This window comes from Brachycentrus maculatus, unplaced genomic scaffold (genome assembly GCF_059751285.1).
Source record: "Brachycentrus maculatus isolate JH-2025_06_01 unplaced genomic scaffold, ASM5975128v1 h1tg000677l, whole genome shotgun sequence".
Taxonomy (NCBI): domain Eukaryota; kingdom Metazoa; phylum Arthropoda; class Insecta; order Trichoptera; family Brachycentridae; genus Brachycentrus; species Brachycentrus maculatus.
Genome location: NW_028281409.1, coordinates 1716 through 578431, shown reverse-complemented (window position 1 = coordinate 578431; position 576716 = coordinate 1716). Strand labels below are relative to the sequence as shown.

At 32.6% G+C, this 576716-nt stretch overlaps 2 protein-coding genes across 3 annotated transcripts; one reads left to right on the top strand and one right to left on the bottom strand.

Annotated features, from left to right (window-relative positions):
- Positions 1-163854: 163854 nt before the first annotated feature.
- LOC148300661 (ecdysone receptor-like) lies at positions 163855-507733 on the top strand. Of its 2 annotated transcripts, XM_088274456.1 has the most exons (9): positions 163855-164866; positions 198112-198153; positions 265904-266257; positions 502380-502556; positions 503189-503484; positions 504133-504282; positions 504878-505033; positions 505153-505375; positions 505740-507733. In XM_088274456.1, exons 3-9 carry the CDS (start codon positions 265969-265971, stop codon positions 506027-506029), a joined length of 1581 nt encoding a protein of 526 aa, XP_088130582.1. In that variant the 5' UTR covers positions 163855-164866; positions 198112-198153; positions 265904-265968; the 3' UTR covers positions 506030-507733. The 2 variants fall into 2 exon arrangements, with proteins under 2 accessions (XP_088130582.1, XP_088130581.1); XM_088274455.1 differs by lacking the exons at positions 163855-164866; positions 198112-198153; positions 265904-266257 and adding an exon at positions 429731-430519.
- Positions 507734-513957: 6224 nt separating this feature from the next.
- Positions 513958-545045, bottom strand: Nep1 (M13 family metallopeptidase neprilysin 1; the record flags this gene model as incomplete). The annotated part of the gene is made up of 12 exons (XM_088274457.1): positions 513958-516179; positions 516253-516415; positions 517440-517636; positions 517773-517892; positions 518673-518835; positions 518947-519129; positions 520654-520870; positions 522487-522698; positions 523538-523717; positions 525106-525311; positions 525846-526091; positions 545001-545045. Coding segments are annotated over 12 exons (2042 nt in total), but the record flags the coding sequence as incomplete, so codon positions are not given.
- Between the last annotated feature and the right edge of the window lie 31671 nt (positions 545046-576716).

The window sequence follows — 576716 nt, the reverse complement described above, 5'->3', positions numbered from 1 at the left end:
GCCGAAAGATTGCGGACGCGTAGTCACATCACTATGCATGTGTGTATGCGTCCGCGCGCTCTGCGTGCAGTTTACGCACACGCCTCCCGCGCGACGCGTCGCTATACACTCGTGTCGGTGTTGGTGTGCCAATATTTCGGCGGGCTGTCCAATACACGCGAGTGTTGGCGTTTTGTGCGCATGCGTCGATGTGTTGGGACGTTCGGCGTAGCGATGTTTGTTTGCTGCAGAATTTTTTCCTAAGTACCTACTTGCACAGAATCAAATAAATACAAATGATAAAATCAACCAGCTCTTGAAGGTTTTTTTTAAAGAACGGAATCAGATTCTCACGGTGCTTTGAGTACCTGTGTATTGCTCTTTTGGGATAGCAAACTTCACGTCTCAAATTCGTGATTTTTGAAAAGATTCGTTTGAAAGTGAAGTTCAATAATTGGCGGGCATATTATACCTTAGGAGATGAGTGAATATGGAGAAGACGAAGAATGTTTCCGAAGACATAAGTGTGACTTTCTATCCTCTCCGCCTACCTAAAGCTGCCCAATGGTTAATAAATTACTGATATGACTATAACTGCTTGTTTATGAATAATGACTACTACTTTGTTTATGAATAATTTTATATATTGAAATCTTTGCAACGAAATCTTGAAAACGTTGATGCACAAATTTACTTAATACAAAGCATAACAAGCTAAATAAATAGTTTTGATTTTTCGAGAACATTTTTAAAAAACCTCACTTTATCATTACAAATTTGGATTGTTACATTGTTCTTACGAATAAGCATTACATAAGTACATACTTAGCGCCCTTGAGGTAGTATTTTACGAAAATGGCACTTTATAAATTATCAAAATTTATGACTATTATTATATCTTTTTACTATACTGTTACTTTTGAATATGGAAATTAGATGTGGGTAGGATCCGGTTATTCAGAAGATTCGCATCAGCGATCCCATGTCACTTATGTATCCGAACCTAGGACCTAGGACACTAGGACCGGACCAATTGAACGACGAATCTTTCACCTGACAAAAGGTCAATTTTTATATCAAATCTTATCGACGACAGCCAATAACTAAAAAGATCGTCAAAAGATTTTTCTAACGTTTTTGTAAGCGAATCGATAAACCAGTGAATCTGTGAATAAGTTACCCATGAAAATGTCAGCGTTCTTAAACGAAATTCACTCTAAATTGGATTTAGTCACTAAATCAATGTATGTATTATATCTTAACAATTGTGAATACGCGCATGTATGAAAATTTATACAAAATTACTCTTTAGTTATTTTGTTCAAAATTCAATTCGAACGGATCTTCTAACAAATCGAATGCATAACGAGAGAATGACTAAGAAAGTATATTTGACGAATGTTAGCGGGAGAATGAGCGAGGACGGCCGAAAAAGACTCGGCACGATCAGACCAATCAGAACCTAAAATCTGGTGGTGTCAAAAGTTTGCACAATCGAAGGACATGTAGGACTAGGTGTATGGATGTGAAGGAAGCTAGGAGTGTATGTCATGACAGAAGAGTGTGGCATTCTATCCTCTCTGCCTACCCCTACGAGGAAATGGCGTGATAGTAGTAGTAGCAGTTCTAACGAATCGTTCTGATACGTTTTTTTCAAAGATCTAGTGAAGGTCGTTCTGGGACGCTCAGCCTAATCACACCACCAATTGTAGCAGACTTAGTTCAAACAATTAAGGTAAAAATACCCGATAAAAGATTCGTTATCAGAAACCACGTCTCAAGGAAAAAGTATTCTATTTTCGGCGTGTTATTTTCATCGGGCAGTAATCTTCTCTCGTTACAGTTATGTCGAAACGATTAAGCTCCGTTTTCAGACGAAACGTCCTTGGCCTTGCCGATTTGTTTCATTAAAATACTCGACGATCGATCGAAAAGCTCGTATTGTACACACATGTAATCCGAATTTTTCGTACACACCACGCGCTCCTGTTCTTTCAACTTACGACGTGACCCCACCATTAATAATTTTTGTTCTTGTGTGCGTAAAACATGTAAAGTGTGTGCGTTATAGGGCGAACATTAAACTTGGGGTCATCAGTTTAGGGGTGTGGACCGACGAATCGGCCGAAAAGCAAAATAAAAGAATAATTGTGTAACTCAACACGTTCTATTATTAATCGAGTAAGTGGATACTGTGACAGAATGATTTTTTTTAACAACAGATTTTATCAACCTTTCTAGGTTCTTGTGAACCTAGAAAGGTTGATAAAATCTGTCAAAAAATAATCTCTAAGTCGCTTTTGTTATTTTCATTTTAAAAAATATCTAAATAATATAACATTCATCATCCAGAACTCATTAACAGAATAAATATATATATTTCTTTTGAAAATATACATTCTTGTTCGGGGTGTTTTGCTATGCTCTCTCTATATACCGGGTTTTTATTCCTTTGGGTAATAAATTACCTTCTTAATGTTTTCTTTCAACTCGAGTTAATTAAAAGTGAGCTCTTTATAGAAGTCTAAGCAGTTTTCCTTTACATTATAACGTGTCATTCTACCTTGCTGTCAAATTGTCGTTAAACTGTATTAAAACAAAGAAAATTCAGACAAATTTCAGGAAATAATTACGTTTTAATTACATTAATAAAATATACATAAACGTTTTTGAATTAAATTAACAATACCATATTTGTTTATATGGGAGGATTTTACATGATTCTATATGAATACCTCCTACGTGGAGAAACCCAGATTTGAGGAAACTAAGATTTGAATACGCACAAAATATTGTGAAACCTGTTTTGGTTTAGTGTAACGTTAGTTTATTATTACTCCTATTCTTTTTCATCTTGGTGTAGGCCTTGTGGCCTGTTTTTAAGAGGGATTAGCCTCCTGCGATGTCGATTCCCCAGCTGTCAATCCGTCTCTTTGATAGTCTGTCTGGGAGTCGTCTACCTTGGGATTTGCCATCCAATGTAATGTGGGGGAGTCTGGATGGTTTCATTCTCCTCAAATGCGGATACCATTGTCTTCTTCTTTGCCTCCCCCACCTTACGACATCTTCGATGTCTCATATTTCTCTTCTGGTGTTCCTTATTCTATCTCGATGATTCTTGCCAGATAAACTCCTCAGGCTCTTAGGCTTAGAGTATTCATTACTAACACTTTTAGCGCGTGTTTTGTTACTGAGGTGTCTGCTTCAATTCATAGTACCTTGTCTACTAAAGGTTTTTGTACAAATAGATGCTTTGAAAAAAAATTGTCTAAAAAATATCGTCAGGTTAGTCTTCCCTGCGTGTTTTTTTATTATTATTTCCTAAAAGTTAACTCGTCGATGCACGTCCGGGGGTTATATCGCAGGAATTTTGAAGTCTGAATTCTTATTAAGCCAGAGGCTCCGGTTCAGAAATCTGACTCCGGTATTTTTATAGTCTCCACGAGTTGGGAATAAATTTGTCGATGTCCAAACGTATTGCCGCTACTATGTACATAATTGGGAACTTTATATGCCGGATATAGTCGCGCAAGCGACGCATAATATTGCATCGTAGCGATTAACTTACGCGCAAAAACAAAACAATTATGTTAGGTATTCTAGGTACAAGCCCACTCTATCGCAATTGGCTTCCCATTTTCCTATATTTTACCATAATAGTATCCAATTTAAAAATATATTTTTTTTAAATTAAGGAACCGAGAAAACGTGATTTATAATTCGTGCATTTTAAGATGTATTGTTGGCGCTTCATTTTCTGTTCGCGGTCCTTTTTATGAATGTACGTGTTTATCTCTCTACTCGGCATTCAAACAGCGACCCAAATTCGTTTTAAACATTAATAGTAATGAATGTTAGTGTTATAATAATACCAATCAGTGCAACTTTCTCTTTACGATTTTTAACGCTTGCAAATATCGACCCAGAATGTAAATTATTGATGGATGCGTCGTGTGAATTTCTAATGTTGCTAACTCCGCATTCACACTCGCTTCTGATCGCCTGAGAAACTCGTTCCAAGAGGAAATACGGACCATTTTGAATGGAAGTTGACCGTCAGTAATTAAACATATTGATTTATTTATTTTAAAACATACTACATATAAACATAAGTCACGTATATATAATATTCCCGATGTGTAATTTCCATAACTCATTGTGGGATTAAGGTTAACATATATCTGAAACACAAAAAAAGTTTAAAAAAATATAACAAACAAACGCAACTAACACAGTGCAAAATGTAAAATATAAAACAATGTACGGGTATAGTAAATAGGCATATAAAAAACATAAGATAAGAAGCATCATTTCTTAATAATTTTTATTGCTACGAATTTAACCATAGTTTTAGTCTTTATTAAAACAAAAATGACTTTTACTATCCGAAAACATTTTTTTTACTTGGAAAAATTAATACCTGTTTTTTTTTTTAATAACGAAAAGGGAACTAAAAGTTTTTCTTTATCACTATATTTTTGAGCGTCGGCTGAATGTTTAATTTTAGGCGGTGACTTTATTAAAATGCCAGTGTTTAAAATTAAATTGTACTATACCCGGCTTTGCTCGTAGTTAGGATTGTTGTTTTGTTTTATAGAAACACTTAAACAATAAGTTTTTGAACTCCGGACAGTTCGTATTAAATTCTTTGTTTAATTTTTTGCCCAAAATATTTAAGGAACCTTTGTTGGCCCAAACGAGCCTGTATTTGGAGCCAATAAAGGCCCTTGGGTCAACAAAGGTTCAGGCCAAAAAAGGTTGACGCTTCATTCCAACAAAAGAAAAGCCTTTTTATTAATATTAATCAGTTCTTCTTGCATTTTGTTTTATTTCTAAAAAAATACGACGTTTTTCATTTTTCATTATAAAGATTAAAATTACTTTAATTTTTTTTTTCAAAATAAGGTTTGCATTTTCGACTTCCTATTATATTGTCGTGAGTGTTGGAGTTTTCCATTATTATTATTATTTTTACTGTATTTTTGATATTTCGTTTTATAATTTTCACTATCTAAAAATAAATATGTCAAGTTTCTCTAATTGTCCAGTTAAAAGAAACATATTCAAAACCAGAAACCAGAAACATATTCAAAACCAGTCTGATGATGTCGGTAACGACGAAACCCGGTCGCTGGTCAAATAAAAAAGTGGAAAAGCTAAAAATATTGGTTTTAATCTAATAATAAATTAAAAATGCAATTCCATCACGAAGTGTCAGTGGATAATATAAATCTATTATATTCAAAACCATTTCTTCTTTAGGTATTTGCTGAATTTAGGACCTAAAATCGTTCATATCACGGTTTTTTCATTTTAGGTGGAATATGCGGTTGTTTGCGAGTATATCCAATACAATCAATCGTCGCCTCTGCGCACAATGAAAAATAGTTTTTTTGCAGAATACATATTGAGAATATATTTTTATCATTCTTTATAACTCCTTGCCTTTCAAAAGCTCTTTTCATTTCAAAACCATGTATTTATTTCAAAGTAAAACTGATTTTTCCAATACAAAGATGGTATTTTAAACAATATATTCGATTAGTTCAGATTTTAACGGGGTTTAAAGAAAATTTAGTTGGGCCTCAGTTGTTTCTTTCTTCCATTCGAACAGCGTTATTTTGTTTTGGCTCGTGAGCCCAAACGCGGATGTGTCAAGTCCATTTTCGGTTTTTACGATTTCCAGCAGAGACGCTTTGAGATCACGTTTCTCTAGTTTCTCGATCGGTAAGTAACCACCGTCTCGATGGAAATACATGCATGTATCTTGAAATCTCTACCACCATGTTCAGTTTTTACACGCACGTGGCTTTCTTTTGTGATTAGTACATCACAATAGCCGGAAAGCGCGCCATTGTATTGTATTTGTTGATCACGAACCGTTCATATTTTAGTAATTGCTCAATAAACTCCTAAACAGTGTCGTATCTCCGCCTATTTGTGATTACGGCCATTATTATTTACAAACCGTCTTTAGTGGCCGTACTCGTTCCCGCCAAAAACGACTTTAAAATTAATTCTGTACACGCCGGGCCTATGTCTCTGTCCTACTAACGATGATTTTAGTTTTATGATATCTTTGGAGCATTCTATGATGCCTTACTGCCAGATTCTTAGAATTAATAACCCTTTGGCCGATTTGCCCGTACCTACCACATATAGGAGAAAAATGGGTTTTTGCGGATTTGCCCGTAACTGGTACGGACACTAAAAAATGGTCTTTGAGGATTTGCCCGTACCCGGTCCGGACACAAAAATGGTATTTGTGGATTTGCTTGTACCCGGGGCGGGCACATAAAAATGGGCCTTTTCGGATTTGCCCGTTCATAGTCAATGGGTTAATTATCATTGCCATAATTTTTACATTTTGACATCTCAATTTAGATAAAGAAAATTACGGAAGTCTGTTTTTTCGTAGAATATGGAAGTGTGGTATTTACAGGGCTTACGACCCGTGACAAGCTTGTTTAAGTGATCACATTAGCAGTATACACGTGTTACATTCACCTTTCTACCCATGATTGACAACCACACTACTCAAATTTCGGATGGATACCTTCGATTGACATCTTCTTGCACATGCTACTTTTTGGTTTACCATATAAGTGCGGATCAATGGAGACGGGTTGATCTGAATTAGAACTTAAAATATTTTATAATATTTAAGGCAGTTACTTTGTGATAAGTCACAGTACAGCTAGTGTAGCTATAAATACTATATATATATATATATATATATATATATATATATATATATATATATATATATATATATATATATATATATATATATATATATATATATATATATATATATATATATACCTCCTTCCCTAAACTCCCTTCTTCCTTTGCCCTCCTTATTGTCGTCTTTTGTTAATTTATGTTTCTTTTTAAATGTCAATTTGTAATTTATGTTTTTTTTTTAAATGTTCAAGTACTATCTGCCCACTGATTGCAAACGGCTATATATGGTATCAAACGTTTTGATCAATATCACTAGTCCGTCTTTGGTCGGTTGGAAGATATTGCTTTTTAGCAATAAGCCCGCCAATGTACTTTTTTTATTTTCTGTACATGAAGTTTAAATAAATAAATAAATATATATATATATATATATTTATATATATATATATATATATATATATATATATATATATATATATATATATATATATATATATATATATATATATATATGTATATATATATAAATATATATATATATGTGTGTCGCCTACTTTCAAAATCCGCCAGACCCAATTTTATAATATTTAAAAATAAATACTCTATCGGAATGCCAATTGTGGGTTTTATTGTTTAAAATATTGAATTACTTGAAAGCCCTGCTAAAAAATACTTAAAAACAGCGTTGTATTTTAAACTCTGCTATATTCATGAAACTTGCCTTCTGACCCATATCGGCCAATCAGAGAGCGGGGGATAAGTGACAAATTAAGATGACGTCATTATCGGCTTGTGTCTCGTGTTTTTTTAAATACCAAAAAAAAAAATTACAAGAAATTCTCTATTTCATAATATTTTATCTTATGATAGACAAATCTTTGAAACATAAATGTAACCCGGAGAATTTGCATTTTTTGTAAAATCGACTTACGAGATAATCCAGATTTGTGAACAAGTATTTGGACGCACTCAAATTGCTTCCATTGATTTATCAAATGCTCCATATTTTAAGATTAAACTTGGAACTATCTGTAGATATTGACAAGTTCGCCTTCAAACCCAGATTTTAAACGTGGGGGTACAATGTGTCGTAAATCTTGGCATCTATAGTTATCGTATAAAATATATTTTTTTAAATACCATTCATCATCATTTATGTTTTTTTGCAATTAGCATCAATCACCGTTTGGTTTTTCGGCATTTTTTCACGAAACCTAATTCTAAGGAAGGAATCATGAATCACATTCATTCTGAAAAATTCTAAAGCCTGTCAGTTCCAATTAGGCACTAAATCTCAAAGAGTTCACATGCTATCTTGTATGTGTACATGTGCGTATGTGAAAATTAAACAATGGCCTGGGCTTTAAAGTGATATCTTCTGAATTTTTCGTAAATTAAAATATAAATTTAGAAAAAAAAATCTGAAAACGTCGGATTTTTATAAAGTCTTTTTTATTTGAAGTTTTTTAAGTTGTTAGTTTTAAAGATTTTATCGATATTTTGACACACATGGAGAAGTTTACTTGTATGAGAATATGAACATCTGGGTGTTTACAGAGCTCATGACCTGTCATGGGCTGCTTTTACTTTATTTTTTGTTTGTATTTTTTGTTGTGGTTAAAAAGTATTACATAATCCTAGTAATAATTGAAATCAGAAACAATAATCAGGAATGATCATTGGTTGAATTTTTTACTTACTAGCTGTACTCGGCTACGCGTTATTGTGGCTCAGTCTGCTTAAATGGAAAAGAAAGAAAATAAATAGCACACAATTGTAAAATGTTAAATTTCCTAATTTGCTTATTGAGCAATGAAAATATTAAAAATCTTTGTAACAACAATGCAATCGAAAATATTAAAAATTAATTGACAAGAAGCACGCTGTTCGCCATGAGCAATGTTTAGTATTGCTTATGCTGCTGTCACTCTCAACGGATGGCGCTGGCATGACAGTCTAAAAATCTGTTTATAAAAATCATATCATATAAAAATACGCGCGTATTCGACTGCAACATTGTGTCAAAATTACAAAGCAATCCGTAAATAACTTTATTTATATAGATTAAACGCCCCACTCAATTACACAAAAGCATTTATCTCAAAAATGTAATTTTGCCGGCGAATCAACAATAGTTAATAATTTCACAACCCTATGTCCGTATGAGAACATATTGCAAAAATCATGCATCCGTGTGATATATCACTATTTCGCAACAACGTAATACACGGCATTCGTTACGAGTATGGATATGGCTCACTTTATTTCTGATGCACAATACGTCCCAGTATTGAATAGGTACCTTTATAATGCAGAGCCCACCCAGCCGATGCATTGTCTAGCTCAATTCAATGCACTTATGACAAAATTTTGGATTTATTTGACAATAGGGCGCCTAAAAGAACATCATTAGTATTTTGATACAGGGGTACTTGAAAATTCAAACTCACGTTTCGTCATTGTAAAATTCAATGTTGCTTACCACACAAAGTTTACTTTCGTTCGAAAATGCCATTAAAAGGCGAAAAAATTACCACAATTTTTTTTATGTGTTTTTATTAAACAATGAAATACAATTAAGTAGACTCAAAAATTCAGTGTTTGATTTTAATAGCGAATTTTAGTATAGATTTTGTTCTTCAGTATAGTACATATTTAAAACGGATTAACCAAAAACCGCTAGTTCAAGGTATTGAAATTGTATACTATTCTCTATGGGTTATATGTAATTGACTATATATCGAATTACCTAGAGTTCACCTTTGAGTTATTTGTCCCCTATTTGGTTCCCTTTGATGACCCCCCGCCACAGTCAGCTGTTATTCGGGCCCCCATAGATAAAAATAAGGGCTGGTTCTTATCGGCTATTGCTCTAGGCGTACATAGAAATAATATCATAATAGGTGATGCATGCTAACAGGGGTGAACTGAACCTATTTAAACTTATAAAAAAATATTTAAAAAACAATAAAATATTTACTACAATTTCATTGCTTAAAAGTAATTATACGATTTGTTTATATTTCATTTTAAAATAATTGATTTTCTTTGAAACTTGGTAATACGTAATATTTTTTAATTGTCGGTTGTTCAGTCAGAAAGACAGATTTTTTGCTGCAGTAAATTTAACTTTTGTTAAAATATTATTACAATATATTATATCAACTCCAAATTTAAATAAATACATGTACAAAACAGTGTATATCTTGTTACTTCTTTAAAACAACTTTAAAATATGGAAATAAACATTTTTTGAATATTTCAACTTTCTCTTATGAATACTACAATTTTATTACAATTAGTCCTACTCAATGAAATTTATGTCATTAGGAAACTGAACTAACTAAAGTTTATCACTCAAGTTAAAAACTTTTGTTTCAAAGTCGTTAAATTACATATTTAAAATATAACACAATATTACACTTTAAAGGGTGGATCATTAGCATGTCTCTTAAATCGAAATGAATAAATTTGACTTAAAGTTTATTTACTTAAATTAAACATTTGTGTATGTGAAGAAATGAAAATATTTACCGTATACTTACCGGTAACAATATTGTACTTACGACTTTAAAAAAATTATCTTACGTCCAAGTGACTCTGAAATCAATCTACGACTTTAGCAACACCACTTATCATGGCTCTAGTTAGGCTTCAAATTCATAAATTTTAAAGCCTATACCTACTTGTGTGTAGATTTACTCTTTATGTCAATATACATAAAGTTACTATAATTTCATTTTACAACCGAGCGCAGCAATAATATTTTGTTTTATATTTTATTTTATCTTGTGATGAAAAAAATTGGGCGACCATTTTTGTGATTCGCCCCTGTCCCCTCAAATATTATAATTCCCTTTCTCCCCTCTAAGTTCACGCAGCCGAATTATTTTACTATAATGTATTGTAGTTTTTTTTTTCAATTATTATTTAAATCTAATGAAGCTTTATCTATATTGAGATCTTTCAAATATTGGTAAAATTTGTAAGATAATAATATAAACGAGTTTTTTCAAATGTACAATAGAAGTGGAATATTTTTATTCAAACCAGCTGAAATTGACCTAGCGTTACTGTGTCTCGGCGTGATAAAATGGAAAAGAAATACAATTTTACACCACACATTCTTAATATGTTTCAATGATTAAAGAAAACACTTCGTTTTTTACCACTTGAGTTTTATTATACAATAGATTACATGTTTCAGAAGTTAAACTTCCATCATTCAGGTCTGTATAATAACTAAAATATAAAATTGTTCTATAAATAAGGAGAGGGGAAAGTAAGGGGAAGGGGTTAGTCAAGTAATATGTTTAATTTCGCAATACTAGCGAAGTAATAATAGTATAAAAAATCTATGAAAAGTCTATTCTATCGAAAATATTGATTTCACGTGTTAAACATATGACGCTGCATTGTAGCAAAAGACTGTTGAGATGTTACAGATATATAAAAATACGCGTATTCTAATGCAATGGTGTGTGAAATTTTTAAAGTGATCGATGAACAACTTCAGGAATCAAAAGATTTTGAACAAATGAACATTTTTTAATTTATTTGTACAAATAAGGAGATGAATGATAAGGAACGTGTGATATATAAAAAAGTATATAAGTATAACCTAATAATACTTTTGTATCTATGTTTTAGGTTTTTTTTGTCTGGATATTTTTGCCATTAGAACATCAATTTTTAACATGATCATTGAATACCGATTTATGAAAACACATAAGTATACGGTTAAATTATTGTTTAGTTAGTAATAATTGAATAAATAGATCTGATTGTATTTTCAGGCAAGTTGTGTACACCTGATATGTAAAAATATAAAACACACAGATAATGTGTTATTTTTTCTTACATTTTAATGAGCTGTTAGCGATGTTACATAAACTGCAGATAAGAAATTGTGGGTCAACAGACCACACATCGATAAGAATGAAAACAGACGTTACTTGTTCTTTTATCGTATATATTTATAAATTTATATAAATATATATATATATACATATATATATATATATATATATATATATATATATATATATATATATATATATATATATATATATATATATATATATATATATATATATATATATATATATATATATATATATATATATATACACCGCTGGACAAAAAAATTTACGAGTTTACTTGCTACCGCACGCCTTGACTTTACTGAATTCTTTTTCTAAGAAATCCTTTATCGATACCTCTTTCTTTTGTTCAATAAATTAAAGACACTTTGTGTCACCTTTCTACAATATTTACATTTTAAAATGTCTCAACAATTTTGTTTTACCCGCGTTTGAGGGAACATAACACAACAATCATGGAAAGTGCAAAGCAAATGTCGATTGCGATAAAATCCAAAATAATCACACTGTCGCAACAAAACATATCTAATTGTAAAATATCTCGTCGAGTTGGGTATTCAGAAGGTGCAGTGAGGTTTTTATTTAAAAAATTCCAAGAAACTGGATCCATAGAACGGAAAAAAGGAAGCGGATGGGGGCGCGCGACATCTGCCCGAGATGATCGCTTAATAAAAAAAATTGTTATGCGCGATCGATTTTTAACGGCACTTAAAATACACGCAGAGGTGCAGTCTACCAGCTAATCAACATTTTTAGTAAAAACAGTGTCCAGGCGGCTGTTGGAGCATGGTTTCCAAGCACGAAGTCCCGCAAAGAAACCATTACTGACGAACAAAATGCAGAAGGCTAGACTGGATTGGGCGAAGGAGCACCAGAATTGGACCTTGGAGGATTGGCAAAATGTTATTTTCTCCGATGAATCAAAATTCAACCTTTTTGGTCCAGACGGCAGAAAGATAGTTCGACGAAAACTTGGGGAAAGATACCATCCGTCGTGCGTCACTCGAACCGTTAAACATTCACCCTAAGTCATGATTTGGGGGTGCATGACAGCGTACGGTTTGGGACCTCTAAATTTTATACAGGGTACGATGAATGCCATCCAGTACAAAAAAGTGTTGAAAAACCATCTTATTCCAACAATCGAGGACATTACGCAGTATACCGCGGACCCGATTTTTCAGGACGATTTGGCGCCGTGCCATAGAGCCCGCACTGTGAGTACAAATATTTATTTTTTAATGCACTTTGTAGACCATTTGATAAATAATTTATTGTTTTTCTTACAGATCATTGAATACAAGGATAAAATTGGCTTAAAATCGTTGACGTGGCCCGGGAATAGTCCTGATTTGAACCCGATAGAAAATTTATGGGCGATTATGAAAAAAAAAGTTGGGAAAAAAAAATAAAAAAAACATTGAGGAATTAAAAAAAACTTGATTCAAGTTTAGAAAGAAGAAATAACATCAGAAATTTAAGATTCGCTTTACGCTTCGTTAAATAATAGAATTTTACGTGTTATAAAAAATAAAGGTGAATTCACTAAGTATTAAATATTTTTAAATGTTATAAATATGTTTAAATGTAAAATACCTTAATTTAAAATAAAGCGATAAGAACCTTCTTCTTAAATATGAATTAAAAAATTACATGTCTTTTATTACTCCATCACAAACACTCGACCATAAATGAACCGTTATGGGTCTCTAAGGTTCGGATAATCTGATACCTGGTATATAATGGCAATTTCTAAATACAATTCATGAGTAAGATCTTTCATTTTAACCTTGAAGTAACGAGTAGTCATCACATATGTTAAACAATACAAAAAAAACTAATTTAATATCAAGAATAATTCATTATGTGTCAATTTTAGTTTTTTTGAGGACTCGTAAATTTTTTTGTCCTGGGGTGTATATATATATATATATATATATATATATATATATATATATATATATGTATATATATATATATATATATATATATATATATATATATATATATATATATATATATATATATATATATATATATATATATATATATATATATATATATATATATATATATATATATATATATATATATATATTTATCTCATGACATAAAAATTACGATATTCTTCGTGTGTCTAATTCACAAAATTGAGATTGTTTTTTTTTTAAATTACATAACGTCCAAGTGACTCTGAAATCTAGCTACGGGTTATGCAACACCGCTTACCATGACCTGACTTAGGCTTCAACTTTTTGAGTTTCATGGCCTATGCCTACTCGTGAGTGGATTTACTCTTTATGTTTAAAATTATTATAATTTCATATAATTCATGAGTGAAAATTGTAGGCAAAAACACTCGCTATTTGGGATTGTCCACATAGGGGCTATTTATATTGACATCTCAACAAAGATGAAGGAGAATATGGAAGTCTGGGTATTTACGGGGCTTACGATTTGTTAAAGCTGGTTAAAGTGATCACTTTATACACGTATAATGTACATGTACATATACATGATTGATAATCAAGATACTTAAATTTTCGGAAGCTGTATTTATGCTTTAATTGATATTTTGCATACGCCTCTTTTTTGGCACCAACTGTGTGGTTACACATAATACTTTGTTAATTTGTATTTTGATGACAGGCTGAGTAGATTTGAATCAGATCGCAGCATACGGCCATGTCGTTGTATTTATTTGTATTTTCTATTTGATTGTAAGTCATAAACAATTTTCTTTTCATATAGTTTAAAAATAAGTATTTTAAAATGTGCCCTGTGTACGGGAACCCAGTGAGGGCTCATTTTGTAAATCGTTATTGGTAACTAATTATGTGTAGGATGAAAAATAAATCAATTTGATGGATGCTCAATTTCGTAGACGTAATATAAAAATTTAAAATTTTAAAACCTATCAGCTGAAGCTAAACTGGCAGTGCACAACGGAGTCCTGGTTCCAACTCTAATGTATGGAAGTGAAACATGGAGTTAGCAAACGAAGGATGAAAGTAGACTGAATGCAGTCGAAATGCCATCTCTCAGAAGAATGTGCAACAAAACGATGTATGATAGATGTGCGAATAGTGAAATAAGGAAGGAATGCAAAGCTGACATAAGCATTATCGATAAAGTTAAGAAAGGTGTGTTGAGATGGTTTGGACATGTAGAACGAATGAGTGAGGAAAGAACGGTAAAACAAATTTATGAGGCGAATGTTAGTGGGAAAAGAAGCAGAGGAAGACCGAGAAAAACATGGCACGATCAGGTATGCTAAACACTTGAAAGTGGTCAGGTTAGGAGTCGTAACAATCGGCGGGTATGTATGAGGAGATGCATGAACGTGGAAGAGGCGAAGAATGTTTGCAAGGACAGAGTGGTGTGGCGCTCTATTCTCTTTGCCTACCCCTGCGGGGAAGCGGCGTGATGGTTAGTTAGTTAGTTAGTTAATATAAAAATTTGTTTTCATGCTGACAAAATCGTTTGGTAATTTTATATATTCATAACTCGAAATTGATGTGTGTACATGTACATATATATATATATATTGTATAATACTTTGTACACACATATGTGATCTAAACTAGATCACAAAAGTGAAATAGAATCTCGAGGCGATATGAAAGTTGTCTGAAGAGAAAACAAAAACTTTCAATTGTTAAAAAAAAGGATACATAAAAACAATCTTGCTATCTCATATTCAATCATATTTTGGCTTTCGTGTATACTTTCAAATTAATTTATTTCACAGCTGGAGGGCGGTTAAAATCTGAAATTTTAATTGACTGTTGACACACGTAAATCAATACTTTATTCTATTCTATTCTACCCTTTCCAACGAGCAACTAACATATTTTTATGAAAAATAACTCCTATAATTGGAGATAATCCAGATTTTTGAACAAGTATTTGGACACACTCTAAATGCTGTAAATAAATTAACTGGTCAAATTATAAGCTAAAATAATACAAATGAAAATGATAATTTCTGGCGTTTCTCACATACTAATAGAAGAGTTTCTGCTAATTAAAAAGCTTCTTTACATATCACCAATATATGTCTCAAGTGAAGTTCAAGTGATTCAAGAACAATGTTTCAAAATTGATTCATATATATAGAACTTCCAAGAATTTGAGTATTGTGGTTGTCAATAATGGGTAGAATTGGTGAATGTTACACGTGTGTAAAGTGATCACTTAAACCAGTCTATGATATTTATATATATATATATATATATATATATATATATATATATATATATATATATATATATATATATATATATATATATATATATATATATATATATATATATTTATATTTATATATATATATATATATATATATATATATATATATATATATATATATATATATATATATATATATATATATATATATATATATATATATATATATATATATATATATATATATATATATATATATATATATATATATATATATATATATATATATATATATATATATATATATATATATATATATATATATATATATATATATATATATATATATATATATATATATATATATATATATATATATATATATATATATATATATATATATATATATATATATATATATATATATATATATATATATATATATATATATATATATATATATATATATATATATATATATATATATATATATATATATATATATATATATACAATGATCAGTCATCTATCATATACGTAATAATGATCTACTATACGCTTCAGCATTCATTATTTTATCACAAACTACAATTACGATGATAATTATGTTTTATTAATTGTATTATCTGACCTACTTTCGCCAAGAAGCGCGTAATTTTTGGCGCATTTTACTCATAAAATAATCAAGTGAACGATAACGGTCCAAAGTTGATATTAAGCTCTTGCTTGAGTGATTTTTTTTACGTTGGTGTAGATAAACTATATGTACGGTGATGCCTCGCATAACGAACGTTTCGCCTAACGAACGCTGCGCGCAACAAAAATTTTGTTCGAACATTACGGGATTCGTAGAACGGACTGTACCGTAGTACAGAGCTGACAACTGAAGAGCTCTGAGCACTTCTAGTCCAGCAACATGATGAGGCTCAAAGGGAAGCTTCATCTGACAATGAGGAGAGGCAATCAAATAAACTAATCTTAACTGGTAACATCAAATACATCCTTGTCAAATGGGGAGAGGTTCAGGAGTTTACCAACGCTCACTTTCCAAATTCATATGTTAACAATATTAATATTATTTTATCAAATCAGACGCCGGATTATTCACCCTACGGATGAGATGTCAATTTATGAACCAAGCTTAATAAATACTTCACCAAGTTCTCAACTCGTGGCGCTACAATTACCCATACTTCGTAACCTATCGGAAATCGTACTTACATTTGAAATGTTCTGAGACCATTGCATATATACATGTTTTAACAATTAATGCAATATGGGTGTTAAATAATGGGTTAAATGGTGAATATAACACAAGTCGCTCACTCCTTTCAAGAACGTCATAAATCAAAAATCGACAATTTTCAGATGTGGATGTTTTCGGAATTCCCAGAAAATGTAGTGTATCCCAGCAAAAGAGGCATATTTTTAACTTAATATTTACCCGCTACAGGACAGAAAATGTTTTTTGCATTTTGAAGAAATGTTATTGTTTAATTATTTTTTTAAATGTATTAAATATTTTACAAATGGAGAAAAAACCTTCAGGTTTTACCTAAAAAGATGTGTTGCACAGTAAAAAGTTCAATAAGTGACTTGATATTTATTTTTAATACATTGTATTATATTTTTAAACTTTAAAAACGTTCTCCTGAAAATTTTATTTTTTTTATTTATGACGTTCTTGAAAGGAGTGAGCAAAGTGTAAAAAGTACAAAATCGTTTAAGCCAGCCAAATGTTAGGTCGTAAGCCCTGGGATACTCAGACTACCATATTTTTTTAGTATAAAGTGGAACGATAGATGTTTCATATCAAGTTGACATACCATATGTTATGCTACATAACGAGTAAAATATTTCAATTTGTATCATTATAAGAAAACGCGTTTTACATAACGAACTTTTCGCATAACGAACTTGCTACTGGAACGAATAAGTATGTTATGCGAGGCACCACTGTAAGTTGGTCTCCGAATTGGATACAATCTCTCTTACGTAGTTATGTCTTATCTAAAACAAAAGAAACGGGTATTTGGGACTATTCACAATCGTACCCGTTAATTTTGTAATTATAATTCCGCTCCGCCTGCTAAAAAAATATTAAGTAAGATGATAACGGTTTCTGATTACGGCTGATACATACTGAGAAATACTATGTAAATATGTACTCTTGTTTACAGTACCTAACTAATAAAGTCTCGAATTATTCCAATGCTGTTGGAGAATGCTGAGAAGTTAAATGCGATGGGTGACAAAAAGTATTTTCATGTTATATAAACTATAAATAATCCAAAAAGCTTCAATTTTTAAAATCATTAATAATAAATAATAAAACCCTTGTCCGCACCCCAATGGTGCATAGGGCACTGTGTCATATTAACCCAGTGTTATCTTGATCGTTTACACATGAAGGAAAGGTGATCAGCCCTCCGCTTCAGGTACCAGTCCATGGTGATATTGAATAAATATTACAGTGAAAAAATCACTTATATTTATTTTACCCCCCTTGGGAATCGAACCCGGAACCTCCAGAACGGTAGCCGAGCGTGCTGACCATTACACTACGGAGGCGGACATAAAAACATTACTATATTTAAAATCATTACTATATTTATTTTAAACCTTTTCTTATAAAATGATTTCTTACAAAAATTTTGATTATGTCTGACTTATTCCAATTACTGGAGAATACTGAGAAATAAATGCTATGGGTGACAAAAGTATTTTTATTTTATTTTATAAACTATAAATAATCGTATGATCTTGAATTCTTGAATTTGTTCGGTCATATTTATTTTATGGTGTTTCTTATAAAATTATTTCATATACTAAAATATATTTTGTCTAACTTTATGTGTTGAACGCTCTTGAAGGGTAAAAAAGCCATAATAAACGAAGAAAACTTGGAGACTACTCTAGTTAGTTTGGTAATGACATAAAAATATGAATTTGCAAAATTTTCGAAAACTAACTAACTAACTAACCATCACGCCGCTTCCCCGCAGGGGTAGGCAGAGAGAATAGAGCGCCACACCACTCTGTCCTTGCAAACATTCTTCGCCTCTTCCACGTTCATGCATCTCCTCATACATACCCGCCGATTGTTACGACTCCTAACCTGACCACTTTCAAGTATTTGGCATACGTGATCGTGCCATGTTTTTCTCGGTCTTCCTCTGCTTCTTTTCCCACTAACATTCGCCTCATAAATTTGTTTTACCGTTCTTCGTTCGTTCGTTCTACGTGTCCAAACCATCTCAACACACCTTTCTTAATTTTATCGATAATGCTCATCTCAGCTTTGCATTCCTTCCTTATTTCACTATTCGCACATCATCATACATCGTTTTGTCGCACTCAAATTTTCATGTCAAATTTTCGAAGTGTTATTATATATGACCCAAATAACACTATTTGAGAAACACAAAGCAAAACACTGATTTATCTTTGAAAATCATGTTAGCGATACTTACATTTTTTTCCATTTTAGTTTTGTTTTTAAAATATTGTTTTCGGAGTTGAATTTCTATTTACTAACGTTTTACGAATCAAACTCACTTTCATGCGTCGTTAAATCCCACGTTAACGAGGTCATCCGAATCAAAATAAACGTAAATGTCGGGGATAACTGGCAGTACGTGTTTTAAAACTTTACTTTTATGTCCACAGTTGGGTTTTTAAAGAACTTGAGGTCACTCGTAAATGTGAATACCGCAGAAAACAAATAAATTTGGAATCCTCAGTATATGTCCTCAATTAAAAGAAGTTCTATAGCCATTATTTAATTCTTATTTATTTTTAAATAAAGATAAATATTTGTGTTTTTATTGTTTACACGAATATTTCATTTTCATACTATTTCTGCGAGCCTTAGCCTATTATTTGAAATAGGTATCAAATTTTACTAGAGTGGGTTCGAACCGAGAAACTCTGACTTTAGAGCTCGCGACACTAACCACGCGACACTAATAACCCGACACTTATTAAAACCAGTTTAATAAATATTTTATTAAAATCTAAGCACAATCAATTTGCAGATAGAAATATTGGTCTGTGTATTTACGAGGCGAGTTTAAATGAAAACGTATTATATAATTTTGTGATATAATATTTACCATTCTTCCCATGACTGAAAATCATATTACTCGAATTTCAACTGTATAATAATTTTTAAGTGAATTTCAATGATGTCATATACGAATATTGTTGAAAGAAACAGAAAAATATATTTAACCTAATCGATGTTATTTTCCAAATTATTTAATATATTTTTGTACAAGAATTTTAACATTCATAATTTTATTTTTACTTTTATGAATGACAAATGTTTCTTCATACATTCGTATGTTTGACATTTATCAATTGGTCTCCATTGCCGTGTATTTACTAGTTTATTGGCTAGTAAATATTAGCAGTGTTTAACTCATTCAATATTTCACGAGTCCGAGTAAGCAATTGCAGGTGCCCTATTCATTACTGTTATTCTCCTTTTTCCACCTAATATTCCTCCTCCATTTCTTTGACCATGCAGCTGTTATATCCTTCACTTGCGCATCTCCTAAATGTATTCCATATTCAAGAATCTGGAACGTATGACTTAACCTACCTTTACCCTACTATTACCCTCCCTTTACGCAATTAAAGATCAAGTTATCACCGCATCGATCCAAAGCGGTCACTAAAGAGACAGAAGAGAACATGTTGGCTACACTAACTGCGAATGAATTCTAAAAACAATACGTAAAAGAGCCGACTTTGACACTTTAATGTAAAAACGCTGTTCGTTCCTCTTTTATGTGCTGAAAAATTTTCACTGAGTATTATTTATTTGTTTTCAGCGAGTAAATTTTCTTCTTTTGTTCTGAAAATACTTCGTAATTTTTCCTAAATTATTTTAATTCTTTCTCACGTACCATAAATCAGTTATTAAAATAAAATTAAACAAATATTTGTAGAACATATTTACAAATATATTTGTATAACGTATTTATTTTCACTGGAATCTCGCAAATCCATTTCGGCTAAGCTACTTTGTTTTGCCTTGAACTACAAATAACTATAAATATTCAACCGTTTTAATAATTGTATAAATATAACATAAAGATGCTTTTTGAATTATTGTATTAAGTCAGTGTTATTTAAAGTTTATAAAATAAAACTACTTTTTTAACCACTTTTTTAGTGGTGATTTTCTCCAACTGGTTTCGACAAAAGCCTTGTTATTGTTTAACCCTGATGATGATATGAACCAATAAAAAAGTGGTGAAAAACAATGTAGTTTTATTTTATAATTTTTAAAAAATGTACCACTAAGTATCTTCGAAAAACATTTAAGAAACTATTATACTTATTTATCAACTACTTTATTTTTAATATTTCCTTATTTTTGTATAAAATATACGTAGTTACCAATACATCATAATTTCATTAATTGATTCGGCAGTCGCTTTATGGTAATAATACCCATCATTTTTTATTTAAGTTTTACTTGGTAAATACCTTTATTTATTAACTTTTGGTTGCTGAAAATTATGCGGAATAAATTGAAACACGAGTCACATTAAATTTTAAGAAATAGTGGCCTACCTCCGTGGTGTAGTGGTCCGGGCTTGGCTATCGTGCTGGATGTCCCGGATTCCATTCCCAGGGGGGTCAAAATAAATATAAATATGATTTTCACTTTCATATTTATTTAATATCACCCTAGACTGGTACAAGAAGCGCAGGGCTGATCACCTTGCCTTCATACAATTAACTATCAAGATAGCACTCTGCCGCTACGATGCAGTGCCCTATGCACCATTGTGTGCGGATAATGTTTTTTTTTTTAACTACTTTTTATGCTATCGAGACTTTTAAGGTAAATAAAAGGAGTGATCTTGGATTTTTTATAATCCTTGAAATTTCCTTGATTCATCCCTAAATTTGTGATTTTTCATTTCATGCGTGTATTTACGAGGCGATTCACTCCAACAATACGATTTTCTTATCTGACGTTAATGTTGATTTGACGCGAAATGGTTTATGTGTGTGTCGAGCAATAAATATGTTTTAGCCATTTTTTGGGTCGTTAATGTTACTGATTAATTTTAAAGCGCTTTGTGATGTTAGTTGGTCGTATGTCACCGGATATTTTAGTGCCAACTGGCGATCCATGTCATGTTGCAACTCTTCGGCCGTCTTAATGGTCCGCAGATCCATTAAAAGTGATGCAATATCCAAAATATCCATTTTATGGCGTCCAAAATATCTTTATATTTACTTTCGCATTTCTAACCATGTCGAAACACCGAAATTATGTTCAAAACACCTGCATATATATGGGAAATAAAACATATTATAACCAATCTCCTTATCATCCATTGTTTCATTTGTGTAATACCAATTTTATTAACACTTATTCGTTTCGGAAAATCATTCCATCATCAGGTCATTAAAATAAAATTATTACGATTTGAATAATTTTATTTTAATGACCTGATGATGGAATGATGTTCCGAAACCGGTAGTCACGAATAAGTGTTTATAAAAGTGGTATTACACAAAGTGAATAAAGGACGGTAAGTAGAGTGTTTTATTACCATACCACAAGGTTATCAATACTTTTAATGTACAAAATACATATTATAACCGTTAAATTCTTATTTTTCTTCTGATCCTTATTCGCAGACAACGGAATATAAAACACTGCATCTCATCGACGCAGTGTTATCTTGATCGTGAATTACGTGAAGTCAAGGTGATAAGTCCAGGGTGATATTAAACAAATAAAAAAATACAATGTTTAAAATTCAATATGTTTGTACTATCATCTAGGTTTATGTTTATTTTATTAACGGCTTCATCTCAATCTTCACACGCAATGGTGCATAGGGCTCTGCATCCCATCGACGCAAAGTGATTTTGGTCGTTAATAATCCACAAAGGCAAGGTGATTAGTTTTACACATCCGATACCATATTGACCCGCTGAAAATTGAACATGGGATCTTCGTAACTGTAGCCAAACTCACTAATCATTGCACCAAGGAGACGGGAATCATGAAATATTTTCATATTATTTTTTTTTGACATCTCTTCAAGGATGAAGAAGAATATGGAAGTCTGGGCATTTACGGGGCTGACGACCGTCATAGGCTGGTTTAAGTGATCACTTTACACACGTGTAACATTCACCAATTCTACCCATTATTGACAACCACAAATGCGTAAATGCCCCGTAAATGCCCAGACTTCCATATTCTTCTTCATCTTTGATGAGATGTCAAAAAATAATATGAAAATAACTCCTGTAATTGGAGATAATCCAGATTTTGTGAACAAGTATTTGGACACACTCAAAATGTTTTAATGAAATATCTTGGTAAAAAAGGTTATAAATACGATATAATATAACGTGTAACTAATGAAATATTTTGTGTATATCTATTTTAATTCAATCGATTTTCTGTCAAGAAAATAAATTTCACTGGAAATAAAAACAGTTCTAGGGTTGACTTCATTGTGTTTAAAAATAGCTTTTAACTAGTTTTCCGCAGAAATGGGTCATCTCCACTATTAATAAAATTACCCAGTTATCTGCGACTCTCCTTTTTAGATCGCAATGAATAAACGTAATTTGTCTCATACCATAATTTTCGTAAATAATAAATACATTTTTAGGGTCGTTTATAATATTGGATAATTCCGACACTCCAGAACTTTACGATTCGTATATTCCAACTTTTCATCGCATAATAAACATAACTTTCAGCCTAAACGAGTCTTTCAAACTTTGAATTGAATTTCATATTGTTTCCCTTAACCCATTCGACCCCCGTTTAGAAAACATTCAATGTCGACTTATGCCAATTGGATAAGTGGAAATACTTTAAACCGAAATAATTGTTTTTGACCTTTGTTTACAAATTAAGTTTCACAAGTTAATATGAAAATCATATTATTTATTGATTCGGCATTAACTTTGTGGAATGACATGTTGATTAATAAAAAAAACTTTAAACCGTAGTTATGAAAACAACATTAATTTACGAAACTATTTGTGTGTAATGCAATAAAACTCAATAAGGGCTTGAATTAAAAAAGTGATGAATTAAAAAATAATAATAACAAAATCAGAGATTTTAATAATAATTTTCATTCTAAAATCTACTGTGACACGTGTTTCGATGCATTCCGCGTCATTTAAAAACACCGTATGTGAAGCTAATTCTAAATTTTAGACCTGGGTCCTTAGGAGTTTGAAGAGGGGGTAGTAGCTGTTTCTTATAAAAAAAAATATTTGATTTTTATTTTTTATTTTTACAGTAGATTTTAAGAAATAGTAGTATTTACTGAGTAAAACATTAATTGAAAATGGATAGATTTTACCACAAAGTGACTGCTGCATCAATTAATGAAGTAATTTTTATGTTGTTTTTAACATTTTCATATTATTTTTGTTAATATGAAAAGAGTCCTGATTCCAGCCCTAATATATGGAAGTGAAGCATGGCGTTAACAAAAGAAGAACGAAAATAGACTGAATGCAGTAAAAATGCGATCTCTCAGATGAATGTGCGGAAAAACGACGTATGATAGATGTTCGAATGGTGATTAAAGGTACGAATGCAAGGTTGGAATGAGCACTATCGATAAAATTGAAAAAAGTGTTCTGAGATGCTTCGGGCATGTGAATGAGTGAAAAAATAACAGTAAAATAAATTTATAAGATGTACGTTATTGGCAATAGAAGCAGAGGAAGACCGAGGAAAACTTGGCATGATCGAGTGTTTTAAAGTCTTGAAAGTGGTCAGATCAAAAGTCGGAACAATCGGCGGCCATGTATGAAGAGATGCGTGAATGTCGAAGAGGCGAATATTGTTTTGCAAAGACAGAAACATAATCAGACAAGAAACAGGTTTTTCTTTCTTTTGAAAGTGTGATTTACATTTTCTTTGCTACTCTGGCAATGCGATAAATCTTCATTCCAATTAAAAATGTTTAGGAGAAAGTTTATCACGGTGTCTTATTCATCGAATAGATTATTTTAATGAGTGAGACTACCGGTTTCGTATTATTGGATATATCCGCGTGTCATGATTGAAAATAAATAGTGGATGTATTTTAATGTGTAGCGAATCGACTGCTGCGATTTGCAATTTGAGAAGTCAAATAAACCAATATGATGGATGCTTGAATATAAAAAAGGAAGGAATGCAAAGCTGAGACAAGCATTATCTATAAAATTAAGAAAGGTGTGTTCAGATCGTTTGGGCATATAGAACGAATGAGTGAGGAAAGAACGATTTAACAAATTTATGAGTCAAATGTAATCGGGAAAAGGAGCAGAGGAAGACCGAGAAAAACTTGACATGATCAGGTATGCCAAGTACTTGAAAGCGGTCAGGTTAGGAGTCGAAAAAATCGGCGGGTATGTATGAGGAGATGCATGAACGTGGAAGAGGCGAAGAATGTTTGCAAAGACAGAGTGGTGTGGCGTTCTATTCTCTCTGCCTACCCCTGCGGGGAAGCGGCGTGATGCTTAGTTAATATTTTTTAGCTAAATAAACCAATTTTTGGACACGGCAGTATTATTTTCCTTACAAATATTTGTTTAAAAAAATAAATATAATTCAGTACTCGTACTATTGACCTGAATTTAAAAATGAAATGTTTAAACAAACGTGCATTAAAATAGTGAATTAAAAATTAGTTCCCACTACGTCACTTCCCCGCAGGGATAGGCAGATATAGTAGAACGCCACACCAATCTGTCTTCGCAAATATTCTTCACCTCTTACGCATTTGTGCATCTTTCCACACATACCCGCCAATTATTCCAACTCCCGACCTGATCACTTTCAAATATTTGAAATACCAATCATGCCAAATTATCCTCGGTCTTCCTCTGCTTCTATTACCAAACACATTTGCATAATAAATTCGTTTTGCCGTTCTCTCTACACTCTTTCACATGCCTAAACCATCTCAAAACTCATTTCTTAATTTCATCGATGATTCTTATCTAATAATGAAAATAAAAATAAATTTGGATAACTTATAGATCGCTACTATCGTAAAATACTGCCTTGTACTTAAAATACTATCTCAGTCTTGTATTTTTTCCTTATACCACCATTAGAACATCGTTTTGCTGCACATTTGTCTGAGAGAATGGATTTCCAGCTACTGTATTTTACAAGCAATCTTATTTTCCCCTTAAGTGAAGGATTTTTGGGGTTAAACTACACTGTATAAACCAGGATAGATGTGAGATATTGCTTTATTACAATTTTTATGTCTTGTTCCTTCATTCCACCGGTCTCCTCTTTGATAAACTTCCTTATCTTACGTTTCGGTCGTATAAAACTGTCTTCAGAATATCACATTTATTAGGAAAAGGAAAAAAGGATTTTATTTTCTCGGAACCAGCACCTTTACTGTAAATTATAATAATAATAAATGTTATGTCCAAGTTTATTTTGTACGTAATAAAATATTATTTCATCCTTGGGTTTCAGTGTAAAAATAACAGTTTTATTTTCGTCGATATCATACACGTATTTTTTTTATTTATTACTTAATTATTTCTCAGAAAGATTTGTTTTTACATGTTTTTGACATTCACAAAGTGTCTCCTATCGTCGTGGGAGGATCGTGTCAAAACCATGTTTCCTCTTATTAAAACTTTTCAAACACTCAATTTTGACAGTAATATCTAAAACGGTAGAAATTTTTCCAAGATTTCATCAAAATCATACCAATAAATTGAAATCTCTTTTGTTTGATAAATGTGTGAAAAATATTACGGATTTAATAAGATTTTTTCCAATGATACAATATACATATGTATGTATTTGTTTGCGTATTTATAAAATACATCAGTTTAAAATGTTTGGTTAAAACATTTATTTTATATAATTATGTAATTTTAAACAATCCTGGATTTTGTTGATATATCTATAAAATAATGATAACGATCCATTAGTGAGGTGATAACCTGTATATTTATACAAAAATATAACCCACTTAAATATTTATGGTAAAATAACTTCATGACCATGTAAATCATGTGGTCAAAAATTAAGTTAATTTTGTGTGTAAAATAGGTCGGAAAAGAATATAATATGTGGTACATAAAATAATAATTTCATCCCTTGTTGTAATACTTAAAGTATAAATTTCAACTTTTGACAGCTGCAATGAAATTCACGAGAGAATTTAAGAGTATGTTCATTGAATATTTGAACGTTTTGTTCACTTTGAATGCATGCAACTTTTAAGAAAATAGTCTAGAAAAATGTTTAAATGTCATACTGAGTCATGAGCATTATTTATTAGTGGTTTTATTGAATAATTGGAACAAGATTATTAATTTTTGCGAGGAAATGATAATCACAAAACCACTCTGCCTCTTTGCAAGCTTTATAAAACGAACGATGAAACTGATTTGTTCAGTGTTTTCGTTTTTAAATATACCATAGAAAATGTTTTGAAATGGTGCTAAAAATATTTGAAAGAATCTTTTTTTCATGTTTACGCTCTTTCATGCGGTTGATATTGGAAAAATGTCTCTGACATAAAATGTCTCTCTGTTACATATTTGTACTTCTCAAAGGTGGTGCGTAAATAGATTTATCAATTATCTTTCAAAGAAACGTATACCGTATTATGTTATGATTGAAGGCTGTTAATCGCTTCAAAGGTTTCCACGTGTACTTTGAACGTATATACAACACGGAAGTACTCGTATATTACGCGTTCTCGCGTTGCCTAGCTTTAGCTGTTGCCGTGTATGCAAAGTTCTGGAATCAAACGCACCGCCATAGAATTTTAAAAGGGCTCTGAATAAAAATATTCGTAAAAAATTCTTAGGTTGTGCCAATAGATCTATCCCTTTTGAAGATGGGTGTTGAACTATCCCCTAAGTTCGGCTCCGTAGGTGTTTGAATTTTTGATATAGCTGTGTTTACGTTCGCCGATAGTATTGATCGTATTTTTCTGTCCCTCATTCATACTCCCGTCCATAAAGCTCTAGGGGTGACCATCCCCCAGCGAAATTTGGTGTGCCCTTAAATATATTACACCGGGGATATTTTCGCCCCTGCAACTTTATAGCGAAGACACCGGGTCTAGGATGTTAATTTGGCTCTGCGGAATGTGATAAGAGTTTTTTTTTCATCGATGTAATCTATCACCGTTTTTTTTTCGAAAGGCATAAAATTTTCTAAAATGCTTATAAGCCATTCTTTAGTTCTTTTTTACGAGTCACAAAATACAAAAGTACCCGGTACCTTATTACGGATTTTTTAAGTAAACTACTTTATCATCCTGCAAAAGAGTTGATTTTTATAAAATTATCCAAAACTTAAAAGAAGCAAACACAATGTTTTTTGGTTGTATATGTTAGGTTTTGTAGCGTGGTTGGTTAGGCGTTCGACTGTGAAACTGGTGTTGCAAGTTCGATTCCTGCCCATTGTGTAAAATAATACAATAAATATTAAAATTCAATAGTTCCAGGTGTTTTTGATGTTTGTTTTATATAACTAACATCCCTAACCTTACTATCCTGTCAGCAGATAAGACATTAAAAATAGATAAGACATGTTTCAACAATTTTGATTGATAATCAGTTTTTCCTTTATTTCGTGCGATTGAGAAAACCTTAAAAAGTTACGTCCTGTTTTCACATAAAAGAGTTTTGATCCGAAGGCTGTTAACCGTTTACAAAAAACGTAAAATTAAAACTCAGGACATTTTTTTAACCTCTCACATAACGACATTTCATATTGAAAATAAACTTTGACATTTGAAGGGCAGCTGCTGGCGCCATTCTACGCTTCATTTCTGATCTATATTATTTACTTACTCTGGTATTTACCTATTCGTAGATTGTAGGTACTTTACAGCTATTAGAATGTTTTGTTTCAAATACCTTAATCTCTATTTTTCTACATTAAAACCATACATTTCTTAAATTGACAACCAAATAAATTTTCCTTATAGTCCTCTGTTTGACTATATATTGACTAAGCAACATTTCTCACCAATCACTTCAGATCCCGCCGACTCCTTTGATCCTGTATAATCCTGATCTATTTTGACAAACATTAGTGCAGGTTAGATCTTAACCTTTAGTGTTGGTCCTCGGGTCGACCAAAAACGCATGTGATTAATATTTCGTAAAGTTGTGAATTTGTGGGAGTGTTGTGTAGTATTGTTTTAATATTAGTGTAGGGATTGTCCCGAGGAAGAGACGTGTACGCCTCGAAACCGGTAGATTAAAATTTCGGTTAGTGATTATAAACATTTGCCAATGCTTTGGATATATTTAAATATTGTTATCCATTTATTTAAAATATTGTTATCCACCTTGAAGTCTTACTTTCTGTCTGTACTTTCTCAGCATTTCTTCTCCATGTTATAATGCATAAATTTATACGTTGTGTTTCACTCTCTCTCGGTGATCGCTGATAGTGTGTGAAGGAGACGTGTATTTACCAGTGCTTACTATTTGTTATTTTATTATTTAATGTTTAAGACTTTTTGTTTCTCTATTAGTGTATTTTTATATTAGATACTGTATATATATATATATATATATATATATATATATATATATATATATATATATATATATATATATATATATATATATATATATATATATATATATATATATATATATATATATATATATATATATATATATATATATATATGTATTATGTTAAAGGCTTTAGCCATTCAACACATAAATAAATAAATACTAACATTTCTAACGTATTTGTAAAAAAGGGAAAACAATGTTTTTTTAATCAAATATGAATAGATAACTTGAAGGTGATATTGATTTTAATGATTTGTAAAAATAATCATCGTGTCAAATTCATTGTTAAAGCGTTTCTGTCATTATTTGTGTTACGTAATTAACCTTCTGTTATCGCCCTTAATTAATTTTGCGTCAACAATCGTTTAATTTCAGTCAGTTGTCCCAGTAATAATAGGCTTGTTTGAGAAACGGATCGCCGCTCTTCACCAACTATCTAAAACACAGGTTCCCAACCTTTTTTTGATCTTGCACCCTCCCTCTACCTGAATTACTCATAGATGGGGGAAAGGATATTGCGGGAATGTTCCCTTACAGAGAGGGTGGAAGAATTAAATTATATTTTCCTCTTCCTTTCTGTTTCCTAGGGGCTCTAATGCCCCCTAGAAGACATCTCCAGCACCAACCTCATTGAGAATCTCTGATCAAGTACATAAATTATGTTGCAGGCTTATTAAGACAGATTTATTCTTATTTTTATTATATTTAATGAAAACATTAATATAATATGTCAAAAATGGTGAATTTTGGTAAACGTAGAAATGTGAAAATAATAAATTTTGTAAAATTGACAATGTGTGTATAAAGGTTTGTTGAACGTATTAACTACAACAATAAAACGCGAATCTTAGATTTTTTTGTTACTTTTTAGCGAAACATGTGTTGACCATTTTAAATGTCCAAGTTTTTAGATAATATTAAAATATCGTTGACCTTTACACAAAAGAAAGAAAAAATGTGATATTTATTCAAATTACTATACAATTCTAAAACCAACTCGCTAAGAGGACCTGTTTTGATCCTAGCCAGACCATAAATTATACACTAGACAATCTCTTTGGTAACTCAATTTTTATCATGGTTTTAGAAGGCTGCGCATTTTATTTATTGGAACTAAAAGAATATATGCCTACTTTCAACCTTGATAAGTTGCTTAATCCTGTTGTAGTTACAAGCTCAAGGTGGCATTGGCCGAAATCGTACCGTGCACAATTTGCAATTCCATGGAAAATGATTAAAATATCGTTAACCTTTACAAAAAAGAAAGAAATAATTTTATTCAATTCTAATTAGTATACAATTCTTAAACCAACTCGCTAAGAGGTCCTGTTTTGATCCTAGACCATAAATTATATACCAGGTAACTGATTTTTTACTACAATAGTTTAGAGACTAGAAGAAATGTGTATTTGTTTACGCATTTTTATCGATTGTTGCGCGGTATGATCGATAATCCTGAAATTTTCCGAGCATTGGTCTGAATGTTTCTGTAGTTACCTAAGACAGCGTCGGCATAGATTGTTTCACATTCCTATATACAGGACCAACCTGCCGATGGTTATGCCTGTAGGAAGAACTACCGCTATATTGAACAATATCACATTGGATATTGATCGGTTCTATGTGTCTGAAGGAGTTTTCCGTAGCGGGATACTTCTACATCTTTAAGTTTTCTTGCTTACTTTTTGATGTATACGTTTTGAATATATTTTATGTTATGTATATATTATTATGTGTATATATTTTTTAATAAATTGATATTGAAAATTTTAATTAAAAATCGAAATTTTTTCATGGTTTTAGTGGCTGCGCACTACATATATTCATTATTAAAAATTAAACCCTTGTATTAGACCACTTATTCAGTTTTATTTCACACGACTAGTTTCGAAAACTACAGATGTTTTCATCGACAGGTGAGTACAAAAATTCTACTACAAGTGTTATATGTTGAGTAATAAACATACCAATCCACAAAGTTAATACATATTATTTTTTGACATATGACAACTTAAATTAATAGTTAAAATTAAATAGATATTATTTTTGACATCTCAACACAGATCAAAAAGAATATGAAAGTCTAGGCATTTAAGGGGCTTACGACCGTCATAGGCTGGTTTGAGTGATCACTTTACATACGTGTAACATTCACCAATTCTACCCATGATTGACAACCACACTTCTCAAATTCTCGGAAGTTCTATATATTATATATGATCCAATTTCAACACATTAAACATGAATCACTAGAATTTTTCACGAGAGATATCTATTGATGAGATGAATAATTGGAGATAATCTAGATTTGTGAACAAGTATTTGGACACACTCAAAATGTTGTTAAGTTCATGCTAAATCATTAAACTATATGCATTCACCTGTACCTCCTCCCTTAGTTTTTCCCTCTACCTCCTTCCCTAAACTCCCTTTTTCTTTTGCCCTCCTTATTATCATCAATTTTTAATTTTTGTTTTTATTAAATGTTCAAGTACTATCAACCTTCTGATTGCAAACAGCTATATATGGTATCAAACGTTTTGATCTATATCACTAGTTATATCTGTTTTTGGTTGGTTGGAAGATATTGCTTTTTAGCAATCATCCTGCCAATGTCCTTATTTCTTTTCTGTACATGAAGTTTAAATAAATTCAGTCTTGCCAAGTTTCTTAATCCTCTGGCGGATACAAGATTTAGGTGGCATTGGCCAAATCATATCGTGCACAATTTGCAATTGCATAGACAATCAACATGGCGACCGCTTTGCCGATTCCCTCGCTTTCTGGAGTCGCGCGCGCCGCCAGCGGGCTGTTTGTTTACTACAAACCGCGTGTAGTTTTATACCGGCGAGTGATTGATCAGCCGCGGAATGCCAAGGCCTTTCCTACGATGTGCCGGCCATTGTGGAATCTAGAATGGTCCATTAGATAACCTGTTACGGGGCTTCGCGTGCGGTAATCTGCACACAAGATGGCCATCGACTGAAAGTGTCATGGCTGTTGATATTTATAATTCACAAACGCACGCGTATGTGTGAGCGGCTTGGATCGCCTTCCGCCATTTTTTTCTAATACGCAGTATCTCTGAAATATAGGTGATAAAAAGGAGTTTGAGAATGATTTGGTATTTAAAAATGATGCGGTATGCATCGGTATACACGTATCAATATTGATTTTAAGAAATTGTGGTATTTACCAGGTAAAATTTAAATTAAAAATGAATAAAAGGGAGATCTAGCAAAATTGGCAAATAGTTTAAAATCATTTTAGGGATTGATGACGGCGAGTGTTTTTGCTTAGAATTTTCACTAATAAATTACTCGTACATGAAATTACAGTTACTTTTAACATAATTAGTAAATCCATTCACAAGTACGTATAGGCTATGAAAGTTATAAAGTCGAAGCCTAGTCCGACGACATAGTCGCTGTGAGGGGTAAAAATTGGCTGCAAGCAGCAACCAACCGGAGGAAATGGAAAGAAGGGGAAGGGCCTATATCCAGCAGTGGAGGACAGACGTCTCATAAAGAAGAAGAAGAATACATAAAATATTGACAGCCATCAGAGAAGAAGAAAAAAAAGACGGATAATAGCCAATATCGGTTGACTATTGAAAATGAAAATTAACGTACATAACGAATTGAATAATGCTATTTTGAACAGATGTAGGAAGCGATAGACTGATTATATTGTTTTCGTATTTTCTGTCTAACGAGATGACCAAAAAATAAACGGATGATATCAATGCTTAGACCTGAGGCACGTGTCGTTTTTTATGATCGTAAAAACACAATTCTTGTCTCGAAACACTCAAAAAACGTCGCTTTTAATCAAAGGTGGTTTTTAGTGGTATCGTGTTATATAAGATTAGCCTGTGGCATTGAGGATTACATTGTATCCTTTTTTACCAGACCGAGGGATCTATTCAGAACTGTATCTGTGTTGTCCGCCTCCGTAGTATTATGGTCAGCACGCTCGGCTACCGTTCTAGAGGTCCCGGGCTCGATTCCCAGAAGGGGGTCAAATAAATATAAGTGATTTTCTCGCTCTAATATTTATTCAATATAACCCTGGACTGGTACCTGAAGCGGAGGGCTGATCACCTTTCCTTCGTGTATTAATGATTAAGATAACACTTCTTTTATATGATGCAGTGCCCTATGCACGGGTTTAAAGATCTGTTAAAACTTGTTCTTCTTCTTTCATCTTTGTCAGCCATCTCTCCTCTTTTTTTAGATGGGAGTTGCATTTTTATATACTTTGCTTTTTATGTACAACGTTTATTTATCATTAAGTGGATTTATGTTTCTTCTAGCTGATTTTTTTTTATTATTTTAATCTGTGTTTGGAACAGGAGGGATAATCTAGTGTGAGCTAATCAGGAACTTCTCAGCATTTGCTCATTACTGGGAGGAAACTTGTCTCTGCTGAATAAAAGCTTTATCAAATAAACCGTAAATGACTTCCATGAACCCAAAAAATAAATTAATGATATATGTATGAATTGAGAACTCAAATTTTTGAGTAGTGTAGTTATCAATCATGTGAAGAATGGTGAATGTAACACGTGCGCTAAGTGATCACTTAACCACCCAATGATAGGTCATAAGCCCCTTAATACCAGACTTCCATATTTTTCTTCATCTATGCTGAAAAAAATTGTAATTTTTTTACGTTCGTTCTTCTTATAACTTTGTCTCTTTTACACCGTGAATAGTACATTTTTTATTTTATGGTGAATATTTGTATATAGAGAACTGTCTTTATTCTTTCTTAAATCAATGTGTTCAACTTAAATATCAATTTAACATTAACATCGATCCAAGGATTTTAGAATTGCACCATGTATCTAGTTCAAATGAATGAGCTTTTCATTTTTATTTTTATTTTACGACGTTAAGAAATTAAACCTTAGATTGTGTTTGTATCCGGGCTATATTTGCGCAGCCTTGGCCTTGGTACCGCGATGGATCCTTGTTGGCCTCCAAAGAGTTTTTTTTCTTCTATATCTTGCTGAAAAAACGCGAGACATGCTGTTAATATATATATGTACATACACACGTAATATTATCTCTGAAATACAGGTGATAAAATAAAAAGGAGATCTAGCAAAATAATTAATTATTATATTAATAAATAATAAATAAATTTGTCAAATAGTTTTTACATTTTATGGATTCATAACGGCGAGTGTTTTTGTCTAGAATTTTCACTCGTGAATTACATGAAATTAAAGTAACTTTTCCACCTTCGTAGTGTAATAGCATGCTCGGCTGCCGTTCTGGAGGTCCCGGGTTCGATTCCCTGGGGGGGGGGAGAAGTCGAATAAATATGGGTGATTTTTTCACTTAATAACAATATTTATTCAATATTACCCTGGACTGGTGCGTTAAGCGGAGGGCTAATTTTTATTTTTTATTTAAAAAAGAGTATTTGTGTTTTTTTTTTATTATTTACTTCAATTTCATACTATTTACGTGAGCCTAAGCGGCTCATTATTAAAAATAGGTATCAAATTGTGGTAGAGTGGGTTCGAACCGGGAAACTCTGACTCAAGAGTCCGCGACACTAACCACGGGACTACAACCCGATAATATAGGAAAATTTATACGTAATTCGCAGAACTCGTGATGGTTCAAATAATTAATATACAGTTTGTTGATTATAGTTGTCAGTTAATCCCCAATGACATATTGAGCTCGTGTATCGAGTAGTTCTGCGTCTACTAAGAAAAGAGGTCTAAATCAAAAAATAAAAGGCAAGAATGAAATGAAAAAAATTTCAATCATATTTTTCCTTTTAATCCCTATCCACACCTTTGACGCATTGGACACCTTAGAAATTACAACACGAAACTAACTTGACAGTCAATCATATTAATGCAAGATGATCAATACTCCGATTCAATGCTTAATTCAGTGTTTTATTATATATTTGACATAATGTAGTTGACGGAGGAGAAGGCGATTTGGGTGTAGGATATTACTGTTATATGGGAAAGGAAATAAAGAAGAAATAAAGGGTTTATTTTATTTAGATAGGGTAAAGAAGAATGGTCTACCCCTCATGTCTCTTCTTCAAACCCTGAGGATTCCGGCACCCCGGAAGACCGCTGACGACCATTCACCAACTATACTTAGCGGAACTTTGTGATGCCAGACTTACCTGGGAGAAAGCCAAGGAGATAACGCGTGACAGAGTGACTTGGAGACGTCTCGTGTTGGCCATTTGCTCCACCTAGGGAGCGAACATGGAAAAAAAGAAGAAAGAAGAATAGTAGCAATGACCAAGGGATTCGGTGTTGCATATCCACACATCTCCACAAATGCTTTAATGACCAAAATTGTACGAATGGCTTAAAGTGAATAACATTCTTACGAATTTAAATTTGATCTGTCATCTTCTTTTTTTGTGCTAACCTAAACCTTCAGGTTTTCCTGACATCGACTATCACTTGAAAGTAATTATTCTTTTTCTTAGCTCCAAACAGCACCTCGATGGTCCTGATCCCCGTCCAATCTTGTATGTTCCGGAGCCACGAGATCTGGCTTTGGATCAAATTTTACATACTCTTAACCATTTCTTATTTATAACAATAAATCTAATTAATAAATAATTAATTTATCTACTGAAGTTCTATTTATTCAAGAATAATTTTTCAAAATTGGTTCATATATTTAGAACTTCCAAGAATTTGAATAGTGTGGTTGTCGATAATGGGTAGAATTGGTGAATGTTACACGTGTGTAAAGTGATCACTTAAACCAACTTATGATGGTCGTCAGCCCCGTAAATGCCCAGACTTCCATATTCTTCCTCATCTTTGATGAGATGTCAAAAAATAATATACATTTCTTATTATTTATATTATTTCAAAAATGTCTTTCAACCCGGTTTTCCTTATAAATATGAATTAAATTCGGATTAAATTTGATAAATCGTTTGATATATTGGGGTTGACATGATTGGAATTTATATACAGAATCCATAACAGAATATAAAGTACCTACTTTAGGTAACTGCGTCCGGAATTTGGCAATTTCTATATTTTGACTTTACTAGCGGTGGACAGTGCGCCTTCGAGTAATACTTTATAAAGGGGTAGAATTATTTTAGTACCTGAAATCTGGAGCTCATTCTAAAACCCTAATCTTATAAATAATGATAAAATTTTCGTGTTATAAGGCAGAAATAAATCTACTGTATATATAAAATTACACATAAGTCTTTAAGTAGTAGCTGTGTAAATTTATCATATAAATTACAATACGTAATTTAAGGCGGGATAATCGATAGCCCGTAATTTAATTTTCTTTAAACCCAGGTAACTTTTAAAGCAATTAAATTTTTTGCTTAAAATACCATTTTTGTATTTAAAAAAAAAATACTTTTCGAAATAAATACATGGTTTTACAAAGAAAAGAGTTATTGAAAATATTTTTTCGATATAAATTTATTCTAAAAAAAAATCCAAAATATGTACGTTCTTAAAAAAATGTTCGCATATTACACGTATGGCTTGAATTGTGCAGCCTTAAAGGGCTCGTTATCGATTATTCTTGTAAATTGCTATTGAAAAGTCTTTTTTATTTTTCTCCCTTAGATATATTATTAATGAAATATTTTAAAATTGTAATATAATTAACCGATCATGTGATTGTAATAATGTCAGAAAGATTGAAAATAAAGCTACACACGAAATGGCGTACAAATTCAGATGAGTTTGTGGTGTACCATACACTTTTCCCTAAAGATTTGATCCTGGCTTTAGTAACTTTAAGTGGTTCCTTGTTCTTTGATCTACCTACTGATTCTGGCTTGAAACTTTTGGACCCCGAAATTCAACAGGGAACAAAAAGAAATTATACAACCTTCTTGGTTGGTTTGTAATATTATATTGTGATTTTTTTATTAATAATAGTTGGGACCTGCGTGCTATTATATTAATTATACATGTTTTCACTTATTTACTAATAAATCACTTTATAATTTACTAGTAAATCACTTCCTAATTCATTATATGGTGACGTTTTCGGATCCAATACAAATTGATTAGTTTTTCACGTTTTTCTACATCTTTTTTGTTTTCGTTTAGAGAAATGAAGTTCTGCAATGCGCACTGTGATCAAGAAATCTCTGTTTTTAATGTTTGTTGGTTGACGATTTTGGACCGAACTAGGTGGAGATCAGGGGATATAGTGATTGTTTCAATTTAGGATGTGTGGTTTCTACTAGGGATTATGCAGACTGTTTTTTTATTCACAGTTTTTTATTTATTTCAACTATTTTTTTTTATGCACAACCTTTTGAATGTTTTTACAAATCTGGGTTTCTCCATATCTTAGGAGTTGACATTGATATATGTAGGAGTTTGAGATGTATGGTTGTCGATCATGAGTTAATGTTGTACGTGTCAAGTGATAATATTACCATAAGCCCTGTAAATACCCAGACTTCCGTATTCTTCTTCATCTATGTTGAGATATCAAAAATGTCTTATTTTTAAGTTACGATTATTAACTCAGTTCACTACTTAAATATCCGCAGTTTTTTTCTTTAAAATGTTTTTATTTTCTCCAGACAGTAACATAAAACGCGATAATTGATATTGTTCCCAAACTTTTCTTCCGACTGTACGTCTGTAAGTTTTGTCTCAAATGCTAACTGGTAAATTCAACTCAGCCGAAATGCCGGTAGAACCCAAAAGTTAATAAAACAAAAGGCTAACACCGTAAATACTTTCGGAAAAGAGGGGTAATTTACTACTGACATTATAAAGAGACAAGTAAGTTTTTTTGATACACTAAGTGAATTCTGAAGAAAGAAAAACCTACACGTAAATCTTTTTATATATCGCTCACTCCTTTCAAGAACGTCATAAATCAAAATTCGTCAATTTTCAGTTGTGCATGTTATCGGAATGCCCAGAAAATGTACTATATACCAGCAAAAGCGGCATATTTTTAACTTAATATTTACCCGCTACAGGGCAGAAAGTGTTGTTTTTGCATTTTGAAGAAAAAGTATTGTTTAATTATTTTTTTTAAATAAACTAAATATTTTTCAAATGGAAAAAAAACCGTCAGGTTTTACCTGAAAAGATCTGTTATACAGTAAAAAGTTCAATAAGTTTCTTGATATTTATATTTAATAAATTGTATTATATTTTTAAACTTTAAAAACGTTCTCCTGAAAAATCAAGTTTTTTGATTTATGACGTTCTTGAAAGGAGTGAGCGATATGTTTCTTTCTTAACTTCTAAACGCTTCTAATAACTTTTCAGAAAGCCTTCATTTTTATTAATGTTTCTGTTAAAAAAGCCTCGTTTCTATTACGAAATTCAGATTTTCACATACTTTTCTCTCAAAATAAGCCTCGCTCCCGTTACAATGCAGAAATTTTTATCTTACTTTTTTTTACAATAATTGAATACATTGGAAGGCTAAATTGTAATTGCATTGGAAGGTTTTAAACCAACTGAAAGTGTTATGAATATTTGATCGTGGTATGTGCATTTGCTATCCGTTTGGTAAGCTGACAGGTGGTGTATTATTAAGGATGAGATCTCAAACATACAAATTCACCACGCGACAGGCTGCTCGAGAAGCCAGACGTGTTGTCTGTGCACATTTTTAATGGAATACTTCTGGAATTTTTTTAACTCATTACATTTCAACAACTCTTTTCTTTTCAAAATAATATATTTATTTCGAACAAAAACTTAATTTTTCAATACAATCACGGTGTTTTAAGCAACAAAATTAATTAAGTTAAATGTTACCTGTGTTTAAAGAAAATTAAGTTGTGGACTATGGAATATCCCGCCTTAAAAATAAATATAATAGATGATTACTTAATTACATTTTAGAGTCAGGATAACATATATTGACAATCTACAGAGAAGTATAAAAATTGAATTTTTGAACGAACAAATTTTTTTTTAAAAATTAAACACTTGAATAATCCACTTTATCGAGTTTTATTTTTATTTACGACTAGTTTCGAAAACGACAATTGTTTTCATCTTCTGGTACAAATCAAAAACTTAATTTAAAAAAAAACTAATTTTAAACTTAATTTTAAACTTGTTTTTAATTTGTACCAGAAGATGAAAAAAATTGTCGTTTTCGAAACTAGTCGTAATTAAAATTAAACTAGATGAAGTGGACTATTCAAGTATTTAATTTTAATAAAATAATCATGTCATTCGACAAAGTTAATGCCGAATCAATAAATAATGTAACAAAAAATTTGTTTAAAAACATTATTACTAATATTTTTAAATATTATCAAAACACGAAGTCGCATTTATTATTATTTTTATTTATTTGGATTTTACCCACACTTTTATTTATTTATTTGTGTTCATTTATCTCCTCAAAAAAACATATTATAAATAACATCAATAACGCAATACTACTTTATTTAATGCTTAAATATTTTTTTAATTTTGTTTTGCTCTAGGATCCTTTTCTCGGCCAACAATTCTGTATTGATATTGTGAGCAAATGATTTATATTAAAATACCACACTTCTAAATGATCTACCTACGTTTACAAGATATTTCTCAATTTTTGTCTTTGAAATTAGCGCATATGTCGGATGCTTTCACTGTAATTCATATAACTTTAACAGCAGCTGCTTAATATATAGCTATGATACAATTACAAGACATTCAAACTATTCGGGCTACTGTGTTGAATGTTTGTTGTATTATTTTATCATTCTTGTGACTAGAGTCACTAACGATTTATTATCGTGTCTGCGGATAGTTCCACATAAAATTATACCAAAGGAAGCTTTTCTTTAACCGTCCTTTTTGTGGAACACGGATATAAGTCATTTACCATCGGAATCACCATCGCTATGTTAAATCATTAGTGAAGGCGTATTATTACAAGTTACAAAATCCATACTGCGCGTTGTACCAGCATGAAGAAGGCTATGATTGATATTTTTGCCGGTTATTTAATATCCTGTCATGATTTATAATATTAACAAATAAGATTTGTTAGTGAAAATACTAATACGTTGGGTTCTTACTTCCCACGATTTTATACTAGCCACAGGGCACAGTATTGAATTATATTTATGACACTAAATACTAAATATAATAAATTAACTTTAAAAAAACTCATCAATTGATTCTGCAGTCACTATTTGGTAAAATCTATACGTTTTTAATTTATATTTTCCTTAGTAAAAACAACTTTTTCTTAAAATCTACTGTGATACGTTTTTCGATGCATTCCGCATCATTTTCAAACACCGTAAGTGAAGTTAAGTCAAAAATTTAGAGCTGTGTCCTTGGGATGTTGAATGTTGAAGAGGGGTTAGGAGCTGTTAAAGCTGAAAGCGGTCAGCTCAGGACTCGGTGTGAAAAGATGTATGCATATCGAAGATTATTTGCAAAGGTAGATTTGTGCGGCGCTCTTTTCTCTCTGCAAATCCTACGGGAAAGCAACGTGATGGTTAGTTAGTTAGTTTTTTAGTTGGGTTTTTCACAAAAAAAAATTAGTCACAGTATCTTATAGTCTCATTGGTAGACATTTGAGAGTTCAAGGGTGTGGCCACAGTAAAACTAATAAAGGTCTAAATAATACCTGCTTAGATGATTAGCGTATATAAGAAGAAATGTTCTAGCAATTCAACTAACGACAATCTTCATATTTTCAGGTCGTGATTGACTTTGCATTGGTAGTACGTTGCTCATTTTTCTAAAGAACTATAGCAGTTCATTTACCTTTTGCAATAATAGGTAATAGCGATGGATATTTCTTTTCCGCTATACAACCAAATATTGTCAATTCATTAATTATTCTTACAATTTTTATATGTATTGAAAGTTTGTAATATAAATGATGTCATTCATTTCGCATCATATTACAGTAACAAATAGATGTGTTTGTTAATGTAAAAATATAGCTTTATTACTTTACGTACTTTAAAGTACCGATTTTACGTTATTTTACGTTGTATGTAAGAGTTGTTGTTATTAACGCGCTGTCAACTTTGAGAAATGTTTTGTGTTACTGTTCAAGAGATGGTATTGCCATTGCAGTTAAAAATGTTTTTCAAAAAACATGTTTATTAGATGCTTAAATAAGTCTTAAATATGCATTTAAGAATAACTTTCACGTAACACAAGAAAGCACCACCCAGTAAAGCACAGAGACCACAATAAATACACTTTGTGGTAACGTAGAATAACAAGACCCAAAACACAGAAACACATCGATTAAAACCTTTCACATACCTCTTTTGGTCACACACAAACACACACAAATATTTATATTTATATATTTATATATATATATATATATATATATATATATATATATATATATATATATATATATATATATATATATATATATATATATATATATATATATATATATATATATATATATATATATATATATATATATATATATATATATATATACATACATTAATAGAGGCGGATATTGAAACAGTTATTTAAATACCAAATTATGTAGATTTAAAGTATTTATTATTTATTACTTAATAAATAATAAAAATATGCTGTTTCTCGGGCAATTAAAAAAAATTGTACCTTCTAATGTGTATTCAAATCCAATTTATTGCCTTCGAGTCGTATTATTATCGCTTTTGTTGCTGAATTTGGTTATCTTTAGAATGATCCAACGGAAATAATTATGTTATCTTTTATCAATTGATTTTTTGAGATGATGTACAGATAAAAAAACTAATATCCTCATATTTAACAAAATTGTTTCAGTTTTTTATTTCCATTTTTATTTTTACCATTTGTGTGGTCATTAAGATTTATGAAATTACGACGGTGGGCGAATTTATTTCTAAACTTCCATCTTTTGATTCTTGTAAAATATTCATACCCGATCTCTTCATGCAATTTCCTCTGAATACAAAACCGTTCCTTCTATTTCTTGACACTTTTCCAGCAATTTTCCTGTTTTTCCCTTCTTTTTATAATTCCTTTTCTTCTATTCCCTGCACCACAGTCTAGACTGCAGACTGTATGCGTCACCCTTTTACCGTATCGTCTCTAAACATTGCTGATCAAACTTGAAGATAGTTTTACCCCAAACATGAGGAGACTCAACACGTTTCACTTGAATTGAATTTGTCATTCGTAACGTAGATCTTTATCCTAATAAATACCTTCACACAATACTACCTCTCATACAATAATAATAAAAAAAACATTCTAAAGATTGTGGAACTTATGAATAGTACTTATTATAATATATCGTTGGTGTACTGGCAAAAAACGTTAACTAGAAATTATGCAATTATGACCAAATATTGCAGTATTATAATGTTTTTAACGTTCTATAAACTGGAAAATACAACAAGTAGTTTGAAATGTCATATTTATGTGGTTTTAAAAGTAGATTCAACTATAAGTTTAATAGGGGGTATTTTATTCAGGCTAAAAGCTTTGAGTAACAGGGATTATTCAAACAGGAATTATATAGTTAACGTTTTTTGCCAGTATACCCACGATATTTTATGAGCGTCTTTTACGTATTTTTTTTTTTTTTAAAAACTCACTAACTAACCATCACGCCGCTTTCCCGCAGGGGTAGGCAGAGAGAATAGAGCGCCACACCACTCTGTCCTTGCAAACATTCTTCGCCTCTTTTTTATTTTATTATATTTTAAATCGAATAAATTTATTTTATGCTTATGTATACAAATTTGAATAGTTTGTATTTGAATAATGTTACATGAAATTGAAAATAAATTTATTATTTACAATTCCAAAAAAACATATCCCATTTTTTTAATGTATTTAGAAAATGTATAAAATACGATTATCTCTTTAATAAAAACAGGATGTAAAAATAAATTAGCTTCAATAAACTATCGGAAAGAAAAACGGAAGCGCAACATTTGCTTTGTAAAGCTCTAAAATAATAATTGCCTAATATAAAACCTAAAAACGTCAAGAAAATAAAACTAAACTAACGATCTTAAGAAGGAAACGAATTAAATACATCAAAAATTATTGTGATATTGGGTAACTTAAAAATACCAAAATATTTTCAATAATTTTTTTTGTGCTTTCAGAACCCACACCGAAGTGTATTGTTTTTTTTTATTATTTTATTTATTGGTATAGATGACATTTGGTATTTGGTATCAAAGTTTTTGCAACAACAAAAAAAACGTGTGTTCAAATAAACTTGGCCTATTTTTAGACCCAATCGTACCTTTGACTATTCAAATGATTGGTATAAATATGAATTACAGTAATACCCCGCTTAGCGCAGGTAAACCGTACCGGAATAGCGCTGGAACCAGCGCTAAGCGGAGTCTATTTTCCATATATATAAATGAAAATGGTACAGCGTCTTGTTGTGGTCCCGTGGTTAGGTTAGTGTCGCAATCTCTTGAGTCAGAGTTTCTGGTTTCGAACCCACTCTACTACAAATTCCTATTTTTATTTATGAGCCGCTTAGCCTCACATAATTAGTACGAAATTGAAGTTTTTTCGTAAATAATAAAAACAATAATATTTCTCTTTAAAAAAATGACATATTTCCTTGCACGAATGTCTCCCATTTTGAACGCAGTGTTGAATTATCGCGATTTTATATACTAATGCGTTTAAAACGTGTGTGTGTGTAAACTTATTGGGAATGCATACACCTTACATACGACTGAAATGGTATAAACTGATTGTGAGTCGACACGCCGTACACGCGACAAAATAAATATTAGGAAATCCCCCAGTAAAAGATTGCGTTTTTCGGTTTCTTGGTGAATCACTGAACCACACTATTAAAATAGCGTTATAGCGAAACAGCGTAAATAGGGGTCGAGTTAAGCTACGTTTTACTGTACAGTTAAAAAATAGTACTGAACAATGCGACGTTCAGAAATAAATAGACAAAAACACCATTTACATCGTGTGTAGAAATAGTTCCTTAATTGGACGACACGGGTTATTGTTAGAGTGAAAATATTCGAACGTCCTCGCAGCGTTTTGACGGTAATTTGGCCAATTTCTATGCGAATATCTCAGCTCTCGGCGTGTTTCCTCATTACGTTATGTTTTCCCACATTAAATGTTGCCGACGTTTGATGTGGACTCGTGTCTGGTATTTTGACAAGTCTTCGCGTAGGAAGACGTATTGCTTTTTGCGCACAAATTGAATTGCTTACACGTCTGTATAATTTATCTAGGTTCTTGGATATCAGTTTAGACCTCACTACAACTTTCATTGCTATTGGATTCATATTTTTGTGGATTTATTATTAGAACTTCGTGTTCGTCCTTCAACTCTCACTGGGGCTGTTGTTGGCAGTTGATATTATGCATAGACACATTATCTTTAGCTTTGTATTGTGAGTTAATGTTTTTTCTTCTCTTATATAACATTATCTACGCTTGATGTTATTCAAATATTAATTTTAGTTACATATAATTCTTGGCATTTATATACGCGTATACTTTAACTCATTTTTTCTCTTTTTCATGTATTTGTCTACTAGGAAGTACCAGATTTAATTTAAATCTCTAGTTAAATACGCATGTCTCAAACAAAATTTTAATAAAATATTTTAATATGCTTATTTTATTGTTGTACATATAAGATTTAAGATAGATGAATTATTGCGTATACTTTTACAGAATATGTGCAACATATTTAGTTTTATTAGCATTATTTTTTAGTGTTAGACTTATAAATACTTAGAAAATAATAAATATAGTAATGCGGGTGCTAAGGGAAAATATCTTGATGAATAAAAAGCAGACTTGTGATACAAGTCAAGGTTTATACCTTTTCTTGAATGTTTTTCGCAGATACTTTGTGGCGCATTTTATAAAATTTATACAATAAAACAACTTTGTTTTAACCACTTTTTATTGGTGAACTTTTTCCAACCGGTTTTGACAAGAACCTTGTCATGCTCAGGGTTTATGTACTAATTCTAAAACATTGAAATACTCATAGTTAAAGGTTTATACCTCTTAAAATAACTGCTTAAAATAAGAGGGCATATGGTGTTTGTGTAAAGTTAAAAAACAAAAAATACCATAAGCTAAAAATAGTAAATACAATAAAAAATCATTGTAAAGCTATAAATTGATGAAAACAAGGAAGGTAAAGAGAGTAGGCATAGGTAAAGAATCAAGGGGAGAGAGATAGAGGAACTTTTTATTATTCCAGCATCAAGGAATCACATCAAAGACTGTTATATTGTTTTTAACACACACAAACAAAACCAGCATTGGAATATGATTCTGAAATCAATATCTTTTATAAATCCTTCTACATGTGACTAATGAATTAAATTTCAGATCAACATGTAATTTACGCACATCATTTTGACTCGAGTTTTTCAGGAAAATACGAATTTCTCCCGCAAATATTATTATATTTTTTGAATATTGAATGACATGTGACATTAATGGTTTAGTCGTGTATTGTCCACAACAAAGAAACAGCGTGAATTTAATTATGGCGAGTTTTATGAAAAAAAATTGAATGATAGGTGAAGCTCTGAGATAAAAAAATCTAAATTTGTTTTGTGTTGTGTTTTCCAAATTCCAGTTTTGTTTTTATATTTTTATATTTTTATAGTCTTATCAAGGCTTTTTCTACCGAAAGTTTGTTAACTTAATTTTAACCCGAGGCGTCGGAATTTATAACTCTCTTTTAACTTATCTCTACGTTATATCTCTCTTCTTTCTTATGTTACGAAATTTGCCTAATAAACGTAACGTATCCTTGAAATTTCACTCACAATTCGCGTCCAATTATCAATGATCAAATAGTCGCCTGAGAATTTTCATAATTGTTTTTGAATGTTTTTATTTGTTTTTGTTAATAGTATGCAATAAATAGTAGTAACCACGTACGCTGCGACACAACCTCTTAAGTCAACAAAAAAACACACTGACGCCGGAGTCGAAAATTCGACCCTTCGCAATTTGGAAGTAGGTTTACAAAGTCGATAATTCGACTGTCAGCACTATAAAGGTTAATGCCGTGTTAGTTGGTGATATTGCCAACAATGACCCGCCTTGATCGCCTCAATTTAATTTCATACTCATTTTCAGTTCATTGGGTCAAGGATTGCTGTACTCAGCGCACAATGTTGTCTGATTGTCTTTGCAATTATATTCGCTTCGTATCACGTACACTCTGCCTACGATCGTTAAATATTATAATCACACTATAATCTGTGTGGCATTAAGATCAATTTACGAACAACAAAAAAATGACAATGAATTCAATATCAGTGTATACATAACATATGTGAAAGGATTTTAGAATGTTTTGTTTTATTTCATACCCTTTTCACTTGTTATTATTGTATTTTATGTACAAATTTATCTACCACCAAATTCGTTGATTAGGTAGCAATAGGAAGCATAAATTATTTATTTTTATATAACACTCTCCTTATCATTCATCGTTCACTTTGTGTAATACCACTTAAAAGTATTACAATTACACAAAGTGAACGATGAATGATGAGGAGCTAAGGAGTCTCTAATTTCAAGTCCATCCCGAGTTGCAGTCAATTCATATTTAAATACATTTTGTTTATTGAAATTAGTGTTTTATGGTAATATAACACTCTTTATATCATTCATCGTTCAATTTGTGTAATACCACTTAAAACTATTACAATCCCATTAAGTGAACGATGAACGATAAGGAGAGTGTTATATTACCATACCATAACGTAAGCGATGTTTTTAATACATAAAATATGTCTTTATATGAATTGACTGTATCTAGGGATGGTCTTGAAATTAGAGGTAGGTGACTCTGATCTGGAAATCATTTTCAAGGTTCAAATTAAATAGCACGTCAGTTCGTTGATTTGGCTATCATGGTTAGTTAGTTCGTCAATGGAATTGATTAGATTAATTACTAGATTATTCTAATATTCGCGTCTCAGTGTAAAAGTAGTATTTTCAAGGAAAATAGTACTACTTTGTAGGAAAATCGCTCCAATATCGTTCAAATTATCTGTAAAAAATCATGTCAATAGTTTTTTTCGTCCGATAGTTTAGCTAGCAAGCAGATTTGCAGAAACGCTCTTCTTAGAATATTTTTACTCACTTGATGTACCCTTAGTGCAGATTGTTTCTTCATTCTTATCTGACGACACTTTTCGAAAGCTCTTAACCTATTTCTCCCTCTTTTGGTAATCCCATAGGTTTTGTTTTCGTCAAGTGCTGTGCTCTAGACTCAAGTTACAAGACATTGTATTAATATTTGTTTTCTTTACTTGAAAACATTGTTTTTCATTCCTGTTCAATACGTTCATGGCGTTCAATGTATCGCTAACAATCACAAGGTGCTGACAAAATATCAATTTAAAAACGCTAAAACTATATTTAAAAATATGAAATAATACGAAGTTTATTTTTGAAGATACTAGTACATACTATTTTCCTTGTGTGTAGTATTTACGCACAGCTCATGTTCATACTCTCTTTAAGACAAGCGAGTATAAACATGAGTCGTCGAGGGGGCTAAAGCTCCACATATGTTTACACTCGCAAATTACACATTCATTCATTTATGAAAATGACTTATTCCATTTTTTGTATTTTTTTGTTCATTACACACTGACATAAAAAAGTGTGTCGAGACTGTAATTACGTACTGAAACTTTTGAGCCATTTGACTCATTGTTATTACTTTAAACTCATACGCGTTTGACGCGTATTCTGCACTAGAGAATTTTTAAATACGCGCCTGGAGATTACGCCACACCCAACGTGCGTGTAAAGACTTTTTATATTTATTTACGCATTTTCGTTTATAAACTGTAAAAAAAAACTTTTCTTCGAATCATGTTTTTATTGCTACTCGTTTAATTAGTCATCCATCTGAATCCACTTTTTTCATGAACTTTTTATTTAGTTTGATGTACGAACATTTTAGCGGTACGGTGAAAGTCCCAATATATCATCTGGAGTTCCTCCAAATAATTATTTTCATCTGAAAAAACCGTCTTCAATTATATTTAGAGTTTCCGTAATACTTTCTTAATGGTTGCGGATTGAATGGGCATCACGCGACCTACAAAAAATGCTGCGGACTTTCGCATTCAATATATTTTGACTCTTTTTATGTTCGATAAATTAGCTCTCAACAATCGCGCTAAGCGATTTCGTCAATCGAAAAGATGTTTACGCTGTTCGACCGCCATTTTGACGTAGCGGAAGAGTTATATTCTCAATTAATTCGCGATATTCTCACGCGTTAGATTTTCGGTACATTAAATTCGTACTGCCGGCACGATGCTCATAATAGATTGGATAATTCTTGTGACGTTGATGAATTTTCTCTCGGGCTATGTCAATGGCTCAAAGAAAACATTCATCATTTACATGTTGACGCCAACTTATTCCAGCTATGTACGAGTATAAGAGATTAATACCTAAAAATATGATAATAAGTAAAATATGATATCGATATTTATATCGTGGTGTGTCCCTAGTTTCATACAATTTTTCTTTGATTTGAGCTTTGATCTTCCCCTTATCCCCTTTTCTTCCCCCCTGTCCCTCTTCCAAGTATTTTCGATTATTAACAATTGTAGAATTTTGTTACTGGAATAGTACAAGTACTTTGTGTAACTCATTTATGCGAATGATTTGATTAATGTAACTATTCTGTAAAATTCCTAAATAAAATAAGAAGATAATATATTTTCAAAGCATATTTCTGATTAGTGAATGCCGAAACAATAAATAAAATATGACTGATTTGTTAAAATCAAGTTTTGTTAGCAGAGGAGACCTACAGGCGCTGGTGACAAAAGTGTATAATGTGTGCAAGGAAAGTGATTTGCTGATGAACGTTGACAAATCTAAAGATATATTTTTTGTAAGATATGAATTTAGATGTGAATGTAAAATATCAGTAAATGGGAAAATTTACAACAGGTAGATTATTTCGTTAATTAAAGAAGTGTATTTAAAGTTCAAAAGGTTGATAAAGATATTGAAAGCAGAGTTGATCCTGGGAACAGAGTAAATGGTGCACTAAAAACAGTAATTAAAAATAATAATAAAAAACTAACAACGAAAGCTTAACTGACCGTACACAATTGAATCCTGGTATAAAACCCAATGTATGAATGTAAAGCATGGAGTCGGGAAAACAAGGATGAAAGTAGACTGAATGAAGTAAAAATGCGAATATGTGACAAAACGATGTATGATAGATGCTCAAATGGTGTGATATAAGAAATGAACGCAATGCTGAGATAAGCATAATCGACGTATTTAAGAAAGGTGTGTTGAGATGGTTTGGACATGTGTAACGAATGAATGGAACAATAAAACAAGGTTGGAAATAGAAGCAAAGATACATCCAGAAAAACTTGGTATGATCAAGTATGTCAAATAATTGAAAGCGGTTAGATGAGGCGTCGGAACAAACAGCGGGTATGTATGAGAAGATGTATCAATATAGAAGAAGCGAAGAATGTTTGCAAAAACGGAATGGTATGGCATTCTATTCTCTCTGCCTACAGTTTATATTATCAATTTCTACCAAGTTTCCTGTTAGCTTTATATGTTCTTTATATTGTTTGCTTACCTCGCAGGCGCCGTAAAGTCGTCCATTCTATTTTCTTTAACTTATCTTGTATGATAACAAATAGCCCCGTTCTTGTACCTAACTTGAGTTACATAAGCGAAAGAAAACAATATCAAAATAGACAAATATACATGATTTATGTTTCTATTTTGATTGACTGCGAGACAGAGCTATTAAATCTACGTTATATTGTATAAAATTATTATTTTGCTTTCTAACATAGTGTGATTTATTTATTAACATTTATAGTACCGTGGAACGGGGCTACTTGAACTTTGATGTGTTACTTGAGCCCAGTACAAAAAAAAATAAATCTGTATTTAGTCTACAATAATGAACGTATTGTGACAACAAGTGTCACCTGCCAGGAAAACAATGAATCATGTCAATACGTTCATTATTGTAGACCAAATACAGATCTAAATATTATTTTTGTATTAGGGTATTGTACGATACACGGTACACGGTGTTCTACGGTACACATAAAAACATATTCACTGTGTGTATGGTACTGTATCAGTTAGTATGTATATTAACACAATTCTGTATGAAAACTTGGCATACATATTTATGTTGTATGCCAAGTTTTCATGGGTTTTTCTCTATTTTTATTACCAATCGCATTCGCCTCATATTTTTTTACTATTTTTTTTTCATTCATTCGATACATACATGCCCTAACCATCCCAACACACTTTTCTTAATTATATCGACGATGCTTATCTCAGACTTGCATTCTTTCCTTATTGAATTTTTTTCCTTATTAAATTCCATTTGAACATCTATCATACATCATATCGGACTCCATGTTTTTCGTCCATACGCTAGGAAACCCACTGTGCGCTGATAAGATTCGAGATTTTTTAGAGATTCGATAGATAAATAAAGATTTCTGAAATAACGACTTGGAATAATTTAATTCGAATTGTTTAGATTACACATTCACCTGGGAGATCGCATTTAATCTGCATTCAGTCTACTTTCATCCTTCTTTTGCCAACTCCACGCTTTACGTCCATACTCTAAAGACCCCATTGTGCGCTGCCAGTTTAGCTTTCGCTGTCAGGCGAAAGATTCAGGATTTTTTTTATAGATTCAATAAATGAATAACGATTCGGAATACTTTTGAATCGTGTGTATATTAAGCTTTACAACATTTTGAGTGTGTCCAAATACTTGTTAAAAAATTTGGATTATCTCCAATTACACGAGTTAGTTTCATATTATTTTTTTACATCTCACCGGTAGATGTCTCTAGTGAAGTTCTAGTGATTCAAGAACAAGGTTTCTATATATATAGAACTTCCAAGAATTTGAGTAGTGTGGTTGTCAATAATGGGTAGAATTGGTGAATATTATACGTGTGCAATGTGATCACTTAAACCAGCCTATGACGGTCGTCAGTCCCGTAAATGCTTAGACTTCCATATTCTTCATCATCTTTGATGAGATATCAAAAAATAATATATTAACCTTTTCTAGCATTATCCCCATCTTTGGCTGTATTTGAACATCTTTCCCGAATACAATTTTCAATTCGTTGAAATTCCGTTTTTTTCTCGAGACGTCTAAATTGTCATCTCGCCCATTGCGATCCGTCCCTGGCGCAATATTGCATCGCTCGTGCAGATCCGGATGGGTTATGGCGCGCAGCGGGACGCGGAGGAATGGATATTGGCGCCATAAAGCGAAATGAGAGTGCAATTTTTCTATTCCCCTCGCTGACGACCCTCATTTGGATGGGAATCGCCTCGGAAGCCGGCTAATTCCTTCATCAGCGGGCGCCTCCGGGACTCCGGGGCCCCTCGTGAACAATGCGACTCAAGTGTAAATTAGATAAAGAAGGAATGGAAAACTTAACTGATGTTTAAATTGTAAGGAGCGTTGAAAAATATTACAATAAATAAAGTTATTTTTACAATTAGAGCAATGTCATAATCCTAATAATAGCATTAATAGTTTTTTTAGATGGAATTTGTATTTATGATTTAAATGGCTTATTATGCACATTTTGTCTGCCTCCGTAGTGTAATGGTCCGTTTTGGAGGTCCTTGGATACCGTTTTGGTGGTCCCAGGTTTGGTTCCCAGGGGGGTCAAATAAATAACAGTGATTTTTTTACTCTAATATTTATTCAATATCACCCTGGACTGGTACCTGAAGCGAAGGGCTGGTCACCTTTCCTGCAGGTGTTAACGATCAAGATAGCACTGCAATTATATGATGCAGTGCCCTATGCACGATCGGGTTTGGATAAGGGTTTTAATAATAAAATCATAATTATGCACAACGTTTATCGATTATTAAGAGGAATTTTAATTTCTTCTAGCTGAAATACACGTTTTATTTTAATAAGTATTGAGAACGAGAAGGATAATATAGTGTGGGCCAATCAGGAACTTCTCAGCATTTGCTCATTGCTGGGAGGAAACCACGTAAAACTCCTCAGGAGAAGCCATACTGTTGACTGTCGTCAACAGGCCTTCCGTTTCGGAAGGAATAATCGGCGGGTATGTATGAGGATATGCATGAATGAGTAAGAGGCGAAGATTGTTTGCAAAGACAGACTGGTGTGGCGTTCTATTCTCTCTGCCTACCCTTGCGGTAAGCGGCGTGATAGTTACTTTGTTAGTTTTTTTTATAATTAATAAAGGGTAAAAATACATATATTTTAAATTATTGTCACAACTTAGTGTTACGTGTGTAAAGTGATCACTTAAACCAGCCTATGACGGTCGTAAGCCCCGTAAATGCCCAGATTTCCATATTCTTCTTCATCTTTGATGAGATGTCAAAAAATAATAGTGTTACTACGTTTGAATTTTTTTAGGTAATTTTATAAGTGCATGTATTATTATTTTTTTATTTACAATTTATCCAGATACAGGTGTGCCCAGCTGAGTTGACCCAACAAACTAACTCCTACGGGGTATTGCCATTGCACAACTGATTGTAATCTATTTTTCATAATTAAAAATACTTATTTCGTAAATAGTGAATTATTGTCACAACAAATTTAACTCCATTGTCAGTGATTTGTGGGTGTCATTTTATAAGCACGTGTTTGTTTATTACTTTAAGTATAATATATATCTAGATACAGGTGTTTCCGGTAGAGTTGATCTGATAAACACTTACGCGACCATCGCGAATTTTACTCGAAGGAAACCGCAGCATACAAATCTCGAATAGGTGCCCTCATTGGCATTCGAGCGACCAAATAGGACACTTATTCGAGATCTGTATGTTTGATTACGGATTCGTACGAGTAAATAACTTGCGATAGTCACGTAATCGCGTTGTATTAAGACGACGCCTTACTTCTATAGCACACAATCCGTCCGAAGATTTACTCTCCGTGTCGTATATAAGTGTTATCTCTCTTCGAATCAACTCTGATGGAAACACCTGTCGTTTAGTATATTATATATTGCATTGCACCTACAATATTGACAAAAAATTGTAACAACGTGAAAAAAATTCTAAGATTATTTATGAATTATTTGTTTTTTTCAGTGGTGTCAGTCTGTAATGCTTGCCCGAGAAGCGCCCCGCGCCCTCCGGCCTTGCGGTGAAGTGACCGCGGGCCCCCCCTGCTCCGCCCCCGGCGAGTGAAGCGCCCAGAGCCCCTACCGCTGCTGTGGCCCTGCAAGACTGCCCCAATAAAACGCTAACTTTGATCCGACGCAAAGTGCAATCATGTAACATCTCGATGTTATTTTGAAACTTTGATATTTCATATACAGACTTTTGTTAGAATTTTAAATTAAAATATTGAATACTCTTTTTTACGGAATATAAAAGACAATGTTATTGAATCGTGTTTTAAATATTTCTTAATTTGATTAAGGATCGAATCGCCTGTGTTATCTATGATATTATGTATTTTTTACATATCTTTAATATAATTAGTTAATTGTTGATTTCTTTTTAGTAATACAGTTTTTTTAAACTTGAAATAAAACGTGTGAACGACAAATTAAATCGAGTGGAAAAAAAAGATACGCCATTATTATTGTTGGTTAATAGTGCAACTTGTTTATAAGTAAAGTGGAATATTATTGGTTAAATACGACAATGTTGTGTAGTCTTGTGCGGTGAATTGAAAACGAAAGTGATTTATAATACAACACCTGGATTTTCCGTGGATAAATCAAAGCCTTCATAAAAAGGTATGTAAAAATATAATAAATACGTATTTAAAAAAAAAAATGGTGAAATGCGATCCAAAACGATCGTACTTTGAATTACTTTATTTTGTATTTAAATTTTACTTGGTAAATTGCAATAGTTCTTAAAATCTATTACTACACGTGTTTCGATGCATTCCACAACATTTTCAATCACCATACAGTGTATAAAACTGATGCAGAATGAATTAAAATACGTGTGTGAATAGATTTAAAAAAATAGTTGTATTTACCGAGTAAGACCACCTCAGTAGCTAAAAGTTAAATTAAAAATAATCACATATTAAAATTTTCAAAGTTTTTTCAAAATACGTCAAACGTTTTACTCGGGTTTTGATGACGCGACTGCATAGATAATCTTTCGAAAATTTTTCATCTTCTTCAAACCTTTATCCGCACCCGATGGTGCATAGAGCACTGCTTTATATAAACGCAAATATCACGATATTTAACACATGAAGGAAAGGCGATCAGCCCTCCGCTTCAGGTACCAGGTCCAGGGTAATATTTAATAAATATTAGGGTTAAAAATCACTTATATTTATTAGATCCCCCGCTGGGTATCGAACCCGGGACCTCCAGTACGGTAGGCAAGCGTGCTGACCATTACACTCGAAGGCAGATGAGAATTTTGCGTTTTTTTATTTGGATTTATAACCCCATTGAGCTCGCCGATATACCTACAGACGATGGAAAACAGTAAACAAATTTTCTTAAACATGATGTCATCGTTTTCTGAATCGTTTGGATTAAGCATGTATTGTTTTGGCGTTTAATTGGAAGAACTCCATTTTAATTTATGTTTTATATGTTAAATCAAACAATGATTTTTTTAGTCTACAAAGTTGTATTTTATTGTATAAAAACACATAAAAATAAATTTTATGACAACTAGGCGAAACAATTGCTGTGTGTGTGTGTTTTTTTAAACAATAAAATACAACTCAGTAGACTCTAAAAAATCATCGTTTGATTTAACATTTAATATATATAAATTAAATCTACATATGTCACCAGCACTTATGTGCGAGTACATTGACACGTCCTACGTGTAATGTCGGCCGTGCAAAAAACGCAAAAAATGAGTTGTTTTGACTTTTTGCCACCTACATATTCAAACATCATTACTTAATAAAAATAAGTCTCCTCTTCTAAACACCTGCTCGGATGAATATGTGCAGGAATGGAGTATTGGCATCCGACTGTGAATCTGGCAATAGCAAAAACTATATTTGTCAAAAAAAAATTACTTACTTTCTATACCAATCCAATATTTTCTGCATGCAAAAAAGCCTTAAATACATAGTTAGAAGGTTATTGACTAAAAATACTGTTAATATTTAGCACAAATATATATTTTTAAATGCTATCTGTACACCACGCATCGTTGTGACTTCTGATTGCATAAAAAATTTAAATAAATACACACATTATTATTATGTTGAATTTCATTATATTTTTGAACTCATGAAATTGCAATCGAAAAAACTAAAAATGCTTAATGACAGCAGCTGTCAAGAAGCACGCTACATGCGATGAGTAATATTAAATATTGGTTGTATTGCAGTTATGTTCAATTGATGGCGCTGCCATTTTGGTAAAAAACTTCTATCACATATATATTTTATAAAATGTTTTTTCACACGTGTATTCGAACGCAATGATGGATCCGGATTTCAAATCTGTCAGTATACTTTAGGAGATTTAATATTTTGAACAAACCAATATTTAGATTTTTCTTTATAAAGATATCAATGTAAAAATCGACATTCGTAGATCTAGTAACCTGAATCGACTTGTTCTGACGGTAAAATCTGAATACGCGTCACGGAGAAATCGGTCATTTTTGAGTTTTTTGCAGACGCGACATTATTCGCGGAGCGTGTCTACATGTTCACACGTAAGCAAGCGCAGGAATGATCTATCTGCATTCTTTCGGCACGTGCATTCGATGTCAAGGAACTGCAAAATTATTCCGGTCAAGAGTAAACACCGACTTGGCCGCTTCTCCCGGATTGATGACGTTTTCTGATCACGTCTTGGTGGCGGTCCGCTGCAGTATGCGCGTCCTCTTCCTAGTAAACTGTCCCGACACCTGACGCGGGCATAGGTAACGCGTCGAAGAATGTGACAATCACTTTTCTGTCGTCATACATTCAAGACATAAAGTCAAAGTTTGCCTTTTTTTCTAGTATTTTCTATTTGCTTCTGTGAATACGTTTTCATCGGTCTAACTCATCATTTCTTGAATGATTTCTGCAAATTTTGTGGCACATTTTATAAACTTTTTAAAATTAAATAACTTTGTTATACCACTTTTTTATTATTACAATTTAACCTACCGGTTTCATCAAGAACCTTGTCATCATCAGGGGTTATTTTAATTCAGAAACATTAAAAACATTAAAATACTCTCACCAATAAACTTACACTCACTCCGTAAAAATCCTAAATGTTTAATTGTATTAATAAAAAAGTGGTTATAACAAAGTTATTTAATTTTATAAAGTCCAACTCATCATTTTGCCCTTCATCATTTTGCTCGTCTTGAGCCGTTTATAAGGAATTAGACCTTGTTTTTTCAAAAGAATCTTGTTCTTTACTATGAAAAATAATATGCATAACTATAGTTATGCATATTATTTCACATATACGGCACTAACATGTGAATAATTACGTCTTTAATATGAGCTGTGCAAAATTAAATAAGTTTGTAAACAGAATTCCTTCATTGTTTATTGTAATGAATTCATTCAACCGTTAATTTCTCAACGGAGATACTTACACTAATTAAGTACATAAAAAATCTACTATCGCCCGAAGAAAGAAATCCAGCCAAGGAGATCAAAGAGATGGTATTCAAAAAGAGATTAAAACGTGAGCTTGAAAAGCGACTATTGTATTCTTGGATTTTTATCAGTTCGAAAAAAAGCAACGCTGTTAAATTGGGCATGTCAAAGTATGAATAGAACAATGAGAAAATAAATCATAAAATGAAGCTAAAACAAATATTATATCATATTATTTCATTGCATTACGTCACATACTTTAATTTCTCGGTATCACCTAACTAGTAGCACTTCAAATAACGTCTCTTCATTTTTACGTTCATTTACACTTTTAAGTTGTCATCGTTAATTTGTTTCGAATTCACTTATCTTTGATTCATCAGTCAGTTTCTAATGGTATGACGTTTTTATAGAAAAGTATTAATACCTACATATAACATGATACTTTAGACTTTAGACGTATGTAATATTACGTTTACAAAAAGAGATTAACACTATCAACAGATGAATGATGTTTTTATTTACTAACAACACTTCTTTAATGTCTTCAAATGATTTCATGGTCCGTAAACAGTAAAATATCCATGATTTATAATAATGAGGCATGCAAAGATTCGCGAAACAAAAAAGTTTACGACACAGAGCTTGTAATTTCTCATTGAAACTACGAGTGGAATTATCAAATTTACAGACGAGAGAGTGGCACATAGGGAGGAAAAGCTGCACAGTGACGACTTAGAACTGGACACTGAAACATGTGTTATGGTAACCAGCGCAATGGGTAGACAATTTTGCTAATACTTCGAGAAAAAAATGTTTTAAAAACTTAACCATGGGTGTTTGCAGGTAGAAAGAAATGAATATATTTTAGGTATAATGAAAAAACGTTGTCAATTTATTGATAATCCAAATTTTATTTTATAAGATTTATGTTTTGTACTGACATGTCTTGGTGGAACTGCATTTCAAAGAATAAAATAAGAACTATGTAGTTTTTCCACGTGAATTATTCATGTGGAAAAAACTACATACTTCTTATTTTATCATATTTCTTTTATCTTTTATCTTACATCTTCTTTCGTTTATGAAGCATGTAACAGATGGACTCAAATCTGGGGTATTATATTTCGATACTTATTGACTTTGGTAAAAAACTGATGTAATATGCATGGAAATTACTCCCATTTTTGTTATTAGTTAAATTGTTTTGATGTTGATTTTTTATTCCCTTTGCTTATAACTATGACTTGTGATATCGTTGAGGAGAAATGTGTCATAAGTAGGTTTATTTCAAATTTCATTAATAGTTTTTCCTTGTATTTCATACGTGTAGCAACCGAAAATTTGCGTGTCCACACGATACTACGTAGAACTTGCATGCACTTTACTAAGAGAAGTAATTGGCTGAAGGGATAATAGTATCAACACAGTTATGCATGTACCTATGAACGTATTGTGTACGCAACACGCCAGTGTACGATGGTATTATGCAAATAAAATAAACGTGCTTAATTTAATACGCTATTGTTTTATAATTGAGTCAGAATGGTCTGCGTAATATTTTGTGTCAACACATCACCAACTTTGGTGTTTTCTGTATTCGCCAGTATAAAGAAAATAACTTCAATCCGGGCTATTTATGAAAACATTTAGGTACAGCATATTGAAAATGGGAATTATTAAAAGTTACAATTTATTGCAAAACGAAAACCCTTCGATAATTTTTTCATGTATTATTTGTATAAATAAATATATTTATGTACATCGTACGTACCAGTGTAAACTGTAGGTGTTGATAAATTGTAAACACATAAAAACGTTATTTTTCACGAATAAAAACATTAAAAAAAATACCGTGCAAACAGTAGCAATATTTTTTATGTACCCAATATATCTCTCTATAGTCTGGGGGTTTACAAGGTTTACAACCTATCATTGACTGGTTTAAGTGATCACTTTGTAAAATTTCACCATCCTACTCATGATCGACAATTACGTTTCTCAAATATCGTACCTATATGTGTTGCACTTCATAGGCGACCTCTGTGCTTGAAATCAATAAATGAGCAGAATGCTTTATGAATGTATGTGAGATTTTTTCTGAATTATTTCACGCACTGTCTTTCACACAAAATGCCTTAAAAAACAATTTTACTTTTTTGTATAAATAATAAATTTGGATGATTTATATAGCGCCATTTTCGTAATACCTCAAGGGCGCTTCCTTGTGTGTGTCTAATTCTTTGTTCACAAATTCTGGGTTGTACCCCGCTTATACGTTATAAGCCCTGTAAATATCTTCATTCTCATTCACTTATATTATCAATTAAATCTTCTAAATCAATAAAAAATTTAAATAAATAATTCATCATTATTTCAGGCTTCGGTATTCAATTATATTTAAGTATGTACTAAAATCTTAAATCAAACACTGATTTTTGTCTACTAAGTTGTATTTTATTGTTTAAAAAACACATAAATCTTGTGACGATTGTTTCGCCTAGGTATGGCATTTTCAATAGAATGTTATCAGAATAAAATACAACTTAGTAGACTCAAATATCAGCGTTTGATTTAACATTTAATACATACATTAAAATGGAGTTTTACAAATTAAACGTCAAATCTATAAAATAATAAATAATAAATAAAACCATTATATTATTTACTCTTTTTAGTGAATAATGGTAGAAAAGACACAGTAAAGTGTGCCTATTAATGTCTATTGATTTCTGCTAACAATGGTTTTAGTCATCCATAAAACCGACTGTCCTTTCAAATCGATACACAAACATTTCTCCCTAAGGAAATTGTGGACTCCCGCCTCCTCGATTCACCCTAGTTCTCTAGTTCTCAGTACTCGCTACAACCAGTTTTCTTCAGAACTTGTTCGCGTTCGATCGTCGGACTTTTTTGCTCACTTTTCCCGTGTTTATTGTTTTTCTGCATCGAGCAATGAGGTCAGCATTGTGAGCGAATTTGCTCCAGTTTTATTGCGACTGTTACATGGCATTCCGTTTTTCCTTCCCATTACTATGAACTATTTGTTTACCTCTGCTTCTGAGGTGTGACTAACGTGTAACTGTTACTTTTTCGGGTATTTGACTGGGATGGTATTTGTAACTTTTCTCGGTTTATATTTCTTTACAGCTTAAGTTTATTTCATGTCGAATTGTCAAATATATTACAAGGTAGAAATACGTAATGAAATTCTTGAGCTGATTGGGGCGATTAGCTTTAAATGATCCAATCGAATAATCTAAATAAGTAACGAGACGTTTTTAGAAATTGTTATCAAATTCGTTTTTCAAATCGATTTCTTGGTATTAATTCGCTTATAATAGCTTAAAAAGCGCACTATTCGATCTTTTCAATAAAAATGTTTAAATATTAATTTTTAATGACGAAAAATACTTTTTACGACATTTGTTATCATTCAATTCAATTTATTTTTATTTTTAGATAATATACACATTACAAACTTAAATTTAAATCTTATACATTAACATAGATACAGGAAATATAAAATAGATAATAAGCTAGAATACTATTGCTAAAGGTGTAGAAGAATCCAGCTTCGGAAAACTCCTTCTGACACATGGAACAGATCAATATCCAATGAGATATTGTTAACAAACTCACAGTTTCTATATTATTTCTTTATTCGGCGTTAGCTTTGTTGAGTGACATGTAAATTATTTAAAAAAATAAACACTTGTTTTGTACCACGTATTGAGTTTTATTCCATTACACATGACTAGTTTTACTTTTCACCTGTCGATGAAAACTACTGTAATTTTAAAATTAGTCGTGTGCATTGTGTGTAATGAAATAAAACTTAATAAGTGGTATTATACAAGTGTTACACAATTTTTAATCTGGGTATTTTTTCATCTAATATATTCAATAATGTATTATGAAATCAAAGCAAGGATTAAGAAGAGTCGGATTGTGGTCCTGTGGTCAGGATTCTGGGCTTTGAGTCAGAATTTATAACTTCTACCACACTCCTTGGTAACTTTATTCTTTTTTTGATGATGGGCCAAAAAAATTATACAAATGAAATATTTGCATATATAAAAAGAACACCAATATTTTTCTTTAAAAAATATGTGAATAGAAATTAAACTGTAAAGCTGGCGATCAAAAAGTTGAGAAAGTATAAAAAACATATGAATATCTCTATCATATATATCGACGTGCCCTACGTAAAGTGTTCTAACTACATTTTTGTCGATTTTAAGATATTTGGTGTACGTTATCAACTGACCGTTATCTACAAATATAAACAAACAAAAAAATACGCCTAGTTTTCAGGCGTATAAGACGCTATCTATATTGAAATGATCTCCTAAAACACTAACTACTTAATTTTGACAAAGCATAAAGTTTTTAAACGATTTTATACATTATTTTATCGTGTTTTTGAATGTATAATACTAGTTAAGAATTTCAGATAAAACCGTAGTTTTTTTTAAAAATACGTTGAAAAAATCTTCTAAGCTCTCTCCTGTAAAGTACCTAACAGATTTGCAGATAGAGTACTTTACGTAGGGGCCGTCGATATGTTGAATATCTCTTTAAACATCAAATTGGGATGCGATTATTTTCAGCATATAATAGCTCAGAGCGTGGGTATTTTACTAATGAGATGACGATTTTAAGTGGTTGAATCCGAGGTACAATATGTAAAGACCGTTTAATCACTTCTATGGACTTTTCATTTCAAATATAAAAATTTCCACGAGTTTTATGAATTCGGGCTGAAAACCTGTAATATCTTTGACCTTGGTGATATTTACGTATGTACTGGTTTTCAAACGGTCATCGGCACTGAAAAAAATTACAAACCTACATTGTATGCAACAAATCGATTACCTAGGAATACAATCATAGTTCACCGACACCAATAACATTGTATGTCGATTTTTTTTGTAAGACAATAACTGCGAATTATGTAATTATGTATGTGAAGCACCCCAGAGGTTAATGCGCTACAAAAATGCGCTTTGTGATTCATCGATTACTATTATTATCAATTCATTATGAAAATAAACATTTGAACAGTTTATCTTATTTCATTATTAGCTTTTTTATAACTTTTGAAGATCTATGAATAATGTTGTTGGAAATAGAAGGATGAAAGTAGTCTGAATGCAGTCGAAATGCGTTCTCTCAGACGAATGGGCGACAAAATGCCGTATGATGGATGTTAAAATGGTGATATAAGGAAAGAGTGCAAGTCTGAGATAAGCATTTTTAAAAAAATAAAGAAAAGGTGTTTTGAGATGGTTTGGGCATGTGAATCGAACTAGTGAAGAAAGGATAGATAATATAACTTATGAGGCGAATGTGGTTAGTAATAGAAGCAGAGGAAGACCGATGAAAACTTGGCATGACTTAGCGGTCAGATCAGGAGTCGGAATAATCGGCGGGTATGTATGAGGAGATGCAGAACAGGCGAATATTGTTTGCAAAGACAGATTGGTGTGGTGATCTATTCTCCCTGTGTACCCCTACGGGGAAGCGGAATGATGGTTAATTGTTTAGTTAGTTTACGTTATATTTATAGTTTATACTATAAGTATATATATATATATATATATATATATATATAAATATATATATATATATATATATATATATATATATATATATATATATATATATATATATATATATATATATATATATATATATATATATAATAATTAAAGAAAACACTTTGTTTTTCCTTTGTTTTCAAACTCCGTTCCTTGACTAACCCCTTCCCCTTACTTTCCCCTCTCCTTATTTATAGAAAAATTTTATATTTTATATTTTAGTTATTATACAGACCTGAATGATGGATGTTTAACTTCTGAAACATGTAGTCTTTAATAAAAACTCAAGTGGTAAAAAACAAAGTGTTTTCTTTAATTATTGTAATATGTCTTACCACAAAGTTAATGCCGAAACAATAAATAAAATATATATATATATATATATATAAATAAATATATATATATATATATATATATATATATATATATATATATATATATATATATATATATATATATATATATATATATATATATATATATATATATATATATATATATAGTATAAACTTTATACTACGCCCTTCCAATTCTCAAATTCGTTCAGCTTTATCGTAATATTTAACTAGAACCTTAGTTACTTTTAATAAGGCCAGCATAATGCCTACGTGACTCTTTGCCGAATGAATTTGACTGTGTTGTGTTTGTTGGACGGCTGACACGTTTCCATTAGTTCCAAAATTATGGACTTAGGCGAGGATTTGTTTTTGTGCGTGTCTGAAATATAAATTTGGGATTATCAGGTTCTACTTACGGCTCTATAGTACGCGTTATTCCAGCCTGAATTCGAGAGAGTTCGACGTTTTTTAGGAACCGTTTTTTTAGCGATACATTTCTCCTCCACGCTGCTGTTTAATTCATTGGATATTAATTACAAATAATTTTACGTTAAACGTAATTATAAAACTAATTAAATTTAAGTTTGCATAATTTATAAGACGCCATTTCAGTAAAATACTGCCTCAAGGGTTGCGCATGTCGCATGAGGAATGCATCGAGACGAGTGTCATAATAGATTTTAAGTGGTAGTATTTACCAAGTAAAATTTAAGTTAAAAATGCATAGATATTACCAGGAAGTGACTGCCGTATAATAATTGAAATATATTTTCTGTTCCTGTAATATTTCATATATGGTGATTATATTACACTATTTTTTTATGTGCGTTATGAAGGGGTAAGCAGAAAAATTCTTACGAATAGAGAAGAATAAGAACTTGACGAAATACTCAAATTATATGAACATAAACAAAAATTACACATTCCTAAATAAATTGTATATTTTTTAAATACCTACTTGTTTATTTTAATTTTATTTGGTATTAATATTATCGTTAAGAAAGGTGTGTTGAGATGGTTTGGGCATATGAATCGAATGAATGAAGAGAGAAAGACCAAAATAACTCGGCATGATCAAGTACTTCAAATACCGGTCTGTTTAGAAGTTAAAATAATCGGCGAGTGTTTATGAGGAGTTGCACGAATGTAGAAGAGGCGAAGACTCTTCGCTAAGACAGATTGGTGTGGCGTTCTATTCTCACCGCCCGTAATTGCCGACCACTGCCCAGCATTATGCATCGCTATTGGATTACAGTAAGTCCTTTTCAGGGTGACGTGTGTCGTGCGTCATGCAAGTGTAGGGAGGAAAGGGGATGCATGAACTGCATGCGGAAGTCAATAAGTGGGAAAGGGATGAAACAACAATGGCTTGGTTATTAGTTTTGTTTTTCCAATATAATTTTTACCCTAAGGAGTGAGGGCTTTATAACACCATAAATGTCCATTAACTAAATATTTGTGTATTATTCTAGTTTTAATTTTCTATATTTTTTTTTAAATCGGTATATCATGTCTTCATTTAAAACTTGTCCCCATCGATCAGTCTCTATCATATGAGCGGTAGTATCCTATTATTTAGTAAAAATAAATTGACAACATTTTGAGTGTGTCCAAATACTTGTTCGCCAATCTGGGTTTCTTCACTTAGGAATTACATTTTACATTTTTGACATTTTTTTTAAAAGAAAAACCCGCATAACTATAGTAGAAGCATGTCTGCAAGTAGGATAGTGAGCATTGGGAAGGTAAATATGAAAAATACATTTAAACAAAGCTGTAAAAGAATATGGAAGTCTGAGAATTTGTAGGGCTTACGACCTGCCATGGTTTGGTTAACTTGTGAGTAACTCTGATGTCACGAGTGTAAAGTGAACCGCCAGCTTGTCATCCATGAACATGTTTTATTTGAAATCACCCTGTTTAAAGTACCATTTATTCTATTATCTGCCCTATACCGTATGCTTGAAAATGATGAAGAATGCATCGAAACGCGTGTTACGATAAATTTTAAGAAATAGTGGCATTTACCAAGTAAAGCTTAAAAGAAAAATAAACAGTAGTTGTCTGATCTCTTGCTTAATTGATACTACAATTGTTAAAACACTTTAATTGTCCATTAGATTCAGAAATGGCTTAAACGATTCATTTGTAATACGCGATCATTAGACGGAATTTAATTCAGCAGAATGTATCAATCGACTACGGATGACCCACTTTCTCAGCGAGTCCATAATCCACTTTTCTCTGGCATCCAACAATGCTCCGAGAACATTGTGTGTTCTAGAACCATGTTGGATAACCGGATAAACATTCTTTTCTAGAAATCTTTTTCTACGTACACGCCGATACAGGGTGGCGCAAAATTAATCACCCAATCGGAAGTAGTTGTAATTCTTGCAAATGGCATCGTACGTCAATCATATTTGACATGTCGATCACTCCTTTCAAGAACGTCATAAATCAAAGAACTTGATTTTTTAGCAGAAATTTTTTAAAGTTTAAAAAATATAATACAATGTATGAAAAATAAATATTAAGCCACTTATTGAACTTTTTACAGTGCAGCAGATTTTTTTAGGTAAAACCTGAAGGTTTTTTTCTCTTTTTGAAAAATATTTAATTTTTTTAAAAAATAATTAAACGATACCTTTTCTTCAAAATGCAAAAACAACATTTTCTGCCCTGCAGCCGGTAAATATTAAGTTAAAAATATGCCTCTTTTGCTGGGATATAGTACATTTTCTGGGCATTCCGAAAACATGGACAACTGAAAATTGACGATTTTTTATTTATGACGTTCTTTAAAGGAGTGAGCGATGTGTGAGCTAGACAGCTGCAATAAATAAACGTATTGATAAAACGGGGACAAATTTGTATAATATATTATTTACTGATTCGGCTTTGTGGAATGACATGCTTATTTTTTTATTATAATTAAACACATGTATTATACCACTTTTGAGTTTCATTATTAATGAATTTTATTTCATTACACACGACCAGTTTCGAAAACTAGCAGATCACGACCAGTTCATATACAGATGAAAAGTAAAACTGAAAAGCATAAAATTACATTTTACTTTTCACCTGTGGACGAAAGCATTTGAAAGTTTTCGAAACTCGTGTGCAATGAAATAAAACACAGAGTGGTTTTATACAAGTGTTTAATTTAAAAAAAAATAAAAACTAGACGGCTAGATCTTTTCCACTTTACAAGAAAAAAAAGTTTCAAATAAAGATTTTCATCATTCAAAATTATTTTACTTATTCAATAAAAAAGTTATGAAAAACAAAATTGGATGACTAATTTTGCGCCACCCTGTATATGTGTTAGTATCAAGAAAAATATTTGTTTTTTTTTTAATAGCCTCCGAAGCTGTGTGCGAAAGATCTTCCGAGACAATACAATGTTAGAGAGATAAATGATTTTCTATCTGATAAACAATTTTAGTTTTTTCCTCCGGAAAATGTAATATTCATTAATTTCAATCTGCTTTTAAAATTCAATTTTGAGTTCGATCCAAAGGATAAGAATCCTATAGTAGTCGAAGCGTGTTTAAGTAATTTCGCTTTAGATTCCATTAAATAATTGAAATAATCTGTCTCTCAGTACTATTATCTATTTACTGTTTTTTGATCCTTATCGAATTGGATTTTCATCTCATAAAATAATTAACTTAACGTTTCTTCTATTAAGTTGATCCTTATTTTTTTAATCTTCTTCTTGTAACGTCTGAATTTTATTAGATTTAAGTTTTGAACTGACAGTTCTTGGTGAAACTATATTTTTTATAACAAAATAAACACTACATAATTTTATCCACATTTATTTAATAGACCAGTGACCGGGTTTCCTTGTCAATGACATTATAAGAATAGCGGGAGTTTAGACAAAATTGTATGTTATATGTTATATATACAACAAGGCAAGGGTTAAAACCATGATTTTATATAATTTTCACGACGAAATAAATTTAAATTGAATGAACTTAGGTAATGAATTATAATGATATTAGCAAATAGATCCACCAAAGAGATGGATCGACAGCTAAGAATCGACATTGCAGGAGGCTAATCCCTCTTTACCGCCCTACACATACGAACGTACGTGATACGTGCGGTTTTTCTTCACCATACGAACTTACGTGATAAGTGCGGTTTTTCTTCACCATTCCGCTCTAACCCGCATGACCTACGCGCACGAGAAAAGAAATCTGTTCCAAAAATATTCAATGCGTGCCGGATACACTGACAAATTTTTGTCAGGTTTCATACTTGACGATATTTTGTGACAACAAACGTTGTGATTTTTTTGCTTGTTTATAAAAAAAAATGCCTGAAAATACCCCAAAGGTAGGGTGGTTAAAAACAGGCCACAAGACATACACAAGCAGAAGAAGAAGAAGAGATCCATCATTTTGAATATGTTGTTTTTCAAGTGTGGATAACGTGTTAAAATGTTTTTGGTCACGGTTCCGAGCTGATTACCGACTGTCCTTAACAGTTCACTGGTTTTATGGCCAGACTACCGTAGCTGCTTCTACTGTCTCGGATTGAACTTATTGCATTGTACTGCCAGCCTCTGCCTTTACCGAGGTCGTAACGCCTCGAGCATGGCTTACGATAATTTGATAACAGATCCAATTTAATTTTATCCAATTTTCCTTGAATATCGAGGTGAATAAACCCATCCTGGCTGTTTTGCACATTTTGGGTTTTATCATTAAGGCAACACACAAAAGAATCATTTATTCTGCAGATGGATTTTACGAGAACTGTTCCAGCGCGTAATGTAGCGTAGAGCAAATTCACACGGAAATTTTGAAACAGGTTTATCTTTACCGATAAACCAATTTATGATCTGAGCATCACCCTTCGTTATGTAAATGACAGGTTCAACGAAATGTTGTTTACAAAAAGTATGTTTTTTTATTCTCTCTTCTTTTAATTGCCTCCGTATACTTTTTCTGTTAAAATTGTTGTATTTGTGTGGAGCAAATGAGTGTGGAAAAATAGTGAAACAAATTTATAAGACGAATGTAGTTGGATGAAGGAGAAGCGGAAGACATTGGAAACCTTGGCATTATCAAGTATTTCAAATGGTTGAAATTGGTCAGGTTAGGTTAGTTTAGGTTAGGTTATGCATGATCAAGTATGTATGTGTGTATTTATGTATGTATTTGGGTCGGGCTGTGTTCCCGTGGCTAGTGTCGCGGACTCTTGAGTTAGAGTTTCTCGGCTCGAACCCACTCTACTACAATTTGATACCTATTTTTAATAATGAGCCGCTTGGGCTCACAGAAATAGTATGAAATTGAAGTATTTTTGTTAATAATAAAAACACAAATATTTCTCTTTGAAAAAAAATGTATTTAAAATGTTTGAAAGTGGTCAGGTCAGAAGTTGGAAAAATCGGTGAGTATGGATGAGGAGATGCATGAATGTTGAAAAGGCGATTATTGTTTTGAAAAAACAGAGCGGTTTGAGGTTCTATTCTCTCTGTCTTCCCTGCCGTTTTATATGTGTGTGTGTCCGTGTCCGTGTGTGCGTGTATAGTATTACAAATACGCTAATATTATTAACTTTCTGCGGTGTCACCTCCAGAACACCTCCTACATCGGTAAATATTGGCCTATCGTCTCTAGCGAGTCAATGAACCCTCCGACTACCTTTTCTGCCGCACCTGTGGAGTCTATTAGCGCCCGGCGAGGCTGACCGGTGACATCACCCAACATCCTTGACGGGCCGCGGCGCGAAATCTCAAGAAAGAGCAACAAAGCCCACAAATACCAGTGCGTGGCGAAGCAGACCTCGGACCGCCAGTTGCATCCCACTCCTCCGCTACCGTGGACGAACGGCGCAGCTACAAATTTGTCACTGGCATATCGACATCGCGTGTTACACTATTCACGGATTCTGTCTTGGTATCGTCCTCGTGACAGCTCTTGTTTAGACTTTACTTTATAAGCGAATTTGATACGAAACGCACGCCTAGAATTATTCACGGATTCTGTCTGAGTATCGTCCTCGTGACAGGTCTTGTTTACACTTTATTTTGTGGGCGAATTTGGTGTGAAACGCACGCCTAGAATTTTTAAACACTTCTAGTCTTCTAGCTTAGACGTAGTGATTTGATCTTCATCCTATATAACCTTTTTTATGCATGTATGATATACGCATAGTATGCGACCACCAAACCCCATGTTTAAACTCTGTTGCATGCATGTTAAAAAAAATACGGTGGAAGCAATTATGAAAAACATATAAAGTAGTTAGAAGAAAATAACATATATGGAAAATATAGCAAAACATAGCAAAAAATTATCAGGGTGATCAATGTTGCCCTTAAAAATAAATTTTAGAGTGAAAAATCATTGATATTTATGTTGTCTCCACTAGGGAATCGAACCCGGGGCGGAGCACGCTACTGAGGCGGATATTCGCTGTGTCTAGTGATAAACAACGTTCGTAATCAAATTCAATTACTAATGCGAAATCGTGGTTAGAAAATTCATTTTCTCTTCACTTTCAGTTGCAAAGTTGAATTCTAATACCCGAGCGTAAAACTAATTAGATTCAGAAATTTCAACGAATCAAAGTTTTATTTTATACATTATTTTCTTCATTTTTTCCTTTGGGAAACAAATGTGTCTTTTGTATTATCAAATCAGAAACGATTGTGCTAGTACATCATCCTTCGAGTTTAATATTCCACTTAATACATGTGTGACGCCCCACATACATACACGTATAAGTAACTCGTTCTTGAAAGCAAAAGCTGTTAAAATAAGTAGTACCTGCTCTGTTGCCATAGTTTACTAGCTTGTTGATACCGTCTGTGTTTTTGACTCCGTGAAATATAATTCGTATGAATATTATGTGCCGATTTTGCTGTATTGTTATTTTTTATTATTGTATGAAAGTCTTCTTTAAAACGAGTAGGTGGACATGGTTAGGACACATCCTGATATTGTCGCTTGAGAACATGAACCCCTCGTGTTTCTCCTTCCAAACCCCGAGGGTTTCGGAGCCTCGGAAGACCACTGATGGCCATTCATCAACTGTACTTAGCTAAGCTTATGAATGCTGGATTCACCTAGGAGGTGTGACTTAGAGATGACTTGTAGTAGCCATATGTTTCACCTAGAGGGCGAATATAGATTTTAAAAAAAAGATAAAATGCTTCATTTAGAGATCGATAAATTGATTCTATAATTTTTTGACATCTCATCAAAGATGAAGAAGAATATGGAAGTCTAGGCATTAATCATTAATGTTAATTGCCCAGACTTCCATATTCTTCTTCATCTTTGATGAGATGTCAAAAAATAATATGAAAATGACTTCTGTAATTGAAGATAATCCATCTTCAATTACATTTGTGATTTTGTGAACAAGTATTTGGACACACTCAAAATATTGTAAATTGATTCTTTATGGCAAAATGACATTTGACCTGCTAGATTTCATCAGATGTATCATATACGCATATTTTGAGTTGCTGAACTTTGATACGATGAAGTGGTATGATAGTCCATGTTGGAAACAACCTTCTTCCTGGCTCCACCCCAACTTATTGTCTATGTAGACTGTTGGGGTCAGCTCTCCTCGTCCTCAGGCTAGCTTCTTCTTTCCTGGGCAACGTCACCTAGGCCATGCCTTCGTATCATGTTTACTCTATGCAACATCCATGAATTCTTTGGTCTTCCTCTAGATGCCAGATCCACAGCGATTGCCTGGTTCACAATATGATCAGGATCTCTGTGTCCTATGTTCCCATGTCATCTCAATAGCCCTTCCTCTACCTTACCATGTCAGAAGAAACCATTATAACAACAAAAAGATGTCGAGTGCATTGCTACCTCACCATAAAAAGTGTTCTCAGTGCCACTTGAATGATAATGATCACATAATTCATATCTCGAGACAAATTATTTGTTCGTTCACATGATGTACCAGTGTCCATTTAACTCTCTGGCTTTAAACAAACAAGCAAGAAACAGGTTTTCCCACTATGTCAACGACTCTGCGAATAAATAAACTAAATCGTTATGAACAAACTCACCGAACGGAGGACTGCCGAAGCGTTTTTTTCTCTCGTTAAGTTAATGGCACATATTTAGGTATACATCATCGCGGATTCGGCAAAGACACATTCAACTTTGCCAACCCGTACGTATACTCACATCTTGAATGTGGTGGTTCGCCTTGAACCTTCGACGTTTTATTCGTGTTGTTTTTCATCTTGTGTATGGACTCCAGCCAGGATAATTGGTGATTATTTTACTATTGAATAGATTCTTTGAACGAGCAAAATACATTCCGTGATTGGAATAATTGTTTTCGAAATTCTTAATTTATCTTCTTCTGAAATTCTCTTTTTTTTAACAACTTTATTCCGAACTTAAGGGTAAAGTCTAATAAGGGTACATGCAAAGACAAATAGCGGCAAGTTAAAATCAGTTGTTTTGAGATAAACGCGTTTTTTTTATTTTTTTATTTTATTTTATTTCTTATAACTTAAGCTTAAGCTTATATTAAATCTAATATAAACTATTATTTACACTTAATTTACATAATCTATATATATATATATATATATATATATATATATATATATATATATATATATATATATATATATATATATATATATATATATATATATATATATATATATATACATATTATATGGGCCTCACGTACAAATGAAAGTGTTTCTGCTTAATTAAAAGCTTGCCTCGTCCCATCATAGATGTCTCTTGTGAAGTCTATCGAGTTGGAGAACATCGAGATAATTCAATATATCTAAAAGTTCCAAGAATTTGAATAGTGTGGTTGACAATCACGGGTAGAATTGGTAAGTGTGTAAAGTGATCACTTAAACCAGCCTATGACGGTCGTAAGCCCTATATATGCCGGGGCTAACCATATTCTTCTTCATCTATGCTGAGATGTCAAAAAATAATATGGTATTCGATTCTTGCATGACTATTTTATTTCGGGCAATTGGCTTTGTAAACGCGTAGTAATTTATATTTTTACACTATCTTGGTTCATTGGATTGGTTCGTCAAATCCGCATTTCAATATGTCTTTGGTTTATGAGGACAGGTGGCGAGTTATTGAGTTATTACTCACCAAGGTCGCAAGTTTTGTGACATATCTGGCGCCTTTTTGTTTCAATATCTTGTTAAGGCGTGTAACATTGCGTACTTTCCTCTGCAGGAACGTTATACACATATTTAACATTGTTTACTTATTGTGCAATAGCCAAATACAGGTGTCGAACCAATTAATCGCATTCTTAGCAAATCACTTTGTGGCTGTCGAATTACTTGTATGTGCATGTACTCGTGATAGAAGTAAAACTTCTAAGAAAAAAAGAATAAGAGAGATTTAGTGTGAGAGACAGAGAGAGAAGGAGCATCACAAAAATATACAAATGATCCTCTTATCTTCAATTGATGTCCCATTGGTACATTGCGAAGCAGAATAATTTAAATGTTTATTTATTAAATTAAAGATATGTAATTAATACGTAGACTGACGTCATAAAACCAAATGTACTTTATTTAGAAGTTACATGTCTGGGTCCCCTTCAGAGTATTCACTTCCCCGACGCACACACTTATCCTAACGCTGTTTCCACTTTGGAAATAGTCCTAGCTTTTTTGTGATGTGCTTCAGCTCTTTCATCCCATTTGCGTTAATCTCGGGGGGAATCGTCTCAAATCATTTTCCTTTCAAGGGTCTTTTGAGTTTGGGGAAAAATAAGAAGTCAGAAGAAGCGAGATCAGATAAGTAAGGTGGGTGGAAGAACAGTTATTGAGTATTTGGCCAATAACTCACGAGTTCTGAAACCTGAATAGGTTGAAGCTGATGAAACAACAACGCTCTTCAAATATATGTATAAATATACATATGAAATATAACATAAAACAGTAAAAGGCAAAAAGTCAAGGAGGTATTAATGATCTCATCCACTGGGTGTACATCGGGGGCTGGGTCCATCCTGCTGTGGATCTAATAATGTCATTTGGTGAGTTTCAGATGCGTTGCTAACGAAGCACATTTTGTGCAAATTATCCGAATATGAAGATGATTTTATGTTGACAATTTCAACTAGGTATACGGTCTCGCGGAAAAGTAATAAAAAATGTGTTAAGAGAGAAAGTTTCTTCTCTTGCGGTCGAATCAAATAATAAGTAATGTTATGTTATTATTAATTCATGGTGATATTTTATTTTTTTATTGGCTAGAAAATTACCCTTAATGGGAGTTACACAAACCGATGGCTACCGTTATCTTTTGTTGACGTTTATTTTTTCCTTGCCGACTTTTTGAGGTCGGTATAAAATTTGCCAGGTCAAAATTGATTTGGGGAAACTATTGGGAAGTTGTAATGTCATCTTTAATGATTATTCGTCAAAATTTATCGTCCATTTTGACGTACTTTTCACGTAAAATAACCATTAGGATCATCTAATGACCCGTTCTCAGTATTTTCCCCATAATGGTCCGACGCTAGCTACGCCTCCGCTATCAATAACACTTAGAAAAAAATAGGATTCTGTTTGTTTCCTATCTTATTCGTGACATTATTTTCAATTACATTTGTAATTTTCCCGTATTAAGTTGAAGCTTAAATTCACTCAAGATCCTTGCTATGTATTTTCCGAGAAAATATTTAAAATAACGAAAATAAAGAAAATATTTCAAATAACGTCTTTTCATATTTCTTTTAATTTTTACGTTGTCTTACTCCTGGTCCAGTTTCGTAAAACGTGAATTCCATCGGATATTATTCATAATCATAGTTTTTTTTAATTAATTTACTAAGCATTATTTTTACAAAATATTGCCTCTAGATAATGTCAATTATAAAATCGTCTACAAATACAGTTTACTTTTATGTGAAAACCCATGTATCCAATCAGATACATTGTAATATGTCAGTAAATCTGTTTTTTTTTCTTATTTTTATAAATTATAAACTTAATGATAATAATTTATTCTTATAGTTAATTACTATATTTTTATCAATTGATTCGGCAGTCACTTTGTGATGATATCTATCCATTAAAATTTTAGTTTTACTTGGTAAATACGACTGTTATAATAAACAGTGGTATTTTCCAAGTAGAACTTGAATTAAAAATTCATTATTGTAGTCTCGGTATTTGTCATGCACTGTCGACAATAACTAATCAGGTTATCACATCGTACCAGGGTCGTCTAGCTTTCAGCTGATTAGCTTTCAGGGGCATCAGTAATTAACTGAAATTAATCAACTGCCTTCAACTTATTTTGAGATTATTATTTGGCTACAATGGTTTGCCTTTATCTTCACAGTTGTATGTGTATTCGATGATTTCTACAACAAGTTATTGACATATTCTTGTTGTTATTCTGATTTAAGGTTGATAGTCATAATTTCTTCATAAAGTCATCCAGTCTTTGACGGATCGTAAGCCCTGTAAATACCCAGACATCCATATTCTTATTAATCTGTATTGAGATGCCAAAAATGAAATAATTATCTCTTTCATAATATATATTTTCATAATGTACTCGTAGTAACGTTAAGCTTTGACATAATATGTTAGTTTTGTATTGGTCAAAGTTTGTATCCTGATATTACAAATTACGACGTTATTAAACGTTTAATTTACATGAGATGATGGAAACTCCATTACTCCTTGACCTACAGATGGCAAGGTCTTCTTCCACGGAGGTGTATGTATAACTTAAGGCAGTACCTCCCACATCCTGCCGTCAACTGCATTACTGCATACATGATGCATTGCTTCCACTGATGGGGACACCACTCATTGTAAAGGAACGATGAACAAATCAAACTTTTTGAAAATAAGCTGTATTTTGTTGATTGTTGCACCTTATCACAAAAGGAAAAATATGTACAATAGAAGGTCGACGAGGTGTGGGCAGAAGACAGATCTCCTGGCTCCGGAATATACGAGATTGGACGGGGATCAGAACTGTCGAGGCACTGTTTAGAGCTGCCCAAAACAAGGACAATTACTCTCAAGTGATAGTCGACGTCAGAGGGACCTGACATGACACGCACGGAAAAAGAAGTTGGAAGCAAAAACTACGACGTTTTCCTAATTATGTACTCTAAAATACAATAATTCTTTTTATTTAAATTTCATATTCTCCTTCATCTATGATGTGATGACAAATTGTAAATTTATATAGGTTTAGCCAGCGATTTTTTCACGCTGAACACTTACACGCATCACTTTGTGTGAGGTTAATGTTTAAAATAAATCTTGTTTAATCGAAACCCAAGGATTTTAGTTTGTCATAGTCTAAAACTCGGGATGATGAAACATTGAATAATACGTACATGTAAACATCACATGTATATTTTACCTTCAATTCGTGACTTCCTGGCTCCAAGATAAACAATAAATAATGAAAATACGATATTTCAGAACGATAACGGATACCGAAACAGTTGTGTAACAGGAAAAACAAGATGTCAGGTTGCCGAATGTGACAAAAAATACCCATATAAAATTTTTCCTCCATTTTGTAGCAATCAATTACCTCCAATCACGGATGGGAATCCGCGACACTAATGGCCTCATTTATAACTGGGATGTTCTCCCCGTACAAGACTCCATCTTAGCTCGTTATATTTTCTGTACAGTCATAAATCACAATAACGCCACTATGTCTGGAGTCCTTCATCAAAATCTACGCGTATATTTTTTAACCCCAACTGTACGTAGAGCAACGCGTGGAACTTTTGTTCCGCGACTCTTTATAGCCACCTTGGTATTTTCCCTTATCCAAACATTAGTTTTTCGGTCCCTAGGGGATACATGCTTCTGTCCATTGCTCTTAGTGTTACCCAGAATTAATATATGATTCTTTATATTCAAAGCATTTACTTTGTGGTCAAACATTTTAATTGATATTAGTAATGTTAGTAAATAACCACTCACCGACTACTTCTGTCTACCGGTTTCGAGACGTACCCGTCTCTTCGTCAGGACATACACTACAATTTAACAATCATGCGAACAACACTACACCACACCCACTTAGTTTCCCAAAAGTTTCCCAAAAGCATGGTGGGACTAACAACTCGCTCTGCATGTTTTGCATGTGTAGTGATAGTGTATGTGAATAGTACTAAGTGGGTGTGGTGTAGTGTTGTTCGCATGATTGTTAAATTGTAGTGTATGTCCTGACGAAGAGACGGGTACGTCTCGAAACCGGTAGACAGAAGTAGTCGGTGAGTGGTTATTTACTAACATTACTAATATCAATTAATATATGATTCGTTTATTTTTGTTGATAAATTACCAAAATACTTTAAGGTTAAAATAGTTGTAAACAAAAATTGTCATGAACATATTTCTAGAAATAAGGATAAAATAAGACTACTATTGTTGAAAAACAAAACAAAAATCGCAAAATTGTTTAATGTATAAGGTTTTGAGATGTATGATGAGATTCCTGAATGTATGAAGAATGCAAAGAGTCTGAAAGATTTTTAAATAAATGTTTTGTTTACTGTAAGGAGATGTATATATATAATATAGATGATGTAAATTAAGTGTAAATAATAGTTTATATTAGTTGTAATATGTGAGTTTTGGGAGTACACATGCATCGAATGCTTTATTCTTCAGATGAATGGGAATGTTTGGGGATTTAAGACATTTGATAATTTACCAAATGCAGCCCATCCTAAAGCTCAAGCAAATGCAGCATCCTAAAATCTTTATTATGTTCAAAATCAAGTTTTATTGAGTGTATCCGTAATTCAATAAAGGTCTAAAATTACGATTAAGGTGTACTAGAATTGAACTAGGACGCCCACGCCGCGAATACCTGAGCGACTTATACGAGGACATAGACGAGGCTGCTTGACGTATGAGGAGCTGAAGAGGGTTTCGGAAAATAGACCAGAATGGCGAAGGAGATGTCATCTGTTGCTGCAGACCAATCCACAGGATTGAGACCACAAACAGAGAGAGTGTTGCAAACAGATTTGGCTGTCAAGAAAACTTTGAATCGTTGTAATGAGCATATTTGGCTCTATGGCTAATAAGTTTGCCGACCACTGTCTAGCAGCTAGACCCACGTCAGGTTAGGATCTTTATCGATGATAATACACACACTCTGGAACCAGATATCAGATGACGTTAACCTCCGACCCTGAATAAAATTTTGAGTGTGTTGACCCGGTTGGGTCGAAAATCAATTTTGTCTCGTAAACTTCTTTGCGTAATGCCTTATTCTTAGAATGAAGTGTTTTTCTTAGTAAACCATTATAGACACTGTGATTTTATTCCTATTATTTTCCTATTATGTCACTTCTTAACTATAATGTAAATGACCGATTTAAAATAGAAATATACTAAAATACATTCAATATAAAAAAATAATAGTATAATTCTTATGTAAACGTAGACTCATATGTAACGTTCTTGAATATCTCAATTGCCTTATCCTTTTAGTGCTGAATAGTATGGTCAAATTTCTGAATTCTTTTTTGCAAAATGGTCCTTTTTATTTGGTGTGTACAAATTCATCAATATTTTACTCAAACATGGACTGATTTTAGTATTTTTTTATGTTGATGGAGAAGTAAACTACTCAAATAAAACATTTTCTAATAAACACAATGATAAATAGGTACTAAAAAAATTGATGAGAAGAAAAAAACAGAAAATTTTCATTAACAAAAATATGTCAAGGTCGTGTTAAATTGTCTCTTCCAAGGAGTTTTTACTATAGATGCGCTACTCTGATTGGTAATTATTCTAATTTCATCGTCACTATCACTATTTGGAGTATTTTCAATTTTTACGAGTATAAGATAATCATGGAATATTCACCCAACTGATATATACGTGTCTCAAATTGAGACGTAGTAGCCATCGTTTTTATATGAAATATGATGGAAGTCTTAGCATTCCAGGGCTTACAACCTGGCATTTGGGTGGTTTCTTCTTCTTGTCTAACATTTACCATTCTGCCCGCTGAACATTAATTTTGTATTAAATTTTGATGTTTTAAGATCCTAATATATACTGCTATTGGTTTTCTTTTTTATATTTGTATAATATTAATTTTGATAGATGTGGAATTTCAGCTGCCAGTGCAACCCTCAGAAAAGATTTTGTGAATTATATAGTTTTTTACAATTGAAATTTTGTCCGCCTCCGTAGTGTAATGGTCAGCACGCTCGGCTACCGTTCTGGAGGTCCCGGGTTCGATTCCCAAGGGGGGTAAAATAAATATAAGTGATTTTTTCACTGTCATATTTATTCAATATTACCCTGGACTGGTACCTGAAGCGGAGGGCTGATCACCTTTCCTTCATGTGTAAACGATCAAGATAACACTGCGTTTATATGACGCAGTGCCCTATGCACCATTGGGGTGCGGATAAGGGTTTTATTCCAATTGAACATAGGTGACATTCATTCAGAATTAGATCAGATATATTTTTAGGTGAGATTGCCTGAAATATCGTTTCAATATCAGATATTTACATTTGACTTGTTGATTTTAAACATACAAAAATATAAAAATATGAAGTTATTTATTATTTTAGACACTGGATAATGTTTCAATTATTATATAAAGATTTATTGTTGTTATTAATCATCACAATTCTTTTGTTTTGTTTAAACGTTTTTTGGTGTGGCTGTTTTTTGTACGATAGTATAAAAAGAGCGTTTTTTATGCGATTCTTATAATTACATAATAAAGATTGGCATATTGCACTGGCCGGCTCGAAGAAGAGACAGGAATACATAAAAGTATCATTAATAGAACGTGTCTGATTGGAAATTAAATTTTATTACTTGGACGAGCGAATGAATTCGTACATTTCAATAAGACATAATTGTGGGTGTAAACTTTGCTTTAGACTGTGGATCACAAGTCGCTCACTCCTTTCAAGAACGTCATAAATCAAAAAACTTGATTTTTCAGGAGAACGTTTTTAAAGTTTGAAAATATAATACAATGTATTAAAAATAAATATCAAGCCACTTATTGAACTTTTTACTGTGCAACAGATCTTTTTAGGTAAAACCTGAAGGTTTTTTCTCTATTTGAAAAATATTTAGTATATTTCAAAAAATAATTAAACAATACATTTTCTTCAAAATGCAAAAACAACGCTTTCTGCCCTGTAGCGGGTAAATATTAAGTTAAAAATATGCCGCTTTTGCTGGGATATAGTACATTTTCTGGGCATTCCGAAAACATGCACTACTGAAAATGGACGATTTTTGATTTATGACGTTCTTGAAGGAGTGAGCGAAGTGTCAATCACATTTCACAAACGATATTTTTTTTATTTGACATCTTAACATAGATGAAGAATAATATGGAAGTCTGGGTATTTACATGACTTATTACCTGGTAAAGGCTGGTTCAGTGATCACTTTACTCACTTGTTACATTCACATTACTGCCCATGATTGACAACCACACTGCTCAAATTATTGGAACTCCTAGATATATTAAAAATCTCATAACAAAGTACATCTCATAACAGAGTTCACAACAGATATCTACGTTTGATTGAGAAAGTTTTAATTTGACGTAAACTCTTTAAATTATAATTTATTTTTGAAGCACACTTTTTGTTTTTCCATTTTATAATTAAAACGTAACTTTGTTTTAAAATCACTATAAATATTTTATTATAACTTAGTTATAAAGTCTACCGGTTTCAAAGCTAATCGCTTCTTTATAAAGACTGATTAATACTAGTATTAATCAGTCTTGATAAAGAAGCGGTTAGCTTCGAAACCGGTAGACATTATAACTAAGTTTTAAAAAAATATTTAAAGTGATTTTAAAACAAAGTTACATTTTATTTATAGAAACTCTTTTATTTAAATGTATGTCAGATCCAAACGCTGAATTATTTTAACATACTGGGAAACCATAATTTTAAATTTTTTATGCAGTTTATAATTTGACGATTTATAGTTATTTTATTCACAACATTTCTTTGAAAGTGTTTAAATATTCCTAAATCTGGGTTTTCTCCACTTGATGATTTTTACATTTCTGATGAATAATGTATTATTTTTGTTTAAAAGCACTCAAGATATTTACGTAATCGTCCATCTAGGAACCAGTTAACAATCCTAATGCGTGTTTAATGGGTAACCATCAGTTGATACGTTTAATTCAAACAGTGTTGTGTCTCGGTTATAGTTTACCCGATATTGAACAATACCTGTTAAGTAACCAAGCGTAGTGCCGAAGCACGTAAACACTTTGCCAACATTTTGAAGGTGTGTTTTTCATATTTCGGGAAATTCGCAAACTTTCAGCGATTCTCGACACGTGTCGACTCGTCAATCCAGCCTCAGAGGGCCACTTAGAGCTGTGTTTAATGAGAAATCCCGCATTTTAGCGAGTGCAAATATATAAAGCTCTCACACAGAAATATCAGATATTTTAGTTTTAATAAAATATTCTTCGAATATTCAAACCAAAATTTCTATTCAATGCTAAGAATTGGCTTTCATTATAGTCTCCTTCTTCTTCTTCCTGTATCCATCCCAACTTATCGTCTTTTTGGACTGTTGGGGTCAGCCCTTCTCGTCCTCAGTTGTAGGTCCTTCTATCATGGACAACATCACCTAGACCTAGACCATGCATTCGAATCATGTCTTCTTTCTGCAGCACACGTGAATTTTTCGGTCTTCCAATAGATGACTTTCGAGAAAGTTCTATGGGGATCGCCTGATTTACAATATGTTCATGTTCTCTGCGTCATTCGTAAGCATTCGCATTTCAGCAGTTTCTAGTTGCCTAGAGTAGGAATTGTACATCGTCCAACATCTGACATTTATTAAAATAAATATAACAATATTTCCAATTTTGAACAGTGAGAATGGTTTCTTCGTATAATACAACTGTGTAAAATTGAATTAATATTTTAAGCAAACAAATTTTACACTGTTTATCCTCACTAGGTAAGTATCTGTTCTGAGGTAGGCACCATTTACTTGTTTTCAAATAAAGTAACTAACCCACCATCACACCGTTTCCCCAGAGAGGCAGGCAGAGGGAATATAACGCCTCAACAATCTGTCTTTGCAAACAAACTTCGCCTCTTCCACATTCATGCATCTCCTCATAAATTATGGCCACTTCAACCTTTAACCATCCTAACACACCTTTAAGAAATCCACTTTTAGGTACAGATTTTTTTTTCCAGGTGAACAAAACATTTCTTGCGGGAGCATGTTGTATACACGAAATTATACAACAACCGTCATATTTATCATGGAATGGTAGAAAACTAAATTATGGTTCACCATGCTGGTCCCAGGAATAAATATTAGAATTTTGATCGGACCGCTCGTGGATTAAGTTTGTTTGGAACATGTATATTCTATAGCGCTACAATAAATAATATTTAATTAGTATTTTCGGTCAATTATAACGTTGAAATTATTGAATTGGCTCGTGCACACAAAGGTGACCCACTGGTGACCTTTGCGCCGAGAAGGTACGGGCGGATGTAATGTCTCAAAAAGATAATATTCTTTACTGATAATATTTCATTATGTTTTCAATCCTGCGGAATCGTTTTTTGGTTTTATTTTCTTCGACGCGAAAAATATATAGGGGGGGCTGTCGGAGAGGTATCAATTTCCGTTTTTGAGTGAATTACTTTATTTTGGGGCCGGATAAGATTTCATATTAAATCTCGTTTTGTATAGAAGTTTTTTTCAAATTTTTATCCGTACAACGCATCTTTGTTAAAGAATTTTATATGAATCTATTCTTTTTGTCGACCAATCTTTATTTTTTTCTGGATGGATGTATGTACTTACGGATGTAAGTATGTGTATGGGTTTGTGTTCTCACAGTTTTCACATCTCAACAAAGATGAAGAATAATATGGAAATCTGGGTATTTACATGGCTTATGACTTGTCATAGTCTGGTTAAATAATCACTTTACACACTTGTAACATTCACTGTTTTACCCATGGTTGATAACCACATTTTATTCTCATATAAATATCATTAACCTCATGACACTGTACACGTGAATTCACTTGTATATTAGGTAGAGACCCTTTTATTTGAATGTAATCAAGATCCTAACCCCTGTAAAAACCCAGACTTCCATATTTTTCTTCATCTGTGTTGAGGTGCCAAAAATGTTAAGAATAACTCCTATGTGACTCCTAATAACTCCTAAAGTATTTGGACACACTTAAAAAATGTTATGTGTATGGTACACCATATGAACGTTAGTCGCTTGCGCACTTCACCATAAGGTTTGAAATTAAGATAAATAATAAATTATTATTATTATTGTGTAGGTGTTAATATCGTTTTGTTTAGCCGATTTATTTTATTTCCGTATTGATGTCAGATTTTTTAAATATTTTTCATTTCCTTATTTTTTATAGTCATTATTTACGATATATTCCAGTTTTTAAAATGTCTGCCTCGACTACCTATTTACGTTATCGATACTCCCGCATGGGATGGAGTCGCGTTTCTCGTCCACATTGCCGTAAAACACCCACTTACGCATATAATGCAAATGCATAATTAACTTCACAAGCTAATCTAATAAATTACTTTATTATTACTTTTACATGATCTCTAACTATCATAAATATTGCAAGCGTCTGCCACTGCAGTAAATATCGTAGTCGTACAGGAGAAAGTGACCAACTACCAAAACGTAAAATGTTCAAGAGGGCCATTTAAGTCACTTTTGCTTGGCAAGAAAAATAAACATCAATGCAGTTAGTCATTTTTACCAAGTCAGTATGTTATACTTCCAAGTTTAAAATCCTTTGGGATTTTTTCAGGGAAATATTAAGCTAGTAAGATATCAAATAGTCAATGATCACGTTTTTGTAAAACAATGCACTAGGTCACTTTCTCCTGTATGACTACGATATGTATATAACTAAAAACTTTTAGTCAAATTTGGGAGGGCATACTACTAGTACCTTACAACTCATCGATAGTATATCTTCTTCTTGTCATCGAAGTCAGGTCCTCCTGACCTCAACTATCACTCGAGAGTAATTGTCCTTGTCTTGGGCAGCTCTAAACAGCGCCTCGACGGTCCTGATCTCGTCCAATCTCGTATATTATGGAGCCAGGAGATCTATCTACTGCCCACACCTTGTCGACCTTCTATTTTGCCTTTTGTGATGAGGCGCAATAGCTCGTACTTCTCTCCTCTACGAACATGCCCTTGTTAGGACACCTTCCGGATTTTCATATCAGACAGCAACTTTGGAGCACATTCACGTTGCTGACCATTTCGGTCTATGGAATATATGGCATTCTACGATTTAACCACATATCGAATGCCTCTGAATGTTCATAGTGCATAGTGCGATTTCTGGTATATTCCGATTGTATATACAAGAGATAAACATTTAGGAGAGGGTCATTTATTTGGTCAATTGAAGGATTCCCGATTTCTGCCTTCCAACTTGCATCTAAACACTGGATAAAGGTATCCTTAAATGCGTGATATCCTAGTACTATATTTGTTAAACTATCTACATATTAAATATAAGTTTTTAATGAAATCTTTGCTGAAACTGCACTTTATCTAAGAATGATGATGATGACGTTTATGGTCTATTAGTGGATTTTTGTTTCTTCTAGCTAAAAACATGTTTATTTTAATCTGTGTTGGTACAGAAAGGACAAAGTAGTGTAGACCAGTCAGGAACTTCTCAGCATTTGGTCATTGCTGGAAGAAAACCACTTAAAACTCCTCAGGAGAATCCGGCCTGTTGACTATCGTCAACAGGCCCTCCGTTCTACTAGTAGAGGGCTCAGCATTTCGTGTCCTAGATTGGTTTATGGTAACAATGTCCAACACTATTTTTATCATGTATGATATACTTGTATGTATAAAATATACCATAATAATAAAGTTAAAACTGGGTCGAATAACAATTGCACATTGGTTTCTTTCTTTTAAACCTAATTTTTAAACTTTGTTGATCCTATGATTCATAACGAGATAGCAAGTAAATATTGTCAAGAAGATTTTCTTCTTAACTTTTGAACTGTGTTTCTATTTACGTAATGACTCCGTTTCTAGTTGTTTGTCCCAGTTGCTGTGTTATCATATAGGATACCTTACTTACTACCCACTGTGTTAGCGTGCCTTGTACGTTGTACGCTTGAGGCACAAAAAAAACTTTCCCATACCAGACGAGCGTCTCACCTTGCGCGCTGTTTACCAAGTTGAGTGCACTGCTGTCGGTGTCTAGCTGTAGGTGTACTGCGCATTATTATGTATAGTGTATTACATATTGTACATCTGCTGTGGATTCCTAGACGGTCACACTACGTTACGTTTTATTCTCGTTAATGTTGGCCGTATCAGATGATTGATAAACAGTATAATCAGCAAAATAGGACGCTCTAATTTTCGTCGAAAGCATATATTATGAACAACAACCCGGTATTTCATATGGTTTCTTATTCAAAATTACATAGTTATCATTTGACTGGTGGAGATTTTCTTTGCATTTTCTTTTTGTTTGTTTCTTTCGCTTGAAAATTCATTTATTAAGTTTTATCATATTTTAATTTTTTTATGTGAATTCTTCTTTGTAAATAAACTTAACCTTTCGAAATTATTTACCCATATACTTATATTTATATGCATGTTTAAATTCGCACACATTTACGAGTAAAACCGATGTGTAAATTTACGTAAATACTTTAAAACAAAAACCATTGTTATAAATTTTTCCCCTTATCTCAACACCGATTAATAATATCATCACTGGAGTATTATTTTTGATAATCTTTGGCACATACTAAAAGGGGCCACTCTTAAAAAGATTGAACCGCTGTGCAGTCGCAGGTCTTAGAGTGAGTGCACCTGTTGTTTTATAAATTACAATCTGGTCGTTAACATTTTTTTGTACAGTGTGATTACTTTCAAGAACGATAATATATCATTGTTATTTCTATTTCAATTGGAATGTACATCTTGAAGTAAATGAATCCCCAAAAAATCCTGAATTTTTCAATGTCATGTCTTTCCCAGATGCAGTTCTTGTTTTGTTCATAAATATGTTTTAAATAAACAAATAAAATACTTGTACCTATATGGTCACATAAGAGTTACAAACTGTTTTCACCTTTTTTAATTAAAAAAATTACTTAGTAAATACCACTATTTCTTTAAATCTACCGTGACACGTGTTTTTATACGTTCCGCATCATTTTCAAACACCGTATGTGAAGCTAATTCTAAATTTTAGAGTTGGGTCCTTGGGACGTTGAAGGTTGAGGAGGGGGTAGGAGCTGTTTCTTATTTTTATTAATTTATTTAATTTTTATTATTATTATTTTATTTCTTATCAGTGGGAACCTGCTAATGAGAATATCTGAAGTTTACTTTGATACTTAAAATTGGTTTTGTACAAGAATTTCATTTTAATATTTTAATCATAATGCTTATTCACAAAGTTAATGCAAAATCATTAAGTAATATTAGTTTGTTAATAAACCGAGGAAAATTAAGCACGATCAAGTATTCCAAATGCTTGAAAGTGGAGGCCGTATAATCGGTGGGTATGTATGAGGAGATGCATGAATGTGGAACAAGCGAATATTGTTCGCAAAGACAGATTAGTGTGGCGTTCTATTCTCTCTGCCTACGTCTGCGGGGAAGCAGCGTGATGATTAGTTAGTACGCTTTAGTATGTAAACATGTTAGTATAGGGAATATTTTTTATTCCTTTGAAAAATTTGGTTTGTGACTGCTATAATCATTTGCCTGAATAAAGTCGATATCTTTTTCACTCTCCTTTTCATTCATCATTCACTTTGTTATTTACCATACCACAAAGTTAACAATGCTTTTGGCATACAAAAGATATATTTTTCTGTGGTCTCAATCTTGTATTGGTTTGCAGCAACAAATGACATCTCCTTCGCCATTCCGATCTATTATGCGCCACCCTCGATATTTTGTGCGTTAATTTTCATTTTTATTGAAAAGTGAAAGTATTGGTTCTTATGCTGAAAGTTCATTACCTCCATTTGTTTAATTAATTGAATGGTATACTTAAATCCAGTCACGTCTCGCCCTAGACTCTTGATTGAAGTCTGCCATGATCTATGAAGTCCAAATGATCGTCGTACAGGCAAAAGTAGTCATTCTTTGGTCCCATTCACCGTAGCGTCTCGTTGGAGACGGATGGATTTGCGGCCATTAAACGCGGATCAATCATCATTGTCACGTATGACGTAGGATAATGGAGATACGCGGAAAACATCTCGCCTGTAACGAGGTCGGTAGACGGTAGACTGTGGGCATCGCGTCACGCGCTACATGCTGCCTCCGCGAACCAAATACCCACATACGATAAAACTATCGCAGTCAATGTGAAGTGGAGCCTTTCATGATAACGAGCCACGCCCACGCAGCACCTAGTATTAAATAAATTATCTGTTTTCACAATAACGATTTTTAAATAGATTTCATCTCGAATAAAGATATTATTTTTTGACATTTCAACATAGATGAAGAAGAATATTAAGAATATGGAAGTCTGGGCATTTACGGGGCTTACGACCGTTATAAGCTGGTTTTACTTTACGCACGTGTTACATTCACCAATTCTACACATGATTGACAACCGCACTACTCAAATTGTTGGAACTTGCATATAAATATAACTTCTAAACATAGTGCTTCAAACACTGGATACATCTATGGTGAAGTGTCAAAAATAATATTAAAAAATAACTCCTGTAATTAAAGATAGTCCAGATTTGTAAACAAGTATTGGATACTCTCAAAATGTTATAAAGAGATTAAAGATGGTTGCAATTTGAGAAAAAAAATACATACACAAGAATGTGTCAAGGTCGTGTGAAATTGGCTCGTCCTCGGAATTTTCACTATCGATACGCATCCTCTGATTTGTAAACATTCTAATTTCATCGTAGCTATCACTAGATGTTTGACAATCGCTTTCAACATCACTATCAGGGCGGTGACTGACCGGAGCATTTCGTCGTAACGTAACATCGTAACATCGCTCGCGGCGAGCATCAGCGAGCATCCGAGACTATAGATGGAGCGTCCGGCTCGCTGTACCTACTGACAATACGAATGCTCGCATCGTAACGTGTTACGTTACGACGAAATGGCTCCGGTCAGTCACTACCCTTAGACGAATCCGACATTGTAAGGGTGAAAACAATTGGTTTGTACAAAAAATCCTAAAATACTAAAAAAAAACTTTTTTTTTTTAAATTTTGTATGTTAAAAGCATTATTAATATGGTTTTTATGAATATTAATTATTTTTGTTAAAATTTAGTCTACCAGCTCAACAGCCTAAATACACTGGCGTCATCGTCGATATATAGACGAGCTGTGCTTTTGGCATAGTATACCATAGTCGATATATCGATTCTTAGTACTTTAACGTAAATCGTAGAATTTGCAGTCATAGCCATTTATTTTTACGCTTTTAGTTAAATTGGGTAGGCGAATAAATTATGTAAAATTAAAAAATCTTCGTATGAAATACTAATTTCCTTACCCTCCATTGTTTACTTTGTGTTATACCACATTTTTAAAATACTTATTTGTGACTACCGGTTTCGGAAAATGATTATCATCATTCATTAAAATCTTACATTAAAATTAATAAAATTTAAAAAAAATTACGATTTGACATTTGTTTAAATATAAAAATAAAATTGAAAGAGAGAAAGACGACAAATGGTAATATTTTCAAAATATTTCCATTGTAAAACCGGTAGTCACAAATAAGTGTTGTTAAAAATGTGGTATTACACAAAGTAAACAATGGATGGTAAGGAGAGTGTTTTATTACCATACCACAAAGTTATCGATGCTTTTAATATACAAAATTAAATACCAATTTGATTGCTTTAATTTTCGAATTTGAGTCATTTTTCTGGTTCGTTCTAACGAATAAAGTGGTGATAGAAATGTCGCTAATTTTAAGAACATTGGTTTTCACTTAGCAAACACAGAATTGAAATTAAATCATTTTAATAGTTTTGATTTGTATTATGTATTTATGTATTTCAAACGAAAATATCTCATCTCCAGCGTAACCCGGATTTGGGAAATAAAATTTGATGTTTCGAATGATGTAATGTTATATTATAGGCTGACGTACCTACAACACTTCATCATAAAACTTCTACTTTAATTTTACGAGATTAATGTGTCCACATAAATCTCAAATCTTTCATTATTTTGTTTTCAAAAGAGGTCACAGTGGTTACAAATTTGTGGATTTTATACGACGTAACCATCAATTTTGCTTTTGACATTTTATTTGATTTTATTGCCTGTTTTTTTTTTTACACATGTTATGTACTATAATATGTATGCGATATGGATATTTATATAAATATATAGACATATTATATCATAATTTCTCTTTAATTTTATACAATTTCAACATTCTATGTTCATTCCAGATATCGACTTTACTTTTTTTGACTCTCAGGCTTAAATAAAAGTATATTACTGTTCAAATAAATTTATCTTAAGAAAATTCAGGGAAGCATAATCATTTTGAGTCAAAAAAGGTCGTCAATTAGTCTTAATCAGAATATCGTTCGTTGGACATCTTCTTTACAAATGACTTTTATTACGAATTTAAAATTTATTAATGAGATGAATCCATTTTGTAAAGCGCAAAGGTATACATATATATTTATACCTTTGCGCTTTAAGTACTAAAGTGATATTTAGTAGTGATATTTGTAGGCCGTAAGATGCGTTTTTTTTAATTGGATCCACATCGCAAAAACGACTCTATAACACTTATAGAGTGCAAAATGGATAATCGACTAAAAATATGTTTTTTTTTGTTTTTCATTACTTAATTCACTAGTAAACATTTATACTGCCGTTCAACTATGAATATGTACTTTGCTTTGTGTCATTTATACTTTTCAGGTTAAATACCTTTATATATTTTTATCAGCATCCCTTTTAAAAACTGTCACCTCGCGCTCCTTATATCTTCTACCTTTACCTAAAAATATTATCGGTTTTTTTCAAATGTCAACGTTTATAAATTATTTATGTGTTAAGGTTTAATAAAATCCCTCGGGATTATATTACACTTCTGTATCTCTCTTCCTGTTATTTCCGCGAATATCCTACTTATTTATCACGCAATGATTTACTGAGAGTTGATTTTGAAATATCGTGTTTACGTCCGTTTGGTGTCGCAAGTTCGGCGGTCGCTCGGAATTAGTATCAAAGCTCTCGACTGGCATTTATTAATCGGGATACTTGTTTTATTAATCCGGCCGCCCCACTTTCTACGAGCGAATCTCGCCCGTGACACATCTTAATACGATCGGAATTTTATACGAGACATTTTTGAAAATATCATAATAACAGAGTCTTACATCGCTCACTTCTTTCAACAACGTCATATATATTTTTAAAAAATCGACAATTTTCAGTTGTGCATGCTTTTGGAATGCCCAGAAAATGTACTATATCCCAACAAAAGCGGCATATTTTTAACTTAATATTTACCCGATACAGGGAAGAAAGTGTTGTTCTTGAAATTTCAAGTAAAGGTATTGTTTAATTATTTTTAGAAATATACTAAATACCTTTAAAATGGAGAAAAAAAACCTTCAGGTTTTACCTAAAAAGATCTGTTGCACAGTAAAGTTCAACAAGTGGCCTGATATTTATTTTTAAAACATTTTATCATATTCTTAAACTTTAAAAACGATCTTCTAAAAAATTAAGTTTCTAAAAAATCATTTTTTATAAATGACGTTGTTGAAAGGAGTGAGCGATATGTCGCGTGGGATTGTTTCACTTTCTTTTGTTGCCTTTTGAGATATTTTACTGTCATATTTGTTCAGATGTACAATTTCACCAGCGATGTAGGAATAACGATGCTGAACGGATATGACCGTAAACGTTTTCATATTATTCAATGATTTCCCCTCTCTTAAGTTTTATCTCCATAGTGTAGTTATTGGCATTGGTCAAGCAAGATTGTCACAATTCAATACCTGTAAATTGTTTTCTGTTATCCAAATAAATAAAAATTTTAATAAATTGACATCTCAACACAGATGAAGAAGATTCAAATGAAATTAAATAAAATAAAACTTTTCAATAATTATTTAATAATTTTATTTGAATTTAACTTTATAAAATAAACAACTTTGTTTTCACCACTTTTTTATTGGTACACTTTATCCAACCGGTTTCGACAAGAACCTTGTCATCATCAGGGATTATGTACTAAATTCTAAATCATTGAAATACTCATAGTTAATTCTTACTTAAAAAATTCATAGTCAATCCTTCCCTTACTAAAAACTTCCACGCACTCCGTACACCATATGAAAATATTATTTAAAAACTCGTAGCGAATACTTCAACTCCAAATGACAACTTGTTTATTTTAAAAAAATTTGTTTTGTTTTATAAAGTTTCTAAATTTTCCACAAAGTATCTGCGAAAAACATTCAAGAAATGATTTGAATTAAATAACATTAAAAAATATATATGTATATATATATATATATATATATATATATATATATATATATATATATATATATATATATTGTATATATATATATATATATATATATTTATATATATATATATATATATATATATATATATATATATATATATATATATGTATATATATATATATATATATATATATACTTTAGAAACACTTTAAAAATATAAAATAAAGGAATACGTATATATTTCTTTACAAGCATTATAAATGAGTTTATGGCATAAGAAATATCCATGAAAATACTACGTTTCGTGTTGTTATGCCCGTTAATATAAAGTTAGATGAAAAAGACTTTTCTGTTTAGTGCTCAAGCCGCATGGATCAAAAGGATATTGTTTTATATAAATCTGTCCCGCCGTCCTCAAAACAGATACTTTGTTATTAGTTTTACTTTAAATCCTGAGCAGGGAAACATTTCATTAAAATTTCGTCCTAATTTACACAGCTCGGCACTTTAAGTTAAAGGTCGCCTGTAATTCGAAACGTGAAACTTTTTTTTTTTAAATCGTCTAAAAATATCAAGTGAAACGTCTTAAAGCCTTCATTCGACCCCAAAAGAGCAGAACGGGGGTAATTAATAGTTGAAAATTTAATTAGAATTATTCACCGACCACTTAGGCGAAGCTCTCGGCTGTTTTGACGTCGACGTGTCGAGATACTTTCGTCATTTTTAGGAGTTTAATTACGAAGAGATCATTCACAACATTAAAAAAACTAACCAGCACGCCGATTTTGAGAATAGGACCCCACATCAATCTGTCTTGCAAACAATCTTAGCCTCATTCATCTACTCAAATTCTTGGAAGTTATATATATCGCTCACTCCTTTCAAGAACGTCATAAATAAAAAAACTTGATTTTTCAGGAGAACGTTTTTAAAGTTTAAAAAGATATCACAATGTATTAAAAATAAACATCAAGCCACTTATTGAATTTTTTACTGTGCAACAGATCTTTTTAGGTAAAACCTGAAGGTTTTTTCTCCATTTGAAAAATATTTAGTATATTTAAAAAAATAATTAAACAATACCTTTTCTTCAAAATGCAAAAACAACATTTTCTGCCCTGTAGCGGGTAAATATTAAGTTTAAAATATGCCACTTTTGCTGGTATATAGTACTTTTTCTGGGCATTCCGAAAACATGCACAACTCAAAATGCACGATTTTTGATTTATGACGTTCTTGAAAGGAGTGAGCGATATATGAACCAATTTTGAAACGTTGTTCTTGGAACACTAGCACTTCACTAGAGACATCTATCTATTGGTGAGATGAAAATAATGTAAATCTTAGCCTCTTTCAAATTCCTGCATCTCCTCATACGTACCCGCCGATTATTACGACTCCTGACCTGACCACGCTCAAGTATTTGAAATACTTGATTATGCGTTTTCCTCGATTTCTCGGCTCATAAATTTGTCTTATTATTTTTTCTTAACTCGTTCGATTCACATGCTCAAACCATCTTACTACGCCTTTCTTAACTTTACCGATAATGCTTATCTCAGCCTTGGATTATTTCCTTATTTATATACATCATCACTATTCGGGTATGAAACCCTAATATTCCTTATACGAGTGATTTTCGAATGAAACATGTCGCTCACTCCTTTCAACAACGCCATATATCATTTTTTTGATTTTTCAGGAGATCGTTTTTAATGTTTAAAAATATGAAACAATGTATTACAAATAAATATCAAACCACTTATTGAAGTTTTTACTGTGCAACAGATCTTTTTAGGTAAAACCTGAATGTTTTTTCTCCTTTTGAAAAATATTTAGTGTATTTTAAAAAATAATTAAACAATACCTTTTCTTCAAAATGCAAAAACAACACTTTCTGCCCTGTAGCGGGTAAATATTAAGTTAAAAAATATGCCGCTTTTGCTGAGATATAGTACATTTTCTGGGCATTCCGAAAACATGCACAAATGAAAATTTACGATTTTTGATATATGACGTTGTTGAAAGGAGTGAGCGATGTGTCGTGCTCTAAAATATTATAATACTATTATGATCGTAATATCAACATGGTGACGTAATCATCACTTATGTCATGAGGTTTTTGCGATGGTTATTAGACACGGGGTAGACCGGTGTTTCGCGAAAACCATATAAGTAAAACACGTTTGATTTCGCATGTATTTCTATGCAAATTACTACCTTGTTTTGACTACCATCCTGCCGCATTGGCCGATGCTGTTCAAAGTGCCGGTGTTACGTACCAACTGGAAATCGTTACTTAACAGCCAACCTGACCCATTCCATCGCCTTGGCAGACGCAGTTGCCAAGAATGATGGATTCGCTATGTGATATTTTAGAAATTCCGCGACCCATATAACACGTTTAGTGTCGTCAACCAAACGTTGGTATGTCTGAGCGCAGTCTAGCACCGAAACATCGTTTATAAAATTTATAATAACAATCTGTCACAACTGGGTTGTCGCAAAGGAACTTTGTTTCATCATGAAAATCTGGGTGCTGTTGATTAGGCTACTTGGATTGCTGGACGAATGAGATCAAAATGAGAAATTCTTTAATATTTTCAAATAATGCTAATACTTTTACGAATAATACTAAAAAATATTGCGGTTCTTTGTAAAGTCATAGATTGGTATTTTTTAAAGTAAGAGTTTTTTCCGACTACAGCAAATAAAAGCTTTCTAAATCCAATCGCAGATGGCTGTTGTAAACTTAATCACGAAATGTTACGAGTGTCATATGTATGAATTCCAAAATTTGAGATGTTTAGTTGTCTATCATGGGTAGAATGGTGAATGTTAAACGTATGTAAAGTTATCACTTAACCAGCCTGTCGTCCCTGATACGAGAAGAGTTGAAGTTTAGAACTAACTGTGCTATGTACATAGACTCCATTTAGATATTGAAGTTGAATTAAACACATTACTGATGAAAAATTAAAGCAACCACTGGCGTAAGCTCTACATGTCTTGTGCTTCTAATTTATACCGTACCAAGATCATCTCTCGGGTAACTTTATGCACTTAAAATTGGACCGTGTTATGCAGAAACAATCCAATCCAACCCGAAACATCAAGGCAATATTTTTTGGAGACCTTTTTTTCTAACCAACAACCAATAAATCCATGAAAAAAATCTTAAAAACTTCCATGGGGGTTGACAGCTTTCAGATTTTTTATTATCAATTTATTTATTCTGAAAATATTCATCTCAGCTTGCCAATCCGTGGAGTTGGATGATTTCTGCACAACATGGTCCAGTCTTACCTTTCTACTGTTGCGTTAATTAATTGCAGGACATCCAAGCTTGCTATGTTTACTGTGTTAACATATCTGCTCTTGAAATACTTCTGATCGTAAATCTATAACATACACACACTCCACTCCGCGTCGGTGTCGCCCAGACGAGGAATGAGATGATATATGGGAATGCGTGTACCCTGTACTTTATCTATACGTACGTAGTAGGAACTTCTTTCATTGTCACTAGGCGACACGACACCGCAAATAGCCGCAGAGACGCAATTCCTATGAACAATGTTCCAAAATATTGTTAGACAAATGATCGCAGGAGGAAATGGTACGACAACCTCTATCTGTCTCCGCCCACGGACGGTCTGCTGGCGGCCGTCAGCTGTTCTGTGGCTCTTGGCGCGTTGCACTAGTTTTTTTTTACTTCATTTTAGAGATGCGCCGGGTACAAGTTTTACCGAGTAATCGAGTACGAGTTTTACTCGGCCAAACTGAGTACTCGGACGAATAACTCGATTCAATCAAACAAATGCGTTTGGCTACTTTACTAGACCTTTCAGAATGAGATTTTTTAATCCAGAGAAATGCGGATTGATCAGGAAGATCCTATTTTTAGAATCCATCGAAAGAAGCGAGAGTGCCAGCAGCAGTGAAGAAAACACATCTAATTCTAACCTTAACCAATTAAGACAATCATAAGATGCTCATGCATCATTTTGGAATGGCTTCGAAGAACTTGCTTCTACCCAGCCACCGGAGCGCGAGATCCTAAAAGCACCATCGCTCTAGAATTGGATCGATATGTAAACGAAGGATTGTTGTCGAAAGATTAGAGTCCTTTCGAGTGGTGGGCAAGACATTTAAACAATATACCCAGAGATAGCTTATTTAGCAAGAGTGTTTTTATGTGTATCTGCAAGGACTGTGTATAGCGAGTGTTGATTTTAAGAAGCAGGTAGCGTCTATGAAGAAAAAAAGAACATACTGTTACCAGAACGTGCGGAGAGTCTTGTATTCTTACATCACAACTTTCATTTTCTAAATTTTAATTATTAATTGTTTAAATTGAATTTTAATAAACGCTTCTTTTTGATCCTCCTGTTATCATTATATTCACCAAAATATTATATTAATTTAGTTAAAGCGAGTATACTCATCATTCAAACAGAGTTATTCGGCCGAGTACGAGTAATTAAAAAACCGCCGAGTACCGAGTATTAACCGAGTACTCGGCCCATCACTACTTGTTTTATTTGGCCAATTTCTCCTATTCGCTCTCGCGTTGCTAATGCCATGGAACCCGCACTATTCGATGGTCGGTTTGGCGAACCGATGAATCAATTTCCCCAATTTCGTCACGGACAGAGTTTCACTACAAATACGTAGAACTTTTAGTCTAATATTTTTCACGTAATCTGACCGCTGTGACGTAGAATCGTGATGATGAAACGATGTTTTTTTTTTTCGAGATACGATTCGATTTTTATGCTATCGATTTTTTTCGACATTCGGTCGGATAATAATTTATTTTATAATACTTTGAACACCTTCTAAAAAGTATTCTGTGGTCTTGCTGCACTCATTACGTCAATGTAAAATTGTATGGAAATAAATAAAAGACGAAAAAAAGTGCATTAAAATAAATTTATCACACATTTGTAATTGTATGTCACACGTTGTGTAACTTTGTTTTATTTCTAATCATATTTGAAACGTTATCTAATCAAACTGTCTATTTGAGTGTTTCGGTTTATTTCTGGATTATTTCTACTTTCTAAGACTAATATTTTTTTAGTTTTTGTTTTTAGATGGGAATTGCATTTATTATTTACCTTGCATATCATGTACACGGTTTATAGATCAATTGGTGGATTTTTGTTTTTTCTAGCTAAAAACATCTTTTATTTTTACCTGTGTTGGGGACAGGAAGGATAAACTAGTGTGGGCTAATCAGGAACTTCTCAGCATTTGCTTATTAACTACCTAAAACTCCTCAGCTTCCAAAGTTATATATATATATATATATATATATATATATATATATATATATATATATATATATATATATATATATATATATATATATATATATATATATATATATATATATATATATATATATATATATATATATATATATATATATATATATATATATATTATATATATATATATATATAAATATATATATATATATATATATATATATATATATATATATATATATATATATATATATATATATATATATATATATATATATATATATATATATATATATATATATATATATATATATATATATATATATATATATATATATATATATATATATAAAATAATGATGTCTATCTTGTGTTTTAGATCTTGCTTACGAATATGTGTATACATGGAAGAACGCACGAATCTTTGGACTGTGGAGGCTAAAAATTATTTTGTTGTCATACCATTTCACTTACAAAATTACCCAAATTTCTAAGCCACTCATACTTTAATTAAATCGTAAATTTCGTACATCGTGAATTATCTGTATTTCAAGTATCCGGCCATTTTCCCTCTGAAAAATATTTCGTCCTTATTGCTGAGGCCAACGGCGCAATTTACCACACACTGCGAAGACAATTACCCGTACAAAGCATGTGACACTAATGATAGCGATGCTCTAGGCCGGGAATTAATGCGATTGTCGGAAGCCTTCTGGCTCGTTGAGGTGGAGGATATCATATTGTGTACGCCGGCTTTTATTTTTCTTCCTGAATTTTAGACCACACCCAGATCACGTTTCACCATCTCGGTGTCTCTTATTTTGACATTATTAAGACTTTCACGACGTATCAATAGAGTCATTTTTATATGTTTGGATTTAATTTGGGTTATTGGATTGGTTCTGGTAATCTTCTTCTTCTTCTGCGTCATTATCTTCATTACTTGAGGGTCGTGACCATCTTTGCTCTGGACCTCAAAATTTGTTGTACAGTTATCCTCCACCTCTCCCTACAGATAGCCATCCGCATCGCTCCAACCATGGATGAACTTGTGGCAGCCTTGATTTGGTAATGTACTAGTCTTCATCTTTGTCTGCTGTCTTTAATTCCTCTCATTAACTTTTCAGTGCTGTTACCGTTTTTTCTATCGATGTGTTCGTATAACTGAAAGAATTGTCTCAAATAGTCTCAAATAGATAGTCTGTCATTTATATTTACCTCTTTTACGATGGAAATATTTGTTGTTCTCTGTCCAGAATTTGCAGCTTACGTCTCCAACACCATACCCCAAAGGTATCGATTCTTTGCCTTTCTCGTGCTTTTATAAACCATGATTCTCCTCCATACAAAGAGAAAATTAGTGTATTTTACAACATATAAAGAGGAAATTAGTATATTTTGTATATTACACAAAGTAAACGATGAATGATAAGGAGTGTTAGTAAATTAGTACCTTAACTTGTCAACATTTTGTTTGTTTTTGGTTGTGATATATTTTTGATTATGTATATACCTGTAAATACACATAATATGTTTATACGAGTAAACAACTGTTAACTGCTGCCGTTTCATGAATTTAAAATAACGAGCGTATGACCTACTTTCTCAAAGAAATATTCAGCTCGTAAAATAACAACTGAAGTTTATCTTATCATTAAACCGATATTAAGTAACATAAAAATGCTTCTACCTATGACATATGAAAATACAACTTACTACGAGTACCTACTAGCGTATGTGCTAGGCGTCTCATATACTGTATTATATCTTTATCATTTACATAGTTCTAGTGCAATTTTCAAGACTTTTTCATATTTATAAAGATAAAATAACAAATCGAAAAAAATATAAATATAAATATATATAAATTGTGTAAATATTAAATAAAATATAAAACAGATATTGGAGATATTGTCTTTATAATGAGACTCTAAGACAGTTTGACACAGTGAGTACTCGGCAGCATCTATGGTTGATTTGAGTAACCTTTTTTATTTAGCAGGGAACCTTATTTTTTCTTTTAAAAAATTATAATTTAGCTATATTGAGACTTGACCTTACCCTCAACTATTCATATCTCCCATAATTATTACCACACATGTTATAACTTAAGTACCTAGAATTTTATTGCTATATAAGGACCGTCAGTCCAATTAATCTTTGAACAATAGTTTGAAAATGTCAAAATAAGGTGAAACAACTGTCAATTATTTTTCATGTGGTTTTTAATCATAGTGTTTGTTTTTAATATTTTATGTATGGATTAATTATATTTTAACAGTTATTTTATTCGCCCAATTTAGCGTGTGTCCAAATCGCTGTTCATAAATCCGGGTTTCTTTAAGGAGTTATTTTTATAATTTGACATCTCAATAAAGATGAAGAAGTATATTGAGGTCTTGAGTATTTACAGGGCTTACGCCCCATCGTAGGTTCGTTAACCAGCCATGATATGTGGCCTGTAAAGTTACTGGACTTACCACATACTTTCATATTATGTCATGACTTTCATATTATTCTTCATCTTCATTGAGATATCTCATTTTTCTTGAATTTCCCGTCAGCCAAAATAGAATAATAATTTTATCGTCCGCTCGTTTGATATCGCTTCAACGCGGTGTTTAATTTCATGAGTATAATGCCGAAGCCTGTTGGTCCGGTAACAAAGAAACAATTTTAGCTTTTACTTTCGGCTGTGTAGGCTTTCTTTTATTGTGTTCCTCGCGTTTCTAATTTCCGCTCGTTCCTTTCTTCCTTCCTCAATAAAGGTTCGTGTTTGCTGCCTCGGAGCTTATTCTGGATTGATGGCCGCTCTGTTGTTTCATTCTGATGCGTGGGATACTTTTCGCAGGGCAATAAAATAGCTCCGGTCAAATTTAAAATGTGAAATTCCTTAGATTTTTAAAAGTAAACCTTTCCATGAAATCTAAACTGGCAGTGCACAATGGAGTCTTGGCTTCAACCCCGATATGTAGAGTGAAGCATAGAGTTGGCAAATAAGGGATGAAAGTATGCTTATTTACTTACTTTTCGCAGAGTAATAAAATAGCCCCGGTCAAACATGAAATGTGAAATTCTTTAATTTTTTAAAGTAAACCTTTCAAAGAAAGCTAAACTGGTAGTGCATAATGGAGTCTTGGCTCCAGCCCTAATGCATGTGAAGTATGGAGTTGGCAAAAGTAGGATGAAAGTGTGTTTTTTTAAGTATGAAATCACCATGATTTTTCAGGAGAACGCTTTTGAACTTTAAAAATATAATACAATGTATTAAAAATAAATATCAAGCAACTTATTAAACTTTTTACTGTGCAACAGATCTTTTTAGGTAAAATCTGAATGATTTTTCTCCATTTGAAAAATATTTATACATTAAAAAAAAAATTAAACAATACATTTTCTTCAAAATGCAAAAACAACACTTTCTGCCCCGTAGCGGGTAAATATTAAGTTAAAAATATGCCACTTTTGCTGGGAAAATTGACGATTTTTGATTTTGACGTTCTTGAGAGGAGTGACCGATATGAACATATATGAAGAAGAATATGGAAGTCTAAAACTTAACTTGGCTTCACATACGGTATTTGAAAATAATGAGAAATGCATCGAAGCAAGTGCGAAAATAGATTTTTAAGAAATTCCATAGTGGAATTAACTAAGTGAAATTGAAATTAAATAAAGGTATATATATAAAGGTATATATAGGTATGTATATCTGTGTGTTGTAATGCTGTAATTTGTATATCATAGTCATACAGGAGAAAGTGACCAAGTGCATTTTTTACGAAAACGTGATCATTGACTATTTGATATCTTACTAGCTTAATATTGCCCTGAAAAAAACCCCAAAAGATTTTAAACATGGAAGTATAATATATTGATTTGTTGAAAATGACTAACTGATTTGATAATTTATTTATTGTTTCGGCATTAACTTTGTGGTAAGACATGTTACAATAATTAAAGAAAAGACTTCGTTTTTTACCACTTGAGTTTTATTATATACCACATGTTTCAGAAGCTAAACTTCCATCATTCAGGTCTGTATAATAACTAAAATATAAAATATAAAATTGTTCTATAAATAAGGAGAGGGGAAAGTAAGGGGAAGGGGTTAGTCAAGGAACGGAGTTTTAAAACAAAGGAAAAATTGAAAGCAATGGCGAAGAATTTTGAAACAATAAAATATAATATATAATAAAACTATAAATATAAAATATAGTAGTATATAATAAAACTCAAGTGGTAAAAAACGAAGTGTTTTCTTTAATTATTGTAACTGATTTGATGTTTATTTTCTTGCCAAGCAAAAGTGACTTAAATGGGCCTCTTGAACATTTTATATTTTGTTAGTTGGTCACACTGAATGCAGTCGAAATGCGATCCCTCAGACGAATATGTGACAAAACGATGTTTGATAGATGTTCGAATGATGAAATAAGGAAAGAATGCAAGGCTGAGATAAGCATTATCGATAAAATTAAGAAAGGTGTGTTGAGATGGTTTGGACACGTGGAACGTATGAGTGAAGTAAGAACGGTTAAACAATGTAGTTGGAAAAAGAAGCAGTGGAAGCCGAGGAAAACTTGGCACAATCAGGTATGTCAAATACTTGAATGCGGCCGGTCAGGAGTCGTAATAATCGTCGGGTATGTATGAGGAGATGCATGAATGTAGAAGAGGCAAAGAATGTTTGCAAAGACAGAGTGTTGTGGCGTTCGATTCTCTCTGCCTACCCCTGCGGGGAAGCGGCGTGATTGTTAGTTAGTTAGTTTGGTTGATTCTTGGGTCGCCGGAATGGGACAGTAGGGTGGGTCACGCGATACTGAAGATAAACCGCGGAATTTTCCAAAGTACGTCCTCCATTTTCAGTAAAGGTAATGTCCCGTGTATGGTAATGATTCCCATCCCAACAGATAGTCGGTAATCAGGGCTCTGGGAACGGGAACGTATCACGCGCTGGGAAAACAAGATATTATGTATGTGCGTACTCTGCTGACATCCTCATTATCCCATTTATTCCCTTCTTGGCTTCAGCCATTCCTACCTATTTATTCTGGCGTTATTATATTTTGGAGACAGTACAATACAACGGTCAGTGGAATAGCGCGCAAGTAGAACGACCCTCGGCAAACAACATGGAAAAATTAATTACGTTTTTCTGTTTTAATTAAAAATATTACATGTTTCTTTTTTTAGAAGTGTAAATTTTTCTTTTGTCTATTTATTTTGCTGTATTAAATGTGAACTTCAACAAAATTATTTTATTTTTCTCTTTTGTCAGTCGCATCTGCAATGGCGCCCTTTGTGATTATTATTTTTTTTTTTTTGCTTAAGCAGGATTTAGTTTTTGACTTCTCTTCATAATAATAACCTCATATTTTTTACTTTATTTAACTAGTATTTTTGCTTCTACAATATCTCTTATTCATTTACTGAAATGCGTATTCAAATAATTAAAATGAAAGGTGTTTTATTCTGACAAGGATTCTCACAGCAATCCTCAAAACTGTCCTATTTTGACAAAGACATGTTCGCCACATAAGGTTACCGCATTAGGTTACCGTACTGGAAGCCCTGGGTTCGATTCCAAGAGGGGTAAAAAAAATATTAATGATTTTCCCTGTAATATTCATTTCAGTCTGCCTCCGTGGTGTAATGGTGAGCGTGTTTAGCTACCGTGCTGGAGGTCCAGGGTTCCATTATCAGGGAGGGAAAAGGGTGAAGATAGATGTTAGTGATTTTTATACTCTTACATTTATTCAATATCACCCTAGACTAGTCCTTGATGCGCAGGAGTGATAACCTTGCCTTCATGTAAGTAACGATCAAGATAATACTGCGTCAATACGATGCAGTGCCCTATGCACCATTAAGAAGTATATTATGCGAGTACCCCCTTAAAATAAGCGGTACTTATTTTCTCGGCAGTTTCAATGATAAAAATCGAATCGAGTTTATTTGAAATGCTCTTCACATTGATAAGTCGACATTTTGTGACCTTTTGACTGTTTGTGACTCTAATTTTTACAATATCGTATTTCATATCGCGTTCAACGTCGATGTATATTAGAAAATACATTCCTATGTTCTGATTTGATTGGCCGTGCATGCAGTGGCATTATCGTTCGTCGCCCCTCTGAATTGGGTCACTCGGGCCACCAGTACGCATGCGCGGGCCGACTGAATAATAATAATAACAAATAATTAATTTCAATAAAAATAGAGCACAGTCACGTCCGATGTGCAAGGTACACACTCACAAACCATTATAGACTGCGCGCGGGACGGACCACTGGCCACGATTTGGCACAGGATCAAATATGATGTCTACAACAGCACCGGTATTACTGTCAACTGGTATTTTGCTTTTGATTCCAAACAGTGACTCACGACAAGGACATTTCGTTGAAAAGTTTTAATGAACAACTTCGATTGAATTTTTTACTCAAAAAGGCACCGTACCCCTTATCTCTAGCTTCGAGACGCTTGTTACCTACATACATAGTTAAAAGTAGACCATTATTTTGCAAAAAAAAATGGTTTGGTCAATTTTCATCAATCATGGTTTTCAACTCCTGACTTGTTGGGTATATAATATAGATTTATTAATTTGGCGTTTAATTTGTAGAACTCCATTTTAATTTATGTGTTAATATTTAAATCAAATACAGATTTTTTGAGTCTACTAAGTTGTATTTTACTAACAAAAATACAAAAAATTAATTTGTTGTAACTTCAGACAGTTGGTAGAATTCCATATAGAATTGTTGGGTAATATATCCAAAATAAAACAAGGTTTGTTGGATTCAATTCTAAATTTATTTATCCATATGTTAATACATGACGCGTTTCGTCTTCTTAGGACATTATCAAACACAACTGATAATGCGTTTGATATTGTCCTAAGAAGACGAAACGCGTCACGCATTAACATTTACATAAGTAAATGTTCAATTTAATCCAACAAACCTTATTTTATTTTGGATATATTACCCAACAATTCAAAAAATTAATACTGTGACAATTGTTTCGCCTAGTTTTGGACATTCGTTTGAAAATGCCATAACTAGGCGAAACAATTGTCACAATATTATTTTTTTATGTGTTTTTGTTAATAAAACACAACTTAGTGGACTTTAAAAAATCTGTGAATGATTTAAAAAAATTAATACATATAATATATAATTTGTCCAGCCTCTCACCAGTTTCATAATATCAGGCGCCGTGGCGTAGTTTGATAGACGCTCGATTGCGAAATTGGCGTCACGGGCTCGATTCCCGCTAATTGTAAAGTAAATTCAAGATTTATTTATTTTCTATTGGTCTGGATTATGATGCTTTTTCCCCTTTCTATCCTACTTGCAGACAAGCCTCTAAAAGAAGCGGCTTTGCGATATATTCCTTTTTGAAAAATCAATAAAGACGAAACGCGGTCACTGGTCACATAAAATTAATGTGGAAATAAATTAATGGTTTTTGTTTTATAATATCAAATATAGTGTCATCAAGAAAATTCAATACAAAACTTAAATACAACATAAAATTGAAGTTAAAAATTTATATTTCTTGTTTTTTTTTTAATTTAGGCATTTTCAGTTCCTTTTACAATACTTTTAAAAGTGAATCAAAGTACCTAATATTGATTTTCGATTATTAATTATAACGTTTCAATACCGTAGAACTTTAACTTTGATGTGTTACTTGAGCCCAGTACAAAAAAAATAAATCTGTATTTAGTCTACAATAATAAACGTATTGTCATTGTTTCCCTGACAGGTGACACTTATTATCACGATACTTCGATCGATACCACCCACGATCTAAATATTTTTTTGTACTGGGCTCAAGTAACACATCAAAGTTCAAGTAGCCCCGTTCGTTCTACAGTATATTGTTGGTTCAGTTGTAAATAGTAAAATAGTTGTAAGTTCATCATAAATGCTATCCATTAAAATTTTTGATGTTAATCGAGAATTCCTTGAACTTCATCATATTGAATTATTGGCATTGTTTAGGTGTAATATACGAATATTTCTACTGTTTATCTGTTTTAATAGGTTGAGTAATATTGTGGCCCGACATAAACAAGTAGAACATGTGACCTTTTAACTTAAATTAATTATCCAGAAAGGTCTTTAGACCGGGAATGAATTTGTTTTGGTTACGCGGGAGAGAAACTATATTGAACGTGGTTCATTTGTATCTTCGGATTAATTTGGATTGACGGCTTCAAAGTTTACAATTGATTTACAATCATTTGTTTTCGGTCAACTAACGTTTGTTTTAAAGGACTAAAATAGTTAAAGCGCGTGGCTTAACTGAATCAGATAGATGTATTGATTTCTTCTTCTTTTTTTGTAGATACTAGGGATCTGTTTGTGCCTCCGCATATCGCTCTTGGGATGTTGACTCCCAGCTGTCTTTCCATCTTTTCGGAGGTCTTCCTGGGGGTCTGCGTCCTTCAGGGTTACCTTGAAGGGCGATACGTTGAAGTATGTGGTCTGACATTCTGTTTATATGTTCTCGTTACATTAATTTGGTAGAAATAATTTCATGACATGAACCATACCTTAGCTTGGAATGGGTCAGGTGCTTTAAGAGTCTCATACTCTGAAGGCAACCTACGCTTGCAAAGTGATAATATTCATAGTTTTTTTAAAATTAGTTTAATTTATTCGGTTCAGTTATTCGCACTATGTTCTCGTTACATTAATTTGGTAGATATAATTTCTTGACTTTCAAACCGGCCACCCTGACATTTTCTTCCGATGGAGGCCAACTGAAGGGAAACGGGACGCCCATTATTCGTCTGAGGATGGTATTATGTGCCACGGTGTCGGGTGTGGGCCGACTTGTGAGGGGGGAAGAGAGGGAAATGTGGTTCAGACTCTCGACTCCTAGAGAGAGAAAGTGAAACAGTATATTTTAACCCAATTTTATGCAAACGGCTTTAATTTACTGACATTAATAAAAAAATCTTACGGTACATATAATATTCCAAAATTCTGGTCTGGCCTTAAACTCAAAGTACCTCTTAAACAACTTTATTTAATTTTATCAATTGACATTTCGCTCACTCCTTTCAACAACGTCATATATAAAAAAATCGTCAATTTTTATTTGTGCGTATTTTCGGACTGCCCAGAAAATGTACTATTTTCCAGCAAAAGCGGCATATTATAACCTAATATTTACCCGGTGCAGGACAGAAAGTGTTGTTTTTGCATTTTGAAGAAATGGTATTGTTTAATTATATTTTTTAAATACTAAATATTTTTCAAATGGAGAAAAAACATTCAGGTTTTACCTAAAAAGATCTGTTACACAGTAAAAAGATCAATAAATGGCCTGATATTTTTTAATACATTTTATTATATTCTTAAACATTAATAAAGTTCTCCTGAAAAATCGAGTTATTTGATTTATGACGTTGTTGAAAGGAGTGAGCGAAATATCGTCTGTGTTATAAAGTTTATAAATTCCCAATTCAATAATTCTTTTAAAAATATATATACCATCTTAAATAATGAATTGCACTTGAAAAGAATTTTCGTATAAGAGACTGTCTGCAATGAAACTTGTCAAATTGAAAGGTATTAATAAATATTGTTGACATATCGTCGGACATCCGGAAGCTGCCTGTTTGCGCGCCGCGCACGTCGCAATCGCGCACGTGCTTCAGCGTCCGGTTGCACTTTCCACGTGCGTTTTATGGCAAATTCGCTAACAGTCTGCTTCCGCTGTTTGCAGTAACACCACTCATGCGCGAATATAAAATCACACTTCAATCATACTAATACTAGAAAGCGAAAAGGATTTAAACACTTTTTTGACAACTCATTTGTTATTTTAATTTGTACCTTTTTTATTATTCACCAGACACTGGTTTATCTACCCTATGGATGGTATATCAATATATATTGTAGGTATTTATTAATTTGGCGTTGAATTTGTAGAACTCCATTTTAATTTATGTACATATTAATTGTTTAATCAAACACAGATTTTATGAGTCTACTAAGTTGTATTTTTTGTTTGTTAAAAAACGCACAAAAAATAATATTGTGACAATCATTTCGCGTAGTTATGGCATTTTCAAACGAATTCGTTTGAAAATTCCATAACTAGGTGAAACAAAGCAAATATATCACATATTATTTATTGATTCGGCATTAACTTTGTGGAATGACATGATTATTTTATTAAAATTAAACACTTGAATATACCACTTTAAAGAGTTTTATTTATATTTACGACCAGTTTCGAAAAAGACAGATGTTTTCATTTAAAACAAAACAATTTAATTTGTACCAGAAGATGAAAACATCTGTCGTTTTCGAAACTAGTCGTAAATATAAATAAAACTCATTAAAGTGGTTTATTCATTTGTTTAATCATTCAGCTATGTCGTATTTGATTGCATGTCATAAACAATTTTCATAAGATTTTATAAATAAGTATTGTAACATGTGCCTTCGGCATAACAAATCCCAGTGGAAGCACAATTTCCTAAAGTTTAATTAATTATGTGTGTGTTGAAAAATAAAAACACAAATAAATATTTTTACAGCGTATCAAAACAAATTCCGTCACCCAGTTTTTGATATTATTTAACGATCCGAGTTATTCGTTTGTTAACTTTGTAAATTCTTTATTTTCATCTCCGTATTTCTTATTATTATTATTTTTTTGCTATCATCATCTAGCTCGTTACGTTTATCCTTTTTGAATAATAAAACTTCTCGTAACTTGTATGACTTTCGTATAACCTTAGCCCGACTTTCTTGCTCGCAAGTTCGCGAATGTTTTGCCGTCTTTTCGTCGTCTTTTTTGTTTTTGTTTAATGTCTTCCCTTCCATTCTCCATGTGTTTAAATTTCATCATAAAACAAACCCACGAGTTACAACGCTGTAAATAATCTCGTTGCTACATTATTGTATTGTTCACTGTATTCGCAGCAACCCATAAATGTTTTTCATCGGGCATTTGAGATGACCAAAATGATCTTATCGGTTAATGATCCTTTACGTCCATCCCTTGCCAAGATTCTATTATATTCAACTTATTTGTTTGCCTGAGACTTGTAAAACAGGTGTAAAGAACACTTGCCCAGAGAGACATGATCTGTAAATGTGTATTATGTCTTCATACACTTGAATATTTTACTGAATGAAATGATATTATTTATTACCAAAGCTCTAGAGCAGGCATGGGCAACCTTTTCCTAGGTCCGGGGCCAAATTATCATTCTTTCTATGAGTCAAGGTATCAGACTGAATTATTAAATAAAATGAAGTTATATTAAATTAAATAAAACACGTCGATACTTCTTATATACATTTTAATTTATATAATGAACGACATAACATAAATATTATATTTTTGACATGTAATCAAAAATCAAGAATAATATGGAAGTCTGGGCATTTACGAGGCTAACGACCGTCATAGGCTGGTTTAAGTGATCACTTTACACACGTGTAACATTAATCAATTCTACTCATTATCGACAACCAAGTTGTGTGTTGTAAATAAATATTTTATACTGATTACAAAATTTATTGTGAAAATTGACCTTGTACTTGAATTAGGAGACCATCAAAATTAGCGTTGGTATCGCTTAAAGATAATCGCATAGAATTTTCGAGGTTTTAAACTGTCATCCCCATTCGAATGTTTGATTCGGTGTGTTTCATCCTCGAAGAAAACTGTTACACGTATGACAAATGATTTTTCTTTCAAATGCGCGTATTTTTTTATATTCGTATATATTGTACTTCGCTGAGATGATTGAGGGCCGGATAAAATATCTCAACGGGCCTGCGGTTGCCCATATATGCTACAGAGAATAATGTCGTTTTTTGTATCTTGTTTTTGAATTCCAATTATTTTTTCTTCTGGTGATTTATATTTAAAATAATCCTTGAGTTATTAAGAGTTGTAAAGGTTAATTTCCGTCGTAATACATATATCTGATTCTCTTTCTTCTTTGTAAGTTTTAGAAATTTACAAAGCGTAAAGGTGAAATTAGTTATGTTGACATCGTAATGCCAAGAGGATTACGTCGACTGTTTTCATTACTGCTTGCCTTCAGCTTCAGTATAATTTCCCGGGGAAGCTTATAATGCAATATGCACGTTGTGGCGAGCTTTGTGTCTTCATAATACGTGCTGCATTTTAATCTTGTTAGCGATGTAATGTGTCTTGGAGGATTTGAGATCTCGATGGAAATTGTCAGAAACTTACCAAAGGTTTATCATGCTTAACAAATTAACCATATACATCTCTCTCTACCTTTCCTTTGCTACCTTCCCGTATGTTTTAGTGGTATAATCTGTAAAAGAATAATATAATATACGAGTACAATTTCAAAGTCACAACATAGATTAATATAAGTATAAAATACATCTATAAGTTTCAAACATTATTTATGACATCTCAACATAGATGGCGAAGAGTATGGAAGTCTGGGCATTTACAGGGCTTACGACCGTCATAGGCTTGGTTAAGTTGACACTTAACACACGTGTAACATTCACTAATTCTACCCACGATTGACAACCACACTACTCAATTTTCGGAACCCCTAGATATATTCATCAAACTCGTGACACAGTTCATGTGAGTTCACTAACACTATCTATGTTGGAATTTATCAATGTTGAAGAAGGGAAAGCTTTTATTCTAAGCAAGGACTCTTTTTTTTGTATGTAAGGTCCAAATCTCGATTAAATTCATGTACTTGAGTCCCATCTGAAAAAATGTATTTTTTTATGTAGCTCATAATTTGACTAGCTTAGGAGTTATTTTATACATTTTTGAGAATTCAACATAGCGGAGATAATCCAAACTTGTGAACTAGTATTTGGACTCACTCAAAATGTTTTAAACAATATAATAGTTAAACTTTTGACATTTATCCAGTAGGTAGATATTTTTGTACGATTTATAATTTGAGTGGTGGGTAATCTCGTCCCCATTAAATATTTACAAAACAAAGAGTAGAAACTTCGCTGTTCACAGCGGATGTAGCTTACGAGCAATAATAAAATGCAAGCAAAATTATTACCCCTTGCAATTTATCTCAATCCCCGGGGGTTGGTATTAGCCACGTTTGCACGGAAGATAATGAATAACAAACTAATGTTTCAGCATACGCCAAATTTTGAACGCTCTGAAAGGATTTTGGTGTATCCATACAACTATACAACATTGAAAATATTTATAATGCAAATTCCTTTGATTAATTTTATCCACCAAACATTAACACGGTAATAAATTTAAATTATGCGCTGCCATCTAAGTGAAAACTGGACGTTAAGCATTAATGAATAATGGAAAATAGTTGTTTTGTTCACGTTTTATGACTGTCTTTGCATTATTATATTTGTTATTTTACAAAGTTCTCTAGATACTTAGATAGATTATGTTTGATTATTTTCTTCTACTGATGGTCAGTTTTCTTAAGGGTTAAGGGTGTACTTGCAAACGTACAATGCAGTACATGACCGGCGACTGTGCGTGCACACGTTTTTTAGAAATCATGTCTTAATTTGATATTTTTTGGAATATGTATTGAAAAAATATTTTTATGTTTTTCCTTTCAATAACTCTTTTTTTTTAAAACCATATGTTTATATTTTGTATTTTAAAAGCATTGATAACATTGTAGTATGGTAATAAAACACTCTCCTTACCATCCATTGTTTACTTTGTGTAATACTAAATAACCAACTCAATTTAACTTCGAGTCCACTGTTGAAAATATTCCCATTGTGATTCATTTCTCGTCTTTTCGTCTTTCAAAAATTTTATTTTTATGCAAATGTCAAATCGTAATAATTTAATTTTAATGTAATAATTTTATTTTAATTTTAATGACCTGATGATCGAATGATTTTACAAAATCGGTAGTCACAAATAAGTGTTTTAAAAAAGTGGGATTACACAAAGCAAACAATGAATGGTAAAGAGAATGTTTTACCATTTATTTATTTCGAATAAAAACAAATTTTTAATACAGAAACGGTGTTTTAAGCAAAAAATTCAATTACGTTAAATGTTCAAAGAAAATCATATTACGGGCTTTCGATTATTCGTCCCAATATTTTTTTTAATACACTTTAGTTATTTATAATCATCATTTCAATCTCTTTTTGTGAATTTTGTATAACTTAAACCAAAAAATCTGTGATTCTTTTTTTGCTGTCTTATTTTCGATCCGAAATGATTCTTGTTGTTGTCATGTTTTGATAGTTAACTTATTTGAATAAATTTTGAATTAACGCTTTTCGCATTGAACCTTTTCTCGGATAAGCCGTTTGATCCGTCCTTGCACATCCTCATATTTTCTCATTTACGTCGCTACGTCGACCGTAATATAATTCTTATCTGACATTTGCTAATTTTATATTCTGTAAGCGGCCTGTCGAGGGTTCACCGCGGGAATATTATCTTCTTTTAATGTTTTCATCTTATTATCGCACGTTTTATTCAGCATTCTTACCCATTTGAGTCGTTGGAATATTTTTTCTAAGTTTATGATAGGATTTTTATTTACAACATTTTGAGTGTGTCCAAATACTTGTTCACAAAATCTGTATTATCTCCAAATTCTTCTTCATCTTTGATGAGATGTCAAAAAATAATATAAAAATAACTCCTGTAATTGGAGATAATCCAGATATTGTGAACAAGTATTTGGACACACTCAAAATGTTGTAAATAAATTATCTGGTCAAATTATAAGCTTAAATAATTAAAATGAAAATGGTATTTTCTGGCGTTTCTCATGTGTGTGATTATAATCCAGGATTCGGACCTCACATAATAATATAAATGTTTCTGCTTAATGAAAAGCTTCTTTACATCTCACCAATAGATGTCTCTAGTGAAGTTCTAGTGATTCAAGAACAAGGTTTCTAAATTGGTTCATATATATAGAACTTCCAAGAATTTACGTAGTGTGGTTGTCAATAATGGGTAGAATTGGTGAATGTTTCGCGTGTGTAAAGTGACCACTTAAACCAGCCTATGACGGTCGTCAGCCCCGTAAATGCCCAGACTTCCATATTCTTCTTCATCTTTGATGAGATATCAAATAATAATAGGATTTTTATTATTCAAATTTCAACTTGTCTTTTTACAACATTTAGAGTGCGTCCAAATTCTTCTCCGTCCTATTCCTCATTACTGAGGGTTGTGACCCTTGTGGATGCAACGACTCTTCTCTAGTAACTCCAACCACCGAGGTGCCTGCTGCTGCCTTAATTTTATCTGTCCATCGTCCAAATACTTGTTCACAAATCTGGATTATCTTCAATTAGGAGTTATTTTTGACATCTCAATATAGATGAAGAAAAATATGGAAGTCTGGGTATTTACAAGTCTGACGGATTGTGTTTGTGTGATCACTTTACACACGTGTAACATTCACCAATTCTACCCATGATCGACAACCACACTACTCAAATCCTTGACATTTCTAGATATATTGATCAAACCTGAAACATAGTTTGCGAGAGTTCATTAGAGACATCTACGGTGGGATGAGGATGAGGACGAGGTTGGCTTTTTTAATTTTTAATTTTCTTTACTTAGTCTTTGCCGTGTTTAAATATTGAAGCAGCGAATTTTAATTAGTATGTTTCAAAGTCTGTGCACACTATCGTCTTTTATCTCAAAATTACTGGAAACTCTTGGCTTTTAGTTTGATCCTGGCGTATTATCGGATGGCGTCTTTCGTGTCACCATTGAATGTCTTTTCAAACTTTGTGCTTTTACCGACTTTCTCGCCAGATTTGAAACTGATATTACGTAATTAATTATTCGCCAAAGTAGCTGAAACAAGAAAGGTTATGTCTTTATAACGTAGGGTTGAACATTTTTGCTGCACTAGGAAGTCGAGACATTTAAAGCGACGAAGCGTCCTCCCAACCAGAGTTTTACTTCAGTTCCCGTTACTGGCGATTTCCCCGCGGTATACTTTCAACCCCTTCCCCTGTTTTTAACACTTATGACACCCCTCGCGCCCACCCCCGCGCTCGCGTTAGTAAAATGAAGTTTGGCGCTTTTGTTCGTTTTCTCCACCTCGCGATTCTTCGCTTTTCCGGGTGTTGTTTATGCTTTCGCTCCTAATTGGACGTTGGCAACTAGAGATTACGGTGAAACCGGTATGATTTACTGGGAACTTTCTAGAGTGACGAGTTTAACTCTAACTTACTTTGTTTCTGGCTTTGTTGTCAAATTTGGGAAAGTTTTTAATTATGGGGAGTTTTAAATTAAATTCACCGTCGCATAAATCCTCTTCTTTCGAAGCGAACGAAACTTATTTATTCCTGCGGGCGAAAAAAATAAGGAAGTGATTTGCCATTCCGCGTTTGTCTAACGTCTCATACGGATGTGATTAGAATATCAAATACATCGAGACAATACATCGAGACATGTGATTTGCTCACTACGCCTTTGCGTTTTATTCGAGAATTCGACAGGATCTTTTCAAAACAAAAATATTCGTGATGTATTGATTCTAGAATATACTTTCTTAAAAAAATGAAACGTTAAAATGATGTATCTTCATTATTTATAATGCAGGAGACTATTATAAATTATTAATTGATTTGGCGTTTAATTTGTGGAACTCCATTTTATTTGTTTTATTTTTTTTTATCAAACACAGTTTTTTGAGTCAACTATTTGTATTTTATTAAAAAATTATATGTGGAGGTCCTCACCAAAAAGTTACATTTCCAATATTGCACACAAAAATCCTTTAAATGAAAATATGTTATGTTTACTGTGTTTTATCAAAATCTTAGTTAAATTTGCGACAAAACGTGACCAACCCTGTGTTAAACCAATATGAAATCAAAACGTAACGATTTTACAAGCTAGAATTCCTGATTACTTAAAATTATTCATCATGGAAATGTGACGTTTTGTTGAGATCCACCACATATGTATTTAAAAAAAACTGATTAATCCATTGATAAAATTTCATCACGTCCATTTTTAACGGTCAAAATCCTTTTTCCGTTGTCTTTGTTTATTTAAATAAATTGGTTATTTAAAATACAGTACTTTAGTACAACAATTCGTGCAAATATTGTTAGTAAATACAATAAACTTTGTTACAATAAATTTTAATTAATATATTTGTTTTGTTCGCAGGTTGGTAAAGCTGTTTGCTCCCACGTCTTTGTTATTCCTTTTATTCTGTCGGTAAGCTTTTAACCCTTTGAATATATATACTATTTTTAAATGCCAACATTTTATTGATCCCAATGTCCTAATTCAGAGTTCCAAGGTGTTGTAAAGTTATAAACTTTAAAACATCAATATTTTCTGTGTTAGTGGAGTGATTTCCCAAGAGTTATATTTTTAACATTCAAATTTTAAATCCTCTCTTTACAAAGTCAAAACTAATTTTCCGGATAACTTTTTGTAGTTTAACTTTGTTATGTAATTTTTCAATATGCGAGTACGCTATGAAACTCTTTCTATGGTAATGTAATTAGTTTTGAACCTTTGTTTTTTTTAATTCGTTTAGTTTGAAACAAGGTACATTGTTTTATACGATATGACCTCCCACACTCTGTTCCTGCAACTTCGACATGCTTCGAATAACTGTCCACTCTATACTGTTAAGTTTCCTTGCTCCTAATGAACCCCCTCTGACAGGATAGCGATTCCCTGAATAATTAAGAAGGACCTCTTAATATAATATAAAGTCCTCGGGACTCGCTATTCCCGGAGTGACACACGAAGCTACGAGCAACAAGCTGAAGGATAAACATTAAACTCTTGTAAGTTTATTTTTTCGACAAACTTTCGTCTGTAATAGCAGCTGCATTATGCAGAGTGTGTTGGGAGTTTCGTTGTTTTAAATTTTCACAAGTTTTGATGGAAACAAGATACTTGAGAGATGTCCCTCAGTTCGCGTGTGCAGTAGCATGTAAATTACGTGAAGAGGGAAATTGTCGAGCACATAACGAAAATTGAGTCCTTCATTTTGTTTGAGTGTTTTTTTTACTATATTGCTTTTTATTCATTATGATATTTTAATGACTGCTTGGAATTGCTTCGTATTACAATTCTCTCTATGAAATTCTAGTAATTCCTGTAATTAGTATTTTGTTGATTATTATTTTTACTGGAATTAATTTTATTCGAAATTTTGCCATTAAATAAAAATAAAATGTAAAAATGATCATGAGAACAGATATGTGTCATTGTTTCCGTCAAAATCCAAAATGTTATTTTTATTATAAAAATAACATTTAGGATTTTTCACGGAGTTTTTGGTAAGGGAATGTAATTAATTATGAGTATTTTAATGTTTTAGAATTTCATAAACCTTGATGATGACAAGGTTCTTGTCGAAACCGGTAGGTTAAAGTGTACTAATAATAAAGAAGTGGTTAAAACAAAGTTGTTTGATTTTATAAAGTTTCTATAAAAGCTTTTCAACTCAGAAGAATTTTTTTTTTATGCAGTAGCAACGTAATTTTACCATCTATATCTGTTTAGTCGCTTTCTACGTTAACTAAAGGGTAACTCAATTCGAATCGAATTATCGAACTGAAGCAACATGTCTTGATCAAACTGCAAGTTTCGACTCGCTAACGTTGTTTAGTCTTTTCTCTCCGTACATTTGCAGGTATTACGTGATATCGTAAATCGTCTTCTCGTCCCATGTGTTACATCTCCCGACTATCTCGACGTCAAATATCCTCGGGAAACTTTAAAACAGTGCTTAAATTTCTCCGCCAGCTTGTTTCTCCTTCTCGTAGCGAATTTAAGGTTCCCTCTCCTGGGAGAGTAAGTTAGCGCAAGATGAAGAGGACCTTAACACAATTAGAAGGACTCTACTCGTAAATCATACAAGCGATGTTCTCATACTTTCATCCTTGCTCATTTAAGGGTTCTGTAGCTAGACAATCACTCTGACGTCAGCTGACGCCCTTTTTTATCTTAACTTTTCTGTTTTCCCTCCAATTGGGAGCATGTTAAAGTGCTCTCATGTTTTTTGTTGCCCTGTAGTTTTTTGTTGAATGTAAATACATTAACAACATTTTGAGTGTGTCCAAATACTTGTTCTATTTATATTATGTTATTTGGACACACTCAAAATGTGGTAAATAAATTAAGTGGTCAAATTTTTAACTAAAGTTTCATTTTATTTGTTCGGGATTTGTACAGCTTTACATATTAAAAATTATATAATAAACAATAGTACACTAACAATAATAAACATTACATTACATTAACAAAAATAGTTACGTTAAAAAAAGCCAATTAAACAATTCCACATTTAAGTTATAATAACTTTTTTTTAAAAAGGGTATCGTATAAAAAAATAGATTATGCAGGAAGGAGAAGGAAAGGAGAGGAATTAATGAGGGTGGTTAATGGGTTTTTTTCTAGGTAAGACGTTTAAAAATAATAATATATTTATAAATATACAAACATACATATACATACGCATACATACACACATAAAATAATTAAATGAAAATAACATTTTATGACGTTTCTCATGTGTGTGACTATAATCCAGGATTCGGACCTCACAATTAATTGAAAGAGTTTCTGCTCAATAAAAAGGTTCTTTCATCTCACCAATAGATATTTCTGGTAAAATTCTAGTGATTCAAGCACAATGTTTCGTATCTGGATCATATATATATATATATAGAATTTCCAAAAATTTGAGTAGTGTGGTTGTCAACCATGAGTAGAATTGGTGAATGTTATGCGTGTGGAAATTTATCACTTAAACCAGCCTATGACTGTCGTAAGCCCCGTAAATGCCCAGACTTCCGTATTCTTCTTCATCTATGCTGGATGTTAAAAAAAATATCTATCAAGTTTATATCGCATTGAAGCCACTATCACGAAATGACACCGATCATGGAAACATCACGTTTTATCGTTACTATTCTCAAAATGACTCGTGAGAATGCGAAATGTGAAGATTTCACTGTTTTGTGTGCATTATTCATGTTCTGTTGGCTGTTGCTGAGTGAGCTGTGGACCGTGGGTTCTTTGCTAATGTAACAATTTATTCAAGTTATCGACTGATCGTTTTTCTAGGAATGTATATCTTACAGCCGCATTATTGTATGCACATACTCATTTCAAGTCGGCATGTTTTATGAATAAAGCAGTGAAATAAATACATCTTAATCTTCTTATATGATCATAAATTCGTTGAAAATCATTCACAAATAGGTTAAAAAAATAAAAGATGTTCTAAATTATTCATTTATTTACATGCATATTTTAATTTTTCTAATTTGTGCATATATTTCAAAACATTTGTATAGTAGATATTACAATATGAAATACACAGTTACATAGATGCAACCATATTAGAATATAAAATTAGATCTAAAACAAGCAAACCTATAAAAAGAATGGGGATATTAATGCATTGATGTAAAATAAAACATTTTATTTATTGTTTCGGCATTAACTTTGTGGTAAGACATGTTACAATGATTAAAGAAAACACTTGTTTTTTACCACTTGAGTTTTATTGTAGACGACTACATGTTTCAGAAGTTAAACTTCCATCATTCAGGTAAGTATAATAACTATAGTTATTATACAGACCTGAATGATGGAAGTTAATCTTCTGAAACATGTAGTCTAAGATAAAACTCAAGTGGTAAAAAACAAGTGTTTTCTTTAATCATTGTAAAATAATATACATTTTTAAATAAAAACAAATTTTAAAACATTATTAAGAAAATTATGGCAAAATTCGCAGAATCGCAAACCAATATGAATTTATTGAAGAAAATCATTTGTACATCACACAACTCATGAAAAATTGTCAATGACATCTTCTTGCAAGCGGTAATACCTTTAAGATAATAATTGAAATTCAATCGCCTGAACAATTCACCAATATACAATATATAAGTAGAAATCGTATATAAGTCATTCATCCGATGCACAATCCAACGCATTATCAAATTTCTTGGAAAAATATGTATTGAAAAACCGCCCCTGCCACTTTTTTGGAGAAAGAGTTATATAACTTGGGGCAATGAGGTTGGCATGTCTCTGACCAAATCTCAATTCGCAACGTGAGATTTCCAACACTCAATTTCTTCTTTGGCTGTATCCAAAATGAAAGTCTCGTTTGAAAGATAAATGATTTAGCATTTTGATTTCTTTTCTCAGATATTATGACGATGTGAATTTCATTGTTATCTTCCACTTTTGAGCAATTTGAAACCATTTACAATTTTCAAATGTAAATATTTAGGTAAATATAACGGTTTTTATGAATATGTGGGAAACGATTTTCAGTTGCTGTCTTTTTTTGAAGAGGTAACGTGTTTACATTGTACTTGTCCATATAACATTTATCACGTTATTTTTTGACGTCTTAACATAAGAACAGAAGAAGAATATGGAAGTCTGGGCATCTAATTGGAGATACCAGTAGGTTAAAAAGTGTACTAATAATAAAAAAGTGGTTTGAACAAAGTTGTTTAATTTTATAACGTTTATAAAATGTGCCACAAAGTATCTGCGAATAACATTCAAGAAATAATTGGAGATAATCCATATTTATCAACAAGTATTTGGACACACTTTGATATTTATTAGGTGTAGTTTTAGGACGATGATAGTATTTTTTAAGTGTTAAAATTTTATTAATTGATTTGGCGTTTAATTTGTAGAACTCCATTTTAATTTATTTATTAATTTTAAATCAAACACAGTTTTTTTGAGTCTACTAACTTAGTAGACTCAAAAAATCTGTGTTTGATTTAAAATTAATCTATAAAGTTAAAATTTTACTTACTTACTTCAGCCTTCTTCTTGTGTCCAGTATTCGACACAGGCCTCTCTCTTGGACTTGCACAGTTCTCTGTTGGACGCGACTCTCTTCCAGTGCAGGCTCACCACTTCTTTAATGTCATCGGACCTTGTCTGGGACCTACTCACGCTTCTAGGTAGGCCTCAAATCAAGCGTCTTTTTCGTCCATCTATCATCAGACGTACGTACCACATGACTTGCCCAGTTCCACTTCTGTTTCGCGATGGAAGAGAGTCCCTCTTGGACTTCAACAGAGAACTGTGGAAGTCCAAGAGGGAGATCTTTGTTCAATACTGCACATGATAAATAAGGCTAAATTAAGTAAATACGTTTGAAGAAGAGATAGGGAGTTGTCAGGTCAGGAGCTGGAAGAATTAGAGGGTATGTGTGAGGAGATGCATGAATGTGAAAAAGGCGATGATTCATTTACCGAATTTTTTAGTGTTTCCAAATACCTGTTCGCAAATCTAAATCATCTCCAATTACAGGAGTTATTTATTACATTTTTCTTCGTCTTACCAATAGGTGTCACTAGTGAAAATTCTAGTGATTCTTGTACATACAATGCTTTAAAAAGTTGGATCGTAAATAAAGAAGAATAAAATAACAACTATGCAATTTTTCCACATGAATTTTATTTGACCAGCAACTGGGTTTCGACGTAACCAACACTATCGGACTGGTCTGTAATTTTATTCTATAAATTGCAGTTCCCCAAAAAAATGTCAGTACAAAACTTAAATCTAATATGTATAAAACTTCCAAGAATTTGAGTATTGTGGTTGTCAATCATGAGTAGAAATGGTGAATGTTACACGTGTGTGAAGTGATCACTTTAGCCAGCCTATGATGGTCATGGACCCTGTCAATGCCCAGACTTCCATATTCTTCTTCATCTATGTTGAGATGTCAAAAAATAGTATGAAGATTCATTGATTCGATCAACAAAGACGATAAGTTAGGATGGACTTAGGAAGTAGGCGGGTGGTCGTCAGTAGCTCATCACTGTGGTTCAGGTACCGGGTTCCAGTGTGTCATGCCCAGGACTCGACCTCTGCAGTCGTGACTCGTGACAGTTGGGTTCGTGTCGTGTTTACAGCCCTTTCGTGTCACTTGGGGTGATTTATGTTCGCCACTTCGAATTCTGCGCAATGCCAAATCTACCAACGGCCAAAGAACGTGCCCTTAACGGCTTAAGAATGCCACATGAATGGTCCATCACAAAATAAAGACGTCTTCAACCTCTCCGTGCGTACCGCCCCAACCGTGGGACCATAAAATACCGGATCAGATAGCGTATAGCCCTATGTTTGGGACGTAGTTATTATTATATTTCACTACTGCTACTATTACCATCGCGCAGCTTCTCTGCAGGGGTAGGCAGAGAGGATGGAACGCCCCACTCTTCTATCCTAAGAAACACAACTAACTTCTAACATGTCCACACATTTAGTCATAAATGCCCTCCGATTATTATTTTATACAATTTGTCTTTGACTTGAGATTAAATCTTTCCCTTTTCCCCTCTTCCTCCCTCCGGTCCCTCTTTGAGTTATTTTAACAATTTAAAAAATGTGGAATTTTGTAACTGGAATAGTACTTGATTGATAATTGTAACTTTTCTGTAAAATCCCATAATAAAATTAAATAAAATTAAATTTCAAAATATGTATTTATTACGTAGACTTTTGACCCCACCAGATTTTAGGTTCCGATTGATCTGGTCGTGCCAAGTCTTTTTTGTGACGTCCTCGTTCTGTTCTCCCATTCACATTTGTCAAATATAATTTCTAAGTCATTCTCTCGCTATCCATTCGCTTTACATGCCCATACCACCTAAAAGAACATTTCTTATCCTTTTCAATCGTCCTAAGCCATTTATAATCGTATGAAACAAATATTTTCTTTGTGTTATTTAAACATGATCAACGTGAGATCCCGTGTCTTGTAATTTGGGATTGAATGGGATATAAAGAAAAGGTTAATCGAATGAGAATGAAGTGTTTTATTGCTGTGTTGATAATTCTCGGCCAAAATATATATCAAACGTCAATTTTATCACAGCCATAAAACTCGCCCGCGCTGATTGATATCGTCTCGGCCTCTAAGTGAGTCCTCTCTTTATTAGCACTGTTCTGTTCTCCGGATGCTTTAAAGGATCACGATCCTGTTGACGATATCCTTTTTACGGCCCTCCGATATCACGAGCAGGCCTTAAAATACAGGATTATTATAATCTCACCAGGGAACTATGCGATATCATTCAAGGGAGACCGAAAGCGTGTTTGATGGGTGGTTTTTCACGCGCAATGTTTTTGCCTAGAATTTTCACTCATGAATTACATGAAATTAAGTAACTTTAAACATAAAGAGTAAATCCACTCACAAGTAGGCATAGGCTATGAAACTTATTAAGTTGAAGCCTGAGTAGGGACATGATAAACGGTGTTGCATAAGCCATAGCTAGACTTCAGAGTCACTTGGACGTTAGGTAATTCAAAAAAAATCTCGAAATAGAGCTAGTATTTTTGCCTAGAATTTTCACTCATGAATTGGTAAAATTGAATAGAATGAATCTTGAATTTTCCACCTTCATCTTATTAGCAAAGTTAAATTTTGCTTTATTTTTTTAAACTCATTCTTTTTTGTTATTACTCTTATTTATGACCACATTTCTATTCTTTTTTTTTAATATGTAAGTAACCTGTGCTTTTTCTGTAAGTTTGATGTGTTCTCATCTAATTGATGAAAAACATTTAGACGTATTATATTGCACTGTATTTCATTTCATGTTTTGTGTTTTACATTGTTTGTGAATCGTAAAAGTAATAAATGAAATTATAATAGCTTTAAACATAAAGAGTAAATCCACTCAAAAGTAGGAATAGGCTGTAAAACGTATAAAGTTGAAGCTTACGTAAGTCCATGATAAGCGGTGTTATATAAGCCGTAGCTAGATTTTAATGTCACAAAATTTAAGCGTATACAAATACTTGTTCCTAATTAATAGCTTCTAAGTGGGGAAACTTGTATTTTAAAAAAATCTCAAATTGGACAAAAACCTATCATCTCTATCGCAATCAATAAATACATATTAAGATCATCAGGACTTTTTTGTTGAAATATTATTTTTGAGAGATTTTTTAACAACGACCAACAAAACGTTAATATTACATATTATTGGGGGAGATTATGTTTTAATTGAGTAATAATAATATTTTTTGTGAATTCAACACAAGCAAACATTTTTTAAAGTTATTATTCAAGTTGAAACATTGAAAATCACTTAGTGATAGTAAGCTAAATACAATTTACCAAGAAAAAAATACTTAGTTAAAATTGTTCAAAACAATTGACTTCGTTGAAAGAGCAGAAAAATCCTTCTGTGGAAAACCTTTTGCAGACGTGAAACAGATAAATGTCCGATTCGATATAACTCAGATTCTGTAGCTCTTCTATACGCAGAACAATCGATCGATTTTCATGAAGACGTCGGATTAAAAGCTGTTTTAAGAGTAATTTAAGATGTTTACAAAAGTAATCTCTACGTTTTCATGAAACATCTTTTCATCGCAAGTGAATCCAATTCCACCTCAATTTCTTACATTAATTTTGCTATTCCCCACTTAAGTAATTAATCTTCCTTTTAACCTTTCATTTCTTCAACATGTAAATACCAATTAATGTCTTAATTACATCAAGATTACTTTATACATTTGTATGTATAATTATCCAGCACGTTTTACGCGTTTCCATTACCAAGATTACCATTTACCGAGAATCTTTTGGAAATTTATTTCCACGTCTAACGGTTTGGTGCGATCCTGCGATTTTTTTCATAGTACGATATTGTGTTTTTGCAAATCAGTAAAATTGATTCGACAGTCATTTTAAACTTATTTTACCTGGTAAATATCACAATTTCTTATAAAATATCGTGACCGGTGTTTTGATACATTCCGCATCATTTTGCACAGTGTTTTAAAATGATGCAGAATGTATCGAAACAAATGTAACAATAGATTTGAAGAAATAGTAACTGTTTTACATATCGCTTGTCCGTCAAGTTTCTAACTCCATCTGGGTTTACTGTACAGAAGATAGTAATAATAAAATAAAAATATTTAACCAATAAATATTATTTACCGCATCCAAAAATATACTTTATTTTATTTATTGTTTCGGCATTAACTTTGTGGTAAGACATGGTACAATGATTAAAGAAAACGCTTGTTTTTTACCACTTGAGTTTTAGACTACATGTTTCAGAAGTTAAACTTCCATCATTCAGGTCTGTATAATAACTCATATAGTTATTATACAGACCTGAATGATGGAAGTTTAACTTCTGAAACATGTAGTCTTTAATAAAACTCAAATGGTATTAAACAAGTGTTTTAATCTTTACTTTATTGTAATCATACGTACATATCGCATCCAAAAAAATATTTTTTTATGAAATTTTTACTCTGTTTACAACTATTTTTCAAAAATCTATTGTGACGTATTTCTATACATTCCGCATCATTTTTAAAAACCGTATGTGAAGCTAAGTCCAAATTTTTTATTTGTGTCCTTAAGGCACTGAATGATGAAGAGGGGGTAAGAGCTGTTTCTTTTATTTCTTGTTTGTGGAAACATAGACAATAGGGGAGAGGCTTTAATCATTGTCATATTGTTAATTTTAATTTTTTATATTTTAATTTCTACGAGTTTTTTTTTTGTAACCCATATGTGGTATTATACAAGTATTTAATTTTTAAACTTAAATTACACATTAATTTATCATAAGTTTACTTTTATTTACATACTTTATGTCTGCCTCCGTAGTGTAATTGTCAGCGTGCTCGGCTTCCGTTCCGGAGGTCCTGGGTTCGATTCCCAGGGGGGTCAAATAAATATAAGTGACATTTTTCACAGTAACATTTATTCAATATTACCCTGGACTGGTACCTGAAGCGGAGGGCTGATCACCTTTCCTTCATGTGTAAAACGATCAAGATAACACTGCGTTTATATGAAGCAGTGCCCTATGCACCATTGGGGTGCGGATAAGAATTTTATTATTTTTATTATTACTTTTACTTACTCCTAATTCTGTCACGATTCGGTATGCTAGATACCCCAGAGTAAAACATTTAAAATTTAATATATGGAGATAGCATTTTTCCCATTACACGGTTATTAAAGTATGAAAAACGAATTTTCCAAATTAGAGAAGCGGTAATTACAAAATACACGCGTCGTGGAAGGGAAATTGGCTCAACCGCCAAAGCATTCCTCGGCCATTTCGCTAATTCGCCATTCCACCGGAGATAGCATTATGTCATGTGCGAGTTTTACGTTCTTTTGGCAATTAACATCCGTAGAGCGCCTCCACTACCCGGAATTTTACCGTCCGGCAGTCCGGTTTTGAAAAATGAAAGCGAGTGATCGAATTAACGCGCAACGTGTTCACGCACCGATCAAGAGCTCCGATCCGAAGAAAGATGGACAAAAGCACAAGCCAATCTAAGCCAATCATCGTTTTAAAACGCTAACTGACGTGCCGGACGGTAAAATTCCATGTGATTCCGTGTAGTGGACAAACGCCCATACAGTAGTCTTTCGATTAACAAAAACATACGTAAACGGTAATTTCTTATTAAGTGATCCATATCTCGTCATTCATAAAACACGTAATTAGTATACGAGTATGGATGTTAAAACAATCCCCTTGTTATTTTTCTTCATTAAACCCTCATACGCACCCGTTGGTGCATAGGGCACTGCATCATATAAACGCAATGTTATCTTGATCGTTAACACATGAAGGAAAGGTGATCATCCCTCCTCTTCAGGGCAATATTGAATAAATATCAGAGTGAAAAAAAATCACTCATATTTATTTGACCCCCCCCTGGTAATCGAACCCGGGAACTCCAGTACGGTAGCCGAGCTTGCTGACCATTACACGATGTAGGCGGAATACGATTTTCAGGTGGGATCAATACAAGTGATTTTTTCACCCTCACATTTTTTTTAATATTACCCTGGACTGGTACCTGAAGCGGAGGGCTGTTCACCTTTTCTTCGTGTGTTAACGATCAAAATAACACAGCGTTTATACAACGCAGTGCCCTGTGCACCATCAGTTGCAGATGAGGGATCAGAAAAAACAGATAAAGTGCAATACCAAGCAATTTCAACAAAATAATGAATGTTTGGGAATTAAACATTATAATAGCATTCCTATCAATATTAACGAAATATATCAACTAATAAAGAAAAAAATATCCTTAATTAAGTGCGTAAATTATTTATTTAACTAACTAACCATCACGCCGCTTCTCCGCAGGGGTAGGCAGAGAGAATCGAACGCCACACCACTCTGTCTTTGCAAACATTCTTTGCCTCTTCTACATTCATGCATCTCCTCATACATACCCGACGATTATTACGACTCCTGACCCGGCCGCTTTCAAGTATTTGACATACCTGATTGTGCCAAGTTTTCCTCGGTCGTCCTCTGCTTTTTTTCCAATTACATTCGCCTCATAAATTTGTTTAACCGTTCTTTCTTCACTCATACGCTCCACATGTCCAAACCATCTCAATACACCTTTCTTAATTTTATCGATAATGCTTATCTCAGCCTTACATTCTTTCCTTATTTCATCATTCGAACATCTATCAAACATCGTTTTGCCACACATTCGTCTGAGGGATCGCATTTCGACTGCATTCAGTCTGCTTTCATCCTTCTTTTGCTAACTCCATGCTTCGCTTCCATAAATAAGGGTTGGAACCAGAACTCCATTGTGTACTGTGCAATTAACATCGAGTTTAAGTGCCTTTCTAAGCACCAGAGCTAAGTAAATTTTTTTGAGAGGCACAGATTAAAATCGTCTAGTTCATTAATTAATCTGATAAAATATCGCTGCACTGATCTATTATATTATCATAACCCCTAAGGTTCAAGAGCATAAATATAAAAGAACAGTGTTCTGTGAACGATCGTTATTGAGAAACGTAAATAAATATAATATATAACCCTTATCCGCACCCCAATGGTGCATAGGGCACTGAGTCATATAAACGCAGTGTTATCTTGATCGTTTACACATGAAGGAAAGGTGATCAGCCCTCCGCTTCAGGTATCAGTCCATGGTAATATTGAATAAATATTACAGTGAAAAAATCACTTCTATTTATTTTACCCCCCTTGGGAATCGAACCCGGGACCTCCAGAACGGTAGCCGAGCGTGCTGACCATTACACTACGGAGGCGGACAAATATAATATATACTTACCTACAATTTATAATGTGTTTTCTTCCGTTGATATTTGCTTGAGGTCATCTTCACCTCCCGGTCAACGCTCATGCCCGCTTATCCAATTACTATAATAGAATGCAGTTTCGACATACGTATATGTATTATTATATATGTACTTGCCAGTGGACTGTGATATTTTATCGCCACACGTTGAGTGACGGCCAAGACGCATGGTTTGCACAGGACCAGGGTAGCATAAAAAAAATTAAATAAAAAAAAAACAATTATCTCTACAAAAAAATCTGATGCAAAGGTCATCCCATCAAATCAACCTGGTTATTGATTATGTGAAGGTAGCGTGATCAGTCCTGCAGTCCAGGTCTCAGAAATTAGTTGAATACAGGTATATCTAGAGGTAAGAAGATGTCCGCCTCCGTATGGTCAGCACGCTCGACTACCGTTCTGGAGGTCCCGGGTTCGATTCCCAGGGGGGTTAAATAAATATAAGTGATTTTCTCACTCTTATATTTATTCAATATTACCCTGGACTGGTACCTGAAGAGGAGGGCTGATCACCTTTCCTTCGTGTTTTAACGATCAAGATATCACTATGTTTGCATAATTCAGTACCCTATGCACCACTAGGGTGCGGGTAAGGGTTTGATGATGATGATGATGATGAAGATGACATCAGTGAAGAAACTCTGATAAACAATGTTACCGTTATATTGGAAAGAAAACAGACGACGAAGTTTTCGTCTACTAGCCCTTATCCGCGTTCAGTGGAGCATAGGACACTGCATCTTACTGACTAAATATTATCTTGATCGTATGTTACATGATTTCAAAGTGATGAATCTTGCGCTTCAGGTACCAGTCCTGGGTTATATTAAATAAATATTGGAGTGAAAAATATCTTACATTTATTTTAATATTTTTCGCTGAATTTAAAATAAAAATTCATGTTAAAATTTACAAAGTAAATAAAGATTCAAGTGATATTAATAGATGTATTTTTTTGAGTTTTTTTTTCATCTGAATTCGCTTGCGGAGTAGATCGAGTCCGCAATCAAGTATAATGATTTTTTTTATAAACTACAATAAACCTGAATTGACTAATACACGGTGTTTGAAAATGATGCGGAATGCATCGAAACACGTGTCATAATTGATTTTAAGAAATAGTGGTATTTACCAAGTAAAACTAAAATTAAAAATAAAAATAAACAGATATTCCCACAAAGTGACTGCTGAATCGATCAATAAAACAAACGTACAGTGAAGGCTTCATCTGACACATACTGTATCTAATATTGTGTGTTATTTTTGTCAGCGATCGTATTTGTTCTTCAAACGTGTCATGGGTATCGATCCATCCCTTGAGATTAATTTCTATTATTTATCGCCGAAAACATCGATCGCCTTATGAATTTAAGAAATTATAATGTAAAATCCTAGATCCGTCCCTGGTGTGACCGCTAGTTTCGGTCGTACGAATTATTTTCGTACTTGACCGCTGTCAGAATATCGCTGAAGGTCGGGTCTGACGTCACACGCATGTGCAAATACATCCAGTGTGACAGGAGATTAAAAAAGAAGCATTTTTCTCGGACGGAGAGCCGCAGCGATCACTATTGTAGTTTTTCGACAGTGCGCGAACACCCGAACGAATTAAAAATAAAGCCATCGCGCACGATCAGATTTTTGTCATAGATACGTGTCTGAGATGGGTTCGGAGAATCGCATGGATTATTTACAAATATAATAACATTTTATTATTCGTATTAGTATTAGTGAGTATCAAAATCACTTGTTAAATATTTTTGCTGATACTTTGTGGCACAAAAGTGATGTATTGTAATTTAATTTAATTTAATTTTGATGGCATAAATTTTATAACATAAATAAAACACACACATTGGTTTCGACCACTTTTATTTCGATACTATTATTCCTATCAGTTTCGACAAATACCGTATCTTGTTGAGGATGGTAACTTACTATTTTTACCTATTTATTTTTTATTGTTTTTTTTAATCGTTAACAATAAATATTAAAATAATATTTGTTATTGAAAAATCGTTGGGTTACTTATCAAAAGTTCTAACTGATTAATATTTCCTACAACATTTTGAGTGTGTCCAAATTGGACACACTCAAAATGTTGTAAATAAATTATCTGGTCAAATTATAAGCTTAAATAATAAAGATGAAAATGGTATTTTCTGACGTTTCTCATGTGTGTGATTATAATCCAGGTTTCGGACCTCACATACTAATATAAGAGTTTCTGCTTGGTCAAAAGCTTCTTTAAATCTCACCAATAGATGTCTCTAGTGAAGTTCTAGTAATTCAAGAAGTTTCTAAATTGGTTCATATATATAGAACTTCCAAGAATTTGAGTAGTGTGGTTGTCAATAATGGGTAGAATTGGTGTAAAGTGTGTAAAGTGATCACTTAAACCAGCCTATGACGGTCATCAGCCCCGTAAATGCCCAGACTTCCATATTCTTCTTCATCTTTGATGAGATGTCAAAAAATATTTCCTTTATTTAAAACCATTTATATGTTACCTATTGTATAATTTACCATTTTAGTGCTATACATTGACTGATCTATTAACCTATCTAGAAGCGCGACAGCGCTTTTCGGCCCTAAAATAGTTGAAATTTGAAAATTTTCAACAACAAATAAAAACGTTATCCTTAATTAAGTTTAATGAATAAATATTGAGTGTAAGTCCCTCTCCAAGCACAAGAGCCTATTTTAATTTTTAGAGGGGCACTGCGCAATAAGAATAAGATGTTTCTTAAGTAGAAATGTCTAGTCAATAAATTAAAATATAATATTTTGTTATTATAATATTTATGAAATAAAAAAAAATATGTAAATAATTCTGTAGTTTTAATGATTGATTATTTGTCAAGTTCAACTACAAAAAATAAAAGTATTATAAATCAATGCCTTTATTGACCGCTGCCTACTTTTTTCCCTTTTGTCGATTGATTACGTACGAATACTTACTTCATATAGTGCTAATTAATCTTGTGTTAATTTAGTACATGCTTATATATTACTATAAAACACACGGCTGTCCAAAATTAAAACACAGTAAGGGACATTTTTTTGTAGTACGTTTTTTTTTGCATTTTTGGACTAAGTAGAATCTACTTAGTACAAAAATGCAAAAAAAAAAGTACAACAAAAAAATGTCCCTTACTGTGTTTTGAATTTGGACAGCCGCACACATCTAGTAGATAAATACGGGTACAAACGCCATTTTTTATTTTTTACATTTTTGATATCGCAACATAGATGTAGAAGAATACGGAAGTCTGGGCATTTACGCCTTGTATTTTATTGTTTTAAAAAAAATACATAAAAATAAATTTTGTTAAAATTGTTTCGCTTAGTTATGGCATTTTCAAACATATGTTAATTTTTATGTGTTTTAACAATTAAATTCAACTTACTAGTTTTTTTAATGTTTTTCGCAGATACTTTGTGGCACATTTTATAAACATTATAAAATTAAACAACTTTGTTTGAACCACTTTTTATTATTATTAGTACACTATAATAATAAAAAGTGGTCAAAAAAAGTTGCGATTTTTACAAAGTTTACAATTTACTAGACTCAAATATCCAGTGTTTTATTTAACATTTAATACATAAATAAAACTCAATAATTGGTATTATACGAATGTTCGTTTGAAGATGCCATAACTAGGCGAAAAGATTGTCACAATATAGATTTTAATGTGTTTTTTTAACAATGAAATACAACTTGGTAGACTCCAAAAAAATCACTTTTAACATTTATTACATAAATAAAACGCAATAAATGGTATTACACGAGTGTTTAATTTTTTTTAAATATTTTTTAGTTCCATTAACTTCAGTCAAGAGTTTTTATGGTGAAAAATATACATTGACTCATTCTTCTGAAGTTTGTGCTCAAATAAATTTTGTTGACATAGATTAATATGCGAGTATGTAGATAAGTCGGTAGGTGTGTGTGAGTGTGTGCGGAGATAGCGGGCGCGTGGTGGTGTGGGTGTGCGGTGTCGAGGCGGCCCTGGTCAACGCACTTGGAGCTATTAAAGCCAAACAATGTCAATGTCAAGGGCGGATGCATCAAGTGATGTCACGAGTTTTTGCATGCGAAATATACACATGTTCGTGCGCGTACCCATATGCATGTACGTATGTAAATATGCATTCTGGCGGGCCAGTTCCGAAATTATTTGCATAGGGAGCTCACACTCGCACGCTTGCGCGCAGACGTCGTCGATTGTACAAAACATTGTAAATGCAAAATTATAATAAATAAATATTTATTTTGTATATATACATATATATATATATATATATATATATATATATATATATATATATATATATATATATATATATATATATATATATATATATATATATATATATATATATATATATATATATATATATATATATATATATATATATATATATATATATATATATATATATATATATATATATATATATATATATATATATATATATATATATATATATATATATATATATATAGACATATTTATTACGCGCTTTTCAAAATTATTTGCATGTTCAGTCTCGTACCTAATGCCGTTTAATGTTATCATTGCATATCATTCATGTTGGCTTTGTTTTAAATTTCACGAAAAAATAGTTTAAAGTCCATCTGTTTAGCTTCGTAGTGTGGTACGTTTTGGCAGCATGCGAGAGGTCAGACCAAATAAAAATTATTTTTTTCTAAGTATTTTAGATATAAGAAGAATGCGTTTTCTGAGGTATGAATAAAAAAAACACAGTAAAAAGTAATAGTTATAATAATAAAAATTAATTGCAACACCCACAAACATAAACAAAAAATAATAAGTGTAAGGTTCTCTCCGAGCACAAGACCTTAGTCTCTTTATTGGAGAGAACAGCGTACTTAATTTTAAGATTGTAAAGTAGAAATGTATAGAAAATGAAGTATTAAGAAAAAAAACTTGTAACTATGTAATATATCAAATTAACAAATATAAAATACGAAAATCTAAATATTTACAGGGATGATCTGCTATCGGTTCATAAAACTAACTGATCACTTTATAAACTGCGTAAAATTACCATTCTACCCATGATTGGATATCCATGGCAACTCTACCTTTATTTACCGGTTTATACTATCTAACACTCTAAATTATGCTATCCTCACACCGTTTCCGAAAGGAGCTTATGGTAATGTCTTCTTTGTATTTTTTAAGATATCTACATACGTGCCCCCAGCATTAAATAAATTAATTCTGTGCTTGAATTTGTACATCCTTAGTGTTTTAGTTAAAATATTCAAATTTGTACCCAGACTCCCTGGATTATCACTTTCTTAAATTCTTCTTCTTCTTCTTCTTCTTATTATAGGCCTTACGGCCTGTTTTTAAGAGGGATTAGCCTCCCGCGACGTCGATTCCCAGCTATCGGCCCATCTCTTTGGTGGTCTGCCCGGGAGTCGTCTACCATGGGGTTGGCCGTACAATGCGAAGTGGGGGAGTCTGGATGGTTCCATTCTCTTCACATGCGCATACCATTGTCTTCTTCGTTGCCTTCCCCATCTAACGACATCTTCGATCTCGCATATTTCCCTGATCTTGGCATTTCTCAATCTATCTCGAAGACTCTTGCCTGTTATGCTTCTCAGAGTCTTCATTTCTGACACTCTAAACGCGTTTTTTTCTTAAACTCAATAGTTTATATTGAAGTAATTTATCAGAGACAAATTAATTGCAGTGCTATGTTTACCATTGGGTGCACATACTAGAATAAAACGAGAAGACTTAGCACATTCTTTTTTATTTATTTATTACAATATGACGTTGGTCCAAAAGTAAAATAATAAAAATTATTGTAATTTTTTAGAAGAATTTAGAAGCCGCAACCTGTAAATTTTTATCGTTTGTTTATATTTAATAAAAGTACATAGATACATCACGAACAATTACATGTGATATTTTTACTTTAATTTCATTGCGCAACGATGTTTTCCACAAAATACACATAGAAGGTTTTACAGAAGCAACGTCGCCCGCGATTTTCACATACTGCACAAACATTCGCACATTTGAATAACACATGTGTTCGGTTATTGAAACGATTTCTTTTTTGTTTTAATTGGGTCAAATGCGAGACGAGTCATTTCATTTTGTTTAAAAAAACTATTTTTACGTTTCGCTGCGGTGTGTGGCATTGTTTCTGAATTCTGACGAGTTATGACTGAACAATCAATTTCAAATCATACGGCTTTTTTTAATGGATTTTTAAACAGGATTCTTGTATTTAAGTTAATTCTATAAGAAACTAAGTGTTTTTTCTTAATGATGTACAAATATTGAAAATATATTTTTCCCCGTCAATCAAAAGAAGATTGTTGGAAATGTTGATTTATATAGGAATTTTTCAAAGTATTTACAGGGATTACAATCTGTCATTAGCTGGTTTAAATGATCAATGTCAATACCAATCAAAAAATAAATCATTAAATATCATTGTATCAATTTGATGCAGTACCCTATGCACCATGGGGTGCGGATAGGGGTCAGGAGTATTAGAATGACAAGTCGCGGATGCGTTTAAAAGAATTTTGTATAAACTTTATAAAATTAAATAACTTTGTTTCAACCACTTTTTTTATAATTACAATTCAAACTACCGGTTTCGACAAGAACCTTGTCATCATCAGGGTTTATTTTAATTCTAAAACATTAAAAACACATTGTGGCACATTTTATAAAGTTTATAAAATGTGCCAGAAAGTATCTGCGGAAAACATTCAAGAAAGGAATTTTGTATATTTAATTTAGTCGTAAAGTATGGTATCCAATATTTTTTAAAAAAATATTTCTTAAAACGTCTAGTTTTGTAGAAAAAAATAATGATATTGAAAGAACATACTTAATGCGGTCTTTCATTATGAAGACCTTTTTTATAAAATTCCTTGTGTTGAAAAAAGGTTCCCATCATTAAGTTAATTGACATTTACACCCGTCAGATGCGACAGTGACACAATTACGTACTTAGAGCCTCTTGTGTGTCATAAATAAAATAAAATACATGGGATGGAATATCAAACGTAACAAGTGCTTAAATACGCATATAAAAATTTCATAATCTATTACTTTGGTAAACGCTTACTTATGTACACCACTATATATGCCAACAACAAAAAAAATAAACTGTAAATAATCAATTTTTGGTAACGCAATTTTCTTCTTGTTCTTTTTCCATGTCGCTCCCTAGGTGGAACATACTCGTATGTAATAACTATATCACGCACCATATACTTGACTTCCTTGCAGGTCAGTCCGACATCCCAATGTTATGGTATATATATCCCATAGAGTATAGTCAGTGTATGGTCAGCGGTCTTCCGGGGCGCCGAAATCCTCGAGGTTGGAGGAAGAGATTGAGGGGTTAATGCTCTTAGATTCTAAGGATATGTCCCAATCATATCCATCTCCCCTTTAGGACTTAAAGTATGAGGGGCTATTGGGTTCTTTTCCTCACATCCTCATTCCTGACGAAGTCATACCTCTTTACACCCAGTATTTTCCCCAAGCATCTATTTTTAAAACACAAATTCAAAAAGAAATCGTTTTAAATCACAATTTTTAGCTAGTTATAAATATTTTCTTTTTTATATGCCCAAATCTTTATAAGAACAAAAAATACTTGATAGATCCATCGAGTCTTAAGAATGTTTTTAGTTTCCCAAAGAGAAGAGATCGAGAAGTATTTTAAGATAATATAAAAGCCTTTTTTATTATTCACATTTTACGGTTGCTGATTTACTTTGCAAGAATCTCATTAAAGTAAGTATTTCATTATCGTATCAAACGTATGACCGCCGTCTTAGCTTTTCACGCCAACTGGTCAAGAAGGCTCATTTTTCTTTTGTCGAAGTTGCATTTATAGCACTTGGATGCTTTGGTTATTCCTCTCCGTAAATATAATATAAATATTTCTTAATCTCCTACTCAAGTCCTTGAAATGATCACACATCTGCTTCTTTAACCTTCACCACTCCACTCCTCTCACAATAAACACGCGTTGTTCACATATTATTATTACTGCCTCTCATCATAAATTGATCGTAAATAACATTTATGCACTGCAATCGGATTTTTACCGAATAATAAATCGTCACAAAATAAAGTCATGTACGAATATGGGAACTTTATGAATAAACATAACCGAAATAAATTTAATAAAATTATTTTATCAATTAAAAACATCGTGGATTAAAAGTCTATATACAACTATTTTATTTTTAAAAAATCCATATTTTAAATCTAATTGTAGGAAAGAAGTGGTGATGTTTTCCAGAATTATAATGTAAATTAGCAAATATCACACTCTCTTTATCATTAATCCTTTTCTTTGTGTAATACCGCTTTGAATGAATGATGAATTTAAATTAATGATGAGGACAGTTTTAAATAACCATACCACAAAGTTAACAATGCTTTTGATTAAAAAAATATAGCAAATATTAGACTAATTAATCTGGATATTCCATTAAGATAACGCCGCATCAATTCACATCATTATCATACACACGTTCGACTTCGCCGGGTATTGAAAGCGGGTGGATTGTGAATATAAACCATTTTCACTCGATTGTAGTTGAAAAACGATGGATAATCTACAAAATATTATGTCTTTAGTACAACGGAAATACGGAAAAAGAAGAAAGCTATTTTTTTAATATTTTTTTATTATAATTCTCCAATTTCCTTCTGTACCGGAGAAATAATTTCCTTTTTAAATTCTTCCAACTAGCTTCCGCCTGCCACCGCTAGATCGCGTTTACATCTCTGTTGGGAGTAAAGGAGGGGTGGAAAGGTTACAAATCCCGCGGATGGGTTGGGTAGGGGGGGGGAGGCTCACGTGATCATCTTCCGCAGATTGAGACTAGGGTGGGGGGACACCGCGAGACCCATCTGATAAGCCATCCCAATGGCCGCAGGCTTGGGAGAGGTCAGGTCAGAACCCGAACTTTTATCGTCTCATGTGATCCTGGTGTCATATTATAAATCGAATTCCTAAAAAAGTTTTAAGGCCAACAATTCGTTAAATAGCAAATTAATTTCTTTCTTTGTTAAAGAAAAACACTTGTTTTTTACCACTCGAGTTGTATTTCTTTAATTATAACGACTACTTTCGGAAGCTATGCTTCAATCTTCAGGTCTAAATATATAAATATAAAAACATAAAATACAAATATTAGATTTTTTTGTTTGTTTATTTTTTGTTCGGAAATTGTACAGCTTTACATTTAAAAAAGTATATAATAAACAATACTTTCATTGACAGTAATAAACATTACATAACATTAACAAAAATAGTTACATTAATAAAATAAAGCCAATTAAACAATTCCACATTTATGTTATAATAACTATAAAAAAAACATTCAGAGATAAAAAAGGGTGTGGTATAAAAAAAATTATTTCGCAGGAAGGAGAAGGAAAGGAGAGGAATTAATGAGAGTGGTTGAAGGATTTTTTTTAGCTATTTTAACAGAAAACAAAAAATCAAAATTATGAAAATGAAAAAAGTTAGCAAATATGTACTATATGAGTTATACGTTTAAGAGAAAATGGTATTTTGATCTGATTTTTTTAAAAATAATTTTGGCAAAAATTTAAATCGAAACAAACTAAGATGATTAATGTCTAACATATAGTCTTTGTGGATTGAATTAAACAGTTTTGGAGCTATGAAAAATGATTGTCTTTTCGCAAATCTGGATTTGCAAAAAGGGATTTCTAGTACATTCTACATTCTTTGGCTAGATCTAATAATACTTTTATGAAATAAATGTTGGCGCACCAAAATATATTTTAGACACTGTTGGCAATTGATTTCTCGTAGCTTCAAAAGTTCAGCTTCCTGAAATAATTCGTTAGATGGAAAAGTAAAAAAAAAAGTATTTTAACAATAAGTTTTTGTACTATTTCTAAAGGCTTCGTATGACTTGGGTTTTAGGATGTCTAGGATAATATTAATATCCTACAGGTTCTATAAAGGACCACGGATGGTGCAAGCTTCGTTGTGCACCGCATGCAGTCCAAATCCCCTAAATAACTCTCTATTTTTGTGCATAGACTGTGACTCAGCGTTAAGTATCTCCACCATGAGCCTGCATCCAATAACCGGTCGAGTAGACCAGATGCATAGAGCGAGTGATAATAAGCAATTCCGAACATATGAGATGCACGCAACAGCGTGCAGTGTACCCGATGAATGAAACGACATGTTTGGCATTGAAAAAGATTAGTGGACGGAATTTTAATGGCCTTTGTTGGACAAATGAGGACGTAAGCGTTTAATGGGTGCATGAAAAAACGTCATAACTAGCATATGTGTACACATGTACGGTCCGGTGATTGATGTGTTTTTGTACTAGACGCCGATCAACTCTAGAGATCATTATACCCAATTCGACTGCCTCATTCCTAGGTCGCGTAATAGACGTTTACATAACTCTTGGAAACTCCCATCAGATCGTTTAAATCGATGACATCGTCAGAAAATAAACCACCACAAACCACATTGTAAATATGTACCTTTTTCTTCAATAATTTGATCGCCCCTAAGATTTGTTCTGAACGTATCTCACTAGGATTTAAGCTCTTAATATCTGCATTCTATTGGTCCTGAAGATAAGCGTTGAATCTATGGGAAAATTCAGTCAAGAGTATTTAAAGAACCGAAATACGAATCATTAATTTAAATCTTAGAAAATATAACCACGTAACACTTCTTCGAAATGAATTGAAATTCACAAAATTTGTGTCCAAATCCTTGTTCACAAATTTCTCCACTAAGAAATATTTTTTTACAAATTTGACATCTTAACATAGGTTGTGTAGTCGTCAATCATATTCTTCTTCATATGTGGTGACATAAAAAAAATTTTTTTTTATGAATAAAAATTCATACGCTCATTTTTATAATATTCTATATTCCAAGGATTTAGAAAGGAATATTGAATACCTGGAACATTTATGAATACTGGTGTTAGACTTCGCAATATTAATTTACATTGGTATAGGCCTCAACATCCATTTTCTGTATTTCGTGAAGGCTTGACGGCTGCTATAATTGAAACGGTTCAGTAATAGATTGCCCACTAATTTCGGAGGGTGCCGCGTCATTTGGGGATCGATAATTCGTGCCTAAACTCAGACCGATATTGAATAAATTCAGGCAGAAACTTTGAATTGACAGCGCAAAAAGCGAGCGCAAACAATCGTTGGCATCTCGCTTGTTTTTCAATTATTTTCCATGAAAATTCATGACGCGACCTATCTCAAAAATGATTTCGGTCCTTTTTGTATCTCCGCGGAGACAAAATTTATTTTATTTGTCGTTTTAATCAAACCTGTCAATATTTTTTACTATCTCTTTAAATCTGTTGCGACACGCGATTCGATGCATTCCGCATCATTCGTGGAAATACTGGTATTGAATATGTAAAAATTAAATTAAAAATAGATAGTTATAACCACAATTGACTGCCGAATCAATTAATGAAAATATTATTCAGTTTTGAGTGAAGGTACATACATTTGTATGTTTGCAATAATAAATACTATTGTAAAAATATGAAGATAACCATTTTACAACATTTTGAGTGTGTCCAAATACTTGTTCACAAAATCTAGATTATCTCCAACTACAGAAGTTATTTTAATAACTATTTTTATACGTCTAGGATGAAAGTAGGCTGAATACAGTCGAAATGCAATCTCTCAGACGAATTTGCCGTAAAACGATGTATGATAGATGTTCCTATGGTGGTAGGAGGAAAAAATGCAAGGTTGAGACCAGCATTATCGATAGAAATAAAGAAAGGTGTGTTGAGATGGTTTGGACATGTAAATCGAATGAGAGAATAAAAAATAGTAAAACAAATTTATGGAGCGAATGAGGTTGATAATAGAAGCATAGGAAGACCGAGGAAAAGTTGGCATGATCAATTATGTAAAATTCTTACCTTTAAATTAAGTTGTCAGATCAGGGGTCTATATATAAAATAAATTGTAAATGTATTTAACAAATAAAGTTAAATTCGTTGGCAAAATAAAGAATCTCTTTATATAATTAAAGATTTTTTCAAAATAAATACTTTATCACCATAATTAAAATGTAACTTTGTTTTAAAATCATTTTAAATATTATATTACAACTTAATTATAATGTATACCGGATTCGAAGCTCACCGCTTCTTTATCAAGACTGATTAATACTATCAATAGTATTAATTATTCTTGATAAAGAAGCGTTTAGCTTCGAAACCAGTAGACATTATAATTAAGTTATAATAAAATATTTATAGTAATTTTAAAACAAAGTAACGTTTTAATTATAAAATGGAAAATTACAAAGTTAGTGCTTCAAATATAAATTATACTTTATCACCAGTTTTTTTAAACAAGCATCTAATTTAATTTGCTTTGATTGCTGCTTTCTTTCTTGCAGAATCAATCAAACATAGGAGTTTATTATTGTTCAGCGATGAATAGTTATGGTAAAGTTATGTTAAATTACATCAAGCTGAGAGAGGTAGAGGTAGAATGTATGTATCCTCGTCTCTCGAGAGGATATTGATGGGGGGTTCTTCAGAAATGCTGTGAATGTGTATAGTGTACAGACTTCAGACTTACCTAGCTGTACCTACTGTACTATGCAAGTTCTGTAGAATAGCCCACTTCACCCCATCTCTATAATCATCTACATAATAAACGGAGAGCAAAAAGCCACGGTTCATTCCTTCTTTTTCACTCACATCTTGTTCTTTGCATTTTCCCTACCTGAACAATGGATAGACCTTGCTACGAAGACTAAGCATATTTTTTTAAGTAGAGTAAAAACTGCAAGGTGTAGGATTCTAAGACAGATAATACTGTTCTTGTATGTATTATATACAAGTGATTCGACCTTCTGGTGTTGTTAGTGCCGTAGATAATCATACATTATGTCATCGTAAATATCGTATAAGACGTATCATGATTTTGAGATACCATATCTCCGTCGCGATGTAAGCGTATTCCGCATTCTTGAAATTACATGATCTTGTTTACGAAACGTCATATCGCTCACTCCTTTCAACAACATCAAATATCAAAAATCGTATATTTTCAGTTGTGCATATTTTCGGAATGCCCCGAAAATCTACTATATCCCACCAAAATCGGCATATTTTTAACTTAATATTTACCCGCTACAGGCAGAAAGTGCTGTTTTTGAAGTTGAAGAAAACCTATTGTTAAATTATTTTTTCAATAAGTATACTAAATATTTTTCAAATGTAGAAAAAACATTCAGGTTTTACCTAAAAAGATCTGTCGCACAGTAAAAAGTTCAATAAGTGGCTTTATATTTCTTTTTAATACAATTTATTATATTTTTAAACTTAAACAACATCTGGATTATCTCCAATTACAAGAGTTATTTTATAAAATAACTCCTGTGATTGGAGATAATCCAGATTTTGTGAACAAGTATTTGGACACAATCAAAATGTTGTAAATCAATTAAATTTCTCATTCTCACAGTCGTGATGCATTGAAACTCACTAGAAACAAGTATAGTATTATATTAAATTGCAGTTGATAATTTGGCCTGTAGGTATTGTTTCAGGGGTGGTATCTGGACCCTCTTCTGCATAATGTAACATCTTTCCTCGGGGTCTTTGCGCCTTCGCTTTCTTACCAAAGTCTCCGAAACAGCCTTCAAACAACATGTTTCTACCGTAATTATTATATATTTCAATCGTATTCGCCCAAGGCCCGACATTATCCCTCGTGTTAAGATTACTTTATGGTACTTTTGTCGCTTTGGTGGTCAGAAACTACGCAAAACATAATTCTCTACAACGTCCTCGATGTTTACATTTAATGTTGTAGATTAACTTCACACGTTTCAATGATTGATTCAATATTTGCAGTATAGTATAAACATTACATTTTTCAATTAAAATTTAATTTATTACTACACTTTATATCCGTTTGACACGTGTGTTCTTTTTGTCTGTCTTGATTACTCTGTCCTATGGTGATACGCGACGTTCGTACTACACACATTTGAATATGTATAAATTTGTATCTGAACCGATTAAATATGTATAATTTTATATCTGAACTGATGAAATGTGTATAAATTTGTATCTTAACAGATAAAATTTGTATCTGCAATGATTTTATATGCATAAATTTCTATAAATGCTTTTTTTTGGAGAGGAACAGCGTAACTAGTATTAAGATATGGTAGTATCGGGTTGTGTTCCCGTGGTTAGTGTCGTAGACTTTGAGCCAGAGTTTCTGGGTTTGAACCCATTATACCACAATTTGATACATATTTTTAATGATGAGCTCCTTAGGCTCACAGACATAGTTTGAAAATAGAGTTTTTTTTTCTTTATAATAAGAAGACAAATATTTCTATTTTTATTTTAAATAACAATGAAAATAATTTTTAAAAAGAACATCTTAAATGTCTAGCAAATGAAATAAAATGCATTTTTGTGTAATTATATAAAATAATAAAAATATTCAAAAAGAAAATAATATAAACGTACAATATATTCTACTAAACGGCTCACCTAATGAATAAATTATTTTATAACTCTCATTCATTATGCAAGTGATCGATTATGGATAATATGCAATTTTAATACTCATATGTCACGCTTCGTTAAAGTTCCTATCGCAATAAACGTTTCCATTATTTAACACATTGAATGCCAGAGAGTTTATTAATTTCATCAAAGCGAAAATCGCCGAGGACAACATAATTTTTCATAAATTATATCTGCATGCATCTTTTCATTGGAAAATATATTTAAACTAGATTACTAGTTGATCAACCGACTAACCATCACGTCGCTTCCCCGCAGAACGCCACACCACTCTGTATTTACAAACAATTTTCGCCTTTCTTCAATATACATATCGCTCACTCCTTTCAAGAACGTCATAAATGAAAAATCGGAAATTTTCAGTTATGCATGTTTTCGGAATGCCAAGAAAATATACTATATCCCAGCAAAAGCGGCATATTTTTAACTTAATATTTACCCGCTACAGGGCAGAAAGTGTTGTTTTTGCATTTTGAAAAAAAGGTATTGTTTAATTATTTTTTAAATATACTTAATTTTTTTCATATGGAGAAATAACCTTCAGGTTTTACCTAAAAAGATCTGTTGCACAGTAAAAAGTCCAGTAAGTGGTATATTGATATTTATTTTTAATACATTGTATTATATTTTTAAACTTTAAAAACGTTCCCCTGAAAAATCAAGTTTTTTGATTTATGACGTTCTTGAAAGGAATGAGCGATATATGCATCTTCTCATACATATTCGCCAATCGCCGACTCCTGAACTGACAACAAATAATAATAAAAAAATATTTCTTTCATACAAATATCTGCTTGATCGTTAATCGATGTGGGCTAGTATCGCTTAATCATCTATGTTATATTAAATATCGTTGAAGAGATACTATATTTTATTGTATAGCGATATAATGGGGGATGTATTGTTTTAAATTTTGTTATTGGAACAGTACAAGTACTTATTTTTATCTTATACTCGTATATGTATGGTGGTTTTATCTATCTGATCTGCAAAAGTCCCAAATAAAATGAAAAAAAAAATGAAGTATAAAAATATATATTAAAAGACCACTTTTTGAGATTATTAATACATTTTTCAGTTAATTATTGCACGACTAGTTTCGAAAACTACAGATATTTTCGTCAACAGAAGAAATTAAAATAAAATCACTTGCTAATAAGGACCCACTGATATTTTTTTTTTTAAACATGAGTTAGATGCCTACCAATATCTTAAAAACCTTAAAATATAAAAACAAAAATCTTGTATATTACCACATTTTCTGTTTATTAATGTAAACATGACTAGTTTCGAGAATCGCAGATGTTCAGTATAACGTAAAAGGTGTTTTATTTTTATATTTAAATCATCATGTTATTACAGAAAATATATAAATGCCAATTCTATGAAAAATATCGTTTCATTAATTGATTCGGCAGTCACTTTGTGGTAAAATCTATCCATTTTTAATTAATGTATTACTTAATAAATACCACTTTTCCTTGAAATCTACTGTGACACGTGTTTCGATGCATTCCGCATCATTTTCAAACACCGTATTTGAAAATGATGCGGTGTTTGAAAATGATGCGGAATGCATCTAAACACGTGTCACAGTAGATTTTAAGGAAAAGTGGTATTTAGTAAGTAATGCATTAATTTGAAAAAAATATCTAAAACATTTTGAGTGTGTCCAAATACTTGTTCACAAAACCTGGATTATCTCCAATTACAGGAGTTATTTTCATATTACTTTTTGACAAAAAATAATATAAAAAATATCGTTGTTGATGTCTCAAAGGGTCAATCTCTTAACTTGCGCGACTGAGGCATGGACATCGTCAGCGGGAAAAATGTGTGTCATTACGAACCTGTCCGTCGAGATCCCCCCAGACGGTCACGAAACGACTGCAACCCTCGACCTTATCTCTCAGATCAGCATCAACAAAGGCCACCTCCTCCAGCCGGCTCTCTCGACGGCCGGCCCTGTGTAATCTTTCAATTACTTATTCCGTAATGAGAGGTGTTTTCCTTTTTGCGAAATGATTGTCTTCAAAGTGAGCGCCGAGATGCTGGTTACAGATTTCACGTTCGCTTTGCGAACGGGATAATGACGAGCTTTCCGAGAATCACGCTAATTTGCGATCGCCAGAGTGACACGTTTCTTGAACGGTCAATAAATTATACATTTTGACATCCCAAAATAGAAAAAGCTTTCACAACATTTTGAGTGTGTCCAAATACTTTTTCTCAAAATCTGGATTATCTCCCATTACAGAAGTTACTTTATTATTATTATTTGACATCCAAGAATTAAGAATTTAAGTAGTGTGGTTGTCAATAATGGGTAGAATTGGTAAATGTTAGACGTGTGTACAGTGATCACTTAAACCAACCTATGACGGTCGTCAGCCCCGTAATTGCCCAGACTTCCATATTCTTCTTCATCTTTGATGAAATGTCATAAAATATTAGAAAAAGCGTTCATTTATGGGTCGGTCGGCAAAGCCCAGTGATATCGAGAGCTCTTGTCTGTTTTCGTTTCTGTCCGCCTCCGTAGTGTAATGGTCAGCACGCTCGGATACCGTACTAGAGTTCCTGGGTTGGATTCCTAGGGGGGGGGGGTCAAATAAATACAAGTAAGTTTTTTACTCTAAATTAATTCAATTTTACACTTTACTGGTACCTGAAGCGGAGGGCTAATCACCTTTCCTCATTATCAAATGATTCAGAAAACACTGCGTTATATACGATGCTGTGCCCTTTGCATTATTGGGTGCGGAGGAGGGTTTTGGATGAAAATGAATGAATTCTATATTGCATTGATTATTGAAACTTGCATTGATTTTATTTAAATAATGAACGGTCTTAGATCCTTCCACATACCGGTAAGGTTTTCAAAAGAAAAGGTTACCATCTTCTTTCACAAAAAAACGGGAACACGATACATGTGTCATTTCAAGTTGAGACACATTTGAAATTGACATCTCATCCGTAGGGTGAATAATCCAGTGTCCAATGTAAGAAATAATATTAATATTGTTTGCGTGATCGTTGCTGCGTTGTCTGCGTGATACGAGTGGCATTGGGGAAAAAGAAAAGAGAGACCACGTAAATATATCAAGAATACGAGATTAGATCGTGAACATTCAGGTATATTTGATATTGTTGAATTTCTGGGGTCGAGGTCAGTAGCAGTACAAGAGGTTGGAAGAACTCGCAAGGCCGTCTTTGCCAACAGCCAGTGAGGTAGCGTTGATAAGAAACGTAGATAACACATGCACAACGTCTGAACCTACCGACCGCAGTGGCATGTGCAGCGATTTTACTAAAGGTTATCGGACCACTGGAAAATAACTAAAAACAAGTGCAATAAAAATAAATACACATCTTATCAATGAAAAGGAATTCTAATATGCAAGTAATTGGGGCAAATGTGTTCGGATCTATGTAAAATATAAACCAATTCTGCATTTTCGACATCCTATGAATGGCTAATGACCATTCATAGTCTAGGTAAGTGATCACTTTAACGCAAACTGTGATACACGTGTAATATTCACCATTCTACTCATGGTTGAAAACCAAACTACTTAAAATTTTACCTGTTTTTTAAAGCCTTTACCTTATTGTTCATTCTTAATATGATGCTGTTGAGATAGTATTACAAAGAAGATTGAGCACATCATTATTGTCCAGAAATATCTTAACATAAGTCTTGCTGTTAATGGGAGGTAATTTTTAACATGTCAGGATTAAGAAGTCCTGGCGGACACAAAAGGTGCATAATCCTGAGTAAGTGAGGATTCTCGACGTGTCGGAAATCCAGGATGTTTCTTGTTTTGTCTGCGATCGTTGTATAGAAACATGCAGTGTTGTCCAGGCGTCTGTATTTCTATATGCATATGTATATACGAGTATACGTGCATTATCTTGTCGTTATCGTGTAGGTTTCTTCCCAGCAATGAGCAAACGTTGAGAAAATCCTGATTGATCCACACTAGTTTATCCCTCCTTTACCCAACACTGATTAAAATGAAACATGTGTTTTAACTGGAAGAAATAAAAATCCTCAAAATAATAAATAAATCCAACAAAATAAGGCAGGAAAAAAAATGCAACTCCCTTCAAAAAAAACAAAAAAATCGTTGCTTTTACAATATAAGTTATCATTGCTTATACAATACAATATACATTGTCATACAGGAGAAAGTGACCAAGTGCATTTTTTACAAAAACGTGATCACTGACTATTTGATAACCTACGCTTAATATTGTCCTGAACAAAATCCCAAAGGATTTTAAACTTGGAAGTATGATATATGGATTTGTTTAAAATGACCAACTGCATTAATGTTTATTTTCTTGCCAGGCAAAAGTGACTTAAATGACCCTCCTGAACATTTTACGTTTTGTTAGTTGGTCTCTTTCTCCTGTACGACTACGATATGCTTTGCAGTGCCCTATGCACCATTGGACGAGAACAATGATTACGAGAAGAATTTGATGGTAGGTACTTTGTGTGTATAGTAACGTGGTAGACGATCTATCAAGTTGAAATATCATCAATTATCCTTTATACTTGTCTCTCTAGCATCTACATAGAATTCAGTGAAAATACAATATATTACAATGTGAGACTCTTAATTCACTATTACGTTTTATTTACGTCACTCTGTGCCAAAAACTAAAAAGAAACGATATATGGCTGTCTCTGTTATCAGTGAAAAGGGCATCGATAAATAGGGCATTAACCAAATCATCCGTTTTACAGGAGGGAGGTCGATATACGAGTACGTACGAATGAGATTTTTTTTTCTAGTATTAGTTCCGGAGATAGGAGCATTGAATGACTCAACTTATTCTCTATTCACTGTACACTCTGGCCTCAGCAACCAATCTGGCGCCGGCTCTTTCCGCCTGAATTATGTAAATCCAGCTTTAAATTTCCGTCACTATTTTTAGATGAGCAAGACTCGGAGCAAAAGTGATTAAAAACTAATTAGTTTGCGACAAATACGCCTTAAGTAGTGCACGTTACTCTCTCGTGTGAATTGTCTTTAAGCATTATATGAAACTAGAAAGAATACCTTTCATTTAAATTGTATTAACTAACTAAATAACTAACCATCACGCCGCTTCCCCGCAGGGGTAGGCAGAGAGAATAGAACGCCACACCACTCTGTCTTTGCAAACATTCCTCGCCTCTTCCACGTTCATGCATCTCCTCATACACACCCGATCGTTTCGACCCCTGACCTGACCACTTTCAAGTTTTCCTCGGTCTTCCTCACTCATTCGTTTCATATGTCCAAATATATACATATGTATATACACATGAATCTACCTACCCGAATCCCATATAAAGTTAGTAAGATATCATTTTATTGAATATACCGTGTAAATTATTCAATTCAAACCCTTATCCGCACCCCAATGGTGCATAGGGCACTGCATTACATAAACACGGTGTTATCTTGATCGTTAACACACGAAGGAAAGGTGATCAGTCCTCCGCTTCAGGTACCAGTCCAGGATAATATTGAATAAATATTAGAGTGAAAAAACCACTGTGAAAATCTCGTACATTATAAGCAAAGCAAATGGTAATTGCAATATCATTATGATCGGAAAATATTGAAATTCTTCTTCTCCGTCTTAATCCTCATTGCTGAGGGTTGTGACCCTTGCAGAAGCAATGACTCTTCTCCAGTTATCCCTTGACTGCGCTGCACGTGGCGCTCCAACCACTGAGGTTCCTGCTGCTGCCAATATTGAAATATTGTCTGGAAAATGCCTCGATTGACTTATTAAAGGTACACGAAGAAACCTTTAAAACTTTGCATATTTCATCACATTCCATACGTTTTCGGATAAATTTCCCCTCTCTATTTTTATTTTACAAATTCCTCTTACTTTTTCGAATACTGGATATCTTTTATTTCTCTCGGCGTTCTTTTATTTCTCCGACATTCTTCGAGCTGTCCTGTCCTATAAGACATTCTCCCAGACGTCTCCTTTTCGCCTCCCCTTTATCGGAATCCTTCTCCTTTAAATACTATGTCTCTCTTCGTCTCTTTTATTGTCTTTTTGTCCTTTTTATAACGGCAGTCGTGAGAGGTTTGTGAGGAAAAAATAAAACCGTTCGATTCAATATTGATTGGCCAATATATCATATCGAATAGGGTTAATTTTTTGTTTATTTTTCTGATGTCAATATTTTTTCGATTCGAGCAGATAATTGCGATAAATATTGCTATCGGGATATAACACGATGTTAATAATCCTTCATTTTTTTCTTTTTTTTTACTTTTTCCATCCTTAATAAGTATTATCGTAATAATAAATTTCTACTCCACTGATTCTGGCCTCGATATAAATTGACCAATTGGCTAAATTATACAATAAATATTTCAATACAAAATTAGAAGTTCTATTGTATAAAAATAAAAAGTTCTGAATGGCCTATTCGCTTCGCCGTATTTTATTTTTATTTTTAAAAAGTTTGTAAACTTTTTGGTACGATAATTTAACACTCATTCTTATAATTCATCGTTCATTTTGTGCAATACCATTTTAAACTTACTTTACTTATTACTTTTCAATTTTTTTTTTACTCCAACATTTTTTGTCTTATTTTATTATTTGTTATTTTTTTACTAATTTTATAAATTTCTATTTTCAGGTAAGAATTGTTCTCATCCAAATTATCCAACCCATTTGAAAAATCTGAAATCGTGCTGACCAGGTATGTTTATATTTTTCAATGTCTAGTTTTCTCAAATAACTTATTCTTCTTCTTATCCTTATTTGCACCTAATAGTGCATGTGGCACTGCATCATTTTAATGTAGTGTTATCTTGATCGTAACTTACATAAAGGCAAAATGATCAGCCGTGCGCTTTAGGTTCCAGACCAGGATAATCTTAAATAAACATATATTTTGTTAAACTAACTAACCATCACACCGCTTCCACGCAGAGGTGGGGAGAGAGAAAAGAAAGCCACACATATTTGCCAAGTTTTCCTCGGTCTTCCCCTGCTTCTATTATCAACCATATTTGCCTCATAAAATGGTTTTAGTACGCTTTCTTCACTCATTCGATTCACATGCCCAAACCATCTCAACGCACCTTTTCTATGTTTAAATTTAAATAAATTTTAGATTGAAACATCCCTTTGATCAATTTTTATCCCCCCAAGAATCGAACTCGGGGCCTCCAGCGCGGTATCTAAATCCCCTAACCTTCGGAGCTCTTTTTTGGCCGATATTAAAATCAGATCGCATCAAAAAATCGTCATAGCCACTTCACATCAAGATTTATCTCGGTGCTAGAATCACTTGACGTAAGTTTAATTAATTGTAAATTAAGATGAATGATGTTTTTATCCACAGACGGTCATGGTGTGGGCTCAAGGTTAGCCAATAAAAAAATCGCCGCGGTTCAAATGTCCTTTGCAGAATTCATCTTGCATATCGACCATTAGTGTTGTGCAAATTGATTTGTATTATTCTTGTCAGCAGTTTTTTTAGTGTTGTGACTTTGAGTTCACCTCTGTAGAGCGTCGGACGACCGATGATTGATCGACGCAGCATGCGTTTACCAATTGTTAGATTAGTTATTGGAATTGAAAAGGATTTGTGCCATCGTACGAATAAGGTTCGTTCAGAGTTTTTTCAATGCAAGTAGGTATTATAGTTATTTTAATCGGGAACATGATTGGATTAAACATTTAAACAGATGTTATCAGTACAAAAAATACTTGTACAAAAAAAATGTTTTCTAGGGATGGAAAGATTGATAAAGACAAAGAAATGATAGTGAATGCTGGGAACAAAGTGAATGGTGCACTAAAATCAGTTTTAGCAAATAAAAATCTATCAGCAAATGCTAAATTCTGGTTCCAACCCTTATGTATGGAAGCGAAGCATGAAGTTGGCAAAAGAAGGATAAAAGTAGACTGAATGCAGTCGAAGTGCGATCCCTCAGACGAATGTGTGGCAAAACGATGTTTGATAGATGTTCGAATGATGAAATAAGGAAAGAATGTAAGGCTGAGATAAGCATTATCGATAAAATTTAAAAAAAGGTGTGTTGAGATGGTTTGGACATGTGGAACGTATGAGTGAAGAAAGAACGGTTAAACAAATTTATGAGGCGAATGTACTTGGAAAAAGAAGCAGAAAACTTGCCACAATCAGTTAGTTAGGTACCGCATTTGCAGAGGGAATGTTATAAGGGGTTAATTTTTTAAATTTTAATTTTACATTTTAACCAGCGGAAAAGACTGAAATCAAGACTGAGTCATCTAAAATTAAAATACAATTTAAAAACATTAACCCCCTGTAACGTTCCCTTTGATAACGCGGTACCTATCTCTGCGTTATAGGGCGATTTACTATATATTTATGTTTATATTGTATTTTAAATGTCACATAATTCACACGTCGTTTCATGCGTGAACCTGTGTATCATTGTATAGAAATACTTTTTCAGAAATTTATATAAAGTTTATTTTCCGTCCGCTCTAATTGAGCTCCGTCGCTACAGCGCGAGCGGCAGCGGTCGTTCGGTCCCTGCTGGCAGTTAACGCATTAAAATAGTGTCATCGTTCACAACATTAGCGATGCATCTCTAATCAGTATAACCTTGGCTGTACCAGACGGCTGGGTTGCTTGAATTGATTCAGGCGGATAGTCGAACCGGGAGTAATTCATCTATTTATTGGTCACACACGCTGACACCGCCACCGTCTCGCTCTTGGGACGCCAATAGAGCGCTTGTGCACTACACGGAATTTTACTGTCCGGCAGTCTGGTTAGCATGAAAAAACGGATGATTGGCTTGTGCTTTTGTCCGCCCTTCTTCGGCTCGATGCTCTCGATCGGTGCGCGATCACTGTCGTAGTCGCTTTTATTTTTCAAAACCGGACTGCCGGACGGTGAAATTGCGTGTACAAGCTGCCTTAGGGTCGCATAGCCATCGATCATACCACTTTTAACACATTGATTTTTTTCAGAGCAACGAAGATAGTAAATAATTTATATAATAAAACAACAAACATTTAGTTTTTTTCCACTTTTATTTTGTTTGATCGGGTTTACTATGTTTTAAGCTACCGGAAATACCTGATACTGAGGTGGATAGGATTTGGATTGGAGTTTTGATGTCTCAATATCACGATCACGGTGCGCGTAAACTCGATCACGCTGAACTGTCGTAGTCGCTTTTATTTGGAAAAACCCGGACTGCCGGACAGCAAAAGTTCGTGTAGTGCACAAGCGCCCATAAACTTATCTGATCAGCATACTCCCCGAACACGTGTTAGAATGAATATTCATTTTGCGATAGACACATGGAAATATAAGGAACCATTTGTGAATGAATGTGTATGGAAACTGAAATGTATTTACGGTGGCTAATTTATTAACTAATCACCCTGTACCTGTATCAACATCCAAGTTATAAGGTACCCAAAAGACTTTATTTGTAAAAAAAATTGACATCGCAACATAGATGAAGAAGAATATTAATGTCTGGGCAATGGCTGGTTACAAGATCACCTTATACACGTGTAATGTTCACCATTCTACATATGATTGACAAATACATTAGTCAAATGTTGGCAGTCATACATACATGTATGATCAATCTCATGACGTTCCAAGATTGAGTTCATAACAATCTATGATTGGATTTAGAATGGTTTTATTTAGCAGAAACCTTTATATGACAAGTCGTCAGCCCTGTTAATATCCACCTTTCCATAATATTTTTCATCTATGTTGAGATGTGAATAATTTAAAAATTACTTTTTAGTAAAGAAACTCTGATTTATGATCAAGTGTTGGAAACACTTAAAAAGTTGGAATCAATGAACTTGTTGAAATTCTGAGGTATATTTTTGGATTATAATTTATCTTTAAATATTTGACACTGTATTCGATTGAAAATTATTTATATTTGTAGCTATTTCGTTTATACAGGTACCTATCGTTAAGTTTATTTGTATAGGTACTGTTTTTCACTGAATCCTTTTACCGTACGTATGTTATGTGAACATTCAAAATGTATGCTTCGTAATACAACATTGACCATAGTCAAGAGTATGACGTATTTGCGTTCACTTCTTTACCCAATCGTGTAAGGCAAGGGTATAGTGGTATGAAATTTTCTGGAATTGCGAGACTTTAGAAAGGTTCTACCAGTGTTTTTGCTTTAATTTATCTGTTTGCTAGATGTTTATTTTCTTATTCAAATGTCATTGGCGGAACGGCAGCTTCGTATTTGCTGTAGCCTTCTGTACCCTTGCTAGATGTTCTCACGTCGATGATTCTTCATTGTATACTCCGTCAAGCGACACAGTAACATGGTTCGAGGCTGTCGCAAGGACTGCTAGAGATGCACCTACCGGAGAAGATGCATTGCCGAGATGCGCTGGCCAGACACCATTATACCCGTGGTATTCAGAGTCACGTCACGTCAGTGCACGGCCCCTGGGCCTAGCTGCCAATCAACCTGCCAATGATGGATTCCCCGGAGATCCGCAGGGACGGAAAATAGACCTCGTTTTAGAATTCTCCGCCGCCACTTACAAAACAATCTTTTTCAGGTTGGCCAATTACTATTAAGGTTAACTACTTCACTGTCTTTGAGAAATTTACATCTTGTTGGTCAATAATTTGCATAATAATAAATCAATTTAAATTGAAGTCCTTGGATTTCACAAGGAACAACAGATAACAAAAATAATTAGTTTATTTTACGTATTTCGGAATATTAACATTTATGATATATTTGAAATTTTATTTATTTCATGCATCAGGTTATGTTATGTACTCTGTAAACTAACATTAAAATTTTTTTTTTAATATTATTTAAACTGAAACAGTTGGAAAGTATGTGAAATAATATGATATTCACTAATTTGACTTTTGAATGTGAGAAATAATGAATGGTGAATATGAGAAACAACGACGGAATTTTGCAGCACATTTGTGTAAGTGACGAACAAAGTAACGCTACAGCAATAAAGCGAAGTACTATGTACACCATTCACTGAAGAATAGGGAGAAAGACGGTCCTAAAACTTTTGGTTTTACTTTTGGTCAAATCATATACCTTATTTTGACCCATATCTACATCTAAATACAATATATAATACCGCTTTGGAATGAATGACCATATGAAGGCAGGATATTAGGACAGGACATGTCGCTCACTCCTTTCAAGAACGTCATAAATCAAAAAACTTGATTTTTCAGGAGAACGTTTTTAAAGTTCAAACATAAAATACAAAGTATTAAAAATAAATATCAAGCCACTTATTTAACTTTTTACTGTGCAACAGATCTTTTTAGGTAAAACCTGAATATTTTTTCTCCATTTGAAAAATATTTAGTATATTTAAAAAAATAATTAAATAATACCTTTTCTTCAAAATGCAAAAATAACACTTTCTGCCCTGTAGCGGGTAAATATTAAGTTTAAAAAATGCCTCTTTTGCTGGGATATACTACATTTTCTGGGCAATACGAAAACATGCACAACTCAAAATTGACGATTTTTGATTTATGACGTTCTTGAAAGGAGTGAGCGATGTCAAGTAATTAAAGTCATGCTATATGGGAAAGAAGATAGAAGAGGAATGATAGATGATAGATGATAGAAATTGGAGAGTAGCAGAAACATCTACATCTGATCGGGTCACCAACCTAGAGGTCCTCCGATGCATGAATACCAATAAGGAACTCCTACCAACCATCAAGTAGAGAAAGCTGATGTACTTCGGACACGTCATGAGAAATAAAAAATATCGTCTTCTCCACCTAATCATACGAGGAAAGATTGAGGGGCGAAGAACTCAAGGACGCCGAAGGACATCATGGCTGAAAAACCTACGACAATGGTTTGGCAGAAGCACCAAATCTCTGTTCCGAGCTTCAGCATCAAAATTGAAGAAAGCCATGATGATCGCCGATCTTCGTTAGAAGCGGCACAGAAAGAAGAAGAAGAAGAAACATCTACGGTAATCTGGGTTACATACCCTGCTCATATAAGCTTGTACAAGCTATTTCAAAGATGTACGGGTGCCTTGAAGGATCCAATATGTAACACACTTCTGATAAATCTAAAATTATGACTTTATCTATTATAGTTGATCCAATTAATTTATTATGGCTACCGTCTAGCCTATCGCAACCTTTGACATTATGTGTAGCTTTATCAATCGTTATGATAATTCTTACATTATGCAGATAGATCAATACACGTTCTGTGTTGTTTGACCGAGAACTCGAGCATGGCGGCCCTGATGGAGTGTACTAGCCGCGACATGCAAGCTAGATTGACTCTACTAGAACGGCCATAATGCTGTTGGGAACCGAACCTACTAACACCGTGACGCACGTGTAATGTTGCAACAATGTCTGCGTTATAAATTAATAAACAACGAGCCTATTCTAAGATCTAAAGAGACTTTAAGAAAGGATACCGTAGCAAAAGTTGACTTCAACCTCACTTCTCTTTCCGTTATTTTTTTGGTATGACTTTATTTTCAATTGGAGATTATTTTTTTTTCTCTTTACAAAGGTTGACTTAAAGCGCACCTCTTTCCGTTTTTTTAGAATGACTTTTTTATTATTTAAAGATTATACTTTTTGGCCCTTATAAATGCAAATTGTTCATAAGTAATGTCAAATGCTAGCTAACTCAACAAAACGTATTCATAATATCATTCTAAGTAGGTACTAAGTTTTCAAAAATCGCCTTATATTTATGAAAATCGTGGTTTATGAACTACCACGGAGTGCTGATTTAAAGAAAAATAAAAACTGATATCGTTCTCTAAATCTATGTATGATTTTAAGTCTATAATCTAAGTTTATATCTAAGTTGTATCTAAATTTATAATCCAGCACCATCAAATAACTATTTAAAAATTCCTTTATTTATCGAAGTTGTGGGAAATTCAATGAATGTTGTACCCACCTTGATATGTTCTACTCCAATCTTTCAAACTTCAAAGCTAAATTGTTCGAAATCTTATAAACCTAAAAAGGTAATTCTATTCCCTGTCCTTTCCTTTTCTTCTTTTCCTATCACTGTCATCTCCTTTTCTCTTTATCCCATCCTTGTCTCATGTCTCTTCTTATATATAGACTTTTCTTATGCAAAGGTTTGAAGAACTGTAATTGGTACTCATGTTTTTTTTTTTGTATTCTGATTTATCATATATTGTAACTGTTGTTTATCCTTCCAATAAAATAAAAAATAATAATAATAAAATAAAATAAGTACGTACTTAGTACGTACGTATTTTAGAATTGGCTAAAAAATATTAAGATCATGTTTTATATTCCGCCGATATGAACTGATTTGAAATAAAAACTGTCGCATATTCCACATTCTTGTTAGTTTAGTTTCCATTGTTAAGCTTTTATTTAGTACAAATGATTTCAGTGCGCTATGCACAATAATCCCAGCATTTACTCTCCTTTATTCACCTTTATAAATCTTTTCACCCCTTGAAAACATACATTCCAATTATACGAAATCATCTAAAAAAAGCCACAATTATCCATTTGTGTTATAAAAGGCACGAGACGGCGTTTTTGGTCGCTGCCATCAATTATTGCAAATGCCAAGGAATCGTTTTGTGGAACTGATAAAAAATGCGGTTTGTTAGCATCGTCTGGATTCTTCTCAGTATTTGACGTCAATTTCCTAGAACTTTTCGAAAATAGAGCTAGAAATATTTTAGGTCAGTGGACACGCGATTTTTTTTAGACACACGAACATTATCAAGGATTCAACTCTTGGATCCATCTTCATCACGCCAGTTATAATGGATCTAAAAATGTTTGTTATGAACATGTCTTTGTGTAATAGGTATTCTGGCCGTCTGCATACATACATACATAAGATATTAAATTTATTTAATTACCATCGATAAAATTAATAAAGGTGTGTTGAGATGGTTTGGGCATGTGAATCGAATGAGTGAAGAAACAAACGTAAAACAAATTTATGAGGCATATATGGTAAATATATAATTTGTAACTTGGTATGATCAAGTATTTCAAATATTTGAGGGTGGTCAGGTCAGCCCTGACCGCTTTCAAGTATTCGACCTACTCAATCATGCCATGTTTTCTTCGGTCTTCCTCTGCTCCTATTTCCAACTACATTCATCACATATATTAGTTTTATAGTTCTTTCCCTGCTTATTTGTTCCACATGTCCAAACCATCTCAATACACCTTTTGATTAATTTTATTAATAATGTTTATCACAGCCTCGCATTCTTTTCTTTTTTCACCATTCGTACGTCTACGATACATCGTTTTGCCTCACATCCTTCTGGGGGATCGCATCTCGACTGTATTCAGTCTACTTACATCCTTCTTTTTCCAATATAAAGTTATACTTCAAAACATTAGGATTGTCACTAGGTCTCCATTGCTCACTGCCAGTTATTTCTTTTCATTCGTACATCTACCATACGTCGTTTTGACGGACCTACATTCGTTTGAGAGATCGCATTTCGACTGCATTCAGTCTACTTTCATCTTTATTTTGCCAACTGCTTGCTTCACTTTCGTACATTAGGGTTGTTACCAGGAGCCCATTGCGCACTGCCAGTTATTTCTTGTCTGTTGTATCGTAATACGCAGCAGTTGTTGCTCCAATAGGCTGACCGCAGGACCGACGCACGAGATAGTTATCCTCCTCCAGAGATAGATGTACAAATGTACATATAATGCAATGTAAATGCATTCTACATCCGCTTGTCCCGCCGCACTAAATGCAACAATTACGTACTTCACAAACACGACGCGAGATTCACGTTTATCGCGTTTCTCCTATCGCCCCTGGCCCCCTGATAAACTACAATAAAAATGCAGTATTTGAATTTTATTTATTTAGGTATTTGAGAATACAATAACTCATTAGTTATTGTTCCACTTTTATTCTATTTGACCAGCTTTCGGATTTGTTCGCTGCTAACATCATCGGACTAGTAAGAGGTTATTTTTTGGATTTACATACTACCAAGTGATTCTGATCTTTAGATACAGCTTATGCAACACAGCTTCAATTTTGTAAGTTTCATAGCCTTTAATATAGTTTAATAGTTTTAGCCCTTTTCCCACATTTCGATAGTTCACTCTTTACGTTCAAAGTTACAATTACGTGTTTTTTTAATGTAAAATTTTGGACAGTAACACGGGACTAGACAAAAATTATGTTATGTGCAAAATTATGCAGAGGTTAAAAACCATGACTTAGTTTAATGAACGTGGAAAAAGCTTTTTAGTTTTTGTTTTTTTTTCTTCTTATTTATAACGTCAAGAAATGTCAAGAAAATAACTTTATAATTAATTAAAATTAAATGATTTTTTAAAATGTGCTATGTGTGAATTTATCCTATGAGGCACATTTTATAAGCATCCCTTTATCCCGCCTTATCACCTAAACATGAAAATAATAAGTAGGTACATATCCATCCGATCAGAATGACACTAGAGTTCTTTTCAGCTTATTCTGACCTTCATATGTATGCAGCAGGACAATTTACAGCATTAATTTATAAATATAAAATATAAAACCCTTATCCGCACCCCAATGGTGCATAGGGCACTGCGTCATATAAACGCAGTGTTATCTTGATCGTTTACACATGAAGGAAAGGTGATCAGCCCTCCGCTTCAGGTACCAGTCCAGGGTAATATTGAATAAATATGACAGTGAAAAAATCACTTATATTTATTTTACCCCCTTTGGGAATCGAACCCGGGACCTCCAGAACGGTAGCCGAGCGTGCTGACCATTACACTACGGAGGCGGACATACATATCTATATTTCCTACATTTTGAATTTTAGCTTTGCTGTTATTATTCTTTTAAGTAAATTGAAAAAAGATATATAACTGGGTTATTTCTATTTATTATCATTATAAATTTATTTTTGTTGATAATTCTTCACCATCTACAAGTACTTTGCAAAACCTCCAGACTTGTTTTATTACTTCTTAACACGTTACCTACGAGCACATATAAATATCATGTAATGAAATTAATTTTGAGATTTGGGTGTCATTAAACCTTATGTATTGTACTAGATGAAAATCTCACTTTATCGCATGTTTTATTTCCCTATAAGCAGTTATTTCTTGCTTTATGATATTTTCATACACTCGGTGGCAAAATTTTCTTGATAATTTGCTACTTTATAGCTACTCCATAAAGTCAGATTGTATAAACTTCCCCATTTATTCATTTATTGTTTTAAATTTTCCCTACAGGGAATATTTATGTGTTTAGCTAGTTTCGTATATTTTAAACGTTGAATCAGCTAAAACTGTAAAACTTTATTTATTATGTAATTTATATTTGTAGCTCTAACATTGTGATTTTCCATTTTATAAATAAAATGAAACTTTGTTTTTAAATCACTATAAATATTTTATTATAGCTTAACCATAATGTCTACCGGTTTCGAAGTTAAAACTGCTTCTTTATCAAGACTGATTAATATTAAAACACTATCTACTTAACAATATTTAAATATGTTGACAGTTAGGCAAAGGAGCTTGGGTAGATCTCAAATGGTTTTTTTGTATTGATTAGCAGTCACAATCAAAAGGGATCAGGGATATCGGGTGGTTGGAAACATATTTAATAACGGACATTTAAAAAAATCGTTTACTTAAGTATTTATTATTTTATTTATTGTTTCGGCATTAACTTTGTGGTAAGACATGTTACAATGATTAAAGAAAACACTTCGTTATTTACCACTTGAGTTTTATTATAGACTACATGTTTCAGAAGTTAAACTTCCATCATTCAGGTCTGTATAATATAATATAGTGGTAAAAAACGAAGTGTTTTCTTTAATCATTGTAAGTATTTATTAGTTGTAAATTATTATTAGCCTTATCACTTTCTAAGTAATCTAAATTAAGTCCTGTGTTGCTTGTGTGTAATATATTTAGACCTTTATTTTTATCAAAAGAGTGATTATTTCTATTAGATGATTGGCAAATTCAGAATAATAATTATTATTATAATGATTAAAGAAACCACTTCGTTTTTTACCACTTGAGTTTTATTATAGACTACATGTTTCAGAAGTTAAACTTCCATCATTCAGGTCTGTATAGTAACATTATTATAGTTATTATACAGACCTGAATGATGGAAGTTTAACTTCTGAAACATGTAGTCTATAATAAAACTCAAGTGGTAAAAAACGAAGTGTTTTCTTTAATCATTGTAACATGTCTTACCACAAAGTTAATGCCGAAACAATAAATAAAATATTATTATTATAATTTAAACATCCTGTATGCTCTTTACTTTATTTATTATTTCATTCGTTATTCACTTGATGTAATATAATAAATATTACATTTTTCGTATTGGCGCAAACTCAATGAAGCAGATATAAAAATAATTCTGTCGATTCGGTATTAAACTTTATGGCCATTCGGTTTTAGTTACGATCATTTGAATTTTTTACTGTGAATTGAATTGGAGTTGTCTGTTTTGCTTTTTATCAGCGCATAACTATTTATACGTAAAACTACCTGTTTAAAAGGTTGTAATCAAACAATGAAAAATAGTATTTCGTTATTCATAATCTTCAGATTTTATTATAAAAATGCATGCTACTTGTACGAATGAGTGTAAATACATCAGTAATTTTTTTGGATGTGACCAAATCCTTGTTCACAAATCTGATTTAAGCGATCACTTAACCAGCCTTATCACAAGCCCTGTAAATACCCAGACCTCCATATTCTTTTTCAACTATGTTGAGGTGTCAAAAAAATTATAAATCCGTAATTTGTCTCTTATCTTTTCTCTCACGAATAGCTAATATTATTATTTACTTTTAGTTCTGCAAATATTCCACGGACTCAACATGTTCATATGGCGATTGCATTTTAAACCAAAGCTATTTTCCGTTCTCACGATTCATCCGAAGTAATTTCGTAAAAGTCTTCCACACTTGTTTTATAAAGTCACTGACTCTGTTGGACTATTCAAATGTCTTGACATTGCACCTTTGGCTTGTTCTCTCTTCCCAGATTTTTACCTCTCGTTTTCCACTCGCCATTTCGATCACACTCCAAGATACAACTAGGTACTCTCATAACCTGCTCTGCAGCATCTCTCGTCTCTCTCGCTCGGGGCGAGGAAGATGAAACGGATGATGTAAGGCAGGTCGGATCTTGACCGTCGCAGTAGGTCTGTATGCAACACTGCTGGCCTTGTAGCCGCCTTTTGCCAGCCACTACTGTAAAGATCTATCTAGAGTTTTCTGGAAAACCGACGAGCAATCTCAAGGTATCGAGTATAAATGCATCTCGTGTTCTTAGGGTTCTCGCCTTTTGATCTCTTGTTTGTTGAGTCGGTTTTGTTTAAGTGCCTGGATGCTGGCTCGAACATTGTTTCTGGATGTATGTATAATATCGAAGCCAAACCCGTTACAACACTCGGTATTCTGTATTTAGGTATATAAGATTAATGATAATCGAATTAAACTTGCAAGCATAACTAGCAGATCGATTTCAGGTACCTTTCGTGTTGCTACAGCCAATTTGGTTAAACGTTATTTTAAAAAAATGTTATTGTAATTTGATTTAATTTAGAAACAATCACGAAATCAAGTAAAACAATCATATAACATTACAACCTAGGTGTGGTATTTTTTTATATACATAAATATCCTCAGCATGCAAGTTTTAAAAAAGACAATGGTATTTAAGAAAATTATAAAATATTTTTACAAAGTAAAATGGGAAGTAAGACTTGCGCACACTAAGATAAAAATACCATAATTTCTCCTAAAAAATAACAAAATTATCTTCAAATACTCGTATATCATTGTACGCTCTGCATATATAACCCCTCACTAAGATTTCAGTCTACCGGTTTCAAGACATACCCGTCTCTTCGTCGGGACAATTACTACACCAGAATGCAAAGAATACTATATCACTATCCACACACCTACAACTACACAAAATATTCATCCCGTGCGTTTTTGATCGACCTGAGGACCGACATACACTAAGTATTGATGAAGTGAATGAGTGACGTGTACAGTTGATAATGTAAGATCTTATATAACCACGAGAGTCCTTTAATACGTGTGTTTGATCATTATGCAAGCCTGTCCAATTCGAAGAAAAATAATCGGTCATTGTTACTGTGAAGGTCATTACTGACCCCAGACCTGTAGAAAAGCATTCTTTTAAATTAATAATTGATTCTTACTAATCTATATGAATTAAGTAATTTTGGTTCTTTATAATATATGTATACCAAAGGTTCCCAACCTTTTTGGTCTAGCACCCCATTAATAAAATAAAAATGGATAACGGGGAAAATGAAATATCTTTTATATCCCCCGACCCTCTTCTCTTCTAGGGCCTACAGGATACCCTTGAAGATCTCTCCAATGGAACCCTGGAGAACATATCCTAAAATACTGCCCATTTGTCAATATTTATCAATTATATTATACATTTGATTTCAAAATAATAGCTGCAAATCAAATATTGTGCAGAGATCTTTCATATTTCATTTAATTGGTTTTAATGTAATCCATACATTAAACCATCTTAACCGTTGATTTTGCTGATTTTAAGTACGAAATTAAACCTGCAAAAATATACCCCACAGTTGTGAAGTTGTGTACGCCATCCGTTTTATCTTTTTTGGAACCGAAAAAGCTTGTTTTTTCAATTCGACTCTTTGAAAACGTTTTGGTTTCATTTCTAGAACAATTGATACAGTGCATAAAAATGATTACTTGATGTGTATCAGTATTTCATTACGAAAGTTCACTGGTTTTTCCATTCATTCCACTTTGCTGACTTCTATTCAATTTGATATCTGCTTTCATTATTTGTTGTACCCGAGGCCTTTCTGAAAAATACCCGAGGTCGGTCTGATTTTACGTACAATACACCCTAATACTTTTACTGTTTATCTACAAAATACAAAATATTGGTGTTACAGTAGGTAAAACATTTTTACACGATATTTCGACTTTATCATTCTACCCTCTTCTAAATTTTTTGAAAGTGGAGATGAAATTATATTTCATCTCGCTTCTAAAATTGAGCGGTTTTATTTTATTAATGACGTTTGGTTGTTCATCTGTCATCAGTATCTTTTTCAAAATTTATCATAATTATTGCTAGATTTTTTAAATGTCATTCATTTTGACCATTTATTTATATTAAAGGATGATTATCGTATACATCGTTTTGTATTATCTGGTCATAGAGTATGCATTTTGAGTTTTTTTTAAAACAGTTCTACCTTGGTGAAACTTGATTGTGTTTTATTGTTTTATTGTTTTGGTGACAGCTTTTTCGCTAGACAAAGGATTTTTTTATGTGAGCGTATAGGTACTTCGTGCATCAACAAAAAATTGTCATGGAGCCTTATTTGTTTTAGAATTAATAGCATGATTTTCGTATATCTTTTTTTTCTTGGATTTATACCTAAAACTACCCAATAAGTGCTGCAGTAGGTAGGTACCTTTTTTGGTTATCTTTTTTCTTTGCCTTCTCTTACGTCATCAAATAAATAAATTAAAAACCCGAATGCTCTTCTAGTGACATATTGCAGATGCCTACTAACTGGTTTATTTGTGCCTGTTTGTATTTCAAACGAGACTGCGAGTGCATCTCGTATAGACCACATGCGTATGTACGTGTATTGATCTTGCGCACTGTATATGAGAGTACAAAATACATCCACTCACAAAATGTTTGTGTCAGAAGGTTGGCCCACTAACACACTCTCACTGTCGAAAAATTCAACACACACCGACGAAATTCTTGACTTTTACCGTTTGCTTCAAAAAAGCTCTTCGTTAGGGCTTAGTTTAAGAGTATCTTAATATATTTTAGTTTCATATTTTCTTTATTTTTTCATATTTATTTTTCAACTTGGATTTCTACTTTCTCATAAACATTTTATGAGTTTTTGATAGTAATTTTCATTTTATCAGTTTATAATTTTTTTGTTCAAAATTTTTGCCGATGTGAACTTTTTGGCACATTTTATAAACATAATGAAATAAATAAAGCTCAGACATTTTTTTTTTTTACTCTTTTACGTTGAAACTTTTTCCAACCGGTTTCAACAAGGACCTTGCCATATTCAGGGATGGATAAATACTAATTTTCATGATTAGTACGTATTTAGCCTTGAAGATGACAGAAACCGGTTGAAAAATAAATCCCGAAATAAAAGTGGCTAAAAACAAAGCTCGAGTTCTATCTTTTTTCCATGTATCAATTTGTCTCTTACTAAATGTTCCAGTTCATCCACTATTTTACTTTCATTTTCATTTGCTACTTTAGCTTCTTCGTTTATTTTTTTTATGCCTTCCATCCTATATTCTTCTTCGCTTTCTTTATATTTTCTAGTAGACCAGCTATTTGATATTATATTCCAAATAAATGTGCTCTTGATAAGCTTTTGTTTACTTGATATTCCTATGGTTTAATCCATCACCCCATTATTTTTTTAAATGTTTTTCTAACACGCAAATTGAATTACTAATACATACAACATGGATACGCATATTTATAGCAGCAAAATGATACAAATTTTAGAATTCAGTTTAAAAATTAATTGAAATTGAACGAAATATTATTTAAACGCATATTGTCCTGTCATTCAATGCCAGCTGTCTATTTGTACTTTTTATATGTGATTTGCGTGATGGCTGTATATGTATATGTCTGATGTATTGAAATAATAAAATTATGTTTTTTCTTCGAATGTCGTTAGACTGGAATCGAAAAAATGTAAATAAATAGTAATAATTCACAACGTATTGAGTGTGTCCAAATACTTGTTCACAAATCTGGGTTTTCTCTACAGAGATGAAGAAAAATATGGAGTTCTGGGTTAAAGGATTAAAACATGTCATAGGCTGGTCAAGTGATCATTTAACACACTTGCAACATTGACGATTAGACAGCCACATTGCCCAAATTTACGGAACTCGGAACTTAATACATATATTGATCAATCTCATGACACAGTACATATGAATTCACTACAGCCATCTATGTTGGATTGAGAAAGCTTTTATTCAGCAGAGACCCTTTTCTTTAGATTGATCAAAATATCTAGGAGTTTAAAAAAAGTGGTTGTCAATCATGGGTAGAATAGTGAAAGTTGCACGTGTATAAAGTGAGGTCCCGGGTTCGATTCCCAGGGGGATCAAATAAAAATAAGTGATTTTTTTAAACTTTAATATTTACTCAATATTACCCTGGACTGGGTACCTGAAGCGGAGGGCTGATCACCTTTCCTTCATGTATAAATCTTTCCTTCAAAATAAAACTGCGTTTATATGATGCAGTGCCCTATGCACCATCGGGTGCGGATGAGGGTTTGAATGGATGAATGAAATTTTTCAAGCATCTGACTTCAGATTTAAAAATAATTCCGTGATGTCAACTAGATCTTATCGGGATTTGATTATAGGTGTTATTTCATTTCATGCCCGAAACAAAATATCACACAACTTATTTTCCACTTACTACATTTCGATACTGAGCATTTATATCGTATGCTTGTGTGCGTGCCCCGCTTCACACGACGCACTCACACACGCGAACGCGGCCCACTAGCACACATGGCGAGGCGCGCGCGTACGAGCCATGTACCAAGAAAGCGCACGACACTCGCAAAACGAGCAAACCTAGTACGAAGGTCAAGAGCAACGGCAGCGAAGAATCACCGCGGCCTATTTCGCGAGCCGACCTTGTTGCAAAGTGCCATCTGCATTGGATTCCCCCCGCGGGCCGGTGCCAGAAGCGCACATGTGCCGCACGCAGGCCAGGGGACTTTGACTCTTACGGCGCGAGCGATCAAAAGCATCCGCGGACGGTTCGTGTGTGCGTGCGAAATAATACTTGCGCGACGGTGTGCGTCGGACGTATGCACTATTCTCTCTCTGTATGAATGGTTCTTATTGTAGTGTGCGCTTATTCAGAGGTACGAAACATTTTAAATAATTATTAATCGCCCTACACATACGAACGTACGTGATACGCGCGGGTTTTCATCACCATTCAAAATAATAGTAATGAATGTAGTTGGAAATAGAAGCAGAGAAAGACCGAGGAAAACTTGGTATGATCAAGTATTTCTAATACTTGAAAGTGGTCAGATCAGGAGTCAATATGTATTAGGAGAGTCATGAAATTGGAAAAGATGAGGAATGTTTGCAAAGGTAGATTGGTGTAACGTTCTATTCTCTCTGTCTACCCCTACAGAAAATAAGTGTTATGGGAAGTATTAAAGAATTATAACAATTCTTCTTCTAACCCTTATCCGCACCCAATGGTGCATAGGGCTCTGCATCGTATTGACGCATTGTTTTCTTGATCGTCACTTACATGAAGACAATGTGATCACTCCTGCGCTTCAGGGACCAATCCAGGGTAGTATTAAATAAATATTAGATTGTAAAATGGCTAATATTTATTGTCACCACCCCCTCTGGAAATCGAACCCGGGACCAGCACGGTAGCTAAACACGCTTACCATTACTCTACGGAGACGGAAAATTACTACCCATAGATTATTCCGACTCCTGACCTGACTACATACAACTATTTGTAATACTATATTTGTTAATAAATTTAATTATCATTATTATTGGTGATGGTTTGGGCGTGTGATTTCAATGAGTAAAAAAAGAATACTAAAACAAATTTAAAATTTAACAGCCAGTTATTAATATAAGAATAATAATAAGCGCCCTTGAGGTGGTATTTCATAAAAATAGCTCTACACAAAGTATAAAAATTTGTTATTATTACTATCTTTATTAAATGAAATAACCTTGATATAACCACTTTTTTATTAATACAATTTAACCTACCGATTTCAACAAGAACCTTGTCATCATCAGGGTTTATATTAATTCAAAAACATTGAAAACATTGAAATAATCTCACGAAAAAACTTCCACGCACTCCGTAAAAATTCTAAATGTTGTTTTTATTATTCATTGCATAGCAACCCCAATAGGGGTTATACCAAAGTTATTTCATTTTATAAAGTTTATAAGATGTGCCACAAAGTATCTGCGGAAAACATTCATGAAAAAATATTATTATTATTATTAATAATAATAATAATATATCGCGGTTCGCGTGCCAGCGATGCCGACAGCTGGCGTGCAGTGTAGGGGCAATGCATCTACACAAGGCTATCCGGCCCCACGGTACTGGGGGCCGGCGGGCGCGGGGAGGCGCGCGGGGCGGGGGGCTGCTTAGGCCCATAGAGCGGGCCGCGGGAGGGGGGGAAGGGGCTATCCCGCGCTATGCAGTCGCGGCTCGTCCTCCACAGAGAGCCGCATGCATCGCGAGAGGGTTGGGACTTGCGATACCTCCTCATCGCGCATCGCCTCCTGATACTCGCGACAGTAGAATCCCGCCACAACCGAGATTGACCGGACAACCAATCACGGAATTTAGAAATTAGATATAACATCTCTTATAAAGTCTTCGAGTAACGCAGTGGATGTGTCGCAAAGTAACCTAGAAAATTATCAGCTGACCTTCCGCCCGAGTTTGTTGACGTCTCGTTCGCGCTGGGAAATCGTACGCTACCGAAATATCCGCTTTTATATATTTCACTAGGACTGCTATTTTAGTTTTTGTGATCTTTTGCATACCAGATATTGTGGGTGTGCGTATAAGTGTTGATTACTTTCGAATCGAAAGTTGCGCTTTGGGTTCGGTACTCCACGGAGGCCTTGACCCACATAGGTGTAATTTTGGGTAACTGTAAATTTTTTAACGTTTTGTTTGTTGTTTTCTCTATCTTTCGTGTTGTTTGGATTTTGGATGACATTTTTTTTTAACTTTAACATATACATTATCTAATATTTTGTTGACTTTAAACTGTGCAGATTATAAACTCTAATTTTTGATAAAACATTGTGACAATCGGATGCCCCGATAGTTCCACGTAACGGATACATAATCGTGTGTGTAAATATTTAATTTTAACTAAATCAGATCGCATCTTGAGTGATCAAATAAGCCTTCTTGCTTGTCAGTGTCATTATTGCATCACAGCAACAACTCACAGATGCTGTTACCTATTGCGGTTTTTTCTTCGTTACAACAATACCAGGATAGAGAAGTGTCTGTGAATGCAGTTTTGTGACCACCTGGTTCGGGATGCGATAGGATTGCGCATGGAGCTGATTTACATGCAGTAAAGCTGCACTATAACTGGATATAACAGTGCCGTGATCCTTTTTTGCTATTGTGCAAAACGGGATATAAGTGATTCTTCTATTGTGCACTTTTGGAGTACGACAGATTCTGCGTAAGTTTCTTTTAACTTAAATATTTTCGAAGTGAAAACTTTTAAAGTGTTTTATATGAAAGATCGTTAGGTTAGTCTTGCCCCCTCAACCGTCACCATACTGATACCCCCATGAGTTCCCATTAACGCTAACATAAACCTTTCAATTTGGATTAATTCTTATTATGTTTGTACCGGGGCAACTGGCTACCCGCATGGGTTACAACTTTACATCGAAAACACCACTGTCGTTTGAATGCGTAAATGACTCCGTCCATTTTTTTCTAAACTTGTACACAATATGTATCATATTATGATATGTAATGATAATGATAATTGGCTAATTTGCTAAGAGTTTTTTTCTTGTGGACTGTCATCTCAAGGGCGCTTTACAAAGAACTAAAATTAGCTTATATTATTGTGTCATTTTACCAAATTATTTGCTCCATTCAACATAAAAATAGCCACTCTTGTATGTTCCATTTATATTTCGTTGGATGACATTATAGGGTCGTTGTGTGTTTCGACGAGATAAACGCTTGTGTCATTAGTTTATATTTGAATCTAAATATTTACGAGTATTTCACATGAAGCTTTATCCCACTAATGCCTCCGTATGACGACAGTTTACGTATGACCTAATGGAAATGGTTCCCGGAATCCAGTGCAGTATGTACGTTACAACACATGACAATGCAAATGCGCTATGACGCCATTGTTACAGTTTTTTTTTCTTTCATCGGCTTCATTCATTATTTCGTTTATTCACCATTTATGCAACAAAAGGAAACTCGGGAACATTGTCATTTGTGATGATGTACAATTTCTGTAGATGATAAACGATTCATAACGTTAACTTATGTTTTGCGCGGGATACATTATTATATATTGTGTATTATTATTATTATGATTTACTCGAATTCATACAATATGACGTATTTCAAATTTGTCAATTTCATACAAAACATATCATGAAAATATCCAGTTATTTAAAAAAAAATTTTTAATCAATTGTTACTAATGTACCAACGTTGTTAAAAAAATATGTATCAACGACATTTGAATATTGTATTTTTCCTATTCTCCTTTTAATTTATCAGAATTCGGGGCCTCCAGGGTTTTAGCTCAATACCAACCACTACACTATGAAGACAGACCTATGGAGTTATTACCAAACGATTTCTAGTGAATTAAATAGGTTTTTAATGATAAAATTTCAGTCTTTTACAAATTCCAGCGTATAAAAGAAATTTGCATCCATTACAATTTCCATTCGTCCTGCAGGCACCCTCTTATTAAATTATCTCGAGTTTACTTTCGTCTTTCACCGTGGCCTGAATCCGGTCTTAGATACGTGAACACTACAAGTGTAGCGCCTCGGTAACAACGGGATGGAAAAAAACCAAGAAAGTTCGCCTGGGGGGATCTAGCGTATCCTATTACTTTCTCCGTTAGTTTAATCGAAACCTCGCTACTTTTGTTCCGTGACTGTATTTTATCCGTTGTTACTTTGTTGACATTGGCTGCTGCGACCGCGTTGCTCTATGTAGGTGGCTCATCTTGTAACCCGTTTTTCCTCTCGTCGAGACTCCACGGCCGGCGCGAATTCGCAACTCGGCCGCGTTCGAATTCTATAACCGGTGCATCAGGTTCGAAAATGTAAAAAAAAACACCAAAGATAATTGTTATTTTATTCGAAACATACTTTTCTCGGCCGCTTTCAGCAGTCGGACCGTAATTCATCAAAGTTTGCGCGTGTGTGCGGCGCATGTATGTGTGTATAATATTATACGTGGTATAGCAGTCGGCGTTGTCATTGAATTGCTCATAATTTATTGGCCAACGATAAACGAGTTTATCATCGATGATTTCTGGGTGCATCGTCCTAGAATCGGGCACGCTAGAGGTGATAGCTCTATTACAAGTTTGATTCGATCCACTATGTAGGTCACCCACCTTTAAAAATAGCCGCGTAAGGACTAATGTTTGTGTTGCGCTTGCATTGATAAGAGCTTTATCAGAGTGTTTCGCGATAACGCTGTTCGAACGCTACCGTTAACGTCGTACATTTTCAGGTCACAAATGCAGTGTTTCGTTATCTTTTGTGTGGAATTCGGTTATCAGGGCTCCGATTATCTAGGTTCCAGGTGTCACTTTCGTTTATCCTTCACGGAGCCAATGTCGAGGCAAATGACCTCTTTTGTGATTAGATTCATTCCAAAGTCATCCAAGGATGGTATGACGCACGTGATTAATGTCTGCCGGCTAATTATTGCATTGTTTGGATAATCGAGTACATGCAACAACACCAAATTTATCAAGGAGCAACAAAGGCTTGTGAAAAATCAATAAAGGTTTTGGATTTGGTTATCGATTGTTCTTTTATAATAAAAGACATTAATATTCACAATTTCGGCATTCGTTTTTGGGCAAAGTTATTATTTATACAGTAAAGTTGTCATTTATTATCAATTTCTGCTCAATTGATACAACCTCTCACGTTAGCCAATTGGACCTATTACCGCATCCTTGTATTTGATGTGTATTTAATTGGTAATCATTCGCATATTGTTGTTGGGTTTTACACGATGCGAGTTTGCATGCTGCGTCTTTAAACGAACGAGCTATAAAATCTCATATTTCGATCACTTTATTTATTAAATCATTTAGCATCCAACTTCTTACCGTTCAAAAATCACTGGGGTACTTCTAGAAAATTTGGTGATGGACTTACAATCTTGTATTTATTTAGATTGGCAAGGACAGGTATATTGAAAGCTTTTTAATGTAAATTCACAGTAAAATCGGGAAAATTTTTTGTATTGTTTCTCATGTTCAATAAATTTCGAAGCTTAGTTAAAAAAAAATTAATAGCAAGAGCAGATCTGTCAGGAAGCCTTGATACTTCTGTATCAGATCTGGGCATGCGGTGGGATAGCTTTCAATATGTTCAAAAATCTTGGCTATTCTCGCAAAGAAGTTTTGAAATCAGAATTCGTGAGCTTTTGGCCAAATTAACATTCGTTTATGACTAAAAGGAGTCAGATTTCGAAATTTGGCAAGATTAGAATCCGACTTTCCGCAATAGTGCTCGGACCATTTCCAATATCGATCCTGCCTCCTACCTCCTGCCGCCGCCTGCCACCCTGGCACTGCTAGCTCGTGTGGGCGGCGTGGCATCGCTTGGTGCAACCCAAACTGTACTGACTGACCCTGCCAAGGTCAACCCCTCCTACCCTTCCCTATCCCCCCCCCACCGGTGACTTTCCCATTCCCTCCATTCCTCTCTCACACCCGCGGCGGAAACTTTTCGTGAGAAATTATTTTCCGCTCGGCAATGTTGCCCAAATGCATTTTGGCCGTATCTTCGGTTTGCATCGTTGGTCGAGAACAACGCGGGCTTGCATTTTTTTTTACTATTAAAACCGGCTTTTGTATGTATTGAAGTCGTTTTGAAATTCAGCATTGAAGAATTATGAATGAGACCCCGCATTAGATTGATATTTTAGATTAGTTTTGAAAAAGTAATTAGAAAGACTCTCATGTCATTATATTAAACAAAATATTTGATTTTTTTTCCAAAGATGATTATCCTTTCTGTTACAATTCCATTTTTTTTTGATTGATAATAATTTTAAAGGCGCCGTTGCGCAGTATTCTAGACCATCGACTCGCGAATTGCAAAACGAATTCAATAATTTTTTATTGTTTTAATTGGTCTGGGTGTGTGTGCTGTATTTTTATGTGTACCCTACATATACTACCTCCAGACAAACGTAGAATGTTTTCGGATTATTTCTTAACTTTTTGGGATAGTTAATACTACTTCCGTAGAATACTACGAGATATTTGTCGCAAATGAATTAAAGTAATTTTTCATCTCTTTTCTTTTCTCTTAATCGGCTTATTCTCTTATTCAGTAGAATACAAATGTCTGAGCGTTAATTGATTTCTATACAAACACACTAAACTGTCTAATTCCTATATAGAATCCTACGGCGTTTTTATCAAAACAATGTTGCTTTAATTAAACAATCAGAGTCATAAAAACTAACGGATAAAGTTCATCAAACCATCATGGAAACGTTCATCAAAACATATGTTTATATTCGTTCATTAATTCAGAACATCGCCTTTGAAACGACCTACATTAACTTTTTATTGCATAGTGACGAATGTTTTATTGTTTTCTGTCATTTTCTCCTGCAAATGACGCATTAGAAAATGCATATTTTATCATTGAACATTTGTGCAGAATGAACCTCAAAATATACGTGTTAACGACAAAATCGCTCATCTTAACGTGTTTTATGTAAATACATATTTATTTTATGTCTACAACTCTTTTTAGTGCATAAATACAGTTCATTGATTGGTTTTTAAATAATTCTCAGTACATTCCACGAATTTTTTTATTTATTCTTTGTCTAATTCGTTATTTGTACCATTTAAGTAACTACTTAAACATTATATTATTTATTGATTCGGCATTAACTTTGTGGAACTACATATATATACCCCTAAATAAATTTTTATTTCGTTAGTTTTATTTGTACCAGAAGATGAAAACATCTGTAAGTTTTCGAAACTAGTCGTATTTATAAATAAAACTCATTAAAGTGGTATATTCAAGTGTTTAATTTTAATATAATAACTCAAACATTATTTTTCCTACCCATTATTAATTAAAGTTTTACTTAGTAAATACCACTATTTCTTAAAATCAACTGTGACACGTGTTTCGATGCATCCCGCATCATTTTCAGATGCGGAATGCATCGAAACACGTGTCACAGTATATTTTAAGAAATAGTGGTATTTTATAAGTAAAACCTTACTTAAAAATGGATAGGTTTTACCACAAAGTGACTGCCGAACCAGTTAATGAAATTATTTTTCCTTATTAGGATTTCCCCAAAAATACATAAAAAAAAACTAACTACCCATCACGCCTCTTTCGCGGTTTTCACGGGATTAAGCAGAGAGAATAGAACCCCATACCAATCTGTCTTTGCACGCAATCTACGCCTTTTCCACGCTCATACATCTTTTCATACATGCACGCCGATTATTCCGAATCCAAATTATTTTAAAAAAATACATAAAATGTACAATAAGACATAATTATATATAAGTAAATGTTTACATAAAAATACGATGGTAAAAAAAACACCAACATTTCAAATATAACAATAAAATGTGTCGGGTTGTGGTTAGTGTAGAGGACTCTTGAGTCAGTTTCTCAGTTCGAACCCACTTGATACCTATTTCTAATAATGAGCCGCTTAGGTTCACAGAAATAGTATTAAATTGAAGTATTTTTGTAAATAATAAACAAATCTTACTCTTAAAAAAAAGATATACTTTTCTGCAAAAAAATCTGCGAAGTTTGACGAATTTCAAAAATCGACGTTTTGGTTAATACTTGCTCAGGATGCCACTAAGGACAGAGGCTTCAAAACCACTGACGTAGTAAGCCAGCCCATGGACATCCGCCGGCCAAAGGATTTATTATGACTAATCTTCCGTATTTTATTAGTAGTAATCTATTTGCGACCTACGAAACGGATGCACACATCCGGCGCAGCGTGAAGTTTAGACGATAATTTTGTGTCCGGTGCATGGAATTTCAAATTTCCAACAGTCGAATATTCTGGAAAACCTTAATTAGTCTTTGATTCCGGTTGGCTTTTAACCATTTAGAAAATATTAATAAAAAAAACATGTACTAAAGACTCATGTCCATCTCCGTAGTGTAATGGTCAACACGCTCGGCTACCGTACTGGAGGTCCCGGTTTCAATTCCCAGGGGGTGTCAAATAAGTAAATATAAGTGATTTTTCTCTTCAATATTTATCCAATATGTTTCTGGACTGGTACCTGAAGCGGAGAGCTGATCACCTTTTCTTCATGTGTTAAGAATCAAGATGCGACTGCGTTTATATAAAGCAGTGCCCTATGCACCATCGGGTGCGGATAAAGTTTTGAAGAAAACTAAAGACTTAAGAATATAATACACAGTCCTGACAATTGCGCCAAACGAATCAAGCTTGATTCAGTAAGACTTCTTCTTAATGTGATCTATATCATATTACTGGATATACATAAGTCTCCTTCATCCACATCATCATCATCCACCCAGTTTTTTAGTTGTCTTGTTACGTCTCTCATTTCTGCAATAGACTTTCGTCTATGCAGTGACTTAATCCAACAGTCTTTCGGACACACTGTATGACGCATGAGATATTTGGAGGAGACAGACCCTTATACAGAAAGACATTTCTCAGTGTTCTTTTTGTACCAAAGGCTACTAGTGCGAAAGCGTGAATGCTGAATTGATATCATCTTCAACCCTCATATTTCCTTGCATATCGCATATCATCATCGCCGCTTGTTTACTCTGCACGAATATTAAGAGGACCTAACGATCCGTCTGTTTGTTTATTACATTGTTATTTTTTATCCGCTTGGCATCGCGTCAAACTGCGTGGGCATATGCAAAGTGTTCTTGGCATAAAACCGCAGTGTCTTTTTACCTGTCAGAGAGTCGAAATAGGAAGAGACCTGTCGGTGTTTTATTTTTTTTAAATTATCCTCATCTCCCGTCATTCTCGAAATGAAATCAAATAAATTCACAGACCTTAAAATGGCACTTCAATAACTTTAAAGCTAAATATGTAGTAGGATTTTTTATATTGATTTTAAAATCATACAAATATGATTTATCACATACATGCATACTCTTCGAACCTTTAACAGTGTTTAACCTCACACGTCTTTTCATGAAAACCTCGTTTTCAAATATAATAATACTACAACGTCGTTTCATCACAGAAGTGTAGGTAGAAGGATTGAATTTCATTAATGAATTTCATGAATCCCATTTTTAATTTCAATTTTATTTGTTTAATACCACTATTAATATTGGGAATATCCTAGTAAGACTTTAATTAAAAAAGGGATGCTGAAACTTGTCCTTAATATTATTCATCACCTTGTTATATACTTATTACTATTCGTAGACTGTCATGACCAGATTTGAGGTTTTTATTCAAATGGTCATCCTAAGTCCTTGGACATCCTAGTATTGCTCTACTATACTCACTATACCATCTACAGATCTGTTTTCAGTGATAAATTATGAAAGTACTAGTCGTATATGGATATTGAAGGAGCTTGTACCTTGGATCAGGACGGATGCGTGTGCCATTCCATTATATCTGCTCTCCTCTCATTGAGAGGAAACAATATGAAGATAGTAGTACCAGTAACCTAAACAGCAGTGGTCGGCACTGGCTATTGAGCAATTATAGTTTTATATGCCACATTTAGTTATCCTTCCGTCTCCGCACTTAAAGAAAACAAACCACACACCGCAAATCATAAAAAATGGCAGTAAAAGCGTTCAAAAGATGCAATTGCAATATATTTTGTATCGTTTCTTCCGTATGGATGTACGGGTATAGAGCATCATTCACAGTACACACGTACAACCAAATGTAGACGACCTTTCCACCCACTTATCTGGCCAGCGTTTTATAATGGACAAATGAGCGCTACAGTCTCTATTCATCCTGGTTCAATTAAATTTTACATTATTTTATTTTTTTAAATACGGCTTTTGTAGCAGAAATAATTCATAGAATAGTTTCATTACAATATAATTCTGGTCTTTTGAGATGATAACAATGGCCAGAAAACATCATCCGTGTGATGAATTCCCGAAAATAACAAAACATATCGCTCACTCCTTTCAAGAACGTCATAAATCAAAATACTTTTTCAGGAGAACGTTTTTAAAGTTTAAAAATATAACACAATGTGTTAAAAATAAATATCAAGCCACTTATTGAACTTTTTACTGTGCAACAGATCTTTTTTGGTAAAACCTGAAGGTTTTTTCTCCATTTGAAAAATATTTAGTATATTTAAAAAAATAATTAAACAATACCTTTTCTTCAAAATGCAAAAACAACACTTTCTGCCCTGTATCGGGTAAATATTAAGTTTAAAATATGCCGCTTTTGCTGGGATAAAGTACATGGGGATTTTGCAAACACGCCCAACTCAAAATTGACAATTTTTGATTTATGACGTTCGCGAAAGGAGTGAGCGATATATTAACGCAAACAACCATTGAGAATAAAATAACAAGTTTGTTTAATACTACATATTATTAACACCAATGAAACTATCCTAATTTCTTACTGCCATATTTTCTTGTGATTCATAGAGGTCCTTGACTCTCGGGCTAATTCTTAGATCAACAGCCAGTCACATAAATATTGACATTGTAATTGGTGCATTAAAGCTTTCCTCGTCTCGTGCACTTAGTTGTAGTATATTTGTTTTACCAATCCCACCGACAACTGTGTATATTCAACACGCGTGTTTTCAATTAACAGTGTATTTGATTTAAATGAGCCTTTGTCTTTGCGTTATGAAATCGACTTTACACCTTGGCCGTGACAAATTGATGGAGCTAAAAAAACGATTGCAAGTTTCTTCCAACTCCGCAATCATTATTAATAGCTTAAAATCCATCATTTCATCTTGCGAGCACGTTCCTAACTCGACTTTTATTATTATTTTTACAAAAATGAAAAATGAGTTTCAATGTTTATTTTCTTCTTGGTCGACTGAGGTTCTATTGAATAGCCCAATCAACGAAGGTTTTTGTACGATGAGTTTTTAAAAAAAAAACAATAATAATGGAAATTCCCATTTCATAATGGATTCTAAGAAGAAGCTTTTATTAGCTGGGATTTATAAATACACAATAAACTTAATTATAAGTTTCTGCGCATATGTCTAAAAGTTTTTTTATGGGGCCCGCAAGAGATACCGACAAATTGAAATATAATTTTAAGTTCTGTTGCTACCGTTTCAATTATTTACACATTAGGCGAGACAGTCAGTATGTTTTCTGTATGAATGTTTATAGTTTCATTTTGTTAAAATTTATTTTTGTTCGCCTTATTATACACACATGCCTCGTGAGTTATTCTTACGCCATATTTTGTCTATTTACCCTCGTCTTGTTACGTGTCTAATGTATGTTTAGGAATGAACCCTTTTTACAAATTGAAAAGGAGTCTGTGATGTCTCTAGAAATAGTTGCCACGTTATTTTTCTGTCCTTTTTTTTCCATTGTCCGCTCCTAAACAGATTGTTGCATTCAGATACCTGAGTCCGGTGCATTAATTCCGCTTGCATAGTGGGCGAAGTTTTTTGGTTCCTTTATTATGCTCATAATGTACTGTCGAGGGCTGGAGGTCGAAAACAGCTTCGTGCATTCTAAGTTTCTCATTATTCGTTATCCTTTTTTTGAATATTTATGCCCCGTTCCTTGCATCCTTCGTAGAAAGAATGAAAATAAATCAAATTGGATTTTCGGACAAAATGTGAGTTATTTTTTCTGACTGCTACTAACTGCTCGGTCGTTAATCTCTTGCTTTTTTTTATTAAAATTCTTTTAAATTTAATTGTAGTTTATTATTACAGGGAAAAGTGACGTTTATTTTTTTAACTTTTCGTGTTTAAAACCTATTCACATGGTATTATACAGTTTTAATGGTTTTCTTTTATACATACATGATAAGACGAATTTAGTGAACCTATACTTATTCATTTTTACTTTTTGGACGGTTAGATTTTTAAAGTACGTTAATGTAACCCACTTAAAATATTAAATTAACTATTCACTTGTTTTAAAAACATTTCATAAAGCTTCGTATTTTTTTCTTTAAATATGCTATAGAACAGCAATTAAGAAAATTAAACTGAGATTAAGAATTATAGAACAAAAATTATAGACGTGTATAAATATTTTTTTAGTTGGCCCGAAGAATCGTGGAATAATTGTATTTAGGTTTAATTTTTTTGGTGGTTTGAACCATTTATTAAGTTAATTATTTTCATTTTTCGAATAACATTGAGTTAAATGCAATTATCATTGTTGTATTTATTAGAAATCTCATTCAAAATACAATTAATCAATCGTAAAAAATCAAAAGTAAAAATATGTTTAAATGTAAGTATGGAAAGAAATATGTTTGAAGTATGATAAATAGTACAAAATTAAAAAAAAAATAAAGAAGGGTTTTTTTGTCAATTTGTTTTACGGTTATTTTTTTTTAAACATTTTGGGAATCTGGTTAAACTGCGTATATGTAATATGATACATTGATCTTAGTTTTCCCTTTACTTTTCCTTTACTCTATCTATCTTTCATCTGGGACCCACCCGTAGGGCTTAAGACATTATTTTTGCAGTGGGTCCCTCGTTCAGAGTGCCGTCACACCTTTTCTCGAGTCACCTTTTTCCCTTTTCAGCACACGCCATCGGCATTCACGTTGTCAATATGGTCGTTTTTGGCAATTCACAATAATTTACCGTCTTGATTTTATTGCCTATATCTTATCCGTGCCCTTGCCGACCTCAAATGCTGCGTTAAGACGACTAAAAAATAGATTTTGTGTTGCTTTTTTTTAAAATTACAATATCAACGGCTTATATAACACCGTTTATCATGGCCCTACTTAGGCTTTAAGTTTAATAAGCTATTCCTTTTTGTAAGATGGTTTACTCTTTGTGTTTAAAGTTACTATAATTCCATGAAATTCGTGAGTGAAAATTCTAGGCAAAAACACTCTCGATTATGTATTACTTTTATGCATTTACAACGTTATTTTAACTCATTTAATACATATGTATTACTTTTATGCATTTACAACGTTATTTTAACTCATTTAATACAAATGTATTACTTTTATGCATTTACAACGTTATTTTAACTCATTTAATACATATGTATTACTTTTATGCATTTACAACGTTATTTTAACTCATTAAATATGCATTACTTTTATGCATTTACAACGTTATTTTAACTCATTTTATCTGTATTACTTTTATGCATTTAAAACGTTAGTTTAACTCATTTAATATGTATTACTTTTATGCGTCATTTTAACTCATTTAACCATTCAAGTAGGTACTGTGATTTTGAAGACTTTTTTGAAGATTTGGTTTTCTATTTTTAACAGTAAAAAAACATTTTAAAAGGTTTTTCTTTAACGGTAGCATTTTTTTAAAAAGCTTTTGTAACGATTTTTTCTCAATAAGGGCGCATTATTGTAAATTATAATTTGTAATTATGTTAGTGGTGAAAAACAAATAAATAAATAAGTGCTAACAGATTTTTTTTTAAATATTTCTTATGGGTTTGAATCATAATGAGATAATTTAAAGTATTGAATCAATTAGTTATTGAAGTCCCTAAGGTTAAATACGTATTTAATCATTGCTCAGAATGATTGATGGAAGACAAATCACCCTTTTTGTTGCGGAGGAGAATCCTCGTGTAAATTGTGTTTTTGCTCGGATATCCTTGACTCTGAGGCTGTAAGCCATGACCGCTTTGGGTATCTAGTGTTTTGTATCTCTATGGACCATATCCATCGTGACGCACACACATACCTGCGCCTAACGACCAGCTTTGTATCTCATTCGTTGTTCTCATTTGTAAGCAGCCCGCGCACTTTACAAACCCTTTGAAGAACGAAAAACTCGTCTTAATTCGATATATTTTTTTAAATAATAATTTATCAGGTTGTCTAATGAGTTGGTGTCGTTTTTTGTGGGCGGTAAGGGTCAAACGAATCCTACTAACTCGAAAGAACTACTGTTGAAACGATTTAAAATAAATAAAAAAACAGTTTCACACTTTATATGTTTAATTACAACGTTTTACTGATTTTTTGCACAATATTTTGATTGAAAATATGTTTTAAAAATCAGTTTCACACTTTACGTGTTAAATAACAACGTTTAACTGATTTTTGCACAATATTTTAGTTGAAAATATTTTATAAAAATCAGCCTCACACTTAACGTTTTTAATTTTAACGTTTTACTGAATTTTTCTACAATATTTTGGTTGAAATATTATTTAAAAATCAGTTTCACACTTTATTTGTTTAATTACAGCGTTTAACTGTTTTTTTCATAAAAAATTGTTTAAAACGATTAAAAATATCAATTTCACACTTCATATGTTTAATTAAAATGCTTTATTGATTTCGCACAATAATTTGGTTGAAACATTTTTTTTGAAACACTCATATTCAGACATAATCGTAATATAACGTTCTTTAAATGACAACAACATTTAAAGGATTGCATAAGCCTTAAACATACAACATATGATCACTTCAATAGATTTTTTTCTCCGTTCCTTATAAGGTTTTGCTTTGTGTACCATATTAGGTAATGTTTAAATACCAATATTGGTGGAAACATCGGGCCGATGAGGAAAACGTTTTTTATATCAAAAGAAAGTAAAATATGATTTTAAACGAAGTAATGTTTATTTTATTAAAAATTAAACACTTGAATAATCAAATTTATCGAGTTTTATTTTATTTACGACTAGTTTCGAAAACGACAATCGTTTTCATCTTCTGGTACAAATTAAAACAGTTTTAATTTGTACCAGAAGATGAAAACAATTGTCGTTTTCGAAACTAGTCGTAAATAAAATAAAACTCGATTAAGTGGATTATTCAAGTGTTTAATTTTTAATAACATAATCATGTCATTCCACAAAGTTAATGCCGAATCAATAAATAATATAAATAATGTTTTTTGTTATTTTTTATTCTCGAATTTAAGTTTATCTTTGTTACATTATTTTATACGCAGTGAACTTGTTAATATAATTTCATAATTTATTATTTCGTTCAATTGCTTATATTCCTTAAAGCGTTGGCTTCGAAAATTTCTCAGAAGCCTTTAAATATATTTTAATTAAGCCTTTTCAAAGAAGTTACGGAACAAATTTGTTTTACTTCATTTTCGTTAATTATGATGGATAAAACTTTTGAATTCGCTCCCTTTTCAATTCTAGTGCTATCCATTTAAGGTTTTTCGTTATTGTCGAATTTAATTTTAGCCCGACTCAGAACAATGTACTGAACTTTGACTCATTTAAGACATCTTCTTCTTCTTCCTCCTTTTTTAGGACTATGTCCTGTCATTCTCCGGTCCGCTCCTGCGAGGTGGAAGATCATTTCATTTATGACGAAGTGTCATTATTCTTTTATTTTTTCAAGCTTTACAAAATAATATATTTATCTAAATAAATAAAAATATAAATGTTCGTTTGATCAAAACCTTAAATATCCTAAGGTTATTCACAGATTGCTTTGAAGTTTTGACACAACGGTGCATTCATAAAAAAATGTAAATTTTCGTTTGTACAAATTTTTATTTAAGTATATTTTTACCTCTGACAGATAGAAACATGATGAAACAGTTTTCTTCACCGCAATGGCAGCGCCATCTGTTGAACGTAACAGCAACACGCGCAATACTAAAAATTTCATATGGCAGACAGCTTGTTCTTTTGAACAACTGCTAAAATATTGTATGCCCACAAGGACTGTTATATGAAATATACTATTAGAAATGTGTATTATCGCTTTTCTTTCTTTTTCTATTTAACCGAACGGAGCCACAGCAACGCGTGGCTCGGAAAACTAGTAATAAAAAAAAAACTTAGTCATTTCAGAACAAAACCATATATTTTACCATTTCATTTGTATAACTTCAATATAATAATTACTTTATCATAATCACACGATGCAGATAACACATAGTTTACTTATTCCGCGCATATCGTTCTTAAAGTTCATAACAAATAACAACAGATTCATTACTGATTTATTGTTTCATTAAAAGCCAATAACAATTATTATTTAATTGCACCGTTGTTAATCGTATCGTTGCTCATATCGCTCACTCCTTTCAACAACGTCATATATTATTAAAAAAATTTCAGGAGATCATTTTTAAAGTTTAAAAATATAATGAAATGTATTTAAAATAAATATCAAGCCACTTATTGAACATTTTATTGTGCAACAGATCTTTTTAGATTAAAACCTGAATGTTTTTTCTACATTTGAAAAATATTTAGTACTTATATTAAAAAAAAAAAAAATTAAATAATACCTTTTCTTCAAAATGAAAAAACAACACTTTTTGCCATGTAGCGGGTAAATATTTAGTTAAAAATATGCCTCTTTTGCTGGGAAACAGTACATTTTCTGGGCATCCCGAAAACATGCACATCTGAAAATTGTCGTTTTTTGATTTATGACGTTCTTGAAAGGAGTGAGCGACATGCGACCCGCCTTTACTTTGTAATGTCGCAGTGTTATGTACTCGTACACATGCAGTTCATTTTATGGCACAATATTTTTCTGTGCGTCAGTGCACGATCCATCGACGCTTTATACTATTGCTAGTTCCGCGTTTTAATATGGCTTAAAGGAAGTGAAACGTAAGCTGTTTTACCCCTTCCCGTACATCGTGTCATAGACTAGAAGCCTTCGTGGGAAGCCCACCTTATGCTAGGCTAATGTACCACCACGGTATCCGAAGGTATTCCATTAAACCATTATGTCAGTCAACTTTGTAATGTCCTACAGCTCTTACTAGCATTCCTTGCACATTACTGTCTTCATCGTGCAACTACATATAATATAATACAACTTTTTCGAAATGGTGATATTATATTCTGTATCTTGTCAATCAGCCGGACAGGCGCTGTGGCGTATAGTTGGGTAGACGCTCGACTGCGAAACTAGCGTCGCGGGTTCAATTATTGCCAGTTACAAAATGGATTTAAGATAATTTATTTGCAAGTATTCTGCGCATTTGTGATGTATTTTTCACATTTACTTTCCGTATCTTTACTGTTCTAGTTGCAGACAAAACTCGTAAAACAGACTATCATGGTATTACTCCTTTAAAAAAAACCTATACAACTATATACAATAGTATTTCCACTTATTTAATATTGCCAGTGACCGTGTTTCTTCGTTACCGACATCATCGTACTGATAGAAGGCTAGATAAAATTCTATGTTACATACACACACAAGGCAGGGGTTGAAAACTATGATTTTGTAAAGATTTTCCTACAAAATAAATTAAAATCGAAATAATTTACAGTAGTGTATTGTAATAATAACATATAAAGTATGATTAGGATTTTAAGCATAATTTTATTAAAGAAAAGGATTTTTAAAGTCATATTTGAATAAATTACAGATGAATCTGAAACCTTTGGTTATATCTCCTTCTACAGCATAGTCCACTGTTTATTTTTTTTATCCAAGGTTAAAACGCGCGTCTCGTCTGTTAAAAAAATCGTGAGAACTTGTGTGTCACGTTAATAGGTTCATTTTTTTTTTATTTATCGGAAAATTTATACAGCGTCATTTCCGTGAGAAATCACCTCAAGGGCGCTTTACAATTTACAGTAATTTAACAATTAAAAACGATATAACTAAATAATTATTCTTCACAACCAGATCATACAGGTTTTTCACTACAAATCGAACGTTTTAGAAACTAAATTGGCAGCTCGCAAAATAACTTCGACGTTATATTGAATAAAAAAAAAGTTAGGATATTTATTTTATTTTTTATTTTATTAGTAGTACATATACTGTCAGCGTGAATATACTAAGCAAATGCGTTAGTCGTCAAATTGGCAAGCCTGCGCGGCGCGCTGTCATAGTCTTTGCGCGCGCGTGTGTCCTGAAGTTTTCATACAAGATTTTCGATAGTAAATACTTTGAATTTTTGAATTATGAGTACAACTTTGAATATATTTAAAAAAATCAACCTGTATATTTTTTCTCAAACGTCCGATTTGGTTTGTAATACGTCCAATTAGAAGTGAAAAACCTGTACAAAAAAATGACTAAGAAAGTATACATATTATATTATGAACGCAATACACATTATATTGTAGCAAATGTGAACGGCAGAACAGAACGAGGATGGCCAAAAAAAACTAAACGATTCAACAAGATAATTCCATATTATACATTCCTGAAATTCGGAAATTCCTAAAAAATATTCATTTTGCTTGTGTCTAATTACCTACAATATTTTCACTCTAGAGATTTAAAAAAAAATATAATATAAACTCGAGGGTTGGTGATAAATACCATTTGCATTCTCCAGCATCACATCTCCCCCGCTTTGCTCCATTTAACACCACGACACATCAAGTTGGCATTACGATGCGTAGCACGCCGTGTCGGTGCGGCTACGCAGGCGACTCGCCTGCGCGGTGCCCGAGGACACGGTCAAGCACCGCTGAGACATCACAGCTTGACAGCTAAACGACTTCCCTCATGTCACACGCAATAAAGTCATCAGCGCGAAATGATTCAATAAAAACTGCAATGCCCCCATTTACAACGCCATCAAATTCTTGTCTTTTTTTGTCTCAATGTTGAAAAAAGTACTTATTCCACACAATTATTTATTTATTTAAACTTCATGTTCAGAAAATAAATACATTGGCGTACTTGTGTACACAACCAAACACAGACTAGTGATATTGATAGAAACGTTTGTTACCATATACTTATAGCTGTTTGCAATCAGAGGGTAGATGGTACTTGAACATTTAAAAAACAAATTATAAAACATGATAATAAGGAAGGCAAAGGAAAAAGGGAGTTTTGGGAAGCAGGAAGAGGGATAAACTAAGGGAGGAGATTTGATGGACAATTAGGATTCTAATGATAAACAGTAATGTCTCAGACGTTTCGTTAAAGTTATCTGAGAAGGTGTATTTTTACAAGGAGAGGTAATTCATTCCATAGTCTGGCCACTTGGACAGAGAAGGAATTACTGAAGAATGATGTGTTATGGCGAGGAATACAAAGTTATGCATATGATATATCTGTGTGTTATATAAATCTTGTATTCTCAGAGCAGAAACGCCTACTGTAAGCAACTAGAAACTGCTGAAATGCGAATGCTCAGATAGACAGCTGTAGTGACCCTTAGAGATAAAATAATGAGTTCACGCATTCGTAGGAGCCTGGGTGTAACTGATATCGATAGTAAGGTAGAGGAAAAGCAATTGAGATGGTATGGGCACATAAGACGTAGAGAACCTGAACATGTTGTAAACCAGGAGATCGCCATGGATCTTCCTCGAAAGACATCTAGAGGAAGACCAAGGATGCTACAGGAAGATTATATGATTCGAAGGCATTACCTAGGTGACGTTGTATATGACAGAAGGACCTACAACCTGAGGATGAAGAGAGCTGACAGTCTGCAAAGACGATAAGTTAGGATGAATATAAGCGGAGGGGATTTTAAGATTATGTTTTGACATTTAGTTTTAAGGTATGTAAAGAACTTGATTTTCCGACTGTGTAACATATTGTTTAGAATATTGGATGTGTTAAAAGCGTGTTTGTAAAACAATAATCTCGCTGTGAGGCTTAACAATGCTCCAAACGGCCATGAAATCTCCAGTTATTATTGTATGCTTGCATACGTAATATACATGAATTTACAATACATCTTTTCAAAACCGCAAATTAATATCAATCGCCGTCAGCCAATGATCGCCCGCAACGTACAGTGGTGGAAAATTGAAATTAGACCTTCATATTATATATATATATATCAATTCCTTACGTATTTTTTTCGTTGGTGATAAAATAAGAGCACAGTATGGCAGCTCGTGCACTACACGGAATTTTACCGTCCGGCAGTCCGGTTTTGAAAAATAAAAGCGACTACGACAGTTTAGGGTGATCGAATTTACGCGCGCTGTGATCACGCACCGATCCGAAGAAAGAAAGACAAAAGCACAAGCCAATTCAAGCCAATCATCCGTTTTCAATCCGTTCAATCAACTGAAGTGCCGGACGTTAAAAATCCGTGTAGTGCATAAGCGATCTATGGAACACATAATGTTGCTAAAATGGATACTTTATTTCGGCGATCAATTTATGAATTAGCATAGATTTGAATTACACACTAGCAGTTGTGTAACACAAATTTAAAGTTTAATACATATGTATGTACGTGGAATAGTTGGGTAGTCGCTCGACGCTCGATTACTGCCAATTGCAAAAACAAATTCAACAAAGATTTATGTTCAAATGGTCTGGGTTCTTGTGATATATTTTTCACATTTACATTAACAAATGATATTAAAAATTTAATACGTTTGAAAATAATAACGTGCTTACGCACGGCTGCAATATTTGTATGGACATGGGAGCCATGTTTGACGCACACTACGGGTTAAGTAAAGAAGAAGAAAACAATGACGTGTTATTCTATGATGCATTAAGTCATATACTACACATGGTATTAAAAAAACACGCACTACAGATGAAAACATATTTCACGTTAAGCATAAGTATATATTATTTTGTGTTTTACCTTATTTTAATTAACTAACTAACCATTACGCCGCTTCTCCGTAGGGGTAGGCAGAGATAATGGAACGCCACCAATCTCTCTTAGCACACAATCTTCGCCTCTTTCACATTCATACACCTCATACATACACCAGATTATTCCGACATCTGACTTGACCACTTCCAAGTCTTTGAAACACCTGATCATTTATTGTAGCTGCAGACAATTGGTAGAATTTCATATTGAATTGTTGGGTAATATCCAAAATAAAACAAGGTTTGTTGGATTAAATTCTACATTTATTTATGTTTATGTTAATACGTGACGCGTTTCGTCTTCTTAGGACATTATCAAATACTCAATAGTGATTGATAATGTCCTAAGAAGACGAAACGCGTCACTTATTAACATATACATAAATAAATGTAGAATTCAATCCAACAAACCTTGTTTTATTTTGGATATATTACCCAACAATACACCTGATCATGCCAAGTTTTTCACCTGATTTTCCGTTGTGAATTTCGATATTCCACCACTGGGTGTGAGGCACTGCAGAACTGGCGCACTTGCATGCATGTATGTATGCATGTGTGTATGTATGCGGTGCACTAGTATGTGTCGAGTATGTACAGGCAGTCGCTATTTGTTCGTCACTTACGCACGGCCGCGGCCCACATTATCGACGTTCCCGCGGCACGCAAGGCGCCGCGCGTTGCGCACGGTCATGGTCTGCAGCGGGCGCCGCCATCTTGGCTGCAGCCGTGTCGCACGCGAGACGGATTGACAGACCACTCGTGCTGATAGCATAATCTGATCATCATTATCACCGTTATCATTGTTTTTCGCAGATAATATTGATTATACATACGCTAATATACTTACAACATTTTGAGTATATCTAAATCCAGGATTCGGACCTCACATACTAATATAAGAGTTTCTGCTCAATAAAAAGTTCATTTTCATCTCACCAATAGATATAGATGCCTCTACATCGATATATATATATATATATATATATATATATATATATATATATATATATATATATATATATATATATATATATATATATATATATATATATATATATATATATATATATATATATATATATATATATATATATATATATATATATATATATATATATATATATATATATATATATATATATATATATATATATATATATATATATATATATATATATATATATATATATATATATATATATATATATATATATATATATATATATATATATATATATATATATATATATATATATATATATATATATATATATATATATATATATATATATATATATATATATATATATATATATATATATATATATATATATATATATATATATATATATATTTATATATATATATATGTGTGTGTGTGTGTGTAGATGCATGTATAAGATGCATTTTGCTTACTCCACGTGTGTTCCTGCTGCACTCGCAACATACCCTCTCGAGTCACGAACTAACACCCTCGCACGCTCAAACTCACCACGGCACCTTATGTTAGTACATATACGCCTGCGTGTGCGAGCAATGATGAATTCGTGATCTCCGCTTACATCCTGCCTCCCTGGTATATTTAGCTCCCGTAATGCGCGCATTGATTTCAGCTGCTTGACCCGACTGCAGCCATTACTCTCCCGATCGTAAATTCCGAGTGTTTTGAAGGAGAAACGTTTAAATTTGGCGTGTAAACATTTTTATTGAATGTCATTTTTAACACAAGGAAGGCCACACACTTTCAGGTTTTAAAAATACTTTCATAAGGCATAGTACTTATTTATTTTGATTCATGGTATAATTTTTAATTTATGTACATATTTCACAGTTGAGAAACTCATGGCTACTGACAATATCTTCTAGCAATATATATTTTTATTTGATTGATTATCGTACATTATTAAATCATCAAAATGTAATCATTTAAAAAAATATTTCTTAGTCATTTTTTTACTTACGGTTTCCTTGAATATTCTTTTTTATTTACAACATTATGAGCGTGCCCAAATGAAGAAGAATATGGATATACTTCTTCATCTATAACTCCTAAGCGGAGATAATCCAGATGTGTGAACAAGTATTTGGACATACTCAACATGTTGTAAATAAAATAACTGGTCAAATTATAAACTTCATAAAAAGAAATAGAAAATCATATCTGACGGGGCTCAAGTATGTGAATGTAATCCAGTGAGTCTTTTCTTAATAAAAGCTTTCCCTGTTCCAACATAGATGGCTCTTGTGAACTCACATGTACTGTGTCACGAGTTTGATCGATGTATCTAGGAGCTACAAAAAAATATTAATGTGGTTTTTCAATCATGGGTAGAATTGGTGAATGTTACACGTCTGTAAAGTGATTACTTAACTAAACCTATGACGGTCGTAAGCCCTGTAAATATCATGTCCGCCTTATTCTTCTTAATCTAATATAATTTTATCTTCCAGTACTAATTGAGCGTTGATAAATAACCTTAAGTGCACAAATATTTCACGGTACTAAGTGAGAGTCGCGAACAATTTTAATAAATTCAACGATCGCTATTTATCAACACGTTTGCGTATCGACTTTGACAGCATATGTATCCAGTTCGCCGACCGTCTTGGCTTTGATTAATGCGCCTTTGAAGATCGCGCACGTTCAATGGAAGATGGCAGTTTCCGGCGAAAAGGCGGAAGATATAGTTTCACATGGGGTGAAAAACGAGGAACGGAGACGCGTCGGAGTCGAACGCGTGTCTAATAATACCGCCAGGGAAGTTCGAGATACTAACACAGTTTCACTACTAAAATACATTCCACAGTTCGGCTTGCATTCGCCTTGTGGCAACCGAGAGTAATATTAGGAAGGAACTACATACATCGGTGATAATTTTAGTCGACACACCTAGGCCATTGGTGAAATATGAAAATTTATCAAAGTAAAGGGATTTTCTGAGCTGCTACAGCCAAAATTTATCGGTGTAACGTAATAGAAAACCATTACGTAGCTTTATGCTAAACGATAAATGGGAGAAAACGATTAAAATTCTGTCGCGGAATTGCAAAAACATTAAACTCGGATATAAATTATATTTTTGTATTTGAAATCATTTTAAATCTACTACTAATCATATTTTTCACATTTTTCTATATGTCCTAACACTTCTTCACAAATCTGCGTTTTATTTTCTCACTTAGGAGTATTTTTTTTTACATTTGTTGATATCTCAACATAGATGAAAAAGAAAAGGGATGTCTGGGTATTTACAGAGCTTATGACCTATCTACCTGGTTGAGTGATCACTTTACACACGTGAAACATTTACTATTATACCCATGATTGCCAATCACACTAGTAAAATTTTGAGTTTGTCCAATAATGTGGACACATTCAATATGTTAATTTAATTTAAATTCGCTTGCTTTGTCCATTTCAGAAAAAGCATTTACTAACCTGAAGATCTTTTAGGGAGATCGTGCATTTAATCCTTTAATTTTCAGTACAAAGTCCTTTAAACTTTGTAAGAACAGAACAGCAGTAGAAGTTGCATGATGTCTTTCAGTAAGTTCAAGTTGTGTTTATGTGCGAGTACCCTTTCGAGAGATCTGTGAAATCTCTGAAGCTTTGATGCGATGCTTTCCGCACGTACCTTCTTGTTCGAACGTACCTAGACTCGACTTGATATTGGATCTAATCACAGTTAAAATCTGTTGCCAAGGTAAATGTGAAACAAGAACATTGTTATTCCAACAGAGTTCGTCAGAAAGCACTATGGTTTCGACGGCCCCTACGTAAAGTACTCTATCTGCAAATCTGTTACTTTACAGGAGAGAGCTCAGAAGATTTTTTCAACGTATTTTTTTTATCAATTAACGGTTTTATCTGAAATTCCAAACTAGTATTATATGTACATTAAAAAACACGATAAAAGAACGTATTAAATCGTTTTAAAACTTTATGCTTTGTCAAAATTAAGTAGTTAGCGTTTTAGGAGTTCAGTTCATTTCGAAAATTCAATGTAGATAGCGTCTTATACGCCTGAAAACTATGCGTAATTTATTTTATATATTTTTTTGTTTGTTTATATTTGTAGATAACGGTCAGTTGATAACATACACCAAATATCTCAAAATAGACAAAAATGTAGTAATAAAATGTAGCGACGGTATATTCCTATTATAATACTATGTTTAAATTGCATTAGAATTTTGATAGTAACTATTTAACTATTCCTGTATTATTTGATCATTTTGTGAACATTACATTGTTATTCATAAACACGGCAATTTGGCATTTAGTCAAAACACTTAATTATTATAAGTAGGTGCTCTGAATATTATTATAGGTGCTTTGAACATAGGTGAGATTCATTCCGAATTAGTTCACTTGTATTTATTAGGAGACAGCCTGAAATTAAATTAAATATTTTTAGATACCTCTTTTTTTAAACAGATGATTCTTAATAATGTTAATTATTTATTATATTAGACACTAGATTATTTATCCTACGGATGAGATTTCAATATTATAGGTTAAGATCAACTTGATCTGATACATACATATCGCTCACTCCTTTCAAGAAGGTCATAAATCAAAAAACCAGATTTTTCAGAAGAACGTTTTTAAAGTTTAAAATTATAATACAATGTTTTAAAAATAAATATCAAGCCACTTACTGGACTTTTTACTGTGCAACAGATCTTTTTAGGTAAAACCTGAAGGTTATTTCTCCATATGAAAAAAATTAAGTACATTTAAAAAAATAATTAAACAATACCTTTTCTTCAAAATGCAAAAACAACACTTTCTGCCATGTAGCGGGTAAATATAAAGTTAAAAATATGCCGTTTTTGTTGGGATATAGTTCATTTTCTGGGCGTTCCGAAAACATGCACAACTGAAAATTGTCGATTTTGTAAATATGACGTTGTTGAAAGGAGTGAGCGATATTTCAGACCTCAGACGCTTGAATGTGACGTATATGATGAGGTTTTCATAAACAATAGACCATCTCGGGTCTGGTACATAATTGTATCAAGTAAAAAGCAATCTAAATTCAACTGGTAACAGTATGCTTCGATGTCCCACAAGGCTTCGCGCTCTAACTCCTAATTTATTCCGAGCCGCAGTACACATCCCGCTCACAGTGTATTAAATCCTTGTAGATGCATAATCCTTTCTGCCACAACAATGTACCATTTTACATGGGAATGGGCGCCGAGTCCAGAGCTATCAGTTTCTGATGATTTTATTGTAAAGGTATTCTGGAAATTTATATTTTAGTTATTTTCACACATACTAATAAAAGAGTTTCTGCTCAATAAAAAGCTTATTTTCATCTCACCAATAGACGTATCTACTGAAGTTCTAGTGATTCAAGAACAATGTTTTAAAATCGGTTCATATATATAGAACTTCCAAGAATTTGAGTAGTGTAGTTGTCAATAATGGGTAGAATTGGTGAATGTTACACGTGTGTAAAGTGATCACTTAAACCAGCCTATGACGGTCGTCAGCCCCATAAATGCCCAGACGTCCATATTCTTCTTCATCTTTGATGAGATGTCAAAAAATAATATAAACTAAATTAATCATCACGCCGCTTCCCTGCAGGGGTAGGCAGAGAGGTTTTGCAATCAATTTTCGCCTTTGCCACATGAATGTGTCTCCTCATGCATACCCGCCGATCATTCCAACTCTTGACCTGACTACTTTTAAGTATTAGAAATACTTGATCATGCTAAGTTTTCCTCGGTCTTCCTCTGCTTTTAATACCAACCACATTTATTTGCATCCTATGGATGATATATTACGATATATATTATAGGTTTCTGAACTGCGATGGTGCGTCTTTTGTTTTTATACGAGAAAGCATAAGAATTCCAGAGCTTTTTAATGCAATATGGATGATGAATATTTACCCGCTACAGGGTAGAAATTGTTGTTTTTGCATTTTGAAGAAAAGGCATTGCTTAATTATTTTTTTTTAAATATACTTAATATTTTTCAAATGAAGAAACAACATTTAGGTTTTACCTAAAAAGATTTGTTGCACAGTAAAAAGTTACACATATTTATTTTTGATACATTGTATTATATTTTTAAACTTTAAAAACGATCTGAAAAATCAAGTTATTATTTTATTTATGACGTTGTTGAAAGGAGTGAGCGATATGTTCTCATTCGAGTAATTAGGATATGGTTTTTCGTTTTGCAGTATTTCAAAATTAAATGGTATGTTATTCATAAATTTGGCATTAACTGGCATTGCGGTATAATATGATGACTTTAATATAAGAATAAAACAATTGTTATATTATTTTGAGAAATAAAAAGACTTCGTTTTTTGATCCACTCACATTTGTATTAACAACCAACTAGTTTCGGCAACAACCTGTTGCCCTCTTAAGGGTTAAATTTATGACTTAAGTATAAATTATGATAAGTCAATAAATGATAAGTCATAAATTAAACTCTGAAGAGGGCAACAGGTTGTTGCCGAAACTAGTTGGTTGTTAATGAAATGTGAATGGATAAAAAAACAAAGTCTTTTTATTTCTCAAAATAATATATCAATATGATCCACAATGTCAATGCTTTCAATATTCAAAATATAAAACAATTGTATTTATTAGACCACTTTTTCAGTTTATTAATGCAAACACGACTAGTTTCAAGAACTAAAAGTTTTTCCTATCAACAGGTGAAGATACAAACATTAGTTGTCAACTCCTAGAGGCACAAAATTTAAGACACTAAAAACCCATGTTCTGAAATGTTATTTATGTAATAGATTTATATTATCCACTGACACTTCGTGATGGAATTGCATTTTTAATTTATTATTAGATTAAAACCAATATTTTTAGCTTTTCCACTTTTTTATTTGACCAGCGACCGGGTTTCGTCGTTACCGACATCACCAGTCTGATGATGTCGGTAACGACGAAACCCGGTCGCTGGTCAAATAAAAAAGTGGAAAAGCTAAAAATATTGGTTTTAATCTAATAATAAATGTTATTTATGTATTTGCCGAGTTAAATTTAAATTTATAAAAAATAGTCGAATATAGTTCAACAATTCATGGAGGTAATGAATATGTTATATATGTATGCTGACTGACAAGACAACTGTTATTACAGAGTTTATATTTTACAAAGATTGGTTATATAATATTATATCCAAGGAGAATAATAAAAATATATTTTTAATTTTTGTTTCCTTTACTAAATACCAGTATGTCTTAAAATCTGTTGTGACACGTGTTTGAATGCCTTTTCCATAATTTTAAAACACCGTAAAAAAGTCAAAATAGATTTGAAGAAATATTGGTACTTTTTACCCAGTAAATTTTTATAGATATTATTGCAAAGGGACTGCCGAATCAATTAATGAAAAAATATTATGTTGGCAAACTCTATTACGGAGCCTAAGATAGGATGGTCAAATAGCAAAATCTAGCAGTTTCTCCTTCTTCTTTTTAAAGGCTTTCACCCTTAAGCGTTCTAGCCAGTGTCGAATTGCTTTTTATTTACACTTTTTACATTTGACATTCAAGTGTTAGTATTCCTGTTAGTGGAATTAGTTTTATTGGTAATGTTAGTTGGTTAAGTGAGTTTTTTTACAATTATCTTACACGTTTAGAAATTTATACAATTCATTGAGATATTTATAAATTATTTTATATACAAGTTTGTAGGGGGATATCGTTTTTTTTTTAAATTACCTAACGTCCAAGTGACTCTGAAATCTAGCTACGGCTTATGCAACACCACTTATCATGACCCTACTCAGGTTTCAACTTTTTAAGTTTCATAGCCTATGCCTACTCGTGAGTGGATTTACTCTATATATTTAAAGTTACTATAATTTCATGTAATTCATGAGTGAAAATTCTAGGCAAAAACAATCTAGCAGTTTAAATGGATTTTAAACTATCTTAGTACACGGATCTGACCACTATTCTAATAGCTCTTGAGATGTAACCTCCATCTTGGTACGACAAAACATCTTTCTAGTATGAATACTAAACAGGAGTTCAGTTTCGACTTCGTACTATCGGAAAGTTTATGGGGGAGTATTCTGGAAGGAACGGCAGATCACGTACCGGCTCGAGATCCTTTGTGGTAAGTTTCTAGCGCAAGGACACGTCTCCGGTTCCCACACTATGAACAAACCATGTTTATGCGACAACTTTATTCCTAGTTATCATCATTTTATGACGCTGTAAACTCATCTTGTAATAATATCAAATCGCCTGTCAATAAAAGTCTTTTTGACGCTGAGATTGCAATTTGGGGAACGGGGAACGAACGACTCGCAGTGGAAAACGGGTCCCAATTATTTTAGTAGGTACCCTTGAATTAAGCCACGGTTGACCAATATCCCAATTAGATTGATACCTACCCTTTTCCAATGATATACAAAACAAGGAAAACGTTTTTTTATGTATTAATTTTAAATCAAACACATATTTTTTGAGTCTACTAAGTTGTATTTTATTAACAAAAAACACATAAAAATTATATTGTGACAATTGTTTCGCCTTGTTAGGGCATTATCAAACGAATGTCCTAACAAGGCGAAACAATTGTCACAATATAATTTTTATGTGTTTTTTGTTAATAAAATACAACTTAGTAGACTCAAAAAATCTGTGTTTGATTTAAAATTAATACATAAATTAAAATGGAGTTCTACAAATTAAACGCCAAGTCAATAAATAAATAAGGAAAACGTTACTATATAAATCTTGTATTCTCTTTATCTGGGGTTTCACAACAAAGAAGAGAATTTCCGAAATATAAGTAAAACTGAATAGAGCCATCGAAATATATTTCGTCTACCGTACACTTCTCGTGACATTTATTTGAGCACTAATATGATATGTACTTAGATATTCTTCCAATATATGAGATTACAAATACAATGTTTCAAATGATGTTTTAAACGACTCACAGCAACACCAAACCGATTTTCGACAGAGAAATTCATCATTATAATACACGAGGACGTAATAAAATACACGTAGAGTCGATAAACATAACTTTGTTTGGAGTAATGTAGTTGCAATATATTACCTATACCCAAATCAACCAGCTGCCTGACATACATACTTATATAAAATAGAACCCATTCAGAGATCCTAAATGAATGAACTGAAAATTTACATTATTGAAAGATATCTGTGTTAGTGATTAGTTATATATTTTTTCCTTAAAACATGTTTCTTACCTTATGTTTTATTTTATATACCTTTTTACTGCACCTTTTATAGATTTGTATTTTACATTTTTCCCCGTGTTTTCTCATTTGTTTTTCAGTCTTGTTAACCTTATCCCATCTCCCAAAATGAGTAATGGAAATTACTTAACGAGAATATTATATATGTGACATATGTATGTAATATGTTTAAATAAATAAATAAATCTTTGATTTCGCTGTTAAGGGGACGGTTTCAAACGAGTCGATATAGTATTTCTGATAACGCTTGTGACTTGCTGCTTCCCTTGTCGCTCCAATTGCTTCCAGGGGCGTGGCGCAGCCCCCTTTGAGAATCACATATGTAGCTCGGCTGTCCAAATTTAAAACACAGTAAGGGACATTTTTTTGTAGCACGTTTTTTTTGCATTAATGGACTAAGTAGACTCTACTTAGTCCAAAAATGCAAAAAAAACGTGTTACAAAAAAAATGTCCCTTACTGTGTTTTAAATTTGGACAGCCGAGCTGATTCGATAGTTAAATGGCCGTATTAAATAATGTTTTACCCCAGAATGGGTCTTGAGATAAACCTAATAAGTAATACATACAGCATCTTATTCATACCAAATTTCCGCCATATCCAAACACTAAGCAGTAAATTTCTCTGTGATCTGTGTTTAAACATGCTCCTCGTATTTACATACTAACTACCAACTTGAATTACTATAGATGATATTAATAATAAAAATGGATAATTTATAAAGCGCTATTTGCCTAAAATAATTGTAAAGTTACAATTGTTAAATGGCCGATCCTTTATATAGAAACAGAATGATCACAAATTATTTATAATACAATACGCTCATAGAAATACTACTGTAAACTACTGCAGTAGCATCTTATTTGTACGAAAACATACAAAACAAGAAGAAAAGGACATATAAAAATCTACAAAATTAGTCGATAGAAATTATCATATAAAAAAATACAATGTATACAGAAATGTGTAGTTAATGATGACTGAACCAAAAATATTAAAGTCCAAGCAAACAATATTTAAACGAAAACAAACATAAACGAGATTCGTATTCAAATTATTAAATGCAGAAATTACTACATCATAAAGGAGAAAAATATTGTCAAATCAACCCGAGCATATGGACATAATACTTACGAAAACAAAAGATAAGCTTTCGTTAAAATCGTACACAACAACAATTTTGCGTGCTACATAAGGCTATGACAAAATTCTATGGGATAGAAACGCATATTTCTAGATAATAATTTAAAAAAATACTATTAAAGTAAACTAATTTTACATTTTTAAAAATCGATTTTTTTAAAAACATTTAAGTCGGGATAAAATTTGCTTAAATATTAGTAATCTGAACTTCAGCAAAAACTTTTAAAGTAAAATAATGATATTGTTTTTACAACCACTTGTCGTAAAATAACAATGGTTTTACAATGCGGTAAGATGTCAATAAGTGGTCAAGAAGCTAATTTTAACGAGGGATCAACCATTTTCCGGTGTTATTACTTTATTCTTCTATGAACGGAAAAATTAAAATAATTGTATGGCGCACGAAAATTACTGCCGACAATTCTCCTAAAAATCTTTCGTTACTTTAATACTTGTTTTGAACAATTTGCGATATTTTTTTTGTGTGCTAATGTTCCGTGTTTCCGCTGTGTTCTTTTGTATGTATATAGTACCCGCTAACGAGGTACCCGAAGCAAATAAATAATATAACTATGACATTTCAATGTCGTACCCACGCGTTCGTCACGTTTTGTACGTATTTGATATGAGATTTTTATTTATTTTTGTTCTATTTATACGAATGACATATTGAGCCCTCATTGTAGAGGATTATTAGCACTTAATACCACCTAATATGGGATGGGGAAGGTATTTTATAGTAATATACCCAAACAAGGTAAAACATCCTTTTCTTGAAATATTTTGAAATCATATTTTCAGCGTTAGCTTTCCCTAAAAGAGAAATACCGTATATTATTGTAGATTTCACGATTTTCTTCCAGTAACGATCTTCAAATCAATTAGTTTAAATTATATTCATTTCATGATTTTTAAACTTTTGCTTGATAAATACCACATTTTAAAATTAAAATCTATTGTGACACGTGTTTCGATGTGTGTATTTAACATGATTATCAGACACCGTATGTGACACTTAGCCTTAATTTGATTTTGCCAACTACTAGATAACGATCATAATTATAAATCCATCATTATTAATATGACAACTACTAAAGCCTCCTGCCAATCTGCATGTTTCTACTGATATAAAAATAAGAAACAATTTCTCACCTTCTCATCATTTAACGTTTCAAGGATACAATTCTCAAATTTAAGTATCTCATCAAAACACGTGTCATAATAAATTAAATTAAAAGTTAAATTAAAAATAATGGACCACAAAGTGGGTGCCGAATCAAATTGGATTCGTATTAAAGCCTCTGTGATTATTTTGGATACCCACTATTATGTTTAATTCACACGTATTATATATATCGTTCAATAAAAGCCAAAGACTCTGTTGCACAATAGAAATGTTCTCATTTCAATGAATATTTCTTTATGAAACTATTAATATTTTTAATATTAAAAGCATTTGTTTAGTGGTTTGAAATTATTACTTTTTTACTATAAAAAAAAAGTTACTATAATATATATATATATATATATATATATATATATATATATATATATATATATATCATATGTATATAAATATATATATATATATATATATATATATATATATATATATATATATATATATATATATATATATATATATATATATATATATATATATATATATATATATATATATATATATATATATATATATATATATATATATATATATATACATAAATGTTGATTTCTTAAAGCATTGGGAGCAACACCAAAAATTAAGATTTTTTAATTTTTTTACACAAGTTTTGATGTATCCCAAATTCACACTATATATATATATATATATATATATATATATATATATATATATATATATATATATATATATATATATATATATATATATATATATATATATATATATATATATATATATATATATATATATATATATATATATATAAATATATATATATATATATATATATATATATATATATATATATATATATATATATATACAGTATCTACTCAATGAATTAGGGCCACCCATTATTTTTTTGAATACTCTGAAATCTTTTGGATTATTATATTTATTTTACATAAATACTTTAAGTTTTCTATCGACATCTAATATCATGTATATTACCTTCAATAATATGTAAAATATACCTGGATTATTTAAGCCTTTACAAAATTTAAAACCCTTTTTCTGAGAAAGGTCCCTAATTAGCACAGGTAGACAGATAGTTGAAAGTTCAAAAATTAGTCCTATCTTATTTATTAGTGAAGTTTCTTGAGTTCTGGTTATTGTTTTGTTCAGAGAGGTTATATAGTTATCGTGTCTTGTGAAAAAAACTTAATTTTTAATTTTAGTTCATAAAGTATAATTTTTTTTTGTAAACACAAGTGTTTTTTTTGAAAAAGACAAAATGGGAAAAAGTAAAGACATTTCTGAGGAAAAAAAGTCTAGTGTTATAGTGCTACTGAAATTAGGAATACTATCTAATAGAGAAATTTCAAAAAAAGAAAACGTTTCTCATCAAACAGTGGACAGAATTTCAAAATCAATAAAAAATCAGTCACCCGCCTCCAGCAATCGGCGAAAGAACTGTCGTAGGATTAGAAAATCAACACCGAGGACTGATCGAAAAATCGTTCAAAGTGCGTTAAAAAACCGTAGTGCATCAGTTAAAACATTAAAAATAAAATTGGAAGAAGAGGGTATAAATATATCGGTATCAACACTGAGGCGACGTCTTTACGAAGTAAATCTGAAATGCAGGCGCCCTGTAAAAGTACCAAAATTGACACCACGAATGAAAGCGGATCGATTAAAATGGGCCAGGCTACATCGAAATTACTCGGTAGATGATTGGAAAAAGGTATTTATTTAAATTGAATTTTCAACATATCATTTTAGTAAATAAACTTATATATTTGAATTAAACTTAAATTTTCATTATTTTTCAGGTCATCTTTAGTGATGAGTGCCGGTTAGAAGCCGTGACAGAGAGCCGTCGATTCGTCAGGAGAGCACCAATGGAACGTTACAATGAGGCCTGTGTGGTAAAAGTTATCAAACACCCCCCTGCAACAATGATATGGTCATGTATTATTAACAATTTACTTGGGCCGTTGTTTTTCGTGGAAGGAACAATGAACCAAAATTCCTATAAGCAGGTCCTCGAACGAATTTTATTGCCCTTCTACCATACACTCGACCCAACAGAAGGTCCATACACCTTCATGCAGGATGGGGCACCTTGCCACCGGGCTAAATCAATAATAAAAATTTTGTCTAACAAAAATCTGCTTTTGCTCCCCTGGCCTGGAAATTCTCCGGACCTTAATCCTATAGAAAACGTATGGAGCATGTTAAAAAATAAGGTTTACTCATTTCCAAATCCGACAGTAGACTGTCAAAAAAAAAATATTCAAAAAAATTGGTCAGAAGACGAAGAAATAAAAAACATAATAAAACAGTGCATTTTAAGTATGCCAAAAAGAATTGAGGCAGTTATTTCTGCCAAAGGTGGAAATACTAAATACTAACTATATTCATATGAAAATATATGCATAATTTAAGCGTAATAAAGTGTTCATGTGTAAATAAAATTCAATGTTGTTTTATTTAAGGTTTTCTCTGAGTTATTCCTGTTTGAATTGAGAAATTGCGTGAAATTCTGCGTGGCCCTAATTCATTGAGTAGAAACTGTATATATATATATATATATATATATACATAAATGTTGATTTCTTAAAGCATTGGGAGCAACACCAAAAATTAAGATTTTTTAATTTTTTTACACAAGTTTTGATGTATCCCAAATTCACACTATATATATATATATATATATATATATATATATATATATATATATATATATATATATATATATATATATATATATATATATATAATATATATATATATATATATATATATATATATATATATATATATATATATATATATATATATATATATATATATATATATATATATATATATTATATATATATATATATATACATAAATGTTGATTTCTTAAAGCATTGGGAGCAACACCAAAAATTAAGATTTTTTAATTTTTTTACACAAGTTTTGATGTATCCCAAATTCACACTATTCAAAATGGCATAAATGTACACATAAATACAATTTTCATAAATAATTCATTCCGGAAAATCATGTCACCAAATATGGAATTGTCAGCTCGAGCTAATAATACATTGCACTTATAACCCTCAAATTCCCAGTCAGCAGTCTTTCCATTTACTCTCTCGATCACCTTACCCCAGCTTATCAATACTGGACTTACTACCTGACTCCATCCATTTTCATCTATTCTTCGCTGAACTGCATACTAAATCCCTGCTCGACCAAATGTGTGACTCTTTTATATAAAATTTCGAGTCCGTACTGGCGTTTTAAACTTCCTCATCATCATCATCATTGTCAGACCCTAGTATAACCTGACGATACACCATTTTGCACTTATGATTCATCGTTTCTATATAAACTCCTTTAGATATTTCATTATTAATATTTTAGTAAAATAAACATCGATAATGTTGTATTAAATTGGTTCTTTTTTATTACAGACGCGAACACATCGCCGCAGTTATCATCCAATACAAGTCAAGGTAACGAATACAATACTATTAACAGTAATAAATTATTTAGATTATCGCCGTTTATCATCTCAGTCATTGCAACCTTCAATGGATAACAATATACCGAGAATGATTAATAAACACACAATATAATAGTAGGTATTATGGCTGCCATGTTACCGATAAGTAACATGGCATATAAAGGCCAAATTATGAATTATCTTGAAAATTTAGAAATCCAAAAAACCTGAATTCTAATAATAATTTATTAAATAATATATTGTTTCAAAATTCTTCACCTTTGCTTTCCATTTTTCCTTTGTTTTCAAACTCCGCCCCTTGACTAACCCCTTCCCCTTACTTTCCCCTCTCCTTATTTATAGAACAATTTTATATTTTATATTTTAGTTATTATACAGACTTGAATGATGGAAGTTTAACTTCTGAAACATGTAGTCTATAATAAAACTCAAGTGGTAAAAAACAAGTGTTTTCTTTACTCATTGTTACTGATAAGTAATAATTTGTGCTTCAACATTTATTTTATAAAATAAATTTTGTCATCATGTTTATCTTTTATAAAACTCACCCTATGGGTCGAGCTTGAGTCTTTATTCTCTTTTTATTCATATTATTTTTTAAGATCTCATCAAAGATGAAGAAGAATATGGAAGTCTGGGCATTTACGGTGCTGACGACCGTCATAGGCTGGTTTAAGTTATCACTTTACACACGTGTAACATTCACCAATTCTACCCATTATTGACAACCACACTATTCAAATTCTTGGAGGTTCTATATATGTGAACCAATTTAGAACCTTGTTCTTGAATCACTAGAATTTCACTAGTGACATCTATTGGTGAGATGTAAAGAAGCTTTTTTATTCAATTGATTTTATATTTTAAACTTAATACAATTTTTTTTCAACTTTTTCCTCGCGATAATTTTTTACGTCATTTCTGAAATTTTTAACCTGTTTGGTCTTTTCTTTCTTCTTCACTTAGTGGCGTAAAGTGACCTTTCTTGATCGTAACTATCACCCCACTAAAGAATAGAACGCCACACTAATCTGTCTTTGCACACGATATTAGCCTCTTCCACATTCATATATCTTCTCATACATACACGCCGACTATTCCAACTTCTGACCTGACCGCTTTCAAGTATTTGAAATACTTGATCATGCCATGTTTTCCTCGGTCTTTCTTTTCTTCCATTACCAACCACATTCGCCTCATGAATTTGTTTAACTATCCTTTCTTCACTCATTCGATTCACATGCCCAAACCATCTCAAAACACCTTTCTTAATTATATCGATAATGCTTATCTCAGCCTTGCATTCTTGCCATCTATCAATAATCCTTTACCTCCTTCCCTAAACTCCCTTTTTCCTTTGCCTTCCTTATTATCATCAATCTGTAATATATGTTTTTTTTTAAATCTTCAAGTACTATCTACTCTCTGATTGCAAACAGCTATATATGGTATCAAACGTTTTGACCAATATCACTAGTCTGCTTTTCGTTGGTTGGAAAATATTGCTTTTTAGTAATAAGCTTGCCAATGTACTTTTTTCTGTACGTAAAGTTTAAATAAAATAAAAATATCACAGGAAAAAAATACACAAGCTTTGTTTTTACAATTTTTATTTTGTTATTATTTTTACAAACGGTTTCTACAAATACCTTGTCTTCTTTAGAGATGGATAGATACTACGGATAAAAACATCTTTCATCTGAACAATACTTGACATTTATCGAAACTTATTTGAAAAATAGCACTGGAATAAAAACATAGTTTTTCTCAGCCTTGCATCCTTTCCTTATATCACCATTGTAATATCTATCATACATTGTATTGCCACACATTCGTCTGAGGGATCGCGCTTCGACTGCATTCAGTCTACTTTAATCTTTCTTTTGCCAACTCCACTCTCCACATCCATACATTAGGGTTTGAACCTATTTTTTTCTGTACATGAAGTTTAAATAAATAAATAAATAATGGAAATGAATGAGAAAAACATGGCACGATCAGGTATGCCAAATACTTGAAGGTGGTCAGGTTAGGAGTCGTAACAATCGGCGGGTATGTTATGAGGAGATGCATGAACGTGGATGAGACGAAGAATGTTTGCAAAGACAGAGTGGTGTGGCGTTCTATTCTCTCTGCCTACCCCTGCGGGGAAGCGGCGCGAAGGTTAGTTAGTTAGTTAGTTAGTTTTAGAAATAAAGAAATTCAGACAAATTGTGAAGCACGTGAGGTTATTGATGCTTTTCACGTGTTCCTCTAAGGGCGGGCAGAATGACCCGCTACCGTATCTTGTTGGGTCCCAGCGACCCCATTCTGGGGTCGGGGGGTCCCCGGGCGCCCCCGGTGACCGGGTGACCCCCTGACCTGGTCGGTGATGCTGAGCCCGGTCACTCGCCCGTATATGTACCATCCACGTGTAATATACAAACTGCGCCCGCGAAACTTATTCCGGTCACTAGTAACGAGCGCGGCTTCACGAGTGACTAAACATATCGCTCACTCCTTTCAAGAACGTCACAAATAAAAAAACTTGATAAAAAAACTTGGTTATCACAACTGATAAAAAAATTATAATGTAATCTCACATACATGTATAATCGTGTAAAATATTTTTTTATATATTATTTTTTGACATCTCAACATAGATGAAGAAGATCATTAAAGTCTGGGCATTTACGGGGCTTACGACCGTCATAGGCTGGTTTGATCACTTTACACAGGTGTAACATTTACCAATTCTACCCATGATTGACAACAATAATACTCTATATACATTTTTCGAATTCGAAACATAGTGCTTAAATTCACTAGAGACATCTATGGTGAGATAAAAGAAGCTTTTTATTGAGCAGAAACTCTTTCATTTGTATGTGAGATCCGAATCCTGGATTTTAATCAAACGCATAACGCTCACTCCTTTCAAGAACGTCATAAATCAAAAAACTTGATTTTTCAGGAGAACGTTTTTAAAGTTTAAAAATATAATACAATCTATTAAAAATAAATATCAAGACACTTATGGAACTTTTTACTGTGCAACAGATCTTTCTTGAAAGGAGTGAGCGATATCTAGGTACGTTAAATATTCATCTGTTTATAACATAAAATATAGTTTAATCCTATACCACTTATCCTCGATTGGTACATCGAATCATCTCAGCATATTCTTATAAGAGTTCTCTGTATTTTCTTCTCACACCCTCTATATTGGGGAGCGTTTGTTCAATTAAATCGAAGCTCTAATAAGCATCGACATTTCACCATATCATTTGATCTTGGGTCTATCAAATATAAGCTTACCAAGACTCGGACGTGTATTCAATCACATCACTACTTTTATTAAAGCACTGACCAAAAAGGCATAATTATTTTCAAAGACTACTATTTCTGTCTACATACAAGTGATGTGATCCTTTTTACATATTACCCCTTGCATGCGATGTATCTTCTCCCGCAAGAACGGGAGCTTTGGCAACCAATGTAAGAATTATGCAACTACTCCAGTCTATATATATTAATACAAATCTAGTTTAACTTATTCTGGCGGGTGGTAACTGTGTATAGGTTACCTTATCAACTTGAACCCGTGCGAAGAAGAGTACATCTCGTCTGGTAGTTTCGGTAACCGCACGTTCAGAATAGACTAATAGTTCCTATGTGATCTATGATCCGTGATCTACATTTCAACAGAGGACGGTTTTTCAATGCGGTTTTTCGACTAAATATAAGTTATTTTTTGTGTATATTTATTTATTTATTTTTGTGTAAGATTTACCTATGAGCGTTCGCATTCAAATGTCTTCTTAATAGATAATAGTTGAGTAAAACAGTTTATTTTTATCTATAATTATAGTCGATTGCCTCTTTATAACATTTATTGGATGAAATGGTCATTGTTCAAATGGTCAAATTGTTAATAAGCACTCTCCTTTTCATTCATCACTTTGTGTAATACCACTTAAAACTTTTAAGTGGTATTACATAAAGTGAACGATGAATAATAAGGAGAGTGTTATATTACCATACCACAAAGTTAACCATGCTTTTTATATAAAAATATATTATTAGTAAGCTCCGAATTATTTTTCAGAATTTGCAAATCACATAATAGATTCAAATCACTCATTCCACTCTCATAAATTAAAATTATTACTCCTTGTTCCACATAAAGGCCAAATTATTAATTATTTAGAATATTTAGAAATTCAAAACAACCTAAATTCTAATAATAATTTATTGAATAATATATTGTTTCAAAACCTTAACCTAAACCCCCTCCCCCTAACTTTCCCCTTTCCTTATTTAAAGAAAAAAATAATTATTTTAGTTACTATACAGACCCGAATGATGGAAATTTAACTTCCGAAACATGTAGTCTTAAATAAAATTCAAGTGGTATAAAACAAGTGTTTTCTTTAATCGTGAGAAAATTTCATCTGTGTGTACCCAAATTGATTTTTTGGGGGCTGAAGGCCCTCCACGGAAATTTCGAAAAGTTTATCACTGCCACTTCTATGCAAACCATCAATTAATCGATCATGGATGTCGTTTAAGTAACGGAATATTAAATAACCGGGCCCGATACTTTCTATCTATGTGTGCAGTGCATTCTGGCTGTGCCAATTTGCAAACTGTCCCTCTCCACAGTCACGAACCGGCTGATGTCATACTGACTCAATAATCGTTGAAGCAGAACTTCTAGTACATTTAGCACATCTCGACTTAGTCAATAAAGATATCAAATTGTGGTACTCTGTCCTTTCAATTTATTATACTCATATCTGTTTTATTTTAAAGAAATGACGTGTTTTTATTTCTTTATTCACGTACATATATTTATGTATTTAATTAAAAAAGAAACACATAAAATCATACAAAGAAAATAGACTTTTATATCCTTAATTAAGTGCAATAGACGATATTTTATATCTGTTAAAAAAAGTATAAAAGTAAAAAAAAATATTTAGGCGTCAATTATAGTAAACCCCCCTATAACGTTGAGATAGGTATCACGTTATCGTTGAGGAATAGTTTTACGGGGTTAATGTTATAAATTGTGTTTTTACATTTTAACCAGCGAAAACGATTGAAATTAGTCATTAAAAATTAAAATACAATTTAAAAACACTAACCCCATATAAAGTTCCTTCCGACAACGCGGTATCCATCTCAACGTTATATGGTTTACTTAATATTTGTTCATGAATATATTTTTATTTAGTTTTGGATATCATGAAATCCTCGAAATGAAACAAGATTTATACTTTATCTTGTCCAGAAGGCATCACATTGGCCATTTTAGTAACAATCAAAATATATGAACACGATTTTTTTAAATGTCACGAAATTTAAATGCTTTTGAAACGATATTTCTACATATATTAAAAAGCACGCTGTTAATGCGCAAGTTGACCTGGAAATTTGCATCCGATGTATGTGAGAAAATTTCATATTGATTAGGTTGTCACGTTTTCGAATCTTTACACGGACAAATAAGTACACAAACATATGTTTATTTGTATAGATACATACACGCATACATATGCTTTTAGAATTGTAGTAGAGATTCGTCGATGTACTTATGTTTTATTGTTGATTTTTAAGCAATTTTGATCAGCGATGAGACAAAAAATAATCATGTAGAGGTTGTTCACAAATCTGGATTATCTCTAATTAGGAGTTTTTTAAAACCTATTTTTTTTTTGACAAAAAATGGTATACTAAAAAAAAATCCCTGACTGCACATAATCCATATTTGTGGCAAGTATTTGGACACACTCAAAATGTTGTAAATAAATTATCTGGTCAAATTATAAGCTAAAATAAAAAGAAATAAAAATGATTTTTTAAGCATTTCTTATCGCTCACTCCTTTCAAGAACGTCATAAATCAAAAATCGTCAATTTTCAGTTGTGCATGTTTTCAGAATGCCCAGAAAATGTACTACATTCCAGCAAAAGAGGCATATTTTTAACTTAATATTTACCCGCTCCAGGGCAGAAAGTGTTGTTTTTTGCATTTTGAAGAAAAGGTATTGTTTAATAATTTTTTAAATTATACTGAACATTTTCAAATGGAGAAAAAATCTTTAGGTTTTACCTAAAAAAAATGTTGCACAGTTAAAAGTTCAATAAGTGGCTTGATATTTATGTTTAATATATTGTATTATATTTTTAAACTTTAAAAACGTTCTCCTGAAAAATCAAGTTTTTTGATTTATGACGTTCTTGAAAGGAGTGAGCGTTATGCGTTTGATTAAAATCCAGGATTCGGATCTCACATACAAATGAAAGAGTTTCTGCTCAATAAAAAGCTTCTTTTATCTCACCATAGATGTCTCTAGTGAATTTAAGCACTATGTTTCGAATTCGAAAAATGTATATAGAGTATTATTGTTGTCAATCATGGGTAGAATTGGTAAATGTTACACCTGTGTAAAGTGATCAAACCAGCCTATGACGGTCGTAAGCCCCGTAAATGCCCAGACTTTAATGATCTTCTTCATCTATGTTGAGATGTCAAAAAATAATATATAAAAAAATATTTTACACGATTATACATGTATGTGAGATTACATTATAATTTTTTTATCAGTTGTGATAACCTTCACCGGTCATGACCTTAGATAAGCTATTACGAGAACTAACCACGCGTAGGTGCATTGGATTAGTTTTGTTTAAAAAAAATATTTTGTCTTGGTGAAACTCTCGAATGCATAATATAGACTTGAGTGGGGTCTAATACGAAAATTAATATTCATGATGAAATAAAAAAATGTTTGTAAGCAAAAATCCCCACTTGCTTAATGCTTTTTCGTAGAAGTTTAAAACTGAAATTGGCGATATCAAAACAGAATTGAATTAAATAATTCACAACATGTGAATAAAATAACCTGGTCAAACTAAAGGCTTCCTAAAAAATTGAATATCATGTTTTCAGACGTTTCTCAGTATGTTTGTGAAATATACGGTTAGTTTCTTGCATATAAAAGGGTCTCTGCTAAATAAAAGCTTTCTTAATCCACCATAGATGGGTCAAGTGAATTCACATATATATACGTATAGGGGTATGAGATAAATAATAAACGAAGGTGTTCCAAAAAATTGAGCAGCGTCAAATTTGGGTGAATGTTATAGTGTGAAAAGTGATACTTAATCGGCCTATGAGATGATAGGCCATAAGTCCTGTAAGTACCCAGACTCTCATATTCTTCATCTGTGTTGAGATGTCAGATATGTAGAATTTATTTATATTTTACTTCGATTTGAACAGATTTGCTTTAATCACTTGCAAATTGGCACTATACAAGGATAAAACGTGTATTTATTTTTATTGAGCTTGTTTTAGTTATTTTCCAGTTTGGTATTTTCTCAATCCAACATGAATTGACTCATGCAATTTATGATATTTGTAGGAGTTTAAAATTTGAGTTAAGAAAGTAGGTAAATATTTGATTAGTTTGGTTTTCAATCATGGGTAGAATGGTGAATGTTGTGTATCAAAGTTTGTGTTAAAGTGATCACTTAACCAGCTTATGAATGGTCATTAGCCCTGTTAAAACCCAGACTACCGTATTCTTATTCATTTATGTTGAGATCTGAGAAAAAGATTGAGAAAAATGCAGAATTGGTTTATATTTCATATAGATCCAAACACATTTGCCTCAATTACTTGCATATTAGAATTCCTTTTCGTTGATAAGGTATGCATTTATTTTTATTGCACTTGTTTTTAGTTATTTTCCAGTGGTCCGATAACCTTTAGTAAAATCGCTGCATATGCCACTGCGGTCGGTAGATTCAGACGTCTTGCATGTGTTATCTACGTTTCTTATCAACGCTACCTCACTGGCTGTTGACAAAAACGGCCTTGCCAGTTCCTCCAACCTCTTGTACTGCTACTGACCTCGACCCCAGAAATTCAACAATATCAAATATATCTGAAAATTTACGATCAGAACTCGTATTCTCGATTTATTTACGCGATCTCTTTTTCTTTTGCCTCATTGCCACTCGTATCAAGCATGTAACTAAAAATACTTTCAAAGGTTTCATACTGTGATTCCGAGCTTTCGATATCACCGGGCTTCGCCACCAGACCCATAAATGAAAGCTTTTGCCTTTCATGGTCGCGGTATTTGTGGTTCATTAGCATGGTTGAACCAGTTTTGCGTATCTTATATACATGTTTATAGTGCTTTGCTTATTTTCAGGGCTACAGGCAATATCTTCCAGTATATCGGGTTGTTCGAATTGATATGTGGAACACGCGAGACGTGTCTAAGGAGGATGGTTGTGTAATTAAATAAATAACTTCAGTATTTATTACCAAATACCGAGCTCAAATACACATAACCTTAAAACCACACAATCATACATCTTTCCAACTTTTCTTTTCAATTGTATTGGATTGGTAATACTGAGAACAGATTCTTCTCTTCTAACCTATTCGTGATTTTCTCATTGATATTGAGACATTATATATTTTTTCTTTTATGTATACGTTTATTTTGATGTCACATTATAAACATATATGATATAATATCATGTTTGCTTTGTAACATGAACCTTTCCTCATTTCTCATAAGTGGGTTTCTGTATTGTAAGACTGAGGTCCAATTATTGTTTTCTACCCTTTTTTCAGTTGAATAGACTTTGTTTATTTTTCAGTTTTTCATGCACATATTGTCTTCGACGTTTTCGTTTTCGTTCATATTACACAGTGTTTGATGTTTCTTTCAAATTACCCAAAATTGAAAGGACAAAATAAACATTTTCTTTTGTCTGAACTCGTACAAGTATCGATTTATTTAGCGTACAAATGGAAGAATGAATGATATATGTTAATTTGGAGACTATTATTCTATTTCCTATTTTTTTGCTAAAGATTTTCATAAAGATATTATTTTAGCTCAATTATTTTTAAATATCCGACCGTTTTGATGAAGTTTTATTTTGATGCACGTTATTTGATACTGCTTGAAGTAATTTAAATAACTGATGCGAGGTAATTGCCGACACGAGCAAACATTTTTTTGAAAAATAAATCTTTATCGTTTTGATAAAGTTGTTTATGACTTTTTCTTATAAAATTCAGAGAGAAAATTAAGGAAGAGGAAATTAAATTTACTCTTCATATTTCTTTGCTTTTAAGTACGTTTATTGCTGTTCCTGTTTAATGACATTATTTTATTTTAATTTCTGTGTTGACAAGGACAGACGAGCACTTTCATAAAAAGAAAAATGATTATTTTAACATCAATAATCTACTGAAATTAAATCGCTAGTATGTTAAAGAAGTAGAAAGGAATGAAAAATTTATATCAATGTCAGGTTTATTTAAATCACTGAACTGGACTTTTTTGACATCTCCCAAGTATTTTTTTTACTATCTTGGGTCGCACTGCTGGTTTCAGAGCTAACCATGATTCAAGACGATATATATCTACAACTAAAAGAATTTTATATCAAAATATTTTCAAATATTAACATGAAAGTCCTGTTTAAGTCACTTTTGAGTTCATTAATTTTGTTCATTAAAGCAAACGCAACTAGTTTCGAGAACTAAAGATGTTTTGTTGATAAAATATCCGTAGTCCTCAAAACTATTTTTCTTATTAATGAACTCAAAATGTGTGATATGCATGTGTATTATTTTTATATTGAATATCATAATGTTTATAGATGAATCACAAAGTTTATAGATGAATATATTCATAAATAAACAACAAAGTTTATAAATTAATGTATTCATAAATTGACTACAAAGTCTATAGATGAATCTATTGGAAAATAAATATTCTCACTATTGTGTTGAGAATTGTATTGTTTTGAAATAAAAATCTATTTTTACTGTACGGAAAAAGTTCTTGTTTTTCCAATAATTACGTTTTTCAAAGAAGTAAACCATCCGTTTTTTTTCTTATACATATTTTTATGTAATGAAGAACAAGCGTAAATCTTAATTTACTTTCTCCATGGCACTTTTTCCATTTAATAAGTGTATATTTACCTTCTAAATAAGTGCTAAAAGTCTCTTTCTGTTACTAAATACTTGTTAAGCAAGAACTGAAACATTGAGCTAGCTTTCCACTGTTTAGGAAGTATATTAAAATTATATCTCGAATGAAATAATCTCCTTTGCCTTATTCTACTGAATTTTTTGCTGTTTTAAGCTAAATAAAATGTATTATTTTTTGACAACTCATCAAAGATGAAAAAGAATATGGAAGTCTGGGTATTTACGGGGCTTACGACCGTCATAGGCTGGTTTAAGTGATCACTTTACACACGTGTAACATTCACCAATTCTACCCATTATTGACAACCACACTACTCAAATTCTTGGAAGTTCTATATATATGAACCAATTTAGAAACCTTGTTCATGAATCACTAGAACTTCACTAGAGACACTATTGGTGAGATGTAAAGAAGCTTTTTACTAAGCAGAAACTCTTATATTAGTATGTGAGATCCGAATCCTGGATTATAATCACACACATGAGAAACGCCAGAAAATACCATTTTCATTTTTATTATTAAGCTTATAATTTGACCAGTTAAAAAAAAAAATGTATTTATAATTCTCGGCTATATTTTAAGAATAGGTACTGGGAAGACTGATTAAAAATTATTTGCCTTTGATTCAGGCTTATACTCGTACATATTTTACCTGCACTCCATAAAATCATATTTTTTTGTTTGTTAAATTATCTATAAAAATTCACCAAATCATAATCATCATTTCAGTCCAGTGTAACCAATATTAGACCAAGATGTCCTCTTTTATTTATTCATTCTTTTTTAAAGTGTAGTATATTTTAACGGATTTATTTCTTTAACTTTATAAAAAAATTAATTTGTATGAGTGGTCGAGGCATGTACCTTTCAAAGCTGTTATTTTCTCCACAGTCCTCCGGTGATCCTAAAGCTACATCTCATTAGTTTTCTTGGTTTTTGGTGATATCAGTCACCATTATCCCATTTATTTTGGGTCTTTCTCGTGTTCTAGTGCCTTAAAGTATCTGGCAAAGCGTCACCATTCTTGGATCAGTATCCAATACCACAATGCGTAAGATTCGCAGTGGTCACCCTATTTGATTATTCTTATAGTGCCACTCTACGCTGAAGGTTTGCAATCATTGCAATGTCTGCAGCTGTTATAAACAGCGATTTATTGCTATTGTGGACCCTCTTTCTGCTGCGTTTCCCTTCGACTTTGCCTTGTAGTATAATACATATTCCTTCGTGTATCTCTCCTCTCAATAAATGGTAAAGTACTCTAGTTTTCTTTACGTGTCTATAACTTTTCTCTTTTTCCATGGATCTTTAAACGTCATCGTATCGACCTCTATCACCCATGATATCATGAGCATTATTCTGTAGCACCACGTCATTCAAATGCTTCAATCTTCTTTGCGGTTGCTTAGATCAGAGTCTAGCTTTTGACGGCATAGATGGCACTGAAAACCGTCGTAAAATTATCATTGAGGTTGAATCTTCCATAACTAACGTATTTGATTATCCGTGTCAAATCTGCGATCACCTGAGCATTGTTGCACAGCACTATTCAGATTATTTTATTTTTGAAAATAGCCAATTGTGTATGATGTGAGTAGAGTGCAATTGGTTAGATGTTATCTACCAATAAAAGTTTATCGTGCATAGATGCATTTAAACAAATGGGGCCTGGTGTTGATCGAATCAGCTTTATTACTGCTTGGAGCGATTGTGAAGTACGGGTATGAAGTTCAGTGTGTCCACTTCCTGCTTGCCCTATCTGTGACGTGATAACTCTTATCATCTAATACTCAAAATAGGTCAGGTGTGGAGTAAACACTTCAAAGCAAACTTAAAAAATCATACAGCTTAACACGAGACAACTTATAATATTGTCTTTTGTTTATCTAAGTCGTTTTTAAAACATTTCATCTTTAACATACATTAAAAATCATTGTAAATACCATGATTTCTTAAAATCTATTGTGACACGTGTTCCGATGCATTCAGCATCATTTTCAAATACCGTATTTGAACGGTAGATTTTAAGAAAAAGTCGTATTTACTTAGTAAAACTTCAATTAAATATGTTTTTTTTTTAAACTACAAGTTACAAAAATTCACTTAATAATCCATAAACCTTGTACATAATAGACAATGTAAATAATGAATGCAATTCTCATCTGAAAAAACCATCTCAACAATTTTTTTGAAATTTTATAGCTAATGCTTGTCTTAGCCTTGCATTCTTCCATTCGAACATTTATCATACATTGTTTTAAAAAATCATACATTTTTTTATGTTTATGAAATGAAACATTGTATACCATATGAGCAATCCAGTGCAACATAGGCTGCAAGCAAATCAGAATACTACAATTATGATATGCAAAATACTGGAACAATTCACACTGAATGCAGCCAATAACTACGTACTAACCACATATACAACAAACCGACAATCCATATTAGCATTTACTACAGAAGTTGCAGCCGCCCACTCTCGACCCTGCCTAGAAGTGCTAGATAACCGACTTTATGCTACAGTGTAGATTCACCACAAAGTTGCCTAGGATTTATCGTACTCCATATTCTATTTACGATACACACTGCCAGCTGAATAATTTGTATCGTGACTGTCATATGCACGAAACATCCATGTCCGTGAAAAGATATGTTTGCATAAATATTTGAACGGCTTACCTAAAGCTACAAATGTTCTAGTGAATTCACAATATAAAGTTTATGTCCAAATCCTTGTTTACAAATCAAGATTTACTCATATTAAAGTAATTTATATATTTTCCCTCAGACGAATGTGTGGCAAAACGATGTTTGATAGATGCTCGAATGATGAAATAAGGAAAGAATGCAAGGCTGAGATAAGCATTATCGATAAAATTAAGACAGGTGTGTTGAGACGGTTTTGACACGTGGAACGTATGAGTGAGGAAAGTAACGGTTCAACAAATTAATGGGGCGAATGTAGTAAGAAAAAGAAGCAGAGGAAGACCGAAGAAAACTTGTCACAATCAAGTATGTCAAATACTTGAAAGCGGCCGGGTGAGGATTCGTAATAATCTTCGGGTATGTATGAGGAAATGCATGAATGTGGAAGAGGCGAAGAATGGTTGCAAAGACAGAGTGGTGTGGCATTTGATTCTCTCTGCCTACCCCTGCGGAGAAGCGGTGTGATGATGAGTTAGTTATTTTTTTATTGTATTTTTGCTTTGATCGGTTTTTCTTTTTTGATTAGCCAATCGAGTCTTTGATACATACCTGTCGTATTTTCTTTAAACATTCATCGCTATTGTTTAGCATTTTCATTCGTGTACAGTTCATAGTTCAATTAGTCGATGAATATACGTTAGAATATTTTCTTCACATATTTATGGTAATAAAATTAAAACATGTTAAAGACCACTATTTCTAATGGGCATAAATTATAAATATTTATGACAAACTTTGTTTCTGTTCACATTCCGCAGTTCACTGGCCGCTATAATTTTATAGAGAACATTCTAGTATTACAACATTTTGAGTGTGTCCAAATACTTGTTCACAAAATCTGGATTATCTCCAATTACAGGAGTTATTTTCATATTATTTTTTGACATCTCATCATGGATGAAGAAGAATATGGAAGTCTGGACATTTACGGGGCAAAACAATTTCATTAAAATTATTAATGATTGAATTCATTTATATATTTTCAAACTTTTACTGACCGAAGGCCATCAGTTTTACAAAAATTAAATCAATTATTTTTCATTTATTGATTCGGTAGTCGCTTTGTGTCTATCATTTTTAATTGACATTTCATTTGATATTTCCATCCATTTTAAATTGATATTTCACGTAAAAACCACTATTTCTTAAAACCTATTGGGACACTTGTTTTGATGCATTCCACGTCATTTTCAAACACCGTATGTGAAGCTAAGTTAAAATTTCATGGTTTCACATACGGTCTTTGCGGAGTGCATCGAAACACGTTTTACAATAGATTTTAAGAAGTAGTGGTATTTACCAAGTAAAATTTTAACTAAAAATTAAATATTTTTACTAAAACTCTTCAGATGGAGATCCCTCTCCACAATTTTATACAAAAAAAAAACTCAATTAAAATCTGGACACAACAAATTAACAGGCTGTATTATTATTGCCAACCTTAGATATTAAGTATGTTCAAGTTAGCTTTTTTTTGGAAGCGTTTGATAATGTCTCATAGTGTAGTGGATATACTATACTGGAGGTCCCGAGTTCGATTTCTAGGAGGGTCAAAATAAATATTTGTGTTTTTCACTCTTATGCGTATTTAATATTACCCTAAGCGCAGGACTGATCACTTTGCCTTCATATTATAAACTATCAAATTAACAATGCGTCAATTTGATGCAGTGCCCTATGCACCGTTGGGTGTGGATAAAGGGTCACTTTGTTAATGTTATCGTTAGACGAAACAGCTGTCATTACAGATGAAAAATCTCAATGCAGTCGAAAATCGTGTTTGATTTTCATTGATAATTGCATCATCCATACATACATCTATACGTATTATTTTTTTTATTCATAGAATTTAAAATATTTGTTTACGTCGACTAATGAAATGTTATTTATGGCTAAAATGCAAATAGCGTTATAAAGGATTATATTGTGTTGAAACGAAGAATGCAGGGTTCATTATAGGTGATTACACAACACCAATATACATATTTAGTGTCACATATTGTATAATAATACGGCACTTTTATGTCTTCAGCGTCGCATGATATTTTACTACTAATAGTATTGGTTTGTTTTACAAACGATACATAATACATACTCATTTATTGAATAGTAGTTTAAGGAATAAAATAACAACTAAGAAGTTTTTTCCACATAAATTTTATTTGACTAGCGGCTGGGTTTGCGACTGGGTCTGATGATGTCGGTTATGACGATACGTGGTCCCTGGTCGAATAAAATCTATTTGGAAATAACTATATAGTTGTTATTTTATTCTATTAAATGCAGTTCCACCTAGTAAACTCAGTACAAAACTTAAATCTAATGAATAGTGGTTTGTTTTTTTCAGTATTTGATTCGGTTCTCAGAAGTGCATTTTTAGTATGAACTTATAACATGTTTAAAAGTTTTTAATCTTGTAAACTTTTCTTGACCTTTCAAGATCACCACACTGTTTTCAAAAGTTAAAACCATTAGTATTCTGTTGTTTTTGGTGAACAAAATTATATCAGCACCTTTCTGGTTGGAACCTGTTAACTGGCAGCAGTTTTGATCTCAGCGTGAATCGGGTTCTATTCCCATTTCTCTCGACTGCAGTGAGTTGGATTTTACATAACAGCGGTGCATTCAGGGCGGCCTGCATTGCGATGCTTACATTTGTGGGTATGTGGTGCACTTGTGCAATGCCTGTGTGCGTGTGTGCGTTTTCAAGTACGGCGTGTACCTTGTTCGTTCCTGTGTCGGTGTGTGTCTGACTCTAGTGTGTGTCTGTTCTTAGTATGATTGTGTGTCAGTAGCTCGAGCAGTCACTGTGAACGTTGCGATATAGGAAGTTGTTCTAGACCGATGTTATAGCCAGCAAACTATTCATTTGTTGGGCTGTCTAATTCTGGAGAAATGCTTGCATTTTAGATAGCTTTGTTTCCGAAATTGCGGCAAATTATTTATTACATATTTCGATTAAAGTTGCCCTAAACACCCATTTGAACGAGGGGTTTCTTTTAGATCTCTCTTTTACATTAGTTGATTTTCAACATAAACTTAAACTCAATGTATATTATTTTATTCTCATTGATAAATTGATATACTTAATACATGGCATTTTCATATTGATTAAGTTTGTTTTACAAATATAAGGACATGTTTTAATACTGATAACAAATGAACGCAATTCGGTCATGTCATTTTATCAATGACATAATGTCAATCGATCGTGATTTTTTTCGTGTTGTCGTAGGTCAGACATGTAGTATTTTTTTCATAGATATATTCCATCAGTTTCATTTGGTAATCTCCAATGGCGATTATTACAATTGTTCCCAATTTAACTCAGCTTCTATAAAGACTTCCAACAGATTCTCTTTTGTGATTGTTTCAATAGCGTCATTATTTCTTCTTTTTTTATTTATATCTCTTTTTACTGAAAAAGAATCAAAACATAATTTTGAAGAAAAGAAAAGACTTAACGATTTCAACACGTACGTAAAATAAACGGCTGTTCAGTTAATCATTTTCCCCGGCAACCATGAAAACTGCTTGAATACTTAACTAAACTGCAATACTTCACTACCACAGTTGCACTTAACCTCCACTCGTGCAGCCGTCCATCGATCGCACTATTTGCATGCAATGCAAAATGCATCTGTCTTGGTGCAGCTCATTACTCGAGTACCCACGCAGACACGATTGCCGCTCGCCGATGTTGGTGCGAGGTTCAGACATGCGCAGTAGCCGCGGACAATCCACAATCCATTTTCCAGAGTGCTAGGTCATGATCGTACCATTGTACATCAGTCGGAAGAGTCAAGGGAAATGGTGAATAATGGCTGCAGAATATTCCCGCAGTCTGCGTTGGCTGGCAGAGCGCTGGCGGATACTTGCTTGTATGGCAAAATCGCCATATTAAAGAATCTTGCTTTTCGAAATGAAACCTCTTGGGCGACGATTCGATAATTGGAAATTTCAGTAAAATTTCAAGGACGCGTTACGTATGTTAGGCACATTTCGTTACACGAGAGAGAAGAAAGACGTAACGTTGAGAAAAGGAGGACAGCTATACATTGTCTCCACGGGATTGGAGCAGAAGAGAGCGACGTGTATTAGGGCCACGTTTATTAGGCAAATTTCGTTACACGAAAGACAAGAAAGATATAACGTTGAGAAAAGTTCTTCGGACGTTGAAGAAAGGAGAGGGGGTAGAAGCTATTTCTTATTTTTATTTATTTTCATTTATTACTATTTTTTTATCAGTGGGAACATAGACAATAGGGGGGAAGCTTTAGTCATTGTTATATTATTTTTTAATAGATTTATATTATCCACTGACACTTCGTGATGGAATTGCATTTTTAATTTACTATTAGATTAGATTAAAACCAATATTTTTAGCTTTTCCACTTTTTTATTTGACCAGCGACCGGGTTTCGTCGTTACCGACATCACCAGTCTGATGATGTCGGTAACGACGAAACCCGGTCGCTGGTCAAATAAAAAAGTGGAAAAGCTAAAAATATTGGTTTTAATCTAATCTAATAATAAATTACATTGTTATATTGTTAATTCTTCAACGACCCAAGGACACAATTCTAATATTTAGACTAAACTTCACATACGGTGTTCAAAAATGATGCGGAATGCGTTGAAACTCGTGTCCTGTACATGAAAACATCTGTTAGTTTTCGAAATTAGTCGTGTGTAATGAAATAAAACTCATTAAGTGGTATAATATTTTTTTTTAAAATCAATATGACATAACACAAAGTTAATGCCGAATCAATAAATAATGTACTAAGTACGTTTGGTTCTATAAAATGACAATGTTTTCGATGCCACGCCATAGATTTTGAGTGTCTCCTCACCTGGGCCAGGCAATACCAGTCGGCAGTAGCTAGCCCCCGTCCTTGTGTATGGAATAATGACTGCAGTTCTATTTTCGCTGCAGATCGATGACGGCCACTCGCCTACAGTGTGACCTGGCGAACAGGTGCCAATTCTCGCGCCACATCTGAAGTGTATTGTTGCAATGACGCGCTGATCAATACAGTGGAAGTCGGTTATGACGCGAAGGGGGTATATGATCACCGCGGTATTGTCCAAAATACGTTTGTTAAAATTAAATTAAAATTGTCAAAAAAAATCCCACTATTTTTTTTAATTATGATTTTCAGAGACAATTTATGGATTTGGCGTTAAATTTGTAGAACTATATTTTAATTTATGTGTTAATTTTAAATCAAACACAGGACCGTCAGTCCATTTGATATTCACAATCGTTTGAAAATGCCATAACTAAGCGAAACAATTGTCACAATATAATTTTTTTATGTATTTTCGTTAATAAAATACAACTTAGTAGACTCAAAAAATCTGTGTTTGAATTAAAATTAATACATAAATTTTCATAGATTGAAAATCAACATTTGTTTTTTATCACTTGAGTTATATTTATTTTAAGGACTAGTTTCGGGAGCTACAGATGCTTTCATCTTCGGTTCGGAATATAAACTGATAAATTTAATGTTTGTAAGTGGTAAAAAACAAGTGTTTTCATTTTTAATTTCATCATGAAGCAAGTAATAATTATTTTATACATTTTTATAAAATATAAATAAAATCAACGGTTAAAAAAGTGATGATTTTTATATTTATGATCTTTTCGAAAATAACATCAGTAATGTTTTTTTTCTAAAGTTTTTTAGAATAGAATAATAGAACAACAAAACAAACCCGCGGCGTAAAAGACGTGTTATAACCGGCTTCTACTGTACTTGATAAATCGGTTTAATTTTCAGAACTGATAAATCGTTTGTATCTTTTTGATTGTGTTCCCAAAAAAATCGTGCGATTCTTTATTAGCAACGACTTTTAACAGGGCAATTGGATAGTAAAACAAAATATGTATTTTTTCAAAAAATAAATAAAAATTAAACCCACATATGTCTTAATTTAAATAATGTGATTAATTTTGAAAACGCAATCATGTTATGTCTTAATTTTTGTGTACATCACACCTCTCCATGCCGATTATATTATGTTATTATGATGCATCCAATAAAGATTTTTTTTCAATTACTTAAATGTAAATTTATTTTCATTAAGATACGTTCATATATTATGCAAATTCATCTACCATTTTTTTAAGAAATTTGAGAAAATGAGAGACTGAAGTTTAATTTATTATTTTTTTACCTAATTTACATATGATGTCGCATATTTATTTTTCTGTGAAAGCTAGAAGCCCACATTACATTTATCGTTGTTCTGATATATTGAACAAACTCTTCATATATTAGATTTATATTATCCACTGACACTTCGTGATGGAATTGCATTTTTAATTTATTATTAGATTAAAACCAATATTTTTAGCTTTTCCACTTTTTTATTTGACCAGCGACCGGGTTTCGTCGTTACCGACATCATCAGACTGACCAGTCTGATGATGTCGGTAACGACGAAACCCGGTCGCTGGTCAAATAAAAAAGTGGAAAAGCTAAAAATATTGGTTTTAATCTTCATATATTCCCTTCGGTAGTTTTATTACATTTGAGTTACGTAATTTGCAGTCTGATTTTCTTTCCCTGAATGCGATTTTTCAGTAGAGTATATTTTATATTTCTCCGTCAAAATCGTGGTATGATTTTCAAATGTTGCAAGTCATTTTCCTTTCTTTATTATCCGATGCATGCTGGTGCGCGGATATTCATTTTTCTTTTATAAAATGCAGCAACTTATTTCGAACGTGCTAATTCCTTACAAAGCTTCGACATATCTTTTCCGCTGCAAGCTTCTGATAAATCGCCTGTCTGACGACGGCCATAACTTTTGATCTACGAGCTTCCGAGACAGGGTCACAATTCGGATCGTTTATCATGTTTCGATTGTGAAGTTGGGATTTCTTGCGATGCTCCATTTTTCTTTTTCGTGTTGCAATACAAGTTCTTTAGAATATGTTTATCGATGTTGCTACCCGATGCTTTTGTTAAACATTAACATGACCCAGCTGTTTTAAATTTTAAATTTTACTATCGACGTATTGTAATACTCCATTGGCCCTCTTTTCTCTCCTTATCTATAATTTATGCCATATCTCAAGGATTAGCATTATGTTGATCGTAGATTACATGCATCCACGGTAAACGGTTTTACAATTCCGAATGTCAATGCAAGGTTCAAGTCAAAACAAATTTACTGCTATGTTGAGTCCATCTGGGATTGATCTATCGAAAATATTATGTAAAATCAGGAAAGGTTATTGGCGACATACCATACCATTGATTGAGTTTAATAATAATATATATATGTATATATATATATATATATATATGATATATATATATATATATATATATATATATATATATATATATATATATATATATATATATATATATATATATATATATATATATATATATATATATATATAAAATATATATATATATATATATATATATATATATATATATATTTATATATATATATATATATATATATAAAACCCTTATCCGCACCCCAATGGTGCATAGGGCACTGTGTCATATAAACGCAGGGTTATCTTGATCGTTTACACATGAAGGAAAGGTGATCAGCCCTTCGCTTCAGGTACCAGTCCATGGTGATACTGAATAAATATTACAGTGAATAAATCTCTTATATTTATTTTACCCCCCTTGGGAATCGATCCCGGGACCTCCAGAACGGTAGGCGAGCGTGCTGACCATTACACTGCGGAGGCGGACAACGAGTTCAATAATACCTAAAGAAAACTGCGTTGTTCGTTGAATAAATCTTGAGTCAATATTTTGACATACTCAATTAATTCCGCTCAACTAATCGTATTTTTTCGTCAGCATGTGGTTACCATGAAAATGTATAGACAATATTAATATTATCGGATGTAATAATAATATTAACATTGTCAAAAATCAACTAGTCAAAAAATAAGTATCTAAAAGATTTAAATGTTATTTAAATATTTTAGTTCAATTCCCGCCAGTTGCAAAATAAATTCAAGAATATTTATTTATTATTTTCAATTGGTCTATGGATTTGTGATGTATTTTTCACGTTTACCTTCCCTATCCTTATTATCCTACCTACAAACAAGCCTCTAATAGAGGCTTTGCAGGTCTTTTATATAAAAAAAATCGGAATGAATGAAAAAGCTTAATGCTTCACCGATCGCTTAACTAATGGCGTAACAATCGGCCATATTTCACGAATGTATCGAATACCTTACCTGCATGAATCTAAGGCCATTGCATACAGGTTTTAAAAATTAATGCAATATGGATGTTCAATAATGGGCAGAATGGTGAACATTACACAAGTATATAAAGTGATCCCCTTAGCCAGAAAAATGGCATGTCGTAAGCTCTCGGATGCTCAGACTTCCATCTTCTTTCATAAAAAAGGGAAGAATGATGCACATGTTTCATATCAAGTTAAGGGCATCTTTAAAATGAAAATTCGTTATGGTTTTACAATCAAATTAGAATGAAATTTTCTTATTATTTTTTGACATGTCATCCAAGATGAAGAAGAATATGGAAGTCTGGGCATTTACGGGGCTGACGACCATCATAGGCTGGTTCAAGTGATCACTTTACACAAGTGTAACATTCACCAATTCTACCCATTATTGACAACCACACTACTCAAATTCTTGGAAGTTCTATATATATGATAATAATAAATAAAACCCTTATCCGCACCCCAATGGTGCATAGGACACTGCGTCATATAAACGCAGTGTTATCTTGATCGTTTACACATGGAGGAAAGGTGATCAGCCCTTCGCTTCAGGTACCAGTCCAGGGTAATATTGAATAAATATGACAGTGAAAAAATCACTTATATTTTTTTACCCCCCTTGGGAATCGAACCCGGGACCTCCAGAACGGTAGCCGAGCGTGCTGACCATTACACTACGGAGGCGGACAGATATATATGAACCAATTCAGAAACATTTTTCTTGAATCACTAGAACTTCACTAGAGACATCTATTGGTTAGATGACAAGTATTTGGACACACTCAAAATGTTGTAGTAGTATTATGTAGAAATGTATAGAAATTGTATTAAATTGTAATAAAAAATCTAACTACGTTTACTAAATAATTTTAAAAAACTTCGTTGCCCGTTGAAAGTATCTTAACACATTCTGGACATGCTTTAATTTTCCTGTACTGGACTACTGCTAATATATCACCGTTCTTCGTCTGCAGTTTCATTAGTTGTTTTATTGTTTTTGCTGCTTTTCCTCGCTCTTTTATTTCCTTGCTAGCTCATTTGTTGGACTGGAGCTGTAAATCTCTCCCCGTTACTGGACAAGGGTGATTCCTTCTCTTTGAGAAGTGATATCGTTCCAGATGAAATTAATTAATTTGATTTAGAAAGAAAATGAAACAGTCTCCTTTGCGCGCCATCTCCGTAGTAAGGATGCAGCGGTCAAGACCACGCAAAGTATCATAAATAATATTTATGAGACGTTAAATGCTAGCATTGTTGGAAATTACTTTAAAAAATTGTAATAATTCTCTGAAGAGCGAATTATTAAGATACATTGTTTTCCGTCGCCAAAAAATCCTAAAAAAAAAACACAATTTGATTTTATACTTATATAAAGATTCTGTGCCATTGTTTAATTTTTTTATAGAAACTAAGTCATAATTTTTATTGATATCTCACCAGAGATGAAGAAGAATACGGAAGTCTGGGCTTGCTACTGTAAAATTCACCATTCTACCCATGGTTGACGACCCCACTACTCAAATTTCGGAACTTGATTCATCCTTCAATTGAATCTTCTTTTATTATACATGCCAGTTTCTTAACACCATCTCTGGTTGGACTGGTGTGTAAGATTAGGTACCAGTCCGTGGTAATATACCCTGGACTGGTGCATGAAGCGCGGGGCTGATCACCTTTCCTTCATGTTTGGTCGATCAAGACTACACTGGTTTTATTTGACACAGTCAGAGATTGTCAATAATAAGTAGAATGGTAAATGCTTCACGCGTATAAAGTGATCACTTAAACTAGCTTATGACACGTCGTATGTTAATACCCAGACTTCCATATTCCTTATAAAATTAATTAACTTTGTTTTCACCACTTTTTTATTAATACAATTTAACGTACCGGTTTCGACAATACCTTGTCATCATCAGGGTTTAATTTAAATAAAAAATATTTAAAAAAATTAAAATAGTCTCACCAAAAACTTCCACACACTCCATAAAATCCTAAATGTTATGTCATTTTATAAAGATATTATAAAATGTGCCACAAAGTATCTGCAGAAAACATTCAAGAAAAAAAATCCATATTCTTGTTCAGTTTTGTTGAGATATCAATATATGCATAGTAAATTAGTACTCAACCAGCTGAAATATCAGTTAGTTAAGTGCTAATTTTGTTTAACATTCTTTTTTCACAGATGCATCAGTATTTGAATTCGTGTTTGTTTTAAATTTATTTCAAAATTGTCGTCCCAGCGGTGAATTACTGTCCGACTACACCCAGTGTGGTCGTACTGTTGCGTGATGTCGGAAGCCTCGTTTCCAATGCAATGTGTGCTATTGTCTCTCACTTCTGTTGCATTATTTACTATGGGAGTTAGCGTGTTGCATATAAATATTCCCTCGGAGTAATTCGAATTTCCCATTAGAACAGTGGTCGGCAAACTTATTAGCCAAAGGGCAATACATAATATATATTGAGAAAATATTTTCATAAATTTTTTTTAACTCATTACCTTTTCTTTAATATTTTTTATTGATTCAGCGTTAACTTAAAAAAATGTGTTTTTAAGTAAAACTCAATTTTAACCTTTTTATATTATGTTAAAATTGAGTTTTACTTTTCACCTGTAGATAAAGGTAACATTAGACGTAATTGATTTTTTTCTTAAAAAAACGTTTTTGCATTAAAAAAAGGTTTTTAAATGTGTCATAGTTGATTTTTTGGAAATAGCGGTATTTACTAGGAAAAATTTAAATTAAAAAAGAAAGGCAAGGAGTTAATTTAAAAAAAAAAGTTTTTTCTATATATATTCTAAAAAACAAACAAAATATCCAATTTACATTCTTTAAAAAATCGGGTGTGAACAGATATCGCTCATTCCTTTCAAGAACGTCATAAATCAAAAATCGTCAATTTTGAGTTGTGCATGTTTTCGTAATGCCCAGAAAATGTACTATATCCCAGCAAAAGCGGCATATTTTTAACTTAATATTTACCCGCTACAGGGCAGAAAGTATTATTTTTGCATTTTAAGGAAAATGTATTGTTTAATTATTTTTTTAAATATACTAAATATTTTTCAAATGGAGAAAAAATATTCAGGTTTTACCTAAAAAGATCTGTTGCATAGTAAAAAGTTTAATAAGTGGCTTGATATTTATTTTTAATACATTGTATTTAATGTTTGAACGTTCTCCTGAAAAATCAAGTTTTTTGATTTATGACGTACTTGAAAGGAGTGAGCGATATGTGACCTCTCCGGTGATCCGGACGAATAAATTCTGATTAGCGAATATCCCTAAAGAAAAAAAAACAATTATGTCAAATGTTATCTGGGTTCAAAGAAAATTAAATTGTGATTAAACGTATGTTGGGTCTTAACGGGTAATATTAGTAAGAATTTGATAATAATCCATGTGAACCGTGTGTCGGATCCTTTCCATTAGTTCTCCGCGCTACATTGTCCGCGGAGAGTTACACAATGTATATAGAAGAACAAATTTATGACGTTATTTCGCAAATGCAGTCGATTTTCGAATTTCGCGAGGGCGCGAGTGGTCGCAAGATCAGAAATCGAAATAGATCGCTCTTAGAAGTGCAGGATCAAAGCGCAAGGCAGACTGCAGACTGCAGCGAGCGGACATTGGTCCACCCTCGCGGTGATTAACTGGCGCGCCGACTTGTGTTCGCCTTTATGCGTCTGCATACTGATCTGATATACTGGGAGACACACTAAACCGGGTTACCAATATTAGCTATCCTTGTCGCAATCATGATACAGGTTTCACTTCAAATTTTACGATTTACAAACCAAATAATCGCCTTATAAATCAAATTAAACGTTTAACAAATCAAATTGGACTGTTTACAAAACAAATCGGACGTTTTATTGTATTTTATAAAAAAAATAGAATTTTCAAACATATGTTTGTACATATTACAAATACTTGCTCGCCAATTTGGATTTTCTCCATTTAGGATTTACTATTCATTTGTAATATTAAACTTAAAACTCGTACAGAATATATACATCCACCACATAGGATTAGGATTTGCAAACTGAAAATACTGTGTAAAAACTGAAAAAACTTATTTACATCTTTAAAATAATACGGAACATCCTTACGTGAAATGAAAATAAATACGTATATGTGAGATGATAAAAGAGATGCCCAGTTAAAAACTTCTTTTCATCTCACCGTCTCCAGTGAAATTCTAGTGATTCAAGAACAATGTTTTGAAATTGGATCATATATAGAACTTCAAAGAATTTGAGTAGCATGGTTGTCAATCATGGGTAGATTTAGTGAATGTTACACGTGTCTAAAGTGATTACTTAAACAAGCCTGTGACGGTCGTAAGCCCCGTAAATGCTCAGACTTCCACATTCTTCTTCATCTTTGTTGAGATGTTAAAAAACAATGAGAGGTTTTTTTTGTATTTTTATATTTGTTTTAACATAATATGGTATATACACAAAAGAGAGGTATATTTTAATATGTTTCACTAAACGTGATAATATTGCAACCATTTTTGGTTCGCGAAATGGTCTTCGGTACATGTTAAAAAAAGTCATTCGGAGATTTTAACGACCGCCACCCTTTATCCCCATCGAGGAAGAATGTCACCACAGAATATTTATACATGTCGCGATGTCTGACGGCTGGCAATATTGACACAGCAATTTTATGTCCTGCACTAAAAGGGACCATAAAAGCGAAGTCCTCTCATCTGGAAGAATCATTTCCATCACCTGGTTTAAAGCTTATTTATCGCAAATTGATGCTTGTTTTGTGTCGAGTGCGATCTTCTCGATGTGTCTCTGATGTCGTTTACGTGTTTTGACACCTTCGAGTTGGCTCGGTGCTGAATACTCGGGTTAAATGTATCGATTTTTAATAGCCGGCCACGCTATGTGTCTCGCAATTTATCCCTCGCCGTAAGCCATATATCAGGATAAAGAAGAATATTGTACGCAGAAATTGCTCCTCTTAGATTTATTTTGCATCTTTAGCGCGTATAAAATAAATTATCTGGTATTGAATGTTTATTTCGATTAAGCAGTAGTTTTTCTGTAACTTTTTTTGTAACACTAACGATACTGACCTTTTCAAAAATTGAACACTCGTTCGTGAATTAAATTTTATCAAACCTTTATGCCTTTTAAAAAAAATATTCATCATGATGTTTGAATATTATTATTATTATAATATTATTAATATTAATATTATTCAAAAATATTCATCATGATATTATCTGTTTGTTGCATTGTCCATCTTGAGTCTAGATGTTTTCTAAATAAAGTAAGACATCACCGGGCCAAACGGATAGGCTATATTATAAGATATCTTTTACCTACCTGCTTCTTACGATTGCGGAAGGCATGTGCGAAGGCACAAACTGCAGAGGACGACGCCGCTTAACCTACATGGACCAAATTATCTCCGACATGCGCTATAACGGGTATGCCAAGTTCAAGAGACGAGCGGAGGATAAAAAAAGTGGAGACTGATCATGAAAGAAGCAAACCGTCATCACACAGATTGTAACCCACAAGAAAGGATACAAAATGCCGAACCTTCTTCTAGTGGAACGGAAGGTCTGCTGACGACAGTCAACTGTCCGGCTTTTCCTGAGGAATTTTACGTGGTTTTTCTCCCAGCAATGAGCAAATGCTTAGAAGTTAGGGATTGGCTCTCACTAAATTATCCCTTCTATTCCCAACTCAGATTAAAATAAAATACCTTTTTTAAAGTTAGAAAAAATTAACATCCACTAAATGATCTACATATAAACCTTGTACAAAATAAGCAAAGTAAATAATAAATGCATCTCCCATCTAAAAATAAAAAATAAAAAAAAACTCAAGATTCAGACTCAGAAAACTCAGATTCAGAAAACTCAGATCCTTGACGCATCGCGATTATCTTGTAGGTATTTGAAACAATTTTAATCCAATTGACAATAATACGGTGTTGAATAAAGCGCACCATTGGCGCAACGCTTCTGTGTGCTGTTTCCGTGTATTTTATTTAAATAATCGATTTCGCGGATAATCATTTCTCAAGATCAGCCACTTTAGAATCGGGGGGAGACTTCCATATTTCTTCCAGGACATTTTATTTATCGGTTATCGTATCCGAACGCCGCACATTTGTGGACAATTTATTTCCGACTAAATCCTTCACACCAATCTTTCTTAGTTTCGTCCTTAGGCGAGGGAGAGATATATATATCAGATTTGGCTGCAACCAAGTATTATTAAGATGAATGTATCTGTAATAGGTTTATGATATTCTTTTTTATTTAAAACATTTTTTCTTCCTTTATTAACTGCGGTAGCCAATTAGACATAATATAATACATGTTGTATACTTTATGATAGAATAAAATATTTTCTCTTTTTAAGTATATTATTGGTTCAAAAAGTACTTATCTAAACAAGGGTTAACATATAAAAACAAGGAATTATTCATTAGCCTGAAGTGTTGTAATTTTTATTGCTTTATAGTTAGGAAGTGACATATTCCAGATATCGATATGGTCCGGTTTTGCATTCGGTGTGTAGGCGTATTGAATCCAGACACTGTCCGGCTTTTTTCTGGTTGGAGCGTAAATATTTATCATTTGCAATAACAAGGAACATATTATTTAAAATTTTCTATTAATTAATCAGATTAAATAGTTTTCTCCTATCACTCAATTTTATTAAATTTAGCAAACAATGCAAATAATCCCCAGGTGAATTTTTAAATCATTTATATTTTAGTTTAATAAATAAATCTTAATAACACAGGTACGCATTTGAATAGTAATTTAATTCGTAATTTTATTATAGTATTGTACTTTCTAGATTCCTTTGTTTTATTATAAATTTGAGAATAAAAACATGAACTTAAAAAAGATGGTGTTCGTTACCTTTTCTCAGTGTATATTTCTATCCATCAAGTTTTTGATGTCAAATTTTCAAATATATAAAAAGCCAAAAATACATAATAAGCCATCAGATTTGCAATCGTTATTTAACTCTGTTTTATAATACGATCGCCTGTGTCTTCATAATTTATTTTCAACTCGCGTAAAATACACTCGGTAAATACCACTATATCTTTAAATCTATTGTTATACGTGTTTTGATGCATTTCGCATCATTTTTAAACATATTATACCATTCCAATCGAGTGATAGAAAAAGTTTTAGCAACGCATTTGTCACATCTCCAAAGTTAAGGAAAAGACTGAAACTGAGCTCAACACATTGGCCTTCTTAAGAGACTGAAGTTAATATTAAAAACACTGTATTGTAATAAAAACAGAGTAACTCATATACAGATTTTGTTATTGTTTTTCTGATTTTATTAGAAAATATGATCCCTGCTGCGTCTTCTTCAATTAACTTTGCGCATTGTATCCGCTTCCTTCCCGGATAAATTTCGAGATAATCTCGCTACACGTTTAATGCACACATTGAATAGCAGCTTCCAGTGCACCAGACAAGAGTTGTCGGTTGACTGTGACACTTCTGTTTCAGCGATGCATTCATCGGCTTAACTTAATCCTTTCATCCTTTATTTGTCCTGTCGACTCTTTTATTAAAACAAACTTTATCTCATGGTAAATATAAATTAACTACAGTCAACCTCGTTCTTATTCAAACTTTAATACTTTTAGGATTGTAATGTATTACATGTATTACATAGCGCAGCGTTTACTTTTTTTTGTAGACCTGTATAATATTTAATATGCCATAACAGTTGGACCCCTCTAATCCGTCACCTTTGGCACTGGTATAGTCGGAATATTTGGTATAGTCGGAATACAAAAAGGACGACGAATCGGTGGCTGAATCTCCTCGGGCAATTAAAGCTATGATGAACAGCAATTAAGACACGTCTCCTCGTACAGTAGCGAGGAGCTGCCGAGGGTAATTTCACGTTTAAATTGACTCTTGAGTGATTAACTTTTTATGGGATAAGACATCAAAGGTTTTTTAATTATTCATTTTCTGTAGGATTCCCCTAACGGGAAAGAAACGCCTTGAGATGTAAAAATGGAAGTTTGGGTGTTTATAAGGCTTAGATCTGACATACGCCGGATTAAGTGATCATGTTATACATACACGGTGTAAAATTAATCATTCCACTCATAATTGACAATTATACCACTCAAATTTCAAAACGTCGCTACATATATCGGTAGTGTAAAAGCAAAGGGGTATATCTGTCTCAGACCAAAATTTACAGGAGAGCAAAAACAAACTTGTGTAGTTAAATAACTCATTTGTTTTATGTATTATCATATGTACATATCTTTTAAAAAAATAATAAGTATTGCAACTACAGCTATTTTTTCCTTTTACCAGATTATGGAATACACTATTTTAGACATTTTGTGGAACAAACTTAGAAAATGAAAAATTTGACAGATATACCCCTTTGCCTTTACACTACCGATATGTTGTATATACCAAATCATATTTTTTTTATTTATTTAAATATATTGAGGGGATTTTGTTTCTTATGTCATTTTAAATGTTGAAATTATTTTAAATTGTACCGCGCCCTTGAGGTGATTTCTCGCGATAAACGGCGCTATATAAATTTTCCAATAAATAAATCAAATAATTAATCCGAATTCACATGTAGTAAGTTTGAAACGATTTCGTATATTCACTCGCCAGCCGGTCCAATAATCGAGTCACGACCATCGATGCTCCTTGCGGCCCCCTCCCCCCTCTGCGCTCCGGGGTCCTATGTAGGTCACAGCCTTCAGGCTCCGTCGGGGTCAAAGGTCGCCGAGAGGTCGTTGCAGGCGCCGACGCCCTCAGACCGAAGGAAGGGCATCCAAAGGTCCAGACGGCCCTGCGCTTTCGGCGTCCCGGCGCTGGAAAGTGATTCGGCGCTTTTATGTAACTACTTTATAATCGTCTGGACTGGAATTAATGTTCAAAAGTACTTCACTTTTTTTTAGATAAGAATCGTATTTATTATTTACCTTGCTCATTATGTACAAGTTTAAAAGATCATTAAGTGCATTTTTGTTTCTTCTAACTTATAAACAAATGTTTTATTTTAATCTGTGTTGGGGAACAGGAGGGACAATCTAATGTGGGCCAATCAGGAACTTCTCAGCATTTGCTCATTGCTGGGAGGAATCCACTTAAAACTCCTCAGGAGAAGCCAGACTGTTGACTGTCGTCAGCAGACCTTCCTTTCCACTAGAAGAGGGTTCAGCATTTTGTGTTCTTTCTCGTGAGTCACAATCTGTGTGGTGACGATTTGCTACTTTCATGGATAGTCTCCACCTTTCTTTATACTCCGCTCGTCTCTTGAACTTGGCATACCCGCTACAGCGCATATCGGAGAAAATTTAGTCCATGTTGATTAAATGGGCGTCGTCAGCACTAGAAGAGGGTTCGGCATTTTGTGTCCTAGCTTGGTTTATGGTACCGAAGCCCTTCAATACTTGAATGTACTTGATCAAAAATTTCAATCAATATTCTTTAAAAAAAATCTGATTCCAATATACATTAATTTTAAATATCGGTATATTCTTAATATAAGGTCACTAACTGAATCGAATGTTTGCGAGAACCTCCTTTATATCGTTGATCTTTTCCACGGCAGTATGGGTTCTAACCTTATTTCTTGGATATTGATCTGTTTCACGTGTCTGAAGGAGTTTTTCGAAGCGGGATTCTTCTACACCTTAAGCAATACGGCTGTCCAAACTCAAAACACAGTAAGAAACATTTTTTTTGTAGTACGTTTTTTTTGCATTTTTGGACTAAGTAGAATCATCTACTTAGTCCAAAAATGCAAAAAAAACGTACTACAAAAAAAATATCGCTTACTGTGTTTTAAGTTTGGACAGCCGAATAGTTCTTGCATATATTTTATTTTAATGTATTTTTAATGTATACGATTTAATTTTTTTTTATGGTTTGTAATGTATATATTAATTGAAATAAATAAATTGAATTGAATTGAATTGAAATTCAATTTCTATTGCTTTGTTTCTAAATATCATAAACCGGTTTTAACCCTGCCTCAACGCTTTGTGCCTTCTATCATTTCTAATCCTGTAGGTACATTTTCCCCTCATCTGAATATGACGTCCCATTACTAAGCGATAAGTCGTCTCCACTATGGATCGCTACTATATAATAATAAATGGACAAAATCTCGAAGCTTTCACAAACACATTATTGAACCCTGCTAAGGCGTTGTCGAGAATACTTAATACCTGCTCTGCGTAAGAAGCAGTAGGTCTTAAGCAAGCAAGACCCGAGATTACACAATATAGATGCTCTTCAGAAATGGAAAGCCATTAAATAAACAAAATAAATCAACGGATTTGGGAAGAGCACATTTTAAGATAAAGCCGTTGGGATTGTCAATTATTATCATAATATCGGATAAAATATTATGGAATTAACTAACTATCATGCCGCTTCTCTGTAGGGGTAGGCAGAGAGAATAGAGCAACCAAACTAATATGTCTTTACATATACAAAGTCCTATGTACCTACCATTTAGTGCGGATATGGATTAGATGAAACGCATTCGGCATCATTTTTACATCGTACGGTGTTTGAACATGATTCGGTATGCATTAAAACACGGGTTACAAAAGGGTTTTAAGAAATAGTGGTATTTACCAAGTGTAATATAAATTTAAAATATTTAGTGTCGTTATGTACTTTGCGGTATAAATTTAATCGATTTTTTTCTTTTATAAGTTAAGCAATCGGTTTTTATTATATTAAGAAAATGACTGAACGAGGAAAGGTTTTTTTCTCAGTTGCTAATAATTGGATAAATATTCACATGTATCGCTTTACACATATGTAAGTGAGTTGTCTTATTCTCTATATGTGAAGCGTTTAGCTATGGTTATTGTACGAAACCCAACCGAATTGTCGAATATTTTTTTAGTTGTAATTATATTGGATTATACACTTGTATGCCATTTTCGTCTAAAAACTAGTGTCATTTTAATAGATTTATATTATCCACTGACACTTCGTGATGGAATTGCATTTTTAATTTATTATTAGATTAAAACCAATATTTTTAGCTTTTCCACTTTTTTATTTGACCAGCGACCGGGTTTCGTCGTTACCGACATCATCAGACCAGTCTGATGATGTCGGTAACGACGAAACCCGGTCGCTGGTCAAATAAAAAAGTGGAAAAGCTTAAAATATTGGTTTTAATCTAATAATAAATTAATAGTGTCATTTTAGTTTAAAGTATTTGTAGTGCCACTTTCATTAAAAACTACTTCAAAGACCCTTCAATAAAACTGTGAAAAAACCCTAATGCAATTTTATTGATATTATTATGCAAAGACATGCTTTTTTTAAAAAAATATTTTAAATATCAACCCACTCTCACAGTTCCTATAAATATGCTTAATAGAGTACACGTTCCCACTTTAGAGTATAATTTATTTTCTCCCGCAATTCAGCTCGCCAAGAGGCTGAGAGAGTGAGGGAATGTTGTGACGTGTTCAGAAATAGGTTATGCTGCCATTAAATGCGGAACATTCCATATCTGGAGCATTCTAGGAACATTCCAGATCTAGAGCAGCTGGCAACTAGCGACTAGCGACTCGGCCTCCGCCTCACATCAGCTAGCTTCCGATATCGACCACAGACCTCTTTACTCCGGATTCCTGACCTATTTTATATTCCCTAGGTGATCCGCACTTAGAACAAACATTTCTTATAATTGAAATGTAACTTTGTTTAAAAATCACTATAAATATTTAATTATAACTTAATTATAATGTCTACCGGTTTCGAAGCTAACCGCTTTTTTTATCAAGACTGATTAATACTGAAACATCATTATCTTACCTTAGAACCCTAACTGTCCATCTCCTCCTCCCCTGACCCCTCCTCTCTTCCTTAAACTTGCTACCTGACTCTACCTTTTTATCATTAGAATCCTAGAATACTTATTTGTTTTTTTTTTCATTTTCATCTTTTTGTTTTTTAGTTTTTTGATAAAATCTATTACATCAGACAATAATATGTATTAACTTTTAAAAAACGTCTGAGACATTACTATCTGTCATTAGAATCCTAACTGTCGATTAAACCTCCTCCCTCTACCTCCTTCCCTAAACTCCCTTCTTCCTTTGCCCTCCTTATCGTCTTTTGTTAATTGGTAATTGGTATATTAATATGTAATTTATGTTTTTTTTAAATGTCAATTTGTAATTTATGTTTTTTAAATGTTCAAGTACTATCTACCCTCTGATTGCAAACGGCTATATATGGTATCAAACGTTTTGATCAATATCACTAGTCCGTCTTTGGTCTGTTGGTAGATATTGCTTTTTAGCAATAAGCCCGCCAATGTACTTTTTATTTTCTGTACATGAAGTTTAAATAAATAAATAAATAATACTAAAACTCTATCTACTAAACAATATTCAAAATATTTTGACGGTTAGGGAAAGAAGCTTAGGTAGATCTCAAGTGGCTTTTTTTTGTTGATTGGCAGTCACAGTCAAAAGGGATCAGGGATGATGAGTGATTGGAAACATATTTAATAACAGACTTTTAGCAAAATCATTTACTTGTATATTTATTAGTTGTAAATTATTATTAATTGCCTTTTTAATTTCTGATATTTCTAAGTAATCTAATTTAAGTCCTCTATTGCATGTGTGTAATATATTACATAGTAATAGTATATAGTAATATATTACAAAAATTTCTTCCCTCACGGATAGGAAGTAAGTCTGCTGTCCCTATACACACGTAATACCACTGATATTTTACATAGCCTCATACCTCTTACGTTGACGAAATTGAATGCCCAATGTTTTGAGTGTGTCCAAATCTTCGTTCACAAATGGGGTATTGTACCTCGCTTAGGAGATATTTATATCAAGATTCTTATAGACATCTCAACACATGAAGATGTTGATAGAGATGGGAATATGGATGTTTGGGCCCATGATATGTCATTGGCTGATTAATAGTTGTCAGTCATGTGTATATTCTGTACATAAAATGATCACTTATACCAGCCGTTGATTACTCTTAATCCATTGAAATACCTTCATATTCCCGATTTAATAAACATATTTTTCTATGTAAATGTAATATTGTTTTTTAATAAAATTCAACTAAGTAGACTCAAAAAAATCTATGTTGGATTTAACAATTAATACATTAATTAAAATGGAGTTCTACAAATTAAACGCCACATCAATAAATAACAATGTGATTAGTTTACCAAAATCAGTGAAAAATTCGGAGTTAGACTTTCTCGGTTCGAACCGACTCTATCACAATTTGATACCTATTTCTAATAATGAGCCGCTTAGGCTCACAGAAATAGTATGATTTTGAAGTATTTTTGTAAATAATAAAAAAATCAATATTTCTCTTTTTTTTTAAAAAAGGTAAGTTATTTCTCCATATGTTATATCGTCACATGTTTTCATGGTCAGAGGGCGCTTACTCAGTTCTGTTTATTTTTCTATTTTTATTTTTCTGCAGCATACCTTTCCTTTGACCTTTATTTCTTTTTTTGTCTGCATGCAGTTTGCATTCGTGTGAGGCGATTTGGCGCTGTTCCAAACTGTGCTGTACTAATACACAGTTGTATTAGGTATATTAACATTGAAAATTCGGGCTCTTGGCGCTATAAACACCAAATTTCGACAGGAAAAGTTCGCAACGAATTTACTCAGCTTTTCATTTATTTCAAATGTCACCTTTTTGAAATATGAAGTTAAAATTCGTTGTATTTTTACGGATATCCATAATTTGCGTTGCGTTGATTGAAGTAGTGTGAATGATTTTAAATAATAAATGGAAAATTTTCTTTTTTACGGCGAAACAATTACATACATTGAAATTAATTCTATAAGAGCTCTTATCTATCTTTAATTCAACTTCGATGTTCAATTAATTTCTTCGTTTCTTTCAACGCAACATAAATGGCAATTAAATTTGCACATTTTTAGAGAGGCAAATTGTGGTAATATCTAGCCATGTTTAATTTTTATTTTACTTGGTAAATACCGCTGTTTCTTAAAATTCATTGTGAGACGCGTTTCGATGCATTCCACATAATTTTAAACACTTTATTTGAAATTATTGCGGAATGCATCGAAACACATGTCATAACAGATTTTAAGAAATATTGGTATTTATCAACTAAAAGTTAAATTATAAATTTTTCTTCAATAGAATGATTCTATTAATTATGATAAACGTAATTATTTTGCGGCTAGGTGGCTTGTGTTTGAAAATAAGATTTTTTTTTCTAAACGGGTTAGACCCAGGAACCTGTGATTTAGAGTCCGCGATACTAACCACGTTCTTTAAAGTTACTAATTTTATTTTTGTTTTGTAAATAACCTTTATCTTTTTTGTTACAGGTAAGTTGGAAATTCCAGAAAACGAATTGCAAACTGAACGTAAAATTTTAATGTGAGTTACATTTTCTTTAAATATTACCAAAAAGTATTTTACTGTCAAAGTGTGACAAACGGGTAACTGTTATATTTTCACTCAATTGGCATAGTATTCGCTACATTTTCTCGACTTATATATTATTTCCGCGTCCGTAGTGAAATGGTCAGCACACTCGGCTACCGTTCTAGAGGTCCTACTGGGTTCGATTCCCAGGGGGGGGTCAAATAAATATAAGTTATTTTTTCACTCTAATATTCATTCAATATTTCCCTTGCCTGGTACTTGAAAGGCAGGGCTGATCACCTTTCCTTCATATGTTAACGATCAAGATAACACTGCGTTTATATGATTGGGGTCCTTATAAGGGTATATATATATATATATATATATATATATATATATATATATATATATATATATATATATATATATATATATATATATATATATATATATATATATATATATATATATATATATATATATATATATATATATTTATATATATATATATATATATATATATATATATATATATATATATATATATATATACATATATATATATATATATATATATATATATAAATATATATATATATATATATATATATTTATATTTATATTGGAAAATTATTATATGACAGCATTAAAAACGAAGATATAAGAAAGGAATGTTCGGCTGAACAAGGAATTATTGAAAAGATTAAGAAAGGTGCTTTAAGGTGGTATGGACAAGTGGAGCGAATGGATGGCGAGAGAATGACTAAGAAAATATACGTGGCGAATGTGAGCGGGAAAACAGAACGAGGACGGCCGAAAAAGACTTTGGCACGATCAGATCAATCAGAACCTAAAATCTGGTGGTGTCAAAAGTCTGCGTAATCGGAGGGTATGAATGTGTATGTCAGGACAGAATAGTGTGGCGTTCTATCCCTGCGGTTAAACGGTGTGATGGTATTAGTAGTAGTAGTAGTATATTTATTTATTTATAGATATATACATACATATATGTATGTATATATGTACTCGTATATTTATCTAATAAAAATAGAATCATAGTGGTGAACTGAAGCGTGTTTATGTGTTTTTATATTAACTGTATCAATTAATTAAAGTGATGAAGGTTTTTCCATTTGCGTTAAGGGACGCTGGTATATTACGTTATTTCATTGCTGTTATTTTTATAGCGTGAGGGGATGATTTTAAATTTTATGGAAAGGGGTGGCTTGCGTGGGATGAATCCGTAGAAGCCTGTTATCCCTTCGTATTCATAGAGGTTAATGTAATAAATCCGATATTTATTTTGATACGAAGAAGATTCATAGCGGATCTGCTTTTTAAACAAATAATTATTTTATAAAAATATACTTTTAAATACCAATATCACGATTAAATCATTTTCTGCGGGAAACCTATATCTATCTGGCAACATCTTAGTCACAGGAATCATACAATAAAAACATAGAAACACACAAGGATTGTATTATATGATATTTGATGACAATGAAGAAGAAGAATAATAAAGCTCTGACTATGATTTTAAACGCTGTTTGGGATTATTCAACCTTACTCTCAACAATACGGCAACAATACGGTGGCTCCACTTTCCTGCCTTCAGACTCAGCCGATTGACGACGTTTTCCATTTATATATTTTTAAAATTTTCTATCATTATCATTTTCATATCATAATCCATAATCTGTATAAGCGCCCTAGAGATAGTTTTTTTTTTACAAAAGTGACGCTATATAAACCATCCAAGGTTATTATTAGTATTACTCTGGATATGCAATGTAATAATACAAATGTAAATATAAAATAAATATCATAAAACTATTAATAACAATAAAGTCATAATTAACAATGACTAAAGTCTACCCCCTAATGTCTTTGTTCCCACGAATAATAATAAAAAAATAGAAACACCTCCTGCCCATTCCTCATCCTTCAACGTCCCAAGGAAACAACTCTAAAATTAAGCTTGAAATCAATATTAGCTACACATACGGTGTTTCACAACGATGCGGAATGCTTCGAGACACGTGTCACAATATATTATACGGAACAATGGTATTTGCCAAGTAAATCTTTAAATCAAAATGGATAGATTTTACCACAAAGTGACTGCCGAACCATTCAATGAAATTGATAATGATTAAAGAAAACACTTCGTTTTTTACCACTTGAGTTTTATTATAGACTACATGTTTCAGAAGTTAAACTTCCATCATTCAGGTCTGTATAATAACTAAAATATAAAATATAAAATTGTTCTATAAATAAGGAGAGGGGAAAGTAAGGGGAAGGGGTTAGTCAAGGGACGGAGTTTGAAAACAAAGGAAAAATGGAAAGCAACGGTGAAGAATTTTGAAACAATATATTATTTAATAAATTATTATTAGAATTTAGGTTTTTTTGGATTTCTAAATTTTCAAGATAATTCATAATTTGGCCTTTATATGGAACAAGGTGTAATAATTTTAATTTATGAGAGTGAAATGAGTGATTAGTATCTATTATGTGATTTGCAAATTCCGAAAAATAATTACTAACAAGACCGCTATGATGTTCTTTAATTGATAAAAAATATATTGGCCAAACTGCGAGAAATTTAAAGATTAGAATTAATCAATTATAGTTGAGTGTCCTTTACATGTCTGCCGAAAATATCTCGGAGGCTGCGATTATGAATACGAAGCCAGTTAGGGTTGGGAAAATCGATTCGTTCAGACACAACACTGCACGGCACCCTTGTACATTATTAGGGTAGTCTGCCCACGGCCTGATAATAATTGTTTAACGTTACTGGGAACGTATTGAATTCACCCGTAGCCTCTTAGGAGTATTTTTAGTAGCCACGTGATGTCTAGAAAAATTTCTGATTTGTTACGAAGGTTAACAAGAATTGGAAAATGTATTCTATTCTATGTATGTATTCTAAAGGTCAGTAACGCCAGTCTCGTATTGTGATGCGTTCAAAAAATTTTATGAGGAAAGAAGTTGCTCGAGGTTAAAAATATTCACCTCCTACATAATTAATAAATAAATAATATTCACAATAAAGTATTCTATTAATATAAATGAATATTTGGCAAAAATGTTCGCTATTGCGTAAAGAACGCCATTGTGAACATTTTTTCGCAATATTTTGAGTATTTCCAAATCTTTATCTAATAATAATAATAAAACCCTTATCCGCACCCCAATGGTGCATAGGGCACTGCGTCATATAAACGCAATGTTATCTTGATCGTTTACATACGAAGGAAAGGTGATCAGCCCTTCGCTTCAGGTACCAGTCCAGGGTAATATTGAATAAATATGACAGTGAAAAAACCACTTATATTTATTTTACCCCCCTTGGGAATCGAACCCGGGACCTCCAGAACGATAGCCGAGCGTGCTGACCATTACACTACGGAGGCGGACAATCTTTATCTACTTGGAGTTATTTATAGACCTGTTATAGGCTGGTTTGAGTGATCACTTTATACACGCGTAACATTCACCATTTTGCCCATGATTGACAACCAACTGCTGAAATTTCGGAACACACATATGCACACACCTATATTCAGGTGTCTCAACTTAATATGAAATTTTTAATTTAAGTTTTACTAGGAAAACATATTGAGTGAAAAAATTTCACTTATATTTATTTGACTCTTCCCTCCTGGGAATTGAACCCAAGACCTCCAGTACCTACGGTAGCTGAGCGTGCTGACCATTACACTACGAAGGCGGACAAATGTGGTGAAAAATAATTTTCGTATGTTATAACGTATCTTCATATTGTCCAGTAATTTTATTTATTGTTTCGGCATTGACTTTGTGGTAGGACATGATAAAACTTAAAAGAAAACACTTGTTTTTTACACTTAAATTATATTTATTTTATTTAAACGAATACTTACAAATGCTTTCATCTTCGGGTCTAAATATAAACATATTAATTTCATATTTAGACCCGTAGATGGAAGCATCTGCAGCTTCCGAATTTGATCGTTAAAGTAAAATAAATATAACTGAAATGGAAAAAAACGAGTGTTATCCTTTGAATTCTGTCTACAATGATTAAAGAAAACACTTGTTTTTTACCACTTGAGTTTTATTATAGACTACATGTTTCAGAAGTTAAACTTCCATCATTCAGGTCTGTATAATTATTATACAGACCTGAATGATGGAAGTTTACCTTCTGAAACATGTAGTCTATAATAAAACTCAAGTGGTAAAAAACAAGTGTTTTCTTTAATCATTGTAACATGTCTTACCACAAAGTTAATGCCGAAACAACTAATAGAATTCTGTCTAGTTATAATTGAGCAGTCATTAGTTTTTAGTTATTTTATTTTTATAAAACTATTTTGAAATATTTTGTGTCGGATGTTTCTCAGATACAAAACATGTTTGTGTATATAAATTTAGGGGGCGCGTGGCCTTCCCTAATTCGGGCTTAATAACACTGTCGCGGAAAAAAAATATTAACTCGTTTACGTGAAACAAAAGTTACCCCGTGGCCTTTAGAAGTTCTATCGCCATACATATATTTCTCCTTTATATCGCGCGTTAAGTCTCGAAAGCATCTACGCTGAGTTATTAAAGTACCGCGGATCGTTATGGCAAAGTGATTCCGGCTTTTTACAGTAATATCTGTTGCTCTGAAAGCCGACGTAAATCTGGGTTTATAGCGCGATTGAATAAATTTGCAAACATCTCTATTAGATGATACATACAGGATGGTGCAAAATTAATCATATTCTGTATATTATGATAAATGCATTGTTAACTTTGTGGTATGGTAATATAACACTCTCTTTATCATTTATCGTCAACTTTAAGTAATTCCACTTTGATTTTTAATATCGCAAAGTGAACAATGAATGATAAGGAAAGTTTTTTAAAATGTTTTTCGCAGATACTTTCTGGTACATTGACATTTGATCACTAGATAGCTACAGTATAGAAACGAAATTAGAATGGCGTATAATGAATATTCCAATTTTGATTTTTAATAACTTTTTTACTAAATATAAAAAAAGGATTTTAAGTAATGGCAAATGGCGTTGTACGTTGTACATATTTGACATTTGAGAACTAGACAGCTGCAGTATACAGACAATTTGATAAAACGGGCACAGATGTATAACACTGGCGGCAGCCACTCGATAGATATCGTCTTTTCCACTTAACAGAAAAACATTAATGGTCCAAGTAAAGATTACCATCACTCAAAACCATTTTTTTTATTTAGAAAAAAGTAATTAAAAACAAAATTAAATGGTTATATTTGTTTCAATACTGTAGCTATCTAGTTCACAAATGTCAAATATAATTTGCAAAAATTATAAAATCTTCCGATAAGGTGATTACTTTTATGCCACCCTATATATCTTTTGATATTATCGCGGTTTTTGGCAGACAATTTTGACTCCGTATTCAACTCTTTTTTCGGACACTTACGCCGGCTATCATAGGAATGAGATACAAAATACAGCATGTGGGTAGTTTTTGATTCTTGGTTATGACTGGTTCTGTGTTAGTTAATTTAATCTGAAATTATAATGGTTTTGGAGCAAATAAGCATCTGATTTGAATAGACGTTAAAACATGCCTGAACCATAAATTATGTCAATGAGCTGATATTGCGATAAGAATTTACGCATATATATATATATATATATATATATATATATATATATATATATATATATATATATATATATATATATATATATATATATATATATATATATATATATATATATATATATATATATATATATATAAAGGGTCCGCCAAATAACATTTTTTTTTTGAAAATGGGGCGCAAAACATCGAGTGTAGCTTCGGCTGTGTGGCACGTAGCGCCGTCCTGTTGAAACCAAATGTTGCCAATATCCTCCTCTTCAATTTTTGTGAACAAAAATCCGTTCAACATGGCCCGATAACGATCGCCATTGACTAACGGCCACTCCTTGCTCATTTTCAAAGAAAAATGGCCCAATTATGCCTCTGGACCAAAATCCGCACCAAACAGTGACTCGTTTTGGGTGTACCGGCTTTTCAATGTATGCGTGCGGGTTTTCTGTGCCCCAAATACGACAATTTTGCTTGTTTACATACCCGCCAAGATCAAAATGAGCTTCATCCGAAAAGATGATTTTTTTGGCAAAATCGGCATCTTCTGTAAGTCGAATGTCGCAATATTTCCCAGCGTTGTTCAAGCGTATACACAACCATATTCGCTCAGCGGAAGGATAAAACTAATTATCTGTCAAATCAGACATGAGCTAAGTGTTACCATTCACGAAATAAGCACTAGTTGAAAAAAAAAACTTTAGATGGCGGACCCTATATATATATATATATATATATATATATATATATATATATATATATATATATATATATATATATATATATATATATATATATATATATTGTCCGCCTCCGTAGTGTAATGGTCAGCACGCTCGGCTACCGTTCTGGAGGTCCCGGGTTCGATTCCCATGGGGGGTAAAATAAATATTAGTGATTTTTTCACTGTAATATTTATTCAAAATTACCATGGACTGGTACCTGAAGCGGAGGGCATGTATGACTAGATGTATGGATGTGAAGGAGGCGAGGAGTGTTTGTCAGGACAGAAGCGTGTGGCGTTCCATCCTTTCTGCCTAACCCTGCGGGGAAACGGCGTGATGGTAGTAGTAGCAGTATAAGAATTATCTTTAAAATTAAGAAAGGTTTGTTGAGACGATTTGGGTATGTGAATCGAATGAATGAAGAAAGAACAATAATACGAATTTATGAGGCGAATGTAGTTAGAAACAGTGGCAGAGGAAGACCGAGGAAAACTTGGCATAATCAGGTCGGAATAATCGGCGGGTGTGTAGGAGGAGATGCATGAATGCGGAAGAGGCGAATATTGTTTTCAAAGAAAGATTGGTGCGGCGTTCTTTTTTCTCTGTCTACTTCTGCGGGGAAGCAGCGTGATGGTTTGTTATGTAGTTACAATATTTTTAAGACTAATGTTTCGAAGAAGGGACACACTATCGATTATCATGTATTCTTTTTAACCTATGACGGTTTGAAAACAAGAAATAATTCAATCCACCAAAATCGAAAATCCTGAATTTCAAAACTCAAACACTCAAAACATTCATAATTAAAACAAAAAATCTCCTTTCCCTTTTTTTGAGCTGAAGATCCAAAGGAGAAATTAACAATGCTTGATTTTTCCGGAATTCAAAATAAAATTTTCAACTGTTTCCATAAAACAATACATCATTCAAAATTACAGACGCAATCGGGCAAAACCACCTACAATGTGTAACAATTCACTTGATTAAATTTCGTGAAATGAATATAAAATTTTGTCCGAATTTTTTCATCAGAAAGAACGTAAAAATTGTATTTATCATCACTTCATACAATTACAAACCCTTTTTCTTTCAATCTCCTTTAATTTTTTAAATCATAAAATGAATCTTATAAAAAAATCGCTTTCAATTAATGTTCTTACGAAAAAAAATTGACTGACACGTCTTTGGACGAAATCGTTTTATTTAATTTGTTTATAAAATCAGTATTCAAAATTTTCTTTGTCCTGAGCATGTATGTAGGTTTATTTAAAGAACAATGGAAGAAGTCTGAAAAATGTGGTACCCAAATGTAGTTTATATAAAATTCAAGTGTTTCTCATAACCGTTAAATTTTACGAGTCCACAATTTACATCTGTACCAGTATAAAACAAATACTGGTATATTGGTTTTTCGTTACACTCAGGTGTCTCACTCTCATTGGAGAACATTGATATTCCAATTTCATCAAATATTTACTTGCTTTTATTACAAAACATCCTTGACTCAGTTCAACCCTCCGCGGTTATCATAATATTCCTTCGTTGCCAGATTTTGTTGGCTTTGTATAACGGTTTTCGAGACAGCTTGGAGCGCGTTCTTCACCCTTTGATTGCTCGCTTATCCCGATTCTGACACCATTTTCATATCCCACTATCTCCATAGTTTCCACATCTGCATTCAGGGTGCATCTTTCGCGAAAACATTCTATGCGGCGTGCGTTACAAATGCTTTCGTTATGTGTCACCCCGAGATTTTCTCTTGTACTGTCGTTTGGAGTTTCGTAGAAAAGTCACCGGCGGCGCTGCTATCGCTTCTCTGAAAATGGCGGGAAGCTGGCTGAATATTAAACGCGTACATTGTGTGCTGGCGCACCGTGTTAAGATAATATCAAAGATGCATTTCTCATTGAAATTGTCGTCTTTTTGAACTTGAAATAGAGATATAAAGTTTAACGTGTGTATTTATTTTCCAGACACGTTGATGTTATAATATCCTTTTCTTTTATAAGATACTTGTGTGATAAAATTCAATTGTTTTTCGTTTTCAATCTCAAATAACTTCAGTATTCATTATTTTACCCTCTATCTTTTGATATATAAAAGTCTTCTTCATTGAGTTCCACTCATTTCAGTTTTAGACGTTTCTCAGCCACTCCCTTGCTGCAAAATAGCGATATGATTTTTTGGTCATCTCATTTTTGATCGGGTTCAATTATCAAAAACATTTATCTTTTTTTGAAGTCATTTAACAATATGGAAACTGGCCGATTTTTTGTGTGTTTTCTTCGTTTTTAAACTACGCATTAGGTTTTTTGAATGGTTGATGAGATCGCCATTTCATTGTCACGCACTTAAAATAAAATATATTGCCGTATTTAATTCTTCTTAATTAATTCGCCGGGACTCTAAGCGTGTTTAATTAGCCATTATTTAACATGATAACGTCTTTCTCTCACGCGCGTCTAGCCGAGCATCCTGTCCTTGTTACCGAGATTAAATCTCCACAGTTGAGTATTGTTATATTATGTTACTTTTCCAAACTCCCCCAGAACTCTGATGAACATGTAGAGTGTCGTATTTCAACTATTTTTAATGACTTAAATTTTATTACTCTTTGTTTTATTTTTACGTTAAAATTTTAAGTTTTTTAAAGCATTCTTTATTTACTATGAAATTCTCGGAAAATAATTTGTGAGGTTATAGCTTTTGATGCGCATTCCTCAGATATTCAATCATTACTTCCTTGATATTCTTAGTAAACGGATAACAATTATTTTTAAATTAATACAATTTTTGCCCTTTTCATTAAAAATTTTACTTGGTATATACAGCAATTTCTCAAAATATACTGTGACACGTTTTTAAATGCATTAATTACCGTCATTATCGTACACCGTATGCGATGCTTAGTATAAATTTTACAATATTATTAAAATTCAAAGCATTTATTTTGTATTAAGTCATTTTTATTATTTTATTTATTTTTTATTCTGATTGACATTTTGTGTAGTTGTAAGTGTGTGAATTGTGCTACAGTAGTGACATGTAGTATTGTTTGCATTCTGTTGTAGCGATTGTCCTGACGAAGAGACGGGTACAAAAACTAAATATTGAGATATTTCTTTGGACGTTGGACCCATAATCAACAATATGCAATGAGTAAAGCGATCCCTCTATTGTCCGTGTTCCCATTGATTATACATAAGAAACATCTATGTTTTTCTTCTAAATAAATATGATTGTGAAAAGAAAAAAAGAATATGGAAAGGCGAGTAGTTAAAAAAAAACTTAAACATTTTTTTAAATTATAAAAATATTTTTTCAAGACATATTTTTATAATACAAAAAAAACAGTATGTAAGTATATGTATTTTTTAAACCGTGCGCAGCGAAACTTTCAGCTTCCCTCTATATTCTTCAACGTCCCAAGGACACACTTAAAAATTTAGAGCAAATATCACATAAGGTAAGTGTCTATAAAACTGACCTAGCCCCTATTGCTGACCTATTTCAAAGAAACAACAGATAATAAGACACTGGTTCAATTATTACTAATTTTTAATATTACCAACACTGCAGCCATGCTTGTGTTATGTGATGACAATGTTTTACAGTCAATATTTTGATTTTTCATATTTGAAATATCAGTTATAGTTTGGACATCTGGCAAGTAGCGCGCGCACACGGAAAATCCTTAACAGACAAGCCTAATCTTTCAAGTTTTATTTTAAAGGTGTATTATTTTTATATGATTTATATTTACTAATATTTTATATGTGTTAGTTAGTTTAGTGTATTGAATTTACAAAAAACAAAGTATTTGTGAAATAACCATATGATTAATACAATACATTTATAAAATAAAAGTTGTCAGTATTACATTCACCCGAAATTTCATTAGTTTCCTTTACTGACCTATAGGTCAGTAATGAGTAAGACGAGAGCATTTTTTAAGTTTACATAAATTTGTGAAAATTCTTAAATACGTAAATTTCTTGCGTGCTTTGGATAGCATACAGTTTTTGGATTATGGGGGCCTAATTCTGACCTATATATTTTTGCTTGGTTTTATAATTATAATAAATAGTTTCAGCGGTCAGTAATAGAAACGAATCTAGATCAGTATTATAAACACATACTATTTCAGAAAAGGAATTTCGTTCTGAGCCATCTCTTTGTGATTTTTCTTATGTTAAAATACAATTTATTTTTTCTTTTTTAACATAATATCAACAAAAAAAACTTTGTTTATTATCAAACATAAACTGATTCCACTATACTCGCATGAGTGATCACCTTGCCTTCATGTAAGTAACTATCGAGATAACACTGCGTCAATACAACATCAGTGCAGATGCAGTGCACCATCGGGTGCGGATAAGGGTTAGTAGAATATAAATATAAATATATATATATATATATATATATATATATATATATATATATATATATATATATATATATATATATATATATATATATATATATATATATATATATATATATATATATATATATATATATATATATATATATATATATATATATATATATATATATATATATATATATATATATATATATATATATATATATATATATATATATATATATATATATATATATATATATATATATATATATATATACATATCAGGCACACTACCATCATGCTCTAATGTTGCACACCCAAATGAGGTTACTCCTTGTAAACCTCCAAATCCCACGATCTTAAATGTTCTAACAGCGTTTAACTGTCCCGTTCCGAAGGGGATATCAATTTCTTTACTAGCGCTGTATCTATCTCCACAGTTTAACCATCGGCGGTAGATCCCCAAATTTGCACGCGTGTGAATCGTGTTCTCGAACGCAAGCGTTATTTGGCAAATACAGAGTGTTTTTTTCGTTTCCAATAAGAATTATTATTAATTTAAATTATCTACTGAAATTTCTTGGTGCAATTGCATTTTCATATTTATTTTATAAATATCTACCTTTTTACACTAATTAAATTGTCATAATTTTAATATTTACTTTACCCTAACAATGAGTGGAAAATAATTGACAGATGATATGATTGAGCAACTTCTGAGCTATACGGACACTGATGTATGTATATAAGTGATGATGAATTCCATTTAGGGTTAGAAAATAAAGATTATGCTTCCGACGCCGACTCAGATAACTATATAATCCAAGAACTTGATGAATCTGACTCTAAAACAGCGTCAAGCCCGTACATATGGTAGACAACAGTAGAAATGAAGAAAATTCGTTCACTTCCAAATCAGGCTACAGATGGACAGATATTCCCAAACCCAAGTCCAAACTGTTCATACAACGTAATGTCATTTTTGTATTGTTTCTCGCTATCTGATTTTTTTACCATTCTTTGTTTTTTTTTTCACCATAATATACGACAAATTAGAAACCCGCTAGTATGTACCGAGTAGTATGCTTCTCTCTCTCTCTTTCTCTCCTCACCCCCTCTCGCTTGCATCGTTTCCGGCCGAAGCGCCTAGTGTCCAGTGATGCTTAAACATTGGGCGAAATTGAATGTCATTTCCGTAGAGAACTTCTTCACAACTATGTTTTTTTGAAAATTATTGTTTATTGCAGAAAATTCAAATTTAAATGGAAAAAATAGAATAACAATAGCATGATAAACATTTTGACATTAGCCGAATTTGTGAAAAACCTGTATTTTTAGCATTTTACTTGGGGTATTGCCAGTACCCCCTTCGGAACCCGCGGATTGTTTTTTTTTTACTCTGGACAGGAAAGGTTAAGCAGTCTCTGTGTGCCAGAAGATAAAGTGGCAGAAAAGAAGGAAAAAAAAACTGAAAATCACCAAGGGTCTTCAAAAAATCTTCCTCGTAAAAACTAAAATAAAATGAGTCCTGTATTGTAAAGTAGGAAGGGGAATTTTTTAGGAATTGTAATAAATCCCAAAAAGGATGGTTCCGCTTTGATCAAGGTCGTGGTATGCCTGAACTGGAAGTGCCAGAAAAACAGGATACTATATAGTATACTTCAGAAGGAATCATAAAAACAATTCCAGAACCGGTGTGACTAAATGCTAGAGGAAATTATTCCATTCCAGAATTACTTATTTATAGTGAGCTTAAAAAAATACATTAACAATACATTTTGTTTAACCAATATGTTTTTTTTTAATAAATAATAAATTGTCACATAAGTACTTACTTTTACATTTATTTCCATTACGAATACTTATATCTTACTCCAGTTTACATATGGTAAAATATATTAAAACATGAATTGAGTTGTCTTTTTCACTCATAGTCAGTAATAGGGGCAACAGCAGTCAGTATTATGAAATAATCCATTTCGAATAGGTCAGTATTGAATACAAAGCCTTTAACTGTTTATTGCGTGGATTTTAATATATGCACTTGACTTTTGACTATTATTTTTTTAACTTTGTAAGGATAAAACTATCCCATTAAAAAATAAAAATAAATTAAAAAAATTATCAAGCCGTTTTAATATTAAATAAATATTTTAAAAATATGGACCGGCTTAAGACAAAAACTAGGTCAGTATTATAGCCACTTACCTTATAACAATATTTAATAATGATGCTGAAATATTTATCACGATATATTTTAAGAAACAGTGGTATTTTTTTTAGTTAACATTTGATTTAACGATGGATTGACCAAGTGACTACCGAATCAATTAATGAAACAATTTTCGTCGTTTGTGTGACCAAATCGATATGCGATAAACGTTATTACATTACATTCCTTTCAGAATCTAAACTACCTTTGAAATAATACTATTAATTTAGTTTATATAAGTTTTCGCTTCCTTCAGTATATAATACGATATACGTTTGATAATTCTCTAAGGACGATAGTTTGATAGGAAGTTATCTCAGAAGTTGATCGTTTATTACTGAAGAGCTGAAAACTTAGACTTCTCAAAATATCAACCTAATATCAAAGTTCATACATATATTATGTTTAACGTCCCGGAATCGTGTATCCTGATCTAATATATTAAATTATATTATATTAAAGTTTCTTCTTATCACTAATTTCATCATCAACCTACTTCATTCCTGTATTGGACGTAGGGTATGCCACCCTTTAGTTCCCATTTGTGTATCGGCCTCATTCGACCAATGTTTCATCTGATAATCACTTAAGGCCCAGTGTTCGATAAATAGCAACTTTATTTTCCTTAAACCCAGGTAACATTTGACGTAACATAGTTTTTTTCTCTTCCTAAAACACCGTTTTTGTATTGAATGTTATTCTTCGAAATAAATATAATTGTGAAAAGAAAACACCACTTTACGCTCGTGTAACATTCACCAATTCTACCCATGATTGATAACCACATCATTTGGACACACTCAAAATGTTGTATTATTTGTATTTTATTTATTTGCTTCTACTTTACGCATTCAAGTTTTCGGATCTGGTTTTTAATCCATTTCAAAGTATCAAATTAATTGTACCGTTCCCGAAAACCATTTTGCTGTAGCAGAGATTGAGGTGCTCGAATATTCCTGTGTCAATTTAGCATTTAACATTTGTGTAAATAGATGAAACACGTTTATATTTATTTCTGTCACATTTCGCTTTTGTGTCACGTTACAGCATGTACGGGGCAACTCTGTGGACAATGAGACACCAGCTCCTTCTGTTTGCTCGAGATTCAATCAAAAATGCTTTCGTTCACAATATTTGAATACACATCTCGAGGGACGTTTCCTATTTCAGAGACGCTTTCCTGTATTGACGTTAATATATTTAGACCGTTCAAACAATCTGGTACAATCTCTTCATCATTTGTCACACGTCACTTCGTACGGAGTCAGAATTTCATCATTCCGGAGGATTTAATAAATCACACACTCTCCTTATCATTCATCGTTCACTTTGTGTAATACCACTTTAATTTAAGTGGTATTACACAATGTGAACGATGAATGATAAGGAGTGTGTTATATTACCGTACCACAAAGTAAACAATGCTTTTAATTTGCAAAATATATTTTTTGATATTATTTTTCAAAATATATTTGATGAACCACGATAAATATATTACCCTATAAACTATAAAAATATGAACTTGTTTATTTTAAATACATTTTTTGTTCATAATGTTTTTTACATTCTTTTTTGACATCTCAACAAAGATGAAGAGTATAGACGTAGTCTGGTTATTTACAGGACCTACGACCGTCATAGGTTTAATAAAGTGATCACCTTACACACGTGTAACATTTACCAATGCTACCCATGATTGAAAACCACACTACTCAAGTTTTTAATCATGGGTAGAATGGTGAATGTAAATAAAGTGATCACTTAACCTACCTATGATAGGTGGTAAGTCCTTTAAATTCCCAGATTTCTTTATTCTTCTTTATCTTTGTTGTGTCAAAAATAGTTTTATTAGTTGAATGTTTCTAATGATATTATTCTAAAAATTGTTGTTCATCAGGTTTTTTGAAGACATTATGAGCGTACACGACTTCCTCGAGTTGTTTGAATAGGAGAGTCTTTTAAATACTTTTTAAAGGGCACTATGGATGCATTGTTCCTCCGGTCTTCCTTTGTTTGACGTATTTTTTCTTTCCATGTAACCTTTAGGTCCCCCCAAACCACGACCCCCGTGACCTATCCCACGCCATCCCCTCCCCATTCTCAGTGCACGACCACCCTTTCCTCTCTCTAACTATTCCCACCCCCTACAATCTCTACGCTAGACTGGCTCTAAATGGATCTGCAGGGGTATATACTGAAACGTATATTTGTCTATTTCAATGCAAAATCCGAAGGTAACTTAACAGTTCGGGTACACCGACAGGACTTTATCATATTCCCCATACCATCAAACTTCCCCTTCTCATCGCCATCTAACTCCTTTACTCCGTGGTCTTTTGTTAGTCATTACATTTCAGTTTTGGTAGTTCGTATGTATACATACATATAACGCTCACTCCTTTCAACAACGTCATATATCAAAAATCGTAAATTTTCAGTTGTGCATGTTTTAGGAATGCCTAGAAAATGTACTATATCCCAGCAAAAGCGGCATATTTTTAACTTAATATTTACCCGCTACAAGGCAGAAAGTATTGTTTTTGCGTTTGAAGAAAAAGTATTGTTTAATTATTTTTTTAAAATATTTTTCAAATGCAGAAAAAACATCCAGATTTTACCTAAAAGATCTGTTGCACAGTAAAAAGTTCAATAAGTGGCTTGATATTTATTTTTAATACATTTCATTATATGTTTAAACTTTAAAAACGATCTCTTTCGATGCATCTTTATAATAATAAATATGCTGTTAAAAAAATGGAAATCACGTTAAAACAGGATGGAGAGTTCAATCCAATATCGCAAATCTACAATTGAGCCGCTACTAAACCACAAAAATATTTTAATATATTTTTTACAATGTTTCCGTAGGAATATACGATTATTTTTTTTACATAGTTTTTATACGTAGATTTATTTTGATATCCAAATATTAAATGATGTGTTGTACACGTCTATACTAATTTTCCACCCAGCGAAAATTTATCGTTCAATTTAAGCTTATACTAAAACACGGACGCTCCATTTCCGAGGTTTTGTTGTAAAAGGATTTTGCTGATCATGTATGATATAGATTCTCCTTTATATATCACGTTCCGGGGTAATTTTCACATATTATGGAAAACTCAATAAAGCTAATTCCTCACGGATTCATCCTGGATGCACGGTTACAAAGTTGGATGACTGTGGGCGTGGATTTTTTTCTATTGTTGCTTTGGCCATATTACTGTTTGGTCCATATTACTAAATGATTTAGATATTGTTTTGTTTATAAAATTGACTAAATGCGTGACCATAGATTTTACGTACCGATAGATAATAGTCGTAGACCGTCTCAACATACTATGTTAAAGCTTTTAGATCGATCCATTTATTTTTATTGATTAGTTATTCCGCTTTAAATTATAAAAATCAAACGCTTGTATTAAATACCACTTTCGAGTTTATTAATGTAGACACAACTTATATCGAGAACTACAAATGTTCTCATCAATATGTTCAAATATTAACTGCTTGCATTTTTAGCAATTGATGGGAACATCTGTAATTTTCGAAACTCGTTTTGTCTACATTAATTGACTCAAAAGTGGTCTTATGCAAGTATTTTGTTTTGAACCATTTCTATTAACTTGCAATTTTTTCTTATTATTTTACAAAGTACCTAAGCAGCTGAAGTTTTCAATTTACGCGAATCATGGGTCACCGAATAAACATGTTATCCTAGATCTTCTATTATAATTCCTGTCATAATTTTTACATTTGCGCAGTTTCAAAATATCCCATTTTTGGATTCAGGTTCATAAATTACTTGTGCGATCTCCCGAAAATCCCGCGAAATGTACAGGTAATATTTGCTATATGTAAAATATACGGAGAGCAGTATTATTTACGGTAGATGAAATCCACTTCGTTGTGCGAAAATTCGATTCGAGATTGAGAAAAATCCCGGCTACAAATAACCGATGCGCTTTTGGTTAGCAGAATTACAATATCCGTACCTGCATAGTGCATAATGCATGCACCATTCACCGAACATGTAAGTCATGCTCTCCTCGGGAGTATCCTGTTGGAAACGCAATTGTAATAATAATGCTGGAAGAATCCTTTATGGCTCGTGGCTTCGGTAATATTAAATTATATTACACGTATTTATTATTACTATGTGCTTCCGTTATTACAATATGAACCTGGCTATTATAAACTCAATTCTAACTTTATTTTATTTATTGTTTCGGCATTAACTTTGTGGTAAGACATGTTACAATGATTAAAAAAAACACTTCGTTTTTTTTACCACTTGAGTTTTATTATAGACTACATGTTTCAGAAGTTAAACTTCCAGCATTCAGGTCTGTATAATAACTAAAATATAAAATATAAAATTGTTCTATTGTATTTATAGAACAATTTTATATTTTATATTTTAGTTACTATACAGACCTGAATGATGGAAGTTTAACTTCTGAAACATGTAGTCTATAATAAAACTCAAGTGGTAAAAAACGAAGTGTTTTCTTTAATCATTCTAGCTTTATTGTTATGTGTATCTTACCATGCATTTCTGCGCTATTCGGAATTTAAATATCCTTCTTCTTCTTCTTTTTGTAAATCCTAGGGATCTGTTTGTGCCTCCGCATGTCGCTCTTGGGATGTTGACTCCCAGCTGTCTTTCCATCTTTTCGGAGGTCCGCCTGGGGGTCTGCGTCCTTCAGGGTTGCCTTGGAGGGCGATACGTGGAAGTCTGTCTTCTGACATTCTGTTAATATGTTTCTTCCAGTATCGCCTTCGTTGTCGTCCCCACCTCACGATATCCTCCGTCTTACACATGCTCCGGATGTTGGTATTTCTTAAATATCCGAAATATATAAATCACACATTGTAAGACTTGATAAATGGTGAATACGAATATTTCTTAAAATCTATTGTGGCACTCGTTTCGGTGTATTTCGCGACATTTTTAAACACCGTATGTGAAGCTTAGTTTTAAAAGTAGAGTTGTGCCCTTGGCTTCATATACATATGTTACGTTTCTTTGAAAATTAATGACTAAAGTCTCCCCACTTTTTTTCCATGATCCCACTGATAAAAAATAAGTAAAATAAGAAAAAGCTCCTACCTCTCTTCATCCTTCAACATCCCAAGGACACAACTCTAAAATTTAGACTTTGCTTCACATACGGTCTTTGAAAATGTCGCGGAATGCATCGAAACACGTGTCACAATAGATTTGAAGAAATAGTGATATTTGCCAAGTAAAACCTCAATTAAAAATGGACAGATTTTACCATAAAGTGACTGACGAATCAATTAATGAAAACAAAATATTTATCTTATATTTAGGTTTCTTGTGCTATATATTCTTGGTTTTATTTATTATGTTGATTGCAAACGCAGCCCAGTATACGAGTATGTTTGAACTGAGGCGGGGAGTGAGTTCAAGCGTCACTCAGTTCCTGTCAATTGCACGCAATTATTACCGATTGAGATGTGTTGGTGCCATGGATGTGTTGGTGACATGGATGTGTTGGTGACATGGATGTGTTGGTGCCATGTGACGCTGTGCAGCGTCTATTGGATTAGATAACCAGATGGCCGTTACAACTGACAGATGCCGTATGCAGTCGCACGACTGAAGAAGCGCAGTATGCAGTGACCGCTCTGTGATGGGCCGATACTGTATTGAGAGGGACTTGAGATGCACTATCGCGCGCGTCGCTAGATGCTTAAACGAATGACGTCAATCAGTTTTATTTATAATGACATCTCAACATTTTGGAATTCTGGGTATTTGCAGGGCTCACGACCTGTCATAGGCTGGTTTAAGTGATCAAGTTTTACTTGGCAAATAAGTTTAAGTACGAATGGATAGATATTACCACAAAGCGAATGCCGAATCAATTAATGAAAATAATAATGAAAATAATGTTACACATATTTTAGTTGTATTTGTCCTTTGATTGACACCTTGTTCTGTATGAGCTCTCGTTACCATCTATGGCTGAGTTAATGAAATTCGTGAAATATATGTAAATATTTTTCTGAATTATTTTACGCACTACTTGACCCCTTTAAACATGATATTTAAGTTTTGTATAATATCGTATCATTAATAAAACAATATTTTTATTTATACATAACTCCACTAAGTAGACAAACCTAGATATGTGAACAAAGGTTTGGACACACTCTGGAATCTTGTTAATGGAATCAAATTACATTCACTCCACGATTAGTAGTCAATACTTTTCTTTTATTTGAGGCTGAAGAACTTTGTTTTAATCTAAGTATCTTGGATAATTAAATATAATTTTTACAACATTTTGAGTGTCCAAATACATGTTTTAATTTAATTTTTATGGTACCCAGATTTCCATACTATAATTCATCTATGTTAAGATGTATGTAAGTGTAATAGTCAGCACGGCCGGCTACCATTCTGGAGGTCCCGGGTTCGATTCCCAGGGGGGGTCAAATAAATATAAGTGATTTTTTCACTCTAATATGTACTCAATATTACCCTGGACTGGTACCTAAAGCAGAGGGCTGATCACCTTTCTTTCGTGTGTTAACGATCAAGATAACACTGTGTTTATATAATGCAGTGCCCTATGCACCATTGGGGTGCGGATAAGGGTTTGAAATGAAGTAACATGTCAAAATGTTAAATTAATTTTCTCTTCACTCACGCATTAGATCATGAACTGGTAATATATTGTACATGTGCCATATGTAGGCTATCATCTTGACGCTATTTCCTGAAACCGGTTTGTCTTGTTCCATTAATGCAGCTCGATATCGGATCACTTGGTCCTGCAGACCAGGAAACACATTCTCGCTAATCTGATTACTTCGGATGGCCATTTGATTGTCCCATTTCCCATTCCTGGTCAGTGTTACTCATACCAACTTCAAATGCTCTTTATTTGAAACGTAATCATTTCTTCGAAATGCGATCAAAATGCGATCCCTCAGACGAATGTGTGGCAAAACGATGTTTGATAGATGTTCGAATGATGAAATAAGGAAAGAATGTAAGGCTGAGATAAGCATTATCGATAAAATTAAGAAAGGTGTGTTGAGATGGTTTGGACATGTGGAGCGTATGAGTGAAGAAAGAACGGTTAAACAAATTTATGGGGCGAATGTAGTTGGAAAAAGAAGCAGAGGACGACCGAGGAAAACTTGGCACAATCAGGTATGTCAAATACTTGAAAGCGGCCGGGTCAGGAGTCGTAATAATCGTCGGGTATGTATGAGGCGATGCATGAATGTAGAAGAGGCAAAGAATGTTTGCAAAGACAGAGTGGTGTGGCGTTGGATTCTCTCTGCCTACCCCTGCGGGGAAGCGGCGTGATGGTTAGTTAGTTAGTTTTAATCATTTCTTTATTATAGAAATCAATCTTGACACGTAAAACAAGTTTTTTGTTTTTGTTTTTATTTATTTTTTATTTTTTATGTTTTAATTTTAAATCAAATACAGATTTTTTGAGTTGAATTTTATTAACAAAAACATATAAAAAATTAAACTGTGACAATTGTTTCGCCTTGTTAGGGCATTATCAAACGAATGTCCTAATGCCCTAACAAGGCGAAACAATTGTCACATTATAAATTTTTTATATGTTTTTGTTAATAAAATACAACTTAGTAGACTAAAAAAATCTGTGTTTGATTTAAAATTTATACATAAATTAAATAGAGTTCTACAAATTAAACACCAAATCAATAAATAAGTTTTTTGTTTATTTTAGAAAAATGATCATTCGTGACATCTTCAATGCTTGATCAATGATTGAAATGAATAAATGTTTTAAACGCGAAATGTTCCATCATATTGGGAAGTCAGGCGCCGTAACGTAGATGGGTAGACGATCGACTGCGAAACTGGCGTCGCGGGTTCGTTTACTGCCTATTGCAAAATGGATTCAGGAAATATTTATTATCAATTGGTCAGGGTGTTTGTAATATTTTTTTCACATTTACATTTCCTTTTCTTATTATCCTACATGCTGACAAGCCTCTATGAATATAGGCTTTGCAGTGTTATTTAGGTTTTTTATCAATGAGATAACGTCTTCATTTTTAAAAACCTTAAAAAAATTAAAATAAAAAATAAATAAAGTACCGTGTACATAGTGTACAAGAGCGACGTCAATTACATTGTTTACTTTATTTACTTATAACCCTTATCCGCACCCAATGGTGCATATGGCACTGCATCAAATTGACGCAGTGTTATCTTGATCATTGCTTAAATGAAGGAAAGGTGATCACTCCTGCGCTTCAGGAACCAGTCCAGGGTAATATTATTGATTTTACAATTTTAATTAATATTAATGATTTACATTATTACGGCGGTATTAATTATAATAAAGAATTTCATTATACATAGATGTGGGTAGGAGGTACTGAGGTACTGTACAAGATGAAGACCTGTCTTTTATTTTTGTTGTTGTTTTTGTAAGGAATTTTTTATTACTACGTCAAATATTAACAGCTTTTAATACATTTGGTATTTATATATTAATTTTTATATCAAACACAGATTTTTTGAGTCTACTAAGTTGTATTTTATTAACAAAAACACATAAAAAAATAATATTGTGACAATTGTTTCGTCTAGTTATGGCATTTTCAAACGAATGTCAAATTAAAACGGAGTTCATCAAATTAAAATGGAGTTCTACAAATTAAACGCCAAATCAATAAATACATTTGGTATTTAATTTTTCTTATATTTAGTACATATTTTAAATGAGATTATCACATTTGCGATACAAAAATAACTTTAAAAGTAAAATTTATTCATTTTTTTTTGTTTTGTTTGATATACAAGTAAATTCCGATTCTTCACAGTATCAATGTTTTAAACGTATGTTAATTAATGATTAAAATATAAAAAAATTCTTCACCAAGCTGATGAAGTTATTTTGCTGTTGTTTTTGTTAACGAGACAACGTTTTCATATTCCGCAGTTCAATTAAGCAATTTAAACATTATGCTAACGACATGTTTAAGTGTTCCATCTGTCTGAACATTAGCATTTGCAACAAAGCCACTTCTTTACGCCGTTCTCGAACCACGTTATTAGCTTAAACACCGCCCTGAACACGTATTGTTCTCGCAATATTACTCGGCTTCATAGTTGGCCAGCAAAATGGAGCTTTCAAGGTTCTTTGCGGATGCTTCGCTACACGCTGTGTTGTGTTGTTCCATTATGTTGTATCGATAAGAAAATAGCTTTATTTTTTCTTACTATACGAGCACTTTTGTTATTGGCCGAGGGAACGAGATTACGTATACTCAAGGTATCTCGATCAATCGAACGAATAGTTTTATCCAAGTGCTATCCATTACTATAATGAACTCTACAAATGATACTTCACTTAGCAACCGATATTTACTTAACTTATTATTGATGTTTTAACATATCGCTCACTCCTTTCAAGAACGTCATAAATCAAAAAACTTGATTTTTCAGAAGAATGTTTTTAAAGTTTAAAAATATAACACAATGTATTAAAAATAAATATAAAGCCACTTTTTGAACTTTTTACTGTGCAATACATCTTTTTAGGTAAAACCTAAAGGTTTTTTCTTCATTTGAAAAATATTTAATATATTTAAAAAAATAATTAAACAATACCTTTTCTTCAAAATTCATAAACAACATTTTACGCCCTGTAGCGGGTAAATATTAAGATAAAAATATTTTGCTGGGATATAGTACATTTTCTGGGCATTCCGAAAACATGCACAACTGAAAATTGACGATTTTTGATTTATGACGTTCTTGAAAGGAGTGAGCGATATGTCGTATTGTAATATGCTTATTCTTTTTCTTTTTTTTCTTCTTTATACAATGGAGGTTTTTCGATGGTCCATCACTAGGACAAAGAGATCCTCGTGTTACAAAGCGAGAACCTTCTCTTCATACCTTCCCTTTTACCTATCATGATTTGATGACAGTCCTTTGTTTTATTCATAATGCAAATGTGTCAACAATAAAATACATACATACTTAAATATGGTATATGTTAAAGTTGTAGCAAGTAAAAGCTTAACTTGCAGTCCTCGTTGGAGTCCTGGTACCAACCCTAATATATCTAAGTGAATCATTTAGTTGGCAAATGGAAGATGAAAGTAGTTCGAAAGCAGTCGAAATGCGACCACTCAGACAAATGTGTTTTTACAGTATATGAGAGATGTTCGAATTGTGAAAAGGAAAGGAATGTAAGGAAAGAATGCAAAGCTGAGTCAAGCATTATCGATAAAAATTAAGATATTCAAAAAGTAACTTATATAAACAATTTTGCACCCAATTTTTTGTAAAGAATAATAAGTGAAATCGGTAACGAAATTAATGTTGGAGATAGTGCTAAAAAACATAACAATGCATTCTATAAGTTACATAAGAAGGCTATCAGGAAAAATATCTTACTTTATTTTTTAGTTTAGTCTTTCCCCTTATACTCATGCTTTGGCATATTCTTCTGTTTTTTTTTACTATTATTTTAATATTCTTTTTCCATACTCTCTCTTCTCCCTTGTCTTACTCTTCATCACCTTCTTTTTCATCTTTATTATTTTCGAAACTACAATCTTTTCTTAAGGATGGATATTCGTGTACATCTTTTGTCTAAACTTCGCGTCTTTTGTCCAGTACTGTATATTTCTTCTTACCAAGCTATATTTTTGATTTTTGTTTATTTTTCACACAAATGGGTGAATTTTTGCGGTGGAGTTTCTCCGTCGTAGATATTTCATGTACTTGTATCGTTCAATAACCTTAGAATCTTAAAAATAAGATACTTGTAATCATTCAAACGACACATAAAGTAAAACAGTTAGATTATTTTTTGACATCTCATCAAAGATGAAGAAGAATATGGAAGTCTGGGCATTTACGGGGCTTACGACCGTCATAGGCTGGTTTAAGTGATCACTTTACACACGTGTAACATTCACCAATTCTACCCATTATTGACAACCACACTACTCAAATTCTTGGAAGTTCTTTATATATGAACCAATTTAGAAACCTTGTTCTTGAATCACTAGAACTTCACTAGAGACAACTATTGGTGAGATGTAAAGAAGCTTTTTACTAAGCAGAAATAAAAAAAAAAAAAATAATAATAATAACGGTCGTCAGCCCCGTAAATGCCCAGACTTCCATATTCTTCTTCATCTTTGATGAGATGTCAAAAAATAATATGAAAATAACTCCTGTAATTGGAGATAATCCAGATTTTGTGAACAAGTATTTGGACACACTCAAAACGTTGTTCTAAAAAATATGTTACAGTAACATTTAAAAAAAAATAGTTAATAAATCTTAGTCTTTATTTCATTTATTCGGATAACTTGATTACATTTATTACATTATTGACACTGTTACTGATTCATTTCCTTTTATTTTTACATTGACCAAAAATAGACGCGACGTAAAGTATTTTTCCTGTCATTTTCACTTATCGGAACCTAGTTACAAGACATTGTTTTCTAGGGCACATTATGCCTGCTACCATAGAATGAGCAAACACACTCCTTGTCCCTAATAGTCCTAACTCCCGCTGAGAAGACTCGAACTTTCCATTTCCTCTGGGGTGGCATAACTGGGAGTTACGGGGAACAACGTGACACAAGGCTATTTGGTATATTTGACTCGGTTATCGCAATACAAACCTCTGTCTCAACGTTTTGTGTTGTTTTCCTTGTTTACGTATATATATATATATATATATATATATATATATATATATATATATATATATATATATATATATATATATATATATATATATATATATATATATATATATATATATATATATATATATATATAAACACACAAACAAACTCCAAACAGGGTAAAATGCATAAAAGCAAAGTAAAAAGGTATTTTGTATTTATTATTTCCAACGTATTTTACTTCCCAAACATTTGCGTAGGTAGAAATGTCGCTAGATATTTATATATAATTTTTTTAACTTTAACCAGCCTATGACGGTCGTCAGCCCCGTGAATGCCCAGACTTCCATATTCTTCTTTATCTATAAAAAATACTCCTATAATTGGAGATAATCCAGATTTGTGAACAAGTATTTGGACACGCTCAAAATTTTCACTAGACATTTGAAAATATTATTTTTTATTGTTTTTTGTTTGTTTAAATAATTCACCCTTTTTTCCAATGGCACAGAAATTAGTGGTTGTTATTATCTGTTAATGATAGTTTACCTTAATCACTTCCTGTATTTTTTCTTCCTGTATCTACATATAAATGATAACAAATGAGTTTTTTTTTTCAAATCGACTTACGCTTTCTGAATTTATTAATTTTTGTCTGGGATTAATCATTTTTAGTTATATTTTATTGTGTATAGTAAAACTACAACTACTTGTGTATATAAAGTTGTTGATTCATTATGTGATATTCAGTTCCACCGAGAAATATCAGTTAAAAAAATAATATTTCGTCGATCAAACAATGATTAGATAATGATAAAACAAAGCAGGATCAAATATATCTTTTAGGAATTTTATTTGAAATTTTCAATGTAAAAAAAGGAAGATAAATTCCTTTACAAGAATTCATTGTAACAAAAAACACATATTTAGTTTAAGGGTGTGATTGCCGAATTTTGAAAAAGTTATCCTCATATTGATCTGGATGGCAGTCGAAGATGAAACCCCATGGAATACTTAACCAGCTTGTAACTAATGCACCAACAGTGTTAAGTAGAAAAAGTAATTTTATCAACATAATATTTTCCTTGGTAAATATATTAAATATTTTTATAGTCAAACATCGTATGAAAGCAACCTAATGAAGTAATTTACAACGGAAGCTTTTCATTATGAACTTAAGTGCATTCTAATTATAACTTGCATCCCCTTTCTTTTCTACCCCTTCCTCCTTACCCCGAGACCTTTCGCGGGCGCCTTAAATACGGGGAATTCCTTGATATCCGCAATAGTTTTCCCGCGATTTCCTTCCGAATGCACGTGCGCTCCACGGCTGCACTTACCGCCAATGCCACACGTGTCCTGTTCGTATTTTCACTTCTTTCCTCGGCTAAGAAAATAATTCTCGGATTTTCTTGTGATGCCTTCGCTGCAGGATTCCGGATTCAGAATACTGTCAGTGATAAACTTCTACGGTTTGTATCAGATTTCATGTACTTTTTTCAGAAACGGTTTATCATCTTTTTCTGATTTTTTTTTTTAAAACGGGGCAAACCATACTTGTGTTATTTTGCATTTATATTTACCGCCTTTTGTGTGTTTTATTTTTATTTTTAAATAAATGTAACAAAACCAACGGATGTTATTTTACAGTAATATTTTATCGTGTTTTTCTGATTTAAAAAATAAACGGAACAAAACTGACAATGTAATTTTTACCTTAATACTTTATCATATTTTTCTGATTATTTTAAAAATAACGGAACGAAATCAACTTGTGTAATTTTACAGTAATATTTTTATCGTCGTTTTCTGATTTTTTTTAAATAAATGGAAAATAACCAGCTGGTTTTTCTTTTAAGAAATATATTTAATGTGTAATATATTAAGTAAAAGAACAATATGAATTGAAAGAATGATTGTTTTTTCCACAATTTGGTTTTAAATCCGCTGCTATTCTCAAAGTTAAGCTGTAATATTAAAATAACTTCTCTTTGATATAAATTAAAATATTTCACAATTCAATTGTCTTCAATTTTTTCTTACAACAAGAGAAATATTCGTGCTCTTAATGTTCTTATTATTCACACAAATATTTATATGTAATATTATTTTTATAAAACATGAATCTAATTAGATTTGACTTTAAATACATATGAATATATGAGAATCAATGGTGAAATATTATTTTATTTATTGTTTCGGCATTAACTTTGTGGTAAGACAATGATTAAAGAAAACACTTCGTTTTTTACCACTTGAGTTTTATTATAGACTACATGTTTCAGAAGTTAAACTTCCATCATTTAGGTCTGTATAATAACTAAATATAAAATTATTAATAATATAAAATATAAAATTATTCTATAAATAAGGAGAGGGGAAAGTAAGGGGAAGGGGTTAGTCAAGGGACGGAGTTTGAAAACAAAGATAATTTTGAAAACAAAGATAATTTGAAAACAAAGATAATTTGAAAACAAACATAGTTTGAAAACAAAGATAATTTCTAAATTTTCAAGATAATTCATAATTTGGCCTGAAAAAACCTGAATTCTAATAATAATTTATTAAATAATATATTGTTTCAAAATTCTTCACCATTGCTTTCCATTTTTCCTTTGTTTTCAAACTCCGTCCCTTGACTAACCCCTTCCCCTTACTTTCCCCTCTCCTTATTGATAGAACAATTTTATATTTTATATTTTAGTTATTATATAGACCTGAATGATGGAAGTTTAACTTCTGAAACATGTAGTCTATAATAAAACTCAAGTGGTAAAAAACGAGGTGAAATATTAAATAAGAGGAATAGAAAAATCTAGGAAAACCATTTCGTTTACTGTTCGCGGTTTTCATATAAATTTTGTGTAAAAATGGCTTCTTATTTTTACATTTTTATTTAAAACGAACACGTTTTTTTCTTTGTGTAAAAGTTTTATGCATATATGTTTCACTAAGGTTTAAATTACCTCAAGGAACTTTTTAGTTAATTATACAAGCTAATATGAGTACGGGTATGTAACTGTGAGCACCCTAGGCTGCTACCTTTCTTACTTTTGTATTTCTTAGTACCTAATATTCTTCTTTCATTTCCTTTCCCATATGGAATTAAAGTCCGTTACCCTGTGCTTCTTACTAACGTTATCTGTATCGTATTATTCCACTCTTAGAACTTTGAATCTATTGTAGTATACAGAACTGAACTACTTGCCATTATATAATTGGTAATCAAGGGAATATCCAAGTCAGAAGGTTTAAGTAATTCCATTTTAAATTATTTAAGTATTTTTATTTACTTATTATTTTTAGTTTTGTAGTGCAATGGTCAGCACGCTCGGCTACCGTTCTGGTGGTCCTGGGTTCGATTCCCAGGGGGAGGGGTGAAATAAATATAAGTGATTTTTTCACTCTAATATTTATTCAATATCACCTGGACTGGTACCTAAAGCGGAGGGCTGATCACCTTTCCTTAATGTGTTAACGATCAAGATAAAACTGCGTTTATATGATGCAGTGCCCTATGCACTATTGTGATGCGGATTAAGAGTTTAAGATATTATTTTTAGAATAGTCAACATATTTCAACGCTACGTATGTTGATAACGTAAATTCCGCAATAAAATGTTTGAGTCTGTGACAAAGGAAGTCGCTTTGCAGAAAGATATGCGCAGAATACCATTGTTTTTTTGTGTTACGTTCCGTTCATATACGCGAATAAAACTACAAATATCCCGGCGTTATTACCTTGTACCAAATATTCGACAAAGCAGACGCTTGTTGGCCGTAGCATGCAAAACGAAGCTGAACAGTGGAGACTGCGCGGATTTGCATAATTCCCTCCTTACAAAGCCATCAGTCCATGTTTGTTACCGGCAGAAAGAGATGATACCGGATTGAGCTTGCGGCCAAGGGGGTTTCAACGTCCGACTCGTTTTGTTCCACTTTACCTCACACTCCTCTATTTTATTTATTTATCTATGTAAACTTCATGTTCAGAAAATAAATAAGTACATTGGCGGGCTCATTGCTAAAAGGCAATATTTTGCAACCAACCAAAAACAGACTAGTGATATTGATCAATACGATTGATACCATATATAGCTGTTTGCAATCAGAGGGTAGATAGTACTTGAACATTAAAAAAAACATCAATTACAAATTGATGATAACTAGGCAAAGGAAAAAGGGAGTTTAGGGAAGGAGGTAGAGAGAAAAAGTAAGGGAGGAGATTTGATGGACAGGTAGGATGCTAATGATAGATAGTTATGTCTCAGACGTTTCTTAAAAGTTATAAGGGAAGATGCATTTTTTTATAGGAAGAGGTAATTCATTCCATAGTCTGGCCGCTTAGACAGAGAAAGAATTACTGAAGAATAATGTGTTATGGCGAAGAATGTAAAGTGTTCTTTCTTGGGAAGAACAAGTGTTCTTTCTTGGGAAGAACTTTATTTCACTCTACAATCCTTATGTTACTCGCGACTCGGGTCCAATTTGCATACGGATGCACCGCCTTATTATCTCCGGATAAATATATCTCGATACGCTGTTGTTTCGTTATGGGCTTTATTCTCCTAAGAATGGGATCGGCCGATCGGGGCCCGTACCAAATTTGATGTTCCCTGCAATTTTATGCCATAGCTGTTCCGATAAGCGCACCCATAAAACAGCTCTCGCGAGCTGCATATTACGTCCTCTTAATTCTGGCCATTTTGCCACTTTGCTCGCATGCAGTCTCGTTAAACGCGAGAGATGAATTACGGTCTGGGATTATTATTCTTTAATTTAGCCGAGGTTTATCTCTTTTATGGTTTTCTGTGTAAGTGCTGTATTATTTTACTATTTTCGTTAAACTTCTTAGAATCTCTGCGCTCCTGGTAATTTTAATTGGTATATTCTTTACATTGAATGTTTTATGATCTGTTTTAATGTTGCAACTTCACCTGATCTTCATAAAAGCGTTATACCTTGCTAATCCCTGTAATATTAGCAACATTTTCCTTCTGCAATATTTCATTTTAAGTATTATTTGTTTTAATTAACCTTGAGTGTTATTTCTTAAACTTTGATAGCTTTACGGTGCACTTCATTTTCGAATCTTACTCTCACATAAAAGTGCTTCTAATTAATCAGATTCAATTTAATATCTTGGAAAACGGAATACAAACACCAGAATTCCATTAGCAAGAGAGAAAACTTTGCTTACTCGGGTTACTTTACAGGTGCAATAATGCAATCAAAACGTTATACCATAGTGTGGATAATAAAACCTGAAATAATCCTCATACTACTGCGGAGGTTAATTCAGGGATGAATCCTTTGAATAATCATCCTCTGCTGTGGAGTGCTTTATAATAGTCTAATCAAATTATTATTTCAACTTGTTACTTCGTCATCGTGTATTTGAACCTAAGCAACAAATATTATGATGATCTTTTGTCTTATTTAGGGTCAATAATTAAAAGTTCGCAATTTAATTTTCTGCAGTTGAAATCCAGCATTTTGCTGTTTGAATTTAGACAACAAAAGGAATTCGTCGGTAAAATGTAACAAAACTTTTAGTGCGTCATTTTTTTGTCATCGTATTAGAATGGACACATTTGGTATGTAAGTTATTTATTTATTTATTTCATAGATACAAACATTTTTTACTATATGTATTACGGCTCTTTAGGCATGGCCTGTGTTGATCCAAAATACTTACATGATATTTTTTTGTAATTTTAAGATTATATACACTACATATAATAGATACAATAACAATTTAATATATAAAGGTTTTGCAATAAAATAATTACACCTGGACTTTAATTAATTTACTTTCTACCTTCTTCTAGTTGTGTTGTGATGGTTTACAATAGGGATAGGTAATGTTTATATTTTAAAAAAATGTTTTACTTGGTAAATACCACTATTTCTTAAAATCTTTTGACGCGTGTTGCGATGCATTCCAAATAACTTTTTAAACACCGTATGTGAAGCTAAGTCAAACTTTTTGAGTTGGGACGTTGAAGGATGAAGAGAGGGTTAAAAGCTGTCTGATATTTTTTTATTGTTTAGGTCATATTTTTTATATTACCGTTGCATTAGATAAAATTCTTTGAAGAAATGTTAAAAGAAGTTATTATTTATTATTTCCATATACATAAATTTTTAACCTTTGACTCGTCGCACGACAAAAATGAATAATAATAATGTTTTTGGATGATTTATATTGCATCAATTTCTACTTTACGATAGCATATTTTATTTTATTATACTCGATTTTATACACGTATGAGCTCAGAGGAGAAAAGTACAAGCTACTGCAACTGATCAAGGGTAAGATCGAAGTTCGAAGAGATGTCGGAAGGAGGCGGATCTCCAGGCTCCATAATATACATACAGGACACGACAGGAGCACAGGAGTACGAAGCGTCGAGGACCCTGCCCAAAATATGGACACTTTCTCACAAGCGATAGTCAAAGTCTGGGGGACGCGACACGACACATTAAGAAATAAAATACATATGTCTCTTGTGTAGAAGAAAAACTCATTCGATTTTAAGAAACTAATAATCAAATGAACATTTTTTAAAACATACTGTATCGTAGGCTAAATAAATATAAAGTATGAACGCGAAGTCATTTTCTCTCTGGGATATGTTTTTAGTTATTTCTTGAACGATCCCTGCTGGCAACGGATAATAAATGGTACTTAGGGAGAAAAACTCACTCTTACTCGTATTATTTTGTTTGAGTATAAGAAATATTACAGCTTCTGTAAGGCAGCCTTGCCTTTGCCGTCATAAACAAAAGCGATCATGAAAGAAGTAGTTATCGCGCTATATATTTTATTCTCCCTTTTCCTGCTGGTCCTTTCTAGCACCGTTTGGAGCTAAAAAATGGTTTTACAAAATATTACCCCGAAAGTTACGTAATTTAATAATCGTGGAGATATGCCGGTCGTTTTTATAACTGTAGAGCAAAATAATAGTTGAAGAAGGATTTCTTCAACCGTGTTACTACCACCCAGGGATTCAAGATAGCGAAGCTTAATTTTTAACTGAAATTTAGAGCCACGTTATATATAAATAGGTTTAAAAAATCTTCGAAATAAAATATAAACCTTCTTTAATGTAAATGCTCTCAAGTGCCATTCTAAGGACGTGTTTGTCTGGACCACATCCATCTTCTCCTCTTCAAAACTTCCAGTATGAGGGGCTGTTGGGTTCTTCTTCTCACGTCCTCATTCCTGGTGAAGTCATATCACTTAACACCCACTATTCGGCTCAGACACCGATTTTCTAAACTTTACAGTTAAGCGTTAATTATATTTATGCTCGGTGTAGGCTTTGTGGCCAGTTTTTAACAGGGATTAGCCTCCTGCGATGTTGATTGGCAGCTATCAATCCATCTCTGCCTGGTCTGCCCGGAAGTCGTCTATCTTGAGGTTACCCGTGCAGTGAAATGTGAGGGAGTCTGGATGGTTCCATTCTTCTCACATGCGCATACCATTATCTTCCCCACCTAACGAGTCTTGGATCTCGCATTTTTTTCTAATTCTGGTGTTCCTTATTTCATCTCGTAGATTCTTGCCAGATATGCTCCTTAGAGTCTTCATTTCCACTCTTACTCTCTAAGTGTGTTTTTGTTACTGCAGTGTCCGGTGGAATTATATTGTTTGGTTGTATTGCATTGCAGAAGCCGGTGAAGCGCTTGGCGTGATGCGGCGGTAACGCGGCCGCGCCCCCTGGCAGCACGGCCCCATGGACGTGAAGCACGAGCTGCTGTACCCCGCCGCGCTGGCGCTGGGCGCCGTGAAGGCGGAGCCCGAGCACGGCGCGCCCTCCACATCGGGGCGCGGAGCCTTCAGCGGCGTGGGCGGCAAGCGGCCGCGCCCCGACGACTGGATGGCGGCGGGCGCCTCGCCCGCGGCCGCGCCGCTCACCCCCTCGCCCGGCCCGCCCTCGCACTCCTACACGCACCTGTCCAACGGCTACTCCTCGCCTATGTCTTCGGGCAGCTACGACCCCTACAGCCCCAACGGAAAGAACGGTAAGTCCTTCCATCTCTTCTTTTAGTCGTTCACATAAACGAGTCTTCTTCGTCTTCCTGGCTCTATCTCAACGTATCGTGTGTACTCAGGGGAGCTTCGGAATGTTGGACTAACCTGGAAGAAGCCAAAGAAGTGGATAACTTAGAGACTACCTGTAGTAACCATATGTTCCAGTTAGAGAGCGAATACGGATGAAAAAGAAGAAAACATGTTTCATTTAGCGATCAATAAAATTATTCCATATTACAAAATGACATTTGACCTATTAGAGTTCATCAGATCAACTTTATCACGATGAGGTTAGCCCATGTTCGAAGAAAATTTCTTCCTGGCTCCATCATAACTTATCGTCTTTCTTGTCTATTGGAGTCAGCTCTCCTCGTTCTCAGGTTGTAGAACCTTCTGTCATTTACAACGTCACCTAGGGCATGTATTTGAATCATATTTTCTTTCTGCAGTATTCATGAATTCCTCTTGATTTCTTTCGAGGAAGATCCATGGCGATTGCCTGGTTCACAATATGATCAGGCTCTCTGCGTTCTATGTGCCCATACCATCTCAATTGTCTTTTATTTACATTACTATTGATGCCTGTTACACCCAACTTTTTCTTTTGTGAGAGACACTTCAGCTGACCATCTAAGCATTCGCATCTCAGCAGTTTATAGTTGCCTGGAGTAGGTGTTATGCATCAGCATCATTGCGAGGCATAAAAGAGTGCGGGTCTGACAATTGTTTGGTAGACTTTGAGCCGCGTTATATGATCACCACGGTATAAACGAACTGTCTAAAATTATGATTTTTTTTCAATGAAGAACAAAACATTTCAAAAAAATTTTCGAAGGCACACTCGCAAAATTTAGTACTTTAGGGTCGATCTGGTAAGATCAATTCAAGGCAGTAAAAAATAAGTAAAATAAAGGAAATGATATAAATTGCACAAACATTGAACTGTTTTTTCTCTTTGAAATATTATTGTTTCTTGTTGAGTTACCCTTCGGGGATATTGTTTGCCTTTTCGTGTTCTTTATATTTTTCCGCAAACTCTTTCCTCCTCCGCCCTCAAATCTTTCTTTTTTTCTTCTTTAACTTAACCTCGTTTCTTCGCTTGCTTCTTTTTGCGTAGTCTTTCTACAACGTTATATAACGTATATTATGTCAAATGATTATATTTCATATTTACTTGGTTAAATCTGATTTGCTCAATGATAACAAATAGCTTTAGGTTACTTTAATGCTACTGCTGCACTTCTGTGTTGTAAAAATAAGATTTTAAAATATATTACTGTGATTTTCACAAAAGAATCGCGTGTCAACATGCAACGAATATCCGTTCTTGGAGATTTTCTACTGGTCTTACGAGCTCTTTGCTTATAACATTATTCAGCAACCTTCTACTGCAAGCGGTTCATAAAACTCCTATCACTGATGGAGCGATATGATATTTCTTGCAAACTTTTATGTTATTCAAAATGTCACGTACTTTAACAATTTTTATTATTTCCTTATTTCGTGAAATCATGGCATTGTTGGTGCATATTTTGACTCTTGGATTTTCATTTTAAAAATTATAAAAATATTAACCGTCACGCCGTTTTTCCGTTGGGGCAGGCAGAGAGAATAGAACGCCATACCAATCTGTCTTTGCAAACAATATTCGCTTCCTCCACATTCATGCATCTCCTCATACATACCCGCCTATTGTTCGGACTCTTGACCTGACCACTTTCAAGTATTTGAAATACTTAATCATTCCATGTTTTCGGCGGTCTCCCTCTGCTCCTATTTCAAACTAAATTTGCACCATAGGTTTTACCGTTATTTCTCATTCTATCACTCATTCGTCCCACATATCCAAACCATCTCAACATACCTTTCTAAATTTTATCGATAATCCTCATCTCAGCCTTGCATTCTTTCCTTATATCACCATTCGAACATCTATGTATCACACATCGTTTTGCCGCACATTCGTTTGAGGTATCGCATTTTGACTGCATTCAGTCTACTCTCATTCTTATTATTTTACCACTTCCATGCTTTACTTCCAAATATTATGGTTGGAACTAGGACTCCGTTATGTACTGCCAGTTTGGCTGTCGCTGATAGTTTTTTTTAAATTTTATTATTACCTTAATAATAATAATAATAAAACCCTTATCCGCACCCCAATGGTGCATAGGGCACTGCATTATATAAACACAGTGTTATTTTGATCGTCAACACACAAAGGAAAGGTGATCAGCCCTCCGCTTCAGGTACCAGTCCAGGGTAGTATTGAATAAATATTACAGTGAAAATATCACTTTTATTTATTTGACCCCCCCCCTGGGAATCGAACCCGAAACCTCCAGGACGGTAGCCAAGCGTGCTGACCATTACACTACGGAGGCGGACCTTACGTAATACTTAATCATTCCTTTGTAATAGTTTGTCTATTCATTGACTTCTTTTGAGACGGGATCTGTTCATTCGGAATGCCGTCCTTACTTTATCCTTGGTCTTCTTATTTTTCTTAAATAGCAGCAAGGTATTTAATTTTTATTTCATCTTGTTTTTACGTGGCTTAAAATTGCCATCGGCTATGATTGTTTCTGAAATGCCTTTCCCTTTGTAGAGAAAATGCTCAGATATAATTGTATGACGGTAGATTTAACAGCACAAATAATATTTTAATATCATCTCTTTAATAAAAACTAGTACATTTTTTCCCAATAAACGGTGCTCCTTAAATTATTTTCACATCACGGTATTCTAATCCAATTAATTATTTGTCTTTGTAGTACACCGAGTAGTGTGGTGTTCTATTTTTTCTGCCAACCCCTGCGGGAAGCGACGTGATGGTAAATTAGCTATTTATTTAGTGGCTTAATATAAATTATAAGCTTAATAATAAAAATGAAAATGGTATTTTCTGGCGTTTCTCATGTGTGTGATTATAATCCAGGATTCGGATCTCACATACTAATATAAGAGTTTCTGCTAAATAAAAAGCTTCTTTACATCTCACCAATAGATGTCTCTAGTGAAGTTCTAGTGATTCATGAACAAGGTTTCTAAATTGGTTCATATATATAGAACTTCCAAGAATTTGAGTAGTGTGGTTGTCAATAATGGGTAGAATTGGTGAATGTTACACTTGTGTAAAGTGATCACTTAAACCAGCCTTTGACGGACGTAAGCCCCGTAAATGCCCACACTTCCATATTCTTCTTCATCTTTGATGAGATGTCAAAAAATAATATAAAAAAAATAATGCTGAATTTAAAATTGAAATAGAAACAAATTAAGTGAAAAACATAAGCATATTTTCATAAATGTAATTTTTTAAAGTAGTATTAAACAAAGTATGGGGTTTCATATTTTTATTTTTATTTATATGATTTTTAAACGTTTTCAAATACCGTACAGCCAAACATATACGGAATAATCAAACCCCAAACTGGCAATACGAAAATTCACAGTTTGAAAATTAACAATATTAAAATACAATTAAAGTCTCACCCCTATTTTCCATACTCCTCCCACTGATAAAAAATTAGAAACAGCTCCATCCCCCTCTGTATAATTCAACGTCTCAAGGACACAACTCTAAAATTTAGACTTTGCTTCGGACTACATCGAAACACGTGTCACAATTGGTTTTAAGAAGTAGTGGTATTTACTTTATATTAAAAATGGATAGATATAGGAATAAAGTGACTGCGGAATCAATTAATGAAATTATTTTCATTTTTTCTGCACCTGAAAAGAGGCTACGTAGGATTTCGTTCTTCATATAGAAATATTTCGAATGCTACTTTTTTATTACTATCGTAGTCGACGAAGATTTCTCAAAGAGATAATAAGAGTGAATGCTAGAAATCTCTTTATTTTCTTCTCGCGGAAGCGTTTTTTCTTATTTCAGAAATCGGAATAAGTTGATCATTCATTGAATGAAGGCATATCTTCTATATCGGGCCTGAATTTGAATACATAACCTGGGCTATTTTTATCTTCTCGATCGATCGAAGCACAGCAGCTCGAAAATCATAACAATGAACATCAGGTTTTTAATACAATTTATCATATTTTGTACATATTGATATTCTATTTTATTTTAAGTTATAGAGGATAATCACAGCTCGTCGTGTAATGATCGATATGCTATAGGTGGCTATGTAACTAGAGTAGGAGGTACCCTGATGTAAGCTTAGACAAAAAATCTATATCGCGAGATGAAAGAATCTAAAATGATAGTATTTTTCATTCTTATTGAGTATATACAAGTGAATATCCACACATATTTCTATCGTTTTTACGCATCTCATTGATTATTAATTAACTTTAGTTGTTTATTGAGATTAGCTATTCTCTGATCTGAATTACAGCTTATGTATTGTAATATACATATATAAGGTATCAGTTGCCAAATCAGAATTCTTTTTCTGATGACTTTCCCGATATCACCATCAAACAATGTTTTTTTTTATATATATAAATGTTGTTGAAATTCTATGTTTTTGAGATCTAGTTCTGTATGATTTTTGAACCCATTTGTTTTTTTTATTTATTTCAAAACGGGTTATTATTTTGGGATCTTCAACGTATATATTAAAATAGGTTTTATGTACGACATTGGCTGTCAAATTTACACTCTTCAACTTGCATTTCATTTATATTATTATAGGTGTATTTATTTTTGAGTGTCTCAACTTTTTTCTTCGAAAAAGCATCTATTGTTGAAAGTCTGAGTAATCTAAAGCTTCTGACCTGACATTTGGCTTGGTTAAGTAATCACTGTATACACCAGTTCACCATTCAAGTAATCACTGTATACAACGTTCACCATTCTGCACATTATTGAAGAACTTTTGTATTATTTTTTTTCAGTTGAGCATATATAATTTTCAAAAATATAATATGCACTATTTAAGATTTCTTTTGTATGATGGTTGAAATTTTGATAGATATGGAATCATGTATTATTTGTCTCATCATCTTTCAAGCAAACAATTAGATGTATTTTTGTAGATTTCTTCCGGGTGATCCTACCTTTAATTTTCCGTTGCCAACATATATCCTCTTTGATCTTTCTATCTCGAAACTTTATGAGGATGTCCGGGTTTCCGATCTGGAAATTGCCAAAGTTTCACTCCAGAAAGTTGTACGAATCCGATGCCTGCGTGCTTATTTCTCGCCAGCCTGAACTTTATTTATTTTTTTGCTAAATGTGCAAAATTCCCCTTCAATTAATCAACCAAGCGCATTAAGAAACGTCTTTCAATAAAAATATACAAAATCATGTAATTGAATATTTTTTACTGACATTAATATTACACTCCAAAGGTGTTAGCCCAATAAAAATAGAATATTAATAAACTTACCAACGTTTTATACAATTCAAGTCTTTAAATCGACTAATTGAGGTATTTATCTAAGATGACTCATAAAGACAAATCAATCAAAACTCTTATATAATAATAACTAAGAAATTAACAATGATTGGGACACTCAAAATATTGAGAATAAAGTACTCGTAAAAATAAATATGATAAAATTTTCAAAAATAATTCGGAAATTATTCTCAGATTTGTTAATATTTTTTTTCTTAACTTACAACTTTCAATCATATATGTTCCGTCACATATAAAGTTAAGAACGTTGTGTTTTATTATTTGCAATGTATATGTAAAACAGTAAAACCTCTCATAACGAGTAATTCTCATAACGAGCAAAAAGTAGGTCGCTTAACGAGTGTTCCACTGTATATGTTTGTAACGACTTTATGACATTTGAGTAATATAATTGTCAATCATGGGTAGAATGATAAATGTCACACAGTGTGTAACGTGATCTCTTAATCCGGCGTTTGTCAGACCTAATCCTTGTAAATACCCAAACGTCCATTTTCACATCTCAAGACGTTTCTTCCTCCACGTTGAGCTATCGGCGAAATCTTAAAGAAAATGAATACTTCAAGAACCTTTGATGTCTTATCCCATAAAAGGTTAATCACTCAAGAGTCCATTCAAACGTGAAATTACCCTCGGCAGCTCCTCGCTACTGTACGAGGAGACGTGTCTTAATTGCTGTTCATCATAGCCTTAATTGCCCGAGGAGATTCAGCCACCGATTCGTCGTCTCGCGACCGGTGATTGGTCCATTCTGCGCCGGTTACCCGCCACCGGCGGTTACCCCAGGGCAGTGTCGCGGTGTCGACACATTCTGCCACTCGAGCAAGGGCCCTAATTAAAATGTCCACACAATCAAAACTCCCCTGACGCGGAAGGCGTGGACGCCCCAATTAAAAGGAAAGGACGGTACATCAATTCTCCTCATTCACGCGTGTTGAACGCTCTACATGCCCGTTTGATTGAGTGCCAAGGCGTTTGATTAGCCGTCTGGACCGCTCCGTGTTGCGTAGGACTCTGCAGCGGGAACGGTTTGTATTTCAATGGAGATTTATTGCATTTTTTGATTTGCCACGGTCACGCCCCACGGTACGAACGTTTGATCTACAGCCCGATATGACGCGACTAACCTACTATGACAATTTTCCTAGATTGGCATCAGTGTTAAGAATACGACGCAACCTTGGCATCATTCATAAGGATAATAAAAATATGATTTTTATTTATTTTCTTTGTCATTAATTTATCCACTTTGTGGATATTACCTTATCCATTTGTAGATATTTATTTACCCATTTTTAAATTAATTTTAACTTGGTAAATACCATTATTTCTTAAAATCTATTGTGATACGCGTTTTAATGCATCCTGCATCATTTTCGAACTTCGTATGTGAAACTAAGCATAAATTTTGTATTTTTATTTTATTTTATTTATTTGAGAATTTTACAGAACAGTTACATTAAGTTGTATAAGTCGTCAACAGGCCTTCCGTTCCACTAGAAGAGGGTTCAGCTTTATGTGTCCTACTCGTAGCTTGGGTTATAGTACCAATGTCCCTCATTATTTTTATCATATATTATGATACCACCTATCGTAAGAGTTCCTTGTTAACACGCTTAGTTTTGAGAATATCAGCAGTTCTCGAAACTAATCGTATTTATAAATTTTTAAACTCAAAAGTGTTCTTTTACAAGTGTATTTTTCCACAAAGTTAACGCCAAATCAATAAAAAACAAAATTTCTTTATAAAATACATAGCTAATTTACCGTGATGCTACGGTGACACGACTTCAAAGTATGACAAATATTGAAAATGCATATTATGGTACATGAATTTTCTCCTTAGTTAACCTGACCTTTGAGAACAAAGAAAGTAGTGCCCGCGCACCGCTTTCATGTTTATTGCTGAGAAACCATTTTATGTTTTTACTCTTTGTATACACAATTTGAAATTTATATATAATATTCCCAGACGTGACGTCATCGCCTATAAAGTTCTTTATTGCGCAAAGTTTTGTACAGACTTCAGTTTTAATAATGTAGCGATGCTAGAGTTACGGTACACAATAGTTTTAGCGGTGGCCGTTATTATTTTAGCTATCTGCATGAATATTACAAAACGTAGACGTGGACATAAAGTTTAATCAAACGCTGTATTTTATTGTGCATGTCCGTGTGAGTCTCTGCTAGCTTTATGTGGTCTCCCTATGACCAACGTTTGCATTTCAGGATGCGATGCAGTCCATTTAACATTTAACCTTTATCAGGTTTGTTGTGTCGTGATTGCGGAATGCACGAAACGTGGAAGTTATAAATATTATCTGGATCGTAATTTGCAAAGGACAATGCTCCCATTGTGTGTGGAAAGTTTGCCATTCATTTTAATGGTCTATTTTCCTGCGTCAATTGAAGAAATACTCGTATGTCAACCTATTTGAGCAATTGAGATAACAGCAACGCTATTATTATGGTCATTTTAGAGTCACTATCGTTCAAACCCTTAATTTGTATCATAGGTGTCAAAAATGAGCATCCCAGTAACTTTCACCATTCTGCGCATTATTTAACATCCATATAGCATTCTTCTTCTTCTACTTCTTCTTCTTCTTTTTGTAGATCCTAGGGATCTGTTTGTGCCTCCGCATGTCGCTCTTGGGATGTTGACTCCCAGCTGTCTTTCCATCTTTTCGGAGGTCTGCCTGGGGGTCTGCGTCCTTCAGGGATTCCTTGAAGGACGATACGTGGACATTCTGTTTACATGATCATTCTAGTATTGCCTTCGTTGTCGTCCCCACCTCACGATATCCTCCCTCTTACACATGCTCCGGATGTCATATAGCATTATGTTTTTAAAATGTATATGTTAGTTTCCTAACATGTGCTAGTTCTTACTCGATAGATTTTAAAGTGTAGCTTTAATTTGTGCACTGTGTAATATTATCAATATTGAACGAATTATCAAAATGTTTCTGATGTAGTAAAATGTCTTATTACTGCTTTTTCGTACCCGAAAAATATTTTTTGTACTCTATTATATTAAATAATTCTTAATCATAAAAATAAAATACAACACTCCGCTACCATAGCACTAGCCACACACTTATAACTACACAAATAGCGATCAAGATAATACTGTGTCTATGCCATGCAATGCCCTATGTACCACTGGGTGTGGATGAGTGTTAGGAGAGGAGGTTGATTATTTTTCAAAGTATTTTGGACGATTTCTCCCTATTTTTTTCGATGACAGTTTTATTGTCCCTAAATCCGGTGAGCGCGAATTTATTTAATTTCTCGTTCAAAGCTCGCAAATCCGCATTTCAATCAAATGTGAGCTGGAAGCTTTTTGACTTCCGTTACTCCGTTGAAAGGTCGGAGGAATATTAAATATTCTCGCCTTTTATATTTATCAAGCTTTAAAATGTAAACAAGTATTTGTATTTTTTATAAGACACACACACACATAAATATATTTACATATAAAATTTCGTATATAAAAAATATTCGTTGAATTGTTTTGTATATAAATGATTATAAATATATGTCGAGATGCCAGAAAGTATGAAAAATTTTAGGATTTTTATTTTTTTTATTGTATTAGGTAACCATTAATTGACTAATGCAAAAAGTAAGAAAAAGTAAGTAGTCTTTAATAAAAACTCAAGTCGTAAAAAACAAAGTGTTTTCATTAATTATTGTAAGTAAGAATAATATACAAACAATCAAATAATGACACACCCACATACCTACTTACATATATTGCACATTTATTTTACCACTCGTATGTTGGCACCAATGCAATGTTTTGGCATAGTTCAGTATTCAACGAATATCGAGTTTAATGAAAGAAGTAAAAAAATTAGCTTACTGGTATCACGTCGAAGTTTATTGATATAACGTTATTTCGCGTCGTTTTCTCTGGATCGATTTTGAATAAGAATTAATGAATAGTAAGTAGATTCAAACGCTATTCGCTGTACTGATCTGCCTCAAAATGAATTTCTCATGTCTCTCCGCTAAAAGGAAACAATAAATCCGAATAGCAAAACGTCTCATCCGCGACAAATGTAGTTAAGATTCGCTTCCATTGAGTTTGCGTTATTCCGTTGACATTTTACTGCCAATATTTATTGAATTGGCGTTTCACTTCGAGCGTAACGAAGTGCCGCGAAATCTACGGGCATTTTCCTCTCGTATAACATCATAATGGTATTCCGTAACCATTATTACGGCATCCCTGATTCAACAGAGCGTGTGAAAATATATTCTTCCTTTTTTATCCCGTGATCCGCTTCTGTTCGGCCATTACTGTTAAATATCGGACATACACTCATCTGTAAATCTCTCACAATTGTCACATTTTCTTCAGGATTTTGTTGGATCCTAAATGCCAGCGAAGAGACACACAGACATTGCACGGACACCCGTAATCCCGCGACTGTTTACAAAATAAAATCCCTCTTGCTCCCGAAGGTTTCCGATGACAGCGCAAAGTGCAGAAATAAATCTCCAAAAAGACCAAAACTGCGTGCTAATAAGACACCGATGTATCCTTTTTATATTTTTGTATTTGAGAGACAGTTGTAGCCCGTTTTGGCTCTAGGCCATAACATATGAGCATTTATTTGACGTCAGATTCTGAAAGTTGATTTATTCGTGTCGCTAAGAAAAGAATGGAAAAGTCATGTTGTTGACGGTTATAATATTAAAAATACAATCTTGAACCACCTACGAGATAGCGTACTGCGAATTGTTTTATATTTTGAACAGGAATCTCTTTCAGTCAGTCTTTTCCGAGAAGATATCGTAAATTGTTCCATTATTTTATTCATTATGTCAGCTTTCGGAATGTTGAAGTGATTTTTATCTGGTAATTTTTGTAGACTGCCAAAACACGCGAAAATTTAATCAGTGCTTTTTAAACACTGACAACATGCTTTCAATGTACGATTAGAATTTAACCAAATTATTTCTTGCTTTAGATGCCATAAATATACTGGTTTATTCCCAAAACATACATATAATATATTCGATGTATTGGATATTATAAATAAACGGTGTCTGATAACGAGTGCATCGGAACATCTGTTTTAGTTTATTTTTAAAATAGATAGATATTACCACTGAGAAAAAGTTGAATGAATTAACATAATTCGATTATCTTTCATTGATTTTATAGTTTTAAGTGACATCGTTTTATTGATGGTCTTTGATGGACCAAAAGAGTAAAATAAGCGTCAGAAAATGTAACCCAGAGAAAGTTTTTCCCCCTTAATTTGACTGTGTAACTAAGCAGCAGTTTTCGTCGACCTTCGAGAAGGAAAGGAAAATCGAGTAAAACTTCGTCGAAAAAATTTACGGATGTCAGTATGAGGAGACGCGTGAGGCGACGATTGTTTGCAAAGATAGAATGGTGTGGCGTTCTCTGCCTAGCCTGCGGTGAAGAGGCGTAGTTGTTAGTTAGTTTCTCGCAAAAAAAGTTGAAACATGAGGCGTATTTAGCCTTTGTATTACTCTAAGCTCTTTTCCACTTTCGTTCCTTATCCGTATTTGCAATATACGACGGTTTAATTATTGATTCGGCTGGGCGGGATCGGAAAACGATTCCCAGCTCTCACGTACGCCTCGGAAGGATGCACAAGGGCGCAGCGTCTGCCGGCCGAACCAGGTCACCCGCCTATATCGATCCGCCCCCGTCTGGGCGCCCCCCGCCCCCGCCGCACGCAGCATCCCGTCTGGAGGGATGGAGCGACAGGGTGAGAAGTCCTCCAGACAGTCTGTAAAGAACTATAAGCTCTGTGCAAAAGGATCCTTAAATAGCGGACTAGGAAGATGGTTTAGTGTGCTTTTTTTGGGACTGAATTTATTTTCAAATCGATTTTCTTATCTCGATATATATTTCTTCATTTTCTTCGTATCGGGACTATAGACTCCGTCTCAGAAAATCGCTACTTCGATTGTCATAGAGTCAACTTCCGCACAATACGAAATATAGGCTGTAGCTGTTAAGATTGATTGTCTGCCTCTATCCGCGGTCGCACTGGTCTGTGAAGAGGTTTTCTTGAGCAAAAAGGAAATCATACGGATTGTATGAGCCATGAACTTCGACATGAAAATCTCTTGCACAGTATACTGAAAGGAATGATTGAGAAATCAATTGGCAGATGGCGTTCTCGCTGGGATTATCTGGACCAAATATAGCTGTACCTCCTAAACGGACTTGAATAGGATCGCTGAAGACCAAGTAAAGTGGAGGAAAAAATGCTGGGCGTTGCTGCCAACCAATCCCAGGATTGAAACTAGACACGAAAAAAACATAATAACAAAAAACTAACTAACCACCACGCCGCTTCCCCGCAAAGGTAAGCAGTGAGAATAGAATGCCACACCACTCTGTATTTTCAAACATTATTCGCCTCTTCCACATTCATGAATATCCTCATATATACCCGCCGATTATTTCGACTCCTGACCTAACCGATTTCAAGTATTTGACATACCCGATCATGCCAAGTTTTTCTCGGTCTTAACTAGACGAGAAGACATCTCAAAATCCATCATGAACACTCGCTTTAAGGAGTTTGCATGGAAGTGCATTGAAAACTGTCCCACCGCATGCCCAGATCTGATACAGAAGCATCTAGGCTTCCTGACAGATCTGCTCTTGCAAAGCAATTTTTTTTAAACTAAGTTGCGAAATTTATTGAAAATGTGAATGATTATATATTATATTATATTTATTTATTTATTCATTTCATAAATACATAGATACATTCATAGATACATATTTATTTCATGTATACATTTACTATATGTATTACGGCTCTTTAGGCATGGCCTGTGTTGAGCCGAATACTAACATGTTAATACAATTTTTATACATTTTTATTTTTTATGTTTTTACATTATTATTATTATTTTTTAATTATTAGATTATATACATTACATTTTGTCCGCCTTCGTAGTGTAATGGTCAGCACGCTCAGCTACCGTTCCGGAGGTCCCGGGTTCGATTCCCAGGGGGGGTCAAATAAATATAGGTGATTTTTTCACTGTAATATTTATTCAAAATTACCCTGGACATGTACCTGAAGCGGAGGGCTGATCACCTTTCCTTCATGTGTAAACGATCAAGATAACACTGCGTTTATATGACTCAGTGCCCTATGCACCATTGGAGTGCGGATAAGGGTTTTACTACTTACTACTACATACAATAATAATTTACAGTATAAAGGTTTTACAATAGAATAATTACACCTGGACTTTGATTAAATCACTTTCTACCTTGTCCCTTCCAATGCGAAGCAACCATCGACGGACACTGTTCTTAAAGACCTGATCACTCCTGGAAATCTTAATGGTTTCGGGCAGCAAATTAAATATCTCTGGCGCAAGGAATGAAAAAATTGGAAGTGTAGTCTAAATAAATTGTATCATCATATTTTCGAAGTGCATGTCATTAATCAATTCTAACGCTGCCGAATGCACGATAATTTGGCACTGCCCCCAGGTGATATCTCGTGGCCGGAATTAGCGGCGTGACACACATCCAGCGGTCAGTAATCCTTACATCCCGCTAACTATGAATAGACGCCACTGTCACGGGTGACACGGTATATGACATTGTCACCGTGGAGCGTAATCCCCAGATTACCCGTCCGGTATCCCGGGATTCTCGTGACATACCGTGATTACAGCCTTTTCACTTGTACAGTATGACTCCAAAATGTATATTTTTTTATGATATTATAACGTAACACAAAGTGTTCCACAAATCGCTCACTCCTTTCAAGAACGTCATAAATCAAACAACTTGATTTTTCAGGAAAACGTTTTTAAAGTTTAAAAATATAATACAATGTATTAAAAATAAATATCAAGCCAGTTTTTGAACTTTTTACTGTGCAACAGATATTTTTAGGTAAAACCTGAAGGTTTTTTCTCCATTTGAAAAATATATAGTATATTTAAAAAAGTAATTAAACAATACCTTTTTTTCAAAACGCAAAAACAACACTTTCTGCCCTGTAGCGGGTAAATATTAAGTTAAAAATACGCCTCTTTTGGTGGGATATAGTACATTTTCTGGGCATTCCGAAAACATGCACAACTGAAAATTGACGATTTTTTATTTATGACGTTCTTGAAAGGAGTGATCGAAATGTGGTATTACTCAAAGTGAACGATGAATTATAATGACTGTTACAAAGCGTTTAAACGTATACAGTCATTCCTCAATTTATTAAACACATCAACAATTCCGAACTCTTTATATTGCATTCGAGTCTTTAATTTATTAAATTTATCACAATCTGTATTCAAGAATCTGGTTAATATTTGAACTTTCATGAATTGATTCTGCTTCACTTTGTGGTAAAATCTGTCCATTTTTAATTTAAGCTTTTCTTGGTTAATACCACTATTTATTGAAATTCATTTTCACATGTATTTCGATGCATTCCGCATCATTTTCAAATACCGTACGGTGTTTGAAAATGACGCGGAATTCATCGAAGCACGCGTCATAATAGATTTTAAGTAATAGTGGTATTTACCAATTAGATAACACTTTAAAAAAATATTTAACCTTATAACGAAAGCTCCATGCAAAAAAAGACAATTAACCACTTATCAGCCTTTATTTTACTCTCATCCAGTCAAAATGTAACTAAACTAACTAACTAACCATCAAGCCGCTCCCCCGTTGGGGTAAGCAGAGAGAATAAAACGCCAAATCCTTAAGAGAATTAAACAAGATGAACAATTGAATAAAAGCACTAAACAAGATGTTATGTAACGTTTTCTAAAGCTGCAATGCACACATTTTCATTATAGGTACAAGAATTCACAGTAAATCCGACCCAGCTTCACTTTCGCGTCACGAGTCGCTCTTTAGTGGGTCATCTTGTGCACTTGCAACTATGTATTATACATTGTACAGCCTTGACACTGCATCAACCTATTTGCATATCCGTCGTATGCAATTTTCTATTCTCTCGTAGTAGTGTGTCATTACCATTACCATACTGCCTACATACAATACGAATGATGGCTTTTGCATATAATACTATATATATATATATATATATATATATATATATATATATATATATATATATATATATATATATATATATATATATATATATATATATATATATATATATATATATATATATATATATATATATATATATATATATATATATTATTTAACATGGGTACGTATGAGGAGATGCATGAATGTGAAAAAGGCGAAGGTTGTTTACAAAGATAGATTGGTGTTGCGTTCTATTCTCTCTGCCTACCCCTCCGCGAAAGCGGCGTGATGCTTATTTATTTATTATATTTACAATACTCATACTAGGTAATATTATATATATATATATATATATATATATTAAAAAATCATATTATTTATTAATTTGGCATTAACATTGTGTAATGACATGTTGATTATTTTTTTAAAAATTAACAGTTGTAAAAAACCACTTAATAATTTATTTTTTCATTACACACGACTAGTTTCGAAAACTACTGATGTTTTCATCTACATGTGAATAATAATACTTTAGTTTTTCTAATAGTTTTACTATTCACCTGTATGTGAAAACATTTGTAGTTTTCGAATCTAGCCATGTATAATGAAATAAAACTCATTTAGTGGTTTTATACAAGTGTTAAATTTTTTAAGTATTCAAATATCCTCTATTATTTGTATGTTGGTCGCATTAATAGGAATCTTGAATATATGAATGTAATATTATTATGTATTTTTGGTAGATGTTATAAATGTAATTGTCTTCTTCTTCTGTGTGTGTCATGTCAGATCCTCCTGACGTCGACTATCACTTGAGAGTAATTGTCCTTGTATTGGGCATCTCTAAACAGCGCCATTACGGTCACGATCCCCGTCCAGTATCGTATATTCCTATCTCATTTCTGTCGCTTTTGTTAATTCCAACGGTATAATAATATAAATCAATTTACACTGATACAATATTGATTTTATTTCCTTAATTGACTAAACTTTTATAATCTGCCGATATCTTTTTATAAATGAATATTCAAATGTTCAAATATCAAACTCCGACAAAGTTACATAAAATTATAACGAATTTTTATTCACGTTTATCTTTTTCGAATCACGTTAATTTATTTGATATTTAAACCGTATAAAATTAAAGTATTCATTGAAATTTTTGTAATTAAATATTCTTTTATACAAAACATGACAACCATTCTGATTATGTCATGAATTTTGTCGGAAGTTTAAGCGCAGAGAATTTGTTATTTAAATTTCTTTGCATATTTTATTCAATTAAAAATATTACGTTATAATTTCAAGGAGAACTTTTTTTATAGAACATATAATGGATTTTTTGTCTGATTTATAGCCATATTCAGATATCCCGCTAATATTTGATCGTAATATGAAAAGCGTCGCCCCATATAACCTAACCTTATCTATTAAAAACTAAACATTTATCCTATTAATTACCGTCGCTTTATATCCCATATCTCTTCAAACAGCATGAACGCAGGCCAGTTTCGTTACGCTAAACGAAATTTCCAACGACAATCAAGTAGAAAACTGTAATTATTCTATATGTCTTGTATATTCTCTATGCTTTCGTTCGTAAAATGTCAGTTTGGCACTTGATTGTGTTATTGATGATGAAAATATATCGGGTTCATCTCTGATAACAAACACACGTGATATCAATGACAAAAGTAGCGAATATTTAAAGTACGATTACAGAATGTCATTTTTTTTTACTGTTTCTCTTTTCATCTTACAATAAATATTTGGAAATCCCCGAATAAAACATTGCATTTTTCGGTTCCTCGGTGAATCACTGAACCGCTCTATTAAAACAGCGTAAATAGGGGTGGCGTAAAGCGGGGTATAACTGTATTTACTTATGTTATAATACACCCAACCTTTAAGTCATCTTTAATTTTTAATTTTAGAAACTAATAAAAATATTTTTTGGTTTCTAAAAATATGTCCTTTTATTCGTTAAATGAAATCAACCTTTTCAGTTCATAGGCTTGCTCTTATTTTCACAGCTACAAAAAGATCCGCCTTTTGTCCGCCTCCGTAGTGTAACGGTCAGCACGCTCGGCTACCGTTCCGGAGGTCCCGGGTTCGATTCCCAAGGGGGGTAAAATAAATATAAGTGATTTTTTCACTGTAATATTTATTCAATATTACCATGGACTGGTACCTGAAGCGGAGGGCTGATCACCTTTCCTTCATGTGTAAACGATCAAGATAACACTGCGTTAATATGACACAGTGCCCTATGCACCATTTTGGTGCGGATAAGGGTTTAAACAAATAAACAAACAAATAGATCCTCTTTTGTCTTACTCTTCTTCGCTAATGTTCAACTGTTATGGTAAAAATATTACCAAAAACGTAATGGGGGTTGATAATAAAATCCGAAATATATATTTACATGTGGGGATATTAGGCTACTCTGCATGACAACCTTTTCGGCCATTACTAAGGGTTGGGTTTATATTTTATTAGTACATAAAAAATGGTTTCCTCAACCGTGAATACTTTACAACGTACATAATCCTTTATATTTGAATTTCTTCTGGTAATACTTATATCAATGTCCTTGTTAAACTTTGCACGACAATATTAATAAAGAAAAGTTTACAAACGTTATAATTTTTAAAAATATATATATATTCTTCAATATGACACATTATTTAAATCTCTTCGACAAGTCTGCAACACTAACCTCGGGATCACAAGCCGACCTTCGAATAAGATGACAAAGAAATGATTTTGAGTTCATCGAAACACGTGTCACAATAAAGTTTTATAACGCGTGTTATTTACTAAATGTCGACTTTTAAAATCGTGTTTTGTTTCCCCCTTGTCGAATATTGTATTCGCCCTGCGCAGCTGAGCTATTTACGACGTTTTATTATCGTACGACACGCGACTAGCTACAAATATAAATCCATGGCGAACTGCATATACGTATTATATTACTGACATTCCTACTACTACAAAGTATGATGTGCATCGCAAGTGTGTGTATGCAGTTTTCTCATAAACCTCATCGGCACAGGCACTTATGCGAAGGGGCAGTCCGGTTGTAAATGCGAAATGAAAGCAATTTCGGAAAGCTCGTTTATCAAAGACGTTCTACCATCTCTTTCTAGTGTAATGTCTTCTGCGTTTGTTGCACATCCTTTCCATTGTTGGTGGAGCATTTCAGACATTTAACTACTTCCTTGGAAACTTGTAGCAGTTCCTTATTGCTTTAGGATATTCGGAAACTTGTCCGTTCTTAGTTCTGAGAGCTTCTTAGGAAAACGCAGTAATTGAAATCTCTTCGACGCCTTAAGAACGCAATTTATCGTCCGTCGCTTTTGTTAGTCGGTTGAATTTATACTCGTGTAAACTAATAAAATCCAGTTTCTAGAACAGTGGTTCCCAAAATGGTCTTTACGGACCCCAGGAGTCCCCGGGATATTTCAGAGGGTCCCTGGAAAATTAAAATAGATCCCTGAATAACGTCACTGAATAACTATCCCTGAAAAACGTCAGGGGGTCCGTGCAAGGTTTAATATTATAAAAAATAAAGAAAAAGATACATTTCAAATGGAAGTTATAATAAATAACAATGAATAAATTAAAAGCTAATTTTTAAAGAAATTTCGTCAACGGTAATAACGCCATCTTACTCACACTTATGCTCTTACACTCTAATACTTGTTCACAAATCTGGATTATCTCAAATTATAGAGTTATTTTTCATATTATTTTTTTATATCTCAATGTAGATAAAGAAGAAGATGGAAGTGCATTTACGGGACTTCATTGACCGTCTTTGGCTGGTTTAAGTGATCGATGACGGTCGTAAGCCCCGTAAATGCGCAGACTTCCATATTCTTCTTCATCTATGTTGAGATGTCAAAAATATAGTATTCCTCGCTCTTCATATATTTTTTTTTAATTAAATGAATAATTCAAAGATTTTTTTATTCACATTTAATTTTTACCTCACTAAAGACATCGAAGATGACATAAATTTGTAATTTTTCTATTATGCATTTATGCAGTTTTTCACGTAGGGTCAGTAAGCAAGTTTTGACTATGAATAGGGGTCCGTGGGCCAACAGAGTTTGGGAACCACTGTACTAGAAGATCGTGTGATTGTAATTCTTGACACTGACCACGGTAAATAATATTTCCTTTGCCGTGGGTATGCGAGTACTAGAGATGGACATATCTTTAAAATTAATTATGGTCATCGCTACGCGCAGAATGCGTGAATTGGCCAGTTTGATCAGATCAACCGACGCTAATGGTATTGCATTCGGACTCGGTTGCAATTCGCCGAAACGTACGACCTCGTATTTTGAAAATAACCGCTTAATTTAACCCATTTGGACATGTCGACAGTCGACTTTCCGGGAAAAGCGATGTCATCCCGAATGCGGCCAATTATACGGAATATCCTTTAAAATAACGCTGATTAATATCATTATTTGAAATGTAACTTTGTTTTTAAATCACTATAAATATTTTATTATAACTTCATCACAATGTCTACCGGTTTCGAAGCTAACCGCTTCTTTATCAAGACTGATTAATACGAATACAAGATCTACCCAAGCTCCTTTGCCTTACCGTCAAAATATGTGAATTTTGTTAAGAAGATAGTGTTTTAGTATTAATCAGTCTTGAAGAACTTCGAAACCGGTAGACATTATAATGAAGTTATAATAAAATATTTATAGTGATTTTTTAAAACAAAGTAACATTTTAATTAAAAATAGAAAATCACAAAGTTAGTGCTTCAAATATAAATTATATCTGATTAATATCCTTTTTTTGAATCTTCACAATCTTTTATTTTGAGAATTGTTACGCGTTAAGATAAATTTCAACCTTAGGGCTCTATCATAAATGATAAGCAAAAGTATTTTGCTGAAGATCTCAACAAAGATGAAGAAGAATATGGAAGTCTGGGTATTTACGGGGCTTATGACTTGAGCCCTATTTCAGACTTCCATATTCTTCATCATCTTTGTTATGACGTCAAAATGTAAAAATAAGTTATAAATGGAGAAACCCAGATTTGTGAACAAGGATAACGTCTGTTGTCTCATTTAAGTACTATTTCATTTTAACTAGCTGGCACTGTCTGGTTACATGGAAAAGAAATAAAATATAATAGATAGCACATATTTACTATACATATTTATAATTTCACAATGCTTGTAAAGCTATGAAAATATTCAAAATGTATGAAAGAACAATGCAATCGAAATTATTTAGAATGCTAAGTGACAGCAGTTATCAAAAAGTATGCTGTTCGCCATAAGCAATGTTTATTATTGCTTGTGTTGCTGTTCTTTCAACTGATGGCGCTGCCATTACGGCAAAAAAATATTTTCAAAACACATTTTTTACCCGCAATCTATTACATTTTTAATTATAAAAAATAAAAAGAATCACAGATAAAAATACGCGCTTATTCGAAAACATTGTGTCAAAATTTCAATCAAATCGGCGAACAACTTTAGATATTTTGAACAAAGTAACATTTTTATTATATTCATATATGTAGATAAACAACTGTTCCATCAAAGAATTCGATTGAAATATCGTACATTTTGCATATTATCTGTGGTAAAAACAAGAAAGTTTTTTTCTGACCAAATGAAGGTTGATAGTTTTCGCTTGATATTATAGTCGTATATCTTTTGCTTTATCTTCACTTTTTTCATCATCTCGTCTACTATGATTGCGTAATATAGTTTTTAGAATGGAAAGTTTCTTCAATTAATGTTGAAATTTCTCATCCATTGATAAATTGATCTGGCGTCTCGAATTAGTCAATAACTCAACGTTCCAGATACGCTTTTTGACCTTTGTCAAGTGATCTGGTGGTATTTTTCTTAGCTCTCCAGTTCGTCAAAGGTTGTTTGTAGTAAAGCCGAGCTCGCGTGTTCTCCATTTATAATGCATGTTGGCACTATTGGCTTTTACAAATCCGCCTCGGTATACGCTTCAGATAAATTAAACGTTTCATATGTAGGCGTGTTTTAATAGCTGCACACATGCATCATAAACTTGCGATATTTATATTTGTAGTTAAACTCGCAGGAATGCGACCATTCGTATTGAGATGGGGAGACCATATGCAACTCACTGAAACACAATATCGATTTAAATTAGTTTGCTCGCGGTACTATAACCCCCACAGAAAACATCGTATTTGCCATTAATGTCGAAAGTAATTTAATTGGACATGTAACGTCTTAAGGTCTGCATCTTAAATTACACTGATTGGATAATTTTACACATTTTACTGGTACTATCTAATTTTTACTACTTTTAACTGACTAACTACTTTTTCTTACTTAAAATAAAATGGAATTTTACTAACCACTTTAACATGACAACCTAAACGATGGAAAGATTGCTGGGCATCCCCCTCCGGAGCAGACTCCGGAGTGGATGCCCAGCAGTCTTGGAGCAGACTCCGAGAACAACAGCACAAAGTTTTAACTAAAGAAGAAGAATGAATGATAAGGAGAGTGTTAAAGACTTCAAAAATTAAATAAATAAATTAAAATAAGAAACAGCTCCTATCCCCTCTTCAACCTTCAACGTCCTAAGGACCCAACTCTAAAATTTACAATTAGCTTCACATACGGTGTTTGAAAATTATGCGGAATGCATCGATGTACGTGCCACAGTAGATTTTAAGAAATAGTGGTATTTACTTAGTAAACATTAATTAAAATAGAAGTCTTTAACATGATTATATGGAGAATATTTGAAGATTGGATGTGTTCTCGGTGAAGACCAAATGCCTCCTATATAATGCCTGCATCGCTCCTATCATTTTATATGGCTGTGAGACATGACACATTACAAGGGCCAAGATCATTCGTATACTCACCTTTGAGAAAAGATGCTTGTGAAGAATTTTAGACGTGCTGTGGTTTGACTTCGTGAGGAATGAGGAATTACGGCGTTGGACACAGCATCCCATGGTCACAACTGTCGTCAAGAAAAGGCGATTCAGTTTTCTAGGCCATATACTTCGCATGCCTCCCGAGAGCCTCAATAAAGCTTGCCTCTTTTCCAAGTCCACTGATGATAATCCGTCGACAGTTCTCGTCTCAACTTTGGTATAGAAACCTGATTTGAGAGTATACAAGGGAACTGGCGGCAGTTTGTGGACTCTATATGCTCCACATAGGGAGTGGATAAGAAGAAGTATCATTGCTTGAAATATTACGACACCAAAACTGATCATTTATTCTATCAACTTTATAAAATAAACCAACTTTGTTTTAACCACTTTTTCCAACCGGTTTCGACAAATACTTTGTCATCATCAGGGTTTAAGTACTAATTCTAAAACATTGAAATACTCATAGTTAGGTTACTAACAAAGTATCTTCGAAAAACATTCAAGAAAAAAATTATTCTATCATTGTAAAGGAACAAAAATTAAAATGCTGTTGAATTGAAGAATATTGAGTTTTTCGAGTACTTCTTTGAAGAAAAACGATTAGACATCATTAGTTTTTGTCTAGAATCCTCTTTTGACATTGGAAAAATATGCATATGTATTCTTAAAACAATTTTGATTCTTTACAATTTACCATTAAAACATTTTGTATTTCAATGCCTCGATATTTTAAGTCGAAATTTTTTCTTCTTGTATTTGCATAGAATAAACTATTTTTTTTTTCTCTCAATTATCTGCAAGCCTTACTGAACGCAAATGTAATTACGATTTAATCTATTTGCATACGAGGATATCAGCAAGGTCATCGAATAACAACTGAAGTATAAAGAATGGTGAAGTAGTCAGTTGGCTACGTTGCCGGGGAATGCATTCAATTGTAGAGATGCATTATCAGTCAGCCATCCATAACTGGCTGTAAGAATCAAAGAACAAATACCAGGGAAACAGGAGATTAATGAAGTATTATGTATAAAATTTACATACTGCTGCTACTTCTCAGCGTTATGTTATCCTGGTAGAATTTTTATGAAAAATCCAGAATTTATAGATGTCTGGATAGAGACGAGGCATATTTTCGTACTTATTGATCTATTTAGCCAGCCAATGGCATTACAAACTGACATTGGCTGGCTAAATAGATCACTTTAAACACTGTGTGACGTTCACCATTCAGGCAATTATTGAATATCTATATTATTATTGAATATCCTTTTCTCAGCCTCGCATTCTTTCCTCATTTCACCTTACAAACATCTGTCATACGTTATTTTGCAGAACATTTGTCTGAGAGATTGCATTTCGACTGAATTCAGTCTACTTGCCCACTCCGTATTTCACTTCCATACATATATTGCTGTTTCAACATCTGAAATAATTCGTTATAATGATATTTTCCCATACAATAGATAAACGTCAGCGAATAGGGTGGTACTATGGAACGAATACAGAATCTGATTGCGACTCGGTATTCGAACCTTGACTTTTCTGGTATTGTAAGTGTGTGTACAATTGTACTCTCCATCCGGTATGTGTATCATCGCCATATAACGCATCCGGAATAGTAGCTTTATCTAGATTCTGATATGTCTGAAATGTCAAGGTGTGTTCAAATGGCTTGCTTTTAAACGTAATAAAATCATTTTTAAATTTTACACATAGACAAAGAAATATATGAATGTCTTGGTATTTACAGGTCTAACGAACTGTCCAGGCTGGTTAAATTATCACTTTACACACGTGCAACATTCACCATTCTACCCATGATTGACAACCGCACTACTAAAATTTTTGTAACTTCTACATATATCATTCATCTCATTATACTGTACATGTAAGTTTACTGGAGCCATCTATGGTTGGATTGAAAAAGCTTTTATTTAGAAGATACCTTTTTATTGATGGATGTATGCTAAATCATAACCGGATTATTTTACATACTGTGAAACGCTTGATAACATGATTTTAATTTTTTATGCAGCTTATAATTTGACCAGTTGTTTTATTCACAAAATTTTGAGTCCAAATACTTGTACATAAATCAAAGTTTTCTCTACTTATGGGTTTGTTACGTTATATATTCAAATTGTTATTAAGAGTTTATTTTTTGAATAAAGGTAATATTTTAATATTACGCGTGTCTAGAAATAAGTTTAAATAGTTTTAAGCAGAAATATCATATATTCTAAGAACTTGAATTTTTTTACGCAAAAACTAGGCGTAATCGGGGAATAGGTGTCAAGTTTGATATTAAGGTTATTACTTTAGGTCTTACATCTTGTCGCTTTTCTAACAAAACACGAAAAAAAGAAGAGAATTTAAAAAAAAAAAAAGGTATTTTTGTAATATTTTCTCACTTAATATAAAATGTAAGTTTATTTTAAATACACTTCTAAACCTTGAATTACTTTTCATCAATATTACCATCATTTTAATTACGCGTTTCCTCTTTAGAAGAAGCAAATACGCCCTTTTAATTAATAAGCGTTTATCGGCACAAAGAAATCCAAAATGTTTTAAACGGAGGGTATTTTATTACTTCGTAATTAAAAATTATTTAAATTTCTCATACCCTTGATGTTATATCCTTAATATAGAATAATAAATTAATTTGTTTTCTCTTATATCAATAAACAGAAAATTTGAATATTAATTAATACAGTTGAAAAGGAAATGAATGAATGTATCAAATCAGTGTTTACTCTCGTTAACAGTCTTTAAAATATATTAAAATTTACGAATCAACTAAGAGTATTGTGTTGGGAATTATAGAAGTCTAAATATTCTCGAAAGGATGTCCTTACTAGGTGAAATGTCACAATTAAATCCATATTTATGTATTAATTTTAAATAAACACACAGATTTTTTGAGTCTACTAAGGACGGAAAAATTATTTTTTTAGATCTAACAATAGGGAGACAAAACAATAAACACACCTTCGAAATATTCAGGAAACCGACATTTACTGACACGACAATACACGCCACATCAATGCACCCATGGTCTCATAAACTCGCAGCATACCACTCCATGAAACTTAGTAGACTCAAAAAATCTGTGTTTGATTTAAAATTAATACATAAATTAAAATAGAGTTCTACAAATTAAACGCCAAGTCAATAAATAAAAAATAAAATAAAAAATAAAAAAATTAAATCCATAACCGGATACTCGATTCTAGAAGCATTAAAAAGGCATAGATAGATATAGGTGGGTAGATAAAGTCCGAAGTATAAATATAAATATCTATAAAAGTTACCTTCCACCGCTCTCTGCCCAAAGCCAGGTTTTTCAGAACTCTATAGCCGCTTGTGCACTACACGGAATTTTACCGTCCGGCAGTCCGGTTTTGAAAAATGAAAGCGACTACGACAGTTTAGCGTGATCGAATTTACGCTCTCCTCTTTCCTTCAATTTTTCTCTCTCTTACGTAGCATTATATCCTATAATCTTCTCTTTCTGTTTTATATTGTTTCTAATAACGTTTTTTTTTTAATTCCCTCACTTTAATTCTTTTATGGTACTCCGAAATATGCAAGAACCATATTATATTTTGACAGACGTCAAACGCAGCGTTATTCGACAGCGAAACAGACATCGCAGATTTGATTCTTGCCAGTAGTATGAATTCAAAAAATATTTCTTATCAATTGTATTATTTGAAAAATATAACACAATGTGTATTTGTGTTATATTTTTCACTTACACTTTCCCTACCCTTATCATTCTGCCTACAGATAAACCTCTTAAGTAGAGGTCTTACAGATGTTTTTTAAATCGAATATTTACATTTTTATGTAACTGGTAAGCAAGGGTAACTGACTTGCTTTTAAGTTATTAACGGTCAAAACAATACTGCGTCGAAGCGATGTAGTGCTCCATGTACCATTTAGTGCGGATAATGGTAAGACGAAGAAAACAATAAATTTATCCTTGACGGTCGTATTTTATATAACGGATCGCTTGGTAACTTGACCACTGCAACCTTGAAATACTAAACTCCTTTACATCTCCCCATCATTAGACTATCCGACACCAGATGTCCTCCTAAGGATGTCCCATCCATAATTCATCCTTCGTTCTGTTCCGTCCATTGTCCTAATGCAGGATGATCATGCATTATGTATCATGTGACTTCGGGTCGCATTTTTCCTATTCGAGTTGCATTTTAATAGACACGTCGATCCCGACGTTGAAAAGGTCGATCCCGATTTAATCGATCTATATTCTAATGTTCCCTCTTTGGAAAACTATACTTCATTCTATTTCAAACTTTTTTACCATTGGTTGACCTTCTTAAATTTATAAAATCGTCTGAACTAAAGTAAGCCAAAGACTTGTGACTTTTTTAGTAAGCGCAAATAATTAATTCATTAGGAAAACTAACTACATATTTTCGAGAAATAAAAATACTTTGTGTTCTGATCCACTCACATCTTTATTAACCAACTAGTTTCGGCAACAACCTGGTGCCCTCTTCAAGGTTTCATTTATTACTTCACTTTACACTTTCATTTATTAGTAATAAATGAAACCCTGAAGAGGGCAACAGGTTGTTGCCGAAACTAGTTGGTTAATAAAAATGTGAGTGGATCAGAACACAAAGTATTTTTATTTCTCGAAATAATATATCAATATGATCCACGAAGTTAATGCTTTCAATTTTCAAAACAAACTAACTATACTTCATTATATTTTGATTCGAATAGAAAACTTGTAATGGTTAATATATTATTAGATTAAAACCAATATTTTTAGCTTTTCCACTTTATTTTTATTTGACCAGTGACCGGGTTTCGTCATTACCGACATCATCAGACTGATGATGTCGGTAACGACGAAACCCGCTCGCTGGTCAAATAAAAGTAAAGTGGAAAAGCTAAAATATTGGTTTTAATCTAATAATATATTAAAAATGCAATTCCATCACGAAGTGTTAGTGGATAATATAAATCTATTGTAATAATTAGTAAGGTATTTAGTTTTAAATCTTAAACTAAGAAATATAATTTAAATTGATATTTCAACACATGTGAAGGATTTTTGAATTTCGCGATACACCGCAAATATTTTATGATTTTTTTAAATCGAAGGGCATGTATGACTAGATGTGAACGAAGGTAGGAGTTTATACCAGGACAAACAAGTGAACCGTGCCATCCTCTCTGCCTACCCCTGCAGTGAAATGGCGTAATGGTAGCAGTAGGTATCCTTCAAATTATTTTCGTATCGCCCTCTGGCGAATGACACTGCAAAATTTGTCGGGCCTTGGATGACAAAGTGACATCTGCGTACGAGATTCTGTATTTGGCTGTCAGCTCGTTAGAGAATTTCACATCACACCATCTTTTACCAATTATACTTGTATAGTCTTTAAACTGTCAAGCTTTCGCTTTTGAGTTATGACCGTTCATACTATTGCCATCAGCGTCCAAGGAATTTATATATATGATTTTTTAAGAACGTATTTCACACTAAAATATTATTTTAAATATATAAGTACTTATTTTTTTTTGTATTTTAAGGCGGGATAATCAATAGTCTGCAACATTTTCTTTTTCAGTTTTTCTTTAAAATAAATATGGTTTTGAAAAGAAAAGTTTTATTGTAAGGTGAAGAGTTTAAAAAAATGGTTAAAAATATTTATTTGACACATTCAAATATATATTCTTATAACATTGCGCGCGGACAACACGTGTGACTTCTCGCGTAGCCGGTCGCGTACTCACTTTGTATATTTGAGAGTACAGTCTTAAAAGCATTATGGTATGGTAATATAACATTTTCCTTATCATTCATTGTTCGTTTTATGTAATACAACTCAAAAACTCTACTTCCAAACTACCGGTTTTGGAATAATCATTCCCTTATCGTCTCAATTATAGACTTTAATTTTTAGTTATACCTTATTCACATGTCAAAGAAGGTGTCAATCAAAGGATACATACAACTTCTGAAGGTTGTCAATGATGGGTAGAATGTAGATTGTAACACGTGTATAAAGTGATCATTTAAACCACCCTATGACAAGTCAAACCTGTAAATACTGAGACATCCATAATCTTTTTTTTTATGTTGAGATATCAATATTTAGTAGCTGCTAAGTGGACAAGCCCAGATGTGTGAATAATCATTTGGACACACTCCAAATATTATAAATGTAGTTAAATTTGTTTATTTATGAATATTATTGACGAATTGCAACGCGAACGCTGCGACACAACCTCCCAGCTTGACCGCCAAAATACACTAGCGCCATCGTCGATATATCGACGGTTGGGATTTACGCATAGCATATCAGAGTCGATATATCGATTCTCGGCACGATTAACGGTCAATTGTATGTTTCGAACGTCACGATTCGAATGACGTTTGAATCACTTTCAGCACCAATCAGAGCCCCTTTTGGCTTCACCGATTTGAATGGCCTATTCGGCCTGTCGATCCACGCGCCTCCGTGATGGATAGCGGCGGAGTGGCCATATTGCAACACTTGGATTGTCCTCAGTCATTGTCATCTGGCAGTATTGTCGCCCGCTCGAGCGTAACATCACCTGGGATCACAGTAGAAGCAGGAACGCTGGTTTGAAAATACCCATAGAACAGGCTTGTTGATTACCAATTCTAAGAATCCACTTTTGCTATGGTACTATCATATTTTTTACATCAACAAACTACGGATTTTTAAATAAGTGGTTTAAATAACACTTTGCATCTACCATATATAAATTTAAAAAATTAAAATGTTCGTTTGTTCAAAATCTTGAATTTTAATCTTACCCAAATGCTTTGAAATTTTTATATAACGTTGTATTCGAACACAGGCGTATATTTATCTTTGTAGATGTTCGTTTGTTCAAAATCTTAAACCTTAAGTTATGCACCAATTGCTTTGAAATTTTGTCACGACGTTGCATTTAAATACGTGAGTGTTTTTATGTACCGGTGAAAAATAAAAATATATTTAAAAAAAACAGCATTACCCTAATGGCAGCGCCATCTATTGAATGTTACAGTAACATACGCAATATTAAACATTGATCATGGCCGACACCGTGTTTCTTGACAGCTGCTGAAATTTAGTATACCCACAAGCATTGTGAAATTACATATATTAGAAAGTGTGCATTCTATTTCCTTTCTTTTCTATTGAATCACACTGGTCTACAATATCATGTGGCCGGGTATAGCTAGTATTAAATAAAAATTATAATTGTATAGCTACATAAGGACCGTAGTCCATTTGATCTTCACATTCGTTTGATAATGCCCTAACAAGGCGAAACAATTGTCACAATATAATTTTTCATGTGTTTTTTGTTAATAAAATACAACTTAGTAGACTCAAAAAAATCTGTGTTTGATTTAAAATTAATACATAAATTAAAATGGAGTTCTACAAATTAAACCCCAAGTCAATAAATAAATAAAAATTATAATATTGATACAATACTGTGTGAGTGGAATAACGAAAGACATTTTTCATTTACAAAATTTCCAAAGCTAGTATTTTTTCTAATTCTAATTCTACCCATTATTGACAACCATAATGAATGTCGTCAGCCCCATAAATGCCCAGACTTCCATATTCTTCTTCATCTTTGATGAGATGTCAAAAAATAATATGAAAATAACTCCTATAATTGGATATAATCCAGATTTGGGATTTGTGAACAAGTATTTGGAAACACTCAAAATGTTGTACATTTTTTTTTTATTATGTATGTTTTATTCTTCGTGTTTTCCTTTTTTATGACTATTGTTTATGTCTTTGATGGTATTTTTACATAGATAAAAAATAATTTAAAACCCACGCAAATTAACTATTGGTGATCGGATAAGTTTCTTAGAAAAATATCCATACCAGAACTATATTAACATATATGGATATTAACGCTACACGTGTCAATTTCACAGTTTCTAAATTTAAAAAAATCATCATATTAATGATGGTGATTCGTTTAATTTAATGAATCCATTAAGATTTATTTTACTGGCGATGTTACAAGCGGAAATCAATATATATATTACGCGTTATTGCCTCGTCGATTTTATATCATTAATTCCGTCTGCATGGGTGATGCTTTTTTACTCAATCGAAGCGTAGGATGTTGAAGTATCTTCAATTAATTCGTTCCTTGAATGCACTGATACAAGTTTTTTCACTTCAAATTCACGTTCTGCAAACCAAATTGGACGTCTTACACATCAAATTGGACATTTAACAAATCAAATCAAAAGTATAATTTATATTTGAAGCGCTAACTTTGTGATTTTCCATTTTATAATTAAAAAAATTTTAAGATTTTAAAACAAAGTTACATTTTAATTACAAATCAAAAGTGTCGGGCTGTGGACTCGTGGTTAGTGTCGCGGACTCTTGAGTCAGAATTTCTGGGTTCGAACCCACTCTACCACAATTTGATACCTATTTTTAATAATGAGTATGAAGAAAGTATGAAATAGAAGTATTATTGTGAATAATAAAAACACTGTTTCACAAAACAAATTGGACCTTGTATTGTATTTTATATAAAAGCTAGAATTAAAAATATATATAGATTCATATTAGTACTACTTATACGGTCAGTGTGAATACCTGCCCACATCTTTTATTCTTAAAACTAGCATGTACGTTAGTCGTCAAGTTGGCAACCCTGAGCGGCGCGCTGTCATAGTATGTGCGCCCGATGTGTGCTGAAGTGTTCAGACAAGATTTTCAATACTTTTTGAGTCATGAGTACTACTGCTACTACTACTAACCCTTATCCGCACCCAATGGTGCATATTGACGCAGTGTTATCTTGAGCGTTACTTATATGAAGGCAAGGTGATCACTCCTGCGCTTCAGGAATCAGTCCAGGGTAATATTAAATATATACTATTTAATAAAAAATCACTAATATTTATTTTCACCCCCTTCCCCCTGGGAATTGAATCTGGGAGCTTCAGCACGGTAGCTAAACACGCTAACCATTACGCCACGGAGGCGGACATGAACACTACTTTGAATATATTTTTAAATTATTTTTTTATAAAATATATGTCCGCCTCCGTAGTGTAATGGTCAGCATGCTCGCCTACCGTTCTGGAGGTCCTGGGTTCGATTCCCAGGGGGGTTTAATAAATATAAGTGATTTTTTCACTCAAATATTTATTCAATATTACACTGGACTGGTACCTGAAGTGGAGGTATGATCACCTTTCCTTTATGTGTAATCGATAGAGATAACACTGCGTTTATATGAAGCAGTGCCTTATGCACCATTGGGGTGCGGTAAGGGATTTATTATTATTATTTTTATAAAATGTAATAAAATGTCTAATTTGTTTTTCAAAACGTCCTATTTGATTTGTAAGGTGTCCAATTTGATATGAAAAACCTGTACACCTTCCAACTTTAGTATGTTGTTAAATAAATACGAACAGCGTCTCCCCGAACGATTGGAAAATGGTTGCAGTTCGGCGAAAATATTCGCCGTGCAATTCAATTTCTCATTCCATCAACAGGAGCACATAATACAAGGTGAGCAGATAAACAGAATGGCTCCCGGCAGTGGAGAGCTTTACAGCATCTTGTAATTTCATGAAACGTACAGTAAACATCGAAACAATGTACAATATGTACATATTCCATTCGGCAAATTATCCCCGCGAGAGATGTTTATCTTTCATTGTGCTAACAAGGAGGATACAATTCTGATTACCAATTATATTAATGGACCAGTCAAAAGTCTGTCAATTTTATTCAGAATTCATCAGAGATGATTGATTTCATTTAATTTATATATATTTACACGTTTTCAAACGAACTAAATCATAGGTCCTTATAAATAACGGTTTGAAACGAATATACTTTTTTTGTTGTTTTGATATTTTTTATTTTTCCTCGAAGTATCCCGTTTACTAGTGCTTCATTATCCTTTTACCACTGTCCTTCCTCAATAGGAAATAACTGCTTTATAATTCAAAACGAAAGTAAACAGAATTTTCAGGATATTGCTTATCAATAGCATAAATTACCTGATTAAATTTCTAATTTAATTTACGATCTAATTTATATTTGAAGCTATAACGTTGTGATTTTCTATTTTACAATTAAAATATGACTTTGTTTTAAAAGTACTATAAATATTTTATTATAACTTAATTATAATGTCTACCGGTTTCGAAGCTAACCGGCAGACATTATAATTAAGTTATAATAAAATATTTATAGTGATTTTTTAGACTAAGTTATATTTTAATTACATAAATTACTAATGTTTTATTCTAACCATTATATAATAATTATGTTGATATAATAATAGTATGGTGTATTGCTGAAATCTTAAGAAATTTTTAAACAAACTAGTGAATTTTGATAATTCGTGACACACTGGTTGCGGAGCACTGCTTTACACCATATATTTTATATTACTTCGCAGAAGTGTTTGTATAATATAACAATACACTAGTTGATCGCTCAGGGTGTCGTAAAATTGCATCTCTGTAATCGTCTTCTATGTGTTTACTACTGCACGACTTGGGACCATATTTCACAGGTGACGGGGAATTGTTTATTTCAAATGGTCACGACTTTATTCCCTCTCCTCGTGTGAAATATCCTTGTGCACATCGTCCTTGGTATTTTAAACAACTCACTAGATTATTTCACCATTACATACCCGCCTTTTAAATCCAAAATATTATGTGGCTGCCTTATTCTTAATTTTATCACAGGGTTATATTTTAATTAAAAAACTTGGCATGATCAGGTATTTCAAATACTTGACAGTGGTCAGGTTAGGAGTCGAAATAATCGTCGGGTATGTATGAAGAGATGCATGAATGCGGAAAAAGCGAATAAACTTTTGCAAGGACAGAGTGGTGTGGCGTTCTATTCTCTCTGCCTATCCCCACAGGGAAGCGACGTGATAGTTTGTTGAGTTTAGTAATATTTGTTTATTGTTTTATATTTATTGAAACTAGACCCTTATTAAATATATAAATAATGGGAAGATTTTTGTTAATGTAAAAACAAAGATAAAATGTATGGAAATGGGAAATGGTGGAGATGTTTGGGTATCTACAGAGCGTTGGCTGTTTCAAGTGATCATTGTAAACACTGAGTAATATTCACCATTATACCCATGATTGACAATACCCTTACTCAAATATTGGAATGTTTTATGTATGTCAGAAATGACAACAGATGACGTTTTACCAGACCAAACTCCAAGCGATACCTATGGTTGAATTTTTTTAGGTTTTTAGTGTGTTACCTTCCACCTTCATAAATAATATACATGTGAGTTTATTTCACATACTGGGAAATGCCTTCTAACTTATATTTACAATATTCAACTTTTTGTTTTTATTCACAAATGCTTAAAATATGTTGTAAATAATTTAGTTTCCTTACTTTTATATTTTGAATATTCAAAGCATTAACTTTGTGGATCATTGTAATATATTTTGGAGAAATAAAACACTTTGTCAACAACCTTTTGCCCTCTACAGGGTTTGTTTTATGACTAAACATACATACATGAAATATAAAAGAAATTTGTTCACTGTTTCTTTTATATATCACGTTTGTTTGTTTTTTAAGTGTTTTATTTCTTCAAAATTACATTACTTTTAATTCACAGTTCGTAATATATGATAAGTCTATGGTTTCCAAAGTAAATAAAGTTTATTGTTTATTTTCATTATTTCTTTACATATCGTCTCTTAGTGGATGTGGGTATAATCGGAAAACTTCTATATCGCTGTCGGTTTCATGAATCCTAATATAACGTGTTTAAACAACAACTTTTAACCCCGCTGCGGTTAGAGAAATACGTAAACAATACAAGGAAAACCGAACGCAATCAATTTTATCCGAGAGCGATCATTTATCAAATCTCCTTTGCCTTCCGGTTTGTTACTCGTTGTATTATGATTCTGCCATGAGAAGCAGTTGCACGTATTCCCGTACTATAATTCCTTCTTCCTTATTTTCTCCTCTGGATTTAGTGACTCCCAGAGCAGCGATATCTTCAGCAGTAACCCGCACCTAGCCTCTGGGTATGGTTACTGTAAGTGCATTTTCAATGTTTATTGTTGTGTAGAGAATGGCGCATCTAGTTTATTTTATTACTCGCGATTCAAAGTGCCCTTTTTACGTTTTTGCAACAAAAGTTTTATCCTTTTTATTTTATATTTATTTCTACTTCAATTATGATGAATGAGCGATAATTTTAGCGAGCTAAACGTATTGAAAATTGTACCCACATATGGAAGGTTCCGAGACCATTGCATATGTACAGGTTTAAATAATTAATGCAATATGGATGTTCAATAATGGGCAGAATGGTGAACGTTACACAGGTGTATTTAAGCATTTGGCGTTAAATTTTTTAGAACTACATTTTAATTTATGTATGAAACGTTAAATCTAACACTGATTTTTTGCGTCTACTAAATTTTATTGTATCGTTAAAAACACATAAAACATAAATTTTGTGACGATTGTTTCGCCTAGTTATGGTATTTTCATACGGTTTTTCAAACAAACATTCGTTTAAAAAAATCGGTGTTTGATTAATTTGATATAAATGTAAATTAAAAGTTACACATGTGCATAAAGTGATCGCTTGAGCCAGCCACATGCCAGGTCGTAAGCTTTGGGATGCTCAGAATCCAATTTTCTTTGAAATAAAGAGGAACGCTGGATGTTTCATATCGAATTTAGATTAGACACCTACAAATTGACATCTCTTCCGTAGGGTGAATAGTCCAGTGTCTGATATAATAAATAATATTGATATTGTGAACTAAAATGTATTTCAGTTTCGGAATCCACACACGATCCTTCTTTTGGTTGTATATAATATAATTATAAAATCAAGTTAAATAAATTAATGTGAAGAATAGAATTGTAAACAATTTGTTCTAAAACCTCTAAAATAATTACTGTTTTTCAAGTATAAGTATTCAACATTCAATTTCGTTTCGGTCACGTAAAACTTACCAAAGTTGTTGACGATAAATCCATTAATCGCCTTAAAAGCTTACCCGCACGTCTTTATTTTTCTTTTACGAACTTTGTTAAGGATCCATTGTTCGCTCAGAAGTGTGCTTACATTGTGTAACCAATTTATAACACGAACGGTCCTTTATCCCGTTTGAGTCGTTAAATTAAACCAACCCACTTCCTTATTGCGGAAATACCTTCGTCTGGCTACAGTTGGCGGTGTAATGAGTCCTCGTCACTTGCTCCTTCGGCTTTTTCCACTGCCCAGGTGGGTATTGTTCAAAAGGTCACGGTCAGGGTGGTTCCATAATTCGGCACGCCGAAACCCGAATCCGACACGTGGCGATACTTTCCCGACCGCAACACTCTCTCCCGAATTATTTACTCACCGATTGTGCGGTGATTTGCAAATTATTTGGTCACCCTACGCCGCTTTCCAAACGGTTCTCAATATGCTTATAATATTTTAAGTGTATTTAAATTGTTTTCTATAAAATTGAAGGTGAAGTTATCAAGGCATGAATATGGAAGTCTGGCCATTGATAGAAGCCCTATTTGAATATAAGTTTAAACATTGATTAGCGTACGAGATCATGCAGGCTAATCAATGCTTTTTCTTCAATTTTCCACGAGTTCGACGTTCTACTTATGACCGACTGAATAATTCTTAATTACAATAATCCCCAACGATAAACAAAAGATGCAATGCAGTCAAAGAAATTCTCGAAATTATTTACTTACGATACGATCCCCAAAAAAGCATCATCTTAAAATGATATAAAAAGGTATTATTTTTTGACATCTCATCAAAGATGAAGAAGAATATGGAAGTCTGGGCATTTACGGGGCTGACGACCATCACAGACTGGTTTAAGTTAGCCCCGTATATGCCAAGACTTCCATATTTTTCTTCATCTTTGATGAGATGTCAAAAAATAATATGAAAATAACTCCTGTAATTGGAGATAATCCAGATTTTGTGAACAAGTATTTGGACACTCTCAAAATGTTGTAAAAAGGTTAATTATGTATTAAATATTACTTTTTTGATGTGCTCTTTATCTTACAATAGAAGTTTTTTTTAAATCGATCTAATAGGTGAGATGCTACATCAATTTTGTACGTCTGTCAAATCTTTTATATGGATTATTTTTTATCTTAAATTAAGTTGGTCTTTTCTTGACAGATTTATATTTAATTCAACTCATTCCATTCTATTCTGAACATTTTTTATCTTTCGCGAAACAATCGGCAATAACGAACAAAGAGTTTTTGTAAAAATAAATAATAAAAAATCGCCTTTGACGTTTTTGTACGCTTCGGAATCGCGATTGAACAGTAAAAACTGTATTTTACTTTAAGTAAAAATCGAGGTAGTGTAAATATCTATGGACGCTAATTTAACTACGTTTGTCAAGTTATTTATATTTCCAACCTGCCGATGGTTATGCCTGTAGGAAGAGCTACCGCTGTGCTGAACAATATCACGCCGGATATTGATCTATTCCATGTGTCTGAGGGGGTATTCCGAAGCGGGATACTTCTACAACATTAACAAGTATCTTTTTACTTACTTTGTAATTTGTGTTATTAATATATACGCCTAAAATGTGTTTGTGTCGTATATATGTTAATGATTAAATAAATTGAATGGAATTGAATTGAATTTCCTAGAAAAAAATCCAAATTTTGAATGTGTCCAAATAATTGTTCTCAAATCTGTATAAAATCCAATTAGGAGTTATTTTTTTCATTATTGATTAAGAAGAATATGAATATGTCTTTCCTCATCCCACCATAGATGCCTCTAGTGAACTCGCGCATACCGTGTTACAAGTTTGATCAATATATCTAGAAATTTCACTAAATTTGAGTATTGTGGTTGTCAATCATGGGTAGATTTAGTGAATGTTACAAGTGTGTAAAGTGATCTCTTAAACCACATCCTATGACGGTCGTAAGCCCTGTAAATGCCCAGACTTCCATATTCTTCTTCATCTATGTTGAGATGATAAAATATTATATTACTAATCTTCTTCTTTTCCCTGGCATTAACCATGAGATGTCAAAAAATTATGTTGAAAAAAAAACAGTTATTTGGCTGGATAACCGATCATATTTCTTGACACCTTTTGGTGTCCTCGTGCATTTTTGTGCAGTTCACAGTTTGCGGATCTTTGAGTCGAGTGCAAGGCGTGTTTATGAATGAAGTACGGAGGGTGTACTGTGTACTTGGTACATATTTATGTGGGGCAACAGGTGTGTACCAAGACATCCCGTGTCCCAATGCGTTGGCCATTGCGCGGGTCAGGGAGGAGTACTAAAGCGTGAGAAGTGGACTGGCAACTCAACAGTCAGGATTATGTTGTGTGTAATACTAAAGGGTGGACACGTGCTTCCTTTCGGGAGTATTTCGCACAAATAGGATTAACGTTTTATTTTGCGTATTCTCATCACTTTCCGTTAAACGAAAGTGCGTTAAAAAGCGATTGAGAAAGTCGTCATCTCGTATCCTACCGTAACATAGCTTAATTAAACCCTTCCATCTAATAAGCATAGTATTATTATCAAACGTATTAAATGATTACTTTACATCACCGATTTCTTGAATGTTTTTTGCAGATACTTTGTGACACATTTTATAAACTTTATAAACTAAAACAACTTTTTTTAAACCACTTTTTAGAAGGTGTGTGTGCTGCACTTTACGTATGCGCGCGCGGTTTCATACTGTTTTTGGACGATTCCACTTTTAGTTCACAAGTTGTCGTCCGGAGTGGACGTACTAGCTGCGCAATGCTCAATTAAAGCAACATTTAGGAGTTTTTTCCCGTTTTTTTTAATCACATTTTCATATGCTGTACGGAGTGCGTGGAAGTTTTTGACATTGAAGGGTAATTACCTCACTATGAGTATTTCAATGTTTTAGAATTAGTACACAAACCCTGATGATGACATGGTTCTTGTCGAAACCGGTTGGAAAAAGTGTATCAATAAAAGTGGTTAAAACAAAGTTGTTTTATTTTATAAAGTTTACAACACTGAATTTACATTCATACATATCGAAGAGAATTTTGCGGAAATCATTTGAACAAATTTGTTTTTGTCTTATTGGTTTCTTTTCTATTTCTAAAAGTTAGTAAATAAGTTTTATCTTTGGCGGATTTGAGTTAGTTTTTTTTAAGCAGAGACCTCTTTTTTATTATAAGTTTAGAAACTCAGATTTGTGAACAAGGATTTCGACACACCCAACATGTTTTAAATAATGTTAATAAATTTTAATCGTCCCTCTCCATATTTACGCGCGAACATAGAATGTACAGAATGAACCAATATCGATTTGCAGAAACGTTATTATATACAAAAACAACAAAAAATTATAACTAACTAACTAAAATATACGCAAATTTTCTTAAGTGGTAGGGCAAAGAGTATAGAATACCGCATCATCCCGTCATTGCAAATGTTCTTCACCTCTTACACATTCATGCATCTCCTCATGTAGACCTTTCCACATTCAAGTATTTGAAATACTTGATCATGCCAATTGTTCATTGTTCAAAACGCTTTATTTTGTTTATATCGTCGATCTTTTAAAGCATTTAAAATCAACTTTGATCAAATAAAGGCACCATGTTAGCGTTTATTATAAGCAAAGGGTCATTTTGTCTTTCATTCATTATATCGCCACATTTATGTTGTCCGTTTGAATTTTAATTTTAGGTACCAAGAAGTTGAACGATTAAAAATATCTAGAAGCCAAAATGTTTACTTCATTCCCAGATTTCTTTTGTAACAATTTTACATTGTGTTGTACAATTTTTTTTAGGTAAAAATCATATCTGATTTATGATGCAGTAACATTTCTAAAACTTACAACTCTTATACACTATTAATCTTATCAGCTTCCTAGTCCCTCGGTGAGTAGCGCATTGAACATGATATGAAATAAAATAAAAACAATATCAGTTTTCAAGACATCTAGAATTGTAGAAGCTAAAAAATATGGGTTGAGTAAACCTTACAAAACGGATCAAGAAGTTAATTATTGAATAATTTCATTAATTGATTCGGCTGTCACTTAGTGGTAAAATCTATCCATTTTCAATGGATGTTTCACTAAGTAAATACCACTTTTTATATATTTATATTTAAGTAAAAATCAAATTAATTATGAATATTTTAAATCCAAGAATAAAAAAATTCGTTTTACATCTAAAAAATTTAATTTACAATACACATTTAAAGGTTTCTTTTCATCGTCTTAAGACTCGCTCTAACGGTACTATTTGTTTGTTTTTAAGCGTCAGACCAGTATCTTAATGAATTCCGAGAAGCTTAATATTTTTCATATTTCGTAGAAAATATTTATGGGGAATCAAAATAATGCGAAATCATTAACAATAATTTAATAATACTCATTTCAAACTCACTTCAAATTTATATGTCAACTTTCGTTCAGGGAATTGAGTTTATTGATTAAAGCTAATACTAAAAGTGTTTTTGGTATAACACCTGTGTCGTTAGTTCGGGGAATATAACATCAACTTTTATGACCGAAAGAGGTTTCGTTAGTTGTGTTCTCTCCCGAAACAATGTGTACCGTATAAAATTTTACAGCGTCCACTTGAATGGGGTCGAAGTGAAAAACGATTTTCGGAGTTATTGGCAGAACATACTAAGTACAAAACCGCCCCAGGGTTGTTCTGAACACCCTCGTTTCGCGCCATTGGCCCTCAGCAATTTTGTGAACCTTTTTTTTTTTGCTTTTTCCATCAAGTATAGTGGGAAATAAGTAAAAATATAACCCTGTTTTTCTCGGACGAAAAAAACAGATTTCGCTTAATCGTTTTTCATTAACTTCAAATTAAATCTGAGATAATCCTGGCGGTTGGTTTTATACTTTCAAGAATTTAAGGAGGCCGATTTTATAACATTTTCAAACATTTACTTCGTAAATTTGTTCAACCGTTTTTTCACCATTCGTTAGTGAGTTATTAACTTATTCATTGATGAATTTCTCTGCCTATCAATTTTTTTTTTTAAATTTAATCTCCGAACTCTTGCTGTACGAGTATTTAAATACTTTTTTTTAATTCCTATGTTATGTGATCAAATTTAGCTATACTTTTGAGAGAATTAAAAAAAACATGTATACCATTGTTGAATGTTTTCGCAAACACTTTGTAGCACATTTTATAAACTTTTTAAAATTAAACTTCTTTGTTTTTCATCATTTTTTATCGGCACTTTTCTCCAACCAGTTTCGACAAGAACCTTGTCATCATCAGGTTTAAGCAGTACATGTTTAACCCTGATGGTGACAAGGTTCTTGTCGAAACCGGTTGGAGAAAAGTGCAAATAAAAAGTGGTTAAAAACGAAGTAGTTTTATTTTATAAAGAAACAACTTTGCCCAGAAATGGGGCGATAAATACTCCAAATCGCTTCCCGAGTTTCAACAAAATACATTCTTGTCAACAAAGCAAATGATATTCCATATAATGAATTTCACTCTACGGTTTTATCCTCAATGGTAAACTCGGTTACATACCATTTCCTCAAGGGTCAATTTGATATATTAAAAAAGATAGCGATTTTCGCCAACATTGGATATTGAAGGAAACACATTGTGCTTAAATGCATTTCTAGATTGGATCTCGTAAACAAAAGCGTACTTTCAGGAAAAACAATATTCTATCCGAGATTACGTTCGTTAATTTTTCTCTCTTCTACCTGAATTTTCTACCGAACACTTTAATGGACTTGGATTTTATTATGCGACGGTATAACTGGATTTTTATAACGTAGTATAAAATTGCCATCCACATTCCCGCGAAGGTAAGCAGAGATAATAGAACGTCACACTACTATGTCTTTGCAAAAATGTTTGCCTCTTCCACGCTTTACCTCATACATATACGCCGATAATTTCGACTCCTAACTCCGTCACTTTCAAGTCACAATATAATTTTTTATGTGTTTTTTTTTAATAAAATACAACTTAGTAGACTCAAAAAATCTGTGTTTGATTTAAAATGAATACATAAATTAAAATGGAGTTCTACAAATTAAACGCCAAATCAATAGATAATTATTTGAAACACTTGATCATATCAAGTTTTCGGCGGTCTTCCTATATACTTATATTTATTTCCTGGATATGTATTAATGATTATTACATTTTATTTACTGAGGGTTATACTTATGTAGTATGTATATGATTATACTTATGTAGATTCATATGCCTTTTAAAATTAAATTGTCCCATTTTTCTTCCCAATTATTATCTAAATACAGTGCGACGGATTAATGCAGCAACTCAATTTATAATATATTGTTTTTTAAGAGCATTTTATTATTATTATTTTAAACTTATTAATTATTGCTATCGATATTTATAATTTTTTAGAATAATTTACGCCAATGTTGGATATTACGAATATAGCAAAAAAATAGAGGTTTTGAATAAACATATAAATACAAAATATTAATTTTAGTAAGTTATAAAATAATTTTAGTGTTTTCCTCCCTGTTTGCGGTTTTCCCTTGAAATATTTAATAATGTATAATCTAATATATTTTGACCTAGTTGTATTATAATAAAGACCCTCATTACTCTATTTTAAGATAGAATTTCAAACTTACCATATTTAGGAATAAATAGACATTTCAATATTCAACAATAATATTTGAGGCGGAATTATACGTTGAATTATTGTAAATGTATTCAACTAATTCCCTAATTACAAATCCTCAGTATTTATTCCAATAATATTAATCCCTTTGTTTAGAGATTTATAAAGGATGGATATTTGAATAGATTATTGTCATAGAGTTTCAATCCTCGTAATTTATGGCTAGTAAATTCGTACCGTATTTGGCTGCCATGCTGAGGGTCCCGAGCTCGATTCCCAGAGGGGTCAAAATAAATATTACTTTACTGACGTATAAAAAAAACTCTTAAGTAAGATCCACAAAATATATATTTTAAAATATTACCTTTGATCTAATTAATAAATCAGGGGGTAGAAAGAATAGAACGCCACGCCACACCAATCTTTGTTTGCGAACAATCTTCACCTCTTCCACATTTATGTTTCTTATTTGTACATCGCCGATTATTCCGGCTGGTGACCTGATCAAGTATTTCAAATATTTGAAATATTTGACCATGCAAAGTTTTTTGGTTATGCCTTTTGTATGCTGACGACGCTGTGCTTTTTACCGAGAGTAAAGAATATCTGCAGGAGTTGTTGTTATAGGTGTATAATGTTTACAATAAAATATGTATGAAAATATTACGTTTGCGGTGCAATTTAACTAAGTTTAAGATAAATAAAACAAAGTAGATGATCACCAACAAAAAGTTTGGTGACCAACTTTCTCTAAAAAAAAACAAACAAAACATATATCAGCGATATTCATTTCTTGAGAATTTAATGTTAACCGTAATGTCCAAGGTCTTCTTCGGTATCACGCATCAGTAGCGTGGAGCAAGTCTGTCTCTGGAGTATTTTATCTCGTCCTTACGTAAAGTTCTGAATAAAGTTTGGTATCTTAGTAATATCGTAACCCACACATCCTTTACATTAATATCATCATCCTTTCATTCCTTATCTTTATCCTGTATGAATAAATATTATGCTGAAACTTTGAAAATACAAGAGATTAACTGATCTAAAGTACATTAATCATTCAATATTTCTACGAAAAAGGGGTTATCCATTGTGGCGATTTTCATTTCAATAAAATCTAGTAAAATATGAAATATTATCAATTAATATTTTCATTATAAGCTCTCAAATCTATTTAAATAAATGTGTAAATGTCTGCTTGATTAAAATCTCAAATACCCTCAAGTTATTCACTGATTGCTTTGAAGTTTAGTTACGACATAGTATTCAAATACAAGCGTGTTTTTATCTATCTGTATAAACAAAAAATTAAATGTTAGTTTGTTCAAAATAATGCAAGCAAGTTGTACAACTGTTTGTTTGACTGTCATTAGTTAATTTTGGTGAATTTTCCTCCTAGGGAGTCCGTCTCGGAACGTTAAGTGTTATTTTCAATATTGATTTTCAAGCAACAATAACACTGTAGAAAAGACACAAAACGTAGTACATTTTTACTAATACTTTTGTTAATAATATTAATGTTTTTATTATTTCTGACACTGGATTATTCACCCTACGGATGTCAATTTTGAAGGTGTCTGCACTTGATACGAAACATGTATCATTCTTATCACGAAAGGAATATTAATAAAATACAATCGCTTAATTGATGGTATAACAATTGTTCATACTTCACGAATGTATTATTTATTGATTCGGCATTAACTTTGTGGAATGACATGATTGTTTGATCTAAATTAAACACTTGAATGAACCACTTTAATGAGTTTTATTTATATTTACGAATAGTTTCGAAAACGACAGATGTTTTCATCTTCTGGTACTTATTAAAACTAACTTAACTTATTACTTCACGAATGTATCGAAGACCTTATCGGTATGCGGAAAGATCATTGCATATATACAGGTTTCAAGAATTAATGCAATATTGATGATCAAAATGGGTAGAATGGTGAACGTTACACAAGTGTATAAAGGGATCGCTTGAGCCAGCCAAATGCCAGGTCGTAAGCCCTGGGATGCTGAAATTTCCATCTTCTTTCATACAAAGTAAAGAATGATACATGTTTAATATCAAGTTAAGACACCTTTATAATTCTCTTATATTAAGGATGTTACGTATGGTTTTATGTATAGTCTGAAAATATTTTTCAGTCCGTCTCGAGCACTTGGTGTTTGGAATATCCGTTATCCACGTACGCCTTAGATACCCTTATACGTCATTGCCTTATCTGTAGATTTCTCTACAACCCCTCGTTACTCGAGGCTGTGTAGTAATTAAATTGCTCCGGGCGTCAGCCTCGTGCCAATCGCCGACGCCTTAAAATTTTGGCGTCGAAATCGCTTGATCCTTAAATTACGAATAAATAGTACTTAGGTATATCACAAATTTAAATGTACATTTTATGAATATATACCTAGTACTTTTTTATTGAGTTACGAGTGTGAATTTTTAATTATTTACACTATGTTCTTATATCGTGGGTATACTGGCAAAAACATCAACTCGAAAATATGAAATTTTGACTAAATGATGCATATTATAAGTTTTCAACGTTCTTTTAACTGCCAAAATACACTAAGGCTAAAAGCTAAATAACAGGGATTTTTGAAACATACATTTTATACTTAACGTTTTTTGCCAGTATACCCACGATGTAATGATTAAGTAAATTTACGAACTTAAAATTATGAAGCAATATCTACTGCTACTATTATCATCACGCCGTTTCTCCGCAGGGGTGGCCAGAGAGAATGGAACGCCACATTCTTATGTCCTGACATACACTCCTCGCTTCCTTCACATCCATACATCTAGTCATACATGCCATCCGATTACTCAGATTTTTCACACCACCAGATTTTAGTTTCTGATTGATCTGATCGTGCCAAGTCTTGCATTCGCCATATATATTTTCTTAGTCATTTTCTCGCTATCCATTCGCTCCACATGTCCATACCACCTTAAAAAAACTGTAATCTTTTCAAGTATCCCTTGCTGTGTTAACTTAATCGGTAATTATATTATGGAAAGGTGATCAGTCTCGCTTTTCAGGTTCATTTGGACTTTATTTGTTTAAATCGTAATGAATTTGTTTTAATCGATAAATTTGTGAGGTGTTCACTTAAGAAATGGTAGTTTACTTTTGTCTCGCTGCATCTTTGATCTATTTTTCCTGTATTACTCTAAATTCTATGCTACCCCTAGTCTATGAGTTAACCCTTGCATTCCTCACTATCTCGCATGTGTTTCTTTGCAATTCGCCAAGTGACTCGCTTTGTTCCGGTAACTATTTACATTTATTTGTGGAACTTTACACATAAAACACTAGCGTTTGTATTTTCTCACCAGACTTGTTACGTATTGTGTCACTTTACTTGAAAGGTTTCCATGTTCCATTCCGTTGTGGAACTGTTTTGTTTTCTGTTAATATATTACTTGAAACTATTTCAGTTTTCTTATCTCCGAAACAGCTTTACTTGCGAAAGGAAGCAATTTGGAAAATACGGAAGTTCTACGAATTTGCTAACCACTTCTTTTCAGCTTTGAATATTTATGTGATTGAAAATAAATACTTTTTTATTATTATTTTTATCATTTTATTTTACATAAAGCATTTTTACCTTTGTGGTATGGTAATTTAAAACTCTCCTTATCATTCATCATTCACTTTGTGTAATACCATTTAATAATACTACTTCATGACTACCTGTTTAGGAATAACCATTCCATCATCAGGTCAAATGTAGACTGTAGTCTACAGTTGACCTGATGATGGAATGGTTATTTCGAAACCAGTAGTGATGAAGTAGTGTTTGTAAGTGTTATCAAAAAGACATCTTCAGGATACATAATATTTCACTACGTCTGTAGGGAAATTCGTGTCAAATTTGGACACAAAAGATTTTAACGGGAGGAAAAGTAAATAAATAAGTTTACCAGATTAAAAAAAATATCTTAAATATTTTGATCATTTTCCATAGGAATGAATTACTTACATATTTACATTTTTAATTTTAATTTAAACAATCAGCATTATTGTCAAACACATGATAATGATGCTTAATGGATGGAAACACGTCTTAAAATAAATTTTAAGAAATAGTGGTAACGTATTTACCAAGTAAAATTCGAGTTGAAATTGAATGATTTATTTTTATCACTTTATTAAAATTTACACTTTTTGGACGGCGAATATTTACCGGTTTTTAATTTTATTTCAAGCATTTTTATCTATTTTTTTAATCGTATTAATTACGATGGAGAATAAAGCTATCTTGATCTCAGTTTATTTAAATATAATTAAAGTTTTTAATTATAAATATTATTTGTATTATCAGGAAACAAGATTTAAAATCCAAATAAAAAATATTATGCTTCTAATTCTTCCTTCCTTCAATTACTCTTTCGACACTTCGTGGGCACTGTATTTTATCATAAACAATAAAATAACAAATTAATTTACTTAGTAAGAACTTAAATATCGTTTCTTTCTTTAATACCTTTCTTTAATATTTTTAATTTTATTATTTTAAAGCTGCAATTATCGTTATAATACAATATATCAATCTTAGTAAGTACTTAAATTTTTATCTCCATTTCGTTGCGCTTAAAAAGTTTTATTTAAAAAGTTCCACACTTTTAATGAAAATTACAAAAATTTTCGATCACATATACAAATGGTGCACCACAACTTTATCCATTATTTTAAAGTATAATGATTAAGCAGAAAGAGTTTTCGTTATCGTTCACATAACGATATTGGACCATGGTCTTAGATTCATCAGATCTTATGGTCTCCTTATAAGTACATTACTTCGAACATTACACCAGACTCCTGCATCAGACAATCATCCCATTTTTATTCTGTTATTAACTCTTGCGGTAATCGGATTATTTCTGTATATTTCCATTGATAAAAACTTTATAAATCCATACTTTTTACCGCAGAAATTCAAATCAAGGATTAAAAATATATATTTTGAGTATTTGTTGAAAACCTATAAACCTTTAAAATTTCCTCATTATTGTTGTTTTATTGTATTTTTGTTTATCAAGTTTTAAAAATTATTGTTGTTTGCGAAGTGAATATGATTCGTCTCACAAATTTATTTTAACTCATTAATTCTTTCCACTTATTACTTAATTCCTTTTATTATTAAATCTCAAATACCAAATCAATTAATAATATAAGTTAACACTCCAATTCTTTATGAATTTTTATTGTTTAATGATAATACTTATTAGTACTTTTTGTATTCCTTTAAAATATGTTTACGTATTAATAATTATATACATGGAAAATTATTGAATGAAATATACTTCAATAACTTTATTTCTGAATTTACTATTGAAAATTTGATTTTAACTATGTTTGTTTCTCTTATTTTCAGGTAAGCAAAAATCTTCAACCATCCCGTTGCTACACCATATAATTCGTAAGTCGATATGCTTTTTGATAAAATAATCTTAAACCGGAACAATTTAATCCTTAATATCCTAAAAAGACCACGCCTGCCATCATAAAATTTCAGGTTATAACTAAAAAACATTTAAAACGTAAAAAAGTCATGTAGGTTCTCGTATATTTGTTGGAAATAGACCTCAAATATATATATATTTTATTTATTCGGAAAATTCATTAAAATGTATTTAATTAATTGAACTAGATCATTTTGATTTTCGTGATTTAATTATGATATATTTTTAATATTATTATTAGTTAATATCATTAATTTTCTTACACCAATTCCTTGGTGTAATATTCTTACTCTTCTTCTTCCCGACTTATCGTCTTTGTAGACTGTTAGGGTCAGCTCTCCTCGTCCTCGAGTTTTACGTCCTTCTATCATGGACAACGTCACCTAGGCCATGCCAGTCATGTTTTCTTTCTGCAGCATCCATGAATTATTTGGTCTTCCTCTAGATATCGTTCGAGGAAGATCAAAAATACCTTGATATAATATTCCTTGGGTAATTTAATACGTTACATTTCAAGTCAATTATACATTACTTAAAACGAATTCTTAAATATTATATAATTTTTATTAACTTATTTCAAAATTTAATTTGCTTTCAAAATGTAATCTATCTCGTATATTATCGAAATCATACATTGTAGATATTCCACATTTTCCTAATATAAATATGAAAAGATTCTTTATTTTATCATTTTCAGTGCTTATTCAATAAACTCAATCACTTTCATTTCGAATACGCAATAATATAAGCTCTCGGATATTTTGATATTTGAGCTTCAAATTTCTTTATCTCACATAAACCGATCGTATAAACTTATTCTTTGGGTATATGAAGAAATTTATTGACTGGATCCAAATGGTAATGTTTTTATCTCGAGATTTTTCGCTTCGCTTCTTTTTCAACTGCTGGAAAATATGTAAATGTATTATTTCATCTATATCATTCATTTATTTCAAAGAGATACCACCCCTAATTCGACACCATCAGTTCTTATTTCATACTGATGATCCTGTCGCATTTTTTCATATCATATAAATCTTGGATCATTAAGAAAATAGCATTGGTTTTGATTTTTTTTAAATTTTCATTATTTACAACATTTTGAGTGTGTACTAGTCACTAGTCTGGATTTTCTCAACTTAGATCTCAACATAGATGGAGTCTCAAATATATGGAAGTCGGGGTATTTAGAGGTCTCATTACCTGAATTGATAAGTAATATATCCAAAATTAAACACGGTTATTGGATTGAATTCTACTTTATTTACATATTTATTTACATACTGAGATAAGCATTATCGATAAAATTAAGAAAGGTGTGTTGAGATGGTTTGGACATGTAGAACGAATGAGTGAGGAAGAACGGTAAAACAAATTTATGAGGCGAATGTTAGCGGGAAAAGAAGCAGAGGAAGACCGAGAAAAACATGGCACGATCAGGTATGCAAAATACTTGAAAGTGGTCAGGTTAGGAGTCGTAACAATCGGCGGGTATGTATGAGGAGATGCATGAACGTGGAAGAGGCGAAGAATGTTTGCAAGGACAGAGTGGTGTGGCGCTCTATTCTCTCTGCCTACCCCTGCGGGGAAGCGGCGTGATGGTTAGTTAGTTAATTTTTTATTTACATATACATATATGATAATATGTGACGCGTTTCGTCTTATTAAGACATTATTGAACACTGACTAAAAATATTTACACAATGTCCTTATATACTAACAAAAATTGCTATTATTAGGTCTAGGGGTACATATAATTTTGGGTATTATTGTATTTATTATACCCTAATTGACATTTAAATACATTGCTTATCTTAACTTTCATAGAAATCCACATTACCCACTGAAATACCCACCATTATATGTACCCCTAGACCTAATAATAGCAATTATTGTTAGTTTAAAATGACATTTTGTAAATATTTTTAGTCTGTGTTTAATAATGTCTTAATAAGACGAAACCCGTCACATATTATCATATATCGCTCACTCCTTTCAAGAACGTCATAAATCAAAAAACTTGATTTTTCAGGGGAACGTTTTTAAAGTTTAAAAATATAAAACAATGTATTGAAAATAAATATCAATCCACTTATTGAACTTTTTACTATGCAAGAGATCTTTTTAGGTAAAACCTGAACGTTTTTTCTCCATTTGAAAAAAAAATTGGTATATTTTAATAATAATTAAACAATTCCTTTTCTTCAAAATGCAAAAACAACACTTTCTGCCCTGTAGCGGGTAAATATTATGTTTAAAATATGCCCCTTTTGCTGGGATATAGTACATATTCTGGAAATTCCGAAAACATGCACAACTGAAAATTGTCGATTTTTGATTTATGACGTTCTTGAAAGGAGTGGGCGATATATGTAAATAAAAGTAGAATTCAAACCAATAACCGTGTTTAATTTTGGATATATTACTCAACAATTCAATATAAAATTCTACCAACTGTCTGCAGTTATAATAAATAAGTCTCATTACCTGTTATAGCCTGGTTAAGTGATCACATTACACACGTGCAACATTCACCATTCTCACCCATGATTGACACTACCCAAATTTTCAGTGTGTCCATATATTTGTGGACAATTATTAAATACATTTGATGATTATATTTGTGTACCTACCTACTAAAAAATATAGAAATATAGTATTTAAAAAAATCGTGTGTCTTGTTTTACAATTTATATATATTTTTATTAAATATAATTCCGTACCTTGATATGTCTAAGGGTCGAATTATGTGTGTAGAGATGTAACCATAATAACGTAGAAATCCTAACAATAATTACTACGAAAAGCCATAAACTGCAACATTTTGAAACATTAGAAATTCATAAAAATATAAATAACAATAAACCCATAATTAACAATATGACAATGACAAAACCCTCCCCCCTATTGTCTATGTTCCCACTGATAAGAAATAAAAATAAAAAATGAAAATTAAATTTATAAATAAAAATAAGAAACAGCTACTACCCTCTCTTTAACCTTCAATGTCCCAAGGACCCAACTCTAAAATTTAGAATTTACTTCACATACGGTTTTGAAAATGATACGGAATGCATCGAAACACGTGTCAAAGTAGATTTTAAGAAATAGTGGTATTTACTATGTAAAACATTAATTAAAAATTATTTAATTATTTTGAATAGTATGCCTGTCATCTCTGACTTTGGCAAAGCGAATATCTCGTGTGTGCTATTGCCCCTGCCAAAAATGAATCACTCCTCTTGAAATAAATCATTCGTATCAACATAAAATTTTCTATTCCGACGTGACACGTTTCGCCAATTTATTCGCTACATGGATTTCGCATACATTTTAATGCCGTATATTTTGCAATTTAATTACCTATTGTACGTTGGAATAATGTACCCACGTAAATAGTAACCTCATTATATTGATATACGATATATCTACATTATTTTAACCCGTCGTTCCATATAGATTTTTATATTACAGTAAGGCTGAACAAGGAATAATTGAAAAGATTAGGAAGAGCTCTTTACAATGGTATGGCCATGTGGAGCGAATGAATAACGAGAGAATGACTAAGAAAATATAAAAATAATTTGTAAAAAAAAAACATACATACAATTTTTATTTAAAAACGTAGGAACATACATACTACCAGCGATTGTAAAAGGTTTAATAAGTTTAAAGTTTAATTTTCGAATCAATTCGTACGTTTTAATGATACTTGAACTCATCGCACTAGAGAAAGTACTTTTTTGTTTATAAATTACCTGTATGCCCATTGGAAACGTACATTTTCACTTTCATTCATTGATACGCGCCCGAGATCTCCATTTCGTCGAGCATTTTGAACCGCAACGGCCTCTGCCGGCAGAAACAGAAACTAAACTTCAAAACTTACAACGTCTGCCGCTAGATGGCACTGACAGTTTTTCACTTTCGAATTCGAAGCGAGAGTATTCTTGAAAAAGAATTCAGCTTTATTTTATTTATTTTTTAGTAAAGTCCGTTTTAATTTATTGGAATATTACCACATAAATATATATTTTTTAAACTTATTCCGTATTATTTAATTGCGTAGGTACCTAACTTATTCTAAAATTCCGATTTTTAAAAAAAGCATAAAAACGTTTTATCTTTCTTATTAGGGGATTTGGCTACCGTGCTGGAGGTCCCGTGTTCGATTCCCAGGGTTGTCAAATTAAATAAAAGTGATTTTAACTTTAATACTTAATAATTATTACCTACATTTCATTAAAAGTATTTTTTAATTTATGTCTCGTAAGGTTGGTATGTATGCGGAAGCATCATTAAATAAAAGTATACAATTTTAAAATACATAACTTTTTTGTAACAGTTTGTGTCCACCTACCTCCAAGAAATACTTTATTTATATTTTTGTATAAACAAATTTATACAACAATATTGATTACGTCGGGCTCTGTTATAAATTTATTTAACATATGAGTACATAAATCATAACAAAATATTTTGAATAAAAATAATGGTCAAAAAAATAATTTAATAAAAAATTTAAATCAAGTTTTCAAGCGTCTTCTAGTATGTAAAATAATTCGGGGAGAATATTACATACATTTCATGAAGGCTTCCGCTAGTATAAACTTACTTATTGCAACCGTAGATGTCTCCAACGAAGTAACATATACTAGATATTTTCCATTGAAACATACATACATACTTATACATTTTTAGTTTTAGTTCTGTGGTTTTTAATCATGGGTAGAGTGGTGAATGTTACACAGTGTATCACTTAAACCAGCGAATGACAAGTCGTAAACCCTGTGAATCCCTAGAATTCCATATCGTGGGTGTACTAGCAAAAAACGTCAATTCGAAAATATTCCATTTTGGCTTAATGATGCATATTATAAAGTTTTTAACGTTCTATAAACTAACAAATTACACTACGTAGTTTAAAATGTCATAAATATGTGGTTTTAAAAGTAAATTCAACTTTGAGTTTAATAGCGGGTATTTTATTCAGGCTTAATTTTAAATAAATAAAAAAATTGTCCGCCTCCGTGGTGTAATGGTCAGCATGTTTAGCTACCGTGCTGGAGGTCCCGGGTTCGATTCCCAGGGGGGGAGGTGAAAATAAATATTAGTGATTTAACACTGTAATATTTATTTAATATTACCCTGGACTGGTTCCTGAAGCGCAAGAGTGATCACCTTGCCTTCATGTAAGTAATGATCAAGATAATACTGCGTCAATTCGATGCAGTGCCCTATGCACCATTAGGTGCGGATAAGGGTTATAAAAAAAATTAAAATAAGAAGCATTATTAAAACAGGATTTTTTTGAGTTAACGTTTTTTGGCAGTATACCCACGATATTATCATCACCTATTTTAAAATATCAACAAAAATCTTGATCAATTATCTTGTGATTCTACGACGAATCGGTTTAATAATATTTATTAATTAAAATACAAACGCATTAAAGTTTCGAGTGCTTTTGCTTCACTCTTATCCCATCCATCAGCTACCACGTGGATCGCTTCTGAGCCTAGAGGAAGGAGAAACACGTGTACACAAGTACCTGCACGTGGGCCAAGGTCTCCCGAGTACTGAGTATTACCTTTAGACACTTTCGCTTTGTGAAATGGTTGGCTGGATACTTGATCCGTCTCTATCTAATGGCTTCTATCTTTTTTCTTTGCTCCCCACAGTGGTGGAATATCGAAATATAAATGTTATAGATATCATGTTATATTATATGATTTCAAGTTATGTTTCATATGAATTTAATTATTGATATGAAACATAACTTGAAATAAATAGCTTGATTTGTATTTATTGATTTGGCGTTTAATTTGTAGAACTCCATATTTATATTTTTAATATTAAAATCAAATGTATTTTTCACATTTACCTTCCCTATCCTTACTATCCTACCTGCAGATAAGCCTCTTAAAGTAGAGGCTTTGCGAGTTATTCCTTTTTAAAAAACCCTGATTTGAGTATTTTAAGTCGTATATATTTTTAAAAACAAAAACAAAAGAAATCCCATTACAATTAATTTTGTTACTTATTTCCAAAAAAACGGCATTTGTGAAATTTCATTGTAACGAATTTCTGTTAATGTAATATAAGAGTTTCTGCTTAATAAAAAAGCTTCTTTACATCTCACCAATAGATGTCTCTAGTGAGGTTCTAGTGATTCAAGAACAAGGTTTCTAAATTGGTTCATATATATAGAACTTCCAAGAATTTGAGTAGTGTGGTTGTCAATAATGGGTAGAATTGGTGAATGTTACACGTGTGTAAAGTGATCACTTAAACCAGCCTAAATGCCCCGTAAATGCCCAGACTTCCATATTCTTCTTCATCTTTAATGAGATGTCAAAAAATAATATGTAACGAATTTCATTAATTGAATCGGCAGTCAATGTGGTAACATGTATCCGTTTTTTTTCAATATTCCTAAATACCACTTTTCCATTAAAATTTATTGTGACACGTGTTTCGGTACATTCCGCATCATTTTCAGTCACCGGTTTTTGAAAATGATGCGAAATGCATTGAAACTCGTGTCACAATATATATTAAGGTTTGTATTAGTAGGTAAATACCACTTTTAAATTATTAACAGTGCTACTGATTGGAAAAGAAGGTTATGTGATCATCTGTCGATAAAAACAACTGAAGTTTTCGAAACTAGTCGTGTGAAATGAAATATAAAAGTCAATTAGTGGTCTAACACACTTGTTTAATTTTTAATAATCAAAATGTCATTCCACAAACTTAATGCCAAACCAATAAATAATCAAATTTATTGTAAATTATATATTGCCCTTGAGGTAATTTCTCACGAAAACGGCCCTATGTAAATTGTCCAATAAATAAATAAACTTGATATATTTTCTTTGTAATACGATGATAAGGTACTCATGTAATTATGCAGGTATTCGTGTAGTATCAAGTATCTCATTTCCGCGATTTGTATTGATCCAACGTATTCCCTGGGCGTATCGATATTTATGACAATCGTTTTGAATTTAATTGTGCATTTCTGAAAATGCGTTCCGTCATCTTGAGATTTACGCTAATTGATATTTTATTGCGTTGGTGGCGTGGTTGACGATCTTGAATTGATTAATAATATCCCCTATGGGTATGTGTGTACATCGGATATTTGTCTTCTATGATTTTACGATGCTTAGTTTTTATCGTGACTTGTCAAAAATGAACGAACTGGTGTTTGATTGGAATTTTTTTTAAATGTTAATACACAGTTTGAACAGTATTACAGTAAAACCTCGATATAACGGACCTCTATCAACGAACTTCGGACAAAAATTTGGTCAAATATAAAAAAAAATTAAAACGTCCTTTTAATATTATACATGCTTAAATTTAAGTGTCACCACATGTAACGGTCTAGTATTCATTAAATAGCAACATAAACTTTTTTAAACCCAGGTAACATTTGACTTAATCGTTTTTTTTTAAAACACCGTTTTTGCATTGAAAAAATAACTTTTTCTTCGAAATAAAAATATGGTTTAAAAAAAAGAGTTATTGAAAGGTAATGAGTTATAAAAAAAATGTAAAAAAAGGAAAAAAAAACAGTATATATTCTTTAAAAAAATGGGCACGACACAACGACTGGCTCTATGCGTTGCCGGAAGCCAACTGAGTTTCTTTAATGCGAATTTGACTTTATGAATAATTAGGGAGTTTATGAACATTTTTTAGACTACACTAGAATTTGAGGTATAATACCATCACAGCGACGTCATTTCACGATGAGTGTCCGAAGACAATAATCATTATTTTGTTTGTGTTTTTTAATGTTTATTTATTCATTTAATACCTGTTTTTATAAAACGGACTTTCGGCTATGACAGACACCACCTCTACCCAATTAGTACGTTATATCGAGGTTTCACTGTATTCGTACTTCGTGTATTGAAGATTTAAAAAATCATCCATATTTCATTAACTTACTTAAAAGCTTAATATTACGAAATAGAGAGAGAGAGAGATTATTTTCTTTTACTACTTTTTGCATTTCTTTTGATTCCCAGCCGAAATTTAAAGCTTAGAATAATCTCACGACTTCTTTTAATTCGTGACCACTTTACTTCAGAATCCGCTAGATGTCGTCAGCTACCCGCCATCTTATCTTTCGCTAATGTATTTGTTATGTAAATATTTCGGTGCCCAATCGTAATTTTTAATTTTTAATATTGAATTCCTGCCATATTAAGTGCATTATCGTCATTAAATGGTCACTGAAGTAATTTGTTCGGTTTTTTCTGTAATTTTATATTTGCATTTTTGCTCTTAGATTTTATCATTTAAAAAAATATTTTGAAGGAATTGAACTTGAATTATAAAAAGACGCTGCTTCTGCTTCCTTGTGTGTGATATTTAGATACATATTAATACATTTGTGTGTGTATATATATATATATATATATATATATATATATATATATATATATATATATATATATATATATATATATATATATATATATATATATAAATAATAATAAATCCCTTACCGCACCCCAATAGTGCATAGGGCACTGCTTCATATAAACGCAGTGTTATCTCGATCGATTACACATGAAGGAAAGGTGATCAGCCCTCCACTTCAGGTACCAGTCTAGTGTAATATTGAATAAATATTAGAGTGAAAAAATCACTTTTATTTATTAAACCCCCCTGGGAATCGAACCCGGGACCTCCAGAACGGTAGCCGAGCATGCTGACCATTACACTACGGAGGCGGTCATATATATGTTTATATATTTATATATATATATATATATATATATATATATATATATATATATATATATATATATATATATATATATATATATATATATATATATATATATATATATATATATATATATATATATATATATATATATATATATATATATATATATATATATATATATATATATATATATATATATATATATATATATATATATATATATATATATATATATATATATATATATATATATATATATATATATATATATATATATATATATATATATATATATATATATATATATATATATATATATATATATATATATATATATATATATATATATATATATATATATATATATATATATATATATATATATATATATATATATATATATATATATATATATATATATATATATATATATATATATATATATATATATATATATATATATATATATATATATATATATATATATATATGAAATACGTATGTATATGTAGTAAATTATTTTCACAGCAGTAAATATCCAGCAGAATACATTTTTATTGGCAGTAATTACTTTTAAACTTTATTCATATCGATTAACTGCTGTAAGGTTATGTTATTATAGAGAAGCCTTTTGGCGCTGTGACATTTACATTTTTTACGACTCTAATAAATGAGAATAATATAAATATCTTAAGTGGTATTAGAACTTAATTAGGATTATCGTATGTTTAATAAATTTGTACGTGTCACATTTAAGACCCAATGAACGTTTGTAAAATAAGGAAAAAAAATAATCGTTAATTTAACGTTGTTTTAATTGCATGTACTTGACAGGAAGAAAACAAAATTGTAGAAGTATTTATTTGCTTAAAGTCTAAACAAAATGTTGTACTGTGAAACTTTACTACGTTGTAGGTGATTCCTTCATTATTGACGCAAATAATTAAATGATCTTAACACTCATTTGCTTATGTTCATTTTATATATATTTTTAAGTAAAGTATTGCATCCAGCGCTTAGTCTGGCTTAAATTGTAACAAAATAATTACTATTATCACTAGATTTAAGTTTTGTTCTGTCATTTCTTAGTGGAACTGCATTTAAAAAAATAAAATAACATGTTTACAGTTTCTGCATTCATTTGACCAGTGATCGAGTTTCGTCATTACCGACATCCCACCACTCTGATGATATTGAGGGGGAAACGTAAGGGGAAATACTAACTAACTAACCATCAGGCCGCTTCTCCGCAGGGGTAGGCAGGGAAAATAGAACGTTTTTTTTTGTAAGAGAACTTGTTTTTGTTTATTTATTTAATAGCTTTCAACGAAGCAAGACTACAAATAATAAATTTGGATAACTTATGTAGCGCCATTTTCGTAAAATAATACCTCAAGGGCGCTTAATATATCGCTTAATATAGTGCTTATAATATATCGCTCACTCCTTTCAAGAACGTCATAAATAAAAAATCAACAATGTTCAGTTGTACATGTTTTCGGAATGCCCAGAAAGTGTACTATATCCTAGCAAAACAGGCATATTTTAAACTTAATATTTACCCGCTACAGGGCAGAAAGTGTTGTTTTTGCATTGTGAAGAATTGATTTATTTTTAATTGTTTAATAATTTTTTTAAATATACTTAATATTTTTCAAATGGAGAAATAACCTTCAGGTTATTTTTACCTAAAAAGATCTATGCACAGTAAAAAGTTCAATGAGTGGCTAGTTATTTATTTTTAATACATTGTACTATATTTTTAAACTTTAAAAACGTTCTCCTGAAAAATCGATTTTTTTTATTTATGACGTTCTTGAAAGGAGTGAGCGATATATCGAACTAATGGTATGATTTCATGCATAGTATATTATATTATATATCTATTTATTCCTCTCTTTGATATGAATTGCAGCATTCAACCGTATCTCGTCTTCTTTACGTATCCGTAACTCAATTTGCGAAAAATTAAACAAGCTTCTTTCCGTTTTCCGGGCGTCCGATCTACCCGTAATTCAGCGCTGCCACAATCTCGGCGTGGTCGTAAACCGCCCTTGTCCACTTTTCGAGAATACGGCCGTAAAACGGAACGAGTGGGGTGGACGGCGTTAAATTAGACGATTCGACGATGGAGCGTCCGGACACTCACCGGACCGACGCCAATAAAGTGGACGCCTCTGAGATCCGAACGACGCCGTCGCTTCTGGGCAGCGCTGAAACTGTGACGGCGTTTCCGTCTCGGGGATAATATTTTCACATAACATTTTAAACCTTTTACTTCCTCCAATTGCGCAAGAGTGAGGCTTATAATAAGGTTTTGATTTGATCAGTGATTATGTACCCTTGAAGATTTAATAATTTTTTTTCTGATTATTGCTGAAGCTACATATTTGTAAATATGTATGTTTATGCATATATAAAAACAAGGGTCTCGTACGTATTAGTTTACATAAGCTAATATGATTATGGATATTGAACGTATGTAATTCTGTGCCCTATCCATTGCTGTTCATATTCGTCACCTGTATCCCTTCAAATATACTTCATTCCTAGATCCAAGAATCTGCAATATAGGACTGATCACATTACTTTCATGTATATATTTACAGTCAAGTTAACAGTACATAGATCCGGTGTGATGCCCTATACACTATTTTATTGCGATACGGGCAAAACAATAATTATCAAAAAGTCGGGTTGTGGTCCTGTGGTAATGTCGTAGGTTTTTTTAGTAAATCCTGTGGTTAAATCCTCATTGTACTACGATTGGACTCCTATTTTCAAACACAGACAGGTTAGAAAGTCTATCGAAAAATGTTAACGTGAATTCAAATATGTTAATGAATAAATTAATTTGAGATAATGTGCATATTTATTGTTCGAGATAACTATCTTCATTTGTTTTTTTTAGCTTTGAATATTATTGAATCTGTTACGTCAAAATAAAATTAGGTTCTGTTATAGTTAATTATTGCGCTAAACGTAAATGAAAAAAGTGTTATTTTTACATATAAATACATACATTACACACAAGTTCATAATTAATACATACTTGTACATATTACCCTCTTAAAAACAGGCCACAAGCCCTACATCAACCAGAAGAAGAAGTACATATTAATCTGAAAATACAACAAAATAATGGCTTGAAATGTTAATACTTTTTTATTTTTATCATATCTCAAATGCAGTTATTTTTATGCTTTGATATATGCACATTAATGTTTTTTTTAAGTATTTTTGTTCAAAAATATATACAATATATTAAACTTGTGCAATTGCCTCCTTTCATTTTTTATAGAGTTTAAGCGCATCCGATAATCTTTTTTATTTTTATCATATCTCAAATGCAGTTATTTTTATGCTATGAAATATGCACATAAATGTTTTTTTCAAAGTATTTTTGTTCAAAAATAAATATATTAAACTTGGGGAATCGCCTTCTTTCATTATTTATAGCGTTTTAGCGCATCCGATAACGTTAAGGATATCATCCGAACGCACTTAAGGAAATGGCGTCTGCATATGCACGTGTTTATCGATAAAAGATCTGAGAAAATCGTGATAAAAAAATACCAGATGACAATCCGCAATGAGTGAAAATATCTCGGTGTTGGGCGCGCCGCCATCTCGCGGTGAACAAATAAGTACACTGCATCTTCGTACTTTTGAAAATCGTAAAATTGATCATCGTGCGAGACGAGGACATCGGAAGAAGCGCACTTTATGTCTTTCCCCGGACGACATAAAGTATAAAGTGCAGTTTTCGGCTACAGACCGGAACACACATCTGGTACTCATATTCGCAACGTGCTCTCGATGCAACGAGCGGATTTCAAAATCTCCTTAAAAATATCGTCGAGAAGAGCAATCAGGTGTGGAGAAACATTGATGGCCCCCGCATCCCGTGGCAGAGAAATATATCCATTAATATTTATTAATATTTTCTCTCGCTTAGAACGACATTTTTTGTCGGATACAACATCAATATTTCAAACACCACAACAGAATTTGAACATAAAAATAGTGAGATCGTTTGCCCACATGGAAAGTGTAAGTAAAGAAGCTCTTTCAAGCCCATTAGTTGCAATTAATTAGTGCCTCAATTGATAATACTGATATCAATATTTTGTGATAACTGAAAGATGACAGTCGCCGTGGCGTAGTTGGGTAGACGCTCGACTCTAAAACTAGCGTCGCGGGTTCGATTCCCGCCAATTTCAAGAAAGATTTATTTTCAATTGGTCTGGTGTTGGTGATGTGTTTTTCACATTTCTTTTCCCTATTCTTACTATCCTACCTGCAGACAAGCCTCTAAAAAGAGTGCCTTTCCAGGATATTCTTTGAAAAACAGATATTTTCGTGATTCGATATTTTAGAGATAACGAGAAAATATTGCATCTGCTGTAGTTCGTTGCGGTTTGTTACGTTTAGTTAGGTTAGTAACTACCCCATAAACTACCAGACTTTTATACTCATATTCATATATTTATTTATTTTTACTTTATTTTATTTGTTCGGGAATTGTACAGCTTTACATTTTAAAAAATATATAATAAACAAAAGTTACATTAACAATAATAAACATTACATTACATTAACAAAAATAGTTACATTAATACAAATAAAGCCAATTAAACAATTCCACATTTATGTTATATGTAATATCCATTTAAACATAAAGTGATAAAGAGTGGGAGTGTGTGTGTGTGTGTGTGTGTGTGTGTGTGAGGAAGGGAGTAAAAGAGTAAGGGTATGGTATAAAAAATAGATATTGCAGGAAGGAGAAGGAAAGGAGAGGAATTAATGAGAGTGGTTAAAGGATCTATGTTAAGATGTCAAAAAAATCTACATAAGTACTCATTAATTGGACAGTATAATTATTAATAATAATAATAAAATAACATTGTAATAATTAATTCATCGATACTTTGACCTTTTACTACACGAGCATGATATGATATGCAGTCAGGTGAACATTTTATGTTCATCGGAAATTAATTTAAATACTAAAACGCTAAGAATATGTTAATTGATTTTTTAATATGCTTAATAATTACCTATTATTAAACTTTCACAGCAACCTCTGACCTTTTCATTTATTTGTTGTACTTATGGCGTGCAAAATATGAGCAGGTGATGATGTACCTACTCCTGAGGCATTGGCAACTAGTTATATGAAATTTACATATCGCTCACTCCTTTCAACACCGTCATATTTCAAAAATCGACAATTTTCAGTTGTGCGTGTTTTCGGAATGCCCAGATAATGTACTATATCCCAGCAAAAGCGGCATATTTTTAACTTAATATTTACCCGCTACAGGGCAGAAAGTGTTGTTTTTGCATTTTGAAGAAAATCTATTGTTTTATTATTTTTTTAAATGTACTAAATATTTTTCAAATGGAAAAAAAAACATTCAGGTTTTACCTGAAAAGATCTGTTGCACAGTGAAAAGTTCAATAAGTGGCTTGGTATTTATTTTTAAAACATTTTATTATATTTTTAAACTTAAAAACGATCTGAAAAATCAAGTTTTTTTTATATATGACGTTGTTGAGAAGAGTGAGCGATATGATTGTACAGTATGTATATATTTTTTAACATCCAGTTATTAATTTAATTTTTCTGTTATGAATATGCACGCATGGCAGATTACTCGCCAATTATTTGGCACCGTTCAACAACGCGTAGATTTGAATAATAAAAAATAATAAAAAATAAAAATACCTGTTTATGTAAGTAAGACCACTTTTTTCAGTTTATTAATGTAAACATGATTGTTTACCATACATCTTAACATAGATGAAGCAGAATATGGAAATTTAAATTTAAGTTTTACTTGGTAAATTCCAATATTTTATAAAAATTATTGTGACTCGTGTTTCGATGCGATCCGCATCGTATCACAGATTTTAAGAAATATTGGTATTTACTAAGTAAAACTTGGTTTGTAAATAGATAGATATTACCACAAAGTGACTGACGAATCAATCAATGAATTTAGAATATGGTAGTCTTGGTATTTACAGGGGTTACGATCTATTACAGGCTGGTTTGACATGCATCACTGTATCCATGTGTAACATTCACCGGGTCATGGTGACTTTATTAGATCGTAAGCCCTTTAAATACCCAGACTTCCATATTCTTCCTCATCTATGTTTGTAAATCAACTTCTAACTGGACAAACCGAGATTTGTGAACAATGATTTAAACACTCATAATAACTAATATAATGAATAGTTTCGAGAACTACAGATGTTCTCATTAACAGGTGAAAATACAAACCGTTTGTATTTAAATCGTCATGTTATACCACCAAATTGATGCCAATAATCAGACTTTATTTTAAACATATTGCATTACTCGTTTTGGGACATGGAATGAATATAACAAGACTGAAAAATAAATAAAAAAGTAACAAAGGAAAAAATGAGAAATACGATGCCATAAAAGGTACAGTAAATAGACAGTTGATTTCAATAATCATTCATAAGCAAGAAATCAATAAATATATGGTGCATAGGGCACTGTCATATAAACCCAGTTTTATCTTGATCGTTTATACATGAAGGAAAGGTGATCAGCCTTCCGCTTCAGGTACCAGTCCATGGTAATTTTGAATAAATATTACAGTGAAAAAATCACTAATATTTACTTTACCCCCCTTGGGAATCGAACCCGGAACCTCCAGAACGGTAGCCGCGCGTGCTGACCATTACACTACGGAGGCGGACAAGATGCAATCAATAAATAACGCGTAGATATTTAACGTTTTGTCGATTTTCGCATAAAGCGGTTAAAATTTAACCGTTGTAAAATTAGTGACTGAGCAAAAAATCATCTCTCTCTCTCTCTCGTTATTTTATGGTCTGATGGGTAAAATTATGTATAAAATGCTCGTTCGGTTAATAATTTCCTAATTTACCGTTAGGTTTTATCTTATTATTCTGTGCGGTTTGACGCTTGGATTCAAATATCGTTTTGTTATAATTATAGACTTAGGAGAAACATAAGTTTACTGCCGTTTGAAAATGTCGAATTTCGGGCATAATACGTATAATATCCAGAATAAAATTAACACAGTTTTGAATATATCCATTTTAAGCATCACAAATTGCGAAATTTTAATTAAAATTATTAAACGTATGCTCCATGGACCTTGTGTTATGCATTTAAAAAAGGAAAAAACAGATTTATGTTTATATAAAACTGTACAAAATAATGATTTTGTTTTAAAATTTTAGGCATTGTGATCTTAATTTTAATATAAACCCGTATCATAAATAATCGTTAATTTAGCTAGTATAAGAAAATTAATGTATCTAATTTAACTGTATTAATATGTTAATTTTGAACTGAAAGAGGGTTCTGTTGTCTGAAATGTAAAATGTTAAAAACATGGTCATTGACATAATTTTTACATATTGACATAATAACCTACGTCAATAAATGGAGAAAATAATTCAATATGAAATAAATATCTTTATTATTTTTAATCTCTTCGCTGATGTTCATATCGTCGATCGAATCCAATACCTAACAAGGAACTACTCTTAGAAAATCACAAAGAAATCGACGAGCTTTTTATTTTATTTATTTAATATACTTACAAAAAAGATTACAATTTAATTAAATTATTTGACGTTTTTCCTTATAACACGTCTTATAGTTACACTGTGCCTCTCCAAAAAAGATACTAAGCTCTTGTGCTTATAGAGAGACCTTACACCCAATGTTTATTGTTTGTACTTAATGATATAATAGTCTTTAACTAGTACCTGAAGATCAGGCTTGATTGCCTTTTATTCATGTTTTTAACGTTCAAGACAACACTGCTTCTATACGATGCAGTATCCTTTGCACCATCGGGTATGGATAAGGGTTACAAAAGTCATTCTATGAAAAAAGTTGCTGTAACATTTTTTTTAACTTAAGTGTTTTTTGTGTAAATTGCATTTTCAATTCATTTTCATCTGGGAAAATGATTTTCACAGTATCATATTTGCGGTCGGCGTATTTCCAAACACAATATCCGATTAATCAGAATTATTCTCATCACATACTGCGATGCAAATCCTCCGCAACGTCAGTTTATTAGAATGCCCTCTAATCCAAACTAAACAAACACAACCGAAGCGATGAATCCAAAACGGATTTGTAAATATGTCTATATTTATGCCAGAACGTGTGATGTATCTCCAATGAACACAATGTTTAACGGAGGACTTGCTCTTACTTAGTATAATCTAACATTTATACTAAAAATTAAAATTGATACATTATTTTCATATAATATAAGTATATACATATTTTTAAATACACGAAATATTAATAAATATTGTAAATTCGAAATTAACCTTGCGTTTTAATTTTTGACGTGTTTTGATCCATTCACAGTAAGCCTAAATGTTAAATTCGTGCCTTTGGGATATTGACCGATACGATTTTAACACACGGCATTTGATAATGATACGGATGGATCGAAATACGTGTCACAATACATTTTTTGAAAAATGGCGGTAGTTCTTCTAAAAACATTTTTTTTATTTAATTACGCGTGCTGAACCGTACACGTGATAGAAGTAAACGCAGATAAAATCAAACAATCACAGGTTACAAAAGTAAATTTATCACACAGCATAATGATAAATGTTACATACACAACTCGTGGTACTTCAACTGTTCATATATAGCATCTGACGTGTACATCTATAATGCACGCATGCTCAACACTATCTTATTATTTTATCATTGTGTATAGGTACGTCGCTCTCTTTTGCTCCAATCCCCTGGTGTCAGAATGAATAGCTATTTTTCTCCTTCTCTCTACGTTGTATTTTTCTTCTCTCTCAAGTAACAATGTGTCACTACTAAACGTGAATTTGAAAATTCACTCTGATTTCTCGTATAACTATTGTTTATCGAACCGCCGCTAAAGAAGTTTAATTTCTGTAATACTTCTTCTTTTTCTAGATCCTAAGGATCTGTTTGTGCCCCCGCTTGTAGCTCTTGGGATGTTGACTCCCAGCTGTCTTTCCACCTTTTTGAAGGTCTGCCTGGGGGTCTGCGTCCTTCGGGGATTACTTGAAGCGCGATACGTGGAAGTCTGTCATCTGACATTCTGTTTACATGATCATTCCAGTATCGCCTTCGTTGTCATCCCCACCTAACGATATCCGCATCGTCTTACGCATGCTCGGATGTCAGTATTTCTTACTCGGTCTCGCATTGTGTTTCCGGTTATGGATCAGAGAGTCTTCATCTCTGAGAAGTCGAGATTTACAATGACACGACGACGAGTAATACAATGTGTTTAATTGATGCTTGCATGAAACTGATTTTCTTTTGAATGGACAATTCTTTCCAATTACGGACAGCCGAGATTATTATTACTGTGATACGTCGCACCATGCCAAGTCCTCTGAATAAACGTCAATGGATGGCTCCCAATTAACGTGCGCGAAAACGAACGAGATTGCAGCGATCTATTAAAAGCGCAGAGTCGTCATTACACCGACCTCTAAGGTCGGCGCACTCTAGAAAGATATTTATTTTTATATTCGTATTTACGTTTGCGGTTGGGTCACTTTAAAAAGTCCTTGACCGAGACTGATAAGTCAGCCGCGCAATTTCAATAGCACTTGCACTATGATATATTTTCGTCAGTCTTAATCCAAATTTATGTGTTTATTTTTTTTTCAATAGTAATTCGAAAGAGAGCTATGAATAAAAATATATTAGAATGCCATAGAAACGGCATTATGTGCCATTTCTGCTGTAGTTGAAGTGCTTTTTGGGTTTTGTTCTAAGCATATTAATATATATATATATATATATATATATATATATATATATATATATATATATATATATATATATATATATATATATATATATATATATATATATATATATATATATATATATATATATATATATATATATATATATATATATATATATATATATATATATATATATATATATATATATATATATATATATATATATATATATATATATATATACATATTTGTACTTTATGTTTAACATGGTTTTGTCATTTTTCATTCATGGATATATGTATAATCCACCAAGACATCTGATGTAGTTTGCCGTTTTTATACATTTGTATATTATTTGTAAAATGACAATAAGAACGTAACATGTGTGTTTAAAGTTTTAAGATGTTTGTACACGAAAACTGTTTGTTTTAACCTCATGATATATTGTTTAGTAGACATAAAAAATGTGTCAGTTGACATATCAACAAATTACCGTAATTCTGAGCAAGTAAAATTTTATTTTTTTTAATATCTTTTTTCTCAACTAAAAAAAATTGGCATCGCAAAATGATTACAGACATATTTATCAACTTAATGAAAAAATTATATTCTCCGGCATAAATCTAAATTCTAGCGTATTATCAAAATTTTAAGTCAGAATGTCTTAAAATGTATTCTTATCTGTCTTTCTGCCCAACCTAAATAATTTTAAAATAAAACACACCAATAATAATAATTTTAAAATAAAACACACCAATAATAATAATTTTACTGACAGACGTCAAGGTTTGCAGATTTAACATATGCACTAAATTCTCTGCAAAAATAAATATCAATCATCAAATTTGCACACATGCATTTATAAAAATTCTGATAGCGTTTTACGATGATTTCAAAACATAAAATTTCTCACTCCGGCGCTGTAATATCTAGTCGAAACTCATTTTTTAATGCGCAGCGGAAAGGGAGAGGCGTCATTAATCCGACGCCGACGCCTCGGCCTCGGTGAAGAGGCGTCTCGTGACGTCACGGCGGGCGCAGTGCACCGCCCAAGGACGCTGCAGGCGTTGGACTACATCAGGCCTATTTACAGCCGAGCGGCCTCGACCCGGAACGAACGCTGAGCTCCGCGTTACACCAATATATCAATCTATATGAACGCTTATACGACTATCACCAACTTCGAAGCGCCGCGGCGCTTTTACATCTATAAGATAACGTACGGCGCGCCGTACGTTATCTTATAGATGTAAATTGACTAGGATTTTAAATCTGATTCTTGATTTTTATATAGGTACAGGATGAGGCAGACCGAGTAAATAACTGTTTTTATGTTCTTTGCAGATACTTTTTAGCACATTTTTAAAAACATTAGAAAGTAAATTGTCCGCCTTCGTAGTATAATAATAGTCAGCACTTAGGCTTCCGTACTGGAGGTCCAGGTTTCGATTCCCAGGGGGGGACAAATAAATATAAGTGATTTCTCACTCTAATATTTATTCAATATTACCCTGGACTGGTACCTGAAGCGGTGGACTGATGACCTTTCCACCTATTTTTGGATTCTTGTTGAAACTGGAGAAAAATGCCAAAAATAATATTGGTCAAAAACAAAGTTCTTTGCTTAAACTAATTGTTTTATTTTAGTAGTTTAAGTAAAAAAATAAGTTTTTTAATTTAAAAAAGAATAAAAAGCTAATTAACTTTTTATTATTTTATACTTTTTTTTTTTTTACGTTCTAATATATTACGCAGATGTAAGCATTCAGTCTGGCGTCTGCAAATTACACGCTACACGAACTTGGGTCTATGAAATATGCGAAAAATCCCTTTATTACGCTCAAAGTAACGTTTAGACTTTCATTATCCCCGGCTTAGAATTTGCAGTGGATAGCTAACTCCCTAACACTGTTCAAAGGTTGACGGCATCGTATTTCGTTTATGGGATTTTTCTTACCCAACGTTCAAGTACTCTGTATTCTAGCTACAGCTAATGCAACACCACTTATCGTTTTCCTTTTTAGATTTCATCTTTTAAAGACTTTTAGCCACTTCTTTCATAGGAGTTAATGTTTTAGATTGGTATGTTTCACGTACAATACGGGTGAAAAATGAGATGGTCACGTAGAACGAATGAGTGAGGAATTTACTATAAAAAAAATCATGAGGCGAATGCAGTTAGAAAGGAGAGCAGAGGAAGACCGAGAAAAACTTGGCATCATCAGGTATGTTAAATACTTTAAAGCGGTCAGCCCAAGAGTCGAAATAATCGACGTGTACATATGAGGAGATACATGAATGTAGTGGAAGAGGCGAAGAATGTTTGCAAAGACAGAGTGGTGTGACGCTCTATTCTCTCTGCCTACCCCCTGAGAAGAAGTGGCGTGATGGTTAGTTAATTAGTTAGTCAGAAAAATTAAATGCAACAACACTTCAGAAGTATTTTTTTTAGGAATCAAACTATTTTTTTTTTCATTAATAGAATACGTTTTGTTATTTATGGTATTAAAGATAATATTGAAGTGTCAGATAAAATCCTTGATGCCCTTTCAAGTGGCATAAGTTAGTATAACTTAATGTACCAACAATTCATGGGTGAAAAAATTATATTAAAAACATTTGCTAATTTCAGGTGATAAATATTTTATGCCCTTTTTTTCAGGATTATTTTTTTTTAATAGAACACGTTATATTATTTGATTTTATTAATGGTAATATTGAAGCGGTAGATAGAATCCTTGATCCTCGTTAAACTTGAGAAATGGAAGTTTAATATCCCGTAAAATTAAATATACTCGTAAACCCAGAATTTCTCCGAAAACATTGCGGTAAGACCCTTGATCGTCGTTTATCGAACCATTATTTCAACATATTTGCATATTAATTACTCGTCAGATGGTTACTAATTCCCGAGGCTATATGCCGTGTGGTTTATGCAAACGAAATAATACGTCTTAAATATTAAATACACATCAGCGATTCGCTCGGCGAACACGTGATTGACAGCTCCAAATGGAGGGAAACGATGTTTTCCCGCCATTCGACGGTCGTGTTCGCAAAATAACTCCAATCTTTGTTGTGTTTACACGTTCCTGATTGAAATGGCCGAAGCTGAATTGTAATGTGTATTCTTGTGTTCTTTTTGCACGTATTGTGTGGGATTTCTGACATGTGACATGAACTTCGTTTTGCGTGCGGCCATTTTGTTTGGCCATGTTCGAATCGTTCTAAAACGGTCGTGAATAAATACTTACTACTGCTGCCATCACGCCGTGTCGTTGCAGGGATTGGCAGAGAGGATGGAACGCCACACTCGTCTGTCCTTTATCCTGTCTCATCCTTTTTCTCACTTGTTTATTGTTTAAACATTTTAATTCACTTATTTTTTTACAATAATGTTAATAATATTAGTATATAACCACTCACCGAGATTTTTATGTCTACCGGTTTCGAGACGTACCCGTCTCTTCGTCAGGACAATCACTACTACAGCATGCAAACAATACCACCCTTCACCACCATAGCACTATTTACACACTTAAAACTACACAAAATGTTTAACACATGGGATTTTTGGTCGACCCGAGACCAACATGCACTAAAGGTTTCAGCACAGTCATGCGTTACAAGCCGAAGCTAAACATGCAATTAATAAGTAAAAATGACTAACTACAAAGTAAATGCTTTAAATATGAATAATATTCAGAATATTTTAATTCACTTTTGAAACATTGCTATCTTGCATATAACTTGCATATATAATCGTTTTCTTCAATATTATTCCAGACACTCAAAGTTTAAAATATTGTAATCCTTATACACACATTCTATCTTATTTTCTTCTCTGTATGCAGAAATGACGTCATAATTACGTTAGGTTACAAACTGACGTTATTTTTATTGAGTTCCCACTTACAAACGAGTCGCAGGAACGCAGAAAGCTAACGGATAACGATGAAGCTAGTTCGATTTGTCACCCTTTAATTTTGTGCTCCACCGTTAGTATCCAGAATGATTTTGCGGCGAGTAACCGAGTGTGCAATACATTTGTCAAGCACACATATTTCATATTTAAACTGACCATTGTTAGCGAGTAAAGAAAATACACGTATACGCACATATTTACTTCACATAATATATCACGTGTGTTATTTCAAACACACATTATGAGTAAATATGGTAATTTTATTGTTGTTTTTTATTTGTAAAAAAAGTCGATTTTACCGAAAATAACTTTATCATTTAAATAAGAGAAAAAAGGAATAAAATTCTACTTATTACATTTAGATAATATATTGATAGCTTTGAAAATTGTACTTAATACACTATTTTTGAAGATGCATGTAATACTTTTGTTTTATTTAGTCATTGTAAAAATTCTTACTAAAAATACTTGAGTAGCAATACAGGTACAGTTTTGTATACTTTATTAACTTTTCATTAATTTTAAAACGAAATTAGGATATATCGTAGTCGTACAGGAGAAAGTGACCAACTAAAAAAACCTAAAATGTTCAAGAGGGCCATTTTAGTCACTTTTGCTTTGCAAGAAAATAAACATCAATGCAGTTAGTCATTTTTAACAAGTCAATATATTATACTTCCAAGTTTAAAATATTTTGTTTTTTTTTCTGGGTAATAGTAAGCAAGTAAGATATCAAATAGCCAATGATCACGTTTTTGTAAAAATGCAGTTGGTGACTTTACGATATGTATGTAATAATTTTATGCAATAATAAATGTGTCTTTGCGTGTTTTTAAAATGTTTTTTTTTCAAAATCTTGTGCGGATTTCTGTGGCTCTACTGTATATCACACGGAGTGATCTCCTCTCTTCTCTTGTTTCGATCTTGGGAAATAGTTGGCAACAAAGATCTACATCTCTTCTTCCACTACGCTCTGTGATCAAGGATTCTCTTCAGTCCCGTTTGGGAGGTACAGCCATATTTGTTCCAGATACTCCTGGCTAGGACCCTCTCTACCAGTCGATCCCTCAATCATTCCCTCCAGTATACTGTGCAAACGCACTGTTATGTAAAACTTATGTGATAAGTTTAATTACTGGTGTGGTTTAATTAACATGACTATTTTTCTTCACCCGTTTCCGTAATCATTATTCTCAATCACTCTCTATATCAATTAATAACCCCTTAATAACATATTGCTAAAACTGGTCTTGTGATACCTTTTAATATATTTGTTCGACCCACGGGTATAAAATCGATATCACATTTCGTATTTTAAACTGCTTAATCAGCCTTAGTTCAGAAAATTGTGCACTAAAATTCTAAATTTACGACTTTGAAAATTTCTTTAGTATTTTAACGATGGGTTTAATCTGAAAACGGGGGCAACCGGTTCTTTTCCGTGCCAAGGTAAATTATTTACTAAACCGCTTGTATTATTGTGTATCAATTAAATGCTATCTCAAAGGACATATTCGTTGCCTATCTGCATATTACATACTTCATTAGCGAGATAGCGCATTTTGTTCGATTTTATCGGCCCACGTCACTCGTCGAAATGCAAACTAGTTACTTAAGTCATCCTCTGTACCTACTGATAAAATGTTAGTTTATTTATAATTATTATACAGACTGTTAATAAATTAATTATAAGTTTGTTCACAGTTGATATTACAATTTCATCTGAGAAAAAAAGTTACGACTTGAATGCTAATTATTCAATATAAATATTTAACAATCGTAGAGAAAAATTACTGTGGCTATATTAATTTACCTTATGACGAAATGAAAAAAAACAGGTGATGGAAGCACTTGACAACACATCAGAGGAACCCAGTTCAAATCCTAGCGTAGATTAGTGTAATATTACTATTTAATTTCACTAAATCAATATTTTTAAATATTTATTTATTGGACAATTTATATTGCGCTGTTTTCGTGAGTAATCACCTCATGGGCGCTTGGCAATTTACAGTTATTATAACATTTCATAATAACTGAATAATAATACTTATTATTCACATCAATAAATAAAACATATTATATTTTATAAAATATTCAATTCATCTACTGTCCGTAGAAAGATTCTTCGAAAAAAAACCTGTCCTTGTCATCGTACCTACTTCAAGATATTTATGGAAAGAAATAAATTCGTGAACGTATAAGAATACAGCGATACACATTGCCTTTAGATATATAAAAAATGATAATTATACATGCTATATGTATATACGAGTATGTACATACACCATACACTCATGTTTAAGTTATCTACATCAAATGGTTAAAACGTTTAACGTAAAAATCCTTTGGAATAAAACGAATAACAAGAATAGACTAACTGTCTTCCATTGTAGTGTTTATTTTTACTGATAAGCTCGTGTTGGATTGTAATGTATACTTCGGTAGTGTAAAGGCAAAGGAGTTTATCTGTCTCAGACTAAATTTTACAGGAGAGCAAAAACAAACTTGTGAAATTAAATAACTCATTTGTTTTATGCATTTTTATAAATACATATCTAAATTAAACTAAATAAGTATTGCAACTACAGCTATATCCTTTTGCCAGATTATGAAATACACTATTTTAGACATTTTTTGAAACAAACTTATGAAATGAAAAATTTGATAGATATACCCCTTTGCCATTACACTACCGACTTGTATTGTGTACGAGACGGTGCGTTATTGCATGTACAAATTTCATTCAAACGCATCGCCATTATTGTGTGCGCGCGGTCCCCGCACAAACGAGTAAGTGTGGGATGCAATAAAAGTTAACAAAAAAATATGCGTAAAGCTAGGTACGCATGTGCGTGGATATTGTGCACAAAAAATGCTCAAAGCTAGGTAGGTACGCATGTGCGTGGATGCGCGGCCAACTCGCCCCGCGTTGCGCGGGTCACGGACCGACCGCGAACCGAGCGCAAGGACACGGCCGCGGCCGGCTCCGCGCGAGGGACTTTATTAGGGAAATTATTGTGCAGCGGAGCGCGAAGGGATGCGAATGGCACATGTTCGCGTTTGCGAAACGACAATCGATGCTTGTTCGACATTGTAGTATGATCGTACATGGACCTACTTACTGTTTGTACACATCGGACTCTTAGTTTTATACAAAAAATAAGTTCAAAATCAAAGTTCTTAAAATATCTGTTTCGATGCATTCCGCAAAAATATGTTCAAAAATGATATTGGATGCATTGAAACTCGTGTCACAATAGATTTTAAGAAATGTTGCTAATTAAAAATTTAATTGAAACTGTACTAATATTACCACAAAGTTACTGCCGATTCAATTAATGAAAATATCATTTTACTCATTCCGTATCATACTGTGTTAGAAAATGATGCGGAATTTATTATAACACGTGTCACACAAGATTTTTAGAAATGGTATTTACCAAACCAATTCATGGCATATATATATATATATATATATATATATATATATATATATATATATATATATATATATATATATATATATATATATATATATATATATATATATATATATATATATATATATACACCGCAGGACAAAAAAATTTACGAGTTTACTTGCTACCGCACGCCTTGACTTTACTGAACTCTTTTTCTAAGAAATCCTTTATCGATACCTCTTTCTTTTGTTCAATAAATTAAAGACACTTTGTGTCACCTTTCTACAATATTTACATTTTAAAATGTCTCAACAATTTTGTTTTACCCGCGTTTGAGGGAACATAACACAACAATCATGGAAAGTGCAAAGCAAATGTCGATAGCGATAAAATCCAAAATAATCACACTGTCGCAACAAAACATATCTAATTGTAAAATATCTCGTCGAGTTGGGTATTCAGAAGGTGCAGTGAGGTTTTTATTTAAAAAATTCCAACAAACTGAATCCATAGAACGGAAAAAAGGAAGCGGATGGGGGCGCGCGACATCTGCCCGAGATGATCGCTTAATAAAAAAAATTGTTATGCGCGATCGATTTTTAACGGCACTTAAAATACACGCAGAGGTGCAGTCTACTAGCTAATCAACATTTTCAGTAAAAACAGTGTTCAGGCGGCAGTTGGAGCATGGTTTCCAAGCACGAAGTCCCGCAAAGAAACCATTACTGACGAACAAAATGCAGAAGGCTTGACTGGATTGGGCGAAAGAGCACCAGAATTGGACCTTGGAGGATTGGCAAAATGTTATTTTCTCCGATGAATTAAAATTCAACCTTTTTGGTCCAGACGGCATAAAGATAGTTCGACGAAAACTTGGGGAAAAATACCATCCGTCGTGCGTCCCTCGAACCGTTAAACATTCACCCTACGTCATGATTTGGGGGTGCATGACAGCGTACGGTTTGGGACCTCTAAATTTTATACAGGGTACGATGAATGCCATCCAGTACAAAAAAGTGCTGAAAAACCATCTTATTCCAACAATCGAGGACATTACGCAGTATACCGCGGACCCGATTTTTCAGGACGATTTGGCGCCGTGCCATAGAGCCCGCACTGTGAGTACAAATATTTATTTTTTAATACACTTTGTAGACCACTTGATAAATAATTTATTGTTTTTCTTACAGATCATTGAATACAAGGATAAAATTGGCTTAAAATCGTTGACGTGGCCCGGGAATAGTCCTGATTTGAACCCGATAGAAAATTTATGGGCGATTATGAAAAAAAAAGTTGGGAAAACAAAATAAAAAAACATTGAGGAATTAAAAAAAACTTGATTCAAGTTTAGGAAGAAGAAATAACATCAGAAATTTAAGATTCGCTTTACGCTTCGTTAAATAATAGAATTTTACATGTTATAAAAAATAAAGGTGAATTCACTAAGTATTAAATATTTTTAAATGTTATAAATATGTTTAAATGTAAAATACCTTAATTTAAAATAAAGCGATTAGAACCTTCTTCTTAAATATGAATAAAAAAATTACATGTCTTTTATTACTCCATCACAAACACTCGACCATAAATGAACCGTTATGGGTCTCTAAGGTTCGGATAATCTGATACCTGGTATATAATGGCAATTTCTAAGTACAATTCATGAGTAAGATCTTTCATTTTAACCTTGAAGTAACGAGTAGTCATCACATATGTTAAACAATACAAAAAAAACTAATTAAATATCAAGAATAATTCATTATGTGTCAATTTTAGTTTTTTTGAGGACTCGTAAATTTTTTTGTCCAGGGGTGTATATATATATATATATATATATATATATATATATATATATATATATATATATATATATATTATATATATATATATATATATATATATATATATATATATATATATATATATATATATATATATATATATATATATATATATATATATATATATATATATATATATATATATATATATATATATATATATATATATATATATATATATATATATATATATATGTGTGTGTGTATAATGTAATCAACACCTCTGAAATCCTGAGAATATTATATTTTACATATATTTTAAATATTTTCATTTTTTTATAATAACAATAAATAAGAGGTAAAATTGGGTACTTGGATTTATAGATTATTTATTAATGATACAAATAATTTAAAATCGTGCCATTTTTGTAAAATATCATCTCAATGGCGCATTAGTTAAACTCTTAGTATACAAACCAGTAATTGAATTGATTGGGGAAAATTCTAAAAATGATTTCGCGAACAAATATGCTTAAAGTTTTGTGCTTAAGTTCATCTAGCATTTGGCCCGCAAGAGCAAAGGTACTCTCGCCAAATTTGGTACACAGGTTCGAGTTCACTGTGCCAATGCCAGTTACTGTAGTTGATCGAAGCCTGGAACGTCTAACAGCTAATTTCTCTGGATATACAGAGTTTTTTCTCTGGAGCTGTATAATGCCTTGATTTATACACAATTCCACAACTGTATGCGGAATGCATACAGTTGTGGAATTGTGTAATTGGCTCTATTTTTTATTAATGTAACTATATTTTATTACATACTTTTATTAAATGTAAAGCTGTACAATTCCTGAATAAATAAATAAAAAATAGGTGGACTGAGTTTTTTTGACATTTTTTTTATTCAGTTTTTATTTTCATATAGGTAAATTTGCATATTCTCGTACGTCATCAGTATATACAATATTTACATGACCAAGCTTATAATATGCAGTACCAGTGCCAATGTAATTTATCCTCATACATGAACACGATGGATTCTTAAACATTATTTAATACACTTCCTTACGATGTTTTTTAACCGCAAATGTAATTTACATCGAGCCTAACCTAACCTGATCCATAAAAAGCGAAGACATGAGCTAGCCGCGACCACCATTTTATGTGTTGCAATGTTTGGCGTCGTGTTACATCGAGTTTATATTTACCCAGGTCTACCCTACGTTATGTTCATGTATACCCTACGTTACATTATTGTGGATTTTATTCTCCAGTTGTTCCGGTTCCCTGAACACATTCCATCATTTCTCGTACCCACACCATCTAGAAAACCGACAGAAGGATGGTAATCCTTATGAGATGTCGATTTGTGCAATTTTCTAAGTATTTATGTACAAAAATGTCACTCAGTTGCAACAAATGCATCTAAGTTCAACAATTTTAATGTTTTAATCGTGGCGAATTTTTACTTTTTGTAGTTTCTTTACTATTTTTCAAATTATTTTCTAAATGACTCTAATTATTGTTACAAAAGTCGTATTGGAGAATCGTAAAAGTATTTCATGGTAGTAGTATTTTTCATTTTCGAATGCATCGAAACACGTGTCACAATAGATTTTAAGAAATAGTGGCATATACTAAGTAAAACTTTAAATAAAAATGTATACTATTTTTTATGTTAGAGTTACATAAAAACTCTACACCCTTTTGATGGCTAAATTGTTATCCAAAATATACATTGCTTCAATGAAACGTTTGCCCGCTAGAAATTATGTAGGAAACTGATTATACAATTAATTACTTAGTCATATAATTTTATAAATAAGAAGTGTACAATGTGCCTTCGGCACGAGAAGCCTGGTTGTGGGCGCATTCTTGCAAATTGTAATTAATTAATTGTGTATGAAGAAATATAAATAAATGAATAAAAAGTATAAAGGCGAAAAAACTTAATGCTGTCGTTAATTTCATTTGGGATTAGTGATGTACCTACCATTACATAATGTTGGTGTTATATCGATTTAAATTTAAACATCTGCTTATCGCGTCCCATCACTATCAACACAATGTCCTATGGACATATCGTGCCTCGCACAGTGTAAAGTTACGCGTCTACTCTGCCACATGCATGCACACAGTACTAGATTCCCAGATATTAGACGTTACGTGTGTTGGTAGTATGGTAGGCGAGCGGTAAGGTTAGTCGCTGAGTTGGTTCACATCCTGCGCGGATTCCATTACATTAAGATACAATATCTCTACTTGCGACCCCAATTAACTAACTCCCGACTTGAGTTCACCTCCGTCAACGTCTGATGCTCCCATAGCTAAAACTCACACCATAAATTATCTTTTACTTACGGCTTATGATTTTTTTATAAGTAATTTTTTATGTCTTAATTTATGCAATTTTATGGGTATTTTTAAAATTAGGATTGAGAAAAATAATGGCTGTTAATTTTAACGGAATTGTTGAAATTACTGTCGGTTTTAATCGGATTCAATTAACTTTTAGTATATTACTTTCTTGTGTATTTAAATTTTCGAGAGAGCAGTCTTCCCATCGACAAGTGATTTTTTTTTAAAAAGAAATATTTGTGTTTTTATCGTTTACACAAATATTTCAATTTCATACTATTTCTGTGAGTCTAATAGGCTCATTATTAGAAATAGGTATCAAATTGGGGTAGAGTGGATTCGAACCGAGAAACTCTGACTTAAGAGTCTGCGACACTAACCACGGGACCATAACCCGACACAAAATTTAAAACATACAAATCCCATGTCGATAATAGAACTGTTATTTCGAAACCAGTAGTTTAGATTTAAAACCATAATATAGTCACGTTACTTAATCAAATCACAAGTAATTATAAATAAAGACTTATCATAATCGATTAAATTCTAATGACTATCGTGTAATGAATAACTATTTTATATGGACGCAATTATATTAATGTTTAAAGTTGCAAAATTTCCTAGCTATTTCACGTTTAAAGACTAAACTTTACTCGTATTTTAGCTCGTGAATTTGAATCCGGTAACGTTTCAATAACTTTTTAAATTGCTTTATAATTTTTAATCAACACAATGGCAAAAAATAAATTGATATTTAAGGGAGAGCAAAAAGAACCATGTTTTTTTATTGATATATTTATTTATTTATTTTAAAACATATAACATACATGTGTCACATACTCCTTTATAATATTCCCGATGAGTAATTTCCTTTACTCATTTTAGGATTAATATTAATAAGACTGAAACACAAATAAGAAAGAAGGAAATATTTAAATTTAACAAAACTAACACAAGGCAAAATGTAAAATATAAAACAATCGACAGGTATAGTAAATAGGCATATAAAAATAATAAGGTATGAAGCATGTTTAAAGGAAACAAATGAGAAAATATAAATAATCACTATCACGAATATCTTTCCATGAAGTATTTTTTGAGTTTATTTTGTATCCCTGAGTGATAATTCGAGTACAGGCAATGTATTGCAAGGACCCTACTTCATACATTTTTAAGTGCATTTTTTAATTTTTTTTATTCATTTAATATATTTACATTTTTATTTATAACATAATACATTTGAATAATTTATACATATGGACAACTTTTATATTTCGATTCGCTGTGCCTCTCCATAAAAGAAAATGTGCTCTTGTGCTTGGAGAGGGACTTACACTCGTGGTTTAATGTTTTATAATAAAAGATATAATAGTTTTTTTTTGCATATTTTTTCAAGATTTAAATGTACAGAGCTTTAATTTTTTTCTTTAGGGAGTTTATTGAAATGTTTGATTGCCAAATATTTGAAGTTTTGCTGAAATTGCTTGGTGTTGCATTTTGGAGTAGAAAAATTGTTTGAGAATCTCGATGATAAATTTTTTGTTAAATTTAAATAGTTGTCACCCTTTAGTATTTGAAAGATTGCGGTTTTTTTATAAATGGATTCTATATTTCGTACTTGAAATTTTTAAAATAATAATTTTGTTGGAAATATGTTTTTTTTTCAAAATAACTTGAATTATGGTTTTCTGTACTATTTTCACTGAGTTCAGTATGTTGTTGTATGGGCCTCCCCATGCAACAATGCCATACTGTAGTAGTGAGTGTACGATAGCATAGTAAACTCTTTTTAGGTTGTCGATGGTTAGTATGTTTCGAATCCTAATGAATATATACATGCATTTTCTTATTCGTTTTACTAGTTCATTAATGTGACTATGGTATTTCAAGTGTTGATCTATTATTACACCTAGATATTTTATTTCTTTTTTTGGACATAAAACAGAACATAAGTTTTTGCAATTTGAATCCCTGCAGTCACCATTGTGAATTGTAATTTTTATATTTTTCTGTATTTTGAGTTTATAGATATACATACATTTGAATACATAAACACTTATCTTAATTTTCAATTTCAGGAGATATTTAATATCTGTAGATAATCTGGTTGAAATTCACAAATACTCCTTTGCCGTTGACCATATGGCCATCCTTGCGTTAAAGGAGTCCAATTTATTATAAGCGCAAAGTATATATACATGTATTAAAACCCACCTCACGGTACGTAATTAGCCAAAATAATTTTTAACTGGTTTTTTATCTAATGTGGAGGTTCCACTACATGTCTCCATAAGAGTAAACTTGTGTAAAGATAATTTTGCCTCGTAAAATCGTAATAAAGCCATAGCGTTGTGACGCGAACACACCGTAAAATGTTGAAATATAAAGATTAATATATAATAATAGTAAAGTGTCGCTACACATTCATTAGTTCACTTCAGCTATACGGTTCTAGAACCATAATGGCGTCTTTCATCCTCTATCTTGGCTGCATTTTAGAGTGGCCATTAAATATTGCTACCAGGGCAGCAGATTGCTGCGCGGTGATGGGAAGACTAAGCACTAATATGCATTACCTATTGCGTCATCCGTTGCGTCGTCAAAATCGTAGAAGGTTGTAAACATTGGAATATAGTCTTAACTGAATTTCTTCTTCTTCTTCTTTTTGTAGATCCTAGGGATCTGTTTGTGCCTCCGCATGTCGCTCTTGGAATGTTGACTCCCAGCTGTCTTTCCATCTTTTCGGAGGTCTGCCTGGGGGTCTGCGTCCTTCAGGGTTGCCTTGGAGGACGATACGTGGAAGTCTTCTGACATTCTGTTTATATGTTCCTTCCAGTATTTAATGAATTTATAGACTTCTATTGTTAAAAGTTTATTCTTGGTTAATCAGTCGCGTTAAATGACACGATAAAAACAAATCTAGAATGCCTTTGTAATACGTGTAAATTCTCACCCTGTGATTTTTCTTCATATAATTGATAGATCGAATAATCAGAAATAAAAAAATATTGATACCGGTGTAAATCAAGGAAATTAAAATTATGTATGTAGTAGCTAGTAGGTAGTACTATTAGTTGAATGTTATAATTTTTTAATAGATTCGGCAGTCACTTTGTGGTAAAACCTATCCATTTTAATGCAAGTTTTTTTATTATGTAAAACTTAAACTAAAAACTAATGTTATAATATTTCGTTATGTATTATTATTTGTTTATTTAATATGCCTGTTTTGCCTCAACATAAAAAAAACCTTTTCAATTGATTCGGTACTCAATTTGCGGTAATGTGCATCCATTTTTAATTAAAATTTTACATGGTTAATTCAAGTATTTTAAAAAATCTGGTACACACAGATTTATTATCAAACACTGCATTTGATACGGTGTTTGATTGTGATATTGAATGCTTCGAAACACGTATCACAGTAGATTTTATGAAATAGTGGTATTGACCAAGTAAAATTAAAAGTACAAATAACCTTGTTTAAGTGAAATATTCGACTCTATACAGAGTTGTTAAAAGCGGGAACACTATACTAGAAGATTTATAATATCGACTAAATTCCATGTATTTACTTATTTTAACTCATTTCTTTCGAAGTGTTAGTTACACATACAAAACTCGTATGTACGCATGTATAGCATGTATGTGGTAATTCCAGGAATGCAGCTCGCCCTGTGTATTTCATACAATTTAATACGGTTTACGTAAGGATGGGACGAGGAAAGAACATCCCTTCACACGACCCTAGATTGTCAAACGTAATGAAAAAAACTTTGAACTGGCAAACACATGGCTCGAATCCATTAAACTCTGCAGCACGTATTCACTTTGCTGCATTGCCAGATCTATTTACATACGAAAAAAAATGCAATACTTACCTTATGTGCAATTTATATATGACTTGTATTCGACTTGATTTAATATTTCGATTCTGCTATTATACACGATTATTAACCGAACCGTTCAAATATTAACACGTCTTAAAACACCGAAGAGAACTTGATCTATGGTGTCCAGAAAGAAAAACGAAACAACGGAAGACTGGCAACTCTTCGATCACCAAGCTGATCAGCTATCGGCAGACTATCGGTGGTCATTTCGGTGATGGATACATCCTCGTTACAGGTGGAACGACTTACCCTCAAATCCAGAATGCTGGCATTCCGTGGTGACACTTCTAGGGTCCTAAGAAACACTTTTACTGAAAATCAAGACTATTAAATTTATTTTGAGGTTTGACCTAAAATGTGTTTAATACGCCTGGACTTTATAAGGTATATTTGCTTATATGTATACGAATTGATGCAAGAAAAAGCTCGTGTCCTTTTCGAATGTAGTAATATTACGGTTAATATTTGACAACCTGTACCGACAAACTTTTAATAATAATATTAGTAGCAATATTAATTTTCTAATCAATATAGCGCCATTTTTATAAAATATCGTCTCAAATGCTCCTTACATTAAAGTTATTTTTATTTTTATTTGTATATCATAAGCTATGCACCATATACGAACTTAATTATAATGTAAGTGTAAGATTGAACTGCTGATCTGAAACTAATTTATAAATTACATTGCATAAAAAAACAATTGAATGGAACGATGCTTCAAGGAAGATGGCTTTGAATTTATAATTTTTGGGTATATATTTAAGCAGAATCTAATTAAAATCATAAATAACTACATATTTATAATTATAAGTTTTAATAATAACCACTAACAAGGCGAGATGTTGTCTTTAGTTCTCACCAGCGAAACAATCCTGTTTATTAGTCAAGGCCAATGATATTATTATGAATCGCTTTCGATCTTTGAGTTCTCCCCCTTGCAAGATAATATACGAGTATATGTAATACTGTAATATGTCGTTAAATGTTTTATACATTATACATGGCCTTTTTTACCACGCAATAGCGACATATCGCTCACTCCTTTCAAGAACGTCATAAATAAAAAAACGTGATTTTTCAGTAGAACGTTTTCAAGGTTTAAAAATATAATACAATTTATTAAAAATAAATATCAAGCTACTTATTGAACTTTCGACTGTGCAACAGATCTTTAAAGGTTAAACCTGAAGGTTTTTTTTCCATTTGAAAAATAACTAGTTTCTTTAAAAAAAATAAACAATACCTTTTATTCAAAATTCAAAAACAACACTTTCTGTCCTGTAGCGGGTAAATGTTAAGTTGAAAATATGCCTCTTTTGCTGGGATATAGTACATTTTTTGGGCATTTTGAAAACATGTAAGTATAACTGAAAATTCACGATTTTTGATTTATGACGTTCTTGAAAGGAGTGAGCGATATGTACATAATATTTGTTTACACATAACTTCGCCAGAGACATGTGGCTGACCTTTGAAGAACAATTGCCTCTTTTGATTCCAATTCTATTTTGTATTACCCTTCTTTCACTGAAATATTTCTAACCCTTTCTTTATATTAATTGCTTTCAAAATATTGCTTCTAATGTCATTTCCTGTTTATGTCTCTGCTTTTTTTATTCCTTTTCCTAATTTTACTACTCGCTATGTTCCCAATACTCCATCCTCGAATACAAACGTCAAAAGTTTCACGAGTCGCCCGATTGTTTCGGCATTTATTATCATGGATCCCATTAATCGCGAGCTTACATTATTGAAACGCCATTAAATTCGGCGTGTCTATACCCATTTTCTGAATAAAGTTAAATAGTAAAATGTTTATGGGTTTTTAATGGCGAATGGCTGGTATCAACGAGTTTATTCATAATTTATAACAATCTGTAGGCGTTTGATGTGATAATTTTCCATTAACAATAAACCTCTGGCAGTTCATCTTCAGAGCTATTATGATGTATTTCATTTTATTACTTTACAGAAATTATCTCGAGTCTGTGCGACCTTAAAGGGGGATTTTTTTATCTTCCGACCCCTCGAATGAAGCGTAAACATTATTATAAAAAAATCCGTGGATTGTTGAGTACCAGAAATAGAACACTCGAAACGTATAAATCTGGCAAGCAGATAACATCCCCCCAAGTCCTTAGACATATCTATGAAGCATGTTTGACTAAATTGTGTGCGTAAAGTACACAGCATCGCTATTGATGCGTGAGAAATATTTACAGCATAAATGTCAAAGTGTTACGAGTGAATTCCATCTTTATTCAATTCTCGAATACACAAAAAACGGATACGAAGATGGGGATGTAGAAAATTGCCGCATATTTCAACTTCCTTACAACTTTCGTATAAACTTACTAACTAACCAGCACGCCGCTTTCCCGCAGAGGTAGTTAGAGAGAATAGAACACCATACCACTCCATCATCGCCACTTCCACATCCATGCATCTCCTTATACATACCCGCCGATTTATTTCGACTCCTGAACCGGCCGCTTTCAAGTATTTGACATACCTGAACACACCAAATCTTCTTATACTTCTTTTTCCAACTAAATTTGCCTCATAAATTTGTTTTACCGTTCTTTCCGCACTCATTCGTTCCACATGTCAAAACTATCTAACACACCTTTCTTAATTTTAACGATAATACTTATCACAGTCTTGCATTCTTTCCTACATCGTTTTACCGCACAATCGTCTGAGGGATCGCATTTCGACTGCAATCAGTCTACTTTCACCCTTATTTTGCCAACTCCATGCTTCGCTTCCATACATCAGGGTTGGAACCGGGACTCCGTTGTGTACTGCAAACAACCTAAGCTACGAATGCGACCCTACCAAGCATCTCCTAAACCTAAATTTAAAGTTGAGACACCTGTAATATTAATAATTTCCGCTAACACGTATCGTTACTAAATACCCCATTTCATTTGCCGCAGTTCGGTATTCTTATTTTGTTATGCGCGTATTTCCTGAACGTTAGCTGTATGTAATCCACCTGTTGTCTGGCCCATGTATGTTGTGACTCGCACATCTGTCCTTCCCTTCACATGGCTCTAATCCCGGGGATGGGGATCTCCTATGGCCCTTCCTAGAATTCCGTTCCAGAACATATCATTAGTTTGGCAATTGATCGATGGGTTCCATCCTGCAGCGAGAGGCATCTGCCGGTCGGACCGTTTCGTATATTCCCGTTCCTTTGGCTTGTAATACATACGCAATAATAATAATATTTTTTGATGATTTATACAGCGCCATTTTCGTAAAATACTACCTCTAGGGCGCTTATGCAGATAAGGAATATGATATAAAAATGATAATGGTAGATAAAAAAATATTTAAGAAAAACGTCGTCAATCTGCTGAGTCTGAAGGGAGGAAAGTGAAGCAGCCGTATTATTGCGCCTTCTTCTCGGTCTTCTTGGGCTAGCGTTCTATTGGCGTTCTATTGTCCCTGCCTACCCATGTGGGGAAGCGGCGTGATAGTTGGTTAGTTTTTTTTAGTATACAGAATTTTCGTGATATTTGCAAAATAATCTTGCTTCTAATTGTTTCGCTTTTCAAGAGCATCAAATTCCTAATTAAATGCCTCGTGTACCTTTTTCTCAGTGAGTTACAACGAGAATTGTTTAATGCGCCTTTCTGTTTACAGGATTCAGTTGTCCGTTTACTATTTTTAGGTGGCATGTATTATCATCGGTGGAAATAGCCCATTTGTGCATTTCGGCTTCAGCTGTTTATTGAACGTGCGTGCATTTCGCCTTCTCATGTCCCTCGCCAAATTGTTTACATCCGAAGCTTTCAACGGCGCTTTTGGCTCCAGTCACTTTTTTTGTTGTCTAATAATAACAAACGCAACCCGATAGCGCGTCAATCCCCCACAGCTGCCGCTTTTTGTTAGGGGTGCCAGCCATCCCCCGAAGATAGAAAAAAAATAGAGACTCGTTCGAGTCCAGGTATGCGGTTGTGTTTGTGTTGGCGATACAAAGGAATTCCTTCGAAACGCGTCCTGGAATATTCCGATTATACAACGGTCGACACAACGGTATGCGAAAGTCTACGGAACTTTTATCGTGCCAGGGTTGCTTGAACCCGTTTTTTGCCCGAGTTTTGCACTTGCTCTCCGCTAAGGGTTGTTGAACGGTCGTCCCTCGGCAAGACGAAGAAGCGGCGAAACCGAGAGCGAAAAAAGTGTTTGTGTACCATACACATAGTGCGTCGGCGTGGAGTTATGGGTCATTGTGCTACGGGGTTATTGTGCCCTCGCCAAGAGATGGAGCACCATTGCGAAGTTCGTTCAACTGCCGAACTTGTGAATAATGTCTGTAAACAGTACCGATCTGTTGCACTCGCGACCGGTTTGTCGCTTCGAGTCTCTGTCGCCGTTCGACCATGGATATCTATCTTTTGTTGATCCAAAACACACCGTTACGTCATTTGCACTGTTTGGGCTATTGCATACACGGAAGATTTTTTTTAGTTTTTAAAGCGTATAATTAAATATTCTATTTACAGAAATTTTTACTATTTACAAAAATACTTCGATTTCATACTATATCATTAAAAATAGGTATCCAATTGTGTACAGTGACTTCGAACCCGAAAACTCTGACTCAAGAGTCCGCGACATTAAGCGCGGGACCACAACCCCACACGATATAATATTGAGATGTTGATGATGCTTTTAAAAATTCTGCATAAATTTTTGATAAGGAAAAATATGCATTGACCGTTATATTACCTTTTTATTGTATAGTCTTGTTAAGGCTATAACCCCGTTGAATAATGTTTCTGCCAAATGCCAATAGGCTTCATATTATGAATGATTTCATCGTAAATATTGAAAAATCGACTTTGGCTCACTGAACTGGCTCACCAACTTACACTATATACCATTGAAGCATTTTTTAAACCAAGTATGGAAAATATTCTTATTGGTATTCAAATCATTATAAATAAGCATAATTTGTGCATTTTTTATATTCCTGCAACTTTTTTACTCACAGGAAAGACTTTTAAACTCTGTTTTAAAACACCTACCTCAGTTGAATCACTTTCTCGCCGCGTGTTGCTCGCCGTACGAGTGTTATGTCAAGCAATTCATAATGTATTCATATCCTTCGGGAGCTTCGTGGACACGGCGAGCAGGAGGTAGAAGTAGGCGCCTTTACCGATATAACGCGATATCTCCCTCAAACTTCCGGCTTACCGCTGACTGTGATGTCACTGTTGCACCTCCTGACTATTATGTTTACCGGCCCTTGGTATTGCTATCCCGTTTTGTCTACTGCGGCTTGCTATGTTGTATCTTGTTCTGTTTACTGTTTATTAGTAGGGTATGTGAACCATTCTTGGACAGTTTAACTACTACTACTACTACTACCATCACGCCGTTTCCCCGCAGGGGTAGGCAGAGAGGATGGAACGCCACACTCTTCTGTCCTGACATACACTCCTAGCCTCCTTCACATCCATACATCTAGTCATACATGCCCTCCGATTACGCAGACTTTTGACACCGCCAGATTTTAGGTTCTGATTGATCTGATCGTGCCAAGTCTTTTTCGGTCGTCCACGTTCTGTTTTCCCTCTCACATTCGCCACATATATTTTCTTAGTCATTCTCTCGCTATCCATTCGCTCCACATGTCCATACCACCGCAAAGAGCTCTTTCTAATCTTTTCAATTATTCCTCGTTCAGCCTTACATTCCTTTCTTATATCGTCGTTTTTAATTCTGTCATACAATGATTTTCCACACATTCGTCTGAGGGAGCGCATTTCAACAGCATTCACTCTGCTTTCATCCTTCCTTTGCCAACTATGTAATATCGAATTGCGAGAGAGATAGTCACTATAACGGTATGAATTCCTTATATTCCATGTATCCTTATATTATTTACCAACTCCAGAATTTTAACCTGGATCTTTCTGGCGTTCAGTTTAGTTCTAAAAGAGCTAAGCTGCATAGGTTAACAGTTTGTAAATTTGTTTTACTGTAACTACTAACACCTAGCATAACTTTCCTAATTATTATTATTATTGCGATTTCGGGCTTTATTCTTTTTTTTTTTTTAAATAACGAACTAGTAATGGACAGATGCCAAATAATATTTTCAAAATAGGTAGTAACACACTACTTGTGGATCAACTATTTACTTTGAAAAATAACAGCGCAAAAAAACACGAACAATGAGAAGTTTAATTTAAAATACGGGTAGTCTTGGCTAGTCAACTATCATTATAGACACATTGACTTTAAAAATGAATTACTACCAGCAGATAATAAATATTCGACTATTGCCGAATCTTAAATGATAGTCTTTATTCCATAAAACCATTCGTAAAAACAGTATTTGCCAACAATCTTCTCCTCTTCCACATTCATGCACTTTCATGCATCTCCTAACCACTAATTTGAAATACTTGACAATCCCAAGTAGTCCCTAATCTTCGTCTACTTCTGTTTCCAATGACATTCGCCTCGTAAATTTGTTTTACTTTTCTTTCTTCCGTCACTCGACATGCCCAAACCGTCTCAACACACCTTCATTGCATTCTTTCCTTACTACACCGTTAGAACATCTATCACACATCGTTAAAAAGTGTCCGATTCAGGCAAGTGTCCGACAGTGGTACGCCTACCCTACCTATCTCATATCTTATTCTATTTACCTGTGCTTGAAAGCCGGTATCTATAATAGTGTGTTTGCTTGTAGCTCGGTACCTCTCGAGTTGTTTACAACTCCTTCGATACCACCTCCTTACCAGTCCTGCCGGCCCAAGATTAACATCGTTACGTGTTTGACATTTGCATCCCCGTTTTATGTAAATTTCTCCCCACTTTGATAAAATATATCCATCAATTTATGGACACGAATGCCTCACGTAACATTCCCTACGCACGCGTGTAGCATAATTTTCTATAAATAAACGCATCGCATTATATAATATAACATTTATAAACATCTAGCATTATTTTTTGTAAATCGCTATATACTTATTACACAATAAACCAAGAAAAAAACAAGTAATAATGTGCTAAAAATGCCCCAAACATTGTTTACGAGTGGTTCCATTTACTGGATGGTCATATTTTTGAGAGCTTTCCGACAAATGTGCTGCAAAACAGAATGTGTGGCAGAAATATGATAGAAGTTTTTTCTTTTTTTTTCTTTTTATTTGGCAGTCACCCAATGAGAGGGTATTTCTGTCAATTAGGAGTCTTATATTTATTTACCAACAAAATAATAGTTATAATAAATAAATTATCATAGTTTAAGTGCGTTAAGCTTTATCATTTTAGAAATTAAGACTGCAATTCTAGAATTAGGTTGAGAAAGAAGGGTGGATACTTGAGTGGGTAGATGATTTGAATCTCTGCATAAGCGGTGTGATGTTTTTTTTTCACAATAGTTAGTGAACTCTACACTAAACAATAATTTAAAAAATAAACATATGCTGAACTTTGTTTACGGGTGATTACATTAACTGCGTGGTAATTTTTATGTTACATGACAAATGGACCATAAATTTTGTCCGCTAAAACCAAGGTCCTTTAAATCGATGTTTTAGTGTATTGAATAATCAAAATTCATTGAGATATACAATATTTAGTGTGAGTAGAAAGAATGTAGATGTCCTTACATATAAATCAATTTAAATTCAAGCAATTAAAAACCTTGTATCCTTTGAGCTCGGAGAGTCATGCCAATATTTCAATCATGACTTTAAAATCTATAAAAAATCTCAAACCTTTAAAACTAAATTTAAAAAAAAAACATGTTAGACTGACCCCTACCTAGACTCCATACCAAGGAATATTTTTATTTTTAATTTAGGTACTTTGTTTTAACTTGTTTATTTAAAAAAATTAAAACGAACTCCCTCTCTAAACACAAGTATCTACTTTATTAGAGAGGTAGAAACGTTGTATTTGAAATGTTTTGTATATTAAGCAACTATTTTGTATTATTTAAATATGTATTTTGTAAAAAAAAATCAATTAAAAAAATACTACAGTTGAGTTTAAATATTATGCAGTACAAAATGATCCAGTGAAAGCTCAAACCTTTAGTTTAAGCTAATCAAATTTACGTTTTGTTTTTCTAGTACATTTTTCTTTTCATTTTCATTCATCCTGTAGTTGAGATAAAATATTATGCAATACCAAATGATCCAGTTAAAGCTCAGCCTTTAGTTTTAGCTAAGCGAGTTTTCGTTTCATTTTGCCAGTACATTTTTCTCTTCATTCTTATCTCGACCATTAAGTATTTCTATGGTGTATTTTCAAGAAATGCTATTATTTCTCGCTATCACACCAGCGATCATCTCCGGAGACCAGACCTTGGCGTGTCCGCTGCAGTAGTCTCGGCCGAGGAACGTGTTATTATGGGGACTTGTTCGTGCAGAAAATGAGAATGCGACCGCATATTCCTCCAGCTCCGACATTCAGATTTCTCGTTACCCGTAATATCGACGAGTTTCGCTGAAGACGAAAGTCACAAGTACTGCGAAATGATTTAACCTTCTCCCACATTAAGCCCTCGTATGAAGTCTTAACAATAACTAAGTCGATAGTTCCAATAAATTGTTCTAAAAAGTACTCATCTAACGTACACTCGTAGCCACCTATATCCGTGTAATAGTGATACATTTCCTTCGGTAACTTTTGAAATGGCCACATTTCAGGCTTTGAGTGATTTCATCGTACCAAATGTTTCTTATCGTTCTCCCATCCACATTCTCGTCGTCCATTGGCTCCACATCTCCAAACCACCTTAAATAACATACCTTAATTTTGAAATTATTTTAGATTTACTTGGTAAATACTAAAGTCTGCGTAATCGGAGGGCATGTATGACTAGATGTATGGATGTAAAGGAGGTGAGGAGCGTATGTCAGGACAGAAGAGTGTGGCATTCCATCCTCTCTGCCTACCTCTGCGGGGAAACGGCGTGATGGTAGTAGTAGTAGTAGTAAGAGAGGTAAATACTACTTTTTATTGAAAATTATTGTGATACGTGCTTCGATGCTATCTGTATCTTTTTCTTATATGCTTACATCTTTTTCTTATATGTTTTTTATTTATGTTATACATTGATTTTTTCACACAGTCGTCAGTATTTCTCATTGATGGATTCCGCAGTCGATTTTCGGTAAAATGTATCCATTTATCTATCCATACTATTTTATTTATTGAGTAAAACGTTAATTCAAAATTCTCATTGATTGATTCGTTAGTCACTCTGTCGTAAAATCGATCCATGTTAATTTAAGTTTTACTTGGTAAATTCAACTGTTTTATTTACCAAATAAAACATAAATTCAAAATGTTCATTCTAATTTAGTCAAAACCATAATTACATAATAACTCCAACGAACAGGAAACTATAAAAAAACACCTTTGATAATAATATCGTAGCCCAAGGTCCTAAAAAGGTCATGGTACGAAATGGGTCGGTGCATTAATTAAGGAGAATATATTCATATCTTTTAAATTATTCTACGGAAGAAACTCAATTAAAAACCGTTAATGGAAGGAAGGATATAATTAAGTCTCGTGATGGCTTCTACATTTTTATAAATAGGTAAATTCTTAACCGGTGTATATTAATTTATACACGATGTAACGGTAAAATGATGATAGCTTTGTTTAAAATAAATATGAAAAAATTGTATATATTTTTTTTTCAAATAACGTATTTATAGTAGGTTCATATATCGCTCACTCCTCTCAACAACGTCTAATATCAAAAATCGGCAATTTTCAGTTGTGCATGTTTTCGGAATGCCCAGAAAATGTACTATATCCCAGCATAAGCGGCATATTTTTAACTTAATATTTATCCGCTACAGGGCAAAAAGTGTTGTTTTTGCATTTTGAAGAAAAGGTGTTGTTTTTTTTTAATAAACTAAATATTTTTTAAATGGAGAAAAAACCTTCAGGTTTCACCTAAAAAGATCTGTTGCACAGTAAAAGGATCAATAAGTGGCTTGATATTTATTTTTAACACATTATATTGTATTTTTAAACTATAAAAACGTTCTCCTGAAAAATCAAGTTTTATTTTTATTTATGACGTTCTTGAAAGGAGTGAGCGATATATCGTAAGGCTGTATCTCAACACGTACCTACTGTAATGATATTTGTACAGCAAAACTGCATGCGAATGAATATAGAATAAACAAATGAATGAATGAATATAGAATAAACAAAATCCCAATACTACCGCTTAATACTGAAACAGCGTTAAGCGGAGTCTTATTCTACTATATTTTATAGGTAAAACGAAAACATTCGTTTGGTGATGGACTGGTTTATATTCGTATATGCTCGGATACCTGATCCATATACAAAAATGTACACACGTCCCTGTATGGGTATAGTTTTACGTGCTGGTCGTTTATCGCACGACTAATTGTGTTGTTTTGATCGTCACAACTGCCCGTGGCATTGGACGAATTCCGCTGAGGACAGTATTGCGTGGTTTTGCCCTTCATTGAATATTCAACGCCAGGCTATTGTTCAAAACACGACTGTTTTATGTTATTTTATATAAACAATACCGACGTTCTCGAGAAATACTGGTTTCGGGCGATTGCGCCGTACGCTTTGAGTCCTATCGCAAATTTTAATTTTATGGTTGAATCACTGAGCCATTTTTTATTGCATTTATTAAAAGAATATTCCATTAATGATCGGCGAATGATTGAATCACTTATGTGTTGCATACATGTTTATACATCCATTTTATTTTATTTGTATTAATTATGAGTTGGTTCATATTTATTATAATTACTGATGTATAATTTTACATATTAAGGATCGTTCCGACGTACATATTTAAATTTTTTACTACTCAAATAATTAACTTTCGTCCAAATTACATTTTATATTGCGTGTGTGTTCGCTTTTTCTTATTCACGCCGTTCATTAAAAGTTTTAATTATTGCTTACAAAAAATCAGGAATCGATACATATATTGATAATATTTCACTTTTTGGAATTCCAAGGACCAGGGGTGTGAAACCTTTTTTTCCCAAAGGTCAATATCTGATTCAACATAAGGCCGCGTTTGCAAAAAAACTTAATCTATCAAATACTTTTGGAGTTTTGCGGACACAAACATAGGATTTTTTTATTGACGTGAGTTAAAAGACTGTACACAATAGCCAAGAAGCCACTGGTTCTTCACCCCTGGAATAGACTGTTGGCTCACTCCAATACTCGACTATATGAATGTACACAAATATACATAGAAATAAAATTCAAATCTAAAATTGTACCTTTTTTGTATTGATTCTTTCGGATATTCAAAATAATATGTCGTTTTTTTACCCTTGTCCGATAACATGATTTATGACTTGCATCAAAATTGTATACATTTGTATTAAAAATACAAGGTAGTCTCATATTTTACACATATTTAGAAGATTCCAGTGTAATAAAACGAGTGGGTTGTGACTCACGTCTTCGTTTGTGTGACCAGCGAGTATAATTTATTTCACAATAAATTATTTAACGATTTTGCCGGAATGTTTTGTTCATCCAAATATGCGAGAATTTTCAGCGCCCACATGAGTAATTTGTCACATCAAATCGATGAAGTTTTAACGTGTTGACGAGTGTGATTGCCACAATTTTTGTATAAGTTTCAACACTTGAAAAATTCAATCAAATTCTTTGATCGACAACTTGTTTTCAAATATCAAATATACTCAAAATTAAAAGCATAAAATACGAATAGAAAAAATATTTACCCTCTCTCTCTTTATTTATATATGATGTAATTATTTTTATTATTATTTTGTTTTTAGTTAAACTGTTATTCTTATCTAGACTGCTTAAGACGCAGTGCCTTTAGCACCATTAGCTGCGTATAAGAGTTTGAAGTATTTTTTTAAAAATAATTTTTAAGTTTTATTTTGTCATCCCTAGAGGTTTGCACACTTGCACACACAAAAAAGAGAAATATTTGTGTTTTTTTTTTACAAAAATAATTCAATTTCATACTGTTTCTGTGAGCCTAAGCGGCGCATTATTAGATATAGGTATCAAATTGTGGTAGAGTGGGCTCGAACCGAGAAACTCTGACTCAAGAGTCCGCGACACTAACCACGGGAACAACCCGGCACTTCACCTCAAGGTTTGGAATAAAGATTAATGAATAAATATATTAAAATTCAACCTTGTTATTGTGTTATTATTATTAAACCAGATGTTTGAAAATAATTCGACAAAAGTAAATTTATCTTTATAAATGTATCGCGGGATCTAACCTTAACCTCTAAGCTGCTCGATTACGAGTGTCAAACTTTCCGTCCCGTGCTGGATTATTTTACATTACAATATTTTTGACAAAAAAGGATATTTTTGCCTATTTTTTGTAGTGAAACTTTCGGATATCCATCATAGATGTTCACAGTACACAATGCACTTTACTTATTGTGTTTTTATGGTGTATTTACACAAAAATATTAACATTTACGGACTTGCGGCCTAAAGTATGGCGGCTGTATAGAAGACGCGGCTGTCGTATCTGCGGAGCACGAGCCGACCGGAAGTATTCACGATAAAGTTGACACTAAATTAAAATAATTTTGATATTTTATGACGATAAATCAAAGAGAACTAATTTATCCATGCCCCGAACCAAATTTAAGTGCAAACAATTATCCATAGGTGTTGATATAAGTACGTAAAGTTGAAAAACGACTATGCATGCGATCCGCAGTCAACGGTACTTCTATAAAAAATGACAATTGATGCGATCCGCAGCTTACGGGTTAAAAAAAAAAAATTATGAATGCCAAGGGTATTTAATCTTGCAAGTATTACGACAGACGTCGCTCAGCGAAGGAATTAATATCAGTGGATCAGAATATATGTGAGAAGGTATAAATGATTTCTTTAGACGGCTGTTATGGTCTAATTATTCCAGATGATTCTATGTATGCTGTATTATATTTTTATCGTTTCACGATCCTTTTAACAAAAAATGTGGATCTCAAATATACGATTATGACTTGGTTAATTCAAATTAAAAATATTTACACAGTGTTTTATTTTATCATTTCTTATTTATCATCTGTCCGCCTCCGTAGTGTAATGGTCAGTACGCTCGGCTACCGTTCTGGAGGTCCCGGGTTCGATTCCCAAGGGGGGTAAAATAATATAAGTGATTTTTTTCACTGTAATATTTATTCAAAATTACCCTGGACTGGTACCTGAAGCGGAGGGCTGATCACCTTTCCTTCATGTGCCAACGATCAAGATAACACTGCGTTTATATGACGCAGTGCCCTATGCACCATTGGGGTGCGGATAAGGGTTTTATTATTATATATTTATCACTACTAGAAACTGCTGAAACGAGAATGATTAGATGGCTAGCCGTAGTGTTCCTTATATACAAAATAAAGAGTTCACGCATACGTGGAAGCCAGGGTGTAGCATACATCAATAGTATGGTAGAGGAAACGCAATTAAGATGATATAGCTAAATCATTGCCACAATATCCTTTTCCCCAATCAAATCACAATGAAGCACCCTTAAGGTAGTATTTTACGAAAATGGCGCTTTATAAATTATCCAAAATTGCTATTATTCATATTATTTTTTGACATTTCTATGACATAGACGAAGAAGAATATTTCTGGATATTTACGGGTCTTACGACTGTCATAGGCTGGTTTAAGTGATCACTTTACATACGTTTAACATTCACCAATTCTACCCATGATTGACAACCGCACTACTCAAATTCTTGGAAGTTCTATATATCGAAACCTATCCATTTTCTAAACAATGTGCTTGAATCACAAAAATTTCATTAGAGACATCTATTGGTGAGAAGGAAGAAGTTTTTTACTGAGCAGAAACGCTTATCCGAATCCGAATCCTGGATTATAATCACATATAGGAGAAACGCCAGAAAATATCCTCAAAATATCCTGGACACACTCAAAATGTTGTAAATTGTTATTATTATTCACAAAAACATAATATTATTATTATTATCTTTCAACTTGTCGGGTTGTGGTCCCGTTGTTAGTGTCGCGGACTCTTAAGTCAGAGTTTCTCGGTTCGAACCCACTCTACCACAATTTTATACCTGTTTCTAATAATGAGCCGCATAGGCTCACAGAAATAGTATGAAATTGAAATATTTATCTAAATAATAAAAACAAAAATATTTCTCTTTTTTTTAAATAAAAATCTTGTTTATTACGATATTTAATAAGTAAGTATCTTATTTTGTTTAGTTAATATTTTGTTTGTATTATTTTCAACAGACTGCAGACTTTAAATAACACACCCGTTCTTCCCTGACGTTGATTTCCTTAAATTAAATGGCCATGTTTCTTCCTGCGTCGCTTTATCTCGGCCGAGTGGAGATCGAACCTCCCTAATTTGCCGATAAATCCATCAATCCACAACCCTTTTCTAGGGCCTATAACAATAAAAATACCGCCACACCTTTACCCCTTCGGCTCATATCACTCTTAACCCCTTCGAACGTTTTTTGTACAAAAAGGATCGGGCCAACAGCTGCTTCAAGAGCAAATGTAGAATTTTAATAGAAAATAAATCAAACGATGACTTGGACAAATGCTTTATTATTTATTGTACCAGGGGATCATAATTAATTGCTGTAAATATGAGTATTTTTGTATGCCGTTAGGTATTTTACATAATGCATTGCACTAGTGACATTTAAAAACTAGTTGTTGCCAATAAAATGTTCCTTATCTATGCATCCGGTTTTAGGGAGTTTGTTAAATAAGAGCATTTAAAAGCTTCTGTACAGTCTATAATACCTTTTTAATGCGTTATATCACGCTGAAGTTTTGCTTCTGAGGGGTTAAATTATAATTAATAACAAAAAGAAATATATTAATATTTTTGTGATATATTAATATATGTTGTAATTATACATATTCCATATTATCATTTCCTTATTTTTATCACAACATATAAAATGAAGTTTATTGCAAAAATTAATGACATCGATTAAAAGACGCCCCACGGATACACAAATAAACATGTCTTTTAATCTTTAGCATACGATACAATTTAATAAATTTCATCCATCTAGGCACTTGAATGGTTTTGTGAATATCTAAGAAGTTTATATTCTTTATAACTTTAAAAATATACTGCAATCTACGCGAGAGGAATCTTAATTTTTATTTTACCCTCGCGTTATTTTAATCATTGTATTTTTTGTTTCAGGTAAGTCTCCTCAACTCACAACGTGGCGATCAGATACAGAAGGTAATGTACGGCTTTGTACGAATCATACTGCACCATCTCCAGCATCAAATTTAACCGGCAGTCAAAATCTTAAGCAAATTTCTTTCTTGGTAATACAAACAGTGGTTAGATTCATCCGGTTCGCACAGGTTCGCTAGAATCGGTGCCTAAAATTTTTAGAGTTCGCCGAACCGGTCCTTAACCCTTTGTTGTCACACAATATTCCGATTGAGATCATGTATCGGATCACGCTCTGTTTTCTTGGTCCGCTGCGTTGAAAAAATATTTGAACCTCATGAAGAGAAAAAAATATTGGAAAGATTAAAAACAAATAGTGGAAAATTCAGTCAAGTTATTGCACTTAGTTACAAGAATATTGTGAAAGATATACGTTTCAGCATTTGGAGCATTCTCAGTTGTTTTGTGAATGTTCTGTTTATGTGCAGGATAAAAAAAAACAAAGAAATAAAAATGTAAAAACCATTTTTTATAGGGAAAGGGGGGGTAGGGGTAGTACCTGAAATGCGAACCGGTTCTTGAAAATTTTGAATTTCATCACTAAATACAAAGTAAAACTTAATTAGTTTAATTTGTTCATTCATTTGTTCATTTGTTGTAAGAAATGTGTATAAGTGGATCACTGGTGTTTGAATAAAAAAAAAGTATTAAGTAACGACTTTTTCACAAGAAGTTGTTACATAATTCGGTTATTAGTCGATCAATTGATCGATGTTAATGTCGATGGCCCAACGCTAATCTAAGGAAAAATTTGCTAAAGCGTTTCGTATTTCTAATTCCTGATTTATTTGACAGTTTCACATCAAAAGCTTGAGATGAAAAGAAATATAAACTGAGAACAGTGAAGAATACTATCCAAATCGGGTATCTTCATCAGATTTGACTCAAACATACTCATGGTACCACCCGAGCGGAACACTTATATGCGGATTGTATATGATTTACAATTGTCCTTTAGGCCTGTATGGATATACAATACAACACATGAGTGTGTATTTGTCGACTCAACTCTGATGACGGTAGCTGTACGGAATCATCGCGCTTTTTTTTACATTTTACCTTCACATGGTCCGTTTCAAACCAGCACTTTTTTATTGCCATACAAAAGGTCACATTACAATACATTGCAAAAATAATGGAATTTTTCATGCACGAATCGAATGGGGATTTTTTACTCACAAAATATTTCATGTGTAGATAGAGCATTATGTTTCTTGCATAACGTTTTCGTATTAGCAGGTGTATACTTTTTTAACAGAAAAAACTTGCCACGTTTTATAGTCTGTCCGAAGCTTATACAACGTGTTAAAATACACGGATCTACACAACTCGTGGTATATTTACGAATAATTCTGAATAAAAATTACTCTAAAAAAATAATTATACTATTTATTATGTCGTCGCAATAAATCATAAGAGTATCAAAACATTAAATGTATTTATGATTAAAGTTTTGCCTTTTCAATGAATTCAAATGAATTTATTTTTTTACGAAATTTCTATAATATTAGTATATAACTCACACTCACAGAGATATAGTTCTACCGGCTTCGAGACGTACCCGTCTCTTCGTCAAAACAATCACTACACCAGCATTCAAACAATTCTACACGTCACTAAAAGATCATTAAGTACATTTTTATTTCTTCTAACTAAAAAACGTGTTTTATTTTAATCTGGGAACAGGAGTGATAATCTATTGTGTGCCAATCAGGAACTTCTTAGCATTTGTTAATTGGTGAGAAGAAACCACGTAAAACTCCTCAGGAGAAGCTGGACTGTTAACTGTCGTCAGCAGACCTTCCGTTACACTAGAAGAAGGTTCGGAATTTTGGGTCCTAGCTTGGTTTATGGTATCAATGTCCTTCACTATTTTTATCATGTGTGATACCAACTCTCGTGAGAGTTTCTTATGAACTATCAAAAGTTATGATAAGATTTATAGTAATTACAAATAAAAATATTTTTAAGTTACATTTTTTACGTTGCTATATTAATCAGGCTTAGAGTTTAGATCCACCCTGTATCGATACAAAGTATCTTTAACCCAAGGTTACACCGTTCTACAAATTGACTAAGATTAACTTTTAAACCCATAAATACACAGATCGAATTAATAAAACAAAACTGCTTTTTCCAGGAAACTTATTTTATAAAAACACGTTAAAAAAGTACACTCTTCATTGGATTCGATTTTTTACTTTATTTTTAATACAAACACGTGTCAGTTAAGCTTTTAGATTTGTGTTTTGTTCGTAACTAGTGTTTTTGTTAATTATATAATTTGTTTTCACTTGGCAAATACCACTTCAATTACATAGAAACACGTGTCATTATGGATTTTACGAAATGATGGTATTTGCGAGTGAAGTTCAATTTTAAAATAGATATTATCGATGCGAGGCTAAGATAAGCATTATTGATAAAATTAAGAAAGGCGGGTTGAGATTGTTTGAGCGTGTGAATTGAATGAGTGAATAAATGATAATAAAATATATTCAGGCAAATGGGGTTAGTAATAGAGGCAGAGAAAAATCGAGGAAACCTTGGCATTTTCAAGTATTTCAAATACTTGGTTGTGGTCAGATTGGAATAATTTGCGTGTATGGAGATGCATGAACGAGGAACAGGCGAAGATTGTTTGCAAAGACGAATTGGTGTGACATTCTATTATCTCTGCCTATCCCTGCAGAGAAGCGGCGTGACGGTTAATTAATTAGTTAGATAGATATTACCACAAAGTGACTAAGCGGCGAATCAATTAATGAAATTATTTATTTTCTACTTTACAAAATCATTACAGGCGTCTAAAATATAAAAATTTGCTAGTTATGGTAACATGTCAAAAATAAAAATTATGTCTAAATTAGACGCATTTTCTTTCACAAATTAAACTGGATTCTTGTATGCTAATTTAAGGTCATTAGTTTCCGCTTAGTTACGTTATTTTATTTATATTACTTACGTAGCTGGTATCATTTCCATTAATTTTAATTTATGTAATTTTAAACTCATTTTTATTCATTCGTCAAAAGCGTTTTAATGTTACATTATTGTTTTTATAAAACACTAAGTTTTTTTTGTAAATTTTATTTTTCTATTACAATCTTGACTCCGATTTTTTTTTAAAAAAGAGAAATATTTGTGTTTTTATTATTTGCACAAATATTTCAATTCCATACTATTTCTGTGAGCCTAAGCTTCTCATTATTAGAAATATGTATCAAATTGTGGTAGAGTGGGTTCGAACTGAGAAACTCTGACTTTAGAGTCCGCGACACTAACCACGGGACCATAGCCCGACACTATAATTTCGTTGTTTTCACGTGAAATATAATATAAACATATTGACTAATATTAAGCAAGTAAAATGCTTTAAATCCCTTAAATATGACGACATGTAAATATATGACGTCATATTTAAGGGATTTTAAGCATTTTATTTGTGATTTTAAGTATCTTGTGATCTTATGTCACATGGACAAAAATAAACCTCTTGATTGCTCTTAAACAGTCGGAACCTCTTGACTTCAAGAAATATGAGTTTAAAATCATAAAAGAATTTTTTTTTTAATTCTGCAGGTTTTAATAATTTCAACCTTTCAAATACTTAAATCGAGACCAATATAGCACAAAAAAAAACATGGAAATTGCTTGAAAATTTCCATTACAAAATTGTTCATATTTCACTTCTCAACTTTAACCTTTAGCCTTTTTGGGCTAAATTGAATTATGTCAGTATCATATTATTTATAAAAAACACTTTAATTTAAAATTTTATGCGTACGATACATTTACGACATATTAAATGTCATTATCAAAGGTTTAAATAAAAACAAACGAAAAAATTAATTTAAAGTCATTGGCCTTGGTATCACAGTTCTGACCAAAAAAACTAGACTAATATTAAGGTAAAATTATATTATAAATAAATATGTGCTATCTCTCAGAATATGCGCAAAAATTGTGTATGATACATGTTCGAATGGTGAAATAAAGAAAGAATACAAGGTTAAGAAAAGCATTATAGATAAATTTAAAAATGGTGTGTTGAGATAGTTTGGACATGTGTAACGAATTAGCGAAGAACGAACGATAAAACAAATTTATGATGCGAAAGTATTTAGAAATAGGAGCATAGAGAGACCGAGGAAAACTTGGCATGATCAAGTATGTCAAATAATTGAAACCGGTCAAGGTCAGGAGTCGGAACAATCGGCTGGTATACAAAAATTGCACGAATTGCAAGAGACGAATAATGTTTGCAGGGATAGAATTCTGTAGCGTTCTGTCCTCTCTGCCTGCCACTGCCGGGAAGCGGCATGATGGTTAGTTAGTAAGTTAGTTGGTTAAATAAATAAATTATTAATAAAATATGAGCATCAGCTGAAAAATTAAATGAAACACCATCATTAAACAGGTACAATTGAAAAAAATCACCCAATTCAGGAATATACGATTATTTACACTAATATATGTAAAATACGTAAGAGTATAAAATCTCTTACATTTATAATATTTTGACTGCTGTGTAGAGGCGTGATAGTCACTTATTAACTATTAGTTAGTTACCATTGAAAAAAATCACATAATTCAAGAATATAATAAGACTGTTTACACTAATATCAAATACGTATTATAGTATGAAATCTCTTATATTTCCTATAAATTGACTGCTGATAAGAAGCGTGATGGTTAGTTAGTTATAATTGAAAAATTCACATTATTCAAGTGTATATGATTATTTACACTAATTTCAAATACGTATTATAGTATAAAATCTCTTAAATTTATTTTGACTGCTGAGAAGAGGCGTGGTGGTTAGGTAGTTCGTTAAAACAATATTTAATTCAAAATTATGCACAAGCCTGCAATCAGAACGAGTTATCGTCTGTAATATTCGAGTATTTTTTTGTTTTATTTTTATTACATATTGTGAGAACTACAAACTCACTCTTTGTATATTTGTGTCTGCACCTTGCACCGCAAAAAGTCCAATTTCACGCTTCTTCCTTTATTATTCATTTCAAAATTCATGTTGTTTTTCGTATGTTGAAGATGACATCACGTCTCTTGGTCTCTTACTTGTTCTCGGTCTTATTTGGGCTCCACTTAATGTCGTGATGTATTTAATAACGTAAAGAAAATATTAAATGAGCAATGTAATACGGACTTATGGTATAATTCTTATTCACGATGGTCGTAAAACTTAATCGTCCCAATCAACGTTTTTGTCGTGACTCTACCAAATTCGATTAAGTAGTTGATAATTATTTATTTATTTATGGTATGGTCATATAATATCACATCTCACCAACATTCTCACTACAGATTATAACAATTGCACTTAATCTAATTGTCAAAATTTAAAAGATCAATTTTTAAGTATTCGGTCGCTGATTCGTTCAAGAGCAGAAAATACTCTACGAATCTAACCACCCATAATATAATATTATTGTACTCGACCATATTTTCTTAAGGTCTTAGTCATGATATTTTTTAACCCTTTAATTAATATTACAAAAAATATATGAATATCAGTTTTCAGTGAAAATTCAAACGATTTATTGATTCGGCAATCACTTTATGGTAATATGTATCCATCTTTAATTTAAATTTCACTTGGTAAATACCACTACATATTTCTAAAAATATATTGTGACACGTGTTTAATTTATTCCGCAGCATGCGGTGTTTTTACGTATTACGAGTTTTTTTATTATTATTTATGTTTTACTAGGTAAATACCAATAATTCAAATGCCATATGATGCGGAATTCAGCGAGACACGTGTCAGGATAGATTTTAGGAAATAGTGGTATCTACCAAGTGAAATTGATATTGAATATATAAATTAGGTACTTAAACGTTTTAATTATAGTTGGGTTCTTAATATTGTAAGATAACTATAGAACTTCCAAGAATTTGAATAGTGTGTTTGTCAATAATGGGTAGAATTGGTGAATGTTACACGTGTGTAAAGTGATCACTTAAACCAGCCTAAGACGGTCGTCGGCCCCGTAAATGCCCAGACTTCCATATTCTTCTTCATCTTTATGAGATGTCAAAAAATAATTGTAAGATAATGTGCACCTTATATTTGAACGCCTTGAAACCTTTAATTTCCATCGATTCCCATCCAATAGTGAAATATTCGCTTTTAAGAAAAGTATTTTTTTCGCGTGAAAAAATATCGATTACCTGTCGTTACATAATTTTTACATTTACTATAAATTTGCTTGTGAAGAAAAATAGCTGCGAGAAACTTTTCAGTATTTTGTTTTTAAAATCCTTTCACAAGGTATAGTTTATCTGGTGAAATAAAGTCTTAGATTATATTATTACATATAAAATGTGATACCTAGATCCTGGCTCAATTTTTTCCTGACATCTCCCTCTCGTAACTACAAATTATCTTTCTTGATCCATTTTCGCCCGCTGTGAAACTTCTATCTAAAACAACCCGTTTTCCCTCGGCAATTCAAGCGTTTGTATCTTCTTCCGCAAAGTGGTCTCGAAGCCCTATCTAGCCGAGCTATTTGTGTGTTTTCATTTTACGTAACGATTTCAAGTTTCCGTCCGTGACTTTGCTCGACGGAAGTCACCGTACCGGAACCTCTCCTCCCGCTCTACTTCCTTTGAAGCTCACGTTCAACGCAATTAATTAAACAGCCTGAAATTCATGTTGAAAGAGATTTCACAACACCTCGCGTCGGGTGTCTGGGAGCGGTGACAGTTTTCCCCTTTGTAAATCATGTCGAAAGGAAGAAATAGGTTTTGTTCAGGTTAGCCTATAAGTTGATATTAACGACTTGACACTTGACCGATAAAGTATAATTAAATTATATTTTGCAGACATCTTAGCTGCGTACCCTGAATAAAATTATTTTAAACAAGTCAAAATTGTATTAAGAAGGAACATTTTTTAAAGAGACCTTTTAAGCACAGAATAATCTTACATCTGAAATTCTTATTCTTTCATATTGGGTGTATTCCTGTTTACAAATCTGGGTTTCTCCACTAAGGAGTTATTTTTAAGTATGATTGAAATGTAACATTGCTTTAAAATCACTATAAATTTTTAGTGATTTTAAAACAAAGTTACATTTTAATTATAAAATGTAAAAACACAAAGTTAGTGCTTCAAATAAAAATCATATTATTTTTAAGTGATTGATTTTAAAGTGTTAAAAAATTGTAAAAAGTTATTTTTAATGTGATTATTTTTAAATAATTGACCAACCTATGACATACGGTTATTATGACATAGCCTATAACCAGGTCCTAAGCCCTGTAAATTCTCAGACTTCCGTAATATACATAATCTATCTTGAGATGTCAAACTCAAATTCTTTCTTTTAACTCTTATTCGCACCAAATGGTGCATGGGGGACTGCATCGCATTGACGCAATATTATATCAATCGTTAATTCAGGTACCAGTCTAGGGTAATTTAAAAAAATATATAAGAGTGAACAAAATATACACCGTTTTTCTCGGATCTCATATATTTAAAATGCGTTACCCAAATAAAAAAAAGTAATAATAACACTTTACCATAATAATATCACGACTTGTTGGCACAGTAAGTTAAGCAGGTTGTATGTGCTTTAAATTTCAAAGTTTTTATTTATTTTTTATTAATTAATGCTTTAGTTTAGTATTAAGTCGTTTGTTAAGATTCGTGAGTTGGCGCTTTTAAAATTATGTTGTTTGGTTTTAATACTCTTAGCCTATAAACGCAGCACAATAACAACGATAAACGATAGAATAAAGATAAATGCTTATCGAGATTACTGTGTTCTGTTAGCGTGCTAACAACCAGTGCCATTCCAACTTATGGTCGTGAACAACGCAATAGCATAAATGTACGTTTAATAAAACAAATGTATACATAAAATAACAAATACAAATAAAAAGCTAAGGGCGTGATGGTGTAGAAGTAAACGTGAATAAATTCTATAATTTTTCAGCAAAGTATATTATATATAACCTTCAATTTAATCTAGTTTTCTCTGTCTTGTGAAAATGACACTTAATTAGACGATTATTAAATTACAACATTTTGAGTGTGTCCAAATACTTGTTCATAAAATCTGGATTATCTCCAATTACAGGAGTTATTTTCATATTATTTTTTGACATCTCATCAAAGATGAAGAAGAATATGGAAGTCTGGGCATTTACGGGTCATAGGCTGGTTTAAGTGATCACTTTACACACGTGTAACATTCACCAATTCTACCCATTATTGGCAACCACACTACTCAAATTCTTGGAAGTTCTGTAGAATTTAAATTTGAGTAGTGTGGTTGTCAATAATGGGTAGAATTGGTGAATGTTACACGTGTGTAAAGTGATCACTTAAACCAGCCTATGACGGTCGTCAGACCCGTAAATGCCCAGACTTCCATATTCTTCCTCATCTTTGATGAGATGTCAAAAAATAATATGATTATTAAATTAATTAAATTCGTCGTAAGTGACAAATTCCAAAATATATTCTCGATAGGGTAATAAAAATAAAGGTTTCTTTAATATCATCTTGATTATTTTCGTTTCCCAGGATTAGCGCTATAAATTTAACTCCATTATAATAATTATTGCGCCGTTGATAGGAATTTATTTGTTTTGATATCCAAGAAGGGGGCTCAAAAGGGATGCTAACCTACATATATCGTGTGCATATTTTTCAATGCGTAATAAGTTTTTTCACAGTAATCATCAAAATGGACTAAAAAAGAAATAGCTCTATATTTTACGTTACAACTTAATTAATAATAGATACATCAAAGCACTAAATATCCAGGAGATATTTAATATTATTGAGTTGCCTTATTTAAAAAATAATTTGTCAAGTTTTTTTCGTAGCCGAAGAGATACCAATTGACGGGCAAGCGCGAAACCTTTCAGACGTTAAATTGATTCGAGTGATCAGTATATTGTACATGTATATTTTTTACCATATGCCTTATTATAAGTTTATGGTAGGTAAGTCCAGAAGATTTCCTCGTAATTCTTGATTCGTTATACATACGTGTAATTTGTTTTATATGATTTTTTTCTTCTCATAGCCATCTCGGCAAGAAGAATTTATAGTTTATAGCCTACGTACAAGTGTTGGAGTATTTTGGCCTTGGACTTTATTTATTGAGGCGTACGGATGGACGTATCGATTTTCTGATTATAGAAGATAAACTACAAGTAAATCCAATGAACCATTATTCATTAACATAAAACTTATAATGAAAAGATTAGAAGTAATTAATGAGTTTTACTAAAAAGAATTACGCGTTACAATTATGAGGAAGTGATCACAAAAATGTGAAATTATTATATCTTTGAATAAAGTAAATGCCTACTCAAGGAGTTGAACCTTGGACTAACGAATATCCTATGCGCTGCTCTATCAATTGAGCCTATTTGTTTGTTAATCCAGAAATGAATTATTAAGTATCATTAATTTTGGGATTTTCATCTCTTCTTAAAAATGTTAGTCTAATATTGTTTTTCTTTAATATTACTACCACGTTCGTGTTGATTTTATTTGATCTTTTTCTACAAATTATTTAAGTTCTTTTAATTTTCCAATCGTCAAACTAAATTCTATTAATTTTAGTTTAATCATGATCTTGATAATGAGTCCTTTTAGCATATATTTATATATATTTATATCCTTTTCAGTGTAGCTAAAAGAACAATAAAGACGATGGTTTAAGTATCCATAATGTCAAGATTTGCAACAGCTGCCTGGAATCAAATCCACGGCCTTCGGAATGCCAGTCAAGCGTTTGATTTTCAAATCACGCAGATATTTCTATTATTACTATCCGATTCCCACTTATTCAGTTAATATTCGTATTTAGTATTATTTAATACATCTGCCTATATTTTATTGTTTTTATATAAAACGTAACTATCATTTGTCATACAAATGAGTCGTTGTGAGTAAATGCTGCGCCTAGAATTATAATATTATCTCACATTTTAGTTTTTTTTTATAATCATGAAGCACGTCATGACCATATGTGGCTATTTTATTACATCGGTTGAATTTTTTTTAACTACTAAAAATCTGGTTTTAAAAATTTACGTTTCACTACAACATTACAAAACAAATTCGAAAACTTAAAGTAAACCTTTTAACTTAACACAATATATGTAAGTGTTTAATGTATCAGTCAAGGTAACATTGAAGTATTGTTGAAACATCGTTCTATCAAATGAAAATAGAATTGCGACGTGACAACCTAATATTGTTACAACGCTTCAAGTGCGTCTCCTGAAAATACATGAATTTATAATTGTGTCGTTATTGTCACAAATGAACGAAATTTAAAATCAGTTACTGTTTTTATCAACACTCACACCATTTATTCGCCTTAAAGTCCCGGGCTCGATTCCTAGAAGGGTCAAAATAAATATACGAGGTTTAACTCTTTAATTCATATGTATTTAATATAAGTGTAATTAATCGTTTATTCTTGAATTATGTAAAAAAATGTACTGGTTTAATGACGGTATTTTATTAAAATTTTCCTCTTATCATGTTTGTTTAATCATTCATTTACATAACTAACTAACTAATCATCACGCCGCTTCCCCGCAAGGGTAGGCAGAGAAAACTGAACGATAGACAATTCTGACTGTGCAAACAATCTTCACGTTTTCCGCATGTTTTTTTTTCATGCATCTCCTTATACACACCCGTCGATTATTCCGACCTCTTACCTGACCACAGTTAAGTTATTGAAATACTTTATCATGACAAGTTTTCCTCGGCCTTCCTATGCTTCTATTTTCAACTACATTCGCCTCATAAATTAGTTTTTCTGTTCTTTATTCACTCATTCGATCCACACGCCCACACCATCTCAGCACGCCTTTTTTAATTTTGTCGATAATACTTATCTCAGCCTTGCATTATTTCGTTATATCACCATTTGAAGATCTATCATACGTCGTGTTGCCGCACATTCCTCTGAGAGATCGCAATCCGACTGCAATCAGTCTATTTTTATCCTTCTTTTCCCAACTTCACGGTTCACATCCATAAATTAACACTCCTTTATAATAATACTAAGTGTAGTTATAGAACGACATCGTTATGAAGTATCGAGTTGTATTTTATAGTTAGTATTCTGTTGCGCGTAATGTACAAAGTCAGGGTTATAGTAGATACTTCATCTGATTATGAGAACAGACCACTATTCAAGCTTATCAGATCCAAACCGTCACGTACGTAGCCAATAAACTGAAAGTACCAAGTAATGCCTTTTCATCCATGAACCAGTTTTTCGAGTGACATTCATTTTCGCTAAGTGTTTGTTGCCTACTGGCCCAAAATCTCCAAAATTTTAATCCGATCACACAATATTTACCACTTTAGAAAAAAGCACAAAACTATCGCGCCAATTGCTAACTCAGCGTACCTACATACTCGATCCTTTTTTGTAAGTGTCTTTTTCATGTTCTGTTACATGTTTTATCTTGGATCTGCCGAGTTAATCATCTACCACGTGATTCGATCAAGCTTTGTCCTTTATGGCTTCATCCTTCAAGCTTTTTAGGAAAAACGGAATTAAAATACAGGCTCTTTATCAAAATGATCCGACTGCAAATCATATTTTTACTAAGCATATTTCTTACATTTTACTAAGTGCCTTTGATGAAATAATAGTAAACTAAGTTTAGTATTTTTATCGTGTATGGTCTCACTATAGTGTCAAGTAATTTATTGACTAGTTATTTTGATTTTTAATGAAAAGCATATTCCTATTAGAAAAGTTCATTGTACCCGTGTTTGATTTCTTTATTTACTATAATTATGGCTAACCTGTTTTCCACTAGAACAAATCGAGTTCACAGTCTATAAAATATCATTTATTTATTTACGTTATCAATTTTCCTAGTCGTGCTATAAATAGTAAACTTAATAAGATTCCAATTAATACTAATTGGTATTATGCCCCTTTTATCGACCAGAAATATTATTAATATAAATATTTGAAGCACTACGAAGTTAGTAATTTTACATTTTATTAATTTTTATTTTTACCTACTTAAAAACTAACTTTGTTATACATATATCTTATTGTAACTTAAAAACATCGACCAGTTTCGAAGTAAACAGTTTCTTCCTTATGACTAATCAATACTAAAATCTACTTTTTATAATTCTTCTTTTGCGGTTGGAGATCTTGGAAATACCTAATGTCTATTTTGCAGTTACAGGCCAAAGAATCAGAGATGGTCGAAATTTCAAAACATTTTTAATTACGGACTGTTAAATAACTAATTGAATTGTGTATTTATTAATTATAAATCAATTTTTTATTTCTAATTTGTTTAAACACATAATTTAAATTAACTGTTTATGGCGTGTGTGCAATAATTCAGATATTTTTTTGTTATTAAATGCTGTAAATAATTATTTTGAAGACATCTTTATGCTCTCTACATCGTGTGTTGAAATTGATTGGAGTTTTACCCATGTATGAGAAACCGGTCGACGTTATAATAAAGTTGTTATAAGATATGTCGAGATTTAAAACGAAGTTAGATTTAAGTGAAATTATCAGTTGAGTAACTTAGGAGTATGTAATATTCGCTACATGTAATAATTATTCACTTCAGTTTGAAGTTAATCAATAAAAATTTTACAACATTTTGAGTGTGTCCAAATACTTGTTCACAAAATCTGGATTATCTCCAATTACAGGAGTTATTTTCATATTATTTTTTGACATCTCATCATAAATGAAGAAGAATATGGAAGTCTGGACATTTACCGGGCTTACGACCGTCATAGGCTGGTTTACATCTCACCAATAGATGTCTCTTGTGAAGTTCTAGTGATTCAAGAACAAAGTTTCTAAATTGGTTCATATAAGTATATAGAACTTCCAAGAATTTGAGTAGTGTGGTTGTCAATAATGGGTAGAATTGGTGAATGTTACACGTGTGTAAAGTGATCACTTAAACCAGCCTATGACGGTCGTAAGCCCCGTAAATGCCCAGTCTTCCATATTCTTCTTCATCTTTGATGAGATGTCAAAAAATAATAATTAAAATTTTGCTTTGTAAATATGATTATTTATTAAAAAATCTTTCATGACTCCTGTTTCGATCCATTCAGCTTCATCCTCTCAAATTCCTCAACAAGTGTAAGGATCCTTTCATCCGGAGGTGTTTATTTATTTATTTTTTTCATTATTAGTTATTCAATTTTGAACTCTTACCAATTATGTCGCCTTTTTATCCTTTTATTGAGAAATAACGTTTAATGACAGATTTTAAACATCCTCAACGAAATTCTCTCAAATGCATCCAAGTAATGTCAGTCTGTAGTCAGTTGAAGATAGCTGTAATAATTAGCGCCATTTTCGTAAAATACTACCTTAAGAGCTGTTTTTTGTCATAACGTTACTATTGTTATAAGAGTTTTAGTACTGCAAAGAAAAAGATTTAGTCTGTTCACGAAGCTTTGATGAAAAATCATTCGAATGGATACTGGAATCTGTAGTATTATATATCATATCGAGCGATCATCAAATTAAAAAAAAAATATTTATTTCAGTCACAATATGTTGCCATAAAACTACTCTCGGTCTATTGTGCATTGTAAAAAAAGTATAAAACTAATCATGTTTATTGACTGCCAATGCGTGATGATTATAAAATTGATATAATTATTATTATGCGCATAATACGTATTCTTATCTAACATCGAGCCTGTACGCAGATCTAAAGTGCATTCAGATGACGGTCATCAATGTCATTCGATAAACCCACACAAACGTATTTATTTACCACTTATTTTATTACCACTGCTTGCGTATACAAAAGACTGCATTGGCAACACCCGTGGGGTATGTCACGCCCGTTTAGTGTGCTTCTCTGCTAACGACCGGATGGCGAAGTAAAATTGTCGGTAATGATGATTTCAAAGCAGCTATTTGCAGTTTTTCACTGATTGCATGTCGCAACTAGTATCGCGTGCAGAATGTTGATTGTTGCTAGGCTCTTGTTTCCATCAATCGATGATGCATCTTTGTTATCACATTACGTGTGCACTTGTGTGCGTATAGTACATACATGCGAGTATATTCAGGGTCTAATCGGAAGCAAATACGGTGATTATTTCATTATATTAACGTATATCCTCTTTTGTAAATATTTTACAGCTTACAACATTTTGAGTGTGTCCAAATAATTGTTCACAAAATCTGGATTATCGATGTCCAAAAGATGTCTCTAGTGAAGTTCTAGTGATTCAAGAACACGGTTTCTAAATTGGTTCATATATATAGATCTTCCAAGAAATTGAGTAGTGTGGTTGTCAATAATGAGTAGAGTTGGTGAATGATACACGTGTGTAAAGTGATCACTTAAACAAGCTTATGACGGTCGTCAGCCCCGTAAATGCCCAGACTTCCATATTCTTCTTCATCTTTGATGATATGTCAAAAATAATTTTACAGCTTGTTTAGTTTTTTCTCAGCTTTTTGTGTACATTTTACATATGCATATCCTATGCTAGGGTATACAATAAAACAAATGTTTAATATAATCATAAGTTAATGGTGATAATTTTAAAACAAATTTAAATAAGAAACAATAAAGAATATAAATGTGTTTAATCATACGTATGAAAATTAAAGTAAAAGTACAAATATCGCCATTAAATATGATTTTCATTAACTAATTCATTCATACACTCGTCTACTTATCGAACGATGCCAATTTGATGCGGCAATTGTAATTCTATTGAATAAAAAAAAATACCATAAGTAACTTGAAATGGAGAATTATGTTTGTGTACAATAAAGTATAACTGCGTCGCAATGGTCATTAATAGTGTATCTTGAAATTTACTATGATGTCGATGTATCTATGTAAATATGACATATTTATGTAAATATGACGTACCGGCCAACATACCCTTTACTGGGCGTACTCTCCAGTCACTCCCACCAGACGGACCATTTATAGAATTGCATTACTCATTCTAAAGGTATTGCTGTAAAAAATGTTCATAAGAACGAGATTTCGATGTCACGAGATCATACGTCGTATGTGAATTGAAGCTTCGCGTATTTTGTACCTGGACGGCGTACTAGAATCATCTTGTTCTTGCAATTATTATTGGACACAAACGATGACAATAAGAACGTAGAAATTCTAATGATTATTATTTCCAAAATCTTATTTCTTATTTTAATCTTATTGATAAAATAAAATAGAAACTCCAACCCCCTTCTTATCCTCCAACAACTGTAAAAATATATATATATATATATATATATATATATATATATATATATATATATATATATATATATATATATATATATTATATATATATATATATATATATATATATATATATATATATATATATATATATATATATATATATATATATATATATATATATATATATATATATATATATATATGTATATATATGTATATATATATATACATATATATATTTATATATATTTATATATATATATATATATATATATATATATATATATATATATATATATATATATATATATATATATATATATATATATATATATATATATATTTATATATATATATATATATATATATATATATATATATATATATATATATATATATATATATATATATATGTGTGTGTGTGTGTGTGTGTGTGTGTGTGTGTGTGTGTGTGTGTGTGTGTGTGTGTGTGTGTGTGTGTGTGTGTGTGTGTGTGTGTGTGTGTGTGTGTGTGTGTGTGTGTGTGTGTGTGTGTGTGTGTGTGTGTGTGTGTGTGTGTGTGTGTGTGTGTGTGTGTGTGTGTGTGTGTGTGTGTGTGTGTGTGTGTGTGTGTGTGTGTGTGTGTGTGTGTATATTATATAATAATCCAGAAGGACAGAACATGTCACAACATTTTGAGTGTGTCCAAATACTTGTTCTCAAAATCTGGATCTATCTTCAATTAATCTCCAATTAATCTTATCTCCAATTACAGATTTTTTATATATATGAACCAATTTAGAAACGGTTTCTAAATTGGTTCATATATATAGGACTTCCAAGAATTTGAGAAGTGTGGTTGTCAATAATGGGTAGAATTGGTGAATGTTACACGTGTGTAAAGTGATCATTTTAACCAGCCTATGACGGCCGTCAGCCCCGTAAATGCCCAGACTTCCATATTCTTCTTCATCTTTGATGAGATGTGAAAAAATAATAAGAACATATCACGTTTCTAGAATCATGCATTTTGTCTTACGTATCTCATTTTTTTATTTATTTATTTTCACTTTTCACTTTTGAATTAAAATATTGCGTGCCAAATTCAATGACTATAAACACCATCAAGTGTTCAGTCAGTAAAAAATAAAACCACAACGAAAATAAAATTTTATCATTGATATATTTTGTCGTAAAATTATTTCGTGGGTATACTTTATTATATATCATAATATCCATAAGTATACCATATGTATACCATAATATCCGTTCTGTGTAGATGGTATATAACTTATGTTATAACCAATATGGTCCCTTAAAAAACATTGCTTACTAAATAGTCATTATATCTTTGATTCATTTAAATTACGCATCTGACTCCAGAATAAATTTCGTCGAATCGAATTACTATTATTTCTTGTAACCTGCCTCTTGTTTTGTACATATCGCTCACTCCTTTCAACAACGTCATATATCTTGATATATACCATAAAGCTTGATTTTTCAGGAGAACTTTTTAAAGTTTAAAAATAAAATGAAAATAAATATCAAGCCACTTATTGAACTTTTTACTGTGCATCAGATCTTTTGAGGTAAAACCTGAAGGTTTTTTCTCCATTTGAAAAATATTTAGTAGATGTAAAAAGGTAATTAAACAACACGTTTTCTTCAAAATGCAAAAACAACACTTTCTGCCCTGTAGCGGGTAAATATTAAGTTAAAATATTCCGCTTTTGCTGGGATGTAGTACATTTTCTGGGCATTCCGAAAACATGCACAACTGAAAATTGTCGATTTTTGATATATGACGTTGTTGAAAGGAGTTAACGATATACGTATACTAAATATACCGTCGGGTATCTATTTGCCTTTAACATTAATAACTAAAGAACATCCGGTCAGGGGAATAACATAATAAACACGTACATTATTTTATACCGCCAGCATAATCACTTTTGTTCAAATAACACCAGTCAAATTCTGAATTCACTGCTAATTATCGAGTTAATTGAATTGCGCAATATACATAGAAGATATATTATTTATTTATTCGGTTTTAACTTTATGGAATGACATGTTGATTATTTTTTCAAATTAAACACTTGTAATTAACCGCTTAGTAAGTTTTATTTCATTAAACACGACTAGTTTCAAAAAGTAACAGATGTTTTCATCTATAGGTGAAAATTAAAATTAACAAACAAAAAATATTTAGAAAAAATATTTCTTTACATGATTTTTAGACAAACTGTCACGACTTACTATATATCTACAAAACAGTCCATATGATTACATTTAAAACATGTTATATATTGTAGATTATTTAATTCAGATCATTCTTGGTGCTATTCAACACCGTCATCCATTCGCATTTCTCAAAAAAAAATACCATTTTCTCCTCTCTAACGCAGTGTTATCTTAATCGTTACTTTCATGAAGGCACGGTTATCGCTCCTGCGCTTCAGTGACCAGTCCAGGGTAATATTAAATAAACATAAGAGTGTGAAATCGCTAATATTTTTTTTCATCCCCCTGGGAATCGAACCCGGGACCTCCATCACAGTAACTAAACACGGTGACCATTACACCACGGAGGCGGACTCGACGACCATTACTAAGATTGTTATCCATTTTACTACGATTTTTCCATCCATTCACTCCACATTGCCAAAGCGTATTACAAGTTGTTTATTGCGCTATGATATTGTAAGCCTGTTTGTAAGATGGCTAGCTGGAATGAATGAAGCCAGTAGTGTGTGGATAGTAGAATGTATACGTCTTATTCTATCGCGGGACCCATCAGTTTCCGCCTTCGAATCGTTTCCGCTCGGGGATCGCGCGTGATCCGCCGCCATCTTGGAATCTGTGATCGCCATCGGTGGCGCGTTATGTAACCAGATCGGGCGCCTTCGGCCCTCTCCGCCGCTCCTCGGCCGTCTCCGGCGAGGTTTCATTGCCACGAGCGCAGTCGAGGAGTCAAGGCTGGTTGGAAAATCTTGGCCGTCTCGCGTCGCTGGTTCTGCAATGCCCCCCCCCCGCCTTCCTACCCCCGCCAGCCCCCTCCCTCACCCCGCAGTGGAACAAGGCTCGCGAAGCGGCTCGCATTTTCTACATCGTCTCGTGTAATGCCGACACAGGGCCGTATCTAAAACTAATATATATTTATTTATTTAAACATATTACTACTACTACTACTACTATTACTACTACCATCACGCCGTTTCTCCGCAGGGGTAGGCAGAAACGATGGACCGCCACAATCTTCTGTCCTGACATACACTCCTCGCCTCCTTCACATCCATACATCTAGTCATACATGCCCTCCGATTACGCAGACTTTTGACACTTGACACCGCCATATTTTAGGTTCTGATTGATCAGATCGTGCCAAGTCTTTTTCGGTCGTCCTCGTTCTGTGTTTCCTCTCACATTCGCCACATTTATTTTCTTAGTCATTCTCTCATTATCCATTCGCTCCACATGTCCATAACACCGTAAAGAATTCTTCCTAATCTTTCAATTATTCCTTGTTCAGCCTTACATTCCTTTCTTATATCTTCGTTTTTAATTCTGTCATACAATGATTTTCTACACATTCGTCTGAGAAAAGTTTATTCAAACTTCATGTACAGAAAATAAAAAAATATTACATTGGCGGGCTTATTGCTAAAAGGGAATATTTTCCAACCAACCAAAGACAGACTAGTGATATTAGTCAAAACGTTTGATAACATATGGTATATAGCTGTTTGCAATATGAGGATGGATAGTACTTGAACATTAAAAACCACATAAATTACAAATTGGTAATAATAAGGAAGGCAAAGGAAAAATCTAGTTTAGGGAAGGAGGTGGAGGGGAAAACTGAGGGAGGAGGTTTGATGGACAGTTAGGATTCTATTTATTGTTTTGTTTTACCGTTCTATCCTCCCTCACTCATCCAAATTTGTGAAAAATGTCACACTCAAAATGTTTTACAACATTTTGAGTGTGTCCAAATACTTGTTCAAAAAATCTGGATTATCTCCAATTACAGGAGTTATTTTCATATTATTTTTTGACATCTCATCAAAGATGAAGAAGAATATGGAAGTCTGGGCATTTACGGGGCTGACGACCGTCATAGGCTGGTTTAAGTGATCACTTTACACACGTGTAACATTCACCAATTCTACCCATTATTGACAACCACACCACTCAAATTCTCGGAAGTTCTATATATATGAACCAATTTAGAAACTTTGTTCTTGAATCACGAGAACTTCACTAGAGACATCTATTGGTGAGATGTAAAGAAGCTTTTTTACTAAGCAGAAACTCTTATATTAGTATGTGAGGTCCGAATCCTGGATTACATTCGCACACATGAGAAACGCCAGAAAATACCATTTTCATTTTTATTATTAAGCTTATAATTTGACCAGATAGTTTATTTACAACATTTTGAGTGTGTCCAAATACTTGTTCACAAAATCTTCCATATTCTTCTTCATCTTTGATGAGATGTCAAAAAATAATCTCAAAATGTTTGTTAGTAATGATAGTTATTTAGCTCAAAATGTTTGTTAGTAATGATAGTTATTTAGCTCAAAATGTTTGTTAGTAATGATAGTTATTTAGCTCAAAATGTTTGTTAGTAATGATAGTTATTTAGCTCAAAATGTTTGTTAGTAATGATAGTTATTTAGCTCAAAATGTTTGTTAGTAATGATAGTTATTTAGCTCAAAATGTTTGTTAGTAATGATAGTTATTTAGCTCAAAATGTTTGTTAGTAATGATAGTTATTTAGCTCAAAATGTTTGTTAGTAATGATAGTTATTTAGCTCAAAATGTTTGTTAGTAATGATAGTTATTTAGCTCAAAATGTTTGTTAGTAATGATAGTTATTTAGCTCAAAATGTTTGTTAGTAATGATAGTTATTTAGCTCAAAATGTTTGTTAGTAATGATAGTTATTTAGCTCAAAATGTTTGTTAGTAATGATAGTTATTTAGCTCAAAATGTTTGTTAGTAATGATAGTTATTTAGCTCAAAATGTTTGTTAGTAATGATAGTTATTTAGCTCAAAATGTTTGTTAGTAATGATAGTTATTTAGCTCAAAATGTTTGTTAGTAATGATAGTTATTTAGCTCAAAATGTTTGTTAGTAATGATAGTTATTTAGCTCAAAATGTTTGTTAGTAATGATAGTTATTTAGCTCAAAATGTTTGTTAGTAATGATAGTTATTTAGCTCAAAATGTTTGTTAGTAATGATAGTTATTTAGCTCAAAATGTTTGTTAGTAATGATAGTTATTTAGCTCAAAATGTTTGTTAGTAATGATAGTTATTTAGCTCAAAATGTTTGTTAGTAATGATAGTTATTTAGCTCAAAATGTTTGTTAGTAATGATAGTTATTTAGCTCAAAATGTTTGTTAGTAATGATAGTTATTTAGCTCAAAATGTTTGTTAGTAATGATAGTTATTTAGCTCAAAATGTTTGTTAGTAATGATAGTTATTTAGCTCAAAATGTTTGTTAGTAATGATAGTTATTTAGCTCAAAATGTTTGTTAGTAATGATAGTTATTTAGCTCAAAATGTTTGTTAGTAATGATAGTTATTTAGCTCAAAATGTTTGTTAGTAATGATAGTTATTTAGCTCAAAATGTTTGTTAGTAATGATAGTTATTTAGCTCAAAATGTTTGTTAGTAATGATAGTTATTTAGCTCAAAATGTTTGTTAGTAATGATAGTTATTTAGCTCAAAATGTTTGTTAGTAATGATAGTTATTTAGCTCAAAATGTTTGTTAGTAATGATAGTTATTTAGCTCAAAATGTTTGTTAGTAATGATAGTTATTTAGCTCAAAATGTTTGTTAGTAATGATAGTTATTTAGCTCAAAATGTTTGTTAGTAATGATAGTTATTTAGCTCAAAATGTTTGTTAGTAATGATAGTTATTTAGCTCAAAATGTTTGTTAGTAATGATAGTTATTTAGCTCAAAATGTTTGTTAGTAATGATAGTTATTTAGCTCAAAATGTTTGTTAGTAATGATAGTTATTTAGCTCAAAATGTTTGTTAGTAATGATAGTTATTTAGCTCAAAATGTTTGTTAGTAATGATAGTTATTTAGCTCAAAATGTTTGTTAGTAATGATAGTTATTTAGCTCAAAATGTTTGTTAGTAATGATAGTTATTTAGCTCAAAATGTTTGTTAGTAATGATAGTTATTTAGCAGACTTACATGAGTTTTGAGATCAATTGTTTAATAATCCTAGATTTAAAAAAAAAAACTAATTAAAAAAAAACATTAAAATATTGATTCGGCATTACTTTTCTGGAATGAGAAGTTGATAACTTTAAAATCATCTATATTTTAAATGCAATGAAAAACTCGATAAGTGGGATTATACAAGTCGCTCACTCCTTTCAAGAACGTCATAAATAAAAAAAGTCAATTTTCAATTGTGCATGTTTTCAAAATGCCCATAAAATGTACTATATCCCAGCGAAAGAGGCATATTTTTTAACTTAATTTTTACCCGCTACAGGGCAGAAAGTATTGTTTTTGCATTTTGAAGATATGGTATTGTTTAGTTATTTTTTTAAACAAACTAAATGTTTTTCAAATGTTGAAAAAACCTTCAGGTTTTACTTAAAAAGATCTGTTGCACAGTAAAAAGTTCAATAAGTGGCTTGATATTGATTTTTAAAATATTGTATTATATTTTTAAACTTTAAAAACGTTCTTCTGAAAAATCAAGTTTTTTTTTATATATGACGTTCTTGAAAGGAGTGAGCGAAGTGTTTAATTAAAAAAAAAAACAAAAAAACTTATTCTCATTCACCCCTGTTCAAGCTCCCCTTCTCGCTCTTCATCCTCTGCTGATGGGATGATGAGGATGTACTATTCTGCTATTGTTTCGTGTCGCTAATATTCCGGTTTTCCCTCTGCCACCAGTGTTGCTATTGCACTGGATGATAGCTATTACCGGTGACCGATTACTCCTCACTATATAGGCTCATCCTACGTCGCACTGCTCTACAGGCGCCATGGCGCTGTTGGGTAGACACTCGACTCCGAAACTGGCATTGCGGGTTCGATTCCCGCATATCATAAAATGAATTCCAGATGTCGTATTTATTGTTACTGCAGACAGTTGGTAGAATTCTATATTGAACTGTTGGGTAATACATTATGATGTCCTAAGAAGACGAAACGCGTCACGTATTAAGATATGCATAAATAAATGTAGAATTCAATCCAACAAAAACCTTGTTTTATTTTTGATATATTACCCAACAATCCAGATATCGTAGTCGTACAGGAGAAAGTGACCAACTAACAGAACGTAAATGTTCAGGAGGGCCATTTAAGTCACTTTTGCTTGGCAAGAAAATAAACATCAATAAATTTAAAATATTATACTTCTAAGTTTAAAATCGCTCTACGATTTTATCAGGGCAATATTAGATATCAAATAGTCAATAATCAAGTTTTTGTAAAAAATGCACTTGGTCACTTTCTACTGTATGACTACGATATATGTATTTTCAAATGATCTGTTGTTTGTGATGTATTTTCCACATTTAACTTCCCTGTCCACACCATGGGCGCGCCATCCATATAGGTAGAAAAGCAGTGCCTATCTTAACATACACCCACGTGACATATTAAAACGCAACCAGTATGTACCCTACCTTACTAAGTACTACCAGCTTTCCTTACTAGCTACCTCTCTGCGTCCTATATGCCCATACCATCCCAATTGCCTTTCCTCTACCTTGCTATCGATGTTTGTTATACCCAGGCTTCCACGAATGCGTGAACCTTTAATATACCTCTAATGGACACTCCATAGTTGACCATCTAAGCATTTTCATTTCAGCAGTTTCTAGTTGCCTAGAGTAGGGTGTTCATATAGTATGCCATACACATTACTTAAAATAAATAAAAAATTAGAGATACATTATTATATATAATAAATACATTCATAGATACATACACACATACTATACACACACACACACACACATTTACTCAAATCATTCTTACCGTATATATATATATATATATATATATATATATATATATATATATATATATATATATATATATATATATATATATATATATATATATATGTGTGTATGTATATATATATGTATATATATATATATATATATATATATATATATATATATATATATATATATATATATATATATATATATTTATATATATATATATATATTTATATATATATATATATATATATATATATATATATATATATATATATATATATATATATATATATATATATATATATATATATATATATATATATATATATATATATTTATATATGTTTATGTTTCCTTCAATTTAATTCATTTCAAATGTATCAAGATGTAGGCCTCATTAAATGATAAGATAACACTCGAACCAAAATGTCGTAAGTTTGTTCAAAAAACAGGTTCAATTAATTTATCTCTTCTGATTCAGTCGGAATCCAATCAAGTCCGCAATTAAGGTGCAAAAACTTCAACAGTGAAAAACCCTGAAAGATGGAGAAAAAAGATACATCGCTTTGAATTTGATAACTAGTTATGTGTTTTCTCAACTAATATTGAAACTATTTCTTAAGAATTTTATATTTTTTGCGCACCTACAACATTCTTTTGATTTGAATAAATTCGTAATAAAAAAGCATTGATTTTTTTCTCAAATGACTATCTTACTTGCTGTTTTATGTACTAACTTTATTATCAATAACTGTATTATCAATCATTCAAACCCTTACCGCACCCTAATGGTGCATGGTTAATGCTCAAGATAACACTGCATCATATGCAGTGTTATCTTAGACGTTAACACATGACGGAAAGGTGATCAGCCATCCGCTTGAGGTATCAGTCCAGGGTAATATTTAATAAATATTACAGTGAAAAATTCAGTTATATTTATTTGACCCCCCCCCTGGGAATCGAACCCGAGACCTCCAGAACTGTAGCCGAGCGTGCTGAGTATTACACTACGGTGGCGGGCAAAATACCTCGTCTCCTCATGCGTACCCGCCGATTATTCAGACTTCTGACATGACCTAGTATTTGCAATACTTGATCATGCAAAGTTTTCCTCAATCTTCCTATGCTTCTTTTTCCAACCACATACCCTTTATACCTTCTTAAGGTTTAATTAACACCAGTATGTATATTAATTTCAACCTACGTGTATATGGAAATACAAATATTGTATGTGTGAACATTGATTTAAGTTCTTTATAACAAGTTAAGTTCATTTAAGAGTTCAAGTTCATTATAAGTTCATCATAACACGTTATCTGTTTTACTTGGTTAAAAATAATTTGACGCATTTCAAAAAGTAGGTATATCAATTTATGTATTATTTCTTATGTGTAAATAAACATCTCTCTAGCAACATTGTATGTAGATAAGTAATTATCGGGAGAACATATTCGTATTGAGGTTATTATGACGCTCCCAAATATATATTATTATTTTATTTAAAGCGTATTTAAATAATCAACCTTGAACTTGAAAATTGCGAGCTAAACATTGTGTAATAGTTCGTTGGCACTGTCGATACGCAGTACGTACTGTTTCGTGCTGGGGAGTACATCATTTTTATTTTTAGTACATTAAAGCAATTTATTGCGTCATTATATTTTTTTCGGATAATGAAAACATTATGTTCTTTGTTTTTTTATGTATTTGGAAAAAAAAAACTGTAAATCGTTGAAGATTATGTCAATTATAATATTTAAACGGTATCTGCTATTCCGCAAATATAATTGAAATGCTCATTTAATTTTGTATTTTGGTAATTTACGTTTTCAGCTTATACTCACTATGAAACACCTTCAGACATGATTATTTATTTGAAATTTATATTTAACTTGGTAAATACCACTATTTCTTAAAATCTATTTTGACTCGTATTTTGGAATACATCGATACACGTGGAATACCACGATTTTAAGAAACAGTGGTAATTACTAAGAGAAATTTAAATTGAAAATGGATTAGCATCATCACAAATCGACTGCCGAATCAATTTATGAAATGAGTAGGAATTATATATTAGTTATAATTTGATATATCAAAGAATGAAAAGAGGTGTTATCTTTATCGTAATATTTTAGAAAGTTAAGGGTGCAAGGATAAATTTAAAAAAAAAAATATTGCAAAATCACTTATTTTAAACGTTGATCCTGAACATGTTTACGTCCTCGCTGCAGATGGGAAATTCATTCATAATATTAATTAATTATTTTCGTCATGTTTTCTGTTTTTTATATCGACTTTACCACTATACTTGTCAGCTATGCTATATTTTTTTTTATATTAAAATGGTTACAGCACGTGGTTACATGTACAATTCAAGGCCAAAACGTTGCATCGTATGAGTGATATCTTAACTAAAAGTAAATATTCAAGTATCTGTGGGCCTAAATTTGGACACGCTCAAAATATTGTAATAAAGAATGGTTAAATTTTAAGATACTTAAAATAATTCTCAACTACGAGTGCTTCGCCACAGGGGTTGGCATCGAGGATAGGATGCCACATCAATCTGTTACTTATGCTTCATGTGCATTCCAAATCATATATATTTTATTACCAATATGTTAAAGTATCAAACTGTGTTTTTTTAAACAGATACATTCTTAAATCTTCAAATAAATAAATAGAATGAAAAATTATCTTATTGATCGATTTAAATAAAGTACCTAAGTATTTTTTTCGTTGTTAAATGATGTAATTGTGTATTAAGCGTATCTTTTTATAGTAGCGCAGTTTAAAAAATTAATAAGTATTGTTATTTATTTGGGCAGAGCGTCTATCCTTGTGCCTTCTGCAGGTGATATTTGAAAGCTTAAACCTTCACTTTACAATAATGTTTTAATAATATAAAGCATTTTATTAAAATACAATAGTAAATTTCTCGATTACGATACCAAATTATTTTACTATGTTATTATTTGTGTTTAAGATATGTCTGCAAAATTTTCTACATTTTACGTAGTTGATAATTTCCTAATTATATATGTCACTACTCTAAATTAGAATTTATCAGTCATAACATTAAACGACTATATATTTGAACAGTCAAGGCCTCGCTAACCAATCCCTCTGCTGGCTGGCTATATCATTTCAAATTTCTTGATTTGCATGACATATTTCTCAGAGATTTTATCCGAGGTAATTAAGACATGTTTTCGATATCGTTTATATCGATTTATTGCAATCACCGAACATATTTCATCATTTCATTATATAAGTTAATAAATTTAAACCAGAGAAGCGTTTAATTATTGGAAAATTGGCGCCGCTAGGTATGATTCTATCAACAGTAATGAACCCCATAACACGTTTGTATTTTTTTACATTTCTAAGCATTCCTTTCATTCCTACGGGCTTGCATGAGAAGACCAATATCAATTAATACGTAGACTAACGTTATAAAAAGTACTTCATTTAGAAGTCACATATCTGGGTCCCCTTCAAAGTATTCACCTTCCCGACACACACAAACACTTATCTCAACGGTGTTTCCACTTTTAGAAACAGTCTTGGAACTTTTGTGATGTCCTTCGGCTCTTTCGTCGCGTTTGACTTTATCTCAAGAAATCGTCTCAAATCTTCTTCCTTACAAAGATTTTTTAAGTTTGGGGAACAACAAGAAGTCAGAAGGGGAGAGATCAGGTGAGTTGTGTGGGTGGGGAAGAACAGTGATCGAGTGTTTGGCCAAAACCTCACGAATTCTGAATCCTGAAGCTCATGAAACAGCAAAACTAAATAAAGGCAAGGCTACGTCAAGTCCTACGCTCCAGATTTTTGGATCTAGGAGTGGAATGTATTTGTTGGATACATACAACATACGTTAAGAAACTCAGGATGAAAATTATTCCTGCTATGTAGTAAAGAAAACGCAGGAATGGTTGCCTAGGACATTGAGGGTTGCATATCAATGCTCCCACTAGCGTGTGTATTTTAGATTCTGGTATATGTAACGTATGTATAATATCCCTCGAGGTCACACAAACTTTCAATGTGTTAAATGCTGTAGATTAGGAAAAAAACTCACGTTTTTATTACGACTTCAGAATTTTAAGTAGTCATAAGGTTTAACGCAGTCGATAATCGTAGCATATTTGCGTAGTTCATATCCGTGGCGAGTGATAAGTTTTAACTAGTCAAGTCAATAAATTTGATGAAGAAGAATATGGAAGACTGGGCATTTACGGGGCTCACGACCGCCATAGGCTGGTTTGAGAGATCGCTTTACACACGTGTAACGTTCAACAATTCTACCCATGATTAACAATCACACTACTCAAATTTTTGGAACTTCTAAATATATTGTTCAAATTAGAAACATAGTGCTTGAATTCACTAGAATTTTACTAGAGACATCTGAAATGAGAGAAGGTATTTATTAAACAGAAACTCATTCATTTTTAAGTGAGGTCCGAATCCTGGATTATATTCACATACTCGAGAAAAGCTAGAAAATATCCATTTCATTTTATTTTTATTTTTAGCTTATAATTTACCAGTTAATTTATTTACAACATTTTGAGTGTGTCCAAACACTTCATCTATGTTGAGATGTCAAAAAGTAATATAAAAATATCTCCTACTTTGAGATAATCCAGATTTGTGAACTAGTATTTGGACACACTCAAGATATTGTAAAAAAATGATTTTTTTTGTATTTTGCGAAGCTTGCCAGCCGTTTCATTTGCTGGCCATTCAGCATAATAATATTGAGACAGGATTTCCCTACTTGTGTTTACTGTTCTGAAATTATCTGTTTAACGAGCGTTTTTAGTGGTCAATAAACTTGAATAGGAAATGACTAATATCAAGTGATTAGCATATCCCAAGGTAACTTACAAGTGATTATTTTGCTGAACGAGTTTTATTTCACTCCGAGTACTGTCGTGAAACATTTACGACAGCCGTAATGAAGGCATCAAAATAAAACAAATATTTTATTATTTTTTTTTTGACATCCCATCAAAGATGAAGAAGAATATGGAAGTCTGAATACAAAGTATCTGCAAAAAACTTTCAAGAAATATAATTAATAATTCAAACCCTTATTCGCACCCCAATGGTGCATAAGTCATTGCATCATATAAACGCAGTGTTATCTTGATCGTTAACACATGAAGGAAAGGTGACTAGCCTTCCGTTTCAGGTACCAGTCCAGGGTAATATGGAATAAATATTAGAGTGAAAAAATCACTTATATTTATTTGACCCCCCTGGGAATCGAACCCGGGACCTCCAGAACGGTAGCCGAGCGTGCTGACCATTATACTACGGAGGCGGACTAACCAATAAAGAAACATAGTAAATGAATTAATAGTTTAATATTGAATTAGTTTTGTACGTACAGTTCATACACATCGCTCACTCCTTTCAAGAACGTCATAAATAAAAAATCGTCGTTTTTCAGTTGTGTATGTTTTTGGAATGCCCAGAAAATGCACTATATCCCAGCAAAAGAGGCATATTTTAAACCTAATATTTACCCGCTACAGGGCAAAAAATATTGTTTTTGCATTTTGAAGAAAAGGTATTGTTTAATTATTTTTTTAAATATACTAAATATTTTTCAAATGGAGAAAAAACCTTCAGGATTTACCTCAAAAGATCTGTTGCACAGTAAATAGTTCAATAAGTGGCTTTATATTTATTTTAAATACATTGTATTATATTTTTAATCTTTAAAAACGTTCTTCTGAAAAATCATGTTTTTTTATGACGTGCTTGAAAGGAGTGAGCGACATGTTCGCTTATCAAATGCGTCAGACTTTCTGCAGTATCAGTTGAGCTTTATTTTTCTATATGAATGTGCGCAATAAGTGCTATCAAGGTCAGGTCAATAATATCAATTCATGAAACATAAGGTTCAACTACCTACGTCTTTGCTGCTTAGAATCTGACTTAATTCACTGCAGCACTCCGATAACGAGTATCATTCCGATTAAAAACAATAATTCTTTATTATTGAGAAGCTCTAAACAAGTGTTCGTTTCGCCTTAATCTTTTTGACGACTTGTCGCTTTTGACCTCTTCTTATATAGAAGATATTCGTATCTGTGTGGATTTCTTTATATTAGCATTAATTGGCCTCAAATATTGATGTTTGTATTTTTGATATAAAATAGCGACTATATAATTTTTTCCACATATTTTACTTGACCAGCGACCAATATTCGTAGTGACCGCCACCTGATGTGATTAACTACGAAACCCGATTACCGGTCAAATAAAATATGCGTGGAAAAAACTATATAAGGAAATAGATTTCTTATTAAAGAAAACACTTGTTTTTTTACCACTTGAGTTTATTTTATGAAGACTAGTTTCGGAAGCTAAACTTCCATCTTCAGGTCTAAATGTTAACTAAATCATAATAATCAATTAACGGTTCTATAAATAAGGAGAGAGGTTAGTTAGGGGGAAGGGGGGTTAGTCACTGGGGCGGAGTTTGAAAATAAAGGAAAAATGGAAAGCAAAATTATTATGCTTTAGTTTACATTTAGACCTGATGGTGGAAGCTTAGCTTCCGAAACTAGTCGTCATAAAATAAACTCAAGTTGTAAAAAAAGTGTTTTAAAAAAAAAAAATATCATCATGTCCTACCAAAAAGTAAATGCCGAAACAATAAATAAAATATAAGTATATGGAGTTGGTATTTTGCTTTATAAAATCTAGTTCCACCATGAAATGTCAGTACAAAACTTATATCTAAATATTAATATAACAAATAGTAATTAATAACTCGTATTACATAAGCTTTGTTGATTTTTTAAAGGGCAAATAATTGTTATATTAACTATTGTATAATGGACCCGAATGGTCGGGAATGTCTAATAAGTTTATATTCTATAGAATTAAATACATATTCTATATTATTTATTTTTGTTCTACCTTCACGTTATTTTAATCATGGTTTTTTTTTTGTTTCAGGTAAGTCTCCTCAACTCACATGGTAGCGATCATATATAGAAGGTAATGTATTGCTTTATACGAATCATACTGCACCATCTCCAGCAGCAAAATGACCAGCAATTGAAGTCTTAAGCAAATTTCTTCCTCGGTAATATAAAGCATAGATCAATTAGTGTTATTCGATCATTCATTCAAACCCATATCCGCACCCAATGGTCCATAGGGCACTGCATCATATAAACGCAGTGTTATCTTGATCGTTAACATATGGAGGAAAGGTGATCAGCCGTCCGATTCAGGTATCAGTCCAGGGTAATATTGAATAAATACTGTAATGAATTTTTTTTATATTTATTTGATCCCCTGGGAATCGAATCCAGGACCTCCAGTACGGTGGCGAAGCGTGCTGACCATTAGACTACGGAGGCGGACAAACGCATTATTTGACCATGCATAATTTAAATACCGCGAATTGGTGACTTAGTAAGATATGTATATAAATGGATCACTAGTGTTCGAATAAAAAAACCGTTAAATAACGATTTTTTCGCAAGATTTTGTCACATATTTCGGTTATTAGTCGATTAATTGATCGATGTTGGATTCGATCGCTCAACGATAAACTGAGCACAAGCGAAATAGAAATGAATACCATCCCTAGCGGGTATCTTCATAAGAGTTGACTCAAAAATTATCATCGTACCAAATCGGGTGCAACACTTTTATGTTTTCCAGGTTTATCTGGGGGCCGAGTCTTTTTCGGTCGTCCTCGTTGTGTTTTCCCTCTCATATTCGCCACATATATTTTCTTAGTCATTCTCTCGTTATCCATTCGCTCCACATGTCCATACCACCGTAAAGAACTCTTCCTAATCTTTTCAATTATTCCTCGATCAGATCAATCAGGACCTAAAATCTGGCGGTGTCAAAAGTTTGCGTAATCGGAGGGCATGTGGGACTAGATGTATAGATGTGAAGGAGGCGAGGAGTGTATGTCAGGACAGAAGAGTGTGGCGTTCCATCCTCTCTGCATACCCCTGCGGGGAAACGGCGTGATAGTAGTAGTAGTAGTAGTAGTTTATCTGGGTGTTTATAGGAATTAGCGTTTATAAGGCCTTTAAATATCTAGACTTCTCCATGTCCTTCTTATCTACATATATAAATTTAAAAAAATAATATTAACAACAATTGTATTAAGCTTTAAAATATTAATTCTCTAAAATATTGCCATGTCAATAAATTCTTCCTTTCCCAGAAAATAAATATAAGGGTACATACCTACACCCCCCATTAGCTACTGATGTCTCCCATAAATTATTGCTGCACGTGTTAAAACTGTCACTTAGAATTGTATAGCTACATAAGGACCGTAGTCCATTTGATCTTCACATTCGTTTGATAATGCCCTTACAAGGTGAAACAATTGTCACAATATAATTTTTTATGTGTTTTTGTTAATAAAATACAACTTAGCAGACTCAAAAAATCTGTGTTTGATTTAAAAATTAATACATAAAAAAAAAACAAGATTTGTGTTGAACACTATCAAAATGTTTTGAAAAATATATTTGGTTTATCCTTTACATCGTTTAAAAAAGTCTAAAAATTTAATTGTAAAAAAGTACAACTTTAATTTTGCTGTTGATTATTTTTAATTATAAAAGCCTTATTAGGATTATTAAATGACCATTTTAAAAAGTCGCATTTACAGTCTGTTTTATTTCCATTTAAATGGGTCGCTGGCGTACAATGTCGCAGAAGAACGCGTCAGAATAATTATTCAATTCGAGTTGACATTCGCAAAAAAAGTCGGAAATTAAACCGCCATTTGTTTCTGTTTTCGCTTCCACCATGCCCGACCGGCATACTATTATATCAGGCTCATGAATATTCCCACACTTATTAATAAACCTAGCATTGTGTCCGCTCGAATTATACTTTCTATGCGGCTAAGCAAATCTGATTGAGCGTTTGTTTGCGCTCCGACACCAGGGAAATACACACGCGGTTTTGTTTTTGATCAAGTTCATATCGCTAAAAGTGTCAACGCCCTCTATTTGCACTGTCCACGCTGAGGTGTTTACAGGTGCCCAGTCTTGGAGGCGTATTCTTCACTTGTTAACTTATTCACATGCTGTCCGCTTGCGGCGCGTTGAAGTAGTCGATGACTTTCGTTTTTTTTTTCTCAATATTTTATTTCTCTTTTGTTTTGCGCATTCAGTGCGTGAATAATCACCTGTGACAACATTTTGAGTGTCTCCAAATACTCATTCACAAAACTGGATTACCTCAAATTATAGGAGTTATTTTTTCACATTATTTTTTAACATCTCATCAAAGATGAAGAAGAATATGGAAGTCTGGGCATTTACGGGGCTGACGACCGTCATATTCCATATTCCAGACTTCCATATCGTAGTCATACAGGAGAAAGTGACCAAGTGCATATTTTTACAAAAACGTGATAATTGATATCTTCCAGCTTAATATTGCCCTGAAAGAATCCCAAATGATTTTAAACTCGGAAGTATAATATATTGACTTGTTAAAAATGACTAACTGCATTGATGTTTATTTTCTTGCCAAGCAAGAGTGACTTAAATGGCTCTTGAACATTTTACGTCTTGTTAGTTGGTCCCTTTCTCCTGTACGACTACGATATTCTTCTTCATCTTTGATGAGCTGTTAAAAAATAATATGAAAAAATAATTCCTCTAATTGGAGATAATCCAGATTTGTGAACAAGTATTTGGACACACTCAAAACGTTGTAAATAAATTAAGTAAGAAGTTCAGAAATATATCCGCAATTCACATCATGGACTGTTCATAAAGCCATCGTGGTATTAAATCATCAACACTGCCCGGTGACCGCTGAATATAAATCATTGGTCATGGATGAGTTTTATAAACATTTTACAAGACTTTGTTAGCACGAACCTCCCCACTAGTTGGCGACGCCCTCAGCCGTGTCATGACGCGATTTCGGAATATGTTACCGCGTACCCGCATAGTATAATGTATGTTGTGTATAATAAATGCAAATTTAATTGGGTTTTGGTTCCCAGCGAGCAACTCCCCGCGAAGCCTCTCGAAAGAAGGGAATTTCTCGAATGTTACCATACTCGACTGTGCGCGCGCGCACATACGATTTTATTTAGTGCGCCGTGGAAAATTAATGATACACAAAACTGCATTAAATAATATTTAATCGCCAGTTAAACTTGGCTCTGAAACGTTTGCATGATGTGGAAAAATTCTTGCGTTTTTTTTCTCCCATTGTCTGCAGTCTTCTATGAAATATCGCGAAATAAGTAGGTATTATAAGAATTTGCAAGTTGTATGGACGTTTTTTAGTGGGGAAAAAAGTGATCACTTAACCAGCCTATGACAGGCCGTAAACCCTGTAAATACCCAGACTTCTATATTCCTCTTACTACTACTACTACTACATCATGCCGTTTCCCCGCAGGGGTAGGCGAGAGGATGGAAAGCCACACTCTTCTGTCCTGATCTAATCGTGCCTAATATTTTTCGGCCATCCTCGTTCTGTTCTCTTGCTCACCAAACTTTCTTAGTCATTATCTCGTCATCCATTCGCTCCACACGTCCATACCACCTTAAAGAACGCATATTCTACACCTTTGTTAAAATATCAAAAAAATTATTTTAGTTTAAAAAAAATTAAAAACCACACTTACAATTAATAACCTTTCTATTTTTTTCTTCGTATATTGAAAGCTGTCCCACCACATACCCAGATCTGATACCGTAGCATCTAGGCTTCCCGACAGACCTTCTATTGCAAATTTTTTCATGAACTAAGTTGAGAAATTTATAAAAAAATGTGAAACTAAATTGTATCCCTATTTTACTCTGAATTTACTTAGAAGCTTTTTTCATATATTATTTTTTTGTTCGACGAAATTTTCTCTACATTTTTCTCATGTCAGGGATAGCAAATTTCAGCCGACGACAGCAGGAGTGTCCGCCGGGCGGGCGACGAGGCGCTGCAGTGTGTCACGGCGCTAATGCGTCAACGACCCTTTGACACTAGTCGCACTATGGGCCGCCTTGACCGCGCGCCCGGTCAAATATTCCTCCGCCACGTGGTGCAAGTTGAAAACGTGCTATCAAAACAAACAACGGCTCACCGTCGAGCAGTAGCCACTCGACGAATTCATGCCTTCAGCGAGATGGCGAATGTTTTTGCCTAGAATTTTCACTCGTGAATTACGTGAAATTATAGTAACTTTTAATAATAATAAAATAATAAAACCCTTGTCCGCACCCCAATGGTGCATAGGGCACTGCGTCATATAAACGCAGTGTTATCTTGATCGTTTACACATGAAGGAAAGGTGATCAGCCCTCCGCTTCAGGTACCAGTCCAGGGTAATATTGAATAAATATTACAGTGAAAAAATCACTCATATTTATTTTACCCCCCCTGGGAATCGAACCCGGATCCTCCAGAACGGTAGCCGAGCGTGCTGACCATTACACTACGGAGGCAGACAGATAGTAACTTTTAATACAAAGGGTAAACCCATAACGAGTAGGTATAGGCAGAGGCGTACATTCTACATAGGCAAAAAAACACTTATTAATCGCGTTCCATATAGAAACACGACCAGTGCTTACTATACATTATCATTTCCCAACCCTACTGCCTTCCCTGATTAAAAACTCTGTGTACGCTACTCGGCATAGGCTGTAACTTATTTGATGCTGTTTTTACAAGCCTTTTTGTTTTTCTCTTCTAAAATGTTGATTTCTCTCAACAAAAACAATTTATTTAATTGAACGATAATAGTCTGGTTGTGATCCTGTGATTAGTGTCATGGAGTTCTAGGTTCAAGCCCACTCTATAACAATTACTACCATTTTTAGTAATAGGCATATGAAGACAGCTTAAAAATACACGTGTTTGCATACATAATACAGAAATAAATATTTTCCTTAAAAAACTGCCGTTACTCAAGGAATCTCTAAAAATACTAGAAGAGAAGTGCGTCATAGTAAATCGGCAAACAATCCGCTCACCATTCGCTACTCTAACTCCAGCATCCCTCTCTCTTCCGCCGATTTCACCTTTGGCATAAAGTGGTTTGCGTTTTCAATACCCGAGAGTCTAACGGAATGGTTTTTTGCGACAATATTTTTACCGTTTTCTCTCGAGGATTGAATTCCGATATTTTAGACATGCTAATAAGCGTGCGTATTTGCTTTAGGTCTGTGTGCGATCGCCAATTCCGTAGAACAGAAAAAAGGATTCACGCCCATAATGCCTCCTAAATGTTTCTCTGTTAATATTTGTTTGCCGTTTCTGCTTGCAAATTATGATAAAATACAGTTATTTTAAACATGCCCCCTAACCTATGTTTTGGGATTTAACATCCTGTTGAGATGTTTTGCGTAATCTGAATAAATGTAGACTATTTTGTATCCATAAGGGTATGAGTGGGTACAGCAGAAGTATTCTCGAACTTTCTCGAAATCCTTCACCTACATTCTTAATTCCGACTCGTCAACCTTGTATTAATAAAAATATTTTGTGCTAAGTTTTAACTGAATTTTAACGCTTACAGTATTAAATTTATGTGTCTTATTTATGGATGTAATGAAATTATAAAAAACAAAAAAACAAAAAAAAACATACATATTTAACCTTCCGTGGATGCTTATCCTGGGCAAGTTGTGCGTTGGGTATCCCATTGGAACGACGTTGGTTACATAGAAGCAAGGAGATCAGTCCAGCGTTCCAGATTTCTGGATCAAAATGTATAATATATTTGATTGGATGGATTTGACGTAAGTGTGTGGGCTCTGAGTGAAGGAAATTACTGCTATATGCGTGAGAAATTTGGAAGAGGAAAAGTACATCGAAAGGTCCCCCCTACCCGGATTTATTTGAAAGTTTTTAGGTCTTTCTTGGATCCAATTTTTTAAATAAAAAAATATAAGCTTAATGAATGGTTTTTACTTTTAAATATGAATATATAGAATCTCACACGGGACTTTGTTTTACTATTTTTCTGCTCTCAACGCCATTATCATTGTCAGTGTAATATAACAACGTCCTAAAATAGTAGGTACCATATGAGAGGAAATAGAGATTAGCAACAGTGGCTAGGGCATTCGGGGTTGTATACTCGTACTAGTTTGTACAAATACGTACAAGACATAACACGTACAAGTTTCTTAGGGATTAAATGCATGAATACTACAGGCAAACTAAGCTAAAACTAACGCCACAATAGATTGTCCATATTTAGCATCACTAAGCCAACAGACGGTTTACCATTGATAATGAATTCAAAACATGTCCAAATAGACACGTGATTGACCTGCATCGGCTGGCATTTAATCTTGGTACAATGGTGATGCAACACCACCAATCGGGATGATGAAGGTTGAATCCATACTGACGGTGTTAAATAAGATGCGGTGACAAAGGAAGTCCATTGCAGGCTGGTGGCTTATGGAAAGAAGGGAATACATTGAGTAAATATCGTTTTGTATGTGTTGAACCAGCTTCAGCATGGTGATTCTAAAACACCTAACCAGAAAATTATTTATTTATTTTATAGCTATACTGTAAAGGTTTTAGGAAAAGTTTATAGAACTTCACAGGTCCTTTTGTACGGTATATACGTTTTATGTATTGCCATGTAAAAACAATACTTAATTATTGTTAACTGTGATTTGGTTTGATTCTTTAAAAATCGTATCAAAGATTATTTAAAATTAGGCAATAGTCAAACTCTTTTACGCTTATTGGGTACAACATCGGTTTAGATATCAGACCCTGTGTAATATTTCTTTTTAAAAAATCGAGTCTGGTGGATTTAAACAAAAATTCTCTTATTAGTCGCTCTGACAGTTTTTATGCCGATTTCTTGTATGAATCTCGGTAACAAGCCATACAAACGCCTCAAATTGCGTTAAAATTGTAGAGGTTGTTCTAATAGTTTTTTTTTTATATATAAAATGTAAATTAGTTGACTAGCCAATTTCAGGCCTTCAAGGATTGAATACGCTAATATTGGCATTTTTATCCGGTGGTCAGCCTACTGTGTATTAAGTATATGCAAGGGATGTAGCACCCTGTTATTTCGAAACCTTGTAAAAGAAACCGTGTAAAAAGAGAGTCCAGTGTACTCTTTACTATTTTTAATATTTCCATGTTTTGTATTATATTTCTCTTCTCGATACCATGTCTGTTTTCAAACGTTGGCGTTCATTATGGTCCTGTACTGATCTCTGTCCCCTTTGGCATGGCTCCTCCACTTGGAGACCCGTTTAATTTCTAATGATCTTCACACATGAGGATCCTACTTTTGCCTAATCCTCGTCTCTCTCCCTCCTTTTCCTGTATTATGATTCGGATAGGCAAGACTTTGATCTCTTGAGTTTTTACTTTTTTCTTCCAGTCTTTGTGAACCCATGTACCATACTTATTGTCTGTGATTTGAAAATTCTTCAACATTATTTATGACGTAATAAATATGTTCACTCTTACATCGCGTTTCATAAATCGCCTTTATTTAACTTGGCATATAAAGATGAACAATTTCAATTCTTACTCACAGTTTTCTATGTATTACGCATGTAGGTGAGTAGGTACAGTAAGTCCGATGCATGCTCGTAACACGTGTAATGGCTCCGCAGAAACCGAGAATAGACCGAAGCAAACGATAATTGTACGTATCATAAGTACACATTAGAAAGTTAATTGCTTACCTCCAATACCTGGGGCGGCTTGCTGGACTATAAATTTAAAATTACCTCGACCATGCCATATCGGACTAGATGGATTACACAACAGTGAAGAGAATTGGAGAAAAATATAATTGGAAAACATACCATTTCAAGACACTGCCAGTTGTTGGGGCCAAAAATCCATCTGTAGTTTGAAGAAAATAAAAAGAAGACTGTTTACCGAATCAGCAGTATCAGAAATTGATCACATTATAAGAATTATCGGAAAACGAAATTATGAAATGGCTCGATCGAGAAATCAGAAAAAAAAAACGATTAAATAAACGAAAAACATGAGAGAACTTTGAAGAGTTAGAATATTGGCACTGCACGATGAAGCGAATTGTTGAAATGGCGTAACAAAAATATATCCATTATATTCATGTATTATTGATAAAATGTATAAATATAAAGAACGCAAATAATGCATCTCAAGTAAGGTAGGTACCGGTTTGATAAATTGTGATAGTAATTCGGACAGAAATAGGGACCAGAGATATTCTTTGATCTGTGGCCAGGAATGACCGCCAACTTTCATCGAAATGATTCGCCAGTGAGACCTTATTATACTCCATTTTGTGGATCAAACAAAAGTTGATCTCTTTATATGTTACTGCCAAAAAATTACCCATTTGAGTGTGTACAGCATTATCAATGCATCAATATGTAAAAGTATCTCAATGGTTTATAAAATGAATTTAAGATCTTCAACCTGAATATACCTCGGTGCTTTTAATAAGTATGCCTCAAAGTTTACGACCAATATGACCAATTTATTGTTTATTGCGCGGTTTACGTGCAAAATTATGTCATAAATATGACAAACCCGTTATTGATTTTTTAAAAGAAGTTGTGTTAAATAATATACGAGTTGTCTGAGACAATTTACGAATGATGTGTGTTATACCTTTGCTTTCTTTCTTGTTTTTTGTGTGCTTAAAGCTTTGATCGTGAACCATGGGAATACATTAATCGATAGTTTAGTAGGTGGTGGCCCAGCACTGAATGCGGAACCTCAACCGTGAATACTTTACGTAACCAGTTCCGGTACAACACAATACCTGTGTTTCACGGTGTCCCACACATTGAAAACGTTACAACAATACACGTGTACTTATCTCCATAACGTACACGCCATGTCCTGATATTAGTAGTGTGTTCCCAGGACAAGTGTATAATTTGTGATAAAACTAACAAGTGCCTGACTGAATTAAGTACAACACAGTTTCAACATTCATTTTTAAATGCTGTCTATTAGTTTTGTGAAATAAGGTTGTTGGAATATACTCGTACACTATAAATTGTTAGGGTACATGGTCCACTAAATTTCAGAACTTGACAAAGCGAGTGATTTTACTTGGCATTTTGAAACATGCAATTCATGGTTTCTGAGCGTTTTTTTTGGATATTTTACCAAATACATAATCTAAGCAATTGGCGTTGATTTATGTAGGCAAGAAGATGATAAGCATTTTTAGTAGAATGTTGATTCATTTAGACTCAAACAAGAAAAGATGTACGTACAACTATATGAAGTTGAAGCAGTCTTCTTTACTAGTACATGTCCAGAACAGACGAAGTTTGTTATAAGCATTTTTATTGTATTCGTAAATATTAGTAATTAGCAATAGTTAACCTCTTTATAAGGTACATAAATTTAATTTTAAATGTTGTCAATATTAATATTATTTATTACATATATCAGGCACTGGATTTTACCCTGAGATGAGGATGTGATGTCAATATTAACGGTGTCTCAACTTGAAATGAAACATCTATCGTTCCTATTTATGTGAATGAAGATGGTCACTTAAGCCAGCCAAATGCCAGTTCGTAAGTCATAGGAAGCTCAGACTTCCATCTTCTTGCATATAAAGAGGAACGATTGATGTTTCATATCAAGCTGAGACAACACCCATAGTAAAAAAGTTGCAGTGATTTCTGGGACAGGAATTAGAGGATATGGGGTGTTTTTTCTGCAATCAGTAAAATCGTATCATGTCCCATAGATATATCGTCCCTGGTACGTGATATAGGAGTACATGCATATATACAATACACGGTATCTATATCTAAGTGCTCGATAGAATATAAATACCTAGCCTCATTCTGTCAGAGTGGAATTGATAGGCAGTTGCAATCCTCGGATGCGTCCAGTTCCCGCCCCGCGCAACTCGACTTCCCTCCATTACTTCACACGCCGCGCTAAAAATCCATCATAGAAGAAATAAACCACTTTTATTCTCTCGATATAAACAACAAGTATGTCGGTCGCTCAAGTGTGCCGTGCAGTCGCTCTCTCGCTCCCGGAGGCGTATGCTCTTCTCGGGCGGGACAGAGATGCAACGATCGCCGTGTGCATTCGGTCGAAACTAGATAGCGACGTAACCGCATTGCCAAGTTCACGTCGAGCTCCTCCGTGCGTGTCGCCGGCGGCCGAGACCGTGAGAGGGAGGGGGAGGGAAATAGAAGCGCGGAATAATGATATAAGTTCTATGCTCTATCCTAGCGCGCGGGTGCGAAGGAGACGGCCGGTCTTCTCGGCAACGCCGCGCCCGAGCCGCGTGACGTAGTCGAAAGTCAAGCCGAGTTGTTACTTTCGATAAGTGCCGGCCGGATTTATCGTGAGAGCTCTTCGGCCCGATTGGAAACTCGGCTCGGCTTTATCGCCTCGGATCGAATCGTAAACGCATTGATGCCCCGATGTATTTACAATACTCGAGTATTCTTTACGATGATTTCTGTAATGGATCCGACATTTAACAGCCACTCGCTTAAAATATGTCATATCAGCAGCGGAGAATCAGCCTGATATTCGTCCCGAATGAATATCGTCGATACTGGACCGAGAGTGGCGTATTCAAAATTTTTTATTATTTTTTTATTTGGCAGTCACCCAGTGATAGGATGTTTCTGGCTGTGTCAAATCTTATTTTTATTTACAATCTAAATAATAAAAAATAACAATAAATAAAATTTTCGCAGTTTAAATGCGTTTAGCTTTATCATTTTAGAAATTATGACGCAATTCTAGAATTAGGTTCAGAAAGAAGGGGGAAAGTTGGATTCCTGCCTGCGTTAAGCTATTTAGAAAATACTCCTCTGCTGTGAACGGACACTGAAAGAACGTATGGTTTGCATCCCCTTTATCTTGAAATGGAAAGAAGGGGAAGAGGCCTATATCCAGCATATCAGAAGGCTCATGAAGAAGAATATATCTTCATTGAAAATGTTACTTTATCACATTTTTATTAATTTTCGATCCTTTATAATTACATCAATTTTAGCTTTTAAGTTCGTTTTATTCGGGAAGCTCCGAGCCATTATATGGGTGCTTTTGATTAAAACCCACAGTTGTGAAGGTCCTCATAGAAAACTAACATTTCCAATATTGCACAAAAATCCTTTAAATGCAAATCTGTTCTGTTTACTGTATTCTATGGAAATCTTAATTAAAGTTGCGACATAACATGACCAATCCTGTGTTAAACCAATTTAAAATCATTAAATCGCACCAAAACGTAGCAGTTTTATAAGCTAGAATTCCCGATTACTCAAAATCATTTATAATGGAAATGTAACGTTTTGGTGAGGACCTCAACATTTTTTATTAGCTCTTAATCCTTTATAAGTTTATCAATTTTCTCCGAAAGCTTTTAAGTTTGTTTTATTCGGGAAGCGCCGGGCCATTATATGGGTGCTTTTGATTAAAACCCACAGTTCATTATTTCCGGTGGTGAAGTTCTCACTCCCCGCCAATTATCGTCTTTCTTCGATTGTGGTTGATATCGGCTTGTCCCATTGTGGGTTCCCGTGTTTCCCTTCCTCTGCGCTCGCCTTCACCTCTTCACCCCAGAAAAATGTTCCCCACACCTTGCACCCGCTGTGATCTTGAACCTTCCGCGCCATTATTATATTTCACACGCTGCTCAGCTTTGTGTGCAACCGGTGCCCGTGTGGGAATATTAATATTGCTGACGATTTTATATTTTCTTCATCCAGTCCTGTTTTTTGTTTTTAGAATAACTTCCTTTCATCTTTATAATATTTTCTTACTATCGTAATTCCTTTGACAATCTATTGAACTTCTTTTTTATTTGTGATTTCTCCCTTAATGAGCAATTTTACTGTCATCGTACACAGATTCTTGAAGCGCGAATCGGCCTATTTAGTATGTACATTAGAAATCTTACGAATGTCTCTTAATTTTTATATTCTTCTTACCCTTATCCACACCAAATGGTTCATAATGCACTGCATCGTATTGACTCAGTGTTATATTGATCGTTACCCACCTGAAGGCAAAATGATCAATCCTGCCCTTCAGGTAACAGTCCAGGATAATGTCAAATAAATATTATACTTAATTAAAAAAATACTTGTATTTATTTGGACCCTTTCCTTCCCATGGGAAGCAAACCCGGGGCCTCCAGCGTAGTAGGTTAATACCTACCTCAACCATTACACTACGGAGGCGGACTTTCTGTAATATTATTAGAAATTTAAAAATAAACTTTACTTATAACATTATCTTTGATGACTCCAGTAAAAGTTTTTGCTGGTGTTGCGTTATTTGACAATATATCATTATAAAGACTTTAGTCTTATCCCGAGTCCTTATCTATTCACGGTAGACTGCCCTTGGAGGCAATTAAGAGTTATAAATAACGATCCGAGTACCACCACAGATACCGCGGTCCTAGCTTCGCCATATTTTTGCTACCTACTTAATTAATACCACCATCACCACCGTTAATCGTCCATAAGCGCCGTGACATTGGTAATGACACGATGGGAACTCTATCTCGATACGGCATGTGCAGTTTTAATTGTTCGCATTGAATAATATTATAAAAACACCGACAGCTAGACGCGGACGCTTAGTTATTGTTTCCATTTTAATTATTTCTGATTTTAAATTAATTATAGGCACATCCTGTCCTTTGCTATGAGAATTGTTCTCTCACGCAAGGGACTGAGGCTAGCCGCCATTACTGTTGGCGTGACTTCACATCACATCGCTCCAACTCCATTATTCAACATTCCGACTATGTAATGATTGTTTACCAGTGCCCCGTAAACCGAATGGAAGTTGGTGGAGAAATGAAGATATTTACAATGCATCATGTCCACTTTTCTCTTTTAGGTCGCGGCTTGTTTTATTACATGTTAGCAGTGTGTTTGGCAATTTCATATGTGAATACAAGTTCTTAATTATATCATTGACCTTTACTTACAACATTTTGAGTGTGTCCAAATACTTGTTTACAAATCTAGATTATCTCCAATTATAGGAGTATTTTTCATAATAGGAGTATTTTTTGTAACCAATTAAGATCCATACTTGCTATTTAGTTGTCACTACATTCTTTACATGTGTTGCCTCGTTGTTTCCTACAGATTGGATTCTGTCGTATATTTTCCAAATGTATATCCAAAAAAATATATAGTGTCGTGGTCAATCAAGAGTAGAATGATAAATTTGACACGTGTATCGCTTAAACCAGCCCATGATGGGTCGTAAGCCCTGTCAATACCCAGACTCCCATATTATTATTCGTCATCCATGTTGACTTGACAAAATTTTATTTTTTATGTTTTATTCTTTTGAATTACTTAATTAACCAGTTGCTTGTTTGAAAATAACATTTAGGATTTTTTACGGAGTGTGTGGAAGTTTTTGGTAAGGGAATGTAATTAATTATGAGTATTTTAATGTTTTTAGTGTTTTAGAATTTAAAAAACCCAGATGATGACAAGGTTCATGTCGAAACCGGTAGGTTAAAGTAGGTATACTAATAATAAAAAAGTGGTAAAAACAAAGTCGTTTAAAGTTTATAAAATGTGCCACTAAGTATCTGCGGAAAACATTCAAGAAAAGTTGCTGATTTTATGAGATTCGGTTTTTGTTGAATTACAAAAAATATGCATAGTTATATTCTGATTCCGATTTCAATTATTCAATCTGATTGTCCTTTAGAATAATTCTCTATTGTATTTAATTTTTTATCGGAACGTGGTAATTTAAAATGAATAATATTATTACATACACTTGTGGCTAGCAATTTCTCAAGCAGAACTTGTATTTCCAACATATTTATTCGACTCTCCTTTCTTGGATGTGGCCGTTTTAGGATATGATAAATAAAATCCTGTTGTTAACATTCGTGAATTAATTAAAATATTTTATTTTTGAAATCCAACATTCATAAAAAAATCTTGGATTGTTGAATATCTTTTTCACCGATTACTTTTAAATTTTGAAACAAAGTTTCATTCGTATGCGTGTGTGTTTTATATATCCATATAAATGTAATAGATGGTAGATTAACAAAAAAATCTCAATGGCAGCGCCATCTGTTGAACGCAACAGCAACACACACAATACTTAACATTGTTCATGACAGATAGCGTCCTTCTTGACAGTTGCTGTCATTTAGCATTTTCGATGATGGTGAATGCATTTTTTTATTTGTTAATATAATAACAAAAAGTATTGAAATTTAATACATTACGTACACATTTCTGCTTATAAAATATATTTTACTAGTAACGCTGTGCCTCTTCAAAAAAGAGACTAAGCTTTTGTGCTTGGAGAGGGATTTACACACATTTCCTTGTATAAAATGCAGTTCCACCAAGAAATATCAGTACAAAACTTAACTAACTAACTAACCATCACGCCGCTTCCCCGCAGGGGTAGGCAGAGAGAATCGAACGCCACACCACTCTGTCTTTGCAAACATTCTTTGCCTCTTCTACATTCATGCATCTCCTCATACATACCCGACGATTATTACGACTCCTGACCCGGCCTCTTTCAAGTATTTGACATACCTGATTGTGCCAAGTTTTCCTCGGTCGTCCTCTGCTTCTTTTTCCAACTACATTCGCTCCATAAATTTATTTAACCGTTCTTTCTTCACTCATACGCTCCACATGTCCAAACCATCTCAACACACCTTTCTTAATTTTATCGATAATGCTTATCTCAGCCTTACATTTTTTCCTTATTTCATCATTCGAACATCTATCAAACATCGTTTTGCCACACATTCGTCTGAGGGATCGCATTTCGACTGCATTCAGTCTGCTTTCATCCTTCTTTTGCCAACTCCATGCTTCGCTTCCATACATAAGGGTTGGAACCAGAACTCCATTGTCACAAGTATTGTAAAATGAAACATTTAAAATGTGTGCTTTCTAATTTCGTTGTTTTCTATTCAACCAGCCTGAGTCACAGCATCGCGTGGCCGGTTACAGCTAGTAGAATATAAATTTTGACATTCGCAACAAGCACACCGCACTCTTTGCTTTCTGAATACGATTATTTTTATCCTTTAAACGTGTAGTTAAAAGGAAATTAAATTAAATTAAATTACCAATTACGGCCATTTTCCTACCATCGCGGTAGGCAGTCCCCGTGCGTGCGTGCTACGGTTGCCCGACCGTCACACTCGGGTGGTCTCTAAGGCCCAGAGTCACTTGCCGGCTTGCCGGGCTCTTGCGTGGCGAACGCCTCCAACTCGGTCGGAGAAGACGCACGACAGTGCACGCAAATTTGCACCTAATGAGCCACTCTTGGTCGTTACTCGATCGTTAGTAGAAATTGTCTCATACTCCTGCGTTTACGTATGATGCACATATATATGTGTTTGTAAAAAAACACATAATAGCAAGTAAATATATAAAATTTAAACTCGAAGCTATATTGAACCATTCCTATTGAAGCACTCTATGTATACGTATATAAGGGCAACACAATGTATTGTAGTACACATTTTACATAAATGTATGTATATATTTTATACATGTACTTTTGGTCTTTCTCTATATCGCTCACTCCTTTCAAGAACGTCATAAATCAAAGAACTTAATTTTTCAGGAGGCCGTTTTTAAAGTTTAAAAATATAATACAATGTATTTAAAATATATATGTATACTACGTACGTACTATACTATATAAGCCACTTATTGAACTTTTTACTGTACAACAGATCTTTTTAGGTAAAACCTGAAGGTTTTTTCTCCATTTGAAAAATATTTAGTATTTTAAAAAAATAATAATTAAACAATACCTTTTCTTAAAAATGCAAAACAACACTTTCTGCCCTTTAGCGGCTAAATATTAAGTTAAAAATTTGCCTCTTTTGCTGGGATATAGTACATTTTCTTGGCATTCCGAAAACATGCACAACTGAAAATTGACGATTTTTGATTTATGACGTTCTTGAAAGGAGTGAGTGATATGCCTTTCGAGGAAGATCCATGGTAAAACAGGCGATCGCCATGGGTCTTCCTCCTTCCCTCCTCCTTGAATTTTTACTACTACTTACATACTTTCATAATAAAATGCTTTTTATATATTTCTATAGACTCGTCAAATGAAGGTTTTTTGTCTCACCGTGCGCTGATGTCTCGCGCATCTTCAATGGGAATCGTTTTCATATAACGATGACGAACTCAAGACTGATATAACAAGCAGTTTTAAAATTTCTAAATTTTTACCTTATATAAATGCAATCATTAAGTACTTAACAAATAAAAAAATCACCTTAAAATACCTTCGTTACGGTATGTCGATACGATAAAACGGTTTTTAAAAAATAACGCTAACGTGTTATGCTACTGATTTTAAATCTGTCATTCCGACATATATGTATATACGTATATATATATATATATATATATATATATATATATATATATATATATATATATATATATATATATATATATATATATATATATATATATATATATCAGATATATATATATATATATATATATATATATATATATATATATACATATATATATATATAAATATATATATATATATATATATATATATATATATATATATATATATATATATATATATATATAAATATATATATATATATATATTTATATATATATATATATATATATATATATATATATATATATATATATATATATATATATATATATACATATATATATATGTATATATATATATATATATATATATATATATATATATATATATATATATATATATATATATATATATATATATATATATTAATTTTTAGCGTAGGAATTGCATGTGTTTGATATTTACATAGAGAACTGCAAATAAGTCTGGCCAATACGAAATATTAAAAAAAATAGTATTTTCTTGGCATTAAAAAGTTGTTTGCATTATAAAAAAAAAAACAAATGTTAAAATAGTTTAATTTTATTCATTGATTCGGCAGTCACTTTGTGGTCAAATCTATCCATTTTAGTCTATTAAAAAAAACATATCACAGATAAACCCCAAAAAATATCGAATAATTCCAAATTGTAATTTTTCAATCTCGTTGAACGTAACGAACAGGCTGCGTTTACGTTGAGTTTATCACGTAGGATAAGGAGCGATAGTAATTTATTTAAGAACATTGTTTTGACTGGTAGGATATAAGAGGTTAAGGATCTCTTCGTTATAAGGTCAAATGTTTACACGATTTGTGAATACGAGTATTTATCCTTTAAATACATTTACCACAAAGATACCTGAACCCTTCATTTACAATAGTTATCAAAGGTAACGTATCCATTATTTGAGAAGTGCAAAAACACAATGGCATTATTATGCACATACGGAAATAGTCGCAAACGATTTTGCCTTGGAGTCGATAAGTTAACGTCACTTTTGAGAATATTTTTGCATGACACCGCTCCGATTGAATGTCATTATTACCTCAATACGTACGACACTGCGATTATTAGCATATTCACTTGTATGGGCATATTTTTGACATGCAGCGAGATTATTTTTTATTCTCCAACAGCATTTGTTCGACTCGTGTGAGACCAGAAAGGAAGTGTACTGCGATGTATGCCGTATGAATTCATAATGTGACCAAAAAATCAAACGAGTAACTCTATCTAACTCTCCTCATATTTTATTTGTAAAACATATTCTATTCGATTTATGAACTATACTTTTGTTCATTATCAATAAGTTTATATACATTTTTATTCTATTTGATATATGAAATATACTTGTGTTCATTTTGGATAAGACCTTTTTACATTTAAAAAAAAATAATAATAATGTAAATAAAATAAATGTGTCTTAGAATTGTGTGTGTAGGTACGTATGTCAAAATTGAATAGATTTTACAATAATATAGTGCCTACCTGTAAACAAACATATATGGATTTTAAATAATAATATCATTTATATTTTTAAATAGGCTCAGGGATTCTTTACATAAGAAAAAATATTGAATTGTGAATATAACACATGTATCCTAGAACTCGTATGTCAAAATTTGATTGATTTTTATAATAATTCAGTAACTACGTGCAAATATACATTCTTATATGGATTTCTAGTAATAACTAAATAACTAAATTATCATCACGCCGCTTCCCCGCAGCGGTAAGCAGAGAGAATAGAACGCCACATCAATCTGTCTTTGCAAACATTCTTCGCCTATTCCACATTCATGCAACTACTCAAACATACCCGCCGATCAATTCGACTCCTGACCCGACCGCTTTCAATTATTTGTCATACCTGATCATGTCAAGTTTTCCTCGGTCCTTCTCTGCTCCTTTTTCCAACTATAATACATTCGCCTCATTAATTTTTGTTACCGTTCTTTCCTCACTCATTCGTTCCACATATTCTGACCATCTCAACACACATTTCTTAAATTTATCGATAGTGCTTATCTCAGCATTGCATTATTTCCTCATTTCCTTATTTCACCATTCGAACATCTATCATTTCAAGTAATAATATTATCAATATCAAATTAACGTTTTTTTTTATTTCAATGATCTTTACATAAGAAAAAATGTAATTACGGTATTTAAAAAAATAGTTTTACAATATTTAGAATTGAATATTTTTAAATCTGATGAATTTTAATCAAATTATTTGACGTGAATGTTCATTCTTTAGTAGGTCGTTGAAATCGTTTTCATTCAATATATTGCCATGTCAATATAGGAACCAGCATGACTATAATGGTATGTTTATGTGAAATTTCTTACCTCCCAACATTTTAGCGGTAAGAGGGACATAAAAAGCATTTTAAAATTATTATGTTCAGAAGTCATAGACATTTTTTTACGATTTGACGTATGTATGAGAAATGATGTAATATGTAACATAACGTCTGTAACGTCAAAGACCTTTCTAAACTCGATCGGATATGCACGTGATCATATCGCTCACTCCTTTCAACAACGTCATATATAAAAAATCGTCAATTTTAAGTTGTTCATGTTTTCGGAATGCCCAGAAAATGTACTATATCCCAGCAAAAGTGGCATATTTTTAACTTAATATTAACCCGCTACAGGGCAGAAAGTGTTGTTTTTGCATTTTGAAGAAAATGTATTGTTTATTTTTTTTTTAATATACTAAATATTTTTTAAATGGAGAAAAAACATTCTGGTTTTGCCTGAAAAGATCTGTTGCATAGTAAAACGTTCAATAAGTGGCTTGATATTTATTTTAAATACATTTCATAATATTTTGTAACTTTTTTGATTTATGATTTATTTATTTTTGTTGTTGAAAGGAGTGAGCGATATGTGTACAGTACATACTAAGTTTATGTATGACATACTGAGAAAAAATGGTCAAATACGTAAGTGCAATATACATATCCATATCGACTTTTTACCTAACTCGTATCATCTAATGTAAATTTTATCCGAAAGCGACCCCAGAAGAATATTTCACCTGAATGGTATGAAGAAATTTTACATTCATAAGAATGCAAGGCTGAGATAAGCATTATCGATTAAATTAAGAAAGAGTTGAATTGTGTTGAGATGGTTTGGGCACGTGAATCGAATGAGTGAAGTAAGAATAGTGAAACAAATTTATGGGGCGAATGTGGTTGGTAGTAGAAGCAGAGGAAGATCGAGAAAGTTAACCAATCGGCATGATCAAGTTTTTCAAATACTTGAAAATGGTCAGGAGTCAGAATAATCGGCGGTAATAAACAGTATGTATGAGGAGATACGTAAATGTGGAACAGGTGTTGTTTGCAAAGACATATTGGTGTAGCGTTCTATTCCCTCTGTCTACCCCTGTGGAGATCGGCGCGATGATTTATTTTTTAAGAGTAAAAAATCGAAATCAGAATCTGTTTTTTTTTCTTAAAACACCGTTTTTGTATGAAAAAAATAAGATTTTTTTTTTCGAAATAATTATACGCTTTAAAAAAAGACATATTGAAAGGTAAGGTGTTTTTAAAAAATTATAAAAATACTTTTACAACACATGTCGCCCACTCCTTTCAAGAACGTCATAAATAAGAAAACTTGATTTTTCATGAGACCGTTTTTAAAGTTTAAAAATATAATACAATGTTTTAAAAATAAATATCAAGCCATTTATTGAACTTTTTACTGTGCAACAGATCTTTTTAGGTAAATCATGAAGATTTTTTTCTCCATTTGAAAAATATTTAGTTTATTTCAAAAAATAATTTAATAATACCATTTCTTAAAAATGCAAAAATAACACTTTCTGCCCTGTAGCGGGTAAATATTAAGTTAAAAATATGCCTCTTTTGCTGGGATATAGTACATTTTCTGGGCATTTCAAAAACATGCACAACTGAAAATTGACGATTTTTTATTTATGACGTTCTTGAAAGGAGTGAGCGATGTATTCTTTAAAAAAATCAAATTCCACTATTTATTCTCTAAAAATTCAACTATTCGGGAAAATTATCAAACATACATCCCGGAAAATCGAGACCTTGCTTCGTACGATATTTATTTTCAGACGATACGAGTGTAATGTATGTACAAATTATTTTTCGCGTCTATGGGTCATTCCGCGAATAGCTACGCGAAAGAAATACAATTTATGAAGCGACTCAGTGTTCTTGAAAAGATTAACTTAGTAATTAGGTAGATATAGGGTGTTTTTTTTGAGGTTTGGTTTTTAAACTGGCAACATCGTTTCTACAGACTTTCAGTTGACGTGAAGTCAGTACGTTTTGCCATTTCACCATGAATAGACTGAATGACCATTATGCGCGTAGTAGGTTCGGGAATTCAGCTTGATCCTCTTTTTCATCGCAAAATTTTATTCACCGATGACATTTTTGGTTAAATGGCTATGTGAATAAGCAGAATTCCCTAATTTGGAGTGGATATAGTCCAGAAACCTTTGTCGAGACGCCATTACATACATTAAAAGTCACCGTTTAGTGTGCTTTATGGGCAGGTGGAATCATTGGCCCATACTTCTTTAAAGACTGTTATGGTCAATGGAGAGCGCTACAGAATCACGATTAATAACTTCTTCGTACCTGAGTTGAATGGCATTGATGTGACAGTGCTGTGGTTTCAACAAGATGGCGCAACATGCCACACGACGGGTGCCACCATCAACTTATTGCGGGAAATTTGAATTTGTATATTTCTAACGAAGCACTCTATATTTACCTGTAATGTATTATCTTATTTGCGTGGCTGATTTTCTTGGATATTATTTTTGTATGTGAGCGTTGCGACGGACAATGGTAGCGCTTTTGCTTGAGTATCCGGCCTTGATTTATTATACCGCCGGTGCCACACAATTTCGCAAGTCGTGAAATATTTCAATTATAATATGATTTTTTACAATGCGAATTATTTTACGGCGCCGAATCGTGCGCTTCTAACGTCTCATGACGCTACTACGCCAAACTAGAAATATAACCGATCCGAAAACTTCAATTAAGGGGTTACTCACACACATATAATTTAGTCAACGACCGGCTGCGCGAGGAGCCAGACGCAAAGTCTCAGCACATTTTTTTGGAACATGTTTTGGAATTCTTTTCTAACTCTATTCTTTTCTTTTTAGTACTGTATATTTATTTCGAAGAAAAACGCATATTTTTCAATACAAAAACTGTTTTTGAGCAAAAAAAACAATTACGTTAAATGTTACCTGGGAAACAACAACAAAAAATGAGTGAAGAAAGTATATTAAAACAAACTTATGAGGCGAATGTGTTTGCTAATAGAATCAGAGGAGAAAAGATACCGAGAAAAATTTGGCATGATCAAGAATTTCAAATACTTGAATGTGGTCAGGTCAAGAGTCGGAATAATCGGCATGTAAATATGAGAAGATGTATGAATGTGGAATAGGCGAAGGTTGTGTGCAAAGACAGATGCGTGTGGCATTCTATTCTCTCTGTCTACCCCTGCGGTGAAGCAGCGTGATGGTTAGTTAGTTAGTTAGTTAGTTACCTAAGTTTAAAGAAAATTTATTTGCGGGCTATCGAATACTCCGCCATAACCAAATTTATATCCACAAAAAGGTGTCGATTTTATTACAGCTTACCGGACTAATCCCACTAATGGCGATTATTAACTTAATGCATATATTTAAAATAAATTATAAAGCAGTGTATTGAAATTTATGATAAGCCTTTATATAACGCACCCATTCCGCGAATCTGTGACGAGACGTCCGACTCGGTGATCGAATAAAGCATCTCCAATATAACGAAGGCAATTATGCAAAATTAGTTTCGCGTTTACTCAAATAGACCTTCATTCTCGATTCTCATCTGAATAATTTCATATAATGACTATTAAAGTGATTAATACGAGTATATTCTCTGAACTAGACCCTTCCCACATTTGACGAGTCATTCCTTGAAGGGCATCGTGGTTTTTAAACCTATTTGTCGTATAAACTTGGCGCGTTCGCAAGAAACGAACACCTTATATGAAATATCTCGATCTTCGCGTCATTATTTTTTCCTTTATGTATTATACATCTCTGACTGCTACTGATAAAGTAAAGAGTTTTAGTATTCGTGGAAGCCTGGGTGTAACTGATATCAATAGTAATGTAGTCAACAGTCCGCCTTCTCCTGAGGAGTTTTACGTGGTTTCCTCCCAGCAATGAGCAAATGCTGACAAGGCCCACACTAGATTATTATCCTTCCTGTTCCCAACACAGATTCAAATAAAACATATTTATTTAGTTAGAAGAAATAAAAATCCATTTAATGATCCATAAACCTTGTACATAATAAGCAAGGTATATATTAAATGCAATTCCTATCTTTAAAAAAAGATAGGGGAAAGGCAATTGAGATGATATGGGAACATAGGACGTAGAAAACCTGAATATATTGTAAATCATGTGATCGCCATGGATCTTCCTCGAAGAAATCTAAGGGAAGACCAAAAAATGCATGGATGCTACAGAAAGATAACATGACTCGAAGGCATGACCTAGATGTTGTATATGATACAAGGACCTACAACCTGAGGACGAGGAGAGCTGCCCTAACAGTCTACAAAGACCATAAGTTGTATGGAGCAAGTAAGAAGATTATACATATCTTACCCTCTCATCTTCTCGCCTTTCGTTATTTTCGTATTGTGCAATGCATTTTCATTGTTCGCTCTCAAATCTGTTTAGATCATTTAAATAAACGCATTTCGTTGAGTCGAAACACGCGTTCAATTCCATTGTTGCGTCGCCGCAAGTCTGAAATGTTTACTCTCCTTTATTATGGCCATTAGTGGTTCATTCATCAAAAATTATTTTCACAGCGCTATGTGTGGTGCTCCTTTTATTTCCTTATCGACCACATTTATGGGCCGTTTCTCTCGGGCAGGTTCAGCGAGAATATTTCTAGAATACATGAAACAAGCCGAGATAAACAATGCACCTCAGCAGGTAGAAAAAAGGTGTTCTGGACTGGGATTACAGTGAAAAGATAAAGCGTATCTTTATTTTCTATTCTAAGTTCTATTCGGTAAAAACATAAATTCATTAATTTTCTTTTCTGTATCATCATTTTTTTACAATACGAATAGACTACCAGTTTCAAATGCAGATTCGTTAGAAATTCAGAAATAAAGTAACCTACTATTCAAAGTTAATGTTTTACGATGTAGTGCGAAACTTTTAATTTACTTCTATTACGTTAAAAAAAACGGTAACTCAAATTTTCTGTCTACACAGATCGATAACTTGTTTAAAAATGATAGTCATAAGAACAAGAAGTTAATTTAAATGTTTTTTGCACTAAAATGCAAATATCTTTGACTCTGCTTCTATTACGTTTAAAAAATAGATAAATTTAACATCCTGTAGACATAGATCGATAACCCGTTTAAAAATGTCATGTCATTAGTAGAATGAGTAAATTTAAAGTTATTTATTTACGCTTTGTAGCTAAACCGTTATCTATCCAATATAATCGACCATTCGTATAAATGTTAGATATATGTATGTAATAAAATACCTAGGTACCTACCTATACATTTTATTAAGTACCTACAAATAGTACCTACATAAAACAGTTCTACCACCAGATGTCGCATGCGTCGCATTGAATAAAACAAAAGACATCATATGGAAAAAATATAATATTCTGAACTGTCAGAATCAGATAGATAGATAGATAGATAGATATAAAAATATTGTAAAGATTAATTAAGAATAAACTTTAATTATAAACTTTAATTACAAATCAACACATTGTTTATTTTATTATTATACACCTACTTTACATATTATTTACACCCAATTAACAAAAGAAAATTATTACCACGTTATATGTATATGAATATATTAAGTGTTTATAGACAGAAGTGCACGTTAAAACCACATTAAAGATATATAAAAACAAAATATAAAAAAAATACTCGTGTTATGAATGAAGATCGGGGTTGTTTGACTAAAGAATATTCCTCTCTTGTTATTAATTCCCGCGGGTTTATCTTTTTTACTAAGTGTTGTTCTATCATCTGCTCAGGCTGGCCCGACACAATCCTAAGTCCACCGCTCCAATCTCGGTCCATTTCCTTTCTTCTTTTTTTGATTATTTTTCTTATTGTTTGGCCACTTTGAATTTGAATGGCGTTACCCCAACCCTTGCCGTGTCAGCTTCGAATTCCGTCCCGACTTCGCGATGGATGATAATAGTCGTTAAGTACCTAAGCATTCTATGAAAGGGAGAATTTTTAATATAGGATTTGGTATTTTATTACGTTTTCTTCTCTTGCCTTCTCAGTAGGTTGTCGCGTTTTGCCACGAACGTCTTGGGTTTTACACGTTTTGACCTATTTTTATGCGATCAGAATCCTCTACGTGGAGGCTCGAATTCTTTGCTCGAAAGATACCTTTATCCACCCACGCATCATCCTCCGAGGCGTGGTATATAATTTTTGGGTCTAATTGATATGCATTCACCGCAATTTTGATGTAAGCTTATTTTATTTCATTTTGTCCCCTGTAAGATCATCCTGGTCGTTTACTCATCGACTACAATAAAGAGTCACTACATTGTACCGTAAAAAATCTGCAAAAAAAACCCATAAACCACACTTTTTTTTATCTTGCTCATGCTTTGGCATGCCTTCGAATATGGGTTAATAATACATTGTATTCGTTGATCCTTTTATTGTTTATTGTTGTCCTTTTTGCATTTTTATTGTATACGAAGAATGAATATGTTAATGGTTTGATGCTCATGTCAGATTTAAAGAATGCTTAGATGGCCAGCTGGAGTATCTCTTAGAGATAAAATAAAGAGTTCACGTATTCTAGATGAAACTTATATCAATAGTAAAGTAGAGGAAATGCAATTAAGATGGTATGGGCACATAGGACGTAGAGAACCTGAAAATATTGTAAATCAGGTGATCGCCATGGATCTTCCTCGAAAGATATCTAGAGAATGACCAAAAATTCATAGATTCTACACAAAGATAACATGATTCGAAGGCATGACGTTGTATAAGATAGAAGGACTTACGACCTGAGGATGAGGAGAGCTGACCATAACAGTCTACAAAGACGATAAGTTGGGATGGAGCAAGGAAGAAGAAGTTGAATATATTTTCAATTTATACTCTGAGAATTGATTAGTTAGACACACATTATACGTAGATCTTTATTGTGCACCTATGTGAACCTGTTATGTTGAGTAATCTTCATTTTCCTTCTTAGTTTACGACGTGGGCTCAATGACGCCTAGATGTGTATTATTTAATGACAGCAGTTGGATAATAGCGCTACGTAATCAGCGTTGGCCATTGAATCGGAAGAATGTGCAGAAAACTAACTTCTTTATACCGGCAATGGTAAATGGCATACGTTTAAACTTATTAACGCATTACCTTATTGCGTACTTGGTTCGCAGTAAATAGTGTTACTCGGGTTTAATGTCAATACACCGAGAAAACCCGCGTGGTTTCTTTAAACCTTCACTATTTTATTGATGTGATACTTTGATCGATGACATGTTTTTGACAGATGTTACGGACGCTTACGTTCTTGCTAAAGTAATAAATTACTGTGAATTTATGAAAGATTAACTGTCCTTCATGTTCTGAAGTGTTTTGATAGAAATTTAATACTTTAATCATTTACATAATACATCTGACTTGACGGATTTTTTAACTTACACAAATTAAATCACAATTACAATAAAAAAGTTAATTTGAAATTTTAAGATAAAATTTTTCACCATTAATTGATGAATCCTTACATCCTACATTAACCATTGTTCTTATTACGGTATTTTGATGATGTGTTTTAGTAAACATATTGAAAATATCAATATATTCTAATTCTGGGGATCTGAAACTAATTTGTTTTGCTGAATTAAATTATATTTTTTTCGTCACCGAGTTTCTTTCAATACATTTCTTTATTCATTCAAAAATTTACCCCTACTTCAGTATTAGATATGCTCTTCTAGCTGGCGGTCGTGTTCTTGCTCGCTTCGCAAAAAAATAACGAATAAATTTTATTTTACAAAATATTTTCCCAAATAACTTTAGCCTCAGAATACTTACGTTTTGCCATGGAATTTCTACGTTTTCAAATAATTACTTATTTAAATAAAATATAAACTATTTACGTTTCTATACATTTGAAATGTATTAAAAGTACGTTCTATGGCTACGCAACCCTAACGGAAAATTGGACTTAGCTATTTGACGTTGTATTTAAGGGAAAGTAAACCTTCCACTTACTGTTACTATTGTTTTGTCCAAAAATAAATATTGTAACATGCAATATTACAGCGAAATGCTCTTGAGGTAGTATTTTAATAAAATGGCGCTATATAAATTATCCTAAGTAATTATTATTGGCATCGGTGTTGAAATTGAAGCACGAATGACGCTGCATTTTTTTACGGCCGAACACCTATCCCCAATAACTTTGCTGCTGGCGTATTGTGATATCCTAGTCAAATTATGCCTGGTCTGCTGGTCGGCGGTGTAGCAAACCTCGTCCTGTTGTGCGCATGACGCCTGGATTACAATAATTCAAACTCATATATTTACGAAAATTCTCGAAAGGTACGTCATCAAAACTTGACCGGAAAATGTTTTGCACATCGGTAGACAAGGAATATTTGATATGATGCCTCTGGTTTTTGGTGACAAGTAACATGCCTTATATATTTTAAACTATTTTTAATATAATATTTTTATTCTCTTTTATACGTTTATCTCTATCACTCTCGTGCCATTAACACGTGAGTGGATGAAACAGGCATGTAATCTGAAATTGATTTCACCGCTTCCAACTCGAGAGCTTGCGTATGTGTAAGATGTTCTTCCCGCTTCTCGTAATTTACGTCTTTCGCTTTGCTCTTTTCATTTTTGTTATTGTGTTGGTTAATTACATACGTCGTAATGTGTAACGTATGCTCTAATATTCAATTTAAAATATCTTACACTACATCTAATAATATTAAAAGCAACCGAGTTCGGGCAGACAGATAAAATGCGATATGCTTGTACATTTTTTTTGCAATCATTTTATTGAGATCTATTTTACGAATATACCATCTGCGTTGGTACTCGTATATGTAGATATTCATGTTTTTTGTGAATCGCATATTCAGTTTAAAGTAAATATTCATTTGAAAACATACATAAACATAGAAGGCTTTGATTGTAAAATCGCTAATTCCATATTACTCGGGATTGGGATTTTTTAACGCTTTTAGTGGGCTTTCTTTATGAAACCAGTTTTGATATGGGATCGTTTATAATATTTTATATTGTTTAATTTTTGGCTAAGACATACTAACTATCACGCCGCTTACCCTCGGGGATAAGCAGAGAGTATAGAACGCCCCATTAAAGCACCCTTCTTCATTGATACACTCCGACCTCTGACCTATCCACTTCCAAGTGTTGATCATGCCAATTTCTAACTCCGTTTCCCTCATATATTTGTTTTACACTTTTTTCCTCACACATTCGTTCTACATGACCAAACCTTTTCAATTCACCTTTCTTAATTCAATCGATAATGCTCGTATCAGCCTTGCATTCTATCCTTATTTTACCGCACATCCGTCTAAGTGATCGCATTTCGACTGCGCTTAGTGTACTTTTATCCTTCATTTATCAACTCCACGCTTCAATTCCATTTGTTAGGGCTGGAATCAGAACCCCATTGTGCACTGCTAATTCGACTTCCTCTGTAAGAATTTTGTTTACTGCAAATGATTTTCAGCTAAATGTTTGTATCAATTTCATTAATTGGTTTGGCTTTGTGGTAATATCTATTCTTTTTAAATTTAAGTTTTACTTGATAAATACCACTATTTCTCAAAATCTATTTTGAGACGTGTTTCGATGCATTCCGCATCATTTTCAAACACCGTATTGTAGAATGAAACACGTGTCACAATAGATTTTAAGAAATTGTGGTATTTACTAAGTAAAACTTAAAAGTGATTCTCAATTTTATTAATATTTAAAGCATTTACTTTGTGGTTAGTCATTTTTACATTTTTTTTAAAAAAAATGTTAATAATATTAGTATATAACCACTCCTTGAGATTTTTATGTCTACCAAACTGTCTACGTCTCGAAACCGGTTATATACTAATATTATTAACATTTTTATAAAAAAATAAATACTTAAAAGTGGTTTGTATTAAACTTGTAAAGGGTGAGTGCCAATCGATAGTTTATAAAAAAGCTTTTAGTGTAAATATTATCCAAATAGCCTAACTTCACACAAAATTCTATTTTAAGTACAATAAACATTACGATATATGTATTATAAAGTATCAACCTGTGTAAGATTTGTATTAGACTTTAAAAGGTATCTCAGGCAAAGGGTGGGTGCCTAATCGATAGTATATAAAGAGGCTTTCAGGGTGAATATTTTCGATACAGCCTTACCGTAAAAGTTTCCAATAATGGTGTCATCAACGACGTCCCACGGCCGGTGATAAATTAACCTAAAATGTAACAGTTTGCGCCTAAAATTGAATTGATTTTCGCCTGACATTGCTGTGAACCTTGTTGAACCTCGATTCCATAATAATAGCAGACCTTGGATTGGATTGTTTCCGATAGACACCTAATTTTTCACGGTTCTCGCTACAAATGACGAACTTATAACTCAAGTTGTCTGACTCCGTAGCGCAATGGTTAACGGAATCGATTCCTAGAGGGTAAAATAAACACGTGTAGTTGGCGTAGTTGGGTAGACGCCCTACTGAGAAATCGTCATCGCGGGTTCGATTCCCGCCAATTTAAAAATAAATTCACGGAATATTTATTTTCAATTGATCTGGGTATTTCTGTTGTATTTTTTACATTTGCTTTCCCTATCCTACCTGCCAGGCCTCTAAAAGTAGAGGCTTTGCGGGTTATTCCTTTTTTTTATATTTTTTTCTTAATTAACTAACTAACCATCACACCGCTTCTCCGCAGGGGTAGACAAAGTTAATAGAATGGCATAACAATCTGTCTGTGCAAACAATCTTCGCCTCTTCCACATGCATGCATCTCCGCATGCATACGAATTGAACTATCATACAAATATTTGTGATATAAAAACGCAAATGCTTACTGAGCAAATACTTAATAAATGAATATTTATTGATCGGGTGTTGTTTTGTAGAATTTTATATTTTTATTATTTTATGTTTGTACTTCAGTGCATAAAAATCAAAGCACGTGTTTTGAGTAAGCGAAAATATGTTTAAATAAATATTATTGTTGCAACATTTTCGCGTAGCCAATGGAGTAAAACGGTGTTTCCATAATTGATAAAATGAAACGATCGGATAAATATTATGCAGGTGTAACAGTTTTTATATTTATGTATTTATTTTACTTCTTACACAGAATATATTTACATTTGCAGGTTTGTTGCTAAGAAGCAATATCTTCCAACCAACCAAAAACAGACTACTGATGCTGGTCAAATTTAAACCTTATGCAGTCTTTTAAAATTAGTGGGCAGATAGTGCTTGTACATAAGCATAAATAAATTATGTGTTTGATGTAAAAAGCATTTTTAACTTGTGGTATGGTAGTATAACACTTGCCTTATCATTCGTCGTTCACTCTGTGTAATACCACTTGAAAACACTACTTTATGACTACCGGTTTCGGATTAACCATTCCATAATCAGTCTACATTAGACCTGACGATGGTATGGTTATTGTTATGGTTTTTAAGTCGTATTACACAAATTGAACGATGAATAACATGGTTATAAAGAAATTAGTTTTTTTATGAGAAAATAATGTTTGTATAATCAATTAGTTTGAATAACGAATTTCGTAATAAATAGTAATAATTTACTATTTATTACAAAATTCCTTATTCAAACTAATTTATTATACATACACTATTTTCTCATAAAACTAATTTCTTTATAACTTTATTAAAATGATTAAAGAAAACACTTCGTTTTTTACCACTTGAGTTTTATTATAGACTACATGTTTCAGAAGTTAAACTTCCATCATTCAGGTCTGTATAATAACTAAAATATAAAATATAAAATTGTTCTATAAATAAGGAGAGGGGAAAGTAAGGGGAAGGGGTTAGTCAAGGGACGGAATTTGAAAACAAAGGAAAAATGGAAAGCAATGGCGAAGAATTTTGAAACAATATATTATTTAATAAATTATCATTAGAATTCAGGTTTTTTTGTATTTCTAAATTTTCAAGATAATTCATAATTTGAAACATGTAGTCTATAATAAAACTCAAGTGGTAAAAAACGAAGTGTTTTCTTTAATCATTGTAACATGTCTTACCACAAAGTTAATGCCGAAACAATAAATAAAATAACTTTATTAAATATTAATTATAATAAATACTAAAAATTGATTACACCTAGTGCAAGCTCTTGACATATGTAGGTGAATACATTAAAAGTGATATCAACATACTCACAATAAAAACAGTCTTATGAACATACGACGCATTGTAGTATTAATGCCCTATGGTTTATACCAGGGGTGGTCAAAGTGTGGCTCCAGAGCCGTATGCGGCTCTTTGACCTTTTAAGTGCGGCTTCGGCACAAATATCCGCGGGAAGGCTCTTCGACTCTACGTATTCATGCGAACAATATTTTTCAAGGATGGACCTTATTAAAGCAAATTGAGAAATTATCTCATTGATGACAACCTGGAAACGTGCTAAAAATAACGACATACAAACCTGATTTTATCAAACTCTCAAAGGAGGTGCAAGGACATTATTCGCAATACGCAGTGTTCTTATGGATACCTTACCTTTTGAACATTTTTTCTATCAATGAATAAAACAAAAAAAAAAAACTAACCATCACGCCGCTTCCCCGCAGGGGTAGGCAGAGAGAATAGAGCGCCACACCACTCTGTCCTTGCAAACATTCTTCGCCTCTTCCACGTTCATGCATCTCCTCATACATACCCGCCGATTGTTAGGACTCCTAACCTGACCACTTTCAAGTATTTGGCATACCTGATCGTGCCATGTTTTTCTCGGTCTTCCTCTGCTTCTTTTCCCGCTAACATTCGCCTCATAAATTTGTTTTACCGTTCTTTCCTCACTCATTCGTTCTACATGTCCAAACCATCTCAACACACCTTTCATGCAGTCGAAATGCGATCTCTCAGAAGAATGTGCGACAAAACGATGTATGATAGATGTGCGAATAGTGAAATAAGGAAGGAATGCAAAGCTGAGATAAGCATTATCGATAAAATTAAGAAAGGTGTGTTGAGATGGTTTGGACATCAATGAATAAAATTCTTATTAAGTGAGAAATCATGATTTATTGAGTGTACTCTTAATTAAACAAAGGTGCATAGGGCACTGCATATAAACGCAGTGTTATCTCGATCGTTAACACATGAAGAAAAGGTGATCAGCCATCCGCTTCAGGTACCAGTCCAGGGTGATATTGAATAAATATTAGGGTGAAAAAATCACTTATATTTATTTGACCCCCCCTGGGAATCGAACCCGGGACCTACAGAATGGTAGCCGATTGTGCTGATCATTACACTATGGAGGCGGAATTTTAATATGCAATATAAAAAGTCACAATATAATTTTCTATGTGTTTTTGTTAATAAAATACAACTTAGTAGACTCAAAAAATCTGTGTTTGATTTAAAATTAATACATAAATACCATTATTATTTATTTTTTAAAGATAATGGATATATATGGCTTTGACATTGTAACGCTTCATTACGAATTGTGATTAATTAACTTTTTTTTATTTTAAAGTAAATTTATTTAAATGCAGTATATTTTCTTTATTAAAGAAAGTCGTGTGGTGAGAAATGTGGGTGTTGAAAAAATGCCAATGTTGGAAACGAATTAAAAAATGAAATTTTATAATCAACCCTTGCTTTTATGAATGGAAATGTGTCGGATATAATTAGTGTTTATTTTTTACCACTGCGCGCCCCACATTCAAATTTCATTTGATCTTTTTTTGGTGTTGCATATCATAAAAAAGCTCCACTGAGCCAGTTTCTCGTTACGTCATTTTTTATTACGTTTTTATTTTTCTCCGTGCTTGGAAATACGCCATTTTATTTATAGTAAGTTCAAAAATGTATGGCAGTGACTTTAACCCTGATAAATCTTACACCAAATATCAACCCACGTAAAATTTACAATACTTCATTCATAAGAAAAACAGAAAAACACCTTTTTATGCACAAGAATATCTTATTTTTTACTTATATATTATTACAATGATGTTTACCCTAATGTAATATTTCAACGCAACTTCTGAACCTGATTCTAGAATTGCTGTCTTAATTTCTAAAATTATGAAGCTAAACGCATTTATTATGTGAATTAATTTTTTTTTTTTTGACATCTCATCAAAGATGAAGAAGAATATGGAAGTCTGGGCATTTACGGGGCTGACGACCGTCATCGGTTGGTTTAAGTGATCACTTTACACACGTGTAACATTCACCAATTCTACCCATTATTGACAACCACACTACTCAAATTCTTGGAAGTTCTACATATATGAACCAATTTAGAAACCTTGTTCTTGAATCACTAGAACTTCATCTTTGATGAGATGTCAAAAAATAATATGAAAATAACTCCTGTAATTGGAGATAATCCAGATTTTGTGAACAAGTATTTGGACACACTCAAAATGTTGAATTAAAAAACATTGTTATCGTTAATTTTAATTTCTAGAATTCCATTTTGATTTGTGTATTAAATATTACAGTAGTTTGAAAATGCCGTTACAATTGTCACAAATTCTATTATTTTTTTTTTAATGATAAAATACAATTTAGTAATCTCTAAAAATCAGTGTTTGATTTTAATATGAAATATTTCAACTAATTCAAATGCGTTTATAAATATTACGGTTTATTAAATCTTATCGAGAATTCTGTAACAAAACTGAAAACATGAAAATGTGCAAGTTTAAATTGGTTTATTATTATTTTTTGATATCTCATCAAAGATGAAGAAGAATATGGAAGTCTGGGCATTTACGGGGATTACGACCGTCATAGGCTGGTTTAAGTGATCACTTTACACACGTGTAACATTCACCAATTCTACCCATTATTGACAACCACACTACTCAAATTCTTGGAAGTTCTACATATATGAACCAATTTAGAAACCTTGTTCATGAATCACTAGAACTTCACTAGAGACATCTATTGGTGAGATGTAAAGAAGCTTTTTATTAAGCAGAAACTCTTATATTAGTATGTGAGATCCGAATCCTGGATTATAATCACACACATGAGAAACGCCAGAAAATACCATTTTCATTTTTATTATTAAGCTTATAATTTGACCAGATAATTTATTTACAACATTTTGAGTGTGTCCAAATACTTGTTCACAAAATCTGGATTATCTCCAATTACAGAAGTTATTTTCATATTATTTTTTGACATCTCATCAAAGATGAAGAAGAATATGGAAGTCTGGGCATTTACGGGGCTGACGACCGTCATCGGCTGGTTTAAGTGATCACTTTACACACGTGTAACATTCACCAATTCTACCCATTATTGACAACCACACTACTCAAATTCTTGGAAGTTCTACATATATGAACCAATTTAGAAACCTTGTTCTTGAATCACTAGAACTTCATCTTTGATGAGATGTCAAAAAATAATATGAAAATAACTCCTGTAATTGGAGATAATCCAAATTTTGTGAACAAGAATTTGGACACACTCAAAATGTTGAATTAAAAAACATTGTTATCGTTAATTTTAATTTCTAGAATTCCATTTTGATTTGTATATTAAATATTACAGTAGTTTGAAAATGCCGTTACAATTGTCACAAATTCTATTATTATGTGTTTTTAATGATAAAATACAATTTAGTAATCTCTAAAAATCAGTGTTTGATTTTAATATGAAATATTTCAACTAATTCAAATGCGTTTATAAATATTACGGTTTATTAAATCTTATCGAGAATTCTGTAACAAAACTGAAAACATGTAAATAAGCAAGTTTAAATTGGTTTATTATTGTTGTAAAAAAAACAGTATATAGAAAAAAATGGTAACATTCTAGTAATTATTATAACTTGAAATGTTTTGCTATAATAATAGAATAAACACGTGATACACTTGTATGTGTTTATTTTTACCAGTAAACAAATTCACCGTTTATCATCAGTGATGAATGAATAGTGCACTGAAATTAGTTACAGTAGAAAAAACCTTTCAGCGAAAGCTAAAATGGCAGTGCAAAATGGAGCCCTGGTTCCAACCGTATGGAGTTAGCAGAAGAAGGATAGACTGAAAAAGTCGAAATGCGATCTCTCAGACGAATGTGCGACGAAACGATGTATAAGAGATGCTTGAATGGTGATATAAGGAAACAATGGAAGGCTAACATAAGAGTATTATCTATAAAATTAAGAAAACTGTGTTAAGATGGTTTGGGCATATGAATCGAATGAGTGAGGAAAGAACGGTAAAACAAATTTATGAGGAGAATGTGCTTGGTAAAAAACTTGTATTTCAAATACTTGAAAGTGGTCAGGTCAGGAGTGGGAATGATCGGCTTATATGAATGAAGAGATTCACGAATGTGGAAGGGGCGTATATTGTTTACAAAAACACATCGGTGTGGCGTTTTATTCTCTCTGCCTACCCCTGCGGTGAAGCGGCGTGATGGTCAGTTAGTTAGTTCGGTTGTTTAGATCAAACCCTTATGGTTTTACCTAAATGGTGCATAGGGCACTTCATCATATAAACGCAGTGTTATCTTGATCGTTAACATATGAAGGAAAGGTGATCAGCCCCCCGCTTCAGGTATCAGTCCAGCGTAATACTGAATTAATATTACAGTGAAAAAAATCACTTATATTGAATTGACCCCTCTGAGAATCGAACCCGGGACCTCCAGAACGGTAGCCGAGCGTACTGACCATTACACTACGGAGGCGGAGGAATTGTTTAAGCCAAGTTTATACACCATACTGAGCGTTTTTCGTCGTTTTTGTTAATAAACTCAATAATTCGCAACCTGAATAATAAAATCTTATTGTATTGTAAAGCTACCCTTTTATTTCCTTGACCGTGAACTACGATGACGTAAAGGAAAGAGGGCAACACGTTCATTGGGTATAAATATTTGGCGACTCATATTTCGCCTTTTGCCTTAACAAGAGCGAAAACGTATTTAAAATTACGAAATTTCGCTATTCGCGATGACTTTTCTTCTTTTGCCTGGCGTATTACACGAAAAGTGTCCCAGGTACGTCGGAATGATGGATGGAATATGAATAATTAATTGTGTATTATGTTTTTCGCGTATTTGTTGTTCGTAACTCTTACCAAATTCGTCAATACCAGTATATATGTACCTATATGTTATGTTATAGAAGAATATGGAAGTCTGGGTATTCACAGGGTATATCACCTATCGTAGGCTGGTTAATTTATCAGTTTATGCACGTGTAACTTTAACACTCTACCCATGATTGACAACCACACTACTCAAATTTTTGGAACTCATACAATTATCATAAATCTCATTTCGCTTCATGTTTGAGTTTACGGCATCATCTATGGTTGATTCAAGCTTTTATTTAGAAGAGACTCTTTTCTTAAAATCTACGCAAGATCCTAAACAGATTATATTATATACTGGGAGATGACTGAAAACATTATTTGAATGTTTTTCTATTATACAATTTTTGTATTGTATTATTAAATAAAAAAAATTTGAGCAGTGGGATTGTCAATCATGGGTAGAATGGTAAATGTTGCAAGTGTTTAAAGTGATCACTTAACCAATCTATGATAAGTCATAAGCCCTGTAAATGCCTGTCAGACACACCAATAAGTATTTATGCATATACATATATGTTTGTATATATATATATATATATATATATATATATATATATATATATATATATATATATATATATATATATATATATATATATATATATATATATATATATATATATATATATATATATATATATATATATATATATATATATATATATATATATATATATATATATATACATATATAAATATGCTTAATTTGTTATTGCTATGTCTACCACTTATCTCATGTACTTATTTATCTGTAGTTATCTAGAAAATATGTGAGGGGTCAACAGAAATCTTCGATATCTACTTTTTACCAACACTGGCGGACATTACTCATAGGAATAATTAAAACTACGTATTTTTCTTTGTGCTACTTTGTAACAATATTCTTATGAAATTCACAACATGACCCACTCGCGTATTCACAAAAAATATTATAAAAAAATGAAATAAAAACAATTCATACAGTGACACGTTTTTCTAACGAATTTGACTTTAATATCGAGTAGGTATTTAAATCGTAACAATAAATCTTTGAAGCATTAATCGACACACTATTTTAAACCATTTTCAAAAGAAAATAATTAAAAAATAAAATAAAAACATTTAATTCAGTAATGTGCATTCAGTTTTCTGACGAATATGATTTCTATTATAGAGTAGGTAATTACAATGTCAATAAATCTTTAATGAATTAATCGATTTTGAAACCTTTTTTCAAAACAAACAAAAAACAAATAGCTGCGATATAAAAAAAATGCGATAGCCGTGGTATGAATAAAGTTAATAATAATAATAAAAAATGATTGGGATCTATTTTCAAAGAATGGCAGTATCGTCTTATTTTCGATCATTGTGCCGTGTCCCATACCGCAAGATGGATCTATTACGATAGGATCTTTGATAATTTTATCGATCGGTAAAGATTTTCCAAGATATGTTTGTAGGTATGATATTATACATAGGTAGGTAGTCGGCTCGGGGGGCGGTTCAGTGACTACCGGCCGCATACTACCTACCTTTCTAAATTGTAATAATAAAAATAATAACATAGGTATCTGGGCTCGGTGGAGGGGGGGTGACGTCACGCTCCGGCCGTGGCAGTGATCCAGCCGGCATTTCAGTGCGCGCGTCCGTCCGCATCGTTCATGCGCACGCTCGGCTCCGGAGAGACGCGAAAGCTGACGGAGATTCCCGAGTCGCGCGAGCTTTCTGTTCCGCCGTGCGCCGCGTTACCTCCTCTATCCGCTGCGCTCCGCGCGCGTTGATGTCACCCGCGAGGTCCTGACACCTGTCAGCTCCCACTTGTTGCGGAAACAGAAACAGTTTCGTCCCTTTAGTGTAGTGTACTTATCGGGTGCTCTGTGATTATTCTAGTATTTAGTGAAAAGTGAGTGATACATTCGTCAATCGGTTGCGATGAAAGCCTCTTGTACCAGGGTCGCCTTCGGAGGTGGTTGATGCCGTTCCGTCCTTGTTTATTTACCCCGTCGATCAAAACATATCGGATAAGCAAATTGTGCAACCAACCGCTTTAGAGTGTAATAAATAAATCTGTGTTATTTTGGTGCTGATTCGTGTCCTAAAATGAAACGCCGCTGGTCGAACAACGGGGGTTTCCAGACCCTGCGCATGCTCGAGGAGAGCTCGGTCGAGGTGACGTCCTCGTCCGCGCTGATCACCCCCGCCATGGTCATGTCGCCCGAGTCGCTGGGCTCGCCGGAGTACCCCGACCTGGACCTGTGGGGGTACGCGGAGGCGCTGCCGCTCGGCTACGGGGGCCACGGGCCCGCGGGCGCCGGGCTGGGCGGCTGCGCGCCCCCGGCCCTGCCGCTGCCGCTGCCGCCCATGGCGCTGCCGCACACCCCCAACACACCCAAGTCCGAAAACGGATCCGTATCCTCAGGTAAAGAGCGAGGATCGACGATTCTTTTTCACTCTTTCTTAATTTAATCGATGATGCTTATCTCAGCCTTGCATTCTTATGAATGTAAAATTTCTTCATACCATTCAGGTGATGAAATATTCTTCTGGGGTCGCTTTGGGATAAAATTTACAGTAGATGATACGAGTTAGGTAAAAAGTAGAAATGGATATGAATATTGCACTTACGTATTTGACCATTTTTTCTCAGTATGTCATACATAAACTTAGTATGTACTGTACACATATCGCTCACTCCTTTCAAGAACGTCATAAATAAAAAAAACTTGATTTTTCATGCGAACGTTTTTAAAGTTAAAAAATATAATACAATGTATTAATAATAAATATCAAGCCACTTACTGAACTTTTTACTGTGCAACATATCTTTTTAAGTATAACCTGAAGGTTTTTTCTCCATTTGAAAAATATTTAGTATTTTTCAAAAAATAATTAAACAATACCTTTTCTTCAAAATGCAAAAAACAACACTTTCTGCCCTGTAGCGGGTAAATATTAAGTTAAAAACATGCGTCTTTTGCTGGGATATAGTACATTTTCTGGGCATTCTGAAAACATGCACAACTAAAAAATTTACGATTTTTGATTTATGACGTTCTTGAAAGGAGTGAGCGATTCATGAAAATATTCATTTTAAATAGTTTTTTTTTCGGTATTGCGTTTTGAGTATATATATAATTAGTTAATTAAACCATATCCGCTACCTATGTGGAGCATGCGGAATCCATAAACCGTCTACAGGCTTTTCTGTCGGTTCCTAGTTCCCTTGCATTCTCCCGCACCTTGAAGTTCAGACGAGACATTTGATTTAGAGTTATAATTTCATTACTTTGTGATTTGGCATAAACTTTGTTGAATAACGATGCTTTAAATATAAAAATAAAACACTTGTTTAAGATCACGTTTCGAGCATATAATTGGAAACGCCACAGTCTAAGGATATCGGTAACGACAAAACTCGATTTACGGATCAAATAAAATGAATGTGGAAAAACTATAAGGTTAAAAACTATTGTTTTACTATACGAAATGCAATTCCAGCCAGAAATGTCGGTACAAAACATTAATCTGGTAAACACGAATAGTTTTGACATATACAGATGTTCTCATCAACAGGTTAAAGTACAAACTGCTTGTATTTTCATCAGTTTGTATTTTTACATGTTGATGAGAACATCTGTAGTTCTCGAAACTAGTCGTGTTCATATTAATAAAATGAAAATGTATTTTATTACATTATATTCAATATTCGCTCTTTTTCTCTTTTCCGCATCGAATTGTTCTTAGGGCACTGCATTAGTTTGATCCCTTACTTATGATTTTATAAAATCATTTGTCAAGTTATTCATTTTTAAGTTCTTTTAAAATTTCATCGCAATTATAATTTTTTCTAAGAAATTTTAACTATTGCGCAACGTATTGACCATTTAATTGCAGCCGTAAGCGCATGCCATTAGCCTTCAAATTGGAGTTACACCTGTAACTTGAATCAATTAATATATTCAAATAGAATTAATGTGGACGTTTATTATTTGAGAAAATAATTAAGTAAATGTATTTTTTTCTTAACTATTTCTCTAGCCCACGAGACTTTTAAATGAGATTAAGGTCAGAGCATAGACAAACGTTACTGACGACAATATAACGCGTTACGATGGTACCTTCATATATCAGTTGTTTATAAACATGTTATATTTAATTACATTTCAGTTTGCTTAGCGTTACTTTTATCAACAACAAAAGCAAATAAAAATTGATAGGTATGTATGTCTTGTGCATACAAATATTCTCGCACAAGATATGTAGGTAGGTACTCGTGTAAGTACAAATATTTATATGGTTGGTCACACATTTTTATCTCTCGCTGCAGCTGTGTAACGGATTTGGGTACCTACCTGTGTTTATACGAAAATGCATTTAAATGCATCTTTTGTTATTGTATCACGTAAATGATATTGGAAGAAATGTAAAAATGAAATTAATTGCGATCAATAAGTGCGGAAACAGACTCGCAGGTTTGAGAAGTTGGAATCAACTACTTCAAGCTGGCTGCTCTGCAGTTTTATTACAAAAATCTCAATCGACTGCAATCCGACTGCGACTGCTTGAGACGCCAGTGTGTGCTCTCACAGTCTAAGATCGAATTGTTAAGAATTTGCCTACGAAAATGTAAATAATTTTCTTTTTTTTTATTGTTTTTTATTTATTTTAAAAATATTATTTATACACGTAGTTTATTTAGTCTATGTACTGCCAGATTTTATCAAACTGTTTATAATACAAATACGAAATATGGCTAATAATTGATTCTTGAGTATATTTTGTATTTGTTGTAATTGTATAAATAAAGGAAGAATCCAAAAAATACTCGTAATAGTGTATTGTATATAATCATCACCATTAAGGCTGTACAAATGTATTAGGCAAACAACGTTGCGATGTGTTCCATCCTCTCTGCCTACATCTGCAGGATATGACATGATCTTAGTTATTAGTCTGCATAATTTATTAAAACCCCCTTTCCATAACATTATTGATGTATATATCAACTAGAAAACATCTGCTAAGTCCTTGAATTATCCTTTGTTATATCTTTTGTAAGTGGGCGGGCTAGAAAGTTTTCTCTTTGAACTGAAATAAAGAAAAATACTGGAATTCTATTTCCTTCCCCACACGGAAGTCTCCAGAAAGAATAAATAGCTAAAAGTCTACGCAGACGTTTAAGAATCATTTGAAGGATAAACTTAATCAAATCTCTAGAACTCAACTTGTTCTTTTAATAATGACCGTTCTTTACCACCGGTGGATGCGAACTCACAGCAACACCAATCCGATACTTACACAGATAAATTCATCGTTATAATACATAATTAATACACGTGGAGCCGATAAACACAACTAAGTTTGGAGTAAAGTTCTTACAATATGTTGTCTATATCCAAATTAACCTGCCTGACATATATAAAATAGAACCCAGTCAGGGATAGGTAATTAATGAACTGAAAATATACTTTATGGGAATGTCATTTGTGTTAGTGATTAGTTATATTTTCTCCAACAAAAAAAACTCCGCGTCCATAGTGTAATGGTCGGCACGCTCGGCTACCATACTGGAGGTCCAGGGTTCGATTCCCAGGGGGGGGATCAAATAAATATAAGTCATTTTTTCACTCTATTATTTATTGAATATCACTCTGGACCTGAAGGGGAGGGCTGATCACCTTTCCTTCATGTGTAAATGATCAAAATAACACTGCGTTTATATGATGCAGTGTCCTATGTACCATCGGGTGCGGATGAGGGTTTAAAGAAGATATTTCTTACCTTATGTTATTTTCTATATGCCTATTTACAGTACCTTTTATTGCTTTATATTTTACATTTTGCCCTGTGTTTTCTTATTAGTTTTTCAGTCGTGCTAACCTTAATCCCATGCTCCAAAAAATGAGTAATGGTAATCGCTAAGCGAGAATTTTATAATGCTACTTATGTATGTAATTTAATTGAAATAAATCAATAAATAAATTAATTGTGTCGGGTTGATGTCCCGTGGTTAGTGTCGAAGACTCTTGATTCAGAGTTTCTCGGTTCGAACCCACTCTACTACAGTTCAATACCTATTTCTAATCATGAGCAGCTTGGGCTAACAGAGATAGTATGAAATTGAAATATTTTTGTGAATAATAAATATTTCTCTTTTTTTTTTAAATAAACTCTATAGACTGACTAAAGGGTAGCTCTATAGGCCTGACACAATACGGATCGTGGAAGCGAGGCCTAATCCAAGGAGGGTGTCTCAGCTCCCCTCTTACCCCTTCCGCCGTTGCACGCTATTGACCTTCGTCCGGATTCGAGGGCGCACGTGTATGGGGAAAAAAATTGGCGACAGTTCAAGGTGAACTGGTCCCGTATTCCCCCTTCCCCAGCGGCGGGCAGACTTAATCCAGAACACCTTTCATCTGATGCAATTCCCTTGTTTTTGGCGTGCGATTTTTTTGCAGTCGATCCTGCACGCCATGTGCCTCGATAGAATTTAAAATTAGAACGCCGTTTTTTTTGCGGTCCGTTTTCCTCGTTCGTTTTTTGGGCGAAACTTTATAGGTACCTTCCTGGTATAATGTAAAACCCTAAAATGTCGGCCTAGTTTCTCACGCATTTTTTCACAAAGGCGAGTCGGAGCTACTCTATTTTTTTTAAATCGGAAATTAAATAATAATAAAACGAACTGTGCTAACATAGTATCGCCTTTTCCTTAAACTGTTTACGTGGTATTTATATTCGATGTGAGAGAAAGTAAACATGTATAATTTAATATTATACTTAATTTTTTTTAACCCTATGATCGCCTTTCTGTACTTCCAATTTTTACCTGTAGTTAGGTACCTAAAATATTAAAGATATTTTACCTAAAATACGGTAGATTGTTTCCTAAAATATGGTAGATATTTTACCCCCTGTTTACTTATAAAAATCAAGTCAATATTTTTATGGCCTAACTACTTATATGTGGCGTGGGACAACTTACCCACGAATCTGAGATCTATCTAGAATCCCGTCGAATTGCGATCTCAACTCAAAGATCAAACTCAAGACCCAGCCTTTCCGTATCTCTTATCCATAGTAATTACTGTAATTGTAAAGCGCCCTTGAGGTATTTTCTCACAAAAGTGGCGCTTTATAAATTGGCCATATTTATCATTATCTTTATAATCCTCTCTAGATATGTATCACTCAATTTTACGTGCTTTGCCGGAAAAAATCCTCGATGTAACATTATTAGATGTAAAGAATCGAGATGTTACAATATCGCTCATTTGGTGTTACAATGGCGTAATTACACTTTTAGAACTATTACAGGAGATGCCATTCAGACGTTGTAGCAACAGAACTGGCGCCATTTTACTCAATTTTACAGTGACATTCGCGCCATCTCGCAGCATTTCACCACAAAATCAATTCTGTCGATATTTCTCCCAATGTCTCTCGGCATATTTTGACATATTAAACTTGTTTTAAAAAGTGTAATTACGTCGTTGTTGCACCAATTGAGCTATATGTACTTTTTAAAGTCAAAATGGCTAGTGTATAGTGAAATGCAATCCGCCTAACGATACTAATGTACGTTTAATGCCGGTTATTAAAGTAATCAACATTGCCTGTATTCCCGCGGACTTATCCGATTGAAAATAACGCGAGATAAAATTTCATTAGAAAGCCCGTCTGTTTTTGTTATTTTGGCCTTGCGTGCACCTGCCGCGATGTCCCTTCCACACAGTGCATTCTTCGCCCGGGGTATTCGTGTTGCAACGCCCTATTATGCAATTTCTGAAGCGGCTCGCTCTTCGTCGGCCATTTCAGGGTCAGCCGTTTGCGCAACTTGACACAATGCACTCCATACGTAGACGCTCGATTAGATTATTAATTCTATTCATCTCTTTCACTTTTTTTCTCTCCATTCGGTCTCTATTCTTTCTCGACTCGGTCATTAGTATTGAATCGGTTTTTTGAGTGGCCTCGCCCTAAAAACTATCGCAATACCTGATTTGAACCGTCACTATTACTTTACTTGACGTCGAAGACTTTTATGTAAGTATGTTATAATAAGAGTCAATGTAATATAATATAACGACTTCATGTACTTAAATGTTACTTATCTACGTATTTCGATAGTAGTTACTTAATCTAATCTTATAGCCTGATTTTTTACCCGTTATTTTTCAACTATGTTATAATGAAAGACTCAATGTTATATACATTTTATAAGACTATATGTACTAATGATACGTATCTACGAATTTCGTTAGTATAAAAGTTACTTAATCTAATCTTCTAGCTTAATTTTTACCCCTTATTTTATTACTAACTTACTAAGTATGTTATAATAAAAGAATCAATGTAGCATAATATAACTACTTTATAAACTAATATGTTACTTATATACGAGTTTCGTTGTTAACTTCTTTATCTTGCCTTATAGTCCGATTTTTTACCCCGTTCTTTTTTAACTAAGTATGTTATCATCCGCCTCCGTAGTGTAATGGTCAGCAGGCTCGGCTACCGTTCTGGAGGTCCCGGGTTCGATTCCCAAGGGGGGTAAAATAAATATAAGTGATTTTTTCACTGTAATATTTATTCAATATTACCTTGGACTGGTACCTGAAGCGGAGGGCTGATCACCTTTCCTTTATGTGTTAACGATCAAGATAACACTGCGTTTATATGATGCAGTGCCCTATGCACCATTGGGGTGCGGATAAGGGTTATATATATATATATATATATATATATATATATATATATATATATATATATATATATATATATATATATATATATATATATATATATATATATATATATATATATATATATATATATATATATATATATATATATATATATATATATATATATATATATATATATATATATATATATATATATATATATATATATATATATATATATATATATATATATATATATATATATATATATATATATATATATATATATATATATATATATATATATATATATATATATATATATATTTAACTAAGTATGTTATAATAAGAGTCGATGTAATATATTATAAATACTATATGTTCTAATATGTTACACATCTACGAATTTCGTTGGCAGTTACTTAATCTATTCTTATAGTCTGATTTTTTACCCGTTATTTTACATTCTTATAATAGCAAAAGCATTAAGCAGCTTTATTTGTTTTGTTTTACTATTATCTTTCACTCCAGGTAAAACTTCTACGAGTCCATTAGTGTTTGACTCAAATTCTCCTCTATCGCTGCCACTAAAAGAGCAAAGTTCCTTTATCGTGTGTCGAGTTTGTTTCTCATAGCTCTGGGCGGGCTCACCGATCTGGACGAGTTTTTTTTTCCTTTTATCCACTTTACATCGCTGACCAAGTATCGCCAGCGATGTGGAGCGGCTGCTTCAGTCACGATTTTTCTTTGATATTTCTCAACTCGTATTATATCGCTCACTCCTTTCAAGAACGTCATAAATCAAAAAACTTGATTTTTCAGGAGAACGTTTTTAAAGTTTAAAAATACAATACAATGTATTAAAAATAAATATCAAGCCACTTACTGAACTTTTTACTGTGCAACAGATCTTTTTAGGTAAAACTTAAAGGGTTTTTCTCCATTTGAAAAATATTTATTATATTTAAAAAAAATTATTAAATAATACCTTTTCTTCAAAATGCAAAAACAACACTTTCTGCCCTCTAGCGGGTAAATATTAAGTTAAAAATAAGCCGCTTTTGCTGGTATATAGTTCATTTTCTGGGCACAATTTAAAACATGCACAATTGAAAATTGACGATTTTTGATTTATGACGTTCTTGAAAGGAGTGAGCGATATGTTACATGTATGATAGTTTTGTTAGGCGCCAAACTTAAGGTCATGAGGCAAATCTCATTCTTGTTAACCACATAATTTTGTGTTTTCGGACCGCTGGACGTCGGACTAATCGCTGTTTTCCGTGTAAAAAGTGAAATCGGCATATTTTAGAGCATAAATCATTGCATTCCTCGTAATTTGGCATACCTTTAATAACATTTCCGTGTGAGTCTATTTCATTCAGTTTACTGCCTGATTAACTTTACAAAATATGAAACTTTCAAATATTCAAGATAAGAGGAGTTACGTAGACTTTTGATGCCACCAGATTTTAAGTTTTAATAGATCTGGTCATGATAATTCTTTTTGGCCGTCCTCGTTCTGTTCTCCCGTTCACATTTGCCAAATATGCTTTCTTAGTCATTCTCTCGTTATCCATTGACTCTACTTGTCCATACCACCTAAAAAATCTTTTCGCAATATTTTCAATTATCCCTGGTTTAGCCTTACGCTAGTTTCTAATATCCTTATTTTTAATTCTGTCATACAACGATTTCCACACCCATCTTTATTTTTAATTCTGTCATACAACGATTTTCCACACCTATTTTCATTTTTAATTCTGTCATACAACGATTTTGCGCACTTATTTTTATTTTTAATTCTGTCATACAACGATTTTCCACACATTCGTCTGAGGGGACGCGTTACAACAGCATTCACTCTAGGTTCATAATTCACGAGTAATAGCTACGTAGAGTGTCGAGCTATTAAAATAGTTATTGTCGACTACGTACGAGGTATTATAACCTGGATACTCATAAATTAAGCACATGCCATTCATAGAATACACACAATAACGATCTAATGACCCACAATATTGGCTTTGTAGCGTGAAAAGAAATATTCACAACCGTCCATGTGTGAATCACATTATAAAGTATTACATATGTGGGTCCTTCGGTTTGGGGGAATCATTGCATAACGCACAATAATTATGATATAATTATATTTACTATACGTACAGTAATAATAACTTTCCGGGTCGTCTATTTTTATAGTGTTTTCATTGTATTATTTTAGTGGTAAAAAATCAGTACAAAAACACTTGTATGCATGTATTTCATAAGGAAACTAAAGATATTTAACATGAAAATTGTATGGTAGACCACGGGATTTGTTTTAATGTACCTGAATACGAGACTATCAGAAAAATATATAGTTAGTTAACTAACTAATTAACCATCACGCCACTTCCCCGCATGGCTTAGCAGAGTGAATAGAACACCACACCACTCTGTATTTCCAAACATTCTTCGCCTCTACCACGTTCATGCATCTCCTCATGCATACCCTCCGATTATTTCGACCGACCGCTTTCAAGTATTTTAGCATGTCTGATCGTGCCAAGTTAGTTAATTAGAAAACAGATGTCAGTGCCTATTTAAGTTTTATCCTGAAAATTTAAGCTTTTAGCGCGTAACAATGACACTTTGAGTTTTCATTTTTACCCGCAGGACTCTAAAGCGTGACTAAGTGTTATCGGAAAATATCGTTACCGCACATTATGCACTCAAATGGGTGATAATGGCGTGACGTACAACTCCAGCAGGTTGAATCTGGGACGAGGTTAGGAGAAACAAGTGACTTTGTTTGCATGTCGAATTATAATGCCAATCTCTCCGCACGTACTTGCCTGTGCATGAGACGCTACGCGTGATGCGAGATGTTTTACACTGAACGACCTCATATTTATCCCGATTTGGCGATGACAATACCGCATGGTTCATTCAATTTTATTTCGTCAAATGTATATAAAAGTATTATTTTTTGACATCTCATCAAAGATGAAGAAGAATATGGAAGTCTGGGCATTTACGTCTATTATTTTACATCTCACCAATAGATGTCTCTAGTGAAGTTATAGTGATTCAAGAACAAGGTTTCTAAATTGGTTCATATATATGGAACTTCCAAGAATTTGAGTAGTGTGGTTGTCAATAATGGGTAGAATTGGTGAATGTTACACGTGTGTAAAGTGATCACTTAAACCAGCCCATGACGGTCGTCAGCCCCGTAAATGCCCAGACTTCCATATTCTTCTTCATCTTTGATGAGATGTCAAAAAATAATATGAAAATAACTCTTGTAATTGGAGATAATCCAGATTTTGTGAACAAGTATTTGGACACACTCAAAATGTTGTATATAAAAGTATATAAGCAATTATTGTATATAAGCAAGCTAAATAATTTCTTCACAAATTTCTCAACTGGTGGCGCCACAGTCATACTTCCGAATCTATTGAAAATTGAACCAGCATGTGGAAGGGAAACGAGACCATTGCATATATGCAGGTTTCAAAAACTTATGGATCTTCAATAATGGGCAGAATGGTGAACGTTACACAAGTGTAAAAAGTGTTGGCTTAAGCCAGCCAAACGCCAGGTCGTTAGCCTTGCGATGCTCAGACAGCCACAAGTTGTTTCATTTATAAAAATGAAAATAAATTAAATGTACCGAAAAATAATGTACCCTGGATTAGTTAAATTTACATGCCTTTTAAAAATCCACTGTTTTTATTTTAAAAGTTTTTCAAACTGTAAATGTCAATTAGTTAACTTAAAATTAAAGTTTTTTAATATTTTAAAATTAAACACTTGAATAATCCACTTTATCGAGTTTTATTTTTATTAACGACTAGTTTCGAAAACGACAATTGTTTTCATCTTCTGAACTAACTAACTAACTAACCATCACGCCGCTTCCCCGCAGGGGTAGGCAGAGAGAATCGAACGCCACACCACTCTGTCTTTGCAAACATTCTTTGCCTCTTCTACATTCATGCATCTCCTCATACATACCCGACGATTATAACGACTCCATCTTCTGGTACAAATTAAAACAGTTTTAATTCGTACCAGAAGATGAAAACAACTGTCGTTTTCGAAACTAGTCGTAAATAAAAATAAAACTCGATAAAGTGGATTATTCAAGTGTTTAATTTTAATAAAATAATCATGTCATTCCACAAAGTTAATGCCGAATCAATAAATAATATAAAGTTTTTAACATATTTTTTTTTTTAGAATTACATAAGTACACTTTAATTCTTTTTTTATACATTGTACCATCTGTAAACAGAGATCTTATGATAAAATTAATACATATTGAAAAAGAAATGCTACGTTTTGATCACCCTTTTTTCTGCATTTTTATTTTCCATTTTTGCATGCAGACTTGCTAAATAAATCTGCACTATGAATTGTTTATTTTTCCATCTCGATAAGATGTCCCAATAATATACCTGCACTAGAGTTGGCCACAGCATGGTTGCTATTTGCCGGCTACACGGTGTAATGCCTCCTCGGCATACTTAATACCAGTTTGCCATTGAGTCGACTAGTTTGTTACATTATTGCTTGTCACTATTTGAGATCGCCTTCTCTCCGAAATGGGTTACATACCTTCCAACCTTGATCTGCTTCACTATCTAGAGTTTTATCAAATAGAACACTGCATCTAGAGCATTTCTACTATTTGAACGTATTTTTTTATTATTTATTTATGTTTTACTTTGTTAATACCCCTATTTCTTCAAATCTACTGTAATACGTCTCTCACTCGTTTCAACAACGTCATTATAAAAAATTGATTTTTCAGGAGATCTTTTTTAAAGTTTAAAAATATAATAAAATGTTTCAAAAATAAATAGCAAGCCACTTATTGAATTTTTTACTAAGCAACAGATATTTTATGTAAAACCTGAATGTTTTTTCTCCATTTAAAAAATATTTAGTATATTTAAAAAAATAATTAAACAATACATTTTCTTTAAAATGCAATAACAACACTTTCTGCCCTATAGCGGGTAAATATGAAGTTAAAAATATGCCGCTTTTGCTGGGATATAGTACATTTTATGGGCATTCCGAAAACATGCACAACTGAAAATTGACGAATTTTGATATATGACTTTGTTAAAACGAGTGAGCGACGTGTTTCCATGCATTACGCATCATTTTCAAGAATGCATCGAAACTCGTGTCAAAGTAGATTTTAAGAAATAGTGATATTTACTAAGTAGAGTGACTGCCGAATCAATTAATGAATTTGCTATTTTTAGTGAAAAGCTGTATATTGTTAATTAAATTAAACTTTTAATATATTATAAATAAAAACACTTGTTTATTACCACCTGAGTATATGTTTATTTAAACGACTCGTTTATTTTTAAACCCTTTGATAGAAGCATCTCTACACCCAATGGTGCATAGGGCACTGCCTCAAATGTATTGCATAAAACATATAAATAAATAGTGAAACAGTTTTTTTAGGATTCTGTCACATTTGGTTCCGGTTGGATGATGTCTATTGCAGGTTGATATTAGAATTCGCAGATAAATTTGCGGCTACATTTTTTGCTAGACTTTTAATTAAGTATGCACATTTTTTGTTTATTTTATGCAGATCTGGTCGAGAGAGAGAACTTCACACGCGGTTCATATGTAAAAACTCAATGTCACGAACAACGGTTATAATTTTTAATATATGATAATTTTGACCCCTTGGTCTCATGCTGAATAGCGAACGGAAAAGGATTTTTTTATATATAAATTAAATAGTCACGCGGTATGCGATAATGTTTGCGGTGCTTTTCTAGCGTAATAAAATTTAATATATTCCTCATTTCTAATTTGTCGAACGCGTATGACAAACATATTATAGAATGATCATTTCTTTTGGTGTAATAAAATTCATTATGTTACACGTCGTTTAGAGTAAAACTGTTTGACCCACATATTATTATGTTGATTTTATTCATATTTGTATGTTTTTTTCCCTATGAAATGTAAAATAACCTGTCAGGTTTTTTCGATCCCTTCGCAATTGATAATATTTATCACGTATTGTAACGATGAATATAAATATCTGTTTATAATGCTTTAAAAATTAATATTAATAAATATTATAACGTTTGAAAATTCTAGCTTTATTGCAGTGTATTACGCAATATTTTTAAATGAATCATAGCAGAAAATATTTAGCCCTCCTGCTGAAAGCCTCAGGTTCGATTCCCAAGGGGAGGGGTTAAAATAAATATTTCTGAATTTTCGCTGTAATATATGTATATATTTTTTTAAATTTTATTTCCCTGTTGACTGAAGTGCAGGATTGATCACCTTACCTTCGCGTAAGTAACGATCATAATAACACTGCGTAAATACGATGCAGTGCCCTATGCACCATTGGGTGCTGATAATGGGTAGAATAATAAGTACATATCGCTCACTCCTTTCAAGAACGTCATAAATCAAAATTCGTCAATTTTCAGTTGTGTATATTTTCGAAATGCCCAAAAAATGTACTATATCCCAGCAAAAGCAGCATATTTTTAACTTAATATTTACCCGCTACAGGGCAGAAAGTGTTGTTTTTGCATTTTGAAGAAAAGGTATTGTTTAATTTTTTTTTTAAATATAATAAATATTTTTCAAATGGAGAAAAATTCTTCAGGTTTTACCTAAAAAGATCTGTTGCACAGTAAAAAATTCAATAAGTGGCTTGATATTTATTTTTAATACATTGTATTATATTTTTAAACTTAAAAACGTTCTCCTGAAATATCAAGTATTTTGATTTATGACGTTCTTGAAAGGAGTGAGCGATATGTGAGTATTGGCGCAATAGTATACAATAATATATCCAGAGTAAAATTAAATAAATATTAGAGTGTAAAATCACTTCCTTATATTTATTTTTACCCCCCTCTGGGAATCGAACCCGGGACCTCCAGCACCGTAGCTAAACACGCTAACCATTACACCACGGAGGCAGACATATGTCTATAATGAATGTACTTTCACTCAATATTGTTACCGCGCTGATAAGATCTTGTGAGATCATGTTGTGTCTAAACACAGGCAAATGACACCACACGATAGCCAATTCACGAAGCTGATCTATCTGCCGACTTACCACTAACAATTTAGAAAATTTAGAAATAAAAAAATATATATTGTTGATAAAACGTTAATTAATAAAATGCATTTTTAAAATACGTCACCATTATTATCTATGTTTCCTTTTACAAAATTCCCGTTCCTTAAATCCCCCCCCTCTATTTATTACCCTTCCAACCTCTATGTATACTCAAACATTTTTTTTGCTAGTTGTTTTTCCTTTTCACCTGTAGATGAAAACATCTGTCGTTTTCGAAACTAATGCGTGCAATGAAATACGAAACTTCGCGTGTAATGAAATAAAACTCATTGAGTGTTATAACCAGTATTTACCTTTTGACAAAAAATAATCATCACTAACAGCACAACGAACCTAGAACAAAACAAAAATAGAGAAAAAAACTTGCCCAAAAGTCCATGTGGGTACGTGGACATCAAACGGCTTGATCAACGTTATATGTATATGGCAAGATTGGGTTTTTCTTCTTAAAATAAATCAGATGATTCATAATACTATTGCGCAATTGTTTTCAACACGTTCAGATCTATTTTTCTGTTATACTAACTAGCATATTTGCAGATTCTGAGAATTCCTAGATAGTTGCGGAAATCGCTGTTACATCAGCGTATTAAAAAACAATTATTGCATTTTGCAATTGCTCGATGCGGTCAGCATTTATTTGAATTCGATTCAAGACTGCTCAAACTGCAAATCTGAAAAAATAAGTATGAATTATTTATTGCATATTATTTTTCATATATCAACATAGATATTGAAGAATTTGGAGGTCTTGGCATTTACAGGACTTACGACAGTCATAGGCTGGTTTAAGTGATCATTTTACACAGGTATAACATTCGCCAATTCTACCCATGATTTACAACCCCACTACTCAATTTTTCGGAACTGGTATATATAGTATCTACAGTAAACCCCCTTCTTACGTTGAGGTAGGTACCGCTTTATTGCAGTTTATATGGAGTTAATGTTTTAATTTTTTTTAAATTTGTATTACTCATTTCACACTTTTCCGATGGTTAAAATGTTAAAATTAAATTAAAAATATAAACCTCATAAAAAATTACCTCCGATAACGCGGTACCTATCTTAACGTTATAGGGAGGTTTACTGAGTTTAAATTTGAAACATAGTCCTTGAATGAGCAGAAACTCTTTAATTTCTTCAAAACATAATTTAAAAAATAACTCCTATAATTGAAGATAATCCAGATTTGTGAACAAGTATTTGAATAGAGCCAAAATATCGTGAATTATCATACATATTCTACATTAACGTGTTTGCTCCTTTTTATTTCTAGTGTTTTAATTAAAATTTCATTGCCCCAGCAGTGATCCTGCGGACGAATCGCCAGCAAACAAGGTCTCCTACCTTTTCAATCGGCCTCGGATCGCGCTCGGAATTTGAAGTTTTTTTTCTCCTTCGTTTTGAATATAAACTGGTATGCTGTATGTATGCCGTGTTATTGACAGAGCGAAAATGGCGAATTCGCTCTGACGTGTTTTGTAATAAATTCGTGTGTGTATGCCGAGATAATCGAACGTGTTTGTGAAATACTAAGGACGTTGACTCCAAAGGTCGTATGGCTATAAAATTATTAATTATTGCAGTGACTGACATTTCGTAATAATCGTTATTTGCAAACAGGTAGAATAACCGAATGACAAGATAACTGGTTCATACCGAAAACCTATTTTTATATATAAAAAAAATATCATTAGAATGTAAATAATATAAACAAATATCTATGCATAAGTATAAAAAAATATTTAAAGATTTGGCGTTGAATTTGTAGAACTCCATTTTAATTTATATATTAAATGTTAAAATCAGACACTGATTTTTTGAGTCTACTAAACTGTATTTTATTGTTTAAAAACATCTTAAAATAAATCAGTAACAATTGTTTCGCCTTGTTATGGCGTTTTCAAACGAATGCCATTTTCAAATACCGTATGTGAAGCTAAGACTAAATTGAAGTTATTAAGGATCTCTGACTTAAATTGTGTTATTTTTAAAAAAATATAATAAGTACTTAAAATTTCATATTACGTAGAACTAACTGCCTATACCGGATAATGCGGTTAATTTTGTGATATGTAGTTATATATTTTTAATATTGTAATCTCAGGGTGCTTGTAAAATTAAGCAGTGCCCAAGTTACTCAAGCTAGTACGAGTACTAGTATACAACCTCGAGTACCGTAACCGGAGTTGCTATTATCCTTTTTTTTACCTAATATTCCTCCTCCATATAGTAGTTATATTTTTACCCTGAGCTTCTTCACTTACGTCATCTGTATTCCATAAAATACATGTCCCGTAATCAGGAGCACAGGAGTGATGCGTCGTACCTTTGTACAATTACACAAAGATGTGATGAATAAAGAGATCAAGTTTCGAACCCTTATTCACTGCTGAGTATGGAGAGAGATGTAAGAGATTTCATATTATTTTAAACATTTCGCTATTAATTTTTTATTAAATGGCTTTACTTAAAAGGAAGGAATGCAAAGCTGAGATAAGCATTATCGTTAAAATTAAGAAACGTGTGCTGAGATGGTTTGGACATGCAGAACGAATGGGTGAGGAAAGAACGGTAAAACAAATTTATGAGGCGAATGTAATTGGAAAAAAGGAGCAGAGGAAGACCGAGAAAAACATGGCACGATCAGGTATGCCAAATACTTGAAAGTGGTCAGGTAAGAGTCGTAATAATCGGTATGTATGAGGATATGCATGGACGTGGAAGAGGCGAAGAATGTTTGCAAAGACAGAGTGGTGTGGCGTTCTATTCTCTCTGCCTACCCCTGCGGGGAAGCGGCGTGATTGTTAGTTTTAGTTAGAATTCCTCATTGCAGTATCCATAGATTTCTCGTTATCTCTAAACGCAATGCATCCACGCAGCATGATCAACATTCTAGGAAAACAATTTTAATTAATTATGTACTAACTACGCTATCATCCTGACCTCGCTTTATTTCCATTTATTAAGTACTAATCAAATACTCGATACGATAACATTTATTTTCTCCTTCGTACAACATTTTCTTATTATGCATGGTAAAACGTCGTCACTTTTAGTTGAATGTCTCCGAGACATTCCTCCGTAACCAAATTTATTTATTATTCCGGAGCCGACGCCGGGAGGTGGCGTTTTGTATTTTTTACAAGTCAAATACATAAATAAATAATGCTAAATCATTTGTACAGACACTGGGACTGCAAGATTTATTTTATATTCCAAGGCTTTGATTCGAACGTCTTTTCGGAGATTAAATCAACCCGTACTAGGACAGAATATAAATAGTATTAGGTTTTTTAGTAAAAGCGATTAAATTTTGATGTACCAAACTGAAATAATTCTTTAACCCTTAATAACTAAACATTCATCTGGCGAACTAAGCAATTAAAAACGTCAAACTTAAAATAGAAACTGGTTACATGGCACTTAAGTTTTGTTTATAGGAATGAATGTAAGAGACATTTAACAATTAAATCACTTTTCCGCACAGCTACTACATATATCAATATTGTGCGATCCACAAATGGCATTGTATCTACAAACATAGTTTACTTATCTAGGGTTAAATAAATTATACTTCTTCTTACCCTTATCCGCACCCAATGGTGCATAGGGCACTGCATCGTATTGACGCAGTGTTATCTTGTTCCTTACCACTTCCACACCACTCTGTATTTGCAAACATTATTCGCCTCTTCCACATTCATGAATATCCTCATACATACCCGCCGATTATTTCGACTCCTGACCTGACCGCTTTCAAGTATTTGACATACCTGATCATGCCAAGTTTTTCTCGGTCTTAACTAGACGAGAATACATCTCAAAATCCATCATGAACACTCGCTTTAAGGAGTTTGCATGGAAGTGAAGGCAAGGTGATCTCCCTGCGCTGCAGCTTAATATTGAATAAACTTTATAGTGTAAAATTACTAATTCATATTTGTTTTTACCCCCCTCTGGGAATCGAATCCAGCATGGTCGCTTAACACGCTAACTAACAATAATAAAACTAAAATAAACAAATATTATTATTGCAAATATCGCCACGTTTTTTTTACTAGTTATACGATTTTCTTGACACGTGGAATCCATGAATGGTAGATCAAAACATAAAATTATAACAGTTATATTTTATGGTTTTCTATGAATACGTCGCCGGCTCTGATACATACGCGAGTGGCATATTATCGATGACAGACCATATACGTCTTGACACTGAGCACTAAATACAAACGAATGTATTTATTATCTGTCAAGAATAATAATATATAATTTTAAGGCGTTATCTATAGTTAATTATCAAACGCTGCGAGTGTGTGCTCAGTGATAGCAGGCAAAGTATAAATTGCGCAACAATTCTTGAACGCCTTCACTAAAATTAAAATATAAATACTTTAACCGCCAGAAAATAAATAATTGCATTCCGCACCACGTAAATTGTCTTTTTCCAAAAGGTAGATAGCTTTTCACTTGATATTAATTCGAATGGAGATGTACGAAAATTACATAACTTTGGACGAAAATGGCATTTCGCTCTCCTGGTTTTACAGGATTACAATGCTAGATGAAAATTGTATATGTCTATCTATGACTTTAGTTACAACATTTTGAGTGTGTCCAAATACTTGTTCACAAAATCTGGATTATCTCCAATTACAGGAGTTATTTTCATATTATTTTTTGACATCTCATCAAAGATGAAGAAGAATATGGAATATCTTTGATGAGATGTCAAAAAATAATATGAAAATAGCTCCTGTAATTGGAGATAATCCAGATTTTGTGAACAAGTATTTGGACACACTCAAAATGTTGTAAATAAATTATCTGGTCAAATTATAAGCTTAAATAATAAAAATGAAAATGGTATTTTCTCGCGTTTCTCATGTGTGTGATTATAGTCCAGGATTCGGACCTCGCATACTAATATAAGAGTTTCTGCTTAGTAAAAAAGCTTCTTTACATCTCACCAATAGATGTCTCTAGTGAAGTTCTAGTGATTCAAGAACAAGGTTTCTAAATTGGTTCATATATATATATATATATATATATATATATATATATATATATATATATATATATATATATATATATATATATATATATATATATATATATATATATATATATATATATATATATATATATATATATATATATATATATATATATATATATATATATATATATATATATATATATATATATATATATATATATATATATATATATATATATATATATATATATATATATATATATATATATATATATATATATATATATATATATATATATATATATATATATATATATATATATATATATATATATATATATATATATATATATATATATATATATATATATAGAACTTCCAAGAATTTTAGTAGTGTGGTTGTCAATAATGGGTAGAATTGGTGAATGTTACACGTGTGTAAAGTGATCACTTAAACCAGCCTATGACGGTCGTCAGCCCCGTAAATGCCCAGACTTCCATATTCTTCATCTTTGATGAGATGTCAGAAAATAATATGACTTTAGTTATTTACTGTTATTATGTTGTTAAGTTACTTACATATGTATGTATATGTAAGCGTTAGCTGATGGATTACAATGAGTAAAATATCCGAATGCGGGCACGAATGCGAAATTTAAATATATAAAAAAATGACGAAAAAGGCCAAAAATGTCATTCTACTCTCCTGGTTTCATCGGGATAACAATGCTAGATAAAAATGGTACATATCTATGACCTTAAGTATTTGCTGTTACTATGTTGTTCAGTTGCTTATGTACGTATGTAAGCATTAGCTGATATATTGGAATGAGTAATATATATTATACAAATACGGGCACTAATATAATTAATCTATACATAATACATGCAGAGAACAGACAGCTTTTTGCAAGTTTGCACCACTGAGTCTAAATTTTGAATTAAATTATAGTTTACAATCACTTAGCATAGCTTAAGTATAGATAGATAGTTTTATCTATCTATACTTACTTATTTTATCTATTATTATATCTTTCATAAGGTGCGTGGTGGCGGTTTTTTATTGTTTCATAGAAATAATCATTTTTTCACATAATTATGACTTTCTACCTTGATATACACAGCATCGTTTCATTGTTCGTTAATGATCTCTTAATTAAAGATGTACAGGTCCGTATTATTTATTGTGTATCGCACATATACATAGTCGAAGCGAAAACATATATGTACATAAGTATAATCACGCATCTCGAGTACCCCTGTGTATCTTTTGCTGCAAAGAATAACATTCTTGAAATATTTACACCTGTACGCGGCGTTTGTTATCATAACAATCGTAAAACATAGATATCTTAGGTTTGTTCTATTTCATTGAACACATCTTCTCGTGTTTGTACCACTTTCACACCAGACGTGTCTAACGCCTCTGCAGCATCCAGCCAAACCGCTCCCCGAAGCAAAAATGTCATATCCATCTCTACGCGTCTCTCGAACCGGTACACGGGGATGTTTTACATTCTGGTAACAAGCCGTTCGAACTTTCTTTTGTAGATCACGTACGCTTTCTCTTCGTGCCTATAATATGGAGTTACAACTTCGTGCAAAAAGTTGTGAAAATTCTTGGCGAGAAACGAATTCAATGATGTGTAAGAGAATATAAAGAAAAGACGTTTTGATTGCTCTGATAGTCAATTTAAACAATAATTACGAACTGTGAGAAATATGTAAGATGGAAACTAAATATCACGCATTGGGAATTATTTTTTTGGTATATGGTAATTATCAATACTCATAATATCGATAAAAAACAACAATTTTGTATTTTGTAAAATATATTTATGTATTTTGTTATTTCAGCACTATGTGGTAAAATCTACCCAGTTTTTAATTAAATACAGTGTTTACAGTGTTTGAAAATTATGTGGAATGCATCGAAACACGTGTCATAATAGATTTTAAGAAATAGTGGGAGTATTAAGTATAACTTAAATTGTTAATTGAGATTTATTGTTAGAACATTTTTAAAGGTAATTGAAATTACTATCTCGTATTTCCTTACGAAAAAAATATAGGTACTTTTTTAAATGTAAGTTACGTATCTAAGAACGGTTAATATCGTATGATATCTTCTAATTTTATTGATTAAAAATAATCTAATTTTCTTATAACTTCCGTCGTAACATTTTATATGATTTTATTTCTACACGAAAGAAACAAGAGTGTTTCAGACCCACACCTCATTTAATATCGCGAAATATTTGATTTTGTTTGCCGGGAAAATCTACCCTTTTGACGATTTTCCATTTTATTTTCGCCTCATGAGCTAGGACGCGAACCGGGCTATCGGTCGCTTTTCACGGGCAGCTAGGACGCAAACCGGTCGGCCGAGACCTTTCTCCGTCCCCACGCTTGTACTACTTTCCCCACACTATCTTCACTTTCATTCATGAGATGATATGTCGGACTTTCCCCGAATGGTAATGTGAGGAGATTGCGCCTCTTGTGCTCGTATTTCAGACCGGTGTTGTAACAAGCCGCCATTTCCGATTTGCTTTCTTTATAATTACCGTGCTTCGGGTCATTTTGATTTATTTTCGGTGTTACATCTGTCTACGTAACAATGCTGACATTCTTTCACTATTACTTTCATTTGCTATCAGCTTTTACTCATCTACAAACTTTTGCATCGTGTTCAGTCTATTTAAATGAAATCAAATGAAACCTTGATCTACGTTTGTGTATTTATATATATTTACTTTTAAATAGTAACATATACGTATTACTTCGTTCATTGTCAGCAAGTGAAATATTAATATTATATCATTTTAATGTCATTCCTTAAAGTCATATTCTTAATTATTAAATGGGTTGATTTTCGGCATTTTAAAACTAATCAATCGATCGATCATTAAAATTATAATGAAAACAAATTTAGGGAAATTTTTATTAAATTAAATTTTTTTTAAAATTAAACGAGATATGAGATTTTAATTTATTTTAAATGTCAATAATCTAAATTTGTTATTATATAATATGTAGTTATTTGTTGCATAATTTTAATTTTCCAAAAAGGCTTTTATTTATTTTATTACTAAGCCTCCACTCGTTTACGATAAATTTAACCAATAAACGATTGGAATTTTTTTATTGCGAGATTTCCAATTTCAACCATTCGTAGGATTGTCGCGAAAAACTATCAACCATCTGTAAAAAATACACCCTGTTAAAATTCTAACCTCGCTAACGATGATGAATTCGTTATAAACATTATTTTGGCATCAATAACTCATTATTTTATTGGATATTTTAAAACAAAGAGTTACAATATTTTGCATGATTTAATTTTTTTTTTAAATTAACTTTTAAACGTCATTTTAGTTAAAAATGGGTTCTTTAAACTCACTGCTTGTATTGTAATGTCAATATATTTATAAATGATAAGTTTCTTAGAACCTTTGATACTGATTTTTTATTCAAATCTGTACCTACCCGGGTATGACAAATACCAAAGTGTGCCGTTTTTATATCGCGGCTGCATTATGCACTTCAAGTTGTGCAGAACAAATCGTCCCGAAGGTTTTATATCAAGACCTCGACTACCTGAGTTCATTAGTGGACCAGTTTATCCGGTTAGGAGCGCTGCATTGTCATGGAGAGCATTTAGAGGACCGACGGGCTTAGGCGAGATTCTGCCTCACAGCGGTGTAATCTTCCCAGCTGAACGTAGAATGACGTTAATCTCGCGTCTTGGTGCGTTCGCATACATGACCAGTACCTACGACAAATATATTAATGACGGCTTAACGGAATACCGTGAAATGAACAAGCCCTATTATAATCTTTGCTTCGGGATTCTTCCCGTTATCATTCAATTTCAAGAATAAATTATAATTTCCTTAATTGATTCGGCAGTCATTTTATGATAATAATATCTATATATTTTCAACATAAATTTTACTTGGTAAATACCACTATTTCTTAAAATCTGATGCATTCCGCATCATTTTCATACACTCTGTGTACACAGTGACACAACTCTAAAATGTAGCTAAGATTCACACACTGTATTTGATAATGATGCCGAATGCATCGAAACATGTATCACAATAAATTTCAATAAATAATCGTATTTAATAAGTAAAATTTTATTAAAAAATAAACTTGAAGCCTGGAAAAGATATGAAATCAGTTTCAGTATTTACAAATCCTGTTAATATTGGATCTTACGAAAACTCCATACAACAACATATATTATGCCGGTCCTCACCCTTTATATCCTACCCTTAATCTAGTAAAAATCTGTTTTCGCTAATAGTTATTAATACTTGGGTCTAGAGCGAGGTAATTTACTACAGAATATCAGGATTTCTACTGGGTGAGTGTAAGATACAGGCGTCTAAAATATACACGATTTTTATTTGAAGGGTGGTATCGTTGCTTGGTCAAATGTTATCAGGATTTGTGAATACGGGTAGAGTCTCCACTTTTACAAAAATATATATCGTTAGTTATAACACTCTCCTTATCATTCATCGTTCACTTTTTGTAATATCACTTTAAAGTGGTATTACACAAAATGAACGATGAATGATAAGGAGAGTGTTATACCGCAAATTTAGCAATGCTTTAAATGTACAAAATATATCGTTAATTATTCCAAAAAAAATACATTTTCGTAAATTTTGCGTCGGTTGTCTCAAATCTTAAGCATCGTAATGATGTTTTCAACATGACTAAACTATAATTTTGTATCTCAGTTTTCCGAATACATCCTCCGTATTTGGGATAACAAGACGCGGAGCTTTATTTAATATAGCACACGATGCGCCGATCTTTATCTACATGTATCAACAAACTGTCGATTTGCTGTAAATAATATTCCATCGTCTCTTATTATTTTTGTTATTTTTTGTGGCGGTGAACATCACGGCCCACGCTGTTTGTTCCCCTCCATAAAGCTTGACACAGTGATTGTGTTATGTTCCACGTTAGCCTGCAGAGCCATCTTTAGATTCCTCATTATTTCCTCACCACCCACGCGCCCCATACCTCGCGCCCTCGTGTTCTCCTTCTCGGAGATGATCCATTCAATACTTTTGACAAACGACCAGCTTTGTCTTCAGCCGTGTGTGTGTCATGGGAGCCTGGTGACTTTCCGTTTTCTTGGCGATCAATCCTGCATTTTGTTTCGGTGCAAAAAAATTAAATAATTTCATTAATTTATAAAGCAATATAAATAGAATAGAGAAAATAGACGGCTAAAAAGTGGGGAAAAACGTTCAAACGAAAAAAAAGAGATTCTGGCAATTTCCTTCTCTTACGCTGAAGATAAATGTTGTCAGATGTACGATAGATTTCTTTGTTCACAGATAAGATTTTTATACATAGACAGCAAGAATTTTTATCAATTCATTCGGCAGTCACTGTGTGGAAATATCTATCCATTTTTAATTTAAGTTTTACTCGGTAAATACCTCTATTTCTTAAAATCTTTTGTGACACGTGTTTCGATGCATTCCGCATCTAATACGTAATACTGTGTTGTTTATGGTGTGATAATTTTAAAGCATTATTCAAATAATTTTCCTTGATAAATGTCATTATCATTAAATAATCTAAATGTTGAGAGAGTGTGTAAAGTATATTAAGATCATACATAAATTGATTTGGTAGTCACCTTTTGGTAATACCCATCAATTTTTATTTTATTTTACTTAATAAATACCACTTTTTCTTAAAATCTATTAATCATTTTATAATGATGCGGAATCCATCGAAACATGTATTACAATAGATCGTAAGAAATAGTGGTATTTACCAAGTAAAAATTAAAGTTAAAAATAGTTTTCAATCAACAGACGATATTTAACAGCCGCTGCGTTGTAATACAATGGACTTCTCTGTCAATTATTTCTCATTAAAAGCAAGATTTTTCCTCTTATTAATTGAATCTTGCGGTTGAAATAAATAGATCACAGATATAAAAACTTTTATATCTGTAACCAAATAATCTAATGATGTTTTTTCTCATTTTTCAGGTAAGTTGAGGCGACTTCAGCCATTTTCTCCCGAATTCGAACATCTTATTGCAACAAGTAAGTGTTCTAATTTTCATTCTTCCCTAATGTCGTCTTTTTCTCTACATATTTAGCGGTAAGCATACGGTGGTCTTTACACTATTTGATTCGCGATCAAGCTACCTTTCGACTTTCTAGTTCAATGCTAAATTTGTAATACGTTGATATTCAGAGACCAACGATACACGAAACGTCGGGTTTTACCAGTTACAACGCTGACTATGTCAATACAACAAAACAAGTGACCCTCAGTTTGCTCTCATTTTTGCTTTAACATTGGTTTTTCGCAACAAAAACCCAACTTACTTTAAATTTCCGCAGTATTTTAAAGAGACTCTGTATTCAAAGTAACTTAGATACTCAACTTCCGATCATAAATAATAATAAATTTGGATAATTTATTGTTTATTGCGTAATTATCATAAAATACTACCTCAAGGGCGCTTATGTTTTATACATATATACACACCTAACCGGATCCTTCAAGTTTTATTGTGTGTACCTATACTTATATTTTCAAACTAACTAACCGGCTAATAATCACGCGGGAAGGTACGCAGAGAAAAAAGATCGCCACATCACTGTCTTTGCAAACATTATTAGCCTCTTCCACGTTCATGCATCTCATACATACCCGCCAATTTTTCGACTCCTGACGAGTCCCTTTCAAATATTTAAAATACTCGATCAGTTTTCCTCAGTCTTCTTCTGTATGTCTGTTCTCGTTCATCCGTTCCACATCGTTCGTCAACTCAGCTACGCCATGGAGCCTTTCTTGTCAGCCTTGCATTGCATAAATAACTACTCTTAATGTCGACTGCATTCTTTTGACTCTAATTTTTTTTCACTCTATGATCACTAATTGCTTTGTGTATTATTCGAAGCGGTATCTTTTGCTTGAAAGACTCAATGGCCATCTAACTTCGCCAGCAGACAATAGATTATTGGCTCAGTGCTCGTTGGAGGCGAACATTCGAGGAATTGGCCAAATGGGTCAGGCCTATTGGGAAGCGGCAGCGGCTCGCGGTCGCGTATGACGGCACGACCTAACTGTACATTCGCCGTGTCAGGTGCTCGCCGCTCGCAGCGAACGGCCAAGGATGTGCGGGCTCGGTGCGCGCTTCTCATACTAATTTGGTCGATATCGGCGATCGATCTCGCGAAAGGCCGACAGGGCCGGTGGAGGTGCGCCCAGCGGACCTTAAATATTATATTAACATATCGCTGGTTAAATGCCAAACGGCCACAACGCAAAAAATTAAACTCTTTATTCCAAAAATAGTGGGCATATAAATCGTCAATATTTTCATAATCGAAAAGGACACCCATGATTCTAAATGAAATGGACATTTCTAACGCTAGAATGTTGGAGACTTAGATATCCACTACTTTTGGAATAAAGAGTTTCATTATTTTTTTGCGTTGTGGCCCTTTGGCATTTAACCAGCGATATCGTTTAAAAAAATATATTTTTCGAATCTCTTTCATTAAGGAATCACTGTTCTAGCTACTCCCATCAGATTTTTTGAGCTTTGGTGATTTTATATCTTTGATTGCTCTATCGATTATTTTTCACTATCCTTACGTAATGTAATACATATTATATTCAAACCCTTATCCACATCAATGATGCATAAGACACTGCATCATATAAAAACAGTGTTATCTTGATCGTTAACAAATGAAGGAATTGTGATCAACCCTGCGCTTCAGGTAATATTGAATAAATATTGGAGTGAAAAATCACATATTTATTTTAACCCCGCGCCTGGGAATCCGGGTAGCCGAGCGTTTCGACCATTACACCAATAAAACAGTAGCTGATAAGCAGACGTCTCCACAACACCGACTAGCATAGCAGACAGACGCGAAGCCGCATCATGACATTTGCAAAAATATTCAGTCATCATTTTCTATTGATTGTTGTGAAAAAACATTAAGTTTTGAATATTGAAAGCATTAACTTTGTGGATCATATTGATATATTATTTCGAGAAATAAAAATACTTTGTTTTTTGATCCACTCACATTTTTATTAACAACCAACTAGTTTCGGCAACAACCTGTTGCCCTCTTCAGGGTTTAATTTATGACTTAAGTATAAATTATAAGTCAAAAATGATAGGTCATAAATTAAACCCTGAAGAGGGCAACAGGTTGTTGCCGAAACTAGTTGGTTGTTAATAAAAATGTGATTGGATCAAAAAACAAAGTCTTTCTATTTCTCAAAATAATATATAATAAACATTAAATTTAAAAAAGTTTATCTCCCATCCGCCTCTGATGCCCGTCCGCCCAGTCCGAAATGTCAGTTTTTTCCGGCATAAATATAATGGCCGAACACTGGAACCATTGCACATTGTTTTGATAAATCGTGATCTGCTTTTGAAGTTGGCTGATGAAGCATGATCTTCATGAGAGAACCGATTCTCTCCAGAGATATCGTCTCATGAAGTCATTAATTAAGTTTTGTCGGAAAAAAAATCCAACCAAGATCGATACAGAAAGATAAGCCTCATTATAGCTTTGTAATAATTATCTCATTGCGGTATAATTTTATTGATTTCATCAATTGATTCGGCAGTCACTTTGTGGTAATATTTATCCATTTTCAATTTAAGTTTTACTTGGTAATTATCACCGCTTCTTAAAATCTGTTGTGACACGGGTTTCGATGCATTCATTATTAATAATTATATATACATCATTTTCAAACACCATATACTTACGGTATTTTATTTATTATATCTGCATTCATTTTGTGGAAAGACATGATGAAATTGTAAATGAAAACACTTGTTTTTTTACCACTTGAGTTATATTTATTTTAATGACTAGTTTCGGAAGCTACAGGTGCTTCCATCTTCCATCGAAACTAGTCGTTATAATAAATAAAATTTAAGTGGTATAAAACAAGTGTATCTATTACAATTTTACCCTATACGGTGTTTGAAAGAATTAATTATTTATTAATTAATTCTTTTAACTTTTTAATGAAACAGTCTCATTTTTTTATAACCGCACTTGCACATGCCACGTGGTATCTCAATAGATTAATTTTTCGAAACTTTATCGTCCCGGATTCAAATTGTCACCACTGCGAATATAGCATTATCGTGTGCAGTCGTTAAACCGAGAGACCATGGCCTGGTTTAGTTCGCCCTCGCCCGTGAGTGTTAGAAGGAAACCGTAAAAATTACGCATTTATTCAATTAATAGTTAGTGATGATACATACATAAACACATTTTGTCCGCCTACGTAGTGTAATGGTCAGCACGCTCGGATACCATGCTGGAGGTCTCCGGTTCGATTCCCAGGGAGGGTGAAAATAAATATTAGTGATTTCTTCACTGTAATATTTATTCAATATTACCCTGGACTGGTACCTGAAGCGGAGGGCTGATCACCCTTCCTTCATGTGTTAACGATCAAGATAACACTGCGTTTATTAGATGCAGTGCCCTATGCACCATCGGGGTGCGGATAAGGGTTTAAAGAAGATGATACATAAGCCATGCTTTTAATATTTATTTTTTTAACACGGAAATTAATTTAATTTAATAGCACTTCTAGCAACCTGCTTGTTAAAATAATTATTTCCAATTGAAGGTGTAATGATTCTTTTCAAGTCTTCGTAAGACCTTTTTAACATCCACGTTTTTCAGAAACTAGTCTGAAATGAAATTTCTAGGGGTTATCTTTCATGACAATATGCGGAAAAATCTTTAAAAAATGTTGCTTTATTAAATCGTGAGGATACGAGGATTTTTCTTAATTTTATCATATTATTAAATTCACTAAAGATTATATAATTTATTGGCTTGGCATTAACTGTGGAATGACATTTATTTATTTATTTATTTATTTACGGTTCACAAACAATGAAAAACATATTACAATAAACGAAAAACAGTGTAACACAAATAGTTTTGATGTTTTTCATCAATTAGATGGGAACACAACAAGCTTACAGAAACAATAAAGGTGCAGGTTAAACACATATCGCTCACTCCTTTCAAGAACGTCATAAATCAAAATTCATCAATTTTCAGTTGGGCATGTTTTGGGAATGTCCAGAAAATTTACTATATCCCAGCAGAAGCGCCATATTTTTAACTTATTATTTACCCGCCACAGAATAAAAGGTATTGTTTAATTATTTTTTAAAATAAACTAAATATTTTTCAAATGGAGAAAAAACCTTCAGGTTTTACTTTAAAAGATCTGTTGCACAGTAAAAAGTTCAGTAAGTGGCTTGATATTTATTTTTAATACATTGTATTATATTTTTAAACTTTAAAAACGTTCTCCTGAAAAATCGAGTTTTTTTATTTATGACGTTCTTGAAAGGAGTGAGCGATATATAAAGAATAGTAATTTGGTTGTAAAAAAAAGGGTAGTTGACATGTTGATTATTCAAAATTAAACACTTGTATTGGACACTAGTTGAGTTATATTTCATTTCACACGACTAGTTCTGAAAACTACAGATGTTTTCATCGACAATCGCCTGTCGCGGTAATAACACTTGTAGTTTTCAAAACTAGTCGTGTGAATTAAACCCAATTAGTGGTCTAATACAAGTGCTTAGTTTTTAATAATCACTAAAGATTCACGGACTGGTGATAAGATAAATTGCATTTATTAGCTTCATCCGTTGATCTTTGTTTTTTTTTTGGCTTTACGAACCCTTTTTAAGAGTTACTTAAAATAATCAATTTTGTTATCTTCATTACTAAGGACGTTGGTCTCTGAGATGCTCGGTATATATTTCGACTACTTCCTTTATTCCTTGAATATTTTTAATGCATCCTTTTGTTTTAAGGATACCTTAGTCACCTTTAATATCTTCTTTTACATCGTATCCTTTTTTGGCGCGTCATAATTTTACGACTTTTATAAAATTCGTATAATGGGCGCAATAAATACGCCAATGCTCACGGACAGAAATGAAACGGTATATTATCTTGCTTTTAAATTAAAAATGCACCCCACGGCGCAGTTCTTCAGTCGAAAATAAATTATGCACACCTATCTGCATCCGTTATTGACTATATTGATCCTTACAAAGAGGGTTAAAAAATAAGATAAAGAGAATTTGCATGATTGGTCTGTCTACCCTTTCCTTTTGCGTCGAAACATCTACTGCATTCGTCATCTTTAAGGCGGGATGATCTTTATTTTCTTCAAGGGGGTACTTGCAAACATCCAATTCATTATGCGATCGGCCGCGCGAGAGACCAGACGTGTATCCGCGCTATATTTTTTTAGAATATATACTTTTCGAAATTTATTTTTTTAAGAATATTTCCTGTTTTTTTGTGTATTTTATTAACTCCTAACCTTTTAATAACTCCTAACCTTTTAATAACTCTATTTTTTAAAACCATATATTTATCTCGAAGAAAAACTTATTTTTTCAATACAAAAACGGTGTTTTATACTTAAATTTCAATTGTAATAAATTTTACTTTTTTTTAATTAAAAAAATATTTAGTTGCGAATTATCGTGTTTGGGGCTTAAACACTTTTAACATAATTTATTTTTTTGCTTTGTACACCGTTTTTGTATTGAAAAAATAAGTTTTTCTTCGAAATAAATATATGGTTTAGGAAAAAAGAGTAATTGAAAGGTAAGGAGTTAGAAAAATATTCATTTTCCAAATTCCAATAAATATTGAAAAAAAAATGTGTGCGAACAACAAACAAAAAAATTGGTAGCGTACTGACTTTACATATTTGAGAGTACACCCTTAATATCATCAGGCTGCATAATTTTTCAGTAATCTCTATAATAATGCGATATTGCATATGTTATGCGATATGACTCATTGTTATCATCGATCTTTTCATTTTATTTTATGAATAATGGCCACACGAGGCCTTGAGTGCAGGCATATGGCATATTCATACGTACGACAGTGTATTCCACTTATTCCCGAGTCACCTTGGCGCGATTGGAAACGATTTTAAATTGTTACGCGATAATATTAAACAATCAGGTTAAGTTAGTGGACGTGTATGGTAACCCTGCCCGTCGAAATCTGCGAAGGTATTTTGAAATCAGTCGGGCCATGTTGAAGATAATAAAATTTCACTCGTCTCTTTACCGTTATGATCGACTTTCGCCTCGGAGGGAGATTCTTTTTAATTCGTTGCTTCTTCTTTTTAACTCTTTATGTGCCGTAGGCATTAGTATAGCCGGTTTCGGTGAGCCATATTATTTTTAAATAAAAATAAGACCTATAAGATTTTTTCTCTACACATGTAAAGTGTATTCTGAAGACTTACCAAATACGAACAATGTGTGGCGTTTGTGCCCCAATTCACTAAAAAAATAAAACATTCAAGTAAAGTAATGGTTTTCACATCTTATACCAGAGAACATGGAAACATACATACATTAAAAAAAAAACCAACACAAAGAATATGTCATTTACAAACTAAAAGCAACTTCAATTCGCAATAATAATTTCTAATAGTGGCCTAGGTGACGTTGTCCATGATAGATGGACCTACAATCTGAGGACGAGGAGAGCCGATCCCATAAGTCTACGAAGACAATAAGTTAGAATTAAGCTATGGACAGTAATAATATATTATTTCATTAATTGATTCGGCAGTCACTTTGTGGTAAAGTGTATCCATTTTTAATTAATGTTTTATTTAGTAAATACCACTATACTTAGTAAATACCACCACGGCGAAAAAGTGCTATTTACTTAGTAAAACATTAATTAAAAATAATATATTATATTATAAAATTACTTCAATTTTCAAGGGAGAAATATGTAAGACGTAAAACGAGAAAACTGATAACCATGTACATATTAGAGATAGATCTAAAATCGATAATATCATTGAATTTATTCATCATTTTAAAAGAAATCTCTATAATATTTTACAAACTTTAGTTTTCTCGAACTCGTATAAGAAATTATTTAAAAACACGCATAATTTTGAACGAGTTTACTCGTTGATTTTGTATGGCCGGTGCCACGAACACGCCAACCAAGAGCGAGTAAACTCGCTTAAGGCACCCCTGATTAAAAAAATGATTTTTGTATGTACATACATATTCTCTTTTTTAAAGTAAATAATACATACATTTATATTTGGAGATAAATGGGGAGCTGAATATCAGGAAAAATTTCTAGAATATTACTCTTAATACTTTTGTGATCCACGGATTAGCTTGAGTGAAAACCTTCGTTATTATATTTTCAATATCTTTAAAGAAATGATGAATATCGCAAGATACCCAATTGAGCCGGCATTATTTATAATTTATAGTTGACATTTACAAATGCTATCGGTCATCGATTGACCATTGGACTCTTGTTTTTTTTACGGAGCGCCAAATACGGTGACTGTATGCATAGCTAATGCGAAATGAAGTCAATAGCATTTCGGCATTTACAAAATGCAATGAAAATGAGATGCTTCTAAGTCCATTCACACTGTTTCGGTGACGTATGCATGTAAATTTATTGTCTGTTGACATTTTTGTTGAACTGCTTAATTCTTTATCGAACCACCTCTTGTCTAGTATGTTCAAACGTAGCTGTTTCCGATTTTTTTATTGTCACATTTTTAACCGGTTTTTGACTGCAAAAAAAAAAAACAAAATGTGGTTGATATTATTGTTAACCTCTCCGTGCGTACCGCCCCAACTGTGAGTCCATAAAATACCAGGCAAATAGCATACAAATAGCGTATGGCCCCATGCTTGTGGCATAGTAATTACTTAAAATTGTCAATATTTATTGATTGACTGCGTGGCATATCGCTCACTCCTTTCAAGAACGTCATAAATAAAAAAACGTCAATTTTCAGTTGTGCATGTTTTCGGAATGCCCAGAAAATGTACTACATCCCAGCAAAAGCGGCATATTTTTAACTTAATATTTACCCGCTACAGGCAGAAAGTATTGTTTTTGCATTTTGAAGAAAAGGTATTGTTTAATATTTTTTTAAAATATACTAAACATTTTTCAAATGGAGAAAAAACCTTCAGGTTTTACCTAAAAAGATCTGTTGCACAGTAAAAAGCTCAATAAGTGGCTTGATATTTAATATATTGTATTATATTTTTAAACTTAAAAAACGTTCTCCTGAAAAATAAAGTTTTTTTTTATTTATGACGTTCTTGAAAGGAGTGAGCGATATGTTTAAAATGTTGATGTTCAATTAAAAAACTATGCAGGGTGCAACCTTTTTATTAATATATTACTACTCAAGAGTATAAGGGTGAATATTCTATAAATGATGGCATAGTCGGTCATTAAATTCTGTTGAAATTTGATTAAAAATTATTTTCAGGTGTAGTTTAGTAACTCAGATATCTGTGAGAGTTTAAATAAATATTTAATTATTTGTCGGTTCAAAATTGTCAAATGTGACAAAACGTTGCATTCTAATAAGCGCGACTGGGGAACCATTTTTAACAGTTATTCATTATAAAAATAGGAATATGTGGAAATTATTCTTATTAAAATTGACCAAACGCGAAGGTTTGACTTACTTTTGTCACATTTATATTCAACATTACTTTTTTGTAACATTTGTTTTGTTTGAGCATACGTGGAATCAATAACTTGTCTTTATGTGTGTGTAATATGAATGTATAAACCCTCAAAGCATTCGGATAAATCATTATTATCCCAACGTGTGTGACTTCTAAGAGTCCCAATATATCAGCCTTATCTTCGATCTGACGTTGCGCGATTCTTAGGCGTCATTTTGGCGACTAACTTTATTTAGATGTTATTTTATGCAATGTATTCTAAATAAATGTATTAATTATAATACGATTTATTGCCTATTTATATTCCGTTTCCGGATATCGTTTGTTTACTGTTCATGTTTATCTAATAATAAGACGAAAAAACTTTTATCTACTAATTTAGTGCGATGGGAAAAACAGTGAATTTATTTTCCTTTAAGCATTAAATATAATAACATTTTTCTAAAAGAATTTTTACTTTAATGAATTTTTAGAAAAAAATATCCAAAATCTATTTGCTGCCCGGCATTATAATATTAATAAAACTCATCATATTACCAAATTTGACAACTTGAAGAGTTAAAATGTTAAATGTTGTTGATATGAAAATACTACTTTATATCTGCTTAAAGTTTGGCTATAGTTTAATTAAGTAATTAAATTTAAGTGTATTGATAAATTACTAAATTCAATACATTTTACAATTAAACATTTCATTCTTTTGAAGCATAAAAGAATAGGAGTTCAATGAGCCACTACAGAGGTAGGCAGTGAGGTGAATAGTCACACTTGTAGCAAGAACGTTAGTCTTCAAGTTGGCAACCCTGTGCGGCGCTTTGTCATAGTCTCTGCGCGCGATGTGTACTGAAGTTTTGCTACAAGATTTCCAATACTACTTTGAATCATGAGTACTACTTTGAACATATTTGTATAAATCCTAAAAATAAATTTAAAAAACATACCATATAACTTCCAATTTGTTTTGTAAAACGTCCTATTTAAAGTGAATAACCTGTATTACCTTTTAAAAATAATATCGCTAAGTAAGTACCATGAATACATACCATGATTTCATTTATTTACACCAACATTTACGATACACTGCCACACTCTACTGGACGTCTCTGAATCTTGGTATGTCTACTTTTTTCGAAAGAATTTCGTCTCCAGCCGCCATTTTGATTAATGCCTGTCCTCATTTATCTCGTTTTATTTCATTTTCTTACATTGTTTCTAGCAGAAATAAATGATTATCATACCTTAAAAGGTAACGCTTACATCCATTAAACTGATTCAAATGTGAAGGAATTTGAATTTCATAAACATTCCGCCAAGCTGGCGAACCCAGCGGCCTTCTGTCGTTCTTCAATATTTTTTTCTTAATATTTTTTCGTTCCTCGAATAAGGCTGTGTAAATGTCAACCCTGGAATTCCAGAGGATTCTGCTAAAACGCAATGTAAAATGGCTACGCAGAATGCGTGCCTCGCGTGTTAAATTCTTACCGCTGCCATTTTATCATTAACATAATTGTTTTGTTAACATTTAGCGTAGATTGCTTTCAAAATGTGGAGGCCTCACTTTTATTTTTGAGGCTTTTGCGAAATTCGTACTTCATTAATACCTGTCGATTGCACGTAATCTGATACAGATTTGTTACGTTTAATGTAGCCAGAATTCAACTAACTAACCAAACCAACTATCACGCCATTTCCCCGTAGGGATAGGCACAGAGAATACAATGCCACACCACTCTGTCTTTCCAAACAGTATTCGCCTCTTCCACAGAAGATGCATATCTTCTCATATATACCCGTCAATTATTCTAGCTACTTTCCTAAGAGAGACAGAATTTGTATAGTTGTATAAAATTTTTTTTTTGAAGCATTTAAAGCATTTACTTCGTTGTTAGTGATTTTTTATTTTTTTTTTACAAAAAATATTAGCAATGTTAGTATAAAACCACTTACTGAGATTTTTGTCTACCAGTTTCGAAACGTACCCGTCTCTTCGTCAGGACAATCACTACACCAGCATGCAAACAATACTACATGTCACTACTATACCATTATTCACATACATACATTATTCATATACACAAAATGTTCATCACATGCGAATTTGGTCGACGTGTACGTCTCGAAACCGGTAGACAAAAATCTTGATGAGTGTTTTTATACTTACATTACTAAAAAAATGTAATAAAAATTGGCAAAATCTCGTAATGTGAAGATTTTACCATCTTTTCGTAGTTTAAAGAGATGTTGTTCTCCGTTTTCGGTTTTAGTTGCAACCGTCTGAGATCTGCAAGTCCGCTCGCGATCACGTCGGCTTCCTGCGCCGCGTACCTCGCCGGTAATTATGTGTATTATTATTAACCCACACTGGTATGTTCTACGTACGAGCGAACCAGATTCCATAGGATCTAGCGTGGTAATGTTCGGATCTCTCATTCGATTTCTGCCATTTTCCCAAGCAATGCGTCAAGGCCGGCGGAGGAAAAAACACAACAACGCGAGTCCGACTTGTCTACCCTGAGGCCGTGTTCTGCGCTCGGGCGAGCGCCGCTTGTGTGTGTGCACGGCCTGAACTCGTTCCACCCGGTGATGGAATGGTGTCTATGTGCCCACTAGCTACTAGCACTTGTGTAGAAAGAAGCGAAGGCCGCTACCATCATCCCGGAGCGATGTGGCGAAGAGTTTCTTCAAATTAATGTACAATTTACATAACACAAGAAAGCGCCCCACAGCGAAGGACACAAATCACAACTTACACACTTTGTGGTAACATACAGAGAAGTACAGATTCCAAAACACAAAACACATCAAACAAAACGTAACGCAAACCTCTTTTGGTCAAAAAACTTCGATTACCATGCAATAATCTTCAAAATAAAGCTATGAGAATAGTGTTTCAGAAAAATAGATATAATAATGTAGAAAAAATGAGAGAAGAATTGTTACATATAAAAAAAGAGACTAATAAATAATATGTTTATCATATCAATATATTTTATAACGATAAATTGCGATTAAAACGAGAGTACAAAATTGTAAAAATCAAAAAAAAAAATGAAAATGTATGATGAGATGCCTGAATGTATGAAAAATGAAAAGAGTCTGAAAGAATTTTAAAATAAACGTTTTGTTTACTGTAAGGAGATGTAAATATATCGCCCACTCTTTTCAAGAACGTCATAAATCAAAAAATTTGATTTTTCAGAAGAACGTTTTTAAAGTTTAAAAATATAATACAATGTATTAAAAATACTTATCAAGCCACTTGCTGAACTTTTTACTGTGCAACAGATCATTTTAGGTAAAACCTGAAGGTTTTATCTCCATTTGAAAAAAAAAGTATATTTAAAAATATAATTAAACAATAACTTTTCTTCAAAATGCAAAAACAACACTTACAGCCTTGTAGCGGGTAAATATTAAGTTAAAAATATGCCGCCTTTGCTGGGATATAGTACATTTTCTGGGCATTCCAAAAACATGCACAACTGAAAATTTGATTTATGACGTTCTTGAAAGGAGTGAGCGATATATATATAAATATATATATATATATATATATATATATATATATATATATATATATATATATATATATATATATATATATATATATATATATACATACTTATATACATATTGTGTAAATAGAATGTAAAAATAGTTTGTACTATATGTTAATATAGAATAAGAAACAAAAAAAAGATAATGCTCAGACACCAGATGAAATGAAAAGGAAACTCTATTACACTCGGCCAGTTGATTAAAACTAGCCTGAAACTAATTAACATAAAATACATATTCGTAAGGTTTGCTGTCATTACACCGCATTTCTTAACTGCATAGAGACCAGTTGTAATTAATAAAATACTTGATTTATATGTTTGGATCGAATAACATAGAGAACCAGTTATATATTTCTCCTCTCAAGAGGTGAATTCAACATGCACCTGCACTTATAAGTGAAATTTTGTTTTTGATCATCTTTAGTTTCTTAGGTAGCATTAGAATCATTTCTGAGTGTGACTAGTCAATTTTATCATTTAAGGGTGTACTCGCAAATATACAATTCAATACGCCACCGGCTGCACGAGGAAAAAAATAAATCAAAATAACAATGAATTTGATTTTTTTTCAAATAATATGTATTTAAAAAATAACCTTTTTTTAACTCCTTGCCTTTTTGACCACTTTTTTTAATTTCAAAACGATGTTGTGTATTTATTTAGAGAAAAAATATTTGTTTCAATACAAAAACGGTGTTTTTAGAAGAAAAAAATATATTTACGTAATATTTTAACTAAATTAAAAAAAAATACTTAATACCCGCCTTGAATTTATTTATAATATGAAAATAGAATCTTTTTGTTAAGAAATTTGAGATAATCCAGATTTGCGAACAAGTATTTGGACACACTCAAAACGTTGAATGATCTACGTGTTATTATACTACATCATCGCTGTGCCAATTCACCGAATATGTGTTGCCATTTAACCCGAGTAACATACGTATTAGTGATGCACCTGACAGCGATTAATAACGTGATTAGCGATTATCAAAAAGTGAAAATGGCGTTGACCAGTGTTATAATCGCTCGCAATGACGGAATGTTCCACAGTTGACGCAGTCAAAGTCAATGTCTAGCGGGGGCAATAGTTTCTCTTTCGCTGCGGCCGAGATTAGGAGAATGTGTGCCGCGCTGTTTCATAACACCGCTCCATACATGCCATACTGGGGCACGGTGTATGGAGTGCCAACAGTAACCGAGGCTTCGTACTCGCCACAAGTCACCGCATACTTCGCGACTACTGCGCAACAACGAAGAGCCGCGTTGTCAATCACCGTATGCCAATTATTGTTTTCGAATAAATAATTATAATAAATATATATTTATCTTTTAGCAATGAAACTAAAAACCTTTACTTGACGAGTTTATAGATATTAAAATTATTTCATATATGTACGTAGATACAATATTAAACAAACAAATACCATGATTTAAGAACCGTAGGGAAAGTTTTTTGTTCCTCTGTAAAAATGAACGATTTGAAGTCATATTGACACAAAATAACGTATTGAATGAAATATCATTATCGATAAAGTCAAGTGTGTTGAGATGGTTTACGCATGGAAGAAAGAACAGTAAAACTAATTTATTATGCGAATGGGGTTTGCAATGAAAGCAGAGGAAGACTGAGGGAAACTTGGCATGATCAAATATTTCGAATACTTAAGCGTGGTCAGGTCGGGAGTCGGAATAATCGGCGGGTATGTATGAGGAGATGCATGAATGCGGGGGAGGCGAAGATTGTTAGCAAAGACAGATTGGTGTGGCATTCTATTCTCTCTGCTTATCCGAAAACCCGGGAACCCGGGGTGGTTACTTAGTTAGTGAATTTATAAACCAATATTTGAAATAAGGAATAAATGTTAAAAAGTCAATAATTTTTTAATATTGGTAGCTGTGTGTTTTCTAAGACATTGAAATATGTTGTAGTAATACAATCAACATGTTCTACATAATTGTGTCGGAAATTTAAGGTCTTAGTTAGGTAGTTAGTTTTTACTTATATCTTATTGGAGGTCTCGCTTTATAATTCCACTAACAATGGTAAAGATATTAAATTTTTACGTTTATTGTCATTTTCCGAGTAAAGCCACAGCATCCTGCCAATTATTGTGGATCTGGTCCGCCCTGCGATCGGTTACCGAATTCATAGAAAAGTTAGTAAATGGAGCCGAGGTTACAGCCGACTAGCGGTAACTCCGAAAACCGACCGAATTTTGCGGTTACCAAAAATATCTTTCCTTAATGGTGAATGCACGCGGATGGAACGAAAATGGGTCAAACGTGCTCTCTAGAAAATTTCTTCGGATTTTGAAATTAACGCGGTGACTGTAATTCTGGTTAATTCGCGATTTAACTCGGATGTGCGTCTTTTTTCTCGTCGCATTTAACCGTTGTTTTTTTCCACTCGCTGTGACCTCCTTTCGCCTATGTCTGACGCACTTATTTTCCCCTTCTCGCCACAACATGGTGGAAGAGATGTTGAATCACGCCTCTCGAAAATGATCACTATTGATCGAGACTAGTTTCTGTATTTCCCTCCGCGGAGTTGCGAAATATTTACACAAATAAAATGGCTCCGAATTTAGGCAAAGTTCACCGCACGATCGTGCGTCAGCCGGGATATTGTACCGGCCGAAAGATTCCCACGATAATTCAAGGTAAACGGAGAATAAGCGAAGATCTTATTGTGATCATTGAATGCTTTACACCATCTCTCTCTCTTTTTATCTCACGAAACAGGTACGCTTGTAAATACTGAGATCATTAAAACCCCTGTGCAGACGAACCGAATTCGCGAAATTATTTATAGGTATTTAAGACAGAAAACATCCTGCCTTTCATAATAAATTTAGTCAAGTTATTCCGTACATTTATTTATTTTTCATTATGTGTTATTAAGTAATTATTTTAGAGCTAATAAGGTGTCTTAAGTTAGGATGTTGTATTATATTTAGATATATGAATTAAAAGTTAACTTGATACAATATACCTTAATTATAAAAACAAAATAAAAATTAACCTCTCAGAAATAATTATTTGTACACAATATAGTAAAAATTAATTTGATTAAGTGGGGTAATTGTACAATTGTATTCAAGTAAATTTTCCTAGATAAATGTATGTATCATTAAATAATCTAAATGTTGAGAGATTTATATAGAAGGCTTAAAACCTATCTATTTTTTATTTAAATTTTACTTGGGAAATACCGCTATTTCTTAAAATCTATGAATCATTTGATAATGATGCTGAATCCGTCGAAACACGTTTCACAATAGATTTTAAGAGATCGTGTTCGTTAAAAAGTAAAATTTAAATAGAAAAGTAGGTTTTTTGTTTTTTTTTTTGTTTTTGTTAAACCGAAGAGAATAATTACTTGATGAAATTGCTCACTAATTATTATTGATATGCAATATCCGTCCTCCGTGCACTCTCGTTTTAATTACATATGTACGTATTCGTCATATACCGTAAACGCATTTAACCGCATCCTGAACGTCGAAGTTTTCCACCTAGGAATATATTACATACCCAGTTTTTCTCATGTGATAATTAACCGTGAATATAATTAACATCGGCCTGAAGGATTCTACGATGCTCTCTGATACTTATCAATAATTGGTATCGTTTAGCACCCACATGTCTCCTGATGAAGGTTATCCTGTAGACTTCCATCCAAGGCTCCATCGGCCGGTAACAAGAAAGGTCAGAAAGGCATACGGGCGAGAGATCCATCCGTCATGATAATAGTCATATTATACACTAGTCACGTTCTGTATTTATTTGAAAGTCATAAAAACAAAGAGCTTCCATTTGAATAAAAACAGCTATGTAATTTGAATATTTGAGTTTCGTTGTTTTTTTGTTTTTTGTTTACTATGCTTTCGATAAAACATCATTTTTATAGCGGGGAGGTAAATAAAATTGTTACAAAATAATAATTGCTGTATTATATTCTGTTACTTGCACACCTGCAGATTTGTAACAAGTTGAAACATTTATAATAGAACTATACCTGATATTAATGAAATCATAAAAAATATAGGTTTTCAATTTACATTACTCAATTATAAAAAAAAAATATTTCAACTAACTCAATTTTTTTGGAAGAATCTTGGGATTTTTAAAGGACAAAAATATCATATACATTTAGGGTTTTTTCGTTTTTTTAATGGTTAACATCATTGAATATGATATATTGATCATCCTGTTAACTACGTCAATTTTAAGATGAAATTTCCCATCAAGTTGTGTGTAACTTTGATTTTTCACGATTGAATTCCTGGCGGAAGGCCAGGCAAACATAAGAATACCCAGTCGAATTATATTGAAAACTTGTGCGAAATGGCGATATATTTTTATCTCATTTTCTGTACCATTTAAACGTATTTCTTAGTTCGAGATAAGTAACAAACTTGTACAATTTCCGATTCATAACGCAGAACTAATTACCTGGACCCGAGATGGTCTATTTGTCTGTAAAAGCCACTAATGGACTACAGCTGCCTAGCGGGTAAACGTTACCTACTAATCGACACGCTAATTTCCTCGAAAAGCTAAAACCGAGCTGCCTTTTACTCTTCACTCCTCCAGCGCTCCTGCTCCTTCCGATGACCTCACACTTGTGCAATATATGGACATTGTGTGCATGCGTCACTTTGCGATGTATTTTCCTCTTGTTTATTGCGTTTGATCTTGATTATAAAGTGCGTGAAGCAAAATTCTTCAAAAGTCTTCACTCGCACTTTATGTGTCACTCTAGGGAAAAATAAAGTCTTACTTTCAACTGTGCTATTCTTTGCCATAATTTTATTTTAAAAAGCTACATATTTACTTTATAAAATTAAAAAAACTTAGTTTTAACCACTTTTTTATTAATACAATTTAACCTACCGGTTTTCACAAGAACCTTGTCATCGACGGAAAACATTCAAGAAAAACCTACATATTTTATTATTTGTGTAAGTGTGTGTGTTTTACTACACTAACGTAATTGTCTTTATTTATTAGGACTATTGTTTATACAATATCTGTAGGAACGAGGTAGCTAATCTTGAATCCAAAACGTCAAATGTTTAGGAGAGGTAAATGGTAATTTCTTTACCATTTTAATTTTTCTACCAGTTTATTACTCTCTGTTTGATAATTTGATTTTTATTTCCTAAAAAATTATAACCGTGAAATATAAAAAAAAAACTTATTCATTTCTCTTCAACATTTGACGTTCTGATTTACGATTATTTACTACTTACTGTCAATTTGTTTGTGATTAAATAAATGTTACTCAGAATACTTATTTTAATCCTGATCTATTTGGGAATCAAATCAGAGATTTTTTCATGGTAGTAAAATGTACAATTTACTACACTACAAAACGTATAAAGTAATACCATCAACTTATTTTTACAACTTAAATATTTTTTTAAAAATGACAACCTTCCCACAATGAATGCATATAAAAAACATTTTAATGCTTTAAATATGCGATTAAAATCAAAACAACATACAATTATTGATCATAAACCCTAATTTCTTTGAATCCTAATTAACTCCTTGTGAATATTTATAATGTTTGTTTTATTTGCTTCCTCGCGTTGGGAAGATGTTAATCTGTTATTTCGTGTTGAGCATTTGGGAATTCAGGGAACCGAACCCTTTCTCGAAATGTTTCGCATTTTACTGCGTGACGCCCCCTTTATCAATGGACCGAGAGAGCCCGCGAACCGCTTTTCTGCACCACTGCTTTTATGCAAAATATACATGGGAAAAATCACCAGCGCATTTCGCTCACTCCTTTCAAGAACGTCATAAATAAAAAATCGTCAATTTTCACTTGCGCGTGTTTTCGGAATGCCCAAAAAACGTACTATATCCCAGCAAAAGAGGCACATTTTTAACTTAATATTTACCCACTACAGGGCAGAAAGTGTTGTTTTTGCATTTTGAAGAAAAGGCATTGTTTAATATTTTTTTTTTAAAAAACTAAATATTTTTCAAATGGAGAAAAAACCTTCGGGTTTTACCTAAAAAGATCTGTTGCACAATAAAAAGTTCAATAAGTGGCTTGATATTTATTTTTAGTACATTGTATTATATTTTTAAACTTTAAAAACGTTCTCCTGAAAAATCAAGTTTTTTTTATTTACGACGTTCTTGAAAGGAGTGAGCGATTTTTTTCAAACGCACTATCTTTAATCACTCACTTTACAGACTGCTTTAAAATTATGTTCATAAAAGGTGTATTTATTTTTTTCTGCATAGTTTAATAATGCCCTCCCAAGGCAAAACAGTTGTTACAAAAATAAATAAAACAGAATCATAAATCGTGTTTTGAATTAAATTTATAATAATATTTACAGAATAAAGTAAATGCCTATTCAATAAATAAAAAAATAGCAGCACCATGTTTTATTGCAATAATGATAAATTAATTTAAATAAAAACTGCTTGTAATATGCTGATGATTAATACAACTTCCTCATTGAAAAATTTGGAATCAATTTATGTTTTAAGTATATAAAGATAATTAGCATAAGATGTAAAAAATTCAAAAATAGATACTCGCATTTTCTGCGTATTTTATTTAAGAAATCGTTTACAATAGGCTCTGTCTTTCCCAGCGTTTTGACATTTTTATTATCTCGTTTCTTGCTTAATTTACATTTACCGATGTTTTCGGCTTGCTGTTGAGTATGGCTCGTGTATTTGTTTTGCTACGGATTACAAAAAGCGGCATTGAAATACCTTTCATCATGTAAAATTAAATTTTAACTTCAAATCAATCCACTCATTCAACAAGACTCTTATTAGTGATGATAGATTATTTTATTTACTTTTATAAGAATATAATAACTTGCAATCATGCTTTAATTAATTTTATATACTTGGTACGCTCTTATTTATAAATTTGGCATTTATACTGTAATTAACTCCATTTTAATTTACATATTAAATATTGAAATCAACCAGTGATTTCTAGAGTCTACTAAATTGTATTTCATCATTAAAAACACAAAAATATAATTTGTGACAATTGTTTCGCTTTGTTATGGCAATAGTTTAAAAAAACAGTAGTTTGAAAATACCATAACAAGGCGAATGAATTGTCACAAATTTTATTTTTATGTGTATTTAATAAAATAAAATTTAGTAAATTCTAAAAATCAGTGGTCGATTTTGATTTTTAATATTTAAATTCCTACGTTCTTAATTGTTTTTTTTAGTATAATACGAATTAATTCAGTACAATTAATTTATGAATATGACTTGTTTCTGTTGGCATTAAATTTGGGATTGTTATAGTAATCAGTTGTTTTTTTCTCTCTAAAAGATAATTGGGGTTAGTGAACCCTCGGGTGCATAATTTTAATCGCAAATTATCATGATAATTTAATATATGTACTTGAAATATGCAACAAATTGTACCTTTAACGTCATGTTTTTCACCGGAAATTCCGACGAACACGTGATGTTCCGAGTAATTAAAGAGTGCAATATCCTTAAATATCGCGGCGCATTTGAATCGTGCGGTTTCGGCCGCACAATGTCACGGTCGAGGTCATACTATCGCGTGTGAACGAACCCTTATCTGCTCGTATTCGGTGCATTAACACCTCGCCGAATTTGTATCATTTTGTCGAATTTGCCACTGGCGCACGCGGTTTATATTATCTGTTTTTTTTTCGCGTGTGGAATTTAAAGGGCTCTCAAATTGTTACGACGCCCGTTTCTTTCCGGTTGTTAACGCCGACTGAAAAATGATGTGCCAATTAATTTCATTAATAGGCCATTGTTCCTGTACTGCCTTCTGGCAGTAAAGCCTCGATTACTGCCGGTGGTTGAGTTCTGACTTGTAATATGAAATGGATTATTATGTTGATTTATGTTGTACACCTCGTTCACCCCGTATGATTATTTTTTTCAAAATTATACAGTAACCGCTAACTGCCTTATTCAATTCTTTTTATACTGTTGCAAAAACATCATGTGTTATTATTATTTTTTCTACTCAACTCCCAAGGGCAATTATCAATTATTTAGCAATTTCATAAAATACTAGGAATTCTTTTTTTTTAAAGTATATATATTTAATGCATGATCACTTATATACTTACCTGTATTATATTAATTCTGCATTTACAACATGCATTTAAATGCATCTGCTTTTTCCTTTTATTTTTTTTAATGTGGTTCTTTAGGTACCCAAGTGTATTAAATCATTTGGGATATTTCACTGTCATATTTATTCAATATGAGAGCATAAATCTTCGTCTGTTTGAGTAAGAAGTAAGATTAAGGACAACTACGCAGAAAAAAATATTTAATGGTGGCGAAAAACTGCCTTTATTTAATTAATAATGAAAACAATACTGCGTAGATGGAAAGCAGTACTCTATGGATCATCAAATGCGAATAAGAGTCATAAAACGAAGAATATTCTTTTTATGTACGGATTATTTTATATTTTCATTGTCAGTGCGTCTGCTGATAACCTCGTGGTAGCGGTTTATCGGATATTTTAATATTAATATTTATACTTTAAAAATTAATCAAAACATATAATGTCGCTTTGAATCACCACTTGCTTTATGTTTTCGATGACCCTCCATATAAAGTTGTTATTATATTTATAAGATACTTTGGCTAGTATAGTATCTACATGTAGACACTCGTGTTATATCGACCAGAAAACATTGAGCGTCATCAATTTTGCTTCAGTATTATTATTCAGATTCTTGTAGTCATAGAAAATACTTATTTTTACATCTACCGTTATATAACGAATGTGAAACTGAATTTAAGGTTTCGTTAATTGATTCCCCAGTCACTTTTTTACTAAAATTTACTCGGTATATACCACTGTTTTTTAAAATGTTTTGTAACTCACCGTGTAGATATTAAGAAATAGTGTTACTGAGTAAGTAAAATTTCAAACAAAAATTAATTTAAGGTGCTTGAATAAGTTCGAATTCTGAAGTGTCCCTTAGAGGCTGGAGTGTCCCTTAGAGGCAAAATAAAGAGTTCACACATTCGTGGAAGTCTGAATGTAACTGACATCAATAACAAGGTAGAGGAAAGGCGATCGAGATGGTATGGGCACATAGGACGTAGAGAACCTGAACATATTGTTAACCAGGTGATTGCCATAGATCTTCCTCGAAAGACATCTAGACGAAAACCAATAAATTCATGAATGCTACAGAAAGATAACACGATTTGAAGGCATGATTTAGATGACGTTGTATATGATAGAAGGACCTACATACTGAGGACGAGGAGGGCTGCCCTTACGGTCTTCAAAGACGATAAGTTGGGATAGAGCCAGGAAGAAGAAGAATGATTAGTTTAAATTATATGTATGCGGCTATATTTAAGCTTCGTGGGTATCTCCAGTTGTCTCGTTTAATTCGCTAATGGTCTTCATCAAGTGCAAGGATAACTTTACGATAAATTATTCAGTGTTTCGTGTAAAATTCCCACACAATTTTAATTACGCTGTTTAAAGAGCGGTATTTAAGAAGGCACACGAAGTTTCTTCATTATCAAAGGCCATTTATCTTTCGATCTCCGGTTCTGAAGCATAATCCGACCAGGAAGTCGGTTCGTATTGTTTTATTTGTTCAAAGTTACACAACCTCAACGTGAATATGTTCAGCGAATTTAAATGCCGGCCGGTGAATAATAATAATGTTTTTTTACTACCGAAACTGATGACAGCCGCGATAATTGAATTTTTATTGTTTAATCCCTCTTTTTCGCTCCGACTCGCGGCTTTATCCAGATGTTTGTATATGAATTTAAAAGGGGCAACCTTGAATATAAATTTTTTTTGTATTCCCCGTTGATAAATTTTGGGATAAATAATAAATAGCCATCACGACGCTTCCTCCAAGGGAACAGATAATAGAACGCCACGCCAATCTGTCATTGTAAACAATCTTCCACATTTATACATCTCCTGACTTGACCATTTTCAAGTAAACGTAATTAAATTACTTCATCATATTAAATTTTCCTCTGTCTTTCTCTACTCCTATTTCCAACTGTATCTGACTCGTAAATTTCTTCAACTGTTCTTTTTTCGCTCATTCGTTCCACATGCTCAAACCATCGCAAGACACCTTTCTTTATTTTTATCGATAATTCTTATCTCAGCCTTCCATTATTTCTTCATATCACGACTCGAGCATCTACCATATCATACATCGTTTTGACGCACATTCGTCTGAGAAATTGAATTTCGACTATATTCAGTCTACTTTCATCCTTATTTTGCCAACTATACGTTTCACTACCATATATTATGGTTGGAAACTGCAAGTATACCTTTTGCTGATAGGTTTATATTTGCTATTACTGATTTCAGTGCACCATTCAATTTGAATTCACTATTTATTCGGAAATAATTTTCGCTGATAAATGTATCATACTATCACGTTCTTCGGACTTCTTCGGACATAATAAGCTTTTAAAGCAAACTTTTATTCCGACACGACCAACGCACGGTCAAGCGATAAACCCGGTTATCTCTCGCGATCTCTTCAACAAACCCTTTTTGAATACTCTTTATTATCTGTCAGCATCGTGTCCACTCAAGTCTGACCATCTCGAATTTTACACTCCGCTGTAATTCGTTTCATTAGCATGGGATAAATTTGCGAATCATCTCCCATTGTTGGTTAAGCACGCAGAGTCTGCCGGCGGAATGAGGCCCGACGGTGACGAAACGCTCGATCGTTACATCTCGATGCCTCAAAAGCCGAGTTATTTCACCTCAGGTTATTTTATTGTAACAATATATCCACCGCGACATTCTTTGTCGATGCCAATAATGCTGGGACATTTCGAATGACCAATATTATATGTCGTTATCGATGATGATCGAATCCCATCACACGTGGTATTTTGTTCATTATTTACGAATCCCTCATCCGATCCGACGGGAGTCCATTAATCATTGATTTTTTATTCCTTGCATCGGTGAATACGAATGCATTTTCGTGTCGTTTTATTTTTAAATGAAGGTATTCAAACAAAACGATATAAGTAACCATATTAGGTATACAAATTTAATTTTTTAAACCGTCTGAATATATCAAATTTTCCTTATTGATCTAGTACAACCTGATTCTAGGAGAAAGAATGGAGAACTAATAAGTGGTGGAAAAAATCGTCATCTCTATAAGATTATTCCAATTTCCTTCCCCCTAAGTTGACTATACATTTTGTCATATGTACGATAGATTTCTTCGTTCAGAGATAAGGTTTTTAGACTTAACAGCGAGAATTTATTTATTTATTGATTCGCCAGTCACTTAGTGGTAATATCTATACATTTTATTTTTTTTTTTTTGGTAAATACCCTTATTTCTTAAAAATGGTAATAATAATAATAAAATACAATATTAAATCAAAATAAAGTTTTTATCATTTCATATGAAAATCTGCTAAGTCACGATGATAATCTTTCTCATAAATTAAATCTTGATAAACATTTCAACTCAAACATTATTGAAAATACATTGAAACGTGTTTTACAACATTTTGAGTGTGTCCAAAAACTTGTTCACAAAATCTGGATTATCTCCAATTACAGGAGTTATTTTCATATTATTTTTTGACATCTCATTAAAGATGAAGAAGAATATGGAAAGAATTTGTGTAGTGTGGTTGTCAATAATGGGTAGAATTGGTGAATGTTACACGTGTGTAAAGTGGCCACTTAAACCAGCCGATGACGGTCGTCAGCCCCGTAAATGCCCAGACTTCCATATTCTTCTTCATCTTTGATGAGATGTCAAAAAATAATATGAAACGTGTTTTGTTTCACTCTTTAGTATTGCAAACGATCGAATTGTAAGCAATAAATTGGAAGAAAAAAATCGAGTTATAACAATCGAGCTTCGCACGCGGTGTTTGAGAATGATGCGGAATGCATCGAAACACGTGTCAAAAATATATATTTATTAAAATAATGTTATTTAGCAAGTATAACTTAAATTAAAAATGGAATAAATAGATTTCCTTGTTTGGATATTACAAATAGCGTGGTTTTACCACTGTTTTATATTAAGAACACGTGTATTGTGTTTGAGAGCGCAGCAGTGCGCGACTGATTTATGTTCTCCGTGTAATTATTATACGGGGGTATTCCACGGTGTGAAAACTGACTGGAGACTTCTGTCGATAAGAATGCAGTCGAGTAATGAAGAATAATTCAGGAACGTGCGATGAAAGAAATCTTAAACATTTATTTTTTTATTTTTTTTATTTACATAAATTGTTTACATTTATTTAAAAAACAATTATAAACATATTTTAAATACTTTTTGCAGAGACCCACCAAGCCACCTTGTGTGTCTTGTCGGTGGAGTTCTTTGTTATATACATTTTTATTGATTTTATCCATTTTAACCTAATATACACAAAAAAAGAGATTTAAAAAAAATTATGATGTAAGTATCTTCACGATATACATAAGTAATATCGCAGTCCGATTTTTTAAAAGCATTTTAGCACATTAAGCAGTCGTATACTCTTAATGCTGAGATCTCAAACGTTCAAATATGACCTTTTTTGTAGAATATAAATTTAAAAAAAATATTTTTACAAATTTTTTAATTGTTTACCTTTCAATAATTCTTTTCTTTTCAAAACTATATATTTACTTCTATGAAAAACTTATTTTTTCAATAGAAAAACGGTGTTTAAGGCAACAACAAAAATTACATAAATGTTACCTGGATTTAGAGAAAATTAAGATGCGGGCCATCGATTATCCCACCTTAATGACTTCATTTGTAAAAGAGTATCCATTCCCGATTCGAACATCTATCTTATATAGTTTTGCCGCGCATTAGTCTGAGAGATCGCATTTCAACTGGATACAGTCCACTTTCATTCTCCAATTTAAACATCTATTTTACACAGTATTGCCGCACATTCGTCTAATTGTTTACGCTTTAATTTATTTTATGTTTAGTATATCATTCTCAGAAATAAAGATATAAAAACAATTAGAATTCAACTATTTTCTTACCAAAGCTGTTTTCAGACAAACGAAACATTGTTTAACAAAACATGTCAACCCTGTTTGCGCGAATCTTCATTGTTTTTCTTAGGTGCAACAGGCGACGTAAATATTCAGTGATTTATTTTTGTTTACTCGACAGCGTTGAGGAAAAAATGCAAGACTTGTGATATATTTCACTATTCCTGAAAGGTCGCTGCGGTTTTTGAGGGGCTTTGCACTTTCAATGCCAAAGTCAGAAGAGTTCTCATTTTTTCTTTTGCAATTCTGCATATTAAGTTGTACCTGCGTGTTTTTAGTCGTTTGCCGCGTGAATGATCGCCTGCAGGCTCTAGTAAGTACTTTTTATCTTCTTCTTCTAACCCTTATCCGCACCCAAGGGCACTGCATCGTATTGACACAGTGTTATCTTGATCGTTACTTACATGAAGGCAAGGTGATCACTCCTGCGCTTCATGGACCAGTCCAGGATAATAAATTAAATAAAAATTAGATTGCAAAATTACTAATACTTACCCTCTGGGAATCGAACCCGGGACCTCCAGCATGGTAGATAATCACGCTAACCATTACACTACGGAGATGGAGTGGTTTTTATATCCTACTTAAACTGAATCTAAAGATTACCTACTTTTCGTCAGTTTAATCCATTCATGCCACGGGGCCATTCTACGAAAATAAATGTGAAAATGATACAAATTCTGAAATATTCCATAAAATAAATGTAATCAAAGTGATCGTACAAAATTACCATTTAACATATTAAGTCACAATGGAATATTGTGGATGATTTTCATAGTTGAGCAAAAAACTAGTAAAAAGTATAAAAATCCTCTAGTGCACGACTATGACACATGCTTTACCCACAACGAAGGATTGAGAGCTCCAAGAGTGAACAATAACTATGGACGTAGAACACTTCAATACATAGTTCTGAGCATTTTTAATTTAGAGCAAATAAAAATATGGTGCAAAGGCAAAATAAATGAATGGTTGTATCATCAAGGGTTAACATAGTAAAGATTGTATAATTAGTTTTTGTGTGTGTGTATGTGTGTGTACGGATTAGCTAATAAATGAAATTCTGAAAGAAAAAAATATAATATGTCACTCCGGTAGAGCTACAGTTACTTTTTACGTTATACGCAATTAAGTTCAACCAGTATTTTATTTTCTTTTGTCGTGTAGTGTTGAAAATTTGTACATTTGTACACACCCGAACGAAGTGCTCCCCATTATTTTAATATTTATATTGTAAAGTCACCAAGCACACTGTCTCGGTGTGTGAACACAAAAGCATTGTTGAGCGCGGAATAACGGCCAAACGTCTAGTTTCCTACTAACTTGTGCGCTTGGCAAATTAATCCGAAGTAGCATTTCTTGGTAGAGTCGAGGATGCGGCACAAACATTACATTAACTGCAAATAAATTCATTTTCATGTTACGATGAGCCGAGATCGAGAGATACTGACGAATATTTGGGAAAGCCGTGCTTTAATTCTAAGAAAATATAATTTTAATATCTGTAATCTTGACCTATTTATTATATGGTTTGAGGGGTATTCGCAAATATACAATTCATACAAGGAACCACACGTGTCCCTGCGCACAATTTTTAAAAGAGTATATATTGAAATTCGTTTATTTTTAACATAGTTTTAACTCCCTCCCTTTTAATATTCATTTTCTTTTCATAACCATATAATTAATTTGAATAAAAACTTATTTTTTCAAAATGAAAACGGTAAGGCGAATACAAAATTCAATTAACGTTAAATGTTACCAGGGTTTAGAGAAAAAGACACAAGCAGAGAAAAACTGAAGGAAAACTTAATATGGTCAAGTACTTAAAATACTTCAAAGTAAATAACTCTGGAATCGGAATAATCGGCGACAATGATGACGAGCTGCACAAATGTAGAAGAGACGAATAATGTTTGCAAAAATAGAGAGGCGTGTTTTAACCTCTCTGCCTATCACTGCGGGAAAGAGACGAGATGATTTGTTTCATTTAAACATTGTGCTTAAAATACCAATTATATTTTTTTGTTACCTTAAATAATTTCAGATAGATTTTTATATTATTAATATAAGTACATGTAGCAAGCATAATATATTTAAATCTATTACCTGCATTCGTATTTTTTACTTCTGCATTTAGATTTGAATATGAAATTACTTAGGATCTTACATTGAATCCAATTATAAACCAAAACCAAAAAAAATCCAATTATGTACCTACATATATTATTTTATTCCTATTTATAGATTATTATAACGAGATACATGTGTTATGTAACATTATCAACAAAAAAACGTGCATGTACGTCCTTAAATGATGTTTTAGATTCCTGCTCAGTTAATGCTTTTATTATAATATGGGTATTATTAGGTATTCATGAACGTTTGATTTAAATCCCATTCGCACTGTTATCAATTATAATTATTTTTCGAGAATCTTATTAGTGAAGTGTTATGTTAATTATCAACAAAAAACGTGCATGTACGTCCTCAAATGAAGTTTTAGATTCCTTCTGAGATAATGCTTTTATTATAATATAGGTATTATTAGGTATTCATGAACGTCTAATTTAATCTACATCAAAACCCATTCGCACTGTTATCAATTATAATTATTTTTCAAGAATGTTATTAGTGAATAATAATAAATTCAGATCTGTAGGGTACCGTTTGTCTTCAATCTAAATTGCCATCTTCTGGTGTTAACGTGTAATCGTGCGATCGTATACTCGAGAGGAGATTTATGAGAGCACTCCGAGTATACTGATAATAAACGCTAGACCTCCAGACAGTCATGTCTGTAAACCGATTTGATTAAGATTTCGTGAATTTCGACTGCTCGCTGTGCATTAATTCAGATTAATTATTTCATTAAGGATGTACTCTCAAATAAACTAAATTCAGTACATGACCGGCTGCGCGGTGTCTTGAAATTATAGTAACTTTAAACATGAAGAGTAAATCCACTAGTAGGCATAGGCTATAAAACTTAAAAAGTTGAAGCCTGCGTAGGGTCATGATAAGCGGTGTTGCATAAGCCGTAGCTAGATAGAGTCACTTGGACGTTAGGTAAGAGAAGACACCAGTGATGTCCGCACACAATTTAAAAAAAATGACTATCGGAATTAGATTTTTTTACATTTTACATTTTTGTTTATATTTTTTAAAATAGTAAAAATGTTGAATTCATATTCGTTTTCATGTTCAGTATAAGCAAAATTCGATTATGATTTTTTTAAGAATCAATATTTGTACACAACGTGTCTTTGCTTAATGCACACTTCAAATGCATTTTATTCGTATGCACTTGTGAAGACGAGTAAATTTGCATAAATTGCAGCTGTAAATCCATTGTAGGAATGTAATTGTAAAGTTTATTGCTTCGGATTTTCCTTGAATTTACTGCATTTACTTTTAATCTCTCATCATTAATCATTTCACGTCATATATGTCATTTTATTTTATTTTATTCTATACTAACGCTGTTGTTTATCGACCTGAAGTATATCTGGTATAATAATAATATTAATGAAATGGAGTCATTCCTGTCAGTGATCACATATAAGTTTGAAATTGTCATTTTAATATTTAAACTGAAATACAGTATAATACCACTTTTCTGTTAATTAATGTAAACAAAACTGTTTTTAAGGCAATATGTAGTTCTCGAAACTAGTTTCGTTTACATTAATAAACTCAAAAGAAGTTTTTTTGTGTTTAATTTCCTTATCATTCATTGATTTACGAAGTACAAATACCACAAAGTTATCGATGCTTTTAATATACAAAATACATTATGTTACTCCTCATAGTTAATTCCAAAAAAAAATGTAATTTACACATTCCCCTTAATGTTACAGGCCAAAACGAAAACGACGCGAAGAGCGATAAAAATAAAAACCCTAAACACATCGCTCGCTACTACATACATGCTATAAACTATGTATGTAGGTAGTTACACGCTGTAGATATCGTCGAAAGAGTGTCTATGGTACTCGTACATTATCCACTTGACCATCGATGGACCGGAAGAGTTCATAAGTAGAAATGAAGCACGGGTTCTCAGTAACCATGGTCGACCTAAATCTCGCTGGCTGGATCGATCCGAAAGTCAAGTCAAATTGTCTTTAGGCGGAATAATCGATAGCCCGCATCTTAATTCACTTTAAACTTAGGTATCATTTAACGTAACTGATGTTTTTGCTTAAAATACCGTTTTTTTATTGAAAAACATATGTTTTTCTTCGAAAGAAATAAATGGTTTTGAGAAGAAAAGAGTAATTAAAAGTAAGAGTTTTTTTTTAAAACGTTTTTTCTAAAAGAAAATTGTGCGCCAACAACACATGTGGCTTTTCAAGTAGCCGGCTGCGTACTGAATTGTATATTTGAGAAAATACCCCTAAGGACTGTTAAAAATAGGGTAAGACTCAATCTGGACTATAAAAATGGATATTTACACATTTTTATTAATAAACGTGAACAAGAATACTCGTGATTGCATGAACATATTCAAACAAATCTGAATTGGAAAAAGTGCATAGTAATATGAACGTTTTTGCTCGCTTTTAGAAAGCTTTCACGACTTATATTATAACGTTAATATTTACTTATTCACTATTTTAATGCTTTCGAAAATAAATCAGTAAAACGTTACTAAACGAGCTTTTGATTGCAAGCATACTTTATTATTCTTCGTTCTAGCGTCTTCCAGATTATCATCAATCTAATGCGTTTCTTGCATCCACATAGTCATACAAATGCATAAAAATATCGTAATGTATATGGAAATTTATTTTCAATTTTTAATCTCATAAATGGAAATAAATAGTAATAAAATAATCTCATAACAAATCGTTGAATATTATTTTGTTGTTGTTTTTACTATATACGTATATTTGTACGATAACGAATTAGATGTATAATGTATACGTCAAGATTTCATTGATATCTCGGCATAGATAAAAAATTATGTGCAGATAAGAATGTAGAGGACTAGGTATTTACTAGCCTAAAACCTGACATTGGCTGGTTTAAGTGAAGAATTTGTGAACAAAGATAATACAGCCAAAATATTGTGAATGGATTTATATGCTTCATAGGCATTGTTTCTGCATAATCTCCGTTGTATTTTTTTTGTAAAATTAAATACTTTGCGACTTTCTACTTTGTTTAAAACAAATACTAATATTTTTTCACTCCTTTATTTGACAAATTTATTGTATTTTTGCTATTTGTTATTATTGCTCATATTAAAATATTAATTGAATTTCCTCTGATTGTTAAATAAATGAAGGTATTTTAATAGCATTTAGTGAAAATACATTATCAAATTAGCAAATATATGTATTAATCGGACACCAGTTTTAAAGGTAAACGATATATGTGCGTTTTATAAAAAAATAATAATATAACAAAAAACATATTTTTAAAATTTTATTTTGGGCACTATTTTCCAACCGGTTTCAATAAATAAATACCTTGGCTTCTACAGGAATAGAATAGTTTTAAACTCGACAGATATCTGTGCGAACAAATATCGTTACATTAATACGTCGATATATTAAATTATATATCAATAAAACAATAATAATATAAAATGGTAGCCGTGAAACGGTATTTCATTCCGTCATGATGGTATTTTAAATTTAAACCAGTATTTATATTTATGAAATAAACCAATAAATCAATTTATTCCAATTGCACTCAGTACATTGTGATTCTACAATTATCACAGAATGTCTCGGTATTTTTATAATCAGTACATGTTTAGTATTGCTCATTTTGTTGGATATAAAAATATTCTTTTTATTTTCAGTGCATTCGCTGATGAAGCACTTCTCTTGATATAATATTGATAGTGTACTCGTATAACATACTCGTACACTATGATTGATGACTTTTTCTTCACCTTTCTCTGACCTTAGATGATGATCTCTTGATGACCTTCTCAGTTCACAGTGAGCAGATAGTCTGGTCTGTATTTGAACAGAAAACAGATGTCCGTTGCGCTGTGCAATTCTAGCATTAGGAATAATAGTTTCTTTGTGGCAAAAAATAATGACATCAAAACAAAGTTTATATTGTGATTCAAATATTTTTTACGCATTCCGATGTTGCCAGGCTTCAAGTGTATTTTTTTGTATTTTTCCAACCGGTTTCGACAAGCACCTTGTCATCTTTTTCTTCTTCTTCTTCTGACCATTGACTGGATGACGCCTGAAAACGTGGTTTTCAATTTTTGTGAAGCTTACAATTTATTAATTTAAGCAGTTATGTTATTCATACAATTTAATCCTAGTATTTTTTTGTATTTTGACTTGTATATTGCCCCGACTTACATATTCTTCTTCGTCTATGTTGAGATATCAAAATTTAAAAATAACTCCTAAATGGAGACGTAAACAAGGGCTCCCAGACTTGTAAACAAAGGTTTGGATCCCCGAAATGTTCTGAATATACCTCTCTATCTTACCTTATCCGCACCCAATGGTGCATAGGGCACTACATTGTATCGACACGGTGTTATCTTGATCGTTACCTACATGAAGGCAAGGTGGTCACTCCTGCACTTCAGGGACCAGTCCAGAGTTATATTAAATAAATAATAGAATCATATATTTAAATCAAAAATATTTATTTTCACCCCCCCCCCCCTGGGAATAGAACAGTTGCTAAACATGCTAACCATTACACCACGGAGGCGGATGATCATCTTCAGAGATATATATGGGTACATATTCATCCCTAAATATAATAAAACAATATGCTTGTCGAAACTGGTTGGAAAAAATAATCAATAATAAAGTGGTTTTAAAGAAAGTTTTAGTTTTATTTTATAACGCTATATAAAAAGTGTCACAAAGTATCTGCGAAAAACATTCAAGAAAAAATACTGAATTAATATTAAAATATTTTTACGAGACCGCTATCGATTTGATATAAAATTGTATATTAAACGCTTCGTTCTGCTAGTATAAATATTGGTTCTATGCAGTATCTACAAACATTATTCTAAGTCAATGCACTTTATCTGCTTTTTTTGACCTTAGTATGGAGATAACTAAATACCTACTTATGTTATATTTGTCAAGGGCATATTGTGCTCCACAGATGTGAACTCATTATACACACAACACATGCATAATCATTACATACTTATAAAAAATCACTTCTTCCTTTTCTTTTACTTTATTTAATGGCTTTTTAGCCTTTTTTATTAACGTAAATTGTATTAGTACACTTATTCAAATCACAATTTAAAACAATTTTTTTGCTGAGACCCACCAAGCCAAGCCGCCTTGTGTGTCTTGTCGGTGGAGTTCTTTTTTAATACATTTTTTATTGTTTTTAACGATTTTAACCTAATATACACACAAGAAAGACAGAAAAATTAAGCATATTAACATTTGAAAATTTTCATAAAATTAACTTTTAATCATTCATCCATCCTTTATTTTGCTTTTAAGGATGTTACAGCTAGTGTAGTATGTATATTGTTATTTATTTTTAATTTAAATTTTACTTGGTAAATACCACTATTTCTTAAAATCGATTTTGATACGATTTTGATTCGACGCATTCCGCATCATTTCAAACACTGCTTGTGAATTTCGATTGTTATAGCTCGATTTTTTTCCATCGATTATTTGCTTATAAATCAATCGTTTACAATATTATAACAGATCTCGAACGTTCAACCTTCAGAACGCGACCGGCCGCGCTAGGGGTTAGACGTCTTTCCGCGCACAATTAAAAAAATGCATACTGGAATTAGATTTTTTTTTCAACAGTATTTATTGAAAAATATTTTTATCATATGCTTATTTAATTCCCTGCCTTTCAATAACTCTTTTCTTTTCAAAACCATATATTTCGAAGAAAAACTTATTTTTTCAATACAAAAACGGTGTTTTAAGTAAAATATTCAATTACGTCAAATATTATGTGTTAGGTATCGGGTTGTGGTCCCGTGGTTAGTGTCGCGGACCCTCGAATCAGAGTTTCTTGGTTCGAACCCACTGTATCACAATTTGATACCTTTTTCTAATAATGAGCTGCGTAGGCTCACAGAAATTGTATGTAATTGAAGTATTTTTACAAATAATAAAAACACATATATTTTTCTTTTGATTAAAAAAAATATTAAAAAATCTGGATTTGAAGAAAATAAAGCGGCATTTTATCGTATATTGGGCCTCAAAGAGTGAAATAAAACTTGCATCAATGTGTTTTCACTGAAATAAGTTTAAATGTCTTCCGAGATTTCATTTATGGGGAAAATATTGTAAATCATCATGCCTTAGCAGATTTTAATATGAAATGATATTTTTTTTAATTTTGATTTAATCTCGTATTCTAAAAAGGTTTCGCGGAATTAAGTCTCAACGCGTAACCGGAAAGCAGTAATGTCCCATTTATAAAATAATAATTACACCCGTCAGTCTCGATCCTGTGATTTTCTCTCACATTCATCAAGCACTTTAGTATACTTCTGCCATTTTGCCATTGATGCTGGCTGTTGAAAGTTTGAAATTAATTTTTAATGTTTTGACGGGCGCCTTGTCGAGTTACGTACTAGGGCTGGCGCCTGTAATATATTCTTTCGTTATAAAATACTAGCTACTTAAATATTTTTTTATTTTTTATTTTCAAATTCTCTTGCATTTCACAACTAATATAAATACAAGTACAAAAAAATATTGTTAATAATATGAATACAAAAAAAGATCCCACAAAGGCATGGCCTGTGTGTAAGTATACATTACATTTTAGGTCATAGTAAAGGGCACTGGCAAGAATACAATAGATATTAAAAGAAGTAAAGTTAGATTAAAAGTGTTAAATATAAACTACAAATACTTGAATTTAACAGAAAACAAAAAATTCAAAAGTTAAAAAGAAGAAAAAGAAAAAGAGTTAGAAAACATGTATGCACTACATGAGTCATACGTCTAAAAGAAAAAGGAAACATAATAAACAGTTTTATAAAATACATTTATAATAATAATATTTATTCATTAATCCGGCGGGGAAGCGACGTTATGGTTAGTTTTATCATTTTTATTTATTTTTATTTAAAGCATTTACTTTGTAGTTAGTCATTTTTACGTTAGTATATAACCAATCACGTACCCGTCTATTCGTCAGGACAATCGCTATAACAGCATGTAAACAACACTATCATAGCACTATTTCTTCTTCATCTATGTTGAGATGTCAAAATATATATGATGTCAAAATCTGATGTCCAAGTGCAGAAACCCAGATTTGTGAACAAGGGTTTGGACACCCAAAATGTTGTGAACATACCTTTTAAACCATTATCAAGAAACCCGTTTTTTTACCGACTCGCAACTTAATTAAAATCATTAACCATAATCTTTTTTTTAATACTATAATTGAATTAAAAATAATTTGTTTGGGACCACACATCAAGTGGGCAGACACGTGCTATTAAAAGAAAAATTCACCAAATCTTCGCTTGCATTAGTGCGATGAATTTGCAAAAATTATAATACTTTACTCGTGTATACGTAGTTATTCATACCCGTTTTGAAATTAGGCAATTTTGTCTAATAGAATTGGCACGTTTGTATTTTACATGTGTGACTCCCGCCGGTTTATTTAATACATTTGTAATTAAAAATAATAAACATTCGAAGAAATCATACACTACCGACTATCAAAATATAATTGAAAGTTCGTTAATTCTATTTAATACGCTCAAATTGATAGTCCCGAGCGTTTAGATTCAACTTTCAATCCATGTTACATAATCTAATGTGTAATGACCGCCATAAAACGAAGCTATAGAGAAATATTGCCCATTATTTAATGTGCGATGCCTCAAACGTACCTCGTATATAATATATCAATTGAATTATCTCTAGCCATGTTGCCAGGTTATTTGTATTTGATAATTTAGTTTTGAAGGTGGAAATATCGTTAAAAATTAATTACATTTGCAGGAACAGCAGAAACGCTTCGTTTTACATTTTTATAGGCGTTCGGTATAATTTTATACCAAAATAAACGTATTCATTATTTGTGAAATTGAGTTTTATTTTATGTAAAGCAGGACAAATTTGTTGTTATTTGCTTTATATTGTAATTATGTTTCATAAAAAAATTAATAAGTATTTACATTCGTTGATATTTAGTTTAAAAAAAATCATTTAACGGCACACATTTTATACGCTATGACTCGGATATGTACGAATTCATATATTGAATGCTTTCGACACTTTTGCTACATATCGTTGAAAAAAAGTTTGAGAAATGAACAAAGCGTCAAATATAATTATTATATCTTTTAAACTTTATAAAATAAAACAGCTTTGGTTATAGTTAATTATTTCAAAATTAACTATAACCTAACTATGAGTATTTCAGTGTTTCAGAATAAGTACATAAACCCTGATGATGACAAGGTTCTTGTCGAAACCGGTTGGAAAAAGTGTACCAATAAAATGTGGTCAAAACAAAGTTGTTTTATTTTATAAAGTTAAAAAATGTGTCACAAGTTATCTGCGAAAAACATTCAAGAAATTATATCTTTTAATTTGATCTTGTTATTATCTTAAAATTCGGTGACTTCCCGAGTGTATGAATTGACAACCGGTTTACAAATGTCAAATTCATTAGAAATAAAAGTTCAAAAAAAGAATTGAGGTTATCTGCACTATATAGTTGATGCGTTATATGTATAACCATTATGATTGACTTCTACAATAGATATCAGTATTTTTTTTGTAAAATATGTTTTTTTAAGATCGGGGAAAAAACGTTGTTAAAAATCCTTTCAAGGCATCCTGTAAATATTAATCTACAGTATATTTCATTATGAATATATTATGCACTACAGTTAGTTGCAATTGATGGATACTTATCAGCGATGCGTCTTACTCCTTAGTAGGTCAATGTTTTTTGTTGCCAATTCGCTTTCATGATAACATTATAGTTCACCGTTATTGATAAGCACTCTGTTTGTCTTTGATAAAGGTTTAATGTTCCTTTTGTTTAAACTGCTGTTTCATCATAACCGAACACTCCAGAAACCTGCATAGCCGTTAAAATAATATTTAGCTTATACTTATATTACTCAAAGTCGACCCATATTCCAAACAATTCGTTTTTCGTCAAGCTACACCCTATCCATAAGATTTTCACAGACCATTCGGCTATTTTCAAGTTTCTTAATTTTATCGATAATGCTTATCTCAGACTTGCATTCATTCCTCATATCATCATTCGAACATCTATCATACATCGTTATGCCGCACATTTGTCTGAAATATCACATTTCGACTGCATTCATTCTGCATTCCTAAGTTCATCTTTCTTTAAGCAACTCTATGCTTCATTTCCATACATAAGGGTTGGTACCAACCCAGCATCAGCATCTATGGTCAACCTTAAATGCTGCCCCGAACTCACGCATGAAACGACGTGTGATGTATATGACACACACACATATATATATATATATATATATATATATATATATATATATATATATATATATATATATATATATATATATATATATATATATATATATATATATATATATATATATATGTATATATATATGTATATATATATATGTATATATATATATGTATATATATATATATGTATATATATATATGTATATATATATATATATATATATATATATATATATATATATATATATATATATATATATATATATATATATATATATATATATATATATATATATATATATATATATATATATATATATATATATATATATATATATATATATATATATATATATATATATATATATATATATATATATATATATATATAAACATTAGAGAAGCCTAGAGCAAATACCAGGAGTGCAGAACCAATAGGCGGACATTGGCCGCGTTAATAAACAATAATATTTCCTCCCCGCGAGTCAAGGCCGCGCAGTGCCCCGGCCGACTGCAGCGCTCGCCAATACTCCGCGCCGCCGTCCCGCTCCCCCCCGCGGCTGCATCCCTCTCGCGCGCCTCGCGGACCGACATTCCCCGGCTATCAGCGGCGGCCGAGTGGTATTACCCAAAGTGAGCGAATGATAAGGAGAGTGTTGTATTACCGCACCACAAAGTTAGCGATGAATGATAAGGAGAGTATTGTATTACCGTACCACAAAGTCAACGATGAATGAATGATAAGGAGAGTGTTGTATTACCGTACCACAAAGTTAACGATGAACGGTAAGGAAGGTGCTATATTACCACGCCACAAAGTTAACCATGATTTTAACGTACAAAATAAAATACATTTCTTACATGTCCGATTATACATATTTGTGCATATATATCATTTTTGGTACATTCGGCGATATTTGAAAATTCCTTGGTATGGTAATATAACACTCTCCTTATCATTGATCGCTCATTTTGTGTAATACGGTCAATAATTTGTAAAATCTGACTTCTCGATTGCATTGTCGTGTTTGATATGCACACACTTAAGGCAAGGGCAATATCCTCTCTGAAATCGCCTTATTTATTCATCTACGTGTTTTATTCGTCTCTAGCATTTTGGCTTTATTTTCCTGTTAACCTTCGTCTATTGTATGAGACTGAATTCGATCGTATAAATTACAGTTATCCTGCCAGAATCACCGCCGGACTTTATACTTATACTGTATAATATTCATCCGTTATATCCGAGATGGCGCGTTTACAGATCGCCATAGACCCAGAAACCTGTGACTTTTTACGTATTCAATATTGATTCATCGATATTCAAATACATTCAAGATGTCATCTATGTGTTTTTGGTTGTTTTAAGGATAGCTGATTTAGTAAAAAAAAAATATAGAAATGACCCTTCGATTTGTCAGCATTCGTCTGAAATCTACTATTTTAAAATCACAGCTGATTTGAACGCAAACAATCAACAAACTGACCCAATCTTTGCTTTGAATGTTGATATCTATTATTTATTTAACATGCTGACCACCTCTACCATTGTAGTGTGGTTACCGCGTTTGGCTACAGTGTTAGAGGTCCTAGTTCAATTCCAAGGGGGGTTAAAATAAATATAAGAGTTTTTTTCATCTTATCACTGTATTTATTTAGTATTACCAGAAGCGCAGGGCTGATCACTTTGCCTTCATATAAGTAGCGATCAAATTAACATTGCAAGTATTTTTTCACTCTAGTATTTATTTAATGTTACCCTGAACTGGTACATACATATTTGGTCGTGCTAAGTTTTCCTCGGTCTTTTTCTGCTTGTATTTCCAACTACATTTGCATCATTTAATTGTTGTACTGTACTTTCTTCACTCATTCGATTCACATTCCCATACCATGTATGGTATCAATGAGTATCTTTCGCTTTATTATTTTACCAAATTATGTGTAGTATTATTATGTAATATAGACTGCTCCGACTTGATATTGTTAGTCAAACCTTCATTTGTTTACCCAGTTTCATAATATTAACTTTGTTTTCTTTCATCATCGGAATGTTTACACTCATACTCAAATTTACACAATATGTTTTTGTTTTATCTCTCTCCTATATTGTGATACTTAGTGTTTTCAGGTTAAGGGTATGTTTTAGATTTTAGTGAACAGAGATATATTTCGAATTTTCTAGTGGAACGGACAGTCTACTGACGACAGTCAACAGTCCGCCTTCTCCTGAGGAATTTTGCGTGGTTTCCTCCCAGCAATGAGCAAATGCTGAGAAGTTCCTGATTGGCTCACACTAGATTATCCCTCCTGTTCCCAACACAGATTTGAAAGCTGTCCCACCGCATTCCCAGATCTGATACAGAAGCATCTAGGCTTCCTGACAGATCTGCTCTTGCCAAGGATTTTTTTAATAACTTGCGAAATTTATTGAATATGTGAAACAACATAAAATTGTATCCCGATTTTACTGTGAATTTACATTTAAAAGCTTTCAATATCCCTTTCACTACTGATAAAACGGCTTATTTAGTTAGAAGAAACAAAAATCTACTTAATGATCTATAAACCTATTTTATTTATTGTTTCGGTATTAACTTTGTGGTAAGACATGTTACAATGATTAAAGAAAACACTTGTTTTTTACCACTTGAGTTTTATTATAGACTACATGTTTCAGAAGTTAAACTTCCATCATTCAGGTCTGTATAATAACTAAAATATAAAATATAAAATTGTTCTTTAAATAAGGAGAGGAGGAAGTAAGGGGAAGGGGTTAGTCAAGGGACGGAGTTTGAAAACAAAGGAAAAATGGAAAGCAAAGGTGAAGAATTTTGAAACAATATATTATTTAATAAATTATTATTAGAATTTAGGTTTTTTTGAATTTCTAAATTTCAAGATAATTCATAATTTGGCCTTTATATGGAACAAGGTGTAATAATTTTAATTTATGAGAGTAAAATCTCTCTCATAAATTAAAATTAATCTCCCTCTCCTTATTTATAGAACAATTTTATATTTTATATTTTAGTTATTACACAGACCTGAATGATGGAAGTTTAACTTCTGAAACATGTAGTCTATAATAAAACTCAAGTGGTAAAAAATAAGTGTTTTCTTTAATCATCTATAAACCTTGTACATAATAAGGAGGTAAATAGTAAACGCTATTCCCATCTAAAAAAATCTTTGAATTAATTGAATTTGTCAAGTCACTGGTCAAATTTATCAGTCATTTGGCAAAAGTTATCATTTCTTATTATTCCGTAGATTTATCATCTCGGTTGGGTGATTTCTGGAACATTCGTGAATCGGTTCCAGCAACACAGTCAAGGTTGAATTGTCAGTAAATGGCAAGCAACCGGCAAAGTAATATCAAATTAAGCAGTCACGACGTACGTACCCACAGTACAGAACGAGATATTCATCTGAAGGATCTGCTCGTGTATTACACTCGAGGCTGTTGTCCATCGAGCTTTGTCGACTGCGGCCGATTCCGTCGCAGCTTCCGTATAAAAAGTTGTTTGAAAGGAACGCGTACCATCCGGCCCGAACAACTTTTTCTCCCGCAAACAATAGAAGCCTTCGAGTGAAACGACGACATTTTAGCGACAACTGAACGTCCACCATACTGGAAGTATTTATAGCTCGCGCTTAGTCTCCCTTGGACGCATTCTTATACCATAGGCCAATACCTCCGCACTTCAGTTTAAACTTAAACAATTAAATTAAATCAAAATTGTATTTTACATTTCGCTCACTCCTTTCAACAACGTCATATATCAAAAATCGTCAATTATAAGTTATGCATGTTCTCGGAACGCCCATAAAATGTACTATATCCCAGCAAAAGCGGCCTTTTTTATAATATTTACCCGCTACAGGGCAGAAAGTGTTGTTTTTGCATTTTTTAAGAAAGGGTATTGTCTAATTATTTTTTTAAATATAGTAATAATTTTTGAAATGGAAAAAAAACATTCAAGTTTTACCTAAAAAGATCTGTTGCACAGTAAAAACTTCAATAAGTGGCTTAATATTTATTTTTAACACATTTTATTGTATTTTTAAAGTTTAAAAACGATCTCCTGTTTTTTTTATATTGGACTTTGTTGAAATGAGTGAACGATTTATGTTTTGTACAAACATTTCTTGGTGGAATTGCATTTTATAACATTTTATTTTATTTAGGAATTTAACAGAACAGTAACATCTAGTTATACTTAATATAGACCTCGCCCTAAAAAATATATTAATTCCTTATTTGACCCGCCACTATAAATTTACTTAGCGTCGAAGACTTTTATGTAAGCGTGTTATTTTATTTTCAATTACGAAATTTCACATTTAGAAAAATACCTAGAAGGGAGGGAAAAAGGAAAGGGAAAGATCAGAGCTCGAGTCGAAAACAAATTGTCTGAAACAAGGGACACGCCACGATATCAATTTCAACTGATAATGTTGAATGATCTCAGCGCTATAATAAAATTTATATATTAATAGTCAAAATCAAACGCTGATTTTTGGAGTCTACCAAATTATATTTTATTGTTAAAAACACATAAATAAAATTTATGACGATATTTTCGCCTTGTTATGGGATTTTCAAACTAATAAAACATCAAATATAAAGTTTTTTCCACTTTTATTTTATTTTCCTGGTGACCGGGTGTAGTTGTAATCGACACCATCAAAAACCCGATCTCTGGTCAAATAAAATAAATGTGGAAAAATGACTCTATAGTAGTTGTTTTATTATATTGTATAAAATTGTATGCACTCTCTTCGATGTTAGTTTATTTTAAGTTGCCACATTATGAAATCGTAAAACAGTGAAAATATGTACAAACATTCTAATACTAACGCACCTGCTTTCTCTATTTTACAACAAAATTCTTGTTTCTGTCACGACGCTCCCATTTTTATATTTTACGGCTTTGAGGAGTACCCCACCTACGGCGATGCGACTTAGCACCTGTATTACAAACAAATTCTCGTGCAAACGTTCACTTTTACCGGCGTAATCTTCAGTTAGAGACGGGTTCCGGGAAATAGGTTACGTCGAAAAATACTCGAAAGCACTTATCGCGAGGAGTCGTTACATCCGCGAAAACTTTCCTCGATTAATCACCGGTGTCGAGACGGTTGCGAAATTCTCCAGGCCGCCCGAGATGGCACCAAATTTGGCAACTCGATCAGTCGATACCTGCTTTCGGGTACCGCTACGCCAGTCCAGATGAAAGTGTAGTCTTACCCTCCAGCGTTCTTCCAGGGGACCCATACGGAAGTGACTCTGTGACTCTGTATTGCTACGCGTATAAAGGATGTCAGATCCAATGTTTTCTAAGCTGGGCATTACCATGGATAACGTGAAACCTACCGCAAACTAAAAAATACCGACATTTCAATATAGATGTTGAAGGATATGGAAGCTTGGTTATTTACATAGCTTACTACCTCTCATAGGCTAGTTTAAGTGGCATAGGCTTTTTACACGTGTAGTATTTACCATTCTATATGAATGACAACTACACTGCTCAAATTTCGGTTATATATATCCTTAAATACTTAAGTTGTAAATATCCTTTAATTGACACCTTCTTTCACATGTGAGTTCTCGGCACCATCTATGATTAAGTTGAGTAAGTTTCTTATTAACCCGAAACCTTCAGGAAATGTATGTAAAATGTAAGAAGTACGTCTTCGCGAATCATTTTACGTACTAGGAGACGACTGAAAACACGATTTAAATTTTTTTAATAAACTAATGATTTGATCTGTTTATCAACAGATTTGGATACATTAAAAATAGTGTGTAAATAATGCCGATCACGATGCTTACATTTTATTAATTGTATCTCCCCATCCTCGAATCAATTGCAATTAATTTATATTTATATATAAAACCCTGGTAATCGAAATCATCGATTAAGTTTGCTTGAACACGTAAAGATGTCGTAATTTTCCGTTATAATTATTGCTTTAAATTCTCCCTCCGTGCCTTCGAACTTCCCACGTATCAGCGGCCCGAGTCCGCTCGCTCTCGGCCGATATGTAGAGTAAACATTCCTCTGATATTGACTCTGTATTCACTGCAGTCACCCGTCTCCAGGGTTCGGGTCTAGCTATCCAGGGAACGGGACGGGAGATGAAAGGGACCGTCCGGGAATCGCCGGGAGCGTGTGGTTTCACTTTAGGCCGACCAACGAGGTCTTCAGCGCGCTTACAATGGCCGCCATTACCTAACGTCCAAGTGACTCTGAAATCTAGCTACGGCTTATGCAACACCACTTTTCATTACCCTTCTCAGGCTTCAACTTTTTAAGTTTCATAGCCTATGCCTACTCGTGAGTGGATTTACTCATTATGTTTAATGTTACTATAATTTCATGTAATTCACGAGTGAAAATTCTAGGCAAAAAACACTCGCTGCAATGGCCGCCAGCCAATCTAGCTAACTAACCAACTACCGCGCCGCTTCTCCGCAGGGGTAGGCAGATAGAACAGAACGCCACACTGCTCTACACTATCAGACTCCAGATTATTTACCCTAGGGATGATGATATTACCAACTACATTTGCCTCACAACTTTGTTAACCATAACTAACTAACGATACGCCGCTTTCCCGCAGGGGTAGGCAGAGAAAATAGAACGCCACACCACTCTGACTTTTCAAACATTTTTCGCCTCTTCCACAGTCATGCATCTCCTCATACATACCCGTCGATTATATTGACTGATTATTATCAATCATTTTTGCAGTAATTCAGAATTCGTACATTATTTTGTCTCCCGTCTTCCGATCCCCAATCAAAAAAGTTTAGTTACGTCTGAAAGACAATACGCCGAGCCGAGTGGGCAGTGGGCAGTGGGCAGTGGGTAGGTAGCCGTCCCGATATAGAAACTGGTTTGCTGCATTCATCCCGCGTACAGACTCCGCTTCCACCATCACTGGGTTTATGTACCAAGCCGCGGAAAGAAAGCGCATCCCGAGAATCCCGGCCCAACACACCCCCGCTCCTGTAATTAACGTTAAACGTCTCTACCTGGAACCAACTTTGAGAGTTTGTGAGTTTTTTTCTTGTCCTGTTGAAAGTTTGGTCGAGTTTTGGTCAGGGCGGGTTTGAGATCTCAAAGGATCCCTTTGTACCTTCTAATACGTACAAAGTTATTCGCATAAAATTTATGGTAACCGCAGAAATACATGTGTGCGAAATTCTACTGGTATGTTTATACTTAGCGCACTAAATTTTGCGAGTACGCCTTTGCTGTAGAGGGACCGATGGCGCGGAATGCTCTTCCACCAGCACTTAGAAATAATCAGAGATTTAGAGATGATCTTCAGAAAAAAAACTACAATTTTAAATATTTTCCTAAATCATTTCTTTAATTTTATTTTCTCCAATTCAATCACAGTAAAGCGCCCTTGAGATAGTATTGTATGAAAATGGCGCTATGTAAATTATCCAAAATTATTACATATTATTTTTATAATATTACCACTATTTTCACTTTATCCTGAGCATTTTTTTCTTCATTAGAGTTTTAGTAAATACGTCTCCCGCCAAGAGAGTTCGTCGATTATTTTATTTTTCACACTCCAATTCATCTCACTTTTTGTTAGTTATCTCTGCATTCGGCATTTCGTCGGCCACGAAGCGACCGCATAACATTTTCTTATTACCTTTTATTTTATCTAGTGCGCGCGGGTTGTGTGTGTGTTTTTGTCTATTATTATGTTCCATACCAAACGGAGCCGTAAATAAACGCTAATAGGCGTTTCGGATCGACATTTTGTACGATTTACAGTTGTTTCGCTCGGAACGGACGGCAGCTTGGGCCCGCACCGCCATTGCTCAATCATTCGCCTTTTAATAATATTTCATCCACAGATGAATATGTAATTCATGCATATAGGATCTTGGCGCCTTAATTTTGCGCGTTAGTGGTATTTTTTTTATATATTCACGGTGGATTGAGAATACTGAGGGTGTCTGTAATTAAATTATTTCAAATTGCGAGAAATTGCCGAATGCAAAGATCTCCATACGTCATATTTTTTGCTGTCGGGCTATATATCGCTCACTCCTTTCAAGAACGTCATAAATAAATAAAAAATAGATTTTTCAGGACAATATTTTTAAAGTTTAAAAATATATAATACAATTTGTTAAAAATAAATATCAAGTCACTTATTTAACTTTTTAATGTGCAACAGATATTTTTGTTTTTTCTCCGTTTGAAAAATAACAAGTTTATTTAAAAAAATTATTTAACGATACATTTCTTCAAAATGCAAAAACAACACTTTCTGCCTTGTAGCGGGTAAATATTAAGTTAAAAATATGCCTCTTTTGCTGGGATATAGTACATTTTCTGGGCATTCCGAAAACATGCACAACTGAAAAATGACGATTTTTGATTTATGGCGTTCTTGAAAGGAGTGAGCGATGTATATAGTATTTTGTTGTATTTGAAAAATGCCATACCGATCACATCACGCCGCTTACCGCAGAGGTAGGTAGAGAGAATAGAACGCCACAGCACACCACTCTGTCTTTGCAAACAACCATCACCCCTCTCATATTGATGCATCTTTTCATGCATACCCCGTCGATTGTCCGACTTCTAACCTGACCACTTTAAATGTTTGATTATGCCATATTTGCCTCGGTCGTCCTCTGTTCGTATTTCTACAGATTTCAACATTCGCCAGATAAATTTGTTTTAGCTTTCATTCCCTACTCACTCTTTCCACGTATTCAAACCATCTTACACACTTTTCTTAATTTTATCGATAATGCATATCTCAGCCTTGCAATCTTTTCTTATTTCACCATTCGAACATCCAGCATACATCGTTTTGCCGCACATTTGTCTGAATTTAATATGTCTGACTTATAAGGCATTATTCGTTTTTCTCCGTCTGTAATGAAGGAACGCGATTGGTGCGCGATTCTAAATTTAGTCCCGCTTTTTTTTTGCGAATCACCTTTTTGGCGTCTGGTAAACTAAATAGGCAATAAAGATGCAAAAGGCTGGTCTTTCGAATGCAATATGTTAATTTGGAATGGGTATCACATCGCAGTCGATTATTCTTCATCCTTCCTCCAGCAATAACCGAACCTGATTTACGACATATTGGCATGATATTGTATTTCACATTGGTATCACAGCAGCTAAGGCAATACAATCACACAGTAGATACCAACATGTATGTTCGATATGAGTCCATTATTATGTCGGTACGGTTACTAGTAAATATAATACTTATTTAATATTACCCTGGACGTGCCTGAAGCGCAAGAGTGATCACCTTGCCTTCATAAAATGAACAAACAAGATAACACTGCGTCATTACGATGCAGTGTCCTATGCAGCATTGGGTGCGGATAAGGGTTAGTACGGTTACCAGAATAAATAATAAAAAACAAGGTGAACAATATGTCCGAATCTTTGTCACAACCCTCAATAATGATGACTAAAACGGAGAAGAAGAGTATGTTGGTTGAGAAGATATCAATAAAAATCTTGATGTGAACTACATATATTTGTGTCAGTTGAAATTCGAAAAAGTTATCGTCATTTTCCGGTCAATCGAAGCCCAGCAAATGGCCAGACTTCCATGTTCTTCTTCATCTACGTTGAGATATCAATAAAAATATTGTTTGTATCGTCATTTTCGCTTTCATTTTCGATTGCCGTTCAATCGTCTTCCGAAAACGCCAATCAAGTTGCCAAACAGTCTCCTAACGTTGGCGTATTACGTACAAACAGCAGACTAGATCTAGAGCCCCGCAGAGGTCAGATAGGCTTCTCGATGATGTAACGTCGGAGATGATTTGCTTGCATTTGGCGGTACCGGTCGCTGTTTCGGCGACGGAAGTACCTACTGCTTCCTATATCGGCCCCGGCAATTCGGTTAGAATATTAATGAGCTAGGCACTCGGTCGCCGAACACGTTGAGAATGCAGAAATGACTCGGTGTGGCGTCCTTTGTTTTAGAAACCAAAATTGCCGGGCGTTCGCACTTTGTACCGAGCGAGATATCGCTCATTGTGCATTCTGCCGAATGCCATATCCAGACAATTCTTTATACTCGTACAATCTGCAAAAGCTCGTCAGAGTATACGCGACCACTTGAAATATTAATGGGTACTTTCGGAAAGGACAAAGACTCGTTTACAAATCTTATTCAAGGTGATTCAATTGTAAAAATATATAGATTTTCAATTGATTTCTGGATTGGTTATGTTTATAAAACTTATATTTTTCATCATACACATATGTAATTACATCATCCACGTAATATACAAAAATGTACCTTCACTAGGTTTTCCCGTATAGAAAGCACATTTTACAATTATTATTCATAATATTATATGAAAAATAAATTGCTTCTGACATGCACTCCAATAAGACATGGCTGAATGATGCGATCTATTTCAGATCTACCCACCTCCATTACCTATTTTTAAATAGCTCTTTTATACTTAGTTTTATTATTTAATGACTTTATGGATAATGAAAACAAGTTGTACAAATTTACTGCATAATAATCAAAGTTCGTTTGATCGCAAGAGCCAAATAAAATTCTGCATTCCTTGTTTTTGCCATTCTATTTGTCTTGGCCATATTGCATTTCTCGCTCATATTGTGTGTTTGCCACGTTCTTGATCACATCTGACTAGCGAAGTCTCCAGCGATTTCTGGACTTTTTGATTGTTATTTGCTTCTTTGAGTCTAATTTGTGTTTTTCTTGTTGATTCCAGGGCGAGAAGACCTGTCTCCTCCCAGCAGCCTGAATGGGTACAGCGCGGACAGCTGCGAGGCGGGCAAGAGGGCCAAGAAGGGCCCTGCGCCGCGCCAGCAGGAGGAGCTCTGCCTCGTGTGCGGAGACCGCGCCTCGGGTTACCACTACAACGCCCTCACCTGCGAAGGATGCAAGGGTGACTATTTCTCATTATTTGTCTTCCACATCGATTCGAGAATTTTTGAAAACCCACTACTTTTAATTTTTTTTGTTTTTTTTTAAGAAAAGAGAAATATTTGTATTTTTATTATTTACACAAATATTTTAATTTCATACTATTTCTGTGAGCCCAAGCGGCTCATTATTAGAAATAGGTATCAAATTGTGGTAGAGTGGGCTCGAACCGAGAAACTCTGACTTAAGAGTCCGCGACACTAACCACGGGACCACAACCCGACACTTTTAATTAACTAACGTCCGAGTCGGCTGTCCAAACTTTTAAGTTTGGACAGACTCCTTCGGCTTCGGCTGTCCAAACTTAAAACGTAGGATCTACTTAGTCCAAAAATGCAAAAAAAAACGTACTACAAAAAAAATGTCTCTTACTGTGTTTTGAGTTTGCAAGCCGAAGTGTCTCTGAAATCTAGCTACGGCTTATGCAACACCGCTTATCATGTCCCTACTCAGGCTTCAACTTTTTTAGTTTCAGAGCCTATGCCTACTCGTGAGTGGATTTACTCTTTATGTTTAAAGTTGACATTGAAATGTGATTAACTTTTGAACGGGATCATTTTGAAAAGGCACTGAGTGGAACGTTTGAAATTGCAGGCTTCTTCAGACGGAGCGTGACGAAGAACGCGGTGTACATCTGCAAGTTCGGCCACGAGTGCGAGATGGACATGTACATGCGGCGCAAGTGCCAGGAGTGCCGGCTAAAGAAGTGCCTCGCTGTGGGCATGCGGCCCGAGTGCGTGGTGCCCGAGAACCAGTGCGCCATCAAGCGCAAGGAGAAGAAGGCCCAGAAGGAGAAGGACAAGCCGCCCGCGCTGTCCCCCTCGGCCAAGCCCGACATCATTCCCGCCATCATGAAGTGCGAGCCGCTGCCGCCGGAAGCTACCAAAGTAGTGAGTACCTGACGTTATCCTTCACTCGTATACTAGTGACGGAAGGAATAGAAATGGAAGTATAATATACTGATCCCTGAAGCGCAGGAGTGATCACCTTCGAGTCAGATAAAAGTCGACTTTGTTGATAATGGTTTCATAGATATATTATTTTTGTCCGCCTCCGTTTTGTCATTTATATATCTTTAAATAGTAAATATATATTTATTAAATTAAAATATTATTTAAATATTTCAATATGCAAGAGTATTTTTTTTAAATGTATTTACTATTTTGTGCTCACACAAATAGGGAAAACAATCATAAAATGTCATAAAAAAAACAACTAAAAGCACTCGAGAAATAAATATTAAAATATTGCCACTTAAAATTCCTACCGAACCTATAGAGCTATCTACTGAAGCTATAGAGCTAGGCTAGTTAATGATAACTGGATTTTTTTCTGAAGAAGCTGTTTACTTTAAAACGACACACATCATAAAGTTATTTTTTAAATTGTATAAATATTTACCATCGCTTTTGACACTGTCATTTAAATCTTGCTGTAACTCTAGTAGGAAATAATCTAGTTTTTATGTAACTCATTGATTCTTAATAATAAATAGTTCTTGTATAACCGATTAATTGTTAATAATATTACTGTTCCAGAAATTTCTATCCGACAAGTTGTTAGCGGAAAATAGATTGCGGAATGTCCCTCCCCTCACCCCCAACCAGGAGTATGTCATAGCCCGGCTCGTGTGGTACCAGGACGGCTATGAGCAGCCATCGGAAGAAGATCTGAGGAGGATTATGATTGTGAGTAATGTGTCCTGATATTTTCTGTTAACCTTGCGACATTATCCCAGCATACGAGTTTTCAAATACAATGCTTCAAATAATGTTTAAAACGACTCACAGCAACACCAAACCCATTTTTAACAGAGAAATTCACCATTATAATACACGAGGACATAAAAAAATACATGTGGAGCCGATAAACACAACTATATTGGGAGTAGGGTCCTTACAATATATTGCCCACACCCAAATAGAACCCAGTCAGGAATCCAAAATAAATTAACTGAAAAATTATTTTATGGAAAGATATTTGTGTCAGTGATTAGTTATATTTTCTCATTTGTTTCCTTTAAACATGCTTCTTGCCTTGTATTTTTTTTATATACCTTTTTAGTATACCCGTTTATTGTATTTTTTATTTTGCCCTGTGTCAGTTTTGTTAAATTATTAACTCTTTTGTTTAACTTTCTTATCTGTGTTTCAGTCACGTTAACCTTAATCCTATGTCCCAAAATGAGAAACGGAAATCACTCATCGGGAATATTACATATAGGAAGATACTCGTCATATTTTGTCATACATAATTTGTAATATCCATTTTTTCTATGCCCAGAGTACTCCACCGGAAGATGAGGATGACATGAACGATGCTCCCTTCCGGCACATTACGGAGATCACAATCCTCACAGTTCAACTGATAGTCGAATTTGCCAAAGGACTACCCGCCTTCACCAAAATATCACAAGGAGATCAAATAACGCTTTTAAAGGTATGACCCCCCGATTTCAATACATTTTATGTGTTATATAAAAATAAAAAAATAATAATAAATAGCATGAAAAGTTCCTACTGAATAAATTGTTAAATCGATTCTCTAATATTTTTTAGGCTTGCTCCAGTGAAGTCATGATGTTGAGAATGGCAAGAAGATATGACTCAGTGTCGGACTCCATTTTGTTTGCCAATAACCGTTCCTATACCCGGGACAGTTACAAAATGGCCGGCATGGCGGAGATCATTGAAGACTTGCTCCATTTCTGCAGACAGATGTACACGATGACCGTGGACAACGTAGAATATTCTCTTCTTACAGCCATAGTCATCTTCTCAGGTATGTTCATAAGGAAAATTCTCATATCCATAACCTAACCTAAAAATTGTCTTTTCTGCATATGAATTTAACGATATTTATAAGCGCTAACAGTCTCTCATTGACTCGAGAAACTCGTACAAATTAGAGGTGTCCAAGTTACCCGTGCTACCACGAGCATGGGAAAGTATCACTGAGAGCCCTAGCTGTTGCTGCTACTTTGCTTTTTTTCTCTTTTATTTCTTTCCCATATCGTAAAATAAAATAATATTTTTTGTTGTTATGAAAAATTGAGAAACTGAACTCATATTTATTCACGAGAGATGTATTTCAGTTTCACATGTTGATCATTAGATATTATAAGATATTAAATGTGTGTGTTCAGATCGGCCGGGTCTAGAGGAAGGGGAGCTGGTGGAGCAGATCCAGGGCTACTACATCCAGACGCTGCGCAGCTACATCATGAACCGGTACAGCGGGGACCCCAAGTGCAACATCCTGTTCGCCAAGCTGCTGTCCATCCTCACGGAGCTGCGCACGCTGGGCAACCAGAACTCCAACATGTGCATCTCGCTCAAGCTCAAGAACCGCAAGCTGCCGCGCTTCCTGGAGGAGATCTGGGACGTGACGGAGGTGGCGGCGCCGCTGGTCGCGGCCGTGGAGGCGCCGCTCTAGCCGCAGACCGAGCATTTACCCGAGAGTTGCGAGACCGCGGGTCGGCGGCCGCCGCCGGCGCCGCCACGGCTGTGAAAACTAATAATTTTACTTCTATACTAAGTAAGCTGCCACGTGTGGATAATGCGAGTGACGAGAGTGTCGTGTGCGTCGCGCCACACGAGTGCCTAGACTCTGTAAGTGTTATACGTTTAGAGAGAATTATATTGACCGCATTATATATACATAATATAAACTATTGTACACATAATTATATTAATAATCGTACAGCATTCGTAAATATGTGTTTGTCAACCTACTCTTAAGTTTAGCTTAATATTTACCTATTAATATTTTAGGGAAGGAATCGTTTGTACGATATTTGCGTGTTCCATTATGACGGTAATCGGACTTTGATAATATTATTTATATCTCTTACTGGAAGGGTCAAATGAGATTTGTTGTTACGATGGACAGGATATCCCGAGTGCCGAGACTGAATGGTGGGAGGGTGCGGGCAGGAGACGGGGTGGGGATAGAGAAGAGCGGTAGGGAATGAGGGATCGATGGAGAACATTTAACAGAGGTGCCTTTTTAAGACTGGGGGCTGGTGCAACAATCTCACAAGTCTGATTTAAAAATTTAATGCAAAGCGCTCGCTCTTATAGTGTAGTTACGGGAGGAGGGGAGACAGTCTCCTGTCTCCTTGTAATGGATTAGGATAGCATCACCACTCAGCAAGTGTCTTAGAGTCAACCTGTCATTAAAGTCGGAATGCTTAATGAAGAACGGGAAGCGGCAACGCGAGTTCCGTGTTGTAGACTCGTGTTGCCCCATTCGAGTGTTTGTAACGAAATTTTCTAAAATGTATTTGTACGAAATAAAGATGTTATTTTCCGTCCTTTTTATGTTTGTGAAGTGTTTCGTGGGATGGGTTTAAATTAAAATTCAAAGAATTGGTTTGGCTAGGAAAACCGTTTTACCTATTTGCATAATTGACTTGAATTTCAGGGAGCTTAGCATTTGAGACTTGTATTTAAGGGGAACAGAATGTAATGCGTTATGTTGTAAGGGGAACCGTGAGAGATGCTAGTACCAGTAATTAGTACACTGTACAGTAGTTCAGAATAGTGTTACTAATGTAACATTAGACATATAATAATAGTGTTTAAGGACACACATAACATACATACGTACATCTACTTTTACATTTACTGTTAAGTTTTATCTTGAAAAAAAAAACAAATTTGTAAATATTCTGTTTTAAAACCCTTTTATTTGAAGAAGCCTTTCTATGATGAATACAACTTCTTTGTAACACAATATGCAAAATACCTATTGACTACTATTACCGTGAATAATTCGAGTTTAAATCATTTATATGAAATTATATTCCAGATGTGGAATTAAAATAGATTTAAAGTTAACAGCAGCATTGTCATGTAATCCCTAGAAAAATATTAGGTAGTATTATTAATAAAAATGCTTACCTACATAATATGTCTATGATTTATTGTAATCTCTGTCAATTTTGACGCACTTTGAGTAAAATTACATGACTCTTTTAATGGCACATAGATTTTACTTCATGTTTAAAACGTGCTACAGTAAAAACTCGTTAATTCGAACTATTTTTCTATTTTTGCCATACTTGAAAAATATTTTGTTTTTCTATCGCCTTCAATGTTTTTTCATGCTTTTTGAAACTTTCAATTAACCAAAAAAGTATTAATTTGAATTTAGGAAAAATGCCCAAAATTTAAAGTTCAAATATGGGAAAAGATCAAAAAAACATTTAAAACATTTTTTCGAATAATATAAATTTCCAATTTTATTCACTGCTTTTGTTATTTTGCTATCAAAGAAATTCAAATTACTTTGGAAGCATTGTTGCTGATAAACATATTTTTTCCCCTTCAATTTCGAATTAAGGAGCTTTTAATGTGATTATTCTTTGGTGTCATAACTTCCGTTAATCCAGAAATGTGTATAGGTATTGTGTAAATGTGTGTACAGTGGTTATTCTTTTCTTTGTGGCTAATTCACTGTTAACTTTTATAATGAATTCCTGCAATTAATGTAGGAACATTCAATGTTTACACCTAAGTATTCTTTTTCTATAGTGAAGGCTAGAAGTACAATGTGTGCGGAGCGTTACAATATACCAAATATACAACTTCATTTTTGTTAGTATTCAGTGTGTAACAAGTCGAAGGTAATGCACACATTCACCATTTCCAGCCTTCAGTTGATATTGTACATAGTATTTTAAAACACTGGTCATACATACATAAGAGTGCAAATTGAATACAATATAATATAACAAAAAGTCTATACAGAGGTATATATTTTAGCTGTCCATTTATTTGACATTACAAACAAAGGAAAAATCTATAACACAGAGAAGCTGTTTTCACGATGAAAGTTTCATTTCAACATCCACATATACAATTAAAATCCAATATACCTACCACCTAATATAATACCTTGAATTATTGTTTCATCATAATATATGTATACAGATTTTTCGAAAATCAATAAATTTATATGCATATTGGCGTTGATTGTAAGCTTTCTCTGAAAACAGCACAAATTATTATATTATAAACACACGTAACTGACAAAGAGCCAAATTTACAATGATCACTTTGTTTTTGTCCGCCTCCATAGTGCAGTGGTAAGCGCGTTTGGCTACCGCGCTAGAGGTTACAGGCTTGATTCCAGGGCAAAGTCACGATTAGTAATTTTTCACTGTTTACATTTATTTAATATCAGCCTGGAATGGTACCTGAGGTGCAGGACTGATCGCCTCGATTTTGTGTAAACAACGATCAAGAGAACACGCCATTTATATGATGCAGTGGCCTGTGCATAGTCGGGGTGCGGATAAAACTATTACAGGAAAACATCGACAAGTACAGTTCTCCCTGATTGTCAGTTGCGTGTGATAAAGATATTTAGCGCCATAAAAATGCCTTAAACTGGGGTACCTGTGCCATGTACCTTGGAATATAGAGAAAAGATATCACATTTTATTTTTCACAAATAAATATTGCAGTGTTGTAGCTTTATCATTTGTTATGTATTTATTATAACCTCTGAACTCTACACCCACAAATATAATGTTGTACTTTCCGTTATTTCCATATTTGTATGTACGTACTTTAATATTGTGTCGCTAACCTTTCTTTGGGTACTTCATAACACACTTGAGGCTTTAAATGTTGGTGAATTTAAACATTGTAAAAAATTTACTTTTGATCCTCCTATTCACCTTTATTTACATAACCGCGCAAAGCGTTCAGCAGCATAATCCGACTCGGAGAGGTAATATTAGTTCTAGCATTCCACAGCGGGTCTCGATGGTATGAAAATTTAATTCAATTTCTTTGGAAACTTAGTTTTTAATATTGTTTTGTACTTACCGCAATAATGTACTATCAATTTGCCAAGCAGATTATTTGATCAAACATACTTCATTTACAAATGCATCGATTTGAAACCCCTCTATGTACATATGTACTACATAATTAGAATTGGTAATAAATATTTTCTATTTGATATATAATAATTATATCCTATTCATTTAATATTGAAATTTAAAAGATGATTACCATATAATCGAATTATATTAATCGTGGTAATTCATTGGAATAACTATGCGCATTTTATTATTTTATTTTTTGGTCTATAGAAAAAGCTGGATGGATTAAAAAATGGCTCATTTGAAATGGAGAGAAAATTTTTAAGACTTTGTAAATATTTATAAGGTATTTACTGAATAAAACAATTAGTATTTAAAGCCTACAAGTGTCGATAAATGTTTCCTTTGCGATTTGTTACTCATCTAACATTGAAAAATTTGATGTTACATTTTACGCATAGGTTGTCATCTCAATTAATATAAGTATAAGAATGCTTTGTGTGTTCAATCATTTTATACCATAATCTTGTGACGAAAACGTAATTTTAAATAACATTATTTCTAATAATTGACTTTCAAAAAGTGTTCTCATAGTCGTTGAGTATTCATTGCTAAATTCACCAAAATACGATATATCTGGTGCGAGACTTTTCATTTTTATATGGGTCAAGAACATCAAAGAGTAATATGATATGTTGTATATCATAAACGATGAACACTCTTCATTCGTGCGTTGCTTTCAAACAATCGCAACTTTTTGTTACGTTTTTTTAAATAAATCTAGAGTTGGTGCATTTTAGCAATTGCGTATTCAGAATTAAACTACGGCATTTACATGAAGTACTTAGAATAAAAAGCGTTTTATAAGATGTCACCTGTTGTATGTATCTGTATCAACTGTTCACACTCGGTATCATGTCGGAGAAGTTTGCATGGCACAACGTGCATCAGTATGTGTTTGGACAATAATTATTTTCTGCGGGATTACTTCTGAAAAAATTCCTACACAAATCATCAGTTGAGGTTATTGTCAACTTGTCACTGCCAAGAAAAATATCTTTGTAAGCTTGTATCTTTTTGTTAAATTTGATCATCACCAAAAGGCACTTTTTTGCCTTCGCGGTAGATCATAGTTAAGAACATTTGGTATACATTATTATAAATCTTTGTGGTTTTGGTAGATTTTGGATGCGATCTATTGATCACTTTCTGTTTGAAATCAATGTCCAATGACAATCTGATGTTGGTATTTTATAATATGTAACTGTTAGATGTGTAAGAACAATCTCTGCAGACACTGCCGAGCCAAACAACCATTTGTGCCATGCATATCGAATGTTGATACGGATCTACCGCAAATGATAAATGTTAAGATGTACACCTTTCCAATATTATGTGTTCTATATAAATGAAAATGAGTAGCATTTTTGATCATTTGATAAATGTTTACATTAGATAGTGTAAACATTCGCTAATTGGAATACTAATAGCGATAAGGTAAAATCATTGTTGATATTAATAACGCTTGGTTGTTTTGTGTGCTTTCAATGAGGGGCAAAATATTGCATATCTACGAAAGTTGTGAAGAGTAATCTCAAAGGAATACCTGGACTGCGATTCCGCATTCATATCCACTGTGGTTAAGTCGTAAAATAAGCACTTCCTTAACTGCACAATTTCATGCCTAGCTTCGGGTCGAGAGTGCTATATGCAGCGCAATATGGAAGGTACTCACCTATTGACACGTCAGTTTGAAATTTTGTACTTGCATGTACCCTTATTTGCGCTAAAACGAAGATACACCTTACTAATGCAAATCTACATGTTTTTTACAACATTTCCTAATGGTAGATGTAAGCCTTGATAAAGTTTTTGTTTGATATAACATGTGCATATGCGCAGTGCTATTTAATTACAGCATTGACTCGGTTAAGATTACGGCAGATGGTTAAGGAAACACAAGCGTGTTAAACAAGCGTTTACAAGATACGTGGAATAGCAGTCCTGGAGGTATTTTGTTACTACATAATAAATGCAGTGAAACAGCTATTCAATTCTTATTTAGGTCCTTGCGAAATGCAGCTTTATTTGTAATGTATATATTTTTTTCAATAACTAAGTATATTCTAATTTATGACCGATGTAAATTATTTAAATATTCCTACCTTAATAGAGTTAAATTTGAAGTTTTGATTATAAGAGCATTGTGTAAAATCCTTGACCGATATAATTATTTAAACCTTAAGAGAGTTAAATTTGAAGTTTTGAAGTAATGTTTTGAGAAATGTCTCGCTAGCACCATAGATCGACGGATTTACGTATGAATTATATGGAAAGAAATCATATTGTTTATTTTAATTCTATGTGTAATATATTATTACCTCCCTTTGCAAATCAAAAAGGAGATGGGTGTCAGTGGCTGTTCACGTACTAGAAGAGAATGTAATATAGATGTATTTATTTTTAAATAGTCGAAAAATTTATTATTTATTACTCCACATAAATGTTTTCCAATTTCGGATGAAGTTCTTGAAATCATCATTTCTGTTAATATTATTACATAATGCTGTTGTTTATGATCATTTTCAGTTCTTTACTCCAGTTCTGTTGACTTGCTGAACCTTTGTAATTATCCTTCTTCTTTGTGTACATAAATCTATTCTTATAAGGGAATTGAGAGTTCCAAAATGTCACCTGTATAAATTGACATACTTTAAAAATAGATTTACACTTAAAACCGCTTATTACTTTAGCGTCGCTGACATCAATTGTACTTTCATGGTTAGGTTTTTTGTGTTAAATCATTTTAATTGATTAATTTAATTGTAATAATTAATTGTCAATTTACCTTTTAAATACATAGACATTTTAATATTTGGAGAGTGCAATATGTACAAATTTTACTAATTTACTTTTTTTTTAAATATAAAAATATGATTGTATATGAAAAGCATATTACTACTATACTACTGAGTTATGTAGAAAATCTCATAATTTTTTTATACAAACATAAAATGAAACTTACAAATTCTTTTTATTTTCCTCCCAAAATACCTATTTTTATTTATTTAATGACCTGCGAAGCCTCTACTTTAAAGGCCTGTCTGCAAGTGGGATAGAAAAAGTGGGTAAATAGTATTCACCGAGCAAACAAGGCAGACAAAATATTACAACACCCAGACCTATTGAAAATAAATCTTTTAATTTATTTTACAATTGCTAGTAATTGAACCCATGATTTTAGTTTCGCAGTTGGGTATCTACACAAATGGTCATTACAAACACATTAACTATGTACTGTGCATAGATTTTACTATGTGCACTACATAGTAAAATTGGTAAATGATAAAAACCATTTTTTGCGGTATTTCCAACATTACGGATCGATAAACACCAAAGTTGTAAGAAATTAAAATCTAGAGGTAAAATTAAAAGTTATCTACATTACATGTTATCTAACACGTTATTTCTCAAGATAATGTCCTTGATAACGTAAATATTACAGGTACATCTCTTGTTTTTATGCGAGGGAACGATGATAGTCTGAGTATTCCAGGGATTACGACCTGGCCTTTGGCTGGCTTCAGGGTTTTCTTTATACACTTGCATAACTTGACCCAACTGATATTTTAACACATCAATTTTTTTGTGTACAAATGCTGGATATGCTTTATTCAATAGCTACTTATACCACAAAAAATATTGGTTTTCCAAAATAAATAAAGAAGGTGTATATTGGTCAGGCATTTATCTAGTATGTGAAATAATAATTAGGAAAGATTCTCAGATGCATTCATGACAATCTCCGATAACTAAATGAAACTTACAAGTTTCAATCATGGATGTGCTAAACCATGTCTAAAAAATTCTTAATATGCTAAAACTACAAATTTTAATCATAGATAAAACATGAAATACGTGTGTGTTCTAAGAAAAATATACATTTCTTTCCTGAAATTTTAGTAATGTGGTTATCAAATCATGGGTGAAATGAAGAATATAGCGGTTCTTAACCTGGGTTCGGTCGAACCCAGGGGTTCGGGTTCGGCAGAGGTCAAAACACACACCTGTGTTATGACCACCATTATGAAAAATCATATGACGTACAATATATTCATTTATCCAATAGATCTAGTATATCATTTGAAAGGAATATATCAATCTAGCAATAAAAATAATACAAGAGCTCAAACGTTAAAACAATGCAAAAGGAGAAAGAAAACCTGAAGGCTTTTAAAAAAAAGCTACCGTTATGGAAACAACAAACAGAGAACGATAACTTCGCAAACATTCCCCTGCTAGACGACTGTATAAGTAAGATGGAAGATATATCTGGAATAGGAGACATTTCTGTACCCGCGAAACTGAAGCAAGCAATTTCCACGCACTTAGATGAGCTTGCGAAGTACCTACAAGAGAGTTATGACTCTCCAACCATTTTAAATATTTTATATTCGTTTTAAAACTTAACAAAAGTAATAAACATAAAAAAATAAAAAGCACATATTGGTTGTATGATATTTTATGTTAAATACAAAAATAAAGAATACCTGTTCTGGAAGTATTACAAAACAGAACAGATACTCAATATTTTTAAATACCTTTTACAAATACAATATTTTTTTTATATTATGGGAGTACAAATTAGTTCGGTTTGTTTTTTTCATTGTATGGAAATTCCTTGTTGAGTCACTCCCAACGATTTTGCAAGCTCTTGCATTCGACTCGGATATTCACTGAGTAATGCCTCCAAATCTTTGTCTTCATCATCTTTCTCGAAACTTCGAAACCATTCTCTACATGATTTGTCGGTTGGAGCAGCGTCACCATAATGACTTCAAAACCTCCCGCAAATGTTGTTTAGTTAACATAAAATTTAACAAATTCAACACAGTAAAAAAAACAAGGGGTTTGTATGTAAGTATATAAAACTCAAAGCTATACAGGTCGAACATTATTGAGACGTCCCATCTCTTTGAAACAAGCGGAAGCGAAATCAGCTGTCATTATGATAGTCAGAGCCATCTTTTGAAAACGGACCAAACTAATTTGTACTCTAAACATAATCATATCGTTTTTTATAGTTTTATTTTTATAATTCATATGTTTGACATTTGGAAATATAGTAAGTAGGTATTTATAGTCATAATCCATTTAAGTACATGAAACACCAAACATCAAAACATTTAATTCAATTAAATAAAAAAAACAATAATAAAAGTCCTCAGAGGCAAACTTATTAAATTCTAATTAAAGATTTCATTTTTAAATTCTTTTTTCACACAGAAGTTCTTCTCTTATATCAATTAATATATTTTAAAAGTTACACTACAAGACTGAAGAAAAATAAAAAATAAAATATTTGCTAATAATTACATACTATTATTATAATATTACCTATTTCAAAGTTTGTAAGTATTATTTTTTTAAAGTGTTGAAAGTAAATGAATTAATTACATATATTAGCCTAAATAAATTTCTTTACATGTTTATTTTTTGCCTTTTAAATTTAATGTATTTACTTAAAAGAGCACACTAATTATCTTAAATTAATATTATGTGAATAGTAACATTATAAAATTGTATTCTATAAATTTTATTTTTATTATACATTGATTTAATTTTATTCCAAATTATTATTTAGCTAGATTGAAAAATAAATACATTTGCTAATATTAAATTACAAAATAAGAGAGGTTGGCCTTTAGTTCTGCCTTCAAGCAATTATTAGACAGAAAATTTTGTATTCCGTGATACCTGATATTGTACTTGCATGCCTATTTTTCTGAACTGTAAAGTTTACATTGGAGCGTCACATACCGCCATCTCTCATCTCAATAGCATCTTTTCACATATTTTTTAAAACATAAAACCATCAGGGATATATTGCTATTTGTATTTTTTTAATGGTGTTAAATGAATTCTCAAAATTAGTCTAAAATATGCATATTTTGAATAACGAAAGGGCATTTACACACGCCACAAAATCCATGCCACAGCAGTCGTTACATTTTATTCACAAATCTACATACATACCATATGTACGCACCCACTTTTATGGAAGGAGCTAACCGTCTCTTTTTGATAGTTTCAACCAGGGATTTTTTTAAACAAAAAAGGTCCTGGAACTCACTTTTAAAAAATTGTTCATTACAATACCATATTTTATCGTTTTGATGAATTAAAATACAGATTGTAATTACGTAAGGGCAAACATTGTTTCACCAATTGATTAAGAAAATAAAAAATAGAAAAATATTCCATGAAAAAAGGTGCTGGAACGCCGTTCCACCGCGTTACATGGAAAAAAAAGCCCTGGTTTCAACACATGGAGTGAAGCGCAGAACGCACGAGAGGCGAGAGGCAATTATTGTGTCGTAAATATTTCAAATTATCCAACGACGTGCCGTTTTGTATTTCTTAATTTTTAAACGGAAAATTATAAATTACATTATATTCGTACATCATTAGAATCATATAAAAACGCTCTAAACGTTCTACATATTCAAAACAGAATCCCCATTTTATGAAAAGACCCGATTGTGATTACATAACATGAGTCCTGTAAATATCAGCGCATGAAGCAAGCAACTGCTGAAGCACCACCTTGTAATTCCACAGGTATTTCTTATGTATGTTACCACACGTTACACTTCTTGACTGGGTTCATGGGCGATCCCAACGGACAATTGTAAGCTTCCGCAAAGTCCCAGGAGTTGGAAAGTGGCCCCAGGACTCTTATTGGACCTGAAAGTAATCGATGCATAAGCGGAAAGTACTTCGGAACTAGGAAACTGGCGATATGTGCAGGTATACAGACCTGGCGCGTGGACAGAAGAGCGGACTTTGTTGAGGGCATCCTCGGGCCTCATGGAGCCGCACCAGATCTGGGCGTAGTTCAGGAAGAACAGCTGGTCATGGGTGAGGTTGAAGCCTGGAAGATCTGCCTCAGGACCATGTTTGGCAACCCACTTTCGATAAGCCTTCAATATTTATAAAAACAAATATTATTCTTCAGTTCTTTCTCTAGGCTTCTGATAAAGGGTTTGAGATAATCACTAACCCAAACCCCTTCATCTTACACTTTTATATTTTTAAATAGGTTGTTAAACTAAAAGTGTTGGAAAATAGAAGTTTCAGATCTAATGCAACGGGACAATGGGAACCGTGTGGAGTCAAAGGTTTTGTTTCCCAGCCGATTTGGCTTGCAGCAGATGAGGATCACGGACCATCTTTCGACTCTTTGCCGAAGACAAATTCTCTAGTTCTTCAGCCACATTGCTCGTAGGCCACCAGACAACCTGGAGGGCTGTCATAACTGGAGGTCTAGAAGGTCGGAGAACTAGAGGTAGATCTCCAACCCGATGGACTGAGCAAGTGAAAGATATCGCAGGCCTCTCCATTGTGGGAGCTCTAAAGGCTGCACAATGCAGGGACCAATGGCGGAGTGTTGGCCCAGGTTCCAGAGGAAGCCAGTAGGAAGCCAGGGGGTCACGATCCTCGGAAATGAGGGAAACGACCGGAGAAGAAGAATCAAAATGAAGCTTTCTAACCAACCTTATCGCTGTTTCGATTTGGGGACATATAGTAAAGTAGTTAAGGTTATAATACAAATACACGTATTTTAGTTACATTACACTGGTAATAAAAAGATCAAAAAGCAAATAAATATTTATTTCCCATAAATTTTGACAAGCGATTAGAAATATTAATAAATAAATCTAATAACTAATTATTTTTGCTTTGCAATATGGTTCTGAGAAAAGCAATGGTCTTTAAATCAGATCTAGATATAGGAAGGAGCTTTTAGTATAAATTTTGAAAATATGTAAAGGCATTGGGGACAATCAAAGCAATTGAATAGTGTTAAAGCAGTTCCTCTCATTCATATCAACAATACATAATTGGACACTACACTCTACTGTTACTGCTACAATTGTCAGAGTTTGACAATGGTTGGTAGTCACAATAATGGCTGTAATCAATTAATGGAATAATGTAATATACCCTGAATGATTGCTTCAGTCCACCATTGTCAGCAATATTCTCCCCTTGCGTCATCCTCCCGTTGATATTCATATTGATCTCGTCTATTCTATATTTGGAATATTGATCTATTATACACTGCGCCCTCTCCCTGAATGCCTTCACTGTGGCATTGTTCCACCATTGCATCATGTTACCATCTTTGTCAAACTGTCTCCCTGGAATTGTAAAACAATCTTTAGCTGTATTGTCTAAATTGAATAACAAATAACTTGGTTTGTCATTCATTCATATTATTTTTAGTATACAGCGACCAAACAATTAGAATTTCATTAAGGGTTTAATAATAATTACCTTTGTCATCAAATCCATGTGTAATTTCATGACCAATAACAACTCCGATACCTCCATAGTTTAGGGATTTGGGAAAGTGCTGGCTATAGAATAATGGCTGAAGTATACCTGCTGGAATAACTGTAAGACAAAACATACTTCAAATTGAGATATTCAAAATATCCGATGTTGTAATATTTATTGATATATTCCATCTAATTAGCAAATTTATAATACATATATATAATATATATATATATATATATATATATATATATATATATATATATATATATATATATATATATATATATATATATATATATATATATATATATATATATATTTCATATTTGGATATTTTAAAGCATTAATAACTTTGTGGTATGGTAATATAACACTTTCCTTATTATTCATCATACACTTTGGGTAATGCCACTTAAAAATTGTAATTCACGATTACGGGTTTCAAAATAACCAAGAGTGATGGAAATACAATAGAATGTTAATTTTCTGTAACAAACATATTTTCAAACATGTTTGTTACCAATAATTATTAATAATTTAATACATAGTTAGGAGTTTGTCCAAATATTTGTTCACAAATGATTTGCTCGGCTTAAAAGTTATTAAAGGAAAACCTGCAGTTGTCAATAAAAAAATACTCGTGGTTGTTATTCACGGGTAAAATGATGAATATTACACATTATATTAAGTAATCACTCAAACCATATAATGGCAATACAAGTTGTCAGCTCGTAAATGCCTGGACTTCCATTTTCCCACCTCAATAGACTTCTTCATCTATGTTGCTATATCAACAACAATGTTGACGTGAAACAACATTTGGCTTTTAGTTGTTGTTGATATTATTTGAATCAGTATCAATATATATTGATTAAAAGGTAATTTTGTACTTACCTATGTCATTACGATTTGGATTATAAAATGCATTAACAATGGCAGGTTCTGTTGTCCACTTATCCTTGTTAACAGGTTGACGCAAAAGTTGGAGATTGCGGTAAGCTTCATACTTCAACACGTGAAGAACATTCAATATAAAGTCATCTTCTGTGATATTTAGCTGGAATAATACACAAATTATCAATTTTTATTATATCTTGATTTAAATTATAATTGTCTATTAAGAGACTTCTCTACATATTGATGTAATATTGATTGCAAACAAACAAACCATTGTATACTCCTTACTCAGCTCATCAGGTTGCTTGAGGAGGTCCGGGTATCCGATGCGTTCATTCATGGCATTGGCTTTGTCTTTAGCAACAGCTCTTGTCTCATCGTCCATCCAATGGTTGTGGGCTAATAGTTCGTTGAAGGCCTCCCTGATAGTGTGAATCATTTGAAGAGCTACTTCCTGCATACCGAAATGTCAATATTACTTTTACATACTGGGAGAGTTTTCAATTTGGGATTCACGTTGATTCTGTTTTCTATATTCAAGCATTTAATACAGCCAGATGCCAGGCTGCCATGGTTTCTACATAAACCAAATTGGTTTATCAAATTTCAATTATTTCTTTTTACATTTGTTTTATTTGTACATATGTATATATCATCTCGGCTGTCCAAATTTAAAACACAGTAAGGGACATTTTTTTTGTAGTACTTTTTTTTTGCATTTATGGACTAAGTGGACTCTACTTAGTCCAAAAATGCAAAAAAAACGTGCTACAAAAAAAATGTCCCTTACTGTGTTTTAAATTTGGACAGCCGATCTTATCCTTATACACATCCATCATCTTTGATTCGATTGGTAAAACTTGCAAATTTACAAACAGGGAAATGTAAATAAAGATATATACATTTTCCTGTTTGTACATCTATCAAACAACGGCTAAACACAGATCTACCATCCCATCTCTTATATTTAATAGGTAAATTTTGCTCACTCCATACATTTTTCTGTCTTTACAGATGTAAATAGATAGATATCAAATAACGACTAAGCACACATCTTCTATCCCATACATTTATTTATTTATGGTATGGTATTAAGTTGTCACATCACATCGACATTCTCAATAAAAATATAACAGCAATACAAATATAGGTTTTCAAAATTCAAAAGTGTTCTTTTTCAAATAATCAGTCGCTGATGCGTTAAAAAGCTGCAGGAGCAGGAAATCCTTCTGGTTCCCTTCATACACTTTGAGGCTGCACTCATAACACGACGTGGCTCTCAGTCTATGTCCATGCCATACATTCCATACACATCGTCTTAGATCTGATAGGTAAAACTGCTCTCTATTTACATTTCCCTATTTGTACTAGTTATTGTACACTAGACTTGTGATAGATCATATTAGGCACACATATTCATCATCCTTGATTTGGTAGGCAAGTACGCACAGACAGCGTAAAACGCTGTCTAAAAGACTTGCTCACTATTTATAATTTCCTGCTTGTACATCTATCATACAACGATTAAGCACACATCGCTCACTCCTTTCAAGAATGTCATAAATCAAAAATCCTCAATTTTCAGTTGTGCATGTTTTCTGAATGCCCAAATAATGTACTATATCCCAGCCAAAGGCACATATTTTTAACTTAATATTTACCCGCTACAGGGCAGAAAGTGTTGTTTTTACATTTTGAAGAAAACGTAATGTTAAATTATTTTTTTATATACACTAAATATTTTTCAAATGGAGAAAAAACCTTCAGGTTTTACCTAAAAAGATCTGTTGCACAGTAAAAAGTTCAGTAAGTAGCTTGATATTTATTTTTAAAACATTGTTTTATATTTTTAAACTTTAAAAACGTTCTCCTGAGAAATCAAGTTTTTTGATTTATGACGTTCTCGAAAGAAGTGAGCGACATCACCATCCTACATTTGGCAGGCAAGTACGCACGGACAGCGCAGTCAGGTACTAGCCTTGCTCTCGTGGTTGAAGTTGTCCCGTATGAAGAGAGCGGAGACGGCCATTCCGAACTTCTTGTTGGTCCACTCGACGCACATGGACCAGCGATGGCGCTCGCTCAGAATGCCCTGGAGAATGCGCCGGAAGTCCACGCTGGCACGGTTGTACTCGTCTATCATGTGCGGGATGATGGCATACACAAGGCGCCACATTACATAGTTATGCACTGTACTGGAACATTAGAAAGGCAATGGTTGTATATTTTTTCATATAAGCTTTATTTTTTAAAAGCGTTAAAATACTCATTTGAAATTTATTTAGTATAATGTACCGTAGAACAGGACTACTTGAATTTTGATGTGTTACTTGAGCCCAGTACAAAAAAGAGATTTAAATCTGTATTTGGTCTACAATAATGAACGTATTGTGACAATAAGTGTCACCTGCCAGGGAAACAATGAATCATGTTGATACGTTCATTATTGTAGACCAAATACAGATCTAAATATTTTTTTTGTACTGGGCTCAAGAAACGCATCAAAGTTCAAGTAACCCCGTTCTACGGGACGGTATTGATGGATGTAATTCACAATCTTCTTTTGATTTATACTGTAGATCATTAGAAATAAAATGAGAACATTCCATATAAACCTCTCTAAAAGAAATAAGATTTTAATTAATTGAGATTCATTTTGTTTACAAGACAAGTCTTGTAAACAAAATAAGCCCCAAAGCAATACTCATTGTGACAATAATAATAAAAAATCATATTCGTGTCATAAGAAATATGCTAAATCTAAATTATACATATTTTTTAAAGTATAGATGAGATTTTATGTCTACATTGTCTATGAAATTGATTTATTTTTAAAATAAAATAACAAAAATTTTACTGACATAATTTGAATATATATAAAACTATTTCAAATATTTTTGATAACACCTTAATATTTTATAAGTACGTGTATATAGAAGAGACCTTGCGAATGTATTTTAGAAAAATAACATTAAATTATCCACAATAATTGCAATTATTATTTTGTTGAAAACGATTGCTGAAAATAGCTGAAATTGGATTCTTCTCAAAATTGCTCACGATTGCACATTTATTTTGGTTTAAAATTATATATAGTCTTATAGATGTAGACCTATAGATGAATGTTAGGGATATCCTGCAGAGACCACATCTCAAACAAAGTGGTACTACAAATAATCGAAGAAAGAAGACACCTACTCACTTCTATCTCAAAGAGACACGTCAAATGGATCAGTCATGTGTTAAGACAAGAGGGTTTCCTGTAATAGAGGATAATAGAGGGACAATAGAAGGAACAAAAATCAGAGGATGCCCGCGCTGCTAATATCTTTGCGACTAATACGAGGAAATGGGCTTTTCGACAAATGAGGGGATGTAGAGGGTTTCGCAAAATTGACCGGAGTGGCAAAGGAGGTGTCCTTTGTTGCTGCAGACCAGATTGAGACAAAAAGAGTGAAATATTTTAAACAAAGTTGACGGATTAGAGGGGATTTACTGTATAGTGTAATATATATATTATCCGCCTCCGTATTGTAATGGTCACCACGCTCGGCTACCATTCTGGAGGTCCCGGGTTCGATTCCCAGGGGGGGTCAAGTAAATATACATGATTTTTTCACTGTAATATTTATTCAATAATACCCTGGACTGGTACCTGAAGCGGAGGGCTGATCACCTTACCTTCGTGTTAACGATCAAGATAACACTGTGTTTATATAATGCAGTGCCCTATGCACCATTGGGGTGCGGATAAGGGTTTGATGATACATCATAAATGATATATATTACAATATATACATATCCTACTGACCGAATGTCGGTTTCAGAGAGAATCTTCCCCATCCCGGTGAGATAGGGCATTGCGTAGCTGACGACGGGTTCCTCGGTGGTGATGGGCACGTCCAGAATAGCCTTCAGGTACGCCTCCCAGTCTAGCTGGGGAATCGCCTTCTGCAGCTCTGCCAAGCTCATCTGCTGGTATATGGAACTAGTGTCGTGACGGTCTGCTTCCGATACGGATACCTGAAATGCACACTCATTATTTGATATCAGCAATTAATTCATCTTCGACTGAGATGCACATTCCATCCTCATATTAAAAGATAAATTTTTATGAGGTGTCTCAACTGATACGAAACATCTATCTTTTTTATACGAAAGAAGATGGAAGTTTGAGTATTCCAGGATTTTACATGATCACTTTATACACGTTTTGATCTCAATAGATTTACAACATTTTGAAGTCCAAATACTTGTTCACGAATCTGGATAATCTTCAATTATAGTAATTATTTTATTTTTTATTTTTTTTGACATCTCAATATACATAGATGAAGAAGAATGTGGAAGTCTGGGCATTTACCGGGCTTAATATCTTCCTAGACTGGTTTAAGTGATAACTTTACACACGTGTAACATTCACAAATTCTACCCATGATTGACAACCACACCACTCGAATTCTTGGAAGTTCTATATATATTATTCAAATTCGAAACATAGTGCTTAAGTCACTAGAATGTCACTAGAGACATCTATGGTAAGGTGAAAAAAGCTTTTTATTAAGCAGAAACTCTTTCATTTGTATGTGAGGTCTGAATCCTGGATTATAATCACATGCATGAGAAACGACAAAAAATAAAATTCCCGTAAATGCCCAGACTTCCATATTCTTCTTCATCTATGTTGATATGTCAAAAAATAATATGAAAAATAACACCTATTATTGGAGATAATCCAGATTTGTGAACAAGTATTTCAATACACTCAAAATGTCAATAGATTGTATTTTTTATCTATATTATTCTTCAATATTATTGTTATTCGATATTATGATTCAACACTCATAGTTTCCGTTACTCACATTAGCCAGCTTTCTCTCAAAGTCAACGACTTTTTGCAGCTCATCCGATGCAGTGGTGGCGTTGGCTCCGAGCAGCACAGCTATGCGGGTCATGAGGCGATGGTAAGCCTCCATGTCGCCCTGCGAGTTGGCCTTCAGGTAGTAGTCCCGGGACGGCAGCGTCAGGGCCATCTGGTCTATCTGGAGAGTCACACCACACCTACGTTAGCTCCTGATCTCCCGGTACCTAAAGTAGCTCAGTCTTGCTTGCCAAACAAGCCAAAGAATATAGTAATAGAGAAATATACATTTTCTAATTTAATTATATTCATTAATTGATTTGGCAGTCACTTTTTGGTTGAATTTCTATCCATTTTTAATTTAAGAACACGTTCCAGCTCAGTCTTGCTTGCCAAACAAGCCGAGTAATATAGTAATAGAGAAATATACATTTTCTAATTTAATTATATTCATTAATTGATTCGGCAGTCACTTTTTGGTTAAATTTCAATCCATTTTTAATTTAAGAACATGTTTCACACTAGATTTGATGAAATAGTGGTATTTACCGAGTAAAACTTAAATTAAAAATAAAATTATATTACTTTTTATTGATTTGCATTAAAATTGCGGAAAAAAAATATTATTTAAATTTAAGAACACGTATCACAATAGATTTTATAATTCAAGAAATAGTGGTATTTTCCAAGTAAAACTTAAATTATATTCTTTTTATTGATATGAAATTAACTTTGCGGAATAAAATGATGATTTAAATATAACACTTATAATAGACCAATATTACTTTATTTATTTACTTGGCGTTTATTTTGTAAGAGCTCCTTATTTGTACTTTATACAAACACGACTAGATTCTAGAGCTACCGCAAATGTCCTCATCAACAGGTGAAAATGCAAACTGTATTTTCACCTGTTTAATTAGTGAAATTTATGTAGCTGCCTAACTTGTCCTTATTTTTCGTTGTCGCGTCTAGTATCCCATATATGAATACACTGAACTCACCATTTACACGGTCGATACAAAAAATACCAGGCAATATAAAAAAATAACTAAAATAATAAAATTTAAATGTACCTTCTAATATTGAACGATTCATGGATTTTATCATGCATTCTTAATTAATTAAGTAAAAAAGACAAATTAAAAGTTAAGAACAAATTTAAAAGTTCTAATTTCTTTTATGCACAGAATAATGAAAAAATATATAATCATATTTTCTGTAAAAAATGTATTTTTGAATTTGACAATGAAAGAGCCACACATTGCCGACCCCTGTCCTAGCCCAAGTCCGAATACCTCGTATAGTACTGAGCAGTATGTAAGTATTATTAACATCTCAACATAGATGATAATTTAAAAAAAAACGTAGTTTTAAATTTCCTGCATCCCTCACATTCTATACGCATTGTTAAGTGAAAATGTTTTCCCTTTTTTTTTCACCGCGCTATTTCGAAATCGCGTAAAAGGGGAGTTCAGCGCATGTACGTATCAGGAGCGCAGACGACGCGAGCGGTCGGGCGCTCGGCGGCGGCCTGGAGCGCGTGACCACTTCTTACTTTGTCCGCACCTGGATGATGTTCACGGAGGAGTTCTTGTCGTCGGGCCCCACCCACATCTCGAGCAGCACGCCCTCGTTGTGGTCGCGCCGCACGCGGCCCAGCAGCCGCTCCACGGACAGCGCGGGCGCGCTCCAGCCGGCGCTCGCCACGGGCCAGCCGCCCAGCGCCGCCAGCACCTCGCGCAGCTTGCGGTCGCCCAGCTTGCTCATTTGGTCTGTACAAATACAAAGTACAAATCTACTATACTAACGAACATATTTCAAATCAACACTGTCAGCGCTGAGATCATTCAACATTGTCATTCGAAATTGATATCGTGGTGTGTCCCTTGTTTCATACAATTTGTCTTTCTCCTTACCACATTTTCTCCCTTACCTCTCTCTTCCAGGTATTTTTACAATTGTGAAATTTTATAATCGGAAGAGTACAAGTACTTGTTTTGTAATCGTTCAAAGGGGGTCGGTTAGTAAGAACAAAAAAAACTTTTTACATACTTAGAAAGTGTTTTATTTATTGTTTCGGCATTAACTTTGTGGTAAGACATGTTACAAATGATTAAGGAAACACTTGTTTTTATACCACTTGAGTTTTATTAAAGACTACTAATTTCAGAATCTACACATCCGATGGAAAACAATGGAAGTTTGGCTTCCGAAACTAGTAGTCTTTAATAAAACTCAAGTGATATAAAAACAAGTGTTTCCTTAATCATTGTAGAGAGTGTTTAATAAAAGTCAATTTTACTTACGTATATCCATGCAGGACCTGTAGAAGACCTTGGCCTTGGTGGTGGCGTCACTGTCATGTTCGTTGACCGGTTCCTCCAGGACCTCCTTGAGGATGACCTGCAGCTGGTCCGCCAGCACCTCGAAGGTGCTGATGGAAGCCTTGTCCTCGGGGATGACGTGCTTCTTGTTCCACGTGCCGCAGGCGAACTGGAAGAAGTCCTTGCAGGGATCTGCCGTGTAGTCCATAGCCGCCATCAACGAAGCAGCTAAAAATATTTTCATATAATTCAAATGAAAATTACAATCAGTTGATTCAAATGAAAATTATTTTCAGATTCATCCTAAATACTAAAGAATTTGTAAAAAAATACTTCGCTTTTTGTTGGTCTATTCTACACTATAGGATTATTGGTTGCGATGTTACTAGTACTACAATTTCAAATGGTATTTTTATTTCATTAATTGATTCGGCAGTCACTTTGAGGCAAAATCTATCCATTTTTTATTTAAATTTTACGATGTTTGAAAATGATGCGGAATTAATCGAAACGCGTGTCACGGTTGATTTTAAGAAACAGTTGTATTTACTAAGTAAAATTTAAATTAAAAAAGTATTTTTGTTGCCCAAAAATCAAAAATGAAAATAATACTTAAAGTTCCGAGTCGAACTCCCACAGACGAAATATGTCCTAAGAAATGAACACTTAAAGGTTCTACAATACATTAAATATCTAACCTAACTAATGTAGTTTGTTTGTTTTTAAATAAATATTAAATTCAATTATCTTTTCAGATGAGTAATATTTATTCCCAATATTTTGTGAGAGTGTGTACAAATCATTGTTCACAAATCTGGGTCATGTCCACCTAGGATTACCTTTTTTTATTTTAATATCTCAAGAGACATGAAGAACGTTATGGAACACATAGGATAGTTCAAATAATGTTTAAACTGGAAAGTAGATTTTAATTTAAGCATCAATAAAAATCTGTATTAAATTATACTGTAATTCGTAAATATTTATTAATTTAAATAGTTTATAATATAAAGCGAAATAATAATAAATAAATATAATATAAAGCAAAATAATAATAAAATTTTGATTTTGCATAACTTTATATAACTTTTGATTTCATTTAATAAAACAACAACTACGTAGTTTTATTTTTAAATAAAGTTAAAAAATAAACCATGTGTACAGTTGTTATTTTATTGTACATGTAATACAAAGCAGATCTTTCCTTATGACCACTTTGTTTCGTAGTAAAATCACGCGTTTAGATAACAATAATAACAATAATATAAAAAGTTTCATTTTGGTCAAGCTGCGCGATAAATAAATACAATATATGGCAAAAGCAATAAAGTATTATCATTAGAAACATAAATTATTTATTACTTTTCATTAGACAAATAATAATAAACTGAATACAGTTTTTCATCTCTTTCCCTCGCACTGGAAACGTCCGCAATAAAACAGAATACGTACAGAGACAATAAAACATCCCCTATTTACTGTCCCATGTGGCGCTGATTGCTTTCATAATCCGTTGAGTAAACTTCCCGAAGCTTCGACGTTTCATTTAACACGCCGCTTCGTATAACTCGCGTGGATACCATACAACAAATACGTTCGGAGAGTTTTATTTATCGTTATAACTTTTTTAGTAAATGACGTGTAATTAATGTAACGAGTGCTTTTACAGACTTTCTTGTCTATTCCGTATTTATCTACGTGATCGTACAACAAAACATAAAAGTAAATTCGTTACGAGAACTCCATTAATTTTCCCTGGAAGTATATTGTTACCCCACTTTCTGGTCAATATTGTAGGAAGGTTAAATAATTTATTGTAGTACGAGGGTCAGTCAAATAGTCATGCCTGCTATTTTTTTCTCATCTTAACTGTCAAAAATTAGGTTGATAACGAAAGTATGGACGGTTAATATCATATTTCTTTCTTGCCGATAGTAGAAAATACCTGCAGGGCCTGACAAAAGTGTATAATGTGTGGAAAGAAAGTGATTTGCTGATGAATGTTGTCAAATCAAAAGTTATGGTTTTTAAAGAGATAAACGTAAGTTTAAAAAAGTTTTACTTGGTAAATACCACTATTTATATCATTTCTAAAATTCCTTAAAAAAGTTGTATTTTCAAGTATTGTAAAACATAAATTAAAAATGGGTACAATCAATGAAAAAATATAAGTAAATGTGGAAATTATGGAACAGATACAAAATATCGTATAATTTATTTTGGAAGTACGTTTTCTATAGACGGAAAGATTTATAAAGATATTGAAAGGAGAGTGAATGCCGGGAACAGAATGAATGGTGCAATGAAATCAGTTATAGCAATTAAAAGCCTAACACCGAATACTAAACTATCAGTACACAATGGAGTCTTGGAACCAACCTTTATCTATGGAAATGAAGCATGGAATTGGCAAATGAAGGATGAAAGTAGAAACAAATGAAGGATGAAAGTGAAAACAGATGAATGTGTTCTCTCAGTAAATGTGTGGGAAAACGAAGTTCCAATGGAGAAAAAACATAACTTTAAATATGGACAACATTCATCGCCAAATTCCTTTCCTTGCATATACACTTTGTTAGTATATTATACACTTTTTTATAGACGAAATAGGAGCCAATAGTTTTTGACTAACCCTCGTATTACATTGTATACAATTTAAGCTTTATACGACCCTACTTAAGTACATTTTTAAATACTTAATGAAAAACTTATTTACGATAATTGTAGTGGCGAATAAAAAGAAATGCTTTCAACCGGTTACACCAAATCCAAACAGGCAAGTCTTGAGTCTCTACAAACAACAAACATTTCCTATATCAAGAGTTTACTTAGCTCGTATTTGTTTGATGAAGACATTCAACACGCTTCATTGAACTTTCAGCGAAGGGGTGGATTTAAAAGGCTGAGCTTTTGTTGACTCTGAATAAATGATAAAGGCAGCACGTAATCACTCCGTGATGACAAAAGACCGCTAGATTTTTTCACGTAAATATATGTATATATATATATATATATATATATATATATATATATATATATATATATATATATATATATATATATATATATATATATATATATATATATATATATATATATATATATATATATATATATATATATATATATATATATAATATATATATATATATAAATATATATTTATGTATATATGTATATATATATATATATATATATATATATATATATATATATATATATATATATATATATATATATATATATATATATATAAACATATACTTTTAAATTGCATAGTGGGGAAATCGTAATCTTTCTTAAATAGGTTGTTTATTTTTCAATTGAATAGAAATCATATAATAATCTAATATAGTCTGTACATATGTGAGTTCGTTTGTGATTTTTTTTGTTATTGTTTTAAAACACAAACCTAAAATAAACACTCGTGTAGATGTAACCAGTGTCAAAATTACAACATTTGCATATATATAAGTATATGTATATAGAATGGTGAATGTTATAACTTAAACCAGCCTATAACAGGTCGCAAGCCCTGTGAATACAGGGCTTGCGACGTGTCATATTTACTCAGACCATAAGTATGTATTTACTCCGACTTCCATTGTCTTCTTCACCTATGTATATAGAGATGTCAAAATGTAAAAATAAAATTGTTCATAATTCTATTTTAGGAAGTTTTTTTTCTTTTCTTCTTTTTTAATTACTATCCAAAGATAGAGCGCATAATTCGGCCATGTCTTATTGATTTGATATTTTATTGCAAGTCATAAACAAATTTCTTTTTTTTTACAGTTTTATAGATGAATATCGAAAAATATGCCCTCGGCACGGAAAAGTCAGCGAGGGCACATTATTGTGAATTGTTATTTTTTGTATGATGAAATAAAATAAAAATTAAAAATACATAATTTTCACAGTGACCAGAATAGGGCCACGATTGAAGCCAACGCTTTAAAACATGCAAGGCACCGAAAGAAGAAAAAAAACATTGTTTTACAAACGACTATTAAAAATCACATTTTAGGTGTCGATTTTTTATTTGAATAAGCAAGCATTCATCTTCCATACATTTTATTAGATTTACAATATTTCTCACATAATTCCTATACCTACTGACATTGTAATACGAGTTGTTATCCCTCCAATATAACTCTTATATTTATACCCTCCCTTAGGACCAATAAATAAGAGAGAATAGCTTTTCTGTTACATCTTAATGGTATATCTGCACTTTGAGCAGTTTTGAACGCTATCGTTGAGAATTTTTGTTTCATAAATTAAGGGTGAAAATAATGGGGTAAGATTTAAAATGTCAAACTAGGTTTTAAAAAGAATATATCTTTTATAATATTTTCCACATTCTAGGAGTTAAGGAAGATAATGATAAAATATTTATTATTTATTATGTCAGGCACTGGATTATTCACCCTACGATAAGATGTCAATATTATACGTATCTCAACTTGATATGAAACATCTGTCGTTTCTACTATTACTAAGTACCTAGAATTGTATGGCTATATAAGGACTCTCAGTCCATTTAATCTTCACAGTAGTTTGAAAATGCCATAAGAAAGTGAAACAAGTTTTAAATTTTTTTTAGAGTTTTTCGTAATAAAAGAAAATTTTAGTGGACTCTAAAAATCGTTATTTGATTGAAATATTTAATATATAAATTAAAACGGAGTTCTACGAATTCCCTGTATTTACTTCCACCCTCTCCAAGAGTTGCCTGTTTTGACAACGGATTAACTTTTACTAATATTTAGTGCGTATTATCCATTTTATTATTTGGGAAAGGTGTGGATTTATTTTTAATTTTTATAAAATATTCTAACTAACCAACACAGCATTTTGAGTGTGTCCAAATTATTTGTTCTCAAATCTGGGTTTTCTCCATTTAAGAGTTCTTTTTACATTTTTTTGACATCTCAACGTACATGAAGAAGAATATGGAAGTCTGGGCTTATTTCAAGGATCTTGCATATATCCAAAATGAAAAAAAGTTTCTTCTAAATAAAAACTTTCTAAATCGAATCATAGATTGGTTTTGTAAACTAAATCACGGAACGTCATGAGATTAATCACGTATCTTATGACTTTCCATGATTAATTTTACATTTGAACACTCACAAAATGTTGCGAGGGTTAGTTAGAATATGTTATATATAAAGGAAAAATAAATCCACACCTTTCTCACGGAATAAAATGGATAATACGCACTAAATATTAGTGAATAATAGTGTGGTTGTCAATCATGGGTAGAATGGTGAAAGTTACATGTGTGTAAAGTGATCAATTAGCCAGCCTATAACACGTCATAAGCCCTATAAATACCCTGTAAATACCATCTTTTTGAGATGTCAAAAATTAACCGAAATGGAAAATATGGCTGACTTATGGTATTTTTTTATACGGATTAAATAACTTTAAAACCTACAGTATTTTTATCAAATCGAACACGCGAATTCTTGCTGGAATAAATCTGGAGAGTCTGGATGGGTCGTTACGGAAACCGGAAATGAGAAGGCCGGGCTGCAGGCTGCAGGCTAACAGGCCGCCCGCTATACGCCGCAGGCGCTCACGCCCGCGGATAAATTATTATCAATGCCACTGAAAGCTGAAAATGTGCACCAGCCACCAACTCCAGACAAATTGCATTCGTTCAATTTGGTCACGAATACGCGAGAGCATCAGGGCAGAAAAAGGAGTGAACAAAATTTCCAAATTTTAAGCTTGGTGTTTTAAAATCAAACGAGTCTCTTTCGGTTAAAATAACTTTGATTATTATGCATTGTCGGTACAACCTGCTCTCATTTTCCATAAAGTCAGTAAAAATAAAAATAAAATATAAAAATCCATTCATAAATGGATGATAATGGAAGTGGATTGTTCTGAAATAGATCGCATCATTCAGCCATGTGATATTTGATTGGATAATATAAATAATTTTCTTAAATAAATCTCGTTAAATGTGCCCTCGGCACAGGGAAACTCAGTAAGGGCACATTATTTTCATTTGTAATTATGTGTTTGATGAAATAAAAATAAATCAATAAATAATAATAATTGACCTATAGATATATGTCGATAACTCAAAGATCTTTGTATTGATACCTCAGCCTAAATAAAGAAAAATATGGAAGTCTGGGAGTTTATCTTGCTATTCTACCTTCAGACAAGCCTCTAAAAGTAGAACCTTTGCGGGTTTTTAATTTATTTTAAAATCATTTGATTTTGTCCGCTTATGTAGGTAGTAATAACCGCATTTATCTCGCATACTGGAGGTCCCGAGTTCGATTCCGAGGGCGGTCAAAATAAATATGAGTGATTTTTCACTCTGATATCTATTTAATACCCAGGGCAAGTACATGTAGCGTCAGACTGCCATTATCTTGCCTTCATGTAATTAGCGATAAACATAACACTAGGTCAATACAATGCAGCGCCTTATGCTCAATTTGGTGCAGATAGGGGTTAAAGTAAGAAGAAGAAGTTATTTTAACGGTTGGTAAGGTATATACATATATTATGCTTCATCTTAAAAATTCTAGATAATATTCTCCTTGCGGTTAGAATTATTAAAAAAAAGACAAATAATATTTCATGTCTCCATTTCTTACAATAACAAAGTGTCCTCAGATGTACGAGAAGGATTCTACATCTGAGAACTAACGAAAAACAGCGGATGAAAAATTTCAAAGCTTTGGGAGAGCTTTGCAAGTATACAGTTATGAATTCCGCGCATCTTCAGCATGTACTTGTACGTACTTTCCTCCGAATTTTTACAGAGAGCGACTTTTTTTAATGCTGGCAATCCTTTTGAGAATATTTTCAAAGAAGCATTCCTCAGAAGCCTGTGCAAGCATCGGTGAGGCGGTGAGGGGGTGAGGGAGGGCGAGGGGCGGGCAGCGGGCGGAAAACAATTTTCCTGGAGCGGAAAACTTTAAAAGAAAAGTCAGGAAACGATTAGGGCTACCTGCTGCTGACTTCTCCGAATTTGTTATTGTTCAATTCCCGTATTGAGATAGTGTAGTCTAGTGGTGGGGTTTTTAATGATGTGGAAGTATGGCTGGGAGAAAATGACTTGAATTTTTAGTTAAACTAATAAATATAAATTTTTACAAACAGACGCATATTTTTTAAGATGACATAGGAAAAACAATAGAATAATAAATAGTAAAGTTAGATTCTGACTACGTAATTTGATTTTAAAAGTTATGAAATTAAAACTTTGATTTAAATTGTATTAAAGGTAATAATTTCTTATAATGCATAAAATATAATAGCAATTTAGAAAATTCTTTACTCCAAATACAAATATTTATTCCAAATACAGTATTTATTAACAATGTCATTTTTATTGTGATTGTGAAGACAGAAATTTGTGTATTTAATTAGAATTGTTATTACAAAGCCAGTAATATACGTAATGTATTTAAATATAAAATTATTATATTTTTACTGTAATTGTAAAGAAAGACATATGTATATATATTTACAATGTAATTGTAATTACAAGGCCTGTAATATACGTATTCAATGATAATATTACTTTATTTCTAACTGTAGTTATGAAGACAGATATATCCATTTGTATTAATATGTTATCATATTTGTAATTTATATTCATGTAAAGAAATAAAACCTTTGTAATAATACAAAACAAGAACGTAATATGCTTTTATATAAAAGTATATTCATCTGTTTTAATGCTATCTATGATGTTAAGTGAATAAATATCTAACATTTTAACAAATAAGTGCAAATCAATATTTGTAGTGTTGACGCCATTTCTGATTTGATTAATCACAATATTTCATTGTTATACCACAGAGTTATCGGAATTACATATCGCTCACTCCTTTCAAGAACGTCATAAATCAAAAATTGTCCATTTTCAGTTGTGCATGTTTTCGGAATGCCTAGAAAATGTACTATATCCCAGCAAAAGTGGCATATTTGAACTTAATATTTACCCGCTACAGGGCAGAAAGTGTTGTTTTTGTATTTTGAAGAAAAAGTATTGTTTAATTATTTATTTTAATATTTTATATATTTTTCAAATGGAGAAAAAACCTTCAGGTTTTACCTAACAAGATCTGTTGCACAGTAAAAAGTTCAATAAGTGGCGTGATATATATTTTTAATACATTGTATTATATTTTTAAACATTAAAAACGATCTCTTGAAAAATCAAAAAAATTGATTTATGACGTTCTAGAAAGGAGTGAGCGATATGTCATATAATGTTCATACTAAATTGTTGGTATAAAATAAGTGAAAACAATCCAACAGTTGGGATAAAATGTATTTTTTTATACACCTTATTATTGGTGAATTACACCGTTCATTATACTTTATTTTTGATGCACCTAATATCATTATCGAATCAGTAATAACATCTGCCTTTTAATATTATTATTTATTTTAAGAATTTAATTATCTGAAAGTTCTCTCCTTAAAGTAATTAATACTAAAAGTCTTAAACTTCACAAAATAAATAAGGATCAATAAGGATTGACAATATGATAATGACTAAAGCTTCTCCCCTATTGTTTACTGATATAAAATACGAAACAGGTCCTTCCCCCTTCCTCACCCGCAATAGGATATAAAACTTACAAAGCTGGAGTTTACAAAACAAAGACGTTAGATATTTTTTATTTACAACATTTGGAGTGTGCCTAAACACTCGTTCACAAATCTGGATTATTTCCTATTTGGAGTTATTTTTTTATACATTTTTGACGTCTCAACAAAGATGAAGAAGAATATGGAATTCTGTGTGAAAATAACTCCTAAAGTGGAGATAATCCAGATTTGTGAACAAGTATATGGACACACTTAAAATGTTGTAAATAAAATAGCTGGTCAAATTATAGGCAACATAAAAAATCGAAAATCAAATTTTCAGGCAGGTTTCAAGTATGTGAATTTAATTCAGGATTCGGCCCTCGCGTACAAATAAGAAATTCATTGCTTAAAAAAACCTTCCTCATCCCAATACAGATGGCTCTTGTGAACTCATACGTACTGTGTCACGAGATTGATCCAACATATCTAGATGTTCCAAAATTTGTAATAGTGTGGTTGTCAATTATAGGTAGAATTGGTGAATGTTACACGTGTGGAAAATGATCACTTAACCGAGCATATGACAGGTCGTAAGCCCTGTAAACGCCCAGGCTTTCATATTCTTCTTCATCTACGTTGAAATGTCAAAAAAATGTTAAGATATTTTTAACCCTTACCGGCCCATGTCGAATGTGATTCGACATTTTTTTCATCATTAGTATTATTAAGTTAAAATGCAAGCTAAATTATATATTTTTTAATTATCTATTACAATAGTATGTAGAGCAGAGGACAAATGAATTTTTGCCCACTTGAATGTGTAACTATCTACCTGGAGTTTTATATATATTTTTGGAACCGAAAAAGCTAAATTAAGTAACAAAAACATCTATTTTCAACGTCCTAAGGTCAAAACTGTTAATTTTTAATAAAATTTCATTTAAACAAAATGTTTTTTCAGTAATGATTTTTAATGCATTGTTCACGTGTCCATCGTAGATAACTTTAGAATAAAAATAGTTGTAAAATGTAGCTCAAGGTGACTCATGGAAATCAATTAATGAAGGTAAATTACTTAGGTTATATTATATTGAAGCTTATACCACCCTGCCCTACGCATTTATTAAAAGGCAACAACCCTATGCGAAGAAGATTGGAAAATACGGAATGTCATACATAACAATTAAGTCGCTCCCTCCTGTTTGTACGGTAAAGGTTTTTCCTTCCCGCTAAGCCTTTTTATTCCGAGGTTTTCCAAATAATAGGGTGGGAATGTAAGAAAGTGAGCCCTTTTTAAAAACAAATACACAGGCTGAAAAATCACCACGTGATCCCGAACCAAGCAGAGAACGTCATAGATTCATTTTTCGATGCATCATAATATAATATTCCTTAATGAGAATCAAATAAAGAGAAAAAAATGACATCTCAATATAGGTGAAGAAGAATTTAGAAATTTGTGTATTTACAGGGCTTACGACCCTTCATAGGCTGGTTTAAGTTGATCCCTTTATATACGTGTAGCATTCACCATTCTACCCATGATCGACATTCACATAATTTAAATTTATGGAACTGACATATCGCTCACTCCTTTCAAGAACGTCATAAATCAAAAAACTTGATTTTTCAGGAGAACGTTTTTAAAGTTAAAAATATAATACAATGTATTAAAAATAAATATCAAGCCACTTATTGAACTTTTTACTGTGCAACAGATCTTTTAAGGTAAAACCTGAAGGTTTTTCTCCATTTGAAAAATATTAAGTACATTTAAAAAAATAATTAAACAATACCTTTTCTTCAAAATGCAAAACAAACACTTTCTGCCCTGTAGCGGGTAAATATTAAGTTAAAAACATGCCTCTTTTGCTGGGATATGGTACATTTTCTGGGCATTCTGAAAACACGCAGAACTGAAAATTGACGATTTTTTATTTATGACGTTCTTGAAAGGAGTGAGCGATATATACATATAATATGCCCTTGATACGGGAAAACTGAGTGAGGGCACATATTGTAATTTGTAAATACGTATATGATAAAATAAATAAAAAGCAATAAATAATTGTTATTGGTCATAGATATGTGGCAGAAACTCTAGAAATCTTGACATCTCTGTACGGATGAAGAAAAATATAAAAGTATGGGTATCTACAGTGCTTACGACCTATCAAAAGCTGATTTGACTAATCAATTTATACACGTGTAACATCCAGCATCATACCCATGATTTACAACAACTCAAATTTCGGAAGTTGTACCATATTTCGCTCACTCCTTTCAAGAACGGCATAAATAAAAAAACTTGATTTTTCTGGAGAACGTTTTTAAAGTTGAAAAATATAACACAATTTATTAAAAATAAATATGAAGCTACTTACTGAACTTTTTACTATGCAACAGATCTTTTTAGGTAAAACCTGAATGTTTTTTTTTCATTTGAAAAATATTTATTATATTTATATTGTCCGCCTCCGTAGTGTAATGGTCAGCACGCTCGGCTACCGTTCTGGAGGTCCCGGGTTCGATTCCCAGGGGGGGGGTCAAATAAATATAAGTGATTTTTTCACTGTAATATTTATTCAATATTACTCTGGACTGGTACCTGAAGCGAAGGGCTGATCACCTTTCCTTCATGTGTAAACGATCAAGATAACACTGCGTTTATATGAAGCAGTGCCCTATGCACCATTGGGGTGCGGATAAGGGTTTTATTATTATTATTATTATTATTATATATATATATATATATATATATATATATATATATATATATATATATATATATATATATATATATATATATATATATATATATATACTATAAGACTTGGCACGATCAGATCAATCAGAACCTAAAATCTGGCGGTGTCAAAAGTCTGCGTAATCGGAGGGCATGTATGACTAGATGTATAGATGTGAAGGAGGCGAGGAGTGTATGTCAGGACAGAAGAGTGTGGCGTTTCATCCACTCTGCCTACCCCTGCGGGGAAACGGCGTGATATATAGTAGTAGTATATATATATATATATATATATATATATATATATATATATATATATATATATATATATATATATATATATATATATATATATATATATTCTATATCCTTTGATTGACATATTTTTAAACCGATTGTCAATCATTCTGATATCCTCAACTAAGAAAAATTCAGAGAAGGCACTGTACATATTGTTATTTGTAATTTGTAATAATGTGTATGACGTAATAAAAATAAATCTCACATAGTACAAAGTAAAAGGAATAGCACTATACATACAAATAATATGCATTGAAATGTTATTGACATTTAGCCATGTAACTATTTAAAATCACAAACATATATAATATTTCAATGTATGTATTACATTACATCAGGTATAATACAGAATGAATGTTCGTTACGTCATGCTTATTCACATATAAAGTACAAGTACTTAAATAGATCTGAAATAGATCGCAACATTCGGCCATGTCGTATTAGATTGCATGTCGTTAGCAATTTTGTTTTTTTGTTTATTGATTTTTTTTTACAAAATACATATTTAAATAATACAAAATAGTTGGTAAATATACAATACATTTCAAATATAACGTTTCTTACTCTCTAAAAAAGTAGATACTTGTGTTTAGAGAGGAGTTCGTTTTACAATATTTTTTTTAATAAACAAAGTAAAATAAACAAAAGAATTTAAAAAAAAAATATTCCTTGGTATGGAGTCTAGGTAGGGGTGAATCTCATATGTTTTTAAAAATGAAAATTGTCAGAAAACTCAGTAAAGGCATTTAATTGTTATTTGTAATAATGTGTATGATGTAATAAAAATAAGTAAATATATCCTATAAAATACAAAGTAAAAGGAATAGCATTATACAAGTAATGTGCATTGAAGTGTTATTGACATTTGACCATGTAACTATCGTACTTAAAATCACAAACAGATGTAAGGGAACATTTTAATGTATTACATTACATCAGGTACAATGATGAATGAACGTTCGTTACGTCAAGTTTATTTCCGTATAGAGTACAAGTGCTGGGAGTCAGTTGAATTGTTCGAGAGGCTGACACGATCGGCGACAGTTTGTGCTTGTATAGAGCCGAGACGTGCTGCGGAATAGAGACACAACACGATGATTAGGAGGCTGGAAGTGAATGCTCGCGCTCCAGAAGCGACCGAATTAATTGGAGGCGGTGAGACAGTGATTGGGCTACTAATCTAGTTATATATTAACCCAGCCTGACCCGGCGCGACCTTCAATCAGACACCCTTTACGAGGGTTGCCCGTTTCGACAGCGGATTAACCGATAATACTTAATAATACTAGTAACTGTTATACATTGTATTCCTCGAGAGAAGTGGGGATTTTTCATTAATATTATAATATATCCTCCGCCTCCGTAGTGTAATGGTCATCACGCTCGGCTACCGTTTTAGAGGTCCCGGGTTGGATTCCCAGAGGGGGTGTAATAAATATAAGTGATTCTTTCACTTTAATATTTATTCAATATTACCCTGGACTGGTACCTGAAGTGGAGGGCTGATCACTTTTCCTTCGTGTGTTAATGATCAAGATAACACTGCGTTTATATTATGTGCCCTATGCACCACTGGGGTGCGGATAAGGATTCGAATAAAACAATACCCACACTGAAAATATGTAAAAAATATCATAAATTAGGACTAAAAAAAATAAATAAATGCAATTATCAATTAATAACGACCATTTCTTAAAGTTTATTGTGACACGAGTTTCAATGCATTTCGCTTTCAAATGCCGCATGTAAAGCTTAGTCTATATTTTACAATCGTATCTTTGGATGCGTCGAAACACGTGTCATAATAGATTTGAATAAAAAGTGATATTTACCAAGTAAAATTCAAATTTAAAATGGATAGATATTACACAAAGTGACTGCCGAATCAATCAATGAAAATAATTAAGGAATTATAATTAGTATAAATACGACGAACATTATACACGTGGCGAAAATCGTCAGCAAAATGTTATTATTTATATTGACTAACTAAATAACCATCATGCCGATTCTCCTAAAGATTATGCCGAGAGCATAGAACGCCACACCACTACAACTATGTCATTAATACACTAGTATTAATGACAGCTTTTCGCAGCTTTCAAGTATTTGAGAAACTTCATTATGCCAAATTTTCCTCGGTCTCCCTCAGCTCTTTTTTCCAACTACATTCGCCTCATAAACGAATTAAATTCATATAAAACTTCATTATATATAAACCTTCATTATACATAAAACTTCATACATACATAAATCCCTTTTTTTAAACTGTAATATGTGTAACATCTACCTTCATAGAGCACCAGCATGAAGAATTTATTTAATATTTTATTTAATATATTTTATATCTGATAAACTAACTGCGTACATAAAATATTTTAAAGATTTTCTACGAAACCTTATTTATATACAAATGGTTTTTCATATACCAAAGACGTAAGATTTAAGCTCATTAAATGTGAAAATTTCACATCCCTCGGATTGCGAGAGGTAATCTGGTAATTTTAAGCTTTCCAATCCACAACCACTAATTGAGTTTGATACAAACGACTTTGCTAAAGCGTCCCTAAGTAGTAATTCATTATCATCTAAGCCTCTGATGAGAAGGCACTTAGTAGAAAATTATCCAATTTCCATTTCAGGCGATTGAATGTCTGATCGTGTTTTATAAAGGGCACGTGTACACGTTGACAAAAAAATTAAAACTCCTAATCCTTAGCTCTCGAGTGTCACCATAAAGACGCCATGGTTTAATCATATTAGTCGAGTGCCGCCGCTATGGCGACAAATAAATAAAATGCAATTTCTCAATACTTTTAGCATGTTATTTTATTTAGTTTTAAATAAACTTAAACTAAAATCATTCAAATAAAACATATAATAGAATAACATCATCATACTAATGTTGGTAGCGACGAAACCCGGTCACTGGTAAAATTAATTAAATGTGGCAAAAACTAAATACAGTAAAACCCCCCCTTAATGTTGGGATAGGTTCCGCGTTATCTTAGGGAACGTTACAGGGGGTTTATGTTTTAAATTATATTATGACATTTTAACAAAAAAATGACTGAAATCAGTAATTTTAAAATTAAAATACAATTTAAAAACATTTACCCTCTATAACGTACCCTACAATAAAGCTGTAACTATCTCAACGTTATAAGGGGGTTTACTATAGTTGTTATTTCATTACATAAAATGCATTTTCGCCAATAAATGTGGGTACAAAACATAAATCTAATTGTATTATATTGATGTTTATTCGAATTACATTTATTTTAGAATTTGTAATATATTTATAATAAATTACATAAATATAATAGCAAATTGTGATAATATACATATTTATACTTTTAAGATTTAAACTTTTTTTTAAAGTTACCTACTTAAATGTTTCATACCCATTTTCAGGTGAGTAAGCCCGAATAGTCGCAAATTTGTATCGATTCAAATATTTTCAAGGCTCTACCAACTTAGTAAAACTATTTATATTAAAAATAGATTCGTCCTATAAAGGTTAAGAAGATTTTCTTCAACAATTTCTAAAATGTACCTACGTTATTTAAACTTTTGGAACTTTTGCGTTATCTTTTTCAAACACATTTCTTTTCGGCGGGGAAAGTAATCTGTAGGACTAAATTTTAAAAAAAAAGTATTTTAAGGCGACTGCAAACTTTTACCCCATTGAATATTAACAAATTGAACATTTTACAAATTATTTTGTCCCATTCTGCCTTTAAAGTTGCTTGAGACAAAAAAAACATATAAGTATCGACATCTCAGTGAACAGAATGTGTTTATCAAAATTTATAAAATTATAAAGAATAAATGAGAAATTATAGAGGCATCGATTTTGCATAGGATCGTTTTCACAAAATAATTACTACATTTTTTTTAAATTCCATGTAACCTAAAATTGGCAATATTTGAATAAGCTTTATATGTATAAAAATATAATTAAACAAAAAGTACGTATAAAAACTGCCCCAGAGGCAGTATTTTACAAAAATGGCTCCATACAAATTATCCAAAATTATTTTATAATGAAAAGTATTTATAATTAAAATCTAGTAACAGTAATATCGTACTGATTTTTTACATGTAACTAGCTATATCCAGCCACGCATTGCTGCGGCTCATTCTGGTTTAATGGAAATGAAAAAAAAGGGAGAACACACTTTTTATCATGGGTAAAAACACTCGTTCATGTTTTCAGGCGTCTCCCAGAATGTAAAATAATTTGGCAATGATCTTGCATACATTTAAATAAAAAGGTCTCTGCTTTATAAAAGCTTATTAGCCATTGATACTGCCGCGAACTCATACACGAAGCGAAGAGAGAATTACGTTATATATGTTTGATTAAAAAAAAAAGTAGTGTGACATTCAATCGTGGGTAGGATAGTGAACGTTAAACCGACCAGTGGCGTGCATTCCATACAGGCAGAAAAGCAGTGCCTGTACTTACTTACCCGCGTGACATATAAAAACGCAACCAGTACCTACCCTACCTTACTAAGTAGTACCAGCTTACCTTACTACCTACCTCATTATCATTTTCATATTGTAATCCGTATAAGCGCCCTTGAGGTAGTATTTTACGAAAATGGCGCTAGATAAATCATCCAAGATCATTATTATTATTACCTCTATTGCCTACTCTAATTAATTCTCTGCACACGCCACTGTCTATAAATACAAGATCGTAAGTCCTGTAAATACCCAGAAATCCATATTTTTCCATAAAGTACACATCCCTATTATTTTTCTTTAGTCGATTACGGAAATAATCCTGCACCGAAGACTATCGATCGAATATTGATAATACTCGTATGCGGGAACGGCGCGGGGGTCACGGTGGGATTATATCATGCGGAAGACATCGCATCACAATGTGCGAGTAGTTTGGTCAGATCACAAAGGGTTGCCACTTACCACAGGCCAGCTGGCCTGGCTAAATTGACCTCTTTACTTTGAGTTCAAAGTGTTATACACAATAGTATTACGTACATACGTAGTCTGAATTACAAAACCACAGTGAAAATAGCTTTTATGTCAAAATTAAAGTCATAATAAATGTGAATGAATACGTTAATGATATTGACATCTCAACATGAAGTTCAAATTAAATTCATATTGAATGTGAATAAATACGTTAATGAGATTGACATCTCAACATGAAGCCAAAATTAAAGTTACATTGAATGTGAATGAATACGCTAATGAGATTGATATCTCAACGTGAAGTCAAAATCAAAGTCATATTGAAAACAAATGAATACATTAATGAGATTGACATCTCAATATGAAGCTAAAATTAAAGTTATATTGAATGTGAATGAATACGTTAATGAGATTGATATCTTAACATGAAGCCAAAATTTAAGTCGTATTGAACATGAAACATCTCAACATGAAACCTAAATTGAATGTGAATGAATACGCTAATGAGATTGATATCTCAACATGAAGCTAAAATTAAAGTCACACTCAATGTGAATTAATACTTTAATGAGATTGATATCTCAACATTGAGTCAAAATTAATGTCATATTGAATGTGAATAAATACGTTAATGAGATTGACATCTCAACATGAAGTAAAAGTTAAAGTCATATTGAATGTGAATGAATACGCTAATGAGATTGATATCTTAACATGAAGCCAAAATTTAAGTCGTATTGAATGTGAAAGATTGATTGATGTATGTATATATTTATATTTATATATTTATTGACTTGTCGTTTACTTTATTAAACTCTATATTTATACATTTCATAAATTTAAATCAAACACTGATTTTAATATAAAACCATAAATTTTGAGACCATAAGTCTTATAAGTTTTGTTCTCTTAACATAAAACTCGCACCTACTAGATAACACATTTGAAATCAACAATTAATTATAAATATTCATACGTATATATATATATATATATATATATATATATATATATATATATATATATATATATATATATATATATATATATATATATATATATATATATATATATATATATATATATATATATATATATATATATATATATATATATATATATACATACATATATATATATATATATATATATATATATATATATATATATATATATATATATATATATATATATATATGTATGTACATGTTTGTATGTACAAATATGGATAATATTTTGTAATTTTTGTATTTTGTAGACGCTTAATGCATGTTTATCTATTTTGTTTAATTTAACAACAAAGGGGTTTAATTATTGAACATGCTTAATAGATAGAACAGTTCAATTATTGAACGTGCTTAACAAATAGAACAGTTCAATTATTGAACATGCTTAATAGATAGAACAGTTCAATTATTGAACATGCTTAATAGATAGAACTGTTCAATTATTGAACATGCTAAATAGATAGAACTGTTCAATTATTGAACATGCTAAATACATTTGTTTAGATCTGGAGTATTATTTCCCAAACTATTGATTGCCATAATCTACGCAAATATTACCATATTATAAATAGCTGTATTTTTCGCTTTATTTCATTCGATAATTCTTGTGTATTCCACTCAGGGTCTTGTAATTTGTGTCTTAGTGTTATACGAGTTGTGAAAATGACCACATTATTCAAAACACAAAGGAAATGTGTATCATTCGTGATAGTGTGTACGCAGGGCTGAATGAAATCTGTGGCGTTGTTTTTATTTATATATGCTTTATAATATTTGATTTATACATCTTTAAACCACACCTGTAGGTACACAGTACAAGCCTCTTGGTATCATATGGCATATAAAACGGTCAGGTTTGAACGAGTTTGCGTCCAATCCACATAAAAAATGAAGTCAGAAACTCGGTTCTTCGTGGTCTATAGTGCGGTTTAATTTAAACCGGATTGGGCAAGTGTATAAGATGGGTATATGTACATATTTAGACGCTGCCCGAGCTATCCACCCTTAATATAGAAGCGAGAGTGAACATATCGCTCACTCCTTTCAAGAAAATCAAAAATCGTCAATTTTCAGTTGTGCATGTTTTTGGATGCCCAGAAAATGTACTATATCCCAGCAAAAGTTGCATATTTTTAACTTAATATTTACCCGCTACATGGCAGAAAGTGTTGTTTTTGCATTTTGAAGAAAATGTGTTGTTTAATTATTTTTTTAAACACACTCAGGTTTTACCTAAAAAGATCTGTTGCACAGTAAAAAGTTCGGTAAGTGGCTTGATATTCATTTTTAATACATTGTATTATATTCTTAAACTTCAAAAACGTTCTCCTGAAAAATCAAGTATTTTGATTTATGACGTTCTTGAAAGGAGTGAGCGATATGCGTTTTATATTATTATTATTACGACATGTATTTTTTGGCATAACTTGTGACAGGAGACGAAAAGTGGATAATTCATAATATTTAACGAGTACCTTCTATGTTTGCCTATAACACGTAACTTAAAAAAACCATAAGTTCGTAATAAAACAAAAAATATATATATAAATTACTTACCAGTTCTTACGCACTCCTCAGTTAAACAAACGTTTTTTCTTCTTCCTGAAAAAATAAGAAAATATTCTTTAGTAAGTAGAAAAATTAATTTTGTTGTTGTTGACTTTATTTTTTGCCTTATAAAAATGCAGAATAATCTCTAACGTTTGGTTGAATAGGAGCTAGCAACCTGCCGGAGGCTGTAATGCCTCGAGGAGTCACATGCAGAGCCGTCTGGGATGCGAGTATGGCATTCGTTATTTTGAAACTTTTATTTTAGGTTATTGTGTATTTTCAAAGGAAACCACAAAGACAAGAAATTTGAGTTTTTTCACTAACAAAGAAAGAAAATATTTGGGTTTTATAAATTTAACATGCTTATGGTTTTTGAGAAATGTAAAAATAGCTCCTAAGTTTCCACTTAGTATTTGGACACATCGCTCACTCCATTCAACAACGTCATATAAAAAAACTTGATTTTTCACGGGATCGTTTTTAAGATTAAAAATATAATAAAATGTATTAACAATACGAGTATTTGGTCACATCGCTCACTCCATTCAACAACGTCATATATAAAAAAAACTTGATTTTTCAGGGGATCGTTTTTAAGTTTAAAAATATAAAAAAATGTTTTAACAATACATAAATATCAAGCCACTTGTTGAACTTTTAACTGTGCAACAGATCTTTTTAGGTAAAATCTGAATGTTTTTTCTCCATTTGAAAAATATTTAGTGTATTTAAAAGAATAATTAAACAATAACTTAACAATATATCAAAAATCGTCAATTTTCAGTTGTGTATGTATTCGGAATGCCCAGAAAATGTACTATATCCCGGCAAAAGTGGCATATTTTAAAATTAATATTTACCCGCTACAGGGCAGAAAGTGTTGTTTTTGCATTTTGAAGAAAATGTATTGTCTAATTATTTTTTAAATAAGTATCCCAAATATTTTTCAAATGGAGAAAAAACTTTCAGGTTTTACCTAAGAAGATCTTTTGCACAGTAAGTTCAATAAGTGGCTTGATATTTATTTTTAATACATTTTATTATATTTTTAAACTTTAAAAACGATCTCCAGAAAAATCAAGTTTTTTTAAATATATGACGTTGTTGAAAGGAGTGAGCGATGTGTGTAGAGTACCGAATATGATGAGATTGCGAAAACTGCCTTAGTTAATATATGCAAGTAATTATTGAAAATTGCTTTACGAAAGTCCACCTAATTATTCATGATTTGAAGTAAACACAAAGTTATAATTGGTGGCTTCAGAAGTGACTCGTCTTCTTTGGTGAATTTGCATAAATCTAATAGCAATTTTCGAACAAAATGCGATCAAACTTTATAGAGTTTCAATCAGATTTTTTGTAAAATAAACAGAAACCGGAACGCCTTTACTTTTATCAAAGGATTTGGAACTTTTGCGCCCTTGGCGACTTTGTTTAGAGCCTTTGAAGAATGGGGTGTTCGAGCTAATGAAGCTTTATGGTAACACCCAAATCCTGGACACTATTCACCCCCAAGACTCATGACGGGAGAAAACTTACTTTGGTCGACTTCAATCTTTAAAGCCAATCGTAAAAATGGTGTACCAGACTGTTAACCAACATTATTAACGACATTTTGAGTGTCCAAACGCTTGGTCACAAATTTGGATTATCTCCAATTATAGGAGTTAATTTCCATATTATTTTTTGACATCTTAGCATAGATAAAGAATATTGAATTCTGGGCATTTACGGAGCATTGGGAAATTGAACCATATACATAGACGTTACGAGAATTTGAGTAGTGTGGTTGTCAATCATGGGAAAAACTGGTAAATGTTACACGTGTGTAAGTGATCACGTACACCAGTCAATGATAGTCGTAAGCCCCGTAAAAGCCCAGACTTCCATATTCTTCTTCATCTATGTTGAGATATCAAAAAATAACATGAAGAGTATTAATTTTTTTTCTTCTTTAAACTAAATATGAATTTATACTTGATAAATTTAAAAATAATTTCATCAATTGATTCGGCAATCTTTTTGTCGTTAATATCTATCCATTTTTAATTCAAGTTTTACTTGGTCTTACAATTTATTGTGACACATTCATCGCACATCACAACATTCCACATCATTAAATAAAGTAACGACTTCTTAACTTTTTACACTCTTTTGAGATTAATCAGTAATGAAATTACCGGTTAGAAGTAGCAACGATAGAAATCTCCTGAAAAATGTTGAAAAGAGACCTCAAACACGTTTCAGAGATAAAAGATGCTACATTGATAAATTTGTCATGAAAAGAAAAATGAAAAGCTAAGGGTCTTGACTATGTACCGTACACGAGTGAACAGGTCGCTCACTCCTTTCAAGAACGTCATAAATCAAAAATCGCCAATTTTCAGTTGTGCAAGTTTTCGGAATGCCCTGAAAATGTACTACATCCCAGCAAAAGAGGCATATTTTTAACTTAATATTTACTCGCTACAGGGCAAAACATGTTGTTTTTGCATTTTGAAGAAAAGGTATTGTTTAATTATTTTTTTTAATAAACTAAATATTTTTCAAATAAAGAAAAAACCTTCAGGTTTTACCTAAAAAGATCTGATGCACAGTAAAAAGCTCAATAAGTGGCTTGATATTTATTTTTAATTCATTGTGTTATATTTTTAAATTTTAAAAACATTCTCCTGAAAAATCAAGTTTTTTGATTTATGACGTTCTTGAAAGGAGTGAACGAGGTTTGAAAGTGCTTTTAAGTTAGCTGGGAGACCTCAGGCATTCGTTTGCTAGGAAAGTCGCTAATATTCTTTAAAGTAAAGCACTCGGAAGAAGCAAATAATTGAGTTTATGATAGTCTGTCCCATATCGAAATCAATGAGTAAACTTTGCTAGTGCACTCACGTGAACAGTTAACCCTTTGGTTACCAAAAACCGATAAATCGGCTTTCTGTTCTCTAGCGAGAAATACCGGACCCTTCCGAAGTCATGATTTATAAAAGAATCAGATACATTTTGGTCAGTATGTTAGGGATTCCTTCAGGGTTATGAAATTGTTTTCGATTTATATTTTTTTTTTTCTTAAGTTAAACATCGATATTAAGAGTAATATAATAATTTATATCTTACAATTACTTTCAATATTAGCAAAAATAAATATACAAATAAACTTAAAGAGAAAAATAAATATATTATTTTGATATTATCTTTAAACACTCCGTGTTTATATATTAATATCATATCCAACCCATTTCACTTTTGAACTATTTATGTTGAAATCGCGGTATTTCTAAGACCCTTGAAACCCTCCTCCGCACCCGATGGTGCAAAGACCACTCCATCATTTAAAAGCAGATTTATCTTGATCGTTAACACATTAAATAAATGTGATCAGGTACCAGTCCAGGGTAATATTAAATAAAAATTCTTCTTCCAACCTTTATCCGCACCCCATGGTGCAAGGGCACTGCATCGTATGAAAGCAATGTTATCTTGATCGTTAAATAAAGATAACATTGCTTCTATACGATGCAGTGTCGAAAGAAAGCTGATCAGCCTTGCCCTTCAGGTACCAGTCCAGGGTAATATTAAATAAACATTAGAGTGAAAAATCACTTATATTTATATTGACCCTCTTGGGAATCGAGCTCGAGACTTCCAGTACTGTAGCTGAGCATGCTGACCATTATACTATAGAGGCGAACAAAAATTTCTAGCAAAATAACCCAAAAATTCCAGAACTTTTAAAATAGTTAAAGGTATTTTAAGGAAAAGCATTGTTAGCTTTGTGGTATGGTAATATATTTAAAATTTATGCTATTTGTGTAGGTCTACCTCCATAGTGTAGTGGTTAGCGCGCTATGCTACCATGCTGGAGGTCTCAGGTTCGATTCCCAACAGGGTAAAAATAAATATTAGTCATTTTTCAGTGTTATATTTATTTAATATGATCCTGGATTGGTACCTGAAGCGGAAGGCTGATCACCTTTCCTTAATGTATTTAACGATCGAAATAACAGTGCTTCTATATCATGCAGTGCCCTATGCACCATAGGGTGGGAGTAAGGGTTAGAGGAAGAAGATAGTAATATAACACTATCCTAATTTATGTATTAATTTTAAATCAAACACAGATTTTTTGCGTCTACTAAGTTGTATTTTATTAACAAAAAAAACATAAAAAAATATATTGTGACAATTGTTTCGCCTTGTTAGGGCATTATCAAACGAACATTCGTTTGATAATGCCCTAACAAGGCGAAACAATTGTCACAATATATTTTTTTATGTGTTTTTTGTTAATAAAATACAACTTAGTAGACGCAAAAAATCTGTGTTTGATTTAAAATTAATACATAAATAAAAATGGAGTTCTACAAATTAAACGCCAAGTCAATAAATAACACTATCCTTATCATTCATCGTATGATAAGGAGAGTATTATAGTAAAAGGTAGCCAAGGGGTTAAAATTGAATTATTCCTAGCACGAGCGACACTCTGTCTGTTCTCTACGGTCGTACAGTCCCTCATCCAGCCCTATAGTGTACAACGTACAGTACTGTACAGTCCCAGCCCAGCCTAGCTGTTTATGTTCCCTAAACCAACACAGCGGCAAGCCGGCGCGCCAATCTAGGACTAATGGATAACAATTTACTAACTATTTACTTGATAATCAAACTTCAATTTCCTCACAAGCGAGTGAACCTTTATTATTTTAATGAAAACTTATTAGACTTTGATTAAATTCGTGTTACCCCACAAAACACTGCGAGTGTTTATTATCTGTGAAATTTGGTATTTTAATTGGACGAGATTAAAAAATCAAAACATTTCATTTTTAATTAGATTTTAATATATTTTTATAATACTGCGTGCTGTGTTAGGTTACAGTTCATACACATAATAACAAATTACAGCAATGTACCATCACTGAGTTTTACAACATTGTTAGCTATTTTATTTATTGTTTCGGCATTAACTTTGTGGTAAGACATGTTACAATGATTAAAGAAAACACTTCGTTTTTTACCACTTGAGTTTTATTATAGACTACATGTTTCAGAAGTTAAACTTCCATCATTCAGGTCTGTATAATAACTGAGTTATTATACAGACCTGAATGATGGAAATTTAACTTCTGAAACATGTAGTCTATAATAAAACTCAAGTGGTAAAAAACGAAGTGTTTTCTTTAATCATTGTAACATTGTTAGCTACATAAAAAAATGAAAATCGTATATTTAGGCCTTTCGCAGTACGTTAAAATAATCCAAGGTTCTGATTTCGGATACATCCAAAGAAATGGGTCTCTGCTAAATAAAAGTAGTCTTAATACAACGTAGATGGCTTTTGTGAACTCGTATGTTCTGAATCACGAGATTGATCATATTTAAAAAATATATATATATAAAAAATCTTAGTATTATGATTGTCATTTATGAAGTAGAATGGCGAATGTTGCACGTGTATAAAGTAATTAATTAGATGGCTCTGTATATTGCGAGTGTTTTTGCCTAGAAATTTCACTCATGAATTACATGAAATTATAGTAACCTCAAACATAAAGAGTACATCCACTCACAAGTAGGCATAGGCTACGAAACTTATAAAGTTGAAGCCTGAGTAGGGACATGATAAACGGTGTTGCATAAGCCGTAGCTAGATTTCAGAGTCACTTGGACGTTAGGTAATTAAAAAAAAATGCTCTGTAAATAGAAAAAAACCCCAGACTTCCTAATTCATCTTCATCTATGTTGAGACATTAAGAAAATAAAAATAAAAATATTTATAATATGAAATGAAATACAACAAAGCTGAAAAATACGATATATTTCTGAACTACTTACATCCATTTATGAATAGCTCTTTTATATTTATGTACGTATGTAGTTGTCCGCCTGCATAGTGTAATGGTCAGCACGCTCGGCTACCGTTCTGGATGTCCCCGGGTCGATTGCCAGGGGGATTCAAATAAATATAAATGATTTTTTGACTCTAATATTTATTTAATACTACCGTGGGCTGGGGTAGCGGAGGGCTGATCACCTTTCCTTCATGTGTTAGCGATCAAGTAAACACTGCGTTTATATGATGCAGTGCCCTATGCACCATTGGGGTGCAGATAAGGGTTTGAAGAAAAATCTATTCTTTATGATTTTATGGATAGTTGAAGCGGTTTGTATAACTTTATTGCATTATAATTAAAATCCAAGTTTAAATTCTTTTGATTAAAAGGGGTAATATGTGTTAGGTTTTATTTGATATATTTTGGATGTTTTAGTTCTATGTACATACGTCATATATAGTTTGATATCTCGAATTCATTTTATGAGAATAGATCTGAGACATATAATACATTTTAATTTTGCTCAGATACGCTTCACGAAAATAGTTTCCGGATGTTTATGTTGCTTAAATAAATACGCCTATTTTTTCAATTAGTAGACTCGATAAACATTTATCTCATTAATACTCCAATACAGTCACAACCATATATTAATCATATAATTTATTGACTTCTGTTAACAAATTAATACATGCCTGTTTGAATGGGAAGTCAACATCAATCCCACCATTGCTACATACAGGGTGGCGCAAAATTATTCACCCTATCGGTTATAAGATTAAAGTTTTCATTAACATTTCTTGGTGAAACTACATTTTATAGAATAATTATGTGGTTTTTTCACGTGAATTTTATTTGACCATGAATCGGGTTTCGTCGTAACCGACATCATCGGACTGGTGTGAGGCTAGACAAAATTCTATGTTATGTACATAACAAGGCACAGGTTGAAAACCATGATTTTGTACAGTATTTTTTGCTGGTGAAATAAAATTCGTGTGGAAAAAAACTACATAGTTGTCATTTTGTTCTATCGCAAGATGTTATATTTTTTGCAAATGGCGTCGTACGTCATATTTGACGATTGTGAACTAGACAGCTGCGGTATACAAACGAATTGATAAAACGGACACAAATGTATATCAATACTGGTGGCAGCCACTTGACGGGTCTCATATTTTCACTTTACAAAAAAAATTAATAGGGTCCAAATGAAGATTTTCATCACTGAAAAACATTTTTTTTTATTCAGTAAAAAAGTCATTGAAAAAAATTGGATTATCATTTTTGCGCAACCATTAACCTGTTTGTATACCACAGCTGTCTAGTTTACAAATATCAAATATAATTGACGCAAGACGCCTTTTGCAAGAATTATGAATTTTTCCGATTGGATAATTAATTTTGCGCCACCTTTTATTGGCATTAATCTTATTCATAGTGAGTACAAAATGACAATTTATATTTAGAGACAGTATTTTTCTAAAAATTAAATATGTACATATTGAATGTAAGGCCTAGATTAAATGATAAATGTAAAATAAACATGGTTTCGAAATTAAAAACTGTTTATAAACAAATCACACTTGTCCCACTTATAAATGCTGCCAATACGCATATTATACAAGTAGGATACAGATACACAAGTATTAATGTAACTCACATTCATCAAGCCTACATATGTATGTAAATGAATAAATATTTTATTAAAGTAATCGAGAATACATGAATTTCAACTTTATATATCTTTAAATTATTTAAACTATAATTACTCGTTAAATGAGATGAAATTTGAAGATATTTATTGCTTTTTAGCAATAAGCCCATTGATAAGGGTCCAAATCCTGTGAAAGAAATTCGCTTTATTCTTTGTTAAAAAAAAACGGCAATGTATATTGGTCATTGGTAAGTATTTATTTTTTTTAAATACATTTTTACAGTATATTATCTTTTTTAATAATTATTTTTATAAAGTATATTATCTTTTTTATAAATGCTTCCTAATTTTTTTCATTTATCCTCAGAAATTTTTTGCTTAACTACAGTTTTTTTAATATTATTTTATTTATTTCTGATTTAATGTAACACTTGGTGTTTATAGGTGTTATCAGTTATAATCAAAGGTTTACATATGTATATTCCAGTACGTTTATAACTAATGTTATTTGAAAACTATTGTAATAAAGTAAAACGGTTAACCGCAATATATATATATATATATATATATATATATATATATATATATATATATATATTATATATATATATACATATATATATATATATATATATATATATATATATATATATATATATATATATATATATATATATATATATATATAAATATAAATATACGTTTATAGATTTATTCCAGTTCCTTCAAAAAATATTCTTTGACCCACTTGCGAGACTATTCCCCAGTGCATTAAGCATGACATATATATATGTAGATGTAGATGTGCCGATATTGGCAACTAGAATACCAAGGGAAATGCAAAGGAAAATTGTATAAACCATGTTAGAAATATGTATGTTGCTTATGGGTGCTCGGAGATTGCATTCAGCTTGCGGCCTGTGGTTTGCAAAATATGTTACAACATAAATAGTTTACATTTTCGACATCTCAACATAGATGAGGGAGTATGTGGAAGTCTGAGTATTTACAGAGCTTATTACATGTCATAGACTGGTTTAACGTGATCACTTTATATACTTGTAACATTCATTCATTCAATATCCACCATTCTTCCCATGATTGACCACCACACTAGATACTCAAATATTTGGAACTCCTACATTTATCATAAATCTCATATTTGAGTTCATGGGAGTCATCAATGGTTGGTTTGAGTAAAAACCATTAGTAAGCAGAGACCTTTTTATTTAGATATATGCAAGATCCTAACACTTATAAAAAATTCAATCAATCAAAGAAAAAAAAATCTTCGCCTCTTCCACATTTATGCATCTCCTTATAAACCCGACGATCATTCCTACTCTTAATTTAACTTGCCTGAATGTTTTTAATACTTTATCACGCCAGATTTTATTCGGTCTTCTTCTGCTTTACCAACTACATTTGCCTCATAACTTTGTTTCACTGTTTTTTTTTCACTCATTCGATTCACATCCCCAAACCATCACAACACGCCTTCATTAATTTTATTGATAATGCTTATCTCAGCATTGCATTCTTCCCTTATACCAACATTCGAATGTACATCGTTTTGCATCACATTTTGTCTTAGAGATCGCATTTCGACTGCATGCAGTCTGCTTTCATCCTTTTTTTACCGACTCAATACTTCACTTCCATTCATTAGGGCTAAAAATCAAGTGTGTACTGCCATTTTAGCTTTCGCTGTTGGGTTTTATTTGCCATAACTTATTTCTGTCCACCATTTACTCTGTTCCCAGCATTCACTTTCTATTAGCGCTGAAGTCTAAAAATACAGATGTTATTTATTTTCTCAAACTAATAAACTAAATAAAATATTTGATTCATATAATACAATATAATTTTCATATAATATAATATAATTTTCGTCCGCCTCCGTAGTGTAATGGTCAGCACGCTCGGCTACCGTTCTGGAGGTCCCGGGTTCGATTCCCAGGGGGGGTCAAATAAATATAAGTGATTTTTTCACTGTAATATTTATTCATTATTACCCTGGACTGGTACCTGAAGCGGAGGGCTGATCACCTTTCCTTCATGTGTAAACGATCGAGATAACACTGCGTTTATATGAAGCAGTGCCCTATGCACCATTGGGGTGCGGATAAGGGTTTTATTATTATTATTATTACATATAATACAGCACATTTTTCTTTACAAAATATAATAATGTAGCATTATTTTATCTTTTCTCAATATGTGATTTATGGATGACTCTAGGGATGCTTACTCGACCTGATAGAACATCTATTTTCCTCTTAAACCCAGCCACAGAATATACGTAACGTACTTACATCATGTATGTATTGTATAATGTTAGCGTAACACGAGACTTCGTTACAATAATATATTGTAACTTGTGAACAAACATCAAACAACGTGTTTTCATCTATAAACCATTGGCTGCCTTAATTCATATCCAATATCAACGGCATAATAAACAATGTATTGTAATAATAATTTCAAATGACAAAGTTTTGTTGGATAGTTGCATAACTTGCCCAAAGAAGACGCATAATTTTAAAGAATCAATTTTTTTTAATTCGAGAAACGAGACAGAAAAATGCGTTATTTTTTGCCTTTAGATATTTTTCAAATGGAGAAGAAACCTTCAGGTTTTAAAACCTACAGTAAAAAGTTCAATAAGTAGCTTGATATTTATTTTTAATACATTTTATTATATTCTTATATATTAAAAACGATCTCCTGAAAAATCTAATTTTTTGATATATGACGTTGTTGAAAGGAGTGAGCGATATGTAATGACAAATTACAATAATATGCCCTCATTGAGTTTTTTCGTGCCGAGGGCATATTTTACAGTATTAATTTATAAAATTATTGGAGAGAAAATTGTTTATGACATATTAAATACGACATGGCTGAAGATGCTATCAGTTTCAGATCTACCCACTTCCATCATATTAAAAGAAGAAGAAAAACCGTCTTACTTATTTTGTCGCATACTATAAATTTATCGATTCGCCCACATATCATTTATTTATATCAAAGAAACAGCAAAAATTAAAAAAAAATAAAAAACATTATCTTATATTTTGTACATAAAAATAATTGTTAACTTTGTGGTATGGTAATATAACACTCTCCTTATCATTCATTGTTTTACTTTGTGTTTTTAATTTGTATTACTAAAACACACAAAACATTTGAATGATAAGGAGAGTGTTATCGTATATATATTGTATAACATTGAACAAATATTAATATAAATCGTGACTTGCTTATGTGAATGCTAAATAACCGTGAGTCAATATTTTTTTTGGATTAAAAAAGCTCGTCTCATGTTTACCGAAAAATCATTTTCCCACCCTCTCTAGTTTAAAGATGAAAATTGGAAATAAGATGTTGCTGTTCAAGGCAACTTCAGCAATATCGGTCTAATGAAAAGCCTTTCTACTAACGACATCGACGCGGAACGTAAATATAATCGAGATAAGAAGAGCGATATCTGAGATTAAAAAAATGGAGCGCGCAATCACAATTCATATTGAAAATTTCAAGGACGAAAAGCTCGGTAATATAAGCTTATCTTACGGGGCAGATGATGTGAATTTTAAATTATGTAACATCTCAGGCACCAGATTTAACGTACATATTTAATTATAATAAAAAAATCTCCAAAAAGCTATTTTTATAAATCTAAGACTTCACTCATTTGAGAGTCCTCTGGTTCTTACAAACAAAAAAAATGTAATAAAAAATGATATACGAGGACAAAGAAAGGGAGAAAAAACAGTACATAACAAATTAAGGAATATATATAAAGTAAATATCAGTTTCGACCCGAAATATATCAATTTTAATAATTACGACAGTTCAATAGAAAATACTGTTTTTTTTTATTGATATCTGAACATAGATGAAGAAGAATATGTAAGTCTCCCTATTTACAAGTCCTGTATTGTGATGAAAATCCAAAATTTGAACGTACGAAAGATTGTGAATAGTTTTTTTAAACTTAGAGACTTATTTCTCATCTATTCGAGATGTTTGTTCTCATTTCATGTAATTTCTTAGAAGTCTCATAAAATGCAGAATTTCGGAATTTAGAATTATTTTTAGTAGACTTTTATTTTTTAATTTTTAATTTTAAGTTTTTAAATTGGTAAAAAAATAAATTAATTCAATTTCTTAAAATCTATGGTCACACGAGTTTCAATACATTCTGAATCATTTTAAACACCGCAACTGCGATATTCTTCTGTATTTTCGTTGAGATATCAATAAAAAATCTGAATATATTCATTTTTGTCCAGTCAAATACCACAAATTCGTATGCACATTTGACGTTTTCCAATGTATGAGGGGCGCTTTTTTTCGTGATTAGCTATGATTTTTCTGATTACAAACGCTCGGATAACTATTTTCAAAAATTATGATTATCTGTAAAACATATTATTTAACCTTTAAAAAAAGTAAAATAACTTTGAAAAATGTATATCGCTCACTCCTTTTAACAACGTCATATATCAAAAATCGACAATTTACAGTTGTGCATGTTTATGCAGCAAAAGCGGCATATTTTTAACTTAATATTTACCTGCTGCAGGGCAGAAAGTGTTGTTTTTGTATTTTGAAGAAAAGGTATTGTTTAATTATTTTTTAAATATATTAAATGTTTTCAAACGAAAAAAAAAACAATCAGGTTTTACCTGAAAAGATCTGTTGCACAGCAAAAAGTTCAATAAGAGGCTTGATATTTATTTTTAATAAATTTTATTACATTTTTAAACTTTAAAAACGACCTCCTGAAAAATAAGTTTTTTTGATATATGACGTTGTTGAAAGGAGTGTTATATACTCACAATGGCCGTTGGACATTATTTACCGATAATTTGACATCTAAACATGATCGATGCACTTTGAGCGAGTTTACTGATGTGAGTAATTCAGGATTAATGAATAGCCTCAACCGACATAATATATTATGGCAGTCACATTGCGTAAATCCAAACCGGGGCTCGATGACAGATGACAAATTGGGACAAGCACCCAAACCAAACCGATCTGTTCCTGTTTCAACAAATTGTTGTAAACAAGTATAAATATATGCCTTGGATTGTGTGGTAACATATGGAATAACATTTTCGTAGACTGGAAATATTCCTTGATAACCACATTTTAAATATATTTATTTAGTTAAATATTTTTTTTGTCGTATACATAAAAACAATTGCAATAATGTATCCTCAATGAGTTTTTTTGTGGCAAGTGCACATTTCACAATATTTCTATATACGAAAGACATAGAAAATATTATAAAGTCACACGGATTGTGGTCTCACTGCTATGCGGATGACACTCAAATTTATTTTTATTGTAGGCCGGAGGAAAAATATAAACTTGTTGACTCTATTAATAAGTGCATTGAGAGAATAGGAGAATGGATGGCTGAAAACAGATTGACGTTAAACCCGTCCAAAACGGAACATCTCTGGATAGCCACACCTAAACGACAGAATTTGATTGATAACACGACACCACTCAATCCAAAGAGTACAACTACACCGGCCGTCAACTGCTCGGCGTGTTCTTAGATTCTGATCTCTCCCTTGAGACTCAAATTAGCAAAACAACAAGTACATGTTTTTATCAGCTAAGGCAAATTAAAAGCATTCGCAAGAATCTGCCAGTTGATGCTGCCCGTCAATTAATAAATGCGTTTGTAATATCGAGAGTAGATTATTGTAACGGTATATACACGGGTCTACCAAACAATAAAATGACTCGACTGCAATCAGTGTTAAACGCAGCAGCGAGACTAATTTTTGGAATTTCTAAATTCAGTCACATCACCCCACTACTTCACAAACTCCACTGGTTACGCTTTCCCGAAAGGGTTGAGTATAAACTCTGCCTACTCATGTATAAATCAATACACAATATGGCTCCAGAGTATCTTAAGGAGCTGTGTATTCCAGATGAATTGGTTGATAGACGTCTCACGCTTCGATCGGCTACAACATCTGCAATGGGCAAAGTTATCTTACCAGCTCGCAACCAACGCACTAAATTTGGCGAGCGTGCCTTTGCTGTTGCAGGACCGACGGCGTGGAATGCTCTTCCACCAATGGTTAGAAATAGTGAGAGTGAGATGATCTTCAGAAAAAGACTAAAAACACATTTGTTTGCTAAATCATTTCCACCATAATATTTTCCCCAATTCATTCACCGTGAAGCGCCCTTGAGGTATTTTTTTATTTTTTTATGGCGCTATATAAGTTATCCAATTTTATTATTATTATTATTATTTATTTGTGAAATTCTAATGACAGAAAATTGTTTATCATGTTTACGACATGGTTGGATGATACGATATATTTCAGATCTTCTCACTTCCACAATATCCATTTGTGAATAATTCTTTTATTTTAAGTTTATATTTTTATGACTTTATGGATAATGAAAGCAGGTAGTACAACATCGCATAATAATCGAAGATCTTTTGACCAGAAGATGTACTAAATGTGTTAGGTTTTTTTCGACGTGTTGCAGTGTTTTTGATCTTGTAGTTCTATATACGCTACCATAAAGTGTATTAATTGTGATTTGTGGGCTTTACTGAGGATGATTTCTTGTGATATGTGAGAGTAACTATTAAATGCATATGTATGACAGTAAGAAATAAAAAAATGTTTAAATAATAATATGCCGATTTATTAGAACTGTCCTTCTGAAACCATATCTGTTCTAAAGTAATGATTTTATTGACATCTCAACAAGGATGAAGAAGCATATAGAAGTCTGGCTATTTACAGGGCTTACGACCTGTCGTAGCCTGGCTGTCAAAAAAATGTAAAATAACTCCTTAGCGGAGAAACTCAGGTGTGAATGTGAACAAATATTTAGACACTCGAAATATTGTTTTCAATTGGAATGGCTACCTACATCATTCAATATTCAATAGAAAGGTACTTTTGATAGTTATTAATTATAAAATTATTCATCGCAGTTTCTTCCTTCGAAATATTCTTGTTTCTATGTGATTAATTGTACAATTTAAGATGCTAAATCACCTTCATCTCGTACTTCTTCATAATCAATAATCGCTACGAGGGATGATTGATGCTATGTATCAAGTATGAAGTATGTATTTCGCTAGTTAAATTAAATGCTTCTGGTACACCTTCTATCACAAATTTAGAAATTCAGCAAAATTACTAATAACAGGTCAGATTTTTTTTAAATTTTAAATTCATCGCCAATTCATCAAATTAAACACATTATAATGCATAAAAAGTGTGCATTAATTCCATACTATGAAAATTTATGTTATTAAATGCAAAAAATGTTATCGAGATTTAAATATTTTTAATTTAAGTTTTATTTGGCATATAATCACGATTTCTTAAAATCTATTGTGACATATGTTTCAATGCATTCCGCATCATTTTCAAACATCGTATGTGAAGCTAAGTCTAAATTTAAAAAGTGTGTCTTTGGAGCGTCGAAGGACGAATAACATTTGTTTTTTAATAATACTGTTTCAATGAACAATTATAAGTTATGATACAACAGGCTTCAATATTCATATCTTCATATATTTCTTAATCTTTGTTAGTAAATTATATCATATGAATCATACATATGTTTTATAGACTTTTTTATATGATACACACAAACAAATATTTCAATTTGAAGCAAATTCGGGTAAAAGTCTGTTTGTGATCCTATATGTGTACATAGTTGAGTCGGGAGCTTTAAGTTTGAGCCCAAACTGATACAATTCGTTTTATATTTACAAAGACAAGCCGCTTAGGCTAACCTGAAAATAGACTCAACTAAATTATATTTCCCGAACACAAATTTGTATTTCTCCATTTCTTTAAAATAATTACAATACCAGACAAATATTATAGTTTTAGCATATCGCTCACTCCTTTCAACAATGTCATAAATCAAAAGACCAGATTTATCAGGAGATCGTTTTTAATGTTTAAAAATATAATAAAATGAAGTAATAATAAATGTCAAGCCACTTATGGAACTTTTTACTGTGCATCAGATCTTTTTAGGTAAAACCTGAATGTTTTTTCTCCATTTCAAAAATATTTAGTATATTTATGAAAACAATTAAATGATACCTTTTCATCAAAATGCAAAAACAACACTTTCTGCGGGTAAATATTATGTTAAAAATATGCCACTTCTGCTGGGATATAATACATTTTTTGGACATTCCAAAAACATGCACAACTGAAAATTGACGATTTTTGGCGAATTTCGGTGAATATGGCGTTGTTGAGAGGAGTGAGCGATATATTAAATTTATCATATTATTTTTGACATTTCAATATAGATGAAGAAGAATATGTAAGTCTGGGTAATTACGGGGCTTACGACCGTCATAGGCTGGTTTACTGGATCACTTTATACACGTGTAACAGACACAAACCTCCATATTATTCTTACGTTGAGATATCAAAAAATAATTTAATAAATAACTTCTATAATTGGAGTATTTGGACACACTTCAAATGTTGTTATTTCAAATTTGTTTATTGATAAAAATGAAAACATAAATTAAATTTTCCTCTGTTTTAATTAATGTTGCCAAAATTTCTCACTGTAAATATTTTACTATGTACAAATTGAAACGACTGATTATTAGTTATTGAATATTTAATCATTTCAATGCTGAAAATATCCAAACGACTAACTTCAATTTCAACGGTTGCATATTGAATAGATGCATTATTGATAATGTGTATAGCAATGCATTTGGGTCTATTCTACAAAAGAGATTGACGATTAATTTTTAAAGTGATTTTTTAAAATATCCCTTTAATGTCACGCGTATTCGGTCTGTCATTGTTCAGCTAATTTTTAAATAGGTGTCACGTATGTTTTTTAAAAGAAAACAATATTTTCTCACGTAAAGATGGTCAGAGGTCGAAAAAAGGTCTGTTAAGTAAACAGGCCTTTTTTATTATTTACTTATACTTTAATTAATTTTATTAATTAAAAAAATAGAGGTAAAGTAACTGTGCGTACTCTTCCATCTGCGGGTTTAATTATTCTAACCCTTTTCGTGGTGCATATGGCACTACATCGTATATATAAACAGTGTTATCTTGAGAGTTAAATATATTAAGGAAAGGTGATCAGCCCTGCGCTTCAGGTACCAGTTTAGGATATGAAATAAATATTTGAGTGAAAAATCACTAATATTTATTTGACCCCCCCTGGGAATCGAATCCGGGACTATTACGATATGGAGGCGGACAAACTTGACGGTTTATATATAAATCAGTTTAAGTTTATAATTTATAGTTTACAGATGTAGATGGAAGATGTAGCTTCCAAAACTAGTGGTAATATAATATGTACTTTTATATCCCTTACCGCACCCCAATGGTGCATAGGGCACTGCTTCATATAAACGCAGTGTTATCTCGATCGATTACAACTGAAGGAAAGGTGATCAGCCCTCCACTTCAGGTACCAGTACAGTGTAATATTTAATAAATATTAGAGTGAAAAAATCACTTATATTTATTTGACCCCCCCTGGGAATCTAACCCGGGACCTCCAGAACGGTAGGCGAGCATGCTGACCATTACACTACGGAGGCGGACTGTATGTACTTAGTGGTAAAAATATAAGTGTATTGTTCATAATTTTAGAGGATTTTGTACATGATATTTTTAATTTATTATTAGATTAAAACCAATATTTTTAGCTTTCCCACTTTTTTTTTTTTTTTTTTTCGTTATTTTTTTAAAGGTAGGATTCGAGAATTGGAGATCACCTCATTTATTTATGTATTTTTTGGTACGATTCCAATGTTTTAACAGGTTTTGTGAATCCAAGCAATAATGTGATAATATCGAGCTGTGTAGAGTAAGGCACGTGATCGGGTTTATATTCACCGCGGTGACTGGGATTCTATTGACGCCACGGACAAATATTAATTGATTCGCGATGTGCTCCGACTCAAAATGTTGAATTTGAGAAATTTCCATAGAATCATGTCACATAAATTATGGGCAGTTAATGTCAAGGTAAAGGGTACTTATGGGCAAACCTTTCTGGAAAATATATGTATATTTTACATAAACTCAGATTTTTAAATACATATACGTGAATGTGATATCGCTCACGTATCGAACGTCATAAATCAAAAATCGTAATTTTTTTTAGTTGTGCGTGTTTTCGGAATGACCAGAAAATGTACTATATTCCAGCAAAAGAGGCATATTTTTAACTTAATATTTACCCGCTACAGGGCAGAAAACGTTGTTTTTGCATTTTTCAGAAAAGGTATTGTTAAATTTTTTTAAATATACTAAATACATTTCAAATGGAGAATAAAAACCTTTAGGTTTTTCCTAAAAAGATCTGTTGCACAGTAAAAAGTTCAATAAGTGGTTTGATATTTATTTTTAATAGATTGTATTATATTTTTAAACTTTAAAAACGTTCTCCTGAAAAATCAAGTTTTTTTGATTTTTGACGTTCTTGAAAGGAGTGAGCGATATACTGTATAAGTGAATGTGGACGTCGAACCAAGAATTTTTTTATTTGAGGGTAATATTAAAGCAGAGGGCTGATAACCTTTCCTTCGTGTATTAACGATCAAGATATAATGATATAACGATCAAGATTTTATATGATGCAGTGCCCTCTGCACCACTGGGGTGCGGGTAAGGGTTTGAAGAATGAAGAAGAATATTAAATTAATATTTCGTGAAAAATTACTAATATTTATTTTGACCTTTATTGGAATCGAGTACGGGACATCCAGCAAGGTAGCTAAATGCGCTTACCATTGTAGGTACTACGGAGACTGACAAATTATATTGATAATATTTTTTATTTAAAACTACTATTGAAACTATTCGCCTTTTAATAACTTACTAACTAACTATAACGCAGAGGTAGGTAGAGAGAATAGAACGCCACACCACTCTGTCTTTGCAAACAATCTTCGCCTCTTCCACATTCATGCATCTCCTTATACATACCCGCCGATTTTTCTTCACCAATGAGGCACGTTTTTGGTTAAATGGCTATGTTAATCAGAATTGCCGAATTCGGAGTGGAGAAACCGAGAAGCCTTTGTCGAGACGCCCTTACATCTATTAAAAGTCACTATTTGGTGTGCTTTACGGAAATCATAAAGCACACCAAATAAATCAATGAATCATTGGCCCATATTTATTTAAATACGATGCCCGCTATGATGTTACGGTCAATGGGGAGCGTTACAGAACCATGATTATTGACTTCTTCGTATTTTAGTTGAATGGCATTGATGTGACAGAACTGTGTTTTCAACAAGATGTCGCAACATGCCACACGGTGGGTACCACCATCAATTTATTGCGGGAAATTTGAATTTGCACACCACTAAAAAAAACACCCTAAATAATCAAGTATAGAATCAACATTGTATTCTGATGCGGTCCACGATTGAAGACTGAAAAATAAAGATAACACGAAAAAATATGTTATGACAGTTAACATAACACGTGTCGTTCAAACTAAACGAAAGTAATAACGAATATTTTTACAAAGTAATCCTAAAAAGACCCAAAGGTTAAAGCTTTTATAAAATGTTATCGTCAATTTTATCATCCTTGACCCGACATTTTTTCGGGTTGAAATTGGAAAGGATAAAATATTTCAATACGGGTAGGACTGGCAAAGAATCACCCTAGCGCGGTGATTTCTATATGAAATGTAGGTAAATCGGTTTATGAAGTCGGACCCTTTAGGTTTAATAGTCCGTAGGAAAGTTCCCACAGCCGAGTCGGATTCAATGCAGCCGCCACACGTTGCGACATATGCTAAAGGATTGGAAATCAATAGTTCCATACGCACGTGCTTTGAGTGTATATTGAAGATTTCCACAGATAAAAGGAATGTCAAAGAAATCTGACATTGTAACGGCAACATAGTCTCGTTGAAACTATCCTCTTTCAGTTATTAATCTGGGTTTCTAGGCAATTTTCAAACGTGAATTTAAAAAAAATGTACTTTATAAAATTAAACAACTTTGTTTTAACAACTTTTTTTATTATTAGTACACTTTAACCTACCGGTTTCGACAAGAACCTTGTCATCATCAGGGTTGATTAAATTTCAAAACATTAAAAACATTGAAATATTCATAATTAATTACATTCCCTTACCAAAAATTAAATCCTAACATTTTTTCAGGATTTAGTTTTTGGTAAGGGAATGTAATTAATTATGAGTATTTTTATATTATTTTTTGACATCTCATCAAAGATGAAGAAGAATATTAATAATTGGATATAATCCAGATTTGGTGAACAAGTATTTGGACACACATAAAATGATGAGTATTTTTATTAATTATTAAATGTTTTTATTGTTTTAGAATTAATTAAACCTTGACGATGATAAGGTTCTTGTCAAAACCGGTAGGTTTAAGTGTGCTAATAATAAAATAAAAAAGTGGTTAAAACAAAGTTGTTTAATTTTATAAAGTTCATAAAATGTGGCACAAAGTATCTGCGAAAAACATTCAAGAAATTTAAAAAAATATATTTGGGATTCTTACAGAGCAGTTGCATGAAGCAATTCACATAAACGAGTATTACAAAATAATTACTTGTACGATTCTTATTAAAAAATTCCAGATTGTGAAATTGTTAAAATACCTGGAAGATGAACGGGAGGGATGAAAAAGGGAAGGGGGATAGATCAAAGCTCAGTTTTTTTTATTCTACGTAGGATAAGTATCGCATAACACAAAATTAAATATTTTTACTAATATTACTACCATCACGCTCTTCCCCTTCGGGGGTATATAGAGAAGATGAAACGCCACACTCGTCTATCCTGACACACTCTCCTAGCTTTCTTCATATCCGTACATGTTATAATTATTTAATTATACGTAAACCCTGGACTGGTACCTGAAGCGCAGGACTGAGCGCCTTGTCTTCATGTAATAAACGTCTAAATCTATATCAAATTAACATTGCATCAATTTGATGTAGTACCCTATGCACCATTTGGTGCAGATAAGGGTCAGTTATTCTGAACAGTAATGCATTCATTCGTTTGAAAATGCCATAACTAGGCGTAAAAATTGTGACAATATTAATTTTTTATGTGTTTTTGTTAATAAAATACAACTTAGAAGACTCAAAAATTAATACATAAATTAAAATCTAGTTCTACCAATTAAACGCCAAATCAAACAATAATAATATTTAAAAAATGCATTCATGTACTCTGCGAGTTTTAATGTACAGATAAGAAGAAAAAAATATATGAAAAAGGTATACCACTCTATGTTGGCAATAAAAAACAAGCAATTTACCACAAATAAATGGAAATTTATGATTTTTGAATTAAATTTTCTTCGGAAGCTCGTGAAATGCAATGAAAAATGAATAAATGCGGATTAATGTCACCCACAAATCAAGAATTTACAGTTTAAAAAAAAATTACGTATGCCAGTCATCTAGTTATGTCGGGACATGTCACCGTAGTATCCAGACGGGACGTCACGATGAACCAGACACTGTTCCGACGGACAGGAAATTTAATTTCCATACAAATTCTATATCATAACTTGTTCAAAAGTGAAGATTAAAATTTAAAAATAAAAGGATCTGTAAGTTCGTGAAAATATAATAAAAATCACCCTCCTTGTTAGGGTGTGAAAATCCTGAAACACTGAAAAATGTAGTAGCCGACGATTGAAAAATATGGGTCTCGATGGGGTTTCCGAAAAATATGGGAATCCTAAATCAAAGAAATTTAATATTTGTATATTCCATAGATCCATTGTCGAATTAGTTCTTGTAAAAGAAAAAAAATGTTCTTTTACCACTTGAGTTTATTTTATTATGACGACTACTTTCGGAAGCAATGAATAAATAAGTACCTAAAATTAATGCCAATGTAACATAACACAGAACATAAACTCTTGGAAGTAAAAAAAAATTCAATGAAGAGCCTCTTAAATTCTTAATTTTTCTCTCTTTTTGTGTGTATATTAGGTTAAAATCTTTAAAAAGATGTATTAAAGAGATGTATTAAAAAAGAACTCCACCGAAAAGACACACAAGGTGGCTTGGCGGGTCTTTGCAAAAAAATGTTTTAAATTTGTTTAAAATTGTGATTTAACAAAATGTATACAATTTATGTTAATTTAAAAATAATTATGCTTCCATTTTCAGGTCTTAATATAAGCAGTTTACATTTAGATCTGAAGATGGAAGCATAGCTTCCAAAACAAGTCTTCATAATGAAATAAACTCAGTGGTAAAAAAATAAGCGTTTTTCTTTTACAATTTCATCATTTCTTACCACAAAGTGAATGCCGAAACAATAAAATTAATTAGTTCTTAATAAAATACTTCATTGTGTTTCTTTCTGAATTATATAACCAGTATTATACAGTCTTTTTTTTAATCCGCAAACGATTCTAAATTAAAACGTTTATTTGCAGGTAGGATAGTAGGAATGGGAATGGTTCATGTGAAAAATACATCAAAAACAACAGGTCACTTAAAATAAATATTTCTCATATTATTTTGAGAAATAAAAAGACTTTGTGTTTTGATCCACTCACATTTTTATTAACCAACTAGTTTCGGCAACAACCTGTTGCCCTCTTCAGGGTTTAATTTATGATTTATAATCAACACAAAGTCTTTTTATTTCTCAAAATAATATATAAATATGATCCACAAAGTTAATGCTTTCAATATTCAAAACAAAATATTTCTTAAATTAATTTCACGATTGGCGGGAATCAAATCTTTGCATAATTTATAATTTTACTGTATTTTTCCATTCAGTTTTATTTTATATCATTTATCAAACTCTTCAAAAACGTATTGAATTAATAAATAAGTAGGTACTTCAAATTAATGCCAATGTAACATAACAGAGCCTGACCCTTGAGGTAGAAAAAGATTTTCAATGAAGAGCCTTTTACTTAGGTAGGTTATTCTTTCCCAGTCCCAAAATAAATGTCTGAATCATATATTTATTTAGGATACGGATTAAAATTTTTAATTAATTACCGTCCTATTCTGGTTACATCAAAGCGAAAACCGAAAAGTAATCACCAATCACCATTAGTGACACCAAACCCAATACCACACCCACATAAAAACATGTATGTATATTAAATTATTCACTTAAACCTCTATAATGCTTTATTATTCTCAGTGTGCAGTGTTTAGTTCCTTTTTTTATCTTGTTTTATTTTATACAAAACTTTTAGTATGGTATTTCGATATATGAAAATATATTATTACATTCAATGTAAATTCATGTTAATTTTAAGACATCAAGTCTTATATTAAAATATTTATTTTACACGAGATTAACAATCATATAGTATTACGAGATAAGTAATTGAAAAAAATTAAATTATTGATTTATTTACATTTGTTCCAAACCTCGATGTAAAATGTGGAAGCCTCTATTCATATACCATGTACATATATTATACAAAATATTGTACAGTGAAAAAAACGCATCAGTAATGAAGAAAACAGTATACCAAAAGTAAAATTCAATTTATGGTTTTTAAAAATACACAATCATGAATATGCACACACACACACGCACGCATATATATATATATATATATATATATATATATATATATATATATATATATATATATATATATATATATATATATATATATTTATATACATATACATATATATATGTATATATATATATATATATATATATATATATATATATATATATATATATATACATATACATATATATATTTATATATATATATATATATATATATATATATATATATATATATATATATATATATATATATATATATATATATATATATATGTGTGTGTGTGTGTGTAAATCAATAATTAATATATGCAATAATTTAAATGAATATTTTACAAATTGTGTATTTGCAAAATTATATAAGTAGAACTTTTACAAGTTTACCGCTGAAATAAAAAGAGCTTTGTCATATTTTTTCCTTTTATTTTTACTAATCTTCATAGAAAATGCCGAGCTGGTACATATACGTATGTATATTATATATAATAAATATACAAAGTACTTGATGGCGATTACTCGGTTGAATACCCAATGTCTACAGCGTAGAAAGAATAATAACAATTTATAAGAGTAGTTTTGTGTGGAGTCCATATTAATTCCCAGATGGAATAAAAGTTCACAGTTAAGCGGAGGAAACAGAGAAGGAATCTAGCTAAGCGTGAGTGGAGAGCAAAGTGCGACCCTTAATAAAAGCTTTTGAATATTTATCAAATTCCGGAGCAAGACTGTCACATTCCGCTAATGGAGTCATTAGCTTGAAGGACACCGCAATCTCTGAATTGAAATTAATTGAAATTCATAAACATTAACAAAAAAATAAACAGTAAAACTTCATTATAACGGACTTATTGGGGGGGAGTGTCCGTTAAAGCCGAAATTTCGTTATAAAAAAAACATAAAATGCCTCTTTTTTAAAGATATCTATAGGAAGATCAAATAAATCCATTGATGCTCTAAAGAGAGAACATGGTTCGAAGACATGGCCCAGGTGACGTTGTCACCTGTCATGACACCTGTCATGTCATGACAACCTGAGACGAGGAGAGCTGACCCCAGAAGTCTACAAAGACAATTAGTTGGGATGAAGCCAGGAAAAAGAAGCCTCTTTTTTTACATGAACATTATTTTAAGATATAAATAAATAAACAATACAATACACAAACAAAATTATATTTATTGTGGTCGGACACTCGTCGTGAAGTGACGTTGCTGTTTAATTTCGACGCGCTTGCTTTCGGTAATCCAGCTTAGAAAAAGGAATCAAGTTTTTTGCACTTTTGAAGTTTGCTGTGTTTTTGTTATCCATTCTCTAGAAATACGAAAATGCGTATGGCATAAAATAGTTAAACTTCGTTATCTGACGAATAGTCAATAAATGTTATAAGATCGTCGAGATCTTACTACTTATAATTTAATTTTGGCAGTGTTGTTATCGCTCCGGCTAGGTGCAGGATGGCATTATGTCTCAAATTCTAGTGCTTGAAGTATGTATGACGTGATTATCATGGCCGCTGAAAATGGTTTTCATGAGACGACACTTGAATTTAAGCATGAATAATATTAACAGGACTTTTTTTTACATTGGACCGGATTTTGTATCTGTTATAAATCTTTTATGTCTGTTATATGTCTTCGGATATATCCGAAGTTCGTTAAAGAGAAGTCCGTTATATCGAGGTTTCACTGAACTAATAATTTAAATAATTGATGTCGCAAATAATACTTTAAATACGAAAGAGGAAAACATTAAACAATTTCCAACTAATGACAGTCGAACGACTGTATGCTAAAACAATCCTTACATATGCATTAAAGAATTACTCTCACAAAATACAAGAAAGCACCTCCAAGCAAAGCACTCAAATCACAATTAACACGCTTAATGGTAATGTACATAGAACTACAAGATCCATAACACAGAGACACGTTAATGAAAATCTAGAACATATCTCTTTTGATCATAAGAACTTTGTTTATTATGCAAGAAAGTTGTACAACCTGCTTCCATCATCCATAAAGTCAGCAATAATTTAAACTAAATATAAAGAGCCATATTATTATTTGTGGTTAAAGTACCTACCTACTTGAAATAAAATTCGTAATGGGTATATAACCTAACTCTAACTATATAACCTAACTAAATATTAGTGATTTAACACTGTAATATTTATTTAATATTACCCTGGACTGGTTCCTGAAGCGCAAGAGTGATCACCTTGCCTTCATGTAAATAATGATCAAGATAACACTGCGTCAATTTGATGCAGTGCCCTATGCACCATTAGGTGCGAATAAGGGTTATAAGTAATAATAATATAACCTAACTACAGTAAACCATCTTATAACGTTGAGATAGGTCCGCGATTATCAATGGGAACGTTGTAGGGGGTTAGTGTTTTTAAATTTTATTTGAATTTGAATAACTCAATTTAGTCTTTTCCGCTGGTTAAAATGTAAAACTACAATTAAAAAAATTAAACACTTATAACATTCTCCTCTGATAATGCGGTAGAAATCTCAACGTTATAGAGGGTATAACTGTATTTGAAATAAAATTCTTAGTGGGTAAAGTACCTACCTACTTGAAATATAATTCATTGTAGGTAAAAGTACCTACCTACGTGATATAAAACTGTAACTGAATAACTTATCCCTCGTCATATTGAACACGAGTTTAATTTTGAATATAATATTTTAAGTCAGGGGTTCCCAATTTTTTTCATTTTTCTTACGAGTTTAGTATTTTGTCACGGCTCCCTACTTTAGTAAGCTATTTGGAATAGATATTGTGATTATATATTTATATACATATATTATAGTCGAAAGGAATAGGTACCTACAATAATAGTAGTTGGGTAGAAAGATGCTAGCTCTCAAAAAAGAAATTCTTGCTTTATAGGTACCCGAGAATATTTGTGGTTTCGGATAATGATAGAGGATCGACTCACGGCGCCCCTCTTTACTTTCTACGGCGCACCAGGGCGCCCCGGCGCACACTTTGGGAACCCCTGTTTTTAGATCACATATCACAAAATTTTCCTTCGTCAATCATCGTTTTCAACGATCGAACCGTGAGATTGTTAGCCTGTAGACGGCATTCTCTTGCGACAGTGGATGACTTCTGTTTGACATGATCAATATCATTTCATGACATAATTCACGCATCATGAACTTCTTTATATTCAAACAAAAAAATAATATATTTTAAATATATGCTCTAGCATTATCGATAAAATTAAGATTTTTTTGACATCTCATCAACGATGAAGAAGAATATCGAAGTGTGGGCATTTACGGGGCTGACGACCGTCATAGGCTGGTTTAAGTGATCACTTTACACACGTGTAACATTCACCAATTCTACCCATTATTGACAACCACACTACTCAAAATCTTGGAAGTTCTATATATATGAACCAATTTAGAAACCTTGTTCTTGAATCACTAGAACTTCACTAGAGACATCTATTGGTGAGATGTAAAGAAGCATTTTTTAAGCAGAAACTCTTATATTAGTATGTGAGATGCGAATCCTGGATTATAATCACACACATGAAAAACGCCAGAAAATACCATTTTCATTTTCAATATTTAAGCTTATAATTTGACCAGATAATTTATTTATAACATTTTGAGTGTGTCCAAATACTTGTTCACAACATCTGGATTATCTCCAATTACAGGAGTTATTTTCGTATTATTTTTTGACATCTCAAAAATGAATTTGAAAGTAAAATTAAAAAAGGTGTATCGAAATCGAACGAGTGAAGAAAGAATGGTAAAACAAATTTATGAGGTGAATGTGGTAGGTACTAGAAGCAGAGGAAGACCGAGCATAGCGTGATTAATTATTTAAAAGACTTGGGCATAGTCAGATCAGTGTCAAAAATGAATACTCTGAGGAGCATATCTGGCAAGAGTCTACGAGTCTACGAATAAGGAACACCAGTATAAGTGAAATATGCGAGATCAAAGATGTCGTTAGGTGGGGAAGGCGTTAGAAGACGTAGACAAGGAAGAAGTTTGCGCATGTAAGGAGATAGGAACCATCAAGATTCCCCCACATTGCATTGCATGGCCAATCTCAGGGTAGACAACTTCTGGGCAGAACAGAAAAGAGATTGATTGACAGCTGGGAATCGATATCGCAGGAGGATAATCTTCCCTCGAAATAATAGGCTGCAAGACATACACCAAAAAGTAGAAGAAGAGGAAGAAGAATAATTATTTCAGAATATGGTTGGTAATAGAAGCAGAGGAAGACCGAGGAAAACTTGACATAATCAAGTAATTCAAATACTTGAATGTGGTCAGATCAGGAGTCGAAATAATGTGGAATGTGGAAGAGGCAAAGATTGTTTGCAAGGACAAATTGGTGTGGCGTTCGATTTTCTCTGCCTACCCATGTGGATGCATGGATGTAAAGAGATTATAGAGAGACCTCTTTATAATAAAAAATGTCCCTGTGCCTTGAGCTTTCTTATATCCAGCTTCGACTGTAATACAATTTTGTTTTAAGAAGAAATGCCACAGCACTAAGACTGTGAGCCGCAAATCAAATCGTTTCCTGTTTACTGTGATCAGGAAATTGCTTCCTTAATTCGCAATCCAATATAAACATTCACGAAATAAAAGCCATCCGAACCAGCTAAAATCTAAAACAACAGAGATATGTTTTATATTTAAAAAAAAAAGAGTTCTTTAATTTAACCCCGACTAGTTTTGAGAACTTCATATGGTCACATCAACAAGTGAAAATACAAAATGTTTGTATAGAACATCAATAACATCTGTAGTGGTCGAAACTTGTCTTGTTTACTTTCATTAACTAAAAAAGTGGTCTTATACAAGTGTTTCATTTATTATATATTAATGCATCATGTTATTCCTCAATGTTAACGCCAAATCAATTTATAATATAATTTTGTATTTAACTATTATTAATATTTTTTGTGTTTATTAGATATAAACTTTATTCTGCAATTTCTTGGTGGAACTGAATTTTATATTATTAAACAAGAAATATATAGTTTTCTTTCACTTTTATTTTATTTGACCAGTTACAGGATTTTGTCGTTAACGACATCATCACACTGTCCTGTTTACAATAATAAATTCAACATAAAAGTGGTCTTATACAAGTGTTACATTTTTCATATTTAAACCATCACGTTATTCCACAAAGTTTATAATAAATCAATAAATAATAGAGATACTCCTATATGTATGTTATTATAGAAAAACTAATGCCTTTTTAATAGCTTCTTTCTTAGGTTATATTGATGGACTTTCATTATATTATTCGGTTAATGTAGTAATAATTTGTTTGTAGAATAATTTTATGTTACCTTTGATATATAAAGCTATCTAATTACGTCATAAATGTAATTTGTTCGGTAAGGCACTTTGCAAGTAAGCGGTGGAAGATACATAATTTAACACATTAATAATGATGTTATGGGGATGACGGAGTGTGTGGAGGGGTGGGTGCTAGAACAGTGTCCTCCATTAGTTATCCTAAAATGTAATTATCTCTTCCAGAACGACTTCCTGTCACCATGATTGACGTAGAATTGGATGTGAAGTGAGTACCCGCCTGTACCCATCTCAAAATGTATGACGCTTCAGGACTAAGCTTATTTGGCAACCGGGCAACATCTGATTATTAATGTTGTGACAAAAAACGTTAGTCTTGCTGGCAACTTTTTTGAGTATTACATATAAGGAGGTCATCGCCAAAAAGTTACATTTCCAATATTGCACAAAAAATCCTCTTCTATCGAAATCTTAATTAAAGTTGCGACAAAACGTAACCAATCCTGTGATAAACCAATATGAAATCATTACATCGCACCAAAATATAAAAATTTTACAAGCTATAATTCCTGATTACTTAAAACCATTTACAATGAAAACGTAACGTTTTGGCGAGGATCTCTATATTTTCTGTAGTTCGTGACAATGACCCTTGATTTCTAACCGTTTTCAAGTACTGCACTCAGTACCTACTTACAAGATTACAACATGTGATGTAATAATTAATTAGTATTAATTGTTTTTTTTTGGCGGTCACTCAGTGAAAGAATGCTTCTGCCAGTATCAATTCTTAGTTGTATTATAATACAATATTGCATTAATATTACAATATTTAATAATAATAAAATAATTAAAATAACTATAGTTTAAATGCGTTTAGCTTTATAATTTCAGAGATCAGAATTCACCTCAATTCTAGAATTAGGACCGGAAAAAATGGTGGATACTTGGGTGGGGAGTTGAATTCTGTATTAAGCCGCTTAGGATGTTTTCCTTATCTATCGTGAGAGGACACTGAATGAAAGTTTGGTTCACATCCCCTATATCTTGTCCACATAATATTAATTGTTCATCCTAGTATGTACATTTTTTTCACATACTACAATTCATAACAATGAATTTTAAGCCCTCACTGAGTTTTCCCGTACCGAAGGCATATTTTAAAATACTGATTTGTCGACTTATACATTATATTGTAGAACTCCATATTTATAATTTAAATATTTAAATCAAACACTGATTTCAGTCTACTAAAATGTTAATTCCATTTTTCAAATATAAAAACAACGATTTTGTGATAATTGTTTCACCTTGTTAGGACATTTTCAATCTAATGTTTGGCCCAAGCATTGTGAATTTTAGAAATAATTGATTTCTATTTTAACAGTTTGGGGCACAGCAACACTTGGCCGGGTACAGCTAGTTTTAAATAATATATTGCAGAACAGCGACTCTATAAATACACGTTATGGGTGAATAATTAAAAAATAATTTAAAAATATATGTTGAAATAAATCAACTGTAGCAATGAAAAAAAATGCTATTATCCAAAGTTACTGTTCGTTTGAAAATGATATTATTTTGCAAAATGGCCATCGTGGAACCCTATAGTGTTTCTGTCATTGATTATGTAGTATTTATTAATTTATTTATAAAGGGAGAGGACCCATATTGTAGGCAACTTACGTCGTTATCCTAATCGACTATAAATGGACATAAGTTAGCAGCAGTGGCGTTCACGGGCTTTTCCTTTTGTACGAGTATGAATAGTCGACAAATAAACGTGGAAATGTACTATCCCATTAGCCGTTCAAAGGTACTACTATTATTCATATACCTCGGCACAATGTGTGTCCGAGAAAATAGAGTTTGTACGAGACAATGGGTAAGCGCATACATTGCCTAACATAGCTTATACAAGGGATGGCGAACCTTTGTAAATGCCAAAAAAAAATCAATATGCCACATACCATGGAAATAAAAATGCATCCAATGTTTGTGTTACTTCAGATTTTTAATATAAACAAAGCATTAATAATTAAAAACATCGAATAAAATAATTAAGTACTTATTACTGACAAATTAAAAGAAATAAATAAAAAATAGACTTCATTAAAAAATTTTGAACCCTTTAAACTTCATTATTATTGAGATTTTTGTTGTTCCCGCCTTTGTAGTGTAATGGTCAGCACGCTCGACTACCGTTCTGGAGGTCCCGGGTTCGATTCTCAGGGGGGGGGTCAAATAAATATAAGTGATTTTTTTCACTCTAATATTACCCTGGACTGGTACCTGAATCGGAGGGCTGATCACCTTTCCTTCATATGTTAACGATCAAGATAAAACTGCGTATATGTGTAATGGTCAGCACGCTCGGCTACCGTTCTGGAGGTCCCGGGTTCGATTCCCAGGGGGGCCAAATAAATATAAGTGATTTTTTCACTGTAATATTTATTCAATATTACCCTGGACTGGTACCTGAAGCGGAGGGCTGATCACCTTTCCTTCGTGTGTAAACTATCAAGATAACACTGTGTTCATATGAAGCAGTGCCCTATGCACCATTGGGGTGCGGATAAGGGTTTTATTATTTATTATATGTGATGCAGTGCCCTATGCACCATTAAGGTGCGGATAAGAGTTTGACTGACTGACTTTTGTTGTTGGATGCTAGATGCCTATTTTTTTTTACATCGGGTTCATAGCTGGTAATTTTTCACAGAATACAAGCAGTTGTACTTTCATCTGTAAGTGTTACCTTTTTTTTCCTCTTCATTCGCGTGCCATGCAAATCGTCTCGCGTGCCACCAATGGCACGCGTGCTATAGGTTCGCCATCGCTGGCCTACACTCTTAACTACACAGTCACTGTCCCCACTCACCAGAAAAGGGGTGTTAATTGAGCGAGGACTCTTCCATTGTACACAGCTAAATGGGTCAGGAAGACATTTGGGAGATGACTAAAATACCACTTGCTTTTCAACGAATGGCTCAAATCTGAATACATAACGCCCATATAAACAAAATCTAACAAAGGAAATAAATGGCCGGAGATATCAGATTCATTTACTATTTTATCATGTGATAAACTAACTAACCGTTACGCTGCTTTTCCTCAGGGGTAGGTAGAGAGAATAGGACGTCACACCACAGTGTGTTTGCAAACAATCTTCGCCTGTTTCACATTCATGCATCTACTCATACAAGCCGATTATTCTGACTCCTGATCTAACCGCGCCAAGTATTTGAAATGATTGATCGTGCCAAGTTTTGCTCGATCTTCCTCTGCTTTTATTTCCAACTACATTCAACTAATACATTTGTTTTA

Bases quoted from the DNA above. Each gene is read 5' to 3' on its own strand.
- LOC148300661 (XM_088274455.1), top strand. From the start codon at position 430,201: ATGAAACGCCGCTGGTCGAACAACGGGGGTTTCCAGACCCTGCGCATG. The intron at 502,557-503,188 runs GTGACTATTTCT...TTGAAATTGCAG, and splicing joins CACCTGCGAAGGATGCAAGG to GCTTCTTCAGACGGAGCGTG. The intron at 503,485-504,132 runs GTGAGTACCTGA...TTACTGTTCCAG, and splicing joins CGCCGGAAGCTACCAAAGTA to AAATTTCTATCCGACAAGTT.